The sequence below is a fragment of the Sciurus carolinensis genome, chromosome 2, assembly GCF_902686445.1.
Source record: "Sciurus carolinensis chromosome 2, mSciCar1.2, whole genome shotgun sequence".
NCBI lineage: Eukaryota > Metazoa > Chordata > Mammalia > Rodentia > Sciuridae > Sciurus > Sciurus carolinensis.
In genome coordinates, this window is record NC_062214.1 from 52,160,496 (window position 1) to 52,737,211 (window position 576,716).

General features: G+C 38.6%; 2 protein-coding genes and 2 pseudogenes across 7 annotated transcripts; 2 read left to right on the plus strand and 2 right to left on the minus strand.

The window, feature by feature from the left end:
- Positions 1-3,017: 3,017 nt before the first annotated feature.
- Positions 3,018-350,582, minus strand: Adamtsl3 (ADAMTS like 3). Of its 3 annotated transcripts, XM_047534772.1 has the most exons (30): positions 350,372-350,582; positions 348,825-348,926; positions 308,955-309,074; positions 247,166-247,293; positions 230,302-230,347; positions 222,884-223,120; positions 197,731-197,857; positions 170,027-170,101; positions 163,618-163,775; positions 149,851-149,962; positions 143,590-143,728; positions 142,218-142,268; positions 141,363-141,567; positions 133,498-133,645; positions 131,730-131,814; positions 121,650-121,939; positions 105,152-105,281; positions 86,229-86,421; positions 85,935-86,114; positions 67,265-67,418; positions 56,389-57,460; positions 50,024-50,151; positions 46,892-47,020; positions 23,207-23,389; positions 20,689-20,805; positions 15,952-16,135; positions 12,974-13,178; positions 9,720-9,814; positions 3,870-4,084; positions 3,018-3,230 (listed from the first exon to the last, which is right to left on the minus strand). In XM_047534772.1, the coding sequence occupies exons 2-30, from the start codon at positions 348,906-348,908 to the stop codon at positions 3,124-3,126; spliced, it is 5,097 nt and encodes a 1,698-aa protein (XP_047390728.1). In that variant the 5' UTR covers positions 348,909-348,926; positions 350,372-350,582; the 3' UTR covers positions 3,018-3,123. The 3 variants fall into 3 exon arrangements, with proteins under 3 accessions (XP_047390728.1, XP_047390738.1, XP_047390747.1); XM_047534782.1 differs by lacking the exons at positions 3,018-3,230; positions 3,870-4,084 and adding an exon at positions 6,579-7,397; XM_047534791.1 differs by lacking the exons at positions 3,018-3,230; positions 3,870-4,084; positions 9,720-9,814 and having other exon boundaries at positions 13,077-13,191.
- On the plus strand, positions 33,663-34,885 carry LOC124973062 (presenilins-associated rhomboid-like protein, mitochondrial; annotated as a pseudogene).
- Positions 350,583-373,386: 22,804 nt separating the features above from the next.
- On the minus strand, positions 373,387-515,794 carry Sh3gl3 (SH3 domain containing GRB2 like 3, endophilin A3). Of its 4 annotated transcripts, XM_047542395.1 has the most exons (10): positions 515,588-515,794; positions 472,875-472,926; positions 432,846-432,914; positions 425,389-425,461; positions 422,357-422,500; positions 417,210-417,343; positions 413,183-413,341; positions 403,454-403,557; positions 401,943-402,052; positions 373,387-374,058 (listed from the first exon to the last, which is right to left on the minus strand). In XM_047542395.1, the coding sequence occupies exons 3-10, from the start codon at positions 432,852-432,854 to the stop codon at positions 373,853-373,855; spliced, it is 939 nt and encodes a 312-aa protein (XP_047398351.1). In that variant the 5' UTR covers positions 432,855-432,914; positions 472,875-472,926; positions 515,588-515,794; the 3' UTR covers positions 373,387-373,852. The 4 variants fall into 4 exon arrangements, with proteins under 4 accessions (XP_047398351.1, XP_047398350.1, XP_047398352.1 ...); XM_047542394.1 differs by lacking the exon at positions 472,875-472,926; XM_047542396.1 differs by lacking the exons at positions 472,875-472,926; positions 515,588-515,794 and having other exon boundaries at positions 422,357-422,493.
- Positions 396,359-397,225, plus strand: LOC124973093 (holocytochrome c-type synthase-like; annotated as a pseudogene).
- Positions 515,795-576,716: the final 60,922 nt, after the last annotated feature.

A 576,716-nucleotide genomic window follows, 5' to 3' on the forward strand; every position in this document is an offset into this window, starting at 1 on the left:
AAAGATGTAACATACACATAATAGGTACAGCACAAAGAGAACAGCGAGGAAGAGGAAGAGAAATATTGAAACAATAGTGTCTGAGAATTTCTAAAATTAATGTGTTAAGACAAATTACAGATTCAGAAAGCTTAGAGAACGCCAAGCAGGATAAGTGCAAAAACAAAAACAAAAACTTAGAAAAAAGCAAAAACCCAAACTATACATACATGCATCATTTTCAAGTTATAGAAAAATCAAAGATTAAGAAAAAAATCCTAGGCTGGGGCTGGGACTCAGCAGTGGAGTGCTTGCCTCACACGTGTGAGGCACTAGGTTCGATCCTCAGCATCACATGAAAATAAATAAAGGTATTGTGTCCATGTACAACTAAAATTATATTTTTTTAAATCCTGGGGGAACAAAAAGCCTTACCTATACAGAGGCAAAGATAAGAATGACATCCATCTTCTCCTCAGAAACCATGCAAGAAGAAGAGATCTGAAAACTGGAAGAAATAGATAATCTAATTAATCTATATTAAATCAATTTAATCCGTGATTGAAAATCTACAAAATCAGAAAGCACCAGGCACAGATACATTCGCTGGTTAATTCTACCAAACATTTAAGGCAGAAATTATACCAGTTCTCTACAATGACTTTCAGAGGCTAGAGTACTTCCAGATACTTCAGGCAATGCTTCCAAAGTCATTCTGAGGCCAGCATCATCCTAATACCAAAGCCAAATAAAGATACTACAAGAAAAGAAAATTACAGACAAAACCTCTCATAAGCATAGATGCTAAAGTTTTCCACAAAATACTGGCAAATCAAATCCAACAACTTACAAAAAGAATTATGCACCATGACTAAATGGGATTTATTCCAGCTATGCAAAGCTGGTTCAACATTCAAAAATCAATTAATATAATCCATTGCATCAACAAGGTAAGGAAGAAAAATCACACAATCATATCAATAGATGCAAGTGATTGGAATGAAGGAATCAGAGTGAATTTCTGTGTGGTCTGATTTGAATTTTGTAACTCACACTTCAAAGGACAGACCAGGGCACTGAACTCATTAAGGTTGCTACTGGAATAACAAGGGGGCAACTAAGGTGATGCTGAAAGCTACCAAAAACAACACAAATAACAACACATGTATAAGGATGCCACTGAATAATCAAAGTAAATTTATTTCTGAATTGCTTAAGGATCATAAAAGAGAAACATTAACTCTCATAAAAACAGTAGTAAAATACAGTACACAGGAATGTCATTTGAATGATAAAAGTACAAAAGCAAACAAAAATGGTATCTTTAAACTTTAAATACAAAGGTAAAGCAATTTAATAAGAAACTTTGTTAGTAAGAAAAATATATGTCACGTCTTTATTACATACTGTACAAAATAAAATATTGCACCTTTAAGTCATATAATAAATATATACAGAGAGTATCTTACAGGTGATCTTTCTTTTAATTTAATAACCTTCAACAATCAATTGTGACTGATGATTAACAACTCATGGGCTGGTGTGTCCTCTTCATTTTCCCCTGTCCATTCCCAGCCACTAAACCCTCCACGTACAGTAGTGCTCATCCCAGTGTCAGTGAGGCTGAAGTTAGAATAAAAGAGATCTGGTGCTTAGAATATGGTAGAAAGACAGCAAGCTCATCCACAGACAAATCAAACACCAAAATGCACGGTTCAATTATTGACCAGGAACTAGATCAGGCACAACCTGCCTTGGGAAGCTTTGTTGCCAATGGGCTGTAGGCAGTATGTGACTGGCAGTTGGGACACTGAATTAAGAAGTCTAACCATATATTTGGCATTTTATGCCATCTAAAACCATAACTGGAGGAATACCAGGAAGATTGCCACCACCAAATTGACTTTAGAGTTTACAATTTAATACTAGCCTGAACCTGCTTCAGCAGCAACACTTACTCCAAACTTAACTTCCACCCTGACACTATCACTAACACCAGCATGGGCCCAATCTAAACCCAACTCAACCCTGCCCTAACCTGTCCCCAAGCCCAACTCCTTAAGCCAAGCCCAGCAGTAGCCCTAATTTAACTTCCTTTCTCACCTAACTCTAACCTAGCTGAAAACTAACCCTAACCTTTCTTCCCCAAAGCCTAAACCAAATCCTAATTCCAACTCTTAATCCTAAAAGTATAACTTCCAACCTAACTCTAATTCACTTTGGATTTACTGAAAAATCAGCTCAAACTGTTATTTACTATAAATAATTCTTTTCAATTATCATGTTTCTTATTTAGATTATTTTCTTATAAACCTTCCAAAATAAAAATCCTCAGGAATACTATTTTATGCATAATTTAGGTCTAAAAGGCTTTGATTTTCTGTTTGTGTGCAAGAGAATAGTGCTTAGAAAAAGTTCCATTCACAGCTCTTAAAGCACTGCATATACTTCAAAATCAGTAGAAAAGGTTAACTTTCCCTCTTCTTTGATTTCCAAGATGCCTTATTTGGTCACAGATGGATTTCTGTAGCTGTGAAAATGGCAGCAATGTTTCCTCTGTTTTCTTCCATGGGTGCTCTCAGAGCAAGGACAGGACTCCATCTCCTTATGAATCCTTGGGTCCGTCAGTGTCATAAGCCTGTCCAGAGGGATTATCTCTTTTTCACATTAGCATCTTTGCAAATGCCATTAGTGATAACATCTGAACAACTACTGGCCAGTTGTAGATACCTCACAAACCTGTTGAAACTCTACAACTTAAGAAGAGGAAGTAATCAGTTGCTGTGCTTCCTAAGTCTTCAGGATGTACCACTCTGTGCTAGCCTACAAACCACAGCATGTGAGGATGTGCTCATGATCTTGGTGACTTTCTGATTAAATAGACATGATGAAGTCCCAAGTGCATTGGCACATGTGCTATGTTAATCCTGGAATACATCACTTATGGGACCTGGAGTTAAAAACTGATCATGGGGAAATTTTACTTTACAAAATTTTAACAGCGATGTTTTTTGCATCAACTCTGTTTGATCAAGGAATTCAGAGTCTGTAGGAAATACTTGTTTTTAAACCAGAGACATGGGGGAAAGAGCTTTGATTTTTTTTTTTTAATAGTCACAGCAGCATCACAACCCCTCCACAGGTTTATCCTTCTTGGCATGACTGGCAGCACCGTCGTCTGTGGAGGTCCAGAGAACACAAATTAAGTTGCCTTATGAACATACAGTAGTGAGTTGTGTCTGCACAGTCACCTGCAACAAAGAAAAAGAATCAGTAACACATGGCTCATAACAGGCTGACTAAAAGTCATTGGATTTTATGAAAAGCCATAAATTAAAATCACAGAGTGAGGAGAAGAAACTAGCCTTGGGCTTGGACCACTGCTTTGTGCTGGAGTCAGAAGTGCAGTGGACTTACTTCTCAGCTCAGCCAAGTGCCCTGGGGACCTCACAGCCCCTCTGATCCATGCTGCTCCTCTCAGGACTCAGAGAAGCACTTAGCTTTGGCAGAGTTATAGACCCCTGCTCTCTAGAAAAATAACATACAATTAAGTTTGACACGTAATTTCAGGACATTTGTACATCTATCCAAGTCCATCCATGTCCTCTGTCTCCAAATAGGGGACTTCCTGGTAGAAGAAAGCATGTGGATAGGTTGTCAGAACTTGTTGGAAAGCCAGTATGCTTTTCCAATGCTGCTGGTGCCTTATAACCCAACTGTTCTTTCTCTAGAGAACCCTGAGCGGTGTGCACATCAAAGAGCTCATCTGTTGTCCCAAGCCACCACATCTGTTCTGAGTGGCCTCTCAGAGGTGACTCTGATGGAGTGGACACCATCAAGGTTTGGACAAGATCTCTGGGACTATGGTGACACCTAGGAGGGGTACGTACTATTGCATGAAGGCCCAAGACAGTGCCTCCAAGAAGCTGGTTTCTTGTTCTGCACACAGTGTCTCTCAGCCACAGGTTTGCAGCTCCTTGTGTGGACACAGTCGACTTTCCGAGATTGGAAACCCTTGCCACAGGCTGCTGTACAGGGCTTCCAAGGGCCTATGCGCCAACACACATTGCAGGCCCCTGATGTGCAATTTCTCCTAAAGGCAGGCCTGAAATGGGAAAAGAATGTGAAACAAGAGGCTTGATGGGATCAAGTCTTTTATCCTACTATATATTCTATGTACTAAGGCTTTGACAATTAGGACTCAATTCAGCAGGAAACCAATTCTCACTGTCCATGTTTGGCTAAGCAAAGCAGTGGTAAAATTATGATCACATTAAAGATAATTAGATTACTTCAGAGTATGGACTGATTTCAAGTCATTGAGAATGACCCTATTGTCTATGTATATTAGTATATTAGTCCTAAGGTGTGTTAGGAAGATTCTGAAAATCGACACAAATATACAACAGAAGGCAAAGGTGAAGGACTATTTTAGAAAAATTCAATAAACATTTAATATTTCCTGTGTGTCAAGCACATGGGTATGAGGAAGTAGAAATTGGCAACATACACTCCCAGTGCCAAAATAAAGTTAAAAAATATGTGGTGGGAACCAACAAGCAAGCACACTTTCATAGCACAAGGCAGGATGAAATCAATGCCACTGAAATCCAAAAGTTGAGAGCTCACACTCAAGTTTACATGGAAGAGATCACTGAGAGGACATGGGATTACTGTAAGGTATCACCACCACTGGGAAAGGTGTTCCACCACTGTTGGCAGGTGGAAGGTCTGTTGGTATTAGATTCCTCCTCCTAAACCTGAGACATCCCCCTGCTTCTATGCCATGCAATCTAGAATGAGAGTGACAACATCACCTACTCCCTGGGGCTTGAGAGTCCCCGCATAGATATGCTCTCACAAAGAAGACACAGCAAGTGAACTGGGTGTTTGTACAGCATTCCAACACCACGGCACACACATCAGAGGAGAGACATTGCTGATAAGCAGGAGCAGTTCAATTTAGGCAAGGAAGAACCACAGTAAGCCACTTCAGATTTGTTAACAAGCCTTAAGTTTTCTGTTTATAAGCACTTGAAGTGTATTCCAGTATGAGTCCAAATTTATATGTGAGCAACCCTGTCCCTAAGAGAAGCATGCTTACATTTACATTTAGGCCACACCAAGACATGTAATCAGGAACTACCAAAGACCATTTACTATCTCTGATTCTTCTGCCTTTTAAAACAGAACTGAAACTCAATACTTTCTGATTTTTGAGAAAATCAGAGAGAGCCACCTTCATGGATCCCCTTTGGGTTATGTATCCTGGTTCTCTAGGGTAGGGCTTCTGGAAGATATATTTGTACTGTATGAGAAAGTCTCTCTCTACTTCAAAGATGATAGGAGTGAGGCCCTCACCTGAACTAGTCAATAGTTGTCTTTCTCTTAGGAATTTGGAGGTTGCTGGACAAGACATATAAACTTGAAGCCTGGAGTAGTGATTGCCATATTCTGCCACATGGGCCAGAGAGATAGGAAAGATGTTTAAGAAACAGCAAAGAATAAAGAAGAAATACACAGAGCAGCAGCAATGAGAGGAGAAAAACAAAAACAATGGCTTTCTATTTCTTGGTTATGGTCCTTCCTGAGGTCTGACTGCATCTCCTTTCGGATTTTTTGAGAATTTTGTTTTAAGTACTGGGATTGAACCCAGAGCTTTGTACATGCTAGGAAAACACTGAGATACATCCCCAGCCCTTTTTTATATTTTATTTTGATACAGGGTCTCACTATGTTGCTGAGGCTGGTCTCAAACTTGGTATCTTCCTGCCTCAGCCTCCCAAGTTGCTGGAATTAACAGACAGGTACCACTGCAGCCAGGTTTGAAACTTTTTTGTACCCATATTAAAGGGTATAAATCTTATTAGGACATAAAAATCTACACGAAGTGTTGAAACACCACTGGAAATGTAATAAAACAGAGAAAAGAGTCATAACCTAAATTTCTCTAAAGGAGAGTTTAACACATAGTGGGAAGCAATACTTTAATTTGCCAGTAGGGGGAGACTCTATCAAAGGGTTTACTAAAGAAACTACTGTCCCAATCAAACAGTTCATGAGGTTTAGGGAGGAAGGGGAGGTTACCCTGTTAACTGCCTTTTTCTCCCTGGTGGGTATGACTCTTAGGGCACGCAAGTTGTGTCACTTTGAAAAACAAGGCGGAGACTGAATACTCCTCAGCCATCTCCCTATGCAGAGGCCAGCTTTTCTATTGAAAAAGCCTCAACAAATATTCAAAAAATACATTTAAGAAGATATACATGTTAGGTGGTCTTGTCTTATTAAAAAATCTCTTGCCCTTTTTGCATAAATCATTCCAAGTTGACTTTTGTCATTTCCAGCCCAAAAGGCCTTAACTGATACAACCATTACTTCTGCTTTGATGGAAGGCAAGGGCATCCTGAATACAAAGGATAAGAGGCACAGGAAGCTGTAGACAAACCCAGAAGTGGAAGCCCAGGAAAGCTCAGAGACTGGTCATGGAGGTCAGAGTAAAACAAGTGGCAGGCTGTGTCAGCAGAGGAGTCACTTCCTCCTGACCAGGGTAGGATGACCAGAGATGGGAATACCTGAACCAGGTGGACACAGGTTAGGTACCAGCACTGTGCACAAATTGGTGCTCATGTGTTTTTCTATATAAAACATGAATATAGAAATGGCAGCAAAAATCATCAAGTAACCCTAGTTTTTCTCAATTTCTCATTTCTATTCAGTCCTGTTCCACCTCTACTTCAAATAACTGCCTGCATCACCAGGTGATTTGGAGTGTGGCAAACCCTAAGCCTGGCTGGTTGAAAGAGGTAGGCAGAAGTGGGCAGCTTTGAAAAGACAGATTGTCACACAGTCTCCCGAATGTTCTGATTCATTAAGTGTGAGGTAAGGAATGAGAATCTTTATTTTACAGAAACTTCCCAAGTTGATTCTAACTTTTGGCTGAGATGAGTAATCACTACTTTGGGCAACTTTCTATGTTCTCAGTGTTTCCTTAGGTCCCCATGTTCTCTTCTTAACACAAGTCTGGGCTAGCTTTACCCCGACAATTCCCACACCCTCTACAACCCTTGTTAATGGAGGTCACACCACCCAAGCCCTTCCCAGGGCCTATGGAGGGCTCTAACAGACAGCCTACTCACACTGAGCCTCCACTCACCGTGACTAATGCCACCCTCTGCAAGACATCCTGTGGCCACTGGGGGATATCTCTCCAGCCTGCCCATTGTTCCCTAGTAGGCACTTAAAAAGGAAATCTAACTAACACTGCACATACCTTTGGCAAGCCCACAGTCAACAATTTAGCAAAGATCCATGGGGAAAATGAGACCATTAACCAACTTCATCTATAAACCATCAGATATTCAAGGGATAATAACAGCATGAAAGAAAAACACCAGGTTATGAAAACAAAACAGCCAGTCCTGGAGGAAACAGACAAAAGAAAATGAAAGGTAACATGACCCCCGACCATCAGTTCTAAGAATTTTTCTTATTATTTAGAAAAATATCCACCCTTTCATTTCACTTCCATATCTTTTGTCTAACACCCTATTTAATCATATTTTGAACGTCTTTTTTAATTTTTAGTTGCAGATTGACACAATATTTATTTAATTTTATGTGGTGCTGAGGATCCAACCCAGTGCCTCATGTGAGAGGCAAGTGCTCCACCAATGAGCTACAACTCCAGCCCAAGAGTTTGAACTTTTTGATAGATCATTCTAAGCCTTTTTTCTTTTCATATTCTCTGTTTATCATTTTTGTTGTCTTTGATTAGAAATATTCAAGAACATCCAAGGAAAAAAGGACAGTATGGTTGGAACACAGAGAGTGAGACAGAGAAGGATGAGGTTTAGATAACAGGTATGAAGGATGTAGAACTTGAGTGTGTAGTATTTTATAGGCCACATTAAGAGTTTGGGTTAATTTTCTTCTTAGGATCAAGAAAAGCTCTCACATGATTTTAAGCTAACAGTGAGCTGGGTGGAGGTGGTAGTGAAATGATCAGATCTGTATCTTGGAAACTCACTCAGGCTGTAGTGCAGAGACTGGTTTGGGAAGAAGCATGGATAGATGGAGGAAGATCAGCTAGATGGCTGTGGCAGTGGACCAAGTGAGATGATGGTAGCTTGTCCAAGGGTAATGGTGAGAGAAGTGGAACCAAAAGAACATGGGTTCAAGAAAAACTATAAGGAGCTAAAATGCATGTGAAAAGTAATCAGAAAAGTACAAATTACACAGAGACATAATTTTTAATCTATCAGGCAAATTTTTTGGAAGACTGAAAATTTATCCAATGTGAATAAAAAGGGGGGGTCTCAGATATTGTTGGTCTGGGTATTTTGACTTGGTAGTATCCAAATGAGCATGTCTACTAATTCAATTTCATATCTAAAGTTACTCTATAAGAATATTACCCATTTTGTATAAAGATATATGTTCTAGAATGTTTACTGCAGCATCTATTGTAAAAGTGGAAAAATAAAAACAATTGAATGTTCATCAACATCGGAATAATGGAATATTAAATGCAACAATTAAAAAGGATAAGTTCAATCTTTATGACATAGGATGGGGAGAAAGTATAATACATTCTGAAATAGAAAACACAAATCTCAGAAAAATGATAAAATAAAGGGCTCAATCCGTGTACGGAGTACTTATTTGTTTTGCAAATATATCTTTCTGAACGCAAAGTGCAACATCTGGGACAATGCACATCAATCTGTGTGTGGTCTCTATCTTCTCAGCAAAATAGGAAACTAGGTTGTCTGTTGAGAATGAGGGCAGCTGTTCCAAACATTTTCTATTTGAGGAGTTCTGGCTTGAAATTGTGTTGTGAGGAATAGGAAATACAGCTGACTCTACTTTGCCAAACCTGACTGACTGAAGGCTCAAAATGGTAACCAAGCCAATTGCCATAGTCAGCCCATTTTCTCCAGCAAGACTCAAAATGTGAAGAGGGGAGAGTTAGATATTGAGTATCTTCTATGATCCAGGCTGCCTAGGTGCTGACACCAGGGTAACTAATTAAAACTTTCCAACCACAAGTTCCCCACCTGGTAGATAAAGGAAATGAAGTAGTCCAAGGTCACACACGAAGGGAGTGATAGGATGCCAAGCCCCTGAGTAGTGTGCCTTCTAAGGTGCTGGCTGGGATACTACTCCCTGGGATGGTGGAGCTGCCAGATGGAGGGAGCCTGGGTCTCCAGATGACCTCGTGCACAAAGCTCTTCTACTGCTACACCACTACCAGCTCAGAATTTTATACAAGAGCAAAACAAACTCCTCTCTTGTTTAAACTCTTCCAGGAGATAAAATTTATTTTATTCTCTGCTGAACCACTGGGCCAAATCCTAATCAAAATAGTTTCTAAACAGAGGAACAAAGTAGTTCATTGAAAACATCAGGAGGATTTAAACTGTAAACCTAAATGAAATATTATTAGACTTGACCAACTTTGTATATAAAGAGAAAAATATCTGTTTATTCTCAATGCTACCCTTTCTTCCCTTTAAGGTGCTTCTCTGTGTCCAACATTCAAGTAACTTGTAATTTTAAATAGTACATACTAACTAATATTTCGATATAATATATTCTACTAAGGATGGAAAGAAATCATAATCTAACAGAAATTGTCAATTTTGAAAGGTGGTAGAAACTAGAAGCAATTCCATTTTCAGGCAGTTTTAGTCCCTGAGTGAGGCAGAGAAGACTGCGCTGCCCTGGGGCGGGGCCGGTACCTTCGGTCATCACAATCGGAGTCAAAGCTGTTGTGTCCACAAGCTGTGTGATGCTGCAGCATCCTCACGGCACGACCCATGCAACGTCTGGGACACTGGAACAAAAGCACAACACGGTGTGAACCCTGTGAGCTCCCGTTGGACCGTGTGCACCAAGAGGAGGTACTGAGGTGGGACAGCCACAGACCAGTTAGGAGGTGAGTTAGAGAGGATCAGAGCACAGCTCTGCAGAACAAACCCGCCTCTCAGAGCCAGGAAGATAACCGAGCTTCACCCTCCCCACTGAAATTAGACCACCTCTGGGGAGAAGGGAAATGGGGGAAACTTAAATTGATCAGGTTTAAGTCGGGAAATGACTACACTTAGAGTGTGAGAGACTGCCAAGTTTGGGTTTTTCCCACTCTGAGCAAAAATGAAGACTTGTGCTAAGGTGATTTCAATGTAGGAAAAAATATTAATATGGATGTGTAGTTCTTAAATTTTTATGCAATCATAGTGTCTATCCATTTTTCCTTACAATTTGTTTTATGCTTGAAATGATCTTAACTATCCTGATAGTCCTGTTTGCACTTGATTAATTTTACATTTAGCTCCTTGGTCAACTCAAAATTTGTTTTGCTCTGTTTTCTGAGTTTAGTCTCTGATTCTACTTATTTTTCTTACATTGACTAACCAATTTTCTCTCATGCCATTCCTTTTTTTATTAAGCTAACAGCTTTATTGAGCTATAATTCACAAGCCACACAGTTTGCCATTTAATTTGCACAATTTAATTTTTTTTTTAGAGCGGCCTTACTACGATTTATTTTAGAGCATTATCATCATCCCTTAGAGAAATCTAACAGTCTTTTAGCACTCACCCCCAAATTCTCCTACCACTTCTTCCCCCAGGCCTAGGAAACCAAGAATTTACCTCTTGTCTCTATAGATTCACCTATTTTGGACACTGCAGATAAATGGAAGTGTACAATAGATGGTCTTTATGTCTGTCTTCCTTCACTTTTATTTTCAAGGTTCATTTGTGTTAGCATGTATCAGTACTTTATTCCTCTTAAAGGCCACGTAATATTCCATTGTACAAACATCATGGTTTATCTAACTCATTAGTTACTTTCCTCTTTTTGGTAATTATGGATTATTATTTGGGTTGTTTCTACTTTCTGCTTATTATGAATAACTCTGCTATGAACATTCACATACACATTTTTGTGTGAACATACATTTTCGTTTCTCTTAGGTATATATCCAGGTATGGAATTGCTGGGTCATATGGGAGTTATATGTTTAACCTTTTGAGGAACTGCTAGACTATTTTCCAAAGTACCTCTACCATTTTACATTCCCACCAGCAGCGTCTGAAGGTTCTAGTTTCCCCACATTCTCACTACATTTCTTGCTAATGCCATCCTAGTGGACACGAAGCCCTTTTCACTGTGGTTTTGATTTGCATTTCCCTAGTTATCAGTGGCAAGTATCCTTTTACGTGCTCACTGGAGCACATAAATACTGCTCACTGGAGCACATAAATGCAAATGCACTGGAGCATTTGTATATCTTTAATTAAGAAATGTCTTCTGGTTCTTTGTTCACATTTTAATAGGGTTATTTATGTTCTTATCACTGAGTTGTGGTTTTTAAAGTAGATTTTAGATACAAGGGCTTTTTCAGATACATGCTATTTAAAGATCTTCTGCCATTCCATGGGCTGTCTGCTTACTTTTGTGACGGTTCCTTTGCAGCCAAGTTTTATTTCTACTTCTACTTCTGTTATTGTTGCTTATGCTTTTAATGTTATATCTAAGAAATCATTTCATAATCTAAGTTGTGAAGATTTATGCCTATGGCTTCTTCTAAGAATTTTGTTGTTTAACTCTTAAATTTAGTTATTTGATCCATTTAAGTTAATTTTTTTGTATATGTTGTAAGGCAGGAGGTTCAACTTCATTCTTTTGTATGTGGATATCTAGTTGTCTTGCACCATTTGTTCAAAAGTATTCTTTCCCCATTGAATAGTCTTGTTAATCTCATAGGAAATCAATTGACACAGATACTTTGGCTTATTCTTTACTTAATTTTAATATATATATACAATACACATATATATCTAGTACCACACTATCTTGAATACTGCAGTTTGGTAATAAATTTCAAAATTAGGATTTTGAATCCTCCAACTATTCTATAACCCTCTCTTCTCTTTCCTTAAGAATTTTAAGATCATTTTGCCAATTTCTGATAGGGATTTTGTTTGACTTTGTAGATAAATTTGGGAAGTGTTGTATTAGCAGTATTAAGTCTTCTGGTATTAGCAGTATTAAGCACCTATGTGCTGTTTGCTCTATAAGATATTTACATGTTATCCTATGTCATTTTCATGTGCTTCCCATTTTATTAGCAGTATTAAGTCTTTTTCCTGTTTATTTAGATTTTCTTTAATTCCTTCAAAAAAATCGTGTAGTCTTAAACCCTCAATTTTCTAGAACCATTCCTTTCCCTATGATAAACTTCCTTTGAATTTTTAAGTCACCTCACGTGGGTCTGCTGTACTGTGGTTACACTATATGTCCTGTGGCTCTTCCTGCCCCAATGGTGGGCCATTCTACTCACAACAGATTTGCATCCTGCCTGGGCACAGCATGAGAAAAGGCTCTCTACACCTCCAATAATTTGTTTTTCTAAAAATTTCTTGTCCTTGTTTATTCTCTTACATGAATGCCAGAATTATTCCACAAAAAAGTTTCTGTTATTTTAATGAGAATTGTATTACATGCACAAATTCATTTAAGGAAATGGCGGTCTTTACAGTTCTGACATTTTCCATTCAGAAATATAATAGGCCTTTTATTTGTTCAACTTTTCCTTTATGTGTTTTAATAATGTGTTCTTCATGAGTTACTGTACATTAAAAATTTTTTTCCTAAGCATTTTATTGTAATTTTATTAACAATGGCACTTGGAATCTGAGTTCTAAGATTTTGTGCAGATAGCACTCATGTTCCCCTTCTTCCTTCCTTGAAGGCTGCTCTTATTCCTACAGTCCTAAATTCATCTATTTTTCATCTATTTTTGAGGTTTTGTTATTGCACCACTGCTTTAAGGTTCACTTTTTACTGGAAGACAGAGACACTGATTTCCAAATGCAGACACTGAGAACAGAGAAATACATTCATTTTTGACACCAGATTCTGGCCCATCCCCAAATTATTAGAAACAAGGAGGTGATTATAGATAGTACTGTCAACACACTAGACTACCTGGCTCCCTGGCTCGATGACCCTTTGAACACATGGATGCCCTTGACATGGTTTTCTTCCCAGAGGCCGGTCTTTAGGGGCACATGCCCTAGGAGACACTGTCTGCACGGTTCCGTTGGCTTTTGTCCTTTTACATATCACTTGCCGACTGTGGAATCCTTCACCACAAGATGTAGAACACTCTGACCACACACTTGTGAACCACCTAGGAACAAAAACTACAGAACCTTAGTAAGGACTGGAATGCCAGACCTTACAGGTTGTCTTGAAAAAAAAAAGTTGATCCTGACACTGTTTCAGGGCTGTCACATGTGCCTGTGGGAAGGGGGAGCAGCGTAGGTAACTCCCAACCTTCTCAGATTTTCTTTTAGAAAGGGGAGCAACAGAGTCAACATGTGGAGATGATCTACATGGGGGTGGGGCAGAGCGATCTTCAAGTTTACAGAGAGCTGTCACTTGTGTGGTCCTGGACAGTGAAGCTAGGGCAAAATTGGTAGACATTTCAAAAAGGTATATTTGAACTCATTGAAACCAAGGGGAGGAAAATACTTCTAAAGCACCTATGTGCTGTTTGCTCTATAAGATATTTATATGTTATCCTATGTCATTTTCATGTGCTTCCTATTTTTATAAGTAAATTGGCTGGGGTCATATAACTAAACTGACAACAGAGCTGGGATTGAATTACAGACATATATGACCCTAGGATCATGCTTTAATGATTACAGGTGATAAAATGTGGACATGGACTCCTTTGGGATATTGGGTGCTTTGTCATGAAAGATGTCTAAGCTGCTTGGATACTACAAAGCAGAGATTTCTAACCTGAGGTTCATGGTTACCCAAGGGACCATGTGTTTAGTTACTACATCTAACTAACATTTAGTATTTCCTTCAGTGATAAAAGCGTAGTCCACCAGCTACAGTAGTATTAGTAATGCAGTGATTTTGTTAATAGAAGCTACAGGTATTTCCATATCACATTACAACTGTGGTAGGTATCTCAAAACATCATTTATATTGGTTACCACTTCAAGATTAAAGTACAGCTAGCTTTTATTACTTATTGTGTTAATAGAGAGGCAAATCTATTACCATATCACACATTTTAAAAAAACTTCAATAAATGTATACCAGTATAATTAGCTTCCTTTGTAATCAGTTGTATTCTATTTTATATATTTAAAAGCCTTGTTCTAAGAAGGTATTCATAGGCTTCTCCATCCTAACAGAAGGGGTCATGGCACAGGAAGGTTAAGGTCTTAAAGGTCCTTAAAGACAGTATAATGAATAAGTCATAACTTTTCTATGTTCATATGTGAACACACAACCAAGGGAACTTCACATTGTGTTCAACCACAAGAATGGGATCCTAATTAAAATAAGTTATAATGCATGTACATATGATATATCAAAAAAAAACTCTACTGTCATGTATATCTAAAAAGGACAAAATAAAGATTAGAATCCTTGACATAGAGAGATTTGGGGCATTAGAGGACCTCTGTGGTCTCTAACAGGTATGGAACATAGTACTCTATTTATTCTAGGAGCATGCAAAGGCTCAGGTATATTTAATAAACAAAGCTGCTCATACATTTTCTCAATGTGGATTCTCTCCACTTTGTGAAAATCAAAAATTGACATAAAGCAGCCTTCTCTGATCAGATTTCCCCTTAGTTATTGTAGCTTGAACTCACAGCTTTCTGAGGGGTGACTCTTAGCATAGATCTTCCTTTTAAGATTTATAATGGGTCCTGGAAGCCATGGCGATTAGGGTGCCTGCAACACTGACAGCCCTTATAAAAGCATGCCCCAAGATAACTGTTTTGTTTTATAGTGTGACTCTGCCTCCCAATCCCCTCCAAGGCACAGGTGTTTGGATATGGTGTGGGCATTTGCACAAGGGCACTGAGGTAAATAATATTAAGTCTCTATTTTCCCCTTAGAAAAATAGGATTGAAGCTGGATCCAGTGGCACATGCCTATAATCCCAGCTACTGAGGAGGCTAAGGCAGGAGGATTGCAAGTTCCAGGCCAGTGTGGGCAACTTAGTAAGGACCTATCTCAAAATGAAACATTAAAAAGGGCCGCAAGTGGAGCTCAGTGGTAGAGCACCCTGGGTTCAATACCCAGTACAACCAAAACCCAGAAACAAAAAAGATGAGTTTATGTGTCAGCCATAGACTTGGACTTGTACTCAATAAATAACTCTTTATTTGCTAATTTATTTTTTACTGTTGTTCTTGATGCCATTTGTCAATTATCTGCTGTGGTCTATGCTATTCAATCATTCATTAATTCATTTTGCATATGGTGAGACAGATTGTGCTAAATGTTAGGAATAAATTATTGAGAAAAATAGTCCTGAGTTTACTTATAAAATTTATAGTCTAGTGCAGAGCAAGACATTGTGGTAAAAGCTACAAAAATGATAAAGAGATATAAAAACATTCTAACACAGGGAACAGGGACCTGACTTACTTTGGAGAGCTAAGGTCAGGGAAGGTCTCCCTGAATATATATATATATTTGACAAATGGCATCCAAATCAATAGTTTTGATCCTGGGGCAGGATCAAACTGTAAGTTTGAGGGCAGTCTGGGCAACTTAGAAAGACCCTGTCTCAAAATTTTTAATGTAGCTCAGCTAAAGTGTCCCTTGGTTATATCCCTAATACTGAAAGGAAAAAAAAAAAAAAGAACAAAAGCTCTGAAATCAGACTATTAGAGCATTTCAGTTTAAATTCCAGTCCTTAAAACTGTAGGCCTAGGGAGTTTTCCCATCTGTCAAACAGGAAACTAAAATCTACCTCATAGGCTATTGTGAAGCAATCCATGTTAACCACTTAGCAGAATGTCTGGTACAGAGTAAATGCTAAATAAATCTTAGCTATTGAGCTATTATGTCCAAATTGCTGTCTTCTAAAACAAGAAAAAAGTGTGGGTACAGATGAGATAAGAGAGTTCTTCACATACCTTGCAGGGCAGTCCTGGATGTTACAGGGCTGAAACCCTGCCAGTGGTTTCTGGAGATGATCACAAAGGGCTTCACTTACTTTCTGCCCATTGGCCATCATACACTGGGGTCTCTGAATACGGGATCCCAAGTGGCCACAGGAGGCAGAACAATGTGTCCAGTTACCAAGCTCCCAAAATGGCTCTGTAGAAAGGAAACAAAATGTCATGACAGTCCCAAATAAGAAATGATGATGGGCTGGAGAGGGCATAGCCAAAGATCATTATGAGCTTATATCTCATTAGCTGCCTATCTGGTTTTTCAAGCAGCACACACAGAGAAAGCCATCTCATCGTGCAAGGGGGTCCTTTAAATCTTATTTTCCCTCAACTAACTTACTGCAACAATTGATGGACATGGCAGTTGGACAGGGTCCTTGGACCACAGGTTGTGAGAAGGGCTACCTTAGGCCAGGTAGATCTGCTAGAAAACCCAAAGGAGAGGGAGGAGCTACCCTGAGCCTCCTCTGCATTCTTCAAGCCCAGTCAACAGAACCAGAGGAGGACAACTCCAGGGGGTGCTCTAACGCACTCGATTTTCCAAAAGTGGTTCAGGCAGAGAAATGAAGGATGACTTAGCACAAAGAACAGGAACTGAAGATTAAACAGTAAAGTTAAAGATGCATTTGAATCCCAGTCTTCTTTTTCCACTAATTCTTAATCAAAACTTCATATTGTCCTGAAACTGCATAAATAATTTGTTGTAGAGACATCTGGAAAGGTAAAAAATGGGTGTTTCCTTTAAAAAGTAGAAGCTAAGCATCCTGAGCAATCACAGCTTTTTTGTTTTAGACCCCATTCGAAATAGCCTTTCTCTTCCTTGCTGACTCTTGGTAAAAGATGAGGTAGGACGTGACAATGATATATTTGTGTACGATAACAGAAAGTGCCAGATTTTCCGGTAATAATCACAAGTAATTGGTAGCCACTACCTGTGTCCACAGGCTGTCTGACACACTAGTATGATTTCTTTAACTTATTGTTTTCCAATTTTTCCTTCTGAGTTTTGAATTTTTCTTTTAAATTGCACATGGCATCATTCACAAAGCAGAACCATAAAATATATTTTGAGTTAGACCCTCAGGAATACAGTTTACTTAATAAGTTTGTTTGTTTGTTTGTTTTTTAACAGCTATTTGTTGATAAATTCCCAGGCAACAGACACTGGGTAGGTACTTTATAATCAATCTTTCTGATCATTTTGTGATATTTTTATTTGCAGTGGTGGAACCTGAATGAAACTAAGTAACCTGCCCGAGGTCTGTCACTGGATCCCACATGTGTCTGACTGGATATTTTTCTATTATGCCACATTTCACAAAGAAACCTTGATAGTTCAAGGTAGGATATGTGTATGTTTCTTCAGAATTTTATGTGCTTTTTACTGAAATATAATTCATGTACAATGAAATGCTTAGATCTCAGATGTGCGGTTTTATGAGCTTTAACAATTGTGTGAACTTACATAACTATGGTCTGATGTAATATTTTTATCACCCCCAAAAGCTCACTATTGCCTCTTTCCAATCAATGCCCTCCCCTCTCAGGCAGCCATTCACTCATTTCTAATCAGTATACATTGCCTTTACCTATTCCTGGACTTCATGCAATATTTACTCTTTTGTATTTGGCTTCATTCACTAGTATAATGTTTTTTGAAATTCACTCTATCATTGTGCACAGCAGTTCATTCTCTTTTACTACTGAATAATTCTGTTTCTAAATATAACAGTTTTTTAAAAATTCATTGTCCTATCTAGGGCTGTTTTGAATAAGGTTGAATGCTATTGTATAAGTCTTTTTGTGAATGTTATCATTTTTCTTGGGTAAACATCTGTTGAGTGGAATTTCTGGGTTCAAGGTAGGTGTATGCTTAACTTTATTACAAACTACTCAAGTTTTCCAAAGTGATCATTTCACACACTAAATAAATGAGAGTTTCAGTTGCTACTACATTCTTGCCAAAATTTAGTATTGTCAGTTTTTTTGTTTTGAGCTATACTAGGGGGTGTGAAATTTTATCTCATTGTGGTTTTAATCTTCATTCCCCTGATGCCATCTGTATTCCTTTTTTAATGATACATCTGTTCAAGTCTTTTGCCCACTGTTGTAGAGGTGGGTAAGGGTATTCACGGTTAACTTGTATGAGTTCTTTATATAGTCTAAATATAAGTCTTCATTAGAAATATGTTCTGCCAATATTTCTCCCAGATTTTGGTTTATATATTCATATTCCTTTTTTTTTTTTTCACTACTGGGGATTGAACATGGGGTACTCTACCATTATATTTTCGTTTGAGACAGAATCTCATTAAGTTTCTCATGGTGGCTTCAAACTTGTCTTCTGCCTCAGCCTCCCCAGTAGCTGGGAATACAAACATGCACCACCACACCTGGCTTCTATTCATATGCTTAATGGTGTCTTTAAAGAGATCTTTAAAAATTTGATGAAGTCTAATTTTGATAATTTTTTTGTTTTATGGCTAATGCTTTTTTATATTAATTTTTATTTGTTCTAATTAGTTGTACATGACAGAATGCTTTTTGACACAAACATATTTGAAAGCTAGATCACACCATACATTCCCATATAAATTTCCTCATTAGCCTTCTGCATATCTGGAGAGACTCTTGAGTCTTTGCCTTGAACCTCAAATTCATGATTGATGTGGTCCTCAGTGAACTTCCAACTTCATCTCACATCCTTCTCTTCCCTGACAGTGGCCCATAACATGAATCTTATTTCTGTTCCTTGACAAAATAGTGGCATGTTAGGCTTACTCCCATTTTACAGTCTGTGCACTCAGTATGCCCTCTTCCAGAAACACTCCTTCCTCACCTTTCTCTGTAGATGGCTCCATCTCATCATTTGGTCTGGGTTCACATACCAACTACTCAGAAGGCCTGACATGACTGTCTTTACTAAAGTGACTACCAACAAGCACTGTGTATCTCATCACTTAATGTTTTTTTCCTTTGTACCATTTGCCACAGAGAAATATATTACATATATTTATCTGTCCACTTGTTTCTTGTCCATCTCTCCTATTAGAATGGCAAGTCCATAAACACTGTCCTGTTCAACACTAGGACATACCTTGTTAGAGATTAGTCATTCAACCAATATTTGTTAAACTCATAAAATTAGCCTCTTTGAAGTGTTAAGGTAAGGATCTACTGAAGGGTTGGCATATTCCATAATGTGTCCATGTGTGTGTGCATACACTTATGCACACATGTGTAGGTAGGAGGTGGTAGATTGATGTAGTAGTCCCAATAAACCAAATTTGACTATTGCAAAAGTTTGGGCTTCACCAGTAGCTACAGCCTCATGAATATTCAACTTTTTTCCATTTTGAATTGATTTGAGTGAGTTCTTTTGATCTTCATATTCCACAACATGTACATCTTCTCTGTGCCTTTGCACATTCTCATTTGTCTGACTAAAATGTCCTCTTGTCCCAGAACAAACATCATGACCTACATGAAGATTTAGCTGACTTCTCCAGAAAGAAATAGGGATCCTCCATCAGTGCTACCATTGTTCTTTGGTCATCCTTCTATTATGGCATATTTTATACTACTTTAAAATATGTTTACATGACTTCCTCCCTGTTAGACTGGGAGCTTCTCAAGGAACTAGGTTATCTCTGTATCCTCAGTCATGAGAAGAATAAGCACTTAGAAAATATTACTGAATGTCAAATGAATAACTGTGCATGTAATAATGGTAGTATTGTATCTGAAAGAAGAGAACTACGTCATATCAATACCTCTAGATAATGATGTCCTAAGTAACATGTGATGGGTTGTTGATTGATAGCTTAACACTGTTTTCATCTTTCATCTTCTCCCTTGCATCTCCGGGGATGAAAGCCTAGATATTACATGTCCCAGAAGCCATCCCTGAAGTACTCTTATACATAGTTTGCAAATCAGAGGTATTACTCAAAATTTAAAACATGGAAATAAAAATGGAGCAAATTATATCCATGTATGAAAATATCAAAATGAACCCCACTATTATTTGTAACTATAATATACTAACAAAATATGTTATATAAAATGGAATCGACAAGCTGCTATTGTTCAAGTATGATAGAGTAAAACATGAACTTTAAAGTAGTTTCTGCATGTTCCTCTTTGATTTACTGGCTTTTGAGCTACAAAAAGCTGACCTCATCAGTAATGGTTTAACGTGATCTGATTTTCTTAATTCTACTTTATGCCCTTAGCCCTCTGAAGAATTTGCAAGTTTACAATATTTAAATAAATTCTTCTGATCAAGCACTGATTTGCAACAAAATTAATATGTATGGGAAAAAAAATCTGTGAAAAGAGTAGAATGGAAGAATTGTTTCCAGAAATCTTAGCAAACCTTCCCTCTATTAGTATTTACTGAGTTGGCTATATTTTTGCAACTGGAAAATCAATATCTACGTTATCACAAATAATGATGCACATTAGGGATATGAACTCTGTAGGGCTGCCTCAGAAGTAGATTTTTCTAAAAAATGTTTCAATATGGTAGCAATTAGTCGAACCACCAAAAACTAAAGAGCAAGAAAAAAGCTGGCCAAATGCCTAGGAATAATTTTATATATTGCAAAGTGAAAAATATGGAGAGTCTTTTAACCAAATCCTTTTCCTACACAAGCCTCACAAACAGGAAATCTTGAAAAAGTCACAATCTCAGACCTGAGAGCAGGGATTCTCCTGTTGAACCACTGCTGTTCATTCTGGCGTGAGATGCCTGGAGAACATGTTCTTTTTGTTCCTTGGGAAATACAATTTTACTTCCTGGCCATCTTCTTTCTAAGAAAACCAAAAGTAACACTTTTTACCACTGAGAAGTTATCCAAGTCTCATTCCAGTTGGGGTGTTCTTAAAGACAACTAGGACATAAACCCTTCCTGATGGAATGCTGCATTCTTGGATGCTCAGCCTCACCTTGAGGTGTCATGGTGTGGGCTTGGACAGTACTATGGAAGTTTAGTTAAGAGATATCCACTATCCACTGTGCTAACATGTGGCACCTCCAGGGCCTTCCAGGGCTTTTAGCCTAACTTACAAGATGGAAAAAAATGTGTTCATGAGAATTCTAAAAGGGACTGGAAAAAGCAAATTGGTCAGACAGAGCTCCTCCCCTCAAGAGGAGTCTTGGGAGTAGGAGAACAGGCAATGTTCCATAGCGGGCAGTACATGGAGAGAAGTGCAGGCTTTTGAGAAAGTCATGAAGCTTAAGCATAAGAGCAAAAGGATGGTGGAGGAGTGTTGTGACCTGACCCCTCAGAACAGTGGCCAAAGTCATGAACTGCTTCACTTGAGGACATTTCTAAAAGAAGGAATGCAGGGCAGAACTGAATTCAGGAGTAGGGATGGGCAGAAATCAGGAGTCAGGCTGGGACTTCACAGGGAGCATGGAGAAGTTATTTGAGAACCAGACAGCTTTGGCCCAGCCAACCTGTCAACACTCTTATGTTCTAAGATGTTAGAAGATCACAGAAACTCTTTGAGAAAAGCCATATGGAGGTACATTACTGCTTTTCTGATCAATTCTCAGAAGCCACGAGAGATAGAATGAAGAACACTGAAGGTGGAGACTACATATTTGGGCTCTAGTCCAATTTCTCTATGAGCCTCAACCCTGAAACCAGATTAAAAATTACTGTCCTCCACCCTGAACTGTTGTAAGTTCCTAATGCACATCAAAGCACTCTGTGCATGACAGCTGTTCTAACTCTTGGCACAGAGGCCTCCCATCTCTTTACATCTCTGGATCCCTCGAGCTGCCACAAAGAAAAACATGAAGAAGGGTTTTTCACATGAATTCTATAATCTCATACTAGTGCTTCCAAAAATTCAACTTCATTCATTCATGAAACACATATTTAACACTTACACCTCTGTTAGGTGCTTGGAATGGAAGGGAATAATAAATGATCTCTGATGTCCATCTGATTAACTTCTGTGATTAATTAATCCCAAGCTGGAGGAAAACAGGGGGGTGTTAGTTACTGGACCCTAAACTCTAGCAGTTTAAAGCTTATTCTATTGATAAAAGCTGGATGAGCTCCAGATAGCATCCCCAAGAGAAGGGAGGAATTCGCTTAATACCCTGTGCCAGGGACACATTGCTATGGCCTTCTCCAAGTCACACACTGACCCAACTGTGTGGTATTTTAAGAGTCAACAGATTGGCATGCTTCAGACTTCATTATTTCCTCATAGTTGCAGAAGAAATACCAGATATGGTCTCTACCTTTGAGGGACCTACAATTTAATTGAGGAAAGAGAGATAAAGGAAGGAACAACTGGAAAGCAATGTGTATCAGTACTTAATCAGGTACTGAGTGGTGGGGTCAGAGAAAGGAGAGGGCAACAAAATCAGAGGACACAAAAGAGGTAGGAATTCAGTTGATCCACAGGATAAGGGAAACTCGGGGCAATGTGAGAATGGCAGTGAAGGATGTTTCCTGTTGGTAGAGCAGCATGTTGGTACCTTAAAGAGAAGAGAGGTTTGTGTGTGTGTGTGTGTGTGTGTGTGTGTGTGTGAATGCACGTGTGTGTGTGCATGTATATGGGATCACAGGACTGAAAATCATCTTGACTGGAGCAGAGCTCAGTGTTAGCTTACAACAGGGATCAGAGCTGGGCTCCTTGGCACACGCCTATAATCCTGGCTACTGGGGAGGCCAAGGCAGGAGGATCACAAGTTCAAGGCCACCATCAGCAATATAGCGAGGCACTGTCTCAAAATAACTCAGGGGATGTCATGGTAGAATACCCCTGGGTTTAATGCCCAGTACTACAAAAACAAACAAGCAAGAATAAGAATCAGAAGTTAAACAGATGTAGAGGCAAGAAATGAAGAGTCTTGGTTCTGAGCAGAAGAGTTCATATCCTAATGTAAAAGAGGAGGAACTGGGGAGTGAGATGGATCACATTATGATACATGAATATATGAATATGGCATAATGAATCCCACTATTATGTATAATTATAATGCACCAAAAATAATGTCACAACCTTCTGAAAGAACTAGTATGACAGGGGTTAGAATTTTGTGCTTGTTCTGAAGAGGGTAGTAGCAGCAATGATTAAAACCATCTAGTACCATCTCATTCGCTCCTCAATTCCAGCATCAACAAAACCAGGCCCTATTTTGTACATATTACAGGAAACACTTAAGCAACAATCAGAATTTGACACTTACCCAGCAAGTGGAGTACAGATGTTGCCACTGCCTTTCCAAGAGCATTGGTGGCTGTGCAAACATAGGTTCCTTCATTTTCAAGGGAAACATTCTGCAACAACAGGGATCCATTGAAAAGCAAGGAAATATTGTCACTCAGAGATCCTCCTCTCTTCAACCAAGTTACATTAGGCTGAGGGACACCTTTGGAACAAAAACAAATATGACAAAGGCAATTCTTTAAGAACAGGGCCACAGAACCACGTGACAAATACCATTTAGTGTTTTGTCTATTAGTCAGCAAATGGGTTTAAAATATGTAAAAGGAAAAATGGCTATTTCTACTTTTACAGCCTTTCTATGGCAACTCTATAGGAATCCTGTTAAAGCAAAATGCAGGGTCTCCTGAGCACCTGAATGGTTTATGTATATGTTAAGGAACAGAGGCCAGAGTGAGAGGTATTGCTCTGTATGGGAAAGGGAGGGGATTTTGAAGTTGGCTGGGACAGTGGGAGAGTGGTTGCAAAGGAGCTGGTGAAGCTGGGGAAATATGGAGGAAGAGCCAAAGAGAGAAATTTCCAGTGGTGAGCTGTCACCATGAAGCTTTTGGGAAACAAATGTAGATAGATCTTAAGTTGTTTGCTGTACAGATGCTATGAAACAGCCCTCCTTGAGGATGAATATAAAATCATGATAAAAACAGATCTTGTTCATTCATGGTTTTGTAAAAGAGGGTAATTTCTGGGAACAAAAGGAAATGTTGAGTTTTAAGTCAGGGTCAATATAATTAGGTACAGAGGCTATAAGCAACACTGCAGACCCTGGACTAGACAGAGAGGGAAACATGAGGAATTGAAAGAATTTTTCCCTTCATTTGGTAAGTCTTATTAGCATTTTCCCAGGCTGTGGTTTTTGAGACTCAAAGGAGTCTTTGTTGTGTGTTTGTGTCCAGCACTAAGGATTGAACCCAGGGTCTCATAAGTTCTAGACAAGTGCTCTATCACTGAGCTACATCCCCAGCCCTCTGCTGGTTCTTAAGAGCTGGGGCAGCTTCAGATGATGATGCAAAAAAAAAAAAAAAAAAAATGTAACAACTTTCTGACAAGAACAAAAAGATGTCACCACTATTATCCTGACATAGAGAAGGCACTTACAGTAGGTTAAATACATGCCACAAGAACGTGATGACACTTTGGTCCTCACAGTTCTTCCTCTTTCCTGGGAGATGGTGGTTGTTAGCTCCATGTCACAGCTAAGGAGGCTGGTAAGGCTTTGACTTCAGGTCCAGTTCTTCCATCTACTATGTCAAGCCGGTTATTGGGACAGTTATTGTGTTGCTTTACAGAAAACCTATCCACTTAGAAATGCTTATGTGTACTTATAGAAACCAAAGACTGATACTGGCACTGAAGGACTGCTCCAAAACTCACAGTAAGAGAAAGACCCAGTTGCCATTCAAAGAAGAGGAGGAAATGTGTAGTGCAGAAGGCACTGCCTTGGGTGGGAGCAGGAGGAGGCTCTGTCCTCATAGTCCTTGGCAGCCTTGGACAGTCACTTTGGGTTTCAACTGTCTTAACTGTGAAGGGAATCTGAAATAAGAATGGGAACCTCGTTATGTTCAGATGCAATATCTGAGGTTTTTAATATCTGAGTCTGAAATGGTTGCCCTTGGGTTTTTTTTTTTTTTTTTTTGTCCTTAATCCCATGGTTTTGTGTGATATGAGTGTGATAAGCAGAAGTCTAAAGACAATAAGCCAAGATCTCACCCCCTGGCAACTCAAAAAAATATTAATCTAAGTACCAGGGTGAAGAGATTTTACAGATACAATTAAATTTACTAATCGGCTGATCCTAAAATGGGGAGATTATCTGGGCAGGCCCAACATAATTCTATGAGTCTTTAAATCAGAAGAGGACAGAAGAAATGGAGAGATGTGAAGAAAGAGAAAGAAGGAGACATAAGACAGGAGAGGAGCTGAGAGAGATTCCACATATATAAAAGACATGATCCATCAATACACTGATTTTGAAAGTGCAGGGGACTATGAGCCAGGGAATGCAGATGGCCTCTGAGAGATGAAGACAAGGAACTGAATTTAGCTGTAAGGAACCTGGAATTAGATGTATCCTCAGGGTCTTCAGAAAGGAATGAAGCCTCTCCAACACCTTCAACTAAGCTTTGGATACTCCAGGTAGAGCACTCAGGTCACATTGTACTGACTGACCTATATGTGTGGGATAATAAATTAGTATTGTTTTAAGGCTCTAAGTTGTGGCAACTGGTTACAGCAGCAAAAGAAAAGTATTACCATTAACTGAATATTTATGTTTTCCCAAAATCCATGTTTAAACCTAATCAACAATCCCCAGGATAGATTATGAACCCTTTATTGTGCAAGAACTTTTTCTTAGCAGGTTGGGTGGGGAACACCAATAACCCAGCAACCTGGGGGAACTGAGGCATAATTATCACAAGTTCAAGGTCAGCCTCAACAATGTAGTGAGACCATCAGGAACTTAGGGAGACCCTGTCTCAAAAAAGAAAAAGGATTAGGGATGTAGCTCAGTGGTAGAGTGCCCCTGGGTTCAATTCCCAGTACAAAAAAGAAAAAAAAGTTTAAAAAGTACATTTTCTCTTCTTCACTAAGAAATGCAACATACTAGACACAAAGAACAGTATTTGGAAACAGAAACTTTGGGAAGTGATTAGTTCATGAGGATAGAGGCTTTGTGAATGATTAGTGCCCATAGAGACTGCTGAGAACTTTCTTGTCTCTTCCATCATATGATGGCACAGGAAGCAGACTCTCACCAGACTCCAAATCTGAATCTGCTAGCCTCCAGAATGAGACTCCACTCTTGAACTTCCTAGCCTCTACAATGAGAGAAATAAATTTTTGTTTTCAAGTCATCCAGTCTATGGCATTTTCGTTACAGCAGTCCCAATGGTACAAGATAGTGGCCATTATTTGTCTGTTTTCCAACTTAAATGGGAGTATTAATGATTTTTCTGACACTTATGTCAAGAAATTCCCTTTTATTTCTAGTTTACAAGACAATTTCTAAGTCTTGACTATTTAGTTGAATTTGTTTATTTTGTTTAATTTCCTTCTGAGTATAGCTCTGGCTACATATTATGTTTTGAAATATATTACAACTATTGCCACTATTCCATTCTTTCAAAAGGTGTTTATGGAGTGCCTGCTATGTGAGAAACTCTGCTAAAGCTAAAGATGTAATGGTGAACTAAGTTCCTCAAGGAACTTAATCTAGAAGGGTACTGTGGAGAAAAACAGTCAATGGCAACACAAGGAGATAAGGGCTTACAATAAAAGCAGACATTTGATATCACTGAAGCAGAGAAGCTGTACCTCATGTGGACTGGAGAAGCAGGGAAAATAACTACAAAGAGGATCCTGTAGTGTAAATGTGGGAGAGTGGAGAGCAGAGCGGTGAGAATGGGAGTGGGAGCAAGACTTCACGGTATGGAACCTTGTTTTTCGATTGAATGTATTACCGGTCCCTAAATGTAAAAAAGTTAATGACAAAACTTCCAAACATTGATTTGATTATCAATGTTATGCTTACAAGTATATCCTCTAGTCCCTCTGCCTTTTAGAATGAGAAAATTAGAAGCTTCTTCTCCCAACATCTGTTTCCCATTTAGTTTATTTTTCTGATATAATATGGTATTCAAACTTTGGATCATTTTACATTATTACTTTTCATTATATAGCTTTCAAGATTGTCTTCAAGATTTGCAATCTGGTTTTAGGCCGTTAAAAAACTGAGACTAAATTCTATCTTTAGATTATTTTAATGTTTCTCATCATTTCTTTCATATCACAAGATTTCCAGGATTGATGCCCTAATTGTGATTCATTTCTTACTTGACAGTGGAGAACCTTGAAGCATTTTTCCTAGAAAGGTAGTTCAGTAAGTAGAATAGCTTATGAGTCCTTGAATGTGTAAAAACTCTTCTCTTCCCATCACCAAGAAATACAGCCTCACTGGACACAGAAGAAGGGCGCTGTCACATTTCATTGAACACTTTGCTCATTTTGACCATTATTCTGTGGAACTTAAGGTTCTGAAGAAGTCTGAGGCAAGTCTATTTTTTATTCCCCTTTAAGTAATATTTGTTACTATTTTTGTTTATTTACTTTTTTTCCTTTCTAGATGCCTGTGAGATTCGTTATGTAACCTGAAATCTTCAAAACTTTTTCCACAACCTGATCAGGAAGTAGTATTAAATTCTCCTTGATTTTGCCTGAACTATTCGGGGGTAATCTACAAACTATACTCATTTTTTCCCCCTACTCAGTAAAATATTTATTCTTTCTTTCCTTTTCTACTTCTCTTCCTCCTCCTCCTTCTTTTACTTCTTTAAGTTCTGTGTCTGCTCCTTCTGCTCTGTTCTCTTGCTCAGGAACACCAACTACATGATTGTCAATCTCTTCCTGTCCATCACCCTAGGTCTCTTTGTTTTTAGCCCTCTGTTCTTTGACTCTGCATTTTGCAAATAATTCTTAAGCTTGTCTCCATTTCACTCATTTCATTTTAGGTCAAGTGTTCTGTTTTCTGCTTCTAATATGATTTTATTCCTGTGATTATAAGTTTTATTCTTACCAGTTTTGTTTTTATTTGTCTTTATTTTAGTCAGTTTATTTTAAAATTTCCTTTTTAAAAAAAAGTGTTGGGCTAGGGATATAGCTCAGTTGGTAGAGTGCTTGCCTTATGAACACAAGGCCCCAGGTTCAAATCCCCAGCACTGCCAAAAAAAGAAAAAGTCTTACCTTTTTGTGCTTAATTGAGAATGCAAGGCTGATGCTACCTAAAATTTGCTTTTTTTTATGCAGATGCTCCTCAGTTACCACTTGAGTGTTAGTTCAATATCATTTTTTTGCCACCTAACTTCAGCGTTCTGACTCATAGCTCTAATAAGCAGAAATCCCTTCTGGCGTCACAGGTCAGATCATCATTCCTACTTTAAGTGCTATTGATACTTAGTGTCAATTTATGTATTTTATTATTTCAAATAATATTTATATTATAAAGGGCAAATCAGGCATCTAAATTTCAAACTAAAGACCACAGAAGTGAATTTGTGTTTCCTAAAGGTGTCAGAAATTCTTATTGCTCAGAAATTTCAAAAATGAAGCAACGAACTTCATGTACAATTACCTCTTGGAACCCCTTTCAGTTCTAAAATATTTGTGAGATAAATTCATCCACCTACCCACCCACCCATCCATCCATCCTTTAATATATTTACTCACGTCATTTCTATCGTGAACACAGTGCCCAGTAAAGACTAAACATCTGAATATTTGCTGAATGTGTGAAGAATGAACTAGGAATGCACTTTCTACAAGAAAACATATTCATTCCCAAAGAAACATCCATGTATTTTTTTGTCACTAAGGCCACTGTTCTTTTCCAAATAGTGAAGACAGTAAAGTGCTGACTCTATGGTAAAATCCTCTTAGAGAAATCTATTTTATCATACTAGCTAGAAAGGAAAAATCTTAAATATTTGAGGAGAAAAGTGCAAATCAGAAAAACTTTCAAATATTTCATGGTTCTCCACCAGATAACACAATTGAAGTGAGGTTTTAAATTGTAACTTATTAATTAAAGAAGATTGCTTTAAGACCTTAAGTAAATTCTCAATTAAGTTATTGACCATTTTTCAAAAACCAAATTCAGAGGCTTGAAAACATTTCATAAATCAAGGTTCTTCACTAATTCATATTTACCTCCTGAAATCAACCCAAATTAGTGATTTTTGTCTCAAGTCATAAAGCCTTTTCAATACACTGTTAACAAGCATGCAAACCATAGCACTGTCAATTTCAAATTGAAACATGGTTTACTAAATAAAGGCCTTCAGTCAAGTTAAAAGAGCTCTTAGAAAATGGCAAAAGTTTAAGCAGAGGGAACAACACGTGCACTGGTTCTGAAGGAGTTTCTTAACCTGGGAACCACGAACCTCAAGTGGATCCACAGGTGGAATTCACAGCTCTGTGACCTTTTCACTAACTCCAGCTGAAATTTAACACCTGTCAATTATGATTGTAAGCAACAAAGCAAGTAGCAGTATCTTTGACTTGGTCACCAAAAGAAGTCATATAATTACATATCATAATTGTTAGCAGATGCTTCAAAATATGTTTAAAACCACCACTACTTCAAAATTATGGTAATTACTGAATCCAGTGCTAGATTTTGAATTGGATGCATTAGAAATGAAGCACGTGTGTTATTAGGGTCATTAATATTTTGATATCTGTATTTTGATTATATCTGGTTTTCTGTATAACACTGTCTGAAATATTCTGAGAAGAGGTCCTACCGGTTTCATTAAACAGGGGTCCTGGGGACACCCTTCCTATTTTGGAGGGATATGAAAGAGCAGGAGATCACAGAGATAGAGCAAGGGAGACTGCAGGAGAAGAGGGGCAGGTGAGAGGTGGGCTAGGTCATGGGAGCCTTACTGGGCATTGTAAGGCTTTGATATTTATTATGCAGATTTAATAATAATCCCACCTAGATATATGGTGGTGGCTTAGACCACTGTAGTAGCAATGAAGCTGGTGAGAAGTGGCCCTATTCTGGGATAATCCAGACATGGCCAATGTATCTGTACTCTAGGACTTTTCAATTTCATGAGCCAGTACTCTCTTCAAGGTTTTTTTTTTTTTCCCCTCTCTTCATGTTTTTAAAGCCAGTTCAAGGTGGTTCTTTGTCCCTGGTAACCATGGGAGTCTGGACTAAAAACTAAGGTAGGAAAACAACCCAGATGGCTTATTGCCACACCAGCATGAGCTCCTTGGAACAAAATGACATAATCATATTCCAAAAGAAAATGTCAGAAACAGTAAGTTTGAAATGAAGACAGTGGGACTACAGCAGAGTACCAAGTCAAAGTTCTTCCTTCTTACTCTACATGCTGTTCCAGGATGATTCCATCTACTTTGAGCAATACAATGGTAATTTTTATGCTGAAAACTCCCATGACTACCTATCCAATATAAACTTCTCCCTGGAGGTCAAGTCTCCTGGATTCCAAGTGGTTTCAAACACTATAAATCCCATAGTCAATCCCATCTGGTCTCCTCTAACCCTATGCTTGTTTCCTTTTATCATCACAGTGCCCCATCTACTCCAGTCATCCTGCCTCACACCCATTCTTGGCCCTCACCTTCTTTTCATCCTCCATGTCTAATTTGCCATAAAGTTAAAAAAAGAAATCATTTCTGAAAGCTCTCTTGGACTGTTCCCCTTCTCCATTTTCAGTAGTCCTTCTGTACCACTGGGCACAGTTCTCACCAAAACAACTTCTTACTCTCTTCCCTATGTCAAAACTATCCTCATACAAGGCCAGAGGGAATAAGGTGCTTAGGAACTCCTGCTGGCCCTGGCTGCCCAAGGATGCATGGAGCCTGATATTCCCTGTTCCACACCCTTAGCTCTAATTCCAACTCACTGCCATGTTTCTCCTATCACAGAGCTCACAGTATAGTCAAGTCACTGCTATTAACCAGCATGCTCAGCCTGCCATCTGTCTTTGACTCTGCCTGGAATGTTCCTTCTTTCTCAGTTTGTGACTCTCCTGTTTGTGGTTGTATTTATACCTTGTGGGAAATCCTCTAAGACACTGAGTGGTTACATATGCCTTGTGACTCTTCCTGTGCTTTGCTTACACCGACACAATTGCATTTATAACATTATGTCATGATCAGCATAGGATCCCATCTTTCTGGAAGCTGCTTATTATCAGGGGTGGGCATGCTCAGTAAAAGTTTGTTGAACTAGAAGTGCTCTCAGCTCTACAAGAGGATATGACTGTCCTGGGGTTCACCTGCCGTCCAGGTCTCAGGAAATGTTCTGCTACATTTACACCCCTGGTTGGTTAAGAATCCCAAGTGAAGGATGTCATCATAAAAGCATCCATTTGTCAGGGCATGGTCTCCATTCCTGCAGTTTGCTCTGCTCTGGCTTCTGCAGCCCAGAGTGGCCGGTGCTGCTGGCTTCCCCAGGCTTAAGAGGGACCTCCAAATCCTTTCTGGAACTCGGTTCACCAGATGCCTGAGCTCCAGGTAACTCCATAAGTGGGACTGGCTTCCACGTCAGGGTGCTATCTTCAGGTACCACTATTACAATAGTTTTGAAATGCAGAACTGGGCTGGTGAAGATTATCATGTGAACACTGCATTCTAGGAGGTTTTCATCTCAGCAGACCTTACTGCTCAGCAGAATTGAAAACAAAAACCAAAACTCTTCAAAGTGATTTTAAGTGGGTCCATTTTGTTCCTGAGTTATTCTGATACTCTATTTTTCTAGTTGCTTTATATCCCCAATGTCTTTCCTTACATCACTGAGCAATAGAAACAATGTAAAGATTGCTCAGACCACCCACCCACTCCCAAGCCCCCAACATTTTCAAGTAATCAAACATTCATCCATCCAGCAAATATTTTGTGGTCACTGAGTGTCAGCACTGTTGTAGGTGCTTGGATCATAGCTTTTCCGGAATGCTGAACATCAGTTTTTCCTGATGCTCAGTTTTCAGGAGAATGAAAGAGAATCAGATTCCCGAGAGGAATCTGGTTCTTTCTCCAGCAATCCAATAAGACAACCTAAGAGTCTCTGACTTGGTTCAAAGCCCCAGGCAAAAATCAGTCAGATTCACCTCCAGAGTCTCAGAGCAATGATGTGCACACAGGAGGCTTGTTAAAGTAAATTGAGTAGAACAAACCAAAGGTCAGGGAAGTTGTTTTGAGAAAACTCCAGTTGTTTTCTAAAGAGAGTGAAACCTTTCCCTTCAGAACATCTTGGAAAATTTGGAAGCATGCCTTTATAGGCAAGAGCTGCATAACAGGGAGAGAAGAATGTGGAGTTTCTATAGCCACTCGAGAGATCAGAGGTATGGAGTGGAGGCAAGGAGAACAGGGAGCAGGAAGAACCTGGGTGGTAGGATGCCTTTGCCCTGATCCCTAAATTTTCACACTTGTTTAATTTCCAAATGCTTGCTTGTTACTAATGATGTTTTGCTATGAATGGAAACCAGTCAAGGAGCTGAGTTCTGCTTCCTGATCAATGGAGGGCAAAAGAGAGCTAGGACCACTTAATGCCAGAGCCAAAGGCAAGGGGGCTCAGGCCAGGGCAAGCCCCAAAGAACTGTCAGAAGTCAGCTCCAGAAGGCTCTGGAATGCAAAATCTGGAACTGGCAGGGGTCAGAGGCAATCACACTTGAAACTAAGTCTCAGTGTAGGAAGGAGATAAGACTTAGTTTGCACAGTTAGTGATATTTTGCATATACTTGGAATTTGAAAAAGCAAAACAGAACATGGCAAGGTTTTAGATGCAAAAGGGAGACAAAAGTCCCAGTGCTGAGGGAAGAAGCAGACCCTGGGATCCAGCACAGAGAAGCATCATTACATGTGTGATCACTGTCAAAGAACTGACGAGGCCAAAGGAAACTCAGACAAGATTCTCCGTACTACTGCTCTTTGCTGTCTTTCAAAACTACAAATGTTTGCTCTGTTGAAAAAGCTATAAAATGTCAGAAATAGTTTAAACTTATTTATCTAACCTCAAAGACAGGCTATTTCCCGCAAGACTTACAGCTCTGAAATATTCAACGTTCTGTTTGCACAATGCTGAAATCGTTTTTGGAAAGCAAATGTTATAGAAAAAAAATCAGATCTGGAGGGGCCGTGAAACATGTGCTGCAAAAAGTCTGCACCTCTGGGGTGTCTTTAAAATAGTCAGTGTTTAAAAACAAATTTCCTTCATCCTTGAAAGCCCATGAAATATTCCACAACTATAAAATCCTTGGGCTATTTAGTCTGCTTTAAAATGCTGGATCTTTATATAAATATATATTATCCTTGTATGTTCTTATTCATTTGTTTGTTTCCTCCAGCTACTCAACATTCAGACAATATTCTGCATTTCCCCCACATACAAAAAGACTGAAGTTGCCATTAATTACCTCCAGGGAATTGTGAAGAAATGATGTGGCCAATTTATAAGATAAGCAGAGAACCGAACACAGTATAGGCAAACCACAAAGAGAGCTGTCACTAATAAATGAGATAAACAAACAAGAGTTCAAGGTTTCAGTGTCAGAGAAAATATCTTAGAGCTACTGACATAAAGAATGTACTCTTCTCAGGAGCAGTGGCACATGCCTAATGACTGGGGAGGTTGAGGCAGGAGGATCGCAAATTCAAGGCCAGCCTGGGCAACTTAGTGAGTCCCTAAGCAGGTTAGTGAGAGCCTGTCTCAAAAAATAAAAAGGCTGGGGATGTGGTTCAGGGGTAGAGTGCCCCTGGGTTCAATCCCTAGGACCATAAAGAAGAAAAAAAGAATGTACTCTTCAACTGCAGGTTTAATCTGCACCATGTGGGCAGTTTCATAAGAAAGGTTCCCAGTAATGTCAGGCCATGGTGGGGCAGAGGTTGGGAAGATGGCATGGCGAGGCTGAGCACAGAGAGGCTGGGACTGTGGCCAGGCATGGGCTCCACTGGGGGTGCCCATAGCTGCAAGGAGTTCACTGCTGTCCTGGTACCTCTGCAACTGCTCAGACGCAGGTTTAACTTCTTTATTCAGCAAAAATGTGGATTCAGAAAAGCTCCCAGGAAGATTGAACTTCAAAGATCAGACACAGGATCAAGTGGTGAAGCACACAACAGAAGTGCTTTGATTCCTCCAATAGAAGAAACAGTCTTTTATCCTTCTCCCTCTCCTATAAGGACTCTCATAAACCCTTTTTTTTTTTTTAACTGTTGAGTTTACAGACTATGCATTTGCATCAGCTGCTATTTGGCAATATGAATCACTGAAGTCCAGGGTTCAGAGATACTCTGATGGTATAAAAGCTGATTGGTTGGATAGCATGAGACCACATAAAGAAGGAAAACTCAGAAAGGAGATTAACAAGCGGTAGAATAACCTAAGTGATGGTCAACAGACTGCAACAGGTATCATAGCTGCAAACATCCTTGTGTCCTGTTTATGGAGAGTATCTTCTCTACAGCGGACAATAATGAGATACTTCACATCTAATCCAGCCTCAAAGGTCCTTTGTTCTCCAGAGTTGCTGTCAACATTCAGTCATTTATCCTTATTTCACATGACAGTAAATATGTATGTTTTGTGGAACTTTTCTTCCAGCATAGTGAATATTCTGGGTCAAGAGCAGTTCATGGCAGTGGACCTATCTGCAGGTGTTATTTCCAACTTTGTCAGTTATATGTGTAAAGTTGCCATAGGAAGATAAGGACCTTTGGTGCATCAGGTGTGATCACAAGTGTGTTGGTGGCCATTTGCACTAAGATCCCGGAGGGGAGGCTTGCCATCCTCTTCCTTCAAGTGTTCATGTTCACAGCAGGGAATGCCCTAAAAGTCATCATTGCCATGGATACACCTGGAATGATCCTGGGATGGAAATTTTTTGGTGATACTGCACATCTTGGGAGAGCTCTCTTTGGCATATGGTATATTACTTATGGTCATGAACTCATTTGGAAGAACAGGGAGCCTCTAGTGAAAATCTGGCATGAAATGAGGAAGCTCCAAGAGCACATGGGCCCAGGAGTCATACTGCTTTCCACCCAGTGCACTGGGTACAATGTTAAGCTAGTCTATGTGCTGTTCTCTTCACAGGATTGTTTGCCACCTGGAAAATAACTAGTCATTCTTAAAGATTCATATCAAAATTACTCTGTGGCCTTCTCAGGCATTGATAGCTGATTCCTCCTGAGTTATCAGTTGTTGTTATGCTTGATTGTACCTTCAGAATGAGGCAGAGCATAGGCCCAGGCTCTGCCATTTAGTCCCAGCCTTCTAGCTCACTCTTGGTTAGTCACTGCTTCCTGAGGAAGGGTCTCTCATTTTGAGGTAATTCCTGGGGACCTCTGGTGCCATTTCCTGGCTAAAACAGTAGTTCTTAATCTTAGCTGCACTTTAGAATCTTCTGAGGAGCTTTAAAATAACCCAGAGTTTCAGAGCATACTGCAGATGACTTAAATCAGAATTTCTTGGGCTGGGGTAGGGTGTGGGGAGGTATTGGTGTCCAGGTCTGCACTGACATGATCCACAATTACAAATGACCTTGGTGTATTATATATCAGTCACAAAAATGAAAAAATTTGTGTTGAATTATCAAATAGCTGAAGGGAATGAATAAATGAAAAGCAAAAATGGAAGAGTACTAAGTTGGGATATTACTTGTGATGGTGAAATTCTCTACAGGTCCTATGGTACTCCTTCTGCTTCTACCAATGAATACTTTTTTTGGTTGTACTTAGAAGCCTGCATGCTTTTTTATTTCTGTTGACTGTATTCCAACAAAACTTTCTCTCTTGAGTCACCACCCTGTATGGGATCTGTGGGCCCCTCTCTTGCTATGAAGGCACAGTTGGGGCAGAGCAGCTGAAGTGAACTGTTGGTTCACTCCAGGGATTTTGATAGTTTCCTGTGTTTTACACAATAGATATTACTCTACTATAGTAATACATGCATACCCATGTTTATAACAGTACAATTCACAATAGCCAAACTATGGAACCAACCTAAGTATCTATCAATGAATGATAAAGATGGAGTTCTACTCAGTCATAAAGAAAAATGAAATTATGTCATTTGCAGGAAAATGAATGGAATTGAGAACTTTATGTTATGTCACTAGTAATATCCCAACTTAGTGCCCTTCTGATCTTTGCTTTTCATTCGTTTATTCCCTCTAGCTAAAAATAAGCCAAACTCAGAAAATCAAGTGTTATATGTTTTCTCTCATATATCTGGAAGCTAGACAGGAAAATGGAAAAAGAGAGGAGGAGGAATCGCGTGAAAATCACAAGGAAATCAGTAGCAGAAAGAAACCAGGGGGAGGGAAGAAGGAAGGGAAAGGGGAAATACTGGGGAATGATACTGGCCAAATTATATTGTTATATCCTGTGCATGAATGAATGTGTAACTATGAATCCCACCATTATGCATCAATAAAAATATGGAAATATTTTATGCATCAAGAAAAATATGGAAAAATAAAAATAAAAACCATAGTTAAAATAAGATTTTGCTTCACCCTCTACAGCTGCTCTCTGCTGCTGCCTCACATTAAACAGGAGTCTTGGAAGGCAGAAAGCAAGCAAGGACTTATGTTGTATAAGTAGAGTTAATTGGTTCTAAGTGTTTGTGACCCTTTGCTTTTACTGCCTGGTAGAAAAAGCCTCCCAACCACAGATGAGTAAATCTCATGCAGGTCTAGAAAACTCTGGATCAGTCACTCTGGCTCCTGCTTGGACAACAATAGAGGAGCCAAGAGAACACAGGCCAACCAGGAGGCGCCACTCAAAGACTCCTGGATTTAAAGCAACTCATTTTTTCAGAAGCCTGGGTTTCAGAAGATCACCAGAAAGCTCTTTGTTCCAATAGTAAAGGTTGCCAGTTTCTGTTTGCTGACCATGCATGTGTCTAGAGAACCATCTAGAAGGCTCCCTGGATCTGAGTCAGAACCATTTTATTAACATTAAAATTTTGATGAGCTAAATAACCCCCACCGCCAGAAATCCAAGGGATTGAACCCAGGGCCTCATACATGCTAGGCAAGTGTCTACCACTGAGCTACATCCCCAGAACCACTTAAATGAGTCTTACTATTAGAAATATTATAATAAAAGACCCTGGGGGGGTGGTGAAAGCCACTTGAAATCTGAAATAAGATATTACAGAGAGTTTATATGTTATTTTGGTGGCAGGAATCTGCCGTGATCAGTGCCCTACTTCAGTGTTCCAATCAGTGGTTTTCAAACAATCTTAGCAGCAAAAAAAAAAAAAAAAATTCTTTTTTTTTGCATTTCTCCACAGTTTATTCTTTATTTATTTGCCTGTAAATAAATTATAACAATACATTTTAAATGTGTTTCAAATGCTACCTGATTTTCTTGTGTAGGTGCCAACACTGATTTAAGTAGAATCCTGTTATTGATGATTTAGTGTGTAGTTAGCATTTTTGTCCTAATTTCATTGCCATATTTCAAAGAAAAGGAAATCCCTCTTTGACCCTAAGCTAGATTATAGGGTCTTATTCAACAGTGTTGGACATTGGCCTGGTTCTTGGAAAATTAATTTATTAACCATTCTTCAGTGCTCATGGTTGCCTGTGATTTTTTTAAAATTATTTATTTATTTTTAAATTTTTTACAGACTCAAGTTTTGTTTTTGTTTGTTTAAGGAAGTTCAAGGCAAAATATTGAGGTCTCCTAGTTGGAGAATATGTTGAGAAAGAAGGAGTAGGTTGGGTTGAAGGGGATGAGTAGGGTCCTTGATAAGGCTCTATGCAATCTATACTTTGAAAATTGTTGTTTTAATCATTGGTTTAGATGGTGCATCAAGAAAAAGTGCAAGGCTATTTGGAGGATAAAGAATGAATGAGCACAAATGGTGGAATTACATGATAAAAAAACATAGTGCTTTATTAAGGTCAGTCTGCATCTACCATGTGAAAAGATGAATGTTAATGGATAGCTAGGCATCTGTTAAGTTTTCAGTACAGAAAAATGTATTGGTGAGACTGAAGACAGGGATGGGGTGTAGATATTTGGGGATGAAAGCAGTACTGTTAACAATAGGACTGGATCACATTAGCTGTGGTCTGAATACTTCAAGACTATGTTAAGACTCAGTATATGCAAGCCTAGAGGTTTTTTGCAATAAGTCTGAAATTTGGCGGGTGTCTAAATAACCCCTCCTGGTTTTCATTTTGCACATCCAGTTATCTTTTTCTAGATTTTTCTTTTTACTTTTTAATTGCATAGAGATCCAAATGAGAAACTGAGATTGGCTAAAAATAAAATTCATCTCTCAAGGAGCATTCAGAATAGAGCTTCAGTGGATCTTAAAAAACGAACTACTGGTTTAGAAATAAGTCTTTTTAATCTGCTAAATCAATAATCTAAATATGAGTATAAAAAGGTTTGGGGCAAGCATACGAAGAGTTGGGTAAGGGGTGGGTAGTCATTACCAAATAGTGCAGGCTCCTTGCTTACTTCTGCAGTGGTGGTGGTGACACATGACCAGCAGTGCCTCTGTCAAGACAGGCCTGACTTGGCACTGACTGCAGATAGAGTCTTGGCCTAACACTAGCTGGCACCTCTCCATGTACTCAACTTGGATCCTGGATCTCACACATGGGAGAGTGCTACCCCTAAAGTGGAAACCTGGCTTGTTACCCATTCCTTAGCTCCTGGCACCCTATTCACAAGTTGTAGTACTTCCTAGGTTCTGCTTCAAACCTATGCTTTTACACCATCCTTGTGGTTAGACTCTAACACATTGTTTCTCTAATACAATGCTTCCTTCTCCGTCTGGTTCCTTTAGAGTCACACAAACTTGGGTTTAAATCTTAGCTTACACACTAATTAGGTATGGAAACAAGGACAAGTAACTACATGTACTTGAGTGTACTTCCTCCTACACAAAATAATAATAATAATAATAATAATAATAATAATAATATCCATTTCTTAGGCTGTTCAAGCTGATATATGTTAGCTGCTCAAGTTTTATGTGTGATGAGTTTTGATAGTTTTTCAGTATGTTCTTTATTGAGATGCTGCCTCTTAGCACATACTGCTCAGTCTTTACCATACAGCTGCTCTCCATGCTAGATTTAGTCCTCATAAACCAATACCCCAGTCTTAGGCTGGGCACATTTGTATCATAGCTCCTCAATTAGTGATGCATCTATTGCTAGATGTCAGACATGTCTGCTCTTTTCTGAATAAATCAGAGGCATGGGATCTTAATCCAGTATCTTGAGTGACTGGCAGATTTTAGGCCCAACAATCTAATCAAGGACCACTAATAAAATTTGGGTGAGTTCAATTTATGGGCTTTATGCAGTTTCTTTCTCCTCTAATTCTTCATCCATATTGAAGGCTGACGCTCTTTCTAAAACACAAATAGGCTAACATCATTAACTTGATTAGAACTTTTCTTATCACCTCATTGCCAATAAAATGCAGTCCAAGTGTTTTAGCGTGACATTAAAAGACTTTCACAATCTGGTCCTAACTTATACTTCCAAACCCACCTCTGACCACTCCCTCTCATATCCTCTGCTTTACATGGTGGATCTACTTGTGGTTTTGAAAATAAGCCAGGCTCTCTCCCATTTCTGTGCTTTTGCTGTTTTGACTGAAATGCCCTTCCTTTTTGTTATAAATGTCCTAGTTGCAATCCATCCCTTCTGTGAACCTTCTCTAACTACTTAGAATCCATAACTAGTCTCTCCTTTATTTGTCTGGCACACTGTAAACACTTCTATGTTTGCTTTTGTGACATCATATCATAATTCCTTGGTCTACATAGCTGAGGAAACAAGATCTTATTCATCTCTGCTTGTTAAGGAACTAGATTTGGCTTAGTAAATGCTTAGTGGATGCTTGCTGAATGGATGGAAAGATGGATTGTGTCTCCAACCATCCATGATTGAGTTTTGATTGTGCATAGGATTAAGAGAGGAAAAACAGACATAGGAAAAACAAGGGGGAAGCCTTTTTGAGTGGAGAAAACTGTTTTAAATAGCCCTTTTCCCCAACTACAATTTTAGCTATTTCAAGGATTGTAAATAGTCTAAAAAGGAAATAACCACAGTATAAGAGAGAGTATATATTTCAAAAACCACAGATCAAGAAATATAAATTAGCTTTAATTTAGGATATGGTCTAAAGAACCAAAATGTTCAGTTCATCAAACAGGAATAAGCAGATAATCCTCAAATTTCCTTTTTAAATCTTCTGAAAATTATATGCAGAGTTTTGTAGATAAATGTCTTTTGGGGGAAAGATGGCTCCTCTCTCTCTCTCTCTCTCTCTCTCTCTCTCTCTCTCTCTCTCTCTCTTTCTTCTCAGAGGAATTTGTAACCTCAAGATGTTTAAAAATCACTACCATTGAATTCCACCCTATATAATATAAATCCACGGGTGATGGGGAAAATAATTGGTCAGAGTGATGAGACTATGTTTAGGAATTTAACCATATAATCCTGCTGCACCACAAGTATTTTCCCAAGATCCCTTCCTGAAAGGGACGTTATTAAACTCAGTAAAGAATTAAGATAATAATTTGGCTAGACATCAACAAAATTCTTAGGTATGTTCCACAGTCTTTAATCCCTGAAAAAAATTTCTTGATTAAGAAAATCCTTTTAAATTTTATATGTTTCTCTGGAAACTGATCACCATCCCACAGATACAAAATGCTTTCCCTGCCTTCACTTATCTCCTAGAGCATGAAGAACTTTGGTCCAGTGAGATCTACATTTTCCAGCATCTGCTCATACATACAATATGGACAGTCAAGTATGTAACTTCTACCTACTATTTCCCCCATCCTTTCTCAACAATGGATAGAAGAAAAGGGGGTGGGAGGAAGGCACAGGGGTATAGGGCTTAAAACTATACCATAGGTTGAGACTTTCTAGAAGGCAATTTGGTAATAATGTATTTAGCATTATAGACATTTTAATGAAGTTATAAAATATTTAATACCCTATGACCTAGTAATACTAATTCCATTCAACTATTTTTTAAAAATAATTCAAATGACATAAAAAGTTATATGTATAAAAATGTTTCTTATACTGCCTTTGTAACTATAAAGAAGTATAAATAGCTTAAGCTTGCAAAATTAAGGGAATGGCTTAATTAGGCTACATTCATACAATGATACACTGGTACAGCAATTAAGTAATATTTATTGTTTTTTAATAACATGAGAAAATTCCATGACTTAAACATAGAGAAAGGGCTATAGGAATATAACACAATGGAAATAATAGTTGTCTTTGGGATGATGGGATTATGGGAATTTTTTTGTCTCATAATTGCTATGTTTTCCAAATATTTTAATCAGATGTTACTTTTTGTAATGAGACAAGAAAACATAAAAAGGGGAGGAATCGAGAATAGAAAGAGCACTAGCTTCAGAAGCAATGACCCAATTCTGATCTTGCCCTGCCACTGGTCAGGTTTGCTCCTTTGGCCAAATCTTGCCCCTCTGGGTCTTGTTTGCAAAACTTGCAAGGTGGACTCACACATTTCTTTTTTAAAAAATTTATTTATTGGTTCTTTTTAGTTATACATGACAGCAGAATCCATTTTGATATATAAGCATGGAATATATCTTATTCTCATTAGGATCTCATCCTATGGATATACACAATGGTGGGATTCACTGTGTTGTTTTCATATATGTACATGGGAAAATTATGTCAGATTCATTTCTGAGGACTCCCTATATTTAACTTCTGATATTTTGTTTCAACCAGTTCTTGCCTAGTGACCTCAGGGGAAATCTCTTTTCCTAATTTTTCTTCATTCCTTTCTGGAGGCAAGAAGGTGCTGGATCTAGACTGTTCAACATAGGGCCATGGCTGACAGAAGATATCTAGAAAAAGCTATGCATTCTAAGGTTATGAGGACATAACTAAGACCTGAATAGTTTTCAGCCAATACTGTTCAAGTCTCCTCAAACCACTTTCTCATACTTATTTTCCCTTAGTTATTTTTGCCTTAAACAGTTTTAAATAATGAAAAACTCTCAAATGTACCAAATTTTGGTTTCATAAATTACAGAGACTTGCATTATTTTGTTCTTTTCTTTTTGTTACAACCACAGTTTTCAAGTCATAATATAAGCAATTGGGATTTTCATGGGCTGGTATTTCAGCTCCAAATAACTCCTTTGTAAAGGACATAGTATCTACCTATTTTGAGAGAGTTCCCCGCCTCTAGATTCCTTCCTCAGTCTTGATATTAGATGAACATTCTTGATACTCAGTTCTAAATTGTGACTGGCCAGGTTTCTTTTCTTTTCTTTTCTTTTCTTTTTTATTTATTTTTATTTTTTCTTTTTAGGTGCTAGGGATTGAAACCAAAGCCACACACATGCAAGTCAAGTGCTCTACCATTGAGCTACATCTCTGGCCCCAGTTATCTTATTTCAACCATTTTCCTACCTTTATATTCATCTTATCTCTGTCCCAGACTTCTGCCAAGGACCTGGGATGCAAAGCAAAATTCCAGGAGGAGAAGGCATCTTCCTGGTCAGCCTCCTAACCCTTCATTTGTAACAGAAGACCAGGCCTCAGAGACTGTGACAGCAAGGTGGAGGCAGGGTCAAAAGGCAGGAGGACAAAAAGGACGGTATGACTGATAATCACGTCATGACCCAAAATTAATTTTGGACATTAATTTTGTCTTTATTTGCTTCAGACTTTTTTAAAAACAATAAAGCATTATGGCTAGAGTTTAGAGTTCTATCCCCATACTTTCCCTCTTAGCTTCTCCCAGGACTACCAGCAATTCTAACATTGATATATATCTTTCGGTCTCTGCTATTACAAATAATGCTGCAATGTACATTCTTAAAGCTGCCTCTTTGCTTAAAAGGGCTATATCCACAAGTGGAATTTCTGGTTTTGAGATTCTTAGACTTGATCAGACTTTACAAAATTGTCCTCTACATTGGTTTTTCCAATATGCACTTTGGCCAGCACGGCATGAGATCCTACTCTCCATGTTCTTGATAAATCTAGGTAGTATCAAACTTTTTCAGCTTTGTCAGTCTAATAGGTCTCAAATGAAATGTCACTTCTATTTTTAGTTTCTTTACCAGTGAGAACAGGAACATTTTCATATGCTTATTGGCCACTAGGGTTTCACTTTCTGAGAACTGTCTCTTCATATCCTTTGATCATTTTTATGTTGGGTAGTTTGCTATTTGTATTGATTCCTAAAGGTTTGCGCCATTCTTATTCACTTCTTGTATTAATTACAGCAATCCAGTATGACTTTTTTTTTTTTTTTTTTTTTTTTGGGTGCTGGGGATCGAACCCAGGGCCTCGTGCTTACAAGGCAAGTACTCTACCGACTGAGCTATCTCCCCAGCCCCGACTTTTTTTTTTTTAAGCTGGAATTATCCTGCATTTACAGATCCAAAATCTTTCTACATTTTCTTGGATTTTTAATGTGATTATATTATAATGAGAAAAAATTTTTCTTATTATTAAATTTTCATTTTCTCTTAAAACTACTCTTGCCAGGCATGGTGGTGAGCACCTATAATTCCAGCAGCTTGGGAGGCAGGAGGATTGCAAGTTCACAGCCAGCTTCAGCAAATTGGCAAGGCCTTGAGAAACTTAGCAAGACTGTCTCAAAATAAAATATAAAAAAGGGTTACAGGTGTGGCTTAGTGGTTAAGGGCCCTGGGTTCAATCCCTGGTACCAAAATTAACAAATAAATAAATAAAAATAAACACAAAAGTTCTCATATTGCACTGGCTAGTTCATTTAAAGCAGTATTGAACAGCTGTAGTGATGAAGGGCATTTTATTTTTTCTTCCTGATTTTAATGGAAATATTTTAAAGTTTCACCATTAGAAGTGAGTATGGTCTTTACAATAGGTACTTCTTTCTTTTTTTTTTTTAATCAGAGTAAGGATGATCCCTTCTATTACTGGTTTGCCAAGAGCTTTAAACATCATTTTGTGTTGAAACCAATCAAATGCTTTTTCTATATCTATTAATGTGACCAAAAATGTTATCTCCCTAAGTTTCCATGGTAAATATGAAGCTGCTTCACCTAAATCTTTCTTCAAAGAATTTGGTGACTCAGTTTCTGGCAGTTTCCAATTGTTAGTACCTCCACATTTGTCTCAGTTCACCTTAGAGCATACCCCTTTCACACCCAGTGACTGATGGGGGCAGGTGTGTGAAGGGCCTGGTCATTGTGGGTCACACTGGGGCAACCTGATGAGTGAAATATGCTTCAAAGCTCCCCTGAGCTTAGCAAAGTCTTGTGCGCCTGCACCACAGTTCTTCTTTCCCTCTCTCCACTTCCACTTGATTGTTTCCTTCCATATATATTGGCAAGTAATAAGCATCCTGCACACTAAAGTGCATCTCAGCATCTTCTTTCAGAGGATTCAAGTTATGGCAATCTGTTTAGATATTTTTAAGTGTTAAAAATAAAATCTTTGCTTTCCCAGGGAAAACTCTCCTTAGTCTTATATATGACTGGATTCAGTTTCATATAACTTTAGCTTTTATTCATTCATTTTCTTCTGTATCTGTTATTAATGTGTATACTATACAGAGATCAGCTTCCTGGGGTGCTATCAGATGCCGTCCATGGTTGTAGGACTTTTCTTTCTGAAGAAGTATATACTATGTTTTAAAATTAGCACTATAAGATGTTTTTATATTTTGAGTTAGGTTGAATTTGAAAGCATCCCCAATCCTTCCAGACAATTTCACTTTGCTCTAAGGAGCAGTTGTCCAGTGCAGCTTGTGTTTAAGTGATTTTCTACTTTGGGACTGGGCCACTGATAGCTTTGACAGTGCCATCCATTTGGGAATCACCATCTTCCTCGCACAAACCTACTCTAGTCTGTGGGCCAAGAGATATCACTATCTGTCTTTAAAAAGATTACTCTCCATAAAAAGCTAACTTGACAGTGGCTTCTGTCCATACAAAAAGACTTAAGTTCATTACAGGTTTGTTTAAAATGGTACATAACTCAAAATAACACTGGTACTTTCAGAGACTGGTTTATTTCGAAAAGAAAAGAACCCTTGATGAGTTTCTGGGGTCTGAGTCCATAGGATATGGCTACCAGGTAAAGAAGACCAAATGGGGCAGTTCCTAGGAAGAGCAGAAGGGTGGGCAAGGTAGTGGGGAGATGGGTGCTCCCAATGCTGAACTTTATGAAGGAGGAAGCAAGCTGTGCTGTCTACCCACAGCACAACAGCACAGGGCAGGAGGGGCCACTGCAGTGGGAAGGGGTCAGAGAACTCTCCTTCAGACTGGGTCTGGATAAGAGAATAAACCCAAGATAAGTTTAATGGTCTTTGCTGGAGGTTGAATCACAAAAAACAGTTTGCCCTGAATCCAGTCCCTGGCTTAGGATAGCAAATAATCCAACCCTTTCAATGGCTCATCTCCCTTGAAAGCCTGATTTCAAATGACTGGGGAAGTGAAAAATTTAGAAGTAATGCTACAAGTTGAGATTTCACTTAATAGAAGTCAGATATATTTTTCAGAGTCCTCTGCAGGTGGAGGGCTACAGAAACTTTAGACATTTGTGGCTTGGCATCTGCAAAGCTCTGTTCTGCTTTTCTCCTTGCTATGGCCAGAGAATGCCGGCCGTTCTGTAAGTTCTGTAATGGTAGGCTATTTTGCCAGAAAACTCACATATTTGTGGGTGGAGTCAGTTGGGAGGCTGGAGAGATTTTTTCAAAAGACTACATTGGCCAAACACTACAGGGACTTCCAGAGGGTGAAAAATAATACCTTGGGGGTTAGCAAATTTCCACTGTTTGTAGAGCCAAAGTTGCAGCTCTGGAAACATGGCAAGTAACTGATCACTCCAGGGGTGGGAGAGCTGAAAACTGGATAAGTGACTTGTGCCTTCACTGTGTCACTGAGAGTAGTAGTAAAAGCTCCTACAGCCAACTGGGCTATATGGGTTATGGCCCAGGCAAAATTTATCTTCAGTGGCTACAACTACAAGTTTCTCCTTAAAACTTGGAAATGAGGGAACCACAGCTGTTCAGAGAATTAAGTCAACATACAGTAAATTAAGGGAATATACAAAGTTACCTTTAAAAAGCAGATCTTGCCGGGTGTGGTGGTGCATGCCTGTAATCCCACAATCCTGCCAAAGCAGGAGGATTACAAGTTTAATCAGCCTCAGCAACTTAGTGAGGCCCTAAGCAATTTGGCAAGAACTTGTCTCAAAAAATAAAAAGGGCTGGGGATGTGGCTCAGTGGTTAAGTACCCCTGAGTTCAATCCCCCGTACCAAAAAATAAAAATAAAAAAAAAAAAAGAAAAAGAAAAAGAAAGAAAAGAAAGAAAGAAAGAAAGAGCAGATCTCAATTTTGAGTTCATAAATCTCTGTAAGGAATTGACAAAAAGTTGTTTATTCACCCTCCTCACCCAGTTAGACATAAAGTTCATCCACAGCTTGGGGATGCACAGGCTCAGGTTAAGACTTAAGAACCTATGGCTTAAAGAGACAGAAAAGCCTTAGGTTAAGGCAACATCAGTCTGAAAGTGTTATTTTTAATTGAAGAATGTGTCTCTTAGAAAGGAAGTTTGTCCACAGTTATGGACAAAGCAGAAAGAGCCACTGAGACACAGGCTGATTGTGCCCACCCAAGGACAGTCTAGGACAGAGCCTAGGCAGGGGACATTGATATTCCTGTTCCCAAATCTGACTTTGCTGAGAATAGCCTTTGTCTAGTTAGAATACACTACAATACAAACAATATCCAAAAATGTCCCCTTTCAGTCTTCATATTCATCAAACAACCATCTGACTAAAAGTCATTCCTTCCTATAGATCTGCCCACAGGGACACAGTGTTCTGGTATTGCCAATATGAACATTCCAGTATGCATGGCAGTGACAATTCATGCTAGAGACAAGTAAGTTGTCATTCTGTTTTATACATTTGTCTTCTAAGCTTGTATAAGCTCATTCTTCAGAGTCAGCTCCACTGTCAGTGTGCTGAAAATCAGATTTTTAAGCCTATCAGAATGAAGTCTAGAATATTAAAACAACAGCTGCTGTCTCTGGCAACTGGCTAGTCACGCACCCTCCCACTGAAAAAAACCATACTTACCTTTTACAGGACATCGGATTGTCACATTTGCTTGAAGAGCTGCCTCTACAATGCTTCCGACCACAATGGACAGATGGTTGTGCTCTGGTTTGGTGATATTTCTTTCAACAGACAAGATGACAGGTGCCTCTTAATTCAAAGGGAGCAGGAAACTATGTTAGGTTTAGGCTTTAGTTGTTTGATAAACCATTCTGCCTTTTGTAAACTTTGTAGAGCTCTTGGATAGCAGGGTAGAATGCTGGTCCTCTCTATCCCCATGGTACACCACAGGGACTGGCACAAACATAGCTAGAGATGCTCAGTGAACAGATAAACAGATGGGTGGATAGAGGGATGGATGGGACAATTGGCTGGATGCCTTCAAAGTGCATTGGAACAACTATAAGCAGACCAATAAGGATATTTTGCTTTTATAATCAGAACTAAGAATAATTCCTCTTTGATAACTTGAAGAAAAAGGAATTCAGAAGTTCAGAAGAAGCAAGAAAGACATGGAAGAACAGGAATAATATCTCTGCCATACAGACTAGGATGAATTGAAACATAGCCAAAACACCCCAGGGCTTATGGCCACCTGACATTTTCTGGAAGTGGGTATGGGCTGAAGGAGACGGGGCCAAACATCCTGATTCATTTTTCTGTCCCTTGGTAGGAGTTATCCTGGATGGAGAAACCTCTAGGACCCCTCTCATCTTGAGCTAAGAATAAGACAAGGTTCTATTCAGTTAAAACATTTTACAAATGCCCATTCTTTGGATCATTCTGGGGTAACAAGATCAGAGGTACTCCTGCTATCTTTATAATCACAAAGACTACCAGTGCAGTGGATCTAAAATATTTCTTACAAGGTTTTTCTGTGTATGGTGCCAGAGTCAGGCTGGTGTGTCCTCTCCAAAATAAAATGAGGGTTCTAAAGCTCATTCAAAGATGTATTGGAGAAAATCATGTAGGAAAGAGACCACAATTCTTGTTGAATCTCTTCTAATAATATGTTCATGTGCTCATGCAAAATCTTCCCTCTCTGGGCTTTCATTTGAATCCCAGTGAAAGGACTTAGGAAGATTTCTTAGGTACTTCCAGCTGCACTTCTATCACTCAAAGTATGGTTCATAGAGGCCCCTTCTTACCTGACTTAAATAAATTCACCTCAATTTAAAATAAAATGCTACTATGATTAAAGACTATTAACCGCAAAGAGGCCTACTTAAAATATTATTCACATCTTTCTATACTGCAGAAAATCTCAAGGGAGAAAACATGAGAAGTGCTCAATTTATGAAACTTTATTAGGTCATTACAAATGGATCAGAACAGTCTGCAAGAGAAGTTCAAATTTAGCATTTTAATTAATGTGAAACAAATACCTGCATAAAACTTACAGGGAAAAAAAAAATTTTAAAAAACCCCAAAGAGTCAAGAATACAAAGATTTTTACTTCCATGATTTTAATATTTAGATAACAGATTAATTCATTAACTCATTCAGGAAACATACTTTCTGCCTGGGATGAACACTGGGAATACAGAGTTGGAAAACACACATTCTTGCCCTTGAGGAGCTCAAGGACTGGTGGGAGACACCATTACTGCTCAGGGCTATGGGTGTTGATACAGAGAAAGAGGCTGGTGCCCAGGGGTTACACAGTAGTATGTAGGGGTCAGGGAAGGCATCATCTCAGAAAGCATTCCTCTTCCACAGAACTGTTGCAGTGGTTGGTTTCCCTATTCTGACATTATTAATATGTGAGTTCCTGGTGGTGGGGAGGCCATACTTCCTTAACTTGTTTTATGGTCTATGTGTGGTTAATGCATGAGAGAACAATGACACTTCAGCAAGCTATCCTAGTAACCATGGTTCTGGGAAAGAGAATCAAGGAAAGGTCATGCACGTGTGGGGAACCAAGCATTCTACTCTCCTAGAGAGCCTGGGGAAGTAGAAAGCTATCTTGAGAAGTGAAAAGATAGGAACTTTTGACTGACAAAGGGCTTTGGTTGTCACAGCTCATCCTCTGGTTCCTGAAGACCTCACCTGGACCCTATTAGGAATTTGTATTATTCTGGGATGGGCTTAAGGGGAAACTTGAGAGCTGCAGTGTGCATGTGCTTGTGTGTGTGTGTGTGTGTGTGTGTGTGTGTGTGTGTGTGTGTAGCAGGGGTCCTATATTCCCAGGAATTCCAAAACCTTGGAACTGACTCTTTCTGGAAAGGAGCTAATGTTCACAGGGCAGAATAATCCAGGAGAAAATAAAGGCCTAAAGTCTCTGCCTTGAGAAGGCAGTCGGAGAAGGGGCTCAATTCTTCAAGCCTTGCAGATTCAAGGGCCTTTTAAAATCAACTTGGTCTAGTCTCCTCATTTAGCAAATGTGAAGTACCTACCACAAAGTTCAACTCTCAGTTGACCAAATGCCAAACTCTAAACACTGATATTGTTCCTCTTCTCATCTAAGTCTATTTGAGCCACAGACACCAGAAACCCCAGAGTAGGGAGGTTGGGAATGGCTCTCATTTTATTTTTACAGAACATAAGACTGCCACAAGAAGCACTGCCACCTAAAATGTTCCTTTATAGTAAAAGTACATTTTACTATCAAAATGACATTGTTCAGCTCCTGTGAATACACACATTAATGTAAAGTTGCAACCTCCAGGAGGTGTTTCTAAGGATTGGCAGGCATGCTATTGGGAGGGATATGTCAACCTTTAAAAGAATAATTTTCCTTTAAAGATAACAAAACAAAACAAAAACTCTAAACTTCAAAGAACTTTTTTAAAATCTTAAAAACTTATTTTAAAAACTTTTAGAACTTGAAAGCACAGTCTATATTAATACCACCAATTGCATCTGCCTCAGCAATCCCCAATTATTTAAACGTGAACTCTGGAATAACCAATTCCAGAGAGTGGGGCTCAGTCCATCAGCACCCACATAACCTAGGAACATATTAAAAACACCAGTTCTCAGTCTCATCTACACCCACCATGGCAAAACTGCAAGGGTAGGGGCCAGCAGTCTATGTGTTAATAAGCCTCCAGGTATCTGTGATACAGCTCAAAGTTAAGAACTGCTGCTGTGGAGCTTAATGTTAAAAACAAAATAGAAACAGACATTCTAGGTTTCAACCATGGGAGTTACCTGCATACAGCACAGAAGAACTTTCCACATCAGAACCAAGATGATTAGCTACAGAACATTCATAAATTCCTTGTTCTTTCCTTGTAGGATTCTTTATCTGTATTCTCCCAGTTTCATCCAAAATTATCCTGTAGAAGAGTTACAAAGAGGGTGCATTCAAGTAACACATTTAGCTGCCCTGGGGCCACAGCAAATTTCAGAGAAAGAAGAAAAACAAAATTACAGGCCTTGGGCTGATAGGGGTTCCCAAAGATGATCTCGTCAAGCATGCTACCTACAGGCATGCAGATCAGGAGGGCAGGAGAGTCTCTTCTCTTGCCTTAGGATCACTGTACCATTAGAACTGGACAGTGCTTGAACAGCCAGCATCCTCTCTCCCTTTACATGAGAACAGACTTTTCTGGATGGAATTCATGCTTAATCTACCCCATTTTTAAAACAAACCTAATTGCTGGGTATTAAGCCCTTATTTCCTGCCCAAATCCTTCCTAAGAAGTTTCAGGTATGAGTTTTCACACTGGGATCCAGCAGGATTTGGTTAAGGCTATCCTACGCTAGATCTGTCTCATCATCAGTGTGAAAAAGTCAGTTGAGGTAACAAGCTAAGTCTGCCATTTATACTGAATTTAGACCACGCCATTAAGAATCAGGGATAGTGGGGTCTTGGATTGTGGCTCAGTGATAGAATGCTTGCCTGGCACTGGGTTTGATCCTCAGCACCAGATTAAATAAATAAATAAACACATAAGATAAAGGTATTGTATCCATCTACAGCTTAAAAAATTTTTTTTTAAATCAGGGATAGTGGGGCACGGTGTTGCATGCCTACAATCTCAGTGGCTGAGGCAGGAGGATTGCAAGCTCAAACCCAGTCTCAGCAACTTAGTGAGGTCCTGAGCAACTTAGTGAGATCCTGTCTCAAAATAAAAATTTCAATGGGCTGGGGATATGGCTCAGGGATTGAGAGTACTTGGGTTCAATCCCTATACCAAAAAATAAACAAAAAACAAAAAACAACAACAACAAAAAAAAAAAAAATCAGGGATAAACTGCATGAATCCCTTATAGTTTTCCAATTACTAATATTCCTAAAAGCCTACATGAAAATACCACTTTGACAATCAAGTATATACTAATTAGGTAATTATTCAGAAAAGTGAGAAAGAGTATTCTGCTTTTTATTTTTCCTAATGGTTTGAATCTACTTCAAACCTGGATCAATGGCCCATGTATTATTTATTTTCCCATCCCACTTCATAGATGTTAGCAACAAGGACCAACCTGACTTCTAAATACAGCATTTCTTCATGAATCGAGCTGAGTCATTCTTTACTTCCTGTCACTGCATGTTCCTGTCACTGCATGTTGCTCACCCTATGCTCCAGCCATAACAAACTTGTTTCCAGCACATTCCATGATCTTGCATTACCCTCAGTTTATGCATATGTTGTTCACTTTTATCTGAAATGGCTTCTTTCTTTCTGCAAAACTTTGTCCTACTAACTGGGTCCTGGATCACATGTAATTTCCCCTGTAAAGTTTTCCCCAATATGCCTACATTTATCTTCTATCCCCTCTGGGCTCCTTATTCTCAGGTTCAAGTATTTATTTGCTGAAATATCTATTTCTTCCCACTAGAGTGTGATCTTTTCAAGGACAGGGGCCAAATCTTATTCACAGCTGTGAATTCCCACTGCTTAGCACAGTGAGTTTTATATACCAGTTCTCAAAAACCTTTGATGACTAAATGTTTGAATGATCAGAAGAGAACACAGTAATGGCACAGAAGAAAGGTACAAGGATGTGAGCTGCCCCCCCCGCACCCCTCCCCAAACCACCGCAACTCATGTGAAAAACACAGAAGGGGCAGAAGTCAAGACAGCTGAAGTGCCTACAGCAATGGGACTGTAGCAGGCTTACCTGTCTGTAGGGCTAGATTTTCACTGTCAAATTCCCACTGAGGAGAAGTGGAAACAAAAGTATAACTCCTAACTATATATAAATGAAAAATAAATATACTAACTTATTTTCTTAATTTTTAAAAACATATTTGTATGACTTATCAATTCTCTGGTAGACCTTAAGAAGTCAACAAGATTTGAGATCATTGAGCACCTGTGAACCTTACGTTCCAAGGGGTGCCACCCAGGTACCTAAGCCAGATCATTCCCTGAGCTGCAAAGCCAGCAGGCAGGGGTTCAAACAGATCTGATCATGGCTTCTGCTTTACAATCTTCCTGTCAACTTGAGGTAATGGACAAGACTGACCTTTCTACAGACACTGCCCTTAATTGACTCACCCACAGCCTTCCCTTCCTGGCTGAGGTTTCTTACTCAACTGACATCCAAACAATGCTCCACACCTATGTGGTTTCCTCTGACAGGACAGAGATTCTTGGAAAACAATTCTATTTCTGAATTACTTCAGTTGAAAAGATTTGTGAGACTCAGAAAAATATATCTGAGAACCTTTGTTATGCACAGGAAATTAAATGTAAATTGAACAAATGAATTGGGTAGGTTTCAAAGAAAAAATGAAAAGAAAAATGGATCTTATTCTCTAAAAAAATGAAAAACAAAAATTTTTATTAGACATATAGAATTGCTTCTGTTTTGAATGGTTGATCCTTAAGCATGCAGAAAAACATCTGAGTTGGATGTACCATGTCAAAACCTTTTCTTTACACGAGCTCTATGAATCTCAGACTCAAAAACTTAATTCCATTTCATCAAGCCAACTTTTTTTTGGCGGGGGTGAGGATTAAACCTAGGGGCACCTAACCACTTAGCCACATCTCCAGTCCTTTTTAAAAATTTTATTCAGAGACAGGGCCTCACTAAGTTGCTTAGGGTCTTGATAAGTTGCTGAGACTGCCTTTGAACTTGTGATCCTCCTACCTCAGCCTACTAAACCACTGAGATTACAGGTGTGCACCACCGTGCCTGGCCTCACCAAGTCAACTATTGACAGTCAACTCAATTTGACAAATATTTATTCAAAATGCCATGTTTCACACATCAATGTAGTGTTTGTGTATCCAAAAGGTCAACTCATCAGCTTTCTCAGGCTATTTCCTTACAATGTATATAATGGAATTGCTGAGCCAGACAGCAGTCTACAGAGGGGGGTTCATGGACCCCAGGGGTCAGTGAGAAGAAACTATGCTCCTTATAATACTGGAACATTATTTGCCTTTTCCACTGTTGTGCTGACATTTGCACTGATTATGCAAAGACAGTGATGTTTGAATTGCTGGCATGAAGCAGGCAGCATCAGACACATAGTCACTGTAGTCTGGTCTACCACACACTTGCAGTAAAAACAGAAATGCCAGTATCACTTCAAGATGTTCCAAATGAAGCAGTAAAACTTGTTAATTTAACTAAACCTCAACGCAGTACAAGGGTTTGTAATGTTCTGTATAACAAAACAGGAAGCATATACCAAGCACTTCCGTTGTGTGCTGAAGCATGCTGGAGTGTTTGAACTGTTAACTGATGTTTTCATGGAATATGAATTTTGTTTCAAAGAACGACTGACAGACAAGTTATGACAAAAAAAAGTCCACACTGTGTTTTGGACTTGGGTATTTGGCAGGTACATATATATTTTCAATTGAACAAAGTGAGCTGGTCAATTCAACTGACAGTATTTGGTTGCCAATGACAAAATCTGAGCTTTCAAGCAAAAATTAGAATTTGGAAAACTAGCATCTACCATTGAAAGGTTGGCAGATTCCCAAAACTTCAAGATTTTCCTGATGGTGATATTAAAGCATATATGAATTTTTATATTGTATAAAGAAGTGTGTCAACATTTTAGAAGATCTGGTATAACTCAGTGAGCCAATATTTAGCAAATGACCAATGAATGATATTATAAACTCTTACATGGGTGAAAAAAATGTATTCAAAGTACAAGGGAAAATCAGTAGGTTTCATTGAACAGAGTGCCAACATTTCACAAATACCATTTCTATTCCACATTCCAACTAACCATTGAGAAATAACAAAGCAAGAATTAAAGACAGGCAGTCAGTGTAGATAGGTAATCAAGTCCCATTGCAAAAGTGGAGGCAAGTTTGAGTCCTGGAAGTTTGAGACAGCCCCTGGGAGACTGGAATGTTAATGCCTCCAGAGTCCTTTGATTACCAAGATTACCAGCCTATACTGCCCTCCTAGAAGGTTGTTAATTAAGTACCCCCCTGAGCAGACAGGGAGTTCCTAATTAATGCCCCCTGGGCTGCTGCTCCCTTCCTGCTCCACACTCCACTTTGGCCCTTCCCCCTGCCCATCTGCTTCTCACCTTTTGGTCATCCCACCAGCATCTCCTAGACCTAGTCACAAACACAGGAAGGAGAGAGATAAGAGGGAAGAGGGCAGGAGAACAAAGAAAACCTAAAATGTATAAATGTATTCACTCCTTGGGATACCAGGACACCAGCTATGGCCCCTTTCTCCCTCCTGGGAGAAGTCTGTATTACTACATTTTAAATAAAACTTGTTTTCTACGCTTGCCTCTGCACCCTTCTCTAATGTTCAAACTTCAACATTTGGGGAAGCAGAACTTGTCACTGTTAACCAGCAGTATCAACACCATTTGTCCAGTTTTAGTGTACGAGAATATCCACAATTAACCTGAAAAGGGCATTAAGATATTCCCTTTTCTAACATCTGTATGAGGCAGTTTGTTCACCACGTTTCAACTAGAACAATATACCCTAACAGGTGCAAAAGCACATACAAGAATCCCTGTATGCATATATAAGAATCGTGTGTGTGTGTGGTACAAGGGATTGAACCTAAGGCCTTGCATGTGCTAGCGAAGTTCTCTAGCACTAAGTTACATCCCCAGTTCTTTTCATTTTTTTATTTTGAGGATGCTCTTGCTAAGTTGTTGAGGCTGGCCTAGAACCTGTGATTCTCCTGCCTCAGTCACTGGAGCAGCAGGAATTATAGGTATGTGCCATTGTGTCCAGCTAAGAATGTTTTTTATTAAGCCAGACACTAAAGAGATTTGCAAAAGATATAAAGTAATTCCACTGTTACCTGTAATTTGGGGTGGTAGGCATTGCTTTTCAAAAAATATTTATATAAACCTGTAATGGGCTTATTATTTTTTACAAATTAATCAATAGAGATATTCAAAATGTTTCTTGGTTTTAATATCTAACAAGTTAAACAGGAATAAATATAACTCAAATTAACAAAAACTCTTTGGGTTCCTCAATCATTTTTAAATTTATAGGGGTCCTCAGACTAAAAGATTTAATAACCACTAAGTTTTATGTTTATTCCACTTTTATAATTTCATTGCAGAATTGTGTTCAGAGTTCTAGGATAAAAATACAAAAATTAGACTTTTCTCTACCTCTTTGTTTAAGACTTACCTCTTTGTTAATTTTACCTGGGTTTCTTCTGATGTTTCATGTATTAGGCTCAAGGCAGAAAGGACAAGATGAAAATTAAACTTGGTTTTTGAAAGTACTTTATGGTGTGCAAACCAATTTCACACCTGCTGTTTTGTGTCTCTTAACAATCCCTAGAGGCAGACATGGTGCAAGTTGCACTCTTAAATGCAAATTGAAAGAAAGCAGTGTCTTATGTATAAACAGCAAGATTTGAAGACAGTAAAGAAGGCAAAATTGAGTTAATATTGGTTATCCCTTATTTTATGTAAAATAAATGAAATGAACATTTCATTTATTGTCCTAACATAGAGATCACAATAAAAAAGACTTAAGCATGCTTATGTACTTTAAGCATCTCAAAAACTTTGATTCTTATCTTATTTCTCGATTGTATGGCATAAGACACTGCATGGAAATAGGAAATTATTTCAGGTACCCAATCTTTCTGCTAAGGTTACTGTTTGATATTCAGACATCATGGATGATGTTTAGGAGACATGGTCCCTGATTCAGACTGGCTTTGAAGTGATCATGGGATTCTGTTTCTCTATGACCTCATCAGAAATTTGCTCACCCCTGTCCTGCCAACCTAGCATGGGTTCAAATGGGATACCACATCTCCTAGATATGGAAGAGCCCTGTGAATTCTGATTTGCACTTGCAACATAACACAGGATTTTATTTTTGTGTTATACAAAGAGAGAGTTTATATGTGCTTAAGCTCATTCTTACTGCATTCAGTCTTATATCAATATTATAGTAATTGAAAAAACATGATAGTTTAATTTTTAAAAATTCCAAAGCATATATGTAAAGAACATTCTAACATTCCTTAGTTTTGTTTTAGTTGAAAACATATTCTTAGGAGAAAGAATTTGAAATGTTTTTAATAAATTTAGAATGGCCATTAAAAAGGTACTACAAAAATGAACACTGTATTCTTATTTTACTTACTTTGCTGAGGGTTGTAACAATGCACCATCCTTGGTCCATGTATATGTGGCCTCACTGGGGGAAAGAAGCTCACAGAGTATATTGATGACCTCTGTCCTTTTTGTGATATACACTGTATTTCCAATCCTTGCATTTATTGTTTTGTTAAATGAAACTAAAGGGGGTTGACTTTGCCTCTTGAGAACAGGACCTTTTGGTTTAAAAGTCAGCCTGCCTGAGTTTTTCACTTTTGATCTCTGGGGCACACTTCCTGTTGTGCCCCTAAGCTGTGCAGCAGGAGGCACCTCTTCCTGGATGCCTCTCCATGGAATGTGTGCTGGCTGTGCCTTGGCTAACTCTGCCACCAGCTGATAAATCACCTGGGAGGCAAGGTCATCGCTGACCTCTCTGGTTTCCAGAAGCTGACTCATGTTTCTTATCAGTTCATCAAACTGTGCTGTATCCATGCTATATGCTCCTTGTTTGACTGCTGCTTCAAACTGCTTACTCTTAAACTCCCAGGAATTGGTGTTGCCTGCAGAATTGCTGCAGTGGCCTAACAAAGCTCTCAAGAAAGGTTGGCTATTAATTTGGTCATCAGGTAGGTAAAGCTCATTTTTGTTATTCCACATTTGTTGCATTTTATGCCATGCAGTTCCCAAACTATGTGCTTCATTGCGGTCTGTCCCAGGATGTTCCCTCACGTGCTCTCTGAGGGCTGGGTGTGCAATGAGCCGGTTATCCGTTCCAATGAGCTTGAGCACAACTGTTTCCTGGGCTGAGCCTGCGACACATCGGTACACACCGATGTCAGGGGCTGCGAGACTGTGGATCTTCAGTGAGCCTGACTTGGTAATGCCAAGTCGTTTGGAGTTCTGCAGACAACGACCATCCTTCTCCCACTGGATCAGAGACTTCTGGAATCGTCGCACTGGGCATTTAATAATCACAGATGTATTGGGCAGCAAATAGGCTCTGTTGCCAACAGTCAGATTAATACGCTTCTCCTCCCTTGTCTGAATATAGACTCTCTGAACACTGAGAATCTGAGGACCCTGCTCACCAATTTTTATTTTTGTCTTTGGTTTTACTTCTGCAGGAAAAAAGAAAGAAAAGAAAATGAAAAAAAAAATCAATAATACTAACTTTTTGACAGTCACCTCCCAAATCTACAAATCTTTTACTCTTTTAAAATATTTGAGAGTTAAAACATGAATAACATTACATATCTATACGCAAATAAATTTCACAACTATCAGCAACTTCAGCAAAGAATGCAAGTTTGAATGAGTTGCATGGAAACATGTAAATTATTTTACAAAACGCTGGTTTGGGGAGGCAAGAGGTTAAATGGTTCAATGAAATTATGGGACTGGTTATTCTACATTTGAGAAATATTCATTCTAATGCATGATCATATGATGGCTTCATAATTACCACCTTCTGGGTATAGATTTCATTGTAAGAGATTTATCTGATATTTTGGGCCTCTACCATCTGACAGGGTGACCTTTAGGGAGTTAGTCTGGCTTGGAGTCATGGCTACACCAAATCTGAAGGAGAGTAGGAATGTGAATAAATTCATTTGAAGGGTCCAAAAAGGAGAAAGAGGTTAGCCATTTGCAGAATCTAACCCAAATATGCCAGTTAAGCTAGCATGGTAGGGGAAGTTCTGAGGAAACAATGGGGAGTCATGACTAAAAAAGAAAAGATAGAGCAGGTACTTTGAAGTCAGACAAATCTGGAGTTTGAACCTTAGCTCTGCCATATGAATAAATCATTTCATTTTTCTGAGCCTCAGTTTTCCTTTTTGTAAACTGGATGATTTAGTTAGCACTTTCATCAGAGGAATGTGGAAATGAAGTCAGATTTTTTGTGTCAAGTGCACAAATAGTAGGCACATAATGGGCTCTCCTATATGACTACTGTACCAACTGGCCAGGTGACAAAGCCAGGTCCAGGCAAGAAGTTGCTGAGTAGATTGAGGGGGAGTCAGAGATGGGCTGGCTTTTTCTTGGGCATGGACTGTAGTGAACAGGCTGGTGTCAAGAAAGACACACCCCAGATCTTATCCCCAGAGAAGTACCTTTCTCCCTGTTTCACCTGAGAGGAGGCTCACTGTGTTTCTTGTAAATTTGAGGAGGGGTAAGGGACTATGATGTGACAGGAAGTCTGGTTCCTGCTTGATGATACATTTTGGTTTCTGGGCAGATCTGGGGGATAAGCTGGAGGACTTAGAGACACCAGACAGTGGTAGGAGAGGGACTGGACTTGCTAGATTCAGGAGGTCATGAAATTGAGACCTCATTACTTTGGTCCTCTTAGTACTGGCACTAACATGCTACAAGAAAAACTAGATCAATATTCCTCTTAGCTGGTTTTCTCAGGCCTTGGCAGTAGTCACAGGGTATATACTGATATCTTGATATAATTTCTAGAGTCCTCTGGCTGGTTCATAAGCCTTTTAGGATCTGGCTGCCTCCTGGGGTTTGGTGGTATCATTAGGTTCAGAAAAACAACAGAGAGACTTATAGTTTATGTAGTAGAGGTTTTCAGTGAAGGATATATATAATTAATTTGTATACAAATTTCATTGAAAAGCAGTTGGTAGTTCAGGCTTATTGATCTCAGAATGGGTCCAAAGGTTCTACCCCAGGATATTCCCTCAGCTCATTTCTAAGTGGTATCAGATGACCTGCTACTTAAACAGTTTCCTCTTTGGAATCGATTACGGAGTATCCACAGAGACTGTCGACCTGACCCTAGCCAGTTAAAGCATATAGATTTTTCTTTAATAGGCAACATAAAATTTTGAACTTATTTTGAATCTTGACCAAAGGCGGAAAGAAGATGTTACAGAGATGTTATGTTTTGGACATGAAATGCCCCCTAAAGGCCATGTGCTTAAAAGACTTGGTCTCCAGCCTGTGGTGCTATACGGCGGTGGTGCAAACTTTAGGAGGTAGGGCATAGTTAGAGGAAGTAGGTTCTGGGAGGCAGATAGGCCTTCGAAGAGTATATTTTGTATTTGGCTTCTTTCTCTCTCTCTTTGCTTCCCATCACCATGAGGTAAGCAATTTTATTCCAACTCACCCTTCTATCACAGACCCAGAAACTGCGGAGCCTTCTGATCATGGATTAAAACCTCTGAAACCATGAGCCAAAATAAATGTTTCTTCCTATCAATCAATTTCTCTCAGTTATTTTGTCACAGTGAAGGAAAACTAACACAAGAGGATTCCCTGGTTAATTCATAGTCCATCCATTACTACAGAAATGATGGTATTAAAAAAAACTTAATCTTCACAGAAAGTGCTCAGTCAACCAAAACAGTTAGTTATTTATTAATCTCAATGGCCTGGGTTCCATCCACAGAAATTAGACATTAGAGTTTTTTAAAGCTCCCCAAGGGACTGAGTGTGCAGCAAAGTTTGAGGACCATTGCGCTAGAGTGTACCATAATTAAACCAAAGTAGTATAGAAATGCATTCTTGTCCCAGTTTCTTTTATTGAAAGACAATTTAATGGGATGCTGCTGGTAAAGAAGAAAGGGAAAATAAGAAGCAGGATTCATGTTATCTATAAGATTCCTGCATGACATGAAGCATCTTCTGTAAGAAGACAATAGGAAGAGTTCTTTTTGGTCTCAGTTTCAGAAATCATACTTAGAGTAATCACAGATGGTCCCCAACTCAGGATGATTCCACTTAATGCTCCTTTGACTTTCCAATGGCACAAAAGCTATCTGTATTCAGTAGAAACCATATTTTTGAATTTTTATCTTTTCCCAGGCTAGCAATCTAAGGTGCAATACTCTCTAGTGATGCTGGGCGGCAGCAGCAAGTCACAGCTCCCAATCAGCCATCTCACCTCAAGGGTAAACAAGCTGCTCAGTTCACAATAGCCAGATTGTGGAACCAACCTAGATGTCCTTCAATTGATGAATGGATAAAGAAAATGTGGTATATATATACAATGGAATATTACTCAGCCATAAAGAATGATAAAATTATGGCATTTGCAGGCAAATGGATGAAGCTGGAGAATATCATGCTAAGTGAGATAAGCCAATCTCAAAAAACCAAAGGAAGAATGATATCGCTAATAAGTGGATGATGACACATAATGGGGGGTGGGAAGGGTTAGTGTTGGGGTTGGAGTTGGGTTTAGGGAGGGAGGCAGGAATGGAGGAAGGAAGGACTGTATAGATGGAGGGGAAGGGTGGGAGGGGAGGGGGGGAAGGGAAAAAATGGCAGAATGAATCAAACAACATTACCCTATGTAAATTTATGATTACACAAATGGTATGCCTTTACGCCATGTACAAATAGAGAAACAACATGTATCCCATTTGTTTACAATAAAAAGAAAAAAAAAAAAAGAACTGTGAAAAAAAAAAAAAAAGGGTAAACAACCCATTCTCTAATTGTATACTGTGTTACCAAGTTATGATGTTTGGCAGGTTAGTGTATTAAGGCATTTTCCACTGATGATTATACACACACACACACACACACCCACACACACACACACACACACACACGACAGGGGATTGAACCCAGGAGTGCTCTACCACTGACCTATACCCCCAGCCATTTTTTTTAAATGGAAGTCATTTTTTTAAAAATATTTTTTAGTTGTTGATGGACCTTTATTTATTTATTTATATGTGGTGCTGAGGATCGAACCCAGTACCTCACATATGCTAGGCAAGCGCTCTACCACTGAGACACAACCCCAGCTCCAACCCCCAGCCCTTTTTATTTTTTATTTTGAGACATTGTCTTGCTAAGTTGCTGAGGCTGGGCCTTGAACTTGTGATCTTCCTGCCTCAGCCTCCAGAGTCACTAGGATTATAGGCATCCACCACCATACCCAGTTGACTTATGGTATTTTCAACTGTCAAAGGGTTTATCAAGATCAAATGCACTGGGAGTCAAGGAGAATCTGTAGTTCATTTCCTACCTACAGAACACTGGACTCTGCAACTGGCCAAGGTTACCTTTTCCAAGATGGGTACTATGGTAGCAAGTTTAGAATCCAAATTTGGAGCCACATGTAACAGGAATATAAAATTCAAGGCATAATTGCCTATTAGTTTTTCTTATTTGTTTTCTTTTTTTATTACTTAATTGCTTCTAATTTTATTAACCTGTTTGCACTGTATGGATACTGTCAGTGGCCTTTTGTTGTGACAAGGTAGGGTATTTATGTATGTATACAGATGCGTAGACAAATTTATGTGTGTGCATCCATCTATATATCTATTATCATTATCTAAAAGTATATAGTTGAACACTCTGTCTGGTTCTTAGTCTCTCAGTGATGGAGAATAGAAAATGTGGATGGGCCATGGATGGCTTCAAAACTCACTCTTCAGAAGTGTTTCTAAGTCAGGCATTTGACTCGTGTCTGGGGAATGTGTGGAGACAGCTTATTTCACAGTAGTCATGGCTGCTACAGATGGAATCAAAGCTTCAATGTTTCAAGCTCCAGTAGAGTGGTACAGAAGCCCATGTAGGGAATCGATTAGCTGACTGGCTTAGGCTAGGGGTGATACAAGGGTGGTGTGAGGCCCACAAAGCATCCTGATGCCCTGGAACCAACAGGAAGGTGAGTCCTAATTACCTTCAGGCTCAGTGGTAACAAGACAACCGTCATTAAGTTTGGAGCTTAAAGCTGATGGGACCCTGATTCCTTCCAAGCCAGGTCATGGGGCCTATAGGTGGCAGATAGGGTTTAGCTTTGGTGAAGAGCCTGTCCTAATGGCTAGGTGAGTCACAGTAAAAGGTCACCTGCTATGTGGGCCACAGGACCCTTCAATGGAGGACAGGCCCTGTGGTCATAACTTGCTCCCTTCTACCCCGTTTTGGCAATTGCTCACACTAGAGCAGAGAACAGTTCAGTTAGCAAGTGCGCTGGGGAGTGGATTGAGATTCTAGCCAGAGACAGACACTCATGAGCTCTGCCAGGTTCTATAGCACAGGCCAATTCCTCCCTTGAGAATTCTGTTGAGTTCCTTCAGAGGAGCCTGGAGTGTGGTGACACTGGGCTCAGTTCTTAGACAAAAAACTGGTTCAGTTCTGGGTGACTGCCTTTTCCCACATCTAGAAATGCCCCAGTGCAGCAACAGTTGCCAAGGCAATTAGCAGGCAGGTACCTAAGCATGCTTCTGGAGGGGGTTCTGGCCTGTGCAAGGGACTAACCCATCCCTCCACCTTTCCACTGTGCTGGATCTGAGAAATGCCACATTTTTGTCTTGTCTAGAAAATGAAAAGCTCTTTCTTCTCTATGTCCTCCTTTTGAGTCTTTGTGCCACCCACCATGCCACAAAAGCCAGCTCTAGGTGCCTGGGGCTCTTCACAGGAGTTGCCTCACCTCCTTGCTTGTCTGTCCTGCCTTCACTCCAAGGGTATCTTTGCCATGACTCTGAGGCTTGGTGCCAAGCCAGGCTTCTGCCCCAAGCCATCTGGGCTGGATATTTACACTTGGTCTCGCCAGCATTTGACTCCTGCCACTCCCTAATGGGCTTTGGCTGTGACCCAGCCTCTAAGCAAGACTTCCTATTACCCTGCTGGAACTCCAAACACTCAGAATCCAGCCCTCAGTCTGGCTGCTGGGTTGGTGCTGATTCCCTTTCCTTCCACTGGGAGTGAAGATCCATCAAGCTTATTTGAAGCTGTATAAAAAACCTGGGAGTTTTTCTGGAATCTTTTTAGGCTTCTCGGAGTATAGGAACACAGGGAGCTGAGTGGAGTCTGCAAGGGATACTGTGGGTGGGACTTGTTAAAAGAGTTATGAAGGCCCAAGGCCCCATGGCTATAGTAAATCCCAGATCATCCTGAAAGAATGGCTTTCACTTACTTGTTTCTATTGCCCTTTTCAACTAAATGTTATCTGGCTTCTGTTCCCAGCACTGCACTAAAACCCTCTGGGAAAGACCACCCATGGCCTCTTAGTGATAAATCCACTGCCCTCCCCTCCATGTTCTTATTTGTTCAGCCTAGAGTATATGGTACCACAATCACTCCCTTCCTGAAGAGGTCTCTCCTTCCTAAGATTTTAAACCTTTCTGGTTCCTTCTGACCCTGTTAATTGCCAGCATCCTACTGGATGTTTCTACTCCTTGGGTGCAAGTGCTTGGCTATTTTCTCTTCTTGCCCTATAGTTTTTCTTGGATGATTTTGTAACTTTAAATAATTCCTTTAGGTTAATGATTCTCAAGTTAATCTGTCTATCCTAGACCAATCTCTGGAGCTTCAGACCTATTTGTCTACTGCCTACTAGAAATCTCTTCCTGATACAAGTTTCAAATATTATAATCTGGGCTGGGGATAGAGCTCAGCACAGTTTCCTTATGTGCTGAGGTCCTGGGTTTGATCCCCAGCACCACAAAAAATAAATAAATAATTAATTAAATAGTATAATCTAAACACCATCTGTTCCCCTATCCCAATGATCCTCTACTTTCTACTCCCTAACTTAACGGCATCAGCTCCTGCCCATTTCCTTAAGCCAGAAACTGCAAACCACTTAAATTAACTCATAAGTCAGTGGGATTGCTACCATCGATTCCCAGCTCTGTACTCAATAATGTCACACTAGTGGATGGCAACTGGCAATGGTAGCAGCATTTACACAACAGAAATTGGCAAACCAATGATAGCTACTTTTCCCTTATCATGATCCCACTCCAAAGCTGGTTTTAAACATTTACAAACCCACTACTATCCCTGTCCTTCAGTTCCTAACTCTAGTCAGACATCAAGAACTTGGATTATATATCTGAGCCATTGTTAGATTTCATCCTCTTTGCTCCTACTCTCATGACCTCTTACCTAGATATGACATATTCCCTGAACTAGACTCCCTGCCTGCAGTTTCATATTTATTCAATGTCTTTATAGCTGCCAGAGTAGATGAACTGATCATTAAAATCTGAATGACTCAGTGTGGAGCTCAAGGTCTCTTTCGTTATTACTCACCTAAGTTCTAGTCCTATGGGATTGCTTCAGTTCTCCCACAGTTACCATTTCATTTGACACCTTTTACCTTTGTCCACATTGCTCTCTTTTCCAAAATCCTGTTGTACCCTTCCCTGATGAATGGATACTTATCTTTCAGAAGTCCCCTCAAGGTTTCCTACTTTATGAAATTGTTTCCTGCCACTACATTCCGTTTGTTGAATGAATAAGTGAACAGTTGTGTATGTAAAAGAAAAAGTAACATGTATGCCTTTGGATTCTACAGGAGGTGATACAAACTCAAGATGGGTATTGGTGAGGGGATCCTGGAACTGGCTTAGTTTTCAAGAGCTGCAGGATGTCAGGCAGGGATCTGCATTACTGGAAACAGCCAAACTGACAAGTACAGGGGGAGCAGCAGCAGGGGAAGCCATACTACACTGTAAGGTTCAGGTGTAGGCATGAGGATGGGAGAGCTCAAGAGGCAGACTGAGGGCTCGTATAAGGAGAGAGATGGAGAACTGGAGGCAAGAGTCTGGGTTTGAGATAATCCCGGGAAGAGGCTAAGGCATACATTCTTGATATTCCAATCACATACTGCGTGCTTGGATGTCCCTCCTCTGGCAACTATCCTGATCTCAGCACTGTGGGGAAAAATAAGAATTCTTCTTCATCACAACTCAAGGACCCTACAAACCAGTAGTAATGATTTTAAAATTTCAAAATTGAACACTACATTTCTATTATTCTTTCAAGTACCTGAATTGAAGATAGTAATGGGGTTCACACAGCAGATGACGCTGTGTAATTGGGATAGCAGGTGTTAGGAAGGTCATCATGGGCACATGGGTGTTGGTTGTTCTGTATGTTGGCAAATGTTGGAGTGGAAGATAGTACTTGGTAGTGTGTCCTGGAGCAAGGTAGTGGGTATCTTGCCTGTCTATAATGTTGCCTCAGAAGGTCTATGAGGGCAATCCAAGTACTAAGTGCACAAGGACAGTGCAGAAATGGTGTAGAGACAGCAGGGGTAGGGAGGTTAGGAGAATGCCAAGTTCAACACTTGGTTCTGTGATACAAATGTAGGGAGAAGAAGATGCTCTACAGGAGCACAAAGGGAGAACCCATCAAAGCAAGGGCTGTGGATGAAAGGTGACAGACTGAGGCCAGGCTGCAGCTGATCTGCAGGTCCAGCTCAGGGTGACGTGGTTGTTGCAGGGAGCATGCATTCCTGCCTCTTGTTTGCTTCCATGCCCTCCATGTCTGGCAGGCTAGAGAATAGGGTGAGGTAAAGAAAAAATATAACTGTCTTTTTTCCTTTTCCTCCCTAAAATTTGTAATTTTCCTCTGCCCACCATTGTGCACCATAATAGTTTATAATTTCATTCTGTACCACATTGTATGACCTCATAGCCACAATGTATTCCCACATTTTTCTGTTATTATTTTAGAGGAAACTGCCAGTATGACTTTCATTTCACTGTCTTCTAAGATAGCTTAGAATCTAATGACAATGTTATAGAACCATCTACAATTAATAATGATTAGATAGGGAAAAAAAAATCAGATAGATAAGCTGCTCAAACAGAGCATGACATGGTGCCATTTGCCACAGACATTCCTGAATTCCAGGAGACTTTAAACTTAGAATCTGAAGATTTTGAAAATCTGTTCTCAAAAGATTCCCAGGGGGAAAAATGTTAATGCTGTCCATGAATCAGCAGAGAAAGGAAGTGAAAAGCGTAGGCTCAGGAATCGGACAGACTTGTGGTCAAACAGGGCAAAGGGGCCAACTGCCAGCCAGTGGGCCTCGGGCAACTCTCATACCTTCCCCAAGTCTTGAATTCCTTGTCTCTAAATGGGGTAACATCTGTCTCACAGCATTGCTGGGGGAACTAAATGAGATAACGAATTTAAGGAATTCCCCATGGTAAGTGCTTAATAAATGCTATTATTGTTAATTAACTTAAAGTTTTTATTATTTTATTTTGTGAGTTTCTCCAGAAAAGTTAATACACACACATGTGTACATATGCAGACACACACAACCCCCTCACAAGCAACATTAAAATAAGAATAGTTCACTCCAGATTTTTTTTTCTAACCATAACCAATTTCAGGAGGGTACCCAAGGTAATGAATGTTATTTTGCAGGGGAGTAATTAAAGATAATGAAAAAGCAAAGCAGGAAATAGACCCACAAATTGTTATTCACAATGTCCCTATTCCCTACGTCCCTACCACCTCTCTGCTGCCTAATTTTCAATTGTTGTAGTGGAAGCTCTGAATTCATCTGCTATGACCCTCTTACAGGAAACATATATTTATGTGTATAAATATTAAAAAAATGCATCCTTGCATGTATACTGAAAACACATATAGCTTTGAATAGAATGAGGCCATTGTATTAACTCTTCATAGTAAGCTTATTATTTATAATGAATTGAAAAGGTAGCCAAACTGCCATTTTTTTTCAACCAAAAGTACTTTATGTTTTCATTCTTGCTGGTTTCAGATTATACAGAAGAAAAATACTTTAATATTAAAAAATATTCAGCTCTTTTCCTTTTAAGGGGACAGATACAAATACATTACTGGCAAGGTCAGTTAGGAAGTTTATCAGTTTAACTTCTACATGGCACACTCCTGAATCTAAGTGGAAGAAATCACAGTGACGTGGAGAATATAAATCTAAGTTGAGAAGCCTCAAAGATGCATTTGCTAAGTGGGTGCTAATTTCTTAAAACCAACTTTTCTTAGAATTGTATCATGATCTTCCACATTCAACCATTTGCTGCTGAAAATAAGTCTTAAATTCATTTTAATCTACTTTACGCACAGATTAGAAATATGCTGATGTGTGGAAAACAAAGGCCTTAGGACAGAATGAGCAGAATCAGTGCATCCTGGTGAAGCACGGCCTTTACAATACTTACTGCGGCATGCAGGCATCTGGCAGGATCTTACAAGGGGGAGCCCTGGTATGTCCCTGCACAGCACCTCGCTGAGAGGAACACGCCGGCCTCTGGCAGTCAGTCTCTGACACATCTGCTTTCTTCTCTGGAGTCCAACACCACAAGTGACAGAGCACTGCAAGGAGAGTTGAGCAACCACCACGTTGAGCATGAGCATCAGGCAAGCCCACCGACAATAGTAAGGGCTCGGATGGGGAAAGGAGAGGGAACTTGGAAGTATGGATGTACCAATAAGCAAGCCTCCAAGCCTGAACGCCTCTATGATGTGTAGTTTCTTTCTCCTTTGGACTTCTTCCCACACTTCCTCTTCTTTTTCTCCTTTTCTTTTTCCTTCTTTCTCTCTCTTCCTCCCTTTCTTTATTTGCTCCCTTCTTTTGGAGATTAGTAATTAATTTGCGGTAGTTTATTTTTGTAGAGTTTGGTTTTTGGCATTGTAATTGATATCTAATTTATTTTTAACTGCTTATATTGTAAAATAATTTTAATTGATTAATTTTTACTGGTGTATTATTATTATACATAATAGTTGGATTCATTATGCCATATTCACATATGCACATAATATAATTCAATCAATCTCATCCCCCAGTACTTTTCCTTTCCTTTCCCTCTTCTCTTCCCTCCACTTGATCTGCTTTTACTTTAATTCCTTCTATTATGAGTAATATTTTAATTTGTGTATTATAATTACATATGTAAAATCAGGATTTACTCATTCTGACCTAGCCAGAGCAATCAAGCAAGAGAAAGAAATAAAGGGCATCTGAACTGGAAAAGAAGTCAAATTGTTACTGTTTGCCAATGACATAATTTTATATGTAGAAAATCCCACAGACTCCACCAAAACTATCAGAACTAATAAATGAATTGAACATTGTTGTGGAGTACAAAATCCACATCCAAAAATTAATATTATTGCTCTACACCAATAGCAAACTATCTGAAATAGAAATCAAGAGAGCAACATTTGTAATAGCTACAAAAATGTATCCAGGAATAAATTTAACCAAAGAGGTAAAAGACTCTATAATGAAAACTATAATACATTGAAGATATTGAGGTAGACACACAAAAACAATGGAAAGATAGCCCACATTTATGGATTAAAAGAATCAATATTGTTAAAATGTCCATACTACCCAAAGAGAGCTAGATTCAATGCTCTCCCTAACTAAATAACAACAATATTTTTCACAGAACTAGAAAAATCATTCCTAAATTTTGTACGGTGCCACTAAAATCCTCTTTTTGATAATAGTTAATAGTTAATTGCCAAAGCAATCTTAAGCAAAAAGAAGAATGTAGGTGGTATCACAATACTAAAATTCAAAATATTTAATAAGGGGCAATAAATGTAAATAGTATTTCTCAAAAGAAGACATAAAAATGGTTAATGGATAAATGAAAAAAAGCTTAACATCACAAATCATCAGGGAATTTAAGTCAAAACCACACACACAGAAATCACCTCACTCAAGTAAGAACAGTCATAATCAAAAAGACAAAAGATAACAAGTGCAAGCAAGGATGTGGAGAAAAGGGAACCTTTCCACACTGTTGTTAGGAACAGCTATCATGGAAAACAGTATGGAGGGTCCTCAAAAAAATTAAAAGAATGACCCCATGATCCAGCAATCCCACTACTGGATATTTATCCAAAGAAAATTAAATCCATATGTCAAAGAGACTTCTGCACTTGCAATGTTTACTGCAGCACTATTCACAGTAGCCAAGAGAAGGAAACAACCTAAGTGCCCACCAGCAGATGAATGGATAAAGAGAATGCTGCACCTGCAATGGAATTTTATTCATTCATAAAAAGGATGAAATCCTGTCATTTGTGACAACATGGATGGAAATAAAGATCATTATGTTAACTGAAATAAGAAAGACAAGTACCAAACAATCTTTCATATGTGGAAGAGAACAAAGTTTATCCCATAGAAGCTGAGAATAGAATGGTGGTTACAGCAGCCTGGGGAGTGTTAGAGGTGGGGTAGGAGAGATGGGGAAAGACAAATCAATGGGTACTAAGTTACAGTTAGAAACAAGAAGTTCTAGTGTGCTATTGCACAGTAAGCTGAGTATATATAACAATAAAGTATTTCATATTTCAAAAAGCTAGAGAAAAAGTATTTTAATGTTTTCACCACAAAGAAATGATAAATAGCCAGGCACAGTGGCACATGCCTATGATCCCAGCGACTTGGAAGGCTGAGGTAGGAGAATCAAGGCTAAGCAACTTAGTGAGATTCTCAACAATTTAGGGAGGCCCTGCCTCAAAATAAAAAATAAAAATGACTGGGGAAATATTTCAGCATTAGAGCACCTGGAGTTCAATTCCCAGTACCCACCCACACACACAGAAAAGATATATATTTGAGGGGATATGTATGTTCGACCTGACTTAAACATTATATGATGCATTCCATGCAAACATCACATGGAACCCCATTAATAGATATTTTTTGTTTTTAGTGATCAGTTAAAAATTGAATTAATTAATAACTTTAAAATGAATTAATAAACTAAAATTAATTAATATTAATGAATTAATAAACTTTAAAATGTATTGAAAGGAAAGTACTATGGTTTGGCTGTAATTTGAGTGCCTCCCCAGGCTCATATGTAAAGGCTGTTGGGAGGTGCTATGTATCTTTAAGAGCTGGGAACCAGGGGGAGAGCCTTAGATCACTGGGGGATGCCTTTGACAAGGATTGTAGGACCCCACACATCCCCACCCCCTTCTTCCTGACTTGAGAAGTGTGACACTTGCTCCCACCACTGTTATTTACCAGTCTCACCAGAACCAAGCTGATGCAGGTTGCCATACATTGAACCTTCAAAATCTGACTAAATAAATTTTACTCTTCATAAATTCATTGCCTCAGGCATTTAAGTTGTAGCTGCAAAGATGGCTAATATTTTAAAGAATCACCCAAATGGCCATATATAAAATAACATTAATACTTGATAATCACTGTGTATATATGTAATTTTAATTTGAAAATTTAATGTGATTTTTATTAAGTATACTAAGAAAAAACTAAAATAAAAGTAAAGGATTTGCTGAATGTCTGACATTTTCTACTATAGCTAATTCCCCAAAGAACATCCAAGGTGAAGAAAGAAGATTAACAAACCCAACAAGAGATTTGGATAGTTAATTTTAATGACATATTTTGACTTCAGAGAGTATCTTAGGGATCTTCTACTATGAGAGAGAGGAATTAAGCACCTCTCCTCTCCAAATTCCTAATTAGCTTACATTATATCATTTAGATAATGTCAAGATTTCTGCAGTTTACATTTTGTTCTGTACTGTGATTGCTAATTGATTAGTTTTAATTCCACACTTAAATGATTTCATCACTCATTTCTCATCATTTTTTACCAGGGTCAAAACATTCCTGGATTTTCTATTTTGAATCATCTTTGTGTTTCTTCTTGGTCCTATAGAGTTTCCAAGAGGGGCTTATCAGCGTGGTGTTCCTTGACGGTTTTTCTACATAAAGAGCAACCTGGATGAAGAGAACCTTCTGGGTCATGCTTTCTTTCCCTTAGATCCCGCTCCACTGTCTTACATTGACAAATGCAGAACAAGTGAGGGCCAGTAGGAAATTTTTTTTTTATTGTACACAAATGGGATACATGTTGTTTCTCTGTACATGGAGTCAAGGCATACCATTTGTGTAATCATAAATTACATAGGGTAATGTTGTTTGATTCATTCTGTTATTTTTTCTCTTCCCCCCACCCCTCCCACCCCTCTTTTCCCTCTATACAGTCCTTCCTTCCTCCATTCTTGCCACCCTCCCTAACCCTAACCCTAAACCTAACCCTAACCCTAACATTAACCCCTCCCACCCCCCATTATGTGTCATCATCTGTTTATCAGCGAGATCATTCTTCCTTTGGTTTTTTGAGATTGGCTTATCTCACTTAGCATGATATTCTCCAATTGCATCCATTTGCCTGCAAATGTCATAATTTTATCATTCTTTATGGCTGAGTAATATTCCATTATATATATATGCCACAGTTTATTTATCCATTCATCAGTTGAAGGACATCTAGGTTGGTTCCACAATCTGGCTATTGTGAATTGAGCAGCAATGAACATTGATGTGGCTGTATCACTGTAGTATGCTGATTTTAAGTCCTTTGGGTATAGGCCAAGGAGTGGGATAGCTGGGTCAAATGATGGTTCCATTCCAAGCTTTCTGAGGAATCTCCATACTGCTTTCCAGAGTGGCTGCACTAATTTGCAACCCCACCGGCAATGTATGAGTGTACCTTTTTCCCCACATCCTCTCCAACACCTATTGTTGCTTGTGTTCTTGATAATCACCATTCTAATTGGGGTGAGATGGAATCTTAGGGTGGTTTTGATTTGCATTTCTCTTATTACTAGAGATGTTGAACATTTTTTCATGTATCTGTTGATTGCTTGGACATCTTCTTCTATGAAGGAAATTTTTGTGGTTGATTTGTTTGCCCTTCCTTGCTTGGAGACCTGTGGATAAATTCTTTATCCATAAAGTTCAGCACCTGATGCAGGCTGTCTCAGAGGGTTGTATTTTTTGGCACATGATGTGCCTTTATGATTTCCTGACAAAAGTCTTCACTAAAGGAAGTCAGTTCCCCTTAAGTTATCTTTGAATATTTTTCTGTTCCATTTGTTTTGTTGTTCTCAACAAATACCAGTTATGCATATGTCTGCATTCCATACCCATCATTGCCTCTAACAACCAATCTTTGCTCTTTTCCATATCATGTTATATGATGTACTCCAGCCTGTGCAACATTGTTTTCAATTGTTTTATGTGATGCTTTAGTTGCTTATAATGTAACTTTTGTGTCTGCTAGTTTCAATTTTTGTCTTTTGTTTTTTCCTATTTCAGTTATCTTTTTATTTCCTGCTATCTTATAATCTTAAAAACAAACAAACAAAATCCCTCAAACCTCACCTTTAAGACACTTTCCTGCTAGATGACTATTGCTTCTTTGGGAGTATGGAACCCATCTGTTGGAACTATTCTCTGTTAAATACCTTTGTTATGTTGCCTGTGTGACTCTTGCTTTAGGTTCCTTTTCCCCCACCCCAACTACTTCCTTCTACTTCCATCTTACCCCCTCATTTTGAAGTGCATGCCAGGGCTCTGAATGCAACTGACTATTTGTGAGTCACGTGAGTGAGGTAGGGCAGTTTGCTGTCTTCAATACTCTGTCACCAAATCTCTTACTTTTTTGTCCACAACTCTCTTCAGATTTTGGCATTTGAATGGTTGGCATGACTAAGAGAAGAGCTTTTTAAATAAGTGGTTCACTGTGTAATCACTTGGTAAGACTGCCTCCCCTGCCTTCACGCCACTAAATATCTGGCACCCTTCCCCAGTGAGGCGGTATACAATGTGGTTTCTCCTGCAGCGCTGTCTCCCACCACAGTTCTGCAGGGACATTCTCTGTGTTTCAGGGGCAGTTCATGGTCCTTGATCTAGTAGTCCCCCTAATCAGAGAACTATTGAACAGACCTTTCAGGACAGCCATACTTACTCCTAGGGAAATCTATATCCTGCTCAGAGTCCAAGAAAATATTTGTCAGCTCTCAAACTTCCCTCTCATTTTGGTCCAGATTTTATGGTCTTTGGCAGGTGTGTTTCATGATTTACAGTTTGGGATTATGGCCATTTCATTGTTCACTGAAGACAGAGTGTTTCCTCTTTTTCATTCACTTTGTGGGTTTTTTGTAGGGCTTCAAAGGAAGCAAAAGGAATTTTTTAAAATGCCTTATTGTCATGTTTAACAGAAAACTCTTATTATTATTATTTTTCAGTACAGAGAGAAGCTTTTCATAGACTTTTTGAACAGGTAGTTTAAAATTACGATTTACCAAATGACTTATTTTTCTTAAGTCAAATGATCAGCCAAGAGTTTGCCATATAATAAAACTTTTTATTAAAAAATTTTTATTAAACAGTAAACTGAGCCATTTTTGCTCAAACATTCTAATAAGATATTTCCAATGATACATGTTTGACTTTTCTTCCCCATCATAAATGCTAGTAGGATCATTTGTAAATCCCTTTTCTGGGTGGTGCTCATATGTGACTCCGTATTTGTTAAGTACAAATTAGGAGTGCCATTAGAGAATGTTCACAAATTACGTATGAGTGTGTGTGTGTGTGTGTGTGTGTGTGTGTGTGTTTGTGTGTATGTCGGAAGAGAGAGAGAGAGAGAAAGAGAGAGAGAGAAAGAGAGAGAGAGAGAGAGAGAATATTACTGACTTAATTATCATTCACAAAGCAGCAACTCTGTGGCAAATCTCCTATGGGTTCACTAGAGAGATTTAGTAGATTCTGCAGGAGGAGCATATAGGAACAACATATATCATATCGTTGTAACTCTTTTTCTATAGCCTTTAAATTTGAAGTTTATTTTGGCAGGATAAAATCCAGGGCTCCCATTTTCTTTTCTTCAGTATATTAATTATGTTGCTCCATTGTACAGGGTAGTATTGTAAAGTGATGCCAAGCCGGGTGTGGTAGCACATGCCTATGATCCCTGCACTTGGGAGGCTGAGGTAGGAGGATTGGAAGTTCAAAGCTGGTAAGGCCCTAAGCAATTTAGTGAGACTCTGTCTCAAAATAAAAAATAACAAGAGCTGGGGATGTATGTGGCTCTGGTTAATTGGCCCTGAGTTCAATCCCTGGTACCACAAAAATATAAAAAATAAAAATAAATAGAAAACTTGGAATGGAACCACCATTTGACCCAGCTATCCCACTCCTTGGCCTATATCCAAAGGACTTAAAATCATCATACTACAGAGATACAGCCACATCAATGTTCATAGCTGCTAAGTTCACAATAGCCAGATTGTAGAACCAACCTAGATGTCCTTCAATTGATGAATGGATAAAGAAACTGTGGTATATATATACAATGGAATATTACTCAGCCATAAAGAATGATAAAATTATGGCATTTGTAGGCAAATGGATGAAATTGGAGAATATCATGCTAAGTGAGATAAGCCAATCTCAAAAAGCCAAAGGACGAATGATATCACTAATAAGTGAATGATGACACATAATAGGGGGTGGGAGGGGTTAGTGTTAGGGTTAGAGTTAGGGTTAGGGAGGAGGGCAAGAATGGAGGAAGGAAGGACTGTATAGAGGGAAAAGAGGGGTGGGAGGGGTGGGGGGAAGAGAAAAAATAACAGAATGAATCAAACAACATTACCCTATGTAAATTTATGATTACACAAATGGTATGCCTTTACGCCATGTACAGAGAAACAACATGTATCCCATTTGTTTACAATAAAAAATAAATAAATAAATAAATAAAGAGGGAAATCTGATGTCATTATGATATTTTTTAACCTAATAAAAAACTTGATTCTTTTTGTCCAAATGCACAAATATGTTTATCTTTAATAGTCAGTCAGTTTAGAAAAACATGTCTTGATACTGACAACTCTGGGTCAATTTTCCTAGGTATACAGGGCAATGTAGCAATTCAAGTCTTTTCTTCATAGTTTTGTTCTGTTATACTGTTTTGGTGGCTTTCTTTTCCTGAGACTTTGTATTCACTGGAATTTCTGTCCCTATATTTTGTACCTGTCATTTTTATTTGAATCCTTTTCATTTCTTTTTGAGTCTTTTCACTGCCCTCCTTTGTTTGGTTGCCCTCTTTATGAATTTCTGTATCGAGTTATTCTGGGGTTCCTTCTAGTTTAGTCTACGTCTCAAAATTTCCCCCTAGATTTCTAATTCTTTTCTAAATGCTGTCAGCTATCTTTTCACGTTTCCTTGTTATTTATTTATCTCATTTCTTAGGTTTTCTGTTTTTTATTTGTTTCTGTGGTTTTAGTTTCTTTGAGCTCCTTTTGTAACATTAAGCTACATTTTTACCTGTTTCAAGGTGGTGTGTTACTTACAGTAATTTTTATTTTTATTTTAATTTTTTTTGGTATGGGGTTTGTTGGTGGTACTATAGAAACTAAATAGATTGCTTTCTGTGCTTTTAGGAAAGGGGAGTGTATGTGGTAGAGTGTTTCGGGGTAATTATCTTCACTGTTCCTGGCTCCTTCCTCTGACCTCTGGTGTTAAAAGGAAGCATTTAGCAATCTGGCCACAGTTCTGAAGTTTGTACTCTCTGGACTCATGCACTCCCAAGGAACTAAACATCCTCTTTCCTTTTCTCCACATGTTGCTTCTCAACTCAGATAATAATTCTGACAACTTTCGTTGGGCATTCTGAAGACATTAGATATGAGAGATGTTCTGGAACTCTCAGTCTCCTTAGGACATCCCCGAGTGAGTCTGCATGATCACCTTCGCCCTTAGTTACACTCTGGACCTGGAATCTTCTCTCAGTTGAATTGACGGATCTGAGGTCTGCTTGCTCAGGGTTCTATTAAACCCTGTCTTGGTAATTATCATTGACTCCTGTGTTCCATGTTATTTTTTTTTTGAAATCTCTTCTCAGTTGCTAAATTTACAGTTTCTTTAGTGTCTGTTACTGTGTATGGTTTGGGCTTACCCACTTTTGTCATTTTCATTAAAGTTATCTGTGTTTTTCTCCTTTTCCTTCTGAAATCCTAATTACTATTTTTATTTATTTTTTTTTGTTTTGCTTTTTAATGAGGGTTTTGAGAACATTAAGCTACCAGGCTGCCACCCTAGTATTTCTTCACTGGAAACCTCCTAAATAGTTTTTGAAGGAACTATTGTCAATAATACACTTTTAGATACCAGAGTACTCATCTTCTGTGACTTCAACTACCATTCCCATGTTGATAATTATATAGTTAAAACTTTAGTGCAGATTTCTCCTGAGCTATAGTTCCTGATTGATACTTTTATAGACTCTCAAACTACATGTATATCTAAACTACACCCGTTTTCTCTCCTTTTCAAATCACAATCTGAATATGCTTTTTCTTCTTTAATTTTAAAGAAGAAATTAATTTCACCTCATCTATTAGCCTCCTAAGGCAGAAATGAGGGATGCCCTTCTTTTTGCTCATTTGCTACCAATTTGATAACCAAAATATGTCAATTATATTTCCTGAATACCTTTCAAAATTATCTACTATTCTCTATCCCAATGGCTTCATTATCTCTCATTGGTTTTATTCCAGTCTCCATATAACAAGGTTTCTCATACTCCAGTAATTTCTTCCTATAATACACTGCCCATAGTGCAGCCAGAATTATATATATGAAACCCTGCACTTTACTTCCTTATTCAAACATCGTTCATCATGCCCTCAAGGACTACAGGGATAGATACAAATACCACAGTCCTTCACCATCTGGTTGCAACCTCTCCAGTCTATCTCACCTTTCACCACTTCCTCAATGCACCCTGTTCCCACACCATATTCCACTGGTAAACTCACAAGTCTGTGCCTTTGTATAAACTGCTGTCACGGCCTAGACCACCCTTATGTCACTTCCACACAGTTTGCACTCATTTCTTAAGATTCAAATCTAAAGTTACATCTTTTACAATACTTTCCTTGGACCCAGGCAGACACAGATGTTTTCTCTCAATTGTTTCATAGTTCTGTACCTGGGACACCTTTATTAGGCTCTTTAACATGATTATAAGCATTATTTCAACTGCATGCCTCATTAAACTGTGAGTTCATTGAAATAATCTTAATTGTCTCTGATTCCAGTGCCTGGGGTAATCAGCACAGCACTGTGCAATAAATGTCTGTTGTTTAAATGACTGTGAGCATGTAAAGTTATGGAATAGGAATAGAAATATTCAGTTTAGAAGAAGCTTTCGTCTCTTTATGACAATGAGAGTTTGCCAAACAGCAAGTGGGATACAGATAAATGGAGATGGTCCTTCCCTCTGGCAGCTACAATCGAGTCAGAAAAATAAGGCATAGCTGTTATAGGGCACAACTGAAGAACAGACTGATCACCACTGAGAAGTCCAAATTTGAGAGTCTTTATTAAGCCGGCCAGCTGACTGTCTCAGACAATGCCCCCAAAATGGCTATTGGGAGAACAGCCCCAATCATAGGGTTGCAGGGGTTCTTATACCAAAAATCACATCAATCACAAGTGTCTGTTGCTGATTCGAAATTACAAACTAACATAATAAAATCATCAGCAGAGTGGGAAGTGGGTTAATACAACCCTTACCTAGGTACAAACTAAAGAATGGTTACTAACATCCACATAATCATTGTTGACATCACTGTTCACATGGCGCATTGTTTAGGAGAAGAAGGAATCAAAAGAGAACAATTTTTCATCACATAAGAATTGTCATTTTGTATTGCTAAACATGCCATGCTAAGTAACTGATGATGGGTACAGAGGCAGGGTGTTCCCATGGGGGAAGCTAAGCAATTGTTGATGGGATCAGAGGTGGGGCATTCCCATGGGAGAAGCATTTCCTACATAACTTGGAGTCTCAGAAGCACAATAGATCTGTTTAGTCATTGCCCATATATCCTGGCCTGTAACATTTCCAAGGAGCCAAATCTGTCAGCCCATCACAATAATCAGATTGCTTGTGTTGGGGTGGGGGTTATGAGATTTAAAATAAGTGGAACAAACATATAACTGAATGCACTGGGTGCAGTTTGAACGGGTCAAAATTTAAGGGTAAACTGTCATACTGAATCTAAAAAGACCATTATTAAAGTAGAAGAGTGGTTATCTACATAGTGATAAGAAGAAACTCATAATTAATTCCACATAAGAAAAAAGTAAAAAGAAGATTTTAGAAAAACCTTGAGAATTAGAACTTTTTTTTATTCATGGAGGAATATCTGAAAAAATAGTTAATGCTTTTAGATCAAATACCTCACATCAAGATCATATTAACTCTACAGGTCTACAGGACAAGAATTGATAGAGTGGATCTACATCCAGATATCTGATATCTCCTGGCCACACCAAACACTAATTAGGTAGATGAAGATTTTAAAGTGTATTAGAGAAGCCAAGTCAGGTTTCTTAGACTTTGTAAAAAAAAAAAAAAAAAAAAGGAAGAAAGAAAGAGAGAGAGAGTTCAAAGATTGGAATTTGTTGAGGTCATTTCTATCCTAGGCACCATCAATAAGCTAAAATTGTTTATCAATGACACTGTGTGTGTGTGTGTGTTATGCTTTAGATATGAGGTGACCCCCAAAAATTATGTTTGAGACAATGAAAGAACATTCAGAGACAAAGGATTAGATTATGACAACTGTATCCTAATCAGTGGATTAATCCACCGATATGGATTAACTGGGTGGTAACCATAGGCAGGCAGAGTGTGGCTAGAGGAAGTAGGCCTTTGGGGCATGACTTTTGGGTTTATATTTTGTCTCTGGTGAGTGGAGCTCTCTGTTTTGTGGATGACCTGTCCTGAGTTGCTCTCCTTCACGATGTCCTTCTGCCCTGATGTTCTGCCTCACCTCAGGCCCAGAGACATGGGGTCAGTTAACTGTGTACTGAAACTCTGAAACCATAAAGCATTCCTCTAAATTGGTCTTGTCAGTTATTTTGGTCACAATGATGAAAAAGCTGGCTAATACAAATTGGTACCAAGAGTGGAATCGTTGCTATGACTCACTTGACCATGTGGATCGGAAGCACTGTGAACTGGTTTGCAAGAGGAGTTCAGAAAAGTACAAAGATGTGGGATGGACAAGCTTTAGAATGCTGTAAGCAGAGATTAATGGCTGATTCTGATGGGAGTTCAGAAAATCAGAATGCCAATAGAACTGTGGACAGTAAAGATTAGGTTCTGGAAAGAGAGACAGGAGGACTCTATTGGAAATTGGACTAGAGGCCATTCATGTCATATTTTGGCAAAAAAATTTGTCTGCATTTTTCCCATGCCCTGAGATTTCTGTGAGGCTAAATTTAAAAGTGAAGAACTGATTAATCTGGAAAAGGAATATTCCAGGCAGTATAGCATTCAGGCAGCAGAAAGGATATTGCAGGCAGCTTTTAGCCAAGTTTACTGTGATAATCGAGAGCAGAAAGCACAGAAGAAAGATTTGAAAAACTTGCAGTTTGGCCACAACAGTGCAAGTAAAACTGGGACCAAGCAAGTTGTGGTTGTTTAAGAGATTATAGCCACTAAAAAGATGATAAGTACTTTACCCAGAGACAACAGGAAACATCTTGTGGGCATCCCAGGAATGGCAAACCCACACCTATCTCAGGCTCAAGGTTATAAAAGCAAAATTTCCCTTGAGAAGGGACCACAGGGATCCCCTAATTGCAGAGGGGGGTCTAGGAAGTTGTTCCACTGTGCTCAACCACCCAGGCACTCAGAGGATGCTGAAGTTGTGGTCCCAGGAGGTTTGGTTATTGCTTGAGATAATGGCAGACTTGGCATAAACCATGTGATGCTAGTTCTGCTGGAATTCAGGATACTGGAGTTAAGGGGTCATGGAGGCTTCCACCAAGATTTCAAAGGAAGGCCTGGGAGGCAAGGCAAAGTGTAGCAGGGCTGGATTTCCTTCAGGCTGCTCTGGAGAGAGTAATGAAGATGTGAGAAGGAAGCCAAAGTTGCAGTGTAGACTTCTGAGATTAAGAGATACAAGTAATGTGGGATATTTGTCAAGGAATCAAGCAGCATCAAGCCAAGAGAGAGGACATTTGGACGACAACCAGCAAAGCCACAGAAGTGGAGCTACACAAGCTCTTTGAAGAGAGCCTCACAATGCCATCTGTTCCAGATGCCAAATGTGGAGCGATAGAACTTGTCTGGATTTCAGTCTTGTTTTGGCCCCATCACTTCCATTTTTGCCCCCTTCTATTTGGAATAGAAACATTTACTCTGTGTCGTTATATATAGGATATATGAAACTTGCTTTTGATCTTTGTAGTGGAAAACATCCATGAGTTTGTCTTCAGTTTCACAAGATATTTTGAACTTGGACTTTTGATTAATGCTGAACTGTAAGATTATGGGGACCCTTGAAAATGGACTAAATGTATGTTGCATTGTGAGATGGGCATGAGCTTTTGGGGGCCACAGGTGGAATGTTATGGTTTAGATATGAGGTATCCCTCAAAAGATCATGTACAAGACAATGCAAGAATACTCAGAGGCAAAATGATAAAATTATAAGAATTGTAATCTAATCAGTGGATTAATCTGGGTGGGAACTGTAGACAGATAGGGTGTGGCTGCAGAAAGTAGGTCACTGAGGGCATGCCTTTAAGGTTTATATTTTGCCTCTGGTAATGAGCTCTTGCCATGAGTTGCTTTCTTCCACTATGTTCTTCTGCCATGATGTTCTGCCACACCTCGGGCCAGAGCTATGCAGTCAGTTGACTGTGGACTGAAACTCTGAAACCATAAGCCAAAATAAGTTTTCCTTCCTCTGAATTGTTCTTGTCAGGACTTTTGATCACCACAATGAAACAGCTGACAAAAACTGTGTCTGTGTGTATGTGTGTAAAACTCTGTTATGCATTTGTCAAGGTCAATGTTTCACAAAAGAGTCTTAGGGTAAGAGCCCTGGTTGTTTTGCCAATTTCTGTGGTGTAAATACTCCAATTATTTCAAGCTACCAACTCAATGTCATGGAGCATAGGTTGGCAAAAGATTATAATTGGTTTTCACAAGCTTGTATAAATTGACCCCCCAAATGAGATAATCTTCATGAGTCCTAATTAATAAATCTATTGAAAGCTGGAATTCTATATTTGGAACTTCATGTGTCTTGGACATGTTCTTTATAAAATTTCTCATTTATAAAGATCTTTCCCTTTTTATTTAAAATATAGATACATTTCAAGAATTGAAGAGATTGCAGATAAGTAACTAAACACAGGAAGTGGAAATGTCAGACATGATTGCAAGTATTGGAAAGATGATGCTATACTGGCAGAGACAGGAAGTAAGGTAGGGAGTTGGTTGGGATGGGATGAAGAGGTTGTCCCTTGGTTTTCCAATGATGGGGATATATTCAATATGTAGAGCTGTAGATGTGGCATTGGATAGGTTAGAGATTGCTTCTAGAGATGAAAAGTTACCTATAAAAGTCATGGGAGAGGTAAAGACACAGAATCAACTACAGAGTAAAAATGCAGCAATGAAAATTGAAGGGTCATATTGAAGAAGACAAATCAACAGAAAAGATGCAATCAAATATGCAGGAAAAAAAAAACACCTGGAAACATCATGAAAGAGAAAGACAAATGTAGACAAAATGGTCAAATGTTCCATCAAAGTACAGAGAATAAAAAAATGAGAGAAGGCTACTGGATTTCAGTAAAGGTGTGAGTCTACCAAACAGGATACAGGGGGTATGTGGATCCTAGAAACTCACCATTTAGGAGAATTGCCATTTATGAGTCAATGCTTCTTTCTTACAACTTGAAAAGCTGTATAAGAACTGAAGGCTCCTTTTTGCCAATTGCCCAGTCCAGATCTAAGGAACTATGGCAAACTAATGAGCCAATGAATAGGCAAAGCTCAAACACACCATGAATAGAGCTAGTGTGGGGAAAGAGGACTCTTCCAGTTATAGGTCAACAGGCCCAACATGGTGAAGAACGGAAATTGTGGTGTGGTTTCTCAGTCTCTTCATGTCCAGGGTTAGTGGCCAGTTTCAATGTGGAAGGGTTTTATCCAGAACCACAGAATGGATGGCTTCCCCCAAGTGAGCCATCCCATGGCACAAGGATTAGTTTGGCAGGAAGCTTTAGGGAAAGGTGGCAATTTGGTGCCAGAATCTCCGCCAAAACAAAGCAACTCCAAAATGAGAGGAAATTTCAACAGAGGAAAAGCTGAACCCAGGAGGAAATCCAGATTGCCATGCAACAGATTGTATGTCTGTATCTGCCTCTGAAAACTGTCTTCTAGTGTCCCAAAGTTGACCCCACCTTCCTGTGAAGTGTGCATACTTCCTATTCCTTCCAGATAGGGGCTTCCTGGAGATGTGATCTTGGCTATGAGGAAGGGGTCTTAATTGCATGGTTTGACCTTCTGGCATATGAGAACTTGCCCTTTGCCTTGAGTAGCTGACTGCCTCAGGTTCAATGCATATCACATGGACAACCTCCTCTTTTGTTTCCTTCCTTCGTTTCTCCCAGCAAAAACCTTTCCACTAAATGATTTTCCTCTGCAGACCCAAGAGTTTCTAAAAATCACCACTTCAACACCACTTTGCATTTTCCCTGGTTTTTGCAAAGACACTTGAGGGAAATATTTTCTTACTCAGAGCTCTGTAGGGCCCAAGGACCTGTCAGCGATCTTATGGCCACTGGCCTCAAGGACATTATAGGCCAGATAGGAAGACCATATGGTTGCTCAGGAAGTAGTGACTCACTGAAATACAATAAAAAGTAGGGTCATTGTGAGTTTAAGGTGGGGAATGCTGCATTGATTTTAGGGAGTGGAAGACTTTACAGAGGAGGGTAGCTTAGAGCTTGGAGAATCCAACAAGAGGAAAGACACGAAGTATGAGTACAATGGTGTCACTTTAATGACAAAACTGGCAAACACAGGTCCAATTATTTGCTGAGAGTATGGACAGGAGAGGGAATCAATGATATCACCACCCATCTCCACTCTCAAGGGCTAGTGAGAAGAGTTTATTACTTTCTTAGAGAAAAGAAGAAAAGAAAGAAACAGTTGGGTGTTTTAGAGCACAGCACTAGTTCTAGGCTGCACCCATAAACAAGGTGCCTGGCTTCTCCCTAGTCCCAATGTCCTTCTGTTTTCTTGCCTTGTCCCACTTGGGTTAGGAGCACTTGGTCCAAGAAGTCATTGCCTAGAGTCATTCCTACCTTGAACATGTTTAAGAGCTCAGTAACTCAAGGAGGAAGGGCAAGTGGAAAATGCTTCTCAAAACTATAATGTGCATTAAACACCTGGGGATCTTACTGAAAAGCAGACTCTCATTGCTGAGGTCTGGGTGGGATTAGAGATTTCTCCCTTCTTCTAATCTCCCAGTTGATGTTCCTTGGTCCCTGTGCCACACTTAGTGCAGCAAGGAGATAAAGCATTCATAACAACAAGAGTCTCTCCACAAAGGCATGGCCCTTTCCTTTCAGCAGTTCTTTATTGGAGACAATAACTGGATCCTGCACTACCTCTGACAATGGGACATGGTAAAAGTTCACTCTTGGAGCTTAGCTGGGTGACTGGAATAAACACTGCCTACCCATTATCCAGGTAACTTTGCCTAGTACCAGCTTCAAAGCGATACTCAAATGAATACTTGCACCCTGTGGCCTCTATTTTTCTGTGAGAAAGTAGGAACAGGCCAGGTGAGATGTAATCCCAGCGATTTGGGAGGTTGAGGCAGGAGGATCACAAGTTCCAGGGCAGCCTCAGCAACTTAGTGAGACTCTGTCTCAAGATTTATAAAAAGACTGGGGATATAGCTCAGTGGCAAAATGCCATTGGGTTCAATCTCCTGTGCTAGAGAGAGAGGTGGCAGTGGGGTGGGGCTGGGGTGGGCAGTGAGTAGGAGAGAAATAAAGCAAATCAAGTTTTGCACACAGAACTCAACAGGGCTGAATTCTATCCATTCTTCCATGGTCTATCTTAGGGAGTTTGTCTCACCTACAGCAACTGTGTCTCTTGCTTTAGGACCTGACTGTTGGAGAAGACAGTTCTTCTGTCCCTTGTGTCATTGACTTACATTGTGACAGCATGAGGTGAGAGCCTTGTCTCCTCTCCTGTGAGGTGGACACAAAGAGTGGGGCATAATGGCTGAATCCAGGGTGACTCCTCCTCTTCAGGCCCTGAAGAGGAGGGTTCAATTCTTTCCTAGATACTTTCTGAGTATTTAGGGAAACGTTTATGTAGACCTTCAGTGACCTGCATAAGGCCTAGGACTATGACTTGAGATCTTTTTCTTTTCTTAAGACATTTTAAAAATATTGGCACTTAACTGAGAAACCCAGTTAAAACCCCAAATCCAGGGAACATGTACTACCAACCTATGGCCAGAATTGTGGACTTTCCCTTAAGGAAGAATGGAAAGCCCTCCTCTGCTGGATGTTTCTGTATCAAATATCTCCAATTATCCTCACTAGCCAAAACTTTTAGAGAAGGAAAATGGGAGCTCCGAGAGGCAAGGTATATTGAACAAGGACACCCAGCTTATAGGTTTTAGAGTTGGGATTCCAGCATTGGTCTGTTTGGCTCAAAAGGTCTTGCTCTTGCATGAAAGATCAAAGTATACACCCTTCTTATTAAATTTGGGTCACACAAACTTGGGTTTGAATCCTAGCTCCATCCTTAGGCAAGTTACTTAATCTTAATGAACCTGGGTTTTCTCATATGTGGATATGGAGACAATATCTGCTTCTAGATGAGGGCAGCAGTTGTGACTGCATCTGGCAATGAACTAGCACATGGGTCTATGAATGAACCCAGAATGCTTAACCACTGAGCCACATCCCTAGCCCTTTTTAAAATTTTAGTTAGAGACAGGGTCTCACTAAGTTGCTTAGGGCCTTGCTAAGTTGCTTAAGCTGGCCTTGAACTTGTGATCATCCTGCCTTAGCTTCCTAAATTGCTGGGATTACAAGCATGTGCCACCATGCCTACTTGCCCTATCTAATTTCTTAAAGTTATTTCTAATGTTGAGATTGGTTCCCTATCCTCAGAAGACAGTTCATGGTAGTGACTGGAAGTTCCAAGATACTGATAACACAACTTATGAGCATTATCTGCTTCTGAATCTGTGCTAAGAACCTCAGTCTGCAGATCTGTAGATGTTAAAGATACAGCAAGACTGGAGTAAAAGTCTAGAATAAGGATAAAGAGCTGGAATAAGAATAAAGGACTGCAATAAGAGGACCATAAGACAAGAAGGGCACTGGAAGCTACTCTAGGGAACTTGATGCTGCAAACAAGAAGACCCATGGAAGATTCTCCACAGTTGACTTGATGAAAACAGTGTTGGGGACACTAGGGTTTATCAGATAGTCTGGAAATGGGAGAGTGATACAGAGGCAGGTAGATCAAATGGACAATTTCATAACAGAAAGAATCCTCGGAATAAAGTCAGGAGGAATGGAGTCTGTTCCTACATTACCATCTGTGGGAGCTTGGGCCTCTAATTTAAGGTGCTAGGGTTTAAACCCCACACCTAAAAACTAAGGCATCATGACTAGACTGTGTTGATACCTGTCCACAGGAAACAATGTGCCAGAACTCTACTTACTGCAATAATACAATCTTACAATCACAAAGGGCAAAATTAGCCATGGTAGCAACAGATTGCACAGGATATAAAGTATGGAAGATGTTCAGAAAGTTGAAATGACAGGGTTTGTATAAATAATTCTAGAAGGGAACACAAGGAAGAAAGGAACCAAACTAATTTTGAGTTTATCCTGAGATACCATGATGCTAGTACCTCCAAAAGAAGGGATTGATTTGGCAGAAAAATATGAAAACAGTTTAAATAATATGGTGTAAAAACTGAAAATGATTAATTGAGATCAAGCCTGGATCATGATCCTATCCGTGACCCCACAAGTGAGAGTGCCTTCTTAAATTTGCAACCTCAAAACCTTGCTCATCTCACACCAGTCCTGGTCTGATTCTGTAGAGGAAATATTTAGAGGCTGAAACAAAGGAGGAACAGAAAAGAAGAAACTGTAAAGTTGAGAATAGTCCTTACCTTTGACCAGTCTCCTGTAGCTAAATGTGGAGGGCAGTCTATTCTGGCACAGGACTTATGAGATGATGCCTTCGGTCCTTGGCACAATTCATCAGAGAGATTCAAAAAGCTGCCATCTGTTAACAGCTGCCGACAGGTGACTCTTCGGTTCTGAGTTCCCCCACCACATGTTCTGGAACACTAAGAAGGCAAGAAGAGGTAAGGCAATGGGCTCAGCTCACTTTATAGTAAAGCAATGCAGGGCTCCTCACCATCAAAAGCAAGGCAGGTCATGGGGTTACCAGTCTGCCATACCTGCTGCCATTCTTCAATATGCCAGCCAGGAGGGCAATCAAACTGATTGCATGCTTGTAAGGCATGGGGCTTTTCATCCCTGCATTCCTCAGCAGGTGCAGGAGATTCTTCTGGGTGCAGACAGTACACTTCCCGGGTCTGGATTCCAACACCACAGGTTGCTGAGCAGGGACCCCAGGAGCCCATGTGCCACCTATACAAAAAGCCAAGTGGGGAAAGTTGAATTGTCCAATGAGACAAGATCCAACGGTCAACATGAATAATTTTAAGTTCTTCTCTGCACTTCTGGATTTTATACACTGTATAAAAATTCCACAGCAATGGCATCTCCATCAATGTATGCAATTAAAATACGGAAATGTAGTTAAAAGGCAGATATGTCAGCGAAGTGTTTTAAGATCTTATTTGTTTGGAAAGGTCTAGTGAAAAGAAGCAGAGTTTTTCCCATCCTGCCCTGCCACCATCTATCAAAAATAAAATCTTGGTTTGGTTTTAAGTAGAGTCTCAAGGCAACAATGATTTATATAGGTGTCAAAAGAAATTTTAAATGCTCAAAAACACACTTCAGGAAATCTTCAGGGCACCTGGATTCATTATTTGGAATATCCCTAAGAAAATTCTTTTATGTTAGGATTGGATTTACAACATGTATATAATGTGATTCCTTCCAATAAGATCTTGGAAAAATCAGGTTTTCTCATGAAACATCTGTAAAAATGAAAAAACAGGGCAGTAGCTTTTGATACATATTTCCAAGTTGCCTTCAAGGAAGATTCTCCCAATTTACACCCAGTAGAGCCATGTGAGAGGGCCTTGTTTCCTACGCCCAGAACCAAGCCAGAGAATACCATTTAAAATATCTCTGTCCATGTAAGGTGTTTAAAAAAAATCACATGTTATGTTCATTTTAATTTGTGAATATTTAATTTTTAGTGAACATGAATTCTTTAACTAGTTACCATAGAGATAGATCATGAGGTAAATTTTAAATTGCTTAAAGTGTACATAAAAGGATGTTGGCTCCAGAGTAGTTTGTAGTAGCAAAGACAAAAAAAATTAAATTTCACAAAATAAAAGATCATCTAAATATTTAGCAATTAAGGACAAAGTAAGTACTCTATGCAGAGAGTACAATGCTAGAAGTCATTAAAATAATAAAGTGGAAGTATAATTCTTGACGTTGAAATGCATTCATGACATAATTTTATTAGAAAAGCAGATCATAAAATGGCCTATAAAAATAATCCTGTATTTTATGTAGTTATAAATGTATGCAGTAAAATTGTGCATAATTATACATCAAAATGTTAAGTGATAAGTGATATTTTTATTTTCTTTTCATCCTTCCTGTACTTTTTCCTGAATTTTATTATAATGAACACTCATTACTGAAAAAAACAAATCAGATCTCTTAAAAAATTAGTGTTTATCTAAAAGTGATTTTCAGTTTTAATCATTTCTAATTTTCATTTGTATACATAATGGTAAAATGAAAATATAGTATTCAAGCTAATAACAATAGGACAAAAAGAAAATTTTTATTTATGAAGGGAAATTTTTGTAATGAAGATACAATGTTTATTAAAGTACAGAGATTGAATAAAAAGTCTAAATATGTGTGACGCATGAGCTGTTAGATGTAAGAAAAATGAACAGAAATACAATTGGAAAATTTGAGTGCTTTAAAATGTTTTGCCCAGCCCTCCCAAATCAAGAAGATAAATGTTAATATGAACACAGATATAACAATATATTTGAAAATACTGATGAAAGAGATAACTTTCTAGGAAACCACAGCAGTCCCGCTCAAGAAGGGGTCTGGACACACCACAGACGGATGCCAGACACCATGGACACTAGACACTGCGCCCGCCCACCCGGCTCCAGCCACCGCGCTGACTCAGTGCACCATCGGTCTTTGGAAGCTGGTGCAGGCATTCTGAATTATTCCTGAGGGTGTGGCCATCATCATTGGAAGGGCGCTCCCTTCCTGAGACACCTACAGGAGACTGGAGGCCCTTTGACAGGTACCGACATTTACTCACATTCTACACCTTTCCCCACCCTCTTCATTTACCACTAGAAATACTGTAAATAATAATTGAACTCACCCTGTTTATTACAATAATGTTAAAGTCTTTATAGGGGCTATCTGGTTCAGGGCTGCATTTTCTCTGTATTGGATGCTGCTAATATTGATCTCCCCTTCGAAGGAGAGGTAGTGGAAAACTGCAGGGTCACAATAAGCCTGCAGGGGGGAAACTTCAGTACCTCCGGTCTTCACTGCTAGAGGGGAATATGCAGAAGCAATATGAAAAAACAGGGGAAGAAAGTGTCCCTAACAAACCAAGATGCTATTTCAATAGAATCCAATGACAGCATGGCAGTAGAAATGACAGAAATACAGTTTAGAATCTGCATAATTAAAATAATCCATGAAGTAAAAGATGATATAGGAGAGCAAATGTAGGCAATGCATGATCACTCCAATAAACAGTTAAAAGAGTAAATGCAGGAAGCAAAAGAACACTTCAATAAAGAGATAGAGATTCTGAAAACAAACAAACAAACAAACAAACAGAAATCCTTGAAATGAAAGAAACAATAAACCAAATTAAAAACTCAATAGAAAGCAGCACCAACAGAATAGATTTGGTGGAAGACAGAATCTCAGACAATGAAGACAAAATATTTAATCTTGAAAATAAAGTTGAACAAACTGAGAAGATGTTAAGAAATCATGAATGGAACCTCCAAGAATTATGGGATATCATGAAAAGACCAAATTTAAGAATTATTGGGATTGAGGAAGGGATTGTATCTATCTGTAGATACAAACCAAAGAAATGAACAACCTGTTCAATGAAATAATATCAGAAAATTTCCCAACCTGAAAAATGAAATAGAAAATTAATTACCACAGTCTTACAGAACATCAGGTACACAAAATTACAACAGATCCACACCAAGGCATATTATAATGAAAATACCTCACATACAAAATAAAGATAGGATTTTAAAGGCTACTAGAGAAAAGAAGAGGTCTGGACCCTGCTACTCTAGTGGTCAAATCTCTACGAAGTTTCAAGGAATAAGTGAATTTCCATAATACATTACATTCTCCAAAGTAGAAGATTAAAGTATTTTAATGCATATTATGAAACTAGCAAAACCTGAGCACCAAATCTGATAAACATGTAGAAAAAAATTTCACATGTGAGCATGTGTCCTAAATCCTAAATAAAAGTATATATCCTAAGCATAAAGAACCAAGTTAACAAAAAAATTAAAATAATACAGAATACATGTTATAGATTAAAGGTTTATGTCTCCCCAAAAGTCACCTGTTGAAGTTCTATCTCCCAAAGGGCTGTTTGGAGATGGGGTCTTTGGGAAATGATTAGGGTTAGTGATACAAGGGCAGGACTGCTATGAGGGGATTAGTGCCTTTATAAAAAGACACATCAGAGGGGCTTGGGTTGTAGCTCAGTGGTAGAGCACTTGCCTAGCATGTGTAAGGCACTGGGTTCGATTCTTAGCACCATATATAAATAAATGAATGAAATAAAGGTCCATCAACACCTAAAAAAAAGCAAGAAGTTGAGAAACTGGATGTTTAAAGGCAGGAAGGGTACTCACCAATAACCAGACCCTGCTAGACTTTGATCTTGGATTTTCCAGGCAAGTGAAAAATAAAATTTTGTTGTTTACAATACCCAGTCTATGATATTTTGTTAAGGCAGCCTAAGCTAGTTAAGATAGTTGACCAGTGGAACTGAATTAGGTAATCCCCAAATATTTGAAATTATGCAATAACCTTCTAATTTACTCTTAAGCCAAAGAAGGAATCACAATGAAAATCTGGTAGTATTTTTAAATTAATATCAATAAAAATATAAAATATCAAAATTTGTAGAATTCAGGTAAAGCTACAAAGAGAAACAAATCAATAGCCTTAAATGCATATATTATAAAAGAAAGACTGACTTTAATAATCCTATTATCTAGTATCTTTTTCAAGAGGTTAACATGAATACAGAAATCAAACCCAAAGAACATAGAAGAAAGAAAACAGTAAAGAATAGAAATGAGAGAATTAAAAAGCTGGGTATTCAAAAGACTAATAAGATTGATAAGTCCCTGATGAAAGAAAAATGAGAGAAGGTATGAATTACCAATATTAGGAATTTAAGGACAATCTTAAAGGCATTAAAAATAATGAGTACAAATTTATAATGAGAAATACCATCTATAAATTTGCAAAGATACACACACTGAAAAAATTCCTACAAAACCCAGTTTATCAAAACACACAAATGGAGAGAAATTTTATCAGTTCTTAAGTTAAATTTATAATTTAAAATATTAAAAGAAACCTCCAGTATCAGATGACTTTCTCAGTGAGATTCTGCTAAGCATTTAAGGCATAAATAATTTCAATCTTACATAAACTCTCCAGAAAAAAGAAGAGGGAAAACTTCCAATTCACTTAGTCCAATGTCTCTCATAAATGCATACATAAAAATCCTAAACCAAATTTTAGCAATACAAATGATAAAGTGACCAAGCTGGGTTTATTCCAGGAAGGCAAAATTGGTTCAACTTTGGTAAATCAGTGTGTAAGGTATTAGCAAAGTATAGGAGAAAAATCATATGATCCTTTTAGTGGAAGTAGAAAACCATTTGCTAAATTTTAACAGATATTCAAAATCACCTTCTTAATCTGAATAAATGCATCCAAAAGTCAAGTATAGGGAGGATGCAATGGAAGAGGGTGGAAGAATACAGCAAGACAGATAATTGAGTTCCCCTCTGTTATGAAAAATAGAAAAAGCAGTTAAAGAAAGACACAAGAAAAAAGACATTTTTCTTACATATAACAATCATCTCAGTACACCAGAACTCAAATGAAAACAGTGCTAACACACTAAGTAAATTAAATATGTGATATGTGTGACTGTACTGAGGATATTTAAACTCTGGAAAAGATTTTGAAAAGTTAAAGAGAGGGTCATAAAAATTAAGCAAATAAGAAATCAAAGCAATTACCAACTCTAGAGAAAAAAAAACTTCAATGAAGAAGAAAATGAGACCATAATAAAATATTAAACAACTCAGTTGCCTGGTGCTCCTTAAAAATACGTTTATTAAGGTATAGTTTACATACCATAAAATTTACCCTTTAAAAAAAAAAATTGGTACTGAGGAGTAAACCCAGGGGCAGTTTTTACCACTGAGCTACACCCCTGGTTCTTCTTCTTCTTTTTTTTTTTTTTAATAGTTTTTACTTTCAGACAGGATCTCACTAAATTGCTGATGTTGGCCTCAAACTTTTGATCCTCCTGCCTCAGCTCTCTAATTGCTAGGATTACAGGTGTACCCCACCATGCCCTGCTAAATTTATCCTTTTAAGGTAGAGCAATGCTCCTTTAAAAAATAGTCACCAGGGGCTAGGGATGTGGCTCAGTGGCAGAGTGCTTGCCTAACACATGTGAGGCACTGGGTTCAATCCCCAGCACCACATAAAAATAAATAAATGAAAAAACAGTCATCAAACTCTGGGTCATTTTAGATACTAAATACCTGGCAACAGTGATACACTTGACTATGATTCATCAGGTGACCATTTAACTTAAATCTGCTCATCATGAAGTAGATGTTAACTGATCCACAAAGGCATGCAGTTAGATGGGACCAGTGACCTATCACTGAGTGGAAGTGGTACATGGTGGTGAGTGAGCACCCTCAAGAAATGTCTAGTAATGGGAACAGCCACAGAACCCAGAAAAACCTACCTGGACAGTACCTTAGTGTGACCTTAGGTGTTTTCCTTCTGTCTAATCTCTCTTGATTTCCTGTCTTTTGTGAACTTAGTTCTACAGTCTTTCAGTTATTCTTGTGGGCCACATAATATCTTTCCCAATAAATCTATATTTAGCTTAAATTAGCCAAAGTTTATATGACTTGTACTTAGGAGCCCTAGTTAATATATGGAAATAAAAGTTTGTATTATTTTTTAATTCTAGAAATTTTTTAAAATTTTATCTCTTTTTGGTTCATTGTACACAAATAGGATATAACTTTTCATTTCTCTGGTTGTACACAATGTAGGTTTCATTTCATATGCAAAAAAAAATGAATAAGTAATTTTGAATTTTATTCATTTACCACTTACCTTTAAATTTAAACATGCATAAATATGTCTTTACTTTCTTTTTTCTTTTTTTTTTTATTGTTTTGGTACTGGGGATTAAACCCTGGTGTATTCTACCAGTGAGCTACATTCCCAGCCCTTTTCAACACTTTTTGAAAAATTTTGAGAAAGGGTTTGGCTAAGTTGCTAAGGGACTTGCTAAGTTGCTGATGCTGACCCGGAACTTGCAATCCTTCTGCCTCAACCTTGCAAGTCACTGGGATTACAGGTAGGTGCTACCACCCCAGCAACATTCATTAACTCTAAGTTTTATAACAAAGCCTAGAATTATTCGTCACTCCTTCCTTCTGTTGCTCAAGATGAAAGCACTTCTCATAGTCAGGTGTGGTAGTGCATGCCTGTAATCTCAGTGACTCAGGAGGCTGAGAAAGGAGGATGTTTGAATTCAAATTCAGTCTCAGCAATTTAGGCAAGGCTCTAAGCACTTTAGTGAGACCCTATCTCAAAATAAAATATAAGAAGGGCTAGGGTTGTGGCTCAGTGGTTGAGAACCCTGGATTCAAGCCCCAGAACCAAAAAAAAAAAAAAAAAAATTCTCAGAAATCTTGAAGTACTCATTCACTACTCTTGTTTAGAATTGCTTTTCCTGACTATTCTATTTTCCCTTCTACTATTTTTAATTCTTAGAGTTAGCCTTAGAACTTTAAAGAGCCTATTTAACAACCATGAAATTAAATTAAAATCATTTCCATCTTCACACAGTACAAGGGGCTTATAGCACTTTGACTCCAAACTTTGAATAGTTATGTTGGCCAATATTTATTGTTTTTTTCCGAATCTATATATCAGATATTATTACTGATTTTCACAGTTTTTTGAAGGTCTGATCTTATTTATTTGTTACTCTTAAAAATTGTTATTTTTGACTGGACTCAGACTTGGAAGTAGAAGCTCTCAGAGAGGAGAGCCTGCGTCTCTTGGCAATCTGTTCCTGGTGTTTATCTTTGATTTCTTTCATTCTCTTGGCCCAACGTTTGGCATATTCTGCAGCCTCTTCCTTATTCTTCTCAGTACCTGGCTCTTGTGTTGCAGGACACATGGAGTAACAAGATGCTAAATCTTCAGTGCTTTGGTCCTGGGCTTTTTACCTTCCTTGTTTAAGGGTTTTCTAACAACATATTAGCAGACATCATCTTCCTTAGAGGGACTGAAAGGTCTGCAGATTCTACTAGCTCTCTTGGGTCCCAGTTGACAAGGTACAGTAATATCTGTAAGTATAAGAACATCTTTCTCTCCTTTTTTTTTTTTTTTTTTTTTAACAATAATCAAGTTGAGAACCCTCAGATTGGCAACCACAATGCAATCTCGAACAGATTTGCGCTCTCTCTCTCCAGTTCGCCTTGCTCTATAACAGGAATGTCCCTTACTCAGTAGCAGGCGAACCCAGTCACGGACAAGACACCCTGCTTCATGGGGAAACTTTGTTTATTGTTCCCGCCATTGATTCGGACCACAAAACCCTTCCATTCTTCACCCACAGTGTCAGCAACAACTTCTGTGGCTTATGTGCTTCTCATAAAAAGTAGGAAGTCTGCATTCATCCTCTACTTCAATGAGTTTCTGGCAGTCAGTGGCTGGGAAGGAGATAGTCAGCTTCATCCTGCTGCAGCTGACTGCCCACAAGGCATCACGAAAATGAACACACTTATTTTTTTCTAAAAGATCAACCATTTGGGGCTGGGGCTGTAGCTCAGCGGGAGAGCGTTTGTCAAGCATATGTAAGGCACTGGGTTCAATCCTTAGCACCACATAAAAGTAAAGAAATAAAAGAAAAAATAAAGACATACTGTCCATCTACAACTACAAAAATTTTTTTAAAAGATTAACCATCTTTATGATAAACTTTGCTCATTATTTAATTCATTTATATATGTCTCAGCCCTTCCAGTTAGGATAATTTTCCTGCTTAATGAAAACATTCCTCAAAATTGTCTTTAGTGAGAGTAAAGTCTCTGTTTTTGTTCACCTAGAATACCTAAGAGTAGCTGATATTTATTGGTTGTCTACTATGCACAAAGCCTTTTTTTTTTTTTTTTTTTTGCGGTGCTGGGGATTGAACCCAGGGCCTTGTGCTTGACGCCAAGCACTCTTATGAACTGCGGTATATTCCCAGTCCCACAGTTTTTTTTTTTTTTTTAAAGCACTTTGCATGTATTCATTTAATCCTCACAGAACCCTGTAATAAGGCTATAGTGTGCTGACCCCTGCTGTATAAGGAGATACTATGATGATCTGAAAATATCCTTATTTAATTCCTAAAATATTGTGTCACTAAGGTTTTAATTTTAGTCTGACAATTTTTTTCTGGCTATTTAAAGATAATATTTCATTATTCTGATGAGAAGAAAATTGTTAGTTTTATTGTTCCTGTTGTGGATTGATTTTAAAGATGTTCTTTGTGGAGTTCTAAGAACTAACAGCAGTGTATTCGGATGAATCTTTTCATTTTTCCTGTTTGAGATTTGCTTTGACTCCAGACTCATGATGAATATTTTTCATTAGTAATGAAATATTTTCAGCAATTATCTTGTTGAATTCTATTGTTTTCTTTCTGTGATTACATTTAGATAAATGATAAACTTCTTCAGTATTTCCTTGGTATCTCTTATGTCTTGTGCATATTTTATAAATCTCATTACTCTCTGTGCTTTACTGGCAATTTCTTTAGATCAGTTCTCTCTCTTTCTTTTTACCTGTTTACTAGTCCATTAGTTTTAAATTTAAATTTAAAATTCTAAATATTCTGTTAGATTGAAACATATGAATTGTCAATACATAAATATATATATGTGTGTATATATATTTTTTTGCTTTGTTTTTGTTTTTGTTTTGGTACCAGGGATTGATCTCAGAGGGGCTCAACCACTGAGTCACATCCCCAGTCTTTTTTTATATTTTATTTAGAGACAGGGTCTCAACTGAGTTGCTTAGGGCCCCACCATGTTGTTGAGGCTGGCTTTGAACTCATGATTCCCCTACCTCACCTTCCTGAGCCACTGGGATTACAAGCATGCGCCACCACACCTGGCTTCAATACACAAATATTTTTGACTGATCAAATTAGAAGTTTCACAGGGTTCAACCTAATACTTCTTTAAAAAAAAACTCTCAGATATTTTTAAAGCATTTTTAGTTCTAGACAGACACAATACCTTTATTTATTTATTTTATTTTTATGTGGTGCTGAGGGTCGAACCCATTGCCTCACATATGTGAGGCAAGTGTGCTACCACTGAGCTACAACGCTAGTCCCTTTCAGGTATTTTTGATAGCTTATTGTTCCTTGCTTATTTTTTGTACCCAATAACTTCACCATATGATGTATCTGATTCTACTGTTCCCTACCCTGTTGACTCTCATGCATTGCCTTTTTTTTTTTTTGCAGTGCTAGGGACTGAACCCAGGGCTTTCCACATGCTAGGCAAGGGCTCTACCACTGAGCCACACCCCTGACTGCACACACTGTTTCTTCATGAGTCTTTTTAACATTGATGAGCTCATGCTCATTAGGACTTTGTGGGAATTATAAAGTCTAAGTAGAAGTCACGTTCTTCCAAGTAGGATTTGTATTATCTGTCAAGACCAATGTGAACTAATATCTGGATCATGTAGTTAGAGTGAATGTAAACCCCATTCCCACAAGAAGGGCTACTTGTGGTTTTTCAGATTGTCAAGGGGCCCTTTCTGATTCTTTCCACCCAGAGGCAAAGTCAAGTCAATTTCCCTGCAATCTCTCTTTATAGGATGGATCCCTCCCCCTCCTATAAATTTGTTTTTCACTTAAGTAGACCTGGCTTTGTATGGGGATCATTCTATACCAAACCTTCCAGAGATCCAAGGACTGGTCTACTTGCCACACAAAATCTGTTAAAGACAAGGAATCCATGTTGGGGGACTGACAACTGTCCTACAGAGGTACAAGTTTAACATGGGGTTTCCACTCTGAACTCATGCTTAAGTTACATTTTTGTTTGTTTGTTTGTTTTTAGTACTGGGGGGTTGAACTAAGGGGCACCTAACCACTGAGCCAACTCCAACCATTTTTTTTGTATTTTATTTAGAGACAGAGTCTCACCTGCCTTGCTAAATTGCTGCAGCTGGCTTTGAACTTGTAATCCTTCTGTCTCAGCCTCCCAAACCACTGGGATTACAGGTATGCACCACCACACCCGGCTTCAGCTTGTTTTTGATTTGAGGATTTCTCTTACTTTCTTACAAGCTTACTTTTGCATGTCAAGTGGTGTTTTACATATTTTACCCAGTATTTTAGATGTGTTTACTCAGAGGGATACCAGGATATCTAGTCCATCACATGACTAGAAATGGAAGTACACATTCACATACCTCAAATAATGTTTTATTATGTTTAGCTCTAGGTTGGTCATGATTTCCCCTCAAAATTTTGAAGCTATTATTCCCTTGTCTTTTAGAAACCCTAGATGTTGATGAATTATTTATGTAGTTTCTCATGTCTGGCAAATTTTAAGTTTTTTCTTATTATTCCCGATTTTTCTGCAGTGTCACTATTACATAAGTATGTGGGGATTTGTTTTCAGTTATTTCTTTTGATCCTAGGAGTAAATGCTTTTCTCAAGCTTTAGCTAGCAGCATATTTCATATCATGTTCCTCTGATTGATATAACCTCCATATTTTTAACTTATTTTTCTTTCCACTAATCCTTCACTTTCTGTGCTTTAATTTCATTCCCTAAGCAATATACTCAAGTCACCAATTCTTTCTTTAATTGTCTATAATTTATTCTTTTATTTCATTGACTTTTAATTTCTTTTTAATACTTATTCTTACTATATTCTGCCTATTTCTATTTCACAATTTCTATTTTAATGTGGATGAGAGTAATTAATTTCTACTTCTTATGTGGGTAAGATTGACTAATTTATATCTCCAAAAATCCTAATAACTTTAGGTTAGTCTTTTCTGGATTGTTTTTGCATTTTACTTTCATCTGGAGTGAATTAATCTTTCTACTGTTGAATCTTTGAATGATTTTAGTTAATATTAGATTTCTTCCTGTGCTTTGAAATTTCACTTTGTAGGCTCAATTTGAAGGGAGGGATTTTCTCTCTCTCTCTCTACATCCCTTACCCTTTTTCTCTCCCTTAAGAACTGCACCCACATTGCCCTGGCTGTCTTGGGACCTCAAGCACCAAACCAGAGGTTCAATTTTACTTGCCACTGTACACATTCCTTTCCTGGCCTGGGTAGCTGTTTTCATGCTTTTGCCCTTGGTACATCATTTTAATTTCCCCCTTTTTATACAGGACCTACCAGTGATCTGTATTTGGAGAAGAATGTGAAATTATGACACCATCTTCACTGGAAGTCTATCAGTTGGTTAAGACTTTAGTTATTAATCATATCTAAATTCCAGTTGCTTTGTATGTAAGAGAAGTCACCAACAGTAGCTATCTGTATCATATTTTGATGAAAATCTGATTACATAAATATTTAGAAGACTTCTGTTTTATTATTTAAACAATTCAGTTTAAACATGTAAATTATTTGGAACAATTTCAGCATGATCATCTTTCAAGATATGTACAGCTACAAGAATCAATTAGAATCACAAGGGACTGGAAGCAAAACTATTTTTATTCAAGACATGGGTAACAATTTGTTAGTTATAGACAATAAACTACTGAGTTTTAAACTCAAGAGGTAAGGAATGAGTTGGTATGGAAACATCACTCTTTACTCTTGCTTTTCTCCCTTCCTCCCTAGCGCTGTTGAGTCCTGTTAGAGAAGGCTGTCTTTAGACTAGCAGGACCATTATGTAACCCTGCATGTTTCTACAAGCTGCGGGCTCTCTCCTGGAAAAAGCAAACTCCATAAATAGCAGACAATCAGCAGTTGTAGGATAGACCAGGGGGAGCAACCCCATAAGTGCAAATAAACATACAACACCCCACCTTGGAGAGTTCAGGCTAATACATCAAATGCATTTGCCTTTGGGTAAATAAAGATCCACTGGCTGTCCACCCCAATCTCAGTGGTAAGTTTCACCCTGGGGTGATATTTTACTGCTATTGCCCTTGGAGTCAGTAAATATTTGTATGGAAAATATTATGCAAACCCCTGTTCCTGTTATTCCTACACCACTGGTTTCTAGAACCTAAAACATTTTTGTAAACTTACCTTTATTTTGGCATCAAATCTTTGTCTCTCCTGGGTTTTTTCCAATATAATTCTCAACCTTCAAAAAGTTTATTAAATTTGCAACTTTGAAATGAGGCATAGTATTTCCTTGCACATAAAAACAGACTCTTAATCTTGTAATACATTGTCTGCCCTATCAATCCTAGCATGGAAGCCCTGAGACTAGAAACTGCTGAGGAAGAGAGTATGTAAGAATTGCTGAGGTGCAGTGAGGAGGGAAAGGGATACTGCCCACAAGCCAATGCACAAATAAACCTGTGTGCTTTCCTCCTCCAAAGACCAGGAAAGGAATAAGACCCAGTTATGCCATTCCATGGTATTTATCCAAAAGAACAAAAATCAGCATACTATAGTGATACATGCATACCAATGTTTGTAGCAGCACAGTTCACAACAGTGAACTTATGGAACCAGCCCAGGTGCCTGTCAACAGATGAATAGGTAAATAAAATGTAGTATATATACACAATGGAGTGTTACTCAGCCATAAAGAAGAATGAAATTATGTCAATTATGCCATTTGCTGGTAGTGGATAGAGAGAGAGAGAGAGAGAGAGAGAGAGAGAGAGAGAGAGAGAGAAAGAGAGAATGAATTTTGAAAAAGGGGATCTCATGAAAATAATAGGAAGATTTAAAAGTAGAGGAAGGGGAGACAGGGGCACAGGGAAGTATTGGGAAATGAAATCTACCAAATTATGCTAAGTCCATATTTGAATATACCACAGGGAATCCAAATTACATATATAATTATAATTATAATATAGTAGTTAAAATAATAATAATAGAAGGAAGGTCAGTAGAATAGAATAAGCAGATCAGGGGAGGAAGGAGGAGAGAGGGAAGGTAGCAGGGAATGAGCCTGATCAAATTATGCTAGTGCATTTATGAATATGGCATAATGAATCCTACTATTATGCATAATAATAATGTACCAATTTTTAAAAAGGAACAGTTTTCTAGACTTGCTATTAAATCTTTCTGTGATTTGGTTGGCAAAGGAAAGGAGAACATTGCAAACTAAACTCAGCCCACTTGAGGTATCCTGGGTGGGTCAAGCACAGGCTGTCATTCTTAGAACTAAAACAAACTCTGACCACATCACACTACAGATGGATCCTGACTTAGGTTGGTTTTGCTTAATGAGCTTTTGACTTCAGGATGGTGAAAGTGATATGCAATCAACCGAAACTATACTTAATAAATGTAGATCTCCTGGGCTAGCAACAGGTGGTATGATCTTCTCTTGCAATGCTGGGCAGGGACAGCAAGCTGCAACCCCCAGTCAGTCACAAAATCATAAGGGGAAACAACCTGCACCTTACAGTGGGCTCTGTGGCTAAGCTCTGATGGTTGGTAAGTGAGGTGTGTTAAATGCATTTTCAACTTAAAATAGTTTCAACTTACAATGGGTTCATCAGGAAGTAGCCCCCATTGTACGCCTAGGAGTATCTGCACTCACGTGAGGACATGAGGAAAAATGAAATAGGATTAGGTGCAGTTTGAAGATATGAGAGAAAAATGCAGCTTCGAACAACTACTGAAAAGTGGAAGATGGGAACTCAAGGGATCTTGGTAATGAGAAAGTCTAATAGTTTTCCTCATGACTCAGATTAAGAAACTAGGCCCAGAGAGTCAAGGGACCCCCGCCAAACATTCCTGAGAGCAGCAAAAGTGGGGCTCTGTCCCCATTAGATCCATTTCCAGTTCTCTTCTGACCATTAAGAGTTCCTCTCTGTTAAATGTCTCAGGTGAAGATCCTATTTCACATTCTGTAGAATTTCATTTTACCAGCAAGAAGTGAGGCACTGACTCCTTTTAAGGAAAAGAATTAACTCATTTCATGGTAAAGGAAGGTTCCAGGCACAGGGCTCAAAATATGCAAAGGCCCAGAAGACATGTTTGAGCATGAGTGTGGGTCATAGTGAATAGTTCATGATAGCTGCAAAGCAAGTGCCTCAGGGTAAAAGAGTGTGTGTGTGTGTGTGTGTGTGTGTATGTGTGTGTGTGTAGGGAGGTGGTACTGGTGACAGGAACATGATTCAAGAGTTAGATCTAGGGTCACCAAGGAATTTATATGCTGGTACAAGTTGAATCACTTCCTTCCAAAATGTCCTAGTATCTGTGACTTGGAAGTAGAGTCTTCACAGATGATTAAGAAAAGGAGGTTACTATCCCAATATGAATGGTCTCTTTATGAAAAGGGGAAATCTGGACACAGACATACTGAAGGAAAATGATAAGGAACCAAAGGGAGAATGCCACTCACAAGTCAAGGGATGCAGAAGCTGCACGCAAGGAGAGAGGCAAAGAGAAGATTCTCCCTCAGCTCTCCGGAGGAACCAACCCTGCAACAGGTCTTACGACTTCTAGTCTCCAGGTTTCTAAGAGGATACATTTCTGTCCTTCACGCTATGTAATCTGAAGTACTTTTTTACAACAGCTCCAGAAAACGAATCCACAGACCAAAGTAAAGCATGTGGATTTTAATCCATGGATAAAGGAAAGTCACTGAAAAGTTTTATGTGGGGAATTCACATGGTCACTCTGCAAGTTAGAAAGATCATGCTCCTTCACAGTCACGTATGTGCATTTGGATCAGAGCAGGAAAGATGAGAGGCAGGAGTTCATTTAAATTCCTGAAACAGTTTAATGTGAATGAAGACAGCAGCATTAGAAATGAACAGGGCAGGTTTACAAAGTATTGAGGAATAAATTGTCAAGGATGCCAGGTCCATGTTATTAGAGAAATGAAACCAGGAAAAGGCACTTACCATGAGTTCACTTTAAAAAGGGGAAAATGCTTGATTTGGACTTGGACTTGAAAAATAAAATAAAAATCATGAAATAAAATTAACCTATGTTGAATGTAATTTGGTTATAAAGGCAACTATATACATTAATTTTAAATGAACAGAGAACAAATTGAGAATTGTTTTGTATTTTGACTTGTTTTCCTGAAAAGATTATGTGACACATTATGGCTGTCTTCACTTTCAGAGCAAGAGTCTACCAGAGATACTTGTACAAAAATAAAATGGAGAGTTTCATCACGACTCTCAGGACCTCCTCTAATCCTGTGACAAGCCGATCATTCTCACTTGAAGTGCCTTTCACATTGCCATTATTTTCCTTTTCTGTTTTAGTTGCCACTTAGTCTACTTCTGCCCGTGTCCTCACTTGTCAATGGCTTAGGCTAGAAACAGGGCAGAAGCCTGGGGTCAATCTGGAATAATACACCTCAACATCTAGGGTTGTATGGTTTTTTCCCTCATCTTTGTTAATGGCAATGAGAGTTCCATGCTTAACAAAACTATAGTCACCATGTAAAATCTGTGCAAATTTCAAACCATTTCTTTTATAGTTATCTTTCCACAAAAAGAGTGCTGGGTAGTGTAGAGAAAGGGAATGGCAGTGAAGGGCTGCAAACCAGGAGAGCAGCTCTGCCAGTAGCTCACTGGGCAGGCTCTTGCACCTTCCTCTTCGCCATCTGGAAGAGGCAGAGTTGGGACTAGATGTCATCTAATGAGAAAAGTTTTATGTTTGAGTTTGACTTTGTAGTATATACTATTTATTTACTATGTGCTCATGGATAAGTCACAAACTTTCTAAAACCCCAAAATTCAGTTCTCATAAACAGAAAGCAAGAGTATTTGCTCATTATTGATTCATTACCATATTTCTGAAAGAAGGTGAGGTTATTAATATGAAGAAGAGGAGCTACTTTTCACCAAGCAGAGGCTACTGAGGGTGGTGATGTTCACATTTTTGCACAGGAAAACACCTAATATAACATAGATATCAGTAATTAGCAAGTTCACTTTACTGTTTTAAAATTTTTATTGTACTTAGAAAAGGATTTACGTATCATGGAATCCTTAAAAACCCCTTGGCAGAGTGCTGATGCTCAGGGGGCACAATGTAAAAAGCAATATTATCTTCTGAGAATTTCTGGAAAACACAGTAAAGATGCAATGGTATTTATGGCTACCATACCATAATGGTATTTATGTTGTACCAGACATAGAAACTATTTTGATAAAGGATATTTTTGGTATCACATAAAAAAGAAAACATAAGATTTATAGATTCCTATGGAGGCAGGCTTTAAACAGGACATTCAGATGAATTGTGGTGGGCTGGCTACCTAGTTCAATTTTTTAAAAAACTGGTAATTGATCTTTTTATCTCCACCCTTATTCTTCCCATTTCAGGATTTGAGTAATCTTTCAAAAATGTAAAACTGATTTATGGCTTCATTGCTCCAAACCTCCAATGGCTTCCCACTGACTCTCTGGGGTAAATCCAAATGGGCATGGTCCTTGCTCATGTCTGATTTCATCTCATGACACACTGATTTCCTTTCCAAACTGTTCCTTGAACATACAGATCTCCTTTTTTCCTCAGGGCCTTTGCACATACACCTCCCTCTGCCCAGAACACTCTTTCCTCTACATTTCTGGCCAATTCATACTCGCCTTTTTGGCCTTGACTTAAATAAGCTCCTCAAGAGGCCTTTTCCAAACACCTGCACACTCCACCCTGTTCCACTACTCTATTTTAGGTTCTTGTATTATTCTTGCAACTCTGATTTTTTTTTTCTTTATAGCATTTGTTATAATTTAAGTTATATACTGATTTATGTTTCTGTCTATTGAACATCTGCCTCCTGCCCCTTCCCAACTCCAGTTTTAGGGTAACAATTTACAGAATGATGTAGTACATGATTCCAATTTCATGGGAAAACATGTTGAGAAATAAAATTAATGTTTTCTCCCTCCCTGTATGCCCTGTATGTCTGCTCATTCCTTATTCTGTTCAGAAAGTACAACTGTCACTTTTATATCACTATTAAAAAATGGAAGAGGCTAACTTTATAAAGAAAAGAGATTTAGTTCAGAGTTTTGGAAGCATGGTGCCTATACTGGCTCAGTTCTGGTGAGGGCATCTGAGCTGCATCCCACTATGGTAGATGGCAATGGCAGGAGCTCACAGAGGAACAGGGATCGTGGAGCAAGGCAAGATGCCAGAGGGCAGGGAGGGGTCAGGCTCAGGTTTTTATGACAACTCTCTACACCAAGGGGTCACAGAAGAATACCTTAATCCCTCCTGAGGGCAGCTTCCCCAACAACCAAAGGACCTCCCACTAGGTCCTGCCTTTTAAAGGTTCCCATACCACTGACCACCATGCTGCATCACCACCTTGACTGCATCATCTCAGTTGAGCACAGCAACATGGCTCTAACACAAGCCGAGAAGTTCCCAGTATTTCCTTAGACTACCATCAAAGTCAGAAATATGGGAATGAACACAAAATATTGTGTCCATTTCATTACAGGTGTAGTCTCACAAGGATCAGGCAAGACTGGAACTTGCCCCCTCGTGAGATTCTGCAAGTTAGAAAGCAAGACTCCTAAGGAAAGGGTGCCCATCTCCAAGATGTGAGGGTCTAATGTTTAGGGTGGCCTCATTCATTTAATACTTCCTCACCACACTTATGCCATCACATAGACATCTTAGCCAATGATTTCAAAGAATCAAAATCAGAAGGGTCAAGGGAATTCTAGAGGTACAATTTACTTCCTGAATAAATATAGAATATTATAACCTTCCTCAGTCATTTAGAATCCATAATGTAGCAAACGCTGCCTTTGGCAAATAAAGGCAGCCCATCAAATGGGCAGTATCATTACTAAAGGCAGGGAAGTGATTCTGGCAAAGAGAGGGGAGGTGATGGAACAGTTTATAGAGGATTATACATATTTAGCAACTAATTCTTATTGCAGAGGACTGGTCTACATAAAAAGGAGAAAAAAAGAGTTTTCAGTCTAGATTCAGAAAGTTCTTGTGTAACAAACTGATGGTGCATCAAAATCATCTGTAGCCAGCAACTCCCAGGGACAGAGGAACATGTGGAAAGCCTGCACCTCTTCTGATAACATTACCCAGTATTATACAAGGACTTAGACAAGGAAGCAGATTAATTTTTAAGGTCAACCTTCTAGACCAAGAAGACCTAAAAGAAATCACCCTCACCAATTATTTGGGTGCTTTAACATTACAATGCACAATTTGAGATACAAGATGAGTCAACAGGAAAGGTAATGTCAATGTGAGTCCTATGTAACAAATAGGAGATCACTCAGTCACCTGACAGAAAGAGATTAAACACCCACTGTGTACCAGTGCTAACTCTACCTCAGATCCTGGGCATTAGAGGAAGAAGTGCCTGAAAGGAGACAGGAAGGAGGAGGAAAAGAATAACCTGGTGACCTGGTTTTCCTAGAAGCAGGTCAGTTTATTTTGTTCATTCATGTTTGATGCTACAGAGGACTGTTGCTAGCATGGCTGCATTTGAGCATCTCTGGAAGAATCAGGTCAGAGCATAACTTGAGCAGAGTAGAGAGCTCTAAAGCAGGCTTAGCCAACCTACCTACGTGATTCTTGAGTTGCTATGCACAGCTGGCTTTCTCTGCAGGGGTGGGTGTTACCCTCCAGACACAGTGTACCCCAGGAGCTCAAGGCAGCACATACCTGGGTGGGCAGGGCTCTGTGTTACAGGCCTGGCTCATTGCTGGAGGACGGTGGACCATATCACACAAGCTGTCATTGACTGTCTGTTGGGTCTGGATGTGTAAGCACACTGCTATGGCTTCTTGATGGCCTGGAGGATGGAAAGAAAAAAAATGCAAATGACACAGAATAGCCTCTTGTGGAGAGAAAGAAAATAAGGTCTTGGGTTTTCTCATTCATCAGTAGCTGCCTTTTTGACTACATCATGGGGCTGTAGGCTGAATTTCAGGGCATGAGTACAAGCAAACACCTTGACATCACCCAAAGTCTCCCCATCTTTGGAAAGCCTTCATTCACCTCTTAAGCTCAGTCACCTCTCAAGCTCAGTCACCTCTCCCCCAGGCCCACTCATTTTTGACTCTCCATCTACACTCAGGCTTACCTGCATCTAAACCTACTTGAACCAGGAGTCCCTCCAAAAGAATCATTACAATGTTCCTTCCCATAATGTATAAGAGTCTCCCCAAGAGGAATTTTCATACCAGCTGCTAAAGAACAACATTTTCTCTATATCATTTCATATGTGCTAAATTCAATGTATAACTTTCAATTTTTTTCATTATAATTTGAGTTGTTCTCCACTTTTACTATAATTAGTAATATTTTGATTACTAACAAAAATAATAGCAATAATTTCCATTGAGAAAGGGTACAAATACTTTCAAATAAGTTATTTGAGCCCACAATTATTTTGTGAGGTCAAAAATTGTATTCTTACCTCCATTTTATTAATTTAATAATAAGGAAACTGAAGTTTAGAGAGAGATGCAGACAGCAAAAAATAGTAGATTAAAAACTAAAAATTAAATTCCCTGCCTCCAAAATGTAATACATCCCAAAGTAGTGACTGCTCCTTGTTCAAATAAGAACTTTCACAGGTGTATTTTTCCTTTGAGGCCACAAAGATCAATCTCACCCCAAAGTCCGTGTTCTCAACCACTACTCTTTGTCTGTTGAGACATAAGAAAATTACCAGGAAATCAGAAAGGAATAAACTATAAATCAAAATTTTGATGAAGAAGTCAAATAAGAATGGTAACAGTCCCCAACCATGCAATTTGAAATATGCAAATGTATTCAGTTTCATGTTAGAATGCACGTTCCACTATGTTACAACATTGTGGTTCTTTTTCCAAATGCCATGCTTCAATCCAACCATTTTACAGCACTTTACAGAATGCAGGATAGGCCAAAAACACTTATAAAATATATATTTGTGATACCCAGTTCTTTCCAACAAATTTTCTCCTGCTGTCTTCCGTTGTAATTTTATGCTGCCTGACATGGTGGGATGCAGTCTTAAATCTACATGCATCCTCCTTGAACTTTTAAAATAAACACTGGCTAACCTGAAATGTAAGAAGATACTGCTACAACTTCATAACTGGTTCTTAGGTGCAAATACCAAAACTTCCTTAGTGACTTGACAGGTATATAATGTTCATTTTCTAGTAGGTTTCATTCTTTTTTAATCTGAGAAAAATCCAGTTCCCTTTGGAATACATTTTAATTGGAAATAAAAATTCTTCAGAAAATATATTGAGACTATTATGAATATTCTTTGGAGATTGGGTGGGTGGACCTTAAGCACTATTTTAACCATTTTTGAATGGAATTGTATAACACTTGTGACACACTTTTCTGTCTTACAGAAAGTCTGTGGAAAAGAATTTAAAATTTTACTAGATGATTTGGCATAGTTATTGATGTAGAATGATCTTCCAAAGATCTGCCACAATGATCCTACAATGTGACTTTGACACTTTTCACTTAAAGAGGTTTGATCAAACAATTATCTTCAAAAATAAAAGTAAAATAGCTGGACACGGTGGTGCACACCTGTAATTCCAGCAACTCATAAATGTGAGCAGGGGGATCACAAATTCAAGGTCAACCTGGGCAACTCAGCAAGACCCTGTCTCAAAATAAAAAATAAAAAGGACTGGGGACACAGACCAGTGACAGAACATCCCTGGGTTCAATGCCCAGCACCAACAAAAGTAAAACAGTAAAACAAAAGTTAAAAATTATAAAAATAAGTTTCATCTTCTATTTGTCAAACTTCAGGCAATAATTGCAACTATGCACAAAGACATTTAAATTAAATCAACTGAAATTTCAGGATGATTTTTCTAGTAAATTCCCTGACTGGCATAAGGCAACAACCTTTACTTCACATTTGACTTCCCCAGTGTTATGATAAAAGGGTCTCTCTCTTTCTTCCTTCCTTTCTTTTTAGCAAATATGTATATAGTCATATAGACTAAATATGACAGGGACAGGTCTAAGAAATACATTGTTAGGTGATTTTGTCAGTGATAACATCATAAAATGTACTTATACAAACTTATCATAATATGGTTATGATATCACTAGGCAACATAATCTTATGGGACCACAGTTACATATGCAGTGCTACATGACTACACATACATACTCCAAGTCTTCATCAAGAAATAAATTAATGAATAAAGAGTAAAACACAGACGCTAGGAGGGGAGCAAAGCCAATAAATGAACTAACACATTCCTTTTTGTTGGCTTAGGTTAGTTTGAATTGGGTTCCTCTCACCTGTATGTAAGAGTCTTCTTCAACATGCAAAATCACACACACACACACACACACACAGACCTAGAGCTATATTGAGAAGAACAGTTAACACTTTTGTTTTTTCTCTGTAGATAAGCTGGTATGATTGAGCGGCAACCACATAAACCCTCAGGTAATGAAAACTAGGGGAAGCATCATATGTTATGAACTTAGAGAGGAGCCAAAGAACAGTACCATGCATCACTAAACATTCAAGTTTCACAGCACTCCAAATGGGTGAGGAACCAGTGGAGGAGACAGCTGGTAAAGATTAAGTATTGTTGAAAGCCATTTGGTCCTATGAAAGGTATCATAAACATCACTGGAGCCTGAGAGGAAGTGACCAATTATATAGAGTAGCTGGAAAAAACTACAGCTTGAGGCCTGTCATGATTTGAAGGGATTTGTAGAGAACAAAACAGCGATGGCTAATGTACCATGTCGGGAACACGTCTCCACGGGGAGCAAGTGTAAATGCGCCCAAAGTGAGCCCATTCAATTTTTACTCCCATTCCACTGTTTGCAGGAAGGAACTCTTGTATTCCACTATGCACAACAAAGTCTACCTATATGCATGTCACTCATAAATATAAGCAAAATGCTCAATTAAATACTATCAGATCAGTCATCCATAAAATACTATTACATTGTGACCTCGCATGCCTGTCCTCTCACCTACCTAATCCCTCTCAGCAAATATTTTTTAATTAAACTATTTGTTTTTACATACTGCATTTTGATTCATTGTACACAAATGGTTGTACAGAATGTAGATTTATACCATTCATGTAATCATACATATACATAGGGTAATACTGTTTCATTCTCTTTCTGTTCCCCACCCCCTCCCATCCCATTTTCCTCTACACCATCAAAAGTTCCTTCATTCTTCTCTTCCCCGCTCATTATATATCATCATCCACTTATGAGAGAAAACATTCAGCCTTTGGTTTTTTGGGCTTAGCCTATTTCACTTAGCATGATATTTCCAGCTTCATCCATTTAACAGCAAATGCCATAATTTTTCCTTCTTTATGGCTTAGTAATATTCCATTGGTATATATACCACAGTTTCTTTATTTTTTATTGTAAACAAATGGGATACATGTTGTTTCTCTGTTTGTACATGCAGTCAAGGCATACCATTTCTGTAATCATAAATTTACATAGGGTAATGTTGTTTGATTCATTCTGTTATTTTTTCCATTCCCCCCACCCCTCCCACCCTCTTTTCCCTCTATACAGTCCTTCCTTTCTCCATTCTTGCCCTCCTCCCTAACCCTAACCCTAAACCTAACCCTAACCCTAAAACTAACCCCTCCCACCCGCCATTATGTGTCATCATCTGCTTATCAGTGAGATCATTCGTCCTTTGGTTTTTTGAAATTGGCTTATCTCACTTAGCATGATATTCTCCAATTGCATCCATTTGCCTGCAAATGCCATAATTTTATCATTTTTATGGCAGAGTAATATTCCATTGTATATATACCACAGTTTCTTTATCCATTCATCAATTGAAGGACATCTAGGTTGGTTCCACAATCTGGCTATTGTGAATTGAGCAGCAATGAACATTGATGTGGCTGTATCTCTGTAGTATGCTGATTTTAAGTCCTTTGGGTATAGGCCAAGGAGTGGGATAGTTGGGTCAAATAGTGGTTCCATTCCAAGCTTTCTGAGGAATCTCCATACTGCTTTCCAGAGTGGCTGCACTAATTTGCAACCCGACCAGCAATGTATGAGTGTACCTTTTTCCCCACATCCTCGCCAACACCTATTGTTGCCTGTGTTCTTGATAATCGCCATTCTAATTGGGGTGAGGTGGAATCTTAGGGTAGTTTTGATTTGCATTTCTCTTATTACTAGAGATGTTGAACATTTTTCCATATGTTTGTTGATTGCTTGTAGATCTTCTTCTGTGAAGTATCTGTTCATTTCCTTAGCCCATTTGTTGATTGGATTATTTGCATTCTTGGTGTAGAGTTTTTTGAGTTCTTTATAGATTCTGGAAATTAGCGCTCTATCTGAAGTATGAGTGGCAAAGATATTCTCCCACTCTGTAGGCTCTCTCTTCACATTACTGATAGTTTCCTTTGCTGACAGAAAGCTTTTTAGTTTGAATCTATCCCAGTTGTTGATTCTTGCTTTTATTTCTTGTGCTATGGGAGTCCTGTTAAGGAAGTCTGATCCTAAGCCGACATGTTGAAGATTTGGACCTACTTTTTCTTCTATAAGATGCAGGGTCTCTGGTCTGATTCCGAGGTCCTTGACCCATTTTGAGTTGAGTTTTGTGCAGGGTGAGAGATAGGGGTTTAATTTCATTCTGTTGCATATGGATTTCCAGTTTTCCCAGCACCATTTGTTGAAGAGGCTATCCTTTCTCCATTGCATATCCTTGGCCCCTTTGTCTAATATGAGAAAATTGTATTTATTTGGGTTTGTGTCCACGTCCTCTATTCTGTACCATTGATCTACCTTTCTATTTTGGTACCAATACCATGCCGTTTTTGTTACTATTGCTTTGTAGTAGAGTTGAAGATCTGGTTTTGCGATACACTCTGCTTCGCTCTTTCTGCTAAGGATTGCTTTAGCTATTCTGGATTTCTTATTCTTCCAGATGAATTTCATGATTGCTTGCTCTACTTCTGTAAGGTAGGTCATTGGGATTTTAATTGGAATTGCATTGAATCTGTATAGCACTTTTGGTAGTATGGCCATTTTGACAATATTAATTCTGCCTATCCAAGAACACGGGAGATCTTTCCATCTTCTAAGGTTTTCTTTAATTTCTTTCTTTAGTGTTCTGTAGTTCTCATTGTAGAGGTCTTTCACCTCTTTTGTGAGATTGATTCCCAAGTATTTTAATTTTTTTGATGCTATTGTGAATGGGGTAGTTTTCCTAACTTCTCTTTCTGAAGATTCATCACTTATGTATAAAAATGCATTGGATTTATGAGCATTGATCTTGTAACCTGCTACTTTACTGATTCACTTATGAGTTCTAAAAGTTTTCTGGTGGAATTTCCGGGTTCCTCTAAATATATAATCATGTATCAGCAAACAGGGATAGTTTGAGTTCTTCTTTTCCTATTTGTATCCCTTTAATTTCTTTGGTTTGTCTGATTGCTCAGGCTAGAGTTTCAAGGACAATGTTGAATAGAAGTGGTGAAAGAGGGCATCCCTGCCTTGTTCCAGTTTTTAGGGGGAATGCTTTCAGTTTTTCACCATTTAGAATGATATTGGCCATGGGCTTAGTGTAGATGGCCTTTACAATGTTAAGGAATGTTCCCACTATCCTTATTTTTTCTAGTGTTTTGAGCATGAAGGGGTGCTGTATTTTATCAAATGCTTTCTCTGCATCTATTGAAATAATCATGTGATTCTTGACTTCAAGTCTGTTGATATGGTGAATGACATTTATTGATTTCCGGATGTTGAACCAACCTTGCATTTCTGGGATAAAACCCACTTGATCGTGGTGCACTATCTTTTTAATATATATTTGTATGCGATTTGCTAAAATTTTGTTGAGAATTTTTGCGTCGATGTTCATTAAGGATATTGGTCTGAAATTTTCTTTCCTAGATGTGTCTCTGTCTGGTTTAGGTATCAGGGTGATATTGGCTTCATAGAATGAGTTTGGGAGGGTTCCCTCCTCTTCTATTTCATGGAATACTTTGAGGAACCTTGGCATGAGCTCTTCTTTAAAGGTTTTGTAGAACTCGGCTGAGAACCCATCTGGTTCCGGACTTTTCTTTGTTGGTAGGCTTTTGATGACCTCTTCTATTTCATTGCTTGAGATTCATTTATTTAAGTTGTGTATATCCTCCTCGTTCAGTTTAGGTAATTCAAATGTCTCTAGAAACTTGTTGATGTCTTCAAGGTTTTCTGTTTTGTTGGAATATAGATTTTCAAAATAGCTTCTAATTATGTTTTGTATTTCGCTCATGTCTGTTGTGATATTTCCTTGTTCATTCCGAATTTTAGTAATTTGAGTTTTCTCTCTCTTTCTCTTTGTTAGTGTGGCTAAGGGTTTATCAATTTTGTTTATTTTTTTCAAAGAACCAACTCTTTATTTTGTTAATTTTTTTGATTGTTTCTTTTGTTTCAATTTTGTTGATTTCAGCTCTGATTTTAACTATTTCCTGTCTTCTACTACTTTTGGTGTTGGTCTGCTCTTATTTTTCTATGGCTTTGAGCTGTAGTGTTAAGTCATTTATTTGTTGATTTTTATTTCTTTTGTTGAATGTGCTCCATGAAATAAATCTTCCTCTAAGTACTGCTTTCATAGTGTCCCAGAGATTTTGATATGATGTGTCTTTGTTCTCGTTTACTTCTAAGAATTTTTTTATTTCCCTCCTGATGTCTTCTGTTATCCATTCATCATATAATAGTGTATTAATTAATCTGCAGGTATTGGAGAAGTTTCTGTTTTTTATTCTGTCATTTATTTCTAATTTCAATCCATTATGATCTGATAGAATACAAGGTAGTATCTCTATCTTCTTGTATTTGCTAAAGGTTGCTTTGTGGCATAAAATATGGTCTATTTTAGAGATGGATCCATGTGTTGCTGAGAAGAAAGTGTATTCGTTCTTTGTTGGATGGTATATTCTATATATGTCGGTTAAGTCTAAATTGTTGATTGTGTTATTGAGATCTATGGTTTCTTTATTCAATTTTTGTTTGGAAGATCTGTCCAGTGGTGAGAGAGGTATGTTAAAATCGCCTAGTATTATTGTGTTGTGGTCTATTTGATTTCTGGAATTGAGAAGGATTTGTTTGACGTTCATGGATGAGCCAATGTTTGGACATAGGTATTTATGATTGTTATGTCTTGCTGATTTATGCTTCCCTTAAGCAGTATGTAATGTCCTTCTTTATCCCTTCTGACTAGTTTTGGCTTGAAGTCCACATTATCTGAAATGAGGATGGATACTCCAGCTTTTTTGCTGTGTCCGTGTGCATGGTATGTTTTTTCCCATCCTTTCACCTTTAGTCTGTGGGTATCTCTTTCTATGAGATGAGTCTCTTGCAGGCAGCATATTGTTGGATTTTTCTTTTTAATCCAATCTGCCAGTCTATGTCTTTTGATTGATGAGTTCAGGCCATTAACATTCAGAGTTATTATTGTGATATGATTTGTATTCCCAGTCATTTGACTCATTTTTGTTTTTTGACATGATTTGGTTTCTTCTTTATTTGGCTATTCCTTTAGGCTAGTTCCTCCCACTGCTGATTTGCATCATTGTTTTTCATCTATTCCTCTTGAAATATTTTGCTGAGAATGTTCTGTAATGCCGGCTTTCTTTTTGTAAATTCTTTTAGCTTTTGTTTATCAAGGAAGGATTTTATTTCGTCGTCAAATCTGAAAGTAAGTTTTGCTGGGTATAAGATTCTTGGTTGGCATTTTTTTTCTTTCAGGGCTTGGTAAATATTGTTCCAGGCCCTTCTAGCTTTTAGGGTCTGGATTGAAAAATCTGCTGATATTCTTATTGGTTTCCCCCTGAATGTAAATTGATTCTTTTCTCTCGCTGTCTTTAATATTCTGTCTTTATTTTGTATATTAGGTATTTTCATAATAATGTGCCTTGGTGTGAGTCTGTTGTAATTTTGTATATTTGGAGTCCTATAAGCCTCTTGTACCTGGTTTTCCATTTCATTCTTCAGATTTGGGAAATTTTCTGATATTATTTCACTGAATAGATTGTTCATTCCTTTGGTTTGTTTCTCTAAGCGTTCCTCAATCCCAATAATTCTTAAATTTGGCCTTTTCATTATATCCCATAGTTCTTGTAGATTCTGTTCATGATTTCTTACCATCTTCTCTGTTTGGTCAACTTTGTTTTCTAGATTACATATTTTGTCTTCAATGTCTGAGGTTCTGTCTTCCAGGGGTTCTATCCTATTGGTTATGCTTTCTATGGAGTTTTTAACTTGGTTTATTGTTTCCTTCATGTCAAGGATTTCTGTTTGTTTGTTTTTTTTTTTTCAGTATCTCTAACTCTTTATTGAAATGATCTCTTGCTTCCCGTATTTGCTCTTTTAACTGTTGATTGGTGCGATCATTTAATGCCTGCATTTGCTCTTTCATCTCTTCCTTCAATGCCTGCATTTGCTCTTTCATCTCCTCGTTTGCTTCCCAGATTGTTTTAATTATGTACATTCTGAACTCCCTTTCTGACATTTCTTCTGCTGTGCTCTCATTTAGTTTTATTGATATAGTATCTAGGTTTGTTTGGGACATTTTCTTCCCTTGTTTTCTCATATTGGTCCGATATCAGTGGGACTCTGAGATATTGCAGATTTCCTCTTTTGGCTTATAGTGTCCCTGTAGATTTCCAGTATATCACCTCCCAGGTTTCAGTAGCCTGAAGTCTTGGAGGAACTTGATAATGCAGTGATTCCGAAGAAAGCTGCCCCTAGCCTGCTACTGGGTCCAAGGGCTGGGGGCTGGTTCTGCGTTGAAATCCTCTCACTGGGTGGTCCTGCTCCTAGAAGCTGGCTATAGACAGGGCATGTCCCCACCTGAGGGAGCCAGGCTGCTCAAGGAAAGCCTCTCCCTGTCCTGCCCTGGTCCCAGAAGCCGTCTCCTGCTGGGTCCGGGGCTTGGGGTTGGGTTTGTGCAGAAAAGCTCTCACTGGGTGGACCTTCTCCAAGGAGCTGGCTGTAGATCGCTGTAGATCGTGCCTGCCGCCGGAGGGAGCAGGGCTGCTTGGGGAAGTCTCTCGTTACCCTTCCCTGGTCCCAGAAGCCGCCTGCGGGCTGGGGCCACCACTGGGTGTGGGGCTTGGGGTTGGCTCTGTGTGGAAAAGCTCTCACTGGGTGGGCCTTCTCCTAGAAGCTGGCTGTGGATCGCGCCTGCCGCTAGAGAGAGCAGGGCTGCTTGGGGAAGACTCTAGCTGCCCTGCCCTGCTCTGAGAAGCTGCCCCTGTCCGGGCCTGCCGCCCGGGGCCTAGCTTCACCTGGTGGGAGAGACTCACCCTGTGGCTCTATGTTGGTCCAAGTCTCTCAATACCTCCCCTTCTTGAATCCTGAGTTCTGGAGCGACAGGAGATGCAGTCACCCTCTAGTCTGCCATCTTGGATCTCCTCACCACAGTTTCTTTATCCATTCATCAATTGAAGGGCATCTCAGTTGGTTCCACAATCTAGCTATTGGGAGTTGAGCTGCTATGAACATTGATGTGGCTGTACCACTGTCGTAATTAATGCAGAGAAAGTTTTCAACAAAATACAACGCCCCTTCATCCTCAAAACACTAGAAAAAATAGGGATATTATGAACATACCTCAGCAAATACTTATGCATGCACACAAAACAGAAATAACCAGGTAGCGGCTTCCTCCACCTTCTCACATATTCATCCTAGACATTAGCTGCCCCTCCAACTCTTTAAGACTGATATCCATAACTCCACTTTGGGTTTCATTCTCTGGCACTTCTTAGGAAACCTATTAATTGCTTTGCCTTTCACTTTCATTCTTGAGCTTTCCCAAGGTCTTTCAAATGTTATCCAAGATTCTGACAATAATTAACACAACACAACACCACACATACACACACAGCTACCCCTCAACCCATGATGCAGTCATCTCCTCTCTGTCTTATCAGGCCAAGTATTGCCACACACAAAAAAAACTATTCATTTCCATTTTGCCATCTCTTGATCTTTCCTCAGCTCTCTCAAGTTTGGTCTCTTTCTCTGACACTTCACTGACAAGACACTTTCTTGGTCACCACTGAACTCTGTGTCAACTCTGAATTCTTACCTTGCCACCCCACCATACCACATCCTTCTGTTTTCTTCCTATCTTACTGATCTTTTTCTCTTGTAGACTTTGCAGCTCCGTGTCCTCCACCTAGCCATTAAATGTTGATTTTCCTCATGACTTTCACTCTTAATGGATAACTTCTTCCTGAAAACTCAGCCACACTGTGTATCTGCAGTTCAGATCTTTCCACTTTGCTTCAGACTCACACGTCTGCTATATAACATCTCCATTTGGAAAGTCTAAAGGCCTCAAAATCATTAACTGAACTGATTGTTTTACTCATCAACCTGGACTCTGTTTAGCACTCATCACCTCCTAAAAGAAGTCTGAGATTCAGATTGACCAATCCTTCCTGTTCACCCACTCGATTGATAGACTCTTCCATATCTCTCAAAGTTATCCACCATCTTCCCTGCCACCACCATCCCTACTCCAGTATAAATTTTCCTTCCTTCCTTCCTTCCTTCCTTCCTTCCTTCCTTCCTTCCTTCCTTCCTTCTTCCTTCCACCCATCAGGGATTGAATCCAGGAGTGCTTAAGTCTGAACCACATCCAAAACTCTTTTTATTTTTCATTTTGAGACAGGGTCTCACTAAGTTGCTGAGGCTGTCTATGTACTTGTGATCCTCCTGCCTCAGCCTCCCAAGTCACTGGGATTACAGGTGTGTCCCACCATGCCTGGTCTTTCCTGGAAAAGGTAATAGCTTCCTATTGTCCCTTATGTCTAATCTTATGCCTTCTATTCCACTCTCTATAATGTAAACTCACCTTGGAAACAAATAAAAATTTGGGCATGTCATCCCTCTTCAATTACTTGAATGGCTTCCTATTATCTTGGGACAAAGATCCAAATCAAATTGGCCTGCTATGCCTCAATTTTCCAGCCTCCATCTTCCTCTCTAGCATCACTTCACATGGAGCTCTAAGTGTCAATGCTCCAGCCATAGCTGGCTCCTTCAGGCCCAGAAATGTGTCACACACCCTGCTGCCACACATCAAAGGTCTCTGCAAATGCTCTCTCTGTGAAGTTCTCTCAGGGCTTCTCCCTCCAAACCCTCCTCTGCTTAACTAACTCTTTGTCAATTGCATTTAAATTTAAGTGTAATTGTTTTTAGAGAGGCTTTCCTTTACTGCCCTAATTAGGCCAAGTTCCATCTATTACAGGCTTCCTTAGCACCACACTTCTTTTGCAGTTGCTATCATCAGTGGTGACTGCACACATGTGGGCAATCATGTAATTAATGTCCTTCCCCCTTTAGAATGGAGTTTCAAAACTAGGAGCTACTGAGTCCCCATCACCCAACCTACTGCCTGTCACACAGAAACACACACTACTTGCTACATGTTGTTTTGCAATGAGAGATTTCCATTACCACTAGGACCAAGCCAAGGTTGGTATTATCTACATTATGAACCACTGTTCTTGAAATTCTAGACAAGCAATCATATATGAAATATGATAAATAACTATTGTAAAGGAAGAATAAAATCTTCATTAATTGCAGATAATTACTGAGAGAATCATAAAATGAGAAGGAAAACTATTAAAATATTAAGAGATTCAGCAGTGCCAGTGTTTTGTTTGTTTTGGTATTTTTTTGTTTGTTTGCTTGTTTCTTTTTGCAGTGCCATGAGCATGCTAGGCAAACACTCTACCAATGAGCTACATCTCCAGTCCCTTCAATCAGATTTTTAAAAAGGGGAAAAAAATCATCAGCATTCCAGTATAGAAGAAATATCCTATTATTTATATTGCAGTAATAATAATCCAACTGATGTTCACTGCATACCATGAACCAGGTGTTATGATTAAATACTTCCCCAACATCACCTATTTAATAATCACATTTAATCCTTCCATTATTCCTAATGAGGCAGGTATGGCTTTTCTAATTACACAAAAATAAATGACCATCTATAAATTTAAACAAATAGTTCAAAGAGAGCAGCAAAGCAGGGGTTCAAAAAGGGGTCAAAGCCTCAGAAGTCCATGCATTTAGTACTAGTCTGTGCTGTTAGAAAGTATATGCGTGAAGACAAAAACAGAATTATATATGAAATAACTTTGGTAAAGAATGTTTGTGATGTAGTAAATTATTCCCAGAGGGTACTAAAAAGGTGTACAAACATGCATACACACACACTGTTGCACATCAACCCAGTCTACTTACCTTCCTGTCTGCACAGGCATGTACATGATCACACACACACACACACACACACACACACACACACACACCCTCTATGGAAGCTAAAGACTGAGTATGTCTGGATTCTTCACACTTTTAGGATTTAAAAAAGAATTCTCTGTTGCTACTTTAATGTGAAAGAAGACTTATACAAGGTACCTAAGCATCAATAATTTTAAAAAATGGATTTATTTCCCATGTGAAGATAAGCTAGCAAATATAAGTATATACAGAATTTTTTGACCAAATTTTTTGACCAAATTTTTTGTTTTTAGAATTTGTAATATGTATTTATTACTCTTCTACCAGAATCAGAGATACTTAAGAAATAAATGAATGCCTGTGGGAATTTCATCTTGCTGTGGTTGTCAGTCATCACAGGCTTATTCTCTCTGCTATCCAAAGTGACGGTTAAAAGCCCACATTTATAATCTACATAAAAGTGAACTTATAGGGGTTCAGCTTCTAGAATAATGGTAAAAGAGATCTCAGAGAGGCAAATGTCACTGATTATAAGCAATGTGGTTGGAAGAGTGAAACCAAAATAACCAAAATCTGTGCTCCATCACAGACTTATCTCACTCATTTTATATCCTTTATATTTAGCACAGAACTCAGTAAAGATTGATAGGGTCTAACAATGCAGGCACTCAATTTCCAGTTTTTGTAGAGAGTTTTGGTTTCATACTTTAGCTCTTCAGTTTTGTAAAATTCATGTATTTATAAGAAAATTTTAAGACCCCAGAAATTAAAAGCATAATATTTTGTAAAGTTCAGAAGCTTATTATATTCACTTGAAGTTCAACCAGTCCTTTCTAAAGAATGACAATTAAGTTGTTTGTTTTCACTTTAGAGGTAGTCATGGGTTCTCCCAACTTCCTCAACTCTAACATTTGGGTTAGTGGGTACTCAAGGCTCATTTCAATATTATTCCAGGATTGTACGCTAAAACATACCCTTATAGGGCAAAGAGGCTGCTAAACTGAGTGGTGAATGATTACCAACTTGAGCTCTGTCAAAATTTGTAAAACGTGTTCCAGATATATAAGAATACATCAGAAAGAAAATGCAGGCGTGCCTGTAGCTCAGGGGTAGAGCACTTGCCTAGTATGTCTGAGGCTCTGGGTTGCATCCCCAGTACAGGGGGGAAAAAATCACTCCATCTATCTGTACACTGAATGTCATTTCTCACAGTTTTTCTTCCCATAGCAGGAAAAAAGGTCCACTGGGTACGTAAGGTAAGCTCAATTAGTCAAGTTTCACAAAACATTTATGCTTTAAATGGATTGAAAAGTTAATCTATCTACTCTTAGGTATATACTCGTGGGAAATTAATATATGTCCACACAAAAAGTGTTACATGAATGTTCACAACATAACATACAAAACACGAAAACAACCCAAATTTCCATCAACTGATGAATGACTAAATAAAATGTGGTATAACCACAATGGAATACCATTTGACCACACAAAGAAATGAAGTTCTGATACATGGTACAACATGGATGAATCTTGAAAACACTAAGCTAACAGAGAAAGAAGCCAGTCACAAAGGAATACACACTGCATGATTCCACTAAATGAAATGTCTAGAACAGACACAAATTAGATCAGTGGTTGCTGGGGACTGGGGTTTGAGAGGAAATGGGGTATGACTACTCAAGAATAGAGGGTTTCTGGTAGGAGCAACTAAAGGGTTCTAAGATTATGTTGATGGTTACACATCTTTGTGTATACTAAAAAAAACTATATACTTCACATCCATAAATTGTATAATTGTAAATTATATCTCAATAAAACTGCTACAGAAAAAAATCAGAAAATCACTCCAGCAGGTGCACTCATATGGGAAGGGGAGTCCAGAGTCATCTCAGTGGGCACTGGGGACACAAAAGGAAAGGATAGAATTTTAGTATCAGGCTCCAATGTGAGGTCCAACAGCAGACTCTCCCAACTGAATTAGAATTTACTTGGTCATCTTTTTGGGGGGCAACTCCGAATGGTCTACTGAGATCCAAGGGACAACATGCTGTGTTTTCGCATATTGAGAGGAAAAGAATTAAAATCATGGATGACATAATAGAAGATACACAGAATTTTACCAATGACAATGCTTAAAAGCTTGACATTAATGAAAATAGATTTGGGGGTGTGCAAGCAACAAGAGGATCATTCCTGCTCCTAGTGAAAGATACAGCCCCAGGTCTCTGATAAGATTACAGCAATGTGGTGACTGAGAAGTGGTGGAGAGAGCTATCATTTTGTACTTACATAATAGAAAGTTCCAGACAACTAGTACTGTTGATTGTCAGTGGCTATCTCTACAGGGTTTCCCTTGGCTCATTGAGAGAAAGGACCACTTGGCAAATTGCCAAGGGCATGTCAGTGATAAGATTTCTGAAAAAGAAAGAAAGGAAGGAAGGAAGGAAAGAAGGAAGAAAGGAAGGAAGGAAGAAAGGAAGGAAGGAAGGAAGAAAAAAATAAAAGAAAAAAATAGATAGATAGTAGATCCTAAACATAGAAGGAGAGGATTAGGCTTTGGGCAGAAACAAAGCAATGTTGGGGGCAACTGAGACTGTGTAATGGAGGAAGAGACACAGAAGACATGTAAGCTCCAAAGAAAACCAGAAGGACTAAATTCCTAGCTGGATGAAATAGACTTTTAGGAGCTAAGGAGAAGTAAGCAAGATGAGAAGAGAAACTCTGGAGGCAGCTAAAGGTTCCTGTCCTAAATCCCACACGTGTGACTCCATGTGACAGGCTGAATGAGGTCTTGGGGTGAGGCACATGCCACTTTGGCGGATTTACTGTCAGGCTGGCAATTTTAGAGAAGAGGTGTCAAGGTTAGGCAGGTTTAGGGTTGAATCACACAGCAACAAGAAAGACAGATACCATTAATTTATGGAGGCTGAATGGTAAGCACTGAGAATTCAGTCTCAAGAAAACAAACGGTGAATGGCTCAGGCATAATGGCTGGCCAAACACTACACAACCACTAAGAATTTCCAAGCAAAGGATGCAGAATCCTGGGAGCAGAGGAGAGTGCTCCTGAGCCAAGGTCTCTGAGGGAGTGGCTCCCTGTATATTCCTTGCCTTTGGCTGGAACTGACTCAGAACATGCTCAGGTAATATTCGAGGACAGCGGGCCAGAATGAGGAGTCAGAGGAGAGGGTGTTCAGGGCCCTGGGTTGCCAGAGAGGCTATCTGTTTCATGTTGGTAAAAGAAGCAGCTTTCCTATTGACGATTTCTATTCCTTTTGACAGAGCCCTAAAGAATGGCTATCTGGATGTCTGCTTCCTGCTCATCTGCTTTTTTTTGGATCCTATAGTGCTTAAATAACCCTGAGGGAAGCTTCTATACTCTGAGGGTTCAGGCTTCACAACCACTTCCTAATCCTAGCAGGGCTTCCTGCCTATGCATGTCATCCATCCATACACACACATAAATCATGGTGACTGGTTCGTTCTGCTCTGGTTCCTGGCCCAATGTGCAGATATTAACCTAAACAATTCCTAAGGACAAGCTCTGACTGAGAGCTGCATCCACCGTGGCAATTCCAGGTTGTGTATTTTCAATGCCAGATTGCTTCAATTTATCCATTCTGCATTTCCCTATTTATCCTATATTAGCCAGTGAGGTCCAACCCATCTCAGTTATGCAGATTCTTACTGCCTAAAACACATACTTTTTTTTTTTGGTCAGGACACAATCCCATTACCTTTTGACTTTCTAAAATAATAGCTAAAAAACATGAAAGAAAAGCAAAGTTTTCCATTGTTGGAATGACTTCATCCCCTTTAGACTTCTACTAGTGTGCTTATCTTGCTTATCCAATTTGAAAATTTCTCAAACCAACAGCAAAACGTGACATAACTGTCCTTTAAGTGAAGGTTCAAGTACCTCCCAAGCATGTCGCTGTGCAAGGGGTGAAGCCAGCATACTCCCAGTCGTAAGTCATCTCACTGTCCTTCTCTTGGAGAGAGATGTCTAGCTCTCGAGATGCAGGGCTCTCATCACAAGCTTCAATGAGGCACGGTCGCTCCGTGGGCAGCTTGGGGCCTTCACACTCATCCTCTGGGAGCTCAGTTTCTGTCTGTGTGAATGTGAGCAGCACTCGGCACTTGACCTCACGCACCTGAACACCTGGCCCACATGTGGTACTGCAGGCTGACCAGGGATCTGGAATAAACCTAAGGAAAATCACAAGGCCAGCAGAGGAGGTCACACAGGCCACAACAGGAGTAGTGACACACAATCTACAAAGGAAAACATAACTACTTGCATTCAGACAGAATTCAACACATTTGGAGGGCTATGCTTCTGTTGGCTATCTGTTACTACAGTTAACAAACTTTCAAATCTTATCAACAACAGAAAGCTAAAAATATACTCTACTTAGGCATCTATATAAAATAAAATTCTGTGCTATGATGTACAAAATATTATTATGAAAGTTTATTTTTTCAAGATTTAATAATAAATAAATCATCATGTAGAGATAAATTCTAATCAAATTTCTTTTAAAATATGGAGATTTTCACCAATATTTGTTCAATGAATCTTTCATGAGTTTTTTTTTTGGGGGGGGGCAGTACCTGGGATTGAACTCAGGGGTCCTCAACCACTAAGCAACATCCCCAGCCCTATTTTATATTTTATTTAGAGACAGGGTCTCACTGAGTTGCTTAGAATCTTGATTTCTGCTGATGCTGGCTTTGAACTCTCAATCCCCCTGCCTCAGCCTCCTGAGCCACTGGAATTATAGGTGTGTGCCACTGCGCCAGGCTTATGAGCTTATTCTTTACAACGGATGTTGTAAACAGATTTAAAGAATGTTTCACTGTAGTACACTGTTTTAAGTCTTTTGGGTATAGCCCAAGGAGTGGGATAGCTGGGTCAAATGGTGGTTCCATTCTAAGTTTTCTAAGGAATCTCCATACTACTTTCCAGAGTGGCTCCACCAATTTGCAACCCCACCAGCAATATATGAGTGTGCCTTTTTTCCCCACATCCTTGCCAACACCTATTGTTGCTTGTATTATTAATAATAGTCATTCTAATTGGGGTGAGATGAAATCTTAGGGTACTTTTGATTTGTATTTCTCTTATTACTAGAGATATTAAACATTTTTTCATATATCTGTTCATCTCTTGTAGATCTTCTGTGAAGTATCTGCTCATTTCCTTAGCCCATTTATTGACTGAGTTATTTGTATTCTTGGTATAAAACTTTTTGAGTTCTCTATAAATTCTGGAAATTAGTGCTCTATTGAAGTGCGTGTGGCAAAGATTTTCTCCCACTCTGCAGGCTCTCTCTTCACCTTGTTGATTGTACTACAGTGACACAGCCACATCAATGTTTATAGCAGCTCAATTCAGAAGAGCTAGATTGTGCAACCAACCTAGACGCCCTTCAATAGATGAATGAATAAAGAAACTGGGGTATATATACACAATGGAATATTATTCAGCCATAAAGAAGAATAAAATTACGGCATTTGCAGGTAAATGGATGGAGTTAGAGAATATCATGCTAAGTGAAATAAATCAATCCCAAAAAACCAAAGGCTGAATGATTTCTCTGATAAGTGGATGATAATACTTAACAGGGCGGGGGAGGCAAGAATGGAGAAAGGATGGATTTTGTAGAAGAAAATGAGGGGTGGGGAGGGGGCCGGGAGAAGGAAAGACAATAGAATGAGACAAACATCATTAACCTATGTACATGTATGATTACATAAATGGTGTGACTCTCCTTTGTGTACAACCAAAGAAATGAAAGTTCTACCCCATTTATGTACAATGAATCAAAATTTTAAAAATAAAGAAAGAAAAGAAAAAAGAATGTTTAGGGGCTAACCTATGAAGCTTTAATAGTTTTTCATAATAACTATGTTAATACACTAAGCTGCTGAATCTTCTTGAGAATATAAAAGGTATTTCACAAACTGGCTGAATGAAGCATTTATTTTTTTATCCTAAATTATTACCCACTAAATCAAGGGTGATCAAATGATGGACTTTGGATATGTATATCTAACATGATTTTATCTGCATTACTTCTTGTTTTTAATATTTTTAGTTGTATATTGACATAATGCCTTTACTTATTTATTTTTATGTGGTGCTAAGGATGGAATTCAGTGCCTAGCACGTGAGGCGAGCGCTCTACCACTGAACTACAACTCTAGCCCCTGCATTACTTCTTATTTAGACAAAAGATATTATAGTATTCACCCAATTCTGACTCTCACCACCACCACCCCCGACTCCCAGTAATGCTTTTTTAAAAGGCAAAAAAGGAACACAGTCACATGAGAACACTGAAGAGCCACATCCAGGTGAAACACATCCAGAGGACAAGAGTGTGTTCCCTGCATCTCTGCACAACAGAAGGCCTTAAGAACATTGATTCACACGTGAGAGCTTAGAGAGGAGACAGTGGAATAAAATGGAAAACCACGGAGCTGAGGAAACAAACTGTGAAACATAAAAAGACAATCAGAAATCTAACAAATATTTCACAACCAGGATAAAAAAAAAAGCACAACAGACACAATTGAAGATCAAACTGATGACAGAGACAGGACTTAGAAGTGAATATGGTGCTGATAAAGAAAGAAAAGAAGTAATTAAAATCATTAGGGGGTTTAGGAGGAATGGGCTGCAAAGAAAACTTTGTGGGGGATGGAGAATGGAGGTCAAAACTATTTAGTAATTAAAAACAATTTAAATACTAAATTTTCCTTTTAAACAGAGACTTTGATTTACAAAACCATAGTAGATACCAATAAAATGAAATGACTTCAGAAACATAAAATGTATAAGAATAAGCAAAATGAAATAAAAATACAAATTAAAATAAAAGGGAAGATCAGAAAGGCAGATGCAGATATTAGGAAAGAATAAACAGAATAGACAAAATTACCACTATTTGAAGATGACTTATAATTATGAAAAATAATAAAATTAACTGAAATTTTTTGGAAAAAATTTTTAAAATTCAATAAATTAGTCTATAACTATAAATGTTTGCATATCTATATAGAAATACAGATATATAGTATATATCCTAAAATTACCACTTTTCCCAGAATTCAGCTAACAAATGTTTGCTGGCCAGGCAAAGCATATTACATGTATTATTTAGTACAATTTTCACAACTTTAGGAATTATCATTATTTCCCTGTTTTTAGAGAGGAGAAAACCCTTTCAAAGCATAAGAAAATTGCTTAAGATCTGTGAGTTTGTATGTTTAAGAAATATGCAGAGCTGATACAACCAAGCTACAAAAACTTGAGGAGGTTCTGACCCAAAGAGAAAGAACACTTTATGTCCCTGAACAGGAAGTCTCAAAATTACAAAGATGTTTGTTCTCCTTTAATTAATTTAGAAAACTAATGCAGTTCCAATCCTAACCTCTAAGGCATTTCTTTTTGGGAGTGGAAACAGACAATGCAACTCTAAAATTTTATGGAAAGTTAAGTGAGAACAGTCAAGAAAAATAACAATTAAGGAGTAACTGCACATAGTGCCATAGTTTACAAAATGATGACATTTTCAAATCAAAGTGGGTAGTTTGGGGCTGGGGACGTGGCTTAGTGGTAGAGCGCTTGCCTAGCACATGTGAGGCACTGGATTCAATCCTCAGTACCACATGAAAAATATAAGAAACTAAAGTTATAAAAAAAAAAGGAAAAAAAGTGTTTAAAAAAAGTGCATAGTTTTCTCAATAAATAGTGCTAAGGCAATCAGTTAATTATTTGGGAAGAAATTAAGTTAGACTGATTTTTATATAGGACATGTCAAAGTAAATTCCTTCTGGATCAAAATTCAGTGTAAAACATGAAACCAAAAAGATTACTAGAAAAGAGTATTTTTTAAAAAGGCAATTTCCCAGCAGGGCCTTGTGGCACATGCCTATGAACCCAGCAATGCAGAAGGCTGTGGCAGGAGGATGACAAGTTCAAGGTCAGCCTCAGCAAATAGAGAGACCCTGAGCAACTTAGTGATCAGATCCTGTCTCAGTACATACATACATAAGTAGGTAGGTAGGTAGATAAATGAATAAGTAAGTAAATAAATAAATAGGACTGGGGATGTAGCTCAGTGGTAAAGTGTCCCTGGGATCAATCCCCAGTACTAAAAACAAAAACAAAAACAAAAAAAGGAAGGAAAGATAATTTCCCAATGTTAATTAAGATGTTTCAGAAAAGAAGGTGAGTTTCAGTACTGTTGCTGGCAGAAGAAATCAGTACTGATTTTCTGAAAGGAAATGTGACAGTAGAATTTAAATGCCTTCAGTGTGTCTGCCTGTTTTCTGGCCCAGAAACTGCACTCCAGCAAATATGTCCTAATGAGACAATTAGAGATGTGTCATTTGGGAATTGCTGCATTTATCACAGAGAATAATCAGAAACAAATTGCAGACAGCCAGAGATCTTTCTATAATGCAACACAGTAGCAATTAGGTTATTTCCTGGCTAACATCTTCAGTGGCTGCCACTGCCTCCGAATAAATCCAAGCTCCTTCATGAACTACAGAAGATCTCCAGGACTTGCTTGCTTCTCCACTTGCAATCCTGCTGCTATCACTGCCCCCCCCCAACCCCCTGGCCTCTCTCCACACTCAGACCACCTAAATAGTCAGCAATTGGCCTGCACACAAGCTACCCCAAATATCTGAACTGCTGTTCTCCTGATATCTCAAGACATTAGGATCTCAATTCCCATACCATCTCTACCAGGAAACCATTCCTGACTCTTAAGGACACCATAATATCATCTTACAATACCATAATGTAATCACAACACACTACAACCTTACACTATCATAATATACCATAATGTAACAACTCACTTCTCTGTCTACTCCATTAGACCAACTAGGATGGGTGAGATTTGAATTGGAGTCATCTGACATGAAACTGCAGCTCTTCCTAGTACAAGGTGAGGTCTCCCTTATCCAAAATGCTTGAAACCAGAAGTGTTTCAGATTTTGATTTTTTTAAATTCTTGAATATTTGCATTTATTTAATATCTTGAGAATAGGATTCAAGTGTAAACACAAAATTCATCTGTTTCTTATATATCTTTACCTTTATACATATATCTTAAAGATAATCTTATTATTTGTTTTTAGTGCATTTTGACTATAGTCTATCACCATGAGATCACTTGTAGAATTTTCTATTTATGGTGTCATGTCCATGCTCAAAAATCTTCAGAATCAATTAGAACAAATTTTTTTAAAAATTATTTTAAAAAAGCGTGGAAAAATTAAAGCTTCAGAGTTTGGGAGCATTGTGAATTTTGTAGTTTTGTATCAGGGATGCTCAACCTGCATCAATATTATAGAATCACTGTCCACTACAGGATATCTCTGTAATGGTGGAAAATTCCTTATTCTTTATATTCCCTGGCTTCCTCTGCTCCAAAATGAAGACAATAATAATATTATAGGGTTGTTGTGAGAACTGAGAATTAAGCAAGCTAATCCATGCTGAACACTTAAAATGGCCTGGTATAAAAGAAGCCATCAATATTTGTCATTGTTTAGAAGAAATAGATTCCTGGCGTACAATCTAATTTGCTTTTAGCACATACAATTTCAATGGAGAAGCTAAAATAGTAGTGAAGAAAACAAGCAAAGTGACTGTCCTGTTTCTTTGGTGTTCACATAAGAAAAATGGGAGCTAGGACAACAAACCTGATGAAGTGTTGAGAATCCCATAGAAACGAAGAAGGCTTCAGGGAAAAACTTAAAACAACTTCCAACCAATGAACCATATCGACGGTGGACACATTCCACAACTGAAAACTAAGGTCAAAACTGCAGTTTCCTTGGCTTAAGTTTATAAGCTAAGCTATAATTTTTATTTTCCTAATTAAAAGAAAAGTCTTTTGAACATTCATTCCATATGTAAATTCAGAGCTTGGGCCATGGTAAACCATAGAAGCAGAAATATTTATCTTCTCCAGGCTAGTTTGGCAGGCTTTCCTCCAGGGATCTGAAATACAGCTGCGCTCATCCCCTGGTCCATTGTCAACAAGCAAGCATCCCCAAGCCACAAAAGTCAGTGGTAATAAAAGGATGAACTGGAAGCTGAGATACGTTGTGGTTTTGTTTGGAAGTTGAGGAATGAACAGAGTCAGAAGTGGCAGGAAACTATAAACTTCACACCAGACAGCCAGGAACAGGCCAGAAACTGGCAGGCGGTGTGAACTACACAGGAAGATTGCAGGGAGCCCTCAGAGGGGGAGATGTTGGAAGGTAGGGAAGAGAGGCAGCTGTGCAGGTCGGGAATCAGGTGCTGTTGGCCCAGTCTCCCAAGATGGGAGCCAAGAGTGGAGGCATTTTTCAGGGGTAAAGAGCATATTAGCTTTGCTCTGTGGACAGGGGACGATCCCCAGCAAAGTCAGTGGGGCTGATGGAAACTACAGGCTTGGAATGAAGATGAGCTCAACCACTGTAGCTTATATGGCACTGCCCTTTTCTAATTCAATAATATGAACAGTATTTTCTGGCTCTGAAAGGGACTTTGGGGAGGATCTGATCCAGTGGTTCCCAAAATTGGATACATACCCTACCCACCTCTCCAAGTCACCTGAGGTGCTTATTTAAAGATGCTGGTGACTGGAATTTGTAGAGACAGAAAGAAGAATAGAAGGTACCAGGGTTTGGGGGATGGGGGGAGGGAAGAAATGAGGAGTTATTATTTAATGGGTACAGAATTTATTTGGGGGATGATGAAAACATTCTGGAGATGGATTGAACAATAGTGTGAATGTATTTAATGCCACTGAATTGTCTACTTTAAAATGGTAAAAATGATAAATTTTATGCTGAGAAGTTCTTGCTATAATAAAAAAAAAATACATCACAGATCCAAAAGAAAAAAAAAAAAAAAAACAGTAATAGGTCTCCACTCCCAAAGTGTCTGATATGGAAATCACAGTTTAAAAAGTATCACAGGTGATTCTGATAGAGGTGATTTGAGGACAACCATTTTAAAAATGGTATTTTTGTTATGGAACAAAAAAAAGACTCCTTCCACTTTAGAGATGCATGCTGAAGCGTTTATGAGTAACATGGCATGTTGTCAAGTCTGTCAAGGTAGGGACAGTGTTGGTGGTATAGATAAAACAAGAGTGGCTTTGAGGTGACAGTTGTTGATACTAGGTCATGAGCACATGGGGGTCCATTATACTACTCTTTTATATAGGTTTGAAATTTTCTGTAATACAAAAGTTTTTTAAAAGACTTAATATGGGGGGGTACATTTTCAACAGAGAAAGGGGCCCAATGAAAGAGGTGGAGGTGAGGGGCATCCTGCTATGGACAAGAACAGCTAACAGGTCAGTGTGGCTGAGTATGCCACTCAAGCCAAAGCAAGAAAGTGGCCAGGGAAGGGGCTGGGGCCAGGAAGGGTAACTCCCTGCAGAGTGTTGGCCTATTGAACAAAGAAGAATCTTTAGGTGATGAGGATGCATTTGAATATTCTAAAGGTTGCAAAAGAAGAATCAGATCTATGACTAGTCTGGTGGCTCTATTGGGGGTAGATGTAAGAGGAACAAGTGAGGAAAAAGTGAGAATGCCATTGTAGGTAAATGGTAAGCAGATTCAGGTCCTGGACGGGGATGGCAGTAGAAATGGAGAGGAGGAGCTGGAACCAAGAAAGATTTTAGTAAATATCATCAGGACCCAGTAGGACCCAGGGCTGTTCTGGACTAAAAACTCTTATGACTTTCCTTGCGGGACCACAAACATGCACCTTTCTGGGATCTCAAATCCCTTTCTTTTTATAGGTTCCCTCCTTTATATACTCTAGAAAGCAGAGCTGGGGAAGTTCCAGCAGTTTAGCCCAATGCCCTCTTTGTACAGTGGGAAGCCTACAGATGTTGGCTTACTTGTCTAAAATCCTTATTATCTTTTTTTAATAGGTCAAGACTGACCTAACTTTAAATGAAAAATGACAACAAAAAAAATCACATACATACACACTCTCTTTCTATCAGCCTATCAATCTTCACTCTTTCCTTTAGTAGTCAAATACTCATTGTCTCATTTCCTTCCTCTCTGACCTTTGAATGATACTATTCTAAAATTACCTGGAAATGACATTCCTGTCAATCAACTGACCTTTTCTCATTCCTCCAGTTTTTCTTTGACTTTCTGTGAGATTTGAATCCTATCTGCTACCCCTTCTGAACCCTTGACTCCTTCAGTCTCTGTAATAATGAGCTTTTCTGGTTCTAATTCATTACTCCACTGCCCCCCTCTTCTGATTCCCCTTCTTCCTCTAGACCTCTGAGCTCTGTCATAAGCCCAACACTCCTCTCTTCCTTCAGTCACTCTGGGGCCATTCACCCTCACAGCATCCAGTGTCTTCTGTGGTCATTTTAGGGCCTGACAGAGGTCCACATGGAAAAGTCTGACTGTGTCATCACTGAGATGTGCCAGTGCTCTTGGCCTGATCACTAAAGGCACAGAACCTTCTCACAGGGAAGCAAGCCACTCTCTCCTGGGGCTTACAGCTGGACTGGACATAGTTAAAAGGGACATTGACAAATGAGAGTGTGTTCTGAAAAGAGCCATAAGGTTGGTAAGGGATCTAAAAACAACACATGAAAACTGCTGAAAAGGCTAAGAATGATGAGTTTGGAAAAAACAAAGCTCTTGGGATCCATGACAGCTTTCTTCAAATTTATGACAACTTGTCACATGGAATAGGAAATAGATGTGGAATTTTTTTTTTTTTCTGTTTCAGAAAACAGAAATTAGAAGGAGGTAAATTTTGGTTCAACAGGAGAAAAAAAGTCCTGCAAATAATTTGGGTAGTTCAATGTTAAAATGAGTTGTGAACTCTGCCCATTGCTGGAGGTGCTGAAGAAGAAATTTCTGAGCTATTAAAAGGAATTATTTCCAGGGCCATCATGGTGAAATGGACTCATGGTGCCATGCATATTAGAGTTTAGAACCACCACTGCTAACTAACCACGTGACCTTAGACAAGTCTCACTGTCCTTATTTATGAAAGGGGAAAACTGGGCTTGATCTCTCAGGGAAATGGGCCAGACTGCTGCTGAGATCCCCTCTCCCATCTCATTCTGCATGTCCATGTTCTCTGTAGATAACTTCTCATCACCACAGACTCAACATGTCTGTCATGGAACCAACTGTCCACTACTTGAGTCCATCATTGGTGCTGCTGTTCTGATAGACTTCTGTACTAGAAATTTCAGAGAATATTGGCTCCTTTCTGGCTTTCGGTCCCTATATTTCTGCTTCCACAGTGCCTTTTTGATTTGCTCTTGATTCTTCATTTCTACTGACACCACTGCAATCCAGACTTGTAGCAAGTGGATAGCAGTCACAGAATTTTGAATTGGAATGGATCCTGGAGAAATTGAGTTCAACCTGTCCATTTTATAAATAAGGAGAATGAGACACAGAGAAATTATAAAGACTTGTTTAAGGTCACATTGCTAATAGCAATTGACTAAGTTCTGATACCCATAGTGCCATGTGTTTTCTATTGCCCCAAACCATATCAGTCCTGGATTACTCCTTATAAGCACTTAGGCCACCTGGATTCACTTCAACATAACTGGTTTTGTAGAGATTGGCCAAAATTTAACTATGGAATGACTGGTTTATTTGCATAATACTGTCATGGTCCTTACTTAAATCATATGTTAATCTAGAAATTATCCCCATCTCTTAATTGCAACAGAACACTGGATCTGCTTTGAGTTAAATAACACTGTTCTTTTCTGTCTTCTCACAGATACTGCCAAAGTGGGACGCTGAATTGTGAAATACAGAAAGATTCTAGCCAACTCAAGCTCTCTAGAGTCTGCAAACCCAGGTCATTTGGATACTGAATGTATCACTGTACTCTGATGAGTACAAAAATTACATATATCATGTTAACTGGCTATGCCCTGATTACTCCCACAAAAAGCCCTGGACTCACGTTGGTTCTTCTGTTGCTATTCTGGTCTCTTCTAGTTCTTGTGCTTGTTTCAGCCAAGGTAACTTAGCTTCCACTGGACTTTTTTCTAAGAAAAAAGGAACACAAACAATAAGCTTAATTACTATTAATCATAGGGATTTGGATACATGATCACTATTGGCTGAAAATTTCAGTAATAAAAAGGTCATGTTTTCCAAATGCAAGTTGAGTCCTTCAGCACAGTACATTAGGTGAATTCTGGAATGAATAAAAATTTCTGCCTTGTGTTTTTAAATTCACAAACTACAAAACACAACCCAAATGATCCCCATGATACATTTGAATGTGTTCTCGAAGTTAAACCTAAAAATGCCTTTCATAAAGCAACACCATTTTCTGTTCTTTGCATATTAAATCTCTTGCTTCAACAATATCAAATTGCTTTCTTTTGTCACAAATTCTTTTGCCCACTGAACAAAGAAATTAATAGAAAAAAGCAAAGAACATGGAGGTTAATAAAATGGGAAGACAGTGTGTGCCATGGTTTTTCTCAAACTGTAATTGTTGCTGAGGGAGGCAATTAGCAATTACATCTGGCATGAAGGAGCAAACTGGTGCCTCCTTCTGTCCTTTGAAGCCTCCTCAGATGTGAGGAAAGAAACATTCTAGTTGTGAAGTAAGAGAGGAAATAATTTTGGCTTGCTCCAGGGAAATTACAGATGATAAGAAAGTGTCTATGAAAGTACCATGGAACACAAAAGAAAGGAGAAAGCACTTCACTGAGAGTTATATAATGTGTACATCTGTCATGGTAACCGATGTTATTTTCCACAAGAGAGATTCAGTCAAGTGTGTGTTGAATGGTAATTGTGAGGTTATTTGAATAGATAATGAACCCAAAAATAAAGAGGGAAAATTTTAACATCCTATCTAAAATACTAAAGAGGAGTCCTTCTTATAACAGGTGGGAACAACTTTTTTCCATTTCAAGGAAGAAGATATTTGTCATAAGGATTGGTAATGCCTTCCTAAAGTACGTGAAAATGTACAGAAAGGACCATATATTTGATAGATGATGCCAAGACTTGTTAACCATGGGTGTCTTCACATTTCTGCTGTTCATTTGGAGAGATGGTAACTATGGGAGAAATTCTAAATGCACTCATAGGCCTAGATTGGGAACCAAAAATATCTTAATTCATTCCAAGCACTATGACACATGATGACCATGACATTGTTCCTCCTTCAAGGAACATAATGCTTCTGTGGAAGGGTATATACAAAGTACTGTTGGAACAAAGGAGAAAAAATCTTGAGGAGCAGTACAGATGTTTCCACCCCTCCTCCTCCACCATGCCTTCCTTTTTCTGCTCTTCTTCCTCTTCCTCTTTTTCCTTCCTCTCCTTTCTTTTCTTCTCTTCTCCTTTTTCTTGAAGGCAGAGACTGCATAATATTACTTGATGTCCATCAAGAAGTGTATAGCACAAGTGTGCACATACAGGAACCACTCTAGGACATATTTTTTTTTCCTCCCTATTACTGGGGATTGAACCCAGGGTTGCTCTAACACTGAACTATATATCTAGCCCTGTGTACTGAATCCACAGGAGCTCAGTTATCACTCCTCAATAAATCACATATGCTCAATTTCCTTATCAAGGTGGACAACGCTATTGCAAACTGTCATTAAAACACTCTATTAGAATATAAGATGAAACAGAAAAGCTGCAATATTGGAATGAGGGCTAGAAAACACCATTGATTTAAACTAAATGCACCAAAAACTTACCTTTTGGTTTATAACATGGGATGGGAATGACACATTCCTCTTTGATGTGCAATTTCAATTGTGGATTGCAGCCCCCAACATGCTGTCCACGATGGTTGATACAGAGAACCACCCGGTAACGTAACCCTCGGCCACAAGTCACTGTGCACTTCAAAAGAGACAAAAAGGAGACTGTGAGTTTCTTTTTCATGAATAGGTCTACAAAGGCATTATTTTATCATATGCAAAAGAGAACCACTGATCTACATGAATATTAAACATAAAAGATTTTCAAATAAGTAATACATATGAAGGGAGCAGAGGCTGTTTTTCTGTGGTTTCTGTTTTTCCAGGCCCCTACTGCACTAGCCTCCTTCCAATTCTCAATTCACAAACTATTTAAGATGAGATCATAGTACAAGAAAAATAAATGCCCAGAGAAATCTTATTTTGCTTTGTATCAAATATCAAAGAAACTCAATTCAGGTTTTCTTAGTTTGGTTAAATTTAATATGATATTACCCAAAACAAGTTGTGAATCTGGATGAAACATTTCTAAACTATGAATATGAAAATTAAATTTCAATCAACCATGCTAGAGTGTTAAACTTTCCATTCTGTCTACAGAAATTGATCTTGCAAAGCTATTGTCATTTGAAGAGACCATCAAAGAGTATTCAGTTAAACAATATAGGCAAACATACTACAGATGCATCAACCAGATAAATACATACTTTTTTTTTAACTTCCTGTGAAGTTTGTGTTATTAGCATTTTTCTTTGAATTGTTTATGATTTAAAAGTTACCCTGGCCTATAAATGGAATGTTTTCATGTCATGTGAAAATCTAGGACATGTTTTGTTTTTCCTCCCTGTTACTGGGGATTGAACCCAGGGTTGCTGTAACACTGAGCTATATACCCAGCCTTATTTTATTATTATATTATTTTTGAGATAGGTGCTTGCTAAGTTGCCAAGGCTGACCTCAAACTTGCAATTCTCCTGCCTCAGCCTCCTTAGTTTCTGGGATTATAGGTGTGCACCACAATATATTTTTTTTAATTTACCTGTATATATTGATGTTAATATTTAGCTCTGTAATGTCCTCCAAAGTCTCATTGTTGAAAACTTGGCCCCCAGTGTGGCAATATTCAGAGGTGAGAGTTCTAGGAAGTAATAGGAACATAAGGGCTCTAACCTCATCAGTGGATTAATCCATTAAGGGATTTGCAGCTAACTATCAGGAGGTACAACCTAGTTGAAGGAAGTGGATTCTTGAGGGCATGCCCTTGGGGACTATCTCTTGCCCCAAACCCCTTCTTCTCTTTCTGCTTCTCGGGCACCATGATGTGCATAGCTCTTCCCCACCATACCCTTCTGCCATGATGTTCTGTTGCACCACAGGCCCAAACAATGAAGCCAACTGACCATGGGCTGAAACTTCTGAAATAAATAAATCTTTCCTCCTTTAAGTAGTTCACTCAGGTTTGATCATAACAACGAATAGCTAACACAGTTGGAGAATACAAATGTGTATAAGTATGTAAGTTAACAGACTTTCATGTTTTTGGATCATGTTAGGTTCACAAAAATATTGAGCAGATAGTACAGCATTGTTCTATGCCCCCGTGGCCCTCCTTTCCCCACAGTTTCCGTTATCATTAGCATCTTGACTTATGTGGTATAGCTGCTACAACTGAGGAACAAAGGTAGTAGTGCCTCTTTGCCCTGGGTTTCACTTTCTACACTGTCCCCTCTTCAGCAGCCCCTCTGAGAAGCTGGACTCTTACCAAGGAAATATCAAAATTCCATGGTATTTCCAGAGCTCCTTTTCAGAGCTGAATGTATACCAATGCTAGCCAATCCTTATCACTGAGAATATATTTGTTTTTTGAAAAAAATTGAAAGGTATAGTACAGTGAATGAGATGAGTTGGATAACAAATTGTTTTATATTAAAAGTGATGAAAAAGTCATGATATCGATGGGAGGGCATAAAAGTTCTTTTTTGGGGTACGGGTACCAGGGATTGAACTCAGGGGCACTAAACTACTGAGACACACCCCCAGCCCTAGAATTTACAAATAGAAAGCCTGCGCTACATAATATTCTCAATAAAATATTCCATGAGGAGGAAATGAAAAACAACAATGTAGGTCAGCAAAGGGAGGAACTACCTTAAAGGAAAAACCATTCCAAGGAGAAACCAAGTCAAGTTAAAAACCAAAAATAAGCCAAAATAACTGGAAATACAAATCATATCTCAATAATAACCCTGAACATTAATGGCCTAACCTTATCAATCAAAAGATATAGACTGGAAGAATGGATTAAAAGAAAGACACAACAATATGCTGCCTTCAAGAAATTCATCTCAAACATCGACGCAAAAATTCTCAACAAAATTTTAGCAAATCGCACACAAATATATATTAAAAAGATAGTGCACCATGATCAAGTGGGTTTTATCCCAGAAATGCAAGGTTGGTTCAACATCCGGAAATCAATAAATGTCATTCACCATATCAACAGACTTAAAGTTAAGAATCACATGATTATTTTAATAGATGCAGAAAAAGCATTCGATAAAATACAGCATCCCTTCATGCTCAAAACACTAGAAAAAATTGGGATAGTGGGAACATTCCTTAACATTGTAAAGGCCATCTACACTAAGCCCATGGCCAATATCATTCTAAATGGTGAAAAGCTGAAAGCATTCCCCCTAAAAACTGGAACAAGGCAGGGATGCCCTCTTTCACCACTTCTATTCAACATCGTCCTTAAAACTCTAGCCAGAGCAATTAAACAAACCAAAGAAATTAAAGGGATATGAATTGGAAAAGAAGAACCCAAACTATCCCTGTTAGCTGATGACATGATTATATATTTAGAGGAACCTGGAAATTCTACCAGAAAACTTTTAGAACTCATAAGTGAATTCAGTAAAGTAGCAGGTTACAAGATCAATGCTCATAAATCCAATGTATTTTTATACATAAGTGATGAATCTTCAGAAAGAGAAGTTAGGAAAACTACTCCATTCACAATAGCTTCGAAAAAAATAAAATACTTGGGAATCAATCTCACAAAAGAGGTGAAAGACCTCTACAATGAGAACTACAGAACACTAAAGAAAGAAATTCAAGAAAACCTTAGAAGATGGAAAGATCTCCCATGTTCTTGGATAGGCAGAATTAATATTGTCAAAATGGCCATACTACCAAAAGTGCTATACAGATTCAATGCAATTCCAATTAAAATCCCAATGATGTACCTTACAGAAGTAGAGAAAGCAATCATGAAATTCATCTGGAAGAATAAGAAATCCAGAATAGCTAAAGCAATCCTTAGCAGGAAGAGCGAAGCAGGGGTATCGCAATACCAGATCTTCAACTCTACTACAAAGCAATAGTAACAAAAATGGCATGGTATTGGTACCAAAATAGAAAGGTAGATCAGTGGTACAGAACAGAGGACATGGACACAAATCCAAATAAGTACAATTTTCTCATACTAGACAAAGGGGCCAAGGATATGCAATGGAGAAAGGATAGCCTCTTCAACAAATGGTGCTGGGAAAACTGGAAATCCATATGCAACAGAATGAAATTAAACCCCTATCTCTCACCCTGCACAAAACTCAACACAAAATGGATCAAGGACCTCGGAATCAGACCAGAGACCCTGCATCTTATAGAAGAAAAAGTAGGTCCAAATCTTCAACATGTCGGCTTAGGATCAGACTTCCTTAACAGGACTCCCATAGCACAAGAAATAAAAGCAAGAATCAACAACTGGGATAGATTCAAACTAAAAAGCTTTCTCTCAGCAAAGGAAACTATCAGTAATGTGAAGAGAGAGGCTACAGAGTGGGAGAATATCTTTGCCACTCATACTACAGATAGAGCACTAATTTCCAGAATCTATAAAGAACTCAAAAAACTCTACACCAAGAATACAAATAATCCAATCAACAAATGGGCTAAGGAAATGAACAGACACTTCACAGAAGAAGATCTACAAGTAATCAACAGATATATGAAAAAATGTTCAACATCTCTAGTAATAAGAGAAATGCAAATCAAAACTACCCTAAGATTCCACCTCACCCCAATTAGAATGGCGATTATCAAGAACACAAGCAACAATAGGTTTGGCGAGGATGTGGGGAAAAAGGTACACTCATACATTGCTGGTGGGGTTGCAAATTAGTGCAGCCACTCTGGAAAACAGTATGGAGATTCCTCAGAAAGCTTGGAATGGAACCACCATTTGACCCAGCTATCCCACTCCTTGGCCTATACCCAAAGGACTTAAAATCAGCATACTACAGCAATACAGCCACATCAATGTTCATTGCTGCTCAATTCACAATAGCCAGATTGTGGAACCAACCTAGACGTCCTTCAACTGATGAATGGATAAATAAACTGTGGCATATATATACAATGGAATATTACTCAGCCATAAAGAATGATAAAATTATGGCATTTGCAGGCAAATGGATGCAATTGGAGAATATCATGCTAAGTGAGATAAGCCAATCTCAAAAAACCAAAGGACGAATGATCTCGCTGATAAGCAGAAGATGACATATAATGGGGGTGGGAGGGGTTAGCGTTAGGGTTAGGGTTAGGTTTAGGGTTAGGTTTAGGGAGGGTGGCAAGAATGGAGGAAGGAAGGACTATGTAGAGGGAAAATAGGGGTGGGAGGGGTGGTGGGGAAGGAAAAAATAACAGAATGAATCAAACAACATTACCCTATGTAAATTTATGATTACACAAATGGTATGCCTTGACTCCATGTACAAACAGAGAAACAACATGTATCCCATTTGTTTACAATAAAAAAAAAAGAAACTGATCTCATAGAAAAAGACATCCACAGACTAAAGGTGGAAGGATGGGGAAAAACCTACCATGCACATTGACTCAGTAAAAAAGCAGGGGTTTCCATCCTTATTTCAGATAAAGTAGACTTCAAGCCAAAGTTAGTCAGAAGGGATAAAGAAGGACTTTTCATACTGCTAAGGGAACCATCAATCAGAAAGACATAATGATAGTAAATATTTTGTATTTAATTTAGAGGCTGGATCTCACTGAGTCGCTTAGCACCTCACCTTTGCTGAGGCTGATTTTGAACTCTCTATCCTTCTGCCTCAGCCTCTGGAGCTGCTGGTATTACAGACCTGCACCATGTGCCCAGTCCGGTATAAAAGCTCTTAAGTCAACAGAAAACATGTTGACTAAGACTCAAAGGGCTAATGCAGGTAGGAGAAGCAAGTAGGAGAAGCACGATTGATTGAAAAAGGCAAGTCTTTAATGACTGGATAACACATCCTTTTATAAATATGGTGGTATTCTTTGCATTCACCAATACCAAAAGAAGATAATCAAATTTCAAACTGGCAAATCCTTAAGAATAATTTTTAATGATAGACCACCACATTATTTTTGGCACATAACTCAGGAGTTAAAAGAACTGCTTGAATTTGCTGAAATAAACTCCTTTAATTCCACTCTATTCAGGTGATCAAGTCTTCCAAGGGTATATATGTAACATAAATGGAAAAAAAAACCAACAGTAAACATTAAGAACAAAATTACTGCTGACCCCAAGTCTCATTCCGGCAATGGATACATGTACTATTTTTAAAGCCTCACTCATCTTGGAGAAAGGCTAATTTCAAATGAAATTTTACTTTTTATGTATAATAACTTTTTACCAAATTTTGAAATAAAGTCATGTTGGTTTGATTGGGTATTATATTTAATAATAACTGAATTCAGGGGAACAGTCTTATCATTAAGAGCCTTCTGGCCACAGGAAACTAAAATAAATGAAATTATTACGTGTACTTTCTTGGAGAGAGGTACCATAGAGTTTTCAATAAGAGACTTTAAAGTATAAAAATGCATTATATTAGGAAAAAATTCTATAGGGGGAGCAGATTGAAAATATGATTTCAAGGGGAGAAACATGCAAATATTCAAATTGTTAAAAAGTTTGTTCATGTTATCCATATGAAAGATGGCACAGAGAGAAATCATCATGACATTTAGGTTCCACTGGACACATTTTTAAACATGTTATAACACTCTTACTTTAGAATGTCAGCATTCATGGCATGTTGGAAATTATATTCTTTGCAATTATTCAGACTTATAATAAAAAATTTAGATGTCAACCTAAATATACAAGAAGGGGTATGCAATTTTCCAAACTTCTTTTAGAGGATATGTGAATAAAAATGAGTCAGTAACGGGTGCCCTAATAACTATGGGTGAAATTCTATGAGGTAACATTTAGTTGGGAAATCAGAAAAAGACTCAAGTGGTTCTACACCCAGCCAACTCACGTGTTCTCCAGTCCCAGTTTAAATGCTACCTCCTTTCTGACCTTTTTCTGACACCTTCTGGAAGAGTGAATCCCTTCATGCAGAAGGCCAACTCCTATCTCCTATGACACTGGATCACAACTATTTGCTATTTGCCTGCCTGCACATCTGTGCAACTGGGCTCTAAGTTTTGGGAGGTAGGAGCAAGTTTCACTTGTCTCCAGCATGGTAGCTGACACTCTGAATAGATGAACAAATATATGAATGCACGTATATTACAGAGATCACACAAAAGAACTAGATACTTGAGTCAATTATGTATGACACTCTAGGAAATTAGAAGTTTAAGACTAAAATACTGAACACCAGTGCCTGCATTTTTCATCTTTGACTAATCCATCCCACTTCATTTGTTCTAGAGGACTACTCTTTCATCTTCCTAGAAAGTAGAAATACTCTAATCCTGCCAGGGGCAGTGGTGGATGCCTGTAATCCCAGCAGCTTGGGAGGCTGAGGCAGGATCATGAGCTCGAAGCCAGCCTCAGCAACTTAGTGAGACCTTGTCTCAAAATAAAATATAAAAATTGTGGCTCAGTGGTTTAGCACCCCTGGGTTCAATTCCTGGTTAAAAAAAAAAAAAAAAACTATGATAATCTGACTTGAGGTCTTCTCATATCCTGGTATGTTTCTCTTCTTCTCCTTTCTTTTTTTCTACAACCTGTTCCCTAAATGATTTTCAAAAGAGGCTGCCTGACTCTGATCTTTCCCAATGTCATGCTATATCGCCTCAATTACTTCAAATAAATTACTTTCTTCAAAATACATCGTAAAGCTTCTTAATAATGACTGGATCAAGGACACATTTTTAATGTCATGTGAGCATTTCCACCTTGATTTTTCCAATTCTTAGTAACATGGGTTCTACAATCTTGATGAATTATGGCCTTGTCAACTTCTAGTCGCTTCATGTATTCCTGCCTTTCCTCAGCCATCTCTGCCTGGCCATCTGGCATGGTGAAGTCCTCTTTGGGCTCTTGGTTGTTCAGATTTTAGACATCTTCAAGGCTAAAGCACAAAGGCAGCAAAGATCTCCCGACTGACTCTATTTCAACTCCTGTTCCTTCCAGCTCTACCACAGCCCTTAATAATAAAAATTCTTACCAACACTGCTGACTGTAGTCTCTCTTATATTGTCCTCTGTCTTCCAGAGTTGTTTGAGAACAGGGACCATATTCACATACAACTTCTGTAACCCATACTGGCCAGTACAGTGTTGGGCACAGAACAAATATTCCTTAAAACCTAAGTTGTTGTTCTAGTTTTTGTTTAACCAGGGATTGAACCCAGGGGCACTTAACCATTAACAATATCCTCAGCCTGTTTTGATTTTTTACTTTAAGACAGGGAACCTCACTAAGTTGCTGAGGCTGGCTTTGAACTTGTGATCTTCCTGCCTCAGCCTCCTGGGCTGCTGGGATTACAGGTGTGCACCACTGTATCCAGCTAAAACCTGAGATTTAATTTAAAGTAGCATGCTCTTAAATTCACCTGAGACCACTCCATGGCGATCCACTTGGGGCAATCAAATAGATTGCAGGTCTGCATAACCTTGGGCTTGGGTGCATACATGCACTTCCATTCTTCCACTTGCAGTATCTCTGCATGCATGGACTCCTCCACACACACAAAGCTCCGTCTCTGGATCCCTCCTCCACAGGACACGGAACACGCAGTCCAAGGATTATGTTCCCAGCTCAAAAGCAAACAAATAAAAATACATTATTTATTTGTTGTTGGTTTGTTTCAAGTTTGCAAAAATGGGTGCAAAAGTATGGCCTCAAGGTGTCAGTTGCAGCCCAGCTAAAAAAGCATGGATCTTGAGTCAAGACTTTAATTGGAACTGCCACACAGTCTGTAGTCACAAGAAACTTACCTCCTCTGAACTAGAATAATATACTTGCCCTAGTTATTTTCAGAGGGCCATTGTGAGAAATTGATTAAATTTTAAATGATTCTTTTAAACTCTCAATTATAAATTAATGGACCATATTATTAGAGATTCATAGAAACTCAAAGTCAGAAAGAATCACGCGAGTCACCTCAGTGTCAAAAGGGATTCAGATTTCTGACCAATTGCAATGCTTTAGCTCCTTCTCTGATATCAATTGTCCAAGACACGCTTGATGCCTTCAGTAATGAGAAACATCACCTTTTCAGACAGCCTATTCCATCTAATTCTTAGAAAGATCTTTCTTATTATTGAGTTGAAGTCTGTTTTCCCTTAGCTCTGAAAGGATCTAATTTCTATCCCTCGTACACTGCAGGCAGTTGCTACAGAGGCTACAAATATTTGAAAATTACTTAGAGTAAATTACAAAAAGGAAAAGGAAGCATATAACTCACCGAGGGAGAGGTTGAAAGTGGTCATAGGGCATAATCTCTTTAAAGCCATCACTACAAATAAAACCATTGAGAGAATATCATCTCTAAATCGAGACATTTATTACATAATACAGATTTGACATTGCAAGAGACAGGACTCTTTCAAATTGAAAACTAGAAATGCCATATGTTATGAACCATTCCCAAAACTTCGACCACCATATCTCTCCCCCCACCTCTCTTATTTTCCTTTTTTTCTTTATATGGAGGATTAGACTCATGGGCATTCTACCACTGAGTTAGATCCCATTTTATCAGCTTATTCATTCATTCATTCATTTTGAGACAGGTCTCTCTGCTTTGCCCAAGCTGGCCTTGAATTTGTGACCCTTCTGCCTCAGCTTCCCAATTTGCTGGAATTTTAGGCATGTGCCACTGTGCCTGGAAGTCACATCTCTTTGATTTTCAGGAATGACTCTAACATAAACTATCCCCAGTTGTATGTGAAAACATAAAAAACTGAACTAGTGAGATATTAATCAAAAGGGAAAATTCTCTTAACTTAGATAAGTCTAGTCCTTCTCCTGATCATTTTGATAACATATATTAATGATACAAACATGCTGTCATGTTAGTAGAATCTTCAGAACAGTTTTATTTCACAGAACTTGTCCTTTGAAAGATCTCTATCAGTAAGCATGTTCAACCAGGATTACAGGAAATGGGCAGGCAGTGATAGGAAATGAAATCCACTGAGAAGGCTTCCTTTTCCACTTGTATATTTTTGCCTCAGCCAGCTGGCACATATCTGGGGGATTCTGGGACTTGATACTGTGCTGTTATTTTAAGATACTGTAGTGTAGCCAGGAAACTTCCCCAGGCAATCCAAGTCAGCAGGTACTAAATTATGCAATAGGACAGTTGATGCACAGCTTTTCTGCTTTGGCATTAAAACTTTTTGCTCCCTTGCATGATGCATGATTTATACTGAATCTAATGTGAGCATTTCAAAAGTCAAAATGTGGTAATGGGTGACCCAGTTTCAAGGCTAACCTGGTGAGTGAAAGATATTTATGACTGACAGATGGACAAGACATTATACTTGAATAAAGATATCTTTAATATTGTATATGCAGGAGATGCTCAAGGCAGTTCATTATAAAGAACTTATGGACACATAATCCCACAGCAGAGAGTTCATCTGAATGTCTAGATTGACAAATGTGTCCTAATTCCCATTGACCATGTTTATTAAGGTAAATGCAGGCACCTGCCACCATCATATGTTCAAAGTCAGGAATGGAAAAGTTTTGTCTTGCAAGAACTAATCAGTCCTGGTGACAGTTGATTCCTTTAATTTAAAAGCAAAAAGGGTGTGGGCAGTTGCACAAACCTCGATGGGCAAGGATCCATGCTGCATTCCTTCAGTTTTGGTTTGGGTTTTACATTTTCAGGGTAGTAATGGCAATAATGGTCAGGAACCACCCTCTTCAAGCGGATATCCATACACTCAGCGGAATTGAGCTGATAACCTAAAGGCGTAGAAGAGGAAAGGTTGGAAACTTTTGTCTATGTCATGCTTGCTGGCAAAGTTACCACTTGCCACACATTTCTTTCCCTTTAAGAAACTTAACTTGCTGTTTTTCAACTCTGGTTACATAAAGAACAACATGGGGAATTCCACTCTACACCAGTGCTCAGGTCCATTCATGGTCCAGTTGAATCAGAAGCACTGAAGTTCAGTGACAGGGAATCAGTACTTTTTTAAAAAAAATAATCAGGTTCCCTAAGATGACTAAAATGTGTGGCCAAGACCGAGATCAACTACTTGAACTGAGAGAGGTTCTTTTAGCACTTGTTACAAAGAAGTGAGGATGGACTCCTTTTAAGAAGTGTTTGGAGCTCAGGTGCAGTTTCCTCATTCCTTCCCCTCCTCTTCCTCCTCCTCCTCACAGCACTGGGCAAAGTCCCTCTCTTTTGTTTCCTTCTATTTTCCTTTCTTCCCCTATTGCACTCCCATTCTGATATCCCACTCCTCTGATATACTGATATCTTCCCCAGCTCTCCTGATACCTGATTTATTATTTATGCTTCCTCAAATATACAATTGTCTTCAACAATGTTTTGTGAGAATCTGTTTTTAATGTAGCTGGTAATATTTTGAGCCTTGTTCCATTTTCTACTTTTTTTCACTCAGCATATTTTTTAAGAACTACCTTTCTTCTAATTTGTTGCTGTGTTGAATGTTTCTTTAATTGATATATGGATGTTGGCATCTACCACATTTCACTCATCTTCTGCCCTGAGGTAGCCAGGCCACCTCCAATGTCAATAAACCTTCCAAGTGGGGAAAGAAGCACTGTCAACACAGGAAGGAACAAACTCTATCTCTCTATATCCTTCCCTAACCCTGCCTCTTAAGCTTTCAAAGGGGAAGGAATGAAGACTTACTTCTAATTCTTTTAAATCCAATTTGTCTTTGAGGAAAGTGAACATTCCAACTACATGAGTGCTAAAAATTTTAAAAACAACTCACAGAATGACACTTTCCCTTCAGGAAAGATCCAACTCCAGGTCTCCTATCACTACATGAATACAAAATTAAGTTAAATACTCTTTTTTTTTTTAAGTGATTTTTTCAAGCTAGAATGAACTCCTAAAAAAATAAATAAATAAATAACCCAACACCTAAGCTAACATTAAGCTCTCAGTTTCTATGCATTGATTGGTCTGATGTTCTAAAAATACACTTAAAGTCCTGATTGCCGAGAGAAATCTAATTTTATAAACCTCTAGACAGCTTTCTACAAGACATGGCTTGGACATAAGCTGAGTGTAGAGGACAGACTGGTATGCATTATGAAAAAGCAAGGTCGAAACCACAAGAATGAAAATCCAAATGGAGTCAATAAAATGTTCCCCAGGTGCCAGTATTTGCCAGAAAGTCCACAATATCAGATGGCATTGGCAATCTCAATACTTGCTACAAACTGATCTCAGGTGTCCTGTGTAGATAATCACAAACAAGACCAAGAAAGTCCATCCAAGTACCTGTGGTACTGCAGAGACCAATGAACTAATTTTCTTGATGATCCAAAAATCTCTGAAATGCCATTAAAACAAATCATGCAGATTCAATTACTAATATAATTAAATTTTGGTAATGCTTTCCTTGTGGGTTTCATGTGAGTGTTTTTATTTCCCCCCAAACAAGTACAGAATGAGATTATACCTCCTTCAGTAAGAGAAAATCTTTCTCCTAAATGGAAACATACTTCTAAAAAGAGACAGGGGACAAACAGGTGTTTCTAATTTAGAGGAGAGAATTAGTTTTCCTCTTTAATTTTATTGCAGTTTAGAGATAACTAAAAGCAAGGAAATAAGACAGATTGTCTTGATACTGTAAATAAATGCAGTAAAATTCTGCCAGGGCAGAAAACAGCAAGTACCGCCCAACATGGCAGCCTAAATCTCTATTCTTTCTTGCACCACTATATTTGAGGAGGACCTTGCTGCTGGGTGCTCCCTTGCTCATCCATGGTTCAGCAGAACTACCTTTCTGTGGGCACCCAAGTGTGAGAAACCCCCATTCTCCTGCTAAGATTTTAATCAACGTAACTGAACTGGATCCTATTATAAAACATCCCTTCCAGAGCCATAAGGCTTCTCTTGTCTTATACGTCTGAATGGGAATGTCTCTGAATAATGTGTGTAAGGGATAAGGAATAAATTAGAAAGAAAGGGATGTCGTTTATCTGCAAAGTAGGAGTAGATAAAGCTCCCACCATCTCTGCTCTCATTTTGGGGTCCATGAAAGACCCTTTCTTCCCTAAAACTGTGGTGTGCCTGTGTCTAAGGTGGTAGAACTCGACTTCTGAGTGTAAAGTACTCTTTGGTGTTTATAGGTCTGTCCCACTCACTGTGGGGGCTCTCTACCATAACTGTTTTAGGCTGAGATTCTGACACAACAAATATTTCTTGAACATTCACTAAGTGTCAGACCCTGACCTACATTCCTTGACATGCATCATCTCACTTTGTCTCACAGAGTGCAATAAGGGTGAGAGTCTTATTTGCTGGTGAGAAATTGAGGTTCAAAGATGTCTCAGAGCTAATCAGTGATGAGGCCTAGAAGTGAATCCACATCCTTAACTTCACAGGCGATGCTGCCTCTTCACATGAACCCTCATGTGCAAATTTTTTAAAAAATATTTTAGTTGTAGGTGGACACAATACCTTTATTTTATTTATACTGAGGATCAAACTCAGTGCCTCATGCATGCAAGGCAAGCACTCCACCACGAAGCTACAACCCCAGCTCCTCTCATGCAAGAACTGGATTGGTCCCAAAATTTCTGGCCCCAGTTTAGAGAGACTCATTGGATTTTCCCAGTTCATAGTCTCAATTCCAAGCAGTGTTCTACCTCAATCAGCTTTGGGGGAGAGGTCAAATGTTTCTAAGAATTTCCCTAGAGCTTATGGGAGAATCACTAACTCAAAAGATCTAAAAGAATTTTGCTTCATAAAAATGCTTATCATGTTCAGCAAAATTCAAGAGAAATTGAAAATAAGCTGACAGAATGTTTGAGCTGGCAGGAATTTGAAGATTATTTACTCCATTGCTGTGTTTTCATTGTGTTTATTTTTGTGATTGAGATCTAAGGCAAGAGATAATCATTTTCCACTCCAGGTAGTAAAATCAAATAATTTTTGTAAATACGTTTATATTTAAAAAAAATAATTCATCTAAAGAAAACTCCTTGAATAAATAGTAGTGAAGAGGTAACACAGGTATGGCAAACATAGTGATGTTAATTTGGCTACAGCTGCTTTCCAGAGATACTGCCTTATAGAGGTGGTTCTCAAAGTACAGAGTACACATAATTCCCTGGAGGGCCTAGTAAACACTGGGCTGGCCCCATCCTCAGCATTTCTAACTCAGTAGGTCTGGGGTGTGGCCTGAGAGGTTGTATGTCTAATAAGTTCCTGGGAGATATTGATGCTGCTGGCCCAGGGACCCGACCCAAGAATGACTGCCTTAGGATCATAATCAAGTGGTCAATTATCCCTTGTCTGACTCAAGGAAGAACTAACTGGTAACTGAGAAGACTCACTTTTTACTTTCCTTCCAAGTCCCCATTCAGCCCACAGACTGCACTTCATTTAACTCCTAGGGACCCAAGCTCCTGCTGAAGTCTGCACTGTCCAGTGCTCCCCACAAAAGTGGCTGCCTCCTCATTTCAGAGAAATCCTAAATCCCAGATGAGAGAACTAACTTGCAAATTTGTGGGACCCAGGAGTCTCCTTATTATACCAGTAGTTCAAAGGAGAGAGGCCTGATTTCAGCTCTGTTTCTAACTTTCTGAGCAAGCTGAAACCTTAGAGGGAAAAAGTGACTTGAAGCTGGGCTGAGCCAAAGAAGCAGGATTTATTCTAGCTCTTCCAACAGGACCATGCCTGAACTGTGTACCCTAACCTGGTTTCAGGTATAGTAGATGCTCAGGGGGGCACGGTCATTACAGCATGACTCTTGGCATTAGACAGAGCTGGGCCCAGATCCCTGCTGACCTGTTCACCAGCAGAAAAATCTTAACCCTTTCTAAGTCAGTATGCTCATACATAACACAGGCTAAAACAGACCTTCCTTGGGGTGTTCTAAAGAACAAACACCCTTCTGCCATAAGATGAGCTCCTAGTTCATGGCACATAGCTTGACATGTCATCCAGTACTGTGCCTGGAACTCTTAGGGGAAGGATCACCAAGTCCCTCTGGAAGTCCTACTAACTCATGGTTCCTGGTTTGGCACTCATGTAGAACCATTTGCTCTTAGGTTTTAAAGTTCAGATCAGAAAATGAGTACTTTGATTACTCTGGCTCTCTTCTTTGTTTCAGGGAGTCATTGTTTCACCGTGGCACAGAGATTGTTATCTACAGAAAAGTGCTTCTTCTGTGCATGTATGTGGAGGCCTGAATTACAAATTTACCCAAATTATCTTCAACTCTAAAACCTTGAACTAAGCAGAACTTTTCCTTTTCTTTCAGAAGAGAACCTTTCTCCTTTAAGAAAGTTTATATTTTCAAACCTGAAAATAGATAAAAATGGGAATCTAATGTTAGAACCAACATGTCCATTAACTTGATATGGATAAGCCAGTCACTCCATTTCTCTGTTTCCCAGTTTCTCTATAGAAAATGAAAATAATACATGCTATTATGATTTGGATATGAGCTGTTCCCAAAAAGCTTCTGTATTAATGCAGGAAGTGAAATGATTAGATGATGAGAGTTATAGCCCAATCAGTAGATTAATCAATTTGATGGATTAATAATTTAAAGACAAAAACCACCCTAAGATTCCATCTCACCCCAATTAGAATGGCGATTATCAAGAATACAAGCAACAACAGGTGTTGGCGAGGATGTGGGGAGAAAGGTACACTCTTACATTGCTGGTGGGGCTGCAAATTAGTGCAGCCACTCTGGAAAGCAGTGTGGAGATTCCTTAGAAAACTTGGAATGGAACCACCATTTGACCCAGCTATCCCACTCCTTGGCCTATACCCAAAGGACTTAAAATCAGCATATTACAGAGATACAGCCACATCAATGTTCATAGCTGCTCAGTTCACAATAGCCAGATTGTGGAACCAACCTAGATGTCCTTCAACTGATGAATGGATAAAGAAACTGTGGTATATATATATACAATGGAATATTACTCAGCCATAAAGAATGATAAAATTATGGCATTTGCAGGCAAATGGATGAAACTGGAGAATATCATGCTAAGTGAGATAAGCCAATCTCAAAAAACCAATGGACGAATGATATCGCTAATAAGTGGATGATGACACATAATGGGGGGTGGGAGGGGTTAGTGTTAGGGTTAGAGTTAGGGTTAGGGAGGGGGGCAAGAATGGAGGAAGGAAGGACTGTATAGAGGGAAAAGAGGGGTGGGAGGGGTGGGGGGGAAGGGAAAAAAAATAACAATGAATCAAACAACATTACCCTATGTAAATTTATGATTACACAAATGGTATGCCTTTACGCCATGTACAAACAGAGAAACAACATGTATCCCATTTGTTTACAATAAAAAAAATAATAATAATAATAATTTAAAGACAACTGTAGGCAGGTGGGCATGGCTAGAGGCAGCAGATCTCTGGGGATGTGCCCTTGGGGGTTATATCTGGTTCCCCTGGGTCTTCCTTTTATCTCTTTCTCTGATCCCTTCTGCCATAAGGTGAGCAGCTTTCCTCCATCACACCCTTCTTCCATGATGGTCGGCCTCACCTTGGGCCCAGAGCCGTGGAGTTCACCATCTATGGACTAACCTCTGAAACTGTGAACTCAAAATAAACCTCCCCTCCTCTAAGTTGTTTCTGTCAGGTATTTTGGACATCGTGTTTGCTCACTAAAACACATGCTTTATAGACACTCCCCAGCTTTTGCCTAAAAGTAAAAGGCTTTTCCAGATCCACTTTTCACCTGTCTTCAGAAGCTAAATGCACACTCATTAACACTATAGTATTACAGGCTACTGAATAAAGTGCTGTGTGATTAGCCATCTCTCATGATCACACAGATTTGAAAGGCAAAAAATGCACATGTGTAATTTTTAACTCTGAGCTATAAATGTCCATGACTCACCTCCTCCACATGTCACTGTGCAGGGGAAGAAGTCGGTTTGTCTCCACTGATGGCTGATGGGCTGGTAAAAGAAGAACTGGACCACACTGTCCTTGGCCACAGTGTACCTAGTCTGGACAGAGAGGACTGTGATACACATTTGCATACAATGAGCTGGTGCTGTTCATGCCTTTCAGACCCCACCAGTGTCACAACACACTTTGCTACATGAGGAATGCAAAGATCTTAAGACGTAATATCATTTCGTTTAGACTTGTCATAAAAGGAGGCTCGGATGATTCTCAGCAAATCCTTCTGGAGTCATTTTTCCAGATAATTCCATGCCTGTAAATGGATTCACAAAAAAATGTATGTGGCCTTTCTTATTTAATTTAAGTGTTTCCTTCCTGAAACATTTGATTTTAATTTCCAAGATGACAGAGATTGAGACAATCTTGATTTGTTCACAACAAAGCACATGGCTAGAATTTTTTTTTGTTGTTGTTATTGTTCTTATTAGTTATAATGACAGTAGGATGTGTTTTGACATATTATACATATAAGGAGCATAACTTTCCATTCTTCTATTTGTGCATGATATGGAATCATATGTCCATATGGGCACATAGGAAAGTAATGTCTGATGCATTGTACTATCTTACATGACTAAGATTCTTACATTTTAAATAGCAACATCTTTAAGCAGTTTCTTCTGAAAAATTCTTCTAAAAGTACAACTGCAGAAACTCTGCTCAAGTGAGTGTTCACCTGTGAACACTGTAGTGTCTGGTTAAAGGGAAGGGGCAAGGGTAAGAGCAGGCAGTTGTAGACAAAGGTGAATTTACTTTCAGATGGTTTTACTCAAGCAGCAAGTTGCCTCTTTACTTTTTTCTTCTCTTCCCTACTGATTGGACAAATGCACAAACTGAGGGAAACTTCCAGAATGCAGTGTAAAGAGAAAAAACAGAAAGAAAACAAGTCAAGCTCATAAAGGACAGGTACAGAAAAGCCCCCACACGCATGGAGTTCAGGATCATACGCTTGAAAATCACAGAGAGCAAATTCTACATGTTGTCACCACAGAAAAATAATAAATGTATGAGGTAATATATATGCTAATTATCTCTAGCCATTCCACAATGTACACATATTTCAAAACATCTATGTTGTACACCATAACTACATAACTACTTTTGTCAATTAGAAACCAGAATATCAACACGTTAGGAAAATCTGAAAATAAAATTGCTTAGAAAAACCAAGAAATTAAATTTTAATGGGAAAAAGACAACAATAAAAATAATTTTAAAAGAATATTCCATGATATGAGAAAATATTCATACTATAGTTAGTGGAAGAAATAGTTTACAAAAAAAGAAAAATTTAAAGAAAAATTTTAAAAAGATTATCAAGAAACATGCTACAATATTTCTTTTTTTAAAAGATAGAGATAATAAAATAACAAAGAAGCAACATTTTCTTATAAAATTGCTGAAACTTTCCTAAACCTTACAAGAAGATAAGTATCTTTATTTTCAAAATACTTACTGAGTTCTGAGCATACATTTAAAAAATAAAACAAGAATAAAAAAAACCTGAAAGTTATCAAAAAGAAAAAAATGATTACTGACAATGAAGGTATCAGATTTATCATAAGCAATATTGGATGCAAGAAAACAAAATCATATTTTCAAAGTGATGAGGGACAAGAATTTTGGATCTAGAATTCTATAATCATATTATTAATCAGCAATCAATTATCAATCTGTCATCAAAATTTCAACCATTAATCAGTGAAATAAAGATATTTCAGATATAAAATGACTCTGAAACTTTACCATTTAGAGACACTTACTAGAAACAGAAGGAAAAACTACAAGGGATGTAATAAACAAGAACTAAGACAAATACAGAAGAAAGTTGTTAGGTGTAAAAAGCAATAACATGAAATAAAGTAGTAAAGTTTATAAGAAAATCTAAACAAGGGTTGATTGAAAAAATAACAGTTTGAAAAATAACAGTGTGATGTATTTAATTGTAAAATAGCATAAAAATTCCAGACTTGAAATGTATATGGAGGAAGGGAAGGTCAGGGTTGTAGCAATAGGGTGACCACAGCACAGGATTACAGAGACAGAAACACACAAAGGTTTTTTGCTGTTGGCTGTTGCAGAATGGTTTGTTTATGATGAATCCTCCCACAGAGAATAAGTAAAAATACCGCATAAAATACTTTCAAATGTATTTTAAGGCATCAGTGAACTACCATGCTAGTGAAGATCTGAAGGGCCAAGATTGCAGACACAAAAGAAGTCCAGAACATGAGCACATTTGGCACCAGTTTTGCCACCACCTTTCAACTTGAGGCATTTTCCAATTTGCAAGTGGTGACTGAGAGGCTGAGAAACTATACAGACCTGTCATCAGACTCATGGAACTGGGGAGGCAAAAACTGGATCCCAAGACATGCCAAGGTGAGGGGTATAAGTAAATACCCCAGGCACCAGCTGGGATTCAAGAAGGCTCTGTTGTAGGACTAAAAGCAAAGTGAAGAGCCTCAGCAATTTAGCAAGACCCTGTTGCAAAATGAAAAATAAAAAGGGGTGGAGATGTGGTTAAGTGGTAAAATGCCCCTGGGTTTAATTCCCAGTATAAAAAAAAAAAAAGAAAACTGAAAATAGACCAACTTTGAAAGGGAATGAAGCCCAGGTTCAAATTATTTCAATTCCTTGTTACATGAAGGCTATTGGCTCCTAACCTAGCTGTCTTATAGAAGCAAAAATAGTCCAGACAGAAACTATATCTATAATCTTTCATCTAGAATATGTAATACAGACTTTAAAAATAAGTAGGCATACTAAAATAAAATTTAATACTGACACAAAAAAATGGAGAAAAGAATTTAAAATTACAGGAAATCTAGACATTGGCATTAAATAATAGAAACTTGAAAACTTAAGTATGCCACTATTACCCCCTGCCACCTCAGCCTTGGCTTCACATCTTTGTTTCCTTGCTGGAGGAGCTCCCAAGGTCATAAAATATCAGTGTTGGCACACAGCTTTTGCCTTGGGCTCTGCATGCAAGAATCTGAACTAAGATACTATGATTAAAAAGTTCAACAGATTAAATGATAAGAAGGATCACTTCACAGAAACAGATTGAAAAGTACAATAAATAAACATCTCAAAGGATGGATTTAATAGTATATTAGACTGGAGTTTGTCAAATACTTTCTTAAAAAGACAGTAAACATTTTAGGTTTCAGGTTATATGATTTCTGTTGCAACTTGTCAGCTCTGCTGGTGTAGTACAAAAGTAGCCATAAACAACATGTAAAACAATGGTAGTGGCTGTCTTCTAATAAAACTTTATTTATAAAATCAAGTAAATGGCTTGCTATCCATAATCTGCTGAGCCTTGGATTAGACACACCAGAGAAAAGACTTGTAAGATAACAGATAAGAAGAAAGTAGAAACTATACACATTGGATAAAGGTGAAAATACAATTGCAGTCCTAGAAACAGAGAAGAAAAAGCTTGGGACAGAAGCTAATCTTCCAAAACTAATGGTGGATATTTAGCCACGAATTGATGAGACACATGGACCTCAAACTGAAGAAAGTCACTAATTATACCATAGTCCAACTGACGAAAAACAAAAACAAACAGAAACCACTTAAACTCAGACAAAGAAAAAGGACACATTACCTTCTAAGGAACAAAAATTAGACTGACAGCTGACTTCTCAACAGAATAAATGAAAGCCAGAAGACAATGGAGAAATATCTTCAAAGCGCTGAAAGAAAATATTTTCATAATGATAAAAGGTTCAAATCACTAGGAAGATGAAATGCTTCTAAATTTGAATGTACCTAAAAACATAGCCTCAAAATATATAATGCAAAAGTTGCGGGAATTAAAAGAAAATTAAATAAATGTACATGTTGGTCGTTTTAGTATATCGTTCATGGTAAGTAACAGAAAAAGCAGACAAAAATCAGTAAGACTACAATTTTGAATAGGGCAATTAATAAACATGGTCTAACTGATATATGTAGAACCCTATATTTAACAATGGAGGACTACACATCACAGTCATCCAAAATTCACTATATTCTGAGCCAAAATAAAGTTTTAACAAATTTTAGAAGATTTAAATAATATGAGTATGTTCTTCGACTAACAGTAGAATTAAGCTATAAAAATAAAATTGTTGGGAAATCCCCATATGCTTGCTATATTCTAAATAACTCAGGGATATATTATAAAAAGGGATATATTACTAAGAAATTTATAATATAACTGAATAATTGGTGAAATATTTAATATAAACATCTGAAAATAAATATAAAGTATATTATCTACTTTGAGAGAAATTTATAGACTTAAGTGTACATTATAAGAAAAAAGGATAAAAATAAATTATCCAAACATTCATCTCAAGAAGTTAGAAAAAATAACAGTATACTTAATCTAGATAAAGTAGCAGAACAGAAATAATAAAGACAAGAACAGATTTTCATGTTATAGAAATAAAACTACATAAAAGGGAGCTACAAAAGAAAAAGTTGTTACTATGAAAAGTCTAAAATTGATAAACCTCCAGCATGACTGATCCAGAAAAAAAGAGAGTAGGTATAAATAACCAATATCAGAAATAAGAAAAAGGACTCACTATAGACCTTCTGAGACAGTGAACAGAGAAGAGAATTCTTTGAAAAAAAAAATCTAGGCTAATAACTAATATGTCAGTTGAAATAAACAACCTCCTTAAAATAACACTGACATGAAGAAATTTAAAAAATCTGAAGTGTTCTATCTTTGAAAGGCATTGAATATATTAATCTAAATATACCTGCTGAACATTTCCAAACATTTAAAGAAGAAATAACACCAATGTTATATAAACTATTGCAGAGCATAAGAAAGGAAGGGACACTTTTCCACTAGTTTTCTAAAACCAGTATAAAATTAATACCCAGACCTGAAAAAAGCAAGGAAACAGATATCCTGGACATAGTACAAAGATGAAAAATACAAAAAAATTAAATAAAATAATTTAATCACATCTAGTGATGTATAAAAGCAGGTACATTTTTATAATAGATTAATAAATACTAATAATGAATTCTAGTGGAAAAGAGTAGATTTATAACAGGCAGTATAGTTGGTTTAACATTTGAAAAATCACTATAATTTATTACAGAAAAGGGGGAAAAAGAGAAAAACATATGATCATTTTAAAATATATGGAGAAAGCATATGATAAAATTCCTCACTTGTATATTATAATGAAGCAAATTTCTTTCATCAGGTAAAACATGTACAAAAATGCTATAGCAAACATCATATATAATGTGAATTTTGGAGAACTTTGCTTCTGAAATGAGAAGCATGGTGAGGATATTTGCTGTCATCACTTCTATACAACATTGCATCAGATATTCTAAACAGTGCAATAAAGCAAGAAAAAGAAATAAAACATAAGGATTACAAAAGAAAAAACAAAACTATCATTATTTGCTGATGTCACATGTGCATGTATACAATTCAAAAGACCCTACAAACCATTAGTATTAATAATACAGTAATAATATATCAACATAAAAATATTAATCAGACTTTGATCCTCCCACAAAAAAGGATTTTATTTATAACATCAAAATAACAAACACCTAGGAATAAACTTAACAAAAAATATATAAGATATATACATTGAAGATTACAAACATTATTGAGAGAAATTTTTGAATAATCCTAAAAAATGTGTGAATATACCACATTTATGGATTGAAAGAGTTGGTTTTGAAAATGTATCACTTTTCCTCAAACTGACCTATAGATTTAATGTAATCTCAATCAAAATCCAACAGAATTTTATAAAAACTGACAAGCTGATTTTAATATTGATATGGAAATACAGTCAAGAAGAGCAAATATAACCTTCAAGAACAAAGAAGCTGAAGAACTTATACCACTAGACATTAAGGGTACTTTAAAGGTATCATAGATAAATCACAATACCATTGGTACAAAAGACAAATAGATTCATGAAACAACGTAGTGTCCATAAATATACCCACCATTATAGTTGCAAGATTTAAGACAAATAGGGATAGGACCGTCCTTCACCTAATGACTGTGTGTTAACTAGATGGTCACATGGGAGGGGAAAAAAACACTGACTCTACTTCACAATACATATGAAAATCAACTCAAGGTGGATTACAGCCTTAAAGTGAAAAGTAAAATATTTAAACTTCCAGAAACAAACACAGAAGAGTATCTTCATGACTCTGGATAAAGATTTCTTAATCAGGATACAAATAGCATTAAACATAATATTAAAGAGGAGACATAATATTACAGATTGAAACACTGCACCACAATAAAATTAAGAACTTTTGTATGGGGAAACTGATGGTCCTAATTGGAGAAAAAATAAAGACAAAATGAATTAGGAACTCAGGTCCAGAAGCTAAAGCTTTAAACCCATGTAAAGGGAAATAAAGATACAAATTTATATAAACAGAATTTTTTAACTCTAAAAAATAAATAAACCAACAAAACTAAAATCTAGTACTTAGACCTGAGAGACAGGTTTTTTTGTTGTTGTTGTTTTTTGTTTTGTGGGTGGGGGGATACCAGGGATTGAACTCAGGGGCACTCAATCACTGAGCCACATCCCCAGCCCTATTCTGTATTTTACTTAAAGACAAGGTCTCACTGAGTTGCTTAGCGTCTCACCATTGCTGAGGCTGGTTTTGAACTCAAGATCCTCCTGCCTCAGCCTTCAGAGCCACTGGGCAGACTTTTTTTGAATGGTTTGAACAAAACAAAATTAGACAAGGACAATCAATAAATAAGTTTAAAAATGAAGGAGCACAGTTCCTGGAACAGTAGAAATGTTATTTAAGGGAATATTATCATTATATTTTTAAAAATTGTGTAAAATGAAATAAGTTCTCTAGAAAACTGTAAATTTCAAAATTGGCTCAAAAATAAGCCTATAAGAAAGTGAAATAGCTTCTAAGTCCTCTCTATTACTGCTGAAAAGAATGTAAAACAAAGAAGAGAAAGAAGGCATCAAGATCAGATATTTTATAGAAATAGAAAATCCTTACTGTAGTAGTCCTGTTTAGTTGCCTACCAACATCAGTTTCCCCTTCCTATTCTACAGAGAAACAGTTTTGTCCCAGTGTTCATTCCTCCCTCATGTGACTCAGGTAAGTCTTTATTGTTCTAAATGAATTATTGTGATCTTCTCTGTCTTGCTAGATGTGGGACCCTTGAGAATGTTCTGCTCAGACACACAATTATGAAGAGTCAATTGACCAAAACTCCAGGTTCAGGTCAAGCTTCCCAGAATTGCTCCAAGCCAATAAATGAGCATAGCAGGAGTGGTAATCCAGACCTATTTCTGGGACATCTGGAGAGTTCTGTGACAGAGGATGTTGGCTCAGGGTCTTCCCTAAAGCCTTGCCAAGTTCTCTTACAACAGTCCTGCCATCTAAGATGCTTCCACATGATTTCCCTTCTTCCCACTCTCCTTCACTAGTGATCAGATGTTCTGTGCCATCTGTCAGTTCTCCCAGTCTCACTACTTCCTTTTTTTTTCCAGGCTCATTCTACTTCCTCCTTCATTTTTTTCTCACAGTCAGTTCCCAAATAAATGTCTTGCATGTCTCATCATATTTTGACATCTGCTTCTTGGAGGAGCTAGACTAAGAGGATCTAGACTTAGAGGATCTAAGGGATGTGCAGAGTGGGTGTGTGACTCAATTCTTACCAGTGAGAGGTGATAAAGTTCTACTATGGAGTTTCTAAGAAAAAAATTCCTTGTCAAGAAGGTTCACAAGAAAGAAAAAAACCTATTGGGCTTCCAGACCTTGTCTTATCTGCGTGTGACTCTTGGACCTGTGCCTTTTACTATCAGTTCATAGCAAAGACACACCTACTTACTTTAAGTCCATGCCCACTGACCTCAAATGGCCCCTTAATGCTGCCAGGAAACACATAATTTTTCCCTACTCCATTTATTCTCCCATTCTTTAAGATAAATATTTCATAATTCTTCCTCAGACTTCAAACTTTCAACTCCTTGCACACCATCCTTCCCAAGTTGGTAACTGTGCATTCCATCTCATGAGAAATTCCAAGTAGGGAGAGTAAGGAATAAGCAAGTGAGACTCCTCTACATCTACCTCCAGCTAATCTATTTCTCGTGATTATCTCCTCCTCCTCTCCAGGAACACTTCATCATCAGTAGAGGGGAGCACCAGAGCCCAGAGATATAAAGCATGGATTTATCAGCAGCCTGGTGTGGCCCAGAGGTACTGAACCTAACAAAGACTTTCAAAAGGAAAATAAAATGGAAAAATGAACCAATTTTTTTTTTCCTTCACAAACGTATTTGAGCCTCTCTCTTGCCTGCTTAGTCATTTTTCACTTATCTAAGTAGAAAGAGCTGATTAATAGGAGTAATGGTTGAAGGAAAAGTAGCCTATAATACTGAACCTGAGCTTTATGTGACTTTGTTGGTAGTATTCTCTAGCAAAGAAAATACTGCATTCCGTATCTTGAGGGAAACATTGTAATAATATTTTTAAAAAACTCCCTGGGGCTATAGTTTCCTTTACTCATAGGATCACCTGAATTGCCTCCACTATATTTCAAAGTGAAAATTTTAGGATGGAAGGGTGAGAAAATGACAGCAAATCTGGTATAAGGACATACAGTTGACATGGATGGAACCAAGCTTAACATGGATTGCACATTTCTTCATTGGATAGGATGGAAGTATGTGGGCTGTATAGATGCCAATAAGTACACAAATGAAAACCTTGATCCTTCACCAAAGAAATTAAAATGATGCCATGAGTTTGTCATTGCTATGTCAGAAATATCAACTTCAACATGAATAATAGAACCTGCTCTGGTTGAAACAGAAACTTTAAAATGACCAATTAATCAAGATTGTTCTGTAGGCATGTTTATTTCAAAGATTCAATTTGATCATAAATTTTGGTAAAATTAAACAAATTACACTATTTCCAATAACATGGTTCTGGAGAAATCAGTCAATCTATGTGTATTCCTTATGTTACAAACTACTGATAGTTTGACTCTATACCATTAATAAAATCTCATTCAATATAGCTCTTCACATGTGCTCTTCAAAAGACAGATAGTTGTTTAAAGGTTTATTAAAAGTATCTTCAAATACCATTGGTCTCATCTTTCTTCCCTGGAAAAAGCCCCTGTTATTGCCACTAAATATGTACATTTAGTGTATATGCACACACATACACATATATGTATATATACTTAAATATACATACATAGAAGAAATTTTAACATAAAACTGAAAATATACTTGTGTGTATGTGTGTGTGTGTGTGTATCAGTGAATTCTGGTAACTCCTAGAGCAGTTTTTAAACAAGAAATTTCCCTTAACAGACCACATTCTACCTTTGTGATTACTAGGAAACAGGATGGGATGGATGATGGAGATGATGATGAAATACCTAAATTTCCTTTCTGTTGGCACTGTTATCAACTGAATTGTGTCCCCACAAAAAGAATGAAGTTTTAGCCTATTGTACCTCAGAATATGATCTGAAAAAGGGTCTTTGCAGATGTGATCAAGTTAGGTTGAGGACATTAGTGTGGGACCCAATCCAATATGACTAGTCCTTATGAAAGGGTGATATTTAGACATGGAAGGGGACACACACTGATGAATGGTGTGAAGACAGAGAGAGAAATGCTAAATTCCAAGAACCAAGGAGACAAGCACGAGGCACATCCTCCCTTGAAGGCCTCAGAAGGAATCAATCCTGCCAACACCTTGATGTTGGACACTAAGACGTCAGAACTATGAGATGATAAATTCTTGTATTTAGGCAATTCAGTTTGTGGTATTCTGGTATAGTAGCCTCAGGAAACTAATGCAGGCACTGACTCTAAAACTGTCTTGCCATGTTTTGAAACACGTGGGACTGTATTGAGGGGAAGTAAAACAGGTAGTTTCAGATTCCTCCTGTCCTTGGGTAAGAGGTTTGTACCATAACTCCTAGAAAAGTATAACAGATATCAGAGCTGAGGTTGGAGGAAGCTGGAGACGGAGGTTGAATAGCTGAAAACTAGTGGAAAAGCAATCAGAAAACACAAAGTATCTGAATGGAAGAAAAATGACTCCCTAAGAAGATATCTGGCAGAAAAAGTAAGATTTCAGACCACAAAGAAGACAGATCCTCCAGCCTTACAAGGCACATGTATGTTCTAAGAAGACAAAAGTTACTAGCTAGATTTAAAAATTAACCACAAAAAGAGATGTCTTCATCAAAGCCATTTAGCTTAATTTTAATAGCTATTCTCAGGGAAATATGCTTAAAATTGATATTTACCAACATTTACTCATAGATGCAAATGTTCAATAAATTCTCACTGAACAAATAGTGTCTCTCATTGTCCAATCAACAAAGCACAGACTATCAATGACTTAGTCCCGATTCTCTACTGCTACCTGGTGGCAACATGCACATATTACAGGAGAAAATAATAATATCTCATAAGCTCTGACTACCCCAGCACCAAAGTGCTGTGACAAACCATCCATGAGAAAACAGGTCACTCAAGAAGACATAGTGAGAAATCCATTTGAAAGAAGAGAAGAGGCAATTTTCAGGAATGGTCCAACCATGGAAATACAGTTTCTGAAAGAACGAAACAAGAAATTTACTTTCCTTATTGATGTAGTGAGTTGTTAAGTTTCTGAATCTGAGCAAAAGTAACTACAAGACCATTGGTCCACTGATATCTACAAACATTACATGTGAGAATATAGTTGTTTCCAACACATTTATTTAAAAGTCCATGAAATAAGCCTACCACATGAACTGTATAAAGGTATGTGTGCACATAGCTCAGTGTACCAGTTAGGCTTCATCAACATGAAGTCGGCAGGGCTGGTCTTGGCTGCCTCTCGGATTGTAGACCTTTTTTAGATCAAGTGCTCTTGGTCTACTGGAGAAGAACATGGGGCAACTGTCATCCCTCCCACTGAAAGTACAGCCATTCCTTAATTATGTGATATGCCAGGAAGAAATGAATATGGATGAAGCGAAGAGTTCCTTATCTTAGTAACAACACAGGCTGAGCAACACTAAAGAGTTGAAAAAAAAAAAAAAGGCAACCGATGTAAAAGGATATTTCCTAGAAACATTCATCATTTGGATAAATCCCAAGTCAGGGAAAAACAACATCACAGTCAGTCTTATTTCAGCACAAGTGTCTCCAATTTTGCCAAATTCTCACCCAGCCCACCATGTCCATGAAAGAAAATGGCTGTGAGCATGAAAAGGAAGTTCTATTTATACAGGAGTCAGTTGTGTGTGATGCCCTCTTTGGTATATATACATTTTTTACACAACTTTTTCAGTCTGGAGAGCTCAAACACTTTCCAGAAGTTGAAGCTGAAGTTCAGAACTATTTACTTAAGTCTGAGAAAGACAGAAATTAGAGACAGGACTATAGAGGATCAAGTAGTAATTCAGGCTGAATTCAGTAATTCAATGTGAATAGCACACCATTAAAATGTACATTATTAAGAAATGAATATAAAAGTCTGATAAGAAGGTATATAATAATTTTAATGATGCAGGTGATATTTGAATGTATTCATTTATTAAATTATTCTGCGTTAGATATTATAAGTGACACTAAGACCACACCCCCAAAGAATTTATCCCTTCTGAAAAAAATCACAATTGTTTTCTTCTGGGGATATGTCCTTCCAAATATTAAAAGAAGTATTCACACACATACCCACATGTGTATAGAAATATATAGTTGATGTGTATCATGATTTCATACATGGCATCAATAAAAGACACCATCTAGACCTACCCATGCCAATGCCATAACCAGTGTCTTAAAATACTCATCTTTCTGGCACTTCTTCCATCCTATCATCATAAATATCTCCTACTCAATCAGAAACCTCCATGTTGACTTATGAATGCAGACTCTCCGAGTAACGATTAGAAGAGAAAAAAAATGTGTGTGAGTATTTACTACTTGAGAACCAAACAGGGAAGACCTAAGAAAAGTAAGACAAGCGTAGACTTTATGCCATAATAATGAACCAGAGAGAAAAGAGGATAATTCTGGTTCCCCTTCCCAAATCTTTTACAATGTGACTGTCAAAGAAAAATATTGTTGGTGCTTTATGAATCTGTCACAGAAGTGACAAACTTAAATGTCTATGGAGGTCAGGCAGATATATAAATGCTGGAAGCAGGATGAATGGCAACCAACACAGTAGTGTTAGGAGGCAATAGGAATAGTGCAGACCATGGCAAACTACAGCGAGGGCCTGACTAGGAGGCAGCTGCTTCTTAGCTGCAGCCAACAATTGCTATGATAAAATGCAAGTTCTGTGTCAGGTCTTCCCATTTTTAAAGAGAAACAGAAAAAAAAAAAAACAACCCGATATTTTTATGTAAGAATCTCTTGACTTTTCAGTATTGACCATTTAAAATTCAAAGTTTAAAAAACAACAAAATACAAAAACAAAAACCACTGTGCAGGCTGACACTTGGCAGATTACACTGCGAGCTGGATTTGGATCTCAGTAATCTGGACCAGTTGGCAGCTTTCATTTACCTCCCCATCTATCTCTGTGCCAACAGAATTGATGACTCCATGAAACATTCTTTGACAAATTAATAAGTGGGACACAGTTCTTTTGCAGGTAATGGGCTTTTTTTTAATCCATAAAGGTTTCACTGGCAATTATGACAATTTTCTCTCTTCCATTTACATTTTGGAGTGAATTTTCTGAAAAGAAAGAGGGGAAAACTACCCACTGAACTCTCATTTTCTTTTCATTTCTTTGGCATTTTCAAATTAATCAGAAGTGTGTCACACTGTGTGTCCTTGGAACTAGGCTGATTACAACACAACCTGTCTTCTGAGGGAAGATTTCCCAGCTTTACCATAGAGGGGCATAGACTGATGGAACCAGGAAAGAAGGGCTCTTCTGAGGCTACCTTATAACAGGCACTCATCAGAAAACATACCCTGGGGCAGGAATCACTCATCTGAATCAGCCACAGCAATACGGTGAACTCTCAGGGCTGAGAGTGGAAGGGTAAACGGTGGAGGGAGGGATGAGCCTCTGTCCCCTCTGTCCTCTGTTCCTTTCTGTAAGGATGGTGGGTTCAATCCTCGTTCATTTCCATGAAACACCATCCAGAGATTTAAAACTAAGCTTGGCAACTAGAGGTTATAAATACAAAATCAATTCTTTCCTTTGTAGAAGTAATGTCTGGTTTCCTAGCTCTCAGGGTTAAGGAGCAGATTCTTGAGAGCAGATACTTGAGGATGAACAATTTTTAGGGATGGATTATCAAGATGTAAATATTGATGATATATGCTCCATATGACCATCTGCTGAACAAACTTACTGGTTTTTAAAAAATTATTATTGTTTTGGAGGGCTTTTTGTTTTTTTCAGTTTTGGGGATTGAAATCATGGCCTTGCACATGCTGAAAGTGCTCTACCACTGAGCTATTTCCCCAGCCCTTTTTGTTTTTGTTGGTGTTTATTTAAAAGTTGCCCAGGCTGGCCTCAAACATGAGATCCTCAGGTCTCAGTCTCCCTGAACAGCTAGAACACCAGGTGTGTACCACCATGCCAGACTCCAAACTTACTATTTTTAAAAATCAAGAAGTTTTGGGCTTCATGTGCATGAAGTTTATGAAGCAGATTGTCCTACCTTGAAGATGAAATCAGCCATCAGAGGTCCTGGAATCTTAAAGGTTTGCCTCTCTGAGCCCTTCTGAAATTCAACTGTTGTGTTTTCTACAACAAAGACTCCAGGGCTGTTAAAGCTGTGTTCTCCTTTGCTTCCTTGAAGTGTTTTGGATTCAATAACTGAAATTGAAAAATAAAATTTAAGTAAGAGAATTCTCCTAAAGTCCAAATGACATTTCACCAAGACATATCCACACACAACATCAAAAGATTCACTCAGTTTATAACATTGGTCCACACTGGTGGAATAGATATGTCAAATTTTTAGCTGTCCTTAAAAAGTCACTAACAGGGGCAGAATGTCCTAATGGTTCTACTAAATTCTTTGGCGACATTTCTACTATAAAAGATAAAACTTTTCTTTCTTTATTTTTTTTTTTTTTCATGAGGTAGCTCAAAAAATACAGAGTGAGTAGAGTCAGGTTTACTCACTTTTGACCTATTCAGACCTTAAACATAGTTTTGTATTTAAAAAAAAAACAGGGAATCTCAAATTTGCTTTTATTTAAAATAAAAAGCTTTTATTTTGAAATAATGAGATTCACAAGAAATTGCAAAGGCAATATAGAGAGATCCTCAGTGGTTACATCTTATGAAACTATAGAACAACAGCAAAAGCAGGAAATTGACGTTGGTACAATGTATGCAAACAGTTTGATGCCATGTCTGAGAGAGGGCCTCCCTAATTCACCCAGGCTGGCTTGGGACCTGTGTTCTAATGGCTGAGAGTGGCACAGGACCACAATCAAAACACATAACCATCACACTACCACAGAGCTCTCCCTTGTACATGTTAGTCTCTTATTCTAATTTGCTTTTATAAGATCAGAAGTGTTTTTAATATCTGCAAAAAAATGTTTGCCCGAAGTATTCCAACTTTAAGTAATTTCTCCCCCTCCTCCTCCTTTTCTTCTGTCTTATTAAGTGTTAGCATACCCAGCAGACCTGGTCTATGGTTGGGAGAGGTAAAAAAGACAGACAGAGCTGGGTTCTGGTCTCAGCTCTTTCTCTGACTCCCTGTTGTGGGTTTTCATGGATTCATTTCTAAAATGAGGAGTCAGAGTGGATGATCTCCCATGTCCAACTCTCCTCTGAAAACTCCACTTGATGCAGTGGCACTACAATTGTCTCTAGCCATCTTGAACAAAGGACACAACAGAATCAAAACTCCATTCAGCTTCAAACTTAAAAATGGAAAGCTGATAAAACACAACAAAACGGCCCAGTGTCAGAGCACTCCAATCCATATGCTGCTGGGCTTTGGCTGTTTTCATTTGCTAGATTTTCTCTCTGCCAAAGAGCAGCTGCAGGAATCCAAGTGCACTGGACAGACTACATCCCAGGCATTGGGAGACATCCCTGATTATCCCTGACAGGCAGGCTGAGAACTTTTCTGGGAAATTCAAAGGCTGGACAGGAGCTCCTTGATCTGGAAGAGTCATTAGCGGTCGAAGAATAACCCTGGCTACTTTCAGGCACACAAAACCCCAACCACTTTGGCCCCAGTCTCCATGACCGCAGTAGATTTTTGGAAAGTGTGAGATTAAATTCATTTCCTAGTTCCAATGAAGATATAAAACTGAGTGTTGCGAAGTGAGTTGTCAGTAAATATGAGATGGAGAACTAGAGATAGTAAGCCCCACACTCTTGAGTTAGGTCTCTAAAGTAAATGAGAGAAAACGATTGAGTATTGAGACAATACGGAAACACAGACTGGACACCATCCATCCTCACTGAAGGCATGTGAGACACCAAGTTTCTAGACTGAGATTTAGCCTGAAATGACTTGATTAAATTCAAGTAGTGAGAAATGGATTCCACGGTTGCGCTGGGGGAGTAATTGCTTTACCACTGGGCTCACTTTCTGAACTACAGTTTTGCAAGTTTTATAATGATGCAGTTTTGGATCAAGGGTATGAGGACCTGGGAAGGTGATCTGGGAGGAAGGAAGGCCAGGTGCTATGACATCCATCCCCTAAACCAAATGCCAGCATTTCTCTTAGTTCAGTTTTGGTGTTTTGTTTTAAAGGTGAAGTCTATTCCATTATTTCAACAGTGTTTAAGATTTTCACTGGCAAGGACATGAAAATACAAATAACAAAGTCGAGTTTACATAAATCACTCAAGCCACTCTGCTGAAATGTATGTTAGTTGTAGAATATCTACATTTCAATTATTTCAAAGGGTTTCCAGATCTCCAGGGTGAAAATACTGGTGGCATTTCTAAGAGGTAGAAAACAGATTGTTTGACCTCACTAGTGTAAATGAGTAGCTGAGTCAAAGGTAGATGACCCAAGACTGGTGGAGTGTTCTGAGGAAGGCAGAGTTTATGTGCATAAACAATTCTGATCATTTAGATTAACAGATTAACAGATTAACAGAATCCCTGTATCCAACCCGCAGTGGGGTAGAGGATACAGGCAGTTCTTCAAAACTCATCATTTTTATGGTGACACATTTGCTCCTCTGTTAGCGTCTGTGCCTCATAAAATAAATGGAGAAAATGAGTTTTTCAACCAATAATCCAAATGCTGTGTTGACTTACAGATGCCTTTATTTGGTTTTGATCATTTCTGTTATTTATGCATATTTACTGCAGCCCTGTATTATGACAACATGTGACTTGTGACTGATTAGAGTTGTACATGTGTGGGAACCTTCAGTTCTCAGAGCTTGTACAGATAATTGGTGGCTTCTGCAGTCAGGTGATTAGGGCTTGGGAGACCCCAGGGAGCCCACTGTCACTGCCATCCTGCTCCACTGTTAGGGAAGAAATCATTGCCCTTTTTTCCTGCTGTCCACTGCCCATCTGATTTCTCCTGTCCAGGCTTAATGGTAAATGGAGGAAGAGGTGTTGAGGAAAATATGATAAGTAGCCACTGACAGGTGATAGTCAATCAGAAATCAAGGCCTTCTATCCCCACATCTTCACAGCACAAGTCTGTAATGATACCTTTAAATAATTTTAATTCATACTTGTTCTTTTTAAAACAAATTATGAAAAAAGGTAATGAATGCTTCTAATGGTTTCCAAATGAAGGGCTTCATTGAGAAGAAACAGTCCAAGTTTCTTTCAATAGAGGCAGAAACAGGCAACCATCACCAAAAGGTCTGTTTAAATTCTAAAGGCCATGAAACTACTGTTAGGTAAACATGTAATGAGGGCTTAGCTTATGTAGCTATATCAAGTTTAGGTCGACAATAGAAGAGTATGTTTATAGTGTATGTTCATTTTATCCAGCATCACTGTCCTCAGGCCATTACATATAGTGTTCATATTAATACATCTCTATCTATACATCAGACAGGACTTGGAGGGAAAAAGTACTCTTCCAATAGATGATGAGGTTTTCAGTTCATGACATCTTGGTTTCTTGAGTTTACTGCTAGTCAGACACATTAGTGCTAAAGTTGTGCTACCATAAAATTTATTTTGCAGGGATCCTATTACTGTCTCCATGTTTGAAGAGATGCATTACTAAAAATTTTGGGGCTAAATGTTTCCTATAATAATGTGGCCAGGATTGGAACACAACTAGAAATTCAGAATCTGAACACCTCTAGGCAGGATGTAAGTCGGACATTCTATAATTAAATTCCATTCCACAACAAAGAGAAATTCACGTCATGGGTGTCTTAGTTCTGAATAATGTGGTCTTCTGGAGAATTGTAGTTAATACAGATCTTGAAAGAATGATTTATTACAGCAAAATAAGCATGATTTCAGAAATACATCTTTATTACAAGGAAAAATGCAAAAAATGGTTGCATAAATCAAGAAAATAAAACCCATTCTGCATTTAAATATTCAGAAATGTAAACTAAATCCTTTGTAAATGAAGCCAGTTTTATCCATCAGTAGAGAAGCATAACTTTCAGAAACACTTCCAGGGCCAATTGAGAGATTGTTCAGAAGGGGAAGTATTCCAAGCAACAGATCTGTCACTTTGAAGAAATGGGAACATCGCTGAGCTCTGTTCTTGGAAGAGTGCCCGTCTTGAGTATAAAGTTATGTTTAATATGCCAGTACATATTTATGCAAATGAATTTTTGCTTCAAAGTATTCACCTTAATTTATTCTGTTTACTGTTTGCTTATTATGTTTTTACAACTTAAAAAACAATTTTTGAAGCCAAATTTGGGGGGTTGCCTTTAGAATCGTTAGAATATTAGACCTAGTCATGGCACTTTAAAATGTTTTTTAAACATTTTTCGATATATAACGCCCATGCCATAAAACTCACCTAGTTACTTATTTGTGCAGTTCTGGGTAATGAACTCAGGGTCATAACACAGGCTAGGAAAGTGCTATACTACTAAGTGAGCTATAGTCTCATCCCCAAATTCACCCATTTAAAATGTATAAATTAATTATACATTTACACTCAGCATAATCACAGTGAAGCTATCACTGTGCACTGTGGTCTAACCTTATAAGATTTGTGTTACCCCCAAAAGAAACCCCATACTTAGCCAGGCCATTACCCCTCTACTTTTATCTCTGAGATTTTCTACATTCTGGATATTTCAAATAAATGGAATCTATGATATGTCACCTTTAGTGACTAGCTTCTTTCTCTTAAGCATAATGGTCATGCATGGTGGTTCATGCTTGTAATCCCAGCAACTTGGGATACTGAGGCAAGAAGATCACAAGCTCAAAGCAAGTTTCGGCTATTTAGTGAGGTTCTATTTCAAAGTAAAAAATAAAAAGGACTGGGGATGTAGCTCGGGTACAGGGTCCCTGGGTCCATCCCCAATACCAATAGGTAGGTAGGTAGATAGATAGATAGATAGATAGATAGATAGATAGATAATGCAGTGCCACTTAAGCCTAATGTTTTCAAGGATTGTTAATACTGTACTATATATCAGTATTTTATCCTTTTTTTAGCCATATTATATTCCACATTTATCCATTCAACAGTTGACAGACATTTGGGCTGTTACTACTTGATAAATAGTATGAATAATGCTGCTATAAATTTTCAGCTCTTTATATTTTTGAATCTGAATGATATTTCACAATGTTCTTACTCAAATGATTCACAAAATTTAAATCTAAATGATTTTTACCTGTTTCCAAAAATTAAGCTTGCATTTACAAGGAAGAAGTTACTCCCATTAAGAGTTATGTGTTTTCAGGCCATTTTGAAAAGGAAATTTAAAAAATATTTTGATGTTTCATTCCAGAGAAAGCCTTGAATGAAGTGACCATTACATGACTATAAACAGTTAAGTGATTTTGCTTAAAAAAAATCATTCACATAAAGCTAAGGGTAAACAAGTTCTTTTAAGTAATTTTTTACTTTCACTGTCACTAAGATACTTATTTTCTTTCTTCCCTTAATTAAAGTGTAACATACTAAAGAATTTTTTTAAGTTTGTAGTCTGATAATAACCCTAAACATTTTTATTTAAACATTTTGTTAACACTTTTCTCAGAGGACATTTGTTCCTGAACTATTAGTTCTGGATCCAATACATATGCACACGTGTGCACACTACCAAAAATGCTTGATTCTTCTGGCTCTGAGAAATCCTTATGATATGAAAACCTAAGATGGTGGCCCAGGGTAGGGAAAAAAGGCAAGTATATAGCACTTTGATTCTGCAGATCTTGATTGTGTGACTTTGTATTTATAGTATTTTGTACTTTCTATTGGCAAACACTAGATGCAGTAAGCTGCTGCAAGGCCAGAGGCCAGTCTAGTAGAACCCCACCTTCTTCTGAATACAACTAAGAAATCTTGCCTGAGCCTATAAGGATACCTTGGGAGAGCAGGAAAAAATCTCTGGCATTTCCAGTTCCTTTAAGGTTCTGAGATTTCAGAAAATATAAGACAGAGGAGATGCCATCTGACCTTGGTTAGAGAAACAATATCCTTGTAGTCCTCATTGATTGAACTCCTGGTATTCTAGGAAGCCTGTGTCCACTTTCAGAGTGTCCTGGTCCAGAAGTTGCCAAGCACTGGGGGAAAAGTTTCTCCTTCCTGGGCGCCAAAGTCATTGATGAGGTTCTGTATTTTGTTTTGTTTTAACTTTGTGTCCCAAACTGCTGACATTTCCAAAAGACTCCTGAATTCATATTTACTCTCCATGTAAAAATAGTTCATTTCACCTATAATTTGATTTTCTCTACCATGGGCATATTAATCTCAAATTGTTATTTTTTTCACTGGGCATGGGAACAGGAAATTAGCATAGACCATTTCCCTAGTGATGTAGACTATTTCAAAGTAGTGAGAAAAAAAATCTCTGAGATATTTATCTACCTACCATGAACACAGAAGTTTTTTTGTTTGCATATGTTTTCTGCTAAACAGACTCTCAGGAAATTTTTTAAAATGTTTAGATTAAATTTTACTTACACAGATGGGCAGGTCCTTTGACTGTAATTCTCACACTTCGACTTCCCAAAGGAACAGCAATCACATTTTCTTCTCCTAGGGATGAATATAAGACAAATGTAGTAAAACTTAAAAAGACCCATGAAACTGAGGAAGTCAATCAAAACTGGAGACATGTGCAAAGTGTTCTTAACTATATTTCATTTTCATCTTACAGTCAAGAAATCTTTGCAAAGCACCAATATGTGTAAGGCAGATCAATACTATTCACAATATTTTGAACTAACATTGAAGAACAGTTTAAAGTAAATTCACAGGCCACCATCTCAAATGCCTTCTTATTCCAGGCCCTATTTAAGTGCTTTGATGGGGGTCCTCAAACTATGGTCTTCAGTCTACACCTAGCCATATCCTTTCACTTACAGGGGCTTTTGCTCTACAAAGGCAGAATCGAGCAGCAATAACATAGACTATTGGGTTCACAAAGTCTGAAATATTTACAGAGAAGCTTTGTGATCCTTAGCCTAGATAATTACCTACTGAACATCCTGGTTCTTGTATGAATTTTTTTCATGCTATTATGTATTCTGATATTTTAATTTCTATGCCCATATAATAATCTATGCTCATACATGAAATTTTATCCCACTAGTCTATAACCAAGACAGAGCAGGGGGGGATCCTAATTACCCACCAAGGTCCAGCCTAATGTAAGCTGCTTTTGAAGAATTGTTTCCACCAATAACCAGGTTCAGGAACTGGTGACTCCTCCCCCAAACTTTCCCACAGACTGAACGTGCAATATGTTAACCTTGACCCATATATGCCCTTTGGGACTTGAATATAGTGTGTGTCTTTGTCATCTTTTGCAGTCAGAGCACAGAGGCACCACTCACATTAGAAGATGTCCTGTCAAGTGCAAACTCCAGTGTTAAAGCAAATATCTGATATGTGCAGAAATCCCAAGATCCTCTGCAGGCAGCTAGTGCAGCATAAGCCCAACCTTTTTGTCTGCATAAGCTTTGCTCTTCACATCCTGAGATGGCTAGTCCAGGACCCTACCCCTGCACTATCCCTTCCTGGTGTTTGAACACAAATCCAACGAAGCTGCTTTCAGTTGGTTCTTGTCTCTCCATGATATCTACCTCAAATTCAGCAAAAGAACCCTCCAATTAACTGGTAACCTTGGTAGTTGGTAACACCATAAAGAATACTTCATATTCATTATGTCTGTCCCAAATGGGCAAAATCACTCCACACTGATTGGTAATACTAACAGTACTAGAACATTATCAATGATATGACTTGTTTGGAGCAGATACTGTTTTATCCTTCACTTATGGAAAATGATTTTTTAAATACACTCTCCAGAGTGAAACTGATGAACAAAAATGTCAATAGATTTATTTATTAGTTTATATGTTTTTATTAAATACCTGTTTATTATTGAAAAATCAAACAATGCAGATAAACAAAAAGACAAACTTTCTAGTCCTACTTCTACCACTTTGATGAATATCCTTCACAAATTTTCATTTGTTTGTTTGTAATACATATGCACATAAAAGTCAAGAATGAGCTTTATTTAATGCCTATGAGAAAGGTTAAATAACCACAGGCTATGTTAAAGAACACTCTGAAACTGACAGGTAATAACATGAAGCTATATGACCTACTGTGGAAAGATTTTATACACACACACACACACACACACACACACACACATACATATTTGATGAGTTTAAAGGGCAACTTAAAAACAACGTACATGGGCAATTATTTCTTGGATATGACACCAGGAGCACAGGAGGCAAAGGAGAAAAAAGATTGTACTACATCAAAATTAAACTTTTATGCCACTATCAACAGAGTAAAAAGGCAACTGACCAAAAGGGAGAAAACATCTGCAAATCACATATTGGACAAAGAGTTAGTATCTAGACTATATAAAGAACTCTTACAACTCAACCACAAACAAATAATATTATTCAAAAATGGGTAAAAGACTTGAAAAACAGTTCTCCAGAGAATATACAAGTGGCCAATAAGCATATAAAAAGATGCTCAATAAACAAAAAGACAAATAAAATTATCCAAATCCTAATGCCCAGAGATAATTAGTGAATCACTAGATTAATGCAAATCATAAACATAATGAGATACCATTTTCCTCCTATGAGGATGGCCATTTTATTTAAAAATAAAAGTGAGGAGGTCATGAAGAAACTGGAACCTTTGTGACCTGCTGGTAGGAATGTAAAAAGGGTACAAGCACTTTGGAAGACAGTATAGCAGTTCCTAAAAATATTAAATGTGGAATTGTCATATGTCCCAGCAATTTCATTTCTGGGTATATACCCAAAAGAATGGAAAGCAGCAATTCAAACAGATGTTTGTATACTTGGGCTCACAGCAGCATTACCCACAACAGTCAACAGGTGAAAGCCACCCAAGTGTCCATCCACACATGCATGGATAATACCACATACTATGTACCTACAACTAAATGTTATTCAGCCTTGTTACAACACGGATTAACCATGAAGACACTGGGCTAAGTGAAATAAGCCAGTCACAAAATGATAAATATGGTATGATTCCACTCATATGAAGTGTCTACAAGAGTCAAGTTCAAAGAAACAAAAGTAGGATGGTGGTTACCATTCAGGGCAAAGAGTAATAAGGTGTTATTGTTTAGTGGGTGCAGGGATTCTGTTTTTCAAGATGAAAAAGTTCTGGAGATGGAAGGTGGTGATGGGTCCAATAACAATGTAAATAACTTCATGCCACTGGCTGATATATTTTAAAATGATTAAAGTGATAAGTTTTATGTATATGTTATCACAATTTAAGCCATGCACATGGTATAATCCCACTGTAGAAGTATATGTGTTTAAGTACCACATTCTCATATGTAATTTATAGCAATATATACTATATTATACTACAATATATTGCATTATATTGTTTGTGAATGCATGGGTGAGACTGTACACACATAAGTGAATAAATACAGAGTACTATGCACTTGTATGTTAGTAAATAATAGAGAAGTATTTTAATTCTTTAATCCTTTAAATGTAAGGGAGGGTTTTAACTGAAGTATTGACAATGATTACCTCTGGGGAAGGGAGTTAGAGTTGAGGAATAAGTGGGAAAAGAGGGTTTTTTGAGATTTCTATAATAAAGACATACTTGTACTTAATATATAATATAAAATGTAATTCCATTTAAATTTGAAATTTAAATATGTTAAAAAGTTAAAACCATTTTTAAAAAAAGAACAAGAGCCAGGCACAGTGGTGCACACCTGTAATTCCAGCAGCTCGGAAGGCTGAGGCAGGAGGATAATGAATTCAAACCCAGGCTCAGCAACTTAGTGAGGCCCTGAACAACTCAGCAAGACCCTATCTCTAAATAAAATATAAAAAAGGACCGTGGATCTGGTTCAGTGGTTAAGCACCCCTGAGTTCAACTCCCAGTACTTAAAAAAAAAAAAAAGAAAGAAAGAAAGAAAAGAAAAGAAAGAAAAAAGAAAAAAATAAGACACCAGGGCCCCAAAACTTTGTTATAAAAGTTTTGCAAAACTTTAAGCAAACAGGTAAATTTCAGATACTAGCAAGAGGTTATCAATGAGTAATAACAAACCACCATAACTCTAATACCCAAACAAAACACAGAAATGATGAAAATTAATATATGAGCAAATTTTAATTATGATTATAGATAGAAAACACTAAACACAAAGAAAACCACTGTCAGAACTTAAAAAGTAATTAAAAGAATTGGTCAACATAACCAAATAAAATATGTTCTAAAAATGACGACTGATTCAACATTAGGAAATGTATTCATATAATGGGTCCTACTATTCACAGGTCAAAGAAGCTAAATAATATAATTTAAGTGAATATTTAAAGGTATTTGATAAAATTCAACATAATTACTTTTTATCTTTAATTTTAGAGCTTTATAATTATACATAGTATTTAGGTTCATTTTGACAAAGTAATATATGAAAAGAATTTGATTTCAATCTCCCTACCCACCCCTTTCCCTTTCCTCCTTCCTCTCCCTGTTTTTTTCCTCTCCTCCATTGATCTTCCTTTCACTCCTTTATTTATTTATTTTTGATTGACATTTTATATATATACATATTATATATATATTCAGGTAAAATTCTTTTTTGGTATATTTATATATGTATGTAACACGCTATTGGTTTAATTCAGTCCCCATTTCTAGACCTTTTCTTTTTTCCTCCCTCCCTCTCATTCTTCTTCTCTACTGATACAAATCTTAAATCTTTATGACAGTCAATCTCCTCCCCTGCCACCTTCTTTCCCTTATTTATCCCTAACTTCCATATATGAGAGAAAACATTCAGCTCTTGATTTTCTGGGTCTAACTTATTTCACTTAGCATGATTTTCTTTGTTTCCATCCATTTATCAGCAAATTCCATTATTTCATTCTTCTCTATGGCTAAGCAGAACTCCATTTTATATATACACCACATTTTCTTGATCCATTCATCTGCTGGTGAGCATCCATAATTTAGCTATTGTGAACTACGCTGCTATCAACTGTGACTGGATAGCTATAGTATGCTGATTTTAGTTTTTTTGATAAATACCAAGGAGTGGAATAGCTAGGTCATGTGGTGGTTCTATTCCTAGTTACTTTAATTTTTTTTAATTTGTTCTCATTAGTTGCACATGATGGTAGAATACATTTATGCATTTTGATATATCATACATAAATGAAGTATAATTTCTCATTTTTCTGATTGTACATATTGTAAGATCACATTGGTCATGCAGTCATATACGTACATGAAGTAATAATTTTCTGTTTCACTCTACTATCCTTCCTACCCCCAGTCTCCACACTGCTTTCCATTGTCATTGTACTAACATGCAGTCTTCATCAGCAATGTCTGAGTGTACCTTTTCTCCACATCCCCTCCAGCATTTATTATTGTTTGTATTCTTGATCATTGCCATTCTGACTTGGGTGAGATGAAATCACAGTGTAGTTTTGATTTGCAGTTCCCCTATTGGTAGAGATGTTGAAAAATTTTTTCATATATTTTAGGCCATTTGTATTTCCTCTTTTGAGAAGTTTCTATTTAGTTCTTTGGCCCATTTATTGGGTTCGGGGCCCAAGTATTTTAATTATTTATATTATTCTAGATATCAATCCTCTGTCAAATGAGTGCCTAGCAAAGATTTTTTTTCCCATTCTGTCTTCACTCTCTTGATCATTTCCTTCAATGTGCAGAAGTTTTTCAGTTTGATGGCATCCCACTTAATGATTCTTTCATTTCTTGAGCTTCAGGGGTCTTGTTGACAAAGTCAGTGCCTGTTCCTACATGACTCTATGTTTTCTTCTAAGAGTTGCAGGATTTCTGGTCTAATTCCTAACTCTTTGATCCATTTTTTATTTGACTTTTGTGCAAAGTGAAAGATAATAGGGATCTAATTTCATTCTTCTACATATGGATATCCAGTTTTCCTAGCACCATTTGTTAAAAAGGTTGTGTTTTATCCAACATATATTTTTGGCATCTTTATCAAGAATCAAATGGCTGTAAGTGTTCTGGTTTGTCTTGGTGTCTTCTATTCTATGGTCTTCATGTCTACTTTGATGTCAGTACCATGCTGCTTTTGTTACTATAGCTCTATAGTGAGATGGGGTATTGTGATTCCTCCTGCATAGATTTTCTTGTTCAGAATCAGCATAATTACTTTTAAGAATCTTATTCAAGGCAGGGGAAAAGAAACATCCTCAATTTGATAAAGAATACCAGAAGCCATGGGCAGACTCAGTGGAGAAATATGAGAATTAGTCCCATTAAAGACAGGATCAAAACAAAGATTATAATCACCATCATTTTTTTCACACACTATTCTGGAGATCCTTGTCAACAAAATTAGAAAATAAAAAACTTATAGAAATACAACCTGGAAAGAAAACATTAAAAAATATCATTATCTGTAGGTCATGTGACTACTAAAAAATTCAAGAAGAAAAAAATTATTGTAATACAAAAAAGTCCAAGGGATATTCTGACATTAAATTTCTTTCATAATTTTAAATTAATATTAATTATAAAACAATTATATTTTAATGCTATACATCATATATTGACTATATCACTTTTTAATTATAGTAACATACAGTACTATATACATACATATGTACACAAACACAACCTTAGCTAACCCAGTGCAGTGAACACACCTTACATTCATATTGTTCCTCCAAACACCACTTCCCACTAAAAAGAACCGAAGGTTCTCAGAGAAATTGGTCAATCCAGGTTTGAATATGAAAATTAACAACATAATATGGAAACATCATGGCATAACAAAAGCAAGGAAGCTCCCAAAGCAACTGGAATCATGTCAAAAGGACTTGGAGTCTATGCTAAAAGTTCCGAACTAGGAAAAAATTGTGACAATTTGAACATGAATAAAAACAATAACTGCAATGGAGTAAATCACATGAAATATGTTTAAACCCATAAGGTCTTAATAATACTTGGAAAATAAATCATTGGTCACATTGAAGGGATGCTAGGAACCAGCTCATTGTTCTGAAACTGGTAAAGAAGAAAGAGGAAAGCACTTATCATGCTGAGGGGAAGTTTCTCTTTATAGAAGTATAGTATTCCATAAATGAAGGAAGGATGGATTAACATCAAGTAGACATTGATCTTCAGTGACTACAAAATCACAAAACAGAGAAAATCACACAATATGTGCTCCCCAATATGATGCAATAGGAAGTGTATAACACCATCTCTAAAGTCAACCTGCCCAGGGAGAAAGGGTCTGTTAAGCCATCACTGGAATGCAATATGAAAAACAGAGCAGGGAAAGTCAACTGGACAACTAAGATGTTTCTTGAACAAGTAAATTCCAAGGAGAAAATGAATTATATTCTATAGTTTAAAAAAATTAAGAGCTCTTAATGCAACATACAGATTATCTGAAGGCTAATTTAAACATGCAAACAAAAATGATCAAGGAAAGACTTCTGATAATCCTCTTCAAAAAAGCAATGAAAACACTGGCACACACAAAAACAAGAATCAACATTTTCAGAACTCTGGAAATTAATCAAAGACTTACAACAATCTGGACAGCAATTATTCAAGAAAAACACACATTAAGAACAGTGAACTTTGTGGCATATTAGTTCGCTTATTACTATCTTTTCCATTTCCCACCTCCATAGTAACCTTAAAAACAACAGCCCAGTGAAATTACAGTGAAAACCACCAGCTTGTCAGACTTGGCAGGGGTCAGAATGGATTTAGAGCGCCTCCAAAGCCCAATTCCCAATTGTCATTATTTGACCTGTGTGATTCTCTGGAAGACCTCACTGAGTTGTCTTTATTTTACCAACTTGCCCAAAGCAAATGGATTTTCCCCAGGGGCATTTGACCAAAACAATCAGAGGTAGCTGTTTAATGCTGAGGCTGCATGAGGTCATGGGTAACATGGGTAACAGCTGGAGAAAACAAGCTAACTAAAAGCTTAAAAGGAAAAACTGGGAATGAGTTGTCTATGAGCATCTTTCAAAAGCTCCAACATACTCCTGAGATTCTAGAAGGTCATATGTACATGTAGGGCTGTGTGTATAACCAAAAGAGACCTGAGAAGGCCCCAGGCTTTCACCCCCAGTTAACCTTGAAGCTCTGCACAAGGAGCAAGTGAAGACTAGGACAGAGTTTTCACCTACATGGCTGTGTGCTGAAAGTGTACCTCAACATACACACATTAAGTCCACTAAAAATAATCACAGAGCTCCAAGAAAAAAAATTTAAAAAGAAAACAGATTTCATGGCTAGAAGTGGAAAAATTCAAAATGAGCCTGAAACACCTTGTTCCTCTAGAAATCAAGACTATTAAAAATCCAATTAAATTATCTCAAAAGGAATCAGCAGTCAGCTTTAAGTAATCCCGGACACACTTTCCACATTTTGGACAATTTGAGGCCCCAAAAGAATGTTTTAAATTATAAAATTATAAAATATTGAAAAACTAAAAATACCTGAAGACCAGGAGAGAAATGAAAGAAAAAAAATAATAGGTCCTTTTAAAAACAAAAGGACATCTACAAGTAAGTGTAGAAGGAATGATAAAATTGGAAAATTGCCATTTGCAACCCACAGCATAAGTACTGTTTCAAGTAAGGATCATCAATGTATGCTAGAGGTGGCATGAAAGGTTGTTGCAAAAAACTATTTTACAGTTTGTCAAGGTTCCATTCTGCAAATGTCTTACAGGCAAGCATGGATTATACAATAGAGTGAAGGGTGGTTCTTCTCAGACAAGAAATCCAATTTAGCATTATATATAGAGGGTCAAGCTGACATCACAGGCTTCCTGGGGTAATGCCACAAATGTTCACAATCTAGTCTTTGACCATACTGTTACATTTATAGGAATTAAATGAAAGAGATCAACAAAATAAATGGTAATAGCAAAAGCAATCATACAAACCCAAAATATTGGACATTCTATAAGACAGCTGAAACAAACTTTGAAAATTCAATATAATGAAAATATAAGTGTTCTTACATAAGTGTAAAAAAGACTAAAGAGATATAAAACTAAACGCAATGAGTAAAACTTGACTGATTCGAGAGGCCAAAAAATAAATAAATAAAAACCTACAAAAGATGTTACTGGGACAATAAGAGAAATTTGCATGTAAGTTGGATATTTAGAAATTGTAACTTAGAAACTTTAATTATTATTAGGTGTGCTAATGAGATGGTATTATAAAGAATGTCCTTATTTATAGGAGAGTAATGGCAAAGTATTTAGAGGCATATTATGTTGTCTGTATCTTACTTTTAATAGATGCTGCAGCTAGCAGAATGGAAAAATAGATGATATGTAGCAGCCAAAGCAATATTAAGTAAAGGATATATGTAGCTATTTGTGTTTTTTTTTTCAAATTCTACATATGCTTGAAAGTTTTCCATATTTTGGAAGAAAAAACACATTCCAAATTCACTAAGATCTATTTGATTCCAAACTCTTTAAAAAATATTTGAAAAAAGAATCTAATAGTGAATATGAATAATTATGCACTATGTCCAAAATGGACTTCACACAAGATACACTAATGTAGTTCAAAATTAGGAACTCTATGAATGTAATTTATTATACTAATAGACCAAACCAGAAAAATCATATCACCTTGACAAGTTTCTAGCATTTAACAAAATGCAGTAGTTATTCCTGATGAAATCTCTGCACATATAATAAGTTAAAAGTTTGTAACATGATTTACAAATACCAGTATCACACTCATATGCTTAATGCTTAAACATTAGAATCACTGCTTTTTAATTGGGAAAATGATAGGATACCGATTATTATCATTTGATTTAAGATTTTTAGGAAGAATAGCCAAAGCAATCAGGCAAGAAAATATAGTCTAGGTATTACAAAGCAGAAAGAAATTAATATTCAAAAATCAGTAGCTTTCAGAAATACAAGAAAATACAATGGATAAAAATATGTCAGTTAAAATGGCAAGAAAAAGAATGGAATATTTTGGAATGAACTTTTGAAAAATGGGCATGACCTACAAAAAGAACATTTTAAATCTCTAGAGACATAAAAATGACTTGAGAAAATCAAAGGAAAGATTAATTCATTCGAAATGAAAATAAAATGTAAAATTAAATGTCAAAAATAGAAAAATCATTATTACAGGCAAAAACTATTTCCTTGATATACAAAGAGCACATACAAATCAATGAGAAAAACAAACACTACCCCAATTTTTTCTAGTGTTTTGAGCATGAAGGGATGCTGTTATTTTATTGAATGCTTTTTCTGCATCTATTGAAATAATCGTGTGATTCTTAACTTTAAGTCTGTTGATATGGTGAATGACATTTGCTGATTTCCGAATGTTGAACAAACCTTGCATCCCTGGGATAAAACCCACTTGATCGTTGTGCACTATCTTTTTAATATATATTTGTATGCGATTTGCTAAAATTTTGTTGAGAATTTTTGCATCGATGTTCATTAAGGATATTGGTCTGAAATTTTCTTTCCTAGATGTGTCTCTGTCTGGTTTAGGTATCAGGGTGATATTGGCTTCACAGAATGAGTTTGGGAGGGTTCCCTCCTCTTATATTTCATGGAATACTTTGAGGAGTATTGGAATGAGCTCTTCTTTAAAGGTTTTGTAGAACTCGGCTGAGAACCCATCTGGTCCCGGACTTTTTTTTGTTGGTAGGCTTTTGATGACCTCTTCTATTTCATTGCTTGAAATTCATTTATTTAAGTTGTGTATGTCCTCCTCGTTCAGTTTAGGTAATTCAAATGTCTCTAGAAATTTGTTGATGTCTTCGAGGTTTTCTGTTTTGTTGGAGTATAGATTTTCAAAATAGTTTCTAATTATGTTTTGTATTTCACTCGTGTCTGTTGTGATGTTTCCTTGTTCATTCCGAATTTTAGTAATTTGAGTTTTCTCCCTCTTTCTCTTTGTTAGAGTGGCTAAGGGTTTATCAATTTTGTTTATTTTTTCAAAGAACCAACTATTTATTTTGTTAATTTTTCCAATTGTTTCTTTTGTTTCAATTTCGTCGATTTCGGCTCTGATTTTAACTATTTCCTGTCTTCTACTACTATTGGTGTTGGTCTGCTCTTCTTTTTCGAGGGCTTTGAGCTGTAGTGTTAAGTCGTTTATTTGTTGATTTCTACTTCTTTTGTTGAATGCGCCCCATGAAATAAATCTTCCTCTAAGTACTGCTTTCATAGTGTCCCAGAGGTTTTGATATGATGTGTCTTTGTTCTCGTTTACTTCTAAGAATTTTTTTATTTCCCTCCTGATGTCTTCTGTTATCCATTCATCATATAATAGTGTATTATTTAATCTGCAGGTATTGGAGAAGTTTCTGTTTTTTATTCTGTCATTTATTTCTAATTTCAATCCATTATGATCTGATAAAGTACAAGGTAGTATCTCTATCTTCTTGTATTTGCTAACAGTAGCTTTGTGGCATAAAATATGGTCTATTTTAGAGAAGGATCCACAAACCAAAGAAATTAAAGGGATACAAATTGGAAAAGAAGAACTTAACTATCCCTGTTCGCTGATGACATGATTATATATTTAGAGGAACCTGGAAATTCCACCAGAAAACTTTTAGAACTCATAAGTGAATTCAGTAAAGTAGCAGGTTACAAGATCAATGCTCATAAATCCAATGCATTTTTATACATAAGTGATGAATCTTCAGAAAGAGAAATTAGGAAAACTACCCCATTCACAATAGCCTCGAAAAAAATAAAATACTTGGGAATCAATCTCACAAAAGGGGTGAAAGACCTCTACAATGAGAACTACAGAACACTAAAGAAAGAAATTCAAGAAAACCTTAGAAGATGGAAAGATCTCCCATGTTCCTGGATAGGCAGAATTAATATTGTCAAAATGGCCATACTACCAAAAGTGCTATACAGATTCAATGCAATTCCAATTAAAATCCCAATGATGTACCTTGCAGAAATAGAGCAAGCAATTATGAAATTCATCTGGAAGAATTAAAAACCTAGAATAGCTAAAGCAATCCTCAGTAGCAAGAGCAAAGCAGGGGGTATCGCAATACCAGATCTTCAACTCTACTACAAAGCAATAGTAACAAAAACGGCATGGTATTGGTACCAAAATAGAAAGGTAGATCAATGGTACAGAATAGAGGACATGGACACAAACCCAAATAAATACAATTTTCTCATACTAGACAAAGGGGCCAAAAATATGCAATGGAGAAAAGATAGCCTCTTCAACAAATGGTGCTGGGAGAATTGGAAATCCATATGCAACAGAATGAAATTAAACCCCTATCTCTCACCCTACACAAAACTCAACTCAAAATGGATCAAGGACCTCGGAATCAGACCAGAGACCCTTCATCTTATAGAAGAAAAAGTAGGTCCAAATCTTCAACATATCGGCTTAGGATCAGACTTCCTTAACAGGACTCCCATAGCACAAGAAATAAAAGCAAGAATCAACAACTGGGATAGATTCAAACTAAAAAGCTTTCTCTCAGCAAAGGAAACTATCAGCAATGTGAAGAGAGAGCCTACAGAGTGGGAGAATATCTTTGTCACTCATACTTCAGACAGAGCACTAATTTCCAGAATCTATAAAGAACTCAAAAAACTCTACACCAAGAATACAAATAATCCAATCAACAAATGGGCTAAGGAAATGAACAGACACTTCACAGAAGAAGACCTACAAGCAATCAACAGATATATGAAAAAATGTTCAACATCTCTAGTAATAAGAGAAATGCAAATCAAAACTACCCTAAGATTTCATCTCACTCCAATTAGAATGGCGATTATCAAGAACTGTAGCAACAATAGGTGTTGGTGAGGATGTGGTGAAAAATGAACACTCATACATTGCTGGTGGGGTTGCAAATTAGTGCAGCCACTCTGGAAAGCAGTATGGAGATTCCTCAGAAAGCTTGGAATGGAACCACCATTTGACCCAGTTATCCCACTCCTTGGCCTATACCCAAAGGACTTAAAATCAGCATACTACAGTGATACAGCCACATCAATGTTCATTGCTGCTCAATTCACCATAACCAGATTGTGGAACCAACCTAGATGCCCTTCAGTTGATGAATGGATAAAGAAACTGTGGCATATATATACAATGGAATATTACTCCGCAATGAAGAATGATAAAATTATGGCATTTGCAGGCAAATGGATGAAATTGGAGAATATCATGCTAAGTGAGATAAGCCAATCTCAGAAAACTAAAGGACGAATGATCTCGCTGATAAGCGGATAAGGACATATAATGGGGGGTGGGAGGGGTTAGGGTTAGGTTTGGGGTTAGGGATAAGGAGTGTGGTAAGAATGAAGGAAAGAAGGACTGTATAGAGGGAAAAGAGGGGTGGGAGGGGTGGGGGGAAGGGAAAAAATAATGAATCAAACATCATTGCCCTATGTAAACGTATGATTACACAAATGGTATGCCTTGACTCCATGTACAAATAGAGAAATAACATGTAGCCCATTTGTATACAATAATAATAAAAAAAGAAAAACAAACACATTTTAGCAAGAAAATTGGTCAAATGCTTGAAAAAGTAATTCAGACAAAAAATATACTTAAATGTCAAGAAGCTTATGAAATATGGTGGAAAAATAAGCAGTGTCTCCAGAATCTAAAAGCACATAAATAATGATATGTTTGCATGAATGTATAAAGGTGTCACAAAACTAAGAAAAAAATCTTAATGCTCATTCATATGGATCTGGTTAAATAATTTATGGTACATCCTATTATGTCACAATTAAGAAAATAAATTCAACGTCTGGGAACTGATAAGCTCAGTGGATAAAGCAAATTTTAAGAAATGTTGTATCTACTGATCAATTCTTCATACCTCTCAAAAACATACATTTTTGTAAAGGAAGGTTTGCATTATATTGTATGGGGGCTGTACATACACACATGCATAGCAAATATCTGTAATACCAGCAACTATTAATAACATTTATATCTCTATCTGCATACCCATTTATTGAAGCACAGTTTACAACAGCCAAATTATGGAATTAGCCTAGGTGTCTGTCAGTAGATAAATGGATAAAGAAAAGTCGATATACATATACAATGCAGTTTTATTCAGCCTGAAAGAAGAATAAAATCATGTCATTTTCAGGAAAATGGATGGAACTGGAGATCGCAATGTTAAGCAAAACACGCCTGACTCAGAAAGACGACTATGTCATGTTTTCCCTCATATGTAGAATCAGGCAGAGGCGTGGAAATGGCAACATGAAGGTAGCAGGGAGAATATTAGAGGAGAGGAAGGGGATGGTGGGGTGATAAGGGAGGGTGGTGGGGTGGATGTAATCTAACATGCACAAATATGCCATAATGAAACCCATTATTCTTTATAATTAAAATGCACTAGTAAAAAGTCTTTAATGCATGTTCATTTAAGTAATAATAATATTTATATCTCTAAAGAGTGGAACTGGTTAGGAGTTTGTGGATAGTAATGAGTGGCTTTTACTTTTCATTTTATATACTTCTGTATCTTTGAAATTTTTTCTAAAAGCATGTCAATTTTATAATACAAATTATTAATATATATCATATATAACCTTACTACCTAGAAGGATATATGCCAATACGATAACAGGTGTAATCTCTTGGCACTGTGACTGATTACAAGGTATGTTTATCATTTTCTCTACCTGGATATTCTGTATTTCCTACAATATACATATAGCTTATTAGTCATAATAAAAGTTATTTGGAAAATATATTTAAATCACAAAAAAATTGTTTGGAAAGTACTTATATATCATAGAACATTTTCCTGAACTGAATGAAACCACTTTGGGGAGATCAGCTGGGCCTTAGTACTCTCTTGTGAAATCTGTAGTATCTTAGAGAAATATTCCCCTGTGTGTGAATATATGACCAACCATCAATCCACTGACAATAACAAAATCAAGTAAAACCTTGCAGACCAAAATTCCTGGCATATTATTTTAGCCAAAATGGCTCAAATTTGGAGAATATGTCCTGCTTGGTAGAGGGCAAAGGATTCCCAGTTGCCCACTTGAAGAAAAATGCACAGTGTGTGGCATCCTATAAGGGGACACCTTGAAAGAACTTAATGTCCTGAAACTATAGGAACAGTCCTCTATACTATGCAGCTTTAAATATCTTCCCCTAAAGTGGAGTTTTCTTCTGTTTTTATAATCCCCCAGAAAAGTCTGAAATATCTGTCTCAGTCTCTGCGATAATTTTACAGAGTAGTGCCTCCCAGAAGTTTTATCATACATACAGATCACCTGGAAAACTTGTTAAAACAGAGATTCCTACCCCACCCAGAGAGAGCCCTATCGAGCAATTCAGGGTGGAGCACAAGGATCTGCCCAAACAGCAGGCTCCCAGGTGACGCTGACGCTGCTGGAGCATAAGCTACTCTGGAGTAACCCTGATACAGCACACAGTGAGGGAACACTCGAGGTCATATGGGGCAGAAAGGGAGGAGCATTCCACAGGCACAAATGTTTCAGTATTACTTCACTGTCCTGTAGGGCAGGGCACAGTTCTAGCTCTGATCAAATGATGTGAAAACCCTGGAGAGGCCAGGCTTTTCAGGAGGGAGGGCCAGCGGTACGCAATGCTGTGCAGATGAGGGCTGCAGTCGAGGGACTGCTGATGGGTTTTGTAAAGCTGTTTCACCTGGGCAGCTGGCACAGAAGGCTATGGCCCAAGGAATAAATGATAATGACAAAGTAGAGACAGCAAATATTTACAATTTTTCCAAAACTTGGCAGTAAAGGGTAGGTGAACGATCAGGGTAAGAGCTGGAAATGTGGTATGTTAAAAAAAGAGTTTTCTTTATAAATACAAAAAAAGAAAAAATGAGGAGAACTTTTCATATACTTTATATATAAAAATTAGATACTTTTATATATTTTTTCATATATATATATAAATATACATCCATGTATCTACATATGTATATACACACATTTTTTAAATTCTGCTTTTATTTAAGATGGGTGAGACCTGGTCATGTTTAGCCCCAATGGGAAAGAAAGAGAGGGGAGATAAAGGAGAGAAGGGGGATGATGGGTGGAGTGAGATCTCTGAGGAAGCAGAGGGGCTGGAATCCAGAACACAGATGGAGGGATTAATTAGCCTTGGAAAGGAAGGCAGACACTTATGCCTTTGTAACAGGAGGGAGCAAGGAACGCATGGGTGCAGCTGCAGGGTGAGGTCTCTTCTGGTGGTTTCTGTTTTTACTGGGAATATTTTTGTTTATAATCTTCTTTGGAGCTCACATAGAATCTGTTTTTGTAAATGGTCCATAAATACTTCAAAAGAAGGTATATCCCCTCAACATGCAGTGCTCAATACATTAACTATCAATGTAAAATAGTTATATTGCACAGATTCTATATGTAATTTTTACTGACTTAAGTGTTCATGTTTCTCATGGTAATTCTGCTTCTTTCAATTTCTTAAGTATGTTAGTCAGTTTTCTGTTGCTGTGAGAAAAATACCTGAGATATTCAACTTACAAGGAGTAAAGGTTTATTTTAGCCCATAGTTTCAGAGGTTCCAGTCCATGATTACTTGGTTCCATTGCTTCAGGTTTGTGGCAAGGCAGAACATCATGGTAAGGAGCATACGATGCAATAAAACTGCTCATCATATGGCAGTCAAGAAACAGAGAAAGAAGGGGCCAGGGTCCCAATATTCTCTTCAAAGGCATACCCCCAATGACCTCACTTCCTTTAAGTAGGCCCCATTTCTTAAAGGATCCACCACCTCTCAATAGCACCACAGGATAGTAATAAAGCTCTTAGTATATAGGCTTTTGGGAGATATTTAAGATCCAGACCATAACACTAAGGCTAGATGATTAGATAGATAGATAGATAGATAGATAGATAGATAGATAGATAGATAGATAGATAGATAGCCTGACATAAAGATGTATACCTGCACTTGTTCACAAAATTTTTGGACTGCTTTTTGATCACTGGTGGATATAAAATATGCATCTTTGTTATTTTGTGCCTAAAATGCTATTAGCTCTGATATAAATTCTGCTACCCAAGCTTTCTTTATCCTGCCTGTTAGAATGGGCCACTTATAAATTATAAAGGACTACCTGGCAAATTCTCCCTTGGTTTGGAGCTAAACCTGGAGCTGAGACCATGCTGGAGGGAAGGGACAATGATAAGTCCAGTGGGAATAGCTGCTGCATGTGCTTCAGCAAGGCTCAGTGAGACCACTCAAAACCTTCCATCCTGAGACAGAGATGATGTTGCCAAGCAAGTCTGATTCTGAAGCTGCTTTAAAATCCTATATTTTCTAGGGGTGCAGAATCCAATGGCTGAAACGTATTAGGTGAAGAGGCTTCTTCTCTGCCCCATCCTACAGTGTTGATGACAGGAGGTCACATCTGGGAATACCTAGATGTGTTGCTGGTGAAGGTGGTAATTGGTTCCTGCTGTACAATTTTATTGTTTGGAATTATTCCAAAACATTCTAATTGAAATTTGGGGTTATGAGATCCTTGATATTGCTACTTGCTGCACCATCTGCCAGGGCTCATTCTTGTCACTCTTTAGATGTCATCTGCATCCGTTTTACTCTATAAACTACCAGGAGAGGCAATATAGAATAGTAGTTATGACCACAAACTCTGGAGCTGGAATTCCAGCACTGCCACTTATAATTGATGTGTCATCTTGGGCCAGTTGCTTACCATCTCTGCTCAGTTACATCTGTAAAATGATGGTATTAAGAATAACTGCTCCAAGGGGTCATTGTGAATATTCAATGAGCAATATCCACAAAGGACTTAGAAGAGGACCTGGCACCCACTAGGGCTTGGGTGAGCATCAGTAATTATTAAAACCATGTTGAACACTTACTGTGCCCCCAGGCACCATGCTCTAAGTAATTTGAGATAAATGACCTCATTCATTCTAATGAAAATCCATTTCTACAAATAAGAAAACTGACGTTTTGCAAGTTTAAATGACTTACCCAAGATCACAGAGATCCTAAGGGGAACACCAGGGTCTGAACTAAAAACTATACCCTCAACCTTATACCAGCACACACTACGTAAACTCAAACTCACACATCACAAGTCTGTTCATTACACACTTTTGTTTTATGGGCTTCACTTGTTTGATTTTGCAATCACTGCACTGACCTGAGATTAAGTTTGCTTCCACTGACTTTCCCTCCCACACATAAATGCTCAAATCCAGCTGTTCCGTCATATTTTTTCTATGTCTCATTTCCTGCTGCAGATCATGGCTTTGTTAAGTAGCAAGATGTACAGGAAATAAACTGTTCACACAATATTAACTAATCAATAAACATCAGTTTCAACCCAGAAGGACTATAATATGTATCATATTGCTTATTTTCACTTCTAAGACCAAGTAGACCTACACAAACCTAAATATATATGTTCTAAGGTAATATAGGAAGATATTTTAGTTACTCTTACTTTGACAACATCCCCACATTTCAATCCTGGTTTTTATGTTTTGGGTTTTTTTTAAGTTAAATGGGTTTATTTATTTTTCATTAATGCAATTTTCAGTCAAGTAGTTTTCATGTTATTTTTCTTGACCCTTCATTTATTTCCTCCTTCTGTTACCTAGCCACTTGCATGCTTGTACAGTACACACACACACACACACACACACACACACACATAAACATACACACAAGTCCCAAGGAATAAAGGAATTTTTTAAATTGATTTTTTAATAAAAGTGTCAGAGTAAATGGTAATGCTAATAAAAATTGAACCCTATGGAAAATTGTAAATAATATGTTTTCCTTTAAAATGAGACAACGAATGTGAAAGCATTTTACCAACTGAAAAATAAAAAGGTGTCTGTTAATGCCTTCACTCACCCACAATCATTTGGCACCACTTAGACTAAAGACAGCACCTTCTGTAACATTGTGGAGAACAGGGGCCGACAACTTTTCAAAGCTAGGGTAATCACATTTGCTTTGCATTCATCTGTCACTCTGGGGGTGCAGTGGGGGATTGTGGGAAATGGAAGAGGGTGAAGTCAGTGTGTGGCTCCAGCTGGAGGACTGTCTAGGCTGCTTGTGCTTGTGGGATAAATGACATGTGCCAATGAGCAAAAGCAGGAAAAGTAAAAAGTAGGAAATGAATAGCAATTATTTTTAAAGTAGGAGCACAGCAGGGATTTGACTTGGTGAGAGCAACCAGCTGCAGTGTAAAAATTGATTCCTCTCCCTCCATCCTGCCCTGAGCTCTGACATCCCCTTATCCTTCCCTGAGCTGTTAGGCTACTTCATGGAAGTCTATGATTGCTGAATCTGCAAATGAATGCCCTCAGTCTTCAGCCCCTGTGTCTATGCAAGAACATGTGCTCCCAACCTGGAGGTGTTTATTTACTGGCTTAAAATGCCTTAACCTAAAAAAAAACATGGTAACAGGCAGAGTGCCTAATAATATATGCATTCATGCTCATTTCCATGGCTACTCTTGAACAGTATGCAATAGAGGGGGCTGCCTTACACAACCTTTTATAACAAATTTCTATCCAGATGTTCTCCATCATAGTTTGACTCTTCTTTTCTGCCCTGTAGAGTGCATCTAAGAAATCAAGAGCCTGGCAAGAATAAAATGGTAAAACTTGACTCTGAAGTGGGGCAGAGTGGGTGAGAAGCAGAAGGGTTAACCAGAGGCACATATTAATCACCTGGAAAGTTTGGCAACATACAATTGTCCAAATTTGCCCTCAGGAGTTCTAGGATGGGACCTAAGAATTAGAAGGTAAGACAAATTTCCTGGGTGATCCTGATGTACATTCTGGATTAGGAACTTTGGAGCTGGGTTCCATCAAGGAGAAATAGGGGTGGATTGGCTAAGGCAGCTTTCCCCCCTCTGGTTCCATTTTCTTTTTCTTTTGTGCTGCCTTTGTTCTGTCCCCATCAGCCTAGGTCGTGGAGCTTTCACTTCATGCTCATGTACCCACTCTTGGAAGATGGTTAGCAGGTGGTTGGCACATGGGCTCTGGAGTCAAGAAACATCTTAGCCACTCACTAATTTTGAGAACTTGAGCAAGGAATTTCACTGAGCCTATTTCTCCACTTGTATAATGGGGAGTTTATAATAATACATACCTGTAGGGTTAGGATAGGAATAAATCAGATCATACATGAAATATACTTAACCTAATACCAGCACAATATAGCACATGACTTATGGAGACCAGTATGGTTATTAGTGCCCTGATAACTGTTGTTACTAATAATGTCAGCACTCTGATTAGTGGATGTCAGCTCTCCTGGGTGACTTCAAGTATTGTGGACTCAGCAGTCAACAGGCTGCTCTCCATACACAGTGTCCTTAGAGGTTGCTGATATGGAGATTCTGGTCAAAGTGGGCTCTTCACTTCTGTTCAGGTGAAGTCAACACACCTTTACTGAGAACATACCAAGTGCCAGGTATTGGGCTAACTGTAAGAGGCCCTTGGGAAGTTCACACACCAGTGAGGGTGCACAAACCAAAACCCTCCCATGCAGCTAGTGACAAGTACATAGATAACCAAGGAGCAGTTCAAGGGCAATAAGAGGACATTTCATACAATTAACTTTTTTGATACATATAAAATTTCCTGGGCCCTTTAAGCCACCTCTGTCAAAACTTTCCATTCAAATGTTGGAAAGTGTCTTCATATTACATTCTAGGTTTTATTTCTCTAACCTCCATTTAATCTCAAGTTCTATTTTAAAAAAGAAAAGAGGAATAAATTACAGATAAAAGTCTTAGAGAACTAGAAGAGGTCTTAGAAATTGTTCATACTAACACTCTTACTATGCAGTTGAAAAAGCCAAGGTCCCACCAAGTTAAGCTTCCTGCCTAAGATCACAGATGGTTAGCAGCCAAGCTGAGGTTATTGTAACAGTCTTGGCCTCTAGTCCAGTCCTATTGCACAACATCACTCAGTCCCACTGAAATCATAACGGAAAGCAGAACCATCTCCAGCAAAGTATTCATTTGTTCAATGTTAATTGAGCTCCTAGAATGTGTTCAGTACCATACCAGAATTATATATAAGTAAACATAATAAACAGATTAATACCACAGATAATAAAGCTGTTGAGTAAAACTTTTGCAAAGCTTCACTAGTGGGAGAAACAAGTTAAACACATAAGGGGAATCATTACTTCTTGTAAAAAAGGCAAAGCAGAAAAGAGAAAGGCCTATTTCAGGTAGATTGAACAAAGAAAGCCTCTCTGAGGAGACAGCACTTGAGCCCAAGGGGCAGAACAAGGCGGCCAAGTTAAGAGTTGGAGAAGCATGTTCTAAGCCCAGGAATGGGAGGGTGCAAAGGCTCAAAAAGGAAAGAGCACTTGGCATTCTAGAATTTTCCAGAAGGTTAGTGTGACCAGAACCTAGGACATGAGAGGAAAAGGGCAGCATGTGATGTAACCGAGAGTTCAGATACTGCAAGGCTTTATAAAGTGTTATGGATTTTACCACAAACAACATCAAGTCATAAAGAGATGGGAGTTCATGGCCTGTCTACTTCTCTATGGAAAACATAATCTACAGCAGTCCTTCTCAACAGGGTCTGTATGCCACTTTCCTCTTATTTCTCTCCATGTGGAGGGCTAGAACACACACACACACACACACACACACACACACAATCACCTAAAATATGCAAAAGAACTAGTCAAAAACGAGAACCCACAGCCCTCAAATTTCAGTCCCAAGAATTTCCATGCCACACTCTCTCTTGTTGAGCTAATGGGAGGAAAGGAAATACCCCATTAAAAGTAATAGGGTCTTTGGTTTGAATATACCTTTACAGATCACAGTTCTGCTATAAGAGTGTTATCAGCCAGAATCTTGCCCTAGAAGACAAACAAGGAGGCAGAAAAAGATAGTGGGAGATGACAGAAGAACAAAAACCAATTTGTTTAGCATGTTAGCCAACAATGTACAGCTGATACAATCTTTCTCATCATGGAATGGGTTGACTATATAGATTATTTTGGAAGTGACAGTCAAAGGAGAAACAGTATGTGGCAAGAAAAAAAATCAATTACCCTGGGAGGCAGTCTCCTGGTCCACCCATTCTACCACCTATTGTCAGGAGTTCCAAGGGATGCCCAACGGTGAGGTTCAGAGAGGTGGTTATCATCACAATATCAACATTTGAGTAACATGCAGGTATTTCAACTTGGCCTCAGGTACCATTGTACCAATATATCTGCCATAACATAAAAGTGGAGAGAGAGCCCAGAACAGATAAGTTGTGCTTGTTTATTTTTTTCATATTTGTGTGCCCTTATGTGGACAAGACCTAAACATGGAACAAACCTAGAGGCACAGTTAAGTCCCTAGACACCAAGTCAATGCTCTCCAAAGAGAGGTATTTGCTCCTTTGTTGCTGTATTATTGTCAATTAGATTGACCAAATCATCTTGTATCATTTATCTATATCAAAACATCACATAGTACCATATAAACATATATAATTATGATTTATTTTAAGTGATATTAGTTTTAAAATTTAAAAAAAATTCTTCATATTTAGATTCATTATTCATTAAAGTTCTCTCTCTTTAAACTTGAGTTGCCTCCAGTTCCCTTTTCCAACATCCAAAGCTATTTATGCTGGTTGTTAGTTCAGTCCCTCTCCTTCTCCCTCTGAACAGGAAATTTGTGTGTTGTATCTGGATTAATTTCTGATTTTTCTCATAGCAAAGGTTTTGGCTCCAGCCTCTTACACCTTGTGTCTGCCTCACTACATGATGGAAACAGTATCCTAAGTGCAGCCTTCTGCACTTCTCCAGCGTGGGGCTGTGCCAATAGCGTCTCACTGCCATGGCCTGACTCAGGGAGAGTCCCAGGGAAGGCAGGAATGATTGCTTGGCAAGGTGTAGACGTAGGAGCTTCGTGGACCCTGCAGGCCCCAGTGATGCACACTCAGGGGGAGACGTGGCTTCATTTCCCACATTTCTTTCACACAAAGCATGATTATAGGGAAGTGCTTCCATATGGCCTCTGCAAAATCCCAGCCAAACCGGCTTCAGCTGGCCAGTTTCAGAGTGGTAACAGACATGAAGGGGCTGTAATGAGAATCAAGAACTCAGAGCACCATGTTTTCACGCAGGCAGGAAGCTTTGCTACTTTAAGCCTCAGCCCCAGCATATGCATATAGAACCTGATGAAATGCCAGCGTCCTGCGGGATGCCCCCGGCTTACGCCATGTCACTCACACCCTTGCACTGAAGGATTTGTCTGAGCATTCCAGTTCTCCTTTCTTCTTAGAAACTGATAAAAAATGTTATACATTTTAGGGGATTTTTGGGGGGGGTGGGGGGAAATACTGGGGATTGAATCCATGGGTGTTCTACCATTGAGTTATTCTCCCCAGTCCTTTTTATTTTTTATTTCCAGACAGGTTCTTGCTAAGTGGCCCAGGCTGGTCTTGAACATGGGATCCTCCCACTTCAGCCTCCCTAGTAACTGGGATAACAGGTATGCACCAGAGTGCCTGCCCATCTTAGAGAGTCTTAACCTGGAGTGCCCTAAATGGGCATTAGGAGTCTAAGAACTTCCCCACCAAAAAAACAGAATGATCAAGTTGGGGCTTAAGTGCACAGTTGTATTTTTCCTAGATAGGAAATGCATAACTTCCAACAGATTCCCAAAAGGATCTATAATCCAAACACTGAAAATCAATAAGAATGAGAGAGAGAGAGAGAGAGAGAGAGAGAGAGAGAGAGAGAGAGAGAGAGACTGACTGGGAGGGAGGATATGAAGGACCCTACCAAGGTCAAGGAACTATTAAGTATGAATAGGCTGGACCCTTCAGACAAACATGCACTCCCGCCCCTCAGTTTCAGGGCCTCCTCTCCACACTTCTCCAGAAAGGACTGGTTTCTTGACATAATTCCTCCCTCAGCTTCTATCCTGGTTCAATTCAAATTATCTTGATTTCTATTCTCTCTTGGACCCTAACAAAATGAGGTCCTCTCTGATGAGATTTCCAAACATTTGCAGGCCATTGCTAACTCTAGGTACTTCCCCAGTATGCTGAGTCACCGGTGACGTTCCCCCAGGGCCTTCCTGAATTCACTCTTTATAGTACAGCCTGTCGCTTCAAACTGTCTTCTCCTGATCTGAGTTCTTCTTCTAACTTTGGTTTCTCCTACTGTGAGTTTCCTCTTCTGTGATATTCTAATGTCCACTTCTCCACTTCTATCTGAAGCTCTCTTAAGAAACAATCTGCAGACAGATCTATTATTGATTTGAAACTGTTTACAAATATCCACATTTAAGTTATGTAAGAGGCGTGATGTCCCTTGGTACGCGGGTGAGTAATGTCTTTAATAAAAATATAGTTGGCATTTATTGAGCATTTGTAGATGCCAATACCTTGTGGCACGCCAAGCATGGGTTGATTTATACAGTCTTGACAACAAGTCTACCAAGACAGTGCTGTGGTTATCCCCAATTTATAATGACAATTGTTATTGTCCCAGTTTAAAATGAGAAAACCAATACACATGGAAGTTCAATAACTTGCCCCACTTACACATCTGGGAAGCAACAGACCCAGGATTGAAACCCAGGCAGTCTAGCCCAGAATCTCAATGTCCAAACCACTTTCCTATTTTGCATTTCATAATTAATTGTGTGAGATGTTTCTTAACATCTCCGGCCATTAAAATAGGCTTGACAATATGAAGACTATAATGTAAGAATGCTGGTGAATTAAGTGATATTATAAGCCTGAAGAGCACTTTGGGAATTATAAAGGATTATATCAGTTATCAGTAATGACAGAATGAATGGAATTGCTCAGAAGCAAGAGTGTCAAGTGTAGGTGCTACAGTTCTGGTCAACAAGGCCAAAAAGACTCTGAAGAGGACTTCCCCTCCTGGATAAAGGACACAATATTGGAACATCTGTGTTACCAACTTCTTCCTTATGAGAGATGTGGTTGTAGTGTCTAAATGATTAGTAACGACTTTGTAGCCACAGAGATGAAAGCCACACTCTCAGGATGGGGGGAGAGAGGAGACATCACAGAACAACTTCCCAGCTGAGGGCCCACACCAGACTTCTTAGAAAAGACACTTAAACTTGAATGTGCTACTCAGGCTGAGAGATTGGCTTTATCCTAGCTTCTTCCTTTCTTTTAGTCTTCATTCAAAGACTTACCTAACTCTTTTGATTCTATCTCCTAAATCTCTCTCTAACTATTCCTTCCTCTACATTTCAGATCATGCTACCTTAGACCAAGGCCTCATTATTGCAAACAACCTTGAGGATTTTACAGAAAGCATCCTATTTGAACTTCCTGCTTCCAGGTTCACCTCACAAGTAACCCAGGCTCCATCTACTGCCAGAATTATTTTTTACTAAAACACAAGTCTAACTGTGTCACTCTGTTGCCTAAATTGCTTTCATGATTCCATGTAACAATGCAGGGCTGCATGGTTGACTCCTGAATGCCATTCTGTTCTATCTGCTGCCCCATTCAATGTGCCCTCAGGCCTGAGCAACATACCAGTAGCTCTTCAAAAGAGCCAGGTTTTCCTCTAGTGTCACACCATGAACTTCATGATTCCTCAGCCTGGAAGTTTCTCCCTCCTCTTCTCCCCTCCTTTAATGCTCTGATCACATGGGGAATAAATAAGATTCCTACTTCATAAGTCACATCAAAATAAATTGAAATGAATAGAAAATTCAAAAGTACAAAGACAAAACCATAAATGTACCAGCAGAAGATACACACAAATAATTTCCCCCTTCAAATTAAGGGTCTCAACAAACTATAACCAAAAGGCCAAATTCTGCCACGGCCTTTTGTTTGTTTTTAAGTATCCTACAAATTTTTTATTTCTAAACAAGTAAATATCAGTCTCCATAACCTACTGAAGCAAAAAGCTTCTGGAGTCCTTTCTTATTCTTATTATGAAAGTCAAAAAGGTCCTGAAGGCCCAAAAGTGAAACAACCAGTAAGTGTTATGCCCAGGTGTAACTAGGCCATGTCTTTCTCTGACCTCCCAAGAAGCCTATCGTGAGGGAATTTAAACCACCACAGACAACTTGTAAATAAGTGGACGTGGTGTGTTCTAGTAAAACTTTATTTACAAAAGTAGGCCTCAGAGACCTCAGGGAGGGACCTGAAGACCAGGAAGGTGATTCCTTCTGGTCAAAGCAACCAGCTCAAAGTGAATCATGGCTATAGTGGTTCAAGGAGAGAATCTCCACTTACACTGGGTCAAGGGGAGCAAGTCTCCATCTACAATGACTCAAGGCAAGTGAACCCCCACTACACTGACTCAAGGAACATATTATAGGAATATAAGAGGCTGGCTGTGGCTGGACTTTTGTCCATAAGTACAGGAAGTTCTTGATGATGAAATGTCAAACTCCCATTTGGTGATTGTTGGTTGTGGTCTTTTGATATTTGTTATTTGATTTGGGTTTTTGCTTTGTTTCATTTTGTGGAGTCCATGTGTGTATGTATGTTTTGTATTGTTGTTATTTGTTGTTGTTGTTGTTGTTGTTTTAGCTAGCATCCTTAGTTGGTGTTCCTGCTTAGGATATGTAGTAAGAACAGTCAGTAATATGGTGCTGCCCAACTCCTGCTATGAGACTACCTTCATGGACCATTATCAGGTACTGAGACACATCAAGCAGGGGGGCTCTGCCCAGGTGAAACTAGCCTGCCATCTCTCACCAGTACAGCAGTGGCAGTGAAAGTCCTGCCAAAGGTAGAATGGAACTTCCCTGTCCTATCCAAACCAGAAATGCTGATGGTCATGGAACACTAAAATGTGTTCCAGCTTTTTCAGGTCATTGAGACCATGGAAAATATCCCGATCATCATGGAGCATGCAGGTGGGGGACAACTATGGCACCACATCAAAGAGACCAGTAGCATGTAGGAGGAAGAGGCCTAGAGATTGTTCAGGCAAACTGCAAGCACCATGTGCTACTGCCATGAGAAGGGCATAGTGCATCAAGATCTGAAGGTGAAGAACAAATCAGTGGATGCCAGAGGCAACATTAAACTCATCAACTTCAGCCAGAGTAACAGGGTCACAGCTGGGTAGAAGCTGAACAAGTGAGGTGTGGAAACCGGTTGCAGGAATGAGGTGTGCAAACTGACTCAGACTTCTCTGCATGGATCCCATCCAGGAACACATCTGGATCCATCAGTAGTATCCTCTGCCTCCATCTTGAGCCAGTATAAATGGGGACTTACTTCCTTGAGCCAATGTAGACAGAGACTTGCTCCCCTTGACTTAGTGTAGATGAAGATTCTCCCCTCAAATCAGTGCAGGCATGAATCACTTTGAGTTGGTTGTTCTGGCCAGACCCCTTCCTGAAGTCCTTATGGCCTATTTTTGTACATAAAGTTTTATGGGAACACAACTGTGGTCACTTGTATACAGGTTGCCTGAGGCACTTTTGCACTCCAATGTGGGTGTCAAGTAGCTGGGATATATCCAGCAAAATCTAAAATAGTAAATAGCTGGCTCTCAACACAGAAAGTTTACTGACCACTGAAATTAAAGGACAAATAAAAGGCAGATCATATTGAAATAAGAAGATGGAAACTTCTGAATAAATAAAACTTAGAAACTACTGATTCTATAAACAAACAAAAATGAAAAACTGGAAACCACATTTGAAATATATATGATGTATTAAGTTCACCACAGTAAGGAAACAATTAACAAATAGGAAAATGGATAAATGGTTTCAATAGCTAATTGAAAAATAAAAGAGGGAATAAATACATCTCAACATTCTCTACCTTGTTAACAATCAAAAAAAGGAAAATAAAGAATCTATTGCTTCACAATTTACCTGAAAAATCAGCAAATGTTTTTAAAATAGCAATACTCTATATTAGCAAAGGTTCAAGGAAATGCGCTGTCTTCAAAGAGATAATAGGAACCCAGATTATGGATATACTTTTAGAAAGAAATTTGACTTTAAAAAATGGTCAAAGTTATTTCCAACTAAAGAAGCTGTCGGCGTTAGGAAATTGCTATTCTAATAAGAGTCTAAAATACATCTTGTGCTATGGCAACACGGTATTGGGTTTCAAAACCTACGTTTTTCAGGAGAAACATGCGACTTCGACTGTCCCCGCACCAGCCTGCAGGTGGAGCCGTCTCCGGCACAGACTCCACAGTTGTCCTCCTTGGCATCACTACCCAGTTGCCGATCACAGCCCACTGCCTGCAAAGGAAGGACCGAGTGGTCAGGAACAGGTGAAATCACAGAGGAGGCGTGACTTTATGAGAAAGGCTACCCTTTATGAAAACACAGCTTTATTAGCCCAACTGGTAGAAAATCTTAGAGTATGATGTCATTTACATAATTCTTATGCAAAGTCCATAGAAGAAATGAAGCTGACTCTGAAACCCTGCTCTTTTTTATTTATAATTTATTCAGATACTTTAAAGGTTATAAAATAAAAAGAAGCATTACAGATAATGTTTCCTCTTTGTCTCCCCACCCTTTCCTTATCTCCCTATCCCCACAGTCAGTTCATTCTCTCATTTCCTCCCCAAAACAAACACTGTCTTAAACTGGTATACATCCTTCTTTCTAGCTCTGGTCTCTCCAGCTACCTATATTCTACATCTATAGTGTTACATCTCCTTTTTTCTCATTATCTTTGCCTATGCCTGCATATCTCCACTTTTATATCATTATATCTATATATTTATAAACAATTTTTAAATAGAAGAAATGAATAGAAAAGATGTCTTATATGTTTATACTGTTATTTTCCATTTTTGTGAGTTATTTGGTATGTGGTTATGTGTGTATTTTCTAGATTATGAGCTTCTTTATATGAAAAAAGCTGAGTTTTATATTTATATTTATTTCACAAATCCTTTACATTATGTGCAGCCAGCAATATGAACTGATCTGATGAATATATCTCTGCTTCCCATGCTCATCTAACTTTATATTTTTAAACATGGTATTTAAGTGCAGGGACTCTAGAGGCAGAGAGCCACATATGCATCTTGACTCACTCATCAAGCCTTTCAAAGCACAGGATATTGAACCATTCACTCTTAGAAACTGATTTTCCTCAACAGTAAAATAGAGATGATAATGCAAATATGTTCTTCATAGAGGTCTAGCAAAGATTAAATGAGAGAATATATTCAAAACTCTCCATGTGGTGATTAGAACATGACAAAGGGTTTAACAAGAGGTCACTTTTATTATTTATTTCTGCTTTCCTGTTTTTTGACTGCAGACTAGCCCCTATGATTTGATTTAAGGAGGTCCTGAATCAGATTCTACACCCAAGGTGTTGAAGAGAAAATAACACTGGAGAAAGTTCAAACCACATCTAGACACTATTCTTTCCAAAACTTAGTGTTGAAGGGAAGGAGAAAGATGAAATGAAATTTTCAGGGGGAAGTAGGAAAAGTTCCAAGGAATTTTAGAGCATAGTCTGTGCTTAAAGATATTTTCAAATTCACAAAGGTCTGTCATGAGGAAAGGGTCTGCATTTGTTCTCTGTATTTCCAAACGGTGAAAGCTATAAGTTTAAGCATAATTTAGTTCAATATGAGAAAGTTTGAAAAGTCAGCAACTTCATAGAGGAAATTAAATTATTGAACGAGTGACTGAATCTGATTACTTTTCAGATTCTTTAACCCTGCTTACATGATTTTATAAAGAAAATAATAAAATATTAATAATAGCTGGTTTTTATAGAATGCTTACCAGGTACCTGGCATTATGCCTCACATGCTGTACATGTTATTTCACTGAATCTTCACAACAATCGTATGATTTTAGTGATACCTTCAATCTCCACTTTACAAATAAGGACTCTAAAACATTACCCAGGTTAAATGACTTGCCAGTATTACACAGCAAAGATATCGTATCAATTTTTTTTTTTTTTTTTTTTTACTCAGGTCATCTGCCACCAGAATCTTAACACTGTGTTACGCCTTCCTCCACCTTGAGGATCAGATGATGGACAGCAAAGGTTCAAGTCATACAGGTCATTATTTGAATATTTACAAGTACATGTGGAACAACTTAAGAGTGATTGATTTTGGAAACACTTGCATGGTTGGGATTTGACCAGTGAGTAACTGTGTTCATGCAACTTTCTCCAAGGGGAATAATTCTACCATGAAATTATAGAAATACTCTTCCTGGGCCAAGCTCTGTCCTCACAAATCCATGTCCCTGAGCACTTTGCATTTCATGAGAATGAGAATCACCCTCTATCTGGTCATCCAGGAAGGGTGTGGGTTTAGGAGCTAAGATGGGCTTGTTTTGAAGAGTGTTCAGGGTCTTGCAAAATCTAAGGCAATTAAATTCCTCCCTGATCACTTATACTTGCTTCATAAGTTTTTTTAAAGTTAAAATTCATCCAAATCTTACAGCCAAATAAAGCATGTGAAAGCATCACAGAAAAATGGTATTAGAAAAGAAAGTCCGGTTGCCTTGTGATTCATAGAGTATATCCCAGAACTGCCCTTGAAATTGAGGGATGATTGAATTTTGGCTGTCATAGTCCACCATAATCAACAACAAGCAACTTTTATAAAATTGCCTGAAGCATTTTCAACTTCTGTGCCATCTCCTGACGTCGGATGTCTAATTATAGTGATTTATAAACTACTAGTGGATAAGCATATCAATAAATGTATTAATATCTAATAAATAATAATTTTCAGTGCTGAGTATAATAAAATTCTTATCTTACAATGCAGTTAATAAGTCAAGTTACAAGTTACAAGATAAGGGATAACAAATATTTTAAATATATGAGCAGTGTGTTTTGAATTAAACGTTCATCTAGAAATCATAATTTGAGATAAGAAGTATTTCACAGTTCTACATATGATTTCCTAATCAACTTCTTAAAAGAAAAGAATGTTTAAATAAGTGCCATTAACCCAAATGAAGCAAAATATGAATTTTCCAGATAGATCTAATTTAATTCTTGAAAACCAATTTTTTTAAAAATTAACTTCTGAGTTGGGTTTGTGGCTCAGTGGTAGAGAACTTGCCTAGCATGTGTGAGGCACCGGGTTTGATCCTCAGCACCACATATAAAAAAAATAAAATAAAGGTTCATTGACAACTAAAAAATATTTTAAAAATAAAAGTAAATAAACAAAAATTAACTTCCATCTGAGATCTGTGAAAGTTGGATTGTATCTAAGAGAAAAATTCTAACATTTCTGGCTTGAAAATCAGAGTATATGGAGCTGTGGTAATCATTAGGGATATTCATAAACCTTAATTTCTTTCAGCCTAGGGAAGGACTACACTTCCCAACACCTGCTAGAAGTTATAAGTGGTCACTGTCTTTGGCTAATGAAAGAAATTGGAGCCTAAGTGACCTATATCACTTATTATTGGGTAAAAAAAAAAAAGTGTTTAAATAAAGCCTATCAGCCTGAGTCTCTGGGACATTCAAAGATTAGAGACCTTATGACCTGTTGGGCAAGTAGTATTCGTGAAAGGTGATTTTTAATTGTTTAAGCCCCTGAGCACTGGGGTTTATTGGTTTCTGCAAGAAAACCTAGTGTATATTATATAGGAGCACAATTTAATCATTCATGCATAAAAGCACAGTTATTAACAGCAAGGTGATTTTAAGAACTGAAGTCTCACATATTGAAATCCAGATTTGGGAATTGACCAAAAAAACAAATGAAATAATACCACTGACATGTTAATACACAGCTGGCTCCTACAAAATGAGCAGACATTCTCCAGTTCACCAGTTCTCCTCACTCACCAGAACACACCTTAGCAGGTCCCTTCCCAGGGAGGATGTAGACTTTCGAGTTTGAATCTTTACACTAAGTTATCTATGCATGATTCCCAGGTTGTACTAACTATCCTTTACCAGAATGGAATTCCATTTTCAGTTAAACTGTGGCTATACTTGTAGCCATACAAAAAGATTCATCAGATAGCACAGTGGTTAAGAAGATGGATTCTGGAATTAGGTTACCTGGGTTGCCAGTTCTGTTATTTTCTATCTTCGAATGTTTATGTCTGCCAAAAGTACATGTTCGGAAATATAACCTCCAGCGTGATGTATTAGGAAGTGGGGCATTTGGGAAGTTAGTAGGTCATACGGGTGGAGCCCTAATGAATGGGATTAGTGCCCTTTAATAAGAGTAGAGACTCCCTTGTCCCTTCCACCACATGATAACATGGCCATCTATGAACCAGGATGTGGGCTCTCACCAGACCCTGAATTTACCAGCACTTTCATCTAGGACTTCTCAGCCTCCAGAACTGTAAGAAAGAAACTAATTATTTATTCAGTCTATGGTAGTTTGTTATAGTTGCTCAAATAGACTAAGATACTCTTAAACCCGGGGAATTATTTAGCTTATTCAATTTCTACTTTCTTTATAAACCTACTTCACCAGGTTATAATGAGCTATATTACATTAAGGTGCTTAGAGAATGAATGCCTGACCCCTGGAAAGCACACAGCAATAGTTGTTGTTGTTGTTGTTGTTGTTGTTGTTAGGTATCAGGGATTAAACCCACAGGTACTTAACCACAGAGCCACATCTCCAGCCCTTTTTCAAGTTCTGTTTTGTTTTTAATTTTGAGACAGGATCTCGCTAAGTTGCTTAGGGCCATGCTAATTGATGAGGCTGATCTTTCCTGCCTCAGCCTCCCAGGCATCACCACACCCAGCAGTTATTATTTCTATTATAAATTCGAGGTGGTTTCTTCCTCCACTCAACTGTCAGGGAATTCAGTATACCTAAAAGATAAATCAAACTTGTTTGCAGTCCTGGTATGATAAAAATCAGAAACAAAAGCAAATTTTATTCAGTGGCATGCTGTCTGCTGTACTCAGGCTAGTAGAAAGTTGTTCCCAGGGCACTAGGACATGTTCATGTAAATGAGCAAACTGTAAACACACCTGTAAAAATTATTTGTAGTTTGTGCCTCAGGCTCACTACCTAAGGCCAACAGAGCAAATCACACTTTCTCTCCCTAAAGACTGTGATGTCCATGGCCATATTTACAAGATAGGGAATTTATGGGGACAATAAAATTGAGTCAAGGTCATGGAAGGAAAGATACTGTTGAAGGAAAGATACTGAATTCAACTGGGAAGCATCTGGGTCATTTCTGAGGAAGCACATACAACTCCTTTTACTTGGAAAGCCAGGCCAAAAAAGCAATCAGCTTTTGGCAACAAGGTATCACCTGTTATTGCCCTCCAAATAGGCTTTTCACAAAACCATGACATGAAGTGCTCAGTTAAAATGGGCTAATTTATCACTGAAAAACCAGTTTTCTCCTGCAAACACCTTCAAGTCCAGGAGAATCCTGGAGTAAACTATGGCACTGGACTTAGATCATGAATAAGAGGTAGATGCTGTATCAATGAGCAGAAGGGGAAACCAGAGAAGATCTAGGGTTGACTGAGGCTCTTGTGTGGCAACTATTTTACTGGATGCTTGGAATGTTGACCATTAAAGAATAATTTTTTTAAAAGGACCTAAGAAGTGAATAATATCTCCTTTAGACCTTTTGAAAAGGCCAATGCTCAAAGATGTGAAGGCAGCAGCCAAGTGGTCCTCACCCAATTCATTATAGATATGGGATCTGAAAGCATTTTTCTCTAAATCTGAAGTCCACACACTCATGATCACAGCCATGTATCACATGGACCAAGGAGGTCCATGACCTTGACTCAGAGCCAAGGTGACCTTGACCTTGCACACTGAGGCGAAGGCAGATTTTCTACTTCCCCTGGTTCTCTGAGGAACTGTTCTCTATCCATTTTTGTCACTCTCATTATCCTCAGAGCATCTTCAAATTTCTCCTTCCTCCTCAAAAGCCTAAGAGTTCCTTATTCCACTGGATGACTTTGCTTTCTATTTCACTCAATTTGAGGCCATCAAACAATTACTTGCCTTCCTGTCCATTCCCATACAAAGTGATCAGTGGTCTTATTCAATTCATCCTACCTATCTAAAGGTACTAAGTGTCCCTCCTCCATTCTGTCCATAAATAGTAATCCATCCCCTTTGTTTCTGTTTCCAACCCCTTTAATTACCCCAGGAACTTCAATTCATCAACCATGTATTTCTACTTCTCAATCGACACTCCACCCTGCCCCCAGCAACATATATCCTTGTTCACTAGTGATTTTACCATGAAGTTGATGAAGCTTCATTTCAGAGTCACCCTCCTCAACACCCATACTCTGTCACCCACTGCCCCAGCCTGAATCCCCAAAAGTGCCAAGCATTGGTAGGTGTTAGAGTGTTCTCAGTGGGAAAAGAAAGCTGGGTTACAACCAGGAAGAATTTCTATATAAGAATCTGCCAAACTGCCAGAAGAAATCTTAGAATAAAGGAACCCAAGTCTCCAAGGCTATAGTCATGTATTGTGATCTCTCTCTCATTCTTGGCAAATAGTTATTTGGCACCTACCCTTGGGTCCACAGTTTATATTCTTTTTCATAAACAGGTACCTTCCAACTATATGTGCTTCTGACACCATGATAACTGCATCTGTTCCAGTACTTTCCTGTGTCTCCAGAGATTCTCCCTGGACCTCACATTCATTTTAGAATCTCTTTCTATTCCTCTCTACTCTTCTGATTCAAACTTTTTGAAAGGCTGAGTTTATGCTCATCATTCCTATTCATTTCAGCCCTTTCGCTCCTTACCAGGAACAGTGGATTGAGTTGTGCCTTCCTCCAAAGACATGTCCACCTTCAACCTCTCAACCTGTGAATGTGACCTTACTTGGAAAAAGTATCTTTGCAAATATAATTAAGTAAGGATCATTAGATGAAATCATCCTAAGTCCAGTGACAGGTGATGTCAGGATCTCTGCTGGGTGTCAGGATCTTGGGGAACTTTCTAAAAACTCCACTCTTGGATCAAAGGGATTGCCTTGCCTCTTGGACACTCCAAGGCCCACAATGTGTTCTTCCCAAGATCAGATCCTGAACAGATCTGCCTGCCTATCCAGTTTGAGTTCTCTTTGGTTAATCCTGCAAGTTGCCAAACCCAAAGGGAAAGTGAGAAGCACTCAGTATCCCTGGCCTGAGTCCTCCTGGGCCCAATCCCTTCTGTGCCTGCCCCAGTTGTGCCCTTCTACATGGACTCTGGATGTCATAGCAGGCACAGACCGGAGAGTCCCTACTCTGAGCAGGAAGTTTTGACGCCCTCAGTGGAAACAATCCTTTTATTTTTTCAGTAATTTTTTTCTTTTCTCCTTTTTTCTATTAAGCATGAGTGTGAGTGGGTGTAGGTATAGGTGTGTGTGTGTGTGTGTGTGTGTGTGTGTGTGTGTGTTCTATCTGTGCTGATTGACTCAAGGACATACGTATGTATACATTTGTTTTTCTGTCTTTTTATCATTTTTTTCCTTTATTTTTCTTCTTCTCCCTCCCTGCCTTTTCTTTCTTCACTCCTTTGTTATATTGCCTAGGGTTGACTGTAGAGGGTTAGGGGCTTTTGCTTGTTTTGGTTCGACTTTTTATTTGTTGGATTTTGTTCCTCTTATTACTCTCCCTCGCCAATCTTTCCCCTTCACCAAATTCCCTTGTTCTCTCTTTCTCTCTCATTATTTCTTTCTTTCATGTTGTATTCCTCTTTCTTTATAGCCATCACTGCTACCTTTCTCCTGCTGGTATCTCTGTTCACTTTTTGAATATTTTAAACTTTCTTTTGCTTTATTACTCCATTTTATTTTCTCTTAATGAACTGCAATTTTACTATCATTAACAACAATTTAGTTTAAATAATTACTGCCTTCATCATTCATGTTATGCACTGGGGAAGGCATAGTTGACACCTGCTGCATACTTTAAGTAGAGTTAGTTTACAGATTTCATTGTTGTTTCTGTTGTTAAATGATGACCCTGCCACTCCTCCTTTTGTGCTAATTGATAGTGTACATGCCATAGTAGGCACCAGACTTTTACTCAAATGCTATATATTGATCACTACTATTGTTGCTGTTACTTGTTTCTCATTTTTCTGAGAGGAGCTGGGAAGTGACTGGTATACTACAAGTTCACAGGGTAGAGATTCCTCAGTGAGACTACACCTACAACTTGGTAAGGCAACAGCGCACCTTTCCCAGACTAAAAATTACCCTGATCAAGTTTCAACAATGTTTTAACACATAGGGCAGGGGAGATAAAAACCCCAAACTGAAGACTAGGCTCCAAGTAGAAATGACTAGAGGGGGACATCAGGTCCCACTCTTGGGTATCTACTCCTACAGCAAAACCAGAGAAAGATTTCAAAAGGACGGATCAAAAAAAAATAAAAAGCCATAGTGTTAGAGCAGCTCTATAAAAATGAATTAATTCAGCAGTTCTGCAATGGCAAACTGAGAGGCACCAGCAGCTAAAACTAACATTTGAATTACACTGAACATATATGTTGAAGCCAAGAGATACCAACAACTTACTACAAAAGAGACAACTATACACCAATGGACATCCTCACAAAAGAGAAAAAGGATCAATCTCAAGAGATCCACAGGTCCAAAACCTTAGAAACCATGAAGAGAGGACTGGGGTTGTAGCTTAGTGGGAGAGTGCTTGCCTGGCACATGTGAGGCACTGGGTTCGATCTTCAGCACCACATAAAAATAAATGAATAAAATAAAGGCATTGTGTCCATCTACAACTAAAAATATTTTTTAAAAAAAGAACTCATAAGGAAATAAAACATGCCACCCCTCAAAAATTACAATCCCCCAACAAAGTAATACTTAGACATGAAAGGAGCTGAAATTTCACAGGAACATTTTAAAAATTGATTATTAAAATAATTAATAAGTTAAAAGAAGATCTAAGGAATAAATTAAGAGAACAATTACAGGAGATGAAACACCATTTCAGCAATGAAAGTTTCCAAAAAGAAAACAGTCAGAACTCCTAGAAATGAAAGACAATAAATCAAACTTTAAAAATCACTTGAAAATATCACCAACCAACCAGATTGTACTGAAAACAAAATCTCAGGCCTGAGGGACAGATTATTTGAGCAGGAGCATCCCACAAACACTAAAGAAAAATAAATGAAAAACTATAATAAAAATATATAAGAAATCTGAGACAACATTAAGAGACAAAAGTTATAGAGTCATCAGGATAGATAAGGGCAGAGCATACAGGCTAATGACATTAAGAACATTTTCATTAAGATGATAGCAGAAAAAAATTTCAAACCTTAGGAATGCAGTGGATGGCCATATACAGGACACATATAGAACCCCCAAATAGATAATCTCAAAAAAACCCCTCCAAGACATATCATAATCAAAATGCCTAACATAAGAAACAGAATATTTAAAAAACTGCATGAGAAAATATCAGATCACTTTTAGAGGTAGACCAACAAAATTCATTTTAGACTTCTCAAACTCTAAAAGTCAGGATAAACTGAAAGAATTTGTGACCACTAAACTAGCACAAAAGAAAATACTTAAGGAAATGCTATAAAAAGAAGAACTCAAAAAGAAACCTCAGTATCTCAAATAGATGAAGTTCTCCAGAACAACAATTAAACAAATGAAAATTAATAACAAGTTAAATTCATGAAACAAACCAAAATGACAAGATAATTAACATCTCTCCAAAATAACTCTGAATGCAAATGGTCTTGGCTCTCCAATTAAAAGACACAGACTGGCAGAGTGAATTAGTAAATAAGACCCAACCATACACTGTTTGCAAGAGATTCATCTTATAGGCAAACATATTCATTGACAGAAGATTGATACAATATACATAAATGAGTAAATGTAATTTATCACATAAACAGAATAAAGGACAAAAATCATATGATCATCTCAATAGATACAGAAAAAGTCCTTGACAAAATTCAGCACCAATTCATGTTTAAAATCCTTAAGATACTAGGAATAGAAGGAATTCACTTCAACACCATAAAGGTTATATGACAAAACCAAAGCCAACATCATACTGGACAGAGAAAACTGAGAGTATTTACTCTAAAATCAGGAACAAGATAAAGGTGTCCATTCATACCACTCCAACTCAATACACTTCTTGAAACTCTAGCCAGAGCAATCAAGTAAGAGAAAAAATTTAAAGGATACAAATAGGAAAAGAAGTTTTCAAACTATCTCTGCTAATGATATGATTCTAGAGGACCCAAAAACTCCACCAGCATACATCTAAACCTGATAAACAAATTCAGCAAAGTAGCAGGTTACAAGATCAACACACAAAAATCAGTAGGTTTCTTATAATCTAATAACGAATCTGACGAAATATAAAGAAAACCACTCCATTCACAATAACCTCAAAAAACCCCAAAAAACCAAAACCTTGAGAATAAATCTAACCAAGGAGGTGAAAGACTTTGCCAGTGAAAATTATAAAATGCTAAAGAAAGAAATAGAGGAAGACCTTAGAAGATGGAAAGACAATATAGGTGTAATTAATATCATAGGTAGGTAGAATTAATATCATAAAATGGCCATTTTACCAAAAGCCATCTACAGATTCAATGCCATTCCCATCAAAATACCAATGACATTCTTCACAGAACTAGAAAAAACAGTCTTAAATTTATATGGGAGAATAAAAGACCCAGAATAGCCAAAGCAATCCTGAGCAGCAAGAGCAATTTTGGAGGCATCACAATACCTGATCTCAAATTAAACAACAGAGCTATGTAACAAAAACAGCATAATGGCATAAAAATATGCATGAAGACCAGTGGAACAGACTAGAATACACAGAGACAAATCCACATAAATACAGTCATTTGGAAAATGAAGCTGATCAAATTATGATATGTACATGTATGAATACATCACACTGCATTCCAAGGTTACATATAACTATAAACAACTAGCTATCTTCTTCTCACATTCATGCTTTCTCTCCTACTCACTTTCTTTCTCTCTCCTCTTTGCTTTTCATACTCTCTTTTGCACGCGATCTCTCTCTTTTCCTCTCATTTTCTCTCTTACCTTGCAGGTAAGACACTGTTTGTTTAATAAACCCTCTTATGTGACTTCCCATGTCCAGAATAGTTTCTGGGTTCTTACATTGGTGCCATGACTCAGATGGGCTCTTCCACTGTCTCTTAAGCAAGTGGAACCCCATCTGACGCCCCAGTGTCCCCCAGACACGGCCTCACCTTCCATTCACCCGGATGCTCTGCTTTGCTCTGCATTCATTGTCTGACTTCAGATTGGTGAGTTCCCTAGGCGGTTGCCCTAAGCCAACTTAAACACTCCTCTGCCAACCTGAGAAGCGACCGTTGAGTGTCCGGGGCCCTCAAGGTGGCTTAGGGGTGGGGGTACCCCCAGCCATGACTTTTATAGTTATGGCTGGCCCCCTTAGTTGGTCTTATCTGCCGGGTGGGTTCCTGATTTTATGGTGGAGATTCTCTCTCAGGGTTGAGGCCCCTCTTCACACTCGCACTTGTTCTCAAAAACCCTGATGTCAGGGCCTCAGCTCTCTCAGCTTTTGCCTGGCCCACATTGATGTTTGTGTGATGACCCCATCGATGTGCTGCCTTCTTGTCTCCAGTCGACTAATCTGTGGCCTCGGGACGCCGGGGCATAGACTCGGCTGTATCAGTCTCCCACCATGGGATCTGGGTCCTCCATTCCGGCAGATTCACCCCTGAGATTAGACAACTTTAGAAACCTTCGCCTGACCCCCAGCTTAAAGTCATCAAAACTTAATGATATTTGGCCACAGTACCCTTTAGATAATCAATCCAAAATGGCCACGTAATGGCACACAGCTTCTGTGAGCGAGTGGGCAAATGGAAAGGGATTCCTTATCTTCAAGTCTCTTCTTTCTTGCACTTCTTTGCTCTTCCTGCAAACTCGAATGCCTCCTTTGGCTTCTTCTCCCTCTCTTAATCCCTCCTCCTCCTCCAACTTTGACTCAGCTACAAACCACCCCCATATCGGTCTGCTATGGCAGAGGACTTCCAGCAGCCCCTGCTTCTCCACCTCCTTTGCCCCGTTCTGTTTCTGCTTCCATTCCCCTGCCCAGCCCACCTAGTCCTCCAGCCACAAGGTCCCAAGCACATATTCTAGTCCCCATGGGAGTTGGCCCGTGTGGAGGGAGTAACCAGCCCAACAGTCAGTGGCATGTCCCAGTATGGAGTATGATATAACAATCCCATTCCTCACAAGTAGTGGGAGATATTGTTTCACAATTTTCTGCATCCGAACCTGAATTGATTACTAACCAGGAAAAAGGGTTAAAATGCCCTAGGCATCAAGTTTCTGCTAGAACCTGTTAGCTCCTTTCAGATCTCAGTCAAGGCTTACGTTGAAATGTAAATGGAGGAAGCCAGAAGGCGCAGTGGGAGACCAGTCTCAAACCCAAGAAAAAAAAAGTGTCCATTTTAAATTTCTCCTAGGCTGTAACACAGAACACTGTATCTCTCCCTCTCACCTCTTCTCTCTGCCCTTCTCTTTCTCACTCTCTCATGCTATAATTACTGGCCATTATCATTTTTCTTCTAGGACTCTTGTTTTTCCTAAATGCTATATTTTTGAGCTCACAATTTTGATCCTACCATACCTAGGTTAATGATTTTTGATCAGTTCTTTATCCAACTCTAGAGTTATTTTTGAACATCTGTTACATTGCAATGGAGATAAACATTACAAGGCCTTTGCTTTTGTGTTAAATATAAGTGTGCATAAAACTAAAATTAAAAAAAATGGATCCAAATACTTTTAATTCATGTGATTTAAAAAGGTTCCATTTAAATTGGGTAAACTAACAGAAGTAAAATGTCTTTAAAATTAACTCACAAGTCTCTAGGTGGCCAAACTAATAAAATGTTGATGTTTATAAATGTCTAACATCAATTTTTCTAGGACTTTTCTTCAACAGGAAAGAGATGGCAAATACTGTTGGTACACTTGTCTGATATCTTGTTTTTTTTTTTACAATAAGATGAGTGCATTAAAGTTGATGGGTATGGGATTACTCAAATGTGTTTGTTAGAGACATCTGATTAATTTACAAAGTTATTAAATAACATCGAGTACTCTCAACTCCTTAAATTCCATGGAGTAATATACTTAAACATTACTGGTGTTTTCATAGGTTGGTAAAATTTACTCTTAATATTATATCAGTTAAGTTCTATTCTTTAGAACAACTAGTCTCAAAATCAGGGTTTTTACAATTATGGTTAAACAACAATTGTTAAAGTATTATACTATGTTACAGAGTTTAAATTTTCCTTTAAAAAAAACTAAATTTGGTAATAATTGTGAAATGGTCATTCTTTGTATATTAAATTTGCTCATATTTTCCAGGTATACAAACCTTTAAAGCAGAAAATTTATCAAGCTGCTATTCTCCAAATTAAACTTATCTCTAATGGTAATTTTAAACTTACAAGAAGAGTAAATGTTATTGGGGATTTATTTCTATCATTTAATGTTCTATTATAGGACCTGTCATCAATAGTAAAATTTGTTACTTTTTACACTGAGATAAAAAAAAAATTTAAATGTAAACGTATTTCTAAAAGTTAGTGAGAACCTGATTTGTTTAAAGGTTAATATCATGAAACATGAAAGCATTTTGCCACTTTGCCACACAAAAGGAAAGTTAAAAGCTCTCTCATGTTTTAGATATAATGTTAAATTGTGTTAACTAATGTTCACACAGAATCAGGAATCAATATATGTAAACTTCTTAAAATGACATTTAAGAAAGGAGTAAAGATCAACATCAAAATTAGAACACTTCACTTAAGATTTGTAAAGAGCCACGCCTTACCTGAGATAAGGTTCTGCCTCCCCTCTCACTCTGCTGCATGTTAGAATGGCTCCAAAGTAAGCCAGACTTTAACTCATTTAAAGTTGTGTTCAAAAGTTTGATGTTTGTTGTAAAGATTACTGTGATCTCAAACAGGGGATATAATGAATAACTCTGCCAAAATTCAAGATAGCTATTGCACAAACAATGTTTTACTGTTAGTGATTCCATTTTGTATTTTCCTTGTAAACTCTAACTGTTGCCTGATTAATATTTTGCAGAAGTACTGCTTCAAGAGCAAACACCGTAAATTAACTTGAAATAAATAGTAAGCCATCACCTACAGGACAGATAATGTAGACACCAATTAGACTGTCAGGGACCAAGAAGTTCTCATTCTGAGAACATTCTGACCTTTACAATAAGCAGCAGCGCCCCTCCCTTCCCGCCGGCGCAAACTTCACCTTCCCGGCGGCGCGAACCTCACCTCCCGGCCGGCGCGAATTTGCACCCTATCAGGAACCCAGCAGAAGAACACAGCCAACCAGCCTGCACCTTGTCACACCCCTCCTTCCCTCAGTATAAATACCCCTGTGTGAACAATAAAAATTTGCAGCTTGATCAGAATTCCTGTCTTGCTGCCTCTCCCTGCGTCTCTTGTCCCTTCATTCCTTCTCTCTCAGGTTTGCGGTCCCGTGTTGATGTCCCGCGGGTCGGGACAGTTGGCGCCCAACGTGGGGCTCGAGCCTTTGTTTGAGAAGCGAACGCTGCCCTCTGGGGAAGACTTGGCCAAGCGGGATTCGGGATCGCCTCGGTGGACGCGACCGGGAGTCAGATCCAGGAGGAAATTGAGGCCAGCGCAAGGTGAGTGACGCACCATGGGACAAGCAGTTTCGTCACATGATTTGTTTCTGACGGGTCTCGAGGAGGCCCTCAAGACTCGGGGAGCGCGTGTTAAGAAAAAGGATTTAAGATCATTCTTTTCATACATAGAGGATTTGTGTCCTTGGTTTCCCCTCGAGGGATCGATTGATGGTAAAAGGTGGCTCAGAGTAGGAGACTGCCTCAAAGATTATTATGAGACTTTTGGTCCTCAAAAGGTGCCCGTCACTGTCTTTTCTTATTGGAATTTAATTAATGAGATTCTTAAAAGTTCACCCTTTGACAGTGGTACTTTAAAACTTGTAAAGATTGGGGAGCAGGCAATGCAATCTACCTCTCGCCCCCCATCGGCATGCCCTTCGATTAGTATTCAAATGCCCCCTGCTCAGGCTTCTCAGGACCCTGGGACCCTCCCAGACCCTGGGAACCTCCCAGACCCCACCTTACCAAAGGAGTCCCCTAAAAATCCCCCTAAGATTTATCCGGTTTTAAATCCCCATGATGAGTTGACCCCAGAGGATGAGGCCACCCTGGAGGAGGCAGTGGCTCAACACCATTTTCCAGACCTGCCACCTCTTACAAATCCACTTCCCACTTATACACCCCCTGCCTTTCGTGCTCCGGTCCCTCAGGGACCTACTGCCCCCCCAGACATTTTTTCCCCGCTTCCCTTGCCTAATCTAACCCCTTTACGCGAGTCTCTCCAACATAGGCGGGAACAAATCCAACTTTTAAAAGAACTAAAAGCCCTTGATGCCGAGCTTCGCTCACTGGCCTTGGGCACGGAGTTAACACAAACTGGCCCAAAACCCCTTAATACTCGTAAGGTGAAGCCACGTGGTCAGCCTGTTCTTGCCTTTCCAGTCACTCGCAGTCAAGCAGATCAGCCCCCCCAAACTGAAGCAGAGAATTTAGAAGGAAGTCAGGAAGAGGAATCAGGGGATGAACAAGAGGTAGAACCAGAGAGGGAACAAGAGGAGGACCAGGAATCAGGGGATGAGGAGGAGCCCACCTCTGGACAGAGTGGAGCCCTTGGTTCTTATAAAAGGCTGAGCCTCCGCTTTCTTGAAAGACTTAAAAAGGCTTGTACACAGTATGGCCCCACTGCACCTTATACACTGGCCTTGCTAGAGAACCATAGTACACAGTGGCTCACCCCTAATGATTGGAAATTTTTGGCCCGAGCCACCCTCAGTGCAGGTGACTTCCTGTTGTGGAACGCAGACTTTAGGGAATACTGTCGGGAAACTGCCCAAAAAAATTCAACCAAGGCTTCCTCTAAATCCTGGACCTATGTTAAACTAGTGGGTAATGCGCCATTTGATACTAACCCTAAACAGGCACGCTTTCCTACTGGGCTCCTAGCACAGGTTCAAACTGCTGGTTTGCATGCTTGGAGACGGCTCCCTCAAAAGGGCTCGGCCACCACCTCCCTAGCAAAAATTCATCAGGGTCCAGACGAGCCTTACAGTGACTTTGTTGCCCGGCTTAATCTAACTGCGGAGCGCTTACTTGGACCAAGTGAAAACGAGAGCTCCTTTGTAAAATATCTTGCCTTTGAAAATGCCAACCCAATATGTCAAGATGTTCTTCGGCCCCACAAAGATAAAGGGGACCTTTCTGACTTCATTAGGCTGTGTGCCGGGGTAGGAACAGCCCATGCCATGGGTCTCGCCATTGGTGCCGCCTTCACCAAGGCCCTTCACCACCCTGGCCCACGTACTTGCTTTACTTGCAAACAACCTGGCCATTTTGCGCGAGACTGCCCAACAGGGAAACTGGGTCAAGGACCCATATTTCCTCAAACAGGGGCTAAACCACCTCCGCTCACCCTTTGCCCTAAATGTGGTAAAGGTCGCCACTGGGCCAAGGAGTGTAGATCCAAGACCAATGCCCTTGGACAGCCTATTCCCTCTAACTTCTCGGGAAACTCCTCTCGGGGCCAGCCCCTGGCCCCGACCACCCCCAGAGCAAACCCAGGGGCAATAAGGTTTGTTCCCTCTCAGACTCCCAACCCAATCCAGGCTCCCTGTCCTTCTCCACAATCACCTCCCTCCAACGTGCTACCCCAGGCAGCGCAGGATTGGACCTCTGTGCCTCCACCGATACAATATTAGACTCTATGCAAGGACCTCAAATAATACCCACTGGGGTTGTAGGCCCCCCTCCACCTCATATGTGTGCTCTTATTCTTGGGAGAGCTCCTACCACCTTACAAGGTGTTCAGGTCTTCCCTGGCATCATTGATGATGATTACACTGGAGAAATTAAAATACTGGCCACAGCTGTTAACGGAGTAGCTGCCATCCCTGCAGGAACAAAAATTGCACAATTAATACTCCTTCCCCTCAATTCAGGAAATTCACCAGGAAACACAGCCTCCTTAGGTTCCTCTGATGTGTATTGGGTCCAACCTATCTCCCACAAAAGACCCACTCTTACCTTATTTATTGAAGGAAAGAAATTCCGAGGGATCCTAGATACTGGTGCGGATGCCACAGTTATTTCTCAAAAATATTGGCCATCAGAATGGCCCCTCACCTCATCACTAACTGACCTTAAAGGAATAGGGCAATCAAGAAACCCCTTAGTTAGCTCCAGGGTGCTTAATTGGACTGACACAAAAGATAACACAGGGAATAAAGGAACCGTTACCCCCTTTGTTGTTCCTGATCTCCCTGTCAACCTTTGGGGACGAGACATTCTAAGCCAAATGAAAGTTATTCTTGCTAGTCCCGACTCTTTAGTCACTCATCAAATGCTTCGTATGGGCTTTATCCCTGGTACAGGCCTTGGGAGGCTAGGACAAGGACAGGTTGAGCCTGTACAGCCCATACAAAAAACAGACAAATTTGGACTTGGGTATGTGGATTTTTAGTGTCGGTCCCTGACCCTCCTGTACCCCATGCAGACAAAATTATTTGGGAAACTCAAACTCCTGTGTGGGTGGATCAGTGGCCCCTTACCCAAGAAAAATTAGAGGCTGCCTCTATGTTAGTACAGGAACAGTTGACAGCCGGCCATGTGGAACCCTCAACCTCACCCTGGAATACTCCTATTTTTGTTATTAAGAAGAAATCAGGCAAATGGCGCCTTTTACAGGATTTGCGCGCTATCAATAAGGTTATGCGCCCGATGGGGGCACTACAGCCAGGCATCCCTACACCGGTAGCTATTCCTAGGGACTATTATAAAATGGTCATCGACTTAAAAGATTGCTTTTTTACTATTCCTTTACATCCTGATGACAGACCCTATTTTGCTTTCAGCCTCCCCCGCATCAATTTTCAGGGCCCTATGCAAAGATTTCAATGGAAGGTCCTTCCCCAGGGTATGGCTAACAGCCCTAGTCTTTGCCAAAAATATGTTGCTCAAGCAGTAGACCCTGTGAGAGAGCGGTGGCCACAAGTTTATATATTACATTATATGGATGATTTGTTAATTGCTGCACCTAATACCTATGATCTTAATAATTGTTATTTGGATCTCTATAAAGCCCTTACTGCCTTGGGGCTTCAGATAGCCCCTGATAAGGTTCAAACACAGGACCCCTACACCTACTTGGGCCTCAAACTTCAAACTAATCAAATTCAAATCCCTAATATACAATTGCGTGTGGACCATCTCCACACTCTTAACGATTTCCAAAAACTACTAGGGGATATCCAATGGCTAAGACCATATTTAAAACTGCCCACCTATGTGCTTTTGCCTCTTAATGATATTTTAAGGGGAGATTCTGACCCTTCTTCTCCTCGAGAGCTTACTCCCGAGGCACAGCAAGCATTAATTCAAGTCACAGAAGCCATTGCTCAACAATTTGTTACACAAATATCTTATAACCTTCCTTTGGTTTTGGTTATATTACACACCCCTCATACACCCACAGGACTATTCTGGCAGCGGGATCCATATTTTAAAAATAAAGGTTGCCCCTTGCTTTGGGTTCATTTGCCCGCCACATCCTCTAAAGTTATTGCTGTCTATCCTGCTCAGGTAGCTTCTATCATTATTAAAGGCCGCTTGCTTTCTCGACAACATTTTGGCAAAGACCCTGATAGCATTCTGATTCCATACACTAAGGATCAAACCCAAATTTTGCTACAGACGAGGGATGAATGGGGTATTGCTCTATCAGGCTTTTTGGGAATAATCGATAACCACCTTCCCAATGACCCCCTTTTGCATTTTGCTCAGTTACATCCATTTATTTTTCCTCGGGTTACTCGGAAGGCTCCTATTCCACAAGCCCTTACTGTTTTTACAGATGGCTCCAGCAATGGCCGTGCAGCCTTTGTTGTTGATAATCAGCCCACCACCTTTGACACTGCCTATCCATCAGCACAGCTTGTAGAATTGTTTGCTATAACACAAGTCTTTATGACATTTTTTGATAAACCTATTAATATTTATACAGACAGTGCTTACATTGCCCATTCTGTGCCCCTATTGGAGATTTCACCCGCCATTAAGGCTTCCTCCAACGCAGCCTTTTTGTTTAACCAGCTTCAACGACTAATTCAGGCTAGAAAACATCCATTTTTCTTAGGACACATTAGAGCACATTCTGATCTTCCCGGTCCCCTATCACGGGGTAATGCTCAGGCTGATGCAGCCACTCGGTCCCTTTTCCCAGTTCTTATTGGATCCATCCGAGAGGCCACAGATTTACACAAACTTCACCACTTAAATTCTCAGAGCCTTCGGCTACTTTGTAAAATTACCAGGCAACAAGCAAGGGAAATTGTAAAAGCGTGTCCTGCTTGCGTTGTCTCCCTTCCTATTCAACATCTGGGTGTTAACCCTCGAGGATTACTGCCCAATCAGATTTGGCAGATGGATGTTACTCACTTTCCTGAATTTGGGAAAACAAAGTACATACATGTTTCCATAGATACCTTTAGTGGCTTTATTTTTGCATCACCGCATTGCGGAGAAGCTACCAAGGATGTCATTTCTCATCTTGTCTCAGCCTTTTCCATAATGGGAAAGCCAGCACATATTAAGACAGATAATGGCCCTGCATATACCAGTACCAAGTTCAAACAGTTTTGTGCCACTCTTCAAATCTCTCATACTACTGGAATTCCATATAACCCTCAAGGTCAAGGCATTGTGGAACGTGCACACCTCACCTTAAAAACCTGGCTTACCCGCCTTAAGGCCTCTTCCCTTGCATTTACCACTCCCAGGGATCGCCTTAATCATGCATTATTTGCTCTTAACTTTCTTACCCTAGACAATGAAGGACATTCGACCGCAGACAGACATTGGCATCCCTCTTCTAGTTCTGCTCGCCCATCTGTTATGTGGCGCGATCCTTTAACAAATAAATGGAAAGGCCCAGATCCCGTCCTCATTTGGGGACGAGGCTCAGCTTGTATTTTAGATCAAGAACAAGCAGCCCCAAGATGGTTACCAGAACGCCTGGTCAAACAGGTCAATGATTTACCACAACCCAGGGACGGAAACCTTCCCCCTGAGGATGAATCTTCCTCTCTTATAGATGCAGCTAACAATCTATGCGAAAAATCCCCTGAATGACAGACCCTGTTCTTGCACAACCTCTACAGCAGTGGCCTCAGGTACTGCTGTTTTGGGGGTCTCTCTTACTCAATATACAAAATTATCCAAACAATTGATTTCTGATGTACAGATACTCTCAAGCACCATACAAGATCTTCAAGATCAGGTGGATTCCTTAGCAGAAGTGGTCCTACAAAATAGGAGAGGTTTAGACCTTCTAACTGCCGAACAGGGAGGCATTTGTCTGTCTTTGCAGGAAAAATGCTGTTTCTATGCCAACAAGTCAGGAATTGTTAAGGACAAGATCAAACAGCTGCAGGAAGACTCAGAAAAACGCCGACAAGCACTGGCTGATAATCCACTATGGACTGGATTCAGTGGACTCCTTCCCTATCTTCTTCCCTTCTTAGGTCCCCTCCTTTGCTTGCTGCTTATTGTATCTATAGGTCCTTTGATATTCAACAAGATCATGGCTTTTCTTAAAGCTCAAATTGAGGCTATACAGGCGAAACCTATTCAGGTTCATTACCATCGACTGGAGATGATGGATCGTGATGATGATCTTAAAAGACCATCACCCCTGTGAGCTGAACTGGACAGCCAATGACGGGTAAGATTCGTGAGAGCTCATACCAACCTAAGACAGGAAATGAGGGCTAGAGCCTCATTATCCAATGACGGGTAAGGATGTTGTTCTGCCACGGACAACCTAAGACAGGCGCAGTTCCCGAGGGATTGTCACTCCAGCTCTGTACCTGTTCGGGCAAGCCGCGCCCCCGCCTCAGCGCATAGCCTCTATCACCCCCTTAAAATATGGCTATCGAAAAATGGTCAATAATTTTATATAAGAAAGGGGGAAATGTCAGGGACCAAGAAGTTCTCATTCTGAGAACATTCTGACCTTTACAATAAGCAGCAGCGCCCCTCCCTTCCCGCCGGCGCAAACTTCACCTTCCCGGCGGCGCGAACCTCACCTCCCGGCCGGCGCGAATTTGCACCCTATCAGGAACCCAGCAGAAGAACACAGCCAACCAGCCTGCACCTTGTCACACCCCTCCTTCCCTCAGTATAAATACCCCTGTGTGAACAATAAAAATTTGCAGCTTGATCAGAATTCCTGTCTTGCTGCCTCTCCCTGCGTCTCTTGTCCCTTCATTCCTTCTCTCTCAGGTTTGCGGTCCCGTGTTGATGTCCCGCGGGTCGGGACATTAGACAAAAGGGGGTAAATAACTGTAAAGTTATAGACATTGATGTTAAAGCCCAGCACTCTTACTTTATGACTGGTGAGACTGGTTTGCTGGATGGTTAAGATCAAACTTAGAGATTGAAATTAAATACAGAGGCCAAGAAAAGTCAGTATTTGGGTCTTGCCCTCAGTCAGCCTAAACTCAGGGAACAAGAGGACTTCTCTAAGGAGCTTTGAAACTCTGGATCACACGTCCTCTTGATCAGGGAGGTTGATGAGACCACTAGAAGATAAAAAGCCAATCAGTGCACTTGCTGCAGAGGAGGGTCATTGGAAAAGGGAGACATCCCTGATGCTTCCAAGGGAAGCCACCTCATTGAGGAGACCCTGCCTAATGAATGGCACTAACTAAGAAGCTGTTCTCAAGTTCCCCATGAGTGACCCCGGTGGGAACTCAGCTGACTCTTTAACAAGACAAGAACAGGTCAATTTGACCAGCTTGATCTCAGACACCTAACAAAACAGTTAAAACCAAAATATAGCCATTCTTGGGCATTTAAAAGAAACAATAGTTAAATGTAACTAAAAATACACACTTGTGTTAGCCCACTAGAATAAAGACTGGAAGCTACAAAAGAGAGATTCTTAGGCAAATGAGCCTGATAACTATCAAGAGAAACTGCCAGAGTCAGAAGTTTTTAGTCAGTTTAAGGCCTACAGACACAGGTAGGCTTAATCTATGTTTGCTAGTAATGGAAATATAGAGATCTCTACTATATGTTGTGTTTACATTCCTGATAACCTGGACAATGCTAAAGTTCCAAAATAAGGCCTTGTCCTCTCCAGCCTTTGTTAGGCTTTGTTATGGGAACAACTTCTCAGTTCTTCCACACCCCCAGTGAGGGATTATTGACTTCTGTCATCTTCATGATATTCATTGGCATGTTCCAGATTCTGCAACATTTATCTTGTACTAATCTCATTTCAGTACTCATGTCTTTTTGTTCTTCTCTCATAAAAGCACCCATCACCAGATGCCTTTACAACCTGCTCTTCCCCAACCAGACTTCTACCATGGACCCCTCAATTGACCCATTTCTAAAAAGGGAACTCCAAACTGCTTGCCCCACACTGCCCCCTTCTAGCTCAAAGAAGCCAGAGCAGTCATCATCCCCCTTTCCCTACAGCAGTAAGGTGTTCTTAAAACTAGAGGGGGGAATGAAGCCAGAATTGGCGACAGGCAGTTAGTGTAGAAATAGGGGATCAGTCAAATCGAGGAAATGGAAGTCCATGAAAGCCATCTGCCTCTGGAAGTCGTGGAAATTGGAGACCGTCCCTGGAAGAATGGACTTTTTGCATCTCACTTGCAAAACCTGGCCTACTTATGAGGGCAGGAAGGAGAGATAAGTGGGGAAAGAACTGGAGAACAAAAGATTTTCTTATAAAAACAGAAAAGGGGGAATATAATATAAAGCTGCTCCTCTGCTTTTACACTGCAGTCATTTCCCCGCCTCCCAACTTCTTGTCAGTCTGTGAACATCCTAGCTAGCTCATCAATCAGCTTGCAAGTATTCTTCTCCGTTATTGGTCCTGTTAACCCCGGGGAATTCGACTGCTTAAGAATAGCTCTCCCGCCATTTTTCTCTCTCTCTTCTCCTCACATTCATGCTTTCTCTCCTACTCACTTTCTTTCTCTCTCCTCTTCACTTTTCACACTCTTGTATGCACCCTCTCTCTTTTCCTCTCATTTTCTCTCTTACCCTGCAGAGAGATGCTGTTTGATTAATAAACCCTCTTATGTGAAAAAATAAAATAAAATAAAATAAACAACTAAATAGAAGGAAGACCAAAAGAGTAAAGGCAGGAACCTGGGAGATGGAGGGAAGGGGATACTACTAGGGCTAGAAATGAAGCAAGTGGTTATTTGCATTTATGAATATGTCAAAATAAGCCAATTATTACATATAACTATAATGCACTAATAAAACAACATGAAAAATACAGAATGTAAAAAAGAGAAAGGAAGAAGAAAGAGTTACAATCAATCATTTAAGTTTCCCTCTTAGGAAACTGGAAAAGAAGAGCAAATTAAATGCAAAGTAAGCAGAAGAAATTAATTATAAAAATCAGAGCAAAATTCAATGAATGTGAAAATGGGAAATCAACAGAGAAAATCTACAAAACCAAAAGTTGCTTTTTAAGGTGATCCATATAATTGATATTTTATTAGTTAGCCTCTAGCTATGCTAAGAAAAGAAAGAAAAGAAACAAAATACCATTATGAGAAATTAAAGAAGAGACACTGTTACGGATCAGAACCCATAGATATTAAAGGAAGAATAAAAGAATATTATGGGCAAATCTATGCCCACAAATCTCATAATCCAGTTGCATTGAACTCACCTCTTGAAAAATACAATCTGCCCACACTCACACAAGGAAAAATCAATCATATGAGTAGGCCTATATCTATTAAAAGAAATTTAACCATAATTAATGTACCTTCAAAAACAAAAAACACTGAACCCAAGTGGACTTATCATTTTATTCAACCAAATTCTTCAGGAAGAAATTATGCCAATTCTTTACAATCTATTTCAGAAGACAGAAGCAGAGGGAATACTTCCTAACTCATTTTTCTGTGAACATATATAAATAATAGTCCTCAATAAAACATTAGTAAATAAAACCCAACAATGTACAGAAAGAATTACGCACCACAACCTAATGGAATGTATCCCAGGTATAAAATTCTAGCTTAGTAGTTAAAAATCAGTTAATTCATCATATTAACAGGCTAAAAGAAAAAACAACACATGACCATATCAGGAGATTCAGAAAAAGTATTTGACAAAATCCAACACTATTCATAATTAAAACTCTCAGCAAACTAGGAATAAAAGAGAATTTCCTCAACTTGACAATAAATATTTACAAAAAAAAAATTACATTAACATCATTTTTGGTGGTGAGAAACTAGATACTTTTCCTCTAAGATCAGGAACAAGGCAAAGTTGCTCCCTTTCAGCACTACTTTTCAATATGATCCTGGAAGTCCTAATTCATGCAATAAAACAAGAGTTCAAAGTTCCCCTTCAGGTCTGAGAATCTGGAGTGCCTGACGGTGGGTGGTAAGTTGCTCATTTGCTGTTGTTGCTGCTTTTGTTATAAGCATAATTGAATAAATTAAATATCATTATTTTTTTGAAACAATTTTCAGAGTTCAGAAGAATCAGGGTGGATTTCTATCATTTACCTGCAACCCCCACACTGTCTCTGCAGCCAATCACAGCATCCCCAAACCTCACACTCATTACAAGGGTTTATGTCTCAGTCACAGTAGCATGTAACAGAGTTCTGCAAAGTTCATCTGAGAATTGGCTGTAACACATTTCTGCTAGGATTTCAGCAAAGCATTGCTCCCAAATACCCAAAACAGTGGATTGATTTTAATAAGAAAGCCCAACAGTGTTATCCTTCCAAACAGTGGATCTCAAAGTGTGGTCCTCCACCAGCCTTATTGGCATCTCTGGAGAACTTATTAGAAGTGCAAGTTCTTGGGCCCTGGTCCAGACCACTGAGTTAGAAATTCTGGAGATGGGTCCAGCACTCTTTGTCATCACAAGCCCTTCAGGGGATTCGAATCCCTGTTCCCACTGGAGAATCAATGATGGAGAGGAATCACAAATCATATACTACAATCATTTGGTTGTAAGTAGGTAAAGTTTACACTATTTTAAATAAGTAAAACATGATTTTTACATTAAAATAATAAAAAAAAACTATTTTGCCTGCATGAGCAAAAGTATAGAAGAAATACTGAGAGGCATCATGACACATCCCAGAATCAGGTACATGGGAGGCAGGGGTGGCTTACCTGGCAGATGCCACTGATACACATGTCCAGGGAGTCAGCATTGCAACGAGTTCCATCCAGCACTTTGGGTGCCAGCTCCACTACCAGGTTCTGTCCCCGTGCATGACACTTAAGTGCACATGGGGCAGAAGGATCATTATACTGTGGAAGCCATTCGTAATGATGCCCCTGATACTGGACATCATTGTAGGCTGAGCACTGTTGGGCTCTAAAGTCTTCTGCATCTGCAGGACAGTCCTGGAGGCAGAGAAAAAGGAATATCACCCTCTGACACATCACCCAGGGACAGGGGCCACCAGAGGGCTGAGCAAAATAGCAGAATTTCATTAAGATCAGAGTCCACCTCACCTCTTTCCATGGAGTCACCTCACTCCTTCATTATTTCCTCCTTTTTAAAAATTAGAAATTGAATCTACAGCTATGAAATTCCACATGGAATCTTTGCAATAATAATCTATACAGGGGATCATCCCATTCATTCTGATCATTTTTCCACTCAGTTATTTTTGTTTATCAGATAATTAAAGTTTACCATTTTAGGTTAACAAATTTTGCCCTAGTTTAACAATCTCAGATGTAAACTTCCAAGTGCAATACTTGGCTTTCTCCTTTTTGAAACAAGGTTAAATTAAAGGCCCTTGATTTTTCTAGGTGATTCCAGGTCTTCAGAGAAACATAAATTATTATCCATGCCTTCTGTAGTCATTTCAGTGGGAGGGATTATTTACTCCTGATTTAATCCAAAACTACAGTGCTTTGTGCAACTTGTGTCTTTGTTGCTGTTTAATTCATGTTCCTTTCTCCCTGACAGGCCCCACACTTTGCTCTTCACTGATACCAAACACCTGCCTTCCCACTGGCTATAGGATGGGCAGCAGATAATGTAGCTTGTTCAAACTCTGTCTACAACAAAAACAAGTAAATTCTAGTAAACATCCTAAGGCACTCTCATAATGATAGTAAAAAGCACTTGGACAAGTATTGATGATTCTGGGATCTTCTTACTAAATTACTGATTCCTTCCTCTAGGCATTTCCAGAGCAAGATGCTGAATGATAAAAATGTTTACTTTCCTCATTAAAAAAATCTAATTTTGGTACACAAACTTCCTAATTAAGAAAAAAGATACAGAAAAAGGCAATATATTATTTGATCTTTTTTAATTATTAAAATAATTAGTATTCTTTGTGAGAACGTTTCAATTAAAAAATAAGTAACAGATTTTTTATATAAATCTTTATATAAATCTTGGTTATCTCCCAAAGACTAGTTTCTGGAAATAAAATTTCCAAGTCAAAGTATGCATGTTTTGTGGACTATTCAAAATACTGCCAAATTGCCCTCTTGAAAGGTATTATCGCCAGATTATATAAATTCCCTTTTCTCAATATTTCTTCCCAGTTTGCTAGTAATTTTGTAATAGTCTTCCAATCTAAAGTATAAAACAGAATTTCATTGCTTTCATCCGTATTTTCTTTTTATTATTTAGGTTTAATGTCTTTCATGTATATTTGCTTTGTACCAATTCTTCATGAATTCCCTATTTTATATCTTTTATTCATCTATCTACTGGAAAATTGTTATTCATATTTTAGCAGATAAGACTATTAACCTTCATAGTGAGGTTATCAAGTTTTGTTATTTATGTTGGAAATATTTTTTCCCATTTAATTTTGTTTTTGGTACTTTGTTTATTCTGATGAATGGTATGAGACAGAAAGTTAGCTTTATTTTTTCTCACTAATAGTTAGTAATAAATTTTTAGCCAGGAATTTAAAACATAATTTCTCCCTTTTTTATTACTTGACATTTTTTCACCATGTGTATGCTTTGGGGTTTTGTGTTATAAACTGCCTTGCATCTTGTTTGGGGAGTAAGCAGGGAATACACAGAAAATAATTAATAACAAACTATCTCCTAGTATTAGTTGTGCTGTTTTGCTAAGAACCCCTCCAAAGTACCATTTTGTATCCACATTTTTGTTGTCTTAGCCATATTAAATTCTTAACTCAGGTCACAACCTATGGAAGCAAGTCAAACTGAAGAAGACTAGAACCAGATGACTTTTCTCTCTTGCAATGAGGACTCAGTCCTCCATCTGGTCATAGGCAAGATCAACAATAAAATGACATCACCTCCTTTTCCTCTAGCCACAGCCAGTTTTCTCTGTATCTGATTCCTTGAGATCAAAGAACATGTGTAAGAGAGCAGGGTGCACGCAACTCCCCCTGCATGAGGCTACTGACATTGCCGGCACTCTCCAGGCACTGAAAGTGCTGGCTGTCTCACTCAGGACTTCTTTAACCTCCATAAGCCAATGAAGTTTTCAAAAAATAAATGGAAGTTAGCTAACAGAAGACAGCTTAGGATGACAGCTAAGCTTAGTCCCTGCCCAAAAGGTAGCCAGGTTTGTCTTCCTTGACCATAGCAGACCATCCAGGGGCAAGTATCGGACCCATGACAATGGGTCAATTTTTCCCAGGAATTTGGAATTGCAACCAAAAGACCAGAGCTCAGAACTCATGTCAGTCCAGGCTGGTCTGGCCATTTCTTTTATGAGATGGCTGTTGAAGCAAACCAAGGTAGTTCCCACAGCAGAGAAGAATGAATTAGATACAAAAGAAGATGATAAACCATGCATTTCAATAGAAAGAGCAAGTAGCCTGTGTTCCTTTCTGATTCCTGGGGCTTCAGGTCTTCAAGGTCTACTTCTACTTAAAATTCCATTCAATACCCACAAATCCATTCAGTGAATCCCATTTTCCTTGAGCTCATTTTAATAGGCTTCTCTGTTCCTAGTGCTAGAGTAGGTAGGTAGGTAGACAAGAGCAAGGGGATGGGAGAGGGAGAATAGGGTATACTTCATGTTGGGTTATGAAAGATCACTTCCCCGCAGGAGATGGAAAACTTGACTATAAACATCTCCTTCACCACCAGATACTACCTTCTAAAACTAAAGAAACTGGGTGTGACCACACTAAGAGACTCTCTGATTTTGAAGCATATGAGAGCACTGGGGCACTGCCATTTTGGTGACCCTGGATTCACTGTAATATCATTTACAATAGAGTTTTGACTGCCCTCCCCCACCCCAAAGTCCCATAAGTCCCACTTAGGTACTGATGGGGATTTTTCCAACATGGTGAAGTGAGCTAAGGTACACTGAGCATGGTGGGAACTCACAGTAACCATCCCAAATCTAACACATGAGGAAAGAAGCTTCCAAGACCAAATGTAAAATCCTGCCACATGGAAACCTCCAGGCTATGTCCTCTCTTGGGACAGCCAGCTCTATCATCTTTGAACCTTACTTTTATGTCACTAAATAAACCTTTAATGCTTATTCTTTGTCACCAAATGAAATCTTTGATTTGAGAAGAACTGAGGAACCTATTGCCTGGTAACTAGTGTTTCTAGTGAAAACGATGGGATTGCTGGTGAAAACAGTCTCAGATCTAGATAATGCTTTCTAGTCTGCCAGAGATTATTAGTGACATTCTTTTTTCTCCACACCCTTTAAGCTAGGCAGGTCAAGACTATTTTATAAATGGAGAAAACCATGACCCACATAGTGTTTATTCCCTAGTCCAAAAATATACAACTAGGATATGACAGAGTTAAGGCTGATATTTATATTAGCAAGAACTCCATGATAAGGCTTTTGAGTATAGGCAGGAGATACTGACCACTAACATTAAATGCTTTCATTCACATCGTCAGCACTTAAGACTGCCCAGTGCAGCTCAGCTTGGCCAGGTCCCAGCTCAAGACAATATAGGGGTTCTGTGTTTTAAATGGAGACTCAAATGCCCAACATTCTTCTCCTTTCCTTTCCCTGAGAAGTATTTCTTCATAAGAATTAAGTTCAAGGCAGCACTTATTTATTAAGTATACTTTATGTGCTTCACCCTAGATCATATGCTACAGGGAACAGAATATAGTCCAACATTCTCATTCCATAAATTTGTTCTCCGATTGCATCTACATGCATGAAACACACGGAAACAGTGTGCAATCATTGGCATTTGTAGATTTGCAGTCAGACTGAAATGGAGGAAATAAAACTGCTATCCAAGGGTTAAATTATAAAATTAGAGTCGTTAAGGAAAGAACAGATCTGAGATCAGCAAGAACCTAACTCTAATCTGATGTTAGTAATTGATACACATCTAAAAAAGAATTATGTCGCAGAAGCAGTAGTTAGTCTGGGAAACACAGGAAAGGAAGAGAAGGGGCAAAGAAGAAGGAGGAAAAAGAAAAGGGGGAAAAGGAAGGGAGGCTGAGGGATGGAAGAGAGAAGAATGAAAAGGAGAAGGAAGAGGCAGCTGATGACAACTAGCACCCATTCACAGACCATCCTGAAAATGGGTCTCCTCCCCTCTTTCAACTATGGGAATGTGGACAACTTAAAGAGAGAAGCCAAGGCAGGAAGATTACCTAATAAACTGAGTATTTTTATGCAAGAGAGACAGACCATTACCTAAGAAACTATTTATATAATGGGAATGTATTAAGCTTTAATTTGGATTAGACATTTGGTTAATGTTTCCCCCAGTTAACTAGTAAGTAGGGATTGAAGAGAAATACAAATTTTGTTGTAAGCAAATTTTAAAAGCTTGCAATATGAGTTAAATTTTGTGATTTTTTTTTTTTTGTGTAACAAATGACAAAATTTTCTAGCATAAAAATAAGCTGCCAAGTGGTCACCATAAGCTAGAGTAGGTAAAGAAGGCATGTGAAAAAGTGAAATCTGAGATGGGATTTAAAGGATGGTGAGATTTAAACAGGCCAAGATATGGGAACAACATAAGGAAAAGAGAAATAGCAGGAAAAACTTAGTATCTACTAGCAACAGTGCACAGCCTTGTCCAGCAAGAGTGGCAGTTGTGAGATGAGTAAGAGATACACCTAGCCAATACTGAATGCCCCTGTATGCAAGTGAGGGGAATCAGAGAACACCAGGATGCAGGCAGAAGAGTGACACAGAACAGGTACCATATTAGAAGGCCAGTGTAATTGCAGGATGGCCTGGAGGATGGGAGACAGGAGAAGTGGCTCTTGCCCAGAGCAGGAATAACACAATGGAAAGACAAGAACACCTTAGGGAAAAAAACTGAATGAAAAGCTACCAGAAACTAACTATGCAAGGATCCATGGTATGAAGGACCTTCAAGGGGCCACATCCAATGTCCCCTGTTCTGGAAAGTCATCAGAGATCTTAGAGGACTCACTGCATGGAGCTAACTATGTTCATAAAAAAAAAAAAAAAAGTTCATGGCTTGGCATGGTGGTGGATGCTTTTAATCCCAGCGGCTCAGGAAGCAGAAGGATCACAAGTTCAAAGTCAGCCTCAGCAACTCAGCAAGGCCCTAACACCAACTTAGCAAGACCCTGTCTCGAGAAAAAAAATTTAATTAAAAAATGCTGGGGATATGGATAAATATACATATATATGCATATATATATATATGTATATATATATGTTCATGTTACACACACGCTTGCCAAATTGTGATATATACTGTATAATTTAAAAAACATTTTTCCCTGGCCTCTTCCAGGTTTGCCTTTAATCCTATAAACCCTGGTATAAAAAAAACATGAGTAGTTAGTGAATTCACTACTGACTGACATGCATGACTTCGCTGGGAAATTTTCCATTTGCTCTGATATACCTGTGATAAGGATAATTCTTTACTCAGGACTTGGCTGTAAGGATATATGCTGAGGTTTAAGTCTAAAGACGACAGTCACCTGGGAGCCACAGTCCTGCACACAGGCATGTTCTGTTCCCTAATCTTTCAGCCCCGAGTCCAAAGCCCCATCTCCCCTGACAGAATGAACCTGGGACAGCCACTGAACCTCAGCCTGCTGGGGACAGCAGTGGGGTCTGTAAGCCCTGGTGGAGCCTTCCACTCTGCTGTTTGAAGCACAGACTCCAGCAGGTTGGTGATAGAATTTCTTTATGCTCTCTAAATACATGTCCCTATTGCATCCAGACTTCAAAACAAAACAAAACAAAAAAAAAGCATCTGATTTTTCCTTGAATGCCTGGAATCTATTCTTTTAGTGTATTCGCTGTGGTGGGCAGAATTCTGAAATACGGCAGTCAGAGTCTGTCCTCGTTAAGCAGGATCTTCCGTGTGCTCAGAATCTACCCAGAGATGCTGGAGTAGGAGACCAACAGTCATGGAGGCCTTCATTTCTACAACTTCTTTTCAGTTGCCTCTCAGTTTGTTCCCTTCTCTTCCCTGACCCTTATCCCTTGATAACTGAACATTAAAAAGGTCTGTCCTACTGTTCCAGGTGTTGGAGTTTCTACAATGGTATATTAAAGTATTGTTCCTCCATTACCTCAGAAACTCAAGGGATCATCTGTTAAAAACTACCATGTGCTGGGCCTATAATCCCAGTGACTCAGGAGACTGAGGCAGAAGGATCGAAAGTTGGAGGCCAGCCTCAGCAGTTTAGCAAGGTCCTAAGCAACTTAGTGAGAACCTGTCTCAAAATAAAAAATAAAAACGGCTGGGGAAGTGGCTCAGTAGTAAATGTCCCTGAGTTCAATCCCTAGTACAAAAAAAAAAAAAAAAAAAAAGTCACCATACTTTAGTTACTATTGTCTAGAACATCATTTCATCATCTGACAAAGTTTGAGACATTTCCAACTTTCTTTCCAAGAAAGAAATCTAAATCTCATTCAGATGATATCTCCAGATTCTCATAACTCCCTTTTAATTCCTGTTATTTTGGTTTAGGTATGTATCACCAACAAGGCAAATACTCTGAATGGAAAACAAGATCAGTTCCTTCTAATGTTTACTTTGCATTTTTATATATGTAAAGCAAAATATTCCAACTTCTTTTAGTGTTGAGTGATGTAAAATAAGAGTGTGGTAATCTAAATTTCTGTGTGATTTTTCTGATGAGTCACCTAAATATATTTTGCAGTGAACAGAACAGGTGGTTTGCAGTGGTAGAAACAGCACTAGATCAATTCAAATTTGTACTCTCCCTGTGTGATCTTCAGAAAGTAATTTGCCCCACTCAGCCTCAGTCCCCTCATTTGCATAAAGAATAGCCACATTTCACCTGCCTATAATCAGAGACCTTGCAAAGGTCAGGTAAGATATTGGACATCAAAACACTTTCAATTTGAAGGAGCTTAAGGTATCGTGTACTGGTTTCCATAAATTCAGAAATTATTAAATACTCACCAATTAGATCATGAACTTGAAATGACCTAAAAAGGCAGTATAAGTGGAAGATGCTGGATACATAGATGTTACCAATTAAAGAAATATTCAAATTTTCTACAAAGGTTATTGAGAGACCATTAGTTTTTAACAACACATATTATAATATTATAACTTAAAAGTTATAATATTCTTTGGATTATATATTCTGATTATATGACTTACATGATTACTACATGTCTTGTAACGAATGTTCTGTCCTTCACAATTCCTAAAGGAAAAAAGAAAGAAAAAAAAGAAAATAATGACTGTCACACAATGGCATTTTTGTCAGCAAGAACCTACATAAATGAAGGTGGTCCCATGAGATTATAATGCCTAGTGACTTTGTACCTGTGTTAGCTTGTGTAAATGCATTCTACGCTGTTTACTCAATGACAAAATTTCCTAACAACATGGCTCTTTAAAATATTTAACCCTGTGAGAAAAATTTAAAAAGTGAATCTTAAATCTACATGAAGTGATTGATAAAGTCAGCAATATACAACTCTCTGCATGTCATTTCTGATGATTATATTTTTACTGATTATAAAAGGAAAGGTAAAATGTTATGTGCCTATTATAATTTGGATATAAGGTATCCTCCGCAAAAGTACCATGTTAATATAGGGATAGTCAAAGGTGAAATGATTCAGATGAGAGTTGTAACCTCATCAGTCCATCATACTTTGAATGGACTGACTGGATGGTAACCATAGGCAGGTGGGCTGTGACTGGAGAAGGTGGGTCACTGGGCATGTCCTAGAAGGGTTCGTCTTCCCTGAAGCCCCTGCTTCTCTTCTTCTCTTTCTTTCTCTTACTTCCTTTCTCTCTTCCACCCACCCCCATCTCTCGGATTCCTTGTGGCAATGAGTTGAGTAGCCTTCCTCTGCCACACCCTTCCACCAGGATACTCCTCCTCACCTTGGGTTCAGAGCAACCATGGACTAACTCTCTGAAACCATGAGCTAAAATTAACTTTCCTTCCTCTAAGTTGTTTTTGTCAGGTATTTTGGTCACAGTGATGCAAAACTGACCAACAGTACCAAGAAGTCTCAAGGTCAAGACCATTCATACCAAATCACTTCAACAAAGATCATTAGTCTTAATATTTTTGGAATTTAATCTTCTAGCCTTTCTGCCATTATTTATTTGCAGAGTTGAAAATCATACTGTGAATTCAGCTTTGGATTTGTTTTAATCTAACGTTATAAACATTGATAATTCTTAGGGAAAATTGCTTTAATGATTATATAACAGTCCATTATATAGATATCATTTTGTTGGTTTTGAATGAAAATTTTTGAATTGTGGTAAAATACAAATAACATAAAATTCATCATCTTAGATAAGTGTAGAGTTCAGTACATGTTAAGAATATTCACATTGTACAGATATTTGCAACTTTTTAAATGCTAAATATTATTCTGTTGAATGTATGCCCAACAATTTATTTATTCCCTATCTGCATATTTGATTTGTTTCCAGTTTGGGGCAATTATAAAAAAAGAAAAACTGCTAAACACATTCACATACAGGTTTTGGGTCAACATAAGCTTTCATTTCTCTTGAGTAAATACCTAGAAGTGAGATTACTGAGTCTGCTCTTATTTATGTAATATAAAGATGCTTTGCTAAACATCTTCATGTTTTCATTTTTGTTCATACTTAGACTATATATCTAGAAATGGATGAAGAATTTCAGTCCCTTCAAAATTTTTTAAATACATGAGCTTTAAACTATTGGTTGACTGAGTATTACTTAATTGGTTGCTTTCTCAAGAAGTATATGTGGCTGGCATATTAATGAACGTTTCTTTTCATCTAGAAAAGGCAATTCCGCAAGATATGGTATTCTATTTATATGATCCTTTTCCCTCAACTCTGTAGACATGCTGCACTGACCACAGATACTGTAGCTTGCAAAGAAGTCTGATTTTTATTCTTTTGCACATGTGCTTTATTTTTCTGCCTAGGAACTTCTGCCTAGAAGTTTATAGTTTCTTTTGTTTTACCTCATTTTGTTAGCATTTAAAGTAAAAGTTATATTCAGTCTATATCTAATTATGATTCTTTTCATCAATTTTGACTGAAAGTGGTGAGTCCTTTAAAATAGAATACTCTATTACCAGAAATGAATCTGTGTTTTAAAATAAATATGAATTTCTCAATGCATACTTATAAAGTTATCTCTTCACTACATTTTAATAAAAATGTACTTGTATTCCCAGACTATGATTTTTAATTATTACTTTTTCCTGTATTATCTATAACTCTGAGGTGAGCTCTCTCTCTACATTTATTTTATCATCTTTGCATAGTTTTCTCTTACTTATGTTTAATTTCTTGTGCCTTTTTTCTTGTGCTTCCAAGACATCTACAGATATTCTTCCTCATGTCTGTTTTTTTTTTTTTTCTGGTAGTGATTATTTTGTAATGTATTGTGTTTGATACTTTTTAGTTCTGATTTTCACTTTTCTGTCTTTTAGTCCTTCTCAAACTGCCCCTGTCCATTTACATTTCGTATCACCTTGCTTTACACTTTATCCCACTTGAAACATGTACCCCTAGTGTCTTCTTGGCTTCTGTTTACTGAGAGATGCAATCCTATTTGGGAGAGAGGTTTTTTTTTTTTTTTTTTTTTTTTTTTTAAGGGGGTGAAGCTCAGGGTGGAACACTTGTCTAGTATGTGTAAGATCTTGGGTTTTTTTTTTATTGTAAACAAATGGGATACATGTTGTTTCTCTGTTTGTACATGGCGTGAAGGCATACCATTTGTGCAATCATAAATTTACATAGGGTAATGTTGTTTGATTCATTCTGTTATTTTTTCCCCTTCCCCCCACCCCTCCCACCCCTCCCACCCCTCTTTTCCCTCTATACAGTCCTTGCTTTCTCCATTCTTGCCCGCCTCCCTAACCCTAACTCTAACCCTAACACTAACCCCTCCCACCCCCCATTATGTGTCATCATCCACTTATTAGCGATATCATTCGTCCTTTGGTTTTTTGAGATTGGCTTATCTCACTTAGCATGATATTCTCCAATTGCATCCATTTGCCTGCAAATGCCATAATTTTATCATTCTTTATGGCTGAGTAATATTCCATTGTATATATATGCCACAGTTTCTTTATCCATTCATCCATTGAAGGACATCTAGGTTGGTTCCACAATCTGGCTATTGTGAACTGAGCAGCAATGAACATTGATGTGGCTGTATCTCTGATACAGTATGCTGATTTTAAGTCCTTTGGGTATAGGCCAAGGAGTGGGATAGCTGGGTCAAATGGTGGTTCCATTCCAAGTTTTCTAAGGAATCTCCACACTGCTTTCCACAGTGGCTTCACTAATTTGCAGCCCCACCAGCAATGTATGAGTGTACCTTTTTCCCTACATCCTTGCCAACACCTGTTGTTGCTTGTATTCTTGATAATCGCCATTCTAATTGGGGTGAGATGCAATCTTAGGGTGGTTTTGATTTGCATTTCTCTTATTACTAGAGATGTTGAACATTTTTCCATATGTTTGTTGATTGCTTGAAGATCATCTTCTGTGAAGTGTCTGTTCATTTCCTTAGACCATTTCTGGATTGGATTATTTGCATTCTTGGTGTAGAGTTTTTTGAGTTCTTTATAGATTCTGGAGATTACTGCTCTATCTGAAGTACGATTGGCAAAGATTTTCTCCCACTCTGTAGGCTCTTTCTTCGCATTGATGATAGTTTCCTTTGCTGAGAGAAAGCTTTTTAGTTTGACTCTATTCCAGTTATTGATTCTTGCTTTTATTTCTTGTGCTATGGGAGTCCTGTTGAGGAAGTCTGGTTCTAAGCCGACAAGTTGAAGATCTGGACCTACTTTTTCTTCTATAATCTACAGGGTCTCTGGTCTGATTCTGAGGTCCTTAATCCATTTTGAGTTTAGTTTTGTGCATGGTGAGAGACAGGGATTTAGTTTCATTCTGTTGCATATAAATTTCCAATTCTCCCAGCACCATTTGTTGAAGTGGCTATCTTTTCTCCATTGCATATCCTTGGCTCCTTTGTCTAGTATGAGAAAATTGTATTTATTTGGATTTGTGTCCATGTCCTCTATTCTGTACCATTGATCTACCTTTCTATTTTGGTACCAATACCATGCCGTTTTTGTTACTATTGCTTTGTAGTAGAGTTGAAGATCTGGTATTGCGATACCCCCTGCTTCACTCTTTCTGCCAAGGATTGCTTTAGCTATTCTGGGTTTTTTATTCTTCCAGATGAATTTCATAATTGCTTGCTCTATTTCTGTAAGGTACATCATTGGGATTTTAATTGGAATTGCATTGAATCTGTATAGAACTTTTGGTAGTATGGCCATTTTGACAATATTAATTCTTCCTATCCAAGAACATGGGAGATCTTTCCATCTTCTAAGGATGCCCTCTTTCACCACTTCTTTTCAATATCGTCCTTGAAACTCTAGCCAGAGCAATTAGACAGACCAAAGAAATTAAAGGGATACGAATAGGAAAAGAAGAACTCAAACTATCCCTATTTGCTGATGATATGATTGTATACTTAGAGGAACCAGGAAATTCCACCAGAAAAATTTTAGATCTCATTAGTGAATTCAGTAAAGTAGCGGGATATAAGATCAATGCACACAAATCTAAGGCATTTTTATACATAAGTGATGAATCTTCAGAAAGAGAAATTAGGAAAACTACCCCATTCACAATAGCTTCGAAAAAAACAAAATACTTGGGAATCAATCTCACAAAAGAGGTGAAAGACCTCTACAATGAGAACTACAGAACACTAAAGAAAGAAATTAAAGAAAACCTTGGGAGAGAGGTTTTGGGAGTGAAGAAAACAGCATCATGGCTAACTCCAGAAGCATTGCCTGAGTGGTAGTTAAATGTCTCCACCTGAAGACAGACAGGTCCAATTAGCTGCTCCTTCTCAAATTTACATCTTCCCAGATTATGGCAAGTGGGTTGACGAAGGCTTAATATTTTACACCTGTGTATTTCCATGTTTTGGCTTGTCTTAGGTATAGTTTTCTGAAACATTAAAAACTTAATGAGATTATATCAAATTTTAAACATTCAAGGTGCACCAAAGTGTGAGGCTGGCAGGAAAACTAGTGAAGAAGTCTCTTTCCTGGTCAAAGGAAAAAACTCTCTTCTGCTGAGAACAGCAGCTACGCCTGTGGACAAGCTCACGCACTCAGAAGATGTATTTCACTTCACTGTCTGTGTGTGGATAAAAGAAGAAAATAAATAACATGAAAAGTGAAAGGATAATCTAAGTTACTTGACTTATTTTGGAAAAGCCCCAATTGAGGAAAACTGCTAATAGATCTGGGAAGTGATAACTAAAAGCTTTTTGTACCATATTGATTATAGTCCAAAAGCTTGTAATTACAATTTAAAGGGGGCAGGCAAATTAGACACAGTTTAAGATAGTATTTGAATTGATTAGTAACACTGGGATACAAAAATTGTTGAAACATACAAAGAATGGCTTTTTCTTTAAAATGTTTTAGAACTACAGGAATAATTTTTGAGATGCTTTTGTTTAATTTTAGCCATTTAAAGTTTTTTTAAAAACTATATTTGGAAGGAAGATATTTAAACTGAAAAGGTAGGGAAGGACATATCCATCAAAGGTATCTAATGGCTATGCCTCAGGACTGCTTTGTAGACCACATACCCATGGTCTATATCCCACAGACACTTGCTGTGTCCTGATTTTAAGCTAGTATATCCTAGAGTCACTAGCTTGCATCTTGAGTTTTGAGCTTAAAAATTTAAACCAAAATGGTAAGTATATCCTCACTCCAAATCCCAGTTAACTGCATCAAAGTGAAAAACAAAGCATGTTATTTCATAAAATCTCAAAATACAAAGCACCATTTTGGATGCCTTCCTTCTTTTTTAACACCTTACAGTGAACCTACTATGTACCAGGAGGCAGATAGGAAGATGCAATGAGATTATCTCCTAACTATCTTTACAAGTCAGCGGTAAGGTTTTGAAACCCAACTACAGGGCCACCATTTTTAATGTTCTATTTCCCTTTGTCCAACTTAGAATACTAAACCCACTGACTGGTCTCTACTGATGGGGTATGCTTTGCTTACAATTCAGTGTGAGAATGAATGACTACTTTATGAAACAGGCATAAAATGAAATGCAAGTTATTTTAAAGTTAAGGACATTGGAGTCCTAATTCCCCAAGCAGGAACCTGCCAGCTTATTCTGGAAATAATTCCTTTGGCCCAAAGCAAGTAAGCTGCAGAAATATTACTTGCAAGTTTTAATATCATTCTAATTAGTATATGCAAGAACTAATGGTTATCAGGAGTATATGAAAATTTAAGAACATCATTTTAAAATTATGTATTTTTTATCCATTACAACATTCATAGCACCCTGAAACTGAACACTTTTGAAGTCATAAATTTATGAATATATAAAAAACATATGTTGATTCCGTGAGGATACATTAAAAACATTAATAAAATTTCCCTAGAGTTCATAGCACTATAATTTATTATATTCACTTGATGATATATTGACTCAAATACTAGTATCATAAAGACTGAGAAGCATGTGTTTTGAAGAATAAAAATAAATTAATTTTTAAAATAGTAGTTAAGTTAAACCTGTGTTTCCCATGGTTGGCACTTGACTGGAATATCAAGTTACACATTTTTGCAAAAGAAAGAGACATTCTGGCTGGCGTATGGTTTGCAGCACAACAGAACCGACTTGAGCATTTAAATGTAATAAAATTCTAAAATTACTTTATCCACAAAGAAATAAATGAGAAAAATAGCTACATTCATCCCAGTCCCTAAGTCATGAATTTAAAGGAGCACACTGATAAGAAAGAAGGCTCCAGAATGCTTTCTAAAGCCTGGGATGACTTTTTGTTTGGCTTTCTATGCAATCACCTCCATATTCTACTTCCAAGAAAAACTGACCACAAGTGTTCAATATTTATGAAGATTTAATGGGTCTCTATGGCTGCTCAGTGATAAAGAGGCCCGATAAGCCTTCCAAAGGAAGTAGGTTTCCTTCTAGAAAAATCTGAGTACTTCTAAAATCACAGTGAATATGTTTAATATGGGGAATGGGTCAGGGACAATTAAGCTCTAGTACGGCCCCAAAGGTGAGAAGTAGAAATGCTAGAATCATTAAGAACACAGCCCCCTCCTCTTGAATTAAGCTAATTTTGTTTTTATGCAGGAAAATGAAGTTAGCCTCCCTATTTCTGAAACATTGTATAAGTGGATATGCTCCAGGTCTGGCCCCATGCCAGGAACCAAGCTGGAAAAAGGACTTAAACTGCCATCCCCTTATCTCGCTGTAAATACCACAGAACATAGTATTCTCTCACTTAGTTTTATATAAAGTTATATATCTAGTTTTATATATGTTTTTCTTTTTGGGGGAGGGGGGGCCTTTAGCATGTTTCCCAACCTCATATATTTGTTTAAATTAAATGAGCTCAGATAGAAGGCAAATGTGGAGTTCCTCAGGCCTAAAAGCAAATATCAGAATACAGATTAAGATTATAATATGACATAAATCCTAAAAAATGAATAATTGAGGCAAGTACTACTCTGAAATAAAAGAGGCAATGAGGCTGGGCACCGTGGCACATGCCTGTAATCCCAGCAATTCAGGAGGCTGAGGCAGGAGGATTGAGAGTTCAAAGACAGCCTCAGCAACTTAGCCAGGCACTAAGCAACTCAACGAGACCCTGTCTATAAATAAATAAAATATTAAAAAGGGCTGGGGATGTGGCTCAGTGGTTAAGCACTCCTGGGTTCAATCCCTAGTCCTGCCCCCCACCCCCCCAAAAAGAAAATTTTCACAGCTTGATTTTTCAGCTCAACTTTATATCTGCCTTTGTGTATCTGGCCTTCTACAGTCTGATTTTTTTCCTTATAGGAATCCAATTTATAAATATACAATTTATTCATCAATTATTTTTATTTATCAATGGATTTTCCTCATGTCAAAAATTTAAGTTGGTTCCAAATTTTAAACTGTACCTATAGTTATGCAATGAGCAATCCTATATTGTCATCTTAGTCAAATTTGCACAGGTTTCTCTGAGGCCTACAACTAAGAGGGATTGTTACTTTATGGGCATTGATAGTTTTGCTATGGAAGATACTCTCACAAATTGCTCTCTAATATGGACAAACCACTTTGATCATAACTAGCGCAAAAAGGTTCTCATTTTTACACAACTAGGCAATATTTAGCAATTCAAAACTTTTAATGTCTTTCTAAGTCTGAAAAATATGACATATTTCTTTTTTATATTTTTTTTAGTTGTAGATAAACTTTATTTATTTTCTTAATGTGGTGCTGAAGATCGAACCCAGTGCCTCACATGTGCTAAGCAAGTGCTCTACCGCTGAACCACAATCCCAGCCCCAACATATTTCATTTCTTATTCTTTTGACATTTTTTTTTGTTGGTTACATTAATATTTTCATTTAGTTTTGACTATGCAGGTTCCCCTTCTATGAATTTCTGTGTTAAATACTTTGTTTATTTTCTACTAGTTTGTTTTTGCTTTTGTTTTACTGGTATGTAGAAGTTATTTAAATATTTCAGATACTTATTCTTTACTGATTATATAAATTGTCAAGATTTTCTACGACTGTATTTCCTTAAGGTTATAGTCGTCTTTATAAGAAGTGTTTACTGTGCTTGAATGTATCAAGATTTTCCTTTATAACTATTTATTATCTTTATAACTTTATTTATTATCTTTATAACTATTTATTATCTTAGTTAAGGAATATTTCACTACCCAGAGATTTTCTTCTGTTTTTTTCCTAAATATTTTCAAAATTTGTATTCTGCAAGTAGATTTTAATCTACTTGGAACTTATTCTTTATATGGACTGATACATTTTAATATTTTCCTTTGGATATCAATAATCATGTCTGAGTCACTGGATATTTACCTTTCTCTACTAATTTATAATGACATCTTCAAAATATATCAAACTCTTGGATACATATTTCTATTTCTGAACTCTCAAGTTTGCTACATTGGTATATTTATGCTAATGCCATTATTACAAATAAATTTAAAATTTTTAATGTCCGTGCAAGTTGCCTATTTTCATCTTTTTCAAAACTGCTTTTGTTATCTTTATAATTCCATTATAATTGGAATTACACTCCATTTAAAGAGAAGTTTAGGAAAACTGACCTTTTATGATATTGAGACTTGCTATTTATGATCATATTATATCTCCCCGTTTATTTAAATGAGCTTTTAAAATCTTCCCTAAAGGCTGTATACACCTTTTATTTATTACAAAGCACTTTATGTTTTTCAGTAGTATAAATGTTACCTTTTGAAATTTTGCTTTCTAATTAGCTATTGTTTTCAGTGCTGGGGGTGGAACCCAGGGCCTTGCACATGCTAGGTAAGCACTTTACAACTGAGTTACATTCCTAGCCTTCTATTTAGTTTTTGCTACTGTGTAAGAGCACAGTATTTATGCATTAATCTTGTTCCCATGAACTATTTTATTAGTATTATAGGAACTCTTGGATTTTCTATACATATAATCAGGTAGTACCTATACAATGCATTTCTTCTTTTTCAATTATTACACTTTTTTTTCTTGTCTTATTACCCTGACTAGGATCCTCAGTAATGAATATAAACAATGACAAGCATTCTTTTTTTTTTACATGCACATGATATAACAATATAATTTGGCCAATATAATTCCCCAGTATTTCCCTTTTATTCACACCTAGTATTAAAAAATATAAAGTAACATTTTACTAAGAAGTATAATATTGACTGTGCATTGAATACACCTCCATTCCTGTTTTCCTAAGATTTTTCTTTTCAATTGTGAATAAGTATTCATTTTAATCAGATGCTATTTTTGCACTAATACAGATAACTGGGTGACTTTTCTCCCTTGAATTCTCACTTCTGCACCTACTAGTGCTTACTTATGGCAAATATTTCCCTGCCTATTATATATTTTAGGATTGCAATAGAAATCTTCAGACAGCCTGGTTTGGCAGTCTGTCTCTCTAGATCTGTCACTGTTGCCACTCATCACAGTTACAAAACCACTACTCGTGTTAGTGTTTTCCTCTCAAAGCTTCCAGTCATGTGAGATACATTCCACTTACTTAACACCTACAACAGAGACAGGTCAATATACTTGTACCTCAAACTCTTGAGAAAACAGGTCCATTGTTCCAAAGTGGAAAATTTATTTCTAATCAGAATTAAGTACCAAGATATTTAAGTTCCTTATGCTGATGGAATGATGCTTTTTTTACTGGACCATCTGTTTAGTAAGTGTATGGGGTCCCTTCTTTATGTTGGGGCTGCAGTTCCATGCTGCTGTGCTTCACATACACTCAAAACTCCATCTTCTGGATTAGGAAGGAATTAAAACTCAACAGCGTGAGTTCTAGGGACCATCAAACCCCATTCCCGTTGCCAGGGCAGGCAAGGAATTAGTTATGCACTTGCTGGTCTTCAGTTTCCTCTTTAGTTTTTGACTCTGTGGACTTTTCTTAATTTCTTGTAGGTTCAACTTTACTGTTAAATGGATTTATGTCCTACTTTACTTGGAATTTCTGAGGGTTCTTTTAATACATAAAATCTCTTATCTTAAAATAATTATAAATCATGTGCTTTTGTAAGAAACAACGGAAAGAGGTATCACATACCCTTTACCCTGTTTCTCTCAACAACATCTTGCAAAACTGGTAACAATTGTTAATACAGTTAAAGTATATAACATTGCTTTATCACGAGACTGCTTCAAACTGCTTTTCTGTAGCTGTAGCCCCTGCGCTCCACCCAACCCCTTCCTTACCACTTAGTAACTACTAATATGGTCTTCATTCCTATAATTTGCTTCATTTCAAGAGTATTATATAAGCAGAATCATAGTATGCAACCTTTAGAGACTGACTTTTTAAAATCTCATTCTAATTCTCTGGAAACTCATCCAGGTTCTTTGTGTGTCAATGGTTTCTTTTCATACTGTGTAGTATTCCATGATGTGATGTACCACAGTTTAACTATTCACCCAATGAAGGGCATCTGGGTTGCTTCCACTGTTTGGCTATTATGAATGTAGCTTCTATAAACATTTATACATATTAATTATGTGAACCTATGTCTTCATTTCTCTGGGATGAATGCCCAGGATTACAAGCACTGAGTTACATGACAGTTACATGTATGTTTTTAAAAACTATCCATTTTCCAGTATGGTTATACGAGTTTGCATTCCGGCCACTGCACATAAGTGATCTAGTTTCCCTGCATCCTTGCCATCATTTAGTGTTCTCAATTCTTTTTTCTTCTTTTCTTGACATTCTAATAGGTATGTAGTGATACCTCATTATTGTTTTAGTTTGTGTTTCCTTAATAGCTAGTAATGTTGACCATCTTTTCATGTGCTATTTGCCATCTGTGTGTCCTCTTTGGTAAAATATCAGTTGATCTTTTGTGCCTTTCCTAATTAGCCACTTTGATTTTTAGTTGTTGATTTTAAAGCATTTTTAATATGCATAGTAGTCTTTAGTACAGATATTCAGTTTGCAAATATTTTCTCTCACTGATCTACGCATTTGTCCTTTTGCCAATACCACTTTTGGTTACAATAGTTACATGATAAGTCCTAATATAAAATAAACTGATTCTTCCTACTGTGCTCTTTCTCTTTTCAGAAAAGAGGAAGGTCTCTGCCTTTCCGTATAAATTTTAGAATAAGTTTGTTCACACCTACAAAAAGTATCTTGCTGGTATTTTAAGAGAAATTGGATTGAGTCTATAATCAATTTGGGAAGAACTGATATCTTCACTGAGTTGAGTCTCACAACCCATGCACAAGTTATGTATCTCCATTTATTTAGAGCTTCTTTTATTTCTTTCATTAGCACCTTGAAGTCCTATACATGTTCACAGAGATTTAAACCTACATATTTGACATTTTTGAGAGATTATAAAAGACACCATTTTTTATTTTGGTTTCTAAGTTGATCACTAGTAAGAGAAATACAACAGGTTTTTTTTTTTTTTTTTTTTTTTGTATATTTATTCTGCATCCCAGACCTTGCTAAACTCATGTTTTAGTTCTAGAAGTTACTTTGTAGATTTCTTGGGGGTTTCTATGTGGACGAAAATGTCATCCACAAAGAAAGACAGCTTTACGTATTTTCCTTTCTCGACTTAATTACTCTGGGCAGAACTTTCAGCTTTCTGTTGGTGGGAAGAGATACTATGCCTTGCTCCTGATTTAAGGGGAAAATATTCAGTTTCTCACCATTAAGTAATATAACCATTAAGTATAATGTTATCTGTAGGTTTTTAGGTGTTGTCAAGCTGAGGAAGGTTCCTCTATTCTCATTTTACTAAGAGTTGTTCTTCATGAGCTGATATTTGCCAAATGCTTTCTCCACATCAACTGATAGGATCCTGTGGGGCTTTTTTTCTTCTTCAGTCTTAAACTGGCTGGATTACACTAACTAACTTCAGGTATTGAACCAGTCTAACACGGAATAAACCCACTTGGTCATGGTGTACAATTCTTTTTCTATATTTCTAAAGGTTATTTGATAATATTTAATTAATAATCTTTACATGTATATTCATGAGATATATCAGTCTTTAATTTTCTTATTTTGTGTAGCCTTTCTCTGGTTTTGGTATTAGAATCATACTAAATTCATAAAGTGAATTGGGAAGTGTTCCCTCCTCTTCTATTTTCTGGAAGAGACTGTATGGAATTTTTATAAATTCTTCTTTAAATGCTTGGTAGAATTTGCCAGTGAAACCATCTGGGACTGGAGATCGTTTAGAAGAGATTTTTTATATTGCAAATTCAATTTCTGTTAGAGTTGTGGAGGTATTTAAATTATCTGTCTCATACTGAGGATGTCTTTGGACTCCACAGACCACAAAAAGGTAAATCCTAAGAGAGTCATGGGGAATTTCTAGAAGCAACTCCATTTGTTCTACAGAACTCACCAAAATATCCAGAAGTAGTAAAAAAGACATTTCTGGTGGGATAAACTTGGGGTCAAAAATTGCATGACAGGTTGGAAGTACATGTGCAAAGCAGCTAGGCCCAAGCAACCCTCTCTTGCTTTAAACAAAGACAGTGCTATCATCTCAAGTGGGTAAAACAGAAGTCTCTGGACTGAGAGAGAATGACTGCAACAAAGGGCCAGAGAACAGGGGCTAAACATGAATTCGCATATTTAATGCAGAGATTCCAGCTTTCTGCCCCCTTGGTTCCTAGATATTGGAATTAGAAGAGTCTCCTTGAGAAATCAGGGCAGTCCGAAACCAGAGATATCATCAGACAACAAGATGGACCAGCACGTCTCTCTCCAATTAAACTCACAGTGACTTTTCTTAAAAATGAACAAACAAGAGTCACCAGAAACCACAGAAAAGTCTCTAATGTGAAATATAGAGATTTTAAAAAATGAGCAAACAAGCCAGAAAACAAAAATTGGGAAGAAACCAAGACTATAAGATGAAAGGAAAACTCCCCCAATAGCTCCCCACCAGGAATTTATTTATGTCCTCAGAGATTAAATAGAATCATGCAGGGATAGCATCCTATTTTAAAAATTCAAGGAAAGAAATTATCTCAGAAAAAAATAGAGAAAATACTTAGTAGGAAATAATTAGCAAAACAATATGAACATAAGTTTAGACTGATCTCCCAGAAAGCATGGCAAATGGACAAAGAGAAAACCAGAAAAGCTAATGATCAAATAATTGGAGTTTCAACAACAACAAAAATAGAAAAAAAAAAAAAAACAAAGAATAAAGAATAAATCATCCAAGAAACAATTCAACACTGAAGGGAGTGAGTTTTCATAGTAAAGGGTCCATTAAGTGCCCAATACAATGGATGAAAATGGACCCACACCAGGACATAGATGCATGACATTTCAGAACACTGGGGCAGTTGAAAACTTTTTTATATATCCAGGGAAGAGGAAAAAAGAATAGAGATTCTGAATGCTGTCAGATTTTTCCATAAACACCATTTGGTGGTAGAAGGAGGTGCAGCAATGTTCTTAAATTTCTCAGGGAAAATTATTCCTGCATAATCATATACTTGGAAAAATCATCATTCAAATTTAAGGGGAAAGACATTTTCACATACTCAGGAAGTTCCTGGAGAATGTACTCCATAAAAAACAAGAAGGAACTAAGAGAAAGAAGAGATGTGATCAGGAAACAGGAGTTGGAACACAGGAAAGAGGCAAACAACACTACCAGGAGGTCAGAAAATGAGATTCCAGCATGCTCCCTGTGTTCTTTGCTAGAGAGCAGTTAGTCCAGTTCAAGACCATTTAGAATTCTTCAGGACAGAGAAAACAAAAAAGAAGTGAATGAAGTATGTGCAGTGAAAATGAAAATGGTGTTCCACTTTCTCACAGGCTATTCTCTCTTTCACTCTACCCGACCCAGAGCAGAAGGGAATGAAGGCTTCAATCTGCTAACTTCAAACCAAGAGGAATAAACTTCAGGGACACAGCTCAAAGGGTTCAATGTGTCCCCTGTAGTCTGTTGGTGTGTAATTCACACCTGAGAAACTTGACAGGTGAGAAATCAGCTGCAGCAGCCCCTGTAAGCAGAGTAGGTGCCTCTGTACTGGATCCCTGAACTTTGAGAATGTGTTTAGCAACAAGCATGTGTGGGTTTCCTGTGGACCAGAGGTGGGTGGGCCACATGCAAGAAAGAGCCAGTGTGGGGTTGTCTCAGGAACTCACTGGGGCAACCACTCAGGGAGAATACAGGTAAACAAGCAGGAGTTGGGAAGATGACTACCTGTCCAGGAGATCAGGAAAGAACAGTACTGCCAGGACAAAGTGTTGAGAATAAAATATGTCAAGGGAACTGGAGGCAAGAGATTCCAAGGGATCTGGGAGGGCAGGGGCAGTATCTCAGAAAAATCCATCAGTGTTCACAGTGGCCAGCTTTCAACATCCATGCTTGCTCACAACAGTAAACTCAAGTCCCTTCCCTCTCCTCCTGACCCAAATCTTCCTATCTGAATAAGTGTAGAAAAGAAAAGACAAGAAGCTGTGCCATTGCCCTTCTTTGTTTCTTTTATTTTTTTGAGGGGTGGTACTAGGGATTGAATTCAGGGGCACTCCAACACTGAGCCACATCCTCAGTCCTATTTTATATTTTATTTAGAGATAGAGTCTCACGGGGAGTTGCTTAGCACCCTGCTGAGGCTGACTTTGAACTCACAATCCTCCTGCCTCAGCCTCCCAAGCCACTGAGATTACAGGTGTGGGCCACTGCGCCCAGCTGAGATTGACCTTCTTAATCCACAGACTTTGCATCAGCAGCAGAATTCACATAGGATATGAACTTCTCAGCATGAACTCACACACATTTGAAAACATGTCACTTGGCAAAAGCACAATCAACATCATTTCAAAAATTAATCCAATAATCAATAAACATGTAAGTATTCTGGTTGAATGATAAAAGGATGAATGTGTTCATTCATAGCCTTTAGTGTATTACCCTAAATTCTTTTTTAAACAAACACAAGTATTTAATATTTTTTTTAAAAATCAACAAAGATGAATGCAAACAAACCCCACTCCTTTCCACTATAACTCTGTTTTTAGTAGCAAATTATTCAGATTTCTCAGACCTGGGAGGTTAAAAAGGTGCCGAAGTCTTACCTTCCCTACTCTAGTTTCTGCCTGAATCCTTTCCCTCTAGTGACTACTCAGTAAAGGGAAGGAACTTATGCTTCACATAAGAAGCTTCCTCTCCCCTGAGCCACAGGTGCATGGCCCTCCTGTGGCAGGCCTCAGCAGGATAAGTACATCCCAATACTATACCATATCCCCATCATACTTCCACACAGCTTTGTACACCTAGAATAGTAGGGCCTTTATTTCCTCACCAGCATGAAAACATGAGGAAGCAGGCAAACCACCTCATATTCCCAAGACACAATTTTTAATTACACATAATTTGAGGCTTCTTTGTTGTTTGTCTCCCTGGACTATAGGAACCATGTGGGCAGGATATGCATTAGTTGAATTCGCAAGTGTTAAACTCCTTACATATAACAAGGGTAGAAAAAGGGTCTGGAGCCAGAGACCTAGAGGAAGGACAAGATTCCATTGAAATTTCATTGAGAAAGTTCATCGGGTTCAGTTTCATAACCATTTACTGAAGGATTAAGGAAACTGGCGGACATACTTGGTCATTAAACAGCAACCTTGATGAAGTCTAAACTAGGGAAAAAATATATTCTCCCTAAATTTCTGCTCTATACCTTGAAGCTCGTCAGTGATAATCAATTTACTCTTTCATCTGACAGCATCTTAAATCTGAAAAATGGTTGTCGGAACCTTGGAGTCTTCTTTGATCCAGGACCAGCATGTCAGGCTCAGTCAACCTGGGGCTTTGCCTTCCCTTAGAGCTGAGAGAAACTAGCTGGGATTCAAATTGTCCTATGAAGAATTATCTCAAATTGTCTCAAAAAGTAAGGAGGAGTACAGGCTTATGGGTTTTATTAATGAACTGATCTTATATTTTACAAATGCTATTTAATAAAAACATACCTGAGATGTGGAAACAGAACTTGCATTACCTTCTTAATCAATGGGTTGGTTGCTCAGAGTAAATAAATGAGAAATGAATTAAAATTGCAGCCACTCAAGGGTGGAAACCCCACAATATAACATCTTACCTCAAATCTCAGTGATATAATGAGGCAAGCCTTCTCTTTCTTCCTCAAAGTCAGTGTACCTGGTGCCCCTGAGTCCTGTGAGAACTGTCTGGCTGAGGTATGTGATCATATGCTTGAAAATCAGTCCATTACTATTTACATATGTTAACTTGAGGTTGACTAATATTTCTATATAGCAGATGTTCAACCACTGTCACAGTATGTTCCAAAGCCAAGTCAAGGGGATGCCCCTCCCCAGCGCTCCAGAGGCACCAACATGCCCCCCACACAGGGCAGCTCAAGCCACCACTGACCTTCCTGTCAAACATCTCCGCAGAGAATAGGAGGCTCCACCCCCACAGGTGCGGGAGCAGTCGCTCCAGTCGCCCCAGGCATCCCAGTTGCCATCCTTGTCTTCATCTGAGCGAGCGTTTCTTGAGGTCTAAATGTGAAACACACATAATGAGTTATAGACACATGTGGTAGAAATATCCCAAAGTTTCCCCAGTTCTTCCAGATTCTTCTTCTAGATTGCTCACAGAGTTGCCTACACATGCTTTGCTTTAGAATGGCTGTGTTTTCAAAAACCACATAAGAAAGGTTTATACAGAAACTAGCTGGCACAAGCATGTCTTTCTATGTTAAGAAGGCTTTGTTCAGATGGCTTCAAAGCTCGATTTTAAGTATAAAATTTTATCATTCCTAAATTTAAATAACTTGGTTAAATATCATTCTATCGTTTCTTCTATGATCATTATTTTTCTTACATAGAAGGGTCCCAGCCTGAACCTAAGAAGTGCTCACCACTGAAATTCTGACTTGCTGACCTGTCAGGCAAAGTAATGGATGAATCTTGAGGATATTACACTAAGCGACACAAGCAAGTCACAGAAGGCAAAATGCTGCATAATCCTACCTCAATTATGAGATTTCTAAAGGAGTCCACCTCACTGCAGCAGAAGGTAGAATGGCAGCTTCAAGGGACTCAGAGGGAGAAATAAGGAATCACTATTGCATGAGTATGAAGTTTCAGCCACACAAAATTACACAGTTGTAGAGATCTGCTGCAACACATTGTGCTTCTAGTTAACAATGCTATATACTTCAAAATTTGTTAAGAAATTAGATCTTGTGTTATGTGGGTTTTTTTTTTTAACCACAATATTAAAAGATTAAATGAAGGGAATGAGAAGGAAACTGTCTCAATTAAAAGGGCACAGAACTGATGTAGCAATAAGCAATCTGAGCTATTAAAATTTAATAAGAGTCCAGAAACAGACCCAAGAATAAGACTGTAGTATAAGACCACAAATCGATGTGATAAATGGATTTTTAAAAATCATAGATAGCTTCTTCATAAAATATACCAAAATTAATTCCAGACATAGTAGAAATTTATATTATAAATACCAAAATCATAAAATTATAGTTAGTGCAAGAAAGACTGCCCTAGATATGTTAATAAAGGAAGAAACTATAAAGGGAAAGACTGATAGATTTAATTACATTAAAATTAAAACACAAAGCATTTTCTCTTCATCTTCAGATGACACAGAGGACTATGAATATACACTTAAAAATGGAGTAGTAAAAGTACAACTGTGTGGGCTAAAAGGCCTCAGATCAAATGATCTCTAAGAATGGAGGAGGTGGGATGAGGAGTGAATCAGCTGGGGAAGAATCACAACTAAATGTCTCATTTTCCCCTATCACCAAAAACCAGCCCTGTAATCCCAGTAACCTGGGAGGCTGAGGAGGCAGAGGGATCACAATTTTGAGGCCAGCCTCAACAATTTGGCGAGGCCCTAAGCCACTTAGGGCAAATAGTAAATTTGATAAAACCAGGTGGTGCTATCATGGGTGCCAATTTATTAACCTCTGAACTTTCCTGTTGTTTGAAATTTCTTTTTAAAACTATGTGTCTATGCCAGGTATGGTGGTAAACACCTGTAATTCCAGCAACTGGGGAGGCTGAAGCAGGAGGACCCCAAATTTGAGTGAGGCTAGTCTCAGCAATTTAGCAAGACCATAAGTAACTTACCAAGACCCTGTCTCAAAATAAAAAATAAAAAGGGCTGGGGATGTGGCTTAGTGGTTAAGCACCCCTGGGTTCAATCCCCAGTACCAAATAAATAAATAAAAATAATAAAAATATGTGTTTAGGGCAAAATGAAATCACTAGATAAAAATAAATACATGCTATATCTTTTTTGGTGGTGGTGGTGGTGGTACAAAAATAATTAAATTAGGTAAAAATGACCTTCAAAAATGAAATGAAAACATTATGACTTGATACTTTATCTCTGAGCTACATCCCCAGTTTTGTTTATTTTTAAATTTGAAACAGGATCTCATTAAGTTGCTGAGGGTATTGCTAAATTGCTGAGGCTGGCCTCAAATTTGCCATCCTCCTGCCTCAGCCTCTGAGTCACTGGGATTATAGGAGTGTACTACCACACCTGGCCTATATCATTTTTAATTCAGGTGAACTTGTACATGCATAGAGAGGAGTAAAAATTTAAATGAAATGTTATGGGGATTACCTCCAGGAGAGAGGGTTTGAGTGATTTTAACATCTTTTATTTTTGTGTTTGTTTCTGTTATTTTATGCAATCTTTTAAAAAATAAAACACATAATACCATAATTAAAACTAGTAAGCAAAGAAATAAAACCATATCCCACTGGTATATGGAAAAGTTCAAATCAACCAGAGTTTAATGGGTAGGTTCTAAGTTGGAGAAAGGCAAAGTGTATAAAGGAATTCATGATGCAACTAATAAACTGTAGCATGTGACTAAACTAGATATTGCCCAGGTTTCCTTAAGCCCTTAGGCAAGTTACCTCATCCAACCAAAAAAAAAAAAAAATTAAATTAGAGGGATCTATAGAAAGGACCTTCAAAACTGAAATGAAGAAATAATGACTAGGAGCAAAGAGAGCGCTTTCCAATCATTTTCACTCAAGTCTCACTGGTCCACAGGTTTTATGGCTTCTTGCCAAGTTCCCTATTCATAGCACAGTAGGCAGTCCTACAAGAGGCAATATTTCAGGAACAGTCAAGTGAAAGGAAAGGATAAATATCTGGCGACTGATCAAATCTGTCATCAGGACCAGGGGCTAATTAAACCCATACTATTTACTGTTCTAATTAGACCACTGTTAAGTTCAATTTTCTACCCTTAAATGCCACCAAACATAACTGTGTTCTGCCTATAATATAATATAAAACATAAAGTTTTAATTCATAAAAAAATACAATAAGAAGTTTAATACATTCATCTGGACATTTATGTTAGGTAAGTCCAAATCATTTTGGTAAATGTTTAAAATACACACAGCTGAAATTGATTTTTCATTTTGTCACTCCATATGCAGATAGGTTAAATGTGAAAAGTTGAAAAACATCATCAAATATATTTTTAAATGAAAGTTGAGAGTTCTTTGCAATATTTTGTTTTTATTCCCACTATCCCAGCTGTTAAGTTTATACTTAGAATCATACTTCTTTCCATAACTTTTCCACCTTTATTTACAAAAAAATTATCGATTCTAAAATAATTAACATAGGTATGTTATAAAATACAAGCATTTGGTTTCTCTAATTGGCTCAATAAGATGTTCTCCTCCTCCAAGAAAATAGAGAGAAAACAGCATCTCAAGAAGAGCCTACAAAATTTTCTCACCTCCTAGCCCATGAAAATGGTTGAATTGCTTGGAAACCCCCATGCCACTTCCTACCAGAAAGCCCTCCTACTCTTTTCAGGTATTTTTCTTTATCCACAGAATAGCAATAAGGTCCCTGATTTCTACCTAGTTCTTCTCTCTTCCCTTTGATCCTAGCAGCATAAATGATAGCAAACATTCAGGAAAAAACTCTGCTGAAGCAAAATGAAGCACCACCAGGGTCCCTTCCTAAAAAAGATGTGTCTGTATTTCTTATAATGAGAACTTGCTGCCCTGGAACTTCCAATCCCCTAGAATGATGGGCAAGTGAGTCCTGATCCTCTTCCGCAGCAGTATTTCTTAGAGCCTTGCCAGATCTACTGCCTTCCATTTGCCTTGCTCTTTCATGACTATGTTCCATCTCTGCACACATTTATATTTGTAAACTTTTGATCCAAAAAGGTAATGTCCAGGCCAGGCATGGTGGGCCATGCCTGTAATTCCAGCGATAGGGGAAGCTGAGGCAGGAGGATCACAAGTTTGAGGTCAGCCTCAGCAACTTAGTGAGGCCGTGAGTAACTTAATACGACCCTGTCTCAAAAATAAAAAATAGGGTTGGGGATATAGCTTAGTTGATAGAGGGCTTGCCTCGCATGCATAAAGCCCTGGGTTCAATCCCCAGCACCAAAAAAAAAATAAAATAAAATAAAATAATAATAATAATAATAATAAAATAAATAAAAATAAAATAAAAAGGGTTGGTATGTGGCTCAGTGGTTAAACATCACTGGGTTCAATCCCAGGTATGAATGAATGAATGAATGAATGAATGAATGAATGAATGAACAAATAAGTAAACAAATAAATAAAAAATTAGAATGCAATGTCCAGAATACAACACTGTTTTATCTAAGAGGAACACAGACCACACATTGTCCCTATGGTCCATGTTCCTTTTCATGAAACCTAAGCTTTGGCTCCTTCCTTCCTTTACTCTTTCCTACCTCTCTCTCTTCTTCTCTTCTTTCCTTCTTCCTTCCTTTTCAGCCACACTTTTTATTGGAATTCACAATGGAGGCAATATCACATAATGGTTAAAAGCTGTTTGAATCTGATACATTTCTTAACCTTTCTGAAACTTGTCTATTAAATGGAATGGTCATCATTACCCAAACAGGATTTAAATAAAATAACATACAAAATAAATCACAGAGCATCTCAATAAATGTAGTTGGTAATGTCTCAATAAATGTCAGCAATTGTTGTTCTTCTTCAAAATAATGTTTTGTTTTGTTTTTTCACAACAACGATGGTAAAGCCAGCTCTGTTCCATTTGTGCTTATGCAAGACTTAACATTAATCACTACTGAATTTCCTCTTGTTGGTTTTGGCCCAGGATACCAGCCTGCTGAGGTCTGCTTCAGCCCTGATCCCATCACCCATCTGTGAGCCATTCCGCCCAGTTTTGCAGCATCCATGTGTTCACCCGAGTTGCTGATAAACGTGCTGGACACAGCTCCCTAATCTTCGAAAATTCCATTAACACATATTTCTACTTTAAAAAAAAAATGGTAAGCAGACCATAAAGTCTCCTAAGCAGCCAACTAATCAGACTTGGAATCTGTGAACACAGTTTAATGTTACAATAAAAACATGAAACAATACCAATCACTGTGGTCAAATGGCAGGAGGCAGGGAGGGTAGAAATGTGCTGAGGAGGAACTGGACCAGGCAGGGTAGAGTCTGTACTCTCAGGCTGCGTGGTGGTGGTGGCAAGCCTCCTGAGGGAAGGGGTATGTAGCAGCCTCACTGTGGCCAGCCGTGCAATCTAGTGACAATAAAATATAGCCAAAGTATCAGCCTTGAGCAACTTCTGTGTTTGTCAGTTGGGTACCCCTGTTCCCAGTTCCTCCTTTTCAAACACCTATCAAGTAATTATTTAAATTCCATGTTAATTTTATTTGAAAAGGTTAATTGTTAGAACGCAATCCAAGTCTGATTTAACAAATATTGCTCGGTGTCCCTGCCTGGGACTAGACCCAAAGGCAAGGCCTAGAGGGAGACCAAAACAATTGTGCCCTAGGTGAGGTAGCTACTTTCATACAGAGTGAGTCCTGCATGCCAGCAGTTCTCCTGCCTTCTCTCTCACTTTCTCCACAAGCCCTTGAGGTAAATATTCCCATTCCCACTTTATAGGTGATCCACCGTGGCTTCAAGAACCACATGTTCCAGAGCCCAAGCAGAACTTCTTTCTGACTTGCCCTATACAAATCCTGTTTTCTTCATGGGCCCACTGACTAGTGTGTTCTCCACTTCCCCTCACCACCAGGAATCTAGTCAAATGCAGTGGCTGACCTGTCACCACTCACAGATAGCATTTTGCATCATGGATCAAACACATCTGCTGCTGTGCTCCACTGGACTGCGACATTCTTTCTATATCTCAATGAAGTCTTTTACTCTACCCACCCTTATTGTAAGCATAGCTGTACTTCTGGTTTTCTAAAGTATTTCATTTTATCTAGGTTATTTCATGAGGAATGCACGTTCCTGACTGACATTTGTGGACTGGGATGCATTTGCTTATTTTCTCACACGAACACACAACAAAGTTCAAGGCTCTGTGCTCAATGTCCTAGGAGGACAAGCATGAACCTGGCCCTCAAGTAGCTCTCAAACCAGAGAGCAGCAGCAAAAGAGAGGTGAAAGGGCATAGTGAGGCAGTGTCAATCTCCAGTTGCCTAGAACAACAGACACAAGGAACCCAGGGTGAGGAGGTACTTCAATAGGGCAATTCCTGGAGCCTTGGTTAAGAGAACTGGGACACTGGTTTTCCCCAGGGCACACCAATTCTGCTAGAACCATGGGCAGAGCATCACACACCCCTCTCATCTCCCACAGCATGGGTTAAATGCAAGGTTCTTATTATTTGCTCATCTCTATTTCTTAATGTTAAAGAATGAATAAATAGGGCTGCGGATATAGCTCAGTTGGTAGAGTGCTTGCCTTGCAAGCACAAGGCCCTGGGTTCAAATCCCCAACACCGCAAAAAAAAAAAAAAAAAAAAAAAAAAAGAATGAATAAATATAACTAATTAGAACAAATTAAAAAAGAATGAATATGTATAGTTTGTGCAATGAGAGACAGTATAAGTTCTTCTATTTTAAAGGGGAAAGTAAAACACTAAAGGGAAACCTACAAAAACACACCCGAAGAAATAATATGCACTTTGTGTTGTTTGGTTAAAGCTATCAGGCTTAAAGATCTCTTAGGAAATCATATTTTCCTAAGTAAAGTTCTAGCTGGGTAATATTTTGGATGAAAAATTCAAAAAAGATTTTGTTTACTCATTATATAATAGGACTTGGTAAAAGCCAAGAATATTGTAGTAGTGTGTTCACAATCTCATAGAGACTCAAGCACTGCTAGCCCTTCTTGGATCCCTAGGCATAAAGCAAATCATAAAACATTTTCCTGACAAGTCCTTAAATCTATGACTTATAATGAAGAGTACAGTTCTACCAGTCTTGCTAAAACATGAGTAATTAAACACAGATTTCACATATAAGGTCACTTATTGGAAATGCTATATTAACAGCTCCATATTAAAAACAACCCCAAATAAAATGAGTTCCACTGGGATATTACTTCCCAGACATCAAATAAAGGTTCATTCCAAAGTTCCCACAAAGGTTATTTAAGGAGATCTCAAATGACTCAGATTTTGTTAACAGTAAATACATTCTTTCAGGTTACTACCACCTTCAGATCTTGAACAACAAAAAACTAAAAATATGAACAGGGAAATGACATAAAAATGTCACTCAAGCTGTCATATAGACTCAGAAATTCAGTTCAACCATGACATATTAAATACCAACATATCCGAAGCTGTGTGCTAGGTACCATTGAGAACTGCTCCATATTCCTCACTTTTCCAGTCCAGTCTACTCTTTTCTGATAATATATACTTCTACAAAACTCATTACCCTGAGAGCCAATGCCCTCTCAATGTGGTCTGCCCTTTCCTAGCCCATGTGTTCCCAATTATTTTACCAGTTATAAATCCCTTCACTGATTCCTCAGGACACGTGTGCCACACCCACAGGCTTTCTCTGCCTCATTCTCCAGCTCCATTTCTCCCAGCTCCTACTCACATTCTATCCCAAACTCCAGGGACCACATATTTCTCATTATTCCTCCAATACAAACGTGTTTGCTAAGGCCTGTTTGGGGCACATCTTAAGAACACTCTACTGAATTGGGAGTGGACGGGGTACAGGGAAAACACAAGGTGCAGCCCCCTGGGCTGTAGGACTGCCCCGATCTGCTTGGGACCTGCGTGCTATGGGGTGATGGCAGGCGAGGCTGTACGCAACAGCTGCCTGTGAGAAGCTATGGGCTTTGGGCAAGAATCACAAAGCCCAACAGCCCACAGACAGCCGGGGAAATACACTCACCTCTCTCCTCCTCTCTAGTACCCTGCAATGTCACCATTGGCCAAGTCCACCAGGAAACAGAGGGCAGAGAGACCACTGATGCTATTCATACAGGTCAGCAACCCAGCGGGTGCAGTACAGGGTGGGGAAGTGCAGAGAGTAGATCTGTAGGGCAAAGCAGAGCTTCCAGCACAGTAATTTACTGGACCACCAAATTATTTTTAAGCAAAGGAGTGACTTCAGCAGATTGTATTTTGGAAAAAGGGCTCTGGCAGGAAGGAGTATGGAGAAGGACTGAGGGAGCAGATCTTCACATCAGAAGGTGAATCAAAGTGGCCCCTGAAATAGTGCACGCCAGAGCCCAGATTATTGGTAGCACTGTGTGGAAGAGGAGGATGCAGGTAGGAAGCCTGAAGGTACAGGAACCCACAGGACCTGGCAGCTGACCAGACACAGGAGGAAAGGAGGTGCTAGGTCAACTCCTGGGCTTCCATGTTACAAGACTGTGGTAAATACTGATCTCATTCATGTCTCAGGACTATCCTCCACCTTACCCTTGAGGTGGGATGCCAGAGCCCTTGTGTTCAGGATAAGAGTAGTGACCTTGGTGACTAAGACAAAGGGAGAACAATTGTCCCCAGGAGGAATCTGACCTCATTTACTTGTATATTTTGCCACACAAGAAAAGAAAAAATTTGCTAAGATTTAAACATCTAGAGATTTCACATAAAATTCTAGCTCTCTCACTTCTCAAGAAAATTAAAATAGGATTCACATCGCAGAATGGCAATAATTAAAACTAACTGAGGCCACACGATTTTTAAAGGGGCACATGCCTTTGGTTTTTTGGGATGGGCTTATTTCACTTAGCATTGTAGTCTACAGATCCATCCATTTACTGGTGAATGTCATAAAGTCATTCTTTATAGTTGAATAATATTCCATATTCAGAACATTCCATTCTGAATAATATTCCATTCCACATTTTCTTTATCCATTCACATGGTGATAGGCACCTGGGTTGGTTCCCACAGCTTAGCTATTGTGAATTGTGAAGAAGAGAAGTTCAGTGGATTAGACAGGAATACAGGGAAGGGAGCCAAGATAGGAATAGGAAAGATAGCAGAATGAATCTGACATGACTTGCCTGTGTACGTATATGAATATACCACAGTGAATCTCAATGTACATCCATATGACGGGGATCCAAATTAGAATAAGATATACTCTATCTTTGTGTAAATATGTCAAAATAGACTCTACTGTCATGCATAACTAAAAAGAACAACTAAAAAGTTTTTTTTTTTTAACTTTAAAAAGGAGTGCAATGCTGGCACATCCATGAACCCTAAAGACACTCTGCTAAGTGAAAAGGGCCAGGCACCATAGGACAAATGTGTCTGATGCCACTTATGAGAACCTAGAGTGGGAAAATCCACGGGACAAGAAGCAGAAAGACAACTGCCAGGGCCGGGAAAGGGAAAGGATGGGGAGTGGCTGCCCACTGGGTGCAGCGTCAGCTTTACAAGATGAACAAGTTCTGGAGGTGGACGGTGGTGAGTTGTACGACCATGTGGACGCACCCGATGCCAGCAAACCATACCCGTGAGAATGGGTCAAATGGCAAATTTGTGTCACATATATTTTAACACCGTGCACACACATGTGCATACACACATACACAGTTACACTCAGCAACATTTTCAAATGTGAAAAAAAATAACCCTCAATCTTTCTTTAAAAAGTTGATGATGAGGGCTGGGGATATAGCTCAGTTGGTAAAGTGCTTGCCTTGCAAGCACAAGGCCCTGGGTTCAATCCCCAGCACCACAAAAAAAAAAAAAAAAAAAAAAAGTTGATGATGAAATCGAATTAGCAAGGAGGAGGTTCAAAATTTTAAAAACAGAATTGTAGAGGTCATAAAAAAGCAATGGCGATGAACACCAGCCATTTAAATATTGAACCCTAACTAAACCACAGGAAAATGAGGGTTTTAGAATAGAAAATATACTATGTTACATTAGTACATATAATAATATGATGAAGTTTGGAAGGTGAATGGAAGAAAGTTTTAAGGAAGTCAAATAACATTAATATTTAAGCACAAAATTTTAAAACACAATACCTAACCTCCTAATGTTTTATAATCTTCTATGATATACTTGGAGATATCTTTGAGGAAATAATTTATTGGACTATGATGGAACATTCATCTCAAGCTTAGCAAATCCTTCTGTCTCACTCCATTTCCTTATTTATTAAATTCATACAAAATTAAATACTTTTTAAATGTCATGCTTCACAGGATAGCATTTTTACAGAACTATGTTCAGAATGCTACTACCCAAATATGAACATTAGCTATTTCTAGAGAGTGGAATTGAGGGTTCTTTGTCATTTCCTTTGTACTTTTTCTGAACTGCTGGACTTATAAAATAACAACATTTTAAAAATGTTAATTATTCTGATAGATAAGTCAGTTCAATTCAGGTTCAACAAGTCATTCCACTATGCCTTCAAAACCCCGGGGTAATTCAGGGTCTCTTTGGTGAACACTTGCCAAGAAGTCTGTCCTGGAGGCTGGCACGCCTCTAAGCCGTATTTATGGAAACTGCCTCAGGGTATCTCAAGGCTGATGGGACAAGGCCTGAAGCCAGAAGCTACAAATTATTAACTTCCAGCCCTACACTTTTCAACAAATGTTCTAGGATGGTGCTTCTCAGTTGGACAGTTCTGCCGGGCTGGAGACAATCTTAGTGATTGCAACTGTGGCGAGGTGGTTATCACTAGAATTAGCAGGTAAAAGCACAGGGATGCTGCTAAACAACCTGCGGTCCCTCACCACAAAGAATTATCTAACCTAAAATGTCAATAGTGGTAGAATTGTGAAAACTGTTCACACAAGCAAGATTCTTTACTCTCACAATAACTTATCCTGGGTAACATGAAAAAAAAAATCTTTTCTAAACAATTTGAATGATCAGGGATCATTAATATCTTGAACTGTCAGATAAAGAGATGATAATGCAAACTGTTTCCCTTCTGTTCATCAATTGGAGCAAAATAGTAACCTGCACAGGTACAGTGCTTCTCAACATTCACAAGAAGACTCCTATTGCACACTTTATACACATTCTTAGCCTCCATTAACAGCCACAAAATCATCCTGCAAAGTTTTTAATTTCAACATACCTCAAATCATACTCAAAGCATTCATATTTGACAATCTACAGTGGACTTTTCTTTCTAAGGAAAAAAAAATAGGCATAGTTTTTCATGTTTAACGATATCAAGTTTTTTAAAAAAACTTCTTTTCTGACTTCTCTTCATGATTTACTTTCATCCATGGTTAGCCATTTTCACATAGAAAAACACAGGTTTGTGCCAACAACTCATCAAGAATATTACCCAGACCACATTTTAGGGGCATAGGCTTTAAATAAACTCCCACAAGAAATATGATTTGACAGTTACTAAAGTCAGCCATGAAAGAAGCCAGCATGTTTTTGGGGGGAGATACCAGGAATGGAACCCAGGGGTGCCTTACCATTGAGCTATATCCACAAACCCTTTTTGTTTTTAATTTTGAGACAAGGTCTCACTAACTTGCTTAGTTAGGGCCTCGCTAAGTTGCTCAGGCTGACCTTGAACTTGTGATCCTCCTGCCTCAGCCTCCTGAGTCTGGGATTACAGACGTGTACTGTGCCTGGCTAGAAACGAGCATGTTGTTCCTACCTCATGCCTCTCCTTCTGCATGCTCCTGGCTGGTATGTCACCCCAGATGAAGAGAAAACAGGGACAGGGAAATCTGCACACCTGAGACCGGTGGTCCAAAGACTGGAAGAGTTGACACCAAAATCCCAATCCCTTGACTATAAACATTAGGTGAGTCTCCCTGGTTAGATAACAAAAGTCAGTCTAGATGACTGCTAGACATTCAGGGCTCAGAACAACATGTCTTCCAGGTTAGCCAGGGTTTCACAGGCTAAACAAAGTTAAAATCCACTTACCCAATAAGTAACATTCAGCAAGCCCCATTTAGCCAAGGCCCTGACAAAGGTTAATCTAGTTGGACTGTCAAGGAAAACGCAAAGACTGCAAGGAAGGTACTAGGTGCTGAAAGAACAGGGAAGGCCAAATCTGGGACATTGCAGGGATGTTTCCTGGGGAGGGTATCACTTTTGTTGCATCTTGACAAATAAGAAAAAGTTTCCCAAACCTGAACAGAACAATGAGCATAGGACAGAACAGGCTATCATTCTGAGGGGCAGAGTGGAAATAACTGTGTTCAGTCTAGCGGGTTGTATGTATATAGAGTAATCGAAGAGATGTGGTAACTTCTAGACAGCTGTTTCAATGAAGTTAGATTCTTCTCTACCTTCCTAATTTGACCTTGAACTTACACTGGCCATGTGTTTAGAGCTTGTTAGGCACATATGGCTACTGGCTACTTATTAGACAGGGCTAATATAGAAAGTCTCTGTAATGACAGAAATTCTATAAGATATCAGCAGTATAAATAACTGTTGGAAATATGATCACAAAGTTGAAATCAAAGCCAAAAATTTTCCTAGAAAAGAAAGCTTACATGCATATGATAAACACACACACACACACATACATGCAGATACATAACTGTACATTAACCTTTTGTTTAATTTAATCATGTATTTGATAAAACTTTGAAAATATCCAGTATGGAATTTTTTAGAAGATAATATAAACTTTTGAAAATCATCAAAAAGAATAAAGTTAAGCAAATATGTTCTATAAATCAAAGAATCAAAAATAAAGAAAATGCTGGCGTTATACCAAACAATGTAGATGTGATAAAGGAATGAAACAAAAATTACAGAAATGAAAGAAAAGATACACAAAACAGGGAATTTTTCAGCATTTTTAATTCTTTGTACTCCATGTCATTGGTTCATTTTTCCACAATGTTAATTTGGCTCTTTATTGCTTTTAATGGTATCTAAGTGCTTCTATTGCATCATTTGCTTATGTTATTTATCCTTATTTTATTGAGGCATAATATTTATACACCTCTCTGGGGTACATCATAATAATTCAATACATGTGTACAATGTGTAATGATCAAATCAGGGTAATAAGTACTTCAGCTCTTCAACCACTAATCCTTGTTATGTGTTGGGCATTTCATACCCTTCTAGACATTTTGAAATATGTCATCTCACTTTGTTGCCTCAGACACTCAATGTTTTCTTCAATTTCATAAATAACCAAAGCAAACCTAACTTAAAATATATTAATTTCCTGCAATAAATTACCTTTATAAGAAGAAGATGAGAGCACTGACCCACTAGTGAGCTAATCTCTTCTGTTAATTGTCCTATTTTTGCTATTCCCTAGATTAGCTGTTTGTTATGAATATGGCACCAAGCTATGGCTCAGAACTCACAAGGGAAGTGGAAATGTATCTTACTCATATCCCTGACAAGTCTGGGCTTAAACTGGCTCTTTTCTTTATTGCCAGTGTTAATCCTCTTTTCATTACTCTTTAAGCAGAAGCTCAGGTGAAGACATTCCATTTCTGTGCAATAAGGAAAGCTAATTTTGTCTTCTGTGGAGCCTGGGTTGAGTTACCGGATATGTTGTAATTGATTAAGAAGCAAAACCCTCAGGCTTGTAATAGCTGATACATGATTCTGGTTCAGCTTGATTCCATAATCCATTGGCTTCAAAAATGTATGTGAAAATATGGGGATTTGGAAAGCCATGAGAGCAGAGGAACCAACTAACATACAAATATCCAAACCAAAGCTTCCTGAAGTCTGATTTTACACTCAACTAGACTTCACCATCTTTCTCCAGGACACAATTTAAGGAATGCAAACGAAGGGATAACTTTAACACAGAAGCACAAATTGTCAGAGCTGGATAAGGACTTTCAGTCCTGTCATTTTTCTACCCAGGCAATTCAGTGAGAGAGTTTGGATGGGAACTCAGTTATTTCAAGTTGCAACCCAGAGCTCTTTTCACTAACCACAATATTCACATTCATAAACTATAGTCCACAGCCACCTTCCCCTCATGTACCTCTTGCCACTACCTCTTATCTATAAACCTAAGCCAGACCTACCCCTTTAAAAAAACAAAACTAAACTCCACACCTGTCACACCTACCCACTGCTCAAACTATTTCATGTATTCCTAACATCCACAGGACCAAGTTAAAAGCCGTAGCTTGGCAGTGAAGATCCTCTACCTTCTGCCTCCTGTTAACAACTCCACTATTAACTCCTTCTATGCAGCCACCACAGGTCAGTTGTTCCATTCATTACTATTAATAACAATGCACTGACTTATGCCAGTCTCCCTATGGTGACATGTTGACAGCTGCCCAGGATCCTCTTTAATGAAGCCCTTATTGCCTTTGCTGTGTTATCAAACAGCTGCCCTCCATTAGCTTCTTCAGGGATTGCCTGAGCAGCTGGAAGGCATATCTCTTAGAGTCATAGCCCTGCCCAGTGGAAAACCCAAGAGCTAACCTTGGAGAATGTCTTTTAGCCAGGGTCACAACTTCACAACTGCTAAGGAATAGTGAGAAGCACAGCATCCAGCCCTTCTCTATAGACACATCCAATGTCTAATTGAAGCTGGGGTATAAAGGCCTGGTCATCTCAGTCCAGCTTGGAGCAACTCTGAAGGCTATACTTGCTCCAGAGTTCCCTGTGAATGGGCCAACACTGTCCTTGGGTCTGCATTATAGCTTGACCACTCCCTCTGCCCCTCCTGCTTCCTCCCTGGGTGTCAAAGTCAAGGAAATTCTCCAATAAACTTTTTGCATGCTAAATAAATTCCACTGAGTCTGCTCCAAGAAAAACCCCAACATACAACATTCCCTACTCCAAAACTCCTTCCTCTTCCATTGTCTTTCAGGGCTGACTCCCCAGCCTGCTCCTCTTCAGAAGTTTTGTAGCACATATATTGTTTTATATTAATACAAACCACCTTGAGTTATTGATTATTTCTTAGGTACATGAAGTCATAAGCACCTGAAATTTCATACCTGTGTGTATCCCCAAGATCTAGCACCATGCCACACACACAGTGAGTGATTAATGCATGATAGCAATGCTGATGATAATGAAATGCGAGGAATCATGGATCAGCAATCCAATTCAGCTCAAACAACACAAGAGAAGGATTTAGATAGCAACAGAAGCACTGGGGAGCAAAATTAAATTTGCAAAAAACTGAAATCAGTGGCACGGAATCCAAAAAAATTGTTCTGTATACACTTCCACTCATTCCTGTAATCTTTGGTTCATTCCTTTATTGTGTTCTTCTTCCTCTACTAGCCAGAATTCTCAGACAGCAGAGCACTCTATCCTCATAGGTTTCTTATGGAAGGTACTGAAGAAATGAACAGTACTTCTTTGATATGCTAGCCCCTGTACAGTGAAATATAGTAAGTTTGCTTTCATATTCTCAGACACGGGAGATGAGGTGAGAGAAAGGAAAGCTGAAGAAATGTTTTGTTTAAGGTGAACAACATATGAGGAATATTGTACAAGGTCTTTCTACCACGCCAAAGTGGATCCAGAAGACGCCAAGCAGACACTTGCTGAGAGCTGCCATTCTGGAGCCAGGGAGGAGTCTGATCTGCCAGATTTGATGGCTGCTCCACCCAGGCTGCTCTCCTCCATCTAGGATGACCTGCATTCTGAAATAGAAGCTGCTTCTCCATCCTTAAACTACCAAACAAAACTATTCCTTTTGTTTCTTTCTCACAGAGAACAATGGATGTTTGGAAGACATGAGTTTATCTTAATTAAAACAAAACTGGATCACAGTTACTCTTATGATGTAGACAAAAAGAAAACGAGAACCCAGGATGAGCAGTGAGAGCCAAGTTTTATATTGTGTGACACGTGAACATGTTCTGAAAAGGAAAGAGAAATCTCCTGCAAACTCCAGGGGGAGAATTTAAAGCTAACCTTGGAAAATGCCCTATGGCCAGGGTCACTTCTGCTACTGCTCCCTTACAGTGAAGAGGCACAGTATCCGACCCTTCTCCTACACTTCTGAACAGATCTGGCCAGGTACCTGACAGGAAATAAAGCAAATGGGAAATGGAAAAACTTACTGAAACCATTTCTCCTGCCAGGGCAGAAACAGTCCAAAGTGGGGACACTACTACTGCTTTGTGGTGCCAAATAATGAAATGTTATTTCAACACTCTTTCCAAGTGAGGAAAGAGGAAGTGAAAGATGAGTAGCAGAGGAAAGCAAAACAGGAATAGGATGCAAGGGGAGGAGCAGGGAAGCAGAATACCTCAGGAATGGCCAGCACTGGCTCTCAGCTGATGGGATTTCAGAGACTTGCAGCAAGAGGGCAGCCCAGGACTTCCTTAAATACCTTAATTTCCACATAACACCTTCACCACATCATCTGGGCAGCTCCCTTTTAAACCCAATCTAGTCTGTCACTTCTATTAGCTTTGGCATTTTCTTGGTGTCTACATAGAGGTAAATTATAAGGAAGTTCTAGTCCTTTAATTTCCTCCCAGAAAATTCATAACAAAACTTTGCCTTATGTTACTGGAAATTATTTTTCTTTAGGATGACAAGTGAGGAAATTCCATGCTTTATTTCACTTTTAAAAGAATTAGTAACTACTGGAAATCTGAAGTGTAGTATTTTCACATAAGACTAACTTCGTCACATAAGTATCTTTGTAAATATCATCTGCATCACAAGATGTCCTTCATGAAACGATGGAAGTTTGCTGCCTCACAGGAGTAGGAGCAATAATAGACTTTGGCTGATATTCTCTGTTGCCCAAGAACTGGTGATTTTAGTCCAGTTATGTAGGCTATCTCAATCTAAACTGTAATGGGTAAGATAAATACAGGGTAGGAGTTAAAGCAGTTAGTAACAGTTGACTCTCAATATCTATGCCCTCCTTCTTGTTTTGCTAACAGAATCCCAAGGAGGTGATTCCAACATAACAAGAGTTCCCACTTTCTCAGCCTCCCTTGCAGTCTGAGTGGTGGAGTGACCCAGTTGTGGTCCATGACACATAAAGGGGACATCTGCTCTGGTGCTCCTAGACAAACACAAATAATTAAAAATTTAATTATTTTAAATTAATTGGACATAGGTTATTCCATCCCTCTTCTCAACTCCTTTCCTTCTTGGGTCTCAGTGTGGTGCATTAAGTCATTTTGTAACCAAGAGGAAAAGCTATCACACTGAGTACAAAGAACAGAAGAAAGGGAGCCTGTACTTTGTGGTGTCTCTGAGCCACTGTACCGGCCCTAATTATGAAAGCAGGTATTGGCATGGCATTTTGTCCCTTGTAGCCAATACAGGGTTGTTGTGAAGATGAAAGAAAATATTTTATGAAAATCACTTGATATGTACAGGTACCATCCTGTCTTAGTCTGGCTCCAAAGGCTGCCCTCATTCAATAAGGACAGGCAGCCATTACAATTGTATTGGTTCATAACATATTTTGCCTAATGGCACCAGTTACAAGTATCCCTTTACAAATTTTTTGTTCCATCGTAGTAATGCAGATAACCTCATAATAAATAAGCACATCCTTGTGACATTATGCTAGAAAGACATATGGAGGAAAGAAATCCCAAGCAGTAAACTCCTGCTACTAAACCAATGACTGGAAATTAATGCTCATGGTGCAGGGGATGGGGAGACATTGATCAAAGTACACAAGATACCACTTAGGAGGAAGAAGACAAAGAGATCTCTTGTGTGACACAGTAACTACAGTTAGTAACAACATATTATATTCTTGAAAATTGCTAAAAGAATACACTTTTAAGTGTTCTGACCAAAAAATAATTGTTAGGTAATGCATGTTAATTAGTTTGATTTGACAACTACATGATGTATGCATATTTCAAAATATCATGTTGTACACAATAAAATGTATAATTTTTTATTTTAAATTAAAAGTAATTACTTTTTTTAAATTAATGCTCAGAGACAACATTTACTTGAGCACTTTCCATGAGCTGAGTATACACGAATTCTTGTCCGTCAACTCTAATGGAGGTAACAATGGAGAAAATCATGGAATCTGAATTTGTAAATGTGAACAAAAATATTTTTGGTGGTCTTGGCAAAAACTAAGTCATGCATGTGGTTTCAACTTCCTCTGTATAGCAATGCCATGCTTTTCTAGGATGCTTAAAATAAAATGTGCTGCAAAAATAAAATGCCCACATGAAGGAAGTTTGTCCCTTCAGATATTCCATTGATATCTTTTCTTGTTGACTCCTTTGTTGGCATGAATATCAATTATTACATTAGACTTAAATACAGCACTTTCAATATACTCACAACTGTTATAAAGTTGTACGTTCTATTTCTGAGGCACAGAGTTAGGATCTGGTAACTCATCCATCTGTTAGTTCCCTCACCTACTCCCATGCTAACAAAGAAATCAGTCATAAAGATCAAACCTGTCATAAGCATTGACGTTTCTGCGCAGGGAAACAGAATATGATGCCACTTAAAAGACCAGGGAGGACACACCATTAAAAAGATTTATTAACATCAAAAGAAGTAAATGTGAGATTCCTGCTTTTTCTCATTTAAATTTAAGGCAAACGGACAAACAGTAGAAGGGATAAAAATGGACTGATGGGGGGAGAGCCTCTTACCAAAAGGTAGCTAATGTCAGTAAAATTAGGATGCAAAGACAGTTACAATCCCATGGGAAGTTAAAATCCAGACATAAACAATAGCAGAACAGAAAATCACAAATCTGAATCACAAGAGGAACAGGCAAATATTAATGCTGATTAAAAGGATAAGGAAGTGAAGGCAATGAAAAGAAAGCTGATGTGATGCTCAAAGAACAATCTTCTAACACATGTCCAGTGTTTCCTTTTGAATTTATTTTTGACTAATAAATAGAAACATAAAATCTGTACATATCAATGGGGTAGGATGTGATGTTAAAAAACCTGGACACATATACTGTGTAATGTTAAAATCAGGTTAAAAATACCTATCTACTCAGACATTTATTTATTTCTTTATGGTGAGAACATTCAGAATCCTTTCTTATAACTTTTGAATACACAGTACATAATTATTAACTATAGTCACTCTACCACACAATAGCATGTCAGAACTTTCTAACCAACCTTTCTCCATTCCTCCTCCCTCTTTCCCCAGCCTCTGGTAACCACCATTCCATTCTCAACTGCTGTGAGATCAACTCTCCCACATTCCATAGACTGTGCTGCACACATCTGTGCATGATTCATTTTACTTAACATAATGATCTCCAGTATGATCCATGTTGTTGAAATGACAGATTTCATTTTTTATGGCTGAATAGCATTCAACTGTATATACTGCATACCCAGGGTTTCTAATTGTAATAGAAACTTTCTAAGCTGAAGTCATATCTCCACACAGACTGAAGAAATTGTCTCCATTTCAAGAAAAATTATTGAAAAGAAACCTTCAGTACACATAACCATGCAAAATTTCTGGAACAGAAAAATATGGAAATAATACTACAAACTTCCAACAGGAAAAACAAAGATGAGTACAAACTAAGAAAAATGATACTAACCAAGAATTATTTCCTCACTTTATTATTACACTTTGTTATTCCTAACTTTGTGAATTTATACTAATTTCTTTCTTGCTAAGATTAACTAGAGGATTATACATTATACTGCTTTGTTTCCCTGAATAAGTGGGTTTAAAATTAGTCTTTCAAAGTTTTAAGTCTTATAATTAACTGAATCCTACCTTTGCTTGCCCTAATTTCTTTTTTCTTCTAAATTCCTTGGGTATACTTAGCCTTTCTAATGTCATGGGTTGAATTTTTTTTTCCCATTTTGATTCGTTCTTTCTTTCTCAAGCTTTCTCTAATTACAGTTTAGGTTGTATTCAATTTAGGCTGTAGGTTTAATGTAAGGCTTTATTTTTTTCATTTTCATTATTAGCTAGATAATTTATGATCACAGTTTTATTTATTCTTTGATCCAATTTTTATTAGCTCAAAAGAGAGACTCATTTCACTTTACAAATGCCTGAATTTATTTAATTAGTACTTTTATTATACACTTCTAATTTTATTGTATCATGATTTTAAAATGTGGCATTAATCTCATATGGAAAATCTGATGCCTTTTCCTTTTAAACTAATACTTGGTAAACTTTTGGAATTATCCCATGAATTTTTGAATAGACAACATATTGTCTGGCTAGAATGCATAGAATTCAATATGCATTTATTAGATCAATTGTGTTGAATATATTTTGATTTATATCCACCTTGCTGATCTCATCTTTGAGCTCCAATAGATTTTTTAAAAAATTTCTGAGTCTGGTTTATTTATTTAGTATGATCTCCATTTCTATCTATGTTCATCCATTCACTGGCAAACAATATAATTTCATTCTTCTTTACTGCTGAGTAAAACTCCATTTCCAATAGATTTTTGAGATGGTTTTCTGATATGTTTAGATTGACCACAAATTCTTCAAATAATTATAATTCTGTAGGTTAATTTACTTATTTTTCTTTTCTTATTGCATTGGCTAGGTATTCTAGTGTAATATTAATATTATTACATGATTCCATTATCTCCTTCCTCATTTCAATGGAATGTTTTAACATGTCTAGGTACCCCTGGATTAAACATTTCAGAGAGGCTCTTGGCAATAATGCTGTTGTGCCTGAAAAGATAATTCTATTTTGCTCGCATATTTGAAAACAAGGTCAGTTTTAATGGGTTCAGTATTCTAGATTCAAATTCATTGTTTTCAGGTCTGTATAGTGTCACTACTGTCTTGCAATACATAATATTTATTATTAATGGAAAGTCTGATGCTAATTCTAAAGTCATAAACAAGAGGGTAATCTGCCTTTTGAATTATGGATATTTTCAGGATTTTTCTCCTTAATTCTTAAAGTTCTTACATTTTGATACACTGTCTGGTGGAATATTTTAGTAGTTTATCTCATAGGTTGGAGGCTCCCTGTCTCTCTTAGAGGTCACTGGTTACCTGGAGTATAAGCCTGATTCTCTAGCCCTAATGTTCCACTTACTGTTTCAAAGGAAAAAATATAATTGCCATTCACTGCTCAGCTCACACAGGCCCATGTCCCTCTTTTTTCTCTCATCTCTTTTTCAACTGCTGACTTGAGCCCTTTCTCAGCATGGCCCCCATAGAATTTTTCCTGAATATATTTTGGAATAGTTTCCTATAGTCCTATTTCTCCATAGACAAGAACTGTTTATATTTTTTATCTTTTAGGAATTTTCACCTCCTTGATACAACTTTTTCTTCTTTCCCAAGACCGTAATAGAGTTCTTATTCTTCAGACATCTTAGAGGACAACTCTTAAAATTTGCAATATCCAGTGAAGTGAATGAAAAATCATTAGTCATCATGTTGACCCAAAGTCCCATGCCAAGTCTTAAGTTCCCTGTAAAAATATCTAATATTTTATTTCCTTAGACATTAGGTCTAATTTTTTAAATACCATTTTCTAACCATTAAATATTCCACATATCCCATGGCACAGTTACTCATCTGGGAGAACTTAAATCCTGGGACTGATAGAAAACCAGCATAATACACCAGAATTGCTGAGAATGGAAGAACAACTTCCCCTGTTTAAATATGAGTTTATTACACAGGACGGCATGTTGGATAAACCAGTGGAAATTTTCCACCAATATCACTCAGTAATATAAAGTTTATTGGGTATATTAAGTTTAACCAACTTTGCTTCCACCTGCCCTTACAGTAGCTATTATAGATCAGGTCAGAAGGTATTGTTTCTCCCTCGTTTTCGCTGAAGGCTTAGTTTTCCCACATGCTTTTGGCCATGTAGTCAGTAACATACTGTAGCATTTTCACACTTTATTCTGTCTAGAAAAGAACTCCTTAAAACTTTAAGTGTCTTAAAGATAAGGCTTACTCTTCAGTCTCCAGCAGATTATAGGTACCCCCAAACCTATGTTTACTAAATGTCCTATCCATTTGTTAGCTGGTTTGACAAAAAATAAAATGCTTAGTAGCAAAAAACAAAAAGAAAACAAAAAAGTAAAGCAAATGAGCAAATAATCTTTCAAGTAATTGATGTCAATTACTAAATATACATATGTTGAACTTATTAAAATATACATATGAATGAGCTTATTAAAAATCTCTCGTTGATCACTAGGCACAGTGATACACGCTTGTAATTCCAGTGACTCAGGAGGTTAAAGCAGGAGAACTGCTAGTTTGAGACCAGCCTCAGCAATTTAGAAAGACTCTGTTTAGAAATTAAAAATAAAGAAAACATGCTGACAGCAGCCAATCAGATGGTTTCCAGATGGAGCTTCCTCTTTTCTGACTGAGTATAATCTGCAGTGGTAAGACAGTTAACGGTCTTTAGTCCCAAGTGCAACCTGGGTAGCTGCTGGAATTGAAGTGATCAGAAGACACAATCACTAGGCCTTCTGTTGGAGGAGGTAAATATATCAAATGCCAATCGAAAAGTCTACATGCTGCTTGCTGGACAGGCTGTGCAGGATTTTAGCAAGCCTGGCTGTTCCTGGGAGAAAGTTCATGTTTCAATGCAGTGACCTGTTTTGACTATTAACCTGGGATTGGCAATGTAATTACTGTAACCAGGCTTCATTTAGTGTCTGGAGAGAACCAGTGGATTTTTCCTTATTTGAACATAAGCAGATTCTTGCTAAGATGCTTAGGACCTCACTGCGTTGCTGAGACTGGCTTTGAACTTGAAATTCTTCTGTCTTAGCCTCCCAACCTGCTGAGATTAAAATTCATAAGAAAAAATAAATGACCGAGGTCGGATGTCCCCACACACTGAGGTTGGACACCGGCGCTGAGCCCACTGCCCCCATACACCGAGGATGGAGGCCAGTAGCTGAGCCTGCCTGCCTGCCCCACTGCTGCTAAGGGACACTGTGCCTGCCTCTGTGCAGACTCAGCACACCCTTGCTTGGGCTCTCCAGCTTCTTTGGAGGCTGGTGAAGGCATTTTGAATTATTCCTGAGGGTGTGGCCATCATCATTGGAAGGGCAGCTCCCTTCCTGAGACACCTACAGGAGACTGGAGGCCCTTTGACAGGTACCTCTTTACACTTTACTCACTTACATCCTACACCCTTCCCCATCCTCTTGTTCACAACTAGAAATACAGTAAATAGTAATCAAACTCATCCTGATTATTACAATAATGTGAAAGTCTTTATAGGGGCTGTCTGGTTCAGGGCTGCATTTTCTCTGTATTGGATGTTGCTAATATTGATCTCCCCTTCAAAGGAGAGGTAGTGGAAAACTGCAGGGTCATAATAAGCCTGCAAGGGGGGAACTTCAGTATCTCTGATCTTCACTGCTAGAGGGGAATATACAGAAATGATATGAAAAAACAGGGGAAGAAAGTATCCCTAACAAACCAAGATGCTATTGTGATAGAATCCAATGAGAGCATGGCAGTAGAAATGACAGAAAAAGAGTTTAGAATCTGCAGACTTAAAATGATCTGTGAAGTAAAAGACAAGATAAGAAAGCAAATGCAGGCAATGCATAATCACTCCAGTAAACAGTTAAAAGAGCAAATGCAGGAAGCAAAAGAACACTTCAATAAAGAGATAGAGATTCTGAAAAAAAAAAAACAAACAGAAATCCTTGAAATGAAAGAAACAATAAACCAAATTAAAAACTCAATAGAAAGCAGCACCAACAGAGTTGATCTGGTGGAAGACAGAATCTCAGACAATGAAGACAAAACATTTAATCTTGAAAATAAAGTTGAACAAACTGAGAAGATGTTAAGAAGTCGTGAATGGAACCACCAAGAATTATGGGATATCATGAAAAGACTGAATTTAAGAATTATTGGGATTGAGGAAGGCACAGAGATACAAACCAGAGTCATGAACAACCTGTTCAATGAAATAATATCAGAAAATTTCCCAAACCTGAAAAATGAAATGGAAAATCAAATACAAGAGGCTTACAGCACACCAAGTGCACAAAATAACAACAGATCCACACCAATGCACATTATAATGAAAATACCTCACATACGAAATAAAGATATGATTTTAAAGGCTGTGAGAGAAAAGAGTCAGATTACATATAAGGGGAAACCATTATGGATATCAGCAGATTTCTCAGCCCAGACTCTAAAAGCAAGAAGGGCCTGGAACAATATATTTCAAGCTCTGAAAGAACATGGATGCCAACCAAGAATCCTATACCCAGCAAAACTAACCTTCAGATTTGACTATGAAATAAAATCTTTCCACAGTAAACAAAAGTTAAAAGAATTTACAAATAGAAAGCCTGTCTTACAGAACATTCTAAGCAAAATATTTCATGAGGAGGAAGTGAAAAGTAACAATACATGTCAGCAAAGGAAGGAACTACCCTAAAGGAAAAACCAATCAAAGGAGAAGCCAAGTCAAGCTAAAAACCAAAAATAAGCCAAAATGACCACAAATACAAGTCATATCACAATAATAATCCTGAATGACAATGGTCTAAACTCAATAATCAAAAGACATAGACTGGCAGATTGGTTTAAAAAGAAGGACCCAACAATATGCTGCCTTCAAGAGACTCATCTCATAGAAAAAGACATCCACAGACTAAAGGTGAAAGGATGGGGAAAAACATACCATGCACATGGACCCAGTAAAAAAGCAGGGGTCTCCATCCTCATATCAGATAAAGTGGAATTCAAACCTAAGTTAGTCAGAAGAGATAAAGAATGACATTTCCTACTGCTTAAGGGAAGCATAAAACAGAAAGATATAACAATTTTAAATATTTATGCCCCCCAAAATGGAGCATCTATTTATATCGATCACACCCCTCTCAATTTTAAGAATCAAACAGACCAAAACACATTAATAGTGGGGAACTTTAACACACCACTCTCAGCACTGGATAGATCCTCCAAACAAAACTGAACAAAGAAACTATAGAACGAAATAATACAATCAATGATATAGATTTAATGGATATTTACAGAGTATTTCATCCATCATCAAGCAAATATACTTTCTTCTCAGTAGCTCATGAATCCTTCTCCAAAATAGACCATATGCTATGCCACAAAGATGCCATTAGTAAATACAAAAAAGTGGAGATCCTACCCTGTATCCTATCAGACCATAATGGAATGCAATTAGAAATGAATGATAAAATAACAAACAAAAACTACTCATATACCTGGAGACTAAATAATATGCTATTAAAAGATGCAATGATAACAGAAAACATCAGGGAAGAAATAAAAAAATTCTCAGAGGTAAATGAAAACAATGACACAACATATCAAAATGTCTGGGACACTCTGGAAGCAGTACTAAGAGGAAAGTTCACTGCATTGAGCTCATATATTAAAAAAATAAAAAGTCAACAACTAAATGACCTAACATTAAATCTCAAAGCCCTAGAAAAAGAAGAACAGATCAACACCAAAAATAGTAGAAAATAGGAAATAATTAAAATCAGAGCTGAAATCAATGAAATTGAAAGAAGAGAAACAATTCAAAAAATTGACAAAACAAAAAGTTGGTTCTTGGAAAAAGTAAACAAAATTGATAAACCCCTAGCCACACTAACCAAGAGAAGGAGAGAGAAAACTCAGATTAGTAGAATTCATGATGAAAAAGGAAAGATCACGACAGACACCATTGAGTTACATAACATAATTAGAAACTATTTTGAAAATCTATACTCCAACAAAATAGAAAATATCTAAGACATTGACAAATTTTAGACATATGATCCTCCCAAACTGAATCAGGAAGATGTACACAATATAAACAGATCAATTTCAAGCACCGAAATAGAAGAAGCCATCAAAAGCCTACCAACCAAGAAAAGCCCAGGACCAGATGGATTCTCAGCCAAATTCTACAAGACCTTTAAAGAAGAACTGATACCAATACTCCTCAAAGTATTCCAGGAAATAGAAAAGGAGGACACCCTTCCAAATTCATTCTATGAGGTTAGTATCACTCTGATACCAAAATCAGACAAAGACACATCAAGGAAAGAAAACTTTAGACCAATATCCCTGATGAACATAGGTGCAAAAATCCTTAACAAAATACTGGCAAATCATATACAAAAATATATTTAAAAGATAGTGCATAATGATCAAGTGGGGTTTATCCCAGGGACGCAAGGTTGGTTCAACAACAGGAAATCAATAAATGTAATTCATCACATGAATACGCTTAAAGTTTAAGAATCACATGATTATTTCAATAGATGCTGAGAAAGTGTTTGATAAAATACAGCACCCCTTCATGCTTAAAACACTAGAAAAAATAGGAATAATAGGAACATACCTCAACATTCTTAATGGAGAAAAACTGAAAGCATTCCCTCTAAAAACTGGAAGGAGACAGGGGTGCCCTCTTTCACCACTTCTATTCAACATCATCCTTGAAACTCTAGCCAGAGCAATTAGACAAACCAAAGAAATTAAAGAGATACATATAGGAAAAGAAGAACTTAAGCTGTCACTATTTGTTGATGACATGATCCTATATTTAGAAGATCCAAAAAACTCCACTAGGAAACTTCTAGAACTAATAAATGAATTCAGCAAAGTAGCAGGATATAAAATCAATACGCATAAATCTAATGCATTTCTATTCATAAGTGATGAATCCTCTGAAAGAGAAATTAGGAAAACCACTCCATTCACAGTACTCTCAAAAAAATAAAATAAAATACTTGGGAATCTAACAAAAGAGGTGAAAGACCTCTACAATGAAATCTACAGAACATTAAGAAAGAAACTGAAGAAAACATTTGAAGATGGAATGATCCCCCATGTTCTTGGATAGACAGAATTAATATTGTCAAAATGGCCATTCTACTGAAGGTGCTATACAGATTCAATGCAATTCCAATTAAAAGCCCAATGACATCCCTCATAGAAATAGAGAAAGCAATAATGAACTTCATCTGGAAGAACAAGAGACCTCGAATAGCCAAAACAATCCTGAAAGAAAAAGTGAAATAGGAGGTATCACAATACCAGACATTAAACTACTACAAAGCAATAGTAACAAAAACAGCATGGTATTGGCACCAAAATAGATAGGCAGACCAATGGTACAGAATAGAAGACACAGAGACAAAACCACATAAATACAGTCACCTCATACTAGACAAAGAAGCCAAAAACATACAATGGAGAAAAGATAGCCTGTTCAACAAATGGTGCTGGCAAAACTGGAAATTCACATGCAGCAAAATGAAATTAAACCTCTATCTCTCACCCTACATAAAACTCAACTCAAAATGGATCAAGGACATAGGAATTAGACCAGAGACCCTGCAACTAATAGAAGACAAAGTAGGCCCAAATCTTTATCATGTTGGCTTAGGATCAGACTTCCTCAACAAGATTCCCAAAGCACAAGAAATTAAAGCAAGAATCAATAAACAAGATGAACTCAAACTAAAAAGCTTTTTCTCAGCAAAGGATACAATCAAGAATGTGAAGAGAGAGCCTACAGAGTGGGAGAAAATCTTTTCCACACGCACTTCAGATAGAGCACTTATCTCCAAAAGTACAAAACTTTACACCAAAAATACAAAGAACCCAATCAATAAATGGGTCAAGAAATTGGACAGACACTTTACAGAAGAAGACATACAGGTGATTAATAAATATATGAAAAAGTGTTCAACATCTCTAGTAATTAGAGAAATGCAAATTAAAACAACTCTAAGATTTCATCTTACTCCAATTAGAGTGGCTATTATTAAGAACACAAACAATAATAGATGTTGGCGTGAATGTGGGGGAAAAGGCACACTTTTACATTGCTGGTGGAGTTGCAAATTGGTGCAGCCACTCTGGAAAGCAGTGTGGAGAATCCTCAGAAAATTTGAAATGGACTCACCTTTTGACCCAGTTATCCCACTCCTCATTTTATACCCAAAGAACTTAAAATGAGCAAACTGCAGTAACACAGCCACATCAATGTTTATAGCAGCTCACTTCACAATAGCTAGATTGTGGAACCAACCTAGATGCCCTTCAACAGATGAATGAATAAAGAAACTGTGGTATATATACACAATGGAATATTATTCAGCCATAAAGAATAATAATATTATGGCATTTGCAAATAAATGGATGGAATTGGAGAATATCATGCTATGTGAAATAAGCCAATCCCAAAAAACCAAAGGTCAAATGTTTTCCCTGATAAGTGGAGAAATATTATATAATGGGGGTGGGGGGTGGGGAGCAAGAGAAGAATGGGGGAACTTTAGATTATGTACAAGGAGATGAGAGGGAGGGGGGTATAAAAATGGTGGAATAAGACAGACATCATTACCCCATGTACATATATGGTTACACAAATGGTATGAATCTACATCGTGTACAACCATAGAAGTGAAATGATGTACCCCATTTTTGTACAAAGAATCAAAATGCAGTCTGTAAAAAATTAAAAGATAAATAAAAAAATAAAAAATAAAATATTGGCAGGATTAGGAAAAAAAAAAGAAAAATAAATAAATTAAAAATAAAGACTGGGGACATAGCTCACTACAAGGTACCCCTGGCTTCTATCCCCCGTACTACACAAATACACAAATTTCTCATTGACCCCACATTTTATACAAAGAAGATTTTTAAACAGAAAAGTTTCTGGAAAATAATTATTATGATATGAATCTGGTAAACAAGGTTTGGGAAACCTAACACTGAAATGTTTTATTGTTTTCAAATTAAATACCCTGATCTTTATGCACTAAAGGCCACTTTTTTATTAAAATCAATACATTTTTTGCCATCTCAAAATAAGGAATAATTGTTGCTTATGCAAAACATTGCTCAGTTATTATCTCATGGACCCTCTAATGTATACAACTGTGTTTCTCCCTCCATGTTGGCTTCTGGAAAGCTCAGAGTCAAATCTTGGCCCCTTCCATCCTGTAGTAAGTATATGGAATGCCCTGTGGTGTGCATTCTTATTTTAGTCTTATTCCTGGCTTTATCATGTGCTTTTATCCTTGTCTTTTCCTTTTCACCTGCTTCTGACTTATTTTATATGAGATTTTCTATATTTTTATAGGTTGCCTTGATTAATATCGATACAGTTTTTTTGAATGATTTTTGTGTGTGTGCGCTAGGGATTGAACCCAAAGCAAGAGCTCCAACACTGACCTATGTCCCCGACCATAAAAACTCTCATAATACATTCTTTGCACAGTGAAGCCACCTGATAGAATTTTACTGTCCAATATATGAACTAATAGAACAGCAGGTAGATAACAGTATAATCCTATCAGAGAATGAGTATTGGGAGCCCAGGCTCCCCCTTTCTGGTGGTGTTCAAAGAGCAGCAGGATATCAGATGCCACATCAGACGGGAGAATCCTTGCCCTCCCCAGTAGCAGAGGAGAAAAGATGCTCCCATCATCTACAATCACCATTTTCAGGTTGACAGTGACCCCTGGGGGCAGCCTGGGCACAAAGTCCTCTATGATCTGAAAAGGAAACTCATTTTCTAGCTCTAACAATGACTTATGCTTGCATGATTGGAGGAGGAATGTTCTAGTTACTTTGTGCACTGGTATTTGTATCTACAAGCCAAGACACTATTTGTCAAACACTCTTCCCTCCCAGAAATGGTGACATCCACAGCTGAGCTGGCAGGTGTAGGTGAGCAGCAGTGGGTACTATGAAGGAGGCACACAGGTGTAAGTAGTCACAGCTACCTGGTTGAGGAACACTTATATGACCAGCATCAGGCACCGGAAACCTAAACTTCCAACCCTAGCTGCAAGCCTAGCTCTGCCCTGATCATGCCAATACGAACTCTGTGACAGCTAGAGGATGAAAAAAAAATTTAATTAACTGAATATTATTATATTAGATCATGATTCTCACCAGTGTCATTAACTATAGAATTATGTCTACAAATCCCAATTATCATAATAGGTGACTCAATAAAATCCTTACAATTGCTGTATTCACTCAGATTCTAAAGACTCCAGAGAGAACTGTTAATTTTTTTTTGCAATTTGCAAAATATATGTTGAAGTCTTTTTCCTTTTAAAGAACCCACAGAGATGCATCGTAAATTGCTGCCATAAAAATTACTATCTGGATTGTGGTGCTGTTATGAGTTCATAGTCTATATTTTACAGTTAAAATGTTTCAAGCTGTTAAGCATTGTTATAAAACAACAAAAAATATTAACAGCTTTTGTTTCAGAGACTCACTCTTCCCTTGATGCTGAGGCTCACCACATTTCCTCCAGTCTGAAAACCAACGTTTAATTAAATGTTTGCCTGCTATGACTATTCCTTGTATACCATTCCAGATGTCTATCCAGGGGGAAAGGGTCCATGGGCCATGCAGTGGTTGACGTCCAAGTCACTTTCCTGCTTTTACTGGGCACTAAGCCAAATAAATGATCTAAAGCATTCAAAATAGACGTCGAAATTAATTTTTTTACTTATATGAAATTGAGGATTGTGCACCCTATTTTATGAAATACAAGTGCTGACAACAAACCAGAGGAGATTTTTAAATAAAGTCATCCCCCTGTAAATTTAATCAACACCAATTTCTCCAGACAGTGAGATAGCTTCCATCAGACAAAGCTTAGTGAGTACGGCACAACCATTTGAAAGATTTGTGCTAAAATGTAGCACATTGCAGAGTGAGTTGTTTTCCAAACCTCTAGACCCACAAACTTTTTCTGGTGAGTTAAAATGACATTAAATTCCATCCATGTAATGTGTGCAACCCACAAAAATGCCAAAGGACAATTAACTTAGCACCAGTCCCAGAATTCCAATCACACTTAAAAGCCCATGACTCACAGTCTCTCCCCGACATGGTCAGTACCTAATTTGCAGACACTCATGACTAAGCCTCTCACCCCCATGAAGAAAACCTTCCACTCTATCGACACCTCTAACACAGCATCATATTAGGATCTACTTTGTCTATTAGGCCCCCCTGCTGGACTGTGACCTCAATGAAAATTGAAACTGTCTTGTCACTCATTTTATCCCAAAGGGTCGGTAGGTGGTAGGCACTCAACTTCTCTTGACTGAATGAATAATTTGGTTCATTTTGTTTAGGAGGGTGGAAAGAGATTGCCATGGTTTGGATGTGAAGTGTCCCCCAAAAGCTCACATGTGAGATAATGCAAGAAGGTTCAGAGGAGAAATGATTGGGTTGTAAGAGTCTTAATCTAATTAGTGAATTAATCCTCTGATAGGGATTAACTGAGTGGTAACTGAAGTGGTAGGGTATAGCGGGAGGAGGTGGGAATTGTGGCAAGGCTTTAGGGTATATATTTTGTATCATGTAAGCATGAAGAGAGGATTCTCTCTCTGTATGCTTCCTGATTGTCATGTGAGCTGGTTCCCTCAGTCATTCTCCCGCCAAGATGTTCAGCCTCACCTCAAGTCCCAAGGAATGGAGTCAGCCTTCTATGGACTAAGACCTCTGAAACCGTGAGCCCTCAAATAAACCTTTCCTCCTCGATAGTTGTTCTGGTTGGGTCCTTATAGTCACAGCAGCGAGAAAGCTGACTAAAACAAAGATATTTTACATTATATTTCCCATTTCACTCGTGACTACATACAGACAGTAAATCTAATGAAACACAGAAAATGGAAATGACGTGGCAGGTTGTAATAAATACCAGTTCAGGAATGCCTTAAAAGTGTGTTTTCCCAATACAATACAGTATTGTGCTCTTGCCAAGGGTCATAATTTACCCAGCCATTCTGACAGATTGTAATGAACCAAATGTCATTTATGACAATATCCATTACCTGTGCTCACTATACTCTGACAGGAATCACATATGGAGTGACATTATATCCTAAGAAGGCAGTTTCAAAAGAAACATACCCCTCTAACACAAAGAAAGATAAGTTGGCATGCATGGTGCTCTGATGAAAATTCAAGCCTACATAAGATACAGAAAGATAATCTAGCATAGATGAGGAAAATTTAATAAATTCCATTTCCATCAAAAGTCAAGGGAACAAAAATGATGGATTCAGGGATTGCAATCAATGGGTTAGAACAGAGCTGAGCACTGTTTCCACAATTTCTAATGCAGTTCTAGAGTATTTCTTATCATCCAAATTCATTAATAAATGTGAAAGTCAATAGCCCTGGTGCATATCATTGGCCATCATTATTCAAACAAAACAGAACCAACTAAGAAGATGAAATTTTTAAGGAATAATCTTCATTCCAATCTGTCCCTTTAAATGCCAGTTTGCTCATGCATGTTTTGCTCTGACAAAGGAAGCAACTGTTAGAGAAAATACACAACTTTGACTCATTCATGGGATATCACTGGGAAATTTGTTATTTTCCAGGTAATGAAGGGTGCCCCTTCAGAGGATCATTTTTAGTTTTACTCTTTTTAAATGGAAAACACTGCATTACAGTCTTCAAATACAAGACCTGGAAAATAATTTAACAACTTCTTGGTGCTTAGGATCATTTCTGAGAATACCAATTACTATAAAAGCAACTGGTTGGTTTGTTGCGATATTTTTTTCTTACTAAGAGCTGTATGTATTTAAGTTATATATAACATAAGATTTTGATATGCATAATATGTAGCAAAATTAATTAGTGCAGTCAAGCCAACAAACATATACAACTCACAAATAGTGATTTTGGGTAGGGGGTGAGAGTACCTAGAAACTATTCACATAGCAAATTTCTAGCATACGGTATATAGTGTCACAAACTATAGTGATCATGTGATACTTTGGCTCTCTAGCCTCTTCGTCTTACATAACAGCAACTTTGTTCCCTTTGGCCCATATCTCCCCAATTCCTCCACCTCCCTGCCCCTAGTGACCATCCTTCTATTCCCTTTCCTTATGTGTTCTTTAGATTCCACATATAAGTGAGATTATGCTGCACTTTAATTTCTGCGCCTGGCTTAGGTCACTTAGCATGTCCTCCAGGTACATTCGTGCTGATGCAAATGGCAGAGTTTCCCGTTTTTAAGACTGACTAGTCTACATGTGTGTGTGTGTATATATGTGTATGTGTGTGTGTGTGTGTGTGTGTGTGTGTGTGGGTGTACTAGGTTTTCATTATCTATCCATCTATTAATAGATACAGATTATGTCCCTGAGAATAATGCTACAACGAACATGGAAATGCATATATTTCTTCAAGATAATTATTTTATTTGCTTTGGATATATACCTAGAAGTGGGATTGCTAAATAACAATTTTTTGAGGAACCTCCATACTTTTTCCCATAATGGCTGTACCAGTTTACACTCCCATCAACAGTGTACAGGGTTCTCTTTTCTCTACACCCTTGCCTTGATAACACTCATCTCATCCCTAACAAGTGTGAAGTGACACCACACTGTGGCTTTTATTTGCATTTTCCTGATGATTAGTGATGTTGAACATCCTTCCACATACCTGTTGGCCTGAATGCCTTCTTTGGAGAAATATCCTTTGCCCATTTTTTTTTATTGTAAACAAATGGGATATATGTTGTTTCTCTGTTTGTACATGGTATAAAGGCATACCATTTGTGCAATCATAAATTTACATAGGGTAATATTTGATTCATTCTGTTATTTTTTCCTTCCCCCCCACCCTTCCCACCCCTCTTTTCCCTCTATACAGTTCTTTCTTCCTCCATTCTTGCCCCCCTCCCTAACCCTAACTCTAACCCTAACACTAACCCCTCCCACCTCCCATTATATGTCATCATCCACTTATTAGCAATATCATTCGTCCTTTGGTTTTTTGAGATTGGCTTATCTCACTTAGCATGATATTCTCCAATTTCATCCATTTGCCTGCAAATGCCATAATTTTATCATTCTTTATGGCTGAGTAATATTCCATTGTATATATATATATATATGCCACAAGTTTCTTTATCCATTCATCCATTCAAGAACATCTAGGTTGGTTCAACAATCTGGCTATTGTGAATTCAGCAGCTATGAACATTGATGTGGCTGTATCTCTGTAGTATGCTGATTTTAAGTCCTTTGGGATAGCTGGGTCATATGGTGGTTCCATTCCAAGTTTTCTAAGGAATCTCCACACTGCTTTCCAGCGTGGCTGCACTAATTTGCAGCCCCACCAGCAATGTATGAGTGTACCTTTTTCCCTACATCCTCGTCAACACCTGTTGTTGCTTGTATTCTTGATAATCGCCATTCTAATTGGGGTGAGATGCAATCTTAGGGTGGTTTTGATTTGCATTTCTCTTATTACTAGAGATGTTGAACATTTTTCCATATGTTTGTTGATTGCTTAAAGATCTTCTTCTGTGAAGTGTCTGTTCATTTCCTTAGACCATTTGTGGATTGGATTATTTGCATTCTTTGTTTAGAGTTGTTTGAGTTCTTTATAGATTCTGGAGATTAGTGCTCTATCTGAAGTACGATTGGCAAAGATCTTCTCCCACTCTGTAGGCTCTTTCTTCGCATTGCTGATAGTTTCCTTTGCTGAGAGAAAGCATTTTAGTTTGACTCTATCCCAGTTATTGATTCTTGCTTTTATTTCTTGTGCTATGGGAGTCCTGTTGAGGAAGTCTGGTTCTAAGCCGACAAGTTGAAGATCTGCACCTACTTTTTCTTCTATAATCTACAGGGTCTCTGGTCTGATTCCGAGGTCCTTAATCCATTTTGAGTTTAGTTTTGTGCATGGTGAGAGATAGGGATTTAGTTTCATTCTGTTGCATATGGATTTCCAATTCTCCCAGCACCATTTGTTGAAGTGGCTATCTTTTCTCCATTGCATATCCTTGGCCCCTTTGTCTAGTATGAGAAAATTGTATTTATTTGGGTTTGTGTCCATGTCCTCTATTCTGTACCATTGATCTACCTTTCTATTTTGGTACCAATACCATGCCATTTTTGTTACTATTGCTTTGTAGTAGAGTTGAAGATCTGGTGTTGCGATACCCCCTGCTTCACTCTTTCTGCCAAGGATTGCTTTAGCTATTCTGGGTTTCTTATTCTTCTAGATGAATTTCCTAATTGCTTGCTCTATTTCTGTAAGGTATGTCATTGGGATTTTAATTGGAATTGCATTGAATCTGTATAGCACTTTTGGTAGTATGCCATTTTGACAATATTAATTCTTCCTATCCAAGAACATGGGAGATCTTTCCATCTTCTAAAGTGTTCTTTAATTTCTTTCTTTAGTGTTCTGTAGTTCTCATTGTAGAGGTCTTTCACCTCTTTTGTGAGATTGATTCCCAAGTATTTTATTTTTTTTGAGGCTATTGTGAATGGGGTAGATTTCCTAATTATTCTTTCCAAAGATTCATCACTTATGTATAAAAATGCATTAGATTTATGTGCATTGATCTTATATCCCGCTACTTTACTGAATTCACTTATGAGATCTAAAAGTTTTCTGGTGGAATTTCCTGGTTCCTCTAAGTATATAATCATATCATCAGCAAACAGGGATAGTTTGAGTTCTTCTTTTCCTATTTGTATCCCTTTAATTTCTTTGGTCTGTCTAATTGCTCTGGCTAGAGTTTCAAGGACAATATTGAATAGAAGTGGTGAAAGAGGGCATCCCTGCCTTGTTCCAATTTTTAGGGGGAATGCTTTCAGTTTTTCACCATTTAGAATGATATTAGCCATGGGCTTAGTATAGATGGCCTTTACAATGTTAAGGAATGTTCCAATATCCCTATTTTTTCTAGTATTTTGAGCATGAAGGGGTGCTGTATTTTATCAAATGCTTTTTCTGCATCTATCGAAATAATCATGTGATTCTTGACTTTAAGTCTATTGATATGGTGAATTACATTTATTGATTTCCTGATGTTGAACCAACCTTGCATTCCTAGGATGAAACCCACTTGATCATGGTGAACTATCTTTTTAATATGTTTTTGTATGCGATTTGCTAAAATTTTGTTGAGAATTTTTGTGTCGATGTTCATTAAGGATATTGGTCTGAAATTTTCTTTCCTCGATGTGTCTCTGTCTGGTTTAGGTATCAGGGTAATATTGGCTTCATAGAATGAGTTTGGGAGGGTTCCCTCCTCTTCTATTTTCTGGAATACTTTGAGAAGTATTGGAATGAGCTCTCCTTTAAAGGTTTTGTAGAAATCGGCTGAGAACCCATCTGGTCCTGGACTTTTTTTTGTTGGTAGGCTTTTGATGACTTCTTCTATTTCATTACTTGAAATTGGTCTATTTAAATTGTGTATGTCCTCCTCGTTGAGTTTAGGCAATTCATATGTCTCTAGAAACAATTGTTTGGAAGATCTATCCAGTGGTGAGAGAGGCGTGTTAAAATCACCTAGTATTATTGTGTTATGGTCTTCGAAATTTTCTATTTTGTTGGAGTATAGATTTTCAAAATAGCTTCTAATTATGTTTTGTATTTCAATCGTGTCTGTTGTGATATTACTTTGTTCATTCCGAACTTTAGTGATTTGGGTTTTCTCTCGTCTTTTCTTTGTTAGTGTGGCTAAAGGTTTATCAATTTTGTTTATTTTTTCGAAGAACCAACTATGTATTTTGTCATTTTTTTGTATTGTTTCTTTTGTTTCGATTTCATTGATTTCAGCTCTGAGTTTAACTATTTCCTGTCTTCTACTACTTTTGGTGTTGGTCTGTACTTCTTTTTCTAGGGCTTTGAGCTGTAGTGTTAGGTCATTTATTTGTTGAGTTTTACTTCTTTTATTGAATGCGCTCCATGAAATAAATTTTCCTCTAAGTACTGCTCTCATAGTGTCCCAAAGATTTTGATATGATGGTTCTTTGTTCTCATTTACCTCTAAGAATTTTTTAATTTCCTTCCTAATATCTTCTGTTATATCATCATATAATAGCATATTGTTTAATCTCCAGGTGTTAGAGTAGTTTCTGTTTTTTACTCTTTCATTTATTTCTAACTTCAATCCATTATGATCTGATAGAATACAAGGTAGTGTCTCTATCTTCTTGTATTTGCTAACATTAGTTTTGTGGCATAATATATGGTCTATTTTAGAGAAGGATCCATGTGCTGCTGAGAAGAAAGTGTATTCGCTCTTGGTTGGATGGTATATTCTATAAATGTCTGTTAAGTCTAAATTATTGATTGTTATTGAGATCTATGGTTTCTTTGTTCAATTTTTGTTTGGAAGATCTGTCCAGTGGTGAGAGAGGCGTGTTAAAATCACCTAGTATTGTTGTGTTATGGTCTATTTGGTTTCTGAAATTGAGAAGGAATGGTTTGACATACATGGATGAGCCACTATTTCGGGCATAGATGTCTATGATTGTTATGTCTTGCTGATTTATGCTTCCCTTAAGCAGTATGAAATGTCCTTCTTTATCCCTTCTGACTAGTTTTGCCTTGAAGTCCACATTATCTGAAATGAGGATGGATACTCCAGCTTTTTTGCTGAGTCCATATCATATGCATGGTATGTTTTTCCCTATCCTTTCACCTTTAGTCTATGGGTATCTTTTTCTATGAGGTGAGTCTGTTTCAGGCAACATATTGTTGGATCTTTCTTTTTAATCCAATCTGTCAGTCTATGTCTTTTGATTGGTGAATTTAGGCCATTAACATTCAGGGTTATTATTGAGATATGATTTGTATTCCTGGTCACTTGGTTCATTTTTTAACTTTTATTTATTTATTTATTTTTGACACGACTTGGTTCCTCCTTTATTTGACAATTCCTTTAGTATAATTCCTCCCTTTGCTGATTTGCTTCTTTGTTTTTCATCTCTTCCTTATGGAATATTTTGCTGAGAATGTTCTGTAATGCTGGCTTTCTTTTTGTAAATTCTTTTAGCTTTTGTTTATCATGGAATGATTTTATTTCATCGTCAAATTTGAAGGTAAGTTTTGTTGGGTATAAGATTCTTGGTTGGCATCCATTTTCTTGCAGGGCTTGAAAAATGTTGTTCCAGGCCCTTCTACCTTTCAGGGTCTGGATAGAAAAATCTGCTGATATTCGTATTGGTTTCCCCCTGAATGTAATTTGGTTCTTTTCTCTCACAGCCTTTAAAATTCTGTCTTTATTTTGTATGTTCGGTATTTTCATTATAATGTGCCTTGGTGTGGGTCTGTTGTAATTTTGTGTATTTGGAGTCCTATAAGCCTCTTGAACTTGATTTTCCATTTCATTCTTCAGATTTGGGAAATTTTCTGATATTATTTCACTGAATAGATTGTTCATTCCCTTGGCTTGTTTCTCTAAGCCTTCCTCAATCCCAATAATTCTTAAATTTGGCCATTTCATGATATCCCATAGTTCTTGGAGATTATGTTCATGATTTCTTACCATCTTCTCTGTTTGGTCAACTTTCGTCTCAAGGTCAAACATTCTGTCTTCAATGTCTGAGGTTCTGTCTTCCAGGTGCTCTATCCTATTGGTTATGCTTTCTATGGAGTTCTTAATTTGGTTTATTGTTTCCTTCATTTCAAGGATTTCTGTTTGGTTTTTTTTCAATATCTATAACTCTTTATTGAAATGATCTTTTGCTTCCTGTATTTGCTCTTTTAACTGTCGATTGGTGCTATCATTCAATGTCTGCATTTGCTCTTTCATCTCATCATTCAATGTCTGCATTTGCTCTTTCATCTCATCGCTTGCTTCTCTGATCATTTGAATTATGTACATTCTGAACTCCCTTTCTGTCATTTCTTCTGCCATGCTGTCATTGGATTTTATTGATGTAACATTTAGATTTGTTTGGGGCATTTTCTTCCCTTGTTTTCTCATATTGTTCAGGTATCAGTGGACCGCTAAGATATTGCAGATTTCCTCTAATGACTTATAATGTCCCTGAAGATATCTAGTATATCCCCTCTTAGTCTTCAGTAGCCTGAAGTCTTGGAGGAAGTTGATAATGCAGTGCTCCACAAGGAAGCTGCCTCTCTAGGGGTGGTGGCTTTCAGGTGGGGTATATTCCCTGCTAGTGGGCAGAGGTGCCTCCACTTGTTGACCAATGGTCATCCAAAGAGGAACTAGGCTGCGGGCTGAGGCAAGGCCTGTGTCTCTGATTTTACTGTCCTTGTGGGAAAACCTCACCCGGCGGGGAATACTCACCCAGTGGGGAGGTCTCGCTGGTCAGTTCCCCTCCTAGAGGTTCCCCTCAATCCACAACTACTGCCTGGGCTGGGCTGCCTTCCTCTGCAATGTTCCCAGGGGCCCGAACCTACCTCCTGGGCCTGGGAGCCTCACCCTTCACAGACGAGTCTCCTTAGGCTGCCTCTCCTCAGAGAATCTGCCCGCAGTCCTGGAACCTTCACTCCGCCCCTCAGCTTGTCTCTGTGTGGCTCTTCCACCAAGAAGCCTCCTAGGTCCTGGGACCCTGCTCTGCACCTAAGCGCCTGGCTATGCGGCCCCTCCTCTGAGCAGCCACCTGGAGCCCCGTACAGTCGCTCCGAGACCCAGCGACCCGCCACACGCCTCTTCCTCCAGGCAGCCGCCAGGTGTTCCGGTGCAGTCGCTAGGAGTCCAAGCAACTCACTGTGCGCCTCCTCCTCCTGCCAACCGCCCATAGCCCTGGGCAGTCACTCCGAGTCCAAGCGACCAGCCATGCTCCTCCTCATCCTCCGGGCAGCCCCCTGGTGTTCAGGAGCAGTCGCTCTGAGTCCAAATAGCTCTCCGTGCAGCTCCTCCTCTGGGCAGCTGCCTGGAGCCCCAGTGGTTGCTCCGAGTCCCAGCGCTGTGCTGACTGGCCTCCTCTACAATGCTCCAAGTTGTCCGAGTTCACTGCTCCAGTGGGGGGAGGGGTGTCTCGTTGGGCAACTCTACTTCACAAAGTTCCCTGCGTTCCGGGACTACCGCCCCATCCAGGACGCCTCCCCAATGGGAGAGATTCACCCGGCAGCTTTGAGTTGGTCCCAAGTCTCTCACTATCTCCTCTTTTGAATCCTGAGTCCTGGAGCAACATAAAATGCAGCCACCCTCTAGTCCGCCATCTTGAATCCCCTAAAATCTCCTTTGCCCATTTTATAAGTGGGTTAGTTGGAGGCATCACACATTCTGATTTCAAACTGTATTACAAAGCTATAGTAATCAAAACAGTCTAGTGCTGACATAAAGACAGACTCATAGACCAATGGAACTGAATAGAGATTCCAGAAATAAACCTGCATCTGTACAGTCAACTAATATTTAACATGGGCATGAAAAATAGGATAGTCTCTTCAATACATGATGCTGGGAAAACTGGAAATCCATACACAAGATAATGTAATTGGATCCTTGTCTTAAACTCTACACTAAATCAATTCAAAGTATATTTGATTTAATTAAATGTAAGACCTGAAACCACTATAAAACTCTTAGAAGAAAATAGAAGGAAAAGCTTCTTACCAACAACCTTTACCAGGGTTTTTGAAATTTAATACCAAAAACTCAGGCAACAAAAGCAAAATAAACAAGTGTGACTATATCAAACTGAATATGTTCCTGCACAGTAAAAGAAAAAACATGAAGAGAGAACCCTGGGACTGGGAGAAAGTATTTTCAAAACATAAATGTGATAAGGGATTAATGTCCAAAACACAAGGAATTTATACAACTTACTATAAAAAAAAAAAAAGCAAAACAAAGTTTTTTGTTGTTGTGATTCTAACTGCTCCCAACCACTAAAATTTTTGAGTCCTTGATGCTGACTTTGCTTTGCTCTGAAACTGTGCTATAGTTGCTTTGACATTTGTCTCTGTCTCAGCATTTTCCTCCCTTTACCCTCTTCTTTCCCCCTGGCCACTCAGAGGGACCTGGGCACCATTTAATGGAGGAGCCTCCAGCTGAAGCCTTTCTTGGTTCACCACCCCAGGTTTTGAACTTGATTTCAAACCCATTCCTGTATTCTTTATTTCTGGAGTTCCTGCTTGCAAAGCCCATTGGTTTGATCTGCCCTAGGTTCCTGCTTGCAAAGCCCATTGGTTTGATCTGAAATGCTGCTAGCCTTGTCCACCAACTCCTTTTCTGGACAGTCGTACTCATGAGTGATCCAGTTCCTGGTCTTTCTTAAGCATCAGAATTTTAACTTCATTTGTAGATGTTTTCCATCTCTTAAAAAAAATTTAGGAACTGCAGGCCGTTTACTACTATACTTGGTTACCTATTCTGTGACAACTTCATCCCTCAGAAATCAAAGGAAAAATCATAGCCCTGGGTAAACTTTTTCAAATTGAGATCCATAGAGGTTCAGAATTTTTTTTCCCAGTGGATTTTTAAAATATTTTTAAATTGTCAATGGATCTTTATTTGTAAATATGTGGTGCTAAAAATTGAACCCAGTGCCTCACACATGCTAGGCAAGTGCTCTCCACTGAGCTATAACCCCTGCACCCCTAGTGGATTTTTTAACACTGAGTTTTCATTTAAGAAATAACCTGAAAAAATAATCGAAGCATACTGAAGCTTACCTGAGCAGGGACACCTTATAGCCAAGCAATATCCCCACCTCCCTTTGAGTTTGGATTGACAGTGCTCAACCTGACTGATCACTTCAAATGATGATGTTTTGTTATCAATGCCAGATTTCTCAAACCAGGGTGCAGGTTCTCAGGCTTATGTAGTGTTGTAAAGAAATATTTCAAGGAGGGTCTCTGCCCAGGTCAACTGTTATCCAATTTTTTCCCATCTTTTCTAATCACAAAAGTATTCTATTAATGATTCAACATCAGCAACTTTAACAAATAAAGCAAGCATATTATGATTTCAAACCAACTCTTCTTGGATTAATGTTAGTATTAATACATGGGTGCTGATATTCACCTTACAGTATGATTTCACCCAAATATAGAAGGAGGGGAATGGATGTGTGTGGGTGAGTGACAACCAAAACCTGAACCCTGCAGACTTAACTGCTCTGACAAGGTGAAAGAAGATGGTTTCCACAGGAATGCAAAGTGTCTCCATAGGAAAAAAAAACAGAAATAATTTAAGATCTTTCACCTCCTAGTAAGTTCTTTGATGAAAGCCAGGACAGGAAATCAGGACCAGATATAAACAAAAATGGGCGCTGTTAAGTAAAAGGTTGAACCTTGATATCCAGGTCCAAATCCTTTCTATTTATCAAAATTGACCCTAACCTTCAAGGTACCCCAGTATTGTCAATCACTTCCCCTGGAGGCCCCTTCATCACTATTTGGAAAGAACATGTATCATGTGTCAATCATCTAAGTATTATCTATATACATAAGTAGAGAACCTAGAGAATACATTTAAGAGAAAATTTCAAACACCCATAATTTCATAATACAAAGATTACCACTGTTAATATTTTGGGGTATTTCCTGAGGCTTTTCTTTCTATCTTCATATGAATAAAATTAGAATCTTGCTGTCATTTTGTGACCTGATCTTTTAACTTAAGGATATCATGTTAGCTTTTTCCATGTTATTTTGAAAGTGTAACCATAATTAAAGATTATAATATTCCATTTCGGAAATCTCATAATACATGTAGACATTTTATTATGGTTTTATATTTTAACCGTTTCTGGATTTTAAGTGTTATAAATAATGATATCAATGTAATTTTACAAAAAGCATTTTTACCTACTATATTCCCTTGGAGAATTCACAGAAAGATAATTAAGTCAAAAATAAAAATATTCAAGGTTCTTAATCCATGATTCAAAATTATTTGTCAAACTTATTGTACTTACTAGTATTCAACAGCATGAATATAAACTTTCCCTCTCCTATTAGAATCACTAACATTGAGCTTTCAAACTTTTTATTTCTTTCTCTTTTTCTTTTCTTTTCTTTTTTTTCCTGTAAGTCTAGGAGGGGAAATGCTATTTGGTAATTGTTTGCATTTACATTTTATTGACTATGAATGAGGTTAACTCTTTCCATATGATTGCTAATCAGTCACTTGATTTCCTTTCGGAACAGTGAATTATTTTCCTTTACCTATTCAACTACTGTATTAATTCTTTTTGTCTATTTGAAAAGTCTTTGTACAATATTTTAAAGCAATTTGCATTACATGTTATTTTACCCTAAGCGTTCATTTAAATGCTTTCCGACAAGTGCACATTTTAAGTGTTCTAACTAGGCAAACCTGTCAATACATTCAATTTTCCATTCATTTTAAGCTTCCCCATCAGAAATTTGAGAAATATTTACTTTTATGGACTTTTCATATTTTATGGTTTAATTTTTATTTAATTCTTCAATCCATCTGGAATTTATTCTAGCGTATGGTAAAAATTTAAATTAACTTTCTCCAGTCAACCAATTGTTACAATATCACTTATTTTAAATGATTATTGAAAGTATTTGGTTATAGTTTTACCTCTCATTAAAAATTATAATTACATGTTAACTTCTGAGACATACATTCTTATTTTTGTTCTTTTCTATGTAGTATGCAATTATATTATCATTTCCTCTTTTATTAATAAATGTTCAAAATGGATTAAGGATGGAAGCATTAGACCAGAGACCCTATGCCTACTAGAAAAAAAAGTAGGCCCAAATCTCCATCATGTCAGCTTAGGAACAAAATTACTCAATAAGACTCCTAAAGTGCAAGAAATAAAATCAGGAATCAATAAATGGGATGGTAGCAAACTAAAAAGATTCTTCACAGCAAAGGAAACAATCAAGAATGTGAAGAGAAAGCCTTCAGAATGGAAGAAAATCTTTATCACATGCACCTCAGATAGAGCATTAATCTCCAGGATACATAAAAAAGTCAAAAAACATAACACCAGAAAACAAATAACCCAATCAATAAATGGGCTAGGGAACTGAACAGACACTCCACAGAAGAAATATGGTCAACACATATAAAAAAAGTTCAACATCTCTAGCAGTTAAGAAAATGTAAATTAAAAGTACACTGAGATTTCATCTCACTCCAGTCAGAAGAGCAATTATCAAGAATACAACTAACAATAAATATTGGTGTGATGTGGGGAAAAAGGTACACTTGTACATTGCTGGTGGTACTGCAAATTGGTGTAACCACTATGAAAAGCAGTATGGAGATTCCTTAGAAAACTTGGAAAGTAACCACCATTTGACTCAGTTATCCAACTCCTTGACATATATCCAAAGGACTTAAAGTCAACATATTATATTGATGTGGACACATCAATGCTTATAGCAGCTCAATTCACAATAGCTAAGCTATGGAACCAACCTAGGTGCCCTTAAACAGATGAATGTATAAAGAAAATGTGATATATATATATACAATGGAATATTACTCAGCCATAAAGAAGAATGAAATTATGGCATTTGCCAGTAAATGGATGGAACTAGAGACTATCAGGCTATGTGAAATAAGCCAATCCCAAAAAAACCAAAGACCAAATGTTCTCTTTGATATGCAAATGCTAAAACATAATTAGGGAGTGGGGTTAGAGAAGAATAGAAGTACTTTGGAATCGACAAAGGGGAATGAAGGGAAGTGGGGATGAGAATAGGAAAGAGAGTAGAATAAATTGGACATCACTTTCCTATGTTCATACATAAACACACAATCAGTGTAACTCCACATTATGTGTAACTCCACAAGAATGGGAAGTTATAGTCCATGTACGTGTAATATGTCAAAATACGTTCTACTGTCATGTATAACTAAAAAGAACAAAAAAATTTAAAGAAATAATTGCTTTAGGAGAATGTTTAAAATTTTTCAAGGGCTTACAGCCTTTTGTTTTAAATATTTTTCATAAGGTTTGTTTGGATTACTTGGTCTCAGAAGATGTGTTTTACGTTAATTTTTATATATTTTATTTTTCCTGTTTCTGGACTTCCTAAATTCTAAGATGCTATTCCCACTTTTTTTCATTTTTTGAAATCAGAAGGTAATACATCCTATAATAGATAGATAGAGAGATTTCTTTCACAAAAAGCCTTTAATAAATCAAAGATGTCTCACAACAATTATTTAATTTCTTCTTCCTTCCCCTCTGATCTCATTCTTTTTTTGTGAATACATAAATTGAATGTCTGAATCTGTTCCAGATAGCTACAGTCTCACCCATTTTATTTCCCTGTTCTTTCCCTCTCTAACTGAACTTTTGGGATTTGTTCTAATTCAGTTCTCTGCTAAATCCAGAGTGCTCAATACCTCCTGCATCTTGATTTTCTTTTTAGCCTTTGCTCATCTCAGTCTGTGCTGTCTCCATAGACTAAACTACCTTTATAAAGGTAATACCCTCCTAAAAACATATGTGAACCAGTGATCTACATTTCTTAGGTTGCTACTGGAACTCTATTTTGGAGGGAGGCAAGGTTTAAGATTGTTAAACCTTAGAGGTCTCCTTCTCTTAGGTTCTGTGATATCCCACTGTGTGCGCTTCCTTAAAGAGGTTAATCTGCCTAGAATTGGATTATAACTAGGCAGGAGACCCTGGGGCAAAGACCTCTTTCACCCAAAGCCTTTACTGAGGGAACTTTGTGTCTGAATTGTCAAGTTCTCCCTGTGTGCAGAGAAAACTGTGAGGTCCAACACCACAAGATGTTCGTTCCAGGTATTTAACAGCATTGCTGATGAACCCAGGTTGTTTAAAACAAGGTTTCCTGTGCTGTGTGGCAAGAGTCAGGCCTAACTGAGAGATGTGGAGAACAGCCATGACAAGATTACACCTGACAGACAAAAAGGAACTTGAGAGCAACTTTCTATAACTCTGCCAAACTATCCCAATCCCAGGTAGGGGCAACTTTGCTAACTTAAAAAGTGCATTTGCTACTTCTAAACAAAATATAGCCAAAAATAAAAGCATAAAAATTGCTAAGCTGCATTAAAAAAATTATTTTCTATACTCATCATATGAACCTAGGAAAGAATGAAATGTTTGTGCATTCATTTTTTAGGTTTCCTATTCTAACATTTTATAATAAAATTTAGCAAGTTTAATGAAGCATTTTTTTAACCTAAAAACTATGAGTGGAATAGTTCAAGGCTTAAAATTAAGAAAAAATATGCTTAAAAACATTTGAGTTGAAGACTTGTACCAAATTCATGGCATTATAAATCCATGTCTTAAAATGGGTTGAATTGGGGACACATTTTATATTATAAGAGTTGTATCCTGTAATAAGGCAGGAAATAAAGCTGCTTCAAGTTAGAACACAAAACAGACTCAACTTGCAAAATATGCTAGTGGTAACACTTTCACTGCCAATAGCAGGGCATACTTCTGTCATAAAAATATTTTGGTGTTTAACATGGCTATTCAGATTGTAATTCTCACTGACACATTCTAACCTTTGTATGTGCTGAAAATGCAAAGATTCTGGGTTACAAACCTCTAAATCAATGCTTTTCAAACATGTTCTGCTGTCAGAATGTGTGAAACATCATAGGATGTTTTACAAAGCCCCATGGAATACTAATAAGTTAAATTTTGAATTACTGTACATATAATTTTCAACTAAGTTGAATACTGTTTTATACCACATCTTCTGTGGCAAAGGAGTCAGGGCCAAACATTGAAGACACAGCTACAGAAGAAAAATCAATTGTAAAATGCTTTTCTGCTCATTAATAAGTTTGTGGATTTGATATTTTTATTATGTGATGTCATAGAGTAAGAACGTGAACATGTTTACTCTTGAGACAGATCTAGGTTTGAAAGTGACCTCATCGTTGACTGGCTATGTGTCCTGAACAGGTCAGTATCTCCTTCAAGTTGCAACTTCCTTATCAATAATAGGGAAAACACTATCTACTCAAAGGAATATTGGGTTTTATTTCTGGTCTTGGTGGTGCCATTGCTTTGTAGCTGTTACCTTTTATTATGTAAGCTTTCAAGTGAACATAAAGGTAGACAGAGTGGTATAATGAACCCCAAGAACACATCACCCAGTCCCAAAATCAGAAAATAGAGGCCAATTTTGTGCCATCTACTATGCTGCCCCATTTTTTGAAGCAAATGAAAAATATCATATCATTTCATCCATTAATGTGCATCTACAAAAGATACTTTGAAACATATTCACGATGCTGTTTACACACCTTAAAAATTAATAACTGACAATAAAGTATTAGTTCTCTAATTTTCTTATAAATGTCATAAATGCTATTATAGCTGTTTTTCAATGTGTTTGTTTAAATCCAGATTTAAATAAGGCCCACATTATAATTAGTTAATTCATCTTTTAAGTTTCATTTAATCTTTTTTGGTTCTGTATCCAGTCTCCTTTTTCTTTTGAAATTTATTTGTTGAAGAAATTGGATTGTTTGGCCTATAAAGTTTCCCACTGTGTGAATTGTTGATTGCAAATTCATGACTTGGTTTAATATGTTTCTATCTATACTGTATACCTTGTAAATGAGTATTTGGATCTAGCACCTTAGTTTTGGGGAATTTGGGAGACAAGAAGACAAGAATACTTCATAGATAGTAGTGTGCTCTTCCATCAAGAGATGTATGGCATTTGGTTGTCTCCTTGCAATCTGAGCAGCTGTTGAGAGTCAATGCACAGATCCTTCCATTCCTCAGAGCTGCAAAATGATGATACTCTCCTACTGTCATCCCTATTTTATTTATTAACTGGAATATTCTATAATGACAAATTTTCCTTATCTACTGGTCACCCAATGGGGTGTGTGTGTGTGTGTGTGTGTGTGTGTACATATATATATAAAATTTATATTGAAAAGGCAATGATAAATATTTGCATTTATTCCTTTTATTTGTTTTTATGTAATACTTATTCTCTAGCACTCACAAACATTGACTAATACATTTTCATATCATTATTAATGTAGATATTATGCTTAAATCCTTTGCAGTTTTTATTTTTATTAATGCTCAAATTATCCAAAGTTATGCTCATAAGAGTTTCAACAGTATTTGAGTATTTATGATGAGACTCTAATAGTTTTAACAGCTTCTTTGCTACCTGTTAATTACATGAAGGTCCAGGATAATTTTCACCCCCAAACCTGGAAGCCATTTCCTATGGAATCCTGGTACCTTTTGAATAGAAAATGGTATTTACAGACCATGATCTGAGCCCCAGAGGTGCTCACTGCTATTAAGTTGGCCATTTGGTCATATTTTTAGGTCTCTAAAGTAAAGGGAGCTAGAAAATATGTCCTTGTCTTATTTTAAGATAAAACAGCTCAGGATTGTTTATAGACACTTAAAATTCTATTTTAAACAATATATTTTACTTAACTTCTTCTCTTCTACATCTGTATCTCCTTTCTCCTATACCAAGAACATAGGTTCTCAAGAATACAACACATTTTAAAATTAGATGATCATATTTGTATTATTCATCTTTATCCCACATTACTCACACAGCAGTCTCAGAACAGCAATGCCATTGCTACACCAGCAATGAGATGATGGTAAAACATTTTATAACTGTATTTAGATTTCTTGTGCTCTTTGGATGTATTCATCTATAGTCAAATTGATGTATGTTAAAGTCACTTGAAAGAATTGTTCTCTATGTGGTTAACACATCAAGTGGAAACATATTTAGAATTTTGGGTTTGTTCTTTTATTTTTGATTTTTAGGAAGTGCACTTTTTAAATCTAATCTTGTCTTACAAATATGTAAAATATTTACATGACCCCAAAGTCAAATGCATAAGACAAGTATATACAGAGAAGCTAGCTTCTATTACTTATTTTTCCCTACATCTGTTTTCCCTCCTTTCAAAACTAGTATTTTTTTGTTTCTTTTAATTCTTCACAAATTTCACATCAGCCTTGTCCCAGGGCCATGCTACCCATTTTATATTGTTAGTGTACATTTACTGCTGAAGCAAACACAGAGAATTATTTTTAGGAATAAACTGTAATTACAATGTGCATGGAATATCTGATACAATTCTTGTACATGAAGATTGCTTGATAAAGGATAGCTATAATCTTAGTCTTACCTAAAAAATAAAAGCCAGGGACTGGAGTTGTGGCTCAGTGGTAGAGCACTTGCCTGGCATGTGTGAGGCCCTGGGTTCAATCCTCAGCACTGCATATAAATAAATAAATAAATAAATAAATAAATAAATAAATAAATAAATAAACAAATAAATAAATAATCCATTGACAACTAAAAATTAAAAATTTTTTAAAAATTTAAAAAAAGGAAAGGTCTTCTCTAATTTCAAGATTGGAGTTGTAAAGAATTACTTTGGGTGCAGTACTAATGCATAGAACTATAGCCAACACCCAGCACAATGTCTGGCATTCTATGAAGACTCAGTCAATAATAGTTGAGGGGTTGCTGCAATAAACAGCTGCTCCTTAATCCTGATGCAGCTATCAGAACTGATGACGAGCAATATGTGGTATATATACACAATGAGGTTGTACTCAGCCATAGAAAAGAATGAAATTATGGCCTTTGCTGGTAAATGGATAGAAATAGAGAACATCATGCTATATGAAATAAGAAAAACTCAGAAAACCAAGGGTCAAATGTTGTCTTTCATATGTAGAAGCTAGAAAGAAAAAAGGGAAAGAAGGTATGGGGAAGGATATCATAAAGACATAGGAAAGATCAGTGGAGTAGAAGGAGATGAAGAGGGAGGGAAGGGGGACAGGAAAGGAAGGGAATTGAGAACTCAATTTAACAAAATCATGTTATGTACGTATATAAATATACCTCAGAGAACTTCATATTTATGTGTATGTGGAAAGTACCAATATAAATAAATGAGTGAAAGAAAGATCAGTAGAGGAAGGAGAATAGGGGGAGGGAGGAAGAGAAGGAAAGGAGGGAGGTGGGGACATAGACTGAAATGGAGTTAATCAAATTCCACGCATGTTCAATTTTGTCAACATGAACCGAACTTCTACATATAACTATAATACTTTAATTAAAAGAAAAGAATGGATGATAAACACAAAAGGTCTCAGTTTAAGGTATCATAATCTTTCAAGGAATACTGTGTTTAGAATTAGGCTTTTAAACAGAGCATGGCTGCAGGTAATGTACATTTTAATACATCACAGTTCTATTTAATACAATATATACACATTGAGACAGTGTATAAGTCAATATACCTCATCAGCCTCATTGAAAAGCAGAATCTTGCGTTAGAAATCTTGTCATTAGAAAGAAAAATCCACTCCACTATTTTGAACTCTGTAGAATTAAACCCCATTAGCATTAAATCCCAGAGGGAAGGGATTCAGAGCATTCATGCAAATGGCCTGAGTACTGTCCTGGCTGGTTGGCTGCCACATGGGAAGAGCTGAGAATTGGAAGCTGAGCAACCGGTGTTAAAAAACAGAACAACCGGATTCTCCATCAAACCTTTAGACTAACAGTGTGTGGCAAAAAGAATATTCTTTCCTTACACTTGTAGGTAGGGAATAAAAAATAGAAACAGATATATACACATACACAGGAAAAAAATAAGGATAGATTCTTTATTATGACAAAGGATAATTAACATTTTAAGAATTTATTTATTCCTTAAAAAGAACTCTAAAACTCAGAAATAAAATTTTAATTAGAATCTCTTCTAGTCTTGTGGCTTCTGAAAATAGACCTTCTAGACATTCTGCATCTACAGAAGTATACCAAAAAAATCACAGTGGCCAGCTCTAGAGTGGTAGAGTCTAGTGGTAGAGATAAGATATCCGTGTATTATAGGCCCAGATGAAGACTGAGAGCCATAAGCAAGGATAAGCTACTGTCCTCTAAACAGCACAAAGAAACACCTTCCCTGAAAGTTCCTGGAAGAGAGAGACTCTGGGAACTGCAGGAAAAGCTGAAATTTGATGAAGAACTAGCGCTGCATGCCAAAGGCAGGGCACAGAGCAAAATGAGAAAGGGCAAGACATGATGTGCAGTATGGTCAGAGCACAGAGCACACAGGGAAAACAAGGGGAGGCAAGAAATATAACCAGAGGTCAAGCTATGTAGGGACTTAAATGCCACTTGGGGAGTTAACATACTATAAAGGAGGAAACAAGGACCCACTTAAGATTTTTGACGAAGGGTATGACCTTAAACAGACATGTTCAATGAACTGAAGCCACAGTGAGGAGAAGACACAGGCCCTGTCTCTAAGGGACACAGAGGTCAGTGGAATACAAAGGAGGAAATAGTCACTGTGCTGGGAGCAGAGGAGAGGGAATTAATGTGAGGACCTCAAAGCGGGTAATGGAAGACTTGATGGAGATTACTTGATTAGTTAAAATCCAGCTCTGGGAAAGAGGGTGTGTGTTACGTGTGCTAATTTTCACAAAATTCAAATATATTCATGTGAACGACCATACATTATTAATTTTTAGAAATGTAAATCAGTCCAAAACAATTGTACTTTTGTGCATGTGCAGGATGATGAACATAACTGAAACTTGTTTCTTGGAAGAGGCAATATTAAGGGCCATCAGTCACAGTCCTGGACTGTCACTGCTAACCCTGGGGACATGAGGCTCAACAGAAAGTGATCCAACTCTCAAATCCTGGATTATGTTTTCTTGAAACTGTTTATGATGCAGCATCCCCACTGGGTTTGCTGTTGGGATAGATAAGTCACCCAAACAAGAATGCAAACTGCACTGTGAGCACTGTGTCACCACACCCACCTTCTCCTCTCAGTTCCCTCCACCCACCACCAATGAGGGTTAAGGCAAGCTAGGAGGAAGAAAATGCTGTCAGAAAGAAAGATCCCAGGATGAGATAGGAAGAAAGGATAGGCAGGAGGAAGGAAGGGGGAGAGAGTGCAAGGGAGGGAGGGAAAAAGGAAGAGAGGAAGGTCAGACAGCGTAGAAAGTGAAGGTGAAGATGGTATCAGGGAAGAGGACTGAGGAAGTAACAATGGAGCTGAAGTATAAATAAGGGCTAGACAGTGATAACAGGGAGGGTAAGAGGGTCTAAAAATCAGAGGGAGATGTTCCAAGCACTTCATGCAAAGGTGGCAGTTGAGGAAGAGTGATTTGAAGGGAAGGAAGTGCACAGATTCGCTAATAACAACTGGCCTAGAAATGTGCAGTTTAGCAATGCAGAAGAAGTGCCCCAAGTGGGGCATCCCTGAACAGTTACACACCTGTGCCCCACTTGTCCTTGGGATGCCTCAGCAACGAAACAGCTAGCAGGGCAAGGACTTCAGGGCTACTGATCTCACTAGAGAACCCTAGCCCAAGAGTGGACAGTAAACCCAGGCTGGAAGATAAGGTAGAAAGTGGCACTGTATTGGTGCCAGGAAAACTAGAAAGGTTGGCCACCCTAGAGCAGTTTACACAAGCCTCAGATTAAGGATATTCAAGAAGCAATTAAACATAGAGAATAACACAATAGATGCTTTCAATACACTTCTCCGACTGACCATCAAAATGGCAGAGCCATTTTCCCACCATGCCAAAGAGTCCTCAAGCCTCTCAGCCCCTCAAAGTCCAGACTCAAGGAAACACAAATCCCTAAGTATGAGAGACAAAAGCATTCACTGAATGACCTGAGCCTATGGTGCCTTAGACAGCCAGGAACCTCTTTGCAAACCATGGCTGCACTTCTGCGATGCAGGCCAGAACTGGCCAAGCAAAAGGAAATGTTTCCAAATTCCAAATAAGCCAATCAAAACATAATGCCTCAAATCCCTCGTGACAGGGAATAAATTCCATTATTGCTTCTCCATCTAGCTCTTCCAAGTTCAGCTTGGAGAGAATCAGGGAAGTCTTTCCTTGCCTAACATAGCCCTCTCTTACCTAGCCAGAAAATCCACTCACCTTTGTTTTGTAGCTCTGCCAACTTTTGCTTTATGCCTGTGCAAGAAAAAGAAAGAAGATGCTTCCACCTGGTCCTCCAGCTGCCATTACTCTTGGCAAATCCAGTCTCCCATGCAAAGCCCTGCCCTTTTTGCAAGGAAGAAGACACAAATAAAACCTATTTCTTTTGTTATACCTAAGAAGGATGAACTACTGCAGAATCTATCATAGGCATTCTTTAAGAAGAGACATGCATTCAGGAGTAGAGAAGCTGTGAAGTGATAAGAGTAGTCAAAACAAGAACTAGAGGTAATCAAAGTAATATTGAGGCCTCCCCAACTACATGAGGTTGTATTGCATAAATGGGTGACTTTCTTCAGCAAGGCTCAGAGGTCATTCAAGTACAGGACAGGGAAAGTCACTGAGTCATAGAGGTCCAGGGATAACACCCCAGGAAAAGTACACATAAGGAAAAAGACAACACTGACAAGAGAATCCACATGGCAGGGGACCTAGTAAGGTGGGAAAAAACCTGGTCACCTGAATGAAATTGAGGAATAAGAGAACAAGACATCTACTTGACATAAGAAACAAGGCATGCTGTAGGAGCAAGTGTGGGAGAATGGGAAAGAGTGAACTGGGGCTGAGAGAGGCTGCAGGGTTATAATATTTGTAAGGCAGAGCAGTTTCAAGACTGACAAGACTGAGATTGGACACTTGGAATGGGTGGCTGAAATAGAAGGTGGGGGAAGATCACTGGAGCCAGAGAGATCCATAAATGATAGGGACAGAAGGGACAGACTGAAGTTTGGGTTGTCTACAATCCCTGAACATTCTCAGAATCATGGCAGGACTTTGGAGGAAGAGGCAAAGTGATGACTGGGTCTTAAAAACTTTGGCTAATGTTTAGTTCAATCATCTATCTAGACAGCATGAGCCTCCAAGGAGGAGCACGGAGGAGAGAAGGGGACTTGTCAGAAGTAGTAGAAAGGACTCAGAAGAGGTGTCTCTCATCTTAGTGGCATGTTGCCTGGTGTGTGCAGCATGAACAGCCCCCATAGGCAATGAGCCTGGTCAAGGCCAGTTTTTAACTGAAGCAGAAAGTGAGAAGTTGGGTTACAGGGCTTTCTTGACCATGAGAGAGCAAAAGAAAATATTGTGGAGGTCAATGTCAAAAGAGGAACCAAGAGGAAGTAAAGCAAGGCATGGAGAATGGGAAAGAGGGAAGACAGAAGAGAAGGGAGCCCACTTGCTTTCCTTTATCTAGGGATTATGAAGGATGAAGGTGAAGTGCTAAAAATAACCTAGTCTCAAAGCGTTTGAAAATTTGAGAATTGTAACTAGAGACTGACCTGATCTCAGAGAGTAGAGATGATCTAAGGACAGACAGCAGAGACTCAGTCTAGACAGGACCTGTCTCTCAGCATTTCTGAATGGAGTAAGGAACTTTTAGGGGAAGCTGAATTTGGGATTATCTTGAACTTTACCAGTCTATATCCACCATTTAACCATATGGTAAAAGTGATTTTAAAAAAAAATCACACAGTATCCCCAAAACGAGTCAAAGAAGACTGTATTAAAAGAGGACAGTGTCTACATAGGTCAAGAGATGGAACTTCTACTAACAGACTAATTCTTTTATTCTTGAGAAATAACTGATTTGTGAAAATAATGATAATAAAATTCAGAGCCCACAGGCACCAAAGTCAGTCAGAACAGATCGCACTGATGCATGTGCTGCAGGAGTGTGTTTGCTGTGTGCCTGAGCATGGAGTACATGTCATTCTACTTAATGTGTTCTCCTCTTCTCTTAACAGACCATGGGCTTGCTTTTTCGTTAGATTGCTAAATCTCTGGAATATTTAAGGACCGTAACTACATTTGACCAAGATTACTCACTAACAAAGGAATGAACTATTCAAACTCAAATGGCTTGCTGCTTCAAAACATGACACACACAGGCCAGGAGCAATACGGAGACTCTCCTACGTAGAGAACGTGTAAGTGGCTCATTCTTATCAGTGAAGATGACAGAGCCTTATAGACCCAAGGGCTAGGCACATCTTCCTTTACCAGAAATTTCAGAAGTTGGTATACACTTTCCAAGCTAAAAACCGATTACATAAATAACTTGGAAAGCTCAAGTGATATTTCTAAGGTCTGCCAGCAGTTTAACCACAAGGAAGGTCCTGGCCAAGATATTCATGAAAAGTTCAGAAGAAGTTACTTTGAGAAAGATGTACTCACAACAAACAGATTTCTTCTCCATAGAAAGAATGCATAAATCAATAGTTAAATAAGGAAAAGGAAAATTAGGCCTGGCATAATAGCATAAGAGAAAAAGACACTTAAAAGAAGTTCAGGAATAGGTCTACACAAAGACTTCATTATTAATATATTATTGTTATTACTAGTTTTAAAAAATTCATTCAAACATTTCTCTCATACTTTCCCTGCCCACAGATTAAATGTAAAATGTCTTAACTGAACTTCAGGGCAAAGAACAGGCACTTGGCCTTGCTGCTGCCTGGCTCTGGGACTAGCACAAGGCACTGCTCCTCTCAGAGACCTCACCTGAAAACCCTAAATCCCCATATTCCTTTTAACTCTGACATGCTGTGATTCCATCTATAAGACATCATATAGACAGGCAGTCAATGACATCCAAGGATGGAAAAGAAGTCAACTAAGACTTCATCTATGAGGTCATCATGCTTAAGGATTTTACACAGATTTTTACAAATACAGAATTATTTGCCTCAGAATCTAGATGTGACTTCAAGAAAGTAATTAAAATTGTTAAAAATTAAGATGCCTGTTTGAGGTCAGGAAGGAAAGATTGGAAGAGATACTAGAAGTTAGATTTAAGGGGTAAAAAAAAGAATAAAGTAGCATTGAATATTAAGAACTTGAAAATCAACTGGGCACTAAAATCAAGGGTAGATCACAGTATGGCTGAAAGCATTTGAAATGTAGACAAACATCTTGACTGTGTTCAAGCATGTGTTCAGGAAGAGATAACACAAATGCTAAATTAATCAGAAGCTCCTTCCCTGCAGTCTATGGAAGAAAGAGAAGGTTACAGGGGAGAAAGGATGATGGGGAATAGAAAGATCAAAAGGGACCTCCCTAGCATGAAATAAAAGTGGTCATTTTTTTTTTCATTCAAAAAATATTTATTGAATATAAATAGTTATACCAGCTACTCTTTATATCTGGCTTGCTTTTCTTTTCTTTTTTTTTATTGTAAACAAATGGGATACATGTTGTTTCTCTGTTTGTACATGGCGTAAAGGCATTCCATTTGTGTAATCATAAATTTACATATGGTAATGTTGTTTGATTCATTCTGTTATTTTTTCCCTTCCCCCCACCCCTCCTACCCCTCTTTTCCCTCTATACAGTCCTTCCTTCCTTCATTCTTGCCCCCCTCCCTAGCCCTAACTCTAACCCTAACACTAACCCCTCCCACCTCCCATTATGTGTCATCATCCACTTATCAGCGAGATCATTCTTCCTTTGGTTTTTTGAGATTGGCTTATCTCACTTAGCATGATATTCTCCAATTGCATCCATTTGCCTGCAAATGCCATAATTTTATCATTCTTTATGGCTGAGTAATATTCCATTGTATATATATGCCACAGTTTCTTTATCCATTCATCAACTGAAGGGCATCTAGGTTGGTTCCACAATCTGGCTATGGTGAATTGAGCAGCAATGAACATTGATGTGGCTGTATCTCTGTAGTATGCTGATTTTAAGTCCTTTGGGTATAGGCCAAGGAGTGGGATAGCTGGGTCAAATGGTGGTTCCATTCCAAGTTTTCTAAGGAATCTCCATATTGCTTTCCAGAGTGGCTGCACTAATTTGCAACCCCACCAGCAATGTATGAGTGTACCTTTTTCCCCACATCCTCGCCAACACCTGTTGTTGCTTGTATTCTTGATAATCGCCATTCTAATTGGGGTGAGATGGAATCTTAGGGTGGTTTTGATTTACATTTCTCTTATTACTAGAGATGTTGAACATTTTTCCATATGTTTGTTGACTGCTTGTAGATCTTCTTCTGTGAAGTGTCTGTTCATTTCCTTAGACCATTTGTCGATTGGGTTATTTGTAATCTTGGTGTTAAGTTTTTTGAGTTAAAAGTGGTCATTTTACAAATGGCTCCAAGATTACTTTAGCGGGATTTATTCTTGGTGAATTTTAGGAAAACCAGAACCCACCATTTACTGAACACCCAGATTTGTCCTGTGTGCTTGGAATCCATAGAATTGATCTTTTTTCCTGCCTTCTGGTGCCATGTAGCCTAAAAGTGGCAAGCTCAGCGTTACACCAACATATACATACATAAAGACAATGCATGGATGTCAGAAAAACACACATAGGTACCAACTTCTAAGTCACCTACTGCTGTGCTTCACCTCCTTTTTCACTCTGTGGTTGCCTCTGAGAAGGGGGCCTCTTCCAACAAATCCACTGAACCTGGATGATGCTACCTTGCACACTTCCCTACACCTAACAGATGCTATAAAAAAAACATTTGTGCAAAAAGTTTCCTAACCTTTTGAAAAAATAAATGATTTCTTACTGAGAAACACAAAGGCTGTCACAGACTTGTAAATCAGAGTCCACAATGAAGCTCCACGTTTCAATCTTCAGGGGGTTAGAGTAAGGTAAAGATGGAAAAAGATCTCATCATTCTCTTTTCCCAGAAAGAGACCAGGCAGAGAATGACAGAGCCACTCTCAAAATACTGCCTTAGTGAAGAGAGAAAGAACAAAGTGTGGACTTTGAGACTGCTCCCTAGAACCAATCAAGGTTCTGCTGACTACTGGTGAATGGGTCCACAGAGGGACAAAACTCCAAACCATTAGCTGGAATAACCAAAAAAATGCTGTCCCAGGGTCTGGCTGGCTAATAACTCTTCCAACCACAATCCTCTTAGTAATCCTTCCTAACTACCTTGTATGTCCGATGCCACCAAGTTCCAGAATGCTTTCTTTCTAAGGATGTGCTACCCAGTGGGAAGTCAGTACCATTTTAATTTCCACTAACATGTTTCATCTAGACTCTGAAAAAAATTGTGATTTCTATTAAAAACTCGAGAGGAATAAAATGCTTATAAAATGCAATTATCATAGCTAATTCTAAATTCCTGAAGAAACTGACAGTATGCTCGTAAAGCAATCCATTAATATTACGTCATTCTCTGTGGTCTGCTAAGGTTCCCAGCACTCTATTGACCATAACAGTAGAATCAAGATTTTTAGAAGAGGATGTAATTTTCAAGGCAATTCTTCTGAGGGAAGCACCTGGGTATATTTTAGAGTGGGGGAGCCTCAGGTTTGGAGAGTAATGGTTTTAGTTTTTCAAATAACCATCTGGATGTCCTTGAGCAAGTCATTTGCACAATCAGAGTCTCTGTTTTCTTGACTTGTAAAATGGGGTATTTGAGCCAAAGTCTCCACCAGCTGCAAAATTCTATAATTCTCTAAGTAATAGTTTACTGCATCACTGGCAAGACTGTCACCACAATCAGAATGATCCAATTAACACTCTGCCATGTGGAATATTCTATTTGTAGTTTCAAAAGATAGACTATGTTAGACTGGAAGGAGGGCAGATCATGAAATACAGTCACCTTGTCTTTTAAAACAGCTAAAGAATCTGAGGTCCAAAGATGTCAAGTAACTTGATTAAATTACAAGTTCATTAGTGAAGGAAGACAACTGGGGCTGCCTGACGAGTCCTATTTGCACTGCTCTCCATTGGCCTCAGGCTGCTCTCTTCACTGGAAGTTGCTTAGTCTCTCTGAATAATCACGGTGTGGCTTTTATGCCTCTCATTAAACGCAGCCTACATCACAGCTGTGCTTTACTGGCCTCAGGGTTATTAGTTTTCCAGACACCTAATCCAGGAGACATTTGAAGACTGACCTGAAGGTTTTCATGAAAATGTGCCCAGGATAAAATACTTTTAAAAGTCCAATGAGGGTTATCCAAGAAAGCCAATATCTCCACACCTTCCACCTGCTTCCCATTTTATCAAATGAGTATTTTATAGGGAGGAAGAGCCTCATGAACTCATGTCTGCCCCCAAAACTTTCAAAATCAGGCTGAGGCCTCAATTGCATAAGCACTTTGTCACTCTGGCCTCAGGCCACTGTGATAGCAGACAGCACCTCTGGCATATATATGCAGACTCCACAGGTAGAGATCCAAGCTACCTGACTGCACAAATACTGCCCTGATGGCAACTCCCACAAACCCTGCACCCATTTCCGCTTGTGAAATGCTGGCTGGGTTATAGTAAAGGCTACACTGGAATACTGCACACACTACTCCCCCAGGTATGGAATCTTTGGAGGCACTGCCCTGCAAACCTTTTAGGACGATCTGGGAATTTCTGTGCAGGAGCATTGCTGCATGCCACCCAGTATGCTGCAATTTGTTCCAATGTGAGACAATTTGTTCCAAAGAGTACAACTGACTGCTAGACATTAAACCCTATATTATGTTGGATCCAACAACTTTGGTTGAATCTCTCAGACATAATGACGTGTGAAAGAAGCCAGACACAAACGAGTATGTGCTGTGTGATTCCATTTATATAAAATTAAAAGTATAAAGCAGGCAAAACCAGTTTATAACAGTGACACAAGTGATTCCTCCTTAGGTGGGGAGATATTGATTGGAAGAGGCACAAGAGCCATCTAAGGTGTTAGAAATGTTTGGTTTCTTAATTTTGCGTAGTAGTTACACAGGTGTAAAAATATTTAAAAATTCATCACATAGTATACTTTATATATGTATGCATTTTCTATATGCAAAATAAAAATTATTTTAATGGACTGGGAATGTAACTCAGTAGTAGAATGCTTACCTACTAGCATAAAGAAGGCCCTGGGTTGAATCTCAGTCAAAAAAAAAAAATTGAAATGCTATGTGGGGGTCCTCTGATGTAAATGAAAAATATTTGTCTTTCTTTCCTTCAGAATAAGTATATCTGAGATTCCCTGAATTGAGCATTTTCAAACAATATTATTAGAAATAATCATAGCTTAATCAAATGCTTAAACTGTGCAGGAAGATTTATGTGAATTATCTCCTTTATATCCTCAAAGCACCTACATAAGGTAAATACCATCCAGATTCTCACTTCACAGATAAGAAAATTTGTGGTGCAGAGAAGTAAAGTAAGTTGTCCAAAGTAACACAGCAAATAAAATGAAACTGGGATTTGAACCCAAAGCAGGCTATCTCCAGAGCGTCTGTTTGCAATTGATCTTAACATTGTGGCATATGCTACAGGAGAGTGGTTTTCCTGAACTTTGATAATGTTTGATCAGTTCTGTCTTCTTGCCAGTGTCTGAGAAGCACCTAACATCATAGTGCCTTCTGCATGTTTGGTGTCAAGAGGGAAAAGGACAAGGGCTTGGGCTGTGGGCTAACAGTCTCTAGCTGATTAAATCCTGAAGTTCATTCAGGAGATAGATTTAGTTTAGTACAAGGATCTGGTTTTTTTGGTGTGTGTGTGTGTGTGTGTGTGTGTGTGTGTGTGTGTGTGTGTGTGTTTTGCCATTAGCAGAGGAACATGGGTGCTGTTACTGGCTTGTTTTCTTTGACCTTATTCCTCTCCCTTAAAAGAAATACACCGTGGGGCAACACAGAGTGGTTTTGTATGCTATTCACTAGGGCTTTCTGTAGCAACATGTCCTAGGATGAAATTTCCACAGCATGCCACACACTTTTAAGATCTGCTTTAGACTTTTTGAAAAGACCAAAGGGGCTTGTTTTCCTCTTTTTCTAGCTTTTATATTGTTATTACATTAAACATAATGTATCTGTGGAGCCTGGAGAAGGCATTAACCACTCTTTAATTATAAAATACATAGCTTGTTATTTTCCAGACACCCTCTTTTATCCTTTACTGCCTTCTCAATTAGTGCTCATATGAAAACCTGTTGAATCATTGATTTGTGGATTAAAAGAAGCCATAAATTAAAGACCCTCTAAAAACCCACTAGAGAGAAAGGCAGAAAGTGACTTAATGATGTCTTAGGGCTTATTAGCAACCAGACCCAATTCCTGGGCTCCATAACACAAATACAGAATAATCCCCCACCCAACCCTAGCTCCCCAAATAATTGTTTATGTACTCATTTTTCCATTAATTTGAAATAATGAGTGAATGTGGAAATTTTCAATTTAAAAGAAAAAAAAAAAAAAACTGGTCTCACCTCACCTGTGCCCTAGTAACCCACTGTGACTTCCTGCCCATAGTGGTCTGTAAAGTCACAGCCCTGGTCCCTTACCCCAAACCCATATGCAGAGTTAAATCTGTAAGTCAGTTATCAATGGCCTTAAAGATCAAGATGAATTAGTGTCCCCCTCTGAACTGGGATATGGTCCTGGGCAAGAGTCTCCACTCTGCATCAGCCTGCTCTGCTGTTTAAGACTTCAGTCCTCCTCCCTTTCTAATCTCTAGCCCCTGTACAGCTCCAGCTAGCCCCAGAGCCAGGTCCCTCTCCCTGCAGTCCCATCTTAATATCTACCCATGTTGGGCAGACTAAATTTCTCTAGCCAGCATGTGCATGACAAGATAACTGTGCCCAGTTCCTCATTTCCACTCATGTCTGTACATGCCAAGATCTGCCAGATCCTCCAAGGTCCCACATGGGCTTAAATCCTATCAGAGTCTGCTCCACTGTCCCATGAATTCAGGCTCTCAGTTAGAAACCCCTGCATTTGGCAAAGTTAACATTCTGTTTCAGTGAGTTGTGAGTGTGTCTCAAAGACATACATAATATGAAATGCTATGAAGATAATCAGTGTGAATTTGGAATGGAAGGGAATCCTAGTTCTTAGTGCCCAACTTCTGCACCTCAGTCAAACATGGCCTTCTTCTCTGGTTAACCTTCATAAAGAGATTTAAACACACACATACATGCATACACACGCATTTGTTCCTTTATGGAAAATGGGGGTGAAAAAAAATATGTTGGTGCTGACAAAAGAAACAAAGTAAAAGCTAAGAGGAAAAAGAAGCAATGCTTAATCAGAAAACAGAAATTTAAAATAATTTCATCATGGAATAATAAATTTGGTGATAGCTGAAATGAATGAACCTATCATATATTGTTTATAGAAATAAGAAAAAGTGATTCTCAAGCAAATGCTCTATGCGAACATGGGCCATCCGGAAGTCTTGGGACCCTTCAAGAGTTTCAGGATCTATTGTACTAGTATTATTCAGGGGAAAACAATTATTTTGCAGGCATTTTGAGACAGTATCCCACCCGTGGCCAAACAGAAAAGCAAAGGCGGATTCTTTGGCAATGTTCTTACCTGGTCATCATAGCGGTATGTGAGGAACTGCTCCCCTGTTGTATCTTCAAGAAAACTTCCCTGAGGAGAGAGTGCAAACTCAGGAAGGAAGTAGGCTCCAGGAGACTTCTCGGCTGTGGTCTGAAAGGCAAGGTCACCTGGTTACAAATAAGGCTTCAGAACAGACCTCCTAAGGGACAGACAAAAAGGACATTCCAAGAGAATCTGGAATTCTCCATTCAGAAAATGGAAATGCACTGTCTTGGTAAAGACCACGGTGAGGCACATCAGGTACCTGTGCTGGGGACAGTGTTAGACCAGGTCAGACATTGGTCTTTTTCAAATGACAGGATGGTACTATTCCCTGACAACTGCCCTCCTCCTGCAGCTCCCCACATTTCAGCAATTCAGCCAGAGAGAATTAACTGCTTAAGTTTTGTTGTTGCAAACCTATTGCTTTTAGAATGAATTTTCTTTCCTTTCTTCTTTTATTATTATTATTTGTGTGTGTATGTGTGTGTAAACCTGGGAAGCAATTTTTTTCCACACTAACAGAAAGACATGCTCATTATAGCAACTTAAGAAAATACAGACCACCACAAAAGACAGCAAAAGTCACCCATAATACCTTCAAACTGTGATAACCACCACTTTTATTTGTTTTGGTAGATTTCCTCTGAGTTTTTTTTTTTTTTCCTATTAACACTTTATATGTTTATATAAAAACCTGAGGTTAAATAAACATGAGTTTTGCAGAAAGACTTCATTTAGTTCATGGAAAGCTCATACCCTGGCATCTGAATTATTATACCAAGCCCCATTGATTGCTGTTTAAAGGAAGTCAAGGAGAAGAACACCCCTGGTTGGGGAATATGCCTTGGACACAATGATCATAGACTTGTTACTATCAAGCCATCCACCTCTTTCTTGGGAGATCCCATCCAAGGGAAGTTTAAGGATACAGAATGCTTACCAGGATCTCTGCCTTGATTGATTCAAGGAAGAAAGCCAAAAAGGAGATGGACTCCCCATTGCTCAGTCCTGTTGAATTGAAACACATGGGACCGAGACTAACCCCACAACTGAGAAACTCAATCCCCCTGTTTGGGAAGGAATGAGAAAGAAACAGAGTAAGAGGTAGGTATTCCTCCAAGGAAATGGATCTCAGAATGAGTGGGGAACAAATGTACTTCTCTAGGGTAGAAGTACTTCTGCTGCCCCATGGATCTCATTCTCAAACCACAGCTGAAACTTTGGTTGAAGCAAGAAAACATGTATTTGAATACTGCATTTTAAAATGAGAAACCAACACACAGTAGTTTTGTCAAGGAACAGAGAACATCTAACTTCACTAGATACCACTGAGAATTTCAAGGTTTTCTTATTAAATTTCATTCGCATGAAAGATTTAGCACCACTATTCTTAATGTGTCTCTACTGGCTTCAGAATTCACAGAATCGTAATTTTAGATGCCTAAAAAGACTGTAGAAGATATCCAGGTCAAAATTCTTATTTTATAAATGAACTAACTCAGGCTTTCAGAGTTAAGAGACCTGCTAATCATAATGAAGCCAGGCATAAAACAGGACTGAAGAGCTTTAGCTCCCATGCACAAAGTCACAGACAGATCTGCTTACCAAAGAGTGGGAGCAGTTGAGAATCACCACCTTAAAACAGCTTTTTAAATGTAGAGGACCTTCCAATACTATACTTATATTAAGTGGACCATGTATTCAATACATATTTATTGAGCACCTGCCATGTGCGTGGATACAATGAGGAACAAGAAAGAGAAGGACCCTGTTTTCATGAAGGCTGCATTCTAGTGGAGTGGAGGAAATACATAATAAAATAACCAAATGCATATAAATCAGAAAATTAAGCTCTAAGTGCTATAAAAGAAAAGAATTGGGTGACAGGAGAATAGAATTGAGGGAGGTTGCTTGATTTCAAATAAGATGGTCAGCAAAAGGATCCCCAAGAAGGCAAGACTTAAGTTAATCACTAAAGCATTAGAAGGAGCCGGTTTTGCAAAAAGGCCAGAATGAGTATTCTGCCAAATGAAGAGCAAGTCTCAAGGCCCCAAAGTGGAAAGGAGGCCAGCAAATTTGAAGAAAGGAGGTCTGTGTGGCTGGATTCAGTGTGCACAAGGACAAAAGTGGCATGAAATGGAGATAAGAGGGAAAAGAAGAGCCAGGACATTCAAAGCCTTGTAGACCATGACAAGGGGCTAGAATCACAGAAGAGTAACACTGACTGTTTTGTGGGCTAGAAGAGGCAAAATGAAATCATAAAGACCAGCTAGAAGGCTGTTGATACAAACAGGTAAGAAGGGAGGGTTCCTTGGACTAGGATCACCATCACAATGGAGAAGGAGCAAGGTGGATGAATTAGAAACCATCCAGACTTGCTAATGAGGAAGAAAAGGGGAAGAACCCAGCATAACTTCTGGGTTTGAGGTTCAAGCAACAAGCTGGAAAGGAATTCAACAGATGAGTAGCCCTGTGGCAAGCATAGATATGTTGGGAAGCACAGAATCATGTAAAGTTAGAAAAGTCTGTGAGACATCCACATGGAGGGCTTGAGTTGGTTGTTCCATATGCAACTCAGGAGCTCAGGAAGATGTGAGACAAGAGATCAGAGATTTGGAAGTCACAGCTGACGTTTTCACACACATACACACACACACACACACACACACACACATACACTTACAGTCATTATGTCTGAAAGGACACTGCCTAGAGAGTTTGGTAGGCAAGAGAGCTTTTCCTGGTACCCTCAACAATTCTAACACTTTGAAAATGAGTAGGAAAAATAAAGAAACAGAGTCTAACAATGATCATTATCTGTACTAAAATGAAGAAAAACACTGGGTCATAGAAGGATTCAGCATCAAAGAGAAAAATCACCTTAGTGCTAAGAGATGGAGAGAGACGAGGTTGGTTGAGTGTCCACTGGATCTGGCAACAAGGAGGTCACTGTTGACATTGACAAAACGAATGACAGTGAATTGGCAGAGGGACAATTCCAATGGGTATGAGTGACAGGAGAAGAGGAAGTGGAGACCATGAAGAGAGATTTGGAATGAGGCAAAAGCTAGGGGAACATGGAGTGGCAGCTAGACTTTTTAAAGATAGAAGAACTTCTATCACCAGAATACTCCAGTGGGGGGAGGGGGAGGTAGAGGATGGTCAGAATAGATGACTGCAATAGTAAAAATCTTTAGGAGGAAGAGGAATGGGATCCAGCTTGTTACATGAGTGTTTGATGAGGGTCCTTGATCCATGTAAGTCCATATCAGGCCATGTTTCTTTGCTGACTTCTAACTTTGCACTACCACCTCCCCTTGGACACCCTGCCACTGGGTCCCAAGATCATCCATCCCTATTGTACTTTCTCCCTCCCATTCAGCCTACCACTGAGCTGTTTCACTCTCCTGGGCCACTTTGCTACTGCCCTGCAGTTCCTCCCAGCAGCTACCTTCTGGGCAAGGTGGGACTGTCCTAAGACTGGTATAGACAAAGTCTTTTGGAGTCTCTTTTTGTAACAGCACAACACTTCTCTTTGTTTGTTGTGTTCCTACAGTACTAAAAACAACTATGTTCCAATGAGTCCCCCCTTTAACCAGCTTAAATTCAGATTAGTAAAATAATAATGTTTGCCTATCCCAGGCTTCTGTCTCTCCTCCAAGGATCATTTAGGCACTGCTTTTTGGAGGAACTTCCCTAAGTTTGAGGACAGAGTCTCCACTGGCTCTGCATTCCCCACAGTAGGTGTCCACCACAGTGCTTGGTCTCTGGGAGGTGAGGCATGAAAGATTGGTGGGTGGTATCACCTGAGCCATGCAGTAAAGGACCTGCTTCGTTGGCAACCCTGTGGAAGTTCAGGGTTACTAGTCCCTGGGCTAAACCAGATTTTCTTCATACCCACAACCTGCTACTTATTATAGATAAATAATGAAGCTTTTACACTCATCTCTTGTTATAAAAATCCTTACTCCAAAATAAAGTTTTACTCAGGAATGGATTCTACAGCCTAGGTGCAATCCAAGTCTTTTTCAAAACTCCATAGTATTGAGCACACAGTGAGGTTACCATGCACCTCCATGGTTGTCTGAAGTGTTGTGGTATCCCTCAATTATGAACACCCAGTACCAGAAGGGACCTTCTTGGCCATCTGATCTAGCCCAACTTCTTCAGCGATCCTGCCAGACACTCTACAGCCTCTACTTGAATACCTTTATGACTAGGAACTCACTCTCTCCAAAGCAACAGGGGTCTATCAGAATCTAGCCAGTTTAAAGACACCAAACTAGTTCAAAGTAGCCCATGGCTTTCCACCTGAAGTACCCCAGCCACCAGCACCTTCCCTGACATCCTCCTCCATAATTCCCCTCCCACATATGTACCACCAAGTGGAATTCTGGAATCTTCTCAGAGTGGGGACTAGGATGGGCCATATGTCTAAAGCGCAGAATTGCAGAATCAGACAGAACTTTAGAGACAGTTTAACCTCCACACCTTTCCTGAGGCTGGAGTTTCTCTGGCAACACCTCCAACTGTAGATGCAACAGATTCAACAAAGGTCCTTTGAAGAAAAAAAACAGGAAGGAAGGCCACTAGGGTTTCTGAGTGTCTACTATGATCTAGCACCTGTGAAAGTTCATTCTGACTTCACACTACACTGTGAGGTGGTGACCTTGCTGCACACAGTGGGTCAGAACATTTGACTAGGGACACACAAACTTGGCTACCTAGGGAAACTACACCCCTATTGCATTTCCTCTTCTCTTTCAGCGGATAAGAGTCTTAGAAAAACTGAGCAGCATCCTTTAGGAGAAATGGCTGAGTCCATTCACGGTTTCAGAAAGGGAGCACCATAAGGAACACACATTTGACATTTCCACCCAGATGGGAGGTAACTTCCTAACTGTCAGCAGACTCAGGGGCATATGGCTCCTTATGGGATGGGGTGACCACAGAGGTCAGGACCCCCTTAAGTAGCAAGAGTTGGAGGGAAGACAGGGGGAGGGAGGCCAGATAGGAAGTGTACAATCTTCCCAGGGAACAGAGCCAGTGCTGGGGAGAGAAGCTGCCAAAATGCATCCTCTCCACCAGCTGCTGAGTCACCAGGGACCAGGGCAGGAGGAATCCAGACGGTACCTCCAGGGACTATGAATCTAAGACTTGGGGATACAGCTGTGCCTCCCCCACCCCCAAACCCCAGCTTAAGTCTTTGACTTTGGCAGGAAGAAGTAACATGGAATGACTCTTCAAAACTAGGATTTCAGTATTCTAAGCATCCCTATAAAGGATCAAGAATAACTATCAAGGCTGAGATGGACTGAGTGTATAATTGCAATATAATAAACATATACAAATAAACGTGTTTATATATTTGGCATCTGAAGTGGAGGGCAGCTTGGGAGCTGAGCCCTTAGCCTTTGGAGTTTGATGTTATCTCCAGATTGACTAGAGGACAAGCTGGTATCCACTGAAGAAATGGCTGGTGGGCAGGAAATTACCCTCATACATCTGATGTCTGAAGTATACTAAGTGGAAAATAGAGTAGGAAAAAGCACTTTGGCTTTTGTAGTTGTTCTTTTTTTTTTTTTTTTTTTCTATCTCTCACAATGAGGTAATGGGAAAAGAGAAAAGCAAGGGAGAAGTGGGTATTCCTATAACAGAGAATGGGACTCATGTGCCTCAAAAGTCAAGCACAGGGCCTGGGATTGTGGCTCAGTGGTAGAGCACTTGCCTATATGTGAAGCACTGGGTTTGAACTTCAGCACCACATAAAATTAATTAATTAATTAATTAAAGGTATTGTGTCCATCTACAACTTAAAAAAAAAAAAAACAAGCAGACACCAGTTTAAAAAAAAAAAAAAAAACACAATGTGACCCCCATAGAAATTCAACGAATTAGTTTGAACACTTCTGGTTCAGTCTGAGCCCTAGAGGTAAGATGCTCATTCCTCTCCAGAGCATGAACACAGCTGAGCAGTACACCACCAACCTTCAGACTCTGGTCAGTGGAGGCTCCCAAGTCTTTTTCCCACATGCTGTTGCTAAGCCATGTTCCTGTACTCTGGACTGAGACCAGCCCAGTTTCCTGTCATTCACATCCTCTTTCATTCTAGTCCATCGGGACTATTTTGGATTCCAACTCCATCTACCGGTATGTATATCACTCTCCCTGCTTCATGTCAGCCCAAACTTGAGGCATGCTCTCCACTGGCATATTAGTTACCACTACAAACACTGAGCTGGAACAGGACTGAAGTCTGGCCCTTTACCTATCTTCAGGCTAATAGAAAATCTACCCAATTATTGTCTCCTCAGTTCAGATGTCTCCACATTGGTCACTAAAGATTCAAAAAATATCTTGTCAGGTGCTTCAAGTCAGGAGTGATACTGACAATACAAGGGAATAAGATTCCAGACAGAAGAAGTGAGATTCCAACATATCTAAATAGACTGGGACAAAGGCCAAGCTCCAAGAGGGCAAAGCCTGAGCCACTATTGCTGGACTCTTCCCATGACACCATGGCTCAGTAGAGGACTTTAAAGGTCACTGCCAGGGATAGAAAAGCACAGATAGATCATCGGTGTTTATGCATGACAACCAAGATCTGCAAGGGAGAGTTCAGCATAGGGATGGGAGGGGAAGGACCACCCCTGCAGTTGGAAAACCCCTTTAAATGATAATGTTCCCTAAGTCTAGAAGTGTGCCTCCCAGGGGCAGCAGACAGAATCCCAGGCTCAGAGCCAGCAAACAGTTTGCAAAGAAGACTGCCTCTGGTGGTTTTTCTCCCTGGCCAGGATGGTACATACGGACTTTATAGCTTTAAACTTTTAGGGCCTACTATGGTTTGGATATGGATTGTTCCCCAAAGCTCATGTGTTGAAGGCTTGGTCCCCAATGCAGCAATGTTCAGAGGTAGGATTTGGGAGGAAGTGAGTGGATCACAAGGGCTCTGACCTCATCTGTGGATTAATCCATTGAGGGATTCATAGCTGAGTGGATTATTTTAAGGTTGTTATGGTTTGGATATGAGGTAGCTCCAAAAATTTCTATTAATACAGAAATATTCAGAGGCAAAATGATTAGATTATGAGGGCTATAACTTAATCGAACTATTAAAACTATAATGGACGGACTGGATGGTTAACAGTAGGCATATGGGGCATGACTAAAGGAGATCAGTCTCTGGGTACTGGCCCTGGAAGGGTGCATATTCCCCCATAGTTCCTTCCTCTCTCTCTCTCTCTCTCTCTCTTTCTCTCTCTCTCTCTCTCTCTCTCTCTCTCTCTCTCTCTCTCTCTCTCTGCTTCCCAACCCCACCATGCACTGAGCAGATTTTTCTCCACTGGGACTTTCCCCCATGATACAGTACCTCACTTGGGCCTAGAGCAATGGAGTCAGTCATCTGTGAACTGAACCTCTGAAACCATGAGCTCTGAATAAATTTTTCCTCCTCTAATTTGTTCTGGTCAGGTGTTTTGATCATCATGACAAAAAAATCTGACTAAAACAGAGGTGGTGGAAACAATAAGAAGTGAAACTTAGTTGGAGGGAATGTGTGTACTTAGGGGGTATGTTCTTGGAAACTACATCTTGTTACCAGTCACCTGCTCTCTGCTTCCTGGCTGCCGTGAGGTGAGCAGCTTTCCTCCATCATGCCCTTCTGCCATGATGTTCTGCCATGTCTCAGACCCAAAGCAATGGAGATAGTCAGTCATGGACTGAAACCTCTGACCCTATAAACCAAAATAAATCTTTCCTCTTTTTTAAATTATTTTTCTCAGGTATTTTGTTACAGCAGCAAAAAGCTGACTAACAAAGGCCCATGAGGAAAAATACTACTTAAATTCAGTGTACCAAGCACATTTTTGTTCCAAAATCCTTGATGTACATTTTGTTTCCTGAATCTGAAATGAAGGTTAAAAAAAAGAAACCTCCAGGACCATTTTGGTTTTTCAAGTAGGATGTCACCATTCCAGGACTTTTCAATCTTTGGTGCCCAAAAACTTCCTGATAAAATATAAAATACATTTACTTTGGCAGGGAAAGACGGGAAGCCAAAGGAAAAGCAGTTTTAAACATTTTTTCCCAGTTTTTAAAGTTAATTCTAGTGATTTAAGATTCTTTTTCTCTATTTACTATCAGTTAAATATATCTTCTCCTGAGATTGTTCAGTTGAAAGATCGAACATCTTAAAAAATATCTGAGAATGACTCAGCCAAAATACCATCAAGTTTTACACTTTAGCTTCACTCTGGGTCACATTTTCAAAGGAAGTGTTAGCAGCAGACTCTTCCCTATCCCTCCCAGATTGCTGAGGTAGGGTGGCCTTTGGGTGCCCTTATTCAGGAAGAACTGTTTACATGGCTGGAGAAGCTCCTTTCTGGGATTTAAATATATCACATTAATAAAAGCTAGAGAGAAAAAAGTATAAAAAGGGACCTGATGAAAACACAAGGGAAATGAGTAAAGTTGAAGAAGGGAATCGGGGGGAGGGAAAAGGAAAGGGAAATGGGATTAAATTGTTATGTGTATGTACAAATATGTCACAATGAATCCCACTATTATGTGTAATTGTAATACTCCAATAAAAAATAAATATATCACACTAAGACTCTTTAGCAAACTGGAATTTGGATCTCATGAATGTCATTCACAGCACCACTTCTTCTACCACTAAACATACATTCCTTCTTTCTTAAGTTCCTCTCTCTCTCTCTCTCTCTCTCTTCCCCACAGCACTCCAGACACATACACACACACACACACACACACACTCTGATGTACACATTCTTAATCAGCCCTGGCAAGCAGGGCCCAGAGTAATCAGTGAAAAGATCTTATTGGAACAAGTTTCACCTTTCAGTTCCCTGGAAGGAGAAAACCTCAAAATGGAGTCAACACACTTTACTACCTCTTTGAACCTTCTGTGGTGCGCAGCACTGGGCTTTGTACCCGGAAGACCTCCAGTAATTGAGTTCTCTCCTAGAAGCAGACCTGAGTTGCCTCTTGCCCAGCCCAGGAGCCCTGCATGACGGGTGTCTGACTATTCCCTCCACCACAGAAAGCATGCAGACTGTGTTGAATAAGCCTGCTGGCACTTCACAAGGGGTTATTTTAAAACTCAACTATTACTCTGAATGGGGAACGGAAAGAAAGCCTTCCCCTGCCAATATACACAATACAGATCCTCTTTCCCTGGAGCCTGCCCCCCAAAATTTTTATTTAAGAGTCCATTTTTCAAGTCCTTGAAGTGAACTGACCCATTGGAAACTGCCTCAATTAGCAAAATGTCACATGGAAATAAGTCTACCTTAAAATACCTCAGGAAAAAACTGAACATCATGCTCCATGAACAGGCTCTGTTGCCAAATAAAGAACCCAGGGGCTCATCTCAGATCTTGATAAATTGTAAACTCCCTGTTCCACTCCTTCTCCTGTTCTTTCCCCTCCTGGTCCAGCCACCCAGGCAAGGGGTGGTGCTGTCCCCAATGAGGTAGTCAGTAGAGGAAGCAATGGGAATGAAGGCAAATAACTGGTGGTGGGAGTGAGTGTGGTGTGTGGAAACCACTCTGAGAGAGAGCTGCACAAACATGAGGTGATTGTGGGTGGATCCTTGTCATTCTCTCCCAAGAATCACTTTCACTCCTTGCCAGGAAGCCCTTGTGAAGAGAAAACAGTCTCTCAGGCCCAATCTGGGCACTGGAATCTGCACTTTGATCCTAAAGTGAAATACGTATTTTCCCACAGCCTCTTCACCGCTAACACTCATCAATATCTCCTGGCAAAGAAAAGGCATCTTTGCCTTTTAAATGAAGTACAAACAAGTATTTAATTTTACCAGAGTGGGGGTGGGGAATCCAAACAGTAGGGAGTATCCAAGTGCTTCCTGAGGTCTGTAGGGCCTATTCAGTCACTTGGTCTGCACGCATGGATTCAGCACCTACAAGGCACCCAGCAGTGTCTTAGCAGTTGATAAAACAGAGAAGAATCACTTTTTCCAAGAAGCTGAGATTCTAACTAAGGAAACAGAAAATGAACTCAACACAGAGGTAAACTGTATAGTAAAGCTGTTATATGGGGAAGGGAGACTGGAAGTGCTGGGGAGCAGGATATAAATTGCAATTTTAAATAGAATGCTCTAGGTAGGCCAAGGTAGGTCAGGGCTCCTGAGGGAATCATTTATCTGATCTTCTAAACTGACAGTGTATGTCTTGCCCTTTTTCTTGGAGGTTCCAACATGTCCACAATCTCTAGGAAACTGGCTGGGGCCTGCAGAGTTCTGGAGTCTTGCTGTCTCTACCTGCAGCAGCAGGGTGACCCTTTTCTCCTTGGCCCAAGTGCCTCTCAGCCTTGACTGCCCTGCATCCAGCCTGGCCTGGGCAAGTGCTGCTGCCACTCTAGCACTCCTGCCTCCTGAACAAGGATGCCTCTGCTGCCCTGCCATGCCTGGCTGCCTGATGAGCCACAGCTGATACTGCCCTGGCCTTATAACAGGTGCAACCTGTGTATAGAGAGAACACCCATTCCTTGACGACTGGTTAATTATGTCAGCATAACACCCTTTGTTGCCAACCTGCGTGACCATCATCGAGTACCATATAAATTTTACGCATGAATCTGTGTTAATTCAGTAGCAAAAAAAAAGAAAGAAAAAACAAAATGTAACCAGCTCTTCCCCATCTTCCCCATTTGGCAATGAGACACCACCCAACCTGACAAAGTCCAGAAATGCATCAGGGACACATTCATGTTTATTCAAGGTCTTTCTCACCCCTACAGCTTTATTTCTTTCAGGAAACAGATCGTCTGTGTGGCTGAAATCATGCAGGCTTTCAAAATGCAGCCTTCCAAAAGAAGAAAAAGACAGAAATGTGCTGTTTGCACATACTCTGAAAAACATTTATATTCATCATAAACCGGTTTGTTTTTCTAAGCTTCGCAGGGCAGGAAGTGTTCAGTGCGAATACGTCAGAGGAATTGCCAGATTTGCTGTTTGGATGCTCATGGCTTTCAGAATTCTTAAACAAGTAAGAGGATAGGATGATAGCAATTTAGACTTGGGGTGTCTTTGCTTCTTGTGACTAAAGGCATCACTTTAATTTCCATAACTACAGAAAAATCTTGAAATTTAGCATAAAATCTGAAGAACTTCTTAAAAACAAAAGGTGATGCTTTCATAAACTTAAGATAACAAACATCAGTCTTTGCAGTATAATGGTAACAAACCCATGTTGGAGTCATAAATCAACATAAGAAATGATTACAAAATACTCTTTTGTTGAAAAGAAAAACAAATGCAAAATACAGTTTTTGATCCAGTATGTTGGAGGTGACACAGGTTTGTGAATTTAAGATAATATTTTAAAGTATAATTTTAATTTCCTAATGATATATGGAGTTATAAATAATTTTCTTTTGAGTGTTTAAAACATCATCATGCAATTCCATATTTGTTTGACATGAAAATGTCACTTAGCTTTAAGTCCTGAATAAACATCAGATTCGTTTTACCAATGGTACCGGATACATGGAAAATCACATTCACAAACTAGACAAACTTAGACACCAAACACCTGTTATAATTGGCAATGGATGCTCAAGTTTAAAAAGAGGAGCCTGGAGGCCTGAGAAAGTGACTGCATGGCTCTCTGCAGATCTCCTACAGCTCCAGGTCTTACTCCCCACATCACCCAACAGGAAAGATCAAGCCAGATGAACACCACAATGCCCTAGATAGCAGAAAAGTCAGGCAAGAAGAAGATTGGGCAGTAACTGTTTCTTTACTTTTTTTTTTTTAATTATCACAGTAATAATTTTCGTGTGAATATAGAAAACATTCCCTAAGCAAAAAAATATCCAGCAGTCAAAAAGTAAAATTCTTTTTGCTTTGTCCTGAGAATCATTTTATGTTTTTAACCAAAATCAGGTCCAGAAGAGAAGACCTAAGACCCTTCCCACTGACTCAAAGGGTCCTGAGATATAGTCCCACTATGTGCTAAGATAAAAGAGAAGTGCAGAATAACTCCCAGGATACAGAAGTAATGTTGAAGACCTTAGTTATTGCTTCCCCTCGCTGCCTGCAGGAAGGGAGGATTCAGGAGAGAAGGCAGCTGGATAAGGCATATTTGCGCTTTCAGGACCTCAAGTTCCTCATTTGCAAAATGAAGTTAAAAACCAAATACTTCCGTGAGTTGCTGTGACTATTTAATAAAACAATTTATGTGATGGTGCTCTTGAAGTTGTACAAATATTATAATACTAGATGATTATACTCAAATATTATAATACTGAAATGATTATACTCAAAAAATTCCAAAAGCAAGTTTTTAATTTAAGCATTAATGCAAACATGTATTGAGTATATTCCACTTGCAGATACTGCACTGGTCATCAGACTGAACAAGAGGTTCCATGCTTTGGACTGCTTACCTTCTAGGCGTGGACTGAAAGAAGCAAACAGGCAATGATGAAGTCATGTGATAAGGACTATCCCAGAGAGGAAAAATGGAAAGCCACAGAGGCACATGGGATTGTCACCAAGGCAGAAGCCACCAAGTTGAAATGTAAAGGAAGAAGAAATTAGCCAGGGAAATAGAGAGAAGGAGGGAAGAACAGGTCTTCTGGAATAACATGGGCATGATGAACAACATGGGCAAAGACAAGGAGGTTGGAACAGACAGAGCAAGTCGGAGGAACAGAGTATAGCTCTGCAGACCTGAGCACAGAGTGTGAGAGAAGTGGAGAAGAGAAGCTGGAGAGGCAGAACCACGCTGGATCTTGAAGCAGGGCAGATCGCAAAGTTCATGTTCATCCTTCAGAAGCATTGGAGGGATAATAAAAGGTGGTGAAGTTATGATGGGGAAGACCTGGGAGGGTGAGATAGACAGAGGCGGGAGACTAGTTAGGCAATATGATGGTGGCAATGAGGATTGAGAGAGAAATGAATGGTAAGATAACATCTTAGAACTCAAGCTATAAAAAAATTGTCTCACTCTATTTGAAATACTGGGAGAAACGACAACATTTAAGGGACGAATATAAATAATAAAACTGACTCCAAGGAAGGAAAGAAGGGAGGAAGGAAGTAAGAGAAGGAGAGAAGGAGGAAAAATCTCAATGGTCCTTTAACCATTAGAGAAATGGAATCAATATCTAACATTCCATCCATGAAGAAAACAGCAGAACCACAAGGTTTTAGAGGTGCTCACCTCAAAACATTCAAAATACAAATAGTTCAAACTCTAAAAATTATTTCAAGAAATAGTGAAAAGAAAGGAACACTCAACAAATCATTTTGTGAGATTATAATCTTGATAACAAAACCAGGCAAGAATAATACAAGAAAGATAATCACATATGAATCTCTCCTAAGATGAATGCACAATTCCTAAGTAAAAGATAAATAAAATAAATCTAACACTGTACAAAAGGAAAACAACAGTAGAATGAATTGATATATTGTATTATATTTATAACCTGGAACACAACAGAACAATAAAAATGAATGAATTCAGCTTCTCATGTCAACAGAGATGAAATTTAAAACCATAACACTGAGCAGAACAGATACAGTTTGATTTCATTTGTATAGAATCCAAAAAAGGATAATACTGAATAATACATTATTTAGGGATACACACTAATGTGTTGAAGTATAATGACAAGTGAAGGAAGCATAACAATACTCTCCTTTTATTGTATGTATATACACATATACATATAATAAGTTTTAACTCAGAGTTGCATGTATATATATGCATGTTTATTTCTAACACTATGCAAACCTTTAATATCAATGAGAAAGTGGTGACTTATTCAATAAATCTTCAACATAATAAGTACATAGAGGAAAATGGGTAAACAGACGCCTCCTCCATTACTGCACCAAAATTAATTCCATATGGATTAAAAATGTAATATGTACGTGCATACCCATATGTGTGCATGTGTATGTATACAATTCTACCATTTTATAGGGTCAAGAATTGTGAAAGAAAAGTCTGTCATCAATCTGTTTACCTACTGCAAGTTATTTTTTCTTCCATCTAGAATTTTGGAACATATTTACAATATCCAATTTAAAGTGTTTGTCTACTGGGTCCAATGTCAGACATCCTAAAAAAGTTTCTTTTAACCACTTTCTTTTTGTGTGCATGGGCCATGTGTGTTGTTTCTTTGTGTATCTCATAAAATTTTGTTGAAAAGTGGACACTTGAAATAATAGCATGGGAGCACCTTTAGAAATCTTTTCATCTTTGTCCCTAGAAGTTGGGACTTTTACTAGAATATGGTTAGGTCTCAGAATGTAGCTTTTCTCATCTGCCCTGACTGTAACCTTGTCTTTCTTCACTCAAGGCAACTTCCTAATGGTTGGGTCATTATTGCCTCCTCTCCACCCATCCCTCCTTCTCCTTCTGCTGTTTCTGGTGTTTGAATATGAGATCTCCTAAGTCTCTTCTTGAAATCTCTTAGTATTTCCTTCATGCTTTACACTTTGTGGTTTTCCTCTGTATTAAACGGTATTTTCCTCACTTGGATATCCTTCAACTTCTCCACTGACTTTTTACTTTGGAAAAAAAAATTTTAAGTTTAAGAAAGCTGCTTGGGCTACAGTGGGATCTCCTTAAGTACTGTTAGTCTGTGGCTTTTCTGATTTTCCTCTGTCTCCTCCATCGTCACTGCTTCAATAAGAGATGGGATGCACAGTTCATTGTTCCTCTTTCAGGCTGCTAGGCCCTCTGCTAGGTGTGCTCCTTTTACACTCTTACATACACAGTTTAAAAATGAAAAACTGAAGGAATTTTGAAACACTATTCAGTTACATACATGTAAAGATTAACTTTCCTTAGCAAATTTAAGTCCTAAATACTTAGTAATGCTAAGGGGGAAAGAGCAAGTTTTAGGCTAAGGAAACATTAAATTCTCTATGTTGGCCATCTCCTTACAAGGAGAAGAGAACAGAGAAAATTAGCTAGCTGCATTCTAAATGACAGAGGAAAGAAGATGGGGCAGAGGATGCGGAATCCACCTCTTCCTAAGAAATCCTATAGTAGCCACCAGGCACGTGTGTCTATTGAGCATCTGAAACAGGACCAGTCTGAATTGAGAGGTACTGAAGTATAATATAAACACTTGACTTCAAAGACTTGGTATGAAAATAAGCAACGTAAAATACCTCATTTGGAACTTTTATATTGATTATATTTGAAATAATATGAAATATATGATGAAAATTAATTTCTACCTGTTTCTCTTAACTTATTTTAATGTATTTACTAGAAAATTTACTGTCATGTATGTAGCTTGCATTACATTTCCATTGAACAGCACTGCTGTTTGGGATCCAGGAGTGGTTTTAACTTCCCTGAAAGTTCTAAGGAGATGAGTGTCTGCAATACTCTTTACCCATGTAGATGCAGTCTTGGGTTCAAGACTCAGCAGATGATAATAGAGGGGCTTCAGAAAGGAATAATCAAAACCTCATGGCACTGCAGACTCTGTATCCTACAAGAGGTGCCATCCCACATCAATCATTGGCTCTGATGAGAATGACTGTCAACCTCAAGCCAATGTGAAAGACCTTGCTCAAGACACACCACAGTGAAGCTGAACAATTAAATCATTTGATTCCTGAACAGAAAGCCAGAAAACATCACAAACATTCTAACAAAGATGTTGTGTGCCACCTAAGACATGAAACTTCTTCCATTTCTTCCATTTTTAGCAGCTGCAATGCAAGTATAATTCAAATAGCATGACTGTATCTACTTTCTATACTTAGATGATGTATGACAGTTACTAAAAACCTATTTGTGCTCTCCCATAGCAAGTCGGTCCCCACACTGAAGAACTGACTGTGTGATTGGTTGTTCAGGAGTAAATGAAATGTGAATGAATCACAAACCTCCTTGTGAAGAAACCATTCCATATCCTTATTTAAAAATAGCTCTGTTGTGGTGCAAAGTGTCTTTAAGTGTTCAGAAGGAAAAATGGTGTAGCTGCTCAAAGGCTTGCCTGCATCTACTCAGAGGTCTGTGACAGGTTGTAAAAGAGAGGCGTCTGCTACTTGGCTTAGGGCAGAAACCCAGGAGAGAGTAGAGGCCAGACCAGGAGGGAGTAGGAGGGAGAAGGAGTGAGCTGCCAGGAAGAGGCTGGAAAGAGCCCATCGTGGGGTTTCTACATGTCCTCAGGGAAGTCACAGGGAGAGGCAGTTTCATACTCCTGGGGCCTCACTCTTGCTTGGTTATCCTCTGAGAAGATCAAAGAAAAGGAAGAAACAGTCACATATCCAGATGCCTACAATGTACCAGACACATAAGGGACACTTGGCAGAGTTTATCTAAATGAATCCCACATCAGCCCTGCAAGGTAGTTAATATCATCTCTCTTTTTTAAAAGAAGGGAAAAAAATTCTGAGGTTGTTGCAGTCAAGAGGGCTATCTAATATTTAATAAGTGGCAGAGCTTTTTGGAAAATTCATTCGTTGCCTCTTCACTGAGCCATATGGGATAAAGAATGAATTTTCTTGGGGTAAAAATAAATGATGCTAAACATATTAAATAAAAGAGGAAATCTGTGTGCCATCAAGATAAGAAGGGATTTATTTTAAAAGACACATACAAAGGCAAACTATAAAAGACAGGATGAGTAATCACCCATTCATTCATTCATTCATTCAACAAATATTTCCAAACATCGGCCATGCACCACCACTTACTGGGCACTTGGGATATATCACTGGAAAAAAAAAGAGATTAAAAAATTCCTGCTTTCTTAGAGTTTATATTCTAGAGAAAAACTACATCAAATTAAAATAGGCATCTTTGTTCATCACAGAAGATAAAAATATAGCCTGTACACTGAGAAGAGATATATAACCAGCAAAGCATTAGTATACAGAATATATAAATACAGTCTACAGATAAATAGGAAGATACAGACAACAACTACTACAACAACAAAACCTCTTGGGGAAAACAGATGAATAAGAATCCACAGAAGTAGAAAAATCAACACCAGTACACATAAAAAGATGGGTATTTCAGTAGTAACAGGGAAAACACAAATTATAACACCAAAAAGACTCCAATTAATAACCACAAAAATGACAAAAATGAGCCAGGCATGGTGGTACATTCCCAGTGACTCGGGAGGCTGAGGCAGGAGGATCACAAGTTAGCCTCAGTAACTAAGAGAGGCCCTAAGCAACATAGTGAGACCCTGTCTTAAAATAAAAAATAAAAAGGGCTGGGGATGTGGCTCAGTGGTAAAGTATCTCTGGGTTCAATCCACAGTACCAAAAAAAAGAAAAAATGAAAAAGCCTGACAATATCAGGTGTTTGAAACAATGTAATACAATGAGGAATCTTCATTTCTAGTTAGTCTCTTATCAATTGGTATCATTATTCTGGATAATCATGCTTGCAATGGCTAGTAGAATTGAAGATGAACAAATTGCTTTGCCTAGCAATTCCACTTCGCAGTAGAGTACAAAATGCCATACAGAAAGGTTCATAAAAAGAAAATTGGAAACAACCAAATGTTGAAATAAAGTCACATTTAACAATAGGCATGAATCGCACTAACAATGTTGAGCAAGAACAGCAAGTTGCAGAATACTCACAGTTTCCAAAGTACAAAACGACACCATGTGTTTTATTTAGGAATATATAGTAAAAGGATAAAGAAAAAGAAGGGAATTATAAACTCAACTCAGAATAATCATGCTCTGGGGACAAGCGGGAGACAAAAAGGAATATGTAGCTGGGGCTTTGTGTTAATAGTGTTTTATTTCTTAAGCTGGAAAGCAGTATGTGAGTATGAACTATATTGTTATTTAATGGATTTTAATTACATAATCATTAACATATTAAAAACTAGCAAGCTCAGCAGAAATCTTAAAAAAAAGAGTTCTAAAACATAAGAATGATAAAAAGATAAATTAATACTATTCTTGATGAACTGTAAACAGGTGATCTTTGCTTTCTACTTCAAATCCACTATGAAAGCTAAGAAAACCAAAAGAAGTTTATAGCTGAGAACGTAAGTACACCCTAAAATACTAGTATCTGAGGAAGACAACATAAGAACATTCCTAAATACAGAATGAGAAGTCAAAAGAAATTGAACAGTGCTGGTTGTCAAAGGCTAACCAGGCCTTCAAGATGTCTCAGGACAAAACACATTGATCCATCATCTAAGAAAACCAGAGCTGCCCCTGTGTGAGAGACTTGGACTTGGGCAGTGTGAGACAGGTGTGGGCAGCAACACAGAGAGGTGAGCGAACAAGGCGCTATGAACTTAAGAGGCAGAGGGCAGAGGGCACAGTGCTGGGAGGGCCAGAGCACGGCTCCCTGAGATACCAGAAAGCCTGTCTTAAACAGTTCTGGGCTATTCACGTGCTGTCTACTCATCTGCCCAACTCAATTTCAACTCCATATTCTCAATCCTATGTCCCCAGATCTATGCTGGACTGTGAGAGATCAAGGGTAAAGCAGACATGACATCAAGAAAAGGACATAACTTTCCTATGTTCATATATGAATACACAACCAATGAAACTCTACATCAGGCACAACCACAAGAATAAGATTCTAAGTAAAATAAGTTATATCCACATGTGTATAATATGTTAAAATATACTCTGCTGTCATGTATATCTAAAAAGGACAAATTCAATAATTTTTTTTAAAAAAGAAAAGGGCAAGAAAAGTCAAATGGTAAGTCCAATGGGGGACAAGAGGAATTTCGATGTATAGCAATAACTCAATTACAAGGTAGAATACAAAAAGGGAAATTCAAGGTAGTGAGTGGATCCAAGAAGGTGCTGTAGATGTCTTGAATTGTGAAGGATGTCCAGGATTAAGATCAGAGGGGTTATTGAGAGAAGGGAGGCTGATCAGAGGGGTAAGTGGAGGCAGGATTAAGTAGAGGAAAATGCAACAAAAGCTCAGCATGACGAGGAAAAGGGTAGGGTGTCCACCACACTATTTGAAGCAAACAGTGAGCCACACACAGAGCAGAAGAAGAACCCAAGAATTCCACTCCAATGGCCACAAACAGAAGGTCTGAGCAAGTGTCTATTTTCTTTCATTCTCCCCACCAACACCAGTTTCTTCTTGGCTCAAAGGAATGACCAATTTTATTGAGCCAATGCCTTAAATTGAAGTTGTGGCCAAAGTCCAAATATTTCCAAGTGAATTTCCTTGTACTCATAAGCCTCTGAAAAAGATCAGACAAGTTTTGAAAACCTGCCTGGGATTTTTTTTTTTTTCCTCTACCACTGGGCAATTTGGTCCACCTGACAACAGACTGGGGAATGACCAGGGAGAAAAGTGAATAAGAAGCAAATCAAAATAGAGGTACATTTCTTTAAAGCTATAAACAACACATTTTTGTGACTGAAGAAATAAACATACTTCACTTCTAAGAAAGCAAACATTTGTAGGAAAGTCATTACATGACATCTGCTGTCTGATGCAAAATTCAAGGAAAACAGCACAATTCAGGCCAAGCCAAGTGAAAGACCAATTAGGATTATTTAGACTACAGCACTATCATGCTTTCTTGGTCAATAAACACTGAATCTCCCTACCCTTTAACACTGATGTTCTCTAACAAGACACAAAATTCTTCCTTCTTCCAATATACCAGTCATCTGGAATTGAACAGGATTAAAGTCAACATGAAAATTATAAGTATCTGTAGCATTAAAAAATAATAACATAACATGCAAGAGATTTTTTTAAGTTTTAGTCTAGAAAATAAACTTAATTTTAGATATCATTTGCTTTGAACTCAAGAAAAAGAAAACATGAACTTTGAAAAATAAGATATAAAGATGAATTGATAAGACACCAGAGTTAAATGAAAAAGGATCTGATGTAAGAAAATAAGTAGGGAAATAATGTCTTAAAGCATTAAGAGTACAGAGAAGAAATTATATTACAGAAAACTTGAGTCAGCAAAATACCAGACAGTATGAGTCAGGAATGAAAAGGAAGATGCAAAACTTGTAACAGAAGATAGGTAAGGATAACAATGTATATGTGCATGTGAATAACTCATGTTCTTAAAGAAGAAAAACAGGAGTAGAAAAAGTATTTAAACGTATACTCATCAGTGGCTGAGTGCTTGTCTACTGTACACAAGGCCCTGGGTTGACTCCTCACCAATGAAATTTATAAAGATATACTTAAAGAAAAATCCCCACTTAAAACAACTAAAAGGTATAAATCAAAATTAGAACCTAATCTTAGTGAATTTCTCCAACACAGAAAAAGAATGTTGGATTATAGAAAAATGGCATACACTCATGTCTCCCAACTCCCCCTGCTAAGTACAACTAAGAACCCTGGTCAGAAAAATGACAGATTAAACTCTATTTATGTATGATCTATCAAAATGTATAAATGCATTCTACTGTTATGTACAACTAATTAGAACAAATAATTAAAAAAAAAAAAAAGAACCCTGGATATAACATGGCAAAGAACCAAATGTCTCTGTAAGGTGGAAGGCAGAGAAGCCTGGCTAGCAACCTCAGGTCTTGAGGAACAATACAATGGGTGGTTCTCCGAGTTTTCCTTTTATAATCTATATATTCTGAACTAGGTACCAGAGAACCCTGGCAACACATAAATACCACAAGCAAAAGAAGAAAAGAAAGGGTAGGAGAGAAGGGAAAAGGAGGAGAAGAAAGGCTGCTTTCTCCAAAGGACCAGGACACAGTCCAACAGATGAAAATCTCATTCAACAATAACCACCTTACCTCAGTCAAACATTTTAGATGCCTTCCCCAGACAACCACCATCAGCAGGGCCAGCAAAGAATGGAAAGCCTGGACTTCCACTCCTCAGTGAATGGTAATGGACTATATGAGACATGCTACCTTCCCTATCCTGCTGGCATGGAGCCAGCAAAACCAAGTATGGATCCTGAACTCCCACCCAGTGATAGTGTTTGGCCCAGTGACATTCCCATCCCTCACTGCTGGACAACATCCACTGAGACCAAAAGAGGAGGCTGGATTTGACTCATACCTAACAGTGGTAGTGTGCCCCTGCCCCTCCCAAGTAGCAGCAGGTGGGGTATAGAGCTTAGAGATAAGGGAGCAGGCGAAACGAAATCTTTTCAACATACATGTAAAATCTGAGGCAAAACAGTGCAAAAGGTGTAAGAACTGAACTATAGTGTTGAACACCACAGCACATTAAGGAAATGGACCAGAATAGCATTACAGGGACTCTAAAAATCCAACTGTCTTTATAATTATGGTCCAGAAAAGCAGCAAAGACCTGTATCCTAAATCTAAGATAGTGTACTAAAATAGAAGATAGATTTAAATTAAATCAAATAAGACCTAGAGTCTCATAACATAATACCCAAAATAATTTGGATACAATTATTAAAAATCACTAATTAAGAACCAGGAAAATCATAACTTAAATCAGAAATATCCAATCAACAGATGCTAAAACTGATATGACTCAGATGTTCAACTTACCTGACAAGGATTTTAAAGCAGCCATCATAACAATTGTGAACACTCTTGAAACAAGTAGAGAAACAGAAAATAACAGAAAATGGATGATATAAAAATAACCAAATAAAAATTACAGAACTGAAAGTACAACACCTTAAACTGAATTTTTAAAAATCCTGAATGGAAATTTTTAGCATATTGGAATGACACAGGAAACTTGAAATATATTGCCCAATGTAAACAAAAGAAAAGAGGCTGAAAATAAAATCAACAGAACATGGGGGAGTTATGGAAGAATAACAAAAGATACCATTTTTATGTTATCGCAGGACAAAGAGGAATAAGAAATGATGTAGGGCTGAAAATATGTGAAGAAATAGTTACTGAAATGTTCCCAATTTGGGAGGAAGTTTAAAGATTCAAGAATCTGAATCCTTCACCTATTTTGTTCCATCATCCCAGACATGGAACACACCTATAAGAACTTAATAAGCAACAAATTAACCTCACCTATTTTTTTTATATTTTTAGTTCTAGATGGACACAATACCTTTATTTTATTTATTTATTTTTATATAGTGCTGTGGATCAAACCCAGTTCCTCACACGTGCAAGACAAGTGCTTTAACACTGAGCTATAACCCCAGCCCATTAACCTCACAAATTTTAATGCACCTGTGTTACTGAAAGATTTGCAGAACTGAAAATTTAGAACTTAATGAACTAAAAAGAAAAAAATAAGTAAATACAGCAAACATAGCATTTGAAATCTAAGGACAAACAAAAATATAAAAATCAGCTAGAGAGAAACCAAGCATGACTTCTAGGGGAGAAACAATTTGGATGACAGAGAATTTCTCATGTGAAGCCCCAGAGACCACATAGAAGAAGCATAACATGTTTCAAGTGTTGAAAGAAAGGAATTGCTAAGCTAGAATTCTGTATTCAGCAAAAATATCCTTCTGGAATCAAGACATTCTCAGATAAAAGAAAATTGAGCATTTGTCATCAGGAGGCCTCCTACCCCTATAAAAAGGAAAAGAAGAAGAGTTCCTAAAAGAAAGGAGGCTTGAGAACTCTAGATAGGAAGAAAGAAACAGTGTAATATGGGTCCAATGCAGTGGCACATACCTGTAATCCCAGCTACTCAGGAGGCTGAGGTAGAAGGATTGCAAGTTCAAGGCCAGCCTCGGCAACTTAGTGAGATCCTTCCATAAGTTTCTTAAAAAACATTTGCTGCTTGAAACAAAAATTATGTCATCTGATATATTCAATGTACACAGAAAACATTTAAGACAGCTATGTTAAAAGGGACCTAAATGGAAATAATATTTCTATGCTCCATCAGAAGTGGCAAAATGTTAGTATCAGTAGACTGTGGTAAGATAAAGCAACTGAGAGAGAGACAAAGGCAGAGATAGAGAAACAGAGACATAGAAAGACAGAAATCCAAACCTCTATAAATAAATCAACATGGAAGGCTAAAAGATGTTCAAGTAACCCATAGGAAAGAAATAAAAGAGAAATAGTAGAATGAGAAACTAAGAAAACAAAAAGAAAAAAAAATACTAAAATGGCAGACTGAAGCCCTAACATATCAATAATTACTTTTAATGTAAGTTCAAAATACAGCAAGTATAAAAGTACACCAGATAGAAACTGGCACAATGAATTTTTAAAACATGACCAAACTACATGATAGCTCTAAAAAACTCACTTCAAATATAATACAGGCAAACAGAAAGCAAAAGAATGAAAACACATATACTACACTAACAGTATTTTTAATAGTGATTTTTAAAAGGTGGCTACATTAATATCTAATTAAACTTCAGAGTAAAGAAAATTATCTGGGTCATAGAGAAACATTTTACCAAGAAGACACAGAATCCTAAATGTGTATGTGCCAAAGAACAGATCATCAAAATACTTGAAGCATAAATTGATAACTTTGAAGGAGAAAACAGTGTCACAATTATGTTTGGAAATTTCATCACCATTCTCTCAAAAATTGGTTGAGTAACTAGAAAGAAAATCAGCAAGGATATATAAGAACTAAACACCATCAACCAACAAAATCTAAATGACAGTTGAAGAACACTACCCAACAAGAGCAGACTACGCATTCTTTTAAAAAATGCCCGAAGAACATTCATCTAAATAGATCATATTCTTGGACATAAAATAAGCCTCAACAAATTCAAAAGAATTAACATCATACAGAGTGTATTCTATAACCACATTCTCTATAAAATCACACAAAGCATTCTCTGATTGCAACAAAATCAAGCTAATAATCAGTAGCAGAAAGGTAACAGAAACTTCACAAACACTTGGAAACCTGATTATTCCTTCAAAAGATCAACACAACAATCAACTGATAGCAAGCAATACTGTAAATAATAAAAGAGAAATGATTAATATCAGGAATGAAATGTCACTACAGATTCTGTAGCCATTAATGGGTCAATAAAGGAATGCAACAAATAATTCTACATGTATAAATTCAATAATTTAGATGAAATAGGTCAATTCCTTGAAAAACAGAAACTACTGAAATTCATTTAACATAAAGTAGATAACCTGAATAGCACTATCACTATTAAGGAAAATGAGTTTATACTTTAAAACTTGCCAAAAGAAATCTCCATGTTCACTTGAGAATTGTACAAAACATTTAAAGAATAACATCAATTCAACACAATCTCTTCAGAAATAGGAGAGGAGGGAATACTTTGTCTTAGTTTATGAAGATGGTATTAAAATCAGAAAAGAATAGTACAAAACAAAAAGAAAACCGTAGATGAGTATCTCTCTTGAATTTATATGCAAAATTTCTCAAAAAAAAACCTAGTAAATAAAATTCAGCAATCTACATAAAAAGAATGATACACCTTGACTAAGTGGGACTTACTTCAGGAATTTTCAATATTTGAAAATTTATCAATACAATATATCAAATCAACATGATGAAGATAAACACCTAGTCATATCAATTGATGCAGAAAAAAAGCACATGACAAAATTAAATATCTATTTGTGATTTAAAAAATTCTCAGCAAACTAGGAACAGAGGAGGTCTTGTGCAACTTTATAAAGTACTTTCATCTGCAATGAATATCATATCTAATAGCAAAAGGCTGAATGTTTCCTACCTAAGAAGGGGAACAAGGCAAGGATTTTCACTCTCACCATTCTTATTCAACAAAGTACTAGAAATGCTAGATAGCACTATAAAGCAAGAAAACAAAAGCATACAGTTAAAAAAAGGTAAGAAATAAAACCATCCTTTTTAGATGATATGATAATCTATTTAAACTATCTCCTATTCACCCCATTGGTGAGAAAGGACTTCACCCTTGATGGCCAGACACACAATACCTGATGCTGGACAGATGAGACAAACAACAGTTTATTAACCACATATCTAACAGCCTGAAAGAGGAGGACACTATCAGCCATGCCAGGGATGCACGTAGAACTCAGTGAATAAGTAGGGCCTTTGTAAAGTCAAGAGGATGAGATGACCTCTGGTTCCTGCAAGAGGATGCTATTGTTTTCCTTGAATAACTCTGAAGGTTGGGAAGAAACTTAAACCCACCACTCAGGTATAAGCAGCAACTGTGCCTGTCCTCCTTGATAAGGAGGAGTATTTAGCTAGAAAACCTTATCCATTGGTGCAGATCCAGAAGAACTTACAGTTAGACCATTCTAACTGGGACCTCCTAATTTCACCAGATACCAAGATAGCACATCAAACAGGGCATTAATTTTAAAGGACTTATACAACATTGCTATGGGGGAAAAAAACTTCCAAGAAATCTAAAATAATAATAATATTTGAGTCCTGAAAGGCTACAGGGTATGAAGTCAACAACAACAAAAAAAATCAACTGTATTTCTGTGTATTAGCCACTAAGAGGTGACTAACGAAATGAAAAACTCAATACCATTTATAATCACTCCAAATATGTAATACTTATGTACAAACATAACAAAGCATGTACAGAATTTTACAAAACACTATGAAAGAAGTAAAAAAAACACAAATAATGAAGACATAGATCATGTTCATGGATTAGAAAACTCAACACAATAAATATGTTAATCTTCCCCCAAACTGGTCTATAGGTTTAATACAATTCCTATCAAAATTATTGTATATTATAAATGTTTATTCAAAAAACTATATGAAAATACAAATTAACTAGAAAAATGATTTTGGTAAAGAATAAGGAAAGAGGAATCACTATACCTGATTTTAAGATTTATTACATAGTCACAGTAATTAAGATAGTATGGTATTAGAGGACAGATAGACACATGAATCAGTGAAACAAAACAGAGTCTGGAAATGGACCCACACAAATATTCCCAATTAATTTTGAAAAAGTATTGAAAGAAATTCAATGAAGGAAGGACATATTTTTTTAGCTAATCATGATGATAATGCAATTGGACATCCACATGTGAAAATAATCTTGGCCTTACTCACATTTTAAACACAAATTAATTAAAACTGGATCATGAGGATAAATGCAAAACAATAAAACTTTTAGAAGAAAACATAGAGAAAATACTTCATGACCCAGGGCTAGTTAAAAAGTTCTTAGCCATGACAATAAACACCATAATACATAAATGAAAAATATTTTTGATAAACTGGACTTCGCAAAAATTTAACACTTGTGCTCTGCAAAAGATCCTAATAATACAAAGAAAAATCAAGCTACAGACTGGAAAAAATATTTACAAACCACATATTCCATAAAGGGAGTCTTAGCATACCAAAGAAACTAAAAATCCTTTGTACACAGCCACCTTACCATCAAAGAGCAATCAGGGAAGGATCTATGAACTCTATTGCTGAACACAGATGGGGACTCACTCATACTTCTACTGCCAACTCCAGTCTCAAATTAGATTCCATTGAGATTGCCTTCTGTCTTGACCTCATCAGAGATTGTCCATCAATGGAATTGTTAATTGAATCTCAGAATTATGTGCTAATCCCACGGTCTTACGTTACAAAATAGAGCTCTGGGCTCCGTGAGTACTTCCACATGACAGTTTAAAAAAGATTCCTTGTCCTGTGTGCCATGTGTCTTTTGAAGGATAAGCTTCCCTTGGTTATTCCTAGAGTGGAAAAAAACTGTTAACATCTATCTAGGACACCACTCCAGTGCTGGCCAAGGAAATGTCTGGTGAGCCAAGGCTTACTCAATGCACTCTGTGTCCTGGGATGGACAGCACAAGGTATCAGCAGACAACGCAGACAAAAACCAGCAAAGAGGCCAATGAGGGCAGGGACACTACCTTGGTCTATTATACTCAAGGGACCAACAGGGCTCCACTGAGGAAAGTCTACGGATTGCATCTGTACATTATCCATGTTACTCTGTGCATGTACACATATGCATGTGTGGTCATCCATTAATTTTGTCAATTAACTACATAATAAACAGTGGCTAATTCATTGCCTGGTATAGGTTGGGTTCTTCCTCTCTGCAAAAGCTTTTGGTTATCTTTTAAAGTATCTGGTTCTAAATACATTGATAAGGATCCACCAGACATCAGTATTCATCAGCCAGGTGCATAGTAGGCACCACCTAAATAAATGGCCTCCTCACAAACAGAACCTGAACAGAGCAGACCACAGCATGGCTGCCTGGCGCTCCATGCATTCCTTCCCTGCTCTGTGCACCAAAATGCTTTCCTGGCTCTGACAATGGAAGCTGCTAATGGATCCCAGAAAGTGTTTACAGAACATGCAGCACAAGTGCTCCACCTCTAGAGCTGTGAACAATGATGCCTGCCACATGCTGGACCTCCCAAGGGTTGGAAGGAGAGCTCCAAGGTCAGCTCAAAGCCACAGGGTTACCTTGAGGAGGAAAGGACACACAGCCTGTTCTAAGAAGTGAGACCACCACTCAGTCCCCAAGCCAAAGCCTGACCCAGTCTGGGAGGGTCTGCTTCCACCAGCTTGCCATGGGAGGAGGGAGAGCTGGTTGCAATTGTTCCTCTGGCCACAGCTCTGTGGGAAGGAGGTTCTGCATTCTAAGTGTATTTTCCTTGAAAGGAATTTGGTTTGAGTGGCCACAGGGCATTGAACCTGTTTCACTTTGCCCATCCCACATTCCCCATTCTCTATCAGCCTGAGCAAAGGATGACCACAAACTGTTGCCAACAAATGAACAAGTATCCAGGACAGCCAGGCCTCTCACTTTCAGTCTGGCTTCCTTTCACCACCAGCTCCATCTTCAGTCCCAGGGAACAAGTAGGTCATCCATCAGCCTCTCAGAGAAGGAGTTTAGGAACAAGATGGCAGAGGTAGGGTACAAAAAAATGGTTGGGGTACAAGACTGGAGTTGAGTCACCATGTCCCTGTTTATCACAGGTCCCATTACCATGACAACTCTAGCCACTGGGGGCGTATCACCTATGACAACTCCTGCCAACAGGTTCAGTATTCTAATTAAACAGAAATAAAGTAACCGATGAGGGCAAAGTGGGTAGTGTTCTAATGTGGTATAAAGTAACCAATGGGAAAAAAATGAGACAGGGTCTTCAATCAAGTACATGCAGGGAGGGGATCACCTGACAACTCAGCCTAAAAGACAGGAATCCCCAACACCGGGACCTGGAGCCTCTATCTCTCACTCCCGGCTCTACTGTTCTACTTTATGGACTATCCCTTTCTCCTTCAACAGATCCATGCTTTGTCACTTCTGCACATCTTGTTTAATTCTTTGTTGGGGACACCACGAACGTGGACTCCAACTGGGCATCCCACTACGCCCACAAAGGAAAGAGGGTATTCACAGGCCCTGCCTTCACCCCATCCAGAGATCTGGACAGTGCTTTCTCCTTTCCAACCTTACCTGGAGTCCTGACTTCCAGGCCCCCTGGGCACTACAAGTTTTCTTATAATTGTATCCCTCTCCCCTTTACTGGTACATTCTTTTTGGATTCTAAGATATACAGGTCTTCCACAAGATAGACTCACAGCATATCCATTTTATAACACAGCTTAAAACATACTCCTAAATGAGCCATGCAACCCTCAGAATTCCCTGCTCTGGTTACCAGGGTGGTTACTTCTATTTGGATTTAAGGGTGACAGAATTTAAAACATCCAGACTTTTATCAAAGAAACATTTTTTTGTAATATAGAATGCTGGAAAATGTATGGTGACACTCTCCCAGACTGCTAATAGTAGCTCAACTTAGTAATAAAGAAAAATATTTGTATACAAAGCTGTTGAATATTCCATTAATGATTAATACCAGGAAAACTAGGAAGCAATCCGGAGGCATATAAGCCAATGCAGAAGTGGAATTCAACCCTACCCAACAGCAAGGACTATTATTCCCCTTAAGGTGGGGAAATTTTGTTAAAAAAATAGACAAGCATTTAGTGGAGGGTGAGGTCCTGAGGACCGAAATCAGTAGGAGACAAGAAAATAAGAGAGACAGATTGCTCTTCACTAGAACTAAATAGGAATTAGCATGGGGAGAAGAATAAAGAGAACCATGGAGAAACAGTGGGAACAGTATGACAATATCCTCTAATTCACAGAACGGCAACTTATTGTCAAATATCACAGAAATTCACAAAAATGTAAATTGTCAAAACTCTTGGGACATGAGATTGAGTCCCTTTAATATGTTTCAAAAATTTAAACTTTTAAGGCCCTATTCTCTGAAGAGGAAAGAATTCAAAAATTAATAGCAAAATATTTTTTAAATTGTTAAAAAATTATAAAATATTCTCTCTGGCTCTCTCCTACCAATTATGTAACTTCCAATGAAATACGAGGTTTCTAGGAAAAATGCAAATAATCATCAAACTTGATTTAAGAAGCAGAAGAAATCCTGAATAAACCAACATTGTATAAAATGTACTTGTCAAAGAAATAATCCTTTAGAAAGGTGGGGGGTGAAGTCCTTTATTTTATTGGCAAGTTCTTTCAAGCCATCAAGGAATGATTTATTTCTGTACTACTTAAATTGCCCCCCAACAGGAAAAATTATGGAAAGTGCCCCAATTCATTTTATGAGACTAGTAAAAGCCTTGATATAATCCCCCCCCAAAAAATACAGAACAAACCAACATCTCTTATGAATACAGATGTAGTAATTTTCAATAAAATACTTGCAAACCATATCCAGCTGATTATTAAACAGACAATATATCATGGCCAAGTACAGTTAATGCCAGGAACACAAGGATGATTCAATATGAGGGAAATTATTACTATGATTCTTCATGTTACTAGGTCAGAGGAATTAAAAATCAATATGATCATACAGATAGCACTGAAGAACACTGACAACCAAGCATGCAGGGAATTCTGGCGTTTTACATATATCACCAGCAACACTGGTTTTGCTGAGAAAGATACCACCCCAGGAGAGCAAAGTGACATTTGGAGAAGGCTGACCAAGATCTAGGGTTGTGCTAGAGTTCCAGTTACCAAATGCTTATTCCAATTCACACACCAATAGATAGAGAATATTAGTCCATTAATCAGGGTGGGGTGAATACAGACCATTAGCAGACCCTGAGATTAACACATTGGATCTCAACCAGCCATTTTTTCATGAAATCAACTGGACTGGAACAAAATGGAATGGAAAAGAAAAGCAAATATCAGGATGAATCATTCCTAGAAACAGTTAAACATCATTTCCCAAAATTTTTAATTAATATGAAAAATATATATGTAGTATAGATGTAAAATGTATTTCTTTTATTGGGTCATAGTTAAAACTCTAAATAACACCATTAACCTGGGGTGCTAAGAGGAATCACTTTCTGGATTTCCACTGCTACATACTTCAGTTTAGAATTAGGTTTGAAGTTAGGCATAAAACAGTAAAGATGATATTAAAGTCTCTTCTTATCTGGTATGAGCATCTATTTCATGAAGAAAGCTGGAGTAGATCACAAAGTAAGACCTGTCTATAAGTTCTCATTGGTGTCAACTCCTCCCCAATTCAGTAATGGTAGTTTATAAGGGCCGTATAAGTGTCATGATTAAAGCATGCTCACTGAAATTAAATGGCCTCAATGAAAAGCCTGGCTTTGCCACAGTGATAGATTAGATTGCTTTTCTAAAATTTTCACTTCTACCCCTCACCTGCCACACACATATACAATCTATATGGGAGGACCATACTCCCCTGACCCAATGATTTAGAGTGTGGTCATGTAACTTGCTCTGGCCTCATGGTAGGTGAGGATACTTCCCTAGCCCCTACTTATGGCTTCAGCTATGTGAGTTGCTTCAGTCAATGGGACGTTAGCAGAAAAGACACCTGTGGAAACTGAAGGATCTTTATGCACTTGGGCTTGGCCTCAAATATGTCTATCAGCACCAAGAGATGAAGATGCTCAGGTTAGCCTCCTAGTTCAAGGAGGATGAAATATGCATGAAATGGAGACTCATGAAAAATACCCATCAGAACAGAATCCTCATGAGATTGATGCACAGATTTTTAAAAATAAAAACATATGCAAAATTTAGTCAAAGGATATGCAGTGTAAGATAAATTATTCAAAATAACAGTCACAAATAAATCTTTTCAAAAGTTCAGGTAGAAATATGAGAGTAAGTAAATATTGCAAGACAACAGAAAAAGTGAGCTTAGTAAAAGAACGGCAAGAACAAAATTTAAAAATGTCATGTACTTAAAGATCACATTTAAAAAAAATCTTTCCTGACCACTAAGTTTAACCACTAAGTTTGTAGTGGCTAAAAAAAAAAAAAAAAATCCTGAAACATAATTGTGCATGTTCACGTGCACACACACATGCTTAGGAAGATAAAAAATTATTTATGTAAAAATTATTTGCATCCTGCCTTGATAAAAGTATGTGGCTTCAGGATAAAGAATTTGTGTAGGTATCATGACAGGCAAAGAGGGAGCCATACAAAGGGAAATATTAAATAGACCTCCGACTTGCCTCCAGTAATACTCTATGCCAAATAAAAGGAGGCAGAGGGAGTCAGTATTTTAAAAGAGCTAAAGAAAATGTGTGAGAAAAGTTTTCTGTATATTGTTGAGTATTTTTTGTGTTCTCCTTTTCAGAAATATTAAATTTGCAGTTGTTAGATTTCGCTGTCATTTTTCTATAATTGTTTGCACACTTTCATTTTTAAATTTCATCTTGTAGGATACCCATACTGTTTAGCATATCCCCAGTTGCTCATTCCATTGTGTTTACCTTATTTTTGTTTTTTCTATTGTGGTCAGATGTTTGCAAAAACAGGATGTGGGGTATGAGATAGAGAATGAGCTCCAGTAGTTCACAAATTCAATTTTGCTTTGGTGTCTGACTCATCCTATCACTACATGTCATTTATTTCTCTCCAGACTCACATCTTTCCTTCATTTTTAACATTCAAAAATTAGCAAGGATCTCAAAAGAGCCCCTAATTCATGGGTTCTTTATTACAGAAAGGGCAGCTCTCTTTATCCACCCCAGTAGTTTAACCCACCTTCACCTCTAGCAGTCTCCCTCTGTAGGAGGCTATGTTATGCTCCTGGACAAGTTCAAGATCTCCTCTTCAACTCTATGAACCATGCCATTCTGGTTGTCACATGGGGCCTCTCAGAGACAAAACCCATTTCTTGCAAGTCCCACTTAGAGTTCTCAGTTTCTTCATTCTTATCCAAAGTTGATTAGATAGGCACAATTAACAACAGTCATGCTTAGAGAAATCTCACAACCCAAAGGATACCTATTAACCATCAAGATCATCCCTCAACCAGGTCTAGACTTTACAGAATTCAGAGTAGCTCCTCCATGGTTTATGTCTGAAGAATGTGCCATTTCCTTGTTTCACTGAAGATAAACTGTTCTTTTTGTTGTTTGTTTTGAGGGAAGGAACTTTTACTCCTTCATTATACCATATGTCATTTAAAACCACAGGATTTATTTTTTCTTGGAATGTGACCAAATAATTTATAAAAATATGGATTAGTCAAAACTATAATAATGGAGGTCTTGCCTCAGTAGATACCAAACACATTACAAAGGAATAGTAACTTTATAAGCATGAGTATAGCACAAAAGAGATTGACAAATTGATTGATTAAAATATTTTCAAATATTTAAATATTTTAAAAGACAAACACACAGATGTACATTTATTTTTCTCTCAACATGATATTATTTCTAAGTACAATGCAAAAGCAGAGTGTTGTGACTTGGATCTGGACTTTCCCCCAAATGCCCATGTATATAAGGCTTGGTGCCCAATGTAGCAACGTTCAGAAGTGAGACTTTAGGAAGTGACTGGATCGTGAAGGTTCTGACCTCACCAGGGGATTAATCCACTGATAGGTGAATAGACTACTGGAAAATGATGGAAACTGTATATGGTGGGGCATGTTGGAGGACACAGATTATTAGGGGTGTGCCCTGGGTTTCTTGTTTCCAGTTCCTTCTTCTCTTTCTCTATGTTTGCTGGCTGCCATAAAATGAACAAATTTCCTATGCCACACCCTTCTGCCATGATGTTCTGCTTCATCTCAGTCCCAAAGCAATTGAGTTGGTCAACCATGGAATGAAACATCTGAAATCATAAGCTAAAATACATCTTTCCTCCTCTAAGTTCTCTTTCTCAGGTATTTGTCATGGCAACAAAAAGATGACCAACACACAGAGAATTCAATAGTTAAGAGACTCCCAGAGTAGAACACTCAAAAAATTTAAATGATGATATATCAAAAGTACAAATGAAAATGTGAATAACAAAATGGGAAAATTATTTGCAATATGTACAAGAAAAAAGGTTAGTACTCTTGGTATATAAAGAACACATATTAACAAGAAATTCTCAACAGAAAAATAGGAAAAAATATGAAGGTAAAAATTTGTTATTCTATATCTAATGTCTTAGGGAGACATTTCACAAAAGTGGTAATACAAATGAACCAAAAGTATTTTTAATAATCTTTCACTGATAAAATTTCCTTAATCTTATATTGCCAACTATTGCAAAATAACAGTACACAGTGACTAAAACTTTCTGAAAAATAATTTGATAGTAAAAATTAAAATCCAAAAGGTATTCAATCCCAAAACTGTGTTTAAACAAATACATTTTTCTAGAATGTATTCAAAACAAATAATCACAAGTGTGAGCAAAGCATATTTGTAACAGTAATCCTGTAAAAGCAAAAAAAAAAAAAAAAAAAACCTGTGACCAGTCGTGTTTAGCAGTAAAACATTAGTTAAGAAAGCATGACGCAACATTCAAATGACGCAATACCAAGAATACAGTAAACACTATTCTAGGAAAATATTCAATGATATGTAAACATATTCCTCAAATTGTTTCATTTTTAAAAAATTATCAAGAGTGCAATTACTTCTTTTAGAGATACATGTTGATATTCTAAGAAGAATAGTTGAAATATATTAAACAAAATTTTAACAGTTGGTAGAATCAAAGGTAATGCTTATTCTCATCTGTTTCCTGAGTCTTTCATATTTTTATAATTTTATTTTGCTTTTAAATCAGAAGAAAAATTAACAAAGGTAAAGGGAGAAAAGGGAGAAAATTTGAAGAGTCCTACAATACTGTAAATGATTCTTCATTAATAAAATACTTATTCTTCCTTAGTTTTAAATTATTTTCAAAGTAAAAGGCTTGGAGAACAAATACATTTCTGAGTATTTGACCACAATAATTTATAGCATACGTTGGCTGGAGCTGTTCGGTGCTGACAAATTCCAGAAAATAACTGCATAAAATACTTGGAGAGGAAATTGCTTTATGCTTCCATGCTATTTATGGAAATTAGCATATTTGTAAAAATAAACTGAGAGCAATCACAATCATAAACCTTGAAATGTGGTTTCCACAAGATGTTAGCTTTGGTGCTTTAAGAACCATTAGTAATGCAATGGAGGAACACTGCCTATTTTTTTTCTGTTATGAAACAATTACATATAATTGTTTTTTTTCCCCTGTATCTTTAATCTCTCCTTTTTTCCTGGATGCTTCCCTTTTGGAGTAAAAATATACTATAGTACACTTTGCTAAGAAAAACCTCTTGTGATCCTGTTTCCTTCTCAGAGTCTTACACATTTCACATTTCCTTTATTCAGGTCTCAACCTTCTGCAATCCACATATTCCCCAAATCTACTCCTTCCCAAAGTCAGACTGAACCTTTATCATTCTGTGCCCCTAAAACTTATTTAAAACCTGAAAAAATTTTCAACTCTCCCATCTCTCTCAATCCCATGTAATCACTTACCAAGTTCTGTCCCTTCAGGTTTTAAAATGATTCTTGTCGACAACTAGTCCTCCCATCCCCAGGCCCAGAACAATGTTGCAAACTAAGTTTCAGGTTTCATCATTATCAACCTGAACTAGTGCCAGAGGTCTCACAGGTATTCTTTGCTCAAGCACATCCCCAGTGGTCCAATGGAGTCTTAAAGGTGCCTCCCATGACCTCCCAATCAATACCCACAGAACCCCATGCAGCCTACTAAAGAAATTTCTTAGCATACTCTTCAGGGTGTTCCCTGGAGCAGCACAAATTGTCCCTGTTCATCCTTATCTCATATTCCAAGCTACTATACATACTACTCTTTAAATGCAGTGTCAATTAAAACCAAAAGGAGGAAAAAGACTTGAGAGGCATTTCCAAGATGGAATGAATAGAATTTACTGGCCAAATGGGTACAGGTCAAGGACATCAGAAAAGAAGGCATCTGGAGTAACACAAGGATTCTGGCTCAAACGAATAGTTGATGAAGAATCCAGGCACTGAAAAAGAGCAAGGTGAGAGGTAAGTACTCTGGTTTAGGAAGTGTTGTTTTGAGGTTGTCAGGAACATTCCAGTGGAGGTGCTGACAAGGACACATTGATCTGTAGTTCACAGAAGAGGCAGATGGAAGACTCTCAGAGATACTTGGCCTCTTCCATTTTGGAGGGGCTCTTGAATTAAAAAAAGAAAAGAAAAGAAAAAGAACAACCAAAACAGAGTTGTCAAGATTGTGTTTTATTTTCAAGGTTTACATTTAACCATTAGTGTAAAATAATGGGTAAGTTTTTACATATTTGGTGTATAGTAATCTTATTTGAAAAGAACATCAAAAACTTTAAGTGTCTGTGTCATTTGGAGATCTGGGACTCCAGTGATAAAACCAGGCAAAAGCCTCTGGAGAGAAACCAGAGGAATGATTTGAGGCTGCCTGGGAGAACATACACAGGGAGAGACAGGGTTAAAGAGTGGAGCTTTGAAAATGGGTAATATTTAAAAGGAGCCATAGATGAGCCCTAGAAGGAATCAGAGATGGAAAGATCTCAGAGGTAGAAAGAAAAGAGTATAAGTGCCACAGATGACAAACAAGGAGAGAGCTCACCTGCATTCCCAGTGAATCTAGTCAGTGACTCCATCTTGAAGATTTCCTGGTTTTGGGTACAACAGGGTAATAAAGTGAAATCTGCAACCAGGACAAGTTTGGGTTTTCTGTTCAAACTCCATCACCAATGTCAACATGGATGAGAATATTCATCCAAAATTACCATAAAGGGCAAGGTCACACACATGAATGCAAGGAAGTACATTCATGACATAAAACATGGAGAGCTGGAAAAACCACTTAGAACTGAAACACAGAGAAGAGGGAAAAGGCCACAAGGCATATCAAATGTGTAGTATAACACATCCTACTAAGAAAGAATTATTCTAAGAAAATATTCAAATAGGGGAGTAAAGATGTGAGCATAAGATATTCATTACAGGTGGTTAATAGTAAACCAAGTGAATAACCCATCTCAAATTTCCAATTTCTAGAGGTGGCTGCTGTTACGTGGCTCCTGGCTACATTCCTCCAGTTTCTGGTTTCCACAGTAGCACCACCTACTGGCCTCTATCTTATCTCCTGTCCCTCTTATAAGAACTACTGTTAACTGTGTAATCTAGTAGAATATTCCCAACCTCAAGATCCTTAATCACACCTGCAAAGTCTCTTTTGCCATATAAGGGAACATTTGTGGGTTCCAGGTATTAGGACAAGGACAAATTTGGAGGCTGTTATTCAGTCTACTACATATCCACTCTCTGCCTGGCAACACTACCTATACTATAAAGATTAAGGCAATAAGAGCTGGAAGGACATCTACCAAACTAATACAGACTTATGTGTCCTCCCTAACACCAAGCCCTCTGCAGATCAGTCTCCTATATCAACCTGCAGCCTCACAATTAGAAACCAAAGGTAAAACCATTCTGTCTTATACACATGCACCAACAAGACCCAGAAGACAGGATCTGAGACAACTCAGATATTGCTTTTGTTACAGACTATGTTCCAACATTGTCAAAATCCTTCTCCCTGCACCAGGAGGTCCCCTCAGTTTTAAGACAACTCTTCCAACTATCCTTCCAGAACTACTTCATCTAAATATCTCTTACTCTTCAAACTGGTCACTTTGAGGGACCTGTTCCAATAGATGTCTGTGAACTTGGCAGGAGTATGATCAACAATCAGAAGAGACCCTCCCACCCAGAGTTACGGAAGGTGAGGGGACAGGATTTTCCAGAGAATCTAAGCAGGGCAGCACCTCCCCAGAGGTAAACATGGTAGGGGGCCACAAAGCTGAACACAAAGAAACCTTGATTGATTATTTAAAGAGACATGGCAAACCACATGACCAAGGTTAAAACCATTTCTAGAAGAACCTGCCAGAGAGTTAGGAATCTCTCTTATGATTACTCAATTAGTAGACAGAGGAGATCATTTATTCCTCTCCTGGATAAGAGGAGAGGGGAAAAATTACAAGAAGCAAGATGTAAATCAGGGGACAACCAACATGGGTGTCATCATCAAGATGTTGGGAGAAAGTCTGAAAAGTCCTCAAATACACCAGGCTGGAAGGGAGGGGTTGAAGAGCAGTCATTGACTTCCCTGGGAAGATGGAGATCCCTAAGGAGGGGCTGAGCAACAGGAAGCTTCAGGGACCTTTGAGACAGGAAGAAGGAAGGCCTTTCTTACAGTCTCAGTGACAGAACAATGAACTCCTCTAGGAATGGTCAAGAATTAGTTAGAAAAACAAGGGACTGAGCCTCATGCCTTGTTTTGCATTCTATCACAATTACTTACGGTCAGTGAATACAAGAGTTTAAGTTATAGGTCATCAAATAAGGAGAATCTGATTTTTATTTACTAGTTGGAACATCCCACACTCCTGACAGCTCAGTCTCACTCATGAGATACATGGCACCAAATGCAGCAGCATTTATGAGGCAAGGGGAGACACTAATGAACACTGTAAGCCCCATCTGAACACAAAAATTCAAAGATACCTCACAGGGCAACTGAATGTCAAGTCCACACTGAACCTAGGAGGAAAAGTAGTGAGACAACTCTGGCCTCCCGTGTTGACACCTGCAGGAATCTCCCCTGAGAGGACCAGGCCCCACCTCCAATCCTCTACAGCATCTTCTCTCCTCAGCTGTACCTCTTGAGTGCCCCCTACAGTCCCACAGCCGAAAACACAGTCACCGTGCTAGCTTCAAACACTGAATGAAGCAGCAACACAGAGAGCTGACGTTTATTATGAACTCCCCACGTGCCAGACATTGCCTGGTTTTGGTTTTTTTTTTTTTTTTTTTTTTTTTTTTTACTTTTTTTTCCACTTCACAATGGATTAACTCCTCCAAACAATTCCATGAAGTAGATACTATTATTACCTCCTCTCTGCAGATGTGGAAACTGAGATGTGATGCAGAGATGTTTGTGTGACACAGTGATGAAGTGGCGAAGCTGGGATTCAAACAGTGGGTGGTATGGATGATGAAGACTGCTGCTCTGAAATCTCCTTTTATGACCTTCTGTGCACACTGCCTTGATACATGGAAACAGCACTGCCACAGGCACACAGATATGGAAAAATCCAAAAGAGGTCAGTGAGTGATTCAAGCTGGGCAAGAACTGTCCTTGGCCAAAGGTCAACAGACTGCCTCAAAGCACATTTAAATTTTATAGGGTGAAAGAAGGCAAAATGAAATGTTGTGCCTTGAAGCCTCAGCCCCATTTGTGAGGAACAAATCTCTGAAGCTCTCATGGCCTGTTTCAGATCCTCTGAAGGGACAGAAAGTATGCCTCCATGCTTTTATCTTGACACTAAACCTTGCTGGTCAGAGAAATCCTAAAACCACCCTGAAAATACTTAACTTTTTTCTAACAGAAGACAGCTATTAAAATATGGTTATGAGGAGCATCAATAAAATGAAATAATGAGGAAGATGTGGTTTGTTAACCAGCTCTGTGGAAGTCACAGAATTCATGTACACTAGAACTGAAAGATGCCTTACAGACACCTCGTCCAGGAGAGTACACGAGAGGAAATCTGGTTGATTTATCTCAGAGTGTATGGTTAGTTGTGCATAAGAACTTACTTCACAGTCATACCAGTCCTTAGGTGCCAGACCCTTTGGTAGACCCTGCAGGCACACAAGCCACCAAGCCATGTGCCCATGAAGAAACATCCTCAGGGAGAGGTTGCCTTGTAATTCACACAAGACACTGCATAGGATTAGCACCAGCCCTCAGGATACAATATTGACTAAAATGTTACCTGCATTTGTAGATTTGGGACCACACACTTCCTGACTGAATCTAGGTTGCGAATGTATTTGTCTGGCTTTCACTACTTTATAAACTAGGAGACTTTATAAGAAATCTGGATGATTCAGCTATCTTGCAAAGTAAGATCTAACAATCCTGGGCTTGCATTCCCACTTAGCAATGATCAGCTGAAGTCAAGAAGAGACTGCTCTTAATAGATGGAGCATTTGTTTTCCATTTTGCCACTGTCACCACCACTCTCTATTGTATCTTTGGCAATTCTAGTATCATCTTGTGTTTGAATCTTCCCAGCAGATAAATAAAGATGCAATGCATGAGTTTGATTCTCCCAGGTTGGTTGGAAAAGACAAAAAGTCTAAATACAGGACTCCAAGCAGTGAGATGTGTGTTAACAGAAGTAAATTCAGAATATGTACTTAGTGGATAAATAGGACAAGAACCTGGCTTTGCCCATTCATTGTGTCCTGGCCTCTAGCAGCACTGTCTCCTCTGAGCACATGCAGACAACCATTTCAGTCTGACCAAACAGAGATGACCATAGCCCAAACCATCATGGTATTAAGGCTCTATTTGGGTTTCAGAAAGGACCAAGATATGGGGATTCTCCTTATAGCTAGCTGACCAGAAATACCTGAGAAAGGTAGATTCTCTATTACAGCATTTACACTAACCATATCACATCTTATGTGGTCTAGAATAATGCTCCTAAGTAAACAGAGACACGCCCACCATTCCCCTTCCCCTCCATATTACCTGCAGGAGAGTAGAGTGCAAGAAGACCATCCACATCAGCAGCCACCAGGGGCTCTTCCAGGAAGCCATGGGATCCACTGTCATAGGAGCCTCACTTGCAGTCTACAAAAGAGGAGAGTGTTGGTTTCCAACCAGTTCTGGCACCAGCGGCAAAAGAAATCAATCAGAAAGAGGGACCCCGAAGCTCATACAATGTGCTGGAAAAATACGTGTTGGTCCAAGATGGAGCTGCCCACTGCAGGGTGCAAGCAATTCAGGGCTCCCTTTAGGATGGGTCTACATCAAGGCCAGGAGGGGGCTAGACCTGTCTCCAATGAGCAACTCACACCTCCAGCTCTCCAAAAGCTGAGACATCCCTGCACCAGTCACATCCCAGCCCATTTGTCAGCACCAGGGTGTGGCTATTGGCATTTGGCTTAGGAAATTAGCATAGAGCCGAGGGTTAGGGCACCTGCCAGCTTCTGTTCCTTGAGGCAAAAATGAATCTAAGACCAATTAAACCAGCCCAGAGAGGGAAGGGACCTGCCTAAGGTCACATAGCAAGATAGTGACATTATAGGACTGCAACACAGGTCTTTCTGATAGTTCAAGGCTTTTCCCACTAGATGACCCGCAGCGCCCTCTGGGTCCAGAGTCGAAACTCCAAGAGCTGAATTAAGGGAGTTTTGGAGCTCCCTTTGGACCTGGGACCAGCCTAGTACGATCTCTTAAAAGTAGCTGAGACCGAGAGGGCAGTGGGAGGCTTTTTCCCTGAGTTTTCCTGTCAATTTACGGGGAAATCAGTACGAGTCGAGACTGGAAAAGCCGAGGTCACACTCTCTCTTCGCCTCGCGGGCGCCTTGGCGGAGCTGGTGTCCGGGGGCGGGTCGGTGGCTTCTCTCCATCTGGAGAAAGCATTAAGGGCCTGGCCTAATGCGATCCGCAAATGTGCTGCTGTTTCCGACCTGAGGCGGCGACTCTGGGCTGAAGGGAGGCGGTGAGAGCTGGCCCCGGGGCTGTGCGCCCCCCTCTACCTCGCACCAGCCGTCCTAGCGCACACTTCTGCGGCTACCCGCTGCCTCGCAGTAGCTCCTGCAGCGCCCGGGCCGCGTCGTCGTCACCCCCACGCCCACTTTCCATCGCGCGCGCTTCCCCTCAGCCCTCTGCGCTCTAGAAGCTGGGGACCCAGTTGCCAACCGACTGTCCCTTCGGACGCTCTACTAGCTGTCACCAGCCTGCTTTCTACCTAGAAACCCCCGATCCTGAAAAATCCAACCCTATGGACTGTCCGATAATTGAGTGCCCCTCGGCGCGCGGGGAGCCCCGAAAAGATCCTCCCTCAACATTCCAGGTCCCCACGGAGTCGGAGATATCTAAGCTCTGAAGGGCGTTCCAGTCATGAAGCCCCCTGAGGCCCCCGTAAACGCCCCCCACCCCGCCCTACATCACGCGGTGTCCCTCCAACTTGCTCAGAAAAGCCACTGCTTCTCTGAGGAGGTGTCCCTCCTCAGAGATAGTGTTCCCTTGATCCCCGTAGGGCGTCCCTGTGCCCAGTTCGCTGCACCCACCTTGCGCCGCAGAAGCTTCTAGGACGTGTAGCTCTGGGGCCGCGCGGGCACGGTGAGCGCAGAAGAGAGGCTGGCAAAAGCGGCCTCGTCCACACCTCGTGCGGAATCCGGGACCAGAACCTTCCCCGACGCCGGCCTCCAGTCCACGGCGCCGCAGTCGCCGCCGCCGCCGCGAAGTTAAATGGGGCTGGGACGGGGGCCGCCCCGCCTCTCCCGCCCCCTCTGGACGCGCGGAGCGCTGCGCTGGCCAGGGCCCAGAGGCGGAGGGCGCGCGCCGCCACCTGCGCCGCCCGGCAAGTGCACGGCGCGCCCGGGCGCCCGTCTACCCGCGCGTGGGCACCGCGCCCTCAGCCAGAGCCAGGGGCGCTGGGGGTGCGAAGAGACCCGGTGAGGGGGCGGGCCCCGGTCTCTCAGAGCGCGCGGGGCCCCCGCAACAGCGAGACTCGGCTGGAACGCTCCTCCGCCCGCTTCCTGGAAGCCACTCCTCGCCCTGGGCCGGCCGCCAGGCGTTATGCCAAGAGCCGGGATTGCCGACGCCGCCACCGCCGCAGCCGCCGCCGGCAGGCGCGTTGGGGAAAGGCGGCCGCTGCGCGGTGAGCCAGGCGGGCCGCCCCGCCTCAGTCAGAGCCAGAGTAGGGATGCCGTCGCCCCCTCTCACCTCCCATCGCCTCCACCCATCCCATCCGGGCGCCAGTTATGCAAAGTCGGGCCCAGCGGCCACAGGGAGGTTTGCCTGGGACCGCTGACTCGTGCCTGAGAGCCTTAGGCGCTTCTGCCCAGGCAGGACCAGGTCAGGTATCCGTAGCCCCCTCCGGGTCTACGCCTCCTCTGCTACCCGTGGTCCCCAACGCAGAACGCACAGGAACGGTGCGGTCCTCTGACCACTAGCCCTCCATTTAGTGGGCGACCCAACAGGGCGCCTCATAAGCCCAGTAGGCACTCCCTTCTATAAGGCCGACTTGGGTAACAGAACCCCACAGCTGGTAGAAGAATGCAGTGCCCAGGCTTGCAATTTGGGATGCAGGTGGTCATGTCAGGGGCAGAAGGCTGGGATGAGTTGCCTATGGGAGTCTAGACGTAAAGAGAAGTCTGGGGAAATGGTCTTGGCTTAATCTCAGCAATATAAGCCAGGAGGCTTGCTTATAAGGGCCAGGAGATTCTTTATAAGATCTACAGGATTATGCCCCCACTTAAGTACGCCCACAGTCATCATTTCCTTGATTGTAGCTGCAGTACCAAGCTGTGAATCTACTGTCACAAGGGTATTATGGCAGAAGTTGGTAGCCTTATCCCATTTCACCTGTGAGGAATCTGAGGCTTCTCAAGGAATAAATAACTTGCTAAGTGACTAGAAAAGCCAAGACTGGAACCCCAAGTCTGCACCTCTCTAGAATCTGTATTATCATCCCCAAAGTTGCTCTCCTTCCTTCTGGGTGGTTGGTACATTGCAGAAACCATTGCACTTTCTGGAAGAGTTGCCATGCCTGCCTCCCTCATCTACTCTTCCCTTCCTTACAAACTAATGGCTTCCTCTGACAATAAGAGGGTCTCTGAGACTGTCCACTCCAGGTAAAGTGGTTGGATTCTTTTGGAAAATGAGCAGAGGATCGTCAACGAGAAGGAGGCAGAGGGAGGGCAGGATTCAACCCAAACTGACTCACCTGTTTATTATGTTCTAAAATGTTGATGAAAAATGAATTTATGAATACATTGCTCCTGGGAGAAATAACAGACAAAAGATTCCCACAAGCCTCTGGTCAACAACATTATCACATTATCTTACCAATTAGCACATTATCTTCCTTTTTGTGTGTTTCTATGTAAAAAGCACCTTATTTAACATACATTGTTGATTCATTAACAGAACTTAGGGCAACAGCATTACAATTTATGCCCACTGCATCTTGTCTATTACATATATTTCCTCCACATCAAGCTTCCTTCTACTTAGAAACACTAGACAGCACTTCAGCCCCTCTTTGAGAGCTGTTTTAAACAGTGAAATCATCAATCATCAACAAAAAAGACAAAATGTGCCAGGTGCACTCGCACACCTATAATACCAGTGTCTTGGGAGCTGGGACAGGAGAATCACAAGTTCTAGGCTAACCTCAGCAACTTAGCAAGAGCCCATCTCAAAATGTAAAATAAAAGGGCTGGCCAGTGATAGAATGTCCCTGGGTTCAATCCCAGGTAACAACAACAACAAAAAAAAAAAAAAAAAAAAAAAAAGAAGAAGAGAAGAAGAAGAAGAAAAGAAAAACTACAATATTAAAGAAACTTTTCAGGATGCTTATTTACAGTACAAAAAGCTGAAAGAAGAGGGCAAAGCATTGCCTTATTCAACCTTAGCTGGGTACATGCATTATCAGGTGACACAAAATTTTTACCACTCCTCTAATGACTTTGAACATGTTGCAGGTATTGATTATGGGGTTACAGGTAAGTGAATTCAAAACTTGAGAATTGACAGTATGTACTTCTCACATCAGGGTATAAGTAGAGGAATGATAATATTTTAAAACATTTAGGATGCACCAGGCATTTAATGTATATTAATTCAGCACAACAGTCCATAGGGTAAATATTATTTTTACTCCCATTTTACAAATGAGGAAACTGAAATAGAAAGGTTTAAACACCACATGTTCTTAGCAAATATATTATGTCACTTCTCAAATCATTCATATTCTAAAACGACTCACAAGGTATCATGGAGTCGACTGCAGAACTCACATGAATATTCAAGATGAAATGGAGAATTCAAAGAAATATTATGCTTGTGCAGTGGCAGCTGCATACAGTCTGCAGCTCAGGGAGGCACTGGGACTGCCTCTGGAGTTGGGGTACTTTGCTGTGAAAGCCTGAATAGCTCTGCTCTAAGGTTTTAATATCTCAGCAGGACTTCCTGTCACACTTTCCCTTGGGCACTTTTGATTCCTGAGTCAATCTCTAGGGAGTGCCCCTCACTAAGCACTGAGGCCAGAGGGGAGTCTTTCTCTCTGGCAGTTTCTGTCTAGCATCAAGCTTCCCTCAAAAGGCAGTTGGTCAGAAGAGCAAAGCAGAAGTGACAGAGTACCAACACCCTTTTGGAAGTTCTGCCTTCCTGTCAACCCTAGGTTGAGCAATCTTACATGCACGACTAAGGTACAGTGAATCAGGACAAGAGCCACAAAGGACAGATTCTACTGAGGGAGCTGGCTGTCCCTTACAGGTGTTGTCATCTGCAGATCTGTGGTCCCACAAATCTGTTTCTTTTAACACTCTTCCAAAATGTGGACCAAGCCTTCCCTCAGTCACCCTCTATCCTTCCCGCCTACTCTTCACCACGCCTGGTCCAAATGTTCAAGCAAAACATTGATTGCCAAAGGCATGGAAAGAAGAGTGGGAAGTGGAGAGAACAGGAATTAGTAAACCCCAAGAGAACAAATTTGGTTATTGGGTGTCACAAATAAATTTGGTTATTGCCAGTCACTGGGCAGGAGTCAGGCCCTCCCTGCCCAGCTCCCAACTACCTACTCCTGAGAACCCTCACTACCTGAGGACAATGGCAATACACTAGACTCTGGGAGGTCTAGGAAGCCATTCCTTTTCCTCCCTAAGATCCATCTCTTGGGTTCCTGGATTCTGCCTCCTGTCTCAGGATCTGCTTTTTCCTATCTGAGTTTCAGAGATTCCACATTCACATGTGTCCACAGAGACTGCTGTGGAAAACGAACAGAACACAGATACTCTGGGAAGGATAGACTGTTAGTCCCTTCAAATTCATCTTATTCTGCCCTTGACAAAACCCTGCCTTCTTCCCCAAGGCACAAGCTGAACACAGGGGACTCTTGAGCTATGGTCAGGAAACCCAGTTTGTGCCAGGTTAGGCACAAACTGAGAGATTCAGGTCAAGCCATCTCGCTCTCTGAAGATCAACTTTCTCCTTAACTTGTCCAAGTGTAAACATTAGAAATTTCCAGTAGTCCCTTCCTCTGTAACCTCTGAAATTGTTTTCATACGTTGCTTGTATACTGTAGTGTTACTCTCACTATGGTTCAGATGTAGTTTGTCCCCTAAGGATTCATGTGTTGGAGGCTTAGTACTCAGCATGACTGTGTGAATAGGAGTTAGGTCCCCCAGGGACACACCCTAGGAGGGGTAGTTCTTGTAGGACTACTTAAGGTAGTTCTTGTAGGACCTGGAGTTAATTCTCACAAGAGCAAGTTTTTAAAAGAGGGAACCTGACCCCCCAATTGCTCTCTTTGATTTCCTGCCTTGTGATGTGATCTCCTGCTCCCATACATTTTCCTATTGTGATGCTGTCCACCATGGGCCCTTTGTCAGAGCTAAGCTGATGTCAATTCCATGCCCTTGAACCTCCAGAACCATGAGATAAATAAACCTCTTTTATTTATAGTTGCCCAGTCCCAAGGTTTCATTACGATTATAACAATAAAGAATGGACTAATACTCCTCTCTAATCTAGAATTTAACAATCTCCCCTAGTCTTCACGACAACCAAACCAGTAATAGAAAAGACCTCTAAGCATCCAACCATCATCACAGGTTTAAGCATATTGTATATGCTTAAATGAGTTTTCTCAGGATTGTTGGTTCTTATTTTGTACATAGTTCTAACAAATTTGTTCATCTGGTTTTCAAAGGTAAAGTAGAGTCTACAAATTAGAAAGGGACAGAATGCATTTTAAGAATAGGCATACTGACACCATAAAGGTGCTACAGATAAACTGTAAAAATCGCAAAAGGAATTTTAAAAAATCCCTACTCTGTTATAGCTTAATTATCTCAGTGAGGCCTGAAAAGAACACTATGTACAGTACTGCATTCATGTTCATGAAGCAAGGTTATCTGTGAACACATTTGTGTGTTGAATTCTGTTTATAATTGTATAGAAGTACATGCTATGTTTTAGAAAAATAATCACTCACAAGAGGGTTAGATTTCAAAAACAAAAAAAATTAAACCAAGCCATATTTATTCCTTTAAATATTTACTTTCTGAAAAATTCATGTCTAGAACTTCATCTCCAACAACTCCAGAATGCTGTTTTGTTTCAGAATTGATTAATTTGAGGGAAAAGAACAGAGTATAAAGAAAGAAATTGAATTGATCTAAATACTGTACTGTGCAAGTCGTCAGGAGGACTTGTAAGCAAAAGCATTCTCTCTGATGCTACATTGCACTCTACTCCCTGTGGGTTACAAAATGAGCCCCGCCTGTTTAGTCTGCTTCCCTACATGTTCCTTACACTCTCCACTTGGCAATATTGGGATTGGAAGTTCCACAAAGGAATACTTGAAAAATCCTTTTACAAATGTAAATTCAATAAAAATATTTCTACATATTAAGTTTTGCAAAACACCTTAACTTTAAGAGAACTGGTAGCCAATTAAGCATTTTTAGACCTTCTTTATGCAGACTCAGGCAAAGATGTTCTATGGATGAGTGTGAAAAACCAGTTTCCTTCAGACCTCCCAACACCCACATCAGGTCAGTTTCAGACCTAAAGAGCAATTCAATGTCCCAGTATAGTACAGGATATATTCTTTGACAATGTGTCCTTGTGTCAGATTTATAGGTTTTGGTAACACAGCGGTATGACAAGATATGGCACCTGTGTTGCCGGAGCAGATGAGGTACAGTATAACAAATGAGCCCAGGGGTGTCAGAACAGGAAGCTGTAAACACATAGGGCAGGAAAGCAACTAATTCAGTCTTGGGGGTAATAAAGGTTTCTCAGGGGCTGGGGAAATAGCTCAGTCGGTAGAGTGCTTGCCTTGTAAGCACAAGGCCCTGGGTTTGATCCCTGGCACCCAAAAAATAAATAAATAAATAAATAAATAAATAAATAAATAATAAAGGTTTCTCAGGGAAAGTAATATTTCAAATGAGAAAGGTGAAACACAAGCACAAGTTCTTACTGTAAAAATAATATTCTAAAAATTACTCTCCTGTGTATTCTCCAGTATAGATCAATCTATAATCACAAGCATATGTTTTGTTGTGGGTTTCTTTCTTTTCTTTTTTCTTTCTTTTTTTTTTTTTTTTTTTTTCTTTTCTGGTACTGGGGATTGAATCCAGGGGCACTTAAACCCTGAGCCACATCTCCAGTCCTTTTTTTTATTTTTTATTTTGAGACAGGGTCTCACTAAGTTGCTTAGGGCCTTGCTAAATAGCTGAGCCTGGTCTTGAACCTGCAATTCTCCTGCCTTGCTTCCTGAGCTGCTGAGATTACAGGCAAGTCCCACTGAACTTGGCTCAAATATGCATTTTAAAATAATATGAATTGGCTAGGTATGGTGATGTACATGTGTACTCCCAGCTACTCAGGAGGCTGAGGCTGGAGTTCAAGACTAGCCTGGATTATGTAGTTTTAGGTGTTGTCTGTCAACACCAAAAAAAAAAAAACAACCTCATCTCAAAAACAAAAAAATTTTCATATTTTCATATTTCATATATTCTCTGCCTTGGATACAGGAGATAAATAATGTACATGGCTAAGAGGTAGATCTAGGGAAAAAAATAACAAGTTTATCATATGTTCTAGAACAAATACTATCTTCAAAGGTGAAGGAAGAAAGCAATATTGCATCTTGTATTAGCTACTCTTTTCTTTCCTATTTGTCACATCATTTATTTCTAGAGTGGTCAGTCTCCTTATCTGTCACTCAGAATCCAAAAAGAGCATCCACGGTCCAAGCTTTCTTCCATCATCATGACTTGTTCCCAAGTCAATGGCTACTGTGGCATCTCATCAACCCTCTGAGTCTGTCATGCAGATGATTCCCTCTCCTAGTTTCCATCATTAAAATAGAATTTTCAATCCTATCCATTTAGTAATTTCCTTGGTTTGAGTAAAACATCTGAGCTCAAATAATCTTCTGAGATCTGAAGTCTCTACCTGACCTGAAATTTCATGTCAATATCTGTTTTTAAAACTTTGTTTTCCATATTCCTCATGTAGGCTTAGAAGAACACTGAACACTTTGTTCTCAATTTTCCTGGCCCCATAAATGAATTTGGGGATCCTTGTTTCATGAAGTCTTTTGATGTTTTTCTTAGTCTTTAAAAACAACAAATAATCATACTATTCTGGCACACGGTTAATGAAAGCATTTAGCAATTTCATGGAGAATACCAAGCATGTCCCACTATTACTTTGAGCTGGAGACCCAGGCTTGAACTGATTATCACACTTGGCCCTGGGACAATCTGGAACTTCTGGGTGTATCTTTCAAGCTGAAGAGCACAGTAGAAGAGCAAAAGAACAGAGTTGGTTGAACAGGTACCCACACCATAAATACCATCAATTTCCATGACTTTAGCCAACCCAGTCATATGCTGATGAAGAGTCATTAGCTTAAACCTCCAGCCCAGGTGGTCTTCCAGATTCTAGATTCAGTAGCATTTCCAGTTCAAACTGTCCAAGGCAAAGCTATTGTCTCTGTGTTACCTTCCCCTACCTTTCCTTTTCCTTTATACCACTTATCATCAATAACACCCCAACACTCATGCGTCAGAATTCAGGGATCCTGGAATTTCCCCTCCTCAATATCATACTCTTTAAATCATTCACCACATCTTGTCAATTCTACGTACTAACTCTCAAACCTGTTTTCTTCTATCCCTACTACTGCCATATGCCAGGTGAAGTCATCATGAGCTCTTGTTTATATTACTAGAAATACAGCCAGAGTAATCATGTTGAAAAGCCAACCTTTCCATGTCATTGCTCTGTCAAATGTTATAAGGAACCCACTTCTCTTCAGATGAAGCTTCAAAGCCCATGGCATGGTATATGTGGCCTTCCTAACTTGACCCCCACCTTCCTATGTCCACTCACCTTTTGCTGATTACATTTTTACCTTGTGCTCCAAATGTATTAGTCAGCATAGAATAGGTTTATGTTATAGTAATAAGTAACAAAATTTTAGAGATTTAACAGGTAATTTCTTCTTCATGTCAAATCTGGCATAGGCTAGATAATTCCCCAGGGCAGCAGTCCTTCACGGGGGTGTTCAGAGATCCAGAATCCTTTCACCCTATGGCTCTGCCTGTCAACACGCAGCATTTATGTTACCTGCACAAGGGGAAGAGAGAGACTGGAGAATCTACAGGAGCTTTTCACTGCCAAAAATGACACACATTGCTTTCACTCTTAGTTCTTTAGCCAGAAAGAGTTTCATGACTCTGCCCAACTACTGGAAGGCTGAGAATTGTAACCTTCTGGAAGTATCCAGGAGAAAGGCATTTGGTTAACATATAGCATTTGTTAGGGGCAGTTTTGGCTCGCCAATAGCTCCCAGAAAAAACGCTCCACAGACACGAGATCTCACACAAGAGACTTTATTTATTCAGACGGCTAAGGCATCTGCTCAGGGCGAAAAAAAGGGGGCAAAAGAGGAAGATGGTGCGTGGCTTCTCCCAGATATTGGAATCTCGGGGGCTGGAAGGTACCAATAGCGGAGGAGAATTCTTGCAAGCTGACTGATGAACCAATAGCATGTTAGGACGTAACGTGGGAAGCAGGAAAATGGCGGCAGCATAAGCAGGAAATTCCTGTAACTAAGAGGTGGGCGGAGTGCAGATTGACAAGTGGTTGGGAGGTGGGCAAAATGGCTGTACCTGGTGGGCGGAAGAGTGGCTTTATGCATTACAGCATTGTCTCTCGCATGCCAAAAATGAAGGTGTGAATACCAGGAGGCAGGAATGACTGGGGGGCCCTGTTACAATCTGTCCACCATAGCTACCCTACACTGTTCCCTCGATTCCTTACCAGGTTGATGGTGCATACTTACTCAGCTATTAGTCTTCTCTTGGACTTAGAGTAAAATAGAAGAATTTTTTTACTAAAAGAAAAAAAATGTATAGAGTAACCTAGAGAAGAAAGGTTCTGGGAGACCAGAAAAGATAGAAACAGCCAGGCAGCCAAAGGTAGTTTGTTGGGGTTTGAGGTCAGAAAAAAAGTGAGATTAACTGTTCCTGTTGAAAGATTATGGAAAATAATATTCCTACAAGACAGCTCCCCAAGAAAAATGGAGAGATGGTGTGGCTTGGGAGGAGGGAGGGGAAATTTGCCAAACATTAAAACTCTCCCAGAGCATTCTTTCCTGATAACAATGGGCCCTGGGGGAAAGGGGCAGATACTGAATGCTGGGTCCTAAACCTTGACCTTCCCCCATGGCAAATTAGTCCTAAATGACAATGGGCAAGATTTGAGTACTATCCTTCGGGATCCAGACTCATTCTTCCTAACAACAATGAGTTTCAGCCTTCTTACAACTACCCTCCTAAATTAAAATTTTAACCTGTACAACTAGCCCCTGACGGTCAAAACTACACATACACAACTTCCAATGATCACATCATTGTACCCTATAAAACAAAAATCCCCTCTGTAACTGATGGCCATTTTTCCATCTGAAAAGTGGACCCAAATGGTGTCTGAATCTGCCAAAGAATAAAAGCTTCTCTGAATTCATTGAGGTCTGCTTCCCGTTCTTTTGTGCTTACACCTGTGATGACTAGGACTTTTAGAAAAGGGAATGAAAAGGCAGTTTTAAGAAGAAATAAAGACTGATGTCAGAAAAAAATGACAGACTAGAAGGTTCTAGAAGTCATAGAAACATGGATTTTGGCAACTACCACAGACCAGAACACCTTTATAGGAGCCCTGTGGTCTAGCCAAGTGTCCAGCACCTCAGTGGAGTGGAAAATATAAAAGTACATACACTGAAGAGAGTGAGAGAAATTTCACTTTACATGATCAGTTCTGTCCAAGAGAGATCCTTTGACCTGCAATTCCTCCCACAGGGAAAAATGAGATCAAAGTGAGGACTCAGCTCCCCTACCCTTGCAGGACGCAGGACACTTTCCAGGAGGCCCACTTCTGTCTTGCCCAACCCAGAAAAATTGGATAATGACTGAATATTCTGGAGACATGCAGGAGCAAGGAGAAGGGGAGGGAATTCAGAGCAACCAACACAAATTTCTTAATAGTGAGCCATAGATCCTGCTGTCCATCTCACAGACTACCAAGAGACTCTTCTAAGAACCATGCAGGACTATTCTCCTGAGGCCCTCCAACCATCTGAAGCATGCCCTGAGCACCCTGTGTACTTCCTTGTGGAGGCTCTATGAGCTCCCACAGATAGCACAAAAATCTCAACAGCAGGTGCAGATCTTAGTAGCTGGCTTGCTCTGCCAACTTGGAAGAAAGTACACAACCTTGAACATTTTAGGGGACTGTCTAGAGAAAACAAATAGGAGGCTCTCAACACCAAGTCTGGCATTTTAGAATAAAGAGAAAGCATGCAAGCCTAATATTTGACCTATAAAAAGTTCTGAGAGATCCTAAAATCTGTAGCTGGGCTTACTAGTTAAGGTCTTTCTCAGTCAAGGTCCTTCAAGAAGAACTGAATGAAGTGGCTGCTTTTTCAAATGTGAAGATAGCCATAAAAAGCTTAGAGGAACTTGAAGAATCAAAGAAATATGACACCATCAAAGGAATAAAGCTCCAGTGGACAAACCTAAGGAAATGAAGATCTATGATTTTCCTGACAAAGAATAGAAAATAATCACCCTGAATAATCAGTGAACTACAGGAGTACACAGGGAAACAACTAAATAAAACAGGAAAACAATACATGAACAAAATGACATGTTCAACAAAGAGGTAGAATCCAGAAAAAAGACCAGATTCTGGAACTGAGGAGTAAAACATCTGGACTGAATTTCTTGACAGAAGGTTTCCAGAGCGGACTCAGTCAAACAAAAGAGACTGCAAACTCAAAACATATTTGAAATTACCTAATCAGAGGACTAAAATGAAAGAAAAAGAGTAAAGTTAACTATGGGAATTACAAAACATGAAGAGAACCAATATATGCATTACAGGAGTTCCAGAAGGAGCAGAGAAAGAGAAAGGTGTGGAAAGATTATTTAAAGAAATAATGCTGGAAAACATCCCAAATATGGAGTGATAAATGAATATCCATATCCAAGAAGCCAAGATAGCACAGATTGAACATAAAGAGGTCTTCACTAAGATATATTATGACAAAATTGTAAGAAGTCAAAAAGAGAAAGAATTGTGAAAATAGTAGGAAAATAAAGAGAATCTGTATAAGACCATCAGAAATTTCTGGTAGCAACAATTTTGCAGGCCAGGAGAGAAGGGTAGGATACCCTCAAAGTGATGAAAGAAAAACTGCCAGACAAGAAAAATAGAACTTGAAAAGAAGCAGTCCTTCAGAAATGAAGAAGAGAGATTTTTTACCATGCAAACAAAAACTAAGAGAGTTCATCATCAATAAACCTACTCTACAAAAAAATGTTAAAAGAATTTCCTCAAGTTGAAGTGAAAGAACACTAATCATCAACATGAAAACACAGAAAGGTAAAAATCCACTGGTTAAGGTAAGCGTATAGTCAAATTCAGAATAGTGTAAGGCGGAGAAGTCACTTTGAACCCTGAAATAAAAGAAAAAGATATTATAACTATAGAGAATAATTTGTTAATGGTTATACAATATAAAAAGATATAAACTATGATATCAATAGCAGAAAAATTGGAAAGAAAGAGAAGCAAAAGTGAAGAGATTTTGAATGTAATCAAAATAAATTATCAACCCAAAATCTATATGATTTTTATGTGTTTTGGTACACACAAAAAAGTAAACCAAGAATTTTTTTAAAAAGAAATCAAACTAAATTGACACCTTTAAGTAGATTAAGGGGGAAAAAACATTTAACTAGAAAAGGGGGAAAAGAAGATTAAAATAAATAAAATTATAAATGAAAGAAGATACATTACAGTTAATACAAAAGAAAAACAAAAGATCATAAGAGATCACAATGAACAATTATATGCCAACGAACTGAATAACCTAGAAGAAATGGATAAACTCCTAGAAACACTACTACTAAGACTGAATCATGAAAAAGAGGAAAATCTGAGCAGATCAAGAGTAAGGAAATTGAATCAATAATTTAAAAATTTCCCATAAAAGTCCAAGACCAAAGAGCCTGACTCTCACCAAAAAAAAAAATTATTGCCAATCCTTCTCAAATCCTTCCCTCCAAAATTGCAGACTAGAGAATACTTCAAAATTTATTCTACAAGGCTAGAACTACCTTAATATCAAAAGCCAGACATGGACACTACAAGAAAATAAAATTACAGGCCAATATCCTTAATGTACATAAATGCAAAAATCCTCAACAAAATCCTGGATAACTGAATTTAACAGCCCATTATAAACATCAAATAACCACCTGGTCATGGTAACCTCCACCTTGGGATACCAGACAGCTGCCCACCATAGCACTGCCTCTCCAAGTGCGGCCACCCACCATCACTGCACAGCCTGCCCTCGTTGCCCCATTTCTGAAAGCAGTTGCTTCCATCTTGGAACACCTCAGCCACCATCTTGGGTTATCTCCACTACTGCCATTGCCATCTCAAGTTATAGGAGCTTCTACCTTGGGACACTGGCCAGGGCCTGGAAGCCCAATGTCAAGATACCTACAGGCTTGCCAATACCACCATCTAGGGACACAGCCACTTCCATCTAGGGACACCAGCCAGGGCCTAGAAGAGCATCATCAAGCTGCCTACAGGTTTGATTACACCGGAGGTCTCCCTGATAGGTGTTCTAGTAGCCACCATCTTGCTGCAGAGGAAGAAGAGAGCCTGCAAGCTTCCAATACTAACCCTCCCACCCTAGTAACCCTCACCTTTCTGAGTGTGGATATACTAGCAAACTCCAGACAACCACACCTGTGGAATAAGAAGGGAAGTAGAGAAACTACTGAACTACAACAGAAACAATTGTTCAATTTTTCTTGTAGATTTTTTTTTCTTTTCTTTTCCTGCTTTCACATCACCACCATTTTTGAAACCAAGTACTTATCATGCATCATGCTGAATAGTACATTACAGTTTTGTTGTATATTCTTTTATTTTTACATTTTTTCCTTTTTTATTTAATTTTAATTTTAATTTTTTCTTTATTTTTTTATTCTCTCTATATATTTTCCTCTCATTATCTGTTTCTCCAGATTCTCTCTCTCTCTTTTTTCTCCTGCTAATAGCCAACTTCTTTTGATTCCTCTTTAACTCTTCCTATGATATAATACTTCTGCCTTCTCCCCCTACCTCATAAACATCACATCCTACACCACCCCTGTTCTCTCTACCATTAGAAACTATACACCCTTTTGCAAATATACTGTTTATATTGTAGACAATAATTGAACACATAATTTCTGTTTATTGTATCAAAACTCTTAATGTCTTAATAGGGGCTATTTGGTTTAAGGCTGAATATTGCTTGCATTGGGGTGCTGTTAATATTGATCTCCCCTTAAAGGCAAGGTATTGGAAATATGTAGGGGTACTAAAAATCTATAGAGTAGAAACTATAATACCTCAGATCTGCACTGCTAGATGGGAAGACACACAAACAACATGAAAAAACAAAGGAAGAAATTGTCCCAAACAAACTAAGATGTTACAATAATAGAATCCATTGGCAACACAGTAGAAGAAATGTCACAGAAGGAATTCAGAACATACATAGTTAAACTGATCTGCAAAGTAAAGGATGATCTAAGAGAACAAATACAAGTAGCAAAAGATCACCTCAATAAAGAGAGATTCTGAAAAAAAAAAAAAAAAAGAAATCCTTCAAATGAAGGAAGCAATGAATCAAATTAAAAGTTCAACAGAAAGCATCGCCAACAGACTAGATCACTTGGAAGACAGAACCTCAGGCAACAAAGACAAAATGTACAATCTTGAAAACAAAGTTGACCACACAGTGAAGATGGTAAAAAACCATGACAAGAACCTCCAAGAATAATGGGATAACATGAAAAGACCAAATTTAAGATTTATCAGAATAGAGGAAGGCATGGAGATACAAACCAAAGGAAAGCACAATCTTTTCAATGACATAATATCAGAAAACTTCCCAAATTCTTAACAATGAATTGGAAAATCAAATACAAGAGGCTTACAGGACCCCAAGTGTACAAAATTATAATAGACCCGCACCAAGACACATTATAATGAAAATGGATAGAATTTTAAAGAATAAAAGAGAAAAATATTATATTACATATAGGTGGAAAACAATTTGGATCTCAGCAGATTTCTCAACCCAGACCCTCAAAACTAGGAAGTCCTAGAACAACACATACCAAGCTCTGAAAGAAAATGTATGCCAACCAAGAATCTTATATCCAGCAAATCTAAACTTTGGATTTGATGACAAAATAAAAACCTTATATAATAAGCAAAAGTTAAAAGAATTTACAACTAGAAAGTCTGCACTACAGAACATTCTCAGCAACATATTCCATGAGGAGGAAATGAAAAAAAAATGAAAATCAGCAAAGGGAGGAACTATTCTAAAGGAAAAGCCAATGAAAGGAGAAACCATGTCAAATTAAAAAGAAAAGATAAACCAAAATGACTGGGAATACAAATCATATCTCAATAATAACCCTGAATGCTAATAGCCTAAACTCATCAGTCAAAATACATAACTGGCAAATAAGATTTTTTAAAAAGACCCAACAATATGCTGTTTTCAAGAGACTCACGTCATAGGAAAATACATCCACAGACTGAAGGTGAAAGGATGGGAAAAAACATACCACTCACATGGACTATGTAAACAAGCAGGGGTTTCCATCCTCATATCAGACAAAGTGGACTTCAAGTCAAAGTTAGTCAGAAAGAATAAAGAAGGACATTTGATACTGCTTAGGGAATCATATATCAACAGACATAAAAATCATAAACATTTATGCCCCAAACAATGGAGCATCTACATACATTGAACAAATCCTTCTCAATTTCAAGAATCAAACAGACCACAACACAATATACTGGGTAACTTTAACATAGTTTTTGCACCACTGGATGAATCTTCCAAACAAAGACTAAACAAAGAAACTATAGAACTATATGATACAATCAATAATTTAGACTTAACAGACATATATAGAGAATTTCATCCATCAAGGAGTGAATACTTTCTTCTCAGCAGCACATGGATCCTTCTCTAAAATAGATCATATGTTATGCCACAAAGTTACTCTTAGCAAAAAAAAAAAAAAAAAAAAAAAAAAAAAAGAGAGAGAGAGAGAGATACTACCCTGCATTCTATCAGATCACAATGGAATGAAATTAGAAATCAACGATAAAATTAAAAATAGACACTGCTCCAACACCTGGAGACTAAACAATACAATACTGAATGATGAATGGAGAGCAGAAGAAATCAGGGAGAAAATTAAAAAATTCTTAGAGGTAAAAGAGAGCACTAATACAACGTATCAAAATCTCTGGGGCACTATGAAGGCAGTGCTAAGAGGAGAGTTCATTGTATTGAGCTCATTCATTAAAAGAATAAAAAGTCAACAAATAAATGACCTAACATCTCAAAGCTCTAGAAAAAGAAAAATCAACACCAAAAGTAGTAGAAGACAGGAAATAATTAAAATCAGAGCTGAAATCCATGAAATTGAAACAAAAGAAACAATTTTAAAAATTGACAAACAAAAAGTTGGTTCTTTGAAAAAATAAATAAATAAATAAATAAATTGATAAACCCTTAGCCATGCTAATGAAGAAAGAGAGAAAACTCAAATTACTAAAATTCGTGATGAAAAAGGAAATATTATGAAGTACACTACCAAAATACAGAAATAACTGGAAACTATTTTAAAAATTTATACTCTAATAAAATAGAAAATGTCAAAGACTGACAAATTTCTAGAGACATATGATCTACCCAAACTGAATCAGGAGGACATATGTAATTTAAACAGATCAATTTCAAGTAATGAAATAGAAGAAGTCATCAAAAGCCTACCAAGCAAGAAAAGTCCAGGACCCAATGGATTCTTAGCCGAGTTCTGTAAGACCTTCAAAATAGAACTAACACCAATACTCCTTAAATTATTCCATGAAATGGAAAAGGAGGGAACTCTTCCAAACTCATTCTATGAGGCTAGTATCACCTTGACACCAAAACCAGACAAAGACACGTCAAGGAAAGAACACTTCAGACCAATATCCCTGATGAGCATAGATGCAAAAATTCTCAATAAAATTCTGGCAAACTGCATACAAAAACATATTTAAATGGTAGTGTGCTACAATCAAGTGGAGTTCATCCCAGGGACATAAGTTTGGTTCAATATACAAAAAGCAATAAAGGTAATTCATTGCCTCAATAGACTTAAAGATAAGAATCATATGATCATCTTAATAGATGTAGAAAAAGCATTTGACAAAATACAGTACCCCTTCATGTTCAAAAACACTACCAAAATCAGGGATGGTGGGAACATACATCAACATTGTAAAAGATATCTACACTAAGCCCAAGGACAACATCATTCTAAATGGAGGAAAATTGAAAAGCATTCCCTCTGAAATATGGAACAAGACAGAGATGGCTTCTATTCAGCATAGTCCTGAACACCCTAACCAGAGCAATTAGATGAAAGAAATTAAGGAGATACAAATAGGAAAAGAAGAACTCAAACTATCACTATTTGCCAACAACATGATTCTATATTTAGAAGATTCAAAAAATTCCACCAGAAAACTTCTGGATCTAATAAATGAATTCAGCAAAGTAGCAGGATATAAAATCAATACCCATAAATGAAATGCATTTCTATACATCAGTGAAGAATCCTCTGAAAGAGAAATTAGGAAAACTACCCCATTCACAATAGCCTAAAAAAAACTTGGGAATCAATCTAACAAAAGAGATGAAAGACCTCTACAATGAAAACTACAGAACACTAAAGAGAGAAATTGAAGAAGACCTTAGAAGATGGAAAGACTTCCCATGCTACTGGATAGGCAGAATTAATATTGTCAAAATGGCCATACTACCAAAAGTGTTGTACAGATTTAATGCAATTCTTATTAAAATCCCAATGTCATTCTTCATATAAATAGAAAAAGCAATCATGAAATTCATATGGAAAATAAGAGACCCAGAATAGCCAAAGTAATCCTTAACTAGATGAAGCCGGAGGCTTCACAATAAAAGATCTTAAGCTATACTACCGAGCCATGGTAAGAAAAACGTCATGGTATTGGGACCAAAACAGATACATAGAGCAATGGTATGGAATAGAAGACACAGAAAAACCCACATAAGTACAGTTATCTCATACTAGACAAAGGCAGCAAAAACATACTTTGGAGAAAAGATAGCCTCTTCAACAAATGGTGCTAGGAAAACTGGAAATCCATATTTAACAAAATGAAATTAAACCCCCATCTTTCATCCTGCAAAAAACCTCAACTCAAAAGTGGATCAAGAACCTAAGAATTAGACCATAGACCTTGTGCCTAAATCTAGGCCCAACAAAAGTAGGCCCAAATCTTCATGTCAGCTTAGGACTGGACTTCCTTAACAAAACTCCTAAAACTCAAGAAATAAAATCAATTACTCCATGTACAAACAGAGAAACAACATGTATCCCATTTGTTTACTATAAAAAGAATGAATAAAATAAAGGTATAAAAATACAAAAAAAAGAAATAAAATCAAGAATCAATAAATAGGATGGTTTCAAACTAAAAAACTTCTCCTCAGCAAAGGAAATGATAATGTGAAGAGAGAGCCTACGGAATGGGAGAAAATCTTTACCACATGCACATCAGATAGAGCACTAATCTTCAGGATATATAAAGAACTCAAAAAACTTAACACCAAAAAACCCAAAAAAACAAATAACCCAAATAACCCAATCAATAAATGGACTAAGGGGGGCTGGGTTTGTGGCTCAGTAGTAGAGCACTTGTCTAGCATGTGTGAAGCACTGGGTTCAATCTTCAGCACCACATAAAAATAAATAAATTTTTAAAAAAGGTATTGTGTCCATCTACAACTAAAAAAAATATTTAAAAAGTAAATAAATAAATGGGTTAAGGAAGTGAACAGACACTTCACAGAAGAAGATGTACAATTGATCAACAAATACATGAAAAATGTTCAACATCTCTAGCAGTTAGAGAAATGCAAATCAAAACTACTCTGATTGAGATGAAATCTCACTCAGAATAGCAATTATCAAGAATACAAGCAACAATAACTGTGGGCAAGGTTGTGGGGAAAAAAGGTACACTGATACATTGCTGGTGGGACTGTAAATTGACACAACCACTCTGGAAAGCAGTATGGAGATTCCTTAGAAAACTTGGAATGGAACCACCATTTGACCTAGCTATCCCACTCCTAGGTTTATACCCAAAGGACTTAAAATCAACATACTACAGTGATGCAGCCACATCAATGTTTATAGCTGTTCAATTCACATTAGCGAAACTATGGAACCAACCTAGATGCCCTTCAATAGATGAATGGGTAAAGAAAATGTGATATATGTGTGTGTGTGTGTGTGTGTGTGTGTGTGTGTGTATATGTGTGTGTGTGTGTGTGTGTGTATACACAATGTAATACTACTCAGCCTTAAAGAAAAATGAAATTATGGCATTTGCAGGTAAATGGATGGAGTTGGAGAATATCATGCTAAGCAAAAAAGTCAATCCTCCAAAACCAAAGGCCAAAAATTTTCTCTGATGTGGATACCAATCCATAATGGAGCAGGGGAAAGAATAGAGGAACTTTGGATTGGGCAAAGGGGAGTGAGTTGAGGGGAGAGAGTGTGGGGGTGGGAAGGATGGTGAAATGAGATGGACATTATTATCCTATATACATGTATGATTGCACGAAGGGTGTGACTCTTCATTGTGTACACCTAGAGAAATGAGAATTTGTGCTTCATTTGTGTATAATGGGTTTAAATGCATTCTGTTGTCATGTATAACTAATTAGAACAAAAATTAAAAACATCATACACCAGGATCAAATGAGATTTACGTGATTCCAACATATACAAATCAATAAATGTGATCCACCATATGCTGCTGCAGTTGCTTAGGCCAGAGGATCCAGCCCATCAGCCTTCATATAACACAATCTATATCCCTCTGCTTCCTCTTCTCCTGGAGTTGCCTGAGCCGGTCCTGCCACCCAGAACCACAAGACTGTTGCTGCTATGGTTGCATCATCCTGAAGACCCAGGGCAGCTACCTTGGAAGTCTATATGTTGACCTGCCACCCTTCTCAGTCTCCTTTCCCTGAAAGTCACTTGCACTGATCCTGCCACAGCCTGCCCAGTCCAGAGTCCCACCCTAGTGGTATTTTCATTTTTCAGGTGCTTAAGCCACCACCCCTGCTTCCCAGAGTCACCCAGCTCCTGCCTCTGCAGGTGTTTTGACCCAGGGATATAGCACAACTACTACACATATGCTTACAAACAGCCCCAAGGATCCTACTGCCACCTGCACCCAAGGCTAACACCTGAAGTTGAGCTACAGCATTGCTGTCAGCCCTGGCTCTACAGTTGTATATGCATGCACATCTCTAGTTCAGTTCTCATCTACCTACACACATGCAAACAGCCTAACTCCATGCCATTCACATTTTCTGATTTCAAACTAAGTTACATACACAAAAATCAACTGAAAATGGATTAAAGACTTAAATATAAGACCTGAAACAATAAAAATCCTAAAAAGAAAAATAAACACAGGGAAAAGTTCTTTGACATTGATATTAGCAGTAATTTTGGATATGACATCAAAAGCACACACAATATAAGCAATAATTAACAAGCATGATTACATCAAACTAAAATTTTTCTACATAGCAAAGGAAATGAACAAAATGAAAAGCAATCTGTGGATTTGGAGAAAATATTTGCAACCATATATCTTCTAAGGGGTTAATAACTAAAATATCTAAGGAACTCACATAACTCAATAGCAAAAAAAAAAATCTGATTTTAAAATGTGCAAAGAGGTTCTCAACATCACTAATCATCAGCAAAATAAAAACCACATTGGGATTCAGTAGTGTTCCCTTATCTGTGGTTTTGCTTTCCATAGTTTCGGTAACCCATGTGACCTATACTCTGAAAATATTATGTGGAAAATTCCAAAAATATAAGTTTTAAATCACACATCATGCTGAGTAACAGGATGAAATCTTGTGCTGTCTTGCTCCATCAAACCCAGGATATTTAATCATCCCTTTTTTCAATGTATCCATGCTGTATACACTACCTGCCCATTAGTCACTTAGTAGCCATCTCAGTGGTCAGATCTCCTGTTGCAGTGTTGCAGTGCTTATTTTACTTAAAAGGGTCTCAAAGTGTAAGAGTAGTGATGCTGACTATTCAGATATGCCAAAGAGAAGGTGTAAAAGTGCTTCCTTACATGAAAAGTGAAAGTTCTCAACTTAATAAGCACAGGAGAAAAAAAATTGTGTGCTGAGGTTGCTAAGATCTGTGGGAGAAACAAATCTGTGACATTGTGAAGGAAAAAAGAAAGTTGTGCTAGTTTGTCACATCTCAAACTGCAAAAGTTAGGGTCACAGTTTGTGATAAGTGCATCTTATTTAAGATGGAGATGGCATGAAATGCATACACACACACACACACACACACACACACACACACACACACAGAGGAATATAGGATTGAGTATTGTCTGTGGTTTAGGCAACTATTAAGTATCTAAGAATGCATCCCCTGCAGATAAGAGGGAACTACTCTATCACCTTCTACCCCTTAGGGATGATTATTATCAAAAAAGACAAGAGATAACAAGTGTTGGTGAGGATTTGGAGAAAAGGAAACCCTTGGACACTCTTGGTAGGAAAGTAAATTGGCATAGACATTATAGAAAACACTGGAAATGTAAGTGATATAAAAAATACAGTCTTCAGGAATACAGATACTATAATGAGAATTTTAATTAGTATACCAAATTTAAATATATCTAGGTTCACTAAGTCCTTTGGGTCAAAAAATGTAAAAAAAAAAAAAAAACTAATAAATAAATCATAAGGAAATAACTAACTTAATAAACATAGATGTTTATTTCAGGTTTGTCTATAATGTAGGAAAACTGGAACTGAATAATAGTAAGAGATTAACTGTAGAAGTTATACAGCCTTACAATAAATTATCACATTCCAATTAACCTTAACACTTAGGTTCTACAATTATTAATATGGAAAGCTGAGATCATGATATGTACTCCCATTTATGAATGCTTGGGCAAAACTGGAAGAACATACTAAGAATGTTGACAAATGTAATGATTTGAGGTTATGGAATAAAAGGCAAATTTCACCTTCTTATAACTTGATATACCTTCTGAAATTTTTCTGCAATATATCTGTATTACATTTACAATTAGAAAAATAAAGCCATTTGAACTTCTGAAATTGCTTTGACATCTAGAAAATCCTGGATATATTTTACAATGAAAAATAAAATTTGCATGAGTCCCTCAAAGATGAAAAAAGAAGACTTGAAGGGAGTCATACAGTGAACTTCCAATATAAATCTGTGAAAATCTTAAGGCCCGAGTCCACCATGCAATTTTCTGTCTAACAACTGGTCAGAAGAAGAGTGGTGTAAATCCAGTGCCAGGAGCTAGGCTAAGGGTACTACCTGCTGGATCCTCCCCGTCAATGTCTCCTGGAGATGGAACCCTCCTTGCTAGCTGAGACTGAGAACCAGGGAAAGACACACAACTACAAGCACTTCCAGCTCATTGCCAGTCCATGATCATTGCCTTTCCTCTTCAGCAGATACCTGTCAACTGATGCAAGTCCCATTTTAATTGCTTTAAAGTGATCTGATGTAAATTGCTGACTTGTTATTCTTAGTGCTTAATCGATAGCTCTCAGTTAACTTCAGCTAGTGTTTACTTCCCAAACAGGTTATCAAAGTATATTATGGCCATGCAGAATGGTCCTAATTTCTCATTCCCTTTGGTAATTTCTAACTTGGCAGGTGAAGAATAAAAGCTGATGTTTTTTTTAAAAATGGGCTACTTGTGAATATATGTGGACAAACACATACGATGAGAGGTAGGAGAGAGGTAGGACATGGGATAAAGATCATGAGTACAGGAGAGAGACTGCTGGGGTTAAAACTTAGCTCTGCCATGTAATTGTGTGACTGTGGACAAGTTACATAGCTTTTCAGCATCTCAGTTCCTTATCTGAAAAAAATGGGCATCAGGTCTACCTCAGAGGGTGGTTTATGAGGTCGAAATGGATTTGCTTATGTGAAATGCTTGGAAGAGCATCTGGCACAGTTAGCACTCAATAAGTGATAAATCATAGACACTGAATGTACAACTGTTTTGTATAAGGTGTGTGTGTGTGTGCGTGTGTGTGTGTGTGTGTGTTTGTAGCTGGCTGGTAGAAAAGCTTGCTGTCATGAATTAGTGATGTACCATGAACTCAGATTGAGAAACCTGGCTTAGGTGACTGATCTGGCTTCTTGGCATTTGTTTCAAATGTTGATGAACAGTGGTACACTTCCAAGTGACCTGGATGCACACTTAAGTGTGTTGTGAGGTATGTCAATCTGAGTTCATACTCTGTCTCAGCCACTACTTGGTTGTTTGATCCTGGGCAAGTTATTTATTGAATTACCTTCTCTGCAAAAGGGGAATATACCTGACCCTCCCTGTCACAGGGATGTTGTGGACTAGGTCAGAGCACATGACAAGTGCATACCCTGGCAAGGCCAGGGGCTGTTCACTGAACCTAAGTAGTCACATAATTGAACACTCAACCCAACACCTGGCCATGCAACCTCCTGAGGACGTGCTTAGAAAACCTACCCAATATTTGGCAAAGCTTAACCAACAAAGCTCGAGTTGGGCTTTTTTATAAATACACTTTGAGGAAAGTAGAAGAGGTTTCCATCCCCCAACTGGAAGGAGGGGGCACCATGTTTGAGTCAGTGGAAAGTGATGACCCACTCTTAACCCTACTGATGTTGGTCAGGAGCAATCACCTAAGCAGCCACACTGTGACCCATAGTCAGAAGAATTTTGCAGCTGGAATAGTGTGCTTAGTATGCTTAATTCAACATTAAAAATAACAGGCCTTTTGCCAACACAGTGTGTCATGTTTATTGGGAGATTCACAGGTAAGCTTAAAACATGAAGAAGGGAAAAAGACCAGATGCCATCAGTAATGTCAAGAAACAAAATATTTAGCAGTTCTTAGTTTCAAATGTTGCATTCCACTGCAGCTGAGGAATATATAGGCAACTTGCTGACATATCTGCAATGGGTGCAATTTATTTTTTCAGCAACAGGAAGCACATACATTTAACCAATGACTTTTTAGGACTGTAAGCAAAGAAGAAAACTATTTTCATGTAGCTCAGTCAAGAAAATCATTTATACAGATTAAATTGATACAAAATACATTATAAAGAGAACACACATACAAAAGTTGGTCAGAGAGCAAGGATGTCACAGAACACCACACTGCAAGAACATTGGTGTGAAATCATTTCAGTTGTGAAAGTAGGTCCAGAGTTTGAGTAACACATTTACTGAGGTAAAGGCACAATGACTTCGACATAATTAATGGGGAAGAATCCGGACTCCCCACGTATCATTCCTTCATACCAATTTTCATCTATTTGATTGGTTAAAGTAATGACGTCCCCTTCTTTAAATCCTAATTCTCCTTGGTTTTCTGGCTCAAAGTCATAGAGACCACGACAGCAGGGCTGATCCATGGGAACGTTAGAACCTGTCCACATGACATGGAGAAAAAAAAAATACAGGTTAACATGATCAGTCATCCATGGGAAACTGGAAATGTGGACATGTCTGGAGAGCACAATGGACCCTGGCTTCCTTCCCAGCTGCTCACAGGTGCTGCAGCATGGTCTCTGCCTTGTTCTCCAGCTGCCTGAGCACACCTCCTAGCCCTAGTGTCTGTCTACTTAGACCTCCCAGATAGAGGACACATGCCAAGCCCATCTCCTCAGGGCTGCCCCTCAGCTTGGGCTGGAGCCTAAGGGAGGGGCAGGAGAATGACAAGTCCAACTACACTCCACAGGAAGCTTACAGCCTCTTTGTGGAGACTGGATGGTACATGGAAGCAGTTACAGGACAAAGTTGAGAAAGTTGAAGAGCAGAACAGAGATGCCTAGGTGGTCAGAGATATCTTCCTAGAGTTGGTGGGCAGGAGCCAGGACAGAAATAGGCAGAATATTCATAGGCCAGCCTAACATCTTGAGGTTATCATACAAAGCCTGGAGTTCTTAGAAGAACATTTTAAAACAATTTTTTTTCTAAAAGGAAAACAAGGTAATCGTTAAAGAAAGAACTATAACACACTAACCCAGAGAGAACCAATGTTAAGCTTTCAGATTTCAGGTGTTTTCATGAATGTATTTACATATACATTAACATATAGTTATTTTCATTCAAGAATGTTGTTGTGGCTGGGGTTGTGGCTCAGTGGTGGAGTACTTGCCTACCACATGTGAGGCATTGGATTTGATCCTCAACACCACATACAAATAAATAAATAAAAAAAGGTATTGTGTCCATCACAACTAAAAAAAAAAAAAAAAAAAAATAGAAAAAAAAGGAATCTTCTTGTACACAGTATTGTAAGGGTATTTCCAGGTTACTTTTAGTTACTGACCAACTGTCAACTTTATTAATGTAACTCAACTTCTTTAATCTATTGTTGTATATTTAAGATTCTCTCATTCTCTTTTGGCTTTCATAGTTAACTCTTTGAAAAACAGTATATATTTGTATGTAATATATATATATACAAGCATATTTTTTCCTGAGGATAAATTCCTAGACAGGAATTTGATGATCACAGAACATACATTTTCTAAGATATTTGATGTTTACTGTCAATTTATTATGCTATCATTACTTTTTTAAAAATTTTAGAAGCCCCTTTAGACTACAAACATTGATCCTGTATCTGTCTTGTTTGCTACAAACATTATTCTCAGTTTATTAATTATTTTTTTCATTTCATTTCTGCAGTTTGTGCTGTTGATGGGGCAAGAAATAGAATTTCTACTGTTTTGACAGGCATCCAGAAATCTGAAACAGTGTAAGCATAAACTTTAGCATCAATGTATCAAGTTTTTCCCACAAAAATCTCATTTCAAGTTTGACTGTATCAAACATTTTTTGAGTATTAATTTTAAGAGATTTTTAAAATGTCTGACCACTTGGAAAAAACCCACACTGGTTCATATACTACTTGGCTTTTGATTCTAGGACTAAATTAAACCTGTCACTATTTTAAGATTTTTGTATCTATATTTAAAAATGAAATGATTTTGTTTTGTATTCTGATCAGACTTTGGTTCCATAGTAATGTTAGCTTTATTTTTTAAAAATTAGTTATTTCTTCTTTTTTCCATTTTCTAAAATATTTACATTTTGAAGATTAGAAAAAAAAAATTGCCTCAAACTACATATGTCTATGGGATCCTGAACGAAGCCTTCTAAGTTGGTTTAGGGTAATGACTTAGTTTGTTAGGGGAGGAGATGCTATCACCCCATACAAGTTCTCTAGCCTCCAAAAGACCTCAGAAAATGCCACTGATCCCTGCAAAGGAGTGGAAGGTGAGCAACAGGCAGGAGCTGAGGGCCTCTGGTCAAGGGAGATGATGCCTCACCTGGAGGAGGCTTATGGCATGGACCACAAGTGAGGCCAAAGTGAGACATGTTTGTGTCTGAAGATAGGGCCATCTCAGAGAAGTTCACACCTGTCTATGTGGGAACCATCATATAGATGGACCCAAGTCAACCAAGAGGAAGTCACTCCCCAAGCCAGCCTGGCTATGTGAAAGCATCCCTAGGTCCCAACGTAGGCAGAGAGAGATCTGGAAAGGAAGAGGAGGGTGACAGCCCAGAGCAAGACCACTGCAGTTCCAGTGTTCATCCTTCAAGAAGGTTTAATCCTTTCCCAGGATTAAACTATCAGGTATATTTTATCTTACTTCAGTTCTCCTATTTTATGTTTTCCATTTTTATTTACTTTTTTTCTATTATTATGAAACCCTTTTTCTACCTTAGACTTCAAGCAAGAGTTGAAACAAGATCTGCAAGAGATTATGGGCCTTCCTCACCAGTTCAAGTAGAGAGAGAGGGGAGAGAGAGAGAGAGAGAGAGAGAGAGAGAGAGAGAGAGAGAGAGAAGGAAGGAGAAGAAAGAGGAGAGAAAGAAATTAGGATATTTTTGTGGTTGGACAAATAAGAAATCTGTCATGGGGAGGGATGGGGACAGCAGCACTGTGGGGAGAGGAAGGGAAGGATCCAGAGATGGTCCAGGAAGGGGAATTTTCCTTCTGTGACAAGGCTTTGATATTGGTTTCAGTGGCATGAAATTCACTGAGTAGTGCCCATTTTGCCCATTTCTGTGACTGACAGGGAAGTCCTCAGTTCCACCAACTTCCTACAACCTTCTTAACACTCTGCCCATGTCCACTTGGGAGGGAGTACATAAGCTGAGATTCACCCAAGGGGCTCTAATTGGTGGAGTTCCCCAGGGGATATCTAGGAGGCTCCCTACTGCCTTCCAAAGGCAATGGTTCTCAACTTGAGTAGCACATTAAACAAGCCCCTGCAGGGGTGAACCCCACAACAACTAAATCAGAGTCTCTGGCAATGGGACTGGAATAGCAGTATGTTTTCACACTTTCCAGATCTTTCCACTGTCCCTAGGAGATTGAGGATCACTAGTGTAATGGCTCTCCCCTTCCTCCACGTTCTTTTACCAGAGCTTGGAAATGTTGAGGAACTTCAACTGGAGGGGAAAGAAAAGGTGGCAGAGCCGGGGGGAGGAGGTCTTCTTCCTCTCCAGGATGCTGCTCCCTCCCATAAGGCAATCTAGGCAGAGCAGCCTCTTAATTTCTAGGACCTCCTTGAAGTTTCTAGCATTTGGATTGCTCCTTCCATGAGAGACCTCATCCCAGCCTAAGTCTGTGTATTCCTTCTGTCGTGACGATGAGAGTTTGGGTGTAGGAGGATTTAAATACTGGGTTTTAGTTCATTATTTTGAATTCAAACAGAGTAACAGTCAACAATGTCAAAGCATCAGGGAATTGAGGGTTTCCAATATAGAATTTTTCATCTGTGTTTGGTCACACAGTATTTACCTGGGTGGGTGGAGGTGGGACATTGAAAACCCTTGGCAACTTGAGCCCTGAGTAAAGTCAGTTTTATTAATGTACAACTATTTTAATGTGGCATATAAAAATGGCTAGTACTTTTTTAGCATTTCTTCCACTACCAGCTTTTAACAGAGAAATCAGGTGCCAAACCACATGGTAGTCTTAAGAAGCTTTTCCTTGAACACAGAATGTTAATGCTAGAAGGGAATTTGGCAGTCTTCCATGAACCCACCCTTTATTTTTTTAAATTTTGGGGTGCACTGGGGATTCAACCCAGGGGTGATCTACCACTAAGCTATATCCCCAGTCCTTTTTTTTTTTTTTTTTTTGAGAAAGGTCTCCCTATGTTGCTGAGGATGACTTTGACTTGTAATCCTCCTGTCTCAACCTCCTGAGTAGTTGGGGTTACAGGTGTGTGCCACCATGCCTGTCTCTCCTTTTTTTCAAAAAGTCACAATGGCCTGACCCTCAGACTAATGGCTAAGCTTGAATGAGATACCATGGTCCAGACCCCAGAGTGCCACCTCCTGCATAATCCATGACACTACCAAGGGCTGCCAAGACATTTGTGGGCTGTCACAATGACTAGGAGGCTAACTCTAACTTTCTTCCTATTACTCTATAAGCCACCTGCAATGACCAAAATACATACTAAATACAGGCAAGCAGTTGTTCAAGCTGGCCACCTAGGTGTGCATACATGTGCACCCATCTGCATGCTCCAAGTACTCACTGAACATATCAGGGAAAAGACACATTCCTCACATCATTCCAGGCAAGGGACCACTGCCAACCCGCCCACTTAGATACTCTGAGAGCAAAAGCAAGACTGGCACTCAGATCACACTCCATCAGCAAATAAGCCCAAGATACAACATCTCTCTGGAGACCACCAAGTGGAAGAACCCTGTCCAAAAATTCCCTACTTCAAGTAACATGTACTACACACACCTCTGCATGGCCCTAACCCTAACATAACTCCTAACAGCACAGGCACTGGATAAATTCATACCAGCCCAGAGCTCAGACTGGCTGACCCCAAATTACACACACTGCAGGACAATATTCTGAAACACCATCCAATGCATTTTTTATTCTGGGTCATTTTTGTTGTCTGAGTTCCTTAACCCAATAAACTGTGGTCTCCCTTGAGTGGAGGGCAGAACCAACCTGGACATGAACAAAGCAGTAATGTTTGGGTTTTAAGTTTCAAAATAAAGCCACTGCAGTTGCAAAATGTTGCAAAATCCAAGGTTGGAGCAGGTAAATTTTTATGAGATTTGAGAGAGAGAGGTTTGGGTTCTAAGAACCAAAGTTTGGAGATCTCAGAGCCTAGAGATTGTTTTACAAGCCATGGAGAGGGAAGGGTCGTTTCCTGACATTCAGAGAAGAGATATAAGTTCCTCCTGGAGAGGAAAGGGCCTGGAGAAAGAAGGTGGGTTAGATAGTTGAAATCCCTCTGGATTTCACCCCAACCAGGTGGCCTTAAGCCCCACTCTCCAGTGGACTCTGGGAGAACACAGGCTCCCCAAATGCTCCGGAACAAAAAGAGGATCTGGTGCCCAGCAGAAATGTTGGGGTGGTGTAATTAATCAGAGAGGGGCTTGAGGGAGCCACGTCCTTCACTCCCCATGAACAAATCCCCTCAAGTGCTAGCAGGAGGTGAGGAAAGACAGAGGAGCTGGGTAGGCCAGAGGCCACCTGTGGGTAGGTACACAGGCTCAGGATGCAGACTTTTGGCAACCCAGCCCAAGACCCAGGCCTCCTGGGACAAGTCACCTCAGCTATAGACACAAACGTCCTTGCCAACCACCATGGCACTTCATAAACTCCCCCACTTACCCAAATATCACCTTGGGGTTGATCGGGAGTTTCAGATCTGAATTGATTGGGTTTAAGACCTGAATCAACTGAATGATAAATACATCATCTATGCTTTCTATTGGAAGAGACTGAATTACCTTGAAAGGCAAGATTATATTTTTTTACAATATTAGAAGAAATGGAAAAAATATTTTTATTTTTTGGCCAACAGTGGAAATGGAAAAAAGATTAAGTTGTTTCCAACACCATTGGTCTAAAGGAATAAGCAGGTTCAGCTTAGTTGAGAGTTTCTGCCCACCTGAATGACAGAGGCTGAATCCCTTGATATGAAAGATGAATCCAGACAACCATGGAAGGAACCCAAGTCCAGGCAGAAGCAGCTCCTCAGTGAGCTCTTTCAAACTGTATTAGACACAAGCATTGCAAGGTGCCTAAGTACCTGGTTTCCCACCACCAAAACCAGCATCTTGCCTGAAAACTTCCTGTAAAAAAATCAGCCCTACCCCGCCATCCCATCTTTATTGACAACCTACTCCCTCTATGCACCCCACTCCACACAAGTCCTGTGGCTGCTCCTCATCCATCTCTACCTTTCTGCTCTCTCACCTGTGGGACTTGGCTCCTAAAACCACTAGAAAGTGTATATGAGCCCTTGCTGGCTCATGTGGATCTCCCTGCTGTAAAATCAGCCCATGAGGCCCACAGCCCTATGCTGTCCAGCGAGGAGGTGCAGCCCACTCCTGCCCTCCCGAGGAGCCCATGTTTATTTTCTCTTACTCCTGAAAACTGGCTGTAATGAAACATGAGAGCAGAGGTGGGAAAAACACAGTCTTCCTTGTTAAAGTACTGAAACAAAGATTATTTTAACAGAGAAAAGAGAGTGACCCTGAAAAATATTTATTATTCAAGCTCTGACCCACACCATTAGCAGAGAGAAAGAGAGAGAGACCCTATCACAAGGGTTTTAAGACGACTAGACAATAAATACTTTATCAGCAACACAATAGAAAGGGAAACCATGTTCTGAAAATAAATTTCACTTCCCTCACTGCAATACTGTGGTCCAGTTTCTAAGAAGATGGGGTCCCCTCCTTATTTTAACTGCAGGAAAATTCTTTGCAGTGCCCTCACCCCAACTTCACCCTTTTTTGCCTGAGTCCTTACTACAAAGAGTTACTTACATATGTAAGTACTGAGCACATTTTATTTAGGTGGTGGTCATCCTGTACCACATTCCTCAGTCCCACTCAGCTATAGGGATGAAGTCATACCTCTCAGGTTCAGCATTTACCATGTGCAGGGGTAATGTTCTAGTACCTCAGAGATATTAATGGATTTAATTCCCAGAGAAATCCCATGTTTAGGTAACATTATATTCCCCAATTTAAGGGATGGAGAAACAGGTTCAACATGATTAAGCAGCAGTGCTGGGATCCAACCTGTCAGGTCCAAAGTCTGCATCTTGATCACTATGCCATATGCCCTTTCTGATAATTGTCAGTGGGTAATGTTTCCCCTCTCCATTTCTCACCCAAAGTAGTGGTCCATCAGCTGGTCTTGGAATGAATCTTTGGGTTCTCAGCTGGGCACTACTCAGGGAAGGCTCAGAGCACTCTCCATCTAAATCCTGCCCTGATCCTCTCTGGGCTTCAGCCCAGGACCCACCTAGTCCTGCCCCACCTTGAGGTCTATTCTTCACTTCTCCTCTGTCCTGCCTTCCTCTGCCTGAGCTCCTGCTTCAAAGTGAGCAGTTCAAGAATTCAATTTAAAACAGTGTCTGTTCCAGTGGTGGATTAGACACCAGGGTAGAGACAGCATCCAAAGGGAGTGGCATTTGTGCTGCTTGGCCTTCTCATTCATTCTCCCTCTCTTTGTCCTGTGCCAGGATCTATAAGCTGTTCTCATTTCTAAATGTGACTGAGGGAAGTGAAAGTAGGAGAGGTCAGTGGGTAAGGGGACTCCTCCTCTCCATAGCACTAAAACCCCGGTTCTTTTGTTGTACTTGAACTTGAGTTATTTTCAGACCATCAAAGGAGCCTGGGCTTTTTCTTCTCTGCTGGCCTTCATTTGGGAATCTCAGGCCTGGAAGCATTTGGTCAGAGCATCCCTACTGAAAGGTAAACATGACCCTTGCATACACACCTGGAGGGAGAAAGGGGATGGGAGGAGATGTCATCCGCACAACTGCTGTCAACATGAGTCCCTGTCGTAGTACAAGGTGCGGAATCTCCAGGAAGCTACTGACCTGAGGAGGGCTCTGTGTCTTTTAGTAACTGCCCCAGACTGCTGTGCCTTTTGAGTTTTTGTTCCTGCTTTTTATAGTTTTTCTCTTGCCTCCCTTGTAGTCGGGCTGCGACCTGTCACTTTTTCCTGCTGTCAGTGGGCCTTCCTGAAGCAGTACCTTGGGCCTTTCTAATCTGCTGGTTCCAGTCTGCTGTAGGCTGGGAAATCAGATAACCAATTATGTAGCATTATCAGCCACTGTACTGTGGGTGCTTACTTCTGTAGCAAGTACCATGCCCAGCACCTCTAACTTATATGATCTAATTTAATCCTTAGAATAATCCTGTTCCATAGGAGTCATAATCCCCATTCTTTAGATGACAAAATTGAGACCCAGAAGTATGAAGTGACAGAGCCCAAGTAACATTTGGGCTTCCTTCTGACTCCATGGTCCCCTTCATTCCTTCTGGCTGGGTGAGCTCCTTTTCCACTCACTTCTTGGTCCCAGAAGTTTAAAGATGTTTTCTTATCATTTATGCTACTCCCAGGGTCACTAAGAAGCAGCGAGAAAAGTACCTATTAATGGGTGAGTTAGCATTCCAATCAGGAATGGAATCTAACTCTCTTTCTGGAAGCTTTGGTTCCACAAGCAAGATCACCCTGACATTTGACAATACTTATGACATCAGGTTAAATGGTTCATCTCCTACCTTGTTGGGGCAAAGACCTGATTTGGCACTTTTAAGATTACTTCTGGTTCAGACTCATTCTCAAACTTATCAAGTATATACATACATTCTTTCTCTTTAGTTGATCCAGACACAACATTGCTGTGTAGTTCTGATAGATAGCACAAAAACCATTTTGTTCACCATCTCTAAAACACTACTTGGGCCCATGGGTAAAAGTGCACTGGATAGAAACTTGAGATTCCTAGGTTCTTACTCTGAATGAGGTAAAAGTGCACTGGATAGAAACTTGAGATTCCTAGGTTCTTACTCTGAATGAGGTCATCTTTTGTTCCCAATTTCTTTATCTGCAAATTTTGAGTCATAACCTAAGATGTGTAAGTTGTAAACTACTGAGAAAGACTAATAAAGTCTATAAACTGTCTTTCTAGAAATAACATCCCTGTACTTATGCACAGGAAATAGGATTGATGGAAATTACTTGTCAATGGAACTCAAGTTTAATCATTGTAGTCTATAAAAATAAGCATGTGTGATCTATTTTAAACTTAATATCAATCCTCCACAGTCCACACAGGTTATATTACTTGGGTTTAACTAGTAGAGCTTGTGCCCTTCATTGTACAAAGTCTTGACTTGTCTGCTGAGATGGTTCAGGCAGACACCTCAGAAGCTGAAGTCCAATTACTTATCAAAACTTCCTGAGAGGTGACAGATGTAGCTTTCTGGTCTCTGGCATAGGGATCAGCTTGCAGGTGGCACTTTGGTTTAGCCTGATTCACATCTTTTATAATGTGGAGTAGTTGCCAATATTGAAACATCAGGAGATTACACATAAATCTATGATTTCTGGCTTCTCTTGAAAAATCAGAAAGACTGGCTATTCTGGGCCCACATTGTTGGGCAAAGGAAAGCTGCTTAGACTATTGGTCACCCACTTTGGACAGGGCAAGTGATCCCTAGTTGGCTAGAGACTTGTGACTGGGAGATTTGGTGTTGTTACTGGCCCAGTACAATTTTCTCACACTTTTCCTATGTCTCTCATTTCCACAATCTGGAGAGTTTGTAGCCACACCCACTGGACAACTCCAGGGACTGTCATTCATGTGGATTCAAATGAGTTCCCTGGAACTGTGCTACATGGCTGTCCTATTTGTAATCCCTGGAAACATACTGACTTCTATACTATTTTTAAAAATAATTGAATATAATAATTTTGGATGATGGTATTTTAATTTTTAGTTCACAAATTAAATGCATTATTACAAAACACATATGAGATGTTAAGATATTCAGCATTTGAGATAATATATCATATAACCATTTCAGCTAAGTCATATTGAAACTTCCACAGCTAAGTAATAAGTTAGGTCTCACAGTTTTTCAAAAACTCCTTTCGCAGAGTATTTAGAAGAATTACTGGAAACCATCCTCTGCAGTGAGAAAAACCTTTCCCTTCGAATCTTCTTTCAATTTGGAAAATAAAAGTAATCTTCCTTTATTTCCCTCAACAATAGCTACTGATCAACAACTATAAACACAGCTCACACTTTAATTTTTAAAAATATGTTTTAAATATAGAAAACATTAAGTGTTTAACCTGTCCACTTCTCCAATTTTTAAGTATTCTAAGTACTCACAAAAGATAAACATTGCAGTCACAGAATTAAGAGCTAGAAACTACCCTAGAATATATTAAGTCCAATCCCTTCATTTAGGGACAAGTTCAAATCAGTCTAGAGATGTTAAAAAATTCACCCAAAGTCACACAGCTAATGAGCTCCAGAATCTGAACTACCATGTGTCACTCCTGCCTCCATGTTTATATCTCTCTTGTCCATAACCCTGTCTCTGAATTCTGAACCACTTCGCATGGTCTACAGAAGTAGATGTGGGGAAAAGGAGGGAGGGACGAGAAGTAAAGATGGGGAGAAGGAAAGAAGAGAAAAGTAAGAACTTGCTGACTGAGCAAACTCCATTTTCCCTGCTCTGTGAAATTTTAATTTCCTCTTTGGAAATGTAGGTTAAAAAAAGGTATATGTTTCTATTTGCAAAGTGCTCGTCTTCTTTAATTTTTAAACCTCACATTTCACTTCTGAATCAATGTTTATTTTCTAGTGTAATCCTAGAGATTTTGTACCAATGAGACGAATGACTTAGGCTCTAGAAATTATTTCTGAGCAGCCTTCGAAGTGTCAAGAAATTTATAAAAGTCTCTTTTATACCTAAAGAGAGTTAGAATGTCTTAATACAAGTCATTTGAGAGATTTATTTTGCCTCACTCTGACAGGCCTGTAGCACACATTTGGAATGCACATTTGTTAATGAATCTCAGTCTTTTCTACATTTTTAAAGTAGATCTCAGTTTGTAGTCTATTAACCCTTCATTGTCATTACATAAGTTGTCGGTATATAAAATGATACCTTTTTTAGGAATATTAGTGGAGAAGAAAACCCTTCATAAATAAATGAATTGACAAACAAGGAAAATATATCTTGTTCTTCAATGTTTCAATGCATAATTGAGAAAGTGACAACTTGGTGCCTGATACAAATTCCCCAGGGACAGAAAGATACTTGAGCATAGATCACAGGTCCCTATACTGTTTTCTTCAAAATCGGCAATTTTATGGAACTGCCCAGGCACACATTTCATCCAAAGGACTTTTCTTGGCCTCCTTTTCTCTTTGGGGACAGGGGTAGCATATGCTGATAAAACAGCACAGTCCATACTCACAGGCTTGGACAGGCGCTCATTTATCCTAGCCAGAGCCTGAACTTGGATTTTGTCTGCAATCCATCATTTCAAGTTGTGATTCCCCTCCTTCTCCATTTTTGGCACACTTTATTCATTCCTTTAACTACCTAGCAATGATATTATCAAAGATTCCATCTCAGTCCCACAATGCATTCTGCCTAATTGACCCATGTTCTTTCATCTCTCTCAACTTTTTTTCTCTAGAAAGAAGAAATGTTGAAGAAAATGTTCTTGGAATTCATTTCTGGCAGCGTCTTTTGAGCTTTGCTTTAAATTGTTAGTGAAATGCTTGACATTTTTCCTTTACTTTATAAACATTATGTGCAAATCATTCAGAATCCTAATGGAAAGTAATTTCCCATTAATGCAGGCTATAAAATGTTATTTTCTTTTGAAACTGCGCCTGAGAAACAAACACTACAGGACCTCTTTACACTCAAAAATTCCACCCACAAATCAACGAAGCCTGATGCTAGGTGTGTGACATGGGTACTCAGAGCTTCTGCCAAGGGAAACTCCAAAGAGGCGGCCCAGGAAAGGCACAGGCAAATGGCCAACAGAGGCATACAGAAGAGTCTGTGGCAGGGGTGAATCTAGTTTTTGAACATGGAGGCTTCTTTCAAGCCTTCTTTTGCACATCTGTGATCCCTGGCTGAACAACACCCTTCTAACAACTTAATCTGCCTAGGGACTGAACTACTGGCCAAGAAGGAAGGGACAAAGCTCAGACATGCTCTACCTGGATGAAGAAGTCAGAGAACTCACTGTCCTATCAGTGTTCTCTTCCTCCTACTTGGATACATGGTCCCTCTGCAACCATGTGCTGACCACAGATTCCCTGTGATGAGTCTTGGACATAAATCATTCATGGGGCTCTTGAACATCTTGTAACATTCTCCAGTCTTCCTTCTTAATGATATAAAATGAAATATCTATAAGAAAGCAACCATCTCTACTATTTACTGGCTCTGTGACCTTGAGAAAATGTCACTTACCCTCTCTAAACCTCCTTAATTGTCTGTAAAATGGGAATAAATAGTACTAGACATATACATAAAGTGAGCATTTGAGTGTAGTTGCTATTAACATTATATCATTATTTATTATTTTATTTTTATTATTATCACTTTCTTACAGTATCATTATGAGGATGAAATGTTAGGTACATAAAGCATCAAATAATAACATCTGGCATACTTTAGGCTCTCAAATGCTATAAGCTTATGCCTTTGAGTAAAACTTTAATTCAAATATCTTTTAATTTTTATAGAGTTCATTACTCTTTACACTGCCCAAAAGGCCAACACAAAAGAAAGCTAAGTTCTCTGGTAGCAAGTGCAAGCATGGTGTCTTGAGAACTTGACTCTAGTTCCTGGGTCCTCTCTTCAAGAATGGACCCCTTGTTTGGTGCAAGATGGAAGGTGAGAGAGCAGAGCAAGGACTGAGCCAACCCAGGTGGTGTTCTGGGTTCTGCCTACTGAAATATAATATATTGGGGTGCAGAGGCTGCCATTGGAATCATTTCCAAAGTTTTCAATTAGTCTGTTGATATCCAGCATATTTCTAAACAAAAATTTGAAGAGACTTACAATAATATCTATATATTCTGATAAAGTTTTATCAGAATAGAAGTAGAAAGGTAAAGGTAAAAAACAGGGAAAATATAATTTTTATCCAAAAAACAGAACTTTGAAGATTAAAAGTTACACTGAAACAAGAGGCAAATGCTGGGACCTGCCCAAAGAAAGTGTGATGCATGGTCACCCCCATCAAAGAAGGGACAAACATACTAGTTTGCAGTTCTTTAGATGGTGCCATGCTTGAACCCTATATCTGGTATTGAGCTTCTGAGTAGACAAGAGCAAATGGAGAGTACAATGGGGCACATATTTCTGTAAAGAAGGAAGTATACCTATTGTTCAAAACCATCAACTTCTTCCACTAGTAAATACATTTTTACCTAATATTCTTATTAAAATACAATTTGAATTGTATCTTAAGAAAATAAAAATAATGTCCATAATCCTATCTTTAGCCTAATCTATATGCAGATACATGTTTACAAAGTTGTAATCATAGATTACTTATAATTTAGTCTTTCTTTTCCACTTACTATCAACATTTTATGTTTCTAAATACTTATTAATATGTTTAAATAGATGAATATCTCATTTTATACACTACAATCTCTTAACCATTATCCTTCTATTGACAAATAAATGTTGGTCATTAGGCTGTTCTCACAACTTTTTGTTTGTTTAGACAGTTGCTATATAGATACAAAGCAGGATGCTTTGCTTAAATTATTTCTTTAGAATACACTTCCAGGAATGATACTACTGGGAGTGTGTAAACATCTGGTAGTCACTGCTGAGTTGATTTTGCAGTGAGTCAGGAGCTGGAAAACTATGGCCTATGAACTAAATAACAATTTAAAGGAACACAGCTAGGCCCATTCACTTATATATTGTCTATGAATACTTTGTGTGTTACAACAGAGTCAAGTAGTTGCAACAGCAACCAAATTGCCCAATAGAGATAATAAAGCCTAAAATATTTACTACCTGACACTCCACCAAAAAGTTTTCCCATACCTAGGTTATCCTAATGTATATTCCCACATTGTCTATGAGCTTGCACCAGGTACCACACTCCAACATAAATGAATTATGTGGTACCCTGTAGAGAATACTGAGTGACAGGATAGACATTTTCTTCCACACTAAGTCTATAGTAAATGTATGTGGTAGAGATTGCAAGCTGGCCACCAAAACCCACTCTTCCCTTCTTCCATAGTAATGTAATTGTAGGTAGGATGTGGGTCCCCAGCTTACCTCTCCCCAGCCTTTGCAGTTATATGAGTGATGTGACCAAGCCCTTGCCAGGGGATGGGAGTAGAAGTGATATGAGCCATTTCTGGCTTATTTCTTTTAGGGGATACCTCTGGCCCTAGACTTCCATTCTTCATTTCTGTCCTCTTTGAACACTGTCTTCTTGAGTCTCTCCAGAAGGGTAGCTACTAACACAGAAACTGGTACCAGAAATGGGGTGTTGCCATAGTAACATCTAAAATTAGTGGTACTGACTTAGAGGGCCAGCAGTGATAAAGAAGAAACAGATATAATAGGCATAGAAGTCAGTAACTCTTATTAAGTCATAATGAAACATTTGTCCTTGATAACCTTTGAAACCAGATTACATACCAGTATCTCTAAAGAAAAAAGATGAACAAAACCAAAATGTTACTGTCAGACTCCTTACTGTGTCTAGTGAGTTAGTGTAAGAAGGGTAAGAACTGCCCACTTTGCAAGTAAAGGAAGGGAGACCAGAATGATCTGAGGTTGGGATCAGCATAGAAACTTCTTCTGTGCCCCCAAAGAACAGAAGATCAGCAGGCTGCTATTCTGAATGATTCTCAGAGATCTTCCTAAACCAAAGAAACCCAGCTGTGCATCAAGAATTATATTAAAGTTATTGCCTCCCATTCAGTTCTGTGGTTTTGGATGCCTTCAAGGTAGCATCCATGACTGGAGTTGGGGAAGCATGGGTTTGGCAAGGAAGGAAAGAATGAAAGCAGTCTTAAGAGCTATGTCAAAGAAAGGTCCTTGAGCAGGGTGCAGTGGCACTTGCCTGTAATCCTAGTGCCTCAGGTGGCTGAAGCAGGAGGGTCGCATGTTCAAAAGTCAGCCTCAGCAACTTAGGGAGGCCTTAAACAACTCAGTGAGACCCTGTCTCAAAATAAAATATAAAAAGGGCTAGAGATGTAGTTCAGTATTGAACCCCTGAGTACCAAAAAGAAAATAATAAAAGAAAGGAAGGAAGGGAAAAAGGAAACAAAGCACCTTGAGTTCAGTTATGGGAAAAGAGACCTGCCTGACAGCAGATTGAAGCTCATTATTTTTTTTTTTTAATTTTTGGATTCACTGTACACAAATGGGGTATGACTTTTCATTTCTCTGGTTGTACACGAAGTAGAGTTGGAGAGTATCATTATGTTTTTGAAAGAATCAAACTAAGGGGAAACAAGTTTAACCCAAAAATATCTGCATCTATTGAACATTAAGGAGTTCACAAACCCAAATCCCAAAGAAGGCAACTTTCCTAAGACTACCTCAGAGGTGGACTCAGAAGATATAAAAGATTTATGAGGGGGGAAATGTAAGGACCCACAGAATGAAGGACAAGAGAGAAACTCTCCCCAAAGATAGCAGAGCCACCATCTAGTCAAGACCCTTCCTTCACTGCCAGCAAAGGGGGTCCAGCAGGAGTCAATCATCGTTAGGGACTTATTTCTGATGTGTATTTCCATTTGTCATGATCTGAATGTTTGTGTCTGACCCAGATTCATATGTTGAAATCTAATCCCCAGTGAGAAAGTATTAAGAGTTGTGGCCTTCAGAGGTGAGTAGGTCATGAGAACAGAGCCCTCATGAATAAGATTAGTGCCTATAAAAGAAGTCCAAAGGAGCTAGTTTGTCCCTGTGCAGCGTGAGGACAGAGCTAGACTGTGCCATCTGTGAGGAATGGACCTCACTAGACACTGAATCTGCCAGCACTTTGGTCTTAGATTTGCCAACCTCTAGAAAGGTAAGCAATAAATTCTGTTGCTTATAAGTTTCCCACTCTCAAGTATTTTGTTACAGTACTATGATAAGACTAAGACTAAGACATTGTTGTAACTGCGTAGTGATCACCCAGCTAAAGACTGCATTTCTCAAGCTGCTTTGCCACTAGATGTGGCTGTTTGGTTGAGCTCTTGTCACTGGAATGTTTGAGTGTGTCATTTCTGCCTTGCTAGCTTAGGACGAAATGTCTAGCCTACATATTTCTTTTTTTTTTTTCTCCCTTCTTGCTGGCTGGAGTGACAACAACTTGTAAGTCATGTGATAAGAATGCCAGAGCATATATTTGCCTGGGCTCCTGAGCAGGTTTGGGGAAGAGAATCAACCATCTTATTGGAATATTCTCCCTGGATTATTCCATGAGTAAGAAAATTTTTATGCTGTTGCATACTGCACTTGAGTTTTTCTTTTACTTTTGTTTTCCTTTTTTTTTTTTGAAACAGAAACTAGTGTCACCCTAATACAATATAAAAGAAGTCTTCAGAGAAATGTATCTGAATATCCTCTTGATGATTTTTAAAGAAATCAATTTAACTGAAATAATCTTAAATGAAACATTACATCAAAAATATAAATCAAAACTAGCACCACATGCTCTAAAGAGAGTATAACCATGAAAATAATTATAATGGAAAAGAGGCAATTTAATTCAATTAAAGTTAGGACTCTTGCCTGCAAAAGCCTTTTAACATGAGATCTATTTAATGTCTGAATTGGACATTAAAAAAACATTCCAGTACAAAACTATGGCTTTACTTCATTGTTACCAGAAAGACTGAAAGAGAACTGATAAAAGAATATTCTTATGATGTGATTCAAGGCATTTATTCTGACATCCTTTGAGCACTAAGGCCATCTTGTGTGACAACATAAAAATGCAATCAGTGCAACACATGACCTTGAATAACTTAAAGATAGTTTGTATTAACAGAGAAGATAGAGTACAAGACTGCAGGATTCTTCCATGTATGGAATCCCTATCAATTTTGAAATAAGAAAATTTTAAAGTTCCAAACCATATTGGAAAACAGAAGCAAACAATGCTGATAGATTAGAAATTGTAAGGCTTATGAGGAATTCCAAGAAGATGAGATATAGGAGATAAGATGAAGAAAATCAAGCTCAAAAGGGTCTCTGAATAGGGATGCTACAAATATGGATTCTGAGGATGCCCAAAGCTCAAAGTAAGTGGATACTGGTAGCTGGATACCTGGTTGGCTCTCTAAAAGAAGAGGAGCCAGGTAAGTCCTCCCTCTCTGGGTTTGCACAGCTTACCTGGGAGCCCAGGCAACTAACTCCAGGAAGGAGCACTGAGTATGGAAACCCAACGCAAGATGTCAGGGCAATACCATGGGTGATGGAAACACCCTGAAAATCAGAAAACAGTACACTTAATCAGCTGAGAATCACTTATTCCCACTTTACCATGGGAGACTAACTAACAAAGAATCTCAAATAAATATTTTAATACAGAGCCAAGAATCAACAACACTGGATGAGAAATAACTTCATAAAGTAGATGGCAGAGCTAAACAAACACTCAAGGAGATAAGATTTAATAGATCCCCTAAATGGAGACTTTAAAAAATATAACTAATATTCTCAGAAGGATCTGAAGGATCTAATCACTCATAAAGTTAAAATTTTAGAAATTTGTATGGTTGGAATCCAAAGATGCCCCCTCTTGTTCTCCTCCTATCCCTGGAATCTATGACTATGGAAACTTATGTGGCAAAAGGGAATGAATGTTCCAATGTGATTGTTACAGATCCTTCTTTTTTTCTCTTTTTGGAACTAGGGATTGAACCCAGGGGTGCTCTACCACTAAGCTATATCCCCAGCCTTTTTTATTTTGAGGTAGGTTCTCACTAAGTTTCTGAGGCTGGCCTCAAACTTGCAATCCTCCTGCCTCAGTCTCCTGAGTTGCTGGGAATATAGCTACCACACCTGACTTACAGATCTTGATATAGAGCGATTACCTTGAATTATGTGGGTGGGCACAATTATGTGTGTGGGTCTAATGTAATCAAAAAGGTCCTGATATGAGGGAAGCAAGAGGATCAGACTCAGGGAAGAACTTGCAACTGTGAAAAAAGAGGTTGGAGACAGATTTAAGAAATGGATTCTCCTCTTACACCAGTGCCTGGATCTTAGACCTTGTAGTCACTACAGCTTTAAGACGGATAATAAATGTGTATTACTTTAAGTCACATAGTTTGTAGTAGGGAAGTTAATACAATAGAGGTAAGAGACTGAGTAGATATGCTAAATAAATGAATAAGTATCAGCAAAGAATAAAACGATATAGTGAAATTTCCTCTGAGGGCAGAGATGAGGAAAGGAAGAAGGAAAAGGACACTGAGACACAGAGTAAGAGTCAAAAGGGTCAACATCTAATGGGAACTTAGAAGGGAAGAAAATCAAGGAAATAGAGAAGAATATTTAAGGCAATAAAAAGTATTTCCATGTTTAAGAGCAATATGAGTAATTAGATTAAAGGGTCAATGAGAAAGAGAAAGGAAAAGAGAATATAACCAGTCTTCCCATATTTGATTCAATTGGCAGGAAAAATGGACAGGTCCACCACTACCATTAGAGATTTCAATACTCTTTACTCAAAATAAATAGGAAAAACCAGACCAAAAAATCAGAAAAGATATAGGAGAATTGAACAACACTTGATCTGACATTTATACAACACTCTACCCAAAGAAAATAGAATACACATCGTTTTCAAGTGCACAGGACGTTTACCAAGATGGATCATATTGTAGGCCATAAAACAAGTCTCAGAACAATTCAAAGGGTGCAATTCATACCAAGTATGCTATTTAAACAAAATACAATTAATCTGAAGTCTCAAAACAGAAAGATATCTGGAAAAGACCACATATGTGGAAATGAAATTAAATACTTCAAAAGAAAATGTGGGTTAAAGAAACTGTGAAAAGTGAAATTAGGAAGTATTTCAAAGATAATAAAGATGAAAACACAATGTAACTGAATCCATGAGATAGAGCTAAAGTAGTATTAGAGGGGAATTGACAGCAATAAACATATACAGTGTATTAGAAAAGAATGATAGACTCAAAGACCTTAGTGTCTATCATAAGAAACTAGATAACTTAGATGAATGGACAATTTCCTTGAAAGATACAAACTCCAAAAGCTCTCTCAAGAATCTGGTAAGGGCTGGGGATATAGCTTAGTAGGTAAAGTGCATGCCTTGCGCAGCACAAAGCCCTGGGTTCAATCCCCAAGAACCTGGCAACATTGATATCCCTGCATCTATTTAAAAATTGAATCTGTAGTTAAAAAACCTTTGCATAGAAAAGAAAAGGAGAAGCTTCAGAGAGGAGAAGGCTGATGACCACTGCTTTAGCCAGTGATCCAGATAGGCAACTGATCCAGATGGGCATCCACAGTGCTCAGTCACCTTGATGTCCCTGATATGCTGTGGTGAGGACCCTCAGACTCACAACCTTATTCTGACCATTAATTATACCAAACCAACCTTTAAATATATGAACAGTACACCCCCAAATGCTCAAGCTCATTTAAAACCAAGAAAGTCTTAGAAACTGTCAAAACCAAGAGGGGCCTGATGTGATACGACAACTAAATGTTAGGTGGTGTCCTGGCACATAAAAAGAATAGTAGGTAAAAACTAAGGAAATCTGAATAAAGTATAGACCTTAGTAAATAAAAATGTCAGAAGTTGTTGAGGGTGTGGCTCAGGGATAGAGCACTTGCCTAGCATGTGCAAGACCCTGGGTTCAAAATAATAATAATAACAATAATGATTTAAAAATCAATATAGGTTCATTAATTATAATGAATGTACCATATGAATAAGATGTAGATAATGGGGGGAATGAATAGAGCATAACATAATGTTTTATTCTATCTTCATGCCTTTTCTGTAAATTTAATATTCTAAAATTAAAAGTATATATTTTCTAAAAACTTTCCCCAAAAATGTTTGTCTCAGAAATGCAAGGTTTTGCTGATGACATGATTACATATTTAGAGGAACCAGGAAATTCCACTAGAAAACTTTTAGAACTCATAAGTGAATTCAGTAAAGTAGCAGGATATAAGATCAATGCTCATAAATCCAATGCATTTTTATACATAAGTGATGAATCTTCAGAAAGAGAAGTTAGGAAAACTATCCCATTCACAATAGCTTTGAAAAAAATAAAATACTTGGGAATCAATCTAACAAAAGAGGTGAAAGACCTCTACAATGAGAACAACAGAACACTAAAGAAAGAAATTAAAGAAAACCTTAGAAGATGGAAAGACTCCCATGTTCTTGGATAGGCAGAACTAACATTGTCAAAATGGCCATACTACCACAAGTGCTATACAGATTCAATGCAATTCCAATTAAAATCCCAATGATGTACCTTACAGAAATAGAGCAAGCAATCATGAAATTCATCTGGAAGAATAAGAAACCCAGAATAGCTAAAGTAATCCTTAGCAGGAAGAAAGAAACAGGGGGTATTGCAATACCAGAACTTCAACTATACTACAAAGCAATAGTAACAAAAATGACATGGTATTGGCACCAAAATAGACAGGTAGATCAATGGTACAGAATAGAGGACACGACACAAACCCAAATAAATACAATTTTCTCATACTAGACAAAGGAGCCAAAAATATGCAATGGAGAAAAGATAGCCTCTTCAACAAATGGTGCTGGGAAAACTGGAAATCCATATGCAACAGAATGAAACTAAACCCCTATCTCACCCTGCACAAAACTCAACTCAAAATGGATCAAGGACCTTGGAATCAGACCAGAGACCCCGCATCTTATAGAAGAAAAAGTAGGTCCAAATCTTCAACATGTTGGCTTAGGATCAGATTTCCTTAATAGGACTCCCATTGCACGAGAAATAAAAGTAAGAATCAATAACCGAGATAGATTCAAACTAAATAGCTTTCTCTCAGCAAAGGGAACTATCGGCAATGTGAAGAGAGAAACTACAGAGTGGGAGAAAATCTTTGCCACTCATACTTCAGAGAGAGCACTAATTTCCAGAATATATAAAGAACTCAAAAAACTCTACACCAAGAATACAAATAAACCAATCAATAAATGGGCTAAGGAAATGAACAGACACTTCACAGAAGATCTACAAGCAATCAACAGATATATGAAAAAATGTTCAACATCTTTAGTAATAAGAGAAATGCAAATTAAGACTACCCTAAGATTCCATCTCACCCCAATTAGAAGGGCGATTATCAAGAATACTAGCAAAAATAGATGTTGGCGAGGATGTGGAGAAAAAGGTACACTCATACATTGCTGGTGGGACTGCAAATTAGTACAGACACTCTGGAAAGCAGGGTGGAGATTCCTTAGAAAACTTGGAATGGAACCACCATTTGACCCAGCTATCCCACTCCTTGGCCTATACCCAAAGGACTTAAAATCAGCATACTACAGAGATACAGCCACAACAATGTTCATAGCCGCTCAATTCACTATAGCCAGATTGTGGAACCAACCTAGATGCCCTTCAATTGATGAATGGATAAAGAAACTGTGGTATATATATATATATATATATACAATGGAATATTACTCAGCCACAAAAAATGATAAAATTATGACATTTGCAGGCAAATGGATGCAGTTGGAGAATATCATGCTAAGTGAGATAAGCCAATCTCAAAAAACCAAAGGACGAATGATCTCACTGATAAGCGGATGGTGACATATAATGGGGGGTGGGAGCGGGGCAAGAATGGAGGAAGGAGGGACTGTATAGAAGGCTAAGAGGGGTGGGGGGGGAGAAAAAATAACAGAATGAATCAAAAACTATTACCCTAGGTAAATGTATGATTACACAAATGGTATGTCTCTACTTCATGTACAGAGAAACAACATGTATCCCATTTGTTTACAATAAAAATGAATTAAAAAAAAGAAGTTGCAAGGTTGATTTAATTTAATGTAATTCACCAAATTATCAAACTAAAAGTTTTTAAAACTGATCAGCTCAACAGATGCTAAAAAAAAAAAGCATTTGACAAAATTGAAAAAATTGTTCCTGATAAAAATTCATTGCAAACTATTGGAGAAAGGCTCCTTCCATCCAAGAAAACTATCCATGAAAAGTCTCTACCCAACATCATAATTATGAAACTTAATGCTCCTCTCCTAAGATTAGGGGCAAGGCAGGTCCATTGCCTCTAACCATTTCTATTCAATATTACACTGGAGGTCCTAGCAAGTATCAAAAAGCAAGAAAAATAAAAATCATTCAGACATCCAGTAAAACTGTCTTTACTTGCAAATGACATGATCATCCATATAGAAAAATCATACAAATAATTAAAAAGCTACTAGACCTAGCAAGTCAATTTAGCCACTGGCAGGATACATGTTTGATATTCAAAAATCAAGAAAAAATGTATACTAGAGATAAAACCACTCAATAAGGCAATTTTATAAGAACTCTTGTTTATAAGCACAACCAAATTATGAAAGATTTAGAGATGGATTGAAAACATGCAAAACCCATATACTGGAAGCAACAAAACATCACTGACAGAAACTGAAGCAAAACTAAATTAATAGGAAATAAAATAAGCTGTGTTCAAGATTGGAACATTCAGAGAGCGCCCACAGTGACTGAGGCCACAGCAGTGACCCAGTGAGAGAAAGGTGGGGATGACAGCAGATTGCTTTCCTCGGGCTTGGGTTAGAGCTGGAAATTTAAAATAGTTTGGATTCAACACTGATTCCAACCATGGGTTTGTCAGCCTCTACTCCTGCTGTTCCAGTTCTGACCTCAAAAGCTTCAGATCATCAGACAGCATCACCATCTTCAGGATGCCCAATGCATGAAGGGAAAATGAAAGGCTGTTCAATGAATGTGGAACCCTCTGGTCCAACCTGTGAGAGCAAAGCATACTCTGGGCCTGCCCACCAAGATCATGCATATGAGTATGTGGAGTGTCCTGTTACAGGTGCTGCTGCTAAGAATTAGGAGAACCTGGATCCTTCAAACCCAATGCCACCACCTAATCAAACACCAGCTCCAGATCAGCCCTTTCCTTTGCCTACCGTCAGAGAGGAGTCATCCATTCCACGAGCAGATTCAGAGAAAAAGTGGGTTTATCCTTCTGAACAGATGTTCTGGAATGCAATATTAAGGAAAGGGTGGAAGTGGAAGGATGAGGATATTAGTTAGAAAGATATGTATAATATCATTAGAATTCACAATCAGAACAATGAACAGGCTTGGAAGGAGATTTTGAAGTGGGAAGCTCTTCATGCTGTGGAGTGTCCTTGTGGTCCATCATTGATCCGATTTGGAGGGAAAGCAAAAGAGTATTCACCAAGAGCAAGAATTCGTTCCTGGATGGGGTATGAGTTGCCCTTTGACAGGCATGATTGGATCATCAACCGCTGTGGCACGGAAGTTATATATGTGATAGATTACTACGATGGTGGCAAAGTCAACAAGGACTACCAGTTCACCATTCTGGATGTCCGCCCTGCCTTGGATTTGCTCTCAGCAGTATGGGACCGAATGAAAGTTGCTTGGTGGCACTGGACATATCATAACCACTGTTTTGTTTATGATGCAAAGTATGAACTATTTTTTTTCTGAGAGATACATTAAACTATTTCCCCAAACTGAATTGCACTCATGATGTAATGGAACCTTCAAGTGGGTAATCACATGTCATCCTCCACTTAGCAAAGGACCCTTGCTCCATTCAGTTTTGAGCTGCATTTTGCCTTGCAGTTTATAGCAGATCATTCTAAGTTTTCTTCCTGTTCAGTTTAAGTGGAAAGCAGTCCCTCAGCTTGTCTCTTAGCTGCAACACTGCCTGTGTATTTCATCTAGAAAAGTCTGAAAAACTTCTGAAAAAGAGTTCTTATAAAGTGAGGAAAGTTGCTTTTTTCTTACTGTTTTCTCAGGAATATTTGAGAGGCAAAACCTGAAAGTCAGTGCACTGCTCATGAGCTTTTATCTAGTCAAACCTTTTAACTAAAATAATTTATTATAGATAAGCAATATCTTTTTTGAAAAGACTATTATTTCTGAAGTCCCTACAATTTAGTAGAGACCCTGAACAGAATGCAAAGCCATACTCTTGCACTCAGCAAGACTAAGGCATATCTTGGCTCTCTAGATTCTCATTTATATGCATTTTTCAGATTGGGCCTTGTTAAAGAAGTTTCAACTCACCATGAGGCGCTGATGCATATGCTTTGAAACATACATTTTAATTTTTAAAATACTTTTGTGTTGTTCTGACATGTAACTCTGCTCCCCCAAAACAGGTCTCTTCATTGTCCCTAGAATTTCAAGTTAGTCCAACTTTGAGTCCCATTCCTTCCTCCATTGGAAGCCTTCCCCCTGGGGTTGGGCTAATCCAGATTTGAAAACCTGGCTCAAGTCACAGTCCAGTGATTATATTTAGCTGAGTATTAACATTCACGAGAAGAGTATTTTTCTAACGTGTAGTATGTTTGTATCAATTCACTGTCTCAATTTTTATGTTTTAAGAAAGCTTTAAGCTTGCTGTTGAAATTACTTGTATCAATAACCCCAAAACTGGTTGTTCTCATTATAGCAGCATGTTACAAATGACTGTTTTTTTAAAGTATTAATATTAAATCCTTTAATTTATCCTAAAAAAAAAAAGATTGGAACATTCAATATTGTATTAAACTATCAATTTTTTCTAAAAGGATCTAGAGAGTTAACCCGATCCAAATCAAAATCCAAATGTGCTTTTTATTTTTTTGTAAAAATTGAAAAGATGATATTAAAATTCTCAAAGAAATGAAAAGGCACTAGAAGAGCCAAAACAGCTTTGATTGCAGAAGAAGAACAAAGTCAAGAGGACTAATGGCACCTGTTGTCACGACTTACAAATCTATGATAAGCAAGGCTCTGGAAGTCAAACAAGAATGAAAGTACAGCCCTAGTCACTAAGCAATGCTGCTGTGCATGTTATTTTTATGCACATGGCATTGTAAGTCATTGTTATAGAACATAAAAGTGAAGTTTGGGCTTAGGCTTCTGAACCATTTTTAAAGCTTAATGTACAGATCATCCTGTAGAACTTGAAACAGAAACAGAAGAGAAAGGGGGAAATTTTTTTATTACTCTTAACTCCAACTCACACTTGTGGCACAACCAGGTCAGGTAATGGAGATTAGAAAGAATTTTCAGAGAAGTTTTTGGAGAGAGCAAGAAGGAACTGGAATGTTGCATGTTCTTCTGAGAGAAAGAGAGAGAGAAAGAAATTTAAAAGAGCCTTCAAAGAGCATGAAGTTCCCTAGAGTTTCAAGAACAGAAGGGGTAGAAGAAACAAAGAAGCCAAACACCATGCTTGTTCTGATATCTAGCTTGACACTGCAATAGTTAATTGGAGATTTTAACTTTGCTACTATACAGGTCTTAGCAAGTGGGCCACTGTGCAAACCTACACTTACATAGTGAAGTGTCTGGAGAACTCATGTGACCTAGATGTAACCAGAAAAGTTCTGGGGCCTGCCCAGGTTTTCATTCAGAGGTAGAGGCAACTACATGTAAAATAACAGCCAGGGAAACAAAGGAGGGGTGTATTTTAATACTTCTGCATGATGGAAATGATAATTATGTAATAAGTACTTATTTGACAAGAATGGTGATTTTAAGTAAACTGGAAGAAGAGGGGAAGTATAGGGGGGACTAAAGGATAGGGAGTTGAAAGGTTATCTTCCTTAGAAGGAAATCATTCCATGACCCAAAACTGAAAAATCAGTGTTTTATACAGAATGATGGAGCTAACTACCAGTGGAGAGTTGAAAGTGGTTTCCTCTGAGAGCAGCAAATAAGCCTTGGGAAAGGAGCAGAGAGGGAGACTTGAAAGAATGAGGCAACACCAACTGTCCGTCCACCAGAGAAGTTCCGCTTTATTCAGAGAATGTGCACACTTAGTGGAGAGAAGTCTCATAGGCCAGGGTATTGGACGGGGCGGTAGGTAATTGGGCAAGCTTTGTCGCTAGGGGATTGAGGCAGGGCGGTGGAGAGTGATTGGGTGCGGGGCCTCGCTGGCGGGAAACTGACACTCCAGAAGAGAAGCAGGATATGTGCCATATTGCCAAGGTGTGGTTCCAAGGGGGGGGGGGGCTTTTGCAGCTGCTTGTGGGGGGTTAGGCCTTATAAGACTGCTGATTTTCATAAATAAATGTCTTGTGGTACCACTTTCTTTTAAAAACTATATGTATACCTGTTATTCTGATAATTATTATTTTTCATTGAAAAAAAAAATCTTGAAGGGAAGTGACAGTGTTGGAAGAAAATTCAAGCTGACACTTTTCTGGATTGGGTGTACTATGGAGGAACGACCAGACAGCCAATGGCAAGCCATGTCTCACACACAAATCCTACCTCAAAATAGATCATGAACTTAAGAAAAAACATAGAAGAAGATCTTATATTCTTTGCCTTCAAAGAATTCTTAGTTTCATGTCAACAGCAAATAACAGGAGAAACTGATAACTTGGATTTCATTCAAATTAAAAACTTTTGATCCATGAAAGACCCTATTAAGAGAATAAAATGTAAGCTACAGGGTGAGGGAATATATTTGCAAACAATTTTCATAACAAAAAATTAACATTTAGAATATAAAGAGAATTCTCAAAACTCAACAGTAAAAATACAATCTAAGTAGAAAATGGGCAAAGATATGAAAAGAAATTTCACCAAAGGGGACCTTTGGATGGCAAATAAGCACATGAAGAAATGTTCAACATCATTAGCCAAAGGAACTGCAAACTACAATTGAGAACAGTGACAACCCCAAAATGCTGGCATGGATGTGAAGAAACTGGATCACTCATACAAGGCTGGTGGGAATGCAAACTGGCACAGCTATTCTTATAGTTTAGTCATTTATTTTAATTTACAAAAAATAATACAAATGATTAGAATTTAAATATTTAGAGGATATTTTAAAAGTCATAGAAAACTGTAGCAGAATAACTTTGGGGTCAGGAAGACTTTTCTCGATGGTATAAAATGCAAAAATCATAAGTAAACACAAAGTGCAAAAATCATAAATAAAAATGTTGATAAATTTGACTACATCAAAATAGAGCTTCTATATACTCAAAAAAACTGAACAAAGTAAACCACAGCAACAAAACCAATAAACAGACAAAATAAGGTTAAAAAACTGAATATTAAAGAAGTCCTACAAATCACTAACAAAAACTACCTAAAAGAAAAAAAGTGACAAACAATTCAGACGAAGGAAATACTAATGACGATCTCATTTATAATTATGGAAAGACAAGTTAAGGTTGAATACCATTTTTTAATTCTTGAGTGCCCAGAAGAAATGGAAGTGTAATTACATGGATGTTGGGAAGTAGGTATGCAAACATTAAAGGTCATGTAGGTAATTTAGGCAATTATCTACTATCACTTAAAATGTGCATTCAGCCTAACTCAGCAATTTCATTTCCTAGAAAGACTTGCTCACCAGCATATGGAGGCAGATAAAAGATATTCATATCAGCAAATAAAAACAAACTTTATGTTAAATAATAGGAATACGGTGTGTGTATAATGAAAAACTATGAAGTCATTAAAAATAGTGATAGATCTACATGTAAGGCATGAAAATAACTCCAAGAAATAGTGATATTTTAAAAAGAAAACTGCATAACAATATGCCTAAGTTGATCTTGCATTTATAAAACAGAAAAAAATCTGAAACTATGTATGTGTGTGTATATATACATAAATAGATATGACAATATTCATACCAAATTGTTAACAATGGCTACATCTAGGGAGGAGACTGGGATGGAATGGGCAAACACAAGAGACCACAGGATTTTTATACCATTGAATTTTTTCCCTCAGTTTGATTACTTTACTCAAGAACGTATTTATGTGTCATTCGTCATTAAAAATGAACAACGCAGCACTTGAGACACAGCCCAGCACATACCAAGTGCTCAACAAAGCTAATTAAAACTTTAAAAATTAGTAAAATACTTTGAAAGTTAAAAATTTAAGGATAATGCAGCAACAAGGGTCCTAAGATCAAGGGTTTATCTAACTGCCACATTAGGAGACTTTAGTAAAGTTATGGAATTCTTTCTGGTGTTCATTTTCAAATTGGATATGAGTTTTGAAACAGGGAACAGGAAAAAAGGGCATTGTTGGGGGGAAAAGAATTTCACCAAACCACCAAAGGAATTCAGGATTTTAGTGTGTTTGCACAGAAAGACCTAGCCACAAGAAGCCAGATCAATGTTTCTAGAAGTCTTACTGAAGGACACACTTCACACATTTAGAGAGGTCAACGTACCTGTCAACTTTGCTGCAGAAGTGGTGGAAACCCCATTGAACTCACTAGTACTCCTTTTCACGGGTCTTGGCTTATATTCTCGTTTGGGAATAGTGGATGCAGCCATAATTCTGTAACACACATTGGAACCTGAGTCAGACATCTGATGAAGACAGCAGAGCTTCCAAACATACCTTCACTCTGCCCTGATAAGCATACAAACCCAGGTTACAAGTGTGGTCAGGGAGATGATGCTTTTTACACACTTATTCCTGAATAGTCCTAAGGGACAGAAGTCACATACTAAATGTAGTTTTCCAATTATCTATGTGAGCTTCTCAGTGAAATTCATTTCGAAGACCATTTGTCCTCATAAGTCCCCGAGGCATTTAGCAAGTGGAACCTCAACCACACTAGCTGCCTTCTTCATTCCCCTCTGATGGATAATTGTGAAAATAGCCTCTTATAAGAACTAGATGACTATCTAGTGGATGCTTCAAGACTGGCCACATGTTTTATCTTCCTTCTAGAACCAGGGCATTGACTTGAGAGAAAATCTCTCAGATTTGTTATTGCCATTGACACAATGCTGGGTAAAATAATTTTCTGTTATTAAGTTTGTTTAAAACATAGGGTATGAGTGGGTTTTTTTAGACCAACATTTTAATTTGTGGGATTGCTGTGCATATTAATCATGTTATTACTAATTACTAATTTTCAAAAATATATAAATAATATTGATCATTAAAGCCATAAGGCACACACATCAACATTTCTTCCATCTTTCAAAATATGCTGTTGACTTTTTCAATTGCTCTTCCTGTCAACCTGGTTTTTTTTTTTGGGGGGGGTTACCAAGAATTGAACTCAGGGGCACTCGACCACTGAGTCACATCCCTAGCCCTATTTTGTATTTTATTTATTTTAGACTGAGTTGCTTAGCACCTAGCTTTTACTGAGGCTGTCTTTGAACTCATGATCCTCCTGTCTCAGCCTCCCAAGCTGCTGGGATCACAGGCATGTGCCACCATGCCCAGCTTAGCCTGGTATTTTTACTAGTGAAGTAAAAACATCTATTGTCTGGATATTGACGTATTTTCTGAATATCATCCCACTCTTCTCTGCATGCCCCTACATACTGGGAAGAGAGTACATACCATGGCCATTCCCAGCTTATAAATGGAGAGCAAAGTTCAGCCAGTAGGCAAGGAAGCCAAACAGCTCTGTAAAGGTCAACCTCCAAGGTGAGCAGGGGAGCCCTTTTGTTTGAATGCTCTAACCCCAGGTGAGAGAAAGAGGACTTTAATGAAAAGAAAAAGGAGAAAAAACTATCAGATCTCTTTTCCCAGTTCTGACTTATTGGCCAATGTCACATTAATTATCTGTCCCATCCCACACTCAACCGTGGAAGCCAATTAAAGAAAATTCAACACAGAATGGGGCAGAGGGAATGGGAGATGGAGAGACAGAGATTGATTTCAATTGACTTGAGCTCTGCAGCCCAAGGTTATAAAGAAGGTAAAGGACCTTACCTCATCTGTAGCTTGCTCTGCAACTCCTGCAGAATCTCTGTGGACTGTTTGTGATAGTCTAAAGCTGCCTCTATAAACACGGCCAACTGGCTGACTTGCTCTACCTGCAGCAGAAGTGCAAAATTACTCCATGGAGGCCAGAGCCCATGTAATGTCCAGAGAGAGGTGCCCAGCAACAAAGACCCAGCTTTGCAGGGAAGCACAACGTCTGCCTTGGCTCTGGTCCATTTCATTTCATTCCATCTTGGAGCCCTGCATAATAACCATACAGGCTGTGGTATAGAACTGTAGATGCTGGAAAAACATGTTCAAATTTATCTGTGATTATGAATTTTATGTAACTCAATAATATGCCTTCTTTTCCAATTAGGTGATGATATTCTATGGAACTTTTTATGCTTATAAATGATCTGAAAATGGAGGAAGAAAGCTTTTCCAACTGTAAGTGAAGCCCAACATATAGTAAATGAACTTTGTTAAGTGTCTGAATGGGCGCTTTCTAGCTAAGTGAAATCCAGAAACTAAGTAAATTAAGCTATTCTCAGAAAAGAAGGGGGTGCCCAAGAGCATGTGCTCCAGGGCAAAGAATCCCCCTATTATTTTTGCTGCTACCAGCAGAAAATATTTTCCCTGAACATACAGTGGAAAGGAATGAACTACCAAGACTCTGACATCTTTCTTTCCCACAAATTGACACATTCATAAAATTAGCGGCCAACCTACAATGGATGCTTAAACAAACAAACAAACAAAACAAAACCAAAGCTATGACTGGTGAGTAAAGTCTGGAAGACCTAGAGATGTGTAATTTAAGGAAGAGCAATCTTCAGGGGGCCCAAGAGCTTTCCTGCTACCCCTCAAGGTTAAGGAACTGTTTTAGGAAGTAAGGATTAATAAAACTTATTTCTGGAAGCCTCAGATGATGCAAGCCTGCAGAGGCTGAGCTGATGCCCCCAGCATTAATCCCATGAACACCAAATCTGGACAGAGTCACAAATCAAAATTGCTCTTCCCCAGTTTCCCCAAAACTCAGGCATCATTCTCATATATCACATTCTAATCAGCTTTAGGGGAAAATCTGCCTGCTTATTCATTCATACATTCTCACCTGTGTAACTAGGCATGAACTTGCTTGTTTTCACAGATTCAAGATGTTTTCATGTGTTGATGCAGACTATTATTTTACTGCCTGCTTTATAATTTTCTTTAACCCATTATACTATTTTAAACAAGGTCTCAATATACATTTAAGATATACATGGAATTCATCTGGATATGGTGGGACATACATATAATTTCAGCAACTGGGGAAGCTGAGGCAGGAGGATCCCAAGTAAGAGGTCAGCATCAGCAAACTTAGTAAGACACTGGCTTAAAATAAAAAATAAAAAGAGTGAGGGATGCAGTTCAGTGGTAGGGAGCATCCCTGGGTACACTCCCCAATACAAAAAAAAAAAAAAAAGGTAGGCATGGAATTCTACTTGTGTCAAAATGTGATCAGCATTTGAATTAAGGAGATCCCCTAGTGTTATATTTACTTTACCATGCTCTGTGGCTGGAAAAGCAGCAAGCCTAGCCTTAAATTTCCAAAAACCCAATAAACAAAACAAAGACAGCCTGGCCCCAACAAAATCCTAAGGATTTCTTAAATTTCATCTCTTTGGCTTTTACACATACTTTTGAATAAGTCTGGCACCATGGCCTAACAGGATCATGGCAGAATTTGCTACAAAAGAATTTTTCTTCCTTATAGTGCTCAAGTTGTATGCTTGGTAAAATCTGTGCCACACCTCTGTCTTTAGTAAAATTAATGTGTCCTAATTTATGCCCCACTTTTAAATATGTTTTGTGTTTTAGAATTTTTAAAGGAAGAATGAAAGAGTTAAATGAATACCTCTTGAAACATATGTGGGTTGGTAGGGGGCAGGGTCTGCAAATTACAAGCTATTCTCTCTGAAGTGGCTAAAATGCATGATTATGTAATCAAGAAATGCAGTTGAGGCTGGCTTTGGGAAGACAGTGAATGTCAGAGCCCCTTAAAGCTTGGGAGGTAAAAGCAGTGCTACTCAATGCCTGCATATAGTACATGTTAAGTGCAAGACCTGTGATGCTACAAGTGGATTATTCTTCTGTAACTGTCAGAAAATGGAAGCTTCCATTTCATGGTCTTCCAGGTCATGAGCATCAAACTGTGCAAGGGATCAGCAAAGGTAGACTTTGATTCCCAAAGCTGCAGTTAGAATTAAATACCCGGACAAGAAACACCAAGATAGAGCAACAAAAGAACCAAAATCTATGTAGAAGGTGAAAAGTTCCTCCACTGGACACACCACTCAATTTGGATCCACCTCTGTTGGATCAGGGATATGGTGGCTTAATTTCATTTACAGGCTGGGACCTTGAGAGCAAAATGTGACCTCACCATATGGAAAAGTTTACCTGACATTCAAAGGAACAGAATTACCAGAGAAATACCTGTCTTCTCTCATACCCAGTTCAGATGCCTACAGTAAGAAACTCACAATGCAAACAGACTTCACCATTAGGCTAGAGGTCAAGGAAGCACAGCCCAGGCACAAGCAGAGGTGTTTGACAAATGCATGGAGTGAGAACCATGAAGATATCTGGGAGATTCATGGAACCATAAAACCAGAGGGAACTCGTGACAAAATAAGGTCCCACCAAGATGTCCAGGGCCTAATTCCCCAAACCCAAGAATAAGTTCCTTTGCATAGCAAAAGGAATTTTGCAGATACAATTAAATTAAGCATCTTGAGATGGGGAGATTATCTTGAATTACGGGGGTGACCCAATGTAATCACAAGGGTCCTTTAAGAGGGTTACAGTGAGAGCAGAAAACATGACAATGAACGCAGAGGTCAGAGCAAAAGATCTAAAAATATTCAGCTTTTACTTATTTATTTTGCATGTACTGGGGGTTGAACCCATGGGTACTCTACCACTGAGTTATATCCCCAACCCTTCTTATTTTTTTTATTTTGAGACAGGCTATTGCTAGTTGTCCAGGCTGGCCTGGAACTTCCCATCCTCCTGCCTCAATCTCTCAAGTAGCTGGGATTACAGGCACGTGCCACCATGTCCAAGCTGATCCTAGCTCTGAAGATGGAGGAATGAGCCAAAAAGCCAAGGAATGAAGTTGGTCTTTAGTAGCTGGAAAAAGTAAGTAAATTGATTCCTTTCTGGAACCTCCAGAAGGAAGGCTGCCTTGCCAATACCTTGATCATAGGACTTAAAACCTCCAGGCTATATGATAATAAATTTGTGTTCCTTTAAGTCATCATATTTGTGACCCTAATAACAGCTGTTTTGGCCTATTAAACTAAGAAAATGCTAACAAAGGGATTAGTGCAGGTTAGGGTCCCCTGTTTGGGAGAGAGCAGGTGTTGGAGGTGCTGCTAACCAAATTCAAAATGTAATGAATCCTCTGTGGCTGGGCCTGGGGTCTTCACTGATGCCTCCCCCCCTCTTTCCAGGGTGGGTGGGATGGACTTCATTTCTCTCCCACAGCAGACTATGCACACAGCATATCAGTCCATGTGTCACTTATGGATGTATTTAATCTTCTCTCAAGCTGCAAGCCAATGGTTGATCAGTGCATGAGGCTGTTGGGATTACCTGGCCCTGGAGATGGTGGCAGGTCACAGATGTCCCCACTATAGTGAATAAAGGGCATGAAATATTCCTACTGTTTCTAGCAGTGGAAACCCTAGGGACAATTGGGTGGTATCTGAGCCATGGTCTGGTCTTATGAACCAACTTCAAAAGGCTTGGGCTTATCCAAAAGAAGAAGGGCTCCAAGGACTGCAACCCACAGTAGGACATTTTAGGTCAGTTCACTAAAAGAGTAATGTGGAAACTGGGGTGGCCAAGGAGGAGCAGGATGTGACTCCTCCTCCTCAGACTCATTGGCAGCCAAGGTAGAGAGGGGTACCCTCTTGAAGGCTATGGTGACAACAGAAAGAGAACCATGATGTGAATGGGTGATACTTTATCCAGGTGCCTGAAATCCCCATGCATGAGAAAAGAAATGCACATCGTTAGAAGATAGCAAACCCTCTTCTTCGTTTTTTTATTGGTTTTTTTTAGTTATACATGACAAAATTGATAAAATTATACATGCATGGAATATATCTTATTCTAATTAGGGTCCTAGTCTTATGGATATACACAATGATGGGATTCACTGAGGTGTATTCATATATACACATAGGAAAGTTATGTCAGATTAAACCTTCTTCTCTCATAAGTGAAATTACACACTTCCCATGGAGTCTATCTTCAATTTCCTTGCTCTATCATATACAGACTTTATCCCTTTTTGGAGTCCTCAGAGAAGCCAAAAGAAATTTTCTTGTGTATTTTGCAGTCTGGTCATAAAAAGTGTCTTTTTTCAATTAATTCAAAGTTTTTACTCAGAGTTTCTGAACAAAGCTTGAATAAGGCAATTAAATTAATAAGATGGATAATAATCCCTTACATTTTCATTCTCCAATTTATACAACAAAAGAACTTCTCAAATGCAGTTGCTTGGTTGCCTGATATTTGTCAAGTGAAAGCAACTTTCCCAGGGCATATGCATAAGTAGAGACAAAGCCAGAACCAGAAACAGGTCTCTTACTTTTTGCTGGGTATGCTTTCTGCTGGCCCAGTATTTCCAGATGCATTGTATTCCACTCCCTGAAATGTCAATAACTATAATATTATGGAGCAGGTCTAGTCAAATAAGTTTGGCAAATTGCCAACTATATCTTCTCTTAAATGTTGCTCAGAGATTAATCTTTCATATTATTCTATAGAGTCTAGAACATCTTGGGATAAGAAACTGTTGTTCAGTTTTGTTTAACCCCGGATTTCTCAAATTTATTTGACCCTAATAGAGACAGTACTACTGCAACATGCTAGTAGCCCATGCAATTAATTTGGGAAAATGCAACTTTAGACTAATGACAAGAACCCAAGAATTTAGAATCTAGTATGCCACTGTTCTTGGGAACCCATGGATGAAGGATCCCTGGTTCTGGGGGATTTGTACCAAAATAGTGGACAGTGCAGGGGCCTGGCTTTCCTGGACTGAAATAGATATCTATGCAATATATCCAGTTTCCACTTAAGGTCAAAGACCTACATTTGATGATGTTAAATTATGAGGAATAAAATTCTGTGCAAAAACAACAGAGGAGAGTGTTAACAAGCCCTTGGGGGATTCATCATTCCCAAGACACGCAATGAAGGCTCAGAGTCAACTTACTGATTTTCCTACAACCCCACCTCATAATCAATGGTAGCAGGCACAATGGCCTTTTTCAGGGAACCTTGCCAAACCTAGTTCAGCAAAAGGATTCAGTCATAAGCCTGGCCCTCTGGAATCCCTTGAAAGCCAGAGGATCAAAACACCCCCCAGTTTGCATCACCACCTCTAGAATAGTGAAGCTACTTGGTCTCAAACAAGAAGTGAAATGATGCTCAAGGTCTCTAATCCAGCTCTTAATCAACAGCTGCAATAAGGAACCAAAGAAGACTCTTCTCCATTTTCCCATTGCAATTCTGGCAAAAAATAGATGAGAAAATAGATAGAACTTTTGCTTAGGAATGTTAGAGTGAACACTTCAGGTCTCTGCACCATCTCCTCCTTTCCACAGCAAAGGTGGAGAAATGATATTGGTGAGCCTGGAGGCCTGGCATCTGCTTGGTCCTGCTAACCAGGGCATCTGGACACAGCATTAAAAGGCAGTAGGGACCTGGCTCTGGGCTTTGTATTCTTTACGAAAGTAGGATTGTGAGGAGGCCAAGAGATCATGTGTCATCTTGCTTTCTGTTCTGTGCAAATTGTTCTCCTGTGGGTGGTTCCGAGGTCTAGACTTCAGGCCTGGGACAGCTAGCTGGACATTTAATGTGGGTCCAGGCCCAAGGTGCCTCTTCCAACAAGGTTTCCCAGAACGTCTTATCCTCTGGGTAGGGGGCTAGTATGTAATTCTTGTTTGGTTCCTGTTTTTCAGTTGGGAGAATGCAGTTGTGAGGACAGAGGAGTGACCACACCCTGGAATTCCCTAAAAATGGCCTGTTAGTCAGAAAGTCCTAGAAAGAGTTGTATAAACTGCATTTGGTGACCCAAGAAATAACAAGTCTGTTAATTCCAGTTAGGGTTCTTCTCAAATCAGGCAGAGCTTTGGCAAGCAATTTTTTTAGGCATCCTCTGGTGAAGTTTTGTTGTTTCTTAGCCAGGTCAGTTAAGACATGAAGAAGAAAGCACTGGCTGCTCCCTGGAGTGAGATTTGAGCCTTTGAATTGCTAGTGCCAGGTAAACATGGGCAGGAAGCACCAAATATGCCATCTCAAGTGTTCTCCCTTCACACTATGTACTTGGCTTATTTATTTTCTTTGGAATACATACTTCTAAGTCCTCTTTCTAGCCCTTCTTCACTCCCCGCTCCTGCCCTGCGGATTAGATTGGGGAATGTTCTCTCATTAGCAGGATGGCTTACTCTGCCTCAATAACAGGCTCCACATGGCCAGAGGCCCAGCGAGGGCTACTTGCCCAGTTTCAGCATCTCAGATTGTGTCCAAGTGTATGTCAGGTTTACTCTACCAGGGCTGGCTTCCATCAACTGAGGGTGCAAGGAGTAGAAAGTGTTTCTTTAGTACTTTGAGCCCATGCCAACACAGGTGACGAGCAGGTCAGCATTTTATTAATTGTTGGGTGTTTTCATCAATTAAGATGTATCCTCTGATTACAATTTGACTTTTGTGTCTATTTCTCAATAAGTCAGAACTCAAAGTGGTGAATACTATGATGGATATCCCCAAATCTCTAACCCTGGATAACATAAGCATCTCTCTCCTGTGTCTGAAAGAAGCATCAGGTCTCTGCTGCCTTCTACTGTTCCCCTGAGGCACATTTTTTGTGCACCTGTCTCCAGCAGCTACCATGTCAGGTGGAAACACTGTTGAACCCATCAGGCACTGGCGGGACTTGCTGATTCCCTGTATTTAACCTGGGAATTAGACAGGTCCCAGGCAACTTTAGTTAGTGCCAAGATCATTTCCTAAGAGAAAATTCAGCCATCGTCAGCCATCTAGAAGCACAGTTTCCCACCATGAAAGAAAGCAGACATGGCTAAAGAGACTGAGTAACAAAAGCTAGATGAAGTTGGTGATGAAGAGGGAGGAGGAGGCCAGAGTTCCACGGGCTGCAGAATCACTGGCCTATGCCTGGTCATTGGGAATGGCGTAAAGACAGGGCTGAAGATTCAGTGCATGCCTTACCCCACCATGTATTAGCACTCTGCCTTTCCCCCGACAGATCACATCCAAAGTTTGTCCCCTAAGCACCAGGCAATGTCAGCATTAGCACATCAGGTACAAGGAGGGAACTGGAGAAAATTTTCTATAATTTTCCTGGTAACAGGAGAAAAATAGCCATACTAGTTGGACATGAGAATGACCTTTCTGACTCTAACCTCAAAAAGAGAACAAAGATGGCCTTTTGGGACCTATATATATAACTTGTGAGTCCCTTCAGCTATAAACCTGAGACAGGGGAAGGTCAAAGCAAGTGTGCCTTGATAGGGGGCTGTTACCAGTGCCCCCTGAGCCTCATTGTCATGGGATGCTCAGCAAATGGCAGCTCTTGTTACTAGTATCATCACCACTATCATCATTATGGTAGGAATCAGCAACCACAGTGCACAGGATAACCACTGTGGTCAGCATAAGGAAAGGCGGAAAGAGAAAGGGAAGGAGCCCAGTGCCAAAGCAGTCTGGACGGCCCTTCACAATCTCATTACTTTGGTCTCTTCTTACATCAATGACTGGTTTTCAGGGGCCTCTGTCAAAAGGGCAGAGATAGTAGGCCATCCCTGATGCCAGCCAGAACAGCCTCGTTGGTAGAGTGTGGATCCAAGGAGCTGAACTGAGGGGGAGCTCCAGTTCCCCAGAGCTGAACAGGGGTATCACCACTCACCTGCAGGAAATCCCAAGGAAAGTTCTGAGACCACACCAGAGCAGAGCCAACACAAGTGACCCTGTGGAGCTTGGGTTAAGGACTAGCTCCCACTTCTGCCAGGGCAGGGCAGAAGGGGTGAGCCTATCTGTGACAAGCAGAATACTTGTCACTGTCAAAGAATGGACAAATAACTGTTTTTGTCATGTAGGGATTATTTTTTGACTTTTCACTGACACTGAGGGGAAATCTGAGGTCTCTCGAGTCAACTGCCAAGGCCAGCTCTACTAAGATAGGCTTCACTCAAGGAGAACTTTGCAAAAATCATCGTAGAGGTTCATGCACAAAGGTCATGAATGGAGCACACAGATTAGGCAGCATGTCTGACATGCAAAATACAACCTCAGCATGTAAATCTGCTAATGGACCCCAAGCTGTCAGGGCATTTGTTATGGCCCCACAAGGAGTATCTGATACATGTCATACCTCAAAAACATTTTCTAAATACTTCAAACAAATTAAATATGGTGATCTGAAACAAAACAAAAATGCCTGTTGCTTGAGGACAATTTCAAGAGGAAATGTATATAGTTAAACAAAATATTCCAAGAGACAGCAAAGTGTTATGCCTCCTCCTATTTCCCATAAAATGTAAAATTTTTTTAAAAAAATTAAAAGGAGAAACATAATAGAGTGTGGTTTTCAATTCTCAATGGTTTAATGGGCATGAGAAATTTCAAACCAATTTCTCCATTTGAGAATATTAGTCCTCTAAGATTCAGTGAATTGTCAATACTGGATATAATTCCTCCACATATCACCATGAACTAGAAAGTGCTTCATACACTTTGTTTGAACTGACTTAAAAGATGAAAGACCTTGGTGTACTTTTTAACAAGCAGCTATAAGTATGATATGTTTTTGAAGATAAATAAATCCCTGACTTGTCACCGGTTTGAAAGTTTAACAAATGAGTCCAAAACTAATGCTGGCTTCAAAGACACCAGGCTGAGGACCAGGACTCAAGCAGGAGGCAGGTGGCTGTGACCTCTTCCACTCAGGCAGTAAAAATGCTGAGTGACTCCTCATAACCAAGGCAAATGAGGGAAGCCCTCAGTTTGTTATGGGGAATTACTCATCCCCATTTCATTCGATGCCACTTGGAAAAATCAAATAAAAGCTGATTAGTTAGAACCAGGATTCATACAAGAGAAGACTGGCATTTCTAGGGGCTATAATCTAAGATCTTTCTAGTCCTCAGGTTCACAAGCACCACTATGAAGCAGCTAAAGAACAGAGGTCATGCTTTTATGTCCCAAATGTTCACTCTGATGAGTAAAGGCCTCAGAAGGCTGTGGGAGAGAGACCCTCACCCTCAAACATCTGCCTCCTACAGTGCTGTTCAGTTTTAGGAAACTGCAAACTGACACATGATCTGGGCTTTCTGTTCTCCTGTGAAATCACAAATGTGGACTCAAACACAAAGGCCAGTTTATTTTGTCATCTTCTGAGACAAGCCCACCTCTCTGGGGCTCACTCAAAACATCTCTGGGATAAACAATAAACAGGGCTTTCCAAGATTTAAGACCTGAGTCAGGGCTTGCTGGATGTCTGACCCTATCTCTGAGGTAGGAGATAATGGCTACCAAACATTCTAGAAACTTCCATAACAACTCAGGCTTTAGAGCTTTTCAAAATGCTGATCAGAGTCATATATTCAGTGTTTTATTCATTTACATTAAGGTCTCCAGTTTGATTTAAATACTTACATCATTTTCTAAAAAATTAAACATGCTTCTTTCAGCCAACTCCTTTGATTCTTCAAATTTTTCTACTGCTTGTCTGACTTCTTCATCTGGTATCTTACCTACTCTTTTCTTTTTATAATCATAATCCAGGCGGCGGCCTTCCAATTTTTTCAGGTGGTGCTAGAGAGAGAGAGAGAGAGAGAGAGAGAGAGAGAGAGAGAGAGAGAGAGAGAAGCAGGAGGAGGAAGAGGAGGAGGGAGGAAAAGAAAACCTTAGAGAATTGTTACATTCACAAAGTGGCATGACCCCTATGAAAACACACACACACACACACACACTCTCTCTCTCTCTCTCTCTCTCTCTCTCTCTCTCACACACACACACACACACACACACACACACTTCATTATTTCTATGCAAACAGTCACTACTTTTTCTCAGCTAAATTCCAGAAGGTAGGAACCTGTCCTGCACTTCTGCTGTGTGCACTTCAGCCTCTGCTGGAGGCCGCCTGCCTCACAAGTGCTTAGGAATATCTGCAGAAAGAACAAATGAAGGGACAGAGAGGTGATAAGACAAATGTATGTCTGTTTGGAACATGAAGATGCAGAATCTGTGCTCAGTCCCCTCACTTCAATTCTATTAGAACTTCTAACTGCATTAACTATACAAAAAATAGAGACATTTCTTTTGCCACTATTGTCAATTCCTCATCAAGAATATAAAAACACAAATTTCTAGTATCTAGTATTTCTAGATATTTATGGATCTTCTGTAAATTTCCCAACAGTTACTGAATAAGTTGTATAACATACTAGCAGGGAATACATAGAAGAGATAGTTACAGGAAACCTCTGAAATGGAGAAATTTCTAAATGATACTTCAATCCTTTTGAGATACAGCCATGATGACTATAAGAGTTGTCTATTTGTGGAAGGGGTTGCCTTGTGTGGTAGTAAGTTCCCCATCACAATTTGTGTTCAAGCAGGGGATCCCAGATCAGAAACAGTGTGAAGCAGATAACTGTTCAGGGAAAGGGAGGGGTCCCTCAGAAAGTATGACTGTAAACCTTGGAAAACAGATATTTGATATCTAAAGAATATATGAAAACTGATAGTCCCTCAGGCATATGGGTAACTTTCACTGTTCGTTTCAGTGGGAAGCTCTGGTTCTGTTTTCATAACAAAGAGGTAAGAAGGGCTGATAAGACTGAAGGCCAGAAGCATCTTTCTTACATGATCTGCTACTTCTGGCAAGGCCCTAAATCCCTTTCCACCTTCACATGTACAGCTGTAAGTCAGTCGTATGATAAATGAACAGAGCAGAGTTCAGACTGTGAAAGGTCTCCTGATTTTTTTTCTAATTTTTAGATGTTGATAGACCTTTATTTTATTCGTTTATTTATATGTGGTGCTGAGGATGGAACCCAGTGTCTCACACATGCTAGGCAAACACTCTACTACTGAGCCACAACCTCAGCCCCACAGTCTCCTGATTTTTAACTGTTGATCATTTATATAATTTTAGTTTAAATTGATATAATTTCTATATCAAACAGCAGCTGAGTAGCAAGATACAATTTAGGAAATTATTTTGTTGCATTTATTACATAGGATCCATGGCCATAGCTAGCAACCCTGTAGAACTAGGCCAGGCAAAAGTGCAATGTTGTATGGTGGACTTTCTGTTGTGACCTTCCTTGGAGACAGCTGAATAAGAAATGAATTCGTTCTGTTTTAGCAAAGGCAGTGTTATGGTTTAGATATTAGGTGTCCCCAAAAAGCTCATGTCTCACAACAATGCAAGAAGGTTTAGAGGTGAGATGATTGGGTTATGTGAGCCTTAACCTAATCAGTGAATTAATCCCCTAATATTGATTAAAGGGTGTTAACTGAAGGTGGGTAGGAGGTGGAGCATTGGGGGCATGCCTTTGGGTATAAATTTTGTATCTGGAGAGTGGAATCTCTCTCTCTCTCTCTGTCTCTCTCTCTGTCTCTCTCTCTCTTTCTCTCTGCTTCCTGATTATCATGTGAGCCACTTCCTTCCACCACTCTCTTCTGCCACGATTTTCTTGCCTCTCTAGCCCCAAAGAATGCAGTTGGCTGTCTATGGACTGAGACCTCTGAAACCATGAACCCCCAAATAAACTTTTCCTTTTAGTCACAGCAGAAAAAAAAGTTGACTAAAACAGGAGGTATCTGGTTATTTTTTTAAAATATTTTTTAGTTGTTGATGGGCCTTTATTTATTTACTTATTTATTTATTTTATATGCAGTGCTGAGAATCAAACTCAGTGAGTCACACATGCAAGGCAAACACTCTACCACTGAACCACAACCCCAGCCCAGTATCTGGTTTTAAGGTTCTGCATTTGGGAAAAATGTTTTGGCATCCCCACAACCCAGAATGTCACTTCTTCCCTGGAATCATCTATTCAATAACAATTTGTGAGCACAATCCATGAGGAAACCTTTTGGCTCCAACAGTAAAGAGAGTTAGATTCCTCACCCCAAAGAATTTACTGCCCACCTAGAGACATAGGCAAGCAATGATGCTCATGGCACAGGGAGTATAAAAGCACATCTCACTGTGTATGAGAGAAGAACAAAGAACTTCCCATGGGAAAATATCAGTTGGGAGCTGAAATGACTTAGGAAGGAAAAAGACAACAAATAGAGAGTACAAAGCAGAATGTCACCTGGGAGCTGCATACAATTCAGTGAGGCTGGGCAGAGAGTTCAAGTGGGCAAGGAGGAGCAAAAAGGAAGGAAGCAGGAACCAGGGCCAAGGTATTGGATCTTTGTTCTGAAGTCAGTTGGAAGTTACCAGGACAGGTATCTTAGGAAGATTGCTCTAGCCATGGCATGTAGAGTGACTAAAGGGGCGAAATGTGAAGCCCAGTCAAGAACTGCTGTGTTGATGTGTTTCAGTGTCACTGGCCTGAGACAGCAACACAGACATGCTTTCCCTGAGATGGAAGGAGAGGATGGCACAGGTAAGGGGACAAAGGAGCATCCAGGTGGGAAATGGGGTGTTTAAGGAGTTCCTGAATGGAACTTTAATTTTTAATTCAACCTTCCAGGATTCTGCCCCTCCTGACCCCTTCATACCCTTTGCCTTTAGAATATACTCTAAATGCCTATTCAGATATCCAGGGCTTTCCAAGCCTTCCCTTCCTCCACAGCTCCCTGCCCCATGGGCCTGGGCCTTTGGCCAGCTTGTGCTAGAAGTTCTGCCCACCTGAGTCTGGCTGGCCAGTTTCCCCACCTCTAGGAGGCCTTCCCTGATCTAGCCAGACTGAGGGAGGTGCCTTTCCCTTGATATTCCTGGGCTTGTCTCTCCAACAGCACTCATCACAGTATATTATAACTGTTGACTATCTCTCTACCCTACATCTGTGAGCTTCACAAGAGCATCCACTGGGTCTGATTTAGCAATACACAATCAGTGTGTACTACAGTGACAACACACAGCAGGCCCTATACACAGTGGCTGGATGAATGAACCAACAAATTGACATCATCAGTTCCTTCCCTGACTCTGGACTGCAGAGATGCCTCAGAGTCACTGTGTAAGCAGGGAAGGCAAGTCAAGCTCCCATTTCCCTAGCCCCATCTCTACCATACAAGCTGGACCCATGGGGATTCATCTTTCTCATTCATGATGTATCAAAAAATGCAATATGATATGATTTTGATAATGGAGTTATTTTCTTATATGAGAAATGGCTGCAGAAATATGGATATTTAGCCTGGCTTCTAGCTGGCTCCAATGAGATACAGAATTACAAAGCTGGAGAACTGTGGCTTGCATCCGTCTATCACCATACCCCCATCCCTGTGGCAGACATGATACTAATTGATCCTGGGACTCTTTTCCAGTGAGTCCAGGAAAATGTAACTGAGTTATTTTTTTGCCACCCACAATAAGATGATGATTTTGCCAAGTCCCTACAGAAATCTTCTAATAATTTTTAAACATAAATATCATTTTATATTTGTATTTATATAAATGTTAACAAGTATATTTATAGCCTAGAAAACTTACCCCAATCTCTCTTAAATCTTTGTCTTGTAGTAATTGAAGTGGATCAATAAAAGTTTGCTTTACATTAATATCAAGAGAATCTTTCACTTCAGCCATGAGTTTCATGGATTCACCAACTTCTATCAATGCATTGCCTTGAGCAGGAAATACAAACAAAAAAGATTCTTGAGCATTCTCTATCTAGGTTAACAGTGGTATTTAATTAATTATTTCCCAAAGGTTTGTGGATGATGGTGTATTAAGGCCCTCGGCTCTGGGACCTTTGGATCCTGACTCATAAGGAATAAGAAAGGAAAAAAAAAAAACTTCCTGTTTTCTACATTTCTTCTCTACCTTCTGCACTTTTTTACCACATGAAATGAAACAGGTTGACAGATTAAAGCACTTACCATTTTGACCACTAGGTGGAGATAAAGCTCCTTTTAAAAACTGGTACTTCTGGAAACTGGCACCAAAGGTTCCTTAGAAGCTCAGGAATGAAATCTCTCTTTGTAAACAATGAAAGGATTCCCTTATCAGGGGCTAAGTATTAACCAATAATGATTACAATAGAAATAAACAAAGCCTCTTCTCAGCTTCTAGCTATGGGATCTTCTTGGGTCACTCCTCGCATCCTTGCATCCCTGTAAGTGGTTTTGTTTTTGTTTTTATTTAGAGAAGGACAAACCAAGCCAAAGTCTGAATGAAACAATCAGAGCTTTTGGTTATGCAGAATGTTTAAAATGTAATTCAGTTCTCAGAGAAAAATACATAAGCTACTTCAGTCTAACATGTATTACTGCTATATATGGAAATCTCAGTCATTCTACCGTAAACTTTTTCCCAGCATAAGAATTCTTTTTAAAGCCTCCAGCCTTCTCTGAGGTCATCCTGAGCTGCAGGTGTGACATCCTACCAGCAGGTGTTGGTCGGCTCTTGCAAGGAGGCCTGGGCTAGCCTGGTGGGACTTGGGTGGTAACAGGCAATTTTTGCTGGATTATGCTCTAGTGTTTTTAAAAATTTATTTTTGTTTGTTCAATTTAGTTATACATGACAGCAGAATGCATTTTGATTCATTGTACATAAATGGGGTACAACTTTTCATTTTTCTGGTTGTACACGATGTAGAGTCACACCATTTCGTGTAATCATACATGTACATAGGGTAATGATGTTTGTCTCCTTCCACCATCTTCCCTTCCCCCCACTCCCTCCCCTCCCCTCATTTCCCTCTACACAATCAACGCTATTCCATTCTTCCCTAACTCCCCCTCCACCCCTGACCCCCCAGTTATGTGTCAGCATCCACTTATCAGAGAAAACATTCGGCCTTTGGTTTTTTTGGGATTGGCTTATTTCAATTAACATGATATTCTCCAACTCCGTCCATTTACCTGCAAATGCCATAATTTTATTCTTCTTTATGAATGCTCCAGCATTTTGACCTAACTAATCTGCTGTATATTGCAAGATGGCTGCAAACCAGGTGTCCTGGGAGCTGTGCACAATGAGGTTACAGGTTTTCTAGAAGATGTCCCTGAGAAATTCGGCACTAGAATGAACTATTTTTCCTATATGGGGGAGTTTTCCAAGTTGATCTTACAAAAAGATAAGGTTTGGGATCTCTCAAATCCTCCACTTGTAGACCTGAAAGTTCACCCCAAGCCTGATCTCTGAGTTGTTTCACCTACCAGTAAAGGGCATAGACAATTTATTCACCAGTAGACAGGGATAGTAAGATCTATTTCATCTCACTTTTTTAAAAAAGGAAATGTACAAGACAGGACCTTGCCAAAAAAAGTGGAAATCATCACTCTAAATTAAAGCTGGCTAGAACTTCATTTTGACCCACTGGGAGCTTCATTGCTCCTAGGAGGCCAAATTACCTGAACACAGTTCTCCAGAGTTTGCTTCTAAATCATTCCTAAATGGAGACAGGAAGTGCTTGCCCAGCCTAGAGGCTCTTTCCTGCCCAATTGGTCTCCAAAACCAATTGGAGGGTAATGCTTCTGACCCCTTCACCTACCCTGCTACATGGGTCCAGCCTCACCATGTTAGTTCATTTAGCTGTAACAGAAACATTCTCAAATATATTTCTCTGAAGACTACAAAGATTATATTCTGGTGGGCTGGGGATATAGCTCAGTTGGTAGAGTGCTTGCCTTGCAAGCACAAGGCCCTGGGTTCAAATCCCCAGCACCACAAAAAAAAAAAAAAAAGATTATATTCTGAATATTGCCCATCACCTCCCTGGAATTACCTCTTCTTGCACAAGATTAGATCTGTCAAATTCCATAAGGGTGAGGGGCAGAGGCTTTTCCCACTGAGGTCTCTGAACTCTGAATTCCAGCCTGTGGCCCCAGGAAAAAAGCCCCCAACAGCATAGACTCTCCCTTGAAACAGGAGAGGTCCATCTGTCCCTGATACCCTGCTGATATCAGTTCCCTCCCTTAATCCAAGTTCTTTCAAGTGACTGGACACCTGGGAAGCTACCAAACTGGCTGTTACACCCCAGACACAGTGGCCAGGTGCACGGCAGGAATGTCCTTGGATCTCAGGGCCTGCCTGGCAGCCCCACACATTTCCTCCACTGATGGACCTTCCTGGTAAGAAAAACAGGCCATCCTGTTGCCACTGACCCTTAAAATAAAATAAAATTTCCATTATACTACCCTGAAGGATACTGTTATCCTCTGTCACTAAATAAATGCTTTTTAACACTGAAGATTTTTTTTTTTTCCAAAAGATTTTTCTCCAGTTTCCTAGAATTATTACCATGGCCAAATACTTGATTTTTCAACTTCAATATCCTGCCTGGTTAGCACCACATGAATAATAACCATGCCAAATTCTCCCAGAAGACGTACTATATTCAATTCAATTCAGCCTCAATTTAATGTATTAATTTAAAATCATCTCAATCAAAATGTAACGAACTTCTGTTTTTAATAGAGGAGACTTAAAATGACTTAAAGTTTCATCTGAATAAATAAAACTGATAAGTGTGTCCATGTGATTTCTGCAATTAAAAAATTAGAGGAGATTTCAGTAAACTATATTTTAAAATACTTTAAAACTACAATACTTAAAACAACATGACATTGTATCAAAACAGGATGCAGATCGAAAAACAGAAGAGAAAGGACAGAATTAAACTTTAAAAAATCAGCCTATAATAGTCATCTCAAATAAGCAGAGAAAGTTGAACTTTCTAAGAAAGTACTGGGATAACCAGCTATTTATTTATTAGAAAACAAAATTAGAATCCTATTGTACAGTATCTCCAATAAACTCAGGAACTTGGAAATTTAAAAATAAAAAAAGGAAGCATGTGTATAAAAGATAGTACAAATAAACATTTCTGTAACTCCCAGGGGGTAGGGATGGAAAATATTTTCCAAACATGATGGTAAAGCTTAAAACCATAAAGGAAGACTAATAAGCTCCACTAAATGAAAAATAAATATCTTTCTTCCACTACAATGACCTCCAGGTGGCACATGTCTATTTTCCTAGCTACTGGGAGTGCTGAGGCCAGGAGGATCACAAGTTTGAGGCCTGCCTGGGCAACTTAGTGAGACTCTGTCTCAAAATAAAAAATAAAAAGGGATGTGGATATAACTCAGTGGTAGAGCACTCCTTGGTTTAATCCCCAGTAATGCAAAAATTAAATTAAATTAAAAAATGACCTCTATATACAAAGCAGAAGGTAAATGTCTACCTGGGACAAAACTTTGTCAGTATATAGGGCAGGCAAAGAGTAAAATACACTGATTAGCTCAAAGACCAACAAGGAAAAAACACTTAACGGAAGAATAGGCAAAGGACATACATACACAATTCATGAAAATGACGACAAGCATGAATACAATTCTATCTCAACATAACTCAAACAGTAAAGTAAAAAATCACCAAGATATCATTTTTATATGCTATAGATCAAATTATCAGTTACTTAAAAGTAAACTAAAAACATAAATTTTAAGTTAGAAACTGTGTTGGGGAATACTCTCATACATTCCAAGAAGGAATGTCAAATTGATATAACCCTTTTAGTGGGTCATTAGGAATGTGCTTCAAAAACCCCAAAAACGGGCCTATTCTTTTTTTTTTAATTCATTTTTATTGTAAACAAATGGGATACATCTTATTTCTCTGTACATGAAGTAGAAGCATACTGTTTTTGTAATCATACATTTACCTAGGGTAATAGTTTTTGATTCATTCTGTTATTTTTGTTTTTCTTTCCCCCCCACCCCTCCCACCCCTCTTATCCCTCTATACAGTCCCTCCTTCCTCCCCCCATTATGTGTCATCAAAAACGGGCCTATTCTTGAGCCAGCAATTTCACTACTAAGAATTTCCTCTAAATAATGTCAAGGAACATGATTTGGGGTATCCCTAAAGATCTGTCTATGAAAAAAGGATTATTATAAATGCTACATAAAGACTTCATATGTAAAGAAAAAAATAACTAGGGGAAATTTTAGTAAAATATATTTAAAAAAATTTTTTAAACTACAATACTTAAAATGACAAGACACTGGATCAAAACAGGAAACAGATCAAGCAATGGAAGAGAAAGACCAGAAACAAACTTAGAAAATAAAAGTTTGGTCTATAATAAGAGTTCATCTAGGTTTACTATATCTAGTAAATGCAGTTGGTGGAAAAAACTATGATACATGGAATATTATGCCACCTTTAAAAACAATATTGTCAAAATACGCTCTATGGTCATGTATACCTAAAGAGAACAAATTAAAAAAATAGAATAATTTTAAAAAACCAATAATGTAGATTACTTTATAGCATGGATCATGATATAGTCAGTGGGGAAAAAAAACAAGTTATAAAAGGGAGTAAGGGAGTATTACATACTGTAATTCAGTTTTATTTTTTAAAGGTATATGTGAATATACCTATGAATAAACAAAAGGTATAAAGTATACACAACAAAAGAGTTTAATTGGACCTATCAGTGGAGATTATAGGTGATGTTAGCATTTTTTTTTAATCTTTTTTCTAAACCCCCTGCAGTGAGTGTGTATTACTTTGGTAATACGAAAAAATTATCAAACTGTTAAGTTGAAGGTCTTGTGCACAACCTAAAACAAACACAGGAGGTATTTATCCTCAGCTCTGCTAGGCGAGCTGTAAATACTCACCAAAAGTGGAGTCTTCCCCGAGTTCCTTCCCATATTTGAGCATACAGTCCCCTAGCAAGCCTTCAGTCTGTGGGTATCCAGTGGTCTTCACCTGCCCTCGGATCTTCGACACAGTGTTCAGCATTCCTAGCTTAGCTCTGTATGCTTAAAAACATTGTAATTTGTAATTCCTTAAAGTTGCAAGGTGTAATGACAGGAACATAGCAAAGGCAGCACAGTAATGGCAGCAGCAAACAGCTGCCAAAATCGAGGTCACTTTAGAAAAATGCCAGAGACCTGAGGCATGCGATTTTGTGACCTATTTCATTTTCTCACATGACTTTCTAGGCTCCTTACCAAGGTGGGTATTAAGCACATTGTTGCACAGCTGTGGTGGAACACAGAAATTATGGCACATACTTTTGTCTCCAAATAAAAAGAAAGCGTGGCTATGATAAGCACCGCCCACAGTGATGCACTTTGGAATGCTTGAAATTACCAACAAATTGAAGTTAGACACTGATACCTATGCAGACCATTGTTTCCTAGGGGCCAAATACAAATTAAGAATAAACTTGCTGCAGGTGGGGGTTGTGGCTCAGTGGTAGAGCACTTGCCTAGCATGTGTGAGCACTGGGTTCAATTCTCGGCACTGCATATAAATAAAAGAATAAAATAAAGGTCCATCAACAACTAATATATATACATATATAATTTTTTAAAAAGAATAGAATTGCTGAAGTGGGTGGTTCAAGTTGCCAATTGGTCACTGACACCCTTACCCAACCAATTCCAAGAATTGGTTCAAACAGATCACAGCAAGATCACAGGGAAGGTTGGCTACACATACTCAAGAGGCAGAACCAGTAAGCAAAGACAGATCTCTGCTATGGGAATGACCTGCACTGATAGTCCCCCAGGTACAGCTCAGCTCCCTGTCCCTAGGGAGGTGATAGGCAGTTACTGCTTCTTACTTTTCTTTCCTCTGATGTAGGCAACGTGTATTTACTGATTCCTGGTCCTGTGCAACACTGTGCTTATGACCTCCTCAAGGAGCTCACACCTGGTTATTGGGAGGCAGAATATAAGCTATGTAATTATGAAAATAAAGTTTGGGGTGGTGCAGGGAAAGTAAAAGATGACAATATGCTAGAGAAAGACTGAAATATTCCCCTAAAATGCACAGGAAATACTATCAGTAAAGTATGGAAGAGGGAACACTTATGGTATAATCAATGGCCAAGGAGTTGGCTGTTTTGACCCAAAAAGAGATTAATACAGTGCAAAAATGAGAGACCTCAATGGAGTAAATGGGACTGCTAGTTGAACACCAAATTAAGAATTTGGAATTCCATTCTACAGATAAGACAGTAAAACACAAACTAGCTGTGGTATTTGAGATATTTATTTTTAATACATTCTAGACAGTGCTTTTCAAACTTCATTGTATATTCAAATAATCCAAGGATCTTGTTAAAATGTAGTCTGATTCAATAGATCTAGGGTTAGCCTAAGATTCTGTTTCCAGCAATCTCTTAGGGTACGTGGATCGTGCTGGTCCACTGACCACACTTTGAATAGCGAGGCTTTAGACACTCACAGTGGCAGCCTTTAGAGCCATGTGTCTCAGCCTCAAAACACTCATCCTTTGGGTCCTCAGGCCCAAAGTCTTCACTCCTCCACCACACCCAACACACACATACAGTTGGCCCTTGTTCTCACTGTTAGAGTGGATGTGGTGTGTACCAGTGAAGGGCATTAGACTGCTTTAGAAGCTGGTAGGGCTTCCTTACTCTTCTTCAGGAATGACCAGAGATCACTGGCCAGTGGACATTTTGATTGCTAGCAAGTGCCTCCCTATCCTCTTCCCATGTTAGTTCCTTGATGATGTAGTCTCTGATAGTGTATTCCAGCACCCCAGGAAGCCTCTAGCACAGAGGAGACAATTATTAAACATTTGTAGACTGATATACAGGAAAGGGAACTCATCACTTCAATAATTGATGAGGTCATGGATACATTGTTATGGTTTTTAAAGCTACTATCATCAATACAGTTTTAAAGCACTTTTTACACTTGCTGCCCTCCCTGGATATACGATAAAATTTATTTTCTTAAATTTTCACTTTCTATATTTTTAGAAAGTTATCTCTGTGTCGATTCTATAGCCAAAAGAATCACAGTAACTACACGCATAAATAAATTCCTACAAAGAAAAGGCAGCTTGAGAAATCCACAGAGCTCAAGGCTTGGGTGCCCCCTTTTGGTCTCTTAGGAAAACCACATCATGGAATGCTGCACGGGGACCCCTGCACCAAAGATGTGACTGGTCGCTTTCTTGCGCTGTTTTTTCATGTTTCACACACCTCATTTCTTTAACATTTGAGTCATAATGTGAAATTTCTTTCAAATTAATATAAATGATAGAAGAACATGATCCTTTAGAACAGGATGAGAACCTTTTTTTTATTTTTAAAGGAAATAGATAAGGAAACATTTACAAAATGTTTGGTGGATTTCTGAAGCATCCCATAAATGTCTTTGTTTAGCACTGCCTTATTGCTAAGAGCAACACTTCATCCAGATGATGCCAACCAAAGTCCGCAGAGGTATCTTCTCTGTTTCTCACCAACTAGGATTCACTACCACTACTTTTGGTTATTGGAGAGTCTTTTCTTTTTCTTTCCTTTTCTCTTTTTCTTTTCTTTCTTTCATTCTCTCTCTCTCTTTCTTTTTTTTTAATACTGAAAATTGAATCCAGTGGTGCTGTACACTACATCCTTTTTAATTTTATTTTTATTTATTTTAAGTCAGGATCTTGCTAAGTTGCACAGGCTATTCTCAAATTTGTGATCCTTCTGCCTCAGCCTCCTGAGGCACTGGGATTAATAGGTGTGAACCACTGGGCCTGTAAGAGTCAACTTTTAAAAACTGAATTTCATTATTTGGACATGGGGGACATTATTTCAATCAAATGTCAAGTAAATAGAGAGTTGTAGCATCCGTGACAACAAATAAATAATAGAATATTTCAAGACATTTTCTAACATTACCTGGATTTGGCTGAAGATATTCAGTGGCTTTTGAAAGAATTTCTGCAACGGCTTTATTGGTAACATCTATTTTCTTAAAAGAAGACAAAACACAGAAATGTTAGTAAATTGAAAAATTGATAATTCTCAGAAGAACAAATAGAGATGTAATTGTCATTAATTGAGTACTTCTAACAACATCATGATTATTTGAATCCAAATGAATGCTTGCAACATTGGGGAGAGGTAACAATTTCTAGGTTTTTAATGTTGAAACATCACCTGCTCCTACTGCCATTAGAGAACACTAATTTATTTTTCTTTTGAACATTAAAATGAATATTAATATAATAGTGCAGAACTTGGAAAATCATTACTCTTCACTCAATGACTGCATAGACTTGGAGGTCTCTCAATACCACGATGAGACATGAGCCAATCTCTCCTCATCTGCTGGGCAAACTTGAATTTCTATGCTTATGTAAGGATACCATAACAATGACTCATATTAGAAACTACCTCAGAAATCTACAATAAAAGAATCATAAATCATTGGTGTTATAACTAGACATATTCATTTGTGCTACAGTCAGAAGATATTAACATCAAAGTTCTACCTGCCAGATTAAGATTGAATCTTTTCTTTTTGCGAAACCATTCCTGGATTTTCTGATTGTTAGTTATCAGAGAACTAATAAGAGGACATACAATACAGTTAAATATGCAAATTTCTATAGCTTTATTTTATACCATTAATAGCCTACAAAAAATGTAGTGTTAAGATTTTAAAATAGTATAAATTACAATCAACAGGATATACTCACTAGATAAATTGTAAAAACATCCACATAAAGAAATACTCTTTAGTCATAGGGAAAAATAGATTAATAATAAAGATGTAACCCAGGCTGGTGGCACATGCCTGTAATCCCAGCAGCTCAAGAGGCTGAGACAGGAGGATTGTGAGTTCAAAGCCAGCGTCAGTAAAAGCTAGGTGCTAAGCAACTCAGTAAGAGCCTGTCTCTAAATAAAATACAAAATAGGGCTGGGGATGTGGCTCAGTGGTTAAGCTCCCCTGGGTTCAAAAAAAAAAAGATGTATGTATACTGGGAAGATGCCCAGAGTGCTCTGCTAAAGAAGGCAGCCAGCTGCAGAGTGAATTGTAATGGGGAAAATGTTTTATGTTCGTAATTTTAAAAACTACAACCTAGTCAGGGTCACAAGTTTTCGATCAAGCAGTGTCATCCAGCCTGAATTGTACTTGTCCCTCTTAGCTAAATGCCTAAATTTGGAACACTAGAAAAAGATAAAAGGACAGTTAGTACAGAAATGACAAGAAATGAGTCAAAGCAGCATCACTGATACTCATACACTGTATGTGTGAGTGGGTGTGCCTATGTGTGTTTGGTCTAGTAACAAACTGTAAACATTGAATTTCTTTGGTTATACTCTGTGTGTGAAGATCTTGGAATCTTTATGAGGATTTGATTACCTAAATGTTTATGGGTTTGTGTGTATGTGTGTGCACACTAAAATTATACATAATAGTGGGCTTCATTGTTATATTATTTATGCATGCATATAACATAATTTGGCCAATTTCACTCTCCAGTACTTAAATGTTTATGTTTTATTAGCGTTACAAGAAATTTAAGTGCTTAAGAAAGTCCTGTTTTAGATTTGATGTGAAATTTAAGGCAATTTAACATGCTGCATTTGTAATTTTGGTTTGAAGTATCTAGAATTTGCTTCATGTAGCAAATTTTTAAGGATTTAATCTGTTAAACTTATGAGTTAATGAAACCTAAATTAAAGATGAAAAAATCATTTTATATTAAAATTACTAAATCTGTAAATTAGATTCATAAGTTCAGCTCAAAGTTTAAGAAAAATTAGCTGTAGATTTATGAGTTTAATCAATTAGATATTAATTAAAACACAATTTGGAGTACTCCATTTGATGTTTTCAGCCTTTTTGGACATGAAGAGCCATGAGGAAGATAAGAGGTACCCCTCAGAGATGACAATGAGAGGAATTAGCAGGGGAATAGTTTCTACTTTAGATCTTTCTGGGTCTTTATTTTTCAAAGGCCAAGAAACAAAGGACCCAAAACTTGCCAGTGCCTCATAGGCCTTGCCGAGAGCTGCTTCCAACTCAAGCCAGGCATCAAACTGCAAATAAACCCTTTACAACAACAAAGCATCCCCATTAAACATGGTGGACACTGAAAAAATAACTCACGTAGTTTAAAAGCAAAGAATCAAAAACAAAACTTCTGTCTTAGAATCTGTGTGCGTGCTTAGGTTAAAAAAATGTTATGCAAATATCTTGGCAAACCATCAGGAAAAATAGAGGAAGTAGAGAGGTAAATATTATTTTTGAAAAGCCTATCGAGTGTAAAGGCATGTTTGTTGGTTGATTAAATCTGGGATTTCCATTTAATGTTGTCATCTTGCCCCTGAGGTGTCCTAAAGCTTATGTCATTGACTCCCAGGCCCAGCTCTGACTTAGAAGGCTCCAGCAGCCCTGGGGTCTGAGGGATACTTAGGATTCTTTTTTTTTTTTTTTTTTTTTAATAATTTTTAGCTGAACCTTTATTTTATTTATATGTGGTGCTGAGGATCAAACCCAGTGCCTCACACATGCTAGGCAAGTGCTTATCACTGAGTCACAACCCCAGTCCCTATTTAGGTATTCTTTAAAAAAAATCCTTTACCAATGGTAATATTCCCTTTCTTTTTCTTTATGTAATTTTTGTTTTTGTTTGTTTTTTTACTTTTCTTCCTCTTGGTCACACTTGGTAGAAGTTTATTATTTTATGGCTTTCAAAAGAACAGCTCTTAGCCTTATTGTTTCTGTCTCTTTGTTGTTACTTGTTTTTATGTTATTAAGTTCTCTTTTTAACCATATTGATTTCTAATTTCTACCTAGAGTGATATGGCTTCCTGTTATTTTCCTGTTCCTTGGATTGCACAAATATAGAATTCTGTCACTCATGACCAATCTGTAATTTTACTTTTCATTTCCTCTTTATAGTAGGAATTATTTCTACATGTTTATGAATTTCCAAACATTCAGAATTTGGAAACTACTTCCTTGTAATATTTGTGTTCTATGATTTTTACTTTGGAAAATTTATTGATTTCTTTCCCTATGCATGATTGGTTATTGTAATTGTTCCAAGAGAATATGTTTTCCATTTGGGAAATGCAGATGTCTCTATTTATTTATAATCAAAATTAATAACTATATTGTATGTAAATCTTCCATGAGCCAATTTAATCTGTTATGTTATGACAGAGGTATGTGATGTCCTCTATTCTGATTTTTGTCAGTTTTCCATGTACTTCTGACAGCTTTATCTTACAAATTTAGATGCTATTTTATGTGGTGCAAAATGATTTATGACTATTATCATCCCTTGATAGACTACATTGACTTCATTTTCTTAATTTTTTAGCAAAGCTCTTTTCCATTCAATGCTTTTTTTGCATCAAATTTTGCTTTGATGTTACTATTGCTCCTCAATTTTTGTATGGTCAACAATTTTTATGGGGTATTTTTTTCCATTACTTTTATAATTTCTATGTGGTATTTTAGGTGAATCTGATATACTATCTAATGTATCTGTTCCAGGAAGTCCTTAAAATGTCTGGTCACAGTTATATATTTTCATGCTTTTCACTGTTGAAATAAAACAGATAATAGATTTTATATTTATTCTGCTACTTGCTGGGATTTCTGGAGGGAAAAGGAGATAAACGAGAGGGATCTTGGTCCATTGACTACAACTATAACTCCTGAAATATGCTTTTAAATTTAACATTTCAATTGAATCATTTTGTTAGTAACAAATACAATCTTTATATATCAAGAGATTTTTTTAAAAGCAATTTCAGGTATGTCAATGATGTGAAAATATTTCCATGACCCTCCATTTGCAGAAATTATTTTTTTTCAAAATCAAAACCAAAATAAGCTTTTCCCTTCAAGGCATTAACATTTCTAGAAACTTAATACCTCTCATTCAGAAAACAGGGAACTCCCTAGAGGACAAGCTGTGCAGGGCCAAGGTATCCTGAAGAGGTTCCTTCCCCAGCACCTGCTGACATCTCTCCTACCTGCTGCAGGCTGGTCTTATGTAATGCCTGAGGATAAAAGCTTTCCTTTTTCTTCTCCCTCTCATCTTGGGAGTCTAATTATTAGAACAAGGGTACTGTTTAAAGAGTTCAAGACAAAGGGAAAGGAAACTAAGTGCTCCCACGTCTGCCTTTACACAACTGACCAGGAAACACGTTAGAGGATAGAAATTATACAATCTTCTCTTGATCGTGTTACAATCATTTTTGTACCAAGTTTCTTATATTTTTCTAAGTTATTGCAAACACATTAATATTCTGCATAATTTTTGCAACATAACATGAGGCAAGCAGAACACACATTATCACCTTTCATGTCACAATTGAGAAAAAATGAAATAAGCTTATCAAAGTTCATACTGCTAGCTCTAATGGCAAAACTAGGACAAAAGTTATTTTCTATGCAGCTGCTGCAACATATAGGTACAAAATACTACAGTAAATGAGTTGATATATATTTGAAAGGTCTTGTTCCAGAAATAGATTTTGATTCTTCAGGATACATAAGGACAATTACTTGCAGTACCTGCAAGATGACCCATCTTTTGTGCATTCTGATTTATGGCCACTAGAGGGAACCAATTAGCCACATCCCATTTCCTTCCTCTGCCTGCCTAGACTGGAGGTGGTTCAAGGAAGTCTGGAATTTGGAAGTGTGAATGTGTTGCCTTCTGGATTATACCATCCATGCCTATATGTAAACATCCTGTACAGTAGCAGTATGTCTCACATCACAGCAAAAGTCAGTTTCTGATATTGTTAAAACGTTCTTTTAAAGAACCTTATAGAATGGGAGAAAATCTTTGCTAGCTACTCTTCCAACAGAGAATTAATATCCAGAATACATAATGAACTCAAAAAACTTAACACCAAAAAATCCAATTAATAAATGGGAAATGAACTAAACAAACTTTTCAAAATAAGAAATACAAATGGCCAACAAACATATGAAAAATGTTCAACATCATTAGTATCTAGGGAAATGCAAATCAAAACTATTTTGAGATCTTATGTCACTCCAGTCATAATGGCAGCCATCAAGAATAAAATCAATAATAAATGCTGGAGAGGAGGTGGAGGAAAAGGAACACTTTTACATTGTTGGTAGGATTTTTTGTTTTTTCTTTATTTTATTTATTTATTTATTTTTTGCATATGTTCCACAGTTTATTTTTCTTTACAAAAATAAACTTTAAAAATACTTTTGGGATTATATTTCTTTTTTTTGCTTATTTATATTTATTCATTTTTAATCTGTTCTTTTCAGATATACATTATAGCAGAGTATATTTGGCATATTATACATACTGGATTATAACTTATTCTAATTAGGATCCCATTCTTGTGAATGTACATGATGTAGAGTTACACTGGTCATTTATTCATATATGGACATAGGAAAGTTATGTCCAATTCATTCTACTATCTTTCCTATTCCCATGTCCCCTTCATTCCTTTCATTCCCCTTTGTCTACTCCACTGAACTTATATTCTTCCCTCCCACCACAACTGTGTGTTATCAGTCTCATAACAGAGAGAACATTTAGACTTTGGTTTTTTTGATAGTCTTCCGTTCCAACTATTTACTGGCAAATGCCATAATTTCACTTCTCTTAATGGCTGAGTAATATTCCATTGTGTATATATACATTTTCTTTATTCATTCATCTGTTGAAGGGCACCTAGGCTGGTTCCATAGCTTAGTGATTCTGAATTTAGCTGCTATAAAATTTGATGTGGCATTACTGTAGTATGCCGATTTTAAGTCCTTTGGGTATTTACCAAGGAGTGAGATAACTAAGTCAAATGGTGGTTCCATTCCAAGTTTTTTGGTTTTTTTTTTTTTGTGGTGCTGGAGATCAAACCCAGGGCCTTGTGCCTTGCAAGGCAAGCACTCTACTGACTGAGCTATCTCCCCAGCCCCCCATTCCAAGTTTTCTGAGGAATCTCCACGCTGCTTTCCAGAGTGGTTATACCAATTTGCAGTCCCACCAGTAATGTTCGAGTGTACCTTTTCCCCACATCCTTGTCAACATTTATTGTTACTTATATTTTTGACAATTGCCATTCTGACTGGAGTGAGATGAAATCTTAGAGTAGTTTTAATTTGCATTTCTCTAATTGCTGAGATGTTAAATATTTCTTCATATATTTGTTGACCACTCATATTTCCTCTTCTGTGAAGTGCCTGTTCAGTTCTTTCCTCATTTACTGATTGGGTTTTTTTGTTTTGTTTTGTTTTTGTTGTTTGTTTGTTTGTTTGTTTTGTTTGTTTTTTGGTGTTAAGTTTTTTGAGTTCTTTATATATCCTGGAGATTAATGCTTTACCTGAGGTGCAGGTGTCAAAGATTTTCTCTCATTCTGTAAGTTCTCTCTTCACATTCTTGATGGTTTACTTTGCCATGAAGAAGCTTTCAAGTTTGTTGCCATCCCATTTATTGATTCTTGATTTTACTAGAGTCTTTTTGAGGAAGTTGGTTCCTAAGCCGACATGATGGAAAGTTGGGTCTACATTTTCTTCTAGTATGGTCTCTGGTCTAATGCCTAGTATAACCACTACAGAAATTAGTATGGAGGTTCTTCAAAACACTAGAAATAGAACCACCATATGACCCAGCTATATAACTCCTCAATATCTATCCTAAAGAATTAAAGTTATTATACTACAGTGATACGTGCATAACCATGTTTACACACAATTTAAAACAGCTAAACTATGGAACCAGACTAGGTGTCCATTGATGGATAAATGAATAAAGAAAATGTGGTGTATATATACATAACGGAATTTTATTCAGTCATAGAGAATGAAGTTATATCATTTTCAGGAAAATGGGTGGAACTTGAGAGCATTATGAAGCAAAATAAGCCAAACTCAGAAGGTTAAGGGTCATATATTTTCTCTCACATGTGGAAGCTAGAGAAGAAAAAGGAAAACAAAGGTGGAGGGGAGGATCTCATGAAAAATCAAAAGGAGATCAGTAGAGTACAGGAAAGGACCTAGGGCATGGAAAATGGGGAGGAGCGGGGGAAGTGCAGGGGAGTAATACTTGGCCAAATTATGTTGTTATATTGTGTGTGTATGAATATGTAACAATAAATCCCATTATTATGTACAACTATAATGTACCAATAAAAAATGGGAAAAAAAAACCGGCTGGGGTTGTAGCTCAGTGGTAGAGTGCTTGCCTAGTATGTGTGAGGCACTTGGTTTGATTCTCAGCACCACATTTAAATAAAATAAAGGACCATTGACAACTAAAAAAATAAAAATAAAAAATTTAAAATGTGGAAAAACAAACCAACAGAAATGCAAGTAAAGAAAAATGCTCTCTTACCCTTTCCATGTCCAAAAATTCGTCATCTAGCTTCGTTCCTTCAGCACCACTTATTTTTTCACTAAATAGCTGCAGAAATAAACACAGGTGCATTGTACAATAATTTATCATAGTTTTTTGCCTGAATTATTAAAAACAAAACTCTGATTTAACTTGTTCGTTTTTTATTTTAAATCTAAGTCTTCATGAAAATTGCTGTTAGAGTCACCATATCTAAGGGCATGGGAAGACACACGTTTCTTATTTCCTTGGTCTTGACTTATTAGACACCTGCCGTGTGTAAAGCACACGGTAGGTGCTCTAATATAAATAAAGATAAAATAGGGGATTTTTCATCCAGAAATAAGCAGTTCAGCAAAAGAGTTAATGCACTAACATTCAACTAAAGTCCAAGGGAGGGATGAGAACAATTTAAAATAATAGTACTAGATATAAATTATAATTAACATGCTAAGTGGTAGGTACTTCAGCGATGTACAGAAAGTACTCTGAAGCCCACAGCACTGGTGAGTCATCCAGACCCATTTCCTAGAACATTTTCATTTAAGCTGGCTTTTTAAGGACATGGGACATTTCAATCTGCAGCACTGAAGGAAAGGCCTTACAGGATGAGGCAGAATGGAAGAAAAGAACCAGAGACAGGGATGGGTAGGGTGATTTTCTCAGTCCCAGCACTGTTGATATTTGGACCTGATAATTCTCTGTTGTGGGGGCTGTGCTGTGCAAACCCCTGGTCTCCACCCACTAAATGCCAGTAGTACACACACACCATTGTGGCAACTAAAAATGCCTTCAGACAACTGAGAACCACTGGTGTCGGGTTAATGTGTTCAAGAAACAGCAAGGAATTCTGTTGAACTGTCAACATTGGTGCTCAAAGGTGAATGGAGGAAAATAAAATCTGAACTCTAGACAGGGGCCAGATCACACCATCCCAAGCTGTGATTAAGAAGTCCCTAAAGATTCCTCATCAAGCACAATGTAGTTAGAGAACCCTTTAAGAAAAGCAACTCTGGCCCCAGTGGGATTGGATTAAAGAACAAGGAGGATGAAATAGAGGAAGAAAATATGTTAAATCTTTTCCTTTAGAAAACTACATCAACATAATTTGTTTGTGCCTTTAAAACATTAATGTAAGCTTAGAAACTATAGTTAGGGATCGTGATTGGCAAAAGGATTATAGGTTGTTTTAAAGGCAAGTGTGGTTTCTCCTACTATGTGCACTACTACTACAGACAGAATATCACTATTTAATGGGGGAGAATAAGTGTCTAACTTAAATTTGAGGTATGATAAGAATTTTCTTGAAAAGAGTAGATATGGAAGAATATAAGAATGGCCAGGTTTCTCCATCCTCCCTAGAGCTGCTCTCCTCTCTTATCTGGGTTGGGCCTGTGCCTTGTTTTGATTCCTCCTAGCTAGGCCCAAGGAGACTTGGTATGCTTCTACTTGTCCCTCTGAAACTCTGCTGCCACTCTGTGAACTCTCTGACCAATCTGCTCTTGAGGGAGAAGTGGCCTGGCACCCATCAAGACAACCATTTGATCCCAAGATGGGAGCCATCAACTGGCCTGCCTGAACATGACAGAGCCCAGCTGGACCAGCCTCATCAGATCCATAGAATCATAAGCATGATAAATGGTATTGTTTTAAACCCTGAAGTTCTGGGATGGTTTACTCCTCAGAAGGTAAGTGATACATAGATGATCTTAATTTTTCAGGTCAAGTTATGACCTTCAGTGGGACCCATCAAGATTCTCATTGGCATACACCAAGCAATGTTTTAAACATTTTTGCTGTTATAGTTCAGTAGTGAAATCATCTGAAATATTTTTAACTTCAGAGTTCATAATCTGAGAATCTAATGAAAGTCACAAAACCATTCCCTTCACATTTTGTTGCCACAGTAGTTTGTAGAAATGGCCCCCATACTTTGAAATTCATCTCACTGAGAGCCTACTGCTCCATCCTCAACTTGCTTTAGTCAGTGCAATGCAGTGTAAGCCACATTGTGAATATTGAGTTTGGACTCTAACTTTAGAGCTAGAAAGAAACTTCATAGATTTTTCTGCTCACTCTCTGAGGGTTACTATAATCAATGTCATGTGAATACACTAGCTGGGGGAGCATGAAAGACCAGTGGAGCAGAGATAAACCATCCCAACACAGCAATCTCAGATCATCAAACCCCCAGTTTCCTGGGCAGCTGGCAGCCTACAGATGAGCAAGCTGAATCAAGATCGCAGGCAGATCCACTCAGTGCAACCAGCCCAAATTGCTCACCCACAGAAACTTGCACTAAATAAATGACTTTTGCTTTAAGTCACCATGCTTTAGGGTAGTGTATTATGCAGCAAAAGAAGACTGACACCATTGCCCATCATTTCCTCTTACTCTCAGAACCACATAAGCCCAGGCACATATCCTTGTTTTTAAATATTCAGTTAAAAATCTCTTTACCATTGAAAATTACACCTGAAACCTCTTAAATCTGAATCAGTAGTTCTCATTTGTTCAGGTTAAATTTGTTCTATTTTCGAAAGGCAGAGTGCCTCATAGAAAGAGGGGTGTTTCTAGTTTACAAGAACAGAAACAAGTGAGATCAATACTCCTTTCTTGTTTGGAAAGAGATAACACACGGGTTCATTTTTAACAAAAGTCACAGGTTAGGGTTGGGACCTTTTATTTTTTTATTTCTATATATACAATGGAATATTACTCCGCAATGAAGAATGATAAAATTATGGCATTTGTAGGCAAATGGATGAAATTGGAGAATACCATGCTAAGTGAGATAAGCCAATCTCAAAAAACTAAAGGACGAATGATCTCGCTGATAAGCGGATGAGGACATATAATGGGGGTGGGAGGGGTTAGCATTAGGTTTAGGGTTAGGTTTAGAGTTAGGGATAAGAAGAGTGGTAAGAATGAAGGAAAGAAGGACTGTATAGAGGGAAAAGAGGGGTAGGAGGGGTGGGGGGAAGGAAAAAAAATAAACATCATTGCAAAAAAAAAAAAATAAATAAATAAATAAATAAATAAATAAATTCTTGACTGATGTGTAGCTTTTGTTTTTTGTTTGTTTATTTGTTTGTTTTTGGTGCTGGAGATTGAACCCAGGGGCACTTTACCACTCAGTCACATCCCCAGTCCTTTTAATTTTTAATTTTGAGACAGGGTCTCACAAAGTTGCTTAAGTCTTCACTAACAACTAACTAATAGCTGTTTTGAGAGAATAAATATAAATGCACCTATGATGTTAGCTATTTAGGCCATTTGACTATATTTTATACTTCATCATTCAACAAATACTGTTTGTTGTGTATCTACCTTGTGCAAGGTCCCCTGACAGGAGCTTGGAATATAGATGAAAAGGACAGGTGTGATCCCTACAGGACCCCTAGCCCCATCCCAGGGTTACAAGATTATATCTTTTAGGTGTTGAAGCCTAAATATAAATATTCAAGCTTCTACCTTTGATGAAAATGACTATGTAAATTCAAATTTGATGCATTCTATGCTCCAGAAATGATAGATTAAATAGCAAAAAAGAAAATTAGAAGGATAAGTAATGCTCAAAAACAGAATAAACTTTTTTGTGGACCTGAAAATGATCAGAAATGCAACATGGTTATCAAAGGTGAAATGTGGGTCCTTTGGGCTTCTTGTCTGCACACTGGTTATGGCAGCTAGCAATTTGGTTCCTATTGGGTTAACAGGGAGGTGTCTATAAGTGCTCCATGAGACAATAGTTTGAACTCAAGTTCTACTTAAGGGCAGGGGATAAGAAGGAAGATGAGGCTGGAAAAAACAACCCAGATATAAACCACAGTCTGATGCTACCAAATTTGGCGATCTGCATGCCCAAGGAGACTAAAGTACAAAGAATCAATTAAGTCACACACCACCCAGCTATGTGGATAGACCCAAATGTCTACAACCGCAGAAGAGGCCACTGTTCCTCATAAAAGCCTCAGGAAGCCAGGTGTAAGGAAGTAGAATCACTAGAGACATAAGAACAGAGGTGCTAAAGGCAACAAAAAGATAACCCTCCAAGTTAAAATTCATCCTGATCTAAATTCTAAGAAACAAGGATACAACAAAACACCAAGAGAGAGAGCCTACAAAAATCACATAGTATAATGTGAATTCACTCCTAATGAAAATAACTTTGTAAAAGAAGATGCCAATGACTGGTTTTTATATGCTTAGAATTACTAAAATGGGTAAGTGAAGGGATAACTTTTATTTATAGTATATTAATAGTAAATGATAATCTTTTTAAATTCATTTTTATTGTAAACAAATGGGATACATCTTGTTTCTCCGTTTGTACATGAAGTAGAGGCATACCATTTGTGTAATCATACATTTACCTTAGGGTAATAGTTTTTGATTCATTCTGTTATTTTTTTCTCCCCCCCACCCTCCCACCCCTCTTATCCCTCTATAGAGTCCCTCCTTCCTCCATTCTTGCCCCCTTCCCACCCTTTATATGTGTCATCATCCGCTTATCAGTGAGATCATTTGTCCTTTGTTTTTTTGCGATTGGTTTAATCTCACTTAGCATGATATTCTCCAACTGCATCCATTTGCCTGCAAATGCCATAATTTTATTGTTCTTTATGGCTGAGTAATATTCCATTGTATATATGTACCACAGTTTCTTTATCCATTCATCAATTGAAGGGCATCTAGGTTGGTTCCACAATCTGGCTATTGTGAATGAGCAGCTATGAACATCGTTGTGGCTGTATCTCTGTATGCTGATTTTAAGTCCTTTGGATATAGGCTGAGGAGTGGGATAGCTGGGTCAAATGATGGTTCCATTCCAAGTTTTCTAAGGAATCTCCACACTGCTTTCCAGAGTGTCTGCACTAATTTGCAGCCCCACCAGCAATGTATGAGTGTACCATTTTCCCCACATCCTCTCCAACACCTACTGTTGCTTGTATTCTTGATAATCGCCCTTCTAATTGGGGTGAGATGGAATCTTAGGGTAGTTTTGATTTGCATTTCTCTTATTACTAGAGGTGTTGAACATTTTTTCATATATCTGTTGATTGCTTGTAGATCTTCTGTGAAGTGTCTGTTCATTTCCTTAGCCCATTTGTTGATTGGATTATTTGTATTCTTGGTGTAGAGTTTTTTGAGTTCTTTATATATTCTAGAAATTAGTGCTCTCTCTGAAGTATGAGTGGCAAAGATTTTCTCCCACTTTGTAGGCTCTTTCTTCACATTGCTGATAGTTTCCTTTGCTGAGAGAAAGCTATTTAGTTTGAATCTATCCCAGTTGTTGATTCTTATTTTTATTTCTTGTGCTATGGGAGTCCTGTTGAGGAAGTCTGATCCTAGGCCGACATGTTGAAGATTTGGCCCTACCTTTTCTTCTATAAGATAAAGGGTCTCTGGTCTGATTCCAAGGTCCTTGATCTATTTTGAGTTGAGTTTTGTGCAGGGTGAGAGATAGGGGTTTAGTTTCATTCTGTTGCATATGGATTTCCAGTTTTCCCAGCACCATTTTTGAAGAGGCTATCTTTTCTCCATTGCATATCCTTGGCGCCTTTGTCTAGTGTGAGAAAATTGTATTTATTTGGGTTTGTGTCCGTGTCCTCTATTCTGTACCATTGATCTACCTGTCAATTTTGGTACCAATACCATGCCATTTTTGTTACTATTGCTTTGTAGTATAGTTGAAGTTCTGGTATTGCAATACCCTCTGCTTCACTCTTCCTGCTAAGGATTGCCTTAGCTATTCTGGGTTTCTTGTTCTTCCAAATGAATTTCATGATTGTTTGCTCTATTTCTGTGAGATATGTCATTGGGATTTTAATTGGAATTGCATTGAATCTGTATAGCACTTTTGGTAGTATGGCCATTTTGACAATATTAATTCTTCCTATCCAAGAACATGGGAGATCTTTCCATCTTCTAAGGTTTTCTTTAATTTCTTTCTTTAGTGTTCTGTAGTTCTCATTGTAGAGGTCTTTCACCTCTTTTGTGAGATTGATTCCCAAGTATTTTATTTTTTTCGAGGATATTGTGAATGGGTAGTTTTCCTAACTTCTCTTTCTGAAGATTCATCACTTATCAGGCAACAACTTTCTGAATCCTAAAGCTCAGGAAATAATGCCAAGAGTTAATAAATGGGTTGACATAAAATTTAAAAAAACAACAACTTCTGCACAGCAAAGGAAACAAGAATGTGAAGAGAGTCTACAGAATGGAAGGAAATCATTGCTAGCTATTCTTCTGTCAGAGGATTAATATCCAGAATATATATTGAACTAAAAAAATCCCAATTAATAAATGGGCAAATGAACTGAACAGATACTTCTCAAAAGAAACACTATGAATGGTCAACAAATATATGAAAAAATATTTAACATCATTAGCAATTAGGGAAATGCAAATCAAAACTATACTGAGGTTCCATTTCATTCCAGTCATAATGGCAGTCATCAAGAATATAGACAATAATAAATGCTAGACAGGATGTGGAGGAAAGTAACACTTTTACTCTGTTGGTGGGATTGCATATTAGTAAAACCACTATGGAAATCAGTATGGAGGTTCCTCAAAAGACTAGGATTAGAATACCATATGATCCAGCTACACCACTCCTCAGTATTTATCCTAAAGAATTAAAATCATCATACTATACAGATACATGCATACCCATGTTTCTAGCAGCACAATTCACTATAGCCAAACTACAGAATCAGATAAGGTGTCCATCAATGGATGAATGAAAAAAGAAGATGTGGTATACATACACAATGGAGTTTATTCAGCCATAAAGATGATGAAACTATATCATTGGCAGGAAAATGGATGGACCTTGAGAGCATTATGTTAAGCAAAATAAGCCAAACTCAGGTCAAGGGTCCTATGTTTTCACTCATATGTGGAAGCTTGAGAGGAAAATGGCAAAGAAAATGGGGGGATGGATCTTATAAAAATCAAAGGGAGATCAGTAGAATAGAAGAAAGGGGCAAAGGAGTGGGAGGAGGGAAAGGAGGGAGAAGTGCTGGAGAGTATATTGGCTATTGTTATATTGTATGCAAATCCCACCATTATGTATAACTACAATATAGCTATATTATTAGGTATAACTACAATGTGCCAATAAAAATGTTGAAAAAAGCAATTAAGTTGCAAAATAAGGTTTAAAAAACCTGAAATACTGAAACTGACCAATTCACAATTGTAGCAGAATTAATACAATTCCATCAGAAAACTAACACATCAAACATGATAAAAAGAATTGAAAAGGATATAGATGACTCAAATGCCCAAAATAATAACCCTGACCAAATATGCCCATTTGCATAAATATTCCTCCAGTCAATAAACAGAAAATGCATTTTCTTTGCAAGTATAGAGAACATTACAAAAGCTGACCATGTACCAAATCACAAAATCTATCAATACTATAAGAACATGTTTGTTTGGTTTTGTTGTTCTTGTTTTAATAATATATTAAGAATCAATAGTAAAAATTATAGGCACAAAACTTTAGAGCTATGTCCTAAGTAACAATGGATTCTAAAGGAAGACCTAACAAAAATTACAAAACAAATTTTTAATTTAATAATAAAATACTATATATTAAAACCTATGGGAGTCAGTAAAAGTACCGAATTATGCTACGTCCACGTACAAATATACCACAATGAATCTCACCTACATATGTAATGATAATGTACTAATTAAAATAACAGTAACAATAATAATGAAAGGAAGATTAATAAAGTAGAGCAAATAGATCAGAAGGAGAAGGGGAGGGGAAAGGAAGTTACATACAGGGGAAGGATATTGGTCAAATTATGTTATTTGCATGTAACAAATATGACATAACAAATTCCACTATTATGTACAGTTACAATACACCATTAAAGAAATAAATGAATGAACTTAAATACTTGAAAATTTTTTCAACTTACTATTTCAAACCAACACACTGTCATTCATTCCAATTTTGAAACATTCAATTTCCAAAGTTAGAATGTCTACCAACTGTGCCAATATGGTATGCTATAGATACAAGGATCATTCTCTATATTCTAACTGTTCACAGGCCCATGGAGAAGCAGAAATATAAATAAGAAGCCATAACATCATGAGATAAGCACTATTCCACAATAGAGAGATGCAGAATTTACCATTAGAACCCATACAGGAAGAAGAAAATTATAAGAGAAAAGGTGCTAAGAAAGTTACAGAACAGAGCCTAGAACAATATATGGAGTTTATCAGGGAGATGAAAGGAGAACTGGCACCTCTAGCAGGGAGAAACAGGCAAAGACATGACTTAATGGATATCATAAGCAAACAGCATAACTCAATAAGGGTAATTGAGGCAAAAGACAGACCCCAACTGAGAAGAATTAGGCAAGAAGGCAGGGTCCAAGCATTAGACTGCACTTAATCTGTAGGCAATGGAAATTTTTAAGCAGGTGAGTGATATGAACAGATATGAGTTTCTGAAAGATCTGTCAAGACAAGAACCAGAGGTGGAAAGGGAGATTTGTGAAAACATGACAAGGGATACACATTATCTACCAAATTGGATTAGGGGACAGTGTCAAATTTCACTCTTAAACTCTCCTACCTTCTTCAGCTTCAAACATAAGCTGCCCTCCCCTATTTAGCTTCCCCATCACGAATCTTACATCTGATTTAGGCTCACTAAACAAAAGTTGCAAATTAAAATACAAACGTGTGGCTAGTCAATGTGACACATGTGATTTTCCTCTAGTGGAAAAGAGAGTCTATGCTGCAAATGAGACCTATCTCAAGAGGCCTTCAGCTGGAGTGAGAGATAAAAATCCTCAATTAACATCTACTTCTTGGTGTCTACAAATGTGTCATTAATAGGAAACAAAATCAAAACCAAAACTTTTTTTCAACTACAAGAGGGAAATGATAAATCATAAAAGAAATCTGCATGGGAAACATGAAGCTTTTCCATTTGGTTTTTCATTTAGATATGGTGGGGTTTTGATGCTAAATGTTAACGGAGCCTAGGCCACCTTCTTGTGCAAATATCTGTTTCAAAGAAATCTGGGCTTCTCCATCCTCTTCCCTCTTATGAAGCAAGAAATTAAAGAGCAAGAAAGCTATAACCTAGGAGAAAATGTAAAAAAGTAAAATTTGTAACTCAGGATTTAAAAAATAGCTCCAAAATAGTATTTTTGCATATGTGTACCAAAACAAAACAAAACAAAACAAAAAAAAAAAACCCAAAACAATAGTTCTGCAGGATGTAAGGGTCAGGTAAAAAGAAAAGAACAGTTCTTGACCACATAAGTTTGGAAACACAGGGAAACAAAATTAGACTTTTTTATTAAAACAAAAACAAAAAACAGAAAAACAAACTTTCAGAGGCTTTAAAATGCTAATAGGCACCTCTGGATTTCCAAGGGGGCATGTATCAGATGTAGCACTGCCCACACTCATTTGGCCTTGTGTATTAAGTCAGATTTCATCACTGTGACCAAAAGACTCGATGAGGACAACTTAAAGCAGAAAAAAAAAAAAAAAAAAATCTGTTTTGGGCTCAGTTTCAGAAGTTCTGTCCATTGCTCTGGGCCTGAAGTGAGGCGGAACATCTTGCAAAAGGGCATGGCAGAGGAAAGCTGCTCAGCTCATGGCAGTCAAGAAGCACAGAGAGAGCAAGAGATAGTCATATAATCCAAGGGTACACCCCCAGTGACTTACTTCGTCTAGCCACACCCCACCTGCCTACAGTTTTCACCTAGTAGTCCACTCAAATTATTAACCCATAAAATGGATTAATCCATTGATTATGTTACAACTCTCATAGTCTAATCATTTCACCTCTGAAAATTCCTGCATTGCCTAATACATTACCTTTTGGAGAACATTAAAGATCCAAACCATAATAGCCATGTGAAATGTCTAAGATGAAGACAAATCTCCAAGGAGCAATATCCTAAGGAACACATTTTGAGAAACCCTGCACCAAAAATTTTACTCTCTCTACTGACACCTTTGTTTTTTCTTTCAACCAGTTAGCAGTCATGCTCTGCTTTTATCAGCTCAGAGAATATGGCAATACTCAATTTTAAGTACAAATAGTTAAAGTTATTTGTATGTTGTTAACATTAGGGAAAGATGGGTGGAAGTTGTATGGAGGGCTCTGTGCTACTCTTTTAATTTTTATTAAGTCTAAACTATTTTCAAATTTTTTAATTTTAAAAATATCTCTGAGAGCATCAGAACAACCAAGGCAGCCAGAATCTGAGGGGCCAGGATCAGGAGGAAAAGAAATATACTGAGGAGAGCCATATATTTTTAAGTTGCTTTTTTCCTTTGGAGAATTTTCTGTCTTGAGACAAGGAACAGAAAGTCTGAGCAGAAAGCTGCAGACTGGAACTTGCAGCAGTCTCACTACACTGTGTGAAAGGAAAAGCAGTATGCACCGTAACCAAGGAAACCAGGAAATAAATGAGGCCAAATTTCTGGAAAAAAAAAAAAAGAGAGAGAGAAACATAAAGAAGTAAGCCTGATGGGCTATGTTTCAATTTCCTCTCAAGGCTTTTGACAATTCCTTGCCTATACACCAAGCAAGACACTGAGGAAACCAGCACAAAGATGCTGCTAAAAGGTTAAAGACTTAAGGAGAGTTTTTTGCACTATCAGAGTGATCAAGAGACAAACACTGGAGTTTAGACTAGCCCAATAAAGAGATACCTTGGTAAACACCTGAGATTTTCATTCATCTCTGAAGGCCTAAAATCTAGAGACCAACTTCATAAAACCTAAAATGCATCCTTGAATCATTTTATTCCCTGTTGCTATCAAGGTTATCAGCCTTGATAAACAGCCCAGTGTACAACTCAGTGGCAGAGCACTTGCCTAGATGTGCAAGGCCCTGGGTTTAACTCCTAGAAGTACCAAAAAAAAAAAAAAACCAATGTTGAAATCCCAATCTTCCATATAATAGTATTAGGAGGTGGCATCTTTGCCAGGTGATTAGGTTAAATGGGACTAGTGGCCCTTATTAAAGGACCTTGTGAGGACACAGAGGGAAGACAGAATTTATCAACCATGAGACAGGTCCTCACCAGACACTGGCTCTGCCATTGCCTTAACCTTGGACACCACAGTCTCTAGAATTATGAGAAATAGATGGCTGTTTCTTAAACCGCTCTTTGATATTTTTGTTGTAGCAGTCCAAATGCACTAAGACAATATCAAAATAGCCAATAAGTACATAAAAATGTTTTTGTCTATTATCATCACAGAAATGCAAATTAAACCACAATGAGATGCCTCTACCAGAATAAAATTATTTTAAAACAACAATGAAGACAACAACAACATAAGCGTTTCCAAGAACTAATGGAACAACTAGAACACTTCACAACACTATTGGTAAGAGAATACATTGGTATAAATATTTTGGAAAACAGTTCAGCAAGTCTACGAAAGCCACATGTAAAAATAGATACCCTATAACTGAGTAATCCCATTCCTAGGTAAACTCCCAGCAGAACTTCCTACATTTGTGCACCAAAATTCATGTACATGCAGCATTATTGATAAGAACCAAAAATTGGAAGCAACTCAAATGCCCATTAACAGAAAAAAAATGAATAAATATATTGTGGCTATTTCTAAAATACGAACACTATATGGTAATCTAAAAAAATGTTACGACTTGTAACGACAGGGTAAATTTCAGACATAACATTGAATGAAAGAAGGACAAGCTATGTGATTCTTTTAAAAAAATATGTATTTTTAAAATTTATTTGTTTTAATTAGTTATACATGACAGCAGAACGCATTTCAACTCATTGTTCATAAATGAAGCACAATTTCTCATTTCTCTGGCTGTACACGATGCAGTCACACCATTCATGCAATCATACATATACATAGGGTAATAATGTCCACCTTGTTCCACTGTCCTTCCCTTTCCCACACCTCCCCACCCCTCACTCCCCTCTGCCCAAATTTCCTCCATTCTTCCCTACATACCACTGGCATTATGGATCAGCATCTGCATATCAGAGAAAACATTTGGCCTTGGGTTTGACTTATTTTGGGGATTGACTTATTTTGCTTAGCATGATATTCTCCAACTCTATCCATTTATCTGCAAATGCCTTCATTTCATTTAAGGCTAAGTAATATTCCATTGTGTATATATACCACATTTTCTTTATTCATTCATCTGTTGAAGGGCATCTAGGTTGGTTCCATAGTTCAGCTATTGTGAATTGAGGGGCTACAAACATTGATGTGTTATGTCACTGTAGTATGCTGATTTTAAGTTCTTTGGGTATAAACCTAGGAGTGGGATAACTGGGTCAAATGGTGGTTCCATTCCAAGTTTTCTAAGGAATCTCCATACTGTTTTCTAGAGTGGGCCCACCAATTTGCAGTCCTACCAGTAATGTTTGAGTGTACCTTTTCCCTACATCCTTGCCAACATTTATTGTTTATATTCTTGAAAACTGCCATTCTGACTGCAGCGATATAAAATCTCAGAGTAGTTTTGATTTGCATTTCTCTAATTACATACTATGTGATTCTAATGATATAAAGTTCAAAAATAAAGAGGACACTCTGTGTTATTCCATTCATGTAAAATCAAAAATAAGGAAAACTCATCTATGGTGACAGAAGTCAGTGTATTTTGTGGGTTACTGGGGATTAAACCAAGGGGCAGTCTACCACTGAACTACATTCCCAGCCCTATCCATTTTTTAAATTTTGAGACAGGGTCTGAGTTGCTGAAGTTTGCCTTGAACTTGCCACAGCCTGCCAAGTTTCTGGAATACATATGTGTGCCACCGAGCCTGGCTATAGTGGTTATACCTTTAAGGTAAGTTTATGAGGGAGCCTTCTGAGGTGCTGGTAATATCCTGTATCTTTTTTTTTTTTTTTTTTTTTTTTTTTTCTTTTTATTGTAAACAAATGGGATACATGTTGTTTCTCTGTCTGTACATGGCGTAGAGGCATACCATTTGTGTAATCATAAATTTACATAGGGTAATGTTGTTTGATTCATTCTGCCATTTTTTCCCTTCCCCCCCTCCCCTCCCACCCTTCCCCTCCATCTATACAGTCCTTCCTTCCTCCATTCCTGCCCCCCTCCCTAAACCCAACTCCAACCCCAACACTAACCCTTCCCACCCCCATTATGTGTCATCATCCACTTATTAGCGATATCATTCTTCCTTTGGTTTTTTGAGATTGGCTTATCTCACTTAGCATGATATTCTCCAGTTTCATCCATTTGCCTGCAAATGCCATAATTTTATCATTCTTTATGGCTGAGTAATATTCCATTGTATATATATACCACATTTTCTTTATCCATTCATCAATTGAAGGACATCTAGGTTGGTTCCACAATCTGGCTATTGTGAACTGAGCAGCTATGAACATTGATGTGGCTGTATCTCTGTAATATGCTGATTTTAAGTCCTTTGGGTATAGGCCAAGGAGTGGGATAGCTGGGTCAAATGGTGTTTCCATTCCAAGTTTTCTAAGGAATCTCCACACTGCTTTCCAGAGTGGCTGCACTAATTTGCAGCCCCACCAGCAATGTAAGAGTGTACCTTTCTCCCCACATCCTCGCCAACACCTGTTGTTGGTTGTATTCTTGATAATTGCCATTCTAATTGGGGTGAGATGGAATCTTAGGGTGGTTTTGATTTGCATTTCTCTTATTACTAGAGATGTTGAACATTTTTCCATATGTTTGTTGATTGCTTGTACATCTTCTTCTGTGAAGTGTCTATTCATTTCCTTAGCCCATTTGTCAATTGGATTATTTACATTCTTGGTGTAGAGTTTTTTGAGTTCTTTATAGATTCTGGAGATTAGCGCTCTATCTGAAGTATGATTGGAAAAGATTTTCTCCCACTCTGTAGGCTCTTTCTTTGCATTGCTGATAGTTTCCTTTGCTGAGAGAAAGCTTTTTAGTTTGAATCTATCCCAGTTATTAATTCTTGCTTTATTTCTTGTGCTATGGGAGTCCTGTTGAGGAAGTCTGGTCCTAAGCCGACATGTTGAAGCTCTGGACCTACTTTTTCTTCTATAAGATGCAAGGTCTCTGGTCTGATTCCGAGATCCTTAATCCATTTTGAGTTTAGTTTTGTGCATGGTGAGAGATATGGGTTTAGTTTCATTCTGTTGCATATGGATTTCCAATTCTCCCAGCACCATTTGTTGAAGAGGCTATCTTTTCTCCATTGCATATTTTTGGCCCCTTTGTCTAGTATGAGAAAATTGTATTTATTTGGGTTTGTGTCCGTGTCCTCTATTCTGTACCATTGATCCACCTTTCTATTTTGGTACCAATACCATGCCGTTTTTGTTACTATTGCTTTGTAGTAGAGTTGAAGATCTGGTATTGCAATACCCCCTGCTTCACTCTTTCTGCCAAGGATTGTTTTAGCTATTCTGGGTTTTTATTCTTCCAGATGAATTTCATAATTGCTTGCTCTATTTCTGTAAGGTACATCATTGGGATTTTAATTGGAATTGCATTGAATCTGTATAGCACTTTTGGTAGTATGGCCATTTTGATAATATTAATTCTTCCTATCCAAGAACATGGGAGATCTTTCCATCTTCTAAGGTTTTCTTGAATTTCTTTCTTTAGTGTTCTGTAGTTCTCATTGTAGAGGTCTTTCACCTCTTTTGTGAGATTGATTCCCAAATACTTTATTTTTTTCGAAGCTATTGTGAATGGGGTAGTTTTCCTAATTTCTCTTTCTGAAGATTCATCGCTTATATATAAAAATGCCTTCGATTTATGTGCATTGATCTTATATCCCGCTACTTTACTGAATTCACTTATGAGATCTAAAAGTTTTCTGGTGGAATTTCCTGGTTCCTCTAAGTATACAATCATATCATCAGCAAATAGGGATAGTTTGAGTTCTTCTTTTCCTACTCGTATCCCTTTAATTTCTTTGGTCTGTCTAATTGCTCTGGCTAGAGTTTCAAGGACGATATTGAATAGAAGTGGTGAAAGAGGGCATCCCTGCCTTGTTCCAGTTTTTAGAGGGAATGCTTTCAGTTTTTCACCATTAAGAATGATATTAGCCATGGGTTTAGCATAGATGGCCTTTACGATGTTAAGGAATGTTCCCACTATCCCTATTTTTTCTAGTGTTTTGAGCATGAAGGGGTGCTGTATTTTATCAAATGCTTTTTCTGCATCTATCGAAATAATCATGTGATTCTTGACTTTAAGTCTATTGATATGGTGAATGACATTTATTGATTTCCTGATGTTGAACCAACCTTGCATCCCTGGGATGAAACCCACTTGATCATGGTGCACTATCTTTTTAATATGTTTTTGTATGCGATTTGCTAAAATTTTGTTGAGAATTTTTGCGTCGATGTTCATTAAGGATATTGGTCTGAAATTTTCTTTCCTCGATGTGTCTCTGTCTGGTTTAGGAATCAGGGTAATATTGGCTTCATAGAATGAGTTTGGGAGAGTTCCCTCCTCTTCTATTTTCTGGAATACTTTGAGAAGTATTGGAATGAGTTCTTCTTTAAAAGTTTTGTAGAACTCGGCTGAGAACCCATCTGGTCCTGGACTTTTCTTTGTTGGAAGGCTTTTGATGACTTCTTCTATTTCATTACTTGAAATTGGTCTATTTAAATTGTGTATGTCCTCCTCGTTCAGTTTAGGCAATTCATATGTCTCTAGAAACCTGTTGATGTCTTCGAAATTTTCTATTTTGTTGGAGTATAGATTTTCAAAATAGCTTCTAATTATGTTTTGTATTTCGGTCGTGTCTGTTGTGATATTTCCTTGTTCATTCCGAATTTTAGTGATTTGGGTTTTCTCTCGTCTTCTCTTTGTTAGTGTGGCTAAAGGTTTATCAATTTTGTTTATTTTTTCAAAGAACCAACTATTTATTTTGTCAATTTTTTGTATTGTTTCTTTCGTTTCAATTTCGTTGATTTCAGCTCTCAGTTTAACTATTTCCTGTCTTCTACTACTTTTGGTGTTGGTCTGTTCTTCTTTTTCTAGGGCTTTGAGCTGTAGTGTTAGGTCATTTATTTTTTGAGTTTTACTTCTTTTATTAAATGCGCTCCATGAAATAAATCTTCCTCTAAGTACCGCTTTCATAGTGTCCCAGAGATTTTGATATGTTGTTTCTTTGTTCTCGTTTACCTCTAAGAATTTTTTAATTTCCTTCCTAATATCTTCTGTTATCCATTCATCATATAGTAGCATATTGTTTAATCTCCAGGTGTTGGAGTAGTTTCTGTTTTTTACTCTTTCATTAATTTGTAACTTCAATCCATTATGATCTGATAGAATACAAGGTAGTGTCTCTATCTTCTTGTATTTGCTGACATTAGCTTTGTGGCATAATATATGGTCTATTTTAGAGAAGGATCCATGTGCTGCTGAGAAGAAAGTGTATTCGCTCTTGGTTGGATGGTATATTCTATAAATGTCTGTTAAGTCTAAATTACTGATTGTGTTATTGAGATCTATGGTTTCTTTGTTCAATTTTTGTTTGGAAGATCTGTCCAGTGGTGAAAGAGGCGTGTTAAAATCACCTAGTATTATTGTGTTATGGTCTATTTGGTTTCTAAAATTGAGAAGGATTTGTTTAACATATATGGATGAGCCACTGTTTGGGGCATAGATGTTTATGATTGTTATATCTTGCTGATTTATGCTTCCCTTAAGCAGTATGAAATGTCCTTCTTTATCCCTTCTAACTAACATTGGCTTGAAGTCCACTTTATCTGAAATGAGGATGGATACTCCAGCTTTTTTGCTGAGCCCATGTGCATGGTATGTTTTTCCCCATCCTTTCACCTTTAGTCTATGGGTATCTCTTTCTATGAGGTGAGTCTCTTGCAGGCAACATATTGTTGGATCTTTCTTTTTAATCCAATCTGCCAGTCTATGTCTTTTGATTGATGAATTCAGGCCATTAACATTCAGGGTTATTATTGAGATATGATTTGTATTCCCAGTCATTTGGTTCATATTTAAAATTTTTGACACATCTTGGTTCCTCCTTTATTTGACAGTTCCTTTAGGATAATTCCTCCCTTTGCTGATTTGCTTCTTTGTTTTTTATCTCTTCCTCATGGAATATTTTGCTGAGAATGTTCTGTAATGCTGGCTTTCTTTTTGTAAATTCTTTTAGCTTTTGTTTATCATGGAATGATCTTATTTCATCGTCAAATTTGAAGGTAAGTTTTGCTGGGTATAAGATTCTTGGTTGGCATCCATTTTCTTTCAGAGCTTGAAAAATATTGTTCCAGGCCCTTCTAGCTTTTAGGGTCTGGATTGAAAAATCTGCTGATATCCGTATTGGCTTCCCCCTGAATGTAATTTGGTTCTTTTCTCTCACAGCCTTTAAAATTCTGTCTTTATTTTGTATGTTAGGTATTTTCATTATAATGTGCCTTGGTGTGGGTCTGTTGTAATTTTGTGTATTTGGAGTCCTATAAGCCTCTTGGACTTGATTTTCCATTTCATTCTTCAGATTTGGGAAATTTTCTGATATTATTTCTTCAAATAGATTGTTCATTCCTTTGGTTTGTTTCTCTAAGCCTTCCTCAATCCCAATAATTCTCAAATTTGGCCTTTTCATGATATCCCATAGTTCTTGGAGATTCTGTTCATGATTTCTCACCATCTTCTCTGTTTGTTCAACTTTGTTTTCGAGGTTAAATATTTTGTCTTCAATATCTGAAGTTCTGTCTTCCAGGTGTTCCATCCTATTGGTTATGCTTTCTATGGAGTTCTTAATTTGGTTTATTGTTTCCTTCATTTCAAGGATTTCTGTTTGGTTTTTTTTCAATATCTCTAACTCTTTATTGAAATGATCTTTTGCTTCCTGAATTTGCTCTGTTAACTGTCGATTGGTGCGATCGTTCAATGCCTGCATTTGCTCTTTCATCTCATCGTTTGCTTCCCTAATCATTTTAATTATGTACATTCTGAACTCCCTTTCTGTCATTTCTTCTGCCATGCTGTCGTTGGATTTTATTGATGTAACATCTAGATTTGTTTGGGGCATTTTCTTCCCTTGTTTTCTCATATTGTTCAGGGATCAGTGGGTCATTAAGATATTGCAGATTTCCTCTATCAACTTATAATGTCCCTGAAGATTGTTAGTATATCCCCTCTTATCCTTCAGTAGCCTGAAGTCTTGGAGGAGGTTGATAATGCAGAGCTCCACGAAGAAGCTGCCTCTCTAGGGTGGCGTATATTCCCTGCTAGTGGGCAGAGGTGCCTCCACTTGTTGACCAATGGTCATCCAACGGGGAAGTAGGCTGCGGGCTGAGGCAAGGCCTGTTTGTGCCTATGTCTCTGACTTTACTGTCCCTGTGGGAAAACCTCCCCTGGCCGGGAAGAGTCACTCGGTGGGGACGTCTCGCTAGTCAGTTGCCCTCCTAGAGGTTCCCCTCAATCTACAACTACCCCCTGGGCTGGGCTGTCTTCTTCTGCAACGATCCCAGGGGCCCGGACCTACGTCCTGGGCCTGGGAGCCTCACCCTTCGCAGGCGAGTCTCCTTAGGCTGCCTCTCCCAGAGAGTCTGCCCGCCGCCCTGGAAACTTCACTTCGCCCCTAGGCGTGTCTCTGTGCGGCTCTTCCAGCAAGAAGCCACCTAGCTCCTGGGACCCTGCTCTGCACCAATCGCCTGGCTATGCAGCCCCTCCTCTGAGCCACCACCTGGAGCCCCGTACAATAGCTCCGAGACACAGAGACCCGCCACACACCTCCTCCTCCGGACAGCCGCCCGGTTTCCGACGCAGTCACTAGGAATCCAAACAACTCACTTTGGATCTCCTCCTCCCACCAACCACCCGTAGCCCTAGGCAGTCACTCCAAGTCCAAGTGACCCGCCCTGTTCCTCCTCCTCCTCCTTGGGGTAGCCCCCCAGGTGTTCAGGAGCGGTGGCTCCGAGACCAGGTGACTCACCACGCTCCTTCTCCAGGCAGGCCACCGGTGTTCCGGAGCGGTTGCTTTTAGTCCAATCAACTCACCACTCGCCTCCTCCTCTGGCAACCGCCTGTGGTTCTGATGCAGTCACTCACAGACTAAGCGTCCCACCGCTCTCCTCCTCCAGGCAGGCCACCAGTGTTCTGGAGCAGCTGCTCCGAGTTCAAACAGCTCGTCATGCAGCTCCTCCTTCGGCAACCGCCCGCAGCTCTGATGCAGTCACTCCCAGGTCAAACAACAAGCCACGCTCCTCCTCCTCCTCTGGGCAACCTCCCGGCACTCAGGAGCGCTAGCTCTGAGTTCAAACAGTTCACCACACACCTCCTCCTCTGGCAACCGCCTGTGGTTCTGATGCAGTCATTCCCAGACCAAGCGTCCCGCCGTGCTCCTCCTCTTCCTCCGGGCAGTCCCCCGGCGCTCAGGAGCGCCCACTCTGAGTTCAAACAGCTCACCACGCAGCTCCTCCTCTGGCAACCGCCCGTGGCTCTGATGCAGTCACTCCTAGACCCAAGCGACCCGCCGGGCCTCTCCTCCTCCTCCGGGCAACCCCCCGGTGTTCGGAAGTGGTCACTCTGGGTCCAAACAGCTCACCACGCAGCTCCTCCCCAGGCAGCCACCCGGAGCCCCAGCGGCTGCTCGAGTCCAAGCGCTATGCTGAGCCGCCTCCTCTACGATGATCCCAGTTGTCCGTGTTTACCGCTCCAGTGGGGGGAGGGGCGTCTCGCCGAGCAACTCCACTTCACAAATTCCCTGCGTTCCGGGGCTACCGCCCCATCCGGGACGCCTCCCCAACAGGAGAGACTCACCCAGCAGCTTTGAGTTGGTCCCAAGTCTCTCACTATCTCCTCTTTTGAATCTTGCGTCCTGGAGCAGCGTGAAATGCAGCCGCCCTCTAGTCCGCCATCTTGGCCCGCCAATATCCTGTATCTTGAACTGGTTACATGGATACAACATTTGTTAAAATGTGTCAGGTTCTATACTATGGGTCTGTCACTTCCCTGTATGCATGTTTTATTTCAATTAAAAAATGTTTAAGTATACCTTCCATTAACCTTGCATTCTATGTTTATAATATGTACAAGACATAATAATTTTCCTGATTTATTTGTCTAGAAAGAAGTTTAACACACAATGCATATCTGATTATCCACATCTGGAAGTCTCTGTTCAGTACAATCACAACAACTAAACTATACAGAATCTAATAATCTATACTTAAATAAAAAGCTCAGGAGCTATTATGTTGTGACTGACTCCCCTGAATCCCAAATATCCCTTCAAGTTTAATCATTATAGCACCATGCTAAAAAAATTAATTAATCCTACCACAAGTAAGTCAATAGTTAAAATGCATATAGTAAATACTGCAGATATGGAATCAAGATGGTGGGTCAAATGTATGCATCCTCCTCTGATGTACCAAATACCTTGAAGTAAACTTCTAAATATATTTTGAGAGACATATGACATACCCATAACAGGGCTGAAAAATCAGAAAGGGTGCTAGCAACAGAACATAAATGGTGAGAAATTCCTAGAAGACAGAGAGCAGATGGAATCGTAAAGCTGAGAAAAGAGCCGACCAATATACACATGGTAGAATCTGCTTCGGAGAGAAAAATTAATACAGAGAAATTCCAAATCTAAATTAAGTAAACACAAAAAGAACAGAAAGAGCCTTGAAGAACTATCAGGGAACTTAATTTAAAATAAAACTACATGGAAATCAAGAAGAATCAATGATGCCCTTCCTCCATCCACACATACATCTCTGTACCAAACAGAAAATTCTGTGACTACACCATCTTGGCTCAAATCCCTGCTCCAGTCCTAGCTAGAGAAGAAACTGGACAAATTACTGGAGCTCTCTGTGCCTCCAATTCCTTATATGCAAAATGGAGATAATAACAGTAGCTGCTTAATAAAGGTTAATGTATGGAAAGCATTGAGAACAGTATCTCACACTGCCTCATTAAATATTAGCCAGTAATATCATCCTCTAAGCAACGGAAGTACGGATGTTTGTCCCCAGACTAAACCTGTAACCACACTCTAAAAGAATGAACTATTCTGGTGGGGATGGGTCCCAAAATGGGTGTCAAGATCTGAGAGAAGCTACAGATCTTTCCAAACATCTTGAAAGACACAAGGGGCACATGGTGAGACAGCCCTGGTCAAGAGCATAGCTCTACCTTCCCAGGGTAAAATTCTTTACAGCCTTCCTGTCTGATAACTATTGGCCACTGACCTCACCACTCTCATGCTACATTCAGTCTTTCCAGGAAGGAGAGAAGACTGTTAGGCAAACAGACAAAGCCTACTCAAGTTACCTGCAGTGATAGACCTAGTCCTTCATTGTTATAGAATGACAATCAGGAAATCACACAAATTTGAGAAAAACCAGGAACATGAGAGAAAGTATCAGAGAAGAAACTTTAGAATGAACCAAAGGAAACAGATAATCTAGGCATAGATTAAAAAATAAAACCTTTTCTCAAAGCTTTTATTACTACCTAAAGATAAATTTGAAAAGATATTATACACATAAAACAAGAAAAGGTTAATACAAAAAAGGGGTAATTGGAAGAGGGGGAAACTCAATTTAAAGGAGTGAGCTCAAAATAGACTAAGCTGAAATCAGAATTACCTATTGGAAAGACAAGAATCAAGGACATGCCCCAGCAAAAGAATGAGAGATGAGGAGTAGAAAGAAGTTTGGCCACAACCCATCTTGAATGAGGCTACCCAGGACTACCCACCTTCTGGATACCCTCCCTACTATATCAGAAGATCTACTCTCCTCAGGCCTGGTGTGGGCTTCCAGCAGGAGTTGATCCTAAGTTATGAATGCACTTTGTGAAAAGGATTTCAATGAGAGGAAATATTCCAAGTCTGTGCAGAAATTCAGCCCGCTCAGCTCTCACCTAGAAATTAAGGGTTATGATTCAGGACTGGTGGGATCTTTTCCACTTACTTTTTGCACACCTTAACTTTTTCTCAGAAAGAATACCCAGAAGTATTTGGCCCAGGTGACTTCCTGTAGTTTGCACAATATTGGGAAGAATGAATCTGAATTCCCCCCAGCTTCCACACATGAGAGAAAATATTCAACCCTTGCTTTCTAAGTCTGCCTTATTTCACTTAACTAAATGTTCTTCAGTTCCATTTATTTATCAGCAAATGTCATAACTTCATTCTTCTTTATGGCTGAGTAAAACTCCATTGTGTATATATATCATACTTCCTTTATCTATTCCTCTATTGACATGCACCTAGGTTGGTTCCACAGCTTGACTATTGTGAATTGTGCTATAAACACTGATGTGGCTGTGTTACTGTTTGTATGTGAGGTGCCCCCCAAAAGCTCACGGGTGAGACAAAGCAAGAAGGTTCAAAGAAGAAATGATTGGGTTATGAGAGACTTAACCCAATTGGTGAATTAATCTTCTGGTGGGGATTGAATGGCAACTGAAGGCAGGTGCAGTGTGGCTGAAGAGGGGGGGCATTGGGGACACGAATTTGGGGTATATATTTTGTATCTGGCCAGTGGAGTCTCTCTCTGCTTTCTGATCATCACGTGAGCTGCCTCCCTCTTCTACACTCATCCACCATGATGTTCTGCCTCACCTTGAGCCCTGAGGAAAGGAGTCAGCTGTCTACGGACTAAGATTTCTGAAACCGTGAGTTCTCAAATAAACTTTCCCTCCTCTACAACTGTTCTGGTCAGATCTTTTAGTCACAGCAGCAAAAAAGCAGACTAAAATAGGCTGCATCCCAAGTGTATACTGATTTTAGATCTGAGATATATACACTGAGTGGGATAGCTGGGGCATAAGAGGGTTCCATTCCTAGTTTGCTAAGGAATCTCCATACTGCTTTCCAGAGTGGTTGCACTAATTTGTAGTCCCACCAACAATGTATGTGTACACCTTTCCCCCCACATCCTTGCCAACATTTATTATTATTTGTATTCTTGATAATAGTCATTCTGATTGGAATGAGATGAAATCTCAGTATAGTTTTGATTAGCATTTCCCTGATTGCTAGAGATGTTGAACGTTTTTCCATATATTTATAGTCCATTTGTATTTTTTCTTTAGACATGTGTCTCTTTAGTTCTTTAGCCCATTTGTTAACTGGACTATTGGCTTTTTTGGTGTTAAGATTTTGAGTTCTTTACATATTCTAGATATTAATCCTCTGAGAATCAGGTGGCAAAGAGATCCCATTCTGTAGGCTCTCTCTTCATGCTTGTTTCTTTTGCTGTGCAGAAACTTTCTAATAGGATGTCATCCCATTTATTGATTCTTGGTCGTATTTCTTGCACTTTAGGAATCTTGTTAAGGAAGTTGAAGCCTGTGCCTATATGCTGGAGTGTTGGGCCTACATTTTCTTCTAACAGTTGCAGAGGTTCTGGTCTAATTCCTAGGTCTCTTATCCACTTTGAGTTAATTTTTGTGCAGAGTGAGAGATAGGGATCAAGGGGATCAAGTTTCTTTCTTCTACTTATAGATTTCTAGTTTCCCCAGCACTATGTGTTAAAAAGGTTATTTTCTCCTCAACATATGTTTTTGGCACCTTTGTCAAAAGTATCTATGTGGGTTTGTCTCTGTATCTTCCTATTCTATTCCCTTGCTCTTCATGTCTGTTTTGATGCCAATATCGTGCGCTTTTTTTGTTGTTACCATAGTTCTTGGTATATTTTGATGTCTCTTTGCTAAATATTGCTTCGGCTGTTCTGGGTCTCTTATTTTTCCAAATGAATTTTAGAACTGTTTTTTTTTTTCTAGTTCTGTGAGGAACATCATTGGTATTTTGATGGCGATTGCATTGAATCTGTGTAAAACTTTTAGTAGAATGGCCATTTTGATTATATTAATTCTGCCTATTCAAGAACATGGGAGGTCTTTCCATTTTCTGAGGTCGTTTTCAATTTCTTTCTTCAGTGTTCTAGTTTCCATTGTAGAGGTGTTTCACCTCCTTGGTGAGATTTATACTGTTTTTTTGTTTGTTTGTTTGTTTGTTTGTTTTGAGGTTATTTTAATGGAATAATTTTCCTAATTTCTTTTTCATTATTGGAGTAAAAGAAAGTCATTTATTAATGTCAATCTTGTATCTGGCTATTTTGCTAAATTTGTTCATCAGTTTAAGTTTTCTGGTGGACTTTTTTGGGTATTCTAAATATAGCATCATGTCATCAGCAAGCAGTGATCATTTGACTTCTTCTTTTCCTATTTGTAGTCCATTACTTTCCTTCTCTTGCCTGATTGCTCTGGTTAGAGTTTCAAGGACTAAGATGAATAGAAGTGGTGAAAGTGGACATCCTTCTCTTGTTCCTGTTTTTAGAGGAAAAGCTTTCAGTGTTTCTCCATTAAATATGATGTTAGCCTTGGGTTTGTCATACATAGCTTTTGCAATGGAGAGTTTTAAGGGAAAAGTTTCCAGATCCTCCCCCTATTTGTGTGTTCTCTACTGCAAATGATTTGCCTGAGAAGGCTCCTGTATCCATTATTCCCTTTTGATACTTTACAAAAGAAGAGTGCAGCTCTTACCCAGCCCACACGTCTGGGTATTGCCTCAGAATGTGAACACCTCCGTGCAGTTTCACCCTCTTCCACCCAGATCAACATTGACATGTCTCAAGTCATTCACATTCTAAAAAGGAACATCCTACTATGTCTCCATATTTTACCCTGGTCACTACCTTCTCTAGTTCCCACTTCTCAGCCACCTTTAAGGAGTCATGGACACAGACTGTCCCCACTTTTTTTGAGGGGGTCCTAAGGTGCTTTATCACTGAGCCACATCCTCAGTCCTTTTTATTTTTATTTTTTTGAGACAGGGTCTCACTACGTTGCTGAGGATCTCACTAAAAGGCTGTCCTTGAACTTACCATCCTCCTGCCTCAGCCTCTCTGGGATTACAGGTATGTACCACCACACCACAGTTCTGTCCCCATTTTCTCTCTTACTGTTTATTTTTCAATCCACATAGGCCCACACTGACAGCTGCCCAGGTAATGGGCCACTATGTCAGAATATTCCGTTTTTTTATATCATCCATTCCAACAGGAATGCTTCGGTCCCATTATGGCCAGTGAGACCTAAGTAGAAGTCAGCTGGAGTGAGGATTTCTGGGAACCTTTTAATTTCTTTCTCTTCTTCCCACTATGAATGTGAACACTATGTCTGGGGCTGCAGCAGCCAGCTTGAGACCATAAGGAACAGCAAAATGAGAGAACAGCAAAAACGAAGACTCTGATATCATTAAGTTCTAGAACACATATAGGCAGCCTCCCACTTCTGGACTTCATGGTATATGAAAAAATAAGCCTAGATAGATTTTGATTGAGTTTTTTGATTGAGTTTTGATTATTTGCAGACAAACTCATTCCTTATTGATGCACTTTACAGTCTGTCTCCATTTGAACTGCTCTTCTCATCAGGGGCCTCCTAATTAATATATCCTCAACATAAAATTTAACTCCTATCATAGATAGCCTCTCTAAAGCACTCATACTGACTGACTATCCCTTTCTTCAAGTCATTCCTTTTCTTGGCTTCTTCTCATTCCTGTACTCCCTGGATTCTCCTTTATTATCTTTATAAGTCCTTTTTCTTCAGCCAGGGTTACAATCTTAGCTTTCATCTTCCTTGCCCTAATTAATTTCCCTGGATGATTTTATCTATTATCATGGATGCATTAAATCACCTATGTGTGCAATTGACTTGAAAATCTATAACTCTAGCCCAAACTTCCCTCTTAAACTTCAATTTTCTTCACACTCAATTGCCTACTGAAAATTTTCTTTGGATATTCCAATGACACCCCAAACCTAAAACTGATAAACTTGTCATTCCCTTTATCTACCTATATTCCTTTCTCAATTAGTGGAATCACCACACAGTTGATAAAGTCTGAAATCTGAAAGTTGTCCTTTAACTCAAGTTGACTTTACAAAAATGTTAAAGAACAGCTGAACAGAAAGTTACAAGATGGATCTATTTAATTTTTTTTTAAATAAGAAGGTGCACACTTGACGACAAAACAACAAAAGAATACAGAATTTCAATTGAAAATTAACCACCAATAAGCCAGCAACTTATGTGTACTGAAGCTTTCAGGAAGAGGGGCTGACTCAATACCTTGCAATAAAGGGCTTCATGGTCACAAAGGCTTCAAAAGGTTCCATCATCCTAACATCTCTCTCATCACAGTACCCATACACATATGTACACACACATACATACCCGAAGTGCAAGCCATTCTACATCCCAAACATCTCGATTCCATGTCCTTTTATTTATTCCCACAAATATATCCTCAGTTCAGACCACTAACCAAGTTCCTCTTGGAACTCTTCTGACAGCCTCCTACCCGGGTTCCTCAAATTATCCACACTACTTACTTCCAGTGAGTTATCCGAAACCCCCATCAAACAATATCACTCCCCAAATTGATCAGTAATTCTTCTTGCCTTAAAAACAAAGTCTGTGCTCCTTCACAGTGTCTCATGCCTTCTATGATCTATATGCCGTCTACCTCTCTGCAGCCTCATTCATTGCCACTGTCTGCATAAGCACCCACACTCTTCCACTGCTTAAGCCTTGGTCACTCCGAATCACCCTGCTCTGTCCTGCCTTTGTAATGCTGTTCCTGTTGTCTAGAAGGTTTTCCCACATCACTGACTCCTACGTGGCCTTGAAGGTTTAGCTTAGGTGTCTTGCCTGACCCAGTCCTGTGTCCCTTTTGTGGTCCCCTTTCACACATCAAGCACTAACACAGCACTTACCACCCTGCCCTGTAGTTCATCAGTATCCTCAACAACCCAGGAGGCCCCTGGGGCAAAATCTTGTCTCTCTTGCTTATCCTGGTACCCCCCCCCAGCACTAGAATAGTGCATACCTAATAGGAGGCCCCCTGACCAGTAATTAACTAGGCAAAAGAACTGAAGGGTCCCTGAAGTAATCTGTGGGATCCACAAAGTAATCTGTGGGCATGTTAAGGATATTATTGGCATTGCTATTCCTGACACTTTTCTCCAACAAAAGTCTAGAAAAATTGGGCCCTGAATTTTAGAAAATGTGATATTATTATTCTGCTTGGTGCTATGGTTTGATTGTCTTCCTAAAACTCATGTCGAAATGTGATTCCCATTGTGAGGTGTTAAAAGGGGGGACTAGTACGAGGCTACTGCTCTCGTGATTGGGTTAATGGATTAGTGGATTGAAGGGTAATCATGAGAATTCCTTTGTTATAAAGGAGAATTCTCTCTGGCTAGCTTGTTCTGTTTCACCATGTGATGCCCTGCACCATCTTTGTACTCTGAGAGAGTCCCCACCAGCAAGAAAACCCTTAAACTAGATGCCACAGAACCATAACCTGAATGAACCTTTTCTTTAAAAATTACCCAGAATTTATAAAATTCTTTAGAATTGCCATATTCTTTATAGCAACAGCAAATGGACTAAGATGCTTAAAACAGATATGGTGGGCCTGGCTACTACTGCTGTCTTCCTGTGGTCTGGAAGGAAACAACCTTATTGTTTCTAAATGTGATTCAGTGTGGGAGCCTTCAGTGATGTTAATAAGGTGAAAAGAAGTTCTCATCATACTATGACTAGATAGCAAGTAGCAGAAAAGAGAAAGCATGATGACTAACTGAAGAAAGCAAACTTGTTGTTTTAATAGTTTCAATATAAGAAAAAATAACAAAGGGTAATACATAATTTTATCTGGACCATTTCACAAGAATTATATGGGACATAATACCAAAAAGTTAATAGAAAAAAAAAGTCCTCCAGGTTTTGGTGTTTGTGGGGTGGTTGCTCTTTTGCCAACTCATTAGGTTCATTGATTTCACATTCTTCCATTTTTTTAAATTTGAGGCCACAAGGAAATGCCAACCATAACAACAAAACAGAAAGAGAAAAAGGGAGGGAAAAGAGAGACAAACAGCATTCAAGGCCACACTGGGCTCTCCCCCAGCATGGCACCCTCATATAAGAAAAGTCTGTCTTGGGTAAAACTCAGTCCTTCCCTTGCTCTTCTCCAGGTTCCTCTCGCAGGTAGCCCACCCATGCCACTTCCTAGGCAAACACTCCCTCACAAATCCGCCCCTACAAACTTGTCCCAGGACCAAGCATCTGTGCAGTACTCAACTGTTTTCAGGGTCATTTTAGCTCAAGGTTAAAATCAAGTAAGATGTGCTGGATATCATAGCAAAGAAATAGTAACAATAAAATGTACTGTTGGCCTATTTTGAGATGTAGACAAAAGATAGAAATAAATGTTACATTCTTTTCCTTCCCACGAAAACTTTCATGACCTTATTCAACACTTTAAAAGTACTTCCTTTAGAGGAAGTGTCCTTGACAAATTACATGTCAATTTGTTTTTCATCATTCAAAATATTCATAACTTCATTTTAGAAACTTCCTTATAAAAAAAAATCATCAAAGAATTCTTTGTTAAAATAAAAGGGCATTGATGCAAAAATCACTCTTAGATCTACTTGTCATAGAAATTCAGATTTGGGTATGCCACTTTTCTTAAAATGCTGAACATCTCTATGATTTATGGGGGTAAGGTTATTTTAGCATTTTTTTAAAAAAATATTTTTCAACTCTACTTGTGCTAGTCTACACAGGCTTTTTCCTATAGTCACATAAGAGTTTTTATTCAATATTGGAATCAAGAAAAGATCATTCTGTGATCTCAAAGCAGATTTTAAAACCTGCATATATTTTGTCTTTTCTTTGTTGGACTGAAATTATTGAGTAAGAAGATTTAGTAATTTTTCTTTTTAAAAAGTAACGATAGTGACAAAGCAAGAAAAGAAACTCTGACCAATGGGTCAAATTCAATTCCAGAGTCAAATTAAGTTAGTAACAGTATTGCAACTATGAGCATGTGTAAGACCTGAGCAAGATCCAACAAACCTTCAAAACTGAGGTTTGCAAAGGTCTGCCTCCATCAGCTCTGCAGAGAAGGGAGATGAGCAGGTGTACCATGCTCACATCTGCATTTACAAAAGATGGAGTTTGAAGGAAGCTATCTAATAATAATAAGAATTATTATTATTATACTTTGGGTTCTGAGCTTTAAACTTACAACATAATTGTTGCAGGTGCTTTCTGCTACAATGCAAGTAAGTATTATGTAAGATATAAGTATCAAGCACATAATCTGCTGGAAAGAAGGACTTCCTATTAAGACCATTTCTTGCCTCTACTTGGTGTCTTCCAAGGTCAAATTTTCAAACTCCTCAATCTCCTGACACTCTATGCCATTCCTACGTCTTGTTTGTGAAAAAAAAAAAAAAAAAAAAAGCTTTAGAAAATGAAATAGAGAATAACTTCATAATGTGAAATTGGGAAAGAGATGCTGAACAATACAAAAAAGCACTTACTATTTAGGGCGAAAATGGATAAATTTGACTATATTAAAATTAAGAACCCCAACTGATCAACAGATTCCACTAAGAATCTATTGCAATAAGAACAAATATAGTATAGACATGCACATGACAAAGGTTTATGTCCAGAATGAAAATATATCCTACTAGTCAATAAGAAGACAGTCAATTGCACAAATAAAATGAGCCAAGGAGTTGAGAAGATCCCTCATAAAAGAAGAAATCCAAATGACAAACATGTGAAAATGTTCTCAACTTTATTTAAAATCAAGGAAATATAAATTAAAATGAATATTACCTGGAAAGTCATTTTGGAAAACTGGCATTTCCTAGCAATGTGTACCATATGACATGTTTTAGCCAGCTTTTCTGCCTCTGTGATTGAAAGACCTGATATGAACAATGTAAGGAGGAAAAGTTTATTTGGGGCTCATAGTTTCAGAGGTCTCAGTCCATAGATTGCTGACTCCATTGTTCTGGGTACAAGGTGAGGCAGCACATCAAGGTGGAAGGGTATGGAGGAGGAAAGCAGATCAGGACAAGACACCAGGAAGCAGAGAGAGCGCTGCACTCTCAAGCAACAAAATATATTTTTGACACATACTCAGTGACCCACATCCTCCACACTGTAGCTGCCTACAGTTACCATCCAGTTAATCCATTCAAGCAGAATAATGCACTGATTAAGTTGAGGCTCTCATAACTCAATTATTTCACCTCTAAACTTTCTTGCATTGTCTCACACATGAGCTTTTGGGGGAAACCTCATAACATGACTCCACAGTGCTACATAATCTCAAGGAGTTATTTTGAGAATGTTCACAATAGCATTATTTGTAATAGCCAAAATCTGAAAACAACACAGAAGACAACAGGAGAATGGATCAATAAATCAATATAGTTATAAAATGATACTCTGTATCACAATGAAAATGAATAAATGACAGCTACACAAAATAATCTGGATAGACCTTAAAATTTTAAATACTGAATGAAAAGAAGTCAAACATGAATGAGACAATATGATCCTGTTTGGATAAGATTAAAAAATAGGCAAAAGCAACCCATAGTATTTAGGGATGCCTACTTAGGTTGTAAAACTAGAAATAAAATCAATAAATGATTGCCACAAAAGATAGGGAAGGAACTATAGGAGGGTGAAAAGAGGAGGATGTAACTATGAAGTGGCACATAGGGGATTTCTGAGTGCTAGTAATGTTCTATTTCTTGTCCTTGAAGGGGTTACACTGATGTTTGTTTCATAATAAGCCCAACAATCTGCATAGTCATGTCTTATGCCCTTGAAAATTAGCACAAACCAAAAAACCTGAAGAAGCAAATACCCAGGTCATCACACTGAACATTGCCAGCAAGCCAGAATCCCCCACATGCACCCTTTCCAACATAGCCTCCTGGCACACTTCAAAGGCTATCTCCACCCTGGCCTCAACCCCCACCCCCGACCTGTGCATCACTAAACACCATGGTTTGCCTTGGTCTTTTTGACTTTTACATAAATGAAAGCAATTAAATATTTGTAGTAGAGTCTAAAAACTGTTCTTGGTAGATCAATTAATTACAGTGATATATACACTTCTTTCAAACAAAAAGATATTTTCATAGTGAATTAAACACAGTTTAGCTGTAACAAAGATTATGTGCCAGAACTTTACTAATGTGAATGAAATCACATTGAGAACAGCAAGTTAGATTTAGCAAAACAACATTATATATAACATTAACTTGGGGTGTTAATTTGAATTTTATTGGATTTGTAGTTTTATTTGCATTTAAATTGAAACAAGTTTGGAATTTATAGTCATCTTAACACTATAAGCACAAGTTAACACTTAGTTTTATGTTTATATATATTTAAGTAGCAATATAATGAAACTAAATTTATATCAACACAAGTTCTTTATGAAAAGGGATCCTCATTTCACACAGGCTGGAGAAATGCTGCCTGGGAATCAGCTCCCATTCCCTCCCCACCCCATGACCCCTGTATCCCTCCCTTTTACCTCAGGACTAAACCATCTAAAACCAGGCTCTTTCAAGTAAAACATTCTCTAAGCATCCATGACATCTCTGAAGTGATGTCGAGTGCTCAATCTGCCAGCTCTGAATTGAAATTCATTCCAATTCCATTTGTCATTCCATTTGGTCAAAGTGGGGGACTAAAATAAGGCACAGGCAATGAAACAAAGTGCCAAAACAGTTTATTTGGGTCAGGGGACAATTCTTTGAAATGCTAATGACCATCCAGAGCATATTTTTACTTTGGCAGGACTCCTGCTTATGAACCCAGGTGTAGAATCCACTCACCCAATAATTTGTTTCTACTGGCTGATATAATAAATTAGTGAAAACTTAGTGGCTTAAGACAACACAGATGAATTTCCTTATAGTCCTGGAGATCTCAAGTCTGAACTCAGTCTTTCAGAGCTAAAAATCAAGGTATTGGCATGGATGGCTCTTTCTGGAGACTTCAGAGGGAATTCAATCAGTTTCTTTGCCTATACTTATCTTCCAGAGGTTGCCTGTATTCCTTGGTCCCTGACCCCTTATTTACATCACTCCAGTCTCTTGCTTCCATCTGAACCTGGCCTCATCCTCTTCAGTCCTACCTCCATTTCATAAGGAACCCCGTGTTTATATCAAGCCCACTAGGTAATCTGGGATAATCTCTCTACCTCAAAATCAAGATTAATCACATCTGCAAAATTCCCAGATTCCAGTGATTAGGACATGGATATCTTCGCAGGTAGCCATTAGTCAGCCTGCCACACCCAGGTAATAGAAATCCAGCTGTGGATAAGATGAACTCATTTCTTCTTTGCTTAAACGTCAAGGAGTCTAACGGAGCACACAAACACCTGGTCAAAATGCAATTCTACACTAATTGACCATAAATTGCAAAGCACTACTATTTCTGCCTATAGATAGAAAAACACAAACTTTGTTTTACAACTATCTCATTCTTTTAAATTGAATAACAATGCAAAGAATTTGCTTTTGCTTTATAAATTTTTTTATTTTGAAATAATGACTGGTCTACAAGGAATTGTAAGAATATTACAAAGAATTCTTCTATATGCTAAAGAATTCTGCAATACTCTTCACCAGATTCCATAAATTTTACCTCATTTATTTTTATTAAACTTCTTTCTCTCTCCTTTACTCATTTCCAGCTCCCTTTCCTTCATTTATCTCCATTAAAATATTTTGAGAACAAATTGCAGATGTGATGCCCCCTTTTTGACTTCATTGTGTACTTTCAGTGCACATTAGTTGTTAAAGGAATTTGAAAAACAGGACTGAATCATCAGTGGGAAAAGTTTTCCAAGAAAGATATTGTTCTATAGGTCTCCAAATCCAAAGGAGACAAGTCCTTGTTGTTTTAGACATTGGGGAGTATCACATTTCACTATATTACAAAGAGTTATTTTTCACATCATATTATCCCAAACTTCAGGCACTGAGAGTTTTGCCCCTGAGCCTCTTATGAGCAGGTATCTATAATACACAATCTCTAGCTACTGCAAGGAAGTAGACAGAGATTCCCTAAATTTTACCTCTTCTGCTTTTATTACTCCTCTATCTCTCTTTCACTCTTTTCACTTCCCTTTCCTTCCTCTATCGCCATTAAAATATTTTGAAAACAAATTGCAGATATGATGCCCCCTTTTTATCTCAGACTTTAGGCTTCCAGATAACACAGATGGGAGAATGCAATGTAATCCTGGTGGACTGGCTGTTGCCCAGTCTCCTCTGAGTTCTGAAGTAAACTGAACCTCCTCTAGGATAGGAGTTGAACTTCTTCTCTGTACTTTGTGTCCATCTCATTCATTCAGGATGATTAGTCATTTGTGATGAGCATCTATTTGTGGTCCTTATTCATTTATGATTGTCTACCCAAGCTGTTCTTGGGGTTAGATGGAAAAATCCCACTCAGCAAAGCTTCATTGGTCAACTACAAGAGCCCTGGGTTGAATGGAAGGTAGAAATGAATGCAGAATGAGATAGTAGTGGGAGACACAGATGTGTAAACCAAAGGCAAGTAGCGTGAAGTTAACTGTAGAGTATGAAGAAGTGTTCTGGCCAGGTAAGAAGAACCAGACAAAGGCAGCAGGGTAGGAATTATACCTTGCAGAATGAGCAGCATTTGGGGAGTCAAAGGAGGGAAAGGGGATTCCCAGACAAAGGAAAAGCCTGGGCCAAGGGACCAAGGATGCAGAGGTCGAGCATGTCCAGGGACCAAAGGCAACACACCCAATGTTGCTCAGCAGTGGAGGTTTTGGGTAAAGATGGGGCCTGAAAAGGAAGCTGAGTAAGATCACAAAAGCTCCTGATACAGTGCCATCTTATTTCACAGTCTTTATCCTAGAGCCACGGTTGGTTTTACAGAAAATGAAGTTTCTTTTTATTGCCAAGTAATTAACATCCCACAAGTTTAACACTCAAAATGTTGACCTAGTTCTATCTCAATTAAACAGTTTCAAAGTCCCTATCAACTCCAGGCCTTCCAACTCTATGCTTGGATTAATGCACTACTAGTAGAAGGTAAGGTAGAGAAGACATTCAAAGTGTACTCAGCAGAGAAATACAGATTCCCAACAGGGAAAGTAAAATTTTTGTACAACTTTGACATTATGTAGTCATGAAGACCATCTGAAAAGGAGTATCTGTATTTGTCGTAAGGGCCCATGCTAAGCAAATATATTTCAAAAGGATTCTCTTCAAATTGTTCTAAAAGTTTAGAAGGGGAAAAGATACAACCTTTTCAAAATGCAAAAAGGAGGGGAAATGTTCTGGAAGTTTATTCATGGAGTTGAGTGACTTTTAAGTGCTCTCTGCAGAATAACACCTCATCTGGAGAAGGTGGTGGTGTGGGGACAGCAGAGGAAGGAGCAAAAACAGAGTGCTGGCTACACTGAAACTGGGGTTAGGGGGAAAAGGAAAGGAGAGAGGAGGAGTTTCCCAACTGAAAACTGCAGGAAAAGGACACCTGAGCATCTTCCAAGAGAACCAGGAATAGCTTTGTGGACACCAGGAAGGAGGAAAGCTGCATCTTTCAGACAGCAGCTATTGCTCAAAACAAATTCCTTGGAACATAAGCACTTAGAAGACTCCTGATTCTAGGAGTTATTTTAAAATGGAAACTACCAAAGAGCTCAGAGAAACCCAAGAATTTGATTAATATTAAATACATATAGAGTTGCTAAGATAAACGAAAAGTAGTAAGCATGTGTTTCTTTTTAAAAATCAATTTAAACATATACCTCTACATCTTACAATATTAAAGAGTTGATGTCAACATACTGGAGTTATAAGAAAGACAAACTTGCTATCACCCTAGCAGCCCAACAAGATCTTTGCATTAATGGGTGATTGTTAAAAATCACCCATTAATGGATGAAAACAGAGAAAAGTCAAATCCCCATTAGTAGCAGGTGACATTTTTCCCCTTGAGAGGACCTGTCAAAGCCAATCTAGTCCTCTGCAGGTGACACTGGTCTTAAGACTCCTGTACTGTGGGCAGTTCCCACCACAGTGAATCCACACTGCTACACTAGGCAAGAACTTGTGACAAGTAATTGTCCCTCCAAGACCCAGCTCCCTTTATGTCCAGTGTTGTCTCCTACCCTGACCTGGGTGTTTGAAGCTGTGCAACTGCAGGACATGAGGCTACACCAGTCTGGTACAGGGTGGAGGCTCTAGGAAAAGAAGCCAAGGAAGGATGGTAAAGATCAAGGGTGTGGTTTCTTGGGAGTCAAGGTATGTTGGAAGGGGAAATGAGCACATACACAGACCCTGGGAGAGAAAAAAAACTGGGACACTGCGATCTGGAAATGAGGCAGCAGATAGGGAGGCTTTGAGCCTGAGAGAACAGGAATTTCCAGACTTTGGGATTTTACAGGTAGTAAATACCAATAGTAGTAGTAATAGTATTACTATGTAACAAAGTATTTCTAATTTTTCATTTTCCCAGGAAAGGACACATTTAAAAAAAAAAAACTTGTTTCATTTTTAAAAGGAGCCTTTAATACCAAAAATTATAGGAAATATCTGAAATCAAGTAAATTCAGATTTGGAAGAAATGTACTTTTTCCTCTTCTTTGTTCTAATTTTTTTCTCAACTTGCTAGGAACCAATGAACGATATGAAGAAGGCCTTAAATTCAAACCTGGAAATGGAGCATGGTGTGACTGGATAGCAGGCACTCTGAAGCCCTGTTTCTGCTTGTAATCCTGCAGGTAGCTCAGTGGAAATAGTGCCTTCTATAAAGAGCAGGCCCCAAAGATACTGGGGTACCAAGGTCTAGGGTAGCCATTTACTTAACCTGCTCTTCTGATTGGCCAGTTTTCTTTTGGGAAAGTTTAACTATTATATCCTTGCTTGATGGTGGGCATGTTTTAAGTAATTCTTTGTAGCACCAGAGAATGGGTTAACAGATTACTTCCTTCTTTACACTTTGGCTGCTAGGAATTTCAACATCCAATGTGAGAATCAACAGTGGAAACTCCATGGATCTTCGTACACATATAGTTACATGTAAATATACTCCCACAGACCTCCACAAACTTTGACTTTTCTACTAAGTATATCTTTTTTATGTTATTTAATTTTCTGTGAGCTACTTCAAATTCTATGTGGAACAAGAGAAAATAAATTTTTAAAAGTTAAAGTTAAAAAAATGTTGCCAAAGTAATCCACTGAGAGGCAATGGCTATGGCAAACATGTCTTTCATGTAATAACCAAACTTGAAAGCAAAAATAATTTGTGCCACACCAAAATAAGCAACTTGTATAAGCAAGCTAATTTTTCCCCTAAAAGATATAATATAGTGGACCATCAGTTTAATTTAAAATTCATAGAGCTTCCAAACAATAAGAGGCACTTTTCTCTTCCATGAACAAAGACGTTTTATTCATATGTGAATGAAGCAAAGATTCTTTCTATTCTATCTACATGAAGTGATTCTGCATTTCTATACAAAATGAGGTATTTTGCACCAGGCAGAGCCATATTACAGAATTGCTATGCATTCTGGATGAAGTATCTGATGATGGCACATGCACTGAATAACAAAAAGCACTTTGTATTACCAAAAAAGAAAAAAAAAACTTAAGTCTTCTATGACACACTCTTCTGTTTCTCCCTCAACACAAGGCATTGATGGCAAACACATACATTAATATATTCATTTTGAACTAGGCATGTACCATGAGGATGGCAAAAAAGTGAACCCAAAGCAAAAGGACCAAACAAAAAAAATGTGAAACTTCATGCCAAATATATGTGAGCAGTGTAAGCAGTGCTTTTGGGGTTGAATTTTCCCAACAGTGTTATTTATATTAGATTTTGTGAAATTGTGGCAGTGGGTAGAAAGGAATCTCTCCAAAGTAATTGAGAATGTTTTCAAGGCAACAACAGGGTAATTTATACATATTTTAGAGTTAAATCCTTGAATTATGCATATTTCTGGATAAATAAGAATATTCCTTAAAGAACTTCGCCTTCTTTTGTGTCAATTTATCTTTAGTGTCTCTTTACCTCTCATTAATGTTATTTATCTTCTTCAAAGTATAAATAGAATTCTTACATCCAACAGGAGCCAACACTGAACCACCTGTTAAATTTAACAGGGAATAACATTTACTATAGCAATAAAAGTGAAATATGAAATCTTAACTGTAAAACAAAGTTCTTCATTTCTCTCATTGTTGTGCAATAAATTTCCAAGAAGTTCTGGTTTCCTGAATGAATAGCCAATATGGAGGGAGAGAACAGAAAATGTGAACCAGTTCAAAACTGAAATCCATAATAATCATTTGGAAGCAACACATGGAGTCCCTTCATCATAATAGTCCTTACAGTGTGGTGAGAGGGATCCACCCTGGACCTTTACAGTGTGGTGAGAGGGATCTCACCTCCAATGATGGGCTCTCTGGATTCCTTGATTCTGACCTCATTACATGAGGGGAGGCAGGGTATCCTTCCCCCGCCTCACATCCATGGCATGTCAACCTTCACCTCCCATCATCCTCACCCAGGATAAGGCTTAGCAAAAATGGCCTGTTCCACAATGAGATTGTCCTCGTCCTTCTGTCCCATCCTTTTTTCAAGAAACATGTATACTTTTTTAAAGTGTGGGGTTTTTAATGCAGAGTAAAATACTCAATATGTACAATAAACTTTCTTTCCACAAGACTCACCAGTTGCTCAGTCCAGTTAGACCCTGGGGGAGATGCTTCAGAAATAGCCCCCTAATCACTCTGCCTGCTTCTACCTCTGTGCCTTTAAAATCCATTCTCAATACAACAACCAGAATGACTTAGAATTTAAGTCCATCTTGTCCCGATAATAGAGGAGAACCCTGCAACACAACTGCTTTCACTCAGTCTTTACAGTAATGCACCACACAAACAGCTCCCCAACCTTCCCCTTCATCCTCTGCATCCCCTTGCTCGCTGTGCTCCAGCCACTCTCCTTCCTGGTCCTCAAGCACCTCAGGCATGCTCCTGCCTAGGGCCTTTGTCCAGCTGTTCCCTTTGCCAAGCACACATTTCCAACACATATCTGCACAGTCAATCCCTCACCCCAAATCTTTGCCCAAATGATTTCAATGAAGACCACACTTAAAATTGCACTTGGAAACCCTACCCCAGTTCTTTTTTTTTTTTTTTACAGACTGCATTTTGATTCATTGTACACAAATGGGGTACATCATTTCGTTTCTATGGTTGTACATGCTATAGATTCATACCATTCGTGTAATCCCTATCCCAGCTCTTTACATTCCCTTTCTCCCATGGTACTTAACTTTTTTAGCTTACCATAGACCATAAGTCTATGTCAACCCATACATTCCAAGTACCTACAAATGTGTCTGGTATATAGTGGGCACTCAGTAGATATTTACTGAATGCATGAAAACCTGGAAGATCCAAGACGAATCACTAAAAAGTAATGTAAAACAATAAAATACATCAGTAAAGGTCATTAATTAAAAATAAGTATACATACAAAAGAGGTTTTCAAATCTCAATAATAACCAGTCAAGGAAATTATATTTTTTAAGCAAAGGAGAATGATTTATATAAAGAAAACCCATGATGGTATAAAGATAGGAACAGAATTGTGATGCTCCCCAGCCCTCCACCAGTCCTCAGACCTCTTATCTCTGAATGACTTGGGGTTTGAACACCTGTGCATTAGAAAATATATGGGAGAAAAAAATATTAAGGACAGAATATATAAGAAGCGTTTGTCAGATCTACATTGAAATAAAATCTACAAAACTTTACAGAGGGGAATAACAGTATTCCACAGTAAATGGCAAGACTGCAACAATCCTAAGTGGGAACATTAATTAATTCTAAGCAAGTTTTTCCACACACTTTTTCCATGAATAAATCTATAACACAACCCCCGTAATAATTCTTATGTGAATACAAAATTTTGAGGAAGTTGAAAAAAGACTCCTACAACTCGTCTAGGAAACAAAAATGTAAAGAAATATCAGGAAAATGTTGAAAGACAAGCAAGAGTAATGAGCAGGGACATGCACTATCAGAAATGTACCATAGTGGGGCTGGGGTTGTAGCTCAGCTTGCCTAACACATGTAAAGCACTCGGTTTGATCCTCAGACAACATAAAAAATAAAGGTATTATTTCCATCTACAACTAAAAATAATTTAAAAATTTAAGAAGAATTGTACCATAGAGCTCCAGTAAGAAAAAGCGCCCATATCAACAGGAAGATCAATGAACAGAACAGGAAGATACTCAGGAACATCTTTGAAGTGACAGTTATAGCAATGTTTTAGTTCCTCAGTGTTGTGATATGGTTATTCAGTTTACCAAATGATCTGACCTCATCTCATTGATCTTAAACGAAATCCTATATATTGCTTCCCTTCTGAACTTTCTGTTCTGTTCATTAATCTTCCTGTTGATTTGGTCATTTAATTCCACTTTTATATATAATTTTAATGCACTAATTAAAATGATAATGATAGAAAGGAGATCAGCAATGGAATCGGGGGAGGGAGAAGGGGAAGTGAGGGCAAGGAAATGCACTATAATGAGAAGAACTGATAAAACTGACTACATAAAACACGTTAAAAATGGAAATGGAGGGGCTGTGGTTGTGGCTCAGTGGTAGACTACTTGCCTGGCATGTGTGAGGCTCTGGGTTTGATCCTCAGCATCACATATAAATAAATAAATAAATAAATAAAATAAAAGATCCATTGACAACTAAAAAAATTTTTTAAATGGCAATGGGAAAAGATTAATAAATCTTTGTATATTGCTTTAAAATTGTCAAAAGACATCATTTTGAAAGTCTTTTAGAGAATAAAAATATGAGCCACAGATTAGAAGGTATTTGCACAATATATAAAAACAAAGAGCTAGTGTCCAGAATATATTTTAAAAACTACTAGAAATAAATAAGAAAAATACAACTAATTTAAAAATCGGATAAAATATTTGAACAGACGTATCACCAAAAGAAAATTCAAGTGGCCAATAAATACATTTAAAAGTGCTTAACCTTTGGTCTCCAGAGAATATAAACTAAAACCCCAATGAGATAACCCTATATACTCACCAGGCAAAAATCAGTGTTGGCAAGAATATGAAGCAATCAAAACTCTTGAACCCTGCAGGTTGGAGTGCAGACAGTTACAATCTAATACTGTAGTGAAGTTTGGCAACATCTGGTAAGTTAAAGAAAAGGGGAAGATAACTACATCCTTTAGCCAAGCTAATGAACCACAATGTCAACCTAGAGAAATCTGTGGAAGGTGTACCAGGAAATATGCTCAGAATATTCCCTGAAGCATTTTTTAATACTAATCCCAAACTGTGAACAATACTAATGACCATGAACCAGGGAAAAAGATACGTAAATACTCTTAAGTATATATATACAATGGATAACTCTATATACAACTATACAGATAAACATAAATGCAGAATATTGAGGTAAACCTCACTTTAAAAATACAATATGATTACAATATAATCCTAAGTACATAAAGCAAAAAAAGGCAAAAGTAAATTATCTTGTGGTTTAGAGGTATATACACCTAGGTGGTAAAATTGTAATTACAAACAAAGAAATTATTATTATAAAAGCCAGGTAGTTATATTAGCTGCATGTCACTATGCAACAAATTGCCCCAAAACTCAGCAGCTAAAAACAGTGAACATTACATCAGGCCATTTCTGAGGCTGGGAATCCAAGCAGCTCAGCTGGGCTAAGGTGTTCTCATGAGCCTGCAGGAAAGCTGCAGCCAGGACACAGTCATCTTAAGTCTGGAGATCTTTTCCCAGTTCACCCAGTGGTTGCTGGTGGAACTTAGTTCTATAGGGATTTTGGACTAAAGGCCTCAGTTCCTCCATACCTGGACATCTCCATAGGGCTACCTGAGTGGCAACCGGTTTCCCATGAGAAAGTGAGGGAGCCCAAGATGGATGCTGTGGTCTGAACCCACCCTGGGAGAGCAACACGCCATTTCCGTCACATTCTATTGATCACACAGGACCAACCCTAAAACCATGTGAATGGTTGTGAAAAACAAGAGGAGGGAATCAATGGGGGCCATCCATGAAGCTGGGTACCACAACAGTGGCTTCCTCTAGGGGGCTGGGAGGAGATTGTATCAGGAAGGGCCACACAGGGGGCTTCTGGGAAGCTGCCAAGGCTCTATTGCTTGAACTGATAGTGGTGCAGTTGTTAATGTCATAATTATTAGATAAACTGTACACTTGTATTCTAAGCACTTCCCCTGTAGATATGTCACATTCCACAATAAAAGTTTAAAAAGAGAAAAGTCTAGTTTAAACTACCTAGGGAAATTCCTAATTTAAACTACACTAGGGAAAATTACTTACAACAATTTAACAATCATGTGAAATCTTGAGAAATCAATGAGACAAACATCACAGTGTAAATAAATAATTCAAAAAAGAACTAAAAATGTAACTAACACAAAAAAGTAATCTCACAATTAAAGAAATGACAAATTAAAAATGATTTTAAAATATCATCTTTGTCCTGATGTCAATAAAGATATATATTCTCTTATACCATTCAGGGGGAAATTCTTCTGGAACATAACTTGGAAATGCATAGCAAAAGTCTTTAAAACATGCAGTGCTGACTCCACAACTTTACTTCCAGGATATTTCTTTGCCTGGGAAATTGTAAGAAATATGTCAAAGACAGTAGTACATAGTCACTGACAATACATTATTCTAGTTAGGAACACAGAAGTCAGATTTCCAGAACTGGAATCCTAACTCCAACACTTTTTACTTTAGGTATATTGTTTTGTGCCTCAGTCTCCTCACCCATAATATGATGGACAGAATAATACCTACCCTTAGGTTTGTACCTTAAAGTTTGCTTAAAGGAAATAATATATATGAACATCTTAAATTCATAACCTGGCATGGTAAGCACTCAATAAATTTTACTTATGTTATTATTAGTAAAAAATTAGAAATGTTTTTAACATCTGATAATAAGTAATTATTTAAATAAATTGTAGTATCCCATATTATGCAATTGCTAAAATTTATGAGGCATATCTGTATGTATTAGCACAGAATTATGGTCACAATATATTGAGAAAAACAGGGTAGTAAACTATATATATATATATATATTTTACATTTTTATAAACACATATATGTAATAATACTGGATACATGATCAATATTAAGATTATATATTATATATATTGAAATATATGATAATGAGGTATGGATGACTTTTTTCTCTATTTTACCTTGCTTCAATGTAATAGATGATACGTGATTAAGCATATGTGATATGCTTAATTTTAAAATTAAACAATCCAAACTATCATACAGAAAAACAAAGAGATTTAAAAGTTCTCACCTATGGCTTTATAAATTTCAGTGCCCTATCACATTTTACAGATGGTTACATTTTTAAAGTATAAGTATTTATCCAGAATTCCAGAGCATAGCAGCTGTATCTCAAACAATCTTGGATCCCTCCTAGTCCCTGAAGTAGAGACCCAAAAGCTTGGATTCTCTTTATTCACAGTGGTCATGTTCTAAAAAGTCACCATGGACTCTAAATTAGTGAATACTAAACAGTTTTTCCTAGTACACATTAGGTTCCAGAAAGTCTCTGGTCCCATAAGCCTCTAGTATATATACTGGGAGCTTATCCAAATTCATAAGAAAAATGCTAATATTCCAGTGGATAAACAGACAAAGGGTGATATCTGATCAGTAAATAAACCTATGAAAAAGCCCCAGGCCCACTCACTCATATGACCAGTTGAGTTGTTCATTCACTCATGCAGGCATGTTGTTTTGGTTTGGATCTGGAATGTCCCCCTAAAGGCTCAGGTGTTAAAAGTTTAGACCCCAAGGCAGCAATATTCAGAGGTGGAGCTTAGGGGGAAGCAATCAGACTTTGAGGACGCTAACCTCATGAATGGGTTAATTCATTGATAGATTCATAATTGGATAGCATTATTGGGAGGTGATGAAAACTTGGTGGGATCAAGTTGGAGGAGATGGGTCACTAGGGGCATGTCTTGGAAGGATATTTCTTATCACCATGGCCTCTCTCTCTCTCTCTGCCTCCCTCTTTTCCTCTCTCCCTCTCTCTTTTTTTCTGCATTTCCTGGCTATCACAAAATTAGCATCTTTCCTCCACCATGCTCTTCTGCCATGATAATTTGCCTTGCCTCAGGTCCAAAGTAATGAAATCAGCTGACCATGGACTTAAACCTCTGAAACCATTAGCTGAAATAAATCTTTCCTCCTTTAAGTTACTTATGTCAAGTATTTTGTTCACAGCAACAAAAAGCTCACTAACACACACATATAGGTCACCTCCAATGTATACAGCCCATACTCCAAGAACACAGACAGAAGGCATTACACCCTTTTTTCCTGGGTAGTATGGATACCAATGTGCTGGAAAAGCAGGGCCAACACAAATGAATCCAGGAAGTATATGCACAGCCCAGTGTAGAAGTCACTGCCTGGCCTTCTCTCTACTATGTGTCTGATGCCTACACTTACCAGTTCACTGAATGTGGCAATGATTACAGACCTTCCCCATTCCCCCACCTCAAAACACAACAGGTATCAGAGTTCTGAGGCTACCCCAAGGAAGGTGCTGCAAATTGTGATTGCTTGCTCTGTAAATGCTCTATACCCTCAGTCCTGTGACTCTGGTCTACTTTCCATTTCAACATTCTGAAGAGTGGGATGCACTCTACCCAGGAGAATGTCATTGCTGAACAGGAAATTAGACCTTCAAAGAGAAGACTATAATTTAGACACATAGTGGTCACTTAGTCTGAAAACATAAACACAACTTCCAATGACTTTAAATCATTCTCTAGATGAAAACTTTATATTATTCTTGCCAGGTGTGGTGGCATACACTGTAATCCCAGTTGTTCAGGAGGCTGAGGCAGGAGGATCACAAGTACAGGGCCAGGCTCAGTAACATAGCAAGGCCCTAAGCAACTTATTGAGAACCTCAATAAAATGGGCTGGGGATGTAACTCAATGTAAAATGGTCTGGGTTTAATCCCTGGTACAAAAAAAGAAAGAGTATATTATTCCTAAAGAGAATTTGATTAGATTTGTCTACATGTGAAACTACAATTAACATTATTTATAAAATACCCATTTTTCTTGTTTTTCCCTTTTCTTTTGTGTGTGCGTGTGTGTGTGTGTGTGTGTGGTATGGGGAATGGAACCCAGATCGTCATGCATGCTAGGCAAGTGCTCTACCACTGAGCCGCATCCCCAGTCCTAAAACACCTCTATTTTTCTAACAAGTCATTAGATTTCCTTCCTCTCTTACAAACTATGTCTAAAAAAGAGCCAGTAAGTCTAAATGCAAGATGAATTCTATGTCTAGATTCTATGCATTCTATGTCTAGAATAAGTGACTAAGATCTTGCACTCAAATATAAAAATGAATAAATTGACCTTTCAATGTCTGTCCTACTTGTAAGACCAATAATCACACTACGAATTCCACCACTAACCTTCCCAAAAATATTACAGGATGATTAGCAAAAAGATTTTTTGTTAACTTTGTTAAGTCAGGAAAAGAAAGAATTCATATGAAAAGTACTTTTATGATGTACTTTACAAATCTGAAATTACAGTTTACCTTACCATATGAAATACATCCTTCATAACTTGCATTGCTCAGATCCAATTCCATAAAATGTATAAATAATTTTTTTCAGACAGTAAATACATATTTAATTGATCTATTCTCATAAATGTTATGAAGTTCTTAATTGTGTTATAAACAAACAAGCTGTTGATCTTCAATGAATTCCAGAATTCTTTTTTGAATCTCGAAAGTATACAAACAACTTTAGAACATTTTTAAAATATTTTTCTTTTTGTTCTTTGTGAAAGTGCTGGGAATTGAACCCTCTAATACTAAGCTACATCCTCAGACCTAGAACATTTTTTAAAAAGTGAAAATAAGAAAGGTAATATTTTCTGATCTTAAGATTATTGACAACATATCAGTTCCCCAAAGTACTAAGTTTTGGGGATGCAAGGGCTGCCAATTTATTCCAAGAGGTACAAGCCCATGCTGTCAAGAGTGAAGAGAGAGAATGATACCAGGAAAGATCCTAAAGAGTGTGTGATACAGTGTGACCATGTACCTTCACAAGAAGTCAAGTCACCAGACAATGTGTTCATCGGGTCATGAGAACAAACTGGACCTCAGAGCAGTCCGTGGCAGGGAGGAATAAAGGGCAATGGAACGGCCAGCACCCTCCTAAGGTTCACCACAAGCAACCACACATGAAGCCAGGTCCTATGTCCCTGAATTTCCCCCAAAGTAAAAAGTGGAAGGAAACTATATTTTACAAGCTTGTGGGACCTGAAGGCCATGTTGGTCCAGGGCTTCATCTATAAACTCCACCCTGCTCTGAGAGTTCAACAGGCACTAGTAAAGCTACAGTCAGGGAGGAAAAACTAAAAAACAGGCAGCAGGGCAACGAATCTCATGAAATGCATAGGTTTGAGTCATACAGGATTTTTTTTTTTAAGAGATGACCTTATAAAAGAAGCAGGTGATGTTTCAACAGTAGTTTGTAGGAACAGAAGGCAAATCACCAGGAGGACAAGGGAAGGAGGCAAAAGAAAATATATTTCAGCAGAGAGAATGTGGGCATAATACAAAGGGACAACCCACCAGGACATGGTGTGGGAACTGCACATGTCCACAGATGACCAGAGCAAGGCCAACAAACACAGGTGGACCTGGCAGCCACAGGAAACAGTACAGGTTTATCCTAAAGGTCCCTGAAGGACCTTTAGTAGGGCATGACATAAATAGGTTTGTGTTTAAGGAAGATTCCTATGGTGCTGATGTGGAGATAGCCTGGAGGGAGAGAAAACACAGAGGGGAGGGGTGGCATGTAGGTGATAAGCAATGAGGCCCCATCATGAGACGGTGGTGGCAATACCGAGAGGCGAAGGCAGGTCTTAGAGCACTTAGAAGTAAGATCTACAGAACGTAGGCCCTGGAGACATGTGGGAATGGGGGGAATGTCCAGTTGAATGCTAAGCACATAACTGAGGGCATTCGGACTGTTGGAGGAATGATAAATAGGATAAAGGGAACAACGACATAACATTGGATGCAAGTTATTATGCCAAGAACTTTGCTTTTATTATCAAATTTCATCTTCACTTCAGTCCTTTAAGGCAAGTAAGGTTATTTTCCAGAAACTGAGACATGGGGCAGGGGGGATTTAGATTGCTTATCTAAGCTCACTCAGGAAAACTCAAAAAACTTAGTTGGTGATACAGGCACATCTATGTTTATAGCAGCACAATTCACAATAGCCAAGTTATGGAAGCAGCTTAGGTGCTTGTCAACAGATGAAGGGATAAAGAAAATGAGGCATGTATCCACAATAGAGAATTACTCAGCCATAAAGAAAAATTAAATTATGGCATTTGCTAGTAAATGGATAGAACTGGAGAATATGCTAAGTGAAATAAACCAGACTCAAAAATTCAAGAATCAAACGTTTTCTCTTATATGTGGAAGTTAGAGAGAAATAAGAAAAAATTTAAAAGGTGATAGAGATCTCATGAAAATAGAAGGGAGATCAGTGGAGTAGAGGAAAAGGATTGAGGGGGAAAGGGATGGGATTGGACAAGGGAGGAATTGAGGTATGAAATTGATCAAATTATGCTACATAAATATATGAATATATCACAGTGAATTCTACCTTTATGTATATCTATAAAATCCCAAATTGTTTTTAGAAAAATCATGTATAAATAGAAGGAAGACCAGAAGAGTAGAGGAAAGGAGGGAAGGAAGGAAGGAGGGAAGAGAAAATAGAAGTACTGAGAATTGTAATAGAGCAAATTATATTTGAAAGTCAAAATGAACCCCAACATTATGTATAACTATAATGCACTAAAAAAACATTAAAAATGTTTGGGGCAATCAAGCTTCAGGGCTCTTTTCTGAACAAAGAATGTTGGTGTGATAAAAAAAATTTTGGATTGAAAAAGAAATACAATTTGAAACCCAATTTGAGGTGTGTGGAGGGCATCCAAGTAGAGATGTCTTTGAAAACTACCTAGAGCTTGGGAGAAATGTTAGGAAGCAGAAATATAGATTTGGGATTATCAGTGAAAGATCACATGGGTCACCATGACAACATCAGTGTCACCAGGTATCACCCAGAGTATGGACAGAGGGAAAAGGCAAGAGGTTCGGGAGTAAACTGGTTGTGCTCAGTGATTTTAAACAGGTAGACACAGAGAGAGAGGCCAGAAAATAAAATATTATAGGCAGAGGGTTAAGAGTTCAAGCAGCAGACTGGAGTAGTCCATAGTAAGCATTTCCAGGAAGAAGTGGTCAAATGTGTGACAGAGCAATGTTGCCCAAAAGGATAAAAACCCAAATGCCTGTTGGACTCATCTTTAGGAAGATTTCATAGGATCATTGGCCATGATCCTCAATAAGCATGTGAAAACAATAGGAGATATGCTTGTAAAAGCCTGATGATCAATAGAAGAGTAAGATGAGGGGAGACAGGGTCAAGGGAAGGAATTAAAGAGCTGCCAAACTTGAGTAAATATCAGTAAAGGAGATATTAAAGAGAAAGATGCAGGGGGAAGGTTGGTACTGATGCTATGGGGCCTGGGGTTATAGAGGGTCTAGAAGAACCAACCTGAAGGTGGAAGAGGAAGTCATTCTGGGAAGTAATAAAGGATTAGTGACTTATTCTGAAGCTGAAGCCACAGATTTGGCTTCATGAGCACAATTACAAGAGTTTCTCCAGCAGTTCTAGGCAGTCACTAGTTTGGAGAGAAGATTGATGTCAGACTGCTGGAGGGCTTGAGATTTTTATAGGAGACACAGGAAAGACAATGGAAGGTGGACTTGTAGGAGGTCAGTGAGAAAAGGGATGCCCTGCATGGAATCTGGGCAGGCAGGGAAAGGAAGAGAAGCCCTAAGATATCCACCTTTGGAAAAAAGTTTCAGGAAAAAAAGCTTGGTCTGCCAGCACAGCTGAGCTAGATTAAAAAAAAATAAGCACAGAACTTTCCCACTGACCTGGAAGCACAGCTCAATACTGCACAGCCAGAGTCATCGACAAGCTTCCAGTCATAACATCATCAACAGTCATACTGTACTTACCAACAAATGCTAAAAACTTTCTGGCCCCACCTACTCCCCTGCCTCCCACCAAAACACTTTCCAAATCAGTATCAGGAGAGGACAGGTAAAAGGAAGAGGAGGCCCTTCAGCAGGAAAAGAGCAATTAGTAACACCTAAACCAAGTAGGTCAGGCTCAAATCCCATATCTACCAACTTGTAAGTTAGTGAACTAGGACAATATACATCCACTCTGTCCTCAGATCCCTTATCTATAAAATAGGAAAACCACCTACTCAATACAGTTGTGAGAAAGATTAACTCAATTAGAATATGTAACATACTTAGAGCTATGCTGTGTTAAGTATTAAATGATTTTCTTATTCCTTCCCCTTCTCATGGAAAACTGAAGAAGATACTGTCTTTTCCCCTAAGGTGAGTCAGGGAGGACTCCAAGAAAACCATTTTCAAAGATTGGAGATGGCTTTGGGGAAGGAACACTGTGCTCTGTGGCCCTCAGAGAGTATGAAAGAAGACCCCAGTGGTTTCTCCAACTCAGCAAGAAGCTGTAAATTAGAAAAGCAGCAGGAGGGGACTTTCCCTTTCCAGGAAACCATAGGAAAAGAGGATGGGATTATATACCACCGATGGAACCAAAGGGAGACCAAGTTGCCCCTCCAGAGGAGGAGGTCCTCAGCAACAGAGAGACTACAGAGATGCTTGCCCCCAATTTCTTCTCCTCATGTCCTGCAAGGCCTCCATCATATGAGAACAAGAAGAACCAGGGACCTACACACATCATCTGTGGGCAGAAGACACATAAGAACTCAGCCTCCCCAGCTGTCCTCCTGGTATCCAGCACTGAGAGAAGGTGCTTTTGCCAGAGGAAGAGGGAGCAAATGTACCAGCACCTGGCCTCAGCCCCTCCTCCACTGCTAGTGCCAGGATCCTGTCTCTGCCCACACTGTAGGGGACAAACTTTTAAGCAAATTGAAAACTGTGTTTTGAAAACAAAAAGGGCCTAAGTCATAATTACAGAAATGATATGTTTTAAAAACTGGGTATGGCAAGAAAGCTATGGCTCTGATTAAGGTCTTCTCAAGGGTCCTACTCCACAGAAGGAAGAATTGTTTGCTTCAGCACAGTGGATAGCAGTGATGGAGTAAAATAAACCCAGTTTATAGGTATGAAGAGAGTTGAGACCTCTCAATGAACAAGACAATAAACAAGATCTTCAGCCTGAAGACTCTCCACGGCCACCCTCACCCCACCTGTTTCAGTGTCTGAGCCCATCAGAAACCAACCCAGCAGGGCACTGGCCTCAGACCTTCCAGTAGCTCAGCTCTGCCATTTCTCAAGCTTTGGGAACCCTAGAATACCTGGGTTAAGCCTTGGGAAGTGGACCCACGTTAAACCAGGCCCAAGTGTCTAGTTTACATAGGAGAACTTCTGCCTTAGTTTCTTTATTATATACCAGTTTCCCTCTGGAAATTACAAGTCATTTGACTACTGCCCTGACAACTAAAATATTTCAAAATGTTCTCTCCTTGATGGCTGAACTCTTACCCTATCAGTTCCTCCCCTGGTGGACATTTCTATTCCTCCTCTTAGAGGCATGGCAGCACTTCTGATAGGGGACTGACAGACACAAGTGGCAGAAACATTAAGTTAAGGGGATAAATTCACAAAATGGGTCCCTGTGCTAACCTGCAGCCCTGACTGGCTTGAGTGTCAGGATACTTCACATTCCTTAGCAAACTATCTATTATCTACAGGACAATGCAGGCCCAAAATAATGTCAATAAGAAGAACACAGGTTACCCTCAAGGAGGGACCTTTTGTGTTTTATATACCAGGTTCCAGAATTCAGGAAGATAAGAATAATTCCCCCTAACCAAAAAATCTGTAAGAACATGTTCCAATTAGAACTGGTCAGCATGGGCCAAAGTGACCTAGAGTGGTCCTGGCAGTGGGGACTTAAAAGTCTGATGTCATCCTGCTGCCAGTCAAAATTCAAGAGGTGGACCTGGGTGGCACTCTCTGGAATCTTCCCTAGGACCCCAATAAAACTGGAGTCCAGTAGAGGCATGCTGTCCCTTTCCTCTCTGAGAGGACTCCCTCTCTCCTTTGAGAGTGTCCTCGTTTCCTATCTTTCCTATCCCTTCTAATAAACTCATGTTTGTTACTGCTCAACATGTCTAAAATCTTTCTGACTTGATCACAGAATCAGGGTTCAAAGGTGAGGTCGTCTTCATGCTGCCTCAGTTTCCCAGAAGGCCCCAGCCCTGTAACACTTCTACCTTTTTTGGTCCCCCACTATAATACCTTTGGAATGCTTAGTCAAGGTCAAAGTCACCACATCTTGTTGGGTATCCCACTAAAACTGCTGACCACCCTCAAAAGGAAAAGCTCCACAACATGATCCTTCCATTCTCCAGGCTCACCCCTCCCCACCTGCCCACCCTAACGATCTGGCATGGAACAGTCAAGACCACTTGGGTTATGAATGTGTGGGGGAGCTGCAGACTAGAAAGTAGCTACAACAGGACCAAAGGAATAGGCTGATTTCAGAGTAGAAGTTCATGGGATGGAATTTAAGATTTCAGGGTGAAGCAGGCCTGGGAGGTGCCAAAGGTTCTCATCTGGCTTTGGGATAAGTGGATGCCCTGTGGGAAGTGAAGACTGTCATCTTGGAGGACAGCCAAAAACTGAAGTGTTAAGAACTCACCCACTGAGCTACTGACCTGCCTAAGACCAAGCTGGCATGTCCTGGTGCCAAGGCTCAGAAGGGGATCATTTAATCATGACTCAGCAAAGGGGGGACCCAAAGGGGTATCTATGTGATTGTTTGTTTTCTTTAACATTTTACTATAGAAAATTTTGAACATATCACAGAGTAGACAAAACATTGTAATGAACTGCCATGTACCCTAGCACCCAGCTCCAACAATTGTTGCCATTTTGTCCATTTCGTTTGACTTGTATCCACCCCCCACCACCATTAGATTATTTTAAAGCAAATTCCAAACATCATATAATTTTATTTGTAACTATTTCAGAATACCTCTAAGAGACAACTCTTTGTTTTTTAACCTAGGAAACTATGAAAACACCTAAAAAGATATTAACAGTAAATCCTTAATATCATTCAACATCAGCCAATGGTCCTATTTCCCCAACAGACTCAAATGTCTTTTGACAAAGGTTTGCTTGAAGGAGATGCTAAAAGGCTCACAGGTTGCACTGGGTTGATTTGTCTATGTCTTAGTTTGGTTTTCCCCAGAAACAGACCCTGAGGCAATGATTTCAGTGCAAATACTTTGAGAGGTAATCCCAGCAAAAAAAAGTGGGGAAGTAAGCCAGGGAAAGGAGGAATGCCAACACAGGGTCCATTTACCACTGGGGATTAATGGGACTCAGTCCCTCTGGGCAACTCTGGGACACATTGTGTGGTACTATTCAGAGTTTTCCCAATTCTAGGGGTTAAAGAGAAGGAAGCTGGGAATTTTAATCACTATTTCCCCATCCATTATTGGTTGAGATTTGCTGCCAGGGGCATTAACTCTCCAGGCCATTTATTCTCTGGCTCTGCTCTGCTTGCCAAGTGTCATATTAGGAACAGAATAAAAGTCCTCAGGCAGAGGGTCACAGGTGTTCTTAGCACACAGCCTCCAGCAAGCTATAGAGATAAAAGCAGTGTGACAAAAAAAAAAAAAGTAGAATTACCATATGATCCAGAAATCCAAATATATCCAAAGGAAATGAAATCATATGTTGAAGAGACATCTGCACTCCCATGTTTATTACAGCACTAGTCACAATGGCCAAAAAATGAAATCAACCTAAGTGCCCATCAGCTGATGAATGGATAAAGAAAATGTGATACATATACACAACTGGATACTCTCCAGCTATAAAAAGGATGAAATACTGTCATTTACAACAACATGGATGGAACTGGAGGCTACCATGTTGAGCAAAATAATCCAGGCACAGAAATACAAATACAATATGATCTCATTCATATCTATAATCTGAGAAAGTTTATCTCATAGAAGTTGAGAGTAGAAAGGTGGTTACCAGAGGCTGAGGAGAGTAAAAGGGAAGGAGGAATAAAGAATTGTTGACTAGTCCATACTATCTTATAATTAGGAGAAAGAAGTTCTGGTGTGCTATTTGACTATAGATAATGACAACATGCTGTACATATTTTTTAAGCTATAAGAAAAGATTTAGAATGTTTTCACCATAAATAAGTGATAAATGTTTACTATTATGAGGTATCCCCCAAAACCTCATGTGTGAGACAATACAAGAACTTTCAGAGGTGAAATGACTAGATTATGAGAGCTATAATCTAATTGTGGATTAATCCACTGATATGGATTAACTGGGTGGTAACTATATGCAGGTAGAGTATGGATGGAGGAGGTAAGTTACTAGAGACATGATTTGGGGTTTATAATTTGTCCTTGAGGAGCAGAGCTCTATCTGCTTCCTGATTGCCATGTCCTGAGCTGCTTTCTTTCATGCCCTTCTGCCATGATGTTTTACCTCACCTCAGGCTCAGAGTTATGCAGTTGGCCAACCATAAACTGAACCTCTGAAAGCACGAGCCAAAATAAGCTCCACTATGTTGTTCCTGTCAGGTTTACTGAGCAGAGAGATGCAAAAGTTGACTCTGCATCCTGAAACAATGTTTCAGGGGATAGTTGTGTTTACCCTGGTTTGAACATTACAAGATACATACATATACTGAAACATCACATGGTACCCCATAAATATGTACATATTTTTATATATGTTAAAATATCAATAATGTATCAGCTAAATATTTTTAAATTACATCAATTTAAAACAGAAGAGTGGAGGGAACATGGGAAGAACATCAATTGCAAATGCCATAGTTCCTTTAAAGTTTCTTTCATGGACAACATTTCCCTTCCTGTCTTTCTCTTTGCCCTTCATTTATCAAAAAATATATCATTTGTCCTTAATTTTTTCATATTCTGAATCTGGAAGATTGTATCCCCCTTGTGTTGTGTAATATTTTCCTCTATCCCCTTATATTTTCGATAAACTAAACCGAAGATTGATCAGATCCTGATTCTGATCAGGTGATGCTGTGGCCTTCCTATGGCATCACATCAGGAAATGCTTCTAATGACTAAGGGTTTGCTTGACTTGAAACAAGTTGTTTCTCCTTTCCATCAGGTGGTTATATTGTTAATTCACCATAATCCCAAGCAGGCCAACCTCTTCGTTGATGTTGCTGTGGAAAATGGACAAATATAAAGTAGACAAGTCAGACTCTATCATTCAAAGGCTTTGTTGTTAAATTTCAAGCAAGGTTTTCTTATGACTTGGAACAAACATCTGAACATGTCATGTACTCCTCCACTCCTTAGAGCACCTTTCAAATATCATGTTCCTTTGGAAACCAACTTGAATATCAGAACAGTGCAAGCACCACATATATTTCTGACTTTGAATTTCAAATGTGTGAATCTATTTCCACTTATGCTTCAACAAATTGCAAAGCAGAGAGACAGTCAGATTCTCTAAATCTTACCTACTCTGTTTCATTAAAAGTCTGCCTTACTGCCCTGTAATGCACATAGAGTTGTGCTGAAGACTCTTGGAGGAATGATAAAATTAAATCCAGAGAACCATCTAGTCTGAAGCAGTGTGTCACACAGTACAAGTTGAAGATCTTTAGCCATTGTGTTTAGAAGGAGACATTTTTTGTTTGTTGGTTGGTTTACTTTTCCAAGGTCCTTCCCACTAGCCTCCATTAAACTTTCTCCATACTGATGTCCACACTGTCCACTCAATCATTCAAGAAATGCTCAAGACCATGCTGGTCACTGGTGGGAAAGAGTTCGTCTTGCTCTCTGTGATGCCAATTTCCTCAGCATTATTCCAGACTAACATTACATGTCCTCTTAAAGAGATCAGGCCCACTATGGCTGTTGCTTGTCTTCTAATAGTGACCAACTAAGTGATGTCATAAAGAAACCTTGGGAGACAAACTCAACTCAGCAATTTGTGGAGCTGGGCTCATGGTCGGTTAGCAATCCTGTCATTTTCTTCCCATGACAGTACCTCTCACCTCACCCTGGAAGCATCCATTTATGCATTTTTCCTCCAACATGCATGAGGACTTCTCAATCTTCCTTTTCCTGTATCCAACAGTGTTGCGGACTCTCCCCAGCACCCAGCAGGTCCTTGCCAGTCATCATTCCCTGATAAAATAGGACTTTCCATTTTTCAACACTAAGGTCTTAAAGTTCTTTGAGAGCTTCTGTGCTACGAAAATGGCTTTTCAAACTACTGTTCTTCCCCAACCCCCACTCCTACCACAAACACACACACACATACACACACACACACACACACACACACACACGCCTGCCCATCTATCCACCTGTAGAAATATCCAGGTCAATCATATTTAGTTCACATATTATCCCATCAAAACTACCACCCATTCATTCATCTTCTGATTTAAGAGAGTCTTCAATGTTTATGACACTTCTCATTGAGAAAATGGCCTTAATAATTTGAAACCTGATAACTATGTAATTAAAAGTGAACAACGTCCAGAGGATGATATTATGCCATGTACTGTTTTTCCTCATGTGCAGATCTATCCCATCTAGAAAGAAATCCAGTAGCGTGCTTTTATACACAGCTGCATCGGGCTGAAGCAGGTCTTGGGTGAAGTTGACTGTGACATCACAGAGACAGGGCCTTGCTTCTGAGATAGGAAGAGAGCACTGATTTCCTGTTTATCTTTGAAGCATCATCCCCTTCCTCACTTATGCTCAGGGTGTATATTTCCACCCCACAAATAACATTTTCTACCCAATATTTTACCAGAAAAAAATAGTCATCCAGTCACCTTGATTTCTTCTCCACATGGCAGCTGAGCCTGTGTCCCTCTGGCTTTGATCCACCAGTGACCAGCACAGAAGTCATCTGGGACATCTGTGTAGAGTGAAACCTCTGCTCATCAAGGTCAGTTGAAAACAAGAAAGGGCAAAGCATTCAGTAAAAGGCCAATGTGCAGCACACAGCAGGAGCAAGGCAGCCTAGACTTACAGAAGAGGAGAGGCCAAACGGCCAGGCATGGAGACCCTTTCAGGACTCCAGAGTCATCCATCTCCCAAGGGTACTTTATACACAAGATCATTAACCTCTTTCCAATTCTCTTCGTAGACCTCTATGGGTCATACAATTCTGTAGCCAGTGACCCAAAATTCCCAGGCACAGAGACAAGTTTTAGCTCCCTTTCATTTATCTCATCTATCACTCTGCTTCTGACAACCACCACTAGCCCCCACCAATAAGCACAATCCTGGTCCACATACTATTCTCCTTTTCCCAAACAGTCCTAACTCTCCTGCTTGTTTTCACCTGGTATTTTGGTTTTAGACTCTTCATTTTAGTTATAGATGTAAGACTCATTATAGATAGTGACTTTCCTAAGATCACAAAGTAGTGACAAATTGAAATCTAAAATTATACCCCAGGGACACTGCACCATTCAATATTAAAGGAAGTTCAGGTTTCCACTTATGGAAGAATAATACAGTTTGCAAATACAAACACTAGTAACTGAGAAAAGTTTCTGAGTAGGGATAGCACATCCCTATTAAGAAAAAGGAGTAAACATCCTGAAAAAGTAAACTGAATGAAGTTGAAAACAGGGACTTGGACAGGTATGTGGACTCAGAGGTGAACAGTTTTACCCCAAGATAACGGAAATTTTAAGTGGTTTTTTGCCTTTTTCCTTTAGCTTTACTGTGGTGACCTGAATTTTCTTCATGGGTAGGTTTTTTGTTTTTGTTTTTGTTTTTGTTTTTTGCGGTACTGGGGATCGAACTCAGGGCCTTGTGATCGTGAGGCAAGAACTCTACCAGCTGAGCTATCTCCCCAGCCCGCCTGGGTAGGTATTTATGGGTATAATTAAGAAAAAGAGACCAATGAACCTGACCTGCCAAAGTCATACCTGAAAATCAGACTTACTCCCTAGGAGTCACACAAGAAGTAACATCTGCCCATTAGAATGCAGTCAGAAGAATGGGGAATGATATTGGCCAAATTATATTGTTATATTCCATAGCATGTATGAATATGTAACAACAAATCCCACCCTTATGTACACCTATAATATGCCAATAAAATATGGAAGAAAAAAATAAAAATAAATATGAAAAAAATGCAATCAGATGAAACAAAGCATTCCATGAGCCACAAACCAAACTGGTGATTTATTTACAAAGGCACCTCATTCCCCACACAAGCTAAGCTGGCACAAGAACTGCTGGATTTTGGGGAGCTCTCCATACTATGCTAGTGCCCAGCATTATGGGATCTTTGTCAAAATTTAACATGCAACTTCTAGGTCAAGAGAGGCAGATAGTTAACAGTGCTTGAATGCTCACTTAAGTGCTCATGAAAACTAATAAAAGTAGGGGCAAGAGAGTAGCAATAGTTCTGGAAAATAAAGATAAGAGTTGATCACATGCCAGAATCAGAAGAATCTTCTGATGGAAAGGAATTCAGGTGTAGAGTCACTAACCAATGAACACCAGTCACAAAACCCAATGAAGCTGCAATGTTCAGCTGGGCAAGTGATGGAACCGCAGTGTATTGAAGGAAACACACACTTCCTGCCATAGATTTGTGTACTTACCATCCAGTTTTCTAGCAGGCAGCAGAAAAATAACCAACCAGCTCTAACCAAGTAATTTCCCACACACAAAATGGTTTCCCACACACAAAAGTAAAGTGTGTTAAGGAAGAAGTACCATTTCTAATCAATGCAGAGAGCACCATATGAGCTAGCAGTGGCCCCAGGGACATCCTGATCCCATGGACTGCTCCTAACAAAAACCTCGAGGGATTTGATTCAAATCACATAAGCACCCTGAGATTGATTCCCCATGCTTCACCAACAACTTTTGTTCCTCATCCACCCCAAATCTACAGCTTCCAGAGAGCAACCCAGACTGATGCATAGATGACCAGACTATCTGCACTCCCATGAGTGTGGGCTCCTCAGCTGGAGACAGTGCCTGTAGATAGATGTATGTGTTCATGCACTGAATGATTTTGATCAAGGCTGCACTCAGGTCCTGCAGGACTATGTCAGTCTGTTTTCCATCAGTGACAAAATGCCTCCGATAATCAACTTATAAAGTGGAAATATTTTATTTCAACTCAGTTTTGGATGTTTCAGGTCATGGACAGTTGGCCCTGTTGACTTTGGAACTGTGGCAAGGCAGGAATGCATGACAGAGAAATCCTATTCATGTCATACAGCAGGGAAGCAAAGACAGAGTAAGGAATAGGGTCCCAATATTCCCTTCAAGAGCATGCCCTCAAGGACCTAACTTTCTCCCACTGGGCCCCACCTTCTAAAGGTTCCAGTGCACAGACTAGGCCAAGCCTTTAACACATGGAATTTTGAGGAACATTTCAGATCCAAACAATAGCAGAGACTGACAACCATTTTATCACTTGTCAGAAATGGATGAAGAGAGAAGAAAAAACATTCAGCCAAAAAGAGTTGGCCAAGATGAGCTACAGATCAGGATTGTCTCATTGGAGATGCCACCCACACAGCCCCTGGCCCCAGACATGAAAAGCAATTTTGCCAGGGTCAGTGATAACCCTGCAAGCAATCAGTGTTTCCTCGTCCATGCACCAACACTAGGCCTATTCATGGTTAAGTAAATGGAAACAAAACAGCCAGATGTCTACGACCAGAATTTGGAGCATAAGAGAACAAAAACTGTTCCTCAAAGAACAGAATAAAAACCTTCTTGAACATTTACTGCAGAGAAGAGCAGAAATTGCTTTGAGTACACAGGAGGAAATGAGGGCAGTTTCCCTCAAATCAGGTCAGGCACAAGATAGAAGAGGCAAATATATAAAACAATTAACTGAGGAAAGAAGAGACTGCACAGAAAATAATAAGAACACCACAGCCAAATTATAAGACATGCAAGGCATAGAGGCACATGCTAGAAAAAGACATGAGGAAATAATCCAGTCAAATGAAAAGGAGGGCCAACTAGATTTGTCATGTCAATAAACTGATGGCAGGATGGGGTAGAAACAAGGGACCGCTTCCATATTAAGAGATTTAAGAAGAATCTAACTCCACCCATATGTGGATCCCAAAATAATTAAAAACAGGTACCCAAATACTTGTACATGAGTATGTGGCCTGAAATGTTTATGCTCCCCCAAAAAAGAATTCACATGTTAAAACCCCAACCCCTGTGTGATTTTAGTTGAAGGTGGGCCCTTTGGGAAGTAATTAGCTTGAGAAGACATGACAGCGTGGAGCCACCATGATGGGATTAGTATACTTACGAGGAAAGGAGAGGAGAGAATGCAACAAAAGGGTAGCTGTTTTCAGACCAGGAAGAGGCTCCCACCAGGAACAAAATCTGCCAGCACCTTGATCTTGATCTTGCACTTCCCAGGCACCAGAATTAATAAATGTATGCTGCTCAAGCCACCCAGTCTATAATATTTTATTTTAGTACCTGAACTGACTAGGACAAGGATTCTTAGTAGCACTATTCACTATATACAAAAGATGGGAGACCCCAAAAGCCCATCAAAGGATAAATGGATAAACAAATTAGGATACATTCATAAAATGGAATATTATTTAGCCATAAAAAGGAATGGAGTACTGGTACACATGCTCATAGGGATAAATCTCAAAAATGTGCTAAGAAGCAAGACACAAAAGGTCACATATTGCACAATTCCATTTATATAAACTATCCAGAATAGGTAAATCCACAGAGACAGAAAATGTATTGGTGATTGCTTAGGGCAGTGGGCATGGGGAATTGAGAGTACAAGGGTATGGGGGTTTTATTTTGGGGGATGAAAAATTTTGGGAAGTAAGTAGAGATGATGATTGCACAACATTGAGAATTTGCTAAACATCACTGAATTATTCACCATAAAGTGTTTAATACTTTTGTTACATGAATTTCATCTCAATTTAAAAAAAGGGGGGGGGGATTTAGAAGACATAACAACCAAATGCAATGTGTGGTCATTGATTAGATCCAGGTCTGTACAGGCCATCTATAATTGGTATGTGGGGAGGATTAAGAAAATCTGAAGAGAGGCTGGGCATTGGAGAACATAAATAAGCATTGCTAAGCATGGCAATAGTAACATGGCTAAGTAGAAAACGGTTAACAGTTTTTAGATGTGCAAATTGAAGTGTATTAAATGTCAATGTATCTGTTAAAATACCTCAGAAAAAAAGATGAAGCAAAGATGGCAAAATGTTATGAAATGCTATGTGATAGAAGCAGAGGTATTTTTTGTTGCTGTTGTTTTATAGTCTTCAGTATGTTCTGAAATTTTTCATAATAAAAGGTAAAAAAAAATCCACAGTAACAAGTAGAAAATAAGCATAGACTTTACAATGCTAAAAATGTAATCAGTCAGGCACAGTGGCACATACTTATAATCCTAGCAGCTCAGGAGGCTGAAGTAGGAGAACCACAAGTTCAAGGTCAGCCTCAGCAATTTGGTAAGGCCCTAGTCAACTTAGCAAGACTCTGTCTCAAAATAAAAAATAAAAATGGTCTGGGGATGTGGCTCAGTGGTAAAGCACTCCTGGGTTTCCCCAAAAAAGTAATCAATGGCAAAAAGAAGAAATACTTCAAAACTGGAGCAAAAAAAAGACCTAAAAAACATTTTTTTTCTTATGACCTGTATTCTTTTCTAAAATTTTTAAAGCAAGTTAATAAATGAAGGAACAAAGAATAAGCATCCAACCAATGTCCAACTATTTCCCCCAGTATTTCTAATGTAGAAATACTACTTAACAGAAAAAGTTTCCCCTTAAGAGAGGATTTCTATTTGGCCCAGTTCATCACATATTACCAAAATTAATGAAAAGAAATTCACTGATAAACATGTTCTGGTGATAGGAATAAGAAGTTATAGAAAATTTTGAAGGACAAAGAGATTATTTGAAGGGGTTACAAATAAGGATGACCTCAAAAAATTTTCCCTAATAGGAGATATTAGAAGATAATGCAGCAATATCTGTGTTTTCTTATAATATTTGTGACTTAAAAACTACTATATTCTAACACATTGTTCATGACAGAATGCAACTGAAAACAGTTTTAAATATGCAGTCTCAAAAAACATATGGTGTAGCTTTCTTGAAAAATGTACTTTAAAATGTGCTTCATGTCAGACAGTAGAAGAAAACAAGAACTCAAAATGGCAAAGTGATCATCAAATGAGCTTAAAATAAATGTAAGCATAATATATGACAGGATTATAAAGAGAAAAGTCAATAAAATTATTTGTTAAATGTTAATTTGAATAGCATTAAATTATCAGAAAAGAAAATACAGAGAGAAAAATAGCCATAATCAAAGCAAGCAAGAGAGAAATAGAAGAAAAAACTGAGATTGTCTATCAGGGAGAATGAAAATCTACTTTTTTCTTAATTTGATAAATTCTACAAATATAGATTAAGAAGTACTTTGAAAATGTATTAGGATCCAATGTATTAGGATTCAAAATGGTCTAACTATGATCTAAACACAGATACAAAATAAAAGTAAGGGCAGTTCACAGTGTGAAGCTGGAGCTGAAAACAAAGAATGAGGAAAGTTAAATTATATAAATTAGATCAAGAGTATACATGGTTTAAATTTCTTCATTAAATAATGAATGACCATCAAAATTGGATCAAACGTAAATTACCTACTCTTTAAAATGACACTATAATGTGACTCTGAAAGAGGACAATAAATGGAAGGAAAATAATCAGTAGGCCATATTCATATCAGTCTGAGTAGAATGAAAGCAAAAGGCAGAAAGTAGGCTTCAAAGGGGTCATTTTATTTTACTGAAATACAATCAGCAGTAAAGAGTTAGGGAAACTAAGGCTTTTGCATATCAAGTTACATATATTCAAATAAGAGAGAAATATGACAACCGGCTCCTGATTGAAAACATCCATCAGAGTCCTTCCTCTTTAGCACCAACATTCTCCCCATAACAAGCAAAGGACTATATGATATTGGAAAATATCTAGATCAGCTTTGAAAACTGGGGCAGCTCCCAACTCACTGGCAGCAGCTTTGAGAAATTTCTGAAAGATAGAAAGGAGTCAGGCATTCCTAAGGCAATGACTGATCAATCTTACTGGCCTGACTGGCACATTCAGTGGCATAAATAAGGGAGCTGGGGATAGAAGTACCACAGATGCTCCTACAATAGCACTTGTAGTTACTGATGGGGGCAGAATGCCTTCTCTAGCTCTGGGCAGACATACAAACAGAAAAGGAACTGTTGGCACAGCAGTGAAAGCAGCTCCCACTGGAGACTTCCCCTTGCTGCATTCATTTATTTCTACAAATATTAAGTGCCTACTATGAGACAGGCACTAGAATTGGGAACACAGTAGTAAATAAAACACATGATCCCTGAAATCACAGTGACTGCAATCCAATATGTAGCCACTGGCCACAGATGGCCATTTTATTTTATTTTAATTAATTACAATTTTAAAAAATTAGAACAGCAGCTTAGTCACACTAGCCACATTTCAAAGACTTGATAGTCAGGTATGGCTAGTGACTATGACATCAGGCAGCTCAGATCCCAGAACATGTCCATTATCACAGAAATTAGCACTGGGCAGCACTGGTCTAGAGCAAGGCCCTGCCTGTTCACCCAAGGTGTTTGCAACCTTCCCTTGGGAAGCTAAATTGTCACTCTAAGCCTCTCCCTTCTCTCCCCATCTGGGTTGAGAGATAGCATATCTCACCTGCTGAAACTAAACACACTAAGGTTGCTTTTTTTTTTTTAAGAGCAAGGAAGAAAATTGCCTGACATATGAAGAAAGTTGATGATAATCAAATAAGAGAACCATCTGAGAAAATAAGTATGCCCACAAGAAGCAGGCTTACAGAAAGCAAGGGAAGAAAATGTGAAAATGGTTGACTTATTCCAGTTTTAGGTTTGGATTCATAATGACACAGCACATCTGGAAAAAAGGACAAATTGAGATTAAGATTTTTATGCGTAACTGTTAAATTGAAACCAAGATAACATTGAAAAAATAGTTTTCATATCAAGGAAAACCAAATCAAAGGCTTAGAAAAAAAACTAGAGAAAATTCTCTCAGAACTTAAAAAAAAGATCAAGAGATGATATGTTTGTTGAAAGAAGAGATTTGGAGAACCAGATATAATATAATATAATATAATATAATATATTATAATGTAATAATAATGTAAGAATTTCATATGGTTAGAAAAGAGCAAGATAGATAAAAAGTAAAAACTATGTCCAAAAAAAAAAAGAATGTAATTTGCAATAAAAACTACAAACAGGAAAACAATACAATGCAAAAAAAAAGTTTGAAAAACTTTCAACATTCAAGATGTGCAGTTATATACCTGATACATAAAGGTAAATTTTAAAATGACAATCAAATAGAAAAAGATGAAAAATATCAAAAGGTAATTCTCAAAATAAATGCAAATGTTCAGCATTGTGAAGGTATCGCAATCAAAATGGAATTGCTTCTGTCCAACCCTAACAAAAATAAATAAAGGCCAGAGGTTACGAAGGAGGGAATCTCTTGTACATGTGCCTGATAACAAGTATTATCATAACACTCTGCCAGAACTGCAGTCTTGCACGAAGACCACTACAACCTTACACAGAAAATACTTCTGCAAGGACGTCTGCCTAACAACTCCCTGTCCAACCTTGGGCTGATGCCACTTTTGTTATTGATCCTTGTAACCAAGAATAATTGCTTCAAAAACAACTTATGTAATCCTTCTGAGTTTGCCTTTAAAAACTTACCCTTGCCTCAACCTCGGTGAATAAACTCCTAGTTTACCATGGCATATGTATTCCCTTTGAATGCCCATTTCCAAATAAATGCATTATCCACTATTTAGGTTTACAATTGCATTGTGAAATCAACAAAAACAAATCAAAACTTTTTTTAACTTATCACAATGGCAAATACTGAAAGAAAGTGATAACACCCAGTGTTGGCAAGAAGATGGCAAACAGGTATTCTCAAACATTATTAGTAAGAAGATAACGATGTTTTAGGGGGAATAAATTAGAAGTGACTGCTCTCAAAATGGAAGAGAAGAATTTGTACTCACCATAAAGGGCTGATGAAAGTTTAAGGCGATGGCTATACTAATTACCCTGACTTGTGTATACCCATGTGTACATAAATCAAAACATCACATTGTGCCTCATAAATATATACAAATAGTGTATAGCAATAAAATTGTTTAAAATATTTTAATCTCCTTTGTGTTACAACCGTTTTAAAATAAATAAAAACTTGGGAAATGATTTGATGCACAAAGAAATAACTAAAAATGAATTTCCATACAAAGAATTTTCATCTTACATCACCATAAATACAATATATTTAATTATACTGATAAAGAACCGAAGAAACTCGATGGGTAATCACATAATAATAAAAGCTAACATATCTTTTTCAGTTTCTTCATGGCAAGCATTCTACCATGTAGCTTACCTTACCTTAAATGTATCAATTCAGTAAATCCTCCTTCACAGGTCTAGGAAGGAGGTACTATTATTATCACCACTTCACAGACAAGGAGCTTAAGGTACAATAAATAGCATGCCCAAGATCACAAAGCTGCTGGGTGCCAGAGGTTGTATTTCTGCCTTCCATGAGGTGTGCAGATGCTGTTAGTACCCTGCCTGTGCTCCCCAGGACTCCACTCTACAAGCTCAAGACTGTTGGCTACAAATGCCTATAACTTTCAGCCTGGGGGCTTTGTTTTATTGTTCTTGTTGTGTTTTGTTGTTTCCTTTGTGTCCTCACCAAAGGAGCAACTTTACCCATGCACCAGGCAAATTAGAAGTACCAGATAGATAATGTTCCAGCAGCAGCTGCCCTTGGCAACAATGTTCAGGACAGTTGGTAGATAGATGCCCTGCCTCCAGTTACTGGCAGAGGAAACTAAACTGATAGTGAACCTTTATTAGTATCCTTTACTTCCCTGACCTTTTTCCCTATTCCCTACTGGTTCCCTGAGATCCCAGGAAAAAAAAAAAAAAAAAAAACCCTACCTCTACACAAATTCTTGTCTCAAAGTTTGCTTATGGTGGAACTCAAACCAAACCAGCCAACTTCAAAGTCAGCAGTACCACCCTACACTCTAAACTCCAGGCTCTACCCACAGCATGCATTAACAGGGAATATCCCCTCACGTGTCAATCAATGTCCTCTAAAACCTTTAAAGATTCCTGAAAAAAAAAAAAAAAGGAAAATTTATACATCAAAATCATTCATTAAGTGCACACCCTAATGTGTGCAGTATGAAAACATCATGAAGGTTGGAGAGAATTTTAAGAGACATAAGTCATCATCCAAGCAAAGCTTCTGTCCCCCAGAAACCCAGGAGAGGGCTCCTGCAGGTTACAAAGAGCATTTCTGAGGATACAAATTTGTTTTTTTTTTTTTTCTGTTCCAGATGGGAAAGCAGTTGAGAAAGTTACCAGCCCACATTTATTGTGTGATTATTATGTGCTGAGCCCTGTGCTAACCCTGCATTAGCTCATTTAATTCTCTGAGTCCACATGTTGTGGTTGCCACCCCATTTTACAGAAGGGGAGATTGAGGTTTCTAGAGGAGCAGTGTCACATAGCTATTCAAATGGTTGGTCTGGGATTCCAACCACATCCATCTCTCTGATAGAAGCCAAACGCATAACCAATATGTTATACAAACCCCTTGCTAAAGGACAACTTACTTAAACTACCATTAATTAGACCATATATTATGTGAAAAGCTCCTTAGGTGCAAAATATCTCATTCTTCCCACAACTCTACAAGTTAGAATTGAGTCAAATACTGTATAAGTTTCATAAATACATCAGCCCTTTGAGATATAAACTCCATTTTACACGTAAGAAAACTGAGGTGCTGAAAGACATTTCCCTAGTCCCCAGCAACTGCCAGAGTCATAAGCCAAGCATATTTCATTCTCCCTCCCTCTCTGGGCCTCCCAATTTTCACCATGCTCCTCAAGATGGCTGCCGAGAGATACTGGCTCTTCTGCAATCCCTGCTGAACCCCAAATTTCTGGGCCTAGAGTGAACAACTGGTCTACAACTTCTGCCTGCTCAAGGAAGTCCAATGGTTATACTCCTAGGAGTTCAGCCCCTTTTATAATCTGCAAACTTCCCTAGGCCATGTCTTCTTAGAGTAACTAGACTCTATCCCTTCAACTTTTGTTTTCCCTCTCCATTTCCTGAAACCTGTTCAATTTCCCTCATCCATCTATCTTATACTCACCTACTCTCACTGCCCAAAATGCCCCCAAAGAGTCCTTGGGGAGCAAATCAATAGCCTTATCAAAGAAAAAATGTATAATGGATTATACATTCTTTGACCTAAATCCATAGGATTTTTCATTCTCAGAGAAATAAATAAATTCAATATTTGTTCCTTAAAAATCTATACTGGTCTTCAGATACTGCACTCCTTGTTTTGATTATAAGCTCCAAAGAATTTCTCATTTAGAGTAATTTCAGCTGATTTTCATTCCCAAAGAAATCCCTTGAAGTCTCCCAAGGAGAAAAAATGCAAAGTGTTTCTTGAAGTGCGCATGTCTGGCAAACTCACAAGGGTACCATCTGGCTCACACCATTTCAGCATGAAATTTCTGAAAAATCTATAGAACATATAGGATCCATGCCTGCCCCAATAGAAGCCAAACATTCTGCTGCTGTTATACAAACTGGCTCAGGTTAACTGAGGTGCGAACTGGCCATGGTGCTTCCAAGGGGATACAATGATCAATTTCCTCATAACATGGTTCATAAATTAAAATATACATATTTAATCCAAGTCATTCTAAAAAGGAAAGACAAACATGAAAATAACATCAGCCCCAAGAATCATTTTTGAGTCCTGGGAAAAGTTAAGTAGAGAACTGGCAGGAAAAGCAAACTGGGACTCTTTCTAAATGAAGCAAAGGAGAAGGCAAAATGAAGTCGGAATAATTAAAACGAAGGGAAAGAAGATGGAAGAGAAGTAAACCCAATCAGGGGAGCAGGTCATGCTTCCCTGATGAGGTATTACAATGAGGTATATAACAAAATGCCAAAGAATCTACAAGCAAACATACTGCAACTAAACATTTTGCAGTCATTCGTCTCCAGTACTGTAATATTTGGAAGGAAGAGTTCAGTGTGTGATAGTCCAGGGAGGCACTAGCAGAGGTGACTTGTGTCTCCTAAACTAGAAAGTAAGAATGTGTTCCAGGCAGGCCCTTCCCAGGTCACCAAGATGAAATCAAAACTGTCAGGCAAATAGAGATCCTCAAAAAAAATGCACAACTGAGCTGCATATTCAGACAAAACACTTCTAGCAGCCTGTCCAGGGCTCCAGAAATGTGCATACCACCATACGTTGCCTCCCAGAAGCAAAGGAGAGGTTGGTAAGCCTTTTCTGTAAAGGGCCTGATAGTAATATTCCAGGATTTGCACTCAGTGCAATCCTTGCTTGGCATAAAAACTGAACTCTAACCTTGCAGTGCAAGAGCAGCCAGGGATAGCATGTGAGTAAACATGGCTGTTCCAATAAAACATTATTGATGGAAAGTGACATTTGAATTTCATGTAATTATCATGTGTCACTAAATATTTTTATCCTTTTGATTTTTTAAACATTAAAAGAAAATATAAAAACCAAAGTGAGCTTAAGGGAAGAAGGAAGAGGGGAGAAAGGAAGAGGAGGAGAAGGAAGCAGCAGCAGCAGCAGCAATGGACTATATTTGGCCCATGGTGGTGATTTGCCAACCCTTGTTTTTGACTATTCTATATAATGCAAAGTCTAAACATCTGGTTCGAATGAATGATGAAAGCACCTTAAATTTATGCAAGGATTCAAAATCATGGTGAAGAGGCTATAGCACGGCCAGATTTATCTCATACAATAGTAACGAGTACTGTACTGTACTTGCTTTGGAATCACACAAGCCTGTCCTTGAAAGCCTGGAAAGACCACTTTCCAGCTGTGTGACCTTGAGCAAGTTTTACATAACCTTGCCAAGCCTCAATTCCCTCCTTTGTAGAAGGATAAGAACAGTATCTTTTTGATAGAGGAGTTTGAGAATTCAGTAAGATCCTGCCTCTAAAATACTTTGCACATCACCCAGCACTTCTGCAAAATAAAGCTGATTAGTACAATGATCAATACTCATGTAATGGCTGGTTGATTTCAAAACATTTTTCCTGGATATGAAGATAAATTTTTTAGAAATCCTGATGCCTGATTATTTATTTATAAAAGCCAAAGCTCAAAACAAAGCAGCTGCCATGGCTAAACATAAAACTAATACAATAATTAAAATTTCAATTTTGGTACAACATCACAGTTATTCAGCCATTAGGAGTCTGACAACCTCAGATTTCTGTTAAGAGTTATAAGCCCAAAGTCTTGAAAACAGAATACAAGCATAAACAGTCAGTCATTCACTCAGCAAGTATTTCTAAAGACTTCTGTGTGAAAAGCAGCATGCAATGTCTCATAGGAGGGCCAAAGACATAACCAGAATAATTTCAACACAATTGGCATTGCCATTATCGTTATGTATATAGTCAGGGCTCAGGTAACAGAAGCGGGGGCCATAGATTTGGAAAGAAAAAGAGAAAGAATATGAAATAGCATTTAAGCTGGGCAAGGTGTACTGGGTTAAACTCTGAAAATCAGGAGCAAGTGTTCTGAGCAGAAATAATAACACAGGCAAAGAAGCGAATGAGCACAAGGTTGCTGGAGAATAGAGGAAGGGAGGCGTTAGCCTGGGGAGAAGACCACTAGAAGGAGCTGCACAGCAGGAAAAGCTGCTCATACATGAAATTAAGGAGTCTATCCTATGCCTTTGGGGACCCATGGTGATTTCTGGAAGGAGAAGGATAGGTCAAATTTGTGTTGTGGGAACAGGGCACAGAGTTCTTCGAGGCAGGAGCCATGATCCCTGTGAAGCAGGGGCATATGATGAGAAGGAGGTGATGGGAGGGATATTTAGGAAGTAGAGTCTACACAGAACTTAGTGAGCAGATTTGAGGAATGAAAAAAGACAGTGTTATAAGAAGCCACAAAAATAAACAAGAAAGGAAAAATATGGTAGAATCTAGGAGAGACAGGCCACATGGCTTGCTGGTCTTCATTATTAATGGGTGAATGGCTTCCAGTTTCAAAACCAAGAATAGCCAGGATATAGGAAAAAAAGAATGGAAGGAAAGCACACACACACACACACACACACACACACACAATACACACTGTCACCACTGTGTGCAGATCATTGGGAGAGAATGGCCTGCAGCCAATGTAACAGGTACCATCCACTATTGCATCGATCACTGAGAACTTCTGTATGTCCCTATGTTCGTGTCTTTTTAAACTTGGTGCACATAATGAAAAGCATATAACAATATAGTTATATGCTTTTGGTTTTTATGATCTAGCTCTTTTAAGGCAATTATTATGGTTAACAAAATATTGCAAACCTTACCTCTATCCTGCATAATAGTTTATCAGCATTCATTTATTCATTGAGAAAACATGTTCATGACATAGCAAAGAACAGCAAACAAAAATGGAGGCCTTCATAATTGCTGAGTTCAAATCCTTGCTATAAGATGATAAAGCCTGGGCTGGGGTTATAGCTCAGTGGAAGAATGCTTGCCTAGAATGTGTTGAGGCACTGGGTTCAATTTTTAGCACCACATATAAATAAATAAAATTAAGTCCATCAACAACTAAAAATATTTTTTAAAAAACAAGAAAGTTATGCAAATGTGAGAACATCCCTGGACCTCTGGGGCCCCCTCATCATTTGACACATTTATGAATGAGACCTCAAGCCAAACACCTGGAATTAGGGAGGAATCAGACATATCATGACCCCTCTCAAGAGCTGCATAAGTTTTCTCATTTGTTCTCATTTGTTAAAATGGTGAAAACAGTATTTCAGCAGACTGCTGTGAAGATTTAAATGCATATAAAATACCTACAACAATCAGTACAAACAAAAGGTGCTCAATAAATGGAAACTTCTGTGAATAATCTCTAATATTCATCCCATTATCACCATTTATGGACAAAGAAATCAAACCCGAAGGAAAATTAAGTTACTCTTCCAAAATTGCCCTTTTTGGCAAACAAAGGACACCTAGTTTTCCCAACTCCAAATCTCACTGTCTTTCTGGAAATCCGTAGTACTTCCCCTGGCAAAGAGCTTCACTGTTTACAAAGCCCTTTGGCCCCCTTCCCTGAATTATCCCTCATAGCCAGTCAGTGAGGTTATTAGCGGTCCCTTTTCCAGAAGAGCAAATCAACTCATGGAACTGTACAATAGCACAAGCAGTACTCAAATGCAGGTCCTGCAGTTCACTGCTCTTTCCACCAACAACCAATAGAAGTTCAATTCCTGGAGGGTTAGCTCCAAAACATTTGAATGGAATTGAATTAAAAGTAACTTTAATATAATTGCTTTAATAATGCATGTTTCAGGGGCAGAGAAAGAAAGAGAAGAGAATTTTCTAGATTTTCCTAGTTGCTCTCATTTCCACTTCTACTTTTTCAAAATAAACCTGGGCCTCCACCCACTGTCCCCAGGAAAGGAATGCACTGTGGAAAAGCAAGATAAAAAGGTGAATCTGTGGCTTTTGAAAATCCAAATTCTTGCTCTTCATGGTCAATTATGGAATTTTATTTTTCACTCTGAAATTGTCTCCATAACATACTACCCTTAGAACATTACTGCTGGTCCAGGACATTCCTCCATCAGATTAAGTAGTCAACCCTTAAAGAGGTGTGTCATGTGTTTTAGACAATGTCTTATCTCGGAAAAAGTACTTGATTCAAGACACCAGTTTGAATAGCAGGGATTCAAGATGGATAAAATGCAAGAAAGTTGGTTAATATTTTTTAAACACATTTCATAAGCTTTGCAAAATTTATTAGACTGTTTTAAGATATGTTAACGTTTACTTAGGAGATGCCAAGGCTCAGTGGGACCACCAAGGAGGGAGTTAGATCTGCCTTATTTGAAACTATCTAACATTTTTTTTTCTTTTTTGCAGTATAGGGCATAGAACACAGGACCTCATGCATGTGAGGCAAGCATTCTACCACTGAGCTACATCTCCAGCCCAGAAACTATCTATTCTTGTATCCTCTTCTCAAAATATTCCTAAAGAGGTCACTACAAGCAAAGTTCTAGCTCCACTTCACTTCTTGCCAGCTTTTGCACAGCCATGTGAGGCTGCCCACTCATGTCAAAGCCTGCCTTCTGCTGCTCTGCCCACTCAGCATTGTCAGATATGCATCATGACTTGACAGCTCTCTGCCCTTATCCCTGATCATGCCACAGTCCCCACATTATGCCAGCCAAGCTCCTTCCAGAGATTAACACAATAGCACACCGGCAAATGCTCAGTTCAGTTCTATTCAATCTGCCTTCCCACAGGGTTTCCAAGAACGTCCCCCACAACAAGCCAAGAGCTGTCTTAGAGGAGACCATATTTAGCTCCTGAGCAAGTATTGGCAACACTAGGGGAGAAGGGGTATTATCTTCTACTATTCAAACCTGAGAAAAATGTGACCTGTGGATGAACCATTAAAATAATCTGTGTTTGTCTACAAGAAAAAGTGCCAACCATTTGGCAGTGGACCACATTAATTCATCACACATGTTTCTTTTGGTCTTCACAGGCTTTTAGAAATTTAAATTAATTACCAATTTTTCAAAAATGGAAAATTTCAAGTCTGGATTTTAAACATCCTCTACTTCCCCCACAAAATGCCAAGAGAATCTTAGGCAAACAATAGGTTGAAGTAGGAGAATCAGGCTATTTAGGCCCCAAATCACCTGCTAAATATTCACTCAAAACTAGCAGATAGTTTACTGAGCATCTACTGTGAATAAGGCAGTGTTTGAAGGGTTTGGAACACCATAAGGGATAAAAAGATAAGAAATTACAAGACAGTAGTATCTGCTCAGAAGAGATTTTTAAATTGAGTAACATCAAGGACTTCTGCTTCAGGGAAGGTGGAAAAGAAGCATTTTTCCATATTTCTCCTATTAACTACAGTTAAAACCTGTGGCATTCATATTACCAAAAGTAATCTACAGATTCAATGAAATCGCCAACAAAATACCAATAACATTCTTTGCAGAACTAGAAAAAACAGTCCTAAAATTCATATGGAAGAACAGAAGACCCAGAACAGCCAAAGCAATTCTAAACAAGAAGAGTGATGCTGGAGGCACCACAATACTTGATCTCAAATTATACTACAGAGCTATACTAACAAAACCAGCATGGTATTATCTAAAAACAGACATGAAGACCAATGGAAAAGAACAGAAGAAAAAGAGACAAATCCATACAGATACAGCCACCTGATCCTTGACAAAGTTTCCAAAAACATACATTAGGGAAAAGACAATCTTTTTAACAAATGGTTCTGGGAAAACTGTACATCCATATGTAGAATAATGAAACTAGATCCCTATCTCTCACCTTGCACAAAAACCAATTTGAAGTGAATTAAAGACCTAGGAATTAGACCAGAAACACTGTAACTGCTAGAAGAAAACAGGGTCAACACTCCAACAAATAGGTGCAGGCACTAACTTCCTTAATAAGATTCTCAAAACTCAAGAAATAAAACCAAGAATCAATAAGTGGGATGGCATCAAATGAAAAAGCTTCTGCATAGTAAAGGGAGTAAAGACTGTAAAAAGGGAGTCTACAGAATGGGAGAAAATCTTTGCCAGCTACTCTTCTGAGAAGGGATTAATATCCAGAACATATAAAGAACTAAAAAAAATAAATAAATAAAAAAAATCAAGAAATGGGCAAAATATCTAAATATTTCTCAAAAGAAGAAATGGCCAACAAATATATGAAAAAATGTTCAACATTAGGGAAATGCAAATCAAAACTAAATTCACTCCAGTGATTTCATCTAACATGAGTAAGATAGAATGGCAATCATCAAGAATATAAATAACAATAATTGCTGACGAGGATGCTGGGAAAAGATACACTTACACATTGTCAATGGGATTTCAAATTGGCACAACCACTTTGGAAAACAGCATGGAGATTTCTCAAAAGACTAGGAATCGAACCACCTTATGAGCCAGCTATCCCACTCCTTGGTATTTATTCAAAAGAACTAAAATCAAAATGCAATAGTGAACCATGCATACCAATGTTTATAGCCATGAAATTCACAATAGACAAGTTATGGAAACAGCCCAGGTGCCTTAGATGAATGGATAAAGAAAATGTGGAGTTTTATTCAATCATACACAAGAATAAAAGTATGCTATTTGCTGGTAAATGGATGGAACTGGAGAACAACATGCTAAGTGAAAAAGTCAGACTTGGAAAGTCAATGGTCAAATGTTTTCTCTCAGATGTGGAAGCTACAGAGAGAAATTTAAAAAGGAATGAAAAAAGGGATCTTACACCAGATGCGGTGGTGCTCACCTATAAGCCCTTGGCTCGGGAGCTGAGGCAGGAGGATCACAAGTTCAAAGCCAAACTCAGGAATTTAGTGAGACCTAAAGCAACTTAGTGAGACCCTGTCTCAAAATTTAAGAAAATAAAATTAAATTAAAAGGGTTGGGGATATGGCTCAGTGGTTAAGTGCCCCTGGGTTCAATCCCCAGTGTGGCAAATAAATAAATAAATAATAAACAGTAGGCATTATATATGGCAAAAGTACAGGAAGATTCTAGAAAGTAGAAGAAGGCACACCAGCTAGAAACTTTGGTATGTTTGTGAATTCCTTGATTTTCTTTTTTCTTCATATATTCAAGAGTATTAGGTGAAGAGGTTGGTAACATGAAAATGGCAATGGCCCCAATAAAGGTCTGCTGTCTCTAGCCAATAGACCAGGCAAGGAGTAGCCTAGCAAACCAGAAAACTTTTAGACAGTAACTCCAGTCAAGTATCACAGAAAAATCTGAGGCCCTATCCCAGTCACACAAGCAAAGGATGAATAAGAGTCTGACTTCCACTCTTGCCAGGCTGAAAAGAGATGACTCAACACCCTCTACCTTCCTCACCTCAAAGAAAGTCAGGTAGGGAGGAGGGACCTTTATCCCCATAAGGCACCACCAATGCCATATGCCTCCACCTGTGGTGCCAGTGGAAATCAGTTAAAGAGCCAGGACTTCTATTCCCAGAAGTAGTAAGGAGGTGTTCATTCTCCTTCCCATTAGGAGGGGTGTGTGTCAGAAGAGGCCTTACCTCGTGGAGAGTCAGAACTTCATCAGTAGTAATGAAGCTGCCTCTCCCATGGTGTGAGCTGAGGCTACTCCCCCATCAGCCAGAGAGGCATCAAGGGCTACTTACTGGGGAGCCAGAACTCCCATCCTGCCTCAGCAATAAGGCAGACCCCCAACTTCAAAATCAACAGTCGTAGGGGAGAACTGAATGCCTGACCCCACCTGGAAGGAAAAGTAGTGCCATCTCTTTCCCTTATCGAGTGGTGTCCAATTAAATCAGCAAAAACAAACATTTAAATAACATCTAAAGTCTCATTTTATATTTCCCCAAAAGCCCAATTTCAATCAAAAAATCACTCCTCATGCCAAGAACCAGGATGATTTCAAGTTGAATGAGAAAAGATAGTCAATAGATGTCAACACCAAGATGACAGAACCATTAAAATTATGACCAAGATTCTAAAGGAGTCAACAATCAATTGTGAGCATGCTTGAAGCAAATGAAGAAACAAGTCTCTGCAAGGAGATAGAAGAGTCAAATAAAAATTTAAGAATTGAAAAACTTAGTAACTGAAATTTTAAAAAATCAACATGCAGCTCACCCACAATGCAGAAGACAAAGAAAAGAATCAGTAAACTGGAAGATAGAATAATACAAATTATGGAATCTGAACAACACAGAAAAAATAAACTGGGGGCAGGAAGAGGAAGGCAGGGAGAGAAAGCAGAGGCTCAAAGACATGTGAGTCTATTACAAAAGATCAAATATTCATGTCATCAGAGTCCCAAAAGGGAAGGAGAAAATGTGCAGGGGTGATAAAGAACTCAAAGAAATAATAGCTAAAAACCTTTCCAAATTTGGTAAAAGACACAATAAGTCTAACAATCCAAGAAACTAAGTAAACCCCAAATAGGACAAAGCAATAGAAATCCATATCAAGATACACCATAGTCAAAAACTAGACACAGAAAAAATACTGAAAGCAATGAGAGAGAAAAAACATCTAACCTCTAGAAGAAAAATGACACAAATTAAAGCAGATTTCATCAGAAATTGCTGCTAAAAGAAAAACTCTGGACAAATTAAATTTAGCAGAGCTTTCTTGAAGAAAGAACAACTGGGCAGCACTCAGAAGTAGAGGAGGTTCAGAGAACTCTGCCCAGTTGTGTAAGCAAGGTGCTTTTATAAGCAGAATACAGAAGCAAAGCAGAGAAATAAGTTAGGCAGTCTACCTTACATGGGCAAGGTATGACCAACTGACTTCTTGTGATTGGCTGAAATTTGGCTGCTTGTGATTGGCTGAAACACTATTGTTTGTTATACTAATGTAGATTTTGGTTTGTTTAAGTACTAAGTCAGGTTGTGGTTCATTACGTAGGAACTCAGTACTCAAAACAGCCTCAGGCCAATGGCCTCCTACTTATTTAACACCAAAGAGGCCAGAAGAAAGTGGTACAATATTTTCCAAGTCCTGAAAGAAAAGAATCATCAACCCAGAATCTATATCCACAGTAAATATCCTTCCTGAATAAAGGAAATAACAAGACATTCTCAGATGAAGGAAAATTAAGAGAATTTGTCATCAGCAGACCTACTAGCAAAGAATGTCTAAGGTTTCTTTCTCTAAACAGGAAGGAAATAGTGAAAGAAGGAAACTTGGAATATCAAGAAAGAAGAAAGACCATGATAAGCAAAAATAAGGGTAAACAGGATAGACTCGTCCTCTCTTGGGTTTTCTAATTTGTTTGATGGTTAAAACACAAATTATAACACTGCCTGCTGTACTTCTAAATGTATGAGAGGGGAAGTATTTAATTGCAATTATATTATAAATGGGACAGGGCAATAGAAGATTAAAATGAAGTAAGTTTTCAACACTTCACTTGAACTGGTAAAATGATGACACTAGTAGACTGCCATAAGAAATTTCTATATAATGTATACATAGGATAGCCACTACCAATCTATACAGAAAGATATACATAAAAAATAAATATAAAACAAAATGGAATTCAAAAAAAATTTCAACTAACACACAAGAAGGCAGGGTAAAAATGAAAATAAATAAAAACAGGGCCAACAAATAAAAATAAATATGTAAGTGAAATGGCAGCCTTTAGTCCTAACATATAAATAATTACACCAAAATTAAATGGCTGAATATGCCAATTAAAATTCAGACTGGAAGAATGAATTAAAAAGCATGGCCTAGCTATATGCTGTCTCCAAGAAACACACTTCAAATATTGCAGTACAAGCAGGTTGAAAGTAAAAGCATGAAAATATATATACCATGCAAACGTTAATCAAAAGAAGGAATACCAGAGTGGGGGGAGAAGGTAGCTTGGCTATGTTAATATCAGATAAAGTAGACATCAGAGCAAATAAAATTACCAGAGACAGACAGTGACATGAAAAGTTTGGGTTCAATGTTACATGCAACTGGAAACCACCAAAGATTTACCAGCAGAATATTGTCTGAGATGTATTTTTTCTTTTTAAAAAGAATATTTTATTCTTGATTAACATGTTAACTGTACATATTAATGGGCTTTAATGTGATATATCAACACATGCATAAAGTATGTACTAATCTAATCTAGTCTCCCTTTACCCCTACTCCCTACCCTTCCCAACCTCTTATAATCACTATTCTGCATGCAGGTCAATGCTTTTTAACTCCCACATATATGAGAGAGAATATGTAATACTTATCTTCTGCATCTTGCCTATTTCACTTAGCATAATGTTCTATAGTTCCATCCACTTCTTGCTGCAAATGATAGCAGGATTTTTTTTCTTTTTTCTTTTATTTATTTATTTATTTATTTATTTATTTATTTATTTATTTATTTTGTACCAGGGGCACTCAACAACTGAGCCACATCCCCAGCCCTTTTTAAATTTTTTTTAAAATTTTAAAAGTCTTGTTAAGTTGCTCACAGCCTTGCTAAGTTGCTAAGGCTGGCTTTGAACTTGGAACTCCCCTGCCTCAGCGTCCTGAGCCACTGGAATTATAGGCATGTGCCACTTCACCCAGAAGGATTTCATTCTTCTTTATGAATGAATAATATTCCATTGTGTACATATACCATATTTTCTTTACCCATTCATCTACTGGTGGCATCTAGGTTGATTCCATATCTTAGCTATTTGTGAATAGTGCCACAATAAGCATGGGTACAGGTGTCTTTTGTGACATGTTGACTTCATTTCCTTTGGGTAGATCCTCAGAAGTGGGATTTCTGGGTCATATCCTAGTTCTTTTATTTTTTTCTTTTCCTTTTTTTTTTTTTTTTTTTGAGGAATCTCCATACTGTTCTCCATAACAGCTGTAGTCATTTACATTCCCTCAACAGTATATGAGTTCCTTTTCTCCACATCCTTTCCAGCATTTGTTATGCTATGTTATGTTTTGTTTTGCTTTTTTGTTTTGTTTTTGATGCATTTTTTTAAAAGAGCATCCTGGCCACTGTGGGTAAACAGATTGTAGCTAGGTGGGAACAAATGTTTGGAAATGAATTAGAAAGATACTGAAGTCATGAGGGCAAGAAATGATGGCCAGGACTAGGGTGACAGTAGCAGAGAGAGAGAGAACGGTGAATGGATTAAGGGTGTATTTTCATAACAGAACTAGGAGGAAGGATGTGTTGATGAATCAAGAATGAGAAAAAGAAAGAAATCAAGGAGTAATCCTGGTTTTTGTTTTTGTTTTAATTAAACAGGTGAGCAGATGTTTTAAATCACCAGTAGAAAAACATGTTGGGATGGAAAAATTAAGAGTTCAGGTTTGGACATCTTAGGTTTGGGATCCTTTTCAATATCCAAGAAGAGAGGTGATTCAGACAGTTTGATTTATAAGCCTATATTTAGGAGGAACATCTAGGCTAGAAATATAATTTAGGGAGTAATCAACATACACATTGCATTTAAATCTGCAGTAACTGGGTAAATCATTTTGAGTTCAAGGCTAGAAAAGAGAAGGTTCCCAAACCAGACCCCTCAAATATGCCAGGATTTAGCAGTCAAGTAGATAAGAAGGAGTCATTAACCCAAAGGAGACTCAAAGGAGCAGCCAGAGTCCAGAGGAAAACTGAAAGTATAGGTATTATAGTCAAAGAACAGTCCACTGGGGCAAATGCCACTGAGAGTTCAGATGGGAAAATAACCATCCAACTTGGCAAGTTGGAGGTCACTCAAGACATAGATGTGTGATCTTAGACCACTGCAGAAGAGAGTGAACAGGAATGGGTTGAGAAGAGAATGGATGACATGAAATCAGACACAGGACAACAAACTCTCAATGCATTTTGCTGAGCTACGGAGAGAGCTACGGAGAGGAAGTAGAACAGGGATGAAGGGAGATCTAAGACCAAGGGAAGATTTTCTCCTTTCCTTTTGCAAGACAGGAGATATACTAAAGAGTATGCCTGTATGCTGATGGAAATAAGCCAGGAGAGAAGAAATGTACGGCAGGATAGAGATGCAACCACAAGAACAAAGACCCCAAGAAAATGGGAAGAGATGGGGTTGAAAATGACTAGCCAACTGTACTTCGTCCATTGTTACACTAGCAGGAGAGAGAACACCTACACATGAGCCAACAGGCCCTCTGAACTTCTGAATTGTAACCCATGAACAAGGTAGATCATGAATGTGGTGATGACCTATGACTCAGATATTAGATTCCCTAAAGAGTACCCAAGTCATGCAGCCTAAAATAGCAGCCACTCCACCACTGATGACCAGAGCAGTCAAAGCACTTGGTGGCACTGGTGTTTGAGAAAGATTTATCCAGTGCTAGGGGAGAGATGTCATCATCCAATGAATTAGAAAGAAAATTAGAAGTTATACAGGGCTCAGGAAGGTCACTCGCTGTTGGTGCTACAGTAAAAACATGTGGGGAATGATCCTGGAAAACACAAAAGAAGAGCCCATTGGGAAATCATTGCAAAGAACTAGAAGAGTTAGAACTGCAAGATGCTCCCTGATCCTATCCCTAGTGCTTTCTCCAGACCCTTTCCCTGTCCATAATCCAACATATTCCCAGGCTTCCTTTGGAAAGCAAAATCTAAATATCCACATTTTGCTGATGCAGAATCTCCAGAATATGGTCACCTATTATTTAGCCAAATAAAGTGGTGCGTCAGTTCTGTTTAGTGTTTTATTTTTTGGATAAAGCATATCAATTAATAATTTCCCCAAATACACACGAGACACCCCCACCCCCACCCACACAACTTAACTTTGGAAAACATAGTTTAATATATTGAATTAGTTAATAAATCTAGAAAACTAATCTTAAATAACAGTTTTTTTAATTTTTATTTTTACAGACTGCATTTTGATTCATTGTACACAAATGGAGTACAACTTTTCATTTCTGTGGTTGTACACAATGTAAATTCACACCATTCATGTAATCATATATATACATAAGGTAATACTATCTGCCTCAGTCTACTATCTTTCCTTCTAAATAACAGTTTTTCAAAACCTCTGCTTTTAAAGTCATTTTAAAATCAAGTTCTGAATTACATTTACTTTACAGGACAAAAAGTTGCCAGTGGTAACAAATGTTTGGATTGTATTGTATTCTTCAGATATTAAAAAAATCAATTTGTTTTAAATATCTGCCCTGACTTAAAAAAAAAAAACATGGATTTATGGACTAATTTTATTAAGCAATCTATGTGGAAAAAAGAAAAGTGTTTCAGCTTTAATATATTTTCTGATGCATCTAAGAGAAAAAATCAATCATTAAGGATTTTGCAAAGTGCATTTTTATCTCTCTCTAATGAGAAAGTAAAACAAGAGACATTCATTTGTCTCCCTAGAGAATCTCTTAACTTACAAAGAACATCCTTCTCTGAAACATTTACCCATAAATGACCCCCTGTATAGTCAGTAATTACAGGGAATATGTCTGAGCCCTATAACTGCTTATCATTTTTCTGGTTAATGCATCAAAAGAGAAAGGGATAAAAGTTATCACAAAAGCTATGTTATGGGCTCCCTATTCCCTATGGTGTTGCTGGATCATGTGACAGAGGTTAAAGGGCACTGCTACAAAAAGGTAAAAGGGCATAGAGCCTATGAGGATGTCATTACTAGATGGTTAGTCTTGTGAGAGAAAATATAAGACAAAAACTGATCTCTAGACTTTTATGGTGATATGGAACAAGGCCCTAAGAAGATTCCAAAATGGAAAGAGCATGACTATTAATACAGTCCAGAGTATGCAGCAGTCAGAAAATGTACCTGTGTGGCCCCAAGCCTCCTCCACAAATGATAACTTCTATCAAGAAAATTTACTATGAAATTAGCATAACAAATACAAAGCAATGAGTGGTAATGCTAATGTAATTATCATAGGCTACATTTTTATTGGTCAGGTACTGTGGTTAGCAAGAAACCACAATGCCATCTCTAAGCTATGTGTATTTATTTCTAATAGCTTAAGCTTTGTCTCTACCAGAAAAGTAAAAAACTATTTAAAAGATTCTGACAAGAGAAAAAAAGTGTTTAATTACAAACTCAGTAAACCAGGGTTCTAGTCCCAAATGCTGAAGCAAAGAATTGAGTTAATTTGTTAGTAACTTATACTCTTATTATTTTATTTCATCCTTTCTCCTGTTGAGTCTCCATGTGCTGCCAAAGTGATGCATATTCTCTGGGGTTTACAGTTCATTCTTGGCAAAGTAAGGGGACCTCCCAATGATTTTTAATATAGTCACAGAGTCATGCAGCTATCAATTAATTTTAGAATATGGACATGGCTTCTAAATCCTCTAATTCATCATAAAGAGAAAAAACAAACATCCAGATGGATTAAGTCACGTTTCCAAAGTCACAGAGCTGATTAGTGGCCAAGCTAGGCCTGAATCCCTGGGAATTATTTAGCCAATGACATCATTTGGGACTCCCTTTCTCCTGCCCTTGGGAAAGTTCTGTATGAATTAAAACCTGCTGTTAAAATGTTGTCTGAAAACATCTGGCATTTTTTATTACTGTGCTCCCTCTTATTATATTAATTCTCCAGTAATATCTCCATCAAGTCTGTTGCATTGTGAGATTTCTTAGACAGACTTCTAGAACAGATAAAAGATTTATATACTGGGCACTTTAACCACAAAATGTTGTAAGCCCAGAAAGAATCTGCAATGTCTTTCCTTTCAAATAAAGTCACAAATTATTTCAACCATGCAGAAAAAAAAAGGCCAAATGAGTCTCTCTGCTCATTTCATTTTTAATGAACTGATTATAAGTAATTAAACCAAACCACCTATCACTAGCATAATATTTTTCCAATGCCAATAATTTCTGAGGATTTCAACCATTCATTCTGGTTAGTGGTCAGAAAAGAACCTCAATTATCCAAGGACTTACATCTTGCTAATCTCTGATATTTGCTCCTATAAAGCCCAATCCAATAAATAAAATTTTAAAAAAAGAGAGAGATTTGGTCCTTTGTAGGGCTAAGGAAGTCCACATAACAAACACAGACAACAATCACTCTAATACTCCCCTGACCATGGTGGCACTTGGCCTCCTGGCTGCCCAAGCCAATTGAACTTTTCCACCCATCCATCAGAAGCACTTGCCCATTATTTCCACCTTTAAACACACATCATTCCCCTGCCCCCCAAGATTTTTCTTTCTCTCCTGTATTCTATTAGTTCTTTCCTTCCTGTGTGGCTCCATCCCAAAACGCCATTTATTCAACAAATATTTATTGAGATCAGTGCTCATCAAGCAGTAGGCTGAACATTGTCCCTAAATATGGTTGCTCGACAGAGTTGTTATTTAGTCCACTGTGCCTTTTTTCAATTTCCTTAGCACTGACATTTTAAAATCTCTATACAGGCTGGAAATTCCCCCAAATCATTAGCTCCCGTCTTGATCTCACCCCTGGACCCAAAGTAAGATATGCACCTGCTCCAAAACCAGTGACATGTGAACATCCCATATACCCCTGGAAGTGCCCAGGTCCAACAGTGAATCCACCATTTCTGCCCTCACCCAACTGACACCTCCTCCAGGTACCTCTTGTCACCCTGAGTAGCACTACTGTCCACCCAATGTCCTCAGTCAAAAACAACACCATCACCCAGTTTCCTCATGGAGTGTGAGTGAGGGGTCAGCAGTGCCTTGCAGCCTGGAATGAAGCTAAAAGAGAATCTTCTAATTCCAGCTGCTTTTCTTGTACCAATGTGTAGGAGAAGCGGGATGAAGCCTCATCACAAGTTGGGTTCTGAATGAAATCTGTGCACCTGGGTTCTAGCAAAAATTGAGGCTGGGAGAAGTGGGCCAAGCAACAGATCCCCAGAGGTGCTGGTGGACATTGGTTTTACAATGAGCGCTCTGCCATTGCTAGAAGAGCCTGCAATGTTGGAAAACAAATTTGCTTGTCTTCAACACACACACACACACACACACACACAATTTTCTTGCCTACCTGTTTTCCTGTTTTCTCTGCAATTCTATTCCCCTCCCCCTTCATCCACAACCAGTTTCTCCTCATAATTCTCAAAAGACACGTCTCTGCCTCCTCCGGGAAGCTTTCCCTGACGCCCCCACTGTGTTTTCTGCCATCCTCTGTGCGCGGAGGTGTGTCTAGCACTGTTTGTTTACGTGTCTGTCTCCCTGTCTCCCCAACACACTTTCAGCTCTTTGAGAGCAGGAGCCTGGTGCTCAGCCCTAGGTCATCACAGGGAAGATGATGGTGAAGGAAAGGACCGCAGAGAAGAGCCCCAGTCAGGGAGCCCAGCGCAGACTAGCGGTGTCCATTTCCAGGCGCGCGGTGGAAGCGCAGCGGGGCCCAGCCAAGCGCCAAGTACACAGCATCCCTGGAGGTACTGGTGCCCGCGCCGCCGCCTGGAGGCAGCAGAACTGAGGCGCTCGCATCCAAAAGGCTGGGGACTCCAGGGAGGCCCTGCAGGCACCCTACTCCCTAAGGTTCTCCTCCCGAAGCGCGTCGGGGGAGGCCTCCGGGCCTCCGCACGCCCACTCGGTCTCCAGTGCCGGAGACCCTGTGGCCCGCCACCTCCGCTCTGTCCAGCGCAGAACCTCTCAGATTTGCTGGGGCCCGGGATGGAACGCAGGCTGAGGACCGGGAAGAAGGCGCCAACGAGCTGAGGAAAGAGCGGGCGGCCTCTCACCCCACCCTCGCGCCCTCCTAGGCGGGAAGAAAACAAGCCCCGAGAGAGGCCCCTCAGGGAGCTCGAGCCCCAAAGGCCTGGGAGCCTCCAGGGGCCGCAGCCCCCAGGTCCCTCTCCCTCAACTGTGTGCCTCCCTACCTGGCTGGCTTTGTGGAACTGCTTCTTCAGCCCGGCCACAGACATCGCGGCTGCGTGAGGCCGGAGCGGGTGGTCTCGGGGTTTGGCCCTGACACGCGGACGCGACGTGCTGTGGCAGCCGGAGCCAGGGCCAGTCCCCGCGCGGCTGGGCTCCGCCGGGCCCGCCTCCCACGGCCACGGCCACGGCCACAGCCACAGCCGCTGTCACACTCTCACACACGCGCGCACGCAGATGGCAACACTGCGTTCCAAAGCCCCTGCGCAGCCCATTGGCCAAGCCGCGGCTGTATGCAAATGAAACCGTTGGGGCCGCCTACGCTTCATTGTTGCGTGGAGACCTGCAGGACCTGAACCGCTGGGAAGAAGCTCCCGGGAAGCTGGATGTAGGGCTTTCCCGGGGATCTGGGGAGCAGGGCCACACAGGGCTTACTGCTGGGCGCCGAACCGGATGCATCTGGCTTTGAAATTGTCATGGAAGGGGAAAAAGAATCACCTCTATGTGCTTCTGGGACCTGCTTTTACTCATTGGCATCAACATCGCCTCCCTCCGGCGCTCTTTCGGTAGATGTATGCTCTTAAGAAGGGGGCGTTCGGAACTGTACCTGGGAAGGGAAATGCAACAGGACAGGGGACCTGCGAAAAGAGGAAGCTGCCTGTGGGCTGAGAGATGCTTTAAGTGCACTGTGCCCAAGCGATTTGGGTCCTCTGAGAACCCAAGAGTTGGGTAATTTGCCCATAAATGTAGTACTCGTTCCCTTGACTGCTGAACCCACTGTCAACTGCGTTATGAGTGTCAACCTGAAAGGTGACATAAAAGAGCGTTCCATTTCATATCCGGAGGAATTTGCCATACCGGGGGCCCTGCTCCCTCCACAACCCCCACCTGGTGTGATAGGAGACATGACTGTGCACCTAGCACAGAGGTCAGCGCTTCCACAGTGAAGGCTCAGCCAGGAACACTGAACACGGAACACAGAACACGACACTAACTCTCCATAGCTACCCCCAATAAGCCCACTCTCATCTCTGAATCTGTCTTTTGAAGATCCCCAGAGCTCCTAAGACCTAAGTGGTAAGGCTTAACACTGAAACATCTTCCTCTGTCAGCATCCACCTAAAACCAACTTGTTTTTGTGGTCTCTTACCAGGTCCCTATTTGAGGTGACTGGCAGATCTGTTTGCCCTGGATACCTTGGGTTTATGCCTGTGCTTTTTGTCTTCCACTCAGCTATAGGGTTTCTCCAGGACAAAACTCTTACAGCCTGTCCCATGGTCATTAGCTCTCAGCCCCCAGCCTGGTCTGAGTCCTAACTTCATCCTAGTAAGGACTGGGCAAGTAACTACAGCTGTTTCCTCATATTGGCCTGGAGAACAAGGATTGGAGTCCATAGTGTTTTCCCTCTGATATGGTAGAAAATGTGTGGAGATAGTGGAGATCCTGGGATAAGAGATCCTAATCTTTAGTGATTTAATGAGTATGACTTGGGATTTGACTGACCAAGGGGTAGCTGACACCAATTACATATAAATAACTAGAAGGTTTGAAGGTGGTGACAGCTGGATGGGAATAGCATAGCAAGATGACCTGTCCACACAGCAGTCCCAACCCCATTCAACAGTGGATTCACCCACGGGGTAGTTACCCTTTAAGGCAGAAAGCCAGGTGGGTTCAGGGCTGTGTAGAACATACTTGCCTGCTTTTTCCATACACAACAGTAATTTAAACAGCACAGGCTCAGAGGAACTTCCCCCTAAACTAATCTGGCTCTGTGCTATTTGGGAAAAAGGTAGGTTCTTTTAAGAATAGCTTATTGGTATTTCTTCCATGAGTGGTAGCATATGCAAGTTTCCTACTTCAGTCAATTTTGGTAAGGTAACGCCTTAACTTAATCAATGGTGGAGTTATAGATCACATTCTCATAATTTTTAAACTTTAGAATCTTTCATATACATTTTTCCTTTGTAAAAAGTATTTGTGTGTTTTTTTTTTTTAAGTTTTTTCAATGATTAGACTCATTGGAAGTTTGCCAGTTGGATTGGTCTTTTAAACCAACATTTAATTTATTCATCATTGTTATCAAGTGTACAGCATCTAGCTCTGCTGAACATTGACCATAGCTACCAGAATGAAAGCTAAGCTATTCCCTGCTTCTTTCAGGGACTCACTCCAGCTTCAAAACTCCAGCGGATAGCATGTAATTTGCTAAGTCCAGATGATGTGCCCAGGAACCACGAGTCACACCATGGTGGATTTCTCTAATGTAGGAAGCTATACAGTCAAAAACCAAACAAAACTAAAAGGCAATAACAAATGTCCACTAATGTTTATTTGAGTCTCCTTTATGTTTCCTTAATTTCTACAATTGGATATATGGTTTGTTTGTTTTATTCTTTCTTGTTTTCTAATCAGACCGGACTGATAAAATATTTGAATTTATATTCTCTATCATTATCAATAAACATTGTATGAAAGCTGTTACTAGAATGTACCATGGTCAGGGCACCTGGGCCGGGGCCATCTCATTCCCTCCTACTCCACAAGGACATAGCAGTCTGAGAGACCTCAGGGAGAGAACATACTGGGCCCAGTTTATTTGGTCTGAAACAGCAAAAGAGTCAGGTTGAAATGCGTACATGACATCAGTTTTGAGGTTGGGAGGCAAAGATGGAGAGAAGACAATTTTAAGAGGAAATTTTGAGATAAAGAATCATGACATTGTTTTAAAAAATTAAAAATAAATGTTTTCTTAAGTATGTATTTACCACTATACAGCACTTAAAGAAAATTAGGAAACTATCAAAAAGAAAAAAAAGGATGAGAAAATTACCTTTGGGATCATATTAAAACACCTACTCAATATATTGTCATTTTTTATTTCTTTATTTTTAAATTTATTTTTTATAATCTGATATGTAAGACTTTAAAATTATACATATTTGGGGCCAACATATGATATTTTGATACATGTATACATTGTACATTGTGCAATGTTTAAATTAGGCTATACACATCTATTTCCTCAAGCACTTATTTCTTTAGGGTGAAAATATTCAAATTCCTTTCTTCTAGTATTTTGAAATATGCTTACATTATTGTTACTTGTGGTCATCCTACCATGCAACAACACCCCAGATCTTCTTACTCCTAACTTTAGTATCCTTGGATCAACCTCTCCCCATCCTTCCACTCTCCAGAGTCTCTGATGACCATCATTCTACTCAACTTCTGTGTGATCAAGGTGTTTAGATTACACATATGAGTGAGATCAAGAAGAATTTGTCTTCCCATGCCTGGCTTCTTTCACTTAAAATAATGATTTCCAGTTTCACCTATGTTGTCACAAATGAATTTTTTGTCATTTTTAATAGTCTTTTTCCTGTACAAAATGCAAACATAACCATATCATCACTAACATACTCTATTGTCTTCTTTGTTCTCTTCATTAGATGAACTTTTTCTATATTGTCTGGTCTTCACACATTATTTTCACGGCAACTTACTTACTTGGATCTATCAATATTTATTTTATCATTTTCTATTATTACATATTTAAAAGGGGTTTTCCCCAAATTTTTTTCATAAGTTAAACAATTTAGCATTAAACATCTCTTTTCATAATATGATTTTCTTCCTCTATTTAGGATTAGTTCCTTAGGATGGATTCTGAGGTAGAAAATTAGTGCACAAAAGGACTTGAATAATTCTAAGTGCAAATCAACATTATATATATATATATATATATATATATATATATATATATAACAGTTTTAATTGATACCTTGATACATGGTCATTAAAAGGGAAGGAGAACAAAGAAACATGATTTGTATCTTCCACTTGCCTTGAATTGAATCCCATGTCATTAAGAAGCTCATTAACCTATGGCCTGATACAAGCTCCAGATCGAAGTTCTTGGCAGCACCCTGAGAGCTGAGTCTTACATTAACCTTTTTGGGTAGTTTAATCACGGCCTCTCAATTTCTAGCTTTGACTCCCATTTTCCTGGAAAAATGTGCTTACCTGGACTCCCTTCTCAGGAGACATCCTGGGTCACTCATGCACAGAAGGACAGGGCTTGGCTCAGTGTGCTAAGTATTTATATTAACCAGATCTAGAAACATTCTTTCCCTCACATCTTCACATACCTAGCTGCAGCATAAAGCTGAGAGCATGGTTACTATTTTGCTTTCCTTGTAACTTCATAGACCTCCCCTGCCCCCTGCTCCTGCCCCCACACATCTGGGAAAGACGTGTGCCCATCAGTGAGGTAACAGAGCAGACATGATGGCAATTTGCCTTGAATTTGCATGATCACAACTGGGAACAATGCATAGATTTTCTTCACTTATCATTTTACATAAAGCTGAGGGAAAATCAATTGATCCATCAAGGAAAGGCTAGAAAGATTTTTTATTTTAAAATGTAGAGGAGAAAACCTGGATGATTTAATTTATTTAGAAGTGGGGAATGAGGGGAGGGCATCATTTCAACAATAAAGGCAAATATAATGAACTAATGAATTAATTGCCTGTCATAGTTATCAGAAATACATGAACTATTATTCTGAATTCTATAAGCATTGTTAGAATTCTGTGTCATACTGCAACCATAATTGCCCTTTGTTAATTACATAGGTTCTATTTTACATTTCCATATCTTCCCCCAAGGGATTTGTTGTTCATTTCCAATAAATAGATGCATAAAGTTTACATCTGGGATGAGGGTTTAGTTGAGCCCTACAGATAGCTTTAGTAAACTACTGCTGCCACCTTGTGGTGTTACTGAGAATTGACAGGGTAAACCTCTGAACTTAAAGTACATCAGGTAGTGGTTAGTTTCATGCCATTTATGCTTCAAAGTTTTTAAAGAGCACGCAGCACCTTTAGCTACATAGTAGCACATTTGGATCGTGGTGAGTGCAAAAGTGGTTCTTACTGTAAGAATTTCAAGAGAGCTGTTCCATTCCTGTGGCCAAATAGGAGAAGAACAAAGAGAGAATGGTGTCACGGTCCCAAAGGAAGAATTTCAAGAAAGTGATGGAAGTGGCCACTAGAGCCAGTGGTTATTAAAAAAAAAAAAAAAAACCAGCATCCCAATTTCATCACTTCCTATCTATCTCCATTCCTCACTTCCTCCTTTTATTCCCTCCCACAGCAGCACTGTCTAGAACTTTCTGTGATGCTGGAAATGTTCTATATCTGTACTTTCCAGTACTGGTAACCATTAGCCACACTTAAAAGGTGGCAGTGGAGGTTTCTAATTTTTAGTTTTATGTAGTTTCAATTAATTAAAATTTAAATAGTCATGTGGCTAGTGATGGCTGTGTTAGCTTAGCTCTATAAATCTGCTTTATTTACTGCAGTGTTCCCAGTACCAGAGAGTATTGGAATCCTGGAGTTGCTCAATAAGCATAAATATTCATTTAGTGAATAAATAAATGACAATGAAGAGGGCAGAGAGGACCTAAAGACATCAGATTTAACCAGAAGTTGGGGGTGATGATGAAGAAGTAATGGAAGAAGCAGGTGGAGAAGAAGGGTCAAGGAAATTCGAGGTATTGCTGTTTGTGTTGTATATTGAAAGTGATGTGAGCAGTGGTTCTAAAAGTATTTACTCCTATGGGTTGGTGTGGGTTGGCTCTGCAGCCAGAAGATGGACTAAGGGCTGGGAATCCTGCCCTGATGGTCAGCAGAAGGGAGTACAGGAAATACAGTTTTCTCATGGATACATTTGACCAGGCATTTACAGAAGCTATCATGGAGAACAGGAAATTCCCATCAAAATGGGTCTCTGGGCTCCCAAGACTGGGAGCTCCTTAACTGGACTTTGAGCATACTAAGACCTCACAGGTGTTGTATGAAATAGATTGAAGTTGTAGGCCCCTCTGAAGTTGGGAGCAACTTCCTCATGCTGAGAGTGGAAGCTGAGGGACATCAAGAAAGCTGAGAGTGGAGATTGCCCCCTGTCCAACCTGTCTAGCACAGGCTAACTCAATCTGCATATGTATTATTTTCTGCCTTTTGTCCCATTTTGTTCCCTCTTCAGGTCAACTAAATCTATATATGTACAGCACTTGGCTTTGGTTCTATAAATTGTAACTGCTTCCTTGGGAGTACAGGAAAAGCAGTTTAGCTGCTTCTCCCCAGTTTAGTCAAACTACATGAAGTTCATTTTTCCTTTTTCCATTTTTATGTATTTCCTATGTGCACAGGCAGCTGAATCCAGTCAGTCGAGATCTAGGCTAGGAGGCTTTGTTAAATGCATAAGATATTTTCATTAGTGTCACTATTACATGTGACTTTATTCTCTTTCTGGTCACTGTGGGCCCTCATTGACCAGGGAGGTTCTGGCCTTGGAACCAAGGTTACCCACACTCCTCTGTCTCCATTCTAAGGTATCAACTGGAAATAATGCCCCTATGATGCTCATTGTAACTGTTACCCCTTGGGGGCAGTCAGCTTCCTTTTATAAAATGTGCTGAATTAGTACATTGAATATACCAATTCTCAGGGATTAGAGGCCATAGTTATGTAATTGTATTCCACGGAAACCATTTTAAGAAAAATCAAAAAGAATGACATAGACATTTAATTTTAAGAATGCTTGGTAGGCCAATAAAAAGTGTGCTTTCTACACTCATTACTCTATGAGTCATAGAAAAAGAAATCCCCAGATTGACTTCATATTTCTCTTTTCACTGCCCTTGAGAGAAAAATTGTGGTTCTGTGTAAGTTTAGGAGTTTGCTGTATTTACACATGTCTGGCATTTCAGGGATTTCCCGCTTGTGCTTTATGTGCTTCTAATCACACAAGAAAAGTTTGTCTATGATCTTTCCCTAGATTGATTTTATTTTCAAGTTAGTCCGTCATTATTATGATTATGGTCTGTAGGGGGCAGCAGTGGACCTCAAAGTGAAACTGCAGAACCTAAAAAATGCACTGTTCTGTGTGGTTCCAGAGCTCACCACAGTAACCCTCCCCCATCTTTGCTGTGTACATAAATTCCCTGAGGAACTGGTTAGAGTACAGTTTCTGATTCCTTAGGTCTGCAGTAGGTCCCAAGGCCTGTGATTCTGCATTTCTCACAAGTTCCCCGGTAATACTGATACTGCTGGTTCCAATAGCAAAGCTATAAGTGACAAATCCCTAACAATCTCTCAGAGACCCACATGCAGTTTTTCTACTTAACACACACTTATTAGATGAACATGCACAACCAAAGCCCCTGTGTTCTGATGGATTGGCTAGATGAACAACAGCTGAGTCCCAGGTGTGTTGTTCCCTTGGCCATGTCATTTTCTGTCTTGTGGCTTAGCATCTCTGTTGTAAACTCATCACCTTGACGCCAGTGGTAATAGGATTCTGAGCCTGAATTTGCCAGATTTTTCCCAAAGAGTAGAATGTGCTTCTACCCATGAAGTATAGTGGCCTACAGCCACCTTCCATGGCCCAGGTCATAGCAGGGCCCTGGATATGTACAGAGAAAGAATGGCAGTGTGCATGGGACATGCTGGGCTCAACGTGCACTTTTATGGCAACTCTGTGAAATATGTCTGACCCAAATCAGGTATGAGGAGGTCGAGTTCAGAGAGATGAAGCGTCACCCAATGAAATATGATTGGTCCACAATCTGACTCTGGCCACCGAAGCCCACACATTGACCTAAAGAGAATCGAGACTTGGATGTATCTGAGAATATTTTGCTCTAAAATATACTAGGGTTCATTCATTAAACACATATTTAATGATAATCTTGTATGTGCCTGGCCTTGTGATGGGAGTGGACTGGCAGAGAGAAATCCTACAGGAGCTGATATTTGAAATATGTAGGCAGGCTTCCATGAATTGTCTCATGTGATCTTGGGAAAAGCTATCCCCCTTCAGGTGCTTTTCTTTGACCAGAGGAATGCAGAACTACTCAATTGGCATTACCTGGTATATATTTAGAGACTGGAGGACTTTGTGTCCTAATGGGGCCCATATTTCATTGTGGTTTATTGTGGTTTTATTCTCCTCCCTACTAGACTCTGAGCTGGGGAAAAATGGCTTAGTAAGCATGTTTTGGATCAATGGCCCTGTCCCATTCATTTACCTAACATCTGACCCCTTCTCACACATTCTGTCCACCCATGCTGGGGAACAAGAAAGCCAAGGCAGTAGAAGTGATAGAAGACATCCAGTGCTGATGTCCATTCTCTCTCTGTCACCCACCCTCCTTGTGGATTGTGAGTTTGCTTTGTTCAAGCTTCTGGAAAATAAAGTTTTCCTTGTCTGTCTCTGTACACACACATATCCTGACTGGAACAGAAACCCATGAACCCTGTCACTCCACAAAATTTGAGAAGTAAATGAATGACTTAAGATCTTACCCATGGGTTTTGCCAGCAGGAATGAATTGACTTTAAAGTTCATTTAGTTTTAGGCAAAAGTGACGTCAGCTGTTAGCAATCAGGATACCGGTTCCCTCTGGGAGTGGCAGGCAAGCCTGGATGGGGCCACAATGAGACTCTGAATGCTGCTGATGTTCATTCTCAGCCTGGGAACAGGGTACATGAGAGGGTTAACTTTGAAAATCAACGGGGATGCACTCTAATTCTGAGTGCACTTTTTTCTGTATACAAAAAATTATATACAGTTCCTAACTTTAAAAGATTTTTTACTACCTATAGCAGTGATTTCTAAAACAGGAACAAAATTAGAGTGCTTAAATCAATGACAATGAACAAATGTCCTGAGTTTTCTCCTTTGCAAGTCCTTCACTTCTGTTTAAAAACAAAACAAATCACCAATTACCTAATTCTGGCCACCCCCATGCACTATGTTTCAGGCTAAAAAACTTCAAAAACGACCCGTCCTCTCCTGTTTTCCATTCTGTTTTTGCCCTCCCCCCACTGACACTTGTCAGATGACCTCACCTGATTTTTATATAGAAAATTGAGTCCATCTGGTTTTAGCTCCTTCCAGCCCCCTCATCTCCACTTGAATGTGATCCTGGGAATCCACATTTCTCCCCCTTACTTACCTCTGATCCTGAGGAGGAGCCTAATCTCTGCTTCTCTCTGAAGCTAGTGTCCCTATATTTGGCCCTGACACAGCACTCCAGGAGGGGACATGCCCACCCCACCAGCAGCAAAGGCTAGCTGTTCCAGACCTGGACCCAGTTCACTTCCCAAGATCTTCAATTTCAGAAAAAGAATGTGAGCCTATTTCCTCCTCTTGGGGATTTTGGTAGGGTTCTCCCCTAGGATTTGAGTTCGCTTTCTATATAATGTTAACCCTTTGATTTTTGTCTTACATTTTCCCAATTTCCAGGCAAGGGGTCTCATTTTCAGAGGTCTTGCAAGTTTATACGTTCAGGTTTTTGCAAATAATTCAATTGAATGGACAAAATACTTGAATTTCTCTGAAACTGCTTAACTCTAAACTGGGTGCTCTGGCTGTGCAGTCTCAGAGTTCAAGTCTAGGCCTTGGTTTTTTGTCACAAGAGCCAGATAAAATTTCTAGCAGGGAAGCACCAGGTGTCATCTGATCCAGGTCCAATTGTGCTGGAGGGCCCTGGAGAAGCCAAGTTTGCCTGAAAGCCAAAGCTGATACAACTCCCTTAATGACACATTTTCCTAAAATTCATAGTTGTGTAACTATTCTAGTTCATATATACACTGCTACTGAGGCAGCCCCTTCCCCTCCATCATGTGTGGGAATCCTATGGTCACTTCATCTGGGGAGTGAAGTGCAAACTTGCTTCCTTGATGAGGCACATTGTCCAAGGTACAACCTGCACCACTGTCCATGGTACACTTGTCCACTATTTTGGAGCTATTTAAGGTAGCTTTTGATGTCTTCCCACTTCTTTTACCTTTGATAATATCATTTAGCCTTCCTAAAGGTACTTCAACTTCATTTTCATGTTTCTAGTATGTATTTAACCAATTTCTAGAATTTATGCTCAAGGTATCAGCTTTATCTCCTTGAAGTATCTCATTGCCACTTTATTGATTTAAAATTTGTTTTACAATTTAAAATTGATATAACACAGGGAATTATTAAGCAAAATATAGTGTACAGAGTGTTTATGCCTAATTAATGAGTCCTGCCCAGATGGTTAGAGTGAAAAGAGGTAAAGAGTGCAGCTCCTTTGCACTGTGTTTTTAAGCTAAATTTAAAAATTAGAAGTCACAAGATACTGATTAAAACACTCAACATTATGTGCTTGAATTTTAAAAACATTTTTGTGATTTTTTTCTTCTCCTTCTACTCCACTGTTTCCCTAGAGCCCATGCCCTCCAAGGTTAAGGAAAGGATGCTCGTAATATAACCCAAGTCTTAGAAGAAGGCAGACATTCAGGATCATAAAATACGGGAGATATGCCAACAGCACAAGATAGCTGATATGTTTTAGATAATCCACCTGGAGACCAGATGACCATAATGGCCTTTTTCTATCCCACCAGCTGGATTTGAGTCTTCCTCTACTGTCTTCAGCAATGGGTGTAGGCAAGACAGGAAAACCCTAAGGCCTAACCCACAGATTGGCAATGCACACCCAGGGCCACAGCCATAAGTTGTCTCAATAAGGAGAAAATGAGAGAAAAAGTACAGGTTCCAGGGGGCGGCAAGGAAGACATCCAAGGGGAAGTGTACTGCTCCTGCACTAAGCAGGGTAATCATGGACCACAAACGTGGAAGAGCTACTGAGAAGACGTAATATGACTGTCTGTAAAGAGTGTCCCAAAATTCTAGCAAGAAAACCTGCTGGTCATCCCTCTGCTAGTCATAGAAATGAACTGGGAAGACTGATCCCTTTTCACTCCAAACAGATGGATTCTATCTCTTGCACAATTAAGTTAAGAATTGATTGAAGGAGGCTTTCACTTAAAGCAGACACTCATTTTTCTTCACCTCTTCCCAAAACTGCATAACCAAGACATTAAAGGAATAAGAAAGAAGATGAGAGAAGAGATGACAACTAGAGATGTTAACCAAATTTGGGGAAAAAATGAAAAACAACTGAATCAATGGTGTTGGCTGATTGATTAAAGCAGAAATCTGACTGCTTTCAGGGGATGAGAAAGTGGTTAAAAAGAAACTGACTCCCCATCCAGAGCCTGCAAAACTTCAGAAACTTAGGCATAGACACCTGTAGAGGGAGGGGAGGACATGTCAGTTAGTGCAGGCTTCGATCAGGACTGGTGAATGTCCAGGAGGAGCAGATGGGCCTCACTTCCCAGCTCAGCCCTTACTGCCAGGAAATAACTCTCCCTGTCTTTGCAGAAGATAGGATGCCTCTTCTCCAGAGGCTGAAACAGAGAAATCCTGGTTGAGGGTGGAGCAGTGAAAGGCATCTTACTGCATGAGGAAATGACCTCCTTTTTCCTGCCCTTTCCACATTTGGTTCTGAGAATGTAGAGAGGTGTCCATATGTGACAACCATGGGACATGGAGATCACTTGGTATGTGTGACTGCATAAGAGGAGTGTTAGTTTTGTTTTAGAATGTTTGGATTTGAATCTGTGATAATTAGTTTCTATAAAACTAGGCAAAAAAGGCAGCCAGTGTCTGTAATAATTACAGTGTCACACACCTGTAATCCCATTAACTCTGGAAGCTGAGTGGGGAGGATCACAAATACAAAGCCAGTTTGGGCAACTTAGTGAGGCCCTGACTCAAAATAAAATTTTAGAAAAGGGCTGGAGATGTAGCTCAGTGGTAGAGGGATCCTGGGTTCAATCCTCAGTACCACAAAAAAATGAATAAAGCAAGCAGTTGTCAAAATGGTACAAGGACAATAAAATCATAATACATGTTCTTGCAATGGACAATATTTGCATAATCCTAGAAATGATAATAGAAAATATTAATTGGAAAAAAAGTGCTACAACTAAGTTGAGAGGATAAAAAGAGAGAACATGTGATTTAGAAGACAACATATTCTGATCATAGCAAATCAATGGATAATTTGTAAAATTTTAAAAATCACAAATAGTATAAGCATGTCATGTAGAAGTATCAAGATTTTAAAAAGATAAAAGAAAAAACTAAGAGTATAAAGTTATTTCTTCTGAGAGTTGAAATGGGGAACAGAAATTAAGGTTTAGGAAAGCCAGAGTAAAGGACTACTCACTTTCCTATAAGCCATGTAGTATCATTTGACTTTTTAAAACTATGCACATATATAGCTTCAATAAGGATAAATTACATTTTGAAAAGGAATTTGTTGGACATTCTTAAGAATTAAGTGTGTGCACGGGTGTGCCCTTCGTTGAGAGGGGATTAGACCACTGCTCTGCTCCTTTTAATCACCAGCAGATGTGCGGATTTCTTCAGGGTATAAGAGATTTCAAGAGAGCACATGTGACCAGCCTAGCAGCTGACCAGCACAACTGATTTAGTTTATTGGCTCCTCCATACTTCCTTCCAAGTTAAAGCAAACAGGTGGCTGGAATTGAGGAACTGCGATGTAGTGTCTTGCTATGCCCATTTGAACTCACTAAAACTGAGCCAAGGGGTACCTACCTGCCTTGACAGTTAAACAGAATGGTCTTCAAGGACTGAAGTAGCCCCAGAACAAATGGTGATGTTGCTGGGGGTGGGTTGAGGGCTGGGGGGAGATGTATATATATAGCAGTGGTATCTGTGCTAGAGCTACTAGAAAGGAACCCAGTTTGGGAACTGGATGTGTCAGTTGAGGATGGGGATCACATCTTATTTTGCAACATAGAAGATGTTTCCCACAAAGACCTTTCTGGAGAAAGGAGAAAATGCAAGGAAAGGTGGTCCATGAAAGTAGTGTATACAGCTTAATTATGTGGTGCAATCTTTTTCATTTTATTTTTATTGATTTCCAGAGGGATGGCAAATTACAGACAAAATGGAGCTGTTCTTCCACATTTACTAGTGTTGTGACTAAGTAGACTTCAAGGGTGCTTAATTGGTGTTGCATGACTTATTTTATCATCCTTTAGTTTTAAGTCATAGAGGTTTATTTTAAAGTAGGTTTCTCATAGATAGCATATAGTTGAATCTTCCTTTTACTAAATTCAATTTGATCATCTCTGACCTTTAATTGGAATACTTAGACCATTTATATTTAATGTAATCATTAATATGGTTGGTTTTAAATCTTGCTATGCATTTTCTATGTCTCTCATCTATTTTTGTTACTTTTTTCTCTTTTCTTCTTTTGTGTTAATTAGGAATTTTTTAGAATTCCATTTTGTTTCCATAATTGGCTAATTAACTATAGCCAATAGTGTTAACTGTTTTGTTTTTTAGTAATTGCTTTAGGTTTACAATATGCATCTCTAATATCATAGCCAACCTACAAATAATATCACTTCACATATTATGTATGATGCTTAGAATATTGTGGTGAGTTTTCATTTTAATGAGAAGCCAGAAGGGAGTACATTGGGAACTACTGACTAGATAATAATTTTGAATCAGAAGTTGCCACCTTGTATTTGGTCATTTTAAAAATTTAAATATTCTATCCAACTATGATTTAATGCATAGACTTCTGTGATTTACCTCTTCATGCAATTACACCATTCATGTAAAATTATGTTCTTTGTTCCATCAATATTTTGTGTTTAATGTCACATCTGGTATTCATATTCCAGACCTTTTTTAAAAATGCCTAATATATGTTCCCATTCTTTTACTGATCTTTTTAATCATATAATTCCTTACATTGTCTCTTGTCAATGACACAAAATTAGGTTTTGTGTATTGAGTCAATATTTTGATAAAGGAATCTAATATTCAGTTTGACATTTACACTTAACACAACTGACATAGTTGGTTTTAACTTTATTATGTTGTTCTATGCTTTTTGTCTATTATGTTTCCATGTTATTTCTTGAATTGTTAACTGACCTCGAGTTTCTTTTTTTTTTTTCTACTTTTACTTTGGTTGTTCTTCCTTAGTTTCTTTTGTAGGCTTTTCTTCCTCTATCCATTCCTCAAATGTTAGGATTTCTCAGTGTTCTTCCTTAGTTCTTTTCTCTTCACTCTATTTTTTTAATGGAGAACATTTCATTTATTATTGGTCCTTAATTATTACTTATGTACTGTTCACTGCCAAAGCTATCTATCTGTGACCATAGGCAAGTTGCTTAACATCTCATATTCTCAGTTTCTTCATCTGAAAATTGGAGACACCGTCTCATAGGAACATTGTAAGGGTTAAAAAGAATTAATAAAAATACTAATAAATAAATAAATATAATAAATTAATAAAAGCTCATAACTGACTCTTAGTATTACTTAAGTGTTAAACCATGATTAATATTGTTGTTGTCATAGCTCTGAGCAATCTCCTGAGCTATAATTTATATGTGCAGGAGTAATATATATCACTAATAAGATATTTCATAAGCACCTCAAACTCAACATGTCTATTAAGGATCTCATCATCTTCTCTCCCAAACTTGGTTCTATTTCAGTAAATGTCACTGCCTGTTTATCAAAGTCAGAAATTAGCTCTTCATTTTGACTCCCCCAAATAAAAAGGTGCCACTACAGTAAAGCTGAGCTATCTGTGTATGCATATGGGTACATGTGTAAATGTGTGTGAATAATAAGCAGATTTTCATACATATAGACTGAGTGAGGGGCCTCAGTGGTGGGAATGGCTTTTGAAAATTGGGAAAAGGTGTGTTCAGGAAATGAAAAATAGTTGAGAGGGACAGAGTGCTAAAAGCAGGCCCAGGATCACACTGAAGGGACTGTAAGTCCTCAGGTGTGCAATCCTTGGACCCACTGTTACTTGAGTGCACTTGAATTGGATACAACCTATTCTAGTAAATCTAGCAGTGCAGGCTCTTTAACAGGCACTGCTTAAGGAAGGGTTTTGATTCATGGAAAAGGAATCAGGGGACCTAAAAAAGAAGGATTAAATTTAACTGAATAGGTGAACATCTGGTTTTTTTTTTAAGTAAATATAACAGTTACTAGATGGTTTAATTAGTCTTTTGCACATATGCCCATATTGGATTACTGATTTGCATATCAGGACCACCACAGATCTCCATCAGTTTCCTATGGCTTCACTCTGCCCAGGCCTAGTCCACCATCTATTTTTTTTTTCTTTCTTTCTCTTCTTCTTCTTCTTCTTCTTCTCCTTCACCTTCTCCTCCTTCTCCTTCTCCTTCTCCTCCTTCTCCTTCTCCTTCTCCTTCTCCTTCTCCTTCTTCTTCTTCTTCTTTTTTTTTTTTTTTTTTTTTTTTGTAGTAGGGAATTTAACCGAGGGGCAGTTTACCATGGAGCTATATCCCAATCCCTTTTTATTTTTATTTTGAGACAGGGTCTTTTTAAGTTATTTAGAGCCTTGCTAAGTCACTGAGGCTGGCAGCAAACTTGCAATCCTCCTGCCTCAGCCTCCCAAATTGCTGGGATTATAGATATGCACCACCACTCCTGATTCTAGTTTACCATCTTTTGAGATGAATAGCTAAATGATGATCAAAATGCTAGAGGAAGTTCTCTAATTAAAATCTGCAGGACTGGGCCAGCTAATGCCAAGATCATGGTGCTGTGAGCAGATAACCATGGGGGAATGGTACTGGCCCCAGACTGTGATGTGATGTCCCAAATGAAGAGTGAATGGAGGATGGGCACCATTTAATGTTTTCCACTCAACTGGGTAACAGTTCCCAGTAGACTAAGAGAAAATAGTGAAGACGCCCACATTTTACACTAAAATAGAATATTTGGCACCTAGAAACCATTGATTTTTTTTCTCAGAGTTGGCACTCTCTTTTCCCCATACTGTGTCAATTTTCCTCTTGCCTAAGAAATGGCTCAAGCTCTATTTTCCCCAATTCATGTGTTTTCTGCCATTTCCCTAAGAGTTTAGTCTTACAGGACTGCAGTGTTTTGAGAAACCAAGGAGCAGAACCAATTGCTTTTCTGTTAAGAATACTCAAGGTGCACACACAAACATACTGAAAATACCAAAATTCATTAAACCCAATTACCATGCTGCCCAAGGAACAGATATAAACACCCCGAAGGTTTAGGTAGATCAGTCATTTCCTCCTGTGAGATTTTGGACTCCCTGAATGACCCCCCAGTAGTTACAGCTGTTAGCTTCCCAGGTAACTTAGAGGAAACTGTCCTGCTGCTGTGTTAATTTGTTGACCGTAGTGTGGCCCTTATACTGAAGAAGGCAGCAATCTTCCAACACAAGTTCAAGTTCTCAAAGAGGGAAATTTTCACAAAGATTTTGTTAGATAAACCCCGCATAGCATGAAGTCTACTCCCAATTTTGTACTTACCATGAATCCTTTAACAATGAACCTGATCACATGAGCTGAAAAAAAACCAGGAGTGTTTAATTCACCTAATTTTATTTAATATTTCATGGCAGGTATACCCGTCAGACTTCCTGCCTTGTTTTTGCTCTACCCACCATACACAACCTGATAGGGATCTGAGTAATTTAGAGGGGATGCTCAGGACTCAGACCAGCCTAATTAGCCAGTAGGGGAAAAGTCACTTTCTCAGCAATTACCATTGGTTTCCAGACTTCTCCCAAGAAAGTGGCAAGCTTCAAATATTTACTTTCTTTTCAATTTGTGGCATCCAGTACAATTCACTCTGATTCCAAATATTCCCTCCTTAAAGACCCTCGGGGTTCCCTGCACAAGGTGGTATCTGAGTTTTGTCTCCATGGTTCTCACATCCATGGGAAGCTGATTACATGAGAGAATATATATGTTTGTCTTCCATTATGCTACTCTCCTCTCCAAACAGAGCTAAAGAATGATCTTACAAATGAGTATTAGAAAGAGCATTCCAGAAAGAAGTAGAGCATGTGCAAGGGGCCTGTGACAAGGAGGGCACAGAATTGAAGGAAAATCAAGATGTTGGACCACAAAGCGCGAGGAAGCACAATGAGAATGAGCAGTAGTTGGAGCCAGACTGTGCAGGGACTTGTAGGTTCTATGAAAGATCTGGGTCTGAATCCTAAATACAGTGAGAAGTCATGGGAAATTTTTAAAGCAGTAAGCAGATGATTGGCCTGATCATATTGGCTGCATCTGTGGAGGAACTTTGGCATAGAGGACAGAGGGGTGCTGGCTTGAAGCAGCAATTCAGATGTGAGGAATGATACATGGAACCAGGGTGATTCGGGGGTTAGAGAGAAGTGAATGGATTCCAGAGACATCTTCAGGTAAAAGTGACAGGATTTGGTGACAGACTGACTGAGAGGAAGGAGGTGTTAGCCCTGATCCCTCACCTGCTGAGCTGCCAAGTGCTGAGCTCAGCTTTTCCCGTTCTCAACTGCATTTTCTGGAATAGGCAGACATCCCAAGGGGGAAGGTAGCCCCAAATGCTGAGCTCATATTTCAGGTTTTCCTTTCCCTCCAAGATCTTGCACTGTTTTCACTGCTTTTTTGAGTCTCTGATGCCTTGAAGAGACTTTGTATTTTGTCTAGTTTTTCTAGTTGCTCCCTGAGTGGGGCCTGCCCCAGATGGCTTTGTCACAGCCATTTGAAGTAGACGTAGACTAATTCAGAGACTTCCATTCCTCCCTCTCCTTCAACTCCCTCACAAGGCGACTGAGCTCTGGGAGTCAGGAGACACGATTTCTAGCCCAGACTCTACCACTGACATTCTCCATGACCTTGGGCATGTCCTTTCCCCATTCTGACTCCATTTCTCCATGTGATGTTTCCCTTGTAGTGTGAAGTAGAATATAAGTATGATGATGTTTAATTGTGGTGATATGACCTTTGTTGTAAAAGCCATATGAGAGTCACATTTTCTATTTTATGCCACCAGCTTTGAACCCAGGGACATAGAGTTTATTATGCTCTGTGGAAAGCTTGAGGCAGCCACTCCACACAGTCTGATGTTCCTGGAGTTTCTTCCAAAGTCCCTGCAGCTGATCCAAGTTCTATGGGACCTAAAGCTTTTATAATTTGGGAGGTTGTCTTTAAGAAAAATAACATCATAGAACAAATATAAAATCAAGTATTAAAATGAACATTTACTTAGAATGGAAAATAAATGTTAATAAATTCAAATTTAAGAGCTAACAAATGTTAATCAGGGTCCAGACAGGAGGCAGAATTCACATAGGAATGTAAGCAGGTAAAGTGTGAAATAAAGAATTACTAACTGGCGACAGAAGATTAATTATTTAGAGGTAAAGAAAATGCTGAAGACTACAGGAATGTAGTTAAGGGACAGTCACAGTACCCAGGACTGAGAGTACCCAAGGAAGGAACAAATCTGAAAAAATCCCTATGGCTGAGACTCAGACCCTGATAGGGTAATACCACCTCCTAGAGTTGGACTAGACTTGCTGGAAGTCAACTACCAGGATACTGGGAGGTCTCTCATCAGGGTGCCATTGACTTCCTGGGAAGCACACTGAAATGTTGGCAGAATTCACTAGAAGCTGCCCACTAGGGTGGATCCTGAAACTTGCTGGGATAAACACAGTGGGGTGTGGCCAAAAGTCCCAGAAACAAGAAACCTCAGGGTCACTCTAGCACCCTCCTCTGACAAAACTTAGCATTATGCCAAGTGACAAAGGAGAATTATTTTCATGGTCTAGTTTCAGTATCATAAAGCAGAACAAAGAATGGTAGGTAGGAGCAGAGAGACAAGAAGTAGATAATAATATAAACATAAATCAAAACCATAGTGAGAGATTACCTCATAACTGTTAAGATGGCTATAACCAAATTCAAAAGGTAAGTATTGGCAGGGATGTAGAAAAAGGGAACCTTCCACACTATTGGTAGGAATGTAAATTGTACAGCCATTATGGAAGACAATATGGAAGTTGCTCAAAAATTAAAACTATCACATGATCCAGCAACCCTGCTTCCTGGCATGCATCCAAAAGAAGTCAAATCACTATGTCCAAGAAATTATTTACATTCCTGTTTTCGTTGCAGCATTATTCACAATAGCCAAAATAGGAAAACCTAAAGAAAATTATACACACACACATATATATATATATATACATTTCTATATATATGTAACATTTTCTGTATAAATGTAAGCTTTTTCTATACATATGTATGTATAGAAAATACATACATGTATAGAAAATGTATTTATTAAATTGGTTGTACCAATTTACATTCCTACCAATAGTGTGGAAGGTTCCCTTTTTCTACATCCCTGCCAATACTTACCTTTTGAATTTGGTGATAGCCATCTTAACAGTTATGAGGTAATCTCTCACTATGGTTTTGATTTATGTTTATATTATTATCTACTTCTTGTCTCTCTTTATCTATACATATGTATGTATACTGTATGACATTTTCTATATATAATATGTATAACTTTTCATATATATATATATACACTATGACATTTTCTGTATTTATTTCCTGTATGTATATGTATATATACGAACACACGTACACATATACATAAATATATAATGGGATATGAGGTATTATTCGGCCTTAAAAAAGAAAGAAACCCTGTCATTTGCGATGACATGGATGAGCCCAGAGACATTATACTGAGGTACACTGGAACCACTGCTGCCTCCCCTTGGTCCTGGAGGAGATGCACCAATCCCAGAAAGCAGCCCTGGCAGATGAGGGTTTTGAAGCTGAAACATCCTTAACTTCACTAGTAATCCGCCTCTGCCACTGCAGAATAGTAAGACTGACTTCCTGCATGTCTCCAAAGGCCTCTTAATGGCTCTCACATTCTGTTTTATTCTCAAGGGTGTGGCCATCATTCAAAGGACATTACTCTGAAGGAGGAGTTTAGAAATGAGGCAGTCTCTTGGGATAAAGGTCTAGGCCTCTCCCAGAGGCTATTGAGAGGCAGTAGCAGTCACCAAAACTCCAGTGGGTTATCTTTTTAAGGATACAGAAAAGTGAACACTAAATCATATCACATAGAGATGTTTTTATCTTTTTCATCAACCCTGTCACTTCCTTCAAAGGTGAAATAACATGTGAAATGGGGTTGGTTGTGCTCAGGATTGATTTTCTCCCCAAGCTGAGCCTACTTCAGAGAACAGAGCACCTTGGCCAGTTTTGTTCACATCTGTCAATGCTGACAGAATGCAGAAGGGCAAATAATGATTTTCTAGTGTCAGTTCCCATTCCCCACTCCCTGTTATAGGATCTGTACTCTGGGCCACACTCAGTAAGATGGAAAACCAGAGAAGTATGACACAAGGTTAACAATATTCTTATTCATGTTCCCCATACCTATCCCAAACTTCCTAAATGTTACTTGATAGAAAACAACACATTACAGGCACTGGAAAATTTAGAACTATTTTCCCCAAATATTGCTCTTTGTGGGTTCTTGGGAACAGGTAAGGGGATAGAGGACATATATTCTGTAAGAAGGGAAACCAAAGCCCCCAGAGGTTTACTTGCTTCAGGCACATTCCTCCCTCCACCTGCTCAAATTTCAGCTATACCAATCTTCTCTGCCATTTTGCTTATATTTAACTCTATCACAAAAGAAAACTCAACTACTTCTCACAATACAGAAATATTTTTATGATTGATTACATTTCACAATTAATTTTTAGATTATATGGTAAAACAATAAGGCAAATAGGAAAATATTTGCAACTTACAACAGAATGAGTTTCTATCCCTAGCAGCATAAGACCCTAAACATTCAAAATACCAAGAATATCCAAGTAGAAATATACTTAGAAAAAAATATATCATTTGAAGTAGCCACAGATCTCTGGAGTGCCAGATGAAGTTAGCACTGGCACCAGGAGGGTGATGTAGAATGATGGGCTTAGGTGCAGTCCAATGGCCACCCTCAACCAATTGAAGATTCTACCTGCCACTGACACCCAACCCATCTTGCTATTTTAAAGGAAGCCAGAGTTCCTGCCTGAGCAGTCACTTGCATGGACCGATAAACAATTATTGACCAGTGGACTGAAATTTGGGAGGACATACCAAGTCCTAAAATATCTCTCTCTCGACCACACACCAACATGTCTCAAACTATAGTTTTGTCAGGTTGCTTTTTGGAGCTTCTCTTTCCAGGGACCATCTTTTAAAATACCCATGTTACTGGTAGTGGTTACACATGGAATGAATTGTCACTATGCTATTAATTTTTTGGTTGCTCCCATTTTTCTTTGTAGGAGAATCAGACAGAATCTTAAAGACTCTGAAAAAGTCCAAGCACTTATTTTGAAAGAAGGAATTGAGGAGCAAGAAAAAGTTTCACAAACTTAAAATTGAGGGGACTCTACCTTTGAGTTCCAGGAAAGGATCTTTCCATGTAAAATATAGTTAAAATAAGCATGTGAACTTCTCATTTAAATGACACAATCTAGGGGCCCCAATGTATTTCCAGATTTGTGAAACAAAATTCATAAGTTCTTTGTGATTTTCCCTCCTTGGTACCACAGTGTATGTCCCCCTCAAAAAAAAATTAGAGAAATATCACAATATTTCAGCTTCTATCTACCATGACCAGTTTAATTTGTTTTAATTTATACATATTTATGGGGTACAGTATGAGAGTCAATACACGTATGTAATGTATAATGATCAAATCAGGGTAATTAAAGTTTCAATCTCTTTAAACATTTATCATTTCCTTATGATGGAAACCTTCAAACTCCTCTAAGTGTAAGATATATAATAAATTACTGTGAACTATAATAACCCTACTGCCATCACCAATTTAAAATTGGGTATTCAAGCATCTTCCCAAGATCACCAGCTTTTAGAAGTTCCTGTTTCAAGGTTTTACTTGTTAATAAGCAGCAACCAAATGTCACATGGCCTAGTCATGTGAGAACAGATCCAAAAACAGAGGGTCAAGTACCAGGGAGCCAATTAGGGCAGGTGATGGTGAAGAGGGTAGGGTAGGTAAAGAGTTGTGTCAAAAGAGCCAAGGTTAAGAATTTGAGGAACAAAGGGAGATTATAGACTCTGGACCATAAGACTGGTCAATACCTAGGCAAGGGGCCTGGGTAAGAGGCCTGAGGCAGCGTTCTAGGAACTCCACACTGCATCTGGCCCTAATTATAGCTGTGTTACAATGAGATTTGGCAATGTTTCTAAAAATGTCTCTGTGGGTCTCCTTGTCTGACCCTGAAGCTCCTGGTTAGTTTGTCCAAAATACATATTCCTAAGCTATCCCTCATTCAGAGCCACCTCCTACCACACACTGAATCTAAATATGTAGGGTCAGGGCTTAAGAAAAAGCATTCTCTACCATACCTTTTGATTATCTTTATGACTATCAAAGTGGAGGTTTATTCCTTCAGAGAGAGGTAGGTAGGCATGCCTATCTGGTTATATCAGAAAAGGAACAAAAAGCAACATTTTTCCAAATTAGTAGACCTGGAAAGTCATTTGCATATCCCACTCTTCATTTTCTCAAGCTCCCCATTCCCAGTGGTCTGGTGTCTCAGAGCTCAGTTTGATTCCATATTTTAGAATGACAGACTTGAGACAGGAAGTCCTCAGGCTCCCATTCCCCAACCAGGGAAGGGACTTAGAGCAATTGTTACTCCTCCTACTTGACTGGTCAAGAACAAGCCATTCCATGCCAAACCTGGGCTCTTCCTCTAACCTGAGATCCAGCTTACAAGGTGGGTTGCTGTGACTCCCATTTTTAGTGTATCTCTGCCAGTGCCTTAGAGAACTGAGGCCCTGGCCCATATTGTTGCCTGTTGGAATTCTTTCTGCCTCAACCATGTCTGGAGACAGATTCCATTCAATTAGTCCTTATCTCAAATTACCTGTCAACTACCAACATAAAAATAGGTAGTTACTCATTCAAAATGTATAGATGACTTGGGACCAACTCAAAGCTGCCGGGTGAGTCTCTCCTGTTGGGGAGGTGTCCGGGATGGGGCGGTAGCCCCGGAATGCAGGGAATTTGTGAAGTGGAGTTGCTCGGCGAGACGCCCCTCCCCCCGCTGGAGCGGTAAACACGGACAACTGGGATCATCGTAGAGGAGGCGGCTCAGCATAGCGCTTGGACTCGAGCAGCCGCTGGGGCTCCGGGCGGCTGCCTGGGGAGGAGCTGCGTGGTGAGCTGTTTGGACCCAGCAACCGCTTCTGAACACCGGGGGGTTGCCTGGAGGAGGAGCGTGGTGAGTCACCTGGTCTCGGAGCCACCGCTCCTGAACACCCGGAGGGCTACCCCAAGGAGGAGGAGGAGGAACAGGGCGGGTCACTTGGACTTGGAGTGACTGCCTAGGGCTACGGGTGGTTGTCGGGAGGAGGAGACCCGAAGTGAGTTGCTTGGACTCCTAGTGACTGCGTCAGAAACCGGGCGGCTGTCCGGAGGAGGAGGTGTGTGGCGGGTCTCTGGGTCTCGGAGCTATTGTACGGGGCTCCAGGTGGTGGCTCAGGGGAGGGGCTGCATAGCCAGGCGATTGGTGCAGAGCAGGGTCCCAGGAGCTAGGTGGCTTCTTGCTGGAAGAGCCGCACAGAGACACGCCTAGGGGCGGAGCGAAGTTTCCAGGGCCTCGGGCAGATTCTCTGGGAGAGGCAGCCTAAGGAGACTCGCCTGCGAAGGGTGAGGCTCCCAGGCCCAGGACGTAGGTCCGGGCCCCTGGGATCGCTGCAGAGGAAGACAGCCCAGCCCAGGTGGTAGTTGTAGATTGAGGGGAACCTCTAGGAGGGCAACTGACCAGCGAGACGTCCCCACCGAGTGACTCTTCCCGGCCGGGGGAGGTTTTTCCCACAGGGACGGTAAAGCCAGAGACATAGGCACAAACAGGCCTTGCCTCAGCCCGCAGCCTAGTTCCCTATTGGATGACCATTGGTCAACAAGTGGAGGCACCTCTGCCCACTAGCAGGGAATATACGCCACCTGAGGGTTACCACACCTAGAGAGGCAGCTTCTTCGTGGAGCTCTGCATTATCAACCTCCTCCAAGACTTCAGGCTACTGAAGGATAAGAGGGGATATACTAGCAATCTTCAGGGACATTATAAGTTGATAGAGGAAATCTGCAATATCTTAATGACCCACTGATTCCTGAACAATATGAGAAAACAAGGGAAGAAAATGCCCCAAACAAATCTAGATGTTACATCAATAAAATCCAATGACAGCATGGCAGAAGAAATGACAGAAAGGGAGTTCAGAATGTACATAATTAAAATGATTAGGGAAGCAAACGATGAGATGAAAGAGCAAATGCAGGCATTGAATGATCGCACCAATCGACAGTTAACAGAGCAAATTCAGGAAGCAAAAGATCATTTCAATAAAGAGTTAGAGATATTGAAAAAAAAACAAACAGAAATCCTTGAAATGAAGGAAACAATAAACCAAATTAAGAACTCCATAGAAAGCATAACCATTAGGATAGAACAGCTGGAAGACAGAACTTCAGATATTGAAGACAAAATATTTAACCTCGAAAACAAAGTTGAACAAACAGAGAAGAAGGTGAGAAATCATGAACAGAATCTCCAAGAACTATGGGATATCATGAAAAGGCCAAATTTGAGAATTATTGGGATTGAGGAAGGCTTAGAGAAACAAACCAAAGGAATGAACAATCTATTTGAAGAAATAATATCAGAAAATTTCCCAAATCTGAAGAATGAAATGGAAAATCAAGTCCAAGAGGCTAATAGGACTCCAAATACACAAAATTACAACAGACCCACACCAAGGCACATTATAATGAAAATACCTAACATACAAAATAAAGACAGAATTTTAAAGGCTGTGAGAGAAAAGAACCAAATTACATTCAGGGGGAAGCCAATACGGATATCAGTAGATTTTTCAATCCACACCCTAAAAGCTAGAAGGGCCTAGAACAACATTTTTCAAGCTCTGAAAGAAAATGGATGCCAACCAAGAATCTTATACCCAGCAAAACTTACCTTCAAATTTGACGATGAAATAAGATCATTCCATGATAAACAAAAGCTAAAAGAATTTACAAAAAGAAAGCCAGCATTACAGAACATTCTCAGCAAAATATTTCATGAGGAAGAGATAAAAAACAAAGAAGCAAATCAGCAAAGGGAGGAATTATCCTAAAGGAACTGTCAAATAAAGGAGGAACCAAGATGTGTCAAAAATTTTAAATATGAACGAAATGACTGGGAATACAAATCATATCTCAATAATAACCCTGAATGTTAATGGCCTGAATTCATCAATCAAAAGACATAGACTGGCAGATTGGATTAAAAAGAAAGATCCAACAATATGTTGCCTGCAAGAGACTCACCTCATAGAAAGAGATACCCATAGACTAAAGGTGAAAGGATGGGGAAAAACATACCATGCACATGGGCTCAGCAAAAAAGCTGGAGTATCCATCCTCAAGCCAATGTTGGTTAGAAGGGATAAAGAAGGACATTTCATACTGCTTAAGGGAAGCATAAATCAGCAAGATATAACAATCATAAACATCTATGCCCCAAACAGTGGCTCATCCATGTATGTTAAACAAATCCTTCTCAATTTTAGAAACCAAATAGACCATAACACAATAATACTAGGTGATTTTAACACGCCTCTTTCACCACTGGACAGATCTTCCAAACAAAAATTGAACAAAGAAACCATAGATCTCAATAACACAATCAATAATTTAGACTTAACAGACATTTATAGAATATACCATCCAACCAAGAGCAAATACACTTTCTTCTCAGCAGCACATGGATCCTTCTCTAAAATAGACCATATATTATGCCACAAAGCTAATGTCAGCAAATACAAGAAGATAGAGACACTACCTTGTATTCTATCAGATCATAATGGATTGAAGTTACAAATTAATGAAAGAGTAAAAAACAGAAACTACTCCAACACATGGAGATTAAACAATATGCTACTATATGATGAATGGATAACAGAAGATATTAGGAAGGAACTTTAAAAATTCTTAGAGGTAAACGAGAACAAAGAAACATCATATCAAAATCTCTGGGACACTATGAAAGCGGTACTTAGAGGAAGATTTATTTCATGGAGCGCATTTAATAAAAGAAGTAAAACTCAAAAAATAAATGACCTAACACTACAGCTCAAAGCCCTAGAAAAAGAAGAACAGACCAACACCAAAAGTAGTAGAAGACAGGAAATAGTTAAACTGAGAGCTGAAATCAACGAAATTGAAACGAAAGAAACAATACAAAAAATTGACAAAATAAATAGTTGGTTCTTCGAAAAAATAAACAAAATTGATAAACCTTTAGCCACTCTAACAAAGAGAAGACGAGAGAAAACCCAAATCACTAAAATTCGGAATGAACAAGGAAATATCACAACAGACACGACTGAAATACAAAACATAATTAGAAGCTATTTTGAAAATCTATACTCCAACAAAATAGAAAATTTCGAAGACATCAACAGGTTTCTAGAGACATATGAATTGCCTAAACTGAACGAGGAGGACATACACAATTTAAATAGACCAATTTCAAGTAATGAAATAGAAGAAGTCATCAAAAGCCTTCCAACAAAGAAAAGTCCAGGACCAGATGGGTTCTCAGCCGAGTTCTACAAAACTTTTAAAGAAGAACTCATTCCAATACTTCTCAAAGTATTCCAGAAAATAGAAGAGGAGGGAACTCACCCAAACTCATTCTATGAAGCCAATATTACCCTGATTCCTAAACCAGACAGAGACACATCGAGGAAAGAAAATTTCAGACCAATATCCTTAATGAACATCGACGCAAAAATTCTAAACAAAATTTTAGCAAATCGCATACAAAAACATATTAAAAAGATAGTGCACCATGATCAAGTGGGTTTCATCCCAGGGATGCAAGGTTGGTTCAACATCAGGAAATCAATAAATGTAATTCACCATATCAATAGACTTAAAGTCAAGAATCACATGATTATTTCGATAGATGCAGAAAAAGCATTTGATAAAATACAGCACCCCTTCATGCTCAAAACACTAGAAAAAATAGGGATAGTGGGAACATTCCTTAACATTGTAAAGGCCATCTACGCTAAACCCATGGCTAATATCATTCTAAATGGTGAAAAACTGAAAGCATTCCCTCTAAAAACTGGAACAAGGCAGGGATGCCCTCTTTCACCTCTTCTATTCAATATCGTCCTTGAAACTCTAGCCAGAGCAATTAGACAGACCAAAGAAATTAAAGGGATACGAATAGGAAAAGAAGAACTCAAACTTTCCCTATTTGCTGATGATATGATGGTATACTTAGAGGAACCAGGAAATTCCTCCAGAAAACTTTTAGATCTCATAAGTGAATTCAGTAAAGTAGCGGGATATAAGATCAATGCACATAAATCTAAGGCATTTTTATATATAAGCGATGAATCTTCAGAAAGAGAAATTAGGAAAACTACCCCATTCACAATAGCTTCGGAAAAAATAAAGTATTTGGGAATCAATCTCACAAAAGAGGTGAAAGACCTCTACAATGAGAACTACAGAACACTAAAGAAAGAAATTCAAGAAAACCTTAGAAGATGGAAAGATCTCCCATGTTCTTGGATAGGAAGAATTAATGTTGTCAAAATGGCCATACTACCAAAAGTGCTATACAGATTCAATGCAATTCCAATTAAAATCCCAATGATGTACCTTACAGAAATAGAGCAAGCAATTATGAAATTCATCTGGAAGAATAAAAAACCCAGAATAGCTAAAGCAATCCTTGGCAGAAAGAGTGAAGCAGGGGGTATCTCAATACCAGATCTTCAACTCTACTACAAAGCAATAGTAACAAAAACGGCATGGTATTGGTACCAAAATAGAAAGGTGGATCAATGGTACAGAATAGAGGACACGGACACAAACCCAAATAAATACAATTTTCTCATACTAGACAAAGGGGCCAAAAATATGCAATGGAGAAAAGATAGCCTCTTCAACAAATGGTGCTGGGAGAATTGGAAATCCATATGCAACAGAATGAAACTAAACCCATATCTCTCACCATGCACGAAACTAAACTCAAAATGAATTAAGGATCTCGGAATCAGACCAGAGACCTTGCATCTTATTGAAGAAAAAGTAGGTCCAGAGCTTCAACATGTCGGCTTAGGACCAGACTTCCTCAACAGGACTCCCATAGCACAAGAAATAAAAGCAAGAATCAATAACTGAGATAGATTCAAACTAAAAAGCTTTCTCTCAGCAAAGGAAACTATCAGCAAGGCAAAGAAAGAGCCTACAGAGTGGGAGAAAATCTTTGCCAATCATACTCCAGAATCTATGAAGAACTCAAAAAACTCTACACCAAGAATGTAAATAATCCAACTGACAAATGGGCTAAGGAAATGAATAGACACTTCACAGAAGAAGATATACAAGCAATCAACAAACATATGGAAAAATGTTCAACATCTCTAGTAATAAGAGAAATGCAAATCAAAACCACCCTAAGATTCCATCTCACCCCAATTAGAATGGCAATTATCAAGAATACAAGCAACAACAGGTGTTGGCGAGGATGTGGGGAGAAAGGTACACTCTTACATTGCTGGTGGGGCTGCAAATTAGTGCAGCCACTCTGGAAAGCAGTGTGGAGATTCCTTAGAAAACTCGGAATGGAAACACCATTTGACCCAGCTATCCCACTCCTTGGCCTATACCCAAAGGACTTAAAATCAGCATATTACAGAGATACAGCCACATCAATCTTCATAGCTGCTCAGTTCACAATAGCCAGATTGTGGAACCAACCTAGATGTCCTTCAATTGATGAATGGATAAAGAAAATGTGGTATATATATACAATGGAATATTACTCAGCCATAAAGAACGATAAAATTATGGCATTTGCAGGCAAATGGATGAAACTGGAGAATATCATGCTAAGTGAGATAAGCCAATCTCAAAAAACCAAAGGACGAATGATATCACTAATAAGTGGATGATGACACATAATGGGGGGTGGGAAGAGTTAGTGTTGGGGTTGGAGTTGGGTTTAGAGAGGTGGGCAGGAATGGAGGAAGGAAGGACTGTATAGATGGAGGGGAAGGGTGGGAGGGGAGGGGGGGAAGGGAAAAAATGGCAGAATGAATCAAACAATATTACCCTATGTAAATTTATGATTACACAAATGGTATGCCTTTACGCCATGTACAGACAGAGAAACGACATGTATCCCATTTGTTTACAATGAAAAAAAAATGTATAGATGAAAGTATGTGGGAATAAATAGATAGATAGAAGGATGAATTAATGGATGAATAAATGGATGGATGTGGAGTTCCTCACCTTCTAGGTAGCTCCTCTTCCCCGCATCAAGTGGTGGGGAAGAGGTGACATTGATCCAAGGTAAAGTTACAAGCCCATAACTCTGTCTTGGTTCTGCTATCATCTTTGGGCAGCCTTTAAAAACCCTTTTATATTAGATTTTCATGGACAGCTGTGGAACTTTATCAGTCTATGAACCCAGATAACTGAGATAATGAATGTTAATCTCGAAATCCAGCATGTTCCTTTGGGTGGTCCACAGGGCCTATGTTCAAAACTGAATCAGTCTCAGTTCTGCTTTACTTTGATATTCCAAACATGGCCTCCCTCACTGGCTCATTAAACTGCTAAATTGGAACTTCAAATTCAGTCACAAGAAAAAAAAATTACTTCAGTTACAATCATTAAACTTTTGAAAGAGACCAACTACACACTTACTCAATACAGCCAGGTCTCAGCTTCCCCATCTGTAAAACTCGGCCCAGTCCCCAAATCCCTCAGGATGAGCCAGTAGCTCCCAATGCCAGGAAAGTGATTCAACAACATCAGGTGAGCTATACAAATGAGAAGGTAATTTGACAAGTCAGCCAGCCCAGAGCAGCCAGTCAAGTCAATGCAGAGTGCTCTAATGCACTTAAAAGCCCAGAAGCAAGCCCAGGCTGAGTAATAATGGCCTAAATATCACCAGGGATTTCCCAAGTCTAATTTCCCACCCTGATGGCCATGGTGTTCCATATCCATTGGGCTAATTAAGGCACAGTGGAGACACAATCCGACAGAGAAGCTCACCCTGGCCTTGGTCTAGATTTATGGGGAAGAGAAGTTGCCAAGAAGGTAAATTAGACATCATCAGGGCTTCCCCCAGGATGATGAGATCTCTGGGGCATTCAGACTGTGAGATTTAAAGTGAATATAGATCAATGTTATGCAGAGAGACTAGGAGATGAGGGTTAGAACAAGGGCTCTTCCATTTGCTAGCCATGTGGTCCTGGTACACTTTGCCATTCAAATTCTTAATTCTTCATCTGCAACCTATACCTAATGCCACCTATCTCAAAAGGCTGTTATGAAAAATAAAATATATTAAATGACAGTATTGGTCCTGGTGCAAAATGAGTGTCCAATAAACAGCAGCTTTTGGAGATTATGTTATTGTTGTTGATGTGACTAGCCTTGATAAGTGAAAGTCTGTTTATATTTTAGACCCAAAGTCTCAACCTAACCCTGAATGGGACATACACTACTTTGGGGAAGATATTTACATGAACTGTATTTGCCTAAGATGGTCACTTTCCCAATCAGTTTTCTCAGAATTTATGCCACTTCAGCCAGAATTAATGCAATTAATTCGTCTCTCCTGGATACATTCCCCAATATTAGCTCTGGATATTTCTTCCTGTTTCTAACCACCAGTACCATGAGCCACCATAGACCAACATCCAGGCAAGACATGGCCTATATGGTCTACAAGTGCCAAGGAACCCACCTAGGCCTTTCTCCCTAATCATCCTTATTGCCAACTCTTCCCAGAGTCAGATTATATATGTAATATTTCTGTTTCTTATCTCCTTGCTTCTACACAAGTTTAAGTTATAGTTGGAGTTATAGTTTTTGGTTTAATGGAAGTAGAGCAAGACCCTTATATTGACTAGAGCAATTCAACATGATACTCATAATACATACATATATGCACATACATTGTGAGAGAGAAATGAAGACCAGGAAACTCAAGAAAAATTAAAACATTTATCCTTAAAGAGACTTGTATAAGAATGTTTGTAGCAACTTTTTCATAATAGACAAAAGCAACCAAAATATCAAAGGGCCAAAGTCTAACTTAAGCTTCATATCAAATTCATACATTAGAAGATGCATTACTGTTAAGATTCTAATTATTCCCCAAATTAATTTATAGACTAATACCAACCAAAATATCAAGTAGCATTTTTGTAGAAACAAGAATCAATATTAAAATATATGTGGAAATATAAAGGACCTACAATAGTCAAGCAATCTCAAAAAGAACAACAATGCTTAAGGACATATATGATCTAACTTAAATTTGACTATAAAACTACAGTAATCAGGAGAATGTGGTAGTAGTATAATAACAGAGAAAGAAGTTAATGAAAGAGAACAGAGAATTCAGAAATAGGCCCCGGAACATAGAGACAATTGATTTTAGTCAAAGCACCAAGACAAGTCAATGGGGAAAGAGAAAGTCTTTCAATAAAAGGAGTTGAAATAATTGGTTAAACATACAGAATAAATGAGCCTTGACCCTCCAATGTGCACCATACAAAAATTAACTTGAGATGGGTTATAGATCTAAATATAAAAGCTATGATAGTAAGGGTAAAAATCAAAAGAATAAGCAAATATTTCTTACAAAAGACTTGGAAAACATTAAACACAAAGGAAAATTTTTGTAAAATGCCATCAAAAGAAATATAACCTGTTTATCAAAAGATACCACTGAGAAAATGTAAAGGAGAAACTCAGAATGGGAGAAAAGAGTCATAACACATTTATCTGACCAAAGACTTGTATTCAGGATATATAAAGGACTCCTACAAATCTATAATGAAAAGATAAGTAGCCCAATTAAAATGGACAAAATATCTGAAAAGCCATTTCATAAAAGAATATATATAAATGACCAATAAGCACATGCAAAGATACTCTGAATCATTTGTCATCAGGGGAAATGCAAGTTAAAATTGTAATGACATTCCATCTCACACCCACTGGGACAGTTACAATTAAAATTATTTTTAACACCAAATGTTGACAAGAATGTGGAGCAACCTGAACTCTCTTAAATTGTTGGTCATTGTTGATACAATGAAACAGCTATTTTGAAAATGGTTTGGCAGGGGTTTTTCTTTTTCAAAAGATAACAGACAACTATGCTATGATGTTCCAGATAATTACTCAAGAAAAATGAAAACATTTATCCTTAAAGAGAATTGTACATGAATGTTTGCAGCAATTTTATTCATAATAGGCACAGTCAAATGTCCATTATTTGGAGAATGGATAAGCCACACAAAGGACTACTTCTCAGTGATAAAAATGAATGTTACAACCGATACATGCCACAACATGGATGGATACTCAAAAATAGTATGTTGCATAGATGAAGCACAACACAAAAGAGTACATACTGTATTTTCCATTTTATGAAGTTCAAAAACAGGTAAAATTGATCTGTGGTAATAGAATTTAGAACAATTGCTCTTGGAGTTTGGGAATTTTCTAGAAGGAAGCATGATGAAACTTTGTGGGCTGATGGAAATAGTTCATATCTTGACTATAATGATATTTAGATGGGTATATATATTGATCAAATGCCATTTACTATATACTTCAGATCTATACATTTTACTGTGTGTAAATTTTACCTGGAAGGGGGAACCTTTAAGCCCCTTTAAAGGTTTGCTTTAAACCTTTAAATTCTGGTTAGTAGGTTTGCTAACTAGACAATTCTGGTTAGTAGGTTCGCTTTTGCACAGTGGGATATGTTAGCAATTCAAAAGTACTTTCTGTATTCTAGGATGGAGCAAATGAGTAAATTTACTGAGAATAATGGAAGTCAAATTTCTCACTGCTAGAGAAAGAGTTATAGATATGCACAGGAAAATAATAGAACAAACCTTGTAGTGTTTGATGGGAATAGAGGTGTCAGTATGAATGGTCAGGGGGAGTGGCAGGAAAATATAATATAAACCTGAAATATCTTGTTGAATGAGAAAATATGGATGTGTTTGAAAAAAAAAATGATGGGAACATGTCTATGGGGCATAGGAGTCTACCTGAACAGGCTCCCATTGGGCAAATCTTAAACTACCTGAGAATCAAACTAAATAATCATCAGAAAATAATTGGAGGACCAAATAAGGACAAATCATAACCTGCTGAATAAAATTAGAACCCGCAAATCCATTCTGATATTAATATATATGACAGTTTTTCCTTACTTATAAAAGCAGTAATAATTGTAGGAGGAATAGCAGCATTTTTAAATTATCAGTGGATACTATTAGTGAGTGAAAGTGTGCAACAAGACATTTACATAATAGCAATACATCTCCCATAAATTACTTAAAAATTACAAAGGGAAAAATTAGAACTTTCAATAGAAGAAACTTGGTAAATACTTTCTTAACCATGTTATCAAACAACATCACCAGTATTGGGACAAGGTTACATCATGTCCCTCTTAATAAGATACAGAGACAACAAAATATCACTATTTTGGCATGTCTGCCAAAAGCCAAAAAACAAAACAAACAACAAAAAAAAACCCACCTAAATCTAACCAAGAAGAAACAAATGCAAATGGAAGGACACTCTATGAAATAACTGGCTTCTAGCCTTCAAAAATGTCAATTCATGAAAGGCAAAAAAAAAAAAAAAAAAAAGACAGACGAACTGTTACAGATTAAAGAGATTAAATGTTCATGACAACCAAATGCAAAGAATGATTCTGGATTGGATCGTGGGCCAGAGAAAAATGTCTATAAAGGACATTTTAATAATTGGGATACATAATTGGAACAATTAACAAAATTAAAGATGGTTCATGGATTGACAGATGGTATTAGATCATGTAAATTTCCCAGTTGTGATCATTATACTGTGATTATGTAAGGGAATGTTTTGATTCTTAGAAAATATACACTGAAGTAGTTAGGCGTAAGGAGGCATTTTAATGTCTGCTCCTTACTGTCATATGGTTCAAAGAATAATTATAATAATATGCATATATATGATGTATACAGAAGTAGTTTGTCCTATTTTGGGAACTTCTCTAAAAATTTGAACTTATATAAAAATAGAAAGTTTTAAAAATACTATGGCTCTGGATTCTTCTTCATTGTAGCAAGAATGAAAGCATTTTTATTTCATTCCCATGCCTCCAAACTCATGAAAAAAAAATAGAGAAGAGATATGATCTTTGATGAGTTGGAACTTTCCAAATCTGTGAAATCTGAAGGGAGACAAAAGATCATGTTGACAGTTAACCTGTCTCAAGACATGAGAGTATATGATTGGGTCTCCCAGGAAGCAAACCCTGGGAATTGAAGAAACGCAAGACCTCTATTAGGGAGCACTGTAGAGATCAACACCTGTGGGAAGGAGGGCATGGAAGCAGAATTGTACAAAGAAACTGAACTGCAGTGCTGTCTTGACAAAGGCCTCCATCATTCATTCCAAAGGAAATTTCTGGAGCTGCAATGGTCCTTCAGGGATATCTAAAGTTATGGTAAAAGAACTGAACCTTTATTTATTTTCACCAACCAGATATTGGAAGTGAGTTTCCCCAGGAAGAGAACATGACATTATGCAGCATCACACCAGACAAGGCAATTACAAAGAAAGCTGACAACTGAGGACTTCTTGCCAGAGACACTCCCAGCAACTGGACAAATAGTTTTTCAGTCTTAAAGGGGTCCTGGATGGCACATACATCACCACATACCTCTTGGAACCTCAAATAGAACAGGGTACATATTTCTCCCAAATAAGTGTCATTGTTGTAAAAAGAGCCTTTGAGATCTAGTTGAATGCCATGGATCATTCCTATACCCTAAGTTGATGACTTATCCAACTGGAATAGGGGGATTCCAGAGGAAAGAAGAAAGGATGACTGGGTATAATGGTCAGATCACAACAGAGGGAATCTGGGACTTAAGGACTGTCCATTAATGACCCCAAACTCCTAAATGTTGACAGCTGAGATTCACTCCAATTAATTTGGAGACCTTAAAACTTTCTACTTTATCTTAGTAGTTAGATAATTATATTCAAAGAAGAGGAAACATAAACTGAATCTTTTTGCATTAAAAGGCAAAGTAAATCACAAGAGAAAGTATCCAAAGACATAAAGAGTTTATACAAAGAGTTCTCCATTATCCCAATAAAATTATGAAACAAGATAATTTATCTCAGAAGTAATGCAAGGAATAGAACTGTTCAAGGTGGAGATGATATGACAGCCGAAGGGGATAAAGAGAGAGTTGCGGACCTGAGGGAAGAAATGAAAGAAGAAACAGAAATATTATAGAGCACATGACTGAAAATATGGTCTGGTTCATGTGGATAAACTTAAAGAAATAATTTAAGATGAAACAAAAAATAAGGAGTTTTTAAAATTATTGATGAAATATAGATGTGGGAAGCTATCTATATGTTTGTCTCAAAGGAAATTAAACAGATAGATAATTTGGTGTTCCAAAAGAACATATAAATAATTTGGTGTGCCTAAAGAAGAGAAAAATATAAAGATGTTTAAAAAACTCTTGGTTGAAGTAAAGACATAAATATTGAAATGTAAAGACCTCAAGGGGAGAAAATGGCACAGAATGACTTATACCTAGATATATCCTGCAGAAGAGAATAAATATGGATTATAAAGAAAGAATCTTATGGGAATCCACAAGACAGAAGACACTTATAAATGTGGATAGGAGTAAGGAATCAGGCTGACCTCAAACTCCTCCACAGCAACACTGTGAAAAATGTCTACAAATGTGTAAGGAAAAGAAAAGGTTATGTGACAATTTTATAACCAGCCAAGATGTCCTCCAAATAAAAGAGTAACAGAGCAAAATTTTCAAACATGCAAGCAAAAATGTAGGAATTTTATCAGCCTATCAAAAGAAGCAACTCAGTAATAGAAAAATACGTTGAGAGGATTGATATTGAACATTTAAGTCTTTTAAGTAATAATAAGTTAACACTTATGGATCACTTTTGTGCTAAGCATTGTGTTAAGCTTTATAGGTAAGGAATTAAACCATTTAATCTTTACTTCAACTTTATAAGGTAGGTTCAATCCCTCCTTGCTGCACAACTCCAGGGTATACAATTGATCTGAAGAGATCAAGTTTTTTTTCTGTTTGCTTTTTAGGGCTGGTGTTTTAGGTTTGTTGACAAACACAAAGAAAAGAGTCAAGGAAGGAGAGGGAATAAGTGAAGTTACAAAAAAGAGGATAGTTGATATAACAAGACCTCTCAAGATACCCAGTTTAGAATCAGGTATGAATACAGATTTAGAAAGATATAGATATACTTCTAAGCTAAGCAGGAAAGTGAAGATGTACCACTATTAAATAGAAGGCAATAGTATCAGACTGCTTACTCATGGACATCTAAAGACTTAAAAATATATTTGAATTGAGACAAAATTTTCTACTGTTGCAAGTTCTAGTTTATTTGGGGGCTCATGGACATAGGGGAGTTTCTTTCACATGATTCAGAAAACATGGTAAACAGCTAGAGATGTCTGAGGTGGTGATAGCAGACACCCTGTTAGTGGAAAAGTGGACTTGTAGCAGGGTCAGGTTGACTCTGAACCAACACTGAATAGTGAGGGAGCCTTTCTCAACACCACAGGCTCTTTGGATGCAGACAATTCAGGAGCCCAGCTTTTATCATTTTGCAGTCTGCCTTTGAACCTGGATTCAAGAGATTTGCAGCAGCCCACATGGACTGACAGTAACATTCTTTATATTTTATTAATACATTTTTCTCTCTGACTTTACTATGCACTCAAGATTCTCAAAGCTAATTGATTTTATCAGAGTCAGCTAGCAACAAAAAGTATGACCTAGGCAAACTGTAATTCAGCCACAGGGACTGCCTGAATGGACCAGTCTTTTTTTTTTTTTTTTTTTTTTTTTCTCTTTCTTTCTTTCTTTCTCTGTCTTGAAGGCAAGTTTTACAGCAGGAGTATAGCTTCCCTCCCTCTTCCTTGGGAGTACCCAACTTGGTGCTGCAGGGTACATACCTTATTTCAAAGAGTTGTGGATTTTTGCCACCCCTCTCCTTTTTTATCTTTCACGCTGTTTTCCTCTTATGCCAGGGTTTCTCAGTCCTGGACTATTGACATGTTTATATTATAATATAATGTTTACATTATATTGACATATAATCCTTTGTCGTGGCAGGGAGTGGCCAGGTCCTGTCCATCACAGGCTATTTAGCAGCATCCCTAGCTTCTATCCACCGGATGCCAGAAGCACTCCGTCCCTCACCAGTTGTGGCAATCAAAAATGTCTCTAGGTAGTGCCAGATGTCCACCAGGGAAAAATTGTCTCAGGTTCATGCCATAGGACCCAGCTATACCATTCCTTGGTATTTTTCCAAAACTTAAAGCCAGCATACTATAGTGATATATGCATATTCATGTTTATAGTAGCACAATACACAATAGCCAAATTGTGGAACCAACCTAGGTGTCCATCAACAGATGAGTGGATAAAGAAAATGTGGTATATATACCCAATGGAGTTTTACTCAGTAACAAAGAAGAAAGAAATTATGTAAGTTACAGGACAATGGATGGAACTTGAGACCATTATGTTAAGCAAACTAAGCCAAACTCAGATAGTCAAGGTTTGGGTTGTAAGTTTTCTCTCACATGCAGAAGCTAGAGAGAAAAAAATGAAAAAAAAAGGGAGGGGTCTCATGAAAATAGAAAAGAGACCAGTAGACTAGAGGAAGAGGACCAAGGGGATGTAGGAGGGAAGGGAAAGGGGAAGAAGGGAGAATTAAATTGAACAAATTATATTATGTGCATGTACAAATGTGTAACAATGAAGCCCATTATTGTGTATAATCACAATGCACCAAATAAAAAATTATCTTAAAAATGAGCAAAACAAAAAAAAATTGCCTCTGGTTGAGAACCACTGTCTTAAAGTGAAATTTTATGAAAGACTTCAAATATTTAATAACTGCTACCATTTGTATCTGTTTACTCTCAAGTCAAAGCTTTTATGAAAACCTAGGTGAGGTGTAATCCCAGTGTTCAACTGTCTCCCCAGGCACCTGCCTATCTCTCTGTATTTGCAAATTACAATGCCTCATTGATCCTTCCTTTCATAGATTCCATTATCCATTCATATTTTGACTCTAAGAGATGTTTGCTCAAATCACAATTGCTGCATCTAATGGTCTTAGTAATTTAAAAGCTTCCTGCCAGTAGGCATTTCCCACTATTGACCGTGGTCTTCTGGAAAAAGTATGTGGCTTTTGCAACGAGTACAGTTGGGTCCCCCACCCCATTCCAAAGCATCAGGGTCATGTTGTCTACAAACAAAATAATTGAGTATTCAGAATTTGTCTTCATGGGAATGCTGACAAGAAAATCCCTATGGCTGCCAACACAGGACAGGAACAGCAGCAGCAAGGGGACTTCCTGATTGAGAGTAGCTAAAAAAGAGTATCTCCTTCTCTGCTTCCTCCTTTCCATTTAGAATGGGTTTTCTTTTTTAAATCATCAGGGTGTTTCTTAATTTCAGACAGGTTTTTTTTTATTTTAGTAGTGTTTGGAAATCCACACATCACATTCTACTCTATTAGCAAACCATTTTTTTAAATTATTTTTTGGGATAATTTTGTAATCTGGAAAGGCATCCATGTGGTAAAACTTGGTCCACTTAATTTTGCTTAGAAAGGAAAAAGACTATATTCCTAGCAGCTAGTTTGTCTATAACACAAAGTGAACCTAGCAAACGTTCTCCCCTCTGAGTCAACTGCTTCTCTTTCCATTTCTTCTACCAAAACTTCATGACATATACTCTATAGTCCAGCCTTACCAACCAAGTTAGGGGTGTGTCCTTTGTCTCTGGAAAATTGTTCAACTCATAGGTCATTTACCTGTCATTCAAGTAGATTAGTGTCCGCATAGGAGCAAAGTATGCCTCCCAAAAAACAAAATTTCTCCACCACATTGCCTATTTAAACACACTCTGGGACTTCTTGAACCTTGGAGGAAGATGAAACTCCTTCATGAGGCCCATGAAGACTGACAGTTTCCCCTTTGTTCTCTCCAGCCTAGTCTTGCCCAAGAGTCCCTCCCTGCATTCCACTTTTTCAGCTCTTCTCCCAAGTCCCTCATGCCCCACCCACTCTTCATTCATTGTGCTCCTAGATCAGAATGGACACCTCTTCCCTTTTAAGCAAAAAGGACTGCTACTCATTTTTAGGTTTCAGCTTGAACATAACTTTCCCAGGAAAACCCTGCCTGGCCCTCTTCACTAGGACTTCTCTTCCCATTAAAGGCTCCGATTATACCAGGTTTGATGTAGCAGGGCAAAACCTTCATAGCACTTGTCACTCTTGCAACTTTAAATTTCTTGGGTCAATTTTGGTCTCCTCAGAGGACCCATAACTTCCATGTTGGCTCATCTCTGTATTCTACATCTCTGTATTCTACATGTGCTCTATTCTACATGGGAAGATTCTGTCTTCTTAGCACTCAGATGACCCACTTTTCTCTAGGTCCATGGCCATGGCTTTAGTTCAGAACAGCATCATCTCTCACCTGGGCCAAAGAAACCAGATTTTGGTTTGTGTGGGTTGGAATCAACTAGAGGAGGTGTCAAGGCGTATAGAGAAGGTGGAGACTCTGGAAGCTGACCGTCTTGCTGAGGCAGGATGGACAAGGGGAAGAATAAAACCTCTTATTTCCTTCAAGATCATTCAAGTTAAAAATTCCTCATGTCAAAGCTTATAAGACTTTGTGCTTTCGTTTCTGATTGTCTCCAATTCTCATTTCTCACCTTCTCCCTTTATCCCCTTTCACACTCCCTCCTTAATTCCAAGTTGTAGCCATGAAGAGCAATGAAGAACAACTTGCAAGCCCCCAAACTCTCCATGTTCTCTCTTGTCTGCTGCACCCAATCCTTCACCCTGTTAGCACTTACTGGTCCTTCATTCTTATCAGAAAATACCTCCTCCAAGATGAGGCTGTGGAGCTGCTCCTCCTACATGTGTTCTTGTATCCTATAATGACCCTACTTTCACCTTCATCTACCATTGTCATTGCCTGTTTATTTCCACCTTCCCCACTAGATTATAAGTTCCTCGGGAGAAGAGATGGTGTCTTATTCACTGCCACATCCTCCTAAGCTTAGCACAGTGTATGACATGCAGTGGAAGCTCAATACACATTGAGTAACAAAGTCACCAAAGAGGGTTATAAAGACTAACCTACTTTCTTTCAAGGTCATTGGACAGAAAGTGGCAGAGCAAGGATTCAAATCTATAAAAAGAAATAATAAAGCCTTTGCATTTGTCTAGAGGTAAAAACAATGAAAATAAGGAGTCTTTTTGCAGGTAAGGGAGAAAAATTCTAGAACAGAAGTTGAATTGGTCTCTTCCTTCCCAGAGCTGACACTGAGAGCCAAAAGGGAAGGGCTGGAAGGAGGCAGATGTCCTCAGCCAGGAAAGGCAGGATTAGGGAAGAACCGGTACAGGGCAGGGTGGGGGTCTGTGATGAATAGGCCAGGCAGGCAGCACTGGGGGTCCCAAATGAGCAAGTTTTGGAGGGCTGTAAACCCATAGAGCCACACCACACATGGCCCTTCCTCAGCCACATGTAGCTGCCCTGAGTTGGGTAGAGGAAATGGGTGGTTTTGTCAGACACAGCATCTCAGGTATCTCAGGATTAAAAGGAACTTTCCTAGATAATTAGTCCAATCTCTGGTTCCACATCTGCATCTCATCTCAGCACTTCTTGAGCATGTCTATCATTACAGACATTTGTTGAGCATCTCTCCCTTTTCAAAAGAAAATACCTCTGCTGAATTGTTAGAAAAAGAATACCAAAACCTATTTCTATCCTATTGTAGAGTTACATCTGGCAATATGATTTTTAAAAGTCTTATTAGGCAAGTTGTGTATTTGTCTTTATTCACAAAACTGCTTTAAAATTCATATATTGTTTTGGTATTTGAATGTGGAAGTGCTTTTTTCTTCAGAAATCTAGAAAGATGAGACTCTCCAGTTCAAGAATTTCTGCACATAAATACTAGACCCTGAAGTAGACTTACAAAAAGTTATCTCAGGACTTTTGCTTTCCTGTTGTTGCTAAAATTTACTGGCTACAATGTCTCTGCCCTGTGAAAAATGTGAGGTTTTATTTTAAAACTAGATCCTAGGGTTGATTTTAAAGATTATGCCAAGTGTATGTTCCAAATCCATTCATTCCATCTGACCTGCAGGAACACATCTGCTCTGTGTTCGCCCCACCCCAACTTCTGACGGTGGCATATGTCTGATTCCTTTGATTAAAGAGAAGGGTTTGTTAGGATGTCATGTACAGTATATCAAAGGAGATCAGGCACCCGTCTGCAAGTCAGATGACAAAAGGAGTGATCAGGACGAGTATGGCTAAGCAGACGCTGTGAAGAGTCAGCTCAGGGGAATGAGTCATAATTTGGAAAAGTGTTCATTAGCAGTGGTTTTGGTAATAATCACGCACGAGTCTCAGGGTCTGTAATGTTCAGTGAAGCAAAGTAATTTCCCAAAACATCCATCTGTCCCACGAACAGAATTCCAACCAAATTGTAGAACCACTATGGCAAGGGAGATTCTACAACATTTGGCAACAATTTTCCAAACTGGGATTTGTCCAGCTGTTCGGTGGATAGGTCTAGATTAAGAAAGTGACTTACCTTTAATCAAAGTACAATGAAAAGTTTTTGTTTCTGAATAGCAAGGCTGCCCAAGAAAATCATTTCCTTTGAATTTGAATCAAAATATTCACTGTTTTCTGTATGTAAGCTTTTTAAGATCTAAAATAATCGACTTCCCTCTGGTCCATATTTTGCTCTTTCTGTATCTCATGGGATGTCAGTTGCCCATCCTGGTGTGAGAGGTGGAAACAGAAATAATTACCTCCCACACAGCTACTTCCAAGATTTTTAAATCCTCCCTGTTCAGAGGGTAAGTTCAGAAGTTCCCCATGGAAACTTGTTAGAAGTGCAGAATCTCAGGCCTCATCCCAAAGTTACTGAATCAAACCCCACATTTTAACATCATGGTTTAAGAGGGACAACTTTGTGGCTCCAAAGATTGGACTTTTTCAAACATTACATGGCCTGAATTTTTTTAACTACTGGGGGTACTCTACCACTAAGCTACATCCCAGTCCCACCCCCTTTTTTGAGACAGGGCCTCACTAGGTTGCCCAGGCTAGTCTTGAACTTATGATCCTCCTACCTTAGCCTCGGGAGTCATTGGGAGGTGTGTGCTACCACACCCGACTACATGGCCTGATCTTTCTTTTAATAGAGAAAATGATTGCTTTCAATTTATTAAAAATACAAAACAGGTACTTTAGTGAATTGTGTCTGTCTGGCCCTCTTTCTTCAAAACATGTTTATTAAGTGATTAAGAGATATCAAACCCAATTCTAGGAACTGAGATAAAACAATGTTAGAAAGAGTCTACCCCCTTGCACCTTAAATTCTACTATAGTAGATGTACTTCAAAGAAAGTCTTTTATGTCAGTCTTCAGGGTCATGTGATTTTTCTAATGCTGCCCATGTCTACCCTGTTTTCTGGTGTACTTTTTTTGGGAGGGTGGCAGTAATTAGAAATTGAGCCCAGAGACTCTTTACCACTGGGCTACATATCCAAACTCTTTTTATTTTTGTTTTGAGACAGAATCTCACTAAGTTTCTTAGGGCCTCACTAAATTGTTGAGGCCGGCCTCAAAATTGCTCCCCTCCTGCATCAGCCTCCTGAGTCCCTAGGACAACAGGCATGTGCCACTGTACCCAGCTGATATACCATCTTTTAGGAAGGAGTGTCACAGTATGGAATACCTAGTGTACTTGGAATATCATTGGCTCCTCAGGAGAGTTCCCTTGTGCATTGTGGGTACTGATTAAGCTCCTTTGAACCTGAGATTAAGGGCAATCTCCATGTTCTTTTTACCACACAGGCCGCCATCTCAGTTCTCTGTGCAGATCAAAGAGTTCCTATACAGCATGGCCAGGGAGATATTCCCTGCTTGAAAGGATGAATATTGTTTCAGAAAACATGGGTCAAGAAAACAGAACACTGTTGTATATTGTAAGTCCTGCTTGTGCATGAGACTGTAAGGAAGTTCTAGGAGGGATTTTGCTGTCCTCCTTTATCGTAGCCCTGACATGGTCTACAGCAGAACAGCCTTTCCCCCCACCTCCCAGGCTTACCTCCCTTTCTCTGGCAGGGATAGCCATTTATGTGCTGCAGGGAAGCTGGAAGCCAGGCACTGCTAAGAGAGGCCTGGTGAGTGCTGCTGGCAAAGTAGTAAGGTGGGGGCCGCTGGTGGGGACCAGCCAAAGCTGTTTCTCACTTAGTCAGTGTTCTTTGACACTAAAAGGCACAGAGGAATTAGCTGTTAATCCAGCTCCATTGCAGCTGTATTTAGTACCAGCTCCTCCCAGGTTCTGACACATGCTTAATTCTTATCCCGAGTTCCTGAAGCTGGGGGAGATTTTTTTTTCATATTTGCATATCTTAGTGGACATTTAATAGAAAAATGGGAGGGAAAGCCCAGGTGCTTTACTTTACTCTGTCAATTCCTACAAAATCAAAGGAGTATCTTTAAAGAAATAATACTAAATAGTGACAAAAGTACTTTTTAGCAAATTAAAGAGTGCTCACTTTAAAACAAAAGTCAAGATTATGTTAAATGACAAAAAACTAGAAGTAGTTCCTCTAAGCAAAGCAACAAAATAAGAAATTCTCTATTTCCTTCTTTCATTCTTTTCTTTCTCCCTCCAGCAATTATTGAGAATCTCTTATGTTCCAGGTGATAGATGCTGGGATACAAAGTTACATAACAATGACTTCTGCTCTCATGGGGTTTACTGCCTGACAGTTGCCATTGTTACCAATTTAAGAAGTTTCTTCCAATGAATTAAGCATAAACAAGAAATGAGGAGTAAGGATTGGAATAACATTTCATATATTATCATTATTTTTAGTGACTTCATTGCATTGTTTGGCATTGGCCTAGGGGTAAAATATACATCGAGGTCAGTTTGTTGATGTTTGGGGCAAGAAGTGGCATATTTTGTCACTGAAATTATAGTCTTATGGTGTTTAAAAGATATTCCACTCATAACACACACACTGGGACCAGGTGACACCTCACCTGGTAATTTATCATCTTCAAACACACCACAATGTCATATATTCTAAATTGGGTCTTGGAGAGGAGCTCCCTCCCACACATTGACCTGAGCAAGTCACACCACATGGAAAGAGATAACCTGTGCTGGAGACACAAATATCCTAAGGCAAATATCTTAAGCATCTCTTCCCCCATCTCTTTGTAGATATCATTAATATTCCTCTCCTCATCACAGATGCTAGGCTAAGACACTCCTCCAAGAATGGCCTGCTTGACCTGGAGCCCTGAAGAAGACAGGGAGGGAAAGACAATCAACTCATTTGCCTTGCTCCTTGAAAATAGTATCTCACTCCCTCCTCTGTTCAAAAGGAAGACCAGCCAGTTCTTGAAGGAAGAACTGGTTTTAAACTGTGAGGCAGAGATGGGAGCAGATTCCTAATGCATCTGCTATCTCACACAGAAAGGGACCGTGCTAAGGTCAGTTCCAGTCTGCCACAGCATAGGCTGCCTCCATATGATATGCTTTCCAATGGGATTCATCAATAGGTAACCACCTGCCAAGAATGCCAGGGAGGGTGTGGTAATGTCCTCCACACCCACTCCTTACCTACTTTCCACTGTGTTGCAGCCATGTGATTTGACCGTTTCAATTAGGAGTTCTTTTTGGTCTAAGCTAATTGGAACAGTCACAAATCCTTTGCACAGTGGTCACCTAATCCAATCCACCCATAGACCTCCCCAGTGGACATGTAACACAATTCAGTTCTCTGGGCCATAAGATGAGAAGATTGTGAAAATTTTACATGCTTGCTCATCTTTCTGAGAGTACTCTAGGGAAAGATGTTTTCTCATCTTCGGGAGAGCATGGTGTGCATATGTGAGACCAGGGACTGCTGCAGTCATTTTGCCTCCATGAACTTTCAGAGAGAATGCAGTCAGAACATAGAGAAAACAAGAGACACTCTTCTTTATTTCCTCACTAAGCTATTGAACCTAACCAGCCTTGAAACCCACTGCACTACTTCTGGTTTTCAAGATTAAGAGTCAATAAATCTCTTCATTGTTTGAACTATTTTGTTTTTGTTTTTGCTTTTAATTGTGAAAAAAAGATTTTTATTTCTTTGAAAAGATGTTATTAATTGCTTTTTTATAATAGTAAGAGTTATTGTCTTTAATTCAAAATATGTTTTATATCAGTTGACTTTCTTCATCATTAGAATTGATTTTTCTTTCTTGACCTTGAAGAGAACTTATCCAGAAGGGATTCCTTTCCTAGAAAAGGGACAGGACCAGTTGACCTGGGGAGCATTTCATGCCTCCAAACATTTCACAGGCAAGGTAAACATCCCCACCAAAGATTACCCCTGAGAAAGCACAGTACATCTTTAACTCTAAATTCAAGAAGCTAAAATGGATACTCAGACCCTTTGGGCATTAAGAAAGCTTCCACCCCAAAGAAATACATATCACATAAAGGACCAAATAGGGCCTGGGGAGCAAACAGAAGGAAGAAGAGGTTCCTCTAAGGCCTGTGATAGTGGACATTTAACAATTCACTTAATTTGCCCAGTGTTTAACACTTTCACAGCAATGCCCTATTTGCTTAAAAATTTAGACTTGTTTGGTGGCAGCAGCTCTGCTGTTTCTCAGACATGTCAGCATCCCAGCCATAAATGATGATTAAGGTCTCAGAAGGCCAATGGACTTACCTTTGCCTTAAATCCCTTAGGATGACTTTCCACTTCTGAAGGCCACCTCCCCACTATGTGTACTTTGTGCACCAGGGTCCACGCCAGAGTCCTGCAGCAAAGTAAAAAAATGTAAGCTCTAGGATCCAAGATAACTATTTTTAAAATAAATAAAGATAAGCAAAGATATGACTGCTCACATGGACATTTTCCCTCTGTCTTGGCTCTTTTATCCTCTCTGACTGAGAGGATGAGCTGAATGCTGAACCTGAATTTGAACCTGAGTGTGCTTGTTATGGTTCCAGAAGTGCCAGGTCATAGTTCCTCCAGAGCAGGAAGGGGGTTGTTTTTCTAACAAGAAAGAATTCAGGGAGACCTGTGGGAATCTGGGGGTTATCAGAAGGCCTCAGCAGTCACAGTAAGGGAGGTGTCAAGATAACTTCAGTAAACGCCATACTTCCCAAGTCCACGTTGGCAAATTAGGACTAGCATGGGGGGTCCTGGAATCCTCCAGAAGATTCCTCTGAGATGGGAGTGCTTCTGTAGCAAGACAAGGAGAGACGTCACAACCAGTGGGCCCCTTGGTTCCATCTGGGAGGTCACAGAATGGAGGAGGAGCTCAGAACCCCCAGGAAGGCTAAACGCAGGTCTGGCAGACTGAGAACAGCCTTTAATTGCCCCCTATGTGGCCTCCAATCGTATGTCCCTGCCTGACATCCCCCAGAGCCCCTTCCCTCATGCAACCTCAGATTGATGAATGTTAGAACATTTATACAGTGTTAGTGGCAGGCTGCTCTGAGACAGTGGCCAGCATTATTCCTTCTGAAAGTATATTTTCAGCTAAACCTCAGCCTTCCTTCCTTCCCTTTTCTGCAACAAAAGCTATCCAGGACTTAAGACTTAGCATGATACTGAGCACACTCAAAACTGCCAGTCATTATTGCTGTTGTATACATACTCTGACCAGCTATACCAGCACAAAATTTTAAAAATCATCAAGAATCTACTTCTACATGGATAGTTTCTTCCCAAGCATCTGTCAGTCATCTTTACCTCCCCTCTCACTCTCTCCCATAGACAACAAAGTCGCCAAAATGTAGAGTTGTAAAGAGGCCCAAAGAAAATGGTAGGAACCAGTTCCTTTCAAGGTTTTTGTGCTATCCCTACCTGCTACCCAACTGGCACCCCTGCCTCTACCTGGTGACTCCAGTCAGGAGAACAGAACTCGGTGTCCTGTGCCTATTTCCTTCTCATTAGATTCTATCCAGGTACCATGCCTTGCTGTGCCAGGGGAGTGACTGTATCCAGGGCTGCCCCGCCACCACAGCCTCTCTGCTGTAAGAACTCTAGGGTGTGCTGACCAATGCTAAGGCAGGACTAGGTGGGTGTCTGCTTGTGGTGAGGGAAGGATCTTTCTATACCTCAGTAACTGAGTGACCAACTGTGTCACACCTTTGGTTAACTGGGCAGGAACGATACACTGGGGGTGCAGCAGAGGCACCAAAGTTTGGAACCTTTGGAACTAATGTGAATTCTGGAAGATTAGCCACAGATACTAGCTCCCGTGTACCTGAACTGAAGGAGGGCTAGAGAGGTATGGATGTTCCAAAATTATGGATAATGGGTAGAATGTCTATGTGGTGGTAATGAATATTATTCCTATGTTTGAAATTTTATGTGCCCTAGAAATTAGTTTCAGACATAATGTTGACACTTGGAACTGAGATCTCCAAGTTTCCTATTCAGCTTCCCCAAATCCACCCAAGCAAGGGAATGGGGGAGGAGCTGGCATTGACTCTTGAGTTCTAATATGTCTCCACCTGCATTAGAGTTCAAGAAGTTGATTTAGCATCTAAAACCTCACAGTGCCATCCTCCAGGTTTTAGAGGGATCGATACATACATACTCTTTTTTTTTGCTCTCCCAAGTACAGAACCAACTGACAAATATAAGATACATGAACTAGAAGGAAAAAGTTTTAACCCATTAATTCTATTATTGACAAACTGATTAGAGAATATATTCTTAAATTCATGACCAGAGGGGAATGCATTCCCTGCGTATGCCCCTCTGTGTTGCTCTGGCCAGAACTTGGGACAGTTCATGCAGGATAAGGACACATACTCACTAGGGATGGCAGGCTTATATCTTTCTTCAGGTGAGAAGAAAAGAGGAAGGCAACAAGCTCTTGATAGATTAGCTCCTCCCAGTTGAGAAATGTGAACCAATGTATGTCAGTTTCCAATCAGATAACCCCACTGCACCCTCAAGAAAAAAGTAGGGGTGGAGCTGGTGGCTGGAATTATCCTGCTGATGCAAGTCCCTTCATCTGAAAACAGGCAGGGCAAAGGAGGGTCCTCCACAACCACAAGTGAGAACCAGTTCTGCCCCTTAAACTGACATCCCTCTTCCCTCCAGAGCATTGTAATGACTCTTCCAACAAGAGTTGTTAACATTCAGAAAGTCCAGAGAGATTGTGGTTAAATGCTGTCATTTTGGTATCATATATGTATGGGCAGGGCAGGTCATGGGGTAGAAGAGCTGCAGTTACTAGTGAATGGAACACTCGCCCCTTTCCTTTTCACATCATTTAAATCCAAGGTCCTTACGCAGATCTAAGCAGCTATAGACTGAGCATGGGTGGAAACACCAGAGGGGTCCTGTGTCTGTGAAGATCTGCCTAGAAATTTCTCCCCACTTTTCCCTGAGTATTCATAGAGTCCTTCTATGGCACTGCCTTTGCCTAATAAACTCCCCCTCATTCTTTGATCTCAGCTCTATTGGTCACCCCACAACACTCTTATCCCTAACTCTTTGCTGTTCATTCCCCTTTAGAACATTTATTTGGGATGTGATTTTTGTGTTCATTGGTGTGATTCTTTGGTCAATTTCTGTCAACCTAAATGGATCATTAACTTTAGAAGGACAGAGACCATGCCTGGTTTTGTTTCCTGTTAGGTCCCTACATAGTTCCTGACATAGTTCCTACAAGAAGAGACCAGGAACAGTTGAATGAAGAAATGAGTTATTCTACCACCACATCAAAGAACAAAGATCAAAACTAGTTTAATAAAATACAGAAGGGCTGAAAGAAATAATACATAGGAGTGGTCAAGAACTTGGGCTCTAAAGACACTTTCAGAATTTAAATCTCAGTTTTCAGTCTTTAGTAGTGAGACTTTGGGCAAATTACATAAGTTGGTCTCAGTTTCTTTTTCTGTTACCTGAGGTTCTACTTATCAGGATGTTGTGAGCATGAACCACATACGAAGTGGTTAAATCAGTGTCTGGCCTAGAGTAAACACTCAGTAAACATTGGTGATTATTGTTCTTCAAGGAGGGAAGGTTAGCAGGTGGGTGGAAATTGAGAAAGTTCCAACAGAAATACTAGTTTTTTTCCTTAAGTACATGTGAGGTTACTTGCACGTGATGAGGTAGAGTATTGAAATGGCTATTATGGAACTGGGAGTTGCTAGGCCAAATTGAAGATCCAGCTGAGAGTGACCTTGAATGTGAGTTTGGATCAGCACCAACTATGGAACTGAATTTCCCCAGCAGCTCTCAGTAGCCAGAGAGGAGGAGCAAGGAGATGGGAGAATTATATTCATCCAGGACTGGGGTTTGGCAGGGAGGCAATCTCAGAATTAAAAACAGGGCAGAGGCAGGATATTAGCAAAATAGGATCTAGTACATGTTAAAAATTAGTTTATGATAAAGGTGATATTTCAAATAAGAAAGTAAAATATTTTTCAATAAATAATAAGGGAACCATTGGGTAATCCTTTTGGGAAAAAAATAGATTTTTGCCTAATATTACATACCAACACACATTACAGAAAAATCAGAGTTGAAGGTAAAAGTAAAAGAAGAAGGAAGAAAATGGAACAAACTATATGTGACAATTATATAATCTTGGCACAGGAAAGGTCATTCTAAGCACAAGAACCAATTCAGAAACCATAAATCAAAAGACTAATATGACTAAAGAAAATCTTTATTCTCACTATGCCAAAAGAAAAGCTATGAGAGTTCATTCTTAGAAGGCAAACTGTGGGAAAACATTTGCAGCATGAATGAACAAAAAAGGATCTATAGCTTCAAAGTATAGTGTCCTTTTCAATCAATAAGAGATGAAAGTATTAATACAAAAATAAAGGATACACAAGGGCATTCATTTAGGAAGAAATGCAAATGTTTTACATTCATAAAACAACCATGGTTGAGAAAATTGGCCAAACTGTTGAAAAATTAAGTTAGGTATCTAGCTAATGTCAGATATCAAAATAAATGCAAGAAGAATTAAAGGTTTAAATGTCAATGAGAAAATTATAAAAGTAGAGAGGGCACTATGAACCTGGAAGACATTATGCTAAGTGAAATAAGCCAATCACAAAAAGAGTGAATGATTCCACTTATATGAGATATTTAAGAGTACTCAAAATCAGAGAGACAAAAAGGAGTTACCTGAAGTTAGGGAGAATAAGAGTTGTTGTTTTATGTGCATAGAGTCTCAAAATGAAGAGTTAGAAAGATGGGTGGTGTTGATGGTTACACCACATCATGAATATGTTAAAGTACCACAGGTTACATATTTAAAGATGGTTCTAATGGTAAGTTTTATGTTCTGTGTATTTTTTCACAACGAAATAATTTGAAAAAAAGTGGAGGTAAAATGGAAACTTATATTCTCAATATAGAGAAAACCTTCTTGATGTAAACACCAAAGTTGACAATTTTAACTTCAGAAAAATCCAAAACTTTGATAAGGCAAAAAAAAAAAAAAAATATATATATATATATATATATATATATTTTATATATATATATATATACATATATATATGTATATTTTATATATATATATATATATATGCTTAAAGTTAAAAGACGAAGATGAAGCCTTCATAATATGACAACCAGGGGGATAGTAATATTATTATATAAAGAATTCCTAGAATTAATGAGAAAGAGCTGAACACAAACAATAGGAAATGCCCAATAAGAATAACTAATTATAAGCATTCAATTAAAATAAATAAATGATATATATAAGCAATACATAAGAAGAAATGGGAAGAGTGAAAAAGATGTTTCACTTACCCTTACTAATAATGAAGGAATGGGAATTTAAATGTTACCACAAAAAATTGAAAATACCAAATTTGGGCAAGAGTTTGGGGAAATAGGAACCAGATTTTGTAGGTGGGAATATAAATTGAAACAACCCTGCTGACGGCAATTTATTAATGTATATCAAAAGCCTTTAAAATGTGCACACCATTGGTCCAATTATCTTCCTAAGAATTCATCCTAAGAAATTCATTATGTAAGTGTGCATAAATTTGTTTACAGGGCTGCTCACAGACTTATTTTATGTTTAAGAGTTCTGTAACCTTAATGTCTAATAGAAGGGTTGGTTAAATAATTTTTGGCAGGCCTACAGAAAGGAATACTAAACTACCATTAAAAATCATGTAAAATAATGTTTATTGACATGTGAAAAGATTCATGATACACTTTAAGCAGATAATGTAGATTACAAAACAATATTCATAATATATAATGTAAGGAGTAGTTACCCCTAAGAAGGAATTCTTTTAATTTTCTTATCCTGGTTTCTTCATATTGTCCAAATTTTCATAAGCAAGTACTGATTTGTAATCAGAAAATGCATTAAATGTATTTTTTAAAATACTCTTGTTTGGGGATAAATTTAAAAATTGAAGAATAAAATATGTTCTTAGCCAGGTATGGTGGCACATGCCTATAATTCCAGTGATCCAGGAGGCTGAAGCAGGAGGATGGTGAGTCTGAGACCAACTTAGCAACTTAGCTAGACCCTAAGCAACTTAAGGAGACTCTGACTCGATATAAAAAATAAAAAGGGCTGGGGATATAGCTCACTGGTAAAGTGTCCCTGGGTTTAAGAACCAGTATGGGGGGGGATCATATTCTTAAATACTACATTTGTCTCTCATTTCTCTTTCTTGTGGGTACAAATGGGAACATATTATCAATTATCATCCTGTTTCAGTGGTTCTTGATCCATTTGCAAGCCTCTCTTCCTAGCTTTCTCCAAAGTCTTGCCAAGTTATTTCTGGGAAGAGGAGGGTGGGTCAGGCACTCACCTTCTTTGGCTTCATCTCTCCTTCAGGTCTGCTGCAGTGAAGCCACTTGAGGGCGCCTCCCCACTGTGACTGTGATTGTGACCAAAGGGCCCTGCCCACACAGGATGCATACCCCAGGACATCATCTTCTGGAGCTCTAAGTAGCCCCTACTTGAGGTCCAGCGTGCCAAGTGCTTTGATACTGGGCCCTGTTATCTCCTGGATCACTACTCCACCCTTGAACACTCTCCTCACATCTGCCTTCAGCCTTTGTCTTGATGAACCTCACACAGGGCCCTGAAATTCTTTTCCATCTGAGCCTGCTATTCCTGAGACCTTATCCTCCCTCCTTTCCCCTACCACTATCCCCTATACAGGCTCAAGACCCCTCTCTCCTCCTGTAGGCAGAAAAGGTAACTCACAAGCCCTAGGGGAAATCCTGTGACTAGTCTCCCCCAATAAAACTGTAGACAATGGTTGATTGAGTTCCTGTTGTGTGCAGAGGACACTGGAAACGGAGAGGAGCACCCAGAACTTCCCACGCCAGCTCACACCCCAGCAATCAGGGATTTTCATCATCTGACTAGGGAGAGACAGATTTTGTGGTGAATACCCACATTCTTAGCCTAGGATTCACCTGCTAATTGCATCTTCGAATTTGTTTAGATTTTGCTGTGTGAAGAAGCCTCCTCATCTCAAAGGAAGCTCTGTTTTCCTCAGGTTGGTCCCCAGGGCACCCTTTGGATAACAGTTTTAGTTTCTCCAGATTCCAGTTTCTGCAACAATTCTGCCAAACACTGGAAGAGTAGAACTACAATGGGACATAGTATGACTCCTGCTCAGGAGAGCAGGCTTATTTGGTACCAAGATCACCTGCCTCTGAACGTGCCCGAAGATGTGACATCCCTGTCCTTTCTGCCAGTGTTGGTGAATACCAGTTCCACGTCTGCAGTGGAGAGACTGGAGGCAGGGCCTTGGCACTACCTGGCAGTGACTGCCAGGATATTTGGTGAGTCTGGGAGCCTAAGGACTGGGCAGAGGGCGGGGACGGTCTCTAGTCAGTGTTTAAGGGACAGGACATGCCTACTGGCAAGATGACCTAATGCTGACAGTGCTGGGGCGCGCCAGTCCGCCCGGGGCTTAATCCCAAAGCACAATGTCCCATCCCAGGGCCAATGAAAGCCACAATGGGCAGGTCCCAGAAGACACAGGGTGCATATTTTGAGTCTTGAGGCTTAAGCTCCTTGCAGTATCCAGAGACTGACCTGGCAGTATCAGGCTCTGCTTGTCCAGCTCCTTCCTCCATTCTTCTTGTGGGTACCCACCCCATGTGGCCCTAAAGGTAGCTTCTGTCCCTCATGCCCAAATTCCAGAGCCCTGCATGACTTGGTCCCTGGACAGAGTTGTGAACAAGGATGTAGACAGGTAGGCTTCCTATGTCAGCGAAGGGAGGGGAAAGACTCCAGAGAAGGTTTAGGGTCGAGATAACTCTAAGGAGGCCAGAGGATGGGGTGGATACTTATACAGTGACACCAGAGGATTCTGAGCATGCATGAGGGCTCATCCCCCACCCTCACTCCGGACTAGGTGGCTCCCTGCAACTCTGGAACTTGGGCTCAGGACCTGCTCAGGCAGGATGTACCCTAGGAGATGAGGCTGTGACTGGATTCCTTTGCCAGGGCAGAGGGCCAGGTGTGACTTCCCCAGGAGTATGAGGGGAGGGGTCTCAGGAGAAGAGTTTGTTTCTGGGCTGGGTTCTCACTCCTGGATTTCCTGGCTCCTCAGCACAGGTATCACTCCTCCTCATTCATAAAACCCCACTGATAGTTTCCATGCAGCAGAAATGGCAGGCATTGGGGAGGACACTATGAATCAGACAGAATCTCTGCCCCATGGACACTCCCAGTCAGTGGGAAAAAAACAGACATGACACAGATGTCATCAGTGGAGTGAATTGTATGGGGAGTGGATGTGTGTGTGCATCAGGGAGGACACAAATGACAGGGGCTGGGTGAGTCCAAGGCACTTTCACCCAATGCTTAGAAGCAGAACTTCATTAAGTTTTGGGCAGATCTGGGCTTGAATGCCAGCTCCACCCTGGCATAAACACTGGGCAAGTTACTTACCTACACTGGATTTCTTGTCTACCAAATGGACACCATGCCCTCCTCCTAATTTACTATGAAGATAAATTGATAAATTCATGTTAAATTCTCAGTCGAGGGTCAGATACTTAATAAATGTTAGGGATAGTGTCATTGACAGCATAATGAGGAAGTGACATAGGTTTAAAGAGGGCAAAAGGGTAAAAAAGAGAGTAACTATTGGTGATGGTAAGTGAAGTTATCATAACTAAGCCTGTGTGTGGTGGGGGGAAAGGCAGGAGTACTATATTCATGGCCATTATTTGCCAGAGGAAGGAAATAGAAAATATATGATAAGACAGGAAGAGTGGAGTCTGAGTGGATGAGATAGGAGACATTTGGAATATGGCATGGGAGAGGAACCTACCAGAGAAAAGCATAAGCATTGATGAGAATATTTCAAGAATACAGTTATTAGGCTGATAATCTAATGCTTTAATGGGTCAATCAACAATGTTCTGATTGAAAGTGAGAGACAAGGAGACAAATAAGGGAGCTCGTCTGAAATTAGAGCTGGCAGGGAGGTGCTAGAAGAGACAGGAACAAGAAAAGAATCCTGATTGTGTGGTTAAAGAGATTGACCAATAATTCCAGCACTAGTCATGTAGCCTGGTGTAAAAATCATCCTGTGAATATTCTTTGAATTCAGGAAAGAAGGAATACATAAAAGGACCCATGTTCTAAATTGGTGTAGAAAACCACTGAAGATGAAAGAGACTCTGGTTATTGCCTACTCAGCCTATTTACTGATTTAAAAAGACCTCAGTGCATCATTGACCTTAGAACAAGCATAATGATTGACCTAAATCATTCAGAGCAGTCCAGCTCTCCTTTGTTTTGGTCACTGTGAAACATAAATTCTAGAGCACAGTTCTTCTCAGTTAAAAGATATAGGTTTTGGTCTCTGCTTTCTCCTTTTACCTTGGGCCACTGGTGTCAAGATATGATAGCTGGAGCTGCAGCAACCCCGTGGCACCCCAAGGAGACAAGCAATGGACAAAAATCTAACATGCTGAGGATGGGAGTGTGTTAAAAACAGAAAGAGCCTGGGTCCTTGATGGCATGGATGAGCTGTACCAGTCCTAGAACCAGTTAGCCCTAGACTTCTTAAGTAAATGTTATTTACATAGCATTTTGGGTTAAGCTGTTGGCAAATTTACTGTTAGCCAGCTGAACATATCCTAACTGGTACAAGGGGAAGGGCTGCCATGTTACACAGTTCCCACTACAGTACTCCAGTCACAGTATAAAGTGGCCTCGTGGCAAGTGGCCTTGGAATGGGATCTTAGGATAATGAGGACTTTGAAAATTGCATTTATAAGAACTGAAGACACAAGGGTGACACTTCAAGTTCTAAGAGTTCCAGGATACCCCTCCAGGGACTCTTACCACCTGTACTCCTGGGCCCTCCTTCCCCTCCCTACGTGCCACCTATAATTTCTACAGCTCAGTCCTAGGAATTCCAGAAGCCGGTCTCTTCCCTTTACTGTGATCTCTACAATCTCCATCACTTGGTTGTGGGGAGGCACAGCCTCCCCTTCCACATGAAGAAAGGAAGGTATCCCATGAATACCACACTGCCCTTAAGGTCAGCACCCTTCTCATGGATTCTTCTATTGAGGGATAGAGGAGGAGGTGGGTCTCTGGGAATGGGATTTGTCCTTGAACCTCCCAGCAAACCTTGCAGGTAGTGACCACTCTAGCTGGAGATCCCATAGATTCTCTCAAGATTGAACTACTTATTCACTTAACTGCCATTTCAAGGCAACAGGAAAGTCCCTTTTTCATTTGTTATTGCCTTGATTAGTTATCCTTCATACCTGTGTGGCTACATGTTCAACCTTCTCTCCCTACCAGATCAAAAACTCACAAGTAGAGATGCAACTATACTGTATTTTTTAATTATTTAGTACTTAAGGTCAAATTTCTCACATATATACACATACATACATATATACATACACCTTATATCCCTGTCCCCACTTTAGAAAATTGCTGCTCTGCTGATCACTTTAGCCTGACTTTGCAATGGCTACTAACTGTGTGTGTTTGTGTGTATGTGAGTGTGTGTGTAATGGGAAAGTACTCTTTGATTATCTTAACTCTGTGAAGGACTAAACTCTCCAGGGACCCTAGACCAACCCAGATGAATAATGTAGTTTTAGTAGAAGCAACTGAAATCCTAACCACAGAGTAATTCTCCTAAGAGCTTCTGGACCTCACTTGTTTCTTTCCTTCAGCACATAGAAAGCTTCCTTGTTGGTTCATCATTGTATATGGATCCAGAGCAGTGATGGGCATCCAGTAGGCCCTCAATAATATTTAAGGAATATATAAATGTTGATATCAAGCTTATCTAGCAGTGTCAGAATCTGCAGTTAAAATTTCTTGCGTTTCCTAGTGAGTATATTAACGATAGCTAACACTGTTATAGACAGAACTTAGTTTCACTAAGATAGATGAAGATTAATTATTTAAGTCCATATAAAGAACCACAATCAAGTCAAATAAGGCAGGAGTTGAAAAGCATCTTAAGGATATTTAAGACAGAGGTCAGTGCTACTCTGGGGGAGGGGTGCTTTCAGTAGGAAAGGAGAGGAGAGGTTGGATGACTGTGAGTTTCAAGATGAATGGGGAACCAGAAGTGGAGAGAATCCAAGGTAGACAAATCTTTGAAGAAACAACTGTGAGAGGGAAAAGAGAGTAAGATTTCTCAAGGCATCTGGCTGTCTTTTATTGCTCCCCACCACTAGGTACCTAAACCACAAGAAGTAAAATCAGCTTATCAACAACCTTCCAATAGCATGAAGGCAGAACAACAGAACATCACACTCTGATTTCAAATCCAAAAGCCATTTGAAAGTTTCCCCCCTCCCCTCTCCAATGTTCCTACCTGTTCAGGGACTCAGAGACACAAGTGGCATTTGGGATCCTTTGATAATCTGATGACAGGGATGGAAAAAATGCATATAATATACAGACTGACAAAATATTACATACATTCAGAGGGGCCTCATAGACCCTCTGAAGGTCCACAGCAATGTGTCATGAACCTCAGGTTGAGATCCCAGACCTCAGGGGCTGAGTGTTCAGTGTTGTAACTATAGAATTACTGGAAAAGAGAGGGTGTCTTGGGGCTTTCCAAGGTCCCTTAATGCACATAGCCTAGTGGATTCCTGAGGAACCCCTTTACTGCCTAGACATTTTTAAAGCCTCATAAACTTTATAAATTTACCTCTGCTTCCCATTTTAAAATACAGAGGGAGTCTACCAGCCAGGGAAATCTTTGGGAATTCATTCTCAATTAAGCACAAGGCATGACATGACTCAACTCCATGTCTTCCTGGCAGCATGGGTGGAGAAAATGGAGGATTCCTTCTGACCATGCCCACCACTCCCACCCTACCTAATGTGCTGCAGGCTCTGAAAGGAGGCTGCCAGGCTGGTGGAAATATCAGGAGACTGGGGTCCCATCCTGGGACAGCAGCATGCCTGGCAGGTAGAGATTCTGCATCAGGCAGGAGTCCCAGGCCCAACGATGGTGGTACCCACCCCCCAGAAGAAAGGGACAGGAGCACACTTTTCATCCCCTCAAAACTGCACCTTCATTGAATTTTGGCACCTGCAGAGACTGTGAGCCATACAGTTCTGCTCTAATTATAGCATAAGCCAGGCGAAGGGGTACCTGGGAGATCAGTTGTATTGATCTGAACATTCTCTCCTCTCCAGTTGTTTCACTTCTCTTCTCAATTCATCTCGAGTTTTCTGGTCATAGGTTCAAGTGTGTCTGGCAGTGAAAACACCTATCACATCTCCAACTGGACATCTATTTTTACAGATCTCTAATTGGCTAAATACTCATATGAGAATTACTATTGAGAATGTTGGGATTTAATAGATTTATCACTTAAATCACAAAATTCTCATTAAAACATGAAAAATAGTGACAGATTCTCTTAACCAGTTCCTTATCCTGGTTGTTCCTCTTGGAATCCTTCCTGTAATATCCCAGCTCTGAGCCTAAAGAGTCTGCTGTTGTGACTTCATCCATGTGCTGGCAGATAGGGCAATAAGGTGGTCTTAAAATGCAGGTAGGCCTAGATGACTCCAAGGTCCAACACCCCTCCCCTAGTAGGTTTCTTTAGAAGTCATCTGAGGCACAGTTACTTCTTATGTGCAAGGGACATGACAGTATCTAGCTTGCAGCACTGGGTGGTTTAAATGAGATACCATACCAGACGCCCACCACTGTGCCTAATGCTTAGACAAGAGTACTAAGTAGATGTGAATCTCTAAGCTTGAAGTGGGTCTCTGACTAGTTGCTGGACCACACACGAGGCTGGCTCAGACTGGTTCTGCATTGTGAGACAGAGGCGGCAGATGGCACAGCGCAGGGGAGGGCAGACATGTGGTTCTGGGAGGTGAGCAGCTTCTGTCATGGATTCTGTGTGGTTTGTGAAGGGAGGGAGGGGAGGAGGGGGAGGCTGGGGCAGAATTGTAAGGGCTTTGCCTTCAGTGACTGAAGAAGCTACACCTCAATTAGGAAGAAACTGTCTGGAATGTAGAAAGGTCAGGAACTCTGGGGGGAAAGTGGTCATATCATTTGGAATTTATACAGTTAAAGCAAAGGCAGCCTGGGTGGAGTAAGGAGGTGTCTGAGTCAGACAGAGCTAAACTTGGATCCCAGCTTGACCACTTCTCAGCTGAGGGTCGCTGAAGGTCAGTGTCCTCATCAGGGAGTGACATAAGACCTACCTTAGGGATCATGTTTGACAGTGCAGACGAGGCACCTTGCTCAGTAGCACCTATGGTACTCGAATCCCTAGAGTCAGGAAAGCAGATGCTAAACACTTTGGAGAATAGACTTAACTATGGCTGTATGGAAAAGGAAATGTTTCTTGAAAAAGGAACATCTGAAGGTAACACTTTGAACAATCCAAGAGAGGACAGGGAAGCCACTGTACCACAGATAGGATGAAGTCACTTATTCAAGGAAAAGTAGACTAGCTTTCATTTCTTCTTCTTTCCCACTCCCCCATCTTCACACTACCTGCCTTGCTTCCCATCCAACTACCCTCCCATCTTTCCCCTTACCTTGTTCAGTGATATTTATTCATTATCTATACTTGTCCCCACCACTTAGTTCCTCCTTGACAACTATGCTCTGTCCAATACCCCTTCACTGAAGCTTCCTTGCCAAGTCACGAATGGAAGCATAACCTCTCCATTCATAGTTCTTACCTTCTCTGGTCTGGGCAGCATTCCCATTCAGTTCAGAAAATATTTACTATCTGCTTTGTTTAGGGTGCAGGAAATGCTACAGTGACTAACATAATCAATACCTTCCTCTTTTCCTAAATTCTCTTTCTCTAGGTCTCCAAAGCACTTTCCCTTCTTCCTCTTGTCTCTCTTGCTGGCTCATCTTCCTGATCACTGTTCAAATGGGTTTCTATCTCTTGGTTCCTTCTCTCATCTCGATCAACAGACTCTTTCCAAGAAAGCTAAGATCAGATCCAGTTCATATCTCTCTCCTCAGTCACATTGACCCTCATTCCAGGCTTTCAACTGGCATTTTCAACTGAGACTCTGGGAACTTCAAATTCTACCTCCGAAGCAGTGTCGTTTCTCTAAACCTGGAAGGACCCACATGTTGGTCCCCATGGCTTCATTCTCCCTGGCTGCTCCCCAGCCTCCTTACCCACTCTTTCCTGCCCAGGGCTTTCACCTACTGGCCTGCCTTCCTGGAATATGCTTCCTCCCTCTTAAGCTGGATCCTATTGCTCACCCTCTTAAGAAGTGTCCTCAAAATCACCTGATTGCCTTGTTTAGAAATGAAGATTTCTTAGTGCCCACCTCCAACAGCCTGAATCAGAAACTTGGAGGTGAGACCCTTGGAATAAATTGTACATTTTTAAGAAAATTCCCCAGGTGATATTGATGTACTCTCAAGTGTAGAACAAACAGACAAACAAAAAGAAGATAGATTCTGGACACATTACCAGCAATAGTTGGCAGAATTTGATTGTCTGGTTATGGAATGTGAGGGAGAGAAGAAAGAAAAGCCCTCCGGAATCTGAGACTGAGGAAATGACAAACCAGTGAGTGAGCTATGGGAGCCCTGAGCTGGTTTTTGTAGGTAAAAGAATTAATTCAGTTGTTACCTTCATTTTGACATGCTCAGGAGACTTGAAATGAATAAAAACATTTCTGAAATTATTTGTCTAAATTCAAAGCTATCATTTATTCTTACACTTTTCCTAATGTTAAAACCTAAATGAAGGCATAATACAAAAGATCTTGAAAGAGCTGGATCTGTGTCAGTGCTGACTAGCAAAAAGGAAAAGTATTTGGAGGTAAATTATACCATGAGCTTAAAAAGAAGCTGCTTAATTAGAGCTCAAACTTATCAGCACATCTCCTTCTCTAAGTATTTTCTAAAACAATTACCCTAATTTATGTTTTTGAATTTGCAAGCGGAATAGTTACCCTGAACTCTCACCTCCCACTTGCCAAAAATATTTAAGCTTCTTGGAGAGTCTTTTTTAAATGATCTCTCGTATTGACGTAGTTATTTGTATTTTAAAATAACACTGTACAATGCATTGACAAATTCTACAGATTCAATGTCATGATCATTGAAATGCAAGATTAGAGAAAAAGTATCAGTTTCCTAATTGTTTATACTGTAAAGCTAATCCATTGAAATCTGAACCCTGAAATTACAGTTCAGTCTTACCATTGTCTAGCAATACAGAAAATTATAACTGAATTCAAGGTTTGAAGTTCCAAAAAAGAATTAGAGATAAGTACTAACTGAACCACTGATGATTAAAGAAACTCCATTGCACATAAAGAGCCAACGCTGAGTGTTTTATGTTAACATTTGTATTTCAAGACTCATGCTTTTATAGATACGAAAGTATTTGAATTTGCTGTCACATTCCTTATGGCCCTAAATCAGCAAAGCCTGGGGTTCTGCCATGACCAGAACCAAATGTTATTTTCTAAAGAAAAGAGCTGCAGGATCAGGGAGGTGTCAGGCAATTCATCAGGAGGAAGGAGGACAAGATGCCAAGACAAGCCCTTGACTCTTTAGGGCA

Excerpts from the sequence above, each read along its gene's own strand:
- Adamtsl3 (XM_047534772.1), bottom strand. The coding sequence starts at position 348,908 with ATGACAGTGGATCCCATGGCTTCCTGGAAGAGCCCCTGGTGGCTGCTG. Across the intron at positions 143,729-149,850 it reads CACAGTGACATGTGGAGGAG|GTTATCAGCTCAATTCCGCT; the intron begins GTGAGTCATGGA and ends CTACGCCTTTAG. Across the intron at positions 121,940-131,729 it reads ATAGCAACAGAAGAACCAAC|GTTTATTCCAGATCCCTGGT; the intron begins GTGAGTCCAGGG and ends GATTTTCCTTAG.
- Sh3gl3 (XM_047542394.1), bottom strand. The coding sequence starts at position 515,632 with ATGTCTGTGGCCGGGCTGAAGAAGCAGTTCCACAAAGCCAGCCAG. Across the intron at positions 425,462-432,845 it reads AATTTTTGGACATGGAAAGG|AAAATAGATGTTACCAATAA; the intron begins GTAAGAGAGCAT and ends TCTTCTTTTAAG. Across the intron at positions 413,342-417,209 it reads AAGATTTAAGAGAGATTGGG|CACCACCTGAAAAAATTGGA; the intron begins GTAAGTTTTCTA and ends CTCTCTCTCTAG.